Source organism: Dermochelys coriacea, chromosome 5 (genome assembly GCF_009764565.3).
Source record: "Dermochelys coriacea isolate rDerCor1 chromosome 5, rDerCor1.pri.v4, whole genome shotgun sequence".
Classification (NCBI taxonomy): domain Eukaryota; kingdom Metazoa; phylum Chordata; order Testudines; family Dermochelyidae; genus Dermochelys; species Dermochelys coriacea.
In genome coordinates this window covers 13,052,523-13,624,358 of record NC_050072.1, presented here as the reverse complement: position 1 = coordinate 13,624,358, position 571,836 = coordinate 13,052,523, and the positions used below count along the sequence as shown (strand labels likewise).

The 571,836-nt window shown below is 43.7% G+C and overlaps 3 protein-coding genes across 5 annotated transcripts; 2 read left to right on the top strand and 1 right to left on the bottom strand.

The window, feature by feature from the left end:
* The first annotated feature begins 41,724 nt into the window (after window positions 1–41,724).
* ST8SIA5 (ST8 alpha-N-acetyl-neuraminide alpha-2,8-sialyltransferase 5) lies at window positions 41,725–105,457 on the top strand. Its single transcript, XM_038402637.2, is given in 11 exon segments — window positions 41,725–42,554; window positions 66,624–66,731; window positions 83,460–83,552; window positions 89,967–90,053; window positions 91,123–91,267; window positions 98,592–98,704; window positions 102,574–102,617; window positions 102,620–102,665; window positions 103,543–103,619; window positions 103,622–103,868; window positions 103,870–105,457. Coding segments are annotated over 11 exon segments (1,230 nt in total). The 5' UTR covers window positions 41,725–42,423; the 3' UTR covers window positions 104,009–105,457.
* A 42,206-nt stretch (window positions 105,458–147,663) lies between these two features.
* Window positions 147,664–447,409, top strand: LOXHD1 (lipoxygenase homology PLAT domains 1). Of its 2 annotated transcripts, XM_043514533.1 has the most exons (44): window positions 147,664–147,812; window positions 148,527–148,676; window positions 154,379–154,552; window positions 158,655–158,850; window positions 234,442–234,556; window positions 252,446–252,526; window positions 253,540–253,724; window positions 272,665–272,763; window positions 274,726–274,874; window positions 283,741–283,864; window positions 285,612–285,862; window positions 286,982–287,117; window positions 289,710–289,870; window positions 291,412–291,498; window positions 297,555–297,690; window positions 307,282–307,436; window positions 311,141–311,301; window positions 317,803–317,879; window positions 318,703–318,899; window positions 319,508–319,700; window positions 321,504–321,664; window positions 329,705–330,011; window positions 332,220–332,374; window positions 332,720–332,853; window positions 334,102–334,250; window positions 335,744–335,848; window positions 337,894–338,022; window positions 339,019–339,183; window positions 342,462–342,643; window positions 348,030–348,146; window positions 362,515–362,677; window positions 366,544–366,698; window positions 368,292–368,501; window positions 373,846–373,969; window positions 381,635–381,843; window positions 391,390–391,575; window positions 398,572–398,699; window positions 403,454–403,571; window positions 415,405–415,582; window positions 422,249–422,434; window positions 432,837–433,007; window positions 437,369–437,507; window positions 441,419–441,580; window positions 446,583–447,409. In XM_043514533.1, the coding sequence occupies exons 1-44, from the start codon at window positions 147,738–147,740 to the stop codon at window positions 447,061–447,063; spliced, it is 7,116 nt and encodes a 2,371-aa protein (XP_043370468.1). In that variant the 5' UTR covers window positions 147,664–147,737; the 3' UTR covers window positions 447,064–447,409. The 2 variants fall into 2 exon arrangements, with proteins under 2 accessions (XP_043370468.1, XP_043370467.1); XM_043514532.1 differs by lacking the exons at window positions 147,664–147,812; window positions 148,527–148,676; window positions 154,379–154,552; ... (24 more) ...; window positions 339,019–339,183; window positions 342,462–342,643 and adding an exon at window positions 347,781–347,882 and having other exon boundaries at window positions 446,583–447,402.
* An 11,319-nt stretch (window positions 447,410–458,728) lies between these two features.
* Window positions 458,729–569,746, bottom strand: RNF165 (ring finger protein 165). Of its 2 annotated transcripts, XM_043514531.1 has the most exons (9): window positions 569,290–569,746; window positions 484,172–484,481; window positions 478,636–478,761; window positions 470,580–470,709; window positions 469,257–469,361; window positions 466,844–466,939; window positions 464,436–464,542; window positions 462,349–462,500; window positions 458,729–461,495 (listed from the first exon to the last, which is right to left on the bottom strand). In XM_043514531.1, exons 1-8 carry the CDS (start codon window positions 569,348–569,350, stop codon window positions 462,383–462,385), a joined length of 1,053 nt encoding a protein of 350 aa, XP_043370466.1. In that variant the 5' UTR covers window positions 569,351–569,746; the 3' UTR covers window positions 458,729–461,495; window positions 462,349–462,382. The 2 variants fall into 2 exon arrangements, with proteins under 2 accessions (XP_043370466.1, XP_038257106.1); XM_038401178.2 differs by having other exon boundaries at window positions 458,729–462,500; window positions 569,290–569,745.
* Between the last annotated feature and the right edge of the window lie 2,090 nt (window positions 569,747–571,836).

Here is a 571,836-nt window from a genome sequence, read left to right as displayed (position 1 = left end):
CCAGTTTGCTCCTGGTACCCAGCTATTCCTGGAGGGGAAGGGGGCATGGTTCGCAGAGGTGAAAAGTGAATGGGCCAGGCCCTTCAACTTTTGAAAAGTGGGAGGGTCATGGCCCCCTGGCCCCCCCTGTTCCAGCACCACTGCCCTATACCCCCTCCGGTATGAGCTTCCTTCCACCTTACCCCACCACTCAGCTCTGCCAGGACATACCCCTTTAGTTACATCCTACTCACTATTGTAATAATCTTTGTATAAAGTACACTTTGTAAGGTGTCATTTGAAAACTCATCATTTGCCTATCAATATAATCCTGTTAAAATATGTGTGGCAACATTGTGTGTGAAGTGATAAGACTTCTCTGTATAGTGTTATTAACACATGTTCCAAACTGAGGTTGTCAAACAGGTCTGTCTTAAACAAAGGAATGTGTGCTCTGCTTAATTTGAATGTAAGCCATAAACAGTCATCAAACAGGAAGGGAAACAAAGGAAGCTCAAACAGGTGAGAAAAAAGTAGCAGGGAACATCCTTCCCTGGAGACCTTTTGTCTCCAGGTACCCAGAGGGAAATATTCTTCAGGCCAGGGGACAGACACTCCAAGGTGCTTTTCCACTCCCCACCCCCCCATCGACTCACTGCACCTGGAGGGACAAAGGAAGCAGCCGTTGGACTGGGGAAGAGATCCTGACCTAAGAAGTTTGGATGATAAGACTGCTGAGAGCATGTGGTGAGGAAACTTTGCTTTGAATTTAACATAGTTTGTTAAGTTAGGCACCAGTAGTGGTTTATATTTATTTTTCTTGTAACCATTGACTTTTATGCCTCACTACTTGTACATACTCAAACTCTATCTGTTTGTAGTTAATAAACTTGTTGTTTATTATCTAATCCAGTGTGTTTAAACTAAAGTGTCAGGGAAGTTCTATTTGGGATGGCAAATTATGTGCATATTATTCTTTTAAAAGAAATAACGGACCTAATATAACCTGTACTGTCCAGGAGAGGGCTGGGCAGTAAAGGACTTACATTTCTGGGGAAAATCTAAGACTGGGGGTGTGCTGAGGTCATCCTGCAGTATGACCCAGGCTGGTGAGAACCCCGAGTGTAACCCGAATGTGGCTTGCATGCTATTATGCTTTTTGTGAGAGGCCCAAGTGGGAACTACTTCAGCGAGGTATTGAAAGGCATTCAAGGTTGCAGGGCAGAGGTAACACAGCTGCTCATTAGTTTGGATTGTACCCTGGTATGTCACAGCCACTGTCCTGTGGCAGTTTCCCTCGCAGAGACATCCCCAAACTGGTGGTTATTCTTCCATGAGATGTACCAAACCAGCAACAAAAGTAAACTTTTGTCTCACCACACTGGCTAACAAGAAGTCAGAAATGCAGCCTCCTTAGGTATTCCAGTCCTAGATTCAACACCCAGACACTAGACTTAATGAGGAGTGGTTATTTAAAATCAATTTCATAAAACAAAAGGGTTCTTTTGATCTCAAAGGACCAGCCACATACCCAGGTCAATCTATAACTCAGATCTTATCCCATAATCATGCTGATGCCAATCTTTTAGTATCTAATATCTAAAGGTTTAATTATAAAACAGAAAGAGAGATGAGAGTTAAAATTGATTAAAAGAATCAAATACATACAATAAATGCAAAGTTCTTGGATCACATTCATAGCAGTGATGGAATAAACTGCTGGCTTGTTAAGTCTCTGGTTGCTTCCAAATTGTTGGAAGGTCCTCAGTCCCTTGGTTAGAATGCTTCCATTAGTGTAAGTCCATAGTCCAGACGTTTGAGCAGGAAAGAGGCAAAATGGAGCTGTTCCCAGGGCCTTTTATAGCTTCTGCCAATTGTAAGGAAACCCATTGTTTTCACTGTGGAAAATTACAGGGAACAAGATGGTGTTTGGAGTAACATGGGCAAGTCACATGTCCATGCATGCTTCACTTAGTCACAGTAGAAGCCAAAAAGAAAAGGAGTACTTGTGGCACCTTAGAGACTAACAAATGTATTTAACAAACAGTAGAAGCCATCACAGTAAAGTCCATTAAGTGTAGATAGGTTTCTCCCATGGTCCACTGTGAGTTAAGCATTCTTTGATGGGCCATTCAACTTGAATAGTTCCTTCACAATGTACTGGCTAAATATCTTGTGTGTGTTACCCAGAAGCAAACACATTTGACATACAAATATAGAGCCAATATTCACTACTTCAAATACAAAAATGATACATGCATACCAATAGCATAATCATATTCAGCAAATCATAACTTTTCCATAGACATCATACATGCCATACTTTGTACAAGATTTGTTGTAATTATATAACAGTGGTAGCAACAATGATCTACATGGTCATATTTTAATTAGATAACGTCACAGGCACTTTATATTTTTTCATACAGCTTTTCATTCAAGAATATCCTTTATGAATATCAACAATTTAAGCTTCAGACCAGGCTGTGAAGAGCAGAAAGCATGTACATAGATCTCGTTACTTAATTCTGAAATGCAGCAGCCTGTGGGTTGGAACATGGTAGCTGTTTCAAAACTACAGAGCAACACTACACAAACATGTAAGACAGGAAATGAAGATTATTATTTATTTTATTTATTAACATGTTATCTATATAGCTCCATAGATGTAATTGGTGCTTTACAATCACATAGAAAGAATAGGTCCTTGTCAACAAACATCTTTCCCCCTAAAACCTTGACCATGTGAGCTGTCTGCATGTGGAACTACCATTGAGTTCCCCTGAATATCTGCCCATAAGGGCTTGTAGGATCATGCCCCAAATTAGACACATTCAACAAAAACAAATATGTTGCAGAAACCAGAGGAGCAACAGAAAGCCCCAAGAAGAGATCAGTTTTGGATGTGCAAGGGTGTTTAGAAAAGCAGAATGTAGGAATATAGCTAGCACATCAGGATTAGCACCCTGTGACCCAGGGAGTCCCTCAGTGCCAACTGGCAGTGGGCATACCATACTATCACTCACATCACACTCATTGCCCCAACTGTTGCCATAATCTGTATCTAAAAAGTGTCTTGGGAGGTATATGCAAATTGGTAGCATGCTGGTCATTATTATTATTGTGTGATGTATGTAAGTGGGTATGTGTAAAGAATTGGAGATGTGTGCTGGAAATATGTTTTTAAAAGGTGTTTTGCAAGCAGTGCCTAAGCCGAGCCTGGCCTAGACAAAGGTATGTTGTTTTTCTTGTTTCCCTGTGTCTCCGATTGAACCAGGTAATGCCTCAGAGAACAATGGAAAGTACATGTACATATAAAGTAAAAAAAAAAAAAACGCATCCGGCTGAAACAAGAGGGGGAAAATACCATTTAACAATTACAATGAGTGATGGAGCCTGCACTCCCCAGGAAAGCTTCCTGCCTCTTGAGCATACACAATAGACCAGGGCATAGGCACTGACCCTGTGGGTGCTCGGGGGCTGGGGAACCCCTGGGGAAAAATTGGTGGGTGCTCTGCACCCACTGGCAGCTCCCCACCCCAGCTCACCTCCGCCTCTGCTCCACTTCCTCCCCCAAGCTCCCAGCACTTGCCACCGCAAAACAGCTGTTTTGCAGCAGCAAGTGCTGGGAAGGAGGGGGAACATGGCGTGTTCGGGGAAGAGGTGGGGCTGGGCTGGGGAATTGGGGAAGGAGTCCAATAGGGGTAGGAAGGGGATGGAGTTGGGGCAGGGACTTTGGGGAAGGGTTGAAATATGGGCGGGGCAGAGTGGGGTGGAGTCTGGGCGGGGCTGGGGGAGGGTCGAGCACCCACCAGCACTGGGAAAAGTTGGCGCCTATGGACCAGGGATGGCCAAATAGTGGCTCATGAGCTGCATGTGGCTCTTTTACAAGTAAAGTGCAGCTCATGGAATACCCCCACACTCCCATTCCCAATCTACCAGACTGGGGTGTGGGGAGCTCAGGGTTTCTGCCCCATGGTAGGCACCTGCCAGGGCTCAGAGCTGCAAGAGGAGTGGGGCTGAAACCCCAAGCCCCAGCAGGCACACCTTGTAACAGAGCATGAGTCTGTAGAATATTTGCCAAATGAACAGGCTCCACCAAAGGGTGGCATTAATCTGGCTAACCCTCCACATATTGTTTTACATCATGTACAGGACCTTCTCCCCCTATAAAACTGACAGTTCTCTTACCCAAAGTACCTTTTGACTTGTACACCATTTACAGAACTCTCTTTAAAGGCTGCTAGTCCTCTTCCTCTTCCTGATTTTTATGGTACATCCACTGACACTTTTATATTTCTCAGGATGCTGCTGTCCTTATTCTCTCCTTCACAGGATAAACTTCCAGCCTCTGCTGTCAGACTGTCTGCTGCTAGAATACACTCCAGGTGTAACTCCTCCTGAGACAAGGTGAGGGAGTTGAAATTAACAAAGTTATGCTTGGAGAATGAAATTCATCCATATGTACCCTGGGACAGGAACTGTCCCCAAAAGGTGCAATTTCTCACCAGCTGCTTCCCCTGCCTGCAGGCAGTACTGCACCAACAATGCTAGCTGCCTTTGGCTTAATCCCATGGCATCCCCCACCATGCCAGCCTTGGGGAGGACTATGAAGGACGTGCTACAGCTCTGAGCTATGTTACTTGCTGCTCAGTTTTCCATGAAGAAATTGTGTAGGTCATAGTATTGCAGGATGGACAATATCCTGCTGCATGTCTTTTTTTGCCCTGTATCCTGAACTCTGCAGAGCTCCAGAATAGGGACATCCACATAGGCAGAGAGGGATTCATGGGTGGAGAGTCCCCTCTGTGTGAATCCCAGAGTGATGATCTGGTTTATGTTCCAGGATATTGGTGAGGCAAGGTCTAATAAAATATTACCTCACCCACCTTGTCTCTCTAATAGTTCTTCTGTTCAGATCACATTGGAACCATGGGAATTATCCGACTGGATCAGACCAGTAGTCCGTCTAGTCAGTATCCGGTCTGACGGGGCCAGGACCAGTTGCTTCCAAGGAAGGTGTGTGAAGCCCTGCAAGGCAGAATTTTTAAATAATCAGCCCACAGGGGAAGTCTTTCTAATCTCAGGCAGTTTAGTGGTTGGTTTATGCTCTGAAGCAGGAGAGGTTTTATGCTTCCTAAAACTTGTTTCTGTTTTCTCTAATGTAAATGTGGGCATATTCAGTATCCAGCCCTTTGGGAAATCCTGCTAAGATCATGGCCTCCATAATATCATGTGGCTATAAGTTTCCACGAGCACCATTAACTCCTACAGAGTACCTGCTGTGGCTGCTACTGAGAGTCTTTGGAGTGGGAACTCAGACAGTGGCAACAGGGCTCCGACTGGAGCCATACTGCCAAAGGTGAGGTGACAACCAGCATCTTTAAGGGGCAACTCTCTGTACACAACAGCTCCTGTGCCCATAAGTTCAAGGCTTGCCATTCCTTATGCGTCACCTGGATTTGAGCAGTAGGCTTGTTCTCTCCCTGTTTGCTGTCATGCCTAGAGGGAATTATGGTCTGAAAACTCCAGGAGAGTTACCATGTGGTGTTTACAGTGCATTGTTGTCACCTCCAGCTGGCTCCATTGTACCACATGGAAAAAAATGAGGGGACCCTGTCACAGGGCGCACACTACTTGCAATGCCTCCTGCTGGCCATTTTGGGGATTAGCTCTCCCAGCTTGCACTCTCCCTTTGATATGGCCTTCTCCCCTCTTGTCTTGGTCTGCCACCGTCCTCACTAGGGCGACCATATTTCTGAAAGAGGAAACAGGACACCCCCAGCTGCTCGCCTGAGGGCCCCCATGCTGTTGCCCAGTCACTGGAACCCAGTGGGGAGGGGCACATGCTGGAACACTGCTTCCTCCCCCCTGTGGGGGGTGGGGTAGCATCTCTGCTCACCCCCTCTGCACTGCACCCCACATTTTTGACAAAAGGGCATTTGTCCCGTTAGTTCTTGCCAACTGATCAAGTCAGCAAGAGCAAACAGGACAAATGCCTTCTTTTGGAAAGAGTCGGGATGGCCAGGACAGGGCTTAAAAAAAGGGACTGTCCCGGCCAAAACGGGATGTATGGTCACTCTACTGCTCACTTCTGGATCTGCAGCTTCCTCTCTGCAGCTTGGCCCTCCTGCTAGGTCACTGAAGTCCTTGTTTCAGAGTAGCAGCCGTGTTAGTCTGTATTCGCAAAAAGAAAAGGAGTACTGGTGGCACCTTAGAGACTAACAAATTTATTAGAGCATAAGCTTTCGTGAGCTACAGCTCACTTGTGTGTCTGGTGCCTTCAATGCCCTTGCCACCCACCACTGGCTGACAGGGGAACCCAGGCCTGCCTTCTACGCAGGGTTTCAGCCCAGGGACCCTATAACAAGCAGCCACAGTCCCTGTATAGTCCTACCTCTAGCTGCTGTTTCTCTGAGCTTCTTCCTACATATCCAGATTCCTCCTTCTCTGGGTTTCCAAACTTCCTCCATATGGGAGCAGCAGAAGCTTCCTAAAAGTCTGCCACCGCCGCCACCACCACCCCGCTGTCTCCCGGAGCATCCCCTCCCCCCACACTTGCTTTTCTCCACCCTATCGCTCACCCTTATGGCCAGTAAAAAGTGGGAGGATATAGCCCTCCCACTTGTAAAATTGATGAGGCCAGCCAGGGTCCCCTGCCTCCCCCATTCCAGTACCCTTGCCTCCATTCAGGGAGTTACTACAGCCTACTTCACTGCAGCCTTTCCCAGCAGCTACCCCTAACACTCCTTCCACTTCCCAGGCAGTGACTATTTATTTCAGCAGCAGCCTCCAGCTAGCGGGCTTCATACAAGCCCTGCCTATTCCGCCACATGTGAGCCTGTTCAAAATCAATGGCCACCTCCTAGTTTAAATCTCTCCTGTTTGCAGCCTAATTAGTTGATTGGGCCCACCTGGCCTAATCCAGCTCTTGCTGAGCTCATGTGGGGAGCATACCCCCATCACATACCCATTCATATGATTGGTAACTGGGAAGAGATATTAAGGTGCATAGACAAGGAGAGAAATATATAGTTCCACCTTCCAAGGATACAGCAAAGCCCAAGTCTTTTGATAGACCATTTGGGACAAATGTGGGTTTATACCAGCAGTGCTGCAGACCCAATGATGGAGAAGTTGGAGTCTGGTGGATTTGGTTCACTGTTCTTGCTGTACAATAGAGTAGCTGTCTTCGTTATGCTGAAGGTTCTAAATTTGATGGCTGTGTGTTTTAAACAAAATCAGTTACCTAGAGTTTGAGATGAGCACTTAAGATAAATACAATTTTCAGTTTAGACAGAATAATTGAAATCAGAGATGGAAAAACACATTACATCATTTTTAGTACATCATCTTAACACTGTAGGTACATTCCTTACATTACTGTATATTTGCTAGTGTTTTATTCAATCTGGTTTTAAAACTTTAAGGATAGGTTGAGGTGTGAAAAGTGATGAAGAGTTGATGAGGAAGGGCAGTTGCTCCAGATGGCACCAATCTACTGTTGTTATTGTTCTTATTTAATTACGTTACTGAGGTGTGCAAAGGCTCCAAACAGTTCCATTGTGCTACCCACTATACAAACATATGTAAACAGGGACTGGATGAGCTCTCTCTTGACATCTAGCGAAGAGCTGGGAGGAACAGACTGTGTTTGCATAAGCACATCTACTACTCCTGGGGGAATTCTGCACCAAAAAATTAAAAATTCTGCATATTTTATTTGCCAGAATAACACCATATAATCACACCAGTTTACATTATTTTTGTTCATTTATTTCAAAATACCTGTCAGCAAGTATGTCTGTAACAATACAGACAACAAAGGTTCAGGAAATGTTATCTGACAAATGGATTCCTTACTAAGCATATTAATACAGAACTCTGAGTAATAATTCATTCAAACTACAATACAACTGTATTTCCCACACCCCTCAGAAGCAGTGCAAAGGCTTGGGCGAGTCAGGGGTAATGGAGGAGCTGACGGAGAGGGAAGTACATTGTTGGGAAGGAGCCTGGGTGTGAACTTGGAGGGTTGTTGGGTGTGGGTGGGAAAAGTATGGAATGGGGTTTTTTGGGAGGGGGGGCATGGGGAGGGATTGTTAGGGAGCTTTCCTCATGCAGCCTCTGGCTGACCCTCTAGCGTCTCCTATTCAGTCAGGTACATCAGCCCCTGTCCACAAGTGTTCCTACACCCCTATGTGTTCTTGCACCCTCTGTCCACATGTGTCCCTCCACCCCCACTCAGACACCCAATCCTCCCATCCCCATGTGGCCTTGCACCCTTCCCCCTGTCCCCATGTGTCTCTGTGCCCCCACCCAGCCACTCCCCTGTCCCCATGTAGCTCTGTATCCCCTCCCCCATCACCCTGTGGCCCTGCACCTCCCTCCCTCCTGTGACCCTGGGCTTCCAGTCCCATTCAGCCCCTGCCCCAGGCTGTCCTCCTCCACTAGCCCTTATGAGCCTGTCTGACCCCCCAGCAGCCCCACGCTGTCTGTCTCCCCATAGCCCCTGTCTCCTGACCTGGCCTGCTGTGAAGAAAGCTCTGCAGGCTCTTTCTCTTCCCTTGCTGACTGGGAGCTGCTGCTGTGTTCTATTGCCACAGCACCCTCTGGTGGGCAAAAAGCGGAACAGCAGCAACATTTCGGCAGAAGCTTTTTTCTGTGCAAAAAATGAAAAATATGTGTGGCTCATTATTTATGTGCACATGCAGTAGCACAGAATTCCCCCAGGAATAATCTACTCTGCCTAGGCATTCAGCAGAGGGAGCTGCTTTGCCAAAGTGATCAATTTTGGCTGGTGTTGGGTTACAAATCACTTTATTGCAGGGGTAATGGAATGTTGTCATCCTTATTGTATGAGTAAAGGATGGCAGAACTATACTTAGCCTGTCCTGATTCAGGGATTTCCCCTAAACTGTACCTCCTCCCTACCCCTTGCTTAATGAGTGCCAAATCCCACTGAAAGAGAGACAGAGAGGGTGGGGACAGGTGTTTCTATTGGAGGGTGTGGGCTCTGCCTAAAGAGTTCCGGATGCTATTTGGCCCTTCCCTCTTCACTGTTTAAAGACAGAGCTGATTAGATTCAACTGGGAGTCCTTGTTTTGTTCAGTGATTGCTAGAGCTGAATTAATGATAACCAGGTGCTGAGCTGTGGACATGGCATGGGACAGTATTGCAGTGAAAAAAGACTACACAGTCTGCACTATCCGTGAGATTCTCCACTAACCACTGAAATCACTGAGAGCTGGGTCAAGTGGTGGAACCTCGGAATGTGCCCTCACAGCTGAGGCATTGCTCAATACCCCCCACCCACCCACCTTGCAGGGGGTAGAAGGTGAATTCATGTGAATGCACCTCTCAACTCTGGGTCTTCACTGACGCAGGACAGCAACTGTGAGTGGGGTGCAATGGAAGAAGAAGGGAGTGATGTGTTAAAGGAACATTTGTTGTTGGACTTTCACACCACAAGATGAGAAACTGAGGCAAAGGACACTGCCCAGTGCACCCTGGGGTGGGTGTTTGCAAATGGTCAGATGCTTTTGAATTATAGCTGAGGTGTTTTCCCAAATTAATGCTGGGTTTCTTTTCTCTTTTTATTAAGATTTCCTTGCTATACACAGACTCAACGTTTGCGACTGGGGAAATGTTGCTGCTGAGCGGTGCCCAGAGTGGTGGTGAATTTTCCTAAATTACTGGATGGGGGCTCGAGCTGGTTCTATCTTCTATTTTTAAGGGGAGCCCCTAGATATTGAATCCAGCCCTTGTTACTGCCGACTCCTTCTGGCAGAAGGGCTACATATACAATAGAACAGTGGTTCTCAATCAGGGGTACCTGTATCCCTGGTGGTATGTCAAGGACTTCCAGGGAGTACATCAACTCATCTAGATATTTGCCTAGGTTTACAACACGCTACATAAAAAGCACTAGTGAAGGAAGCACAAACAAAAATCTCATACAATGACTTGTTTATACTGCTCTATATACTGTACACTGAAAGGTATGTACAATATTTATATTCCAATTGATTTATTTTATAATTTTATGGTAAAAATGATAAAGTAATTTTTCAGTAATAGTGTGCCGGGACACTTGTATTTTTATGTCTGATTTAGTATGCATGTCATTTTTAAATGAGGTGAAACTTGGGGGTATGCAAGAACATCAGCCTCCTGAAAGGGGTATAGTCGTCTGAAAAGGTTGAGAACTACTGCAATAAAAGACTGTCCCTGCCCCAAATAGCTTATAATCTAAGACCCTGACTCTGCAACTACTTATCTAGCTGCATGTAGAACTTTACTCACCCAAGTAGTCCCAAAGAAGTCAATGGGACTGCTCACATGCAGGATCAAGGCCTAAATACATTTTTAAATAAAACTATTTTTGGCATGCCTTATACATTTTTAAAAAGCTGATTTGATTTTTGTTCACATTTGAAAGGGAGGGAATCCCCGCCAACAGGGACTAAAACCTCTTTTTAAAGTGGAAAAACAGTTTGATATTAGAAATGCTACTAAAAGAATCTCAAAGGGATGTTGGACATCGCTGCACATCAGTGGTGCATCATGAGCCGAGCAGAGGTTTCACTCAAGGCACAGGCTGCTGTGCTAACAAAAACAGCTGCTGTTGTCATATAAAGGAGAATGAAAGCTCCTGAAGAAATAGGGCAGATATTGCAGATCCAGCTGAAAAGGGGGGCTGAAAGGGAGTGAAGTATTAGCAGCTCATGAACAGCATGAGCCTGCTCCTATAGCTAATAAAGTCATGAAACTCCCATTGACTTCTACAGGAGCAGGCCCACGGGATTCCACTGTTTGTCCCTTGCTGACCTTCTAGGCAGGATTTCAGTGCGGGAGGGCACTCCAGCTACTGATACAACTGCCCAGGCGAGGGGAGTGTTTTTGGGCAGACCGAAATTTGACATTGGGGGAAGCCGGAACAGTGCATTGGTTGCAAATACCCGTGAGGCAGAGGCTGGATCTGGCTTGACGCGTATAGGAGGTGGTGAGGGGTGAGGAGACCTGGTGATCTGAAGAGTTTAAGAAACATGAGATTGACAGTGGAAGAGAAGCAGAAAGAGAAGGGAGCGGGGATGATAGAAAAGCTGCCACACTCACTGAAGGTAAATGAAAAATCATAGTCTGCCAGTCTGTTTGGCAAAAGTCTGATTGCTGCTGACTTACTATTCTGTCTGGAGCTCTTGCAGCTGGTAATGTGTGATGTTCTCTGGGGCACTTTCTGATCTGTTCATTCAAACCTTTACACAAAATTTAGATCCTTGGTGATCTGCTTAAGCCTCCTGGATTTTAAAAATACAAATCAATTCCAAACAGTTTAGGTTTCAGAGTAGCAGCCATGTTAGTCTGTATTCGCAAAAAGAAAAGGAGTACTTGTGGCACCTTAGAGACTAACCAATTTATTTGAGCATAAGCTTTCGTGAGCTTTCGTGATGCATCTGATGAAGTGAGCTGTAGCTCATGAAAGCTTATGCTCAAATAAATTTGTTAGTCTCTAAGGTGCCACAAGTACTCCTTTTCTTTTTGCGGAAACAGTTTAGGATTTCATTTTCAAAATGGAATGCCTGTATTCTAAAGTGAGATGTTTTGTGTCTAAAAATGAGAGAGTTCAGAGGAAGGTGCAGTACAAATGAGATGTCAGATGCAGGCAGATAAATGCATAGTCCCAGGAGGGAGATTTCCGAAGGCATGAAAGTGAATGGGAGTTAGGCATGAACTCTCTTTTGTGCCTTTGAAAATCTCCCCCTAAAGAATTTGGTAAAGGGATTTGTTAGGTATAATAACTATGCTGGGCTTGTCACCTGAAGATCTCAAAGTGCTTTAACAGCCAATGATAGTTTATGGTAATAATGGAAATGCATAGAATGTTAACAGAAGTAGGAAATAAATAGGTGTCATAATGAAAGATGACTGTTTAATGAGGAATAAACAAATGAGAAGTCAAATTTAGTGATATGACATATGACCCAGAAACTGGCTTGACTGAACTTGACTTCTTAGGGTTGTTTATTTTTTCCCCCAGCTGATATATAGATGATCTTTAACTGCTATGAATTTAATCACAGCTGAAAATTCCTCACAGATGTCCTTTGAGGAGACCTATCCCAGATCTTATTTCCTGTTTCTAAGTGATGCTCTGAATTTGGATACAATATAAATGACTCAAAAATGCTGGGCCAGCTACAGTAATGAATCTTTCAGTCACATGCATGGGAGGTTGCTAGTAGCATTGCACCATCCTGACTTTCTTTAGGGTGGGTGAAACACAAAAACAGAGGAACAAAATGAAAGACATAAAAACCAACAGATCCCTAATTATATTGGAATCAGTATATTCTAGACCAGCCCCAGTAGGTAGGAGGCTGCTTAACACTTTTGCACTTGTCACTCACCATGAAGAATACATTCCATGTAATGTAAGTTTTCCTGGAAGACTGTAGAAAACAAGCCGATACCTGTAATCCTCCTAATGGGTGGGGTTCACAGCTGTGTCGTATCAAGCCCTGCATTTCTATAACTTGCTACCTTTTTTTAAATGCATCATTTTGAGGGTGAAGGATACTGATACCTGAGCCACAATATTACTCACAATTAATAAAGCATGGTTCAATTTCTTAATGTTCACATAAAGTGTATTAAGAATTTTCTTTAATTATAGTGTATAAGAAAAGAATCTTGGAGCGATAAAGCGCCTCCTTATTCCACTTGTGGAACTCTAATGGACTCCCTGTGAAACCATTCATCTAGTGGTAGAATCTGAATGGTATAAAATATCACGACGAAAGGACCAAGCCCTGGAGTTTGGTTTCAGAGGGGAACGTCTTCATATTTCAGGACTATTCAGATCTGGAGTTTTCGTTGTGCTCAGTATAGAGACAGGGTTCAGGAACATAGTCTGGTTTTCAACCCAAACATTTTGGGTCAAGCCCATCTCTGCACTAGGATTGTTCACAAAGCTTCACACACACTTAAAAGTGAGAGGTGTTTATGAGAATCCTTACAGCATATGACTATTTTATAGCCTTACAGTATAGCAGAGCTGAAGGCCATGTCCATGTTCAAAGCATCTTGGAGTCATCAAGTGATCTTAAGTATTGTTAGATCTATGGTGCAGGTCCTACTTATCTTAGTTAGTACGGATCCAAGTGTTAGTTTTTGTCTTGTTGCCTGAAAGCATGCAGTAGCATTAAACACTGCAGAGTGAAGTAACAAGTGGATTCAGTCAAAACAGTATTTTAAGATACTGTAATGCTCACCTATTTTGATCTGAAAGCCTAGCTACACGTGCTTCTCACGTGGGTTGAAGCTGGCTATTCTGTCTTCATTTAGTCAAATTCTTCTATCAAGCATGCAACTGACTTCCACCCAGCTGTTAGTAGCTGTCAGTACACAAGAATGAAGACTCCATACATGATCCTGATCCTCCTCTCACTGTAGTTCATAGCAAAATTACTTCACTGAGAGGATTGAATTGTTACAACCTGGCTCAGTCCCACTCTGGATGGTCACCAGTTTGTTGCAAGTGGATCCAAGTGTTGGGCCCCATATGCTTCCAAATCAACTAGATCTTCTCTGAATCTAGTCACTGTTTCTAGATCTGGGTCTCTAGGGACACTCCCAGGCTCAGACCTATTGTTGGGTCCTTCCTTGAGGTATGGGATTCAATACTCCAACCACCCCAGACCCTGGACCCAGAGTCTCAGACCTCTTGAGCCCCTCAATTGCTTACATGCATTCTTCCAGAATTCCATCTTGCTGTGGGTGATCTGACTTCTAATATAATTACTTTGGGGACAACGTGGCAAGAAAGCAAGAACAGAGACTTAGCAAAATAACTTCTTAATCCTAGGAGCTTTACTCTTAAAAAGCACTAGAGAGTTACAGATCTTTGCAAAATAACAAGTCCTGAGATGCACCCCCTGCCCTTAATCTAATCTCACCCCTTCTATGAGTCTGAGGTCTCCTCAGTGGTTCAGACTAGATGGAGTCCCTCCCGCCTTCTCTCTCTCTCCCTTTCTCTCCAGCCCTCTCTTGAATATGGTGATGGATGTTCCTCTCTGCTCAGAGAAACATCCTCGCCTTAAATATAATCTCCCTCATTGGCTAGGGGGCCTGAGTGAGAAGCTGCAGATCTACCAGCCATGATGGTGCCCTGGTGTAGAAAATCCATTGTTCCATGGGGTTGGGCCATCAGCTGAGAGACAATCAGAGTAGATATCTCTAGATTGCTCTGTGATGGCTTCTCGGTCATAGTCATTCATTTAGCTATTAAGCGCCTTTCCTGGGCAGGTTGACTGCCTGGACTACATTATAATAATCTTAGGTTAGACATAATGTAAGCACACAATACAAAATAGATCTCCTAATCCAAAATGGAGATTACAACACAAAATGGTGCTTACAATTAGATCCAGTCATATCCTACTCTGTCCCATGGATCACATGGTCCTGATCCAGAGACTGGACTGAAAAACTCCAATTGACTTCTGCCCCTATGTGTGTAAGTGAAGTAGTGATGAATAAAATCCACAGCTACTGGTTGAGCTTGAGCACTAGAAAGTAACATTATTAGCACCAGAATTATTATGAATAGTGACCTTCATGCTATTGCCAGTGATTAAGTCAGCATACTCTTTCCCTGTAGAGCTGGTTTAATGGGTTGGGGCTGGTGAGTTTGGCTTTTCCCTTGTACAGATAAGACATGATGCAATGGGCCACACTGAGTTAGCTCCTCTATAAGGACAGGTTTCAGAGTAGCAGCCGTGTTAGTCTGTATTCGCAAAAAGAAAAGGAGTACTTGTGGCACCTTAGAGACTAACACATTTATTAGAGCATAAGCTTTCGTGAGCTACAGCTCACTTCATCGGATGCATCCGATGAAGTGAGCTGTAGCTCACGAAAGCTTATGCTCTAATAAATTTGTTAGTCTCTAAGGTGCCACAAGTACTCCTTTTCTTTCTCCTCTATAAGGGCAACCTTTGCCTTTCTTATCTGCACTGGCTGTCTTGTGGAGCTTCCCATTGGCACCAGTGATGAGTCTTCATGTTGAGTATAGGCAATAGAGAGCCGCAGTGCAGATAAGAGTTTTGCAGTGGGGATCCAAGAGGAGACGTTTGCCTTAAAGGTTATCTTTGATGTAGGTGTCCTTTGCAGAGCTGAACTACTCTTCTGTTTCCACTAGATGGCATTTAATTTCCTTAACAAAGCTCCTGTTTGTTTTCCAACAATTTCTTTCTCTGTTATTATGGCCATATCAATGTTAGGCTCTATTTTAAATATTTTTAACATCTCATTTTTTTGTCTATTTTTTATCCCCTGAAGCCCTCAGTTGCTTTTTTCCCCCCCTTTGGCCCTGGCTTGAGTGCATTGCCTGAATCTCAGATTGGAAAATATAGGTGAGTTTGTATCCTTTAAGGTGACCTTAAATGGCATTAATAGAAGGAAAGCAATCCACTGCCATTAACAGCACTCCCCTGGATTAATGGCTGGCACAAACAAGGCTCCTTGGTGAAGATGCCCAGAGCCTTCCTGCATCATTGTTAGGATATGTAATTGTGTTACCCAGCAAAGCTTAGCTAAGCCACAGTACCAGGTTCTTAGTGCCCTTGGATTTTTTCCCCACATTCCCAGCTGGGTTGACACATCTACACAGCCAGCAGCACCAAGCCTGAGTCGCCAGATGTGCTACAAATAGCTGTGTAAACAGCACTTCTAAGTTGCGGCTTTATCTCTGAAGCCCACTCTCGTCCCTAGACTTCCAAGCCAGAGCTCCAGTGTCTACACAGCTCTTTTTTGCATGGTAGCCCAAGCCCCACAACCCCAGGTGTGTTGACCCGGGATGAGAGGCTCAACGCTGTGGGCTGTGTAGACATACACAGAAAAGTCAAGTGCCTTGGTCAAGGTCACACAGTGAATCTGGCTCTGCTGCATTTAGAACCCAACTCTCTTGCTCTCAGTCCTTTTGATTTAATCACCTGTCACAAAGCTGGCGCTTTAAAGGAGTCAGATGCCCAGCCTACCAGTGACAGGGTTCCCTGAAGGGCATGAACCAACCCAGGTCCAAACCTGGAGCCACAGTGTTTATAGGATGAGTCACACCCCTCTATCTAGTAGCCTGCTGATACTTGCTTTCCTGGGACCCAGGAAGCCCAATTTGAGGCTTCACCCCTGCAGTCTTATTGGTGGAGTCCCAGAGCAGCTGATTGGCCTGATGGCCCTACTTAAGCCATCAGCAGGAACAGGGAGCTTTTTGAATAACTGGGCTCCACTCTGTTCTGGACTGTGTGCTTCCTGCTCCTATTCCCCTAGCTTGATTTCCTAGTATCTGATTCGAGCTTCTGACCTCCAGTTTGTCTCCTGCTTTTGATTTCTTGGTATACTGACCCAGCTGACTCCTGTATTGTGACTGCAGACTCTGGATCTGACTATTAGGTCTGGCCACTCCTGACCCGGATGTGACACCTGGGTCTAATCAAAGGCTTAGGACAGATCAGTTAAATGAAGCTCCTGAGGAGGGGAGCCTCCCAGAGAGCCTGAACTAGGCCAAAGCTTTCTAGGTAGGGAGGCCTCAGAAAGACCCTGATAAAGTAGAGGAAAGACTGCAAAATTTTCCAGACAGGGAGGCCTAGGAGAGACCCAGTGTCAGGCTCTCTAGATTAGCTCCTGGGCTTGAGTGCTAACCTCAAAGCAGACTGTCAAGGAACAGGGCACAAACCGCAAACTGGTTGTATGGTCTACTATTAGACTTCACCAACCAAATAACATATGTGAACTCCTCAAGCCCTAGAACAGCCTTAACATAGAGTCACATGGGCATTCTGGTCTATCTTGCCACCCAGACAAGCCTGCCTTTGTGATCGATGGTCCCTTACACCAAAAATCACAATATTCAGGTTACTACCAGTCCCAAAGGACCAGTCATTTACCCCAGGTCGATTGTACTTCAGACCTCAAACCAAAGACAATGCTTGTAGCCAATCCTATAATACTAACTAAAAAATTATTAATGAAGAAAAACAAATGAGTTATTTACAAGGTTAAAGCAGGTAAACATACACACACTTACACATGAGAAACGGTCTTAGGTTCCAAAAGGTAATAGAAGCTGCTATAATATGCAAGCTCTATATGTCCTTTAGGGCTAACCCAAAGCAAGCAGCTTAGGGATCCCTGCTTATGCTTAGAAATGATGCCCTCTGAATTCCAAGCAGCACAATGACAATTCCTCTTTGACAGGGATTTTTATTCCCCTCCCTTGGCATTCAAACTGTGATGGGATGAGTGTTTGTGCATTTCTGCCCTTCATGGGGCAGGGGGAGGGGGAACATGTCCACTCATGTTCCACAATGGTTTGTCTGCTATCTATAGCCCTTCTTTTGTCGGGCTGGAGATGACACCTCTTGATGTTGAACTAGTGTTCACATTTGGTAATGCTTTTCTCCTGACTCTGTGGGTTTCCAGTCTCATAGTAAACACTTTTTTATAGTTACAGAGCAAACACTTATATCTGTATCCCATGTTCTAAAGTAGTATTTAAGAGAGATTAATGCATGCAGCAGTTTACGAGCATTTCATAAAGTCTAAACACATTGTTATAAACGTATAAAAATATCTATTTTTACAATGCCAGCACTCAAGTGAGTCAGATTGGTTTCCAGCTATGCATTTGTCCGTGTTCAGTGAGGCCTAGGGGCCTTGGCGTGAGCTGGCACCTGGTGTGCCAGTGTCATGTCCTGACCAAGCAGGAGGGAGACTGCAGAGCTCTCCAGGCAGTGGAGAAGCCAGAGGCCTTACAGCAGAAGGTTAACTGGAACCCAGAGACTTTTGTTTGGGGACTTTTAACTTTATCTGGGCTCTGAGGTAAAAGCCTTTAAACTTATGTAGGAGTGTTCCTTTCAGAAGGCTTTACTGAAGGGAGATATACTGCTGTAAAGCAGAATGCTTGGCTTCTCCTTGACTGGGCCTCTTACGTGACCTCATTGTGACCTTATTGAGATCGGGAAACTGAGGCAGGCCACATTCAGCCATAAAGGGGGTGCTCAGGAAGCAACGATGCCACCTGTACACTGCTGGATGACCTATCCCTTTTTATCATTTTTAGTTGAACAGTCTGGCTGCAGGAAAATCAGCTCAAACTTTGTAAATGTACCTGTATACAAATACATATAATGGGTGACGTTGTCTAACAGATTCACCAGCAGTTGTTGGGAATGGCTGCCTTTCTCATGAGCAATGAAGCAACAAGTCACTTATTCAGGACACCCCAAACATGGACCAATAAAACCTTTATGTCCCACCACACCACTTACAAGAAATCCACCATCTTTTTGCTTCCCCCTTCTCCCCCAAAAAAGTTTTGTCTGAAAGCCACAAACATTTCTCTCAAGAAGTTGTCCAAAAAAACCCCTACCAATTTTACAAACTTTTTTTGGTAAATAATATTTTTTTCAGCGAAGACACCAAGTGTGTTTATTGCAAAGCAGCATTCCCAGAAAAAGCTGCCGGGGCCAATTTTGTTGCCACTGAAGTCAATGGTCATTGAGTTCAGCAGGAGCAGGATCAACTGTTACTTACATTTCAAGGAACGTCTGCTGTAAATCCAGCAGTTTCTAATAATTCCCACACCTACACAGAGGCAGCTGCCGGGGAAGAGCTGGTTTTTGTAATAGCTTCCCCTCCCCCATCCAGATGGGCTGAGGCAGTTGCAGGCAAAGTCCCTGGGGAAACATTACAGAACTAATTACAATGATCAGTTAATGCTTTTATCAGTGCTATAAAAAACAAAATTAAAAAACAAAAGGAAAAACAGGTGGCCTGAAATGATCTTTCTGGATATAGATCCTGGAAGATGCTGAGTGCATTGTGGACACTGCTAGGAGCTTTCAATTCTTGTAGACTTCACTGGAGGATAAAGGTGCTCACTACTTTGTTGGACTGTGGTTGTATGTGCCAGCTTCTATGCCACTGATGTCAATGGGAGTTTCACCATTGACTTCACTGGAAGCAGGGTAAGGCCTTCATGGCCATGTTTTGTGTTAAGCTTACACATGCTGGTCGGGATGCAGACACCCAATTAGATTCCTGAATTGACATAATGTAATGATCCAGATTGTGCTACCTCTATCCATCCCCCATGAAAATCAATGGACAGGCTCCCATTGATTTAAATTGGAATTGATTTGGGCTCTAAGTCAGTGGAGGCATGGAATCTGGCCCAATTATTCAATTTTATATGAGATGTGTGCGTTAAACACTTTGGTTCAGATTCGTCCCTGGCCTAACGCTACTGAAATTTGGCATCTGCTCACTCATTAAGTGTTTATTATTAGAGCATCGGTTTCTATTAAAACCTCCAAACTGTGCAGAGAGTGAAGTTTCCATTTGTTAGCAGCTGGCATTTTAATGTCTCTTCCTGAAGTATTCACAACAAGCAGAGCTGGGTACTAGGAAGTGTAGCCTTGGTGAGCAGATGTTAGCAACCCACATAGCAAAAATGGTGTTTACATTTTAAACTCCGGGAGCATGACACAACCAATGTGGCTTAGGTATGACTTTGAAAAGGAGGGGCTCTTTCAGAGTGAGTTTGTGAATCTCCCCATCCTCCCTTCGGAGCCCTGACATTGTTCTAATTCCCTCCCTTTTCATATTCCTTGCCCTATCCTGCTTGTCCATATGAGGGCTATCCTCAAGGGTGAATTAGGTGCTCAGATATCACAGTGATGGACATGGTGTAAAGCCTAGATTAGACAGAATTAGGATTAAGCTTTATCTAGAGTAATCCTAGACAGTGCCATGAAAGATCAAACCAGTGCTTCATTTGTTCCCATATCTTGTCTCTGACATTGGCCAGTATTAGATGCTTCAGACAAAGGTGCAAGAAAACTCCGTAATGAATAGTTACTGAATAATCTGCCCCAAAGCAGTCTGCAGTTGATTTATGACCTGAGTCATGAAAGTTTATATCTAATCTATGTAATTGTAAAAGTTTTTATTCTCCATTCAAAGACACAGTCAAATCAGTTTGGTGAAGTCTTGACATTGTTGCGGCGAGTTCCCAAGGCTCTGCGTTGTATAAACAGGTATTTTCTTTTACCAGTTTTAATTGTATTACCTTTTAAATTCAATTAAACCCTTTCTCACAGTACTAGAATTTAGGATAAGTGAAAGCACCTGATTGACATTTCATTATTGTCTATATCTCTATCGCTTCACGTCTCTCAAATAAGTAAAAAATGCAAGGTCCCAAAGCCAAATCCACTCTTGCATGTGCTGCTGAGTAAAAATATTGATGAATATGGGATTCCTAGTTTTGTTTGTTGTTTAAATTGTAAGAGCAGGAGGACTGGTAATAGAGAGGATTTACCAGGAATGAGGGAGCATTAACAGTCAAGGACCAGGATCAGTCGATCCGTATGACAATTCTTTAATCTATCAGTGACCACTGTCCATTATGGAGCATGAAAGGAAGACCCAAATACTTTGAGGAAAGCTTAACCCACATTCTGTGGCAATGTCCCAGGCTTCTATGGCCCTTTGGTGCAGCACCCTGGAATTTTTGTGGCAGTTTCACTGAAACTAAAATATAGATGCTTTCAGTGAATTAAATATGAAACTGAAAAACACAGTCAGCCCCAGTGCTATTTGTTTGGAATTAAATTCATTTTATGCTATCCCCCAATGTTCAGTTTTTAATATGCCAAAGTCGAAGGTTTTATCTGGAGCACTATACCCAGATGTACAGACACTCTTTTCCCAACCTATGTATTATATATATATATTGAAAATTAGCTTTAATAATTTTTTAAAATCTGAGCACTTCACAATCTTTAATGTAGTTATTTTCACAGCACAGTTGTGAGGTAGGGCAGTGCAATTATCCCCATTTTACAGATGGGAAACTGAGGCACAGAGAGAGAGAGACTAAATGAGTGGCCCAAAGTCATGTAGGAAGTCTGGCAAGCAGGGAAGTGAGCCCAGGCCTCCGGCTAGCACCTGAAGCACTGGACCATCCATTCTGTTAGCGGTTGGTAGTTGATAATTAGGGCTTTTGCCCCCTCAGGGTGGTGCTGAATGCAGGGTAAGGGTGATTGGTGCTTTTGGACCCCTGTGAAATGTGGGAGACAATTTGGGGGGTTGGAATAAGCACGTGTGTTGGACATTTCTGCTAAAACAATCAGCTCTGAAATAGTCAGTGTTGACATTTGAATTGCCATCTTTTGATTTTAGTGTTAACAACCCAGTCCACACTTCTTATGGCTGATGTTTGCCGCAGACTCAGGCCTGGCCTACACTTAAAAGGTAGGTTGACATAGCTATAGCACTCATAGGTGTGAAAAATCCAAACCCTGGAGCACCATAGCTATGCCGACCTAACCCCTGACGTAGATGCAGTTAGGTCGATGGAAGAAAACCCCTTTGGTCAGTGTAGGAAGTGTCAGCAGCGGCGCCATAGTTGTGCCTCTGTAGCACCCACAGTGTAGGCGTGGCCTCAGGCAGATATCACTGAATCGGTTCATACTCGCTGCACATTTTCAAGTTTGTCTTCACCGTGAGGGCTAGAAACATAGTATTGATTTTTTTAAAAAAATGAAAGCTTAGATTCTGCAGCTCAATTCTGTGGTGAGGGGGCGGGATTCCATGGCTGTAGAAACGTGAAATGCAAAGGCCATGGCTAAAGGCAAGCTGTGCATAATAATTAGGGAATGATGAAGTTCAGATTCTAGGCTGCAACTCTAGTGAATACAAGAGTTTTCTGGAGTCAGGAGGGTTGCCTGTGTGTTATTCACAGCAGAATTTGGCCCTCCGTGTGTTTGTTCTTATAAAGTCAGTGACCATTTAAACAAATTCACTGCCTGTTCATGTGTCACAGAACTATGGTTATAATGAAACTATGGTGAGGCAGGCTGGACAGTGATTGTTTCAGTGCTTCGTCAGCTGGAAGGGATGCTAATGAGAGAAGAGATGTGCTCTTCCTTTGCCGAAGTACTAGACAGGCTGCCACCACAACTAAAAAGAAAAGGAGGACTTGTGGCACCTTAGAGACTAACAAATTTATTTGAGCATAAGCTTTCGTGAGCTACAGCTCACTTCATCGGATGCATCTGATGAAGTGAGCTGTGGCTCACGAAAGCTTATGCTCAAATAAATTTATTAGTCTCTAAGGTGCCACAAGTCCTCCTTTTCTTTTTGCAGATACAGACTAACACGGCTACTACTCTGAAACCTATCACAACTAAAGTTTCCTTTACGGTCTCTGAGCCACATCCAGAGGCTATACATAAGGTGGTGTAAATTACATGTAAATGGGTATCTGGGAGCCTAAGTTGGTGTCATTTACATGCTGAATGGTCCTGATTCTGCTGTATCTTGCATCTTGTGTAATCAATGACACCCATGCAAAGTGCGTGTAACATGCTATTGGTGGTGTGAGTGGAGAATTCTGATTGGATAGCATTTTTTACCCACTTTCCACAGGTGTAAATGACTCCATGTGGTGCAGAGCAGCAGGACTAGAAAAAACATACAAGTTAAAATAGGGGGAAGTACTCTATCATGCACCAACTTGGGCCTTCTTGATAGCTTCTTTTCCTGCTGCATTTCTCTCTTGTAGCTTCTCAGCAAGAAAGTTATATCTGTTTAAATTGTTATCAATGTAACTTGCATCGCCTCTGCTCTAGGTCTTGCCAGCCTACAGCCATGAAAATGGAGAATTTCCCTATCAATATTGTCTTTTTTTTATTGGGCAAATATTTTCCCTGTGTTTTTGAAGGGAGATGAGCTCACCATAATGTTTTTGTTTTCCATCTGTGCTTGTGTAGACAGTTTGGTACTTTGGGAACACAGCCTGGTGTACCAGCCTCACCAATGAAGAAGTACATGGCTCTGCCAACGTTAGTTCTTAGTTTGCTGCTAGAACGAGCTGGGGGAACATATAACATTTTTGTAGGACCCATAAAAATACTAGCTATTGCTTTTTTAATATCTCACCAATGAATGCTTATTTATTAGTAGCTATTAATACTTCATGGAGCTTTATCAGGTAGTCAAATTTTGGACCTATAAACCTTGAGTTTCCCTTTCAGATTGAAACTGGCATTATAATTCATTTACTTAGTGCATGTATTACAAAGAGATGCTGATTTTGCTTATCAGGCACCAGCCAAAAGCCTGGATTTGCAATGGCCTGAATATTGAAAAATTATAGATTTCAAATCCAGATCCAACAGATTTAACAAGTTGCAGGCTAACCACCAAATACTGTCTTCAGCTGTGCCCAGACAACTCTCATTGACTTCAATCAGGATTGCAAGTGTGAACTGGAGAGTAGAATGTGGCCCTAAATTGTAGGCAGAATCTTTAGCTATGTTAGGCACTTCCTCTGAACTATGGTAGAATCCTTTATAGTAACTAAAGGTGTATCTTCATCAAACAGTGCACAGGTGTAACACATATGGCTTTAGCTATGTGGGTCCTGTGGACTTAACTTTGAGAGGCCATGTGCCTAGGACTTCAGGGCCAGATTGCCAAAGATAGAGGAAGAAAGGTGCCTAGTGGGATTTTCAAAAACACCTAACCTGGTTAAGTGCCTAACTCCCATTGGAAAAAAGGGAGTTAGGCACTTTTGAAACTCCACTACGTTCCTATCTGCACCTTTAGGCACCTATATACCTTTGTAAATCTGGCACGGTAACCAGCCTATACAAACATGACTGCCCCAATAATAACAAATACACCAGGCCTTAGCAAACTAATATTCCTATCCCAAATATCCCTGCAAATAATCTCTTTGTTCTGCCCTCCAGGTGCCCCTTCACAGAGAGTAATAGAACTGAAACCCCCATGGATCATTCTGAAAATAATTAGGTGCTATAAACTGTAGTAACTGAACTCTGACATTTGTTATTAAACTACTGGGAAATATCTACCTGTGTGGGCTGGGACCCAGATCCTGCCTTCCCTTGCTTAGTATCATGAACTAGGTTTACCGGGGGAAGGAAACCAAAGCCCTGAGATAAGTGGGGAAGTGGGATACCAGGAGGAAGCACAAGCAGGAGCATGTGAGAGGGCAGGGCTCCTGCCTCATACTGAGAAAGAGAGACGATCAGCGAGTTATCTCAAATGCCTATACACAAATGCAAGAAGCCTGGGAAACAAGCTGGGAGAACTGGAAGTCATGGCACAGTCAAAGAATTATGATGTGATTGGAATAACAGAGACTTGGTGGGATAACTCACATGACTGGAGAACTGTCATAGATGGATATAAACTGTTCAGGAAGGACAGGCAGGGCAGAAAAGGTGGGGGAGTTGCATTGTATGTAAGGGAGCAGTCTTACTGCTCAAAGCTCAAGTATGAAACTGCAGAAAAACCTGAGAGTCTCTGTATTAAGTTTAGAAGCGTGAGCAACAAGGATGATGTCGTGGTGGGAGTCTGCTATAGACCACTGGACCAGGGGGATGAGGTGGATGAGGCTTTCTTCCGGCAACTCACGGAAGTTACTAGATCGCAGGCCCTGGTTCTCATGGGAGACTTCAATCACCCTGATATCTGCTGGGAGAGCAATACAGTGGTGCACAGACAATCCAGGAAGTTTTTGGAAAGTGTAGGGGACAATTTCCTGGTGCAAGTGCTGGAGGAACCAACTGGGGGCAGAGCTCTTCTTGAGCTGCTGCTCACAAACCAGGAAGAATTAGTAGGAGAAACAAAAGTGGATGGGAATCTGGGAGGCAGTGACCATGAGATGGTTGAGTTCAGGATCCTAACACAAGGAAGAAAGGAGAGCAGAATACGGACCCTGGACTTCAGAAAAGCAGATGTTGACAACCTCAGGGAACTGATGGGCAGGATCCCCTGGGAGAATAACATGAGGGGGAAAGGAGTCCAGGAGAGTTGGCTGTATTTTAAAGAATCCTTATTGAGGTTACAGGGACAAACCATCCTTATGTGTAGAAAGAATAGTAAATATGGCAGGCGACCAGCTTGGCTTAACAGTGAAATCCTTGCTGATCTTAAACACAAAAAAGAAGCTTACAAGAAGTGGAAGATTGGACAAATGACCAGGGAAGAGTTTAAAAATATTGCTCGGGCATACAGGAATGAAATCAGGAAGGCCAAATCACACCTGGAATTGCAGCTAGCAAGAGATGTTAAGAGTAACAAGAAGGGTTTCTTCAGGTATGTTAGCAACAAGAAGAAAGTCAAGGAAAGTGTGGCCCCTTACTGAATGAGGGAGGCAACTTAGTGACAGAGGATGTGGAAAAAGCTAATGTACTCAATGCTTTTTTTGCCTCTGTCTTCACGAACAAGGTCAGCTCCCAGACTACTGCACTGGGCAGCACAGGATGGGGAGGAGGTGACCAGCCCTCTGTGGAGAAAGAAGTGGTTCGGGACTATTTAGAAAAGCTGGACGAGCACAAGTCCATGGGGCTGGATGCGCTGCATCCGAGAGTGCTAAAGGAGTTGACGGATGTGATGGCAGAGCCATTGGCCATTATCTTTGAAAACTCATGGCGATCGGGGGAAGTCCCGGATGACTGGAAAAAGGCTAATGTAGTGCCCATCTTTAAAAAAGGGAAGAAAGAGGGCTACAGGCCAGTCAGCCTCACCTCAGTCCCTGGAAAAATCATGGAGCAAGTCCTCAAGGAATCAATTCTGAAGCACTTAGAGGAGAGGAAAGTGATCAGGAACAGTCAGCATGGATTCACCAAGGGCAAGTCATGCCTGACTAATCTAATTGCTTTCTATGATGAGATAACAGGCTCTGTGGATGAGGGGAAAGCAGTGGATGTGTTGTTCCTTGACTTTAGCAAAGCTTTTGACATGGTCTCCCACAGTATTCTTGCCAGCAAGTTAAAGAAGTATGGGCTGGATGAATGGACTATAAGGTGGATAGAAAGTTGGCTAGATTGTCAGGCTCAACGGGTAGTGATCAATGGCTCCATGCCTAGTTGGCAGATGGTATCAAGTGGAGTGTCCCAAGGGTCGCTCCTGGGGCAGGTTTTGTTCAATATCTTCATAAATGATCTGGATGATGGTGTGGATTGCACTCTCAGCAAGTTTGCAGATGACACTAAACTGGGAGGAGAGGTAGATACGCTGGAGGGTAGGGATAGGATACAGAGGGACCTAGACAAATTAGAGGATTGGGCCAAAAGAAATCTGATAAGGTTCAGCAAAGACAAGTGCAGAGTCCTGCACTTAGGACGGAAGAATCCCATGCACCACTACAGACTAGGGACCGAATGGCTAGGCAGCAGTTCTGCAGAAAAAAGACCTAGAGGTTACTGTGGACGAGAAGCTGGATATGAGTCAACAGTGTGCCCTTGTTGCCAAGAAGGCCAATGACATTTTGGGATGTATAAGTAGGGGCATTGCCAGCAGATCGAGGGATGTGATCGTTCCCCTCTATTCGACATTGGTGAGGCCTCATCTGGAGTACTGTGTCCAGTTTTGGGCCCCACACTACAAGAAGGATGTGGAAAAATTGGAAAGCGTCCAGCGGAGGGCAACAAAAATGATTAGGGGACTGGAACACATGACTTATGAGGAAAGGCTGAGGGAATTGGGATTGTTTAGTCTGAGGAAGAGAAGAATGAGGGGGGATTTGATAGCTGCTTTCAACTACTTGAAAGGGGTTTCCAAAGAGGATGGATCTAGATTGTTCTCAGTGGTAGTAGATGACAGAACAAGGACTAATGGTCTCAAGTAGCAGTGGGGGAGGTTTAGGTTGGATATTAGGAAAATCTTTTTCACTAGGAGGGTGGTGAAACACTGGAATGTGTTACCTAGGGAGGTGGTGGAATCTCCTTCCTCAGAAGTTTTTAAGGTCAGGCTTGACAAAGCCCTGGCTGGGATGATTTAGTTGGGGATTAGTGCTGCTTGAGCAGGGGGTTGGACTAGATGACCTCCTGAGGTCCCTTCCAACCATGATATTCTGTGATTCTATGATTCTATGATTTTTAAACTAGAGACATTTTATTAAAGAAAAGAAGTAAACGCATAGATCCAAACAACCAGACTTCCGTGCTGCTTCAGCCCCTGCTTTGTCTTCCTTGTTTACCAAGGGCCATGGCCTGTCCTGAATTCTATGCCAGAGGTTCTCAACCTTTTTCTTTCTGAGGCACCCCTGAACATACTATAAAAACTTCAGGACCCAGCAGGGGGGCCTCAGGGCTCCTGGCTTCAGCCACGGGATGTGTGTGGGGGGCCTTCAGCGCTTTAACCCTGTGGGTCTTGAGGGGGCATTAAGGGCTCCGGACTTCAGCCACCAGGCGTGTGTGTGTGTGTGAGGTGCTGGAGCTTCAGCTGTGGGCGGGTTTGGAGCTTCAGCCCAGCAGCTCTGTTCCCGGGTCAGCCCTGCGGGGGCACCGGAACTCAGGGCCACGTGCAGGGATCCGCAGCCCCTGGTTGAGAACTGCTGTTCTATAACGCATACAGAGACATCTAATGTCCGACTAATATAGAGCAATTCAACACATCATTTCATAACACTTAGGGCCAAAATAGCAATAGATGTTGCAGGTAGGATCTGTACTGCCCTGGTACAGGGGATCAATCTGCAGAAACACAAAGGGTGGTTTGGGATTTAGGGTCAGGTGACAGTGTGGTCAGACCCTCAAACCACCCTCAAACCCTCTTTTTGTGAGGGGGGGTAGCAAATCCAGGAGGGATTCTGCTAGTGTTCTGTAACCTGGGGTGAGGTGATGAAGGATTCCATTCCCCTGCCGCCCTTTGCATTGTGCAGCTCCTGTTACCGCTTTTCAAGCTTTGATTTCCTGCAGGTTATCTGTGTGGGTTTGTCATTTGACAGCAAAAAACAAACAAACAAACAAAAAACAAAATAATTGCAGTCCACAAAATGCCCTGGGAAGTTTCATTTGTTACCAGCAAGTCCTTTCTAGCAACAGCTAGACAAAGCATCAGAAAGTGCCAAAAGAACGTATTCTTTTTTTTTTAACTTGCTTCCCTGTTGCTAAATAAGGCTTAATTGATTGGAAACCGCTCTCAGGCTGACTTTTTTGTGGTTTTTTTTTTTGTATTATGAAGTTTCAATTTAAAGTGATTTAAAGTGACTGAATTACAGTGTCCCCCATACACCTTCCCACCCACCCTGCAGTGAAAAACACCCACAGGCCTTTTAACTCCAGAGGAATTACTGCATGCAGCTCGAATAGAATGTCTAGGATTGATTGAAAGCAAAGTTTAAATACTAGTTCTGCTACTCATGATGATCATGCAGAAGCTTAAAGGCAGGAAAACTCATGACACACTAAATGACACACATTGCTTCCCTCTGCTCAAACTGCAGCTCTCCTAGGGATGCTTGTCCTTGTGAAAGACTTTTCTGCAATGCCTGCTTATGCAGCGCTGCATCCCGTAGGCCAAATGCTGTCCCAGCTTCCCTGCATCTTGGATTAATAATGGGTTTGGTTATCATTCTTACGATCATGCCGCCTTCTCCCTTTGTCATGCTTAAAGGAAAAAAAAACCCACAATCAAAAACAGTCGTCTCAATTATTTAAACAAATGGCATGTTGCAGCCTCCCCGGCTGCTTAAATAGCAAAAGGGTAAAGCCATTGCACGGTTGTTACCACACACTGCTAAATGCAGAAAGCATTTGACCTGAATTACAGTGACCTATGATAGCAATGCTGTGCTGGCTATGTACTGTTGGGTAGAAGTAAACTGCTGGGTTCTATAGGATAAAGCAAAACTCAAGAAAGCTCAGTGGTGGGATTATGCTTCCTTGGCAGCACATCCCAGAGGTTTCAGATCTGACCAGAACTGCTTTAGTGACAGAGGCACAGATCCTCAAAGGTGACTCCTGACTTCAGTAGAAGTTAGGAGACTAAATATCTTTGGGCCAGAGGCACTGTGTTTGATCCTACACAGGATCCTACACAGCCCCATTGATCGCAACATTGAGGGTTCTGCAGCTCAGGACTTGACAGGATCAGGCCCCATATTGGAACAGGAATCTAAGAACTACTAGCCTTAGCCTGAGAAAACTTGATTAGCTTATTTAATGTTTTCAGTTTTTTTAGGAAATTGGACTCGAGATATTTTATCAGCGTGACTTCATGGGTAGCTGCAATTTGCTGGAATATCATAGCATGTAGAAATGAACCTGAAATAATTCCCCAGTTCCAGACTTCCCCAAACTTTGGATGTGGTTGAAATCTCAGCATGGATCCTGGTCCTAACTGTAGTCTTGGGCAAGTCACTCAATCTCTCTGTCCCTCATCTGTCAAATGGGGCTAATAATACTTCCCATCTCCCATCTGTGATGTCTATTTTGATCGCAAAATCGTCAAGGCAGGGATTACCTCTTACTGTGTGTAACCCACACACCTTCTGGGTGTGGTGTTCTGTCCCATCTAGTGGCACTGAGACTACTTAGAGAGAGTTAAATGAGTCTGCTCTCCATGAGGTAGAGGCTCATACACTAAGCTCCAAAGATCCCCGGTTCAATCCTGCCCGCCAACGACCAGGGGGTCTGTTGACATTAGATATGCACGTATACCAGGCGTTCTCAAATTTCATTGCACTGCAATCCCCTTCTGACAACAAAAATTACTACACGACCCCAGGAGAGGGCACCGAAGCCTGAGTCTGCCTAAGCCCCACTGCGAGCGGGCAGGCTAAAACCCCAGGTCTTCAGCCCCAAGCAAGGACCTGAGCTCCGCCACCCAGGGCTGAAGTCCTTGGGCTTCAGCTTTGGCCACAGATGATGGGGCTTGAGCTTCAGCTTCAGCCTTGGGCCCCAGTAAATCTAAGCCAGCCCTGGCAACCCCATTCAAATGGGGTTGTGACCCACTTTTGGATCCTGACCCACAGTTTGAGAATTGCTGATATATACAGTGCCTAGCACAATGGGGATCTTGTCTCCATTGTGGCCTATAGATGCTATTGTAATACATATAATAAGTAATACCGGCCTGGGCATTTATGGCAGATTAGAGGATCACACAGGGCATTTTGACCCTGATCCAAAAGCCCAGTAGAATGACACTGCAGGGGGCTCCAGGTTTGCTTGAAGCAGCCGTCACTGTAACTGTGCATGCAAGTTAGGCCTGACATTGTGTGGACACAATTTATGAATTAGACCCACAATATGAACATAAGATGAAAACCAAGAGAACCTGAAGGTGTATATCTAGGGTTAGCAGTGTTATCTGGGCAGAGGCTTCCTTCTTTTGGAACAGTTTCAGTAGAAACTCTGATAAGCTTCCATCATGCAGAAAGCCACAAACCCAGGGAAAATTTTTTTTTGAAGGGGTGAGGTGTTTGACGTCAATGAAAATCAGAGGGAGTTTTTTTAAAAAAATTGAATTTGTGCCTTGTACTGAAATAATTTAGGGAGCGAGACTGATTCATTAAAATAACAATATTCAGGCTTTTAAAAATATATCGGCTTAGTCTAGAAAATTAACTCGAATGAACATCTGGTCAAAGATCAATCCTTGCTGTTTTCAATATCTGAGTACTAATGAGAGTGTCCTTCAGAAGAGATTTTATTAAATGAACAGTAGCCAAAGCTGAATTACAGTGGGACAACTGTGGAAATACATGTAACAAGGAGCTAATGAATATATTCATTTTGATTAACCTAGTCTTACAAATGCAAAATTAATTCAGAATGATGAAACACTTAGGACTATGGTGACTTTCCCGTCATTTCTGAATTCTGATCTCTTCCCCTCCCTCACGCATAACTGTACATGTCAAATTATCAAATAATTCAGTTAATTCATCAACTATTACAATACAAAGGAATCTGTTAGGAGGGGGAAGAGAAAAATACTATTCTCCCTCCCCATTTCAAGTACTGTTGTTCACTGTCACAGCAAACTATGTGCCAAGACCAGATCTTAGTCATCCTGGTCAATTAAATCTATCCTTCTGATTGAAATATATCATTGTTACAGTAACATAAATGTGTGTGCAGGGAGAAGTACATTTATAATAACAGTAAAACAAATACACAAAGGGTACTTTGCCATTAGATGAGGTGTGGTTCTAGCAATATTCCTCATTCTAAGCTCAGGAGATTCCTGCTCATTCTACTAGTAATATTGTACCTAGTGGAAAAAGAAACTTCAGGAGCTTTACCTGTGCTTGAACTTAACAGGTGAAATCCTGGCCCTATTGAAGTCAATGGGAGCTTGGCTATTGATTCCAGTACAGCCAGGATTTCACCCAGTGGCGCTGATCCTGCTGTCACTGAACTCACTAGGGAGCAGGAGCTAGGTCCTGATATTTTCAAGCTTTAGGAACATGCATGGTTCATTCAGCAGCTTATGGCTTGTTTCTTTTGAGCCAAGCCTCAGGCCCCCATGCAAAACCTGAGTGGAACCAGTGTTGGTAACACATATGTAAGTGCTGTGTAAGTAATATGGGCCAGATTTTTCTGAGCTGCTGAGCACCGACAGCCTCATTGACTACATTTGGCATTCTGGGTAGGCAGGACCACAGAAATCAGGCTCTGTGGCCTAAATTTTCATCAATGGCTAGAAATTTTGGGTGACACAATTTTTGAGAGCTCAACTTGAGATGCCATTCAGAAAATCAGGCCCCTTTAAGGGGCTGGGTTGAGTTGGAAACCCAAAACCAGAGGTATCCTAAATACTAGCCATTTTGGAAAGTTTAGGTCTGTATCAGTAGGACTTCAGTAAGCTCAAGTACTGACTCATATGAATTAATACAAAAGTAGCTTTTCTTATGTTAACCCAGCACATATATGTAACATATATAAATTATGTGAGATGTTATCACACTTATCTTTATCTCCATTTTTTTCTGTTGGTCACATGGCAATTTTATTACCCAACTCTGTAAAGCACTTAGAGCAGTGGTTCTTAACCTGGGGGTGTGTGTGAGATGCCCTTTCTGGGGATTTTTTTAGAAGGTAAATCATCAAAAACACAAATTAAGCACAGGCACGTAAGTACAACTACTTTGCTTCATCAAACCTATGTATTTATTAACATTATAATTTTTTAACGATTATTGTAATATACAAACAAAAAATATACCTAGGTTTAAAGAACTGACCTACTTCAATGATTTTTGATAAAGGGTGCAAGAACATATTTTGAGAACCAAAGGAGTGCAGGCTGCAGTAAAGGTTAAGAACCACTAACTTAGAGCTACACTTACAAGGTGCTATATAAGTGGGAAAGTATTTAATAATACGAAGGAAGTGGTATGTAAACATTTCAGCGAAGGATGGAACCGGGTGACATTTTTGACACCCTGCCCTCAACAGTCTGCCCCCCCATTTGAAAAAAAATCAACATGTTTTGTTTTGATATTTTGGAAATGAAACATCTGCTATTCACCAAGCTCTGGGCAGGAATTGTCTCTCACTGTGTGTCTGTACAGCACTCAGCACATAGGGCCCTGATCTTGCTTTGGGTCTTGGTGTACTACTGTATTACAAATAATAGTTAGTAATACTAGATTCAGTACAATACTCTTTTAAATTCACTGGTTAATATAGCAGCTATTAGAAAGCATAACCTACACTCTGCAATAAGCTGCCACTAATAATTAAAAAAGAAGTGACTATAGCCTATGAACCTTGACAGATGCTGTGCTGCAGCTCCTTGTCCGAAGAAGAAGGATCCCATTCACTGACCCATGCAGAGATTCCTTTTGCAATGTGGAAAAGACGTGTGTGGCAATCTCTGTGTGTGAATCTCACTCTTTAAATACGTTGCATATGTGCATGGACTGTAATATGAATGGAGCTGCTTTGATATTCGCTCATGTGAGTCAATATATAATCTATTAGGCATTCAACATGCAAACCATATTCTACTTCTGTGAGGTCTCATCCCACCCAGACCATTCCACTGTTAGAGGATATGGAATTGGAATGCCTTTTGGCTTCTATTCATGGCCTCAAAAGACCAATGACACTTTCAGCTTTGCTGCACTCACATTTAGTATCTGGATCTCAGACTTAACTAAATCACTCAGGGATTTATGGCGCCCATGAGGGACCAGACATTGTGTTGGGTAATAGATTATGCTCATACATCTATGTTAGTTTTTATCTGCAACAGATTTAATATTGATTTGCTCTATTTTAATATTTAACAATGTGCTTCATTTAGGCAATAATTCCACAAAGCACTTATATACAAATGCAAAGTACTCCACTTAGGAAGGAACAATCAGTTGCACACATACAAAATGGGAAATGACTGCCTAGAAAGGAGCACTGCGGAAAGGGATCTGGGGGTCATAGTGGATCACAAGTTAAATATGAGTCAACAGTGTAACACTTGCAAAAAAATCCGAACAACTTTCTGGGATGTATTAGCAGAAGTGTTGTAAGCAAGACACCAGAAGTAATTCTTCCACTCTAGTCCACGCTGATTAGGCCTCAACTGGAGTATTGTGTCCAGTTCTGGGCACCACATTTCAGGAAAGATGTCAACAAATTGGAGAAGAGCAACAATAATGATTAAAGGTCTAGACAACATGATCTATGAGGGAAGATTGAAAAAACTGGGTTTGTTTAGTCTGGAGAAGAGAAGACTGAGAAAGGACATAATAGTTTTCAAGTACATAAAAGGTTGTTACAAGGAGGAGGGAGAAAATTTGTTCTCCTAAACTTCTGAGGAAGGACAAGAAGCAATGGGCTTAAATTGCAGCAAGGGTGGTTTAAGTTGGACATTAGGAAAAACTTCCTAACTATCAAGGTAATTAAGCACTGGAATAAATTGCCTAGAGAGGTTGTGGAATCTCCACTGCGGGTTTTTAAGGACAGGTTAGACAAACACCTGTCAGGGATGGTTTAGTACAGGGGTTCTCAAACTTCATTGCACCAAGACCCCTTTCTGACAACAAAAATTACTACACGACCCCAGGAGGGGGGACCAAATCCTGAACCTGCTTGAGCCCCACTGCCCTAGGTGTCAGGCCCAAAGCCTGAGCTCCACCACCCTGGGGAGGGGGAGAAGGGGGGGGTCGGGTCAAAACTGTAACCTGATCCCTGCCACCCAGGGCTTCAGCCCCAGGCAGTGGGGCTCGGGCTTAAGCTTTGGCCCCAGGTCCAGGCAAGTCTAAGCCATCCTTGGCAACCCCATTCAAACAAGGTGGTGACTCACTTTGTGGTCCTGACCCACAGTTTGAGAACCACTGGTCCAGTGCTTAGCACCGCCTTGAGTGCAGGGGACTGGACTAGATGACTTCTCAAGGTCCCTTCCAGTCCTATGATTCTAAGTACATGTTTAATTTTAAGAATTCCGTATTCAGCAAAGCACTTAAGCATGTTAAACCTGTGCTTTGCTGAATCAGGGCCCCAGTAATTAACACAAGCATAAAGTAAGTTTAAAAACAATCTTCATTCAACTAAAATCTCTTGCAGTACATGTTGCTCAGGTATACTGGATGTAGGTTCTTTACCATACATAGCAGCCACAAACAGGCTATGAGTGTGATGTGTGTGGGGCAGGGGTGGAGTGTGAAGAGGGTTGAAAGAAATTCCACTTATGAGTGATGAGCTTATTTTGCTTAATTTTGAAGCGACGTAGTATGTTTGAAATTTTGACTCAGATTTAATATGCTATTTATAATCGTTATTTCGATTTAAACAAACTTAAAAAGCCCCCCTCACCCCCAAATAATAATTATCTAAGGCTTTAGATATCTTTGTCATCAAATAAAACTACATCCCATCATCAGTAAAAGACTTAAACAAGGATTGGTGGAAGGATGGATATGAAAATCCTCAGATCTGCACTGAAATCAGAAATCAGAATAGAATGTGTAGCCCTCTGTCCCATTTGCACTCAGATATGCTGCAGTTTACAAGATGAGGCCCTTATGATGTCTATGAAGAAAGGAAAATTCTGGTGCACCTCTGAACATAAGAAGTACAGTAGGATTTTTACCAGATTCTGTCCTTTTACAAATTTCACTGTGTGGAGCTGGCTTGCAGACTTCAGATGCACAGAATCAGCTTTCAATGAATGATTTCAATGAAGATTTCCCCCAGTTTTTGGGATTAAATATCAGTATTTTTTTGCTAATTCAATTTTGCTTCATTCTGGCTTCTGAACAAACAATGGGCTCCCTATATCATTGTCTGAAGCACATTCATGTTTGTGCTAAGGCACCCGGAGTCTCACCATGTAATCTGAAAGAATTTTTCACAATGGATTATCTCTGACAGTATTTAGCAAACATGTCACATACCACAATATGGGCCAGCTGTATGTGAGAAAAAGGCTGCCGCTTGCAGCCTAATAGTATAGGCATCAGAGTGTTATGTACCTAGAGCTACAAGAGGCGTGCCTTTGCCACAATATTTATAGTTTTAACATCAGATAATTAGGGTGCTTCACAAAATTAGATAGCCCAGCAATTTAATGGGAGGGCGGAAACATTAGAGTACTGGATTGAGAGTCAGAACTCCTGGACTCATTTCCAAGTTCTGCCACTGACTCACTGTGCAACCTCGTGCAAGTCACTTAACCTCTCTGTGTCTCAGTTTCACCTATTGTTCATAAGAACGGCCATACTGGGTCAGACCAAAGGTCCATCTAGCCCAGTATCTTGTCTTCTGACAGTGGCCAATGCCAGGTGCTTCAGAGGGAATGAAAAGAACATGTAATCATCAAGTGATCCATCCCCTATCGCCCATTCCCAGCTTCAGGTAAACAGAGGCTAGTGACACCATCCCTGCCCATCCTGGCTATTAGCCATTGATGTACCTATCCTCCATGAATTCATCTAGTTCTTTGTTGAACCCTGTTATAGTCCTGGCCTTCACAACATCCTCTGGCAAAGAGTTCCACAGGTTGACTGTGCATTCTGTGAAGAAATACTTCCTTTGGTTTGTTTTAAACCTGCTGCCTATTAGTTTCATTTGGTGACCCCTAGTTCTTGTGTTAGGAGGAGTAAATAACACTTCCTTATTTATTTTCTCCACACCAGTCATGATTTTATAGACCTCTATCATATCCCCCCTTAGTCGTCTCTTTTCCAAGCTGAAAAGTCCCAGTCTTATTAATCTCTCCTCATATGGAAGCTGTTCCATAACCCTAATCATTTTTGTTGCTCATTTTTTGTACCTTTTCCAATTCCAGTATATCTTTTTTGAGATGGGGTGAGCAGATCTGCATGCAGTATTCAAGATGTGGGCGTACCATGGATTTATATAGAGGCAATATGATATTTTCTGTCCTATTATCTATCCCTTTCCTAAAGATTCCCAACATTCTGTTTGCTTTTTCGACTGACGCTGCACACTGAATGGATGTTTTCAGAGAACTATCCACAATGACTCCAAGATCTCTCTCTCGAGTGGTTACAGCTAATTTAGACCCCATCATTTTATACATATAGTTGGGATTATGTTTTCCAGTGTGCATTACTTTGCATTTGTCAACATTGAATTTCATCTGCCATTTTGTAGCCCAGTCATCCAGTTGTGTGAGATCCCTTTGTAACTCTTTGCAGTCTGCTTTGGACTTAACGATCTTGAGTAGTTTTGTTTCATCTGCAAATTTTGCCACCTCACTGTTTACTCCTTTTTCCAGATCATTTATGAATATGTTGAACAGCGCTGATCCCAGTACAGACCCTTGGGGGACACCACTATTTACCTCCTCCATTCTAAAAACTGACCATTTATTCCTCCCCGTTTGTTTCCAATCTTTTATCCATGAGAGGACCTTCCCTCTTATCCCATGACAGCTTCTTGTAAAATGGAAATAAAATACATACCAATCTCAAAGGGGTATTTTGAGGTTTTATTAGTTTGTGTTAGTAAAGCACTAGGAGATTGTCAGGTGAAAGATGCTATAGTCATTCAAAATATTATTATTATACCTAACTCTTACACATTCCCATATTGTGCTGTCCAGGCTGTATATTGTGTTGCATGTGTTATCCATAACAGTGACATGAGAGAGGCTTCCGGCATGCTTGGTTTTTGGCTAGGAAACATTATCTAGGCTATCCCGTGCAACTGGTAGCTCATGGTATGGCATAGTACAGAGGTCACACCATCGCTCAGAAAACACTGTTGCATGCAACCTGGCATTTAATTCCAGTGATATACATGATGCAAAGTACTGCAACCCCATCTTGCATTCCTGATAGCCAATTTCTGTGCCAGATGCTTGCTCACACCTGGTGTAAAATTTTTAAAAAATATGTCTCATTTGACTCATCCCAGGAGTAGGAAGCTTTAAAAAGATGGTCACAAATGAAAAACCAGATTTTTAAAGGGACACTGAAACAAGTGAGCAAATAAGCAATTGTGCCAAAGTTAACAAAGTGCCAAAGTTAACTCCACTGGTAACCTCCCTCCAACCTGACAGTTCGCCTTTCAGTAGGACCCGTTGCAGTTTCCCCTTTAACCAATTCCTTATGAACATCAAAAGGTGGATAAGGAATTGGTTAAAGGGGAGACTGCAACGGGTCCTATTGAAAGGCGAACTGTCAGGTTGGAGGGAGGTTACCAGTGGAGTTCCTCAGGGATCGGTTTTGGGACCAATCTTATTTAATCTTTTTATTACTGACCTTGGCACAAAAAGTGGGAGTGTGCTAATAAAGTTTGCAGATGATACAAAGCTGGGAGGTATTGCCAATTCGGAGAAGGATCGGGATATTATACAGGAGGATCTGGATGACCTTGTAACCTGGAGTAATAGTAATAGGATGAAATTTAATAGTGAGAAGTGTAAGGTTATGCATTTAGGGATTAATAACAAGAATTTTAGTTATAAGTTGGGGACGCATCAATTAGAAGTAACGGAAGAGGAGAAGGACCTTGGAGTATTGGTTGATCATAGGATGACTGTGAGCTGCCAATGTGATATGGCTGTGAAAAAAGCTAATGCGGTTTTGGGATGCATCAGGAGAGATATTTCCAGTAGCGATAAGGAGGTTTTAGTACCATTATACAAGGCACTGGTGAGACCTCACCTAGAATACTGTGTGCAGTTCTGGTCTCCCATGATTAAAAAGGATGATTCAAACTGGAGCAGGTACAGAGAAGGGCTACTAGGGTGATCCAAGGAATGGAAAACTTGTCTTATGAAAGGAGACTTAAGGAGCTTGGCTTGTTTAGCCTAACTAAAAGAAGGTTGAGGGGAGATATGATTGCTCTCTATAAATATATCAGAGGGATAAATACAGGAGAGGGAGAGGAATTATTTAAGCTCAGCACCAATGTCGACACAAGAACAAATGGGTATAAACTGGCCACCAGGAAGTTTAGACTTGAAATCAGACGAAGGTTCTTAACCATCAGAGGAGTGAAGTTTTGGAATAGCCTTCCAAGGGAAGCAGTGGGGGCAAAAGATCTATCTGGCTTTAAGGTTCTACTCGATAAGTTTATGGAGGAGATGGTATGATGGGATAATGGGATTTTGGTAAGTAATTGATCTTTAAATATTCAGGGTAAATAGGCCAAATCCCCTGAGATGGGATATTAGATGGATGGGATCTGAGTTACTATAGAAAATTCTTTCCTGGGTATCTGGCTGGTGAATCTTGCCCATATGCTCAGGGTTTAGCTGATTGCCATATTTGGGGTCGGGAAGGAATTTTCCTCCAGGGCAGATTGGAGAGGCCCTGGAGGGTTTTCGCCTTCCTCTGTAGCATGGGGCATGGTTGACTTGAGGGAGGCTTCTCTGCTCCTTGAAGTCTTTGAACCATGATTTAAGGACTTCAATAGCTCAGACATGGGTGAGGTTTTTCATAGGAGTGGGTGGGTGAGATTCTGTGGCCTGCGCTGTGCAGGAGGTCGGACTAGATGATCAGAATGGTCCCTTCTGACCTTAGTATCTATGAATCTATGAATCTAAACAATTTTGCATGCACATGTGAGTGCAAAAAAAAATCACACATGGATGCTCCTGCAAATATTGTGGGCACATTTGAAAATTTGAGTATCGACATCAGATTTCTCAGTTCTTGCAGAGAGATGTTTCTTCATGGATGGTGTCCCCAGCCTCTGTTTGAAAGAAGCTGGGAATGGGAGACCAGGGATGGATCATTTGATGATTACCTATTCTGTTCATTCTCTCTGGGGCATGTGGCATTGACCACTATTGGAAGACAGGATACAGGGCTAGATGGACCTTTGGTTCTGACCCAGTATGGCGGTTCTTATGTTTTCTTTTGATATGTTATAGTGCTGGTTTGAAGGCAATGAGTATACATTTCCTTTACACACATTACCGGGGACAGTATTTGTACAAGATTATATTTGTCACAGGAAACCTCTGAGTTTCTTAGATATTTCCTCATATTCTGTTCATTGCTTCAAGGACACAAAATTCTCCTGGGAACGTAAAAAATTCAGTGTCCTCAAGGACCATGTTTTCCAGTTAGCTGATTTAGCAGATGACGGTGAAAAACACAGGTAGCCAGACTACTCCTGAGTGATGGCACACATGTTGATGTTGAGGAGAGAGAGTTGTTGCAGCTAATACTGGCATATAGGCTAGGATCAGAAATAAATAATGGATACTCTGGTTTGGGGCGGTACAATATATTAGTGTGATTTTTTTCCCCCTCCCCTAATGCTACTCCCTCTTAAATCTGGAGGATCACAAGGCATCACACTGCTGGTTGGTGCTGAGATTACTATTAGCCCTTGAAATATGTAAATGGCCAAATTCTGCTATCTGGTACGTTTAGTGCAGTCAGTAGTCTTACTCCAGATTTGCAGCAGTGTAACACAGCAGCATTTGCTCCAAAGAAAACCAGGTTTCTAGGGCAAGATTTTCAAAGGTACAAAGAGCAATTAGGTACCCAACTCCCTTTCAAAGTAAATGGGAAATGAGCACCTAGCCCCCTTTTATGCCTTTCAAAATCTCTCCTCTAAGCTCCACGGGCAGATCTGTCCATATCACATGGGTTCTCAGCCTGGGACTCGTGACTACTTCCCTTCCATTACTGCTGAATGGCAACAGGGTGCTGGCTAGATCCCAGCTAGACAGGAGGGAACTCCCAGGGGGTCCTGGTATAAAACTACTGTCATATTATACGTGTTTAAGTGCGTAAATCTTTAGAAGGACCATATCTGGTTCTGTGGGTGGAGACTTTGACAGATGGGATCGTGTTGTAGCTGTGACTTCATTATACAGCTGTTAGTGTGTCTATTCCTCTCAGTGTGATACGAATGAATACATTCTTGTCATTTATTTTTCTGAACAAAGTAAATGGCTAATTTGTTTTTAAAGGGCTAAAATGAGCTGAGGAAAATAGGTCGACCCTCTGAGTTCATAATCAAATCTGCTTAGTTTATTAATTTTATTTATTTGTATTATGATAGTGTTAGATGCCATGGTCAGGACCTAATTTGTGGTCGGTGTTGTATCAATTCAGAGAAAAGATGGTTTTAGCCCTAGAGTTTACACCCTAATAATTATTGTAGTCACTAAATTAAGTTTTGACTTCATTTTGCTACCACTGCTCTTTCAGTATAGCTGTGGGAGACTGTACTGGATCCAACAGCGCCTTGTGCATCATTAAAGGATTGTAAACGAAGGAGACTGGGCCTTGTGTTCTAAATGCAGAATCTTTGGTGGTGGTGATGTGTGAGCTGCCAAGAACAGATCTGGACTCAGTTCCCAGGCTGAATTTGCTGGCTGGTAGTTAAAAAGATGGTGTTTTTCTGTTTATAAACAGACCACATTTGGGTAGAGTCAGTGAGAGGTATTGAATATGGACCCCACTGTCCCATTTCCATGGAAACCACTGATCAGTATAGAACTACACTTCAGACAAGACCTAAATTGTAATAACTTCACTTGGGATCCCACTTGGGAGCTTTGAGTGGGACTGAGAGACAATTATATTGTATCTTTGTCTTGCCCTGAAATGGCTCTATTTTATCCTGAGGAATAGCCCAAAGGCAGATAACTTTTATGCCATCTATGCAGCCCCTGGTACTATCTTTGCCCCACCCTCCTGCACAGAGCCAGCTCAGACCCTGTCCAGGATAGGCCTGGCATGTTGATTTGAACAGCTGGGATAATGGCATGCTGGACATTGATTTAGTTCTTTGCAGGTTTATTCATGTTCAAATCTTATAAAATCATATAAAACTTCATATTAAAAATGTTGTTTTACAAAGGACTTTCCAATTATTTTCCAAAAGATAGTTTTTTCATCCGATGAAGTGAGCTGTAGCTCACGAAAGCTTATGCTCTAATAAATTTGTTAGTTTCTAAGGTGCCACAAGTACTCCTTTTCTTTTTTTTTCATGTGTTATGGAGGTAAAATAACCTCCCAGCTGAGCCACTTTATTTGTGGTTAAAGCTTCCATAGGTCACTGCTTTCAGAAATAAACATTCAGGACCTGCTCCTGCTCCCACTGAAATCCATGACAAAACTCCCATTGATTCAAATGAGAGCAGACTCGAGTCTCTACCAGCAACTAGAAAGCTTAATAACAGTTCTGATGGCTGGAGGCAAGGTCTCGCTATTTCACCCTATAACAAGAGAACTGTTCATGGTTGAGGAACAATCAGAATATTTGTCTCTTTAGATGAATAGTTCTTTAAGATTGCATTGAAAGTCACTATTCCCATCTGCGGCTGTGAGGCTATCCAGAGCCTGCAATAAGTCAGCATGCAGGAACTGAGCTCTGTCCTTGAAGAGATGCACAGTGACCTTGCTTATGCTTACTCCGGAGGAATAACCAGGAAAAACATAGAAACCCAAACAGAGAGCAGCGATGACGAAAGGCAGTGCATGCTGTACGCAAATGTTACAATATCAAAGGCATTATCTGAACCTCACCTTGTTAAATAAAATGCAGCTTTTCATGATAGCCTAACCAGATTGCTGCTGCTGTTTTTGCAGGGGGCTGGAATGTGATCCTCATGATCATTACATACTTGCTCGATAATAGTATACCCCGGTCACGTCTCCCTGCAAGTGCATTTCACTGGAATCACTGAGCAGAAGCAAAGAAGAGCTGATGATATGTGCTGCTGAAAAAGGTTGCAGGAGCCCTGTATTTCCCACTGGCGGCAGTTTTCTGTTTTCTTTGCAGCTTCTCCCATCTGGAATATCAAAGCGGGATTGAAGCAGATAATTGTTAGCAGTGGGTTTATGTGAGAGAGACTGCAGGGAACAGAATGTCTCGCGCACAGCACAAACTGCTTCGTCTGAAAGAACTATGAATAGATGATTTTTAGATGTACCCACATCTAATGCTCCTGGAAACTTCACAGCGGAAAGGAGCCCTTGCGCCCAGTTCTTTAGTTAACAACCAAAAGGGGCAAGAAGGGGGACGCAGTGCTGATCAATGGGACACCTTGTCCTTGCATTTCTCACAGCCAAGCTAGCAAATGTATCCCACCACCTTCAAGTGAAAAGAGCATGAACGCTACAATTCACTGAATTCTACCCAACAGAGCTTAAGTAAGCTTTTTTTCACAAGGATGGGATACAGCGACCCCTCGTCAAGCAGGGATTTGCTGGGGAACAGAACTTTGTTCTTCATCTTCATCTGCGCTTTTGCTGTGGTCACTTTGCTGCAGCAGATACTGTATGGGAGAAACTATCTCAAGAGGTAAGAGGATAGCAGAAAAAGTTCTGTCTGATCAGACAGATTTGTGACAGAGATCCTGGTGCAAAGGGGAATCCAATCATGCACTAATAGCATGAACATCCTGGCAAGAGTGTGGTAGAATGTGACTGGCAGCTGTAGCATTTGTCAGGGTTATTAAAGAAAAATGCCAGGTAAGACATTAATTGTACATATTTTAAATCTCAGTTGGTGTAAATCACTGGTTCTGCTGAGATCATTGGACCAATGCTGACTTATACGAGCTGAAGATCTGGCCCAATGTGCCACATTTTGCCCTGATTTATACCCTATATACCCTGCCACATGGCTCTGTGTCATCTTGGATATGTCAGGGCAAAACTGTCCAGAAAGAATGAAGTGAGATCATTGTAAAAGTTTAATGCTTTTGTAAAATAAATGCAAATGTATTTCTAGAGATTCACATGATTGTATTAATATCAGAGGTCAGAATAACAAACGGCTCACTTTATTGTTCTATGACAGTATTTGTGTTAATTTGGGAGAAGGATGGTGTGAATGAATCAGTGGTGTTGCCTAAAGATCACATCAGTCATCAGCCTGAAAATGGTGAATTTGATGTTTCCTGCTCAGTCACAACAAAACACCCGCTGGGAACGTCAAGTGTTTACCTGAGCCTTAAAGGATCTATTTAAAAAATATTGTTGATTGTTTGATTTACAAAGGGAAATATTCCTATTTAACCCTTTTAGGCACCTGGGCTTCAATAACACGTGACTGCTGTGGAAGTTTTTATGTTTTAATTTTAAGAGTAACTGGCAAAAAGATTTATGGTTTGATTCTACCCTGCCTTGCATCTTTAGTAGTCATCTGTGTATGCATTTTAAATACTATCAAATGAGAAATTTCCTCTCACCATGGTAGCGTTTCACAACCACTATGCACTGACTTTACACAGATGCAAATGATAACAGAAGGGGCAGGGCAGTGGAAAATTCAAGCCCTAAATGTGAGTGAATAACATAGAAAAATAACCACATTAAAACAAACCCAGTTCTGGGGAGAAGATCCAGTTAAAATTCTTCTACTGGGCCAAACTCTGTCCTGATTTATACTCTGTGTTTCTCCGTTGACTTCAGTGGGGTTGCAAAGGATGCAAGAAAGGGCAAAAGTTGACTCCCAAGCTCTAACTTGCTAAGAAAAGCTGGTCCTGTTATTTTAGTCTGTACTGCTCTGGTGGTTGCTATCACAAAAACTGAAGCAACGAGATGCCACAAGTTTTGTAAGTGTAGGTTAACACACACTTACGTTAAGCTTAGCTGTGACTTTTAGTGTTTTGTGTCTTTGGTTTTTAATGAGAGTATCAGTCCCCGCAGTGCCACTCAAGACACATTTTCTTCCAGTGTTTGGGAGAAAGTACTTAGGACACCATCCTGAGGTGGGGTTATGGCCCTTATCTCCCAGTGAAGACACTGGAGATTGAAAGAACTCAGTACCTGGTGGGATCAGGCCTTTAGATATTAAAGAGGGGAGGGCAGTTGCTGTATGTAAAGTCACTATAATTTGTCACTTCCCCACTGTTCTCAATCTCTCGCTGTTCTGGAATGGGTTATGGTTGTGGTCTGGCAGTTCTTTACATCATTTGGATAAATGCACCACATTTTAAAAAACATACGTTTTTGGAAGCTGCCTTCTTCTCTACTCAGCCAGCAACGCGTAAATAAAATTACAGTTCTCCAGTGGTTCACAGTTCTCCACTGGGCCACTTGCTAATGAGAATTGCACGTATCCTTAGATTAGTCTCATTATCATCCTTCTGGACCAGGCCCTACATTAAAATGTTACACAGGCTGCAAAATTGGTCAGACACCCCTGAGATCCTTTATATGTTGCACCGCCTGATAACGCTCTTGAGCTGGGGGGGTTTTAAGAGCATCTTTATAGGGAGGAAATGGGATATTTAGAGTTGCAGCACAGCCTGCCAAGCTTGCTGAACACGAGGCCAAGTTCCTCACTATGATTCAATGTGCTTTTGGCTTTACTATAGCCTGTGCTAGGACTCTCTGTGTGCAGCACTAATAGGCCTCATGTACTTTTCCCAAGGCAGCAGAGAGAAATTCCCCAGAGTACGTTGGGAAACCTGGAAAGTGACCCGAATTACTCTCAGAGTAAAGTTATGATGCTTTCAAGCAAAAAGAGAACATCGGAGCGGATTGTCTCATCCCTGGCAAGAAGCCTGTGGGAATAGGAAGGGGCCTGCAAGGCAGGAAGGGTTTGTGAGGCTGAACCCACTGAGGGTACAGCTACACTGCATGCGCCTTACAGCACTGTGCGAAGTACATACACTGAACCCCCTCTCCCCCCAGTAGGATTGCCAGATGTCCGGTTTTCACCCCAAACACCTGGTCGAAAAGGGAATCTGGCAGCTTCAGTGAGCACAGCCGACCAGGCCATTAAAAGTTCATTTGGCAGCGCAGTAGGGCTGGCAGGCTCCCTACCCAACTCTGCGTGGCTCCCGGAAGTGGCTAGCATGTCCATTAGCTCCTAGACGGAGGCACGGTCAGGGCTCCACATGCTGCCCCCGCCCTGAGCGCTGGTTCTGCAGCTCCCATTGGCTGGGAACCATGGCCAATGGGAGCTGCAGGGGCGGTACCTGTGGGCAGATGCAATGTGCAGAGCCGCCTGGCCGTGCCTCCACCTCTGAGCCGCGGGACATGCCGGTTGTGCTTCCGGGAGCTGCCTGAGGTAAGTGTGGTCTGGAGCCTGCACCCTGAGACCACTCCTGTGCCCCAACCCTCTGCCCCAGCCCTGACCTCCCTCCCGCACCCTAAACCCCTCATTTTTTCCTGCACCCTAAACCACTCCGGAGTCTGCACCCCCAGCTGGAGTCCTCACCCCCCCTGCAGCCCAACCCCCTGCCCCAACCCAGAGACCGCTCCTACACTCTGAACCCCTCATTTTTGGCCCCATCTCAGCTCCTGCACCCCCCAGCTGGAGCCTCTAACCCCCTCCAACACCCCAACCCCCTGCCCCAGCCAGGTGAAAATGAGCAAGTGAGCGTGAGGGAGAGTGAGCAACAGAGAGAGGGGGGATGGAGTGTGCAGGGGTGGGGCCTTGGGGAAGGGGAGGAGCATGGGCGGAGCCGTGGGGCAGCGGGCGGGGCAAGGTTGTTCGGTTTTGTGCGATTAGAAAATTGGCAACCCTATCCCCTATCATGGGTGTAAACAGCAGTGTAGATTGAAGTACTGCTTAGGCAAATCGAGACATGCCTGAACCTGTACCCTACACTGCTCTCTCTGTACCCAAATGGTGCCTCCCCGATCTAATGTCCTGCTGCCTCCCCGCTGCTGGAGCCTTTCCCCGCTGCAGTGAAAGACCTGGGCAGCAGGGACCTGCCAGAGCTTTTCCCTGCTAGTTACCCCCTGCCAGAGCCTTTCACTGCTGTGTGTAGCTACACACCACAGTGTGGATGCAGCCAACTTTTTGCTGTGGTGTGTAGCGACACATACCCTACATGCTGTCACCAGTGAGCCTGCAGGGTAGACATACCCTGAGTTCCTCGAAAGCAGGGGTGGCCAACCTTTGGCTCCGCAGCCACATGCGGCTCTTCAGAAGTTAATATTCGGCTCCTTGTAGAGGCACCAACTCCGGGGCTGGAGCTACAGGCACCATCTTTCCAATGTGTCAGGGGGAGGGAGGCTCACTGCTCAACCCCTGGCTCTGCCACAGGCCCTGCCCCTACTCCACCCCTTCCTGCCCCCTCCCCTGACCCTGCCGTGCCCTCGCTCCTCCCCCTGACCCAGAGCCTCCTGCACGCCACAAAACAGCTGATCAGGGAGTGCGGGGAGAGAGGGGGAGGCACTGATCAGCGGGGCTGCTGGTGGGTGGGAGGTGCTGGGAGCAGAGGGGGGAGCTGATGGGGGGCTGCTGACATCTTACTGCGGCTCTTTGGCAATGCACATTGGTAAATTCTGGCTCCTTCTCAGGCTCAGGTTGGCCACCCCAGGGCTAAAGCATCATTTCATGAGAGGAGTAAAAGGGCCAGCAGAGATGGCAGGGGTGCCAGGGATCTCAGGGCTCTTCAGGGAAGACATTCCACTGACCAGATGCATGGAGGCAAAAGGCATCCTGAATGGTGCATTCATGTTGCTGCACTGATGCCCGCATGCTGCTACTGAGTTCCCTTGTAGCTGCATGATGGCAGGTGCGGAGGGAAACAGAGGAAATTAACTCAGCTCCCAACTGTATTAATTCCTGCCTGAATCTCCATATGGATGCTGCCAAGGAGCATATCCAGTTCTGTGCTCCACCCACAGTCCCGCTCCCAAAGCCCCTTCCCTGTGGAGCAGCAGTGGATGGACTTGGTGAGGAGAGAGACCACACAAAACAGGAGGAACTCTTTGACAGGTCACCTCCGCACACTGAGATGCAAGGGATGGTCCAGGCTTATGTCAGGAACCCTCCCTTCTCTCCTCCCCCTTGCACAGATGCTGAAATTCCAGAAACCTAAACAGGTGGTGGGGGGTGGTGGGGGGGAGGAAAACAGGTGCATGGATTAAAATCAAGCAGCCAGATCTGGCCATCCTTACTTGGGCTGAGCTCCTGTTGCACACAGTGGAAGTTTTTGCCTGAACAGGAACTGCGGGCTTTGGCTCAGGCACTGTGACAGGAAGGAATAGAACTCTGGGAGACTGTCAAGAAGAAGAATGGCATGTGACGTGAGCTTTTAGGCCTGATCCATTAATATCTATGGAAAAATTCCTGTGGACTTCAGTGGGCTTTGGATCAGACCCATAGACACAGGAAACTAACACACACCATGTAATAGCCCCTACTTGCCTCCCACCCATCCCCATTTTTACAATGTTACTAAAATACGTGAAGACCAAATCCTGCTCACCATAGTCCCCGAGGAGTTCCACTAAAGGAAATAGAAAAGGAGTACTTGTGGCACCTTAGAAACTAAGTACTCCTTTTCTTTTTGCGAATGCAAACTAACACAGCTGCTACTCTGAAACTAAAGGAAATGGATCTACTTGCACCACTAAGACAAGCAAGGTTCAGCTGTGTATCTTACATGAACCTGTTAAAGTCTAACCAAATGTTGGAAGATTTCTAGAGAGGGAATCTGACAGCAGGAAAGGGTTGGCTTAGTGGCTATAACAAAGGGTGATAAAGTCAGACACAATTAGGCTTCTTTAATACTGATCTCTGGGGTAATTATTTTTATTGCAGGGTTTATGTGATATCATTAAAAATGTCCTCTCCATTGATCTGCTGAAGTAGGTTAAATCCTGAGGATTCTTATATCTATCCAGAACCACAGCGTGCTCTAATGTGTGCTGTTGTTTCAACATTGGGCATCTGTTTTTTTTTTATTTTGAGTCAGATTGTCAACTGCGATCTGGCCCCTTTGTGGGGTCCAGGTGGCACAAAGAGGTTGGATTCTGCTCATTAAGTGGACAGCAGAGCATTCTCCTGGTGTGCGGGAGCTCCCCACTCCTGTAAACATGTAGAAGTGGTTTCTGCACCAACTGCCTCCATCCCACAGCCCATGGCATAGGGGACATGTCAGGGGAAAGAGGGAACCTATCAGATACCAGGGAAATGTAGCTGACTTGTTGTCTGCTACATTTATCTTCCGCTGGCATAGAATCCATTAGATGCCAGCTCTCTACCGTCCTGACTCCCTCATGGAATGGGGCTCAAATTCAGGAGAGAATCTGGCCCTCTGAATTACATGCAGGTAACTAGAATAATGTTTAAAATTTATTAAAGAACTCAACTGAAGTTTTCCATTGAGGCTCTCACTAGAAACACATATAACAATTCTCAAACAACCATATGGCGAGCAAGAAATAGTAAATCTTCCCATTCGGAGTATACGCACTAAAGTATTTAAAGGCTTTCTGCATTCTAAGTTAGCATAAAATTTCACCTGTGTGTATATACTGGCACCTAGTATTTAAAAAAAAATCACACTCTTAAAATGAAAGATTGCATCAACATTGGCACGTCCCTAGCATCTTGCATTCAAGGACTGCAACCTAGACATCAGTTACCTACTCCTCACAACACCCACACGAGGGAGTTATCAACATCTGTGCAGGCTGGGAAAGTGAAGCACAGAAATGGATTGACTTGCCTGACGTCACTGAATTTGTCAAATCTCATGACTTTCAGTCCTGTTCTCTGTCCACTAGAGAACTTTCCCACCCAAAATGGAAATATTTTCTTGGTGAAATGAAGAGTCCTGTGGCACCTTATAGACTAATAGACGTATTGGAGCATAAGCTTTCGTGGGTGAATACCCAACAAAATGCATCTGACGAAGTGGGTATTCACCCACGAAAGCTTATGCTCCAATACGTCTGTTAGTCTATAAGGTGCCACAGGACTCTTTACTGCTGATAATATGATTCAAGGAAGTGTTTATGCAATGTATGCTCAATCTTCTGTCTTTAAACAGCCATCATTTTCATTATTTCAACCCCCAGATCTTCAGTGACGTCAGAAGCACTTATCCTAGTTCACAGTTCCATGAAAAGTATGAAGTGCTTTAATATGTAATGAATTAAGTAATGTCTATAAAGTGCTTTGCAGATGCAATGCGCTAAGGAAGGGTTAAATATTAAGTTTTTTAAAACACAGCTGTTTGAGTTATCTGAGCTTAAAGAAAGTATCTGAACAATTTCTGACAGATGAAAAACTTAGTTTTTGATGCTTAAATAATGCAGTAACTTGGAGACCTTTAATACTTGACTGAGCAAAGCACTGGAGAAAATACAGTAAGTGAGAACTAATCTTGTGCTTCAAGGGGTCTAATTTCGGTGAATAACAGCCTAACCGACTGTCATGCAACTTGGAAAACAAACACTTTTGGGCAGAGAACAAACATAGGAAACTCCAGCACATTTGCGCTGAAGGTTGAGGAATAATTTGTACTTATGAAAGTTGTGGGATAATAATACTTAACCACTCTTCTAAATTGCTTTGAGAACCTTGGGTGAAAATTGCTATATAAGTAAAAAGTATTATTGAAAAGAGTTATTCTTCTTTTACAATCATCCTGTAGTAAATGATTTTGTATGATTGGTTACTAAAAATGGCACCTTTCCTTTTGAAAGTTATACTGGTAAGCAGCTGTAATAGGGGTGTAGAATAGATAGAGACATAACAGATAACTTAAAACAGAGTTATAAGAGATAACTCAATTTTAATGAGCTGCAGCAGTACTGTACTCTCTGCCAGTGGGATGTTAGTTACTTGATTATTTAAAAATAGTTTAGTGAACGCCAATTGGTTACAAACAGTGGACAATCCTATGACTGGTGAAATCTTAGCGGATCTTAAACATAAAAAAGAAGCTTACAAGAAGTGGAAGGTTGGACATATGACCAGGGAAGAGTATAAAAATATTGCTCGGGCATGTAGGAAAGATATCAGGAGGGCCAAATCGCACCTGGAGCTGCAGCTAGCAAGAGATGTCAAGAGTAACAAGAAGGGTTTCTTCAGGTATGTTGGCAACAAGAAGAAAGCCAAGGAAAGTGTGGGCCCCTTACTGAATGAGGGAGGCAAGCTAGTGACAGAGGATGTGGAAAAAGCTAATGTACTCAATGCTTTTTTTGCCTCTGTTTTCACTAACAAGGTCAGCTCCCAGACTGCTGTGCTGGGCATCACAAAATGGGGAAGAGATGGCCAGCCCTCTGTAGAGATAGAGGTGGTTAGGGACTATTTAGAAAAGCTGGACGTGCACAAGTCCATGGGGCCGGACGAATTGCATCCGAGAGTGCTGAGGGAATTGGCGGCTGTGATTGCAGAGCCCTTGGCCATTATCTTTGAAAACTCGTGGCGAACGGGGGAAGTCCCGGATGACTGGAAAAAGGCTAATGTAGTGCCCATCTTTAAAAAAGGGAAGAAGGAGGATCCTGGGAACTACAGGCCGGTCAGCCTCACCTCAGTCCCTGGAAAAATCATGGAGCAGGTCCTCAAAGAATCAATCCTGAAGCACTTAGAGGAGAGGAAAGTGATCAGGAACAGTCAGCATGGATTCACCAAGGGAAGGTCATGCCTGACTAATCTAATCGCCTTTTATGATGAGATTACTGGTTCTGTGGATGAAGGGAAAGCAGTGGATGTATTGTTTCTTGACTTTAGCAAAGCTTTTGACACGGTCTCCCACAGCATTCTTGTCAGCAAGTTAAGGAAGTATGGGCTGGATGAATGCACTATAAGGTGGGTAGAAAGCTGGCTAGATTGTCGGGCTCAACGGGTAGTGATCAATGGCTCCATGTCTAGTTGGCAGCCGGTGTCAAGTGGAGTGCCCCAGGGGTCGGTCCTGGGGCCCGTTTTGTTCAATATCTTCATAAATGATCTGGAGGATGGTGTGGATTGCACTCTCAGCAAATTTGCGGATGATACTAAACTGGGAGGAGTGGTAGATACGCTGGAGGGGAGGGATAGGATACAGAAGGACCTAGACAAATTGGAAGATTGGGCCAAAAGAAATCTAATGAGGTTCAATAAGGATAAGTGCAGGGTCCTGCACTTAGGATGGAAGAATCCAATGCACCGCTACAGACTAGGGACCGAATGGCTCGGCAGCAGTTCTGCGGAAAAGGACCTAGGGGTGACAGTTGACGAGAAGCTGGATATGAGTCAGCAGTGTGCCCTTGTTGCCAAGAAGGCCAATGGCATTTTGGGATGTATAAGTAGGGGCATAGCGAGCAGATCGAGGGACGTGATCGTTCCCCTCTATTCGACACTGGTGAGGCCTCATCTGGAGTACTGTGTCCAGTTTTGGGCCCCACACTACAAGAAGGATGTGGATAAATTGGAAAGAGTACAGCGAAGGGCAACAAAAATGATTAGGGGTCTAGAGCACATGACTTACGAGGAGAGGCTGAGGGAGCTGGGATTGTTTAGTCTGCAGAAGAGAAGAATGAGGGGGGATTTGATAGCTGCTTTCAACTACCTGAAAGGGGGTTTCAAAGAGGATGGCTCTAGACTGTTCTCAATGGTAGCAGATGACAGAACGAGGAGTAATGGTCTCAAGTTGCAATGGGGGAGGTTTAGATTGGATATTAGGAAAAACTTTTTCACTAAGAGGGTGGTGAAACACTGGAATGCGTTGCCTAGGGAGGTGGTAGAATCTCCTTCCTTGGAGGTTTTTAAGGTCAGGCTTGACAAAGCCCTGGCTAGGATGATTTAACTGGGACTTGGTCCTGCTTTGAGCAGGGGGTTGGACTAGATGACCTTCTGGGGTCCCTTCCAACCCTGATATTCTATGATTCTATGATGACTGTGTTCTAAGCGCTCAAATACTGTAGTGAAGAGCACAGTGCAAGAAGCAAAGTTGAACAGGGTAGAATATGGCAGGTGGGCTATGGAACTGCCTCAAAACTTCCTGAGGGTATTTCCCATACCTTTTTTCATTCGTGCTTCTTCCTTCATGCACCAAATGAAGGGAGAGACATCACAAGTTCTTAAGTCATGCATTAAAACTCTGCAGAAATTTGCAAATATTCACAGCTCTTTTGTTGGCTGCAACTTAATTTTTACTGTGAAAATGTCACAAAGCAAAAATCCTAACCTTGTTAACTAGTGGCTGGGTACAATGCAAGAATCATTTCTTGTGATTCACCAGTTCCTGTTTGCTTTTAAAAAGGAGATAAAAGCAGAATGACAACGATGTTTTTCAGAGCTGTGTCTGTCTTAGGGTGCAATCCTGCTCCCACTGAAGTCAATGGCAAAATTCTCACTGGCTGTACTGGGACGAGGGCCAGTCTTCCGATCCTTCTTCTGTTCAGCGTACTGTAGTGGTTGGCTGTTGACTTACTTTATTCATAGCCTTATAATCTTAAACAGCTCATTGCCGAACTGAATAACCACACACAGTACCTACCCATGATCCTTAGAGTAATTTCAATTTTGTGTCTCATTCTTTTCACTGGTGACTCCAGCATTGTAACACTAGCACATTTTGATACCCTGAGGCAGGCTCATACCTTCAGCATATTAAGTAATATAGTGAACAAATTAAAACCAAGTTCTGTTCCTTATGATACTCCAGTAGTTCCCTGCTTTCTGCGTTAACTGCTTCTGCTATTGGTATCAAGGCCAATCCTTTGTTCACTCAAATAGCCCCTCTTCAATACTTTACTTAAAAAATATGCCAGGCCCTTCATTTTTGTTTTTTATTTTATTTTTAAATTTCTAGGAAATTTATCAGTGTTTATTTTAAAATTAAAAAAAAACAGTGAAAATTGGTGCAAAAAATTAAGTGCACCTTTTTCTGGGTAAATATCAGGATTAATATTGGGGTTCATCAGGACAGAAACAAAGCAATAAATAGAGGAAAGTAAGAGTATATACACACACTTGTGTATCTTCCACTACATTGCCTTACTTTAACAGACTGCCTCACATTTAAACTTGGCCCTGGCCTATGCTACAGAGTTAGGTTGACGCAAGGCAGCTTATGTTGACCTAGCTCTGTAATTGTCTATACTAATATTTCGCTCCTGCTGATGTAACTCGCCAGCTATACTGACTTAACACCACCTCCAGAAGCGGGATAAAGTCAATGTTGATGTAGTTAGGTTGATGCAGTGTCAGTGTAGACACTGTGTTGCTTACATTGGCTGTTGCTGGCGTTCAGAAGCCATCCCACAATGCCCCACACTGACAGTTCAATTGGTGCAAGTGCTCCTGGTGAGAACGCGTACTGCCGGCACAAGGAACAAAGCATAGGATGGAATTATTGTAGCGGTCAACTTAATTTTGTAGTGTAGACATGCTCTAGACTAATTTATTATTAACATAAATACATCTGCCTAGTGTAATGTATTTTCTCAACATAATCAGTATTTTCATGTACTTGAGTGGTCCAAAATTCAGGTGAAAATCTTTAAAAAACAAATAGTAGCTTTTGTAAAACTTAGGATTTTTTTGGTTTAAAAAACCCCCCTGAAAATGAAGGGTCTTATAAATATGGGACAAATTCTACCCATTCTCTGTTGTTTGCATGCAAACCTGGCTGAAGTCAGTTGGAGTTGCATGCATGTAACTGATGGCAGACTGGTGGTGCTGTATTGAAAACCCCAAGCAATCAAAAACCATTAGCTAGACCGTTCCAAAATCATGAAATTGGCTTAAAATGATATTTTTAAAAAGGACATACATTTTAATTTGTCTTCTATTTTTGAACCTTTAGCTGGAAGTTGTCTGCCCCCAGAGTATGTAGACCGGGTCAAAATTCAATCTTAACTGCATTTGCAAAAGTGGAGGATCCACTTACCATGTCCTGATCCTTGTGATGGGGCAGCTGACATTCGGTCCCTCTCCGTTTTGCTCCTTTATCACTATTATCTCTCTATCCCCCATCCCTGCACCTGGCAGCGTCCATCACTACTCACATTCTGCCTTCTTGTTCCGATGCAGTCTCCTGCCCATCACCCTCTCTCTGCATTCACTGCATGTTCATTTTTGAATGTGTCGGGTTGCCAATGTTCACCAGCGTTACCAACTCTTCTGGGTTTTTTTTCATGAGTCTCACTGTATTTGGTGTTTTTCTTAAAGCCCCAGTCCTTGGAGTCATGTGATTATGCAGAAATCTCAGCTTTCATTGAAAAAAGGGAGTTGCTAGTTTTCATGGTTTCAGAGAAAAATTTGAAACACGAACGCTGTGCTCAGACACCGGTTGGTAATGAAAACGAACCCACAGCTATTATTTTCAAAAATCTCTTGATCTTTAGGCCAATCTCTTAATTTTGAGGCACCCTTATTCGTGATTTTTGAATACTGGGAATTGACAATACTGTGGGTGCGTGTAGGCCCAGATCCTAATTGAAATCAATGCAAGTTAGGCACCTAAATTCCTTTGAGGATTTGGGCCATACTGCCCATTGGAATAGCAATCTCCAATGGGGGGAGGGATAGCTCAGTGGTTTGAGCATTGGCCTGCTAAACCGAGGGTTGTGAGTTCAATCCTTGAGGGGATCATTTAGGGATCTGGGGCAAAAATTGGGGATTGGTCCAGCTTTGGAGCAGGGGGTTGGACTAAGTGACCTCCTGAGGTTCCTTCCAACCCTGATATTCTATGATGACAGGAGTATTTGCCTTTCTCTCAGTCAAGTCAAGTGACTAGGAACAGGCCCTAAAGTTAATGCCCCTGTCACATGACAGGGGTCAGTAACCACAGGTTACAGTTACAGATATTCTCAGTGCACCAGCATCTTTCTTTTTTTTTTTGACCTGATTTTATTTTCCTGGTCATCTTTATATTGGGTTAACTCCAGTAAGGGATTTGCCCAGTCCTAATGTGTGTGTAAAGCTTTGTAATTTTTACTTCAGTTGTGGCTCAATCTTACCCTTGATTGCTTTTAGCATTGCCTATTTTATTTCCTATTTTCAAGTGTATTTATTGCTCAGTAGCCCATAGAACCCCTACGCATGCTGTGGACTTAATGTCCTGTTTCCCCAGCATGTCCTTACCCTCTGTTGCTTTAAACCATTCCAGTTCATTCAGCCTTTCCCTCACCCCTCTTTAATGTTCTGCCCTGATATTCATGTCCCTACACTGTCTCCTTTTAAGTTTCACTTTAGTCCTAATTATTCCTTGCGGATGAAAATGTAAAAGTCAAGCCCTGTCTATGCTGTTTGGACACTGCAGGTCTCGTGGCACTTTTCATAAGAACACAGGCGATTGTGGCCACTATTTCTCAGGATCCAACTGAAAACCTTGAGCAACCAAGTGCTTGGTTTATCCTTCTGGTGGTAGGGACAGATCATGCCCTCTGCTTTTATGGATGGGGAAGGGGAGGAAATTGCCTACTAGTATGACCCAAATTATGTAGGGGGTTAGGCTGAACCTAAATTGAACCTTCCTCATCCTTTTGAGCAAGTGGAAACCTCTATATGAGATCTCCATGCACTTGGGGCTGTGTGAATGCACTAAAACATGGGATTTCCCTGTGGGTTGCAGTACAACTGTGGCTTGGGAGGGCATCCTGCATGGGAAGTTCTAAACCTGCCTCTTATGGGATGAAACTGACACCATTCCCTTGTCTTCCTAGGGTTTTGTTGTGGGATACCAAGATTTATCCCCTAATTATTACCATAAGACTAACTCCTGATTAGACATCAGTCCAAGATCTCCCTTCCCCTGCTCTGGTGGCTCTCTGGCTGGAAGCTAAAGATTCCCATGGAACATCTTGAAATGAGTTCTGAGGTACCGCTGGTGTCCTGGCCAACGTCCTTATTGCCAGTGTCCAAGGCTGTACTATTTTTGAGTCTATTGTGTATGCAAAATCAGGGCAATTCGTGGGCACTGATTATGGATGCAACATTAATGGAAGCTGCATATGGTCATCTGACAGCAGAATTTAGCCCTACATATGAAAGGTGCTACATAAAACTAAATCCTGTTTGGGATTATAGTCACTATTATATAGTAGCTTCTCACCTTTGTGTCTTCAGTCTTGCTTGTGTGCTACTCAAAATAGACTCCAGCACTGCTCTGTGACTTTCAATTCCAGCTTTAATCTATTGGGCCAAGCTTATTTCTACTGTAACTCCATTTGGTCCATTGTGTAATGAACCAGTCTTACACCAAGTCCACAAATATGGAGCCCATCCTGCACCTACTGCGTCTGCTTACTGACTTCCTGGGGATCTAGATGATTTGATTTAGTTCTTTCGTTTAGTACGCACCACACCTGCTATCTCCCATGATCACAAACCCTTTTCAAATCCTTTTTCTCACCATCTCCTCCTGATCAGATGGCTTATCATCAACAACCCTAGCCTAATTGTTCTCCCATCTTATGGCTAAAATGTGGATTAAAAAAAATACCCAAATCCACTTATTCAGGGTTGGCCTGGAGCACAAGCAATGTGCTTGGGGCCCCTGGGCAGATCACCACCATGATTTCTTTCTGTGACAAGTGGACCAGAGTTGGAAATAATTCACAGACCAATCTTTCCTCCATCTGCAGCAGTTTGAGACCCTGCAATTCATAAGGCCCGCCCTGCACCTATCATAAAGTTACAAATCACTGTTACAATCAGTTCAATGATTCAGTCAGTATTAGTGTGGAGGAGAGGAATATCCATGTGCCTGTATCCAAACTAAAACATGGTTAGGGTTATTTTAAAGGAGAGACGAGAAAGCTTTTAAACTAGACCTGTCAGGCCCAGATTGACTCCCACCGAATGCAAATATGAGTTTTGCCCATGACTTCAACAGCAAGAGGAGCAGGTCAGTCAGTGACATCAGTGAAGCATGGAGTCATCTGACATAGTTCCTCCTGTTTTGTGGGATTTTGTTGTCCTTAGATTCTGAACACAAGGGGCCACATTCATCCCTGGTGTTACAGAAGTGAGCTGTAGCTCACGAAAGCTTATGCTCAAATAAATTTGTCAGTTTCTAAGGTGCCACAAGTCCTCCTTTTCTTTTTGCAAATACAGACTAACATGGCTGCTACTCTAAAATCTCCATGGAGTTACACCAGGAATGTTACATCTGGCCCTGGGTTGTTAGAGGCACAAGCATCCTTGCATCTCCCTCCCTTGACTGTCTTATTATTTTTCTACGCTGCTGAGCCTTGAGAGTAGATTTAATGATGGTTCCAAGAATATGACCTGATACTAAGAAGCTATTAAAGTAATCCTGTAATGTGCCTTTCACATGTCACATAATTTTATCATCTAGGCAATTTAGAGATACTGAATCTCACCCTCCAGTAGGGGGAGTTTTTGCACCCAGTGGATGGTCTGCCTAGTATGCTCGTGCTGCTAGGATGGCAACACACCGATAATGATTGTTAAGTGGATGTTCTATTTCACATCTTCTAGGAATTAAAATATTTTCAAGCCCTTCTGAGGTCTCCGCCCCCACCCACCACCTAAGCACAATGAGAAACTAAGAACATAAGAATGGCCCTGCTGGGTCAGACCAAAGGTCCATCTAGCCCAGTATCCTGTCTTCCGACAGTGGCCAGTGCTAGGTTCCCCAGAGGGAATCAACAGAAGAGGTAATCATTAAGTGATCCATCCCCTGTCACCCATTCTCAGCTTCTGGCAAACAGAGGCTAGGGACGCCATTGCTGCCCATCCTGGCTAACAGCCATTGATGGACCTATCCTCCATGAACTTATCTAGTTCGTTTTTGAACCCTGTTATGGTCTTGGCCTTCACAACATCCTCTGGCAAGGAGTTCCACAGGTTGCCTGTGTGTTGTGTGAAGAAATATTTCCTTTTATTTGTTTTAAACCTACTGCATATTAAATTCATTTGGTGACCCCAAGTTCTTGTGTTATGAGAAGTAGTAAACAGCACTTCCTTATGTACTTTCTCTACATCAGTCATGATTTTATAGACCTCTATCATATCTCCCCTTAGCGTCTCTTTTCCAAACTGAAAAGTCCCAATTTATTAATCTCTCCTCATACAGAAGCCATTCCATACCCCTAATAATTTTTGTTGCCCTTTTCTGAACCTTTTCCAATTCCAACATATTTTTTTGAGATGGAGTGACCACATCTGTACACAGTATTCAAGATTTATATAGAGGCAACATGATATTTTCTGTCCTATTATCTAACTCTTTTTAAATTATTCCCAGCATTCTGTTTGCTTTTTTGACTGCCGCTGCATATTGAGTGGATGATTTCAGAGAACTATCCACAGTGACTCCAAGAGCTCTTTCTTGAGCAGTAACACCTAATTTAGACCTCTTCATTTTATATGTATAGTTGGGATATACTTTCCAAAACTTTGCATTTATCATCATTAAATTTCATCTACCATTTTGTTGCCTAGTCACCCAGTTTTGAGAGATCCTTTTGTAGCTCTTCACAGTCTGTCTGGGTCTTAACTATCTTTAGTAATTTTGTATCATCTGCAAATTTTGCCACCTCACTGTTTACCCCCTTTTCCAGATCAGTTATGAATGTTGAATAGGACTGGTGCCAGAACAACCCCTGGGGGACACCACTATTTACCTCTCTCCATTCTGAAAACTGACCATTTATATCTACCCTTTGTTTCCTATCTTTAAGCAAATGGGATGTCACACAAAGCAAACTTGCCCCATATGGAAAGCAAACCTTGATCTCTGCTCTCTCCCAACCCTCTTACCTTGTTGTTGTCTCCATTGTCTCCTGTCCCCACTTCTATTTTGTATTTTTTACCATACTATCTCCCTCATCTAGCAAACTCCCTTTCTCTCCCTCTTCAGTCCACCTCTTCAAGCAATTCCTCCTCCCTCATTTATTTCAATAGTTTTTTTCTTTAGCCCTTATCTGCACAGTATTCGAGCAGCCTAGAGTCATTAATGGGTGTATCCTTACAGCACCCCTGTGAACTAGGCAGGTATTCTTCTTATTTTACAGATGTGGGACTGAGGTCAGAGAGATTGATCACCTCACTTGTCTAAGGTCACATGGGAAATCTGTTAATGAGCCAGGAATACACATTGCACTTTCAAAGGGCATATTATTTGTGACGGATTGGACCCCCCTTACAGGGTGTCACCTGATGTGCTGGGGTCTCACTGAGCCCACCCTTTCCACCAGCCTGGGTTTCTTCACCCTGTTCCGCTGTGCCAGGCCCTCAAGCCTTCTCCAGCACACACACACAGGTAGGGACACACCCAGCTGCAAATGGACACAGAGACACTGAGATCAGCTCTGTGTGGGAGGAATAAGCTTGGGGATTGCCCTGAACTCATGTGAACATCTCCTTTGGGGTATAAACCCAAAATAATATTGTCTTACACAGTATAGAAAGATCTGCACAGCGCATGCTCATAAAAATTCATCCTCTCCCTCAATGTGGAGAGAGATATGCACAGCTTTTTGCCCCCCTCTTCCCGATATGAATTGCACAAACTGGGTTTTGAAATAAACGAGAAATAAGTTTCTTAAGTACAAAAGGTAAATTTTAAGTTTCTTAAGTACAAAAGGTAAAGTGATTATAAGGGATAGCAAACAGAACAAAGCAGATTACTGAGCAAATAAAACAAAACGTTAAAACCAAGCTTAATACACTCAAGAAAGTAATTTATCACCCTAAATGTTGTTTTAGGCAGGTTGTAGAGTTTCTGTAGCTTAGAGTTCCAGTTATTTCTCTTTACAGAATGGACCCTTGTCTCAGCAAGGACTCAGCCCCTGCCTTGCCTTTCCTTGCAGGTGTTTTTAGCCATCTTCCTTCTTGGATGGGAAGGCAATGGAAAAGATTCCTGTTTGCCTACTCCCCAGCCTTAAATAGAATTTACATAAGGTGGGAACCCTTTGTTTCCAGTGGAAAAATACCAGCAGTGTTCAAGGTTGTACTCCATACCACAGGACATCATTAGATGACCCTGCAGTGTCAAAGCAACATCCCAGGAAGTTCTTCAGGATGGTGAGAGATTAGTATCTCCAAAGTTTTATTGTCCTTTTTAAAAGGCTCATTCAGGCTGATTGCCTACTGTGGGTCACATGAGCCATCTTGCATAAAATATTAATTATGCCATATTTGTATCATAATATTTCTATGAAGAATTTGGGGTGTAATGTCACATTATGAACATTAATTAATGAATCTTCAACCCTCCTCCCAGCAGGGTAGGTTTTATGATTCCAATTTTAGGTTTGGGGAAACTGAGGTACAGCGCGATTAAGTGACTTTCCTAAGGCTACAAAATGAATCTGTGGCACAGCTGGTGTTAGAAAGGCAGAGCTCTCTGGTTTCCACTCCCAGTATCTGACTACTAGATAATTCTGCCTCAATTAAGGACTTGAGATAGAAGATAAGCATGTAAAAGATAAGCAAGGAATGAGAGTAAGAGAATGGAGAGAGAGAAGAGTAAGGACAGTGAAGAGAGAAAGAGACAGGAAGACATTGGGAGAAGTGTGAAACACAGTGATTTCTCCTCCTGTCAGGGATAAAGTTCCCCTTACTGGGGGGATGGGATTGTCTTCTAACTTCAGTGTTACCCTTCGCCAGACCATGTGTGGGATCAACAGACTTAGTCAGGTTTCAGGTTTGCTTACAGGCATTAAATGACATTGGGTTCAGTGCATTGATGCTTTCCTTTGAGTTTATTCACCCTCTCTAGGGTAACTGCAGTACAACAGATAATGGGGATGTCAGCCTGACAAATCATGGTAAATACCCCTCATCCTGAGAAGAAACAAGTGAGCGGGAGGTTTCGTGGGACTGGTTGACATTAGAGGTGTTTGGGGTCTTCTAGTCTCTCCCTAACTAATTTGCATGGAGCCTTCATTGCTATTCCGACCTCCTTGGAAATGAATGCTGAGCTTTCAGATGGTTAATCAATTCTTCATTTATTTGTCCTTATCTGCCCTATGACACTCCAATGACAAAGAGGTAATTATTTAGACTGTGATCAGTAGTGGGCAGATCAGTGCAGGAGCTGCACGAATGATTAGGACCATCCTTCTGTTTAGGGCAAGGATGGGGCCATCAGGGACCAGGTGAAGCCCTTCAGAATCTTCTCTCTTGTTTGAGCTGAACTTTAACCAGATATCTTGCATCCATATTGTACCTTCAGAGCTACCCTGAGATGGAACCTCTGTAATCTGATGAGATGATTATATGGATTCTAAATTCCTTATTTTAGTTCATTCACTTGCTTGGTCTTGCTTATGCAATATTTCAGAAATCCATGATTATTTGACCTCCCCTGCTACTAAAACCTCAGTTCAGGCAGTAGTGGTTTCTTGTTTGGATTTTTGCAAGGGGCTTTTTGCTAGGCTGCCTGCTGCTTTTTGACACCACCCTTGACAGGCCCTCCAGAATTATGCAGCCTAATTAATTTTCTGTTTTCCCATTATTTTCACATTACTTCAGTGTTCATTCAACCACACACTAGCTTAATCCTTGTAGCTACTGATTAAGGCCAAAATGTTGCTATTGGCATTTACTGGCCAGAAAACTTCACGTCTTCTTTGTTTAAGGGAACTGACTTTTGAGTACTTTCTAGTGCAAGTCTGTAAAATTCAGTCTGTCGAGAGGGTCATACTCCATAGTGAATTGTTGCCGGTGAGTTGGCCTCTAAATTAGGATCATGCACTCCCTTCCATCCACAGTAGAACTTCCTGGGATATCAAGGAGAGATTTTTCACAAAGATCAAGGGTAAGATATGGCATTTATGTGGTAACGAAGGTCTTAATTATCATTGTTATTTGTTCGAGATTTTTATTGTCATGTTCAGCATCAAGCAGTGGGAAAATATGCTAATTTAAGGGGGAGATGATATTTTATAATCATAAAGCCATCATTTGCAGCCACAAAAAAGTGCAGACATATCTTGGGAGGCTGTTTTTGAATATTTGATTCCCTGTCCCAATTACATATTAGGCCACTATCTCTGCCTCCACTGTCCCTTCCTTCTCCATCTTCTTTTCTTGTTTCTTTTCTTCTTCTTGTTTCTTTCCTCCTTTTCCCGCCCTCACCCCATTGAATTTCTTCCTCTTGCAACTTTCAATTCCAGAGGCTTATCTTACCTTTTCCCCATTCGAGCCACTAAGACAATAAGCAACAAAGTCGTTAATGCTGACTTTTTAAGCGTTGTTGTTCGGCTTTTGAATTAATACCCCAATGAGATAGATTGGTAGGGTGGTTTGCACATCTCAGAGCCATTGTTTCAAGCTGTCTGCAGATTCAGGCAGAAAGCACTGCATCAATTTACATTTTGGTCTTGTCTATATGAACAGTTAGTGTGCAGCAAGCCAGGGTCTAAATCTACAGTGCAATAGCTTACCATGAGCTAACTAGTGGTGTAGACCTTGCTACCTCACACTAAAAGTTCCGTAGCGCACTTTGATCCACTGCTGTTTGAAATGGGAATAGATCAAAGTGCGCTACGGAACTTTTAGTGCATGGTAGCATGGTCCACACCACCAATTAGTGCATGGTAAGCTAGTACACTGTAGATTTACATCCCAGGTTGCTGCGTGTTAATTCTCCATCTAGAGACAAACCCTTAGTTCATGTTTTCAAGGTTTTCTTCACAACCACAAGGAACTTTTAAAAACTTCTTAAAAACTAAAGCTCAGATTCTGAATCATTGGCCTCACTCTGCTCTTTTTGAAGTCAATGGTAAAACTCCTACTGATTTTGATAGGAGCAGAGTTAGGCCAAGGCAAAGAGCTTTTGAAAAATCTCACCCTTAGTTTTCCTTGCAATTTGTTGTTTATGCAAGTTGCCTTTCTCATAAGAATAGTTCTATTACGAAATATAGAGTTATAACAGAACTCCAGAAAATACATTACAAAGGCATCGACCCGATCCTGCATACCTGTATTCCTCCTTGCAAGTAGTCCTAGGATTGCTGTAATGTATCTTCTTGAGTTGTAGTATAGCTCTATATGTCGTTAAATTCTTGAATGCATGTGTCACTCCCTTCTTAGTGAGTGATCCTGACACCTAACTTGACACTTTTTCTCTCCTTAAACTCAGCTCACAACCTCATGGCTTGTCCTTACCATGAAGAGAGAACAGATTCATAACCAGACCCTTAGTTGCACTCCTTAGGTATGTGTGTATCTTAATTAGATCTCTTCTCTGCCATTTCAGGCTAAACATGTGAAGACTTTCCTCATAAGACATACATACCTTCCATTCCCTTGCTAATCTCCTCTTGGTTCTTTTCCAAAATTTGAAAGCCGTGCTTTAAACTTCATGCCTCAATTGCTACATGGTGTATTCCAAATGAGGCCTGAGAAGAGGGTATTATAGCATGGAATTATCATTTCCTTTATGAACAGATCCTCCTGTCTGAGCATTTGAGCATTTCTTCTGCTTTTCTCCGAGAAGTTATGTGCTGTGTAGAGATGCACGAGAAGGCAGAATTTTGCTTCACATTTTTAAAGTGTTTTTCAGTGATCTGAAATCTGTCTGAATTTTAGCTATGCCACAGGAAGGGTCATGTATAAGGGACACACAGATACGAATTATACATCTAGATGAGCGAACTTCTACTTCAGCTTGCAAATGTTTATGTGAATCTGAACTTGCCAAGTGGAGCCTAAATCCAAATGTCGACTCAGCTCTATGAAAGCACCTGGACTATTTGTCTCATCTTCTTGTTCACTACTGCCTTCATTAAATCAAACTAACTTTTTAGAGGATATACAATCAGACACATTTGACACTGGTTTAAATTTAAATCAAAACTCTTTAAAGCTATAAAGTGCAGTCACCAATCTGCTAGACTGAGGAACCTGGAAGAGAATAACAAGTATTTATTCCAACAGGCACAAAATCTAATGTAGTCAGCAGGAGTGAAAGCTTTCTCATGCCTGCTTTACCCTAACATGCCACACAGAAATATGCACATTGCCTTTCTCAGAAAGTTCTGTTTGCAGAATGGACACCAGATGGGAGATGGTCCAAGCTCCTGAGCACATATCCGAATCTGGTAGTGGGCTCTTACACCTGTGCAGATTTCCCATTGACTTCCATGATTCTCCACTTGGGAATAAAGGGACACGTTAATGGATCTTGTTGCAGAGGGGAGCTCAAGAAAGCAACTTTTTTTTTTCATTGGATCCTCTCTCTTTTAATGTGTTACATGGAGGAATTAGAATGATCCCTTTTGATGCCAGGGTGTTTTGGTGGAGAGAGAGCAGAATGGATGGATCACATTTTATATACTGATTTTCCCCAGGCAACTGTCTAAACTGGCCATTATAGTAGTGCCATCCAAAATGAATGCAAACTCTAAATTTAACCTGGTCTTACCTCATGATAATTCAGCATACACTTTTGAACTGGCTAAATATTTCTGTTTATCTTTGGAAAGTCAATGGGACACATTCAGTTACTTATAGGCTGTTGGTCTTTATTCCAAAATGTCTGTAAACAGAGTTATTGTTACAGAGGGAATGACATGTTATTTCCTAAAGGATTTTGTATTTACATTTTGGCTGTGACTTCCATTACCTGCAGAGCCAACTAGTCTAGGAAAAGTATGGTGTCTAGCACACTGGGCATCTGATCTTGGCTGGTGCCTTTGGACTATAGTGCCGAACAAATTAATAATAATCATTGCAATGAGCAGTATGATATCTGCATGATGGATACTCAAATTTATCCTTAGTATATTATGAGTATATGACATAATTAGCAGCATGCTGGCAACAGACCCTTTAAATACTATATCAGACTACTATAGTAGTTTCCAACTGGAGTTTTCTGGAAAGCCAAAGCTACCTGATAGTCACATGATTCCCAGCAGCTCAACCTCCATTGCAGGCTAGCACACACACAGTAGATAGGTTGGAGGTGGACTATGGCCATGCAGCTGTGCCCTGCAAGAGGCTCATAATCAAGGTAGGTGGGAGGAGGCTTGTTTGCCATACTAGCCTGCACTAACACAAGTAGGGACCACTGAAACAACACCTACTAGGTCATGTAGCAAACACTTTGTTGCAGATAAAGAGAGGCAATGGTGGAGCTAACCACATGCTGCAAGAACAGGCTTGTGAACATTTGTTTGAACTCCACCTGACTGGTTTGACTATGTTTGTTTCCCTTCTTATTTGCTATTTGCACAAATGGGCTTTTGTTTACACAGATGTTTGGGGGATGGCTGTTCATCTTAACATCACCCACATTAGCTGGCGAGAAAGGGTATTTGTGGTAGACGAACTCTGGCTATTCACTGTGTGCTATTCATTCAGTGAAATACTGCTACTTTGGCGCTCTAGGTCTTTAGCAAAAATTAGTGCCAGAGATCTGACTGAGATTTACTAGTGCCTTAGAACATCTATAACAATATTGAAAGTATGCGCCCAACCACAGTTTTTCCCCATCTGGAACAAGACACAAACCATAGAACTTTCCCAGAATAATCACTAGGCACATCTTTTAGAAAAACACATACCTGGTGCAAGGCCAGAGAACAACTGGAGTTGTCCTCCTTCTCTGCTTCTGGAAGGAAGAAAACCCTTTATTTACATGTCTCAGGCCTAATCACTTCCTGTGCAGATAACAGCTGTCAATTACACTGGTAAAAGGACATAGATGGATCACTTCCTCCCTCTTATCATCAACCAAACAACTCCCCTACATCTAAATGCCTTTAATTTCCTGAGAAATCAGCTGATAACCTGTTCCCTCATTACAACACAGCTCAACTTCTACACTATCCAGCCAGCCCATGATGATAAACAACTTTATTGGGAAAACAGTATTGTTACCCCAAGTGTTCAAAAATCATGAGTGAGGCCCCTCAAATCATAGGATTGGCTTAAAAATCATGAGTTTTTTTAAAAAAAAATCATGGTTCTTTTTCTTGGGCTTCTGGCTTTTGAATGTTTGGGGAGCTCTCGGCTCATATTCTCAAGCTTTGCTCCAGAACCACGAGGGCCAGAAACCTTTTTTTAAAATGGAAGCTGAGATTCTCACATAGTATGTGGTTCCCAGAGTTGGGGCTTTAAGAAAACTGCCTAGTGTCATGATGAGTGTTTGCACAGCTTGCAGCAGCAATGGCTCATATTTGTTTATAACACTTCAGTTCTCCAGGCAGGGAATGGAAACAATACCATGTGCATTAGGCAAGCAATCAGATGTCATAAATAATGACAGGGAAGGGATTCTCAAACCTTCTTCCAGCCTGGCCCACAAATCAGAGACATCTAAATTCCATCATTTTTAAACCTGTGGGTCCAAATTGAAACTGAGCCAAGTTTCAAAACTCTTTACACATACAATCATCTGGTTTCACATACACCTGTCTCTCTCTGTATGAAATTACCTACTTGGTCATTGTACACTTATTTTGCATGCATAACCCAGGTGCTTATCTTTGACAATTTGGTCTTTTAATTCCACAGGTTTTTGTTTTGTGTTTAGCAAAATCAGACTGAGCAAAGTGAAAGCTTCAACCATAACTCTTAACAATAATAAAACAATGAGTCATAGCGCTTGATATTTTAATTATTTAATTTAACCCCCCTCTCCCTCCTTTTGGTGAACGTCTCATATCTGCTGTATCAAGAAATGGACAACAGAACACATGCTGAAAGAATTAATCAAATGAATGACATGAAATATCAACTGCCTCATTTTCTTATTAGAGGGCTGCAGTTTAGCTGGCAGAGTGGAGAGGAATTGGCAAATTGGACCGGGACCTTTAATTTCACGGATGATGGAGCAGTGAAGAGTGGCAGTGACACAGGCACCAGGTACAAACACACAAGAGAATGACTTTGGAGGGGAGAACTCCAATCGATGTAGATCTGTCTTTGTACAAACTGGGGGTATCAGCATATATAATAGGGGCCAGATTCACCAGGCCACTCCGTGACGCAAAGCATCGAGGGCATACTGGTGAACCTAGCCCTTGATATTTATATAGTTACATATATATATACATTGTAATTCCCTGTAGTAAAATTGTTAGGGTGCCTAATATAAAATAGAAAAAAAAATCATTCTGCCAAGATGTTACTATTCCCTTTATTTACTCTATTTTGAAAACTCTTTTTTCTTAAAGAAAATCAATTGAAATCCCCAAAAATTTTACCGTAGAGGTGTTGTTTTAACTTTTTTGGAAGAAATGCCGGTGCCCTAATCTACTCCCATTGTTTATGACTCGATTGCTAAAAGCAATATATATATAGTTAGTGGTTAAATGAAACACAGTTTGTATTATAAGGTGATTTAACCAATTTGGGCCCCAACTCTGCTATCAGGTTCACATGGACCAATCCTTGTATCCATGAAGAGCCCCATTGACGAGGAAAATGATTCACCTGCACAGATCCAGTTGCAGGACTGGGGCCAATACTGAGACTGTCCTCATGAGAATGTGGGTCTGTGTTATTCCCCCCAACCTCAGAGGCTGGTCCATATAAGAGATTAATGAATCTGTTACGGTTCCTAGCTAGGGGACTTATTTATTTAGCTCAAGCAATATTCTTTATGTATTTAGTGCTATTGGTCTTAAGGTCAAATCATGCTATTCGCCAAATCATGCTGTTATCCAGCATGGGGTTGCCCTCAACTCCCACTGACTTCAAAGGGAGTTGAGGGTGATGAACATCTTGCAGCATCAGGTACAGTATATAGAAGGTATCGGGGGGTAGCTGTGTTAGTCTGTATCCACAAAAACGACAAGTGTTGCTGTTGTTGGCACCTTAAAGACTAACGGATTTATTTGGGCATAAGTTTTCGTGGGTAAAAAAATACTTCTTCAGATGCAACTGAAGTATATAGAAGGGAAGCTCTTAAAAACACAGTTAAGCGAAAAATGTAATAATAAAAAAAATCCAAGCCAGATCTATTTCCTGGGTATAAATACAACACTAGAGTGTCTGGATAAATTAAACTCTCTGTGTGAAATATCATCATAGAGTATTTCAGTAACCATACTCCACTACAGCTAGGGAGCTGACAGCATCTGAAAGGCAAACGGAAGTACAAAGGCTGACCTGCCAAAATCATACAGTCGCACTCAACTAAAGCAGCTCTGCAATTCCTGTTAGGGATCCCTGAGCTGTAATGTGATACCATATCAGTGCTACCAGTCGCTCATTCTGTTTAACTAGACAAGGGAACCTTGTGAAAAGAACCAACATAACTGCATTTTTAGCCCATGGGCTAAAATATTTGGTTTACGTATTTTTAATTTGATTTGTTGTATTGATCTTTTTTATATTCTTTGTGTATATATTTACAGTCCACATATGCAAAGTCTTCAGTGTGGGCACTTGGCATATGAGAAAACAGCATGAGACACAAAGAAAGAAATCTTCGTGCTGAGAATTAATAAAGGTAGAGATTTCCCTCCCCTAAGCATCCTTGACAGATGCAGTTGGACTATCCTTTATTGTTGGGTTGGAAAGCGAGAACTCTTGACTATGTAGTGCAAAGTAGTTATAAGGAAAACAGATAAATTTGAGATTAAGAATTGGATCTGATTTTCAACCTGCTTACTCCTGCAAAAGTTAGTGTCTCAGTTCAGATTCAGCCTGTTATACAAACAGGCTATAAATGTGCAAGTCAGATCTGGATTTCAAACCTCACTGCAGTTCAATGCCAAATGCATGCATGAATGTTTGTAGAGTTGGGGGATTAGGATTTTGTGTTGTGGGTAAGTCTCTCTCTCAAAAATATATTAGGATGCATCTGCCCACATCATATGTGATTGTAAATTGAAAATACATAAATAAGAACTATATGTATGAAATAGCTGGAGGCGATACCATATGATGAATTGCAGAGTTAGTTGATAAATTGCATTTACCATGCCCCTTTGACCACCTCATCTGCCCTCTGCTCACTAGACTTTCCAGGGATTTATCCGAATACTCCAAAACTGCTGATATTTATTAAAAACTGCCAGCCACAAAAACGATTCCTTCTTTCTACCAAATTTGGAACTTGCTGCCTAAATTACATTGGTCTGAGGTGTGTTGATTTTAATTCTATATATAAATCCTTGGGAAGGTGACTAATGAGCACGAGGTAGGTGAGGTGGTCAAAGGTGCATAGTAAATGCGATTTATCGCATAGTCTGTAGTTTATCAGAGAGTGTCACTTCCTTGTAAAGTGTCAATGTAAATATTTATATCACTTTGAACAGATATTATTATAATGATATAAAACTAACACACCTCTGACAAATGCAGAGCTCTATGATGTATATAAATAATGTGTCTGTGTATGCAGCACAGAAATAAGGTTGCAGGGTATGTGGGGGTCGTCATTTCTGCACTGCTTTCAGAGCTGGGCTCCCAACCAGCAGTCGCAGAGCTTCCTGTAGCCGGGGGAGGTTCCCGGAGGTGGGTCTGACCCTGATTCGGGAGCAGCCCCTGCAGGGGAAGAGGAAGTCCTAACCCTCCCCAGCCCGGCCAGGACTAGCAGCTGGAGCCCAGCGCATGGTAGGAGCCCCCATCTCCTGCAATACCCATGTCCCACAGGGGAGATCAGATTTCACTCCATGATGTGTTTTTTCATGTCTGTGAATTTGGAAGGGCCCTAATCATACAGTATATTTGCACACTGCAGTCTGTATTTGCTATTTAATTATTTTTAAAATAAATGATTACTAACCAATAAGTGTGACATCCTAAGTGCAAATATGCATTTTAGCAATACTGACTTTAGACCCAGCCCTGGCCCAACAGACCCTTTAAAGACCTGTTGTAATGTAGGTAGATGGGTGCATCTGACATATTGCTGTCTTTTATAGCAACATGCTTAGGGCGTGATCCCTCAAATCTCCTTGGCTAGGATAATAGTAAAGGATAGTGGCTCACCTTGCTGGACTTGGCTCTTAATAAAGAAGGGGCCAAAATTCTTCATGAGAGAGAACAGGAAGAGCCCAAGGTATTGCTTGTGATGCTAAAAAGGGAAACAAAAAAAATGTTGTTCAGGCAGAGTGATTGATGTTATAAAATTTGCCATGTGCTCTGATACACCCCCATATGGGTCATATGGACAACAAGATCAGCTGCTTATTTCAATCAGAGTGATGGGAATGAACTTGATTAAAATAAGCAAACAGCAGTGTATTCAAAATGAGAGAGTTCTGAAAGGATAGAATTAAAATAGGTTTCCCTCCAGCATCCCCCATCACTGCGTGTCACAAAGGAGCTGATGTGGTCTTGATGCATCACCCTAGAAAGCAAAAAGAGACCAAAGCCTCTCCGTTTCCAAAAATTAGATTAAAGACATTATTTTGACACATTGTGCCCTAGGCATGCCTTCCGAAGAGAATACATGACAATCCATGTTATGGTTGATATTACCAGAAGTCCCTCTCAGAGCAATCAATAACCATGTAAGATGACCCTGAAAGTTTGGAGGCTGTGGTATTCTTATCAGTACTGTTACATAGTGTCCTCTGCAGGGAGGGTTTACTCTGGATGAGTAGACAAACAATGGGCTACTAGTCTGAACTTTTGATGCTTCCTCAAAGACTGCTCTTTTTAGTTCCTGATGATACTCCTACCACTGCTGCAATGTAGGTGTAAGTATAGGTTCGAAGTGACCATGCAGATGCGGGAGAATATACTGTAAGGAACGATTCTGCAATGGCAGGACTAGACCTTAGGTCAATTACCTTCTCTATTGTCTGTGATAAGCATATTGAGCAGCTGAGCTAAATAGTGCTAAATCCCAAGTGAGCAATGTATTAAATTGAGGAGGAGGTCAAAATCAGAATTCTACTGAACAGGAGATGAGATCTGTTGCCAGGAGGACACAGACTGGAAGAGATAGCAGTGGTGAAGATGGCATCCCCTGGAATGACCATCATAATCTTAATTGTGCAGATGTGTGAATTGTCTGCAGATGTCATGGGGATTTCTCACATGATTCCAGAATGGAGACATCCCTGAAATCCAACGGGAGGACCCATGAACATCTCTAAGGGCTAGTCTACACTAGAATCACTACCGTGGTGCAGCTGTACTAATGTAGATGTGCTGGCTAGTGCTCTCTGCTGGCAGGAGAGATCTCTCCCGTTGGCTCAATAACTCTGCTTCCCTGAGCAGCAGTAGCTTTGTCGGTGGGAGAGCATCTCCCGCTAACATAGCACAGTGCACACCAGCTCTTAGGTTGGTGTGACATACGTTGCTCAGGGCAGTTGCTCAGCTTTTCCACTCTCCTGAGTGACTTAAGTTATATCAAAGTAAGCGCTAGTGTGTACAAACCCTAAGATTCACTCAGGTGGGGTTGCATAAGGCTAGGGTCATCATCAGTGCGTAGCCTGTGGTGCAGATTAGTAGCTAAAAGCTAGAGGCCCCTCTTAGTGATAAGTGCACATCCACAGTTTGGGAATTCAGGTCCAGTGTGGGGAAGCATCTGAATTTTTGGATGCTTGACTGAACACCTAGAATTTGGAAAACTGGGCAAAATATCTCAGGGGAACAGCCTTCCTATAGGTATCTTGACACTTCAGACACAGTCTCTAATCTGAAAGTGGAGAAGCTTGTGGAAATGGAAGAAAACTAAGTTAGCCAAACATTTCAGAACCTCATAAAAGGTTTGGTTCTAAAAACTAGTGAAGGTTCGGAGATTCACAGATTTTTAAGGTCTGAAGGGACAATTATAATCATCTAATCTGACCTCCTGTATAACACAGGCCACAGAACCTCACCCAGTAATTTCTGCAATAAGCCTGTAATTTCTGTTTTGAGTGATAATGTATCTTTTACACAGATATTCAGTCTTGATGTAAAGACTTCAAGTGATGGAGAATTGACTGCATCCCTCAGTAAACTGTTCCAATTGCTAATTATCCTCACTGTTAAAAATGCATGACTAATTTCTAGTCTGAATTTGTCTAGTTTCAGGTTCCAGTCATTGGATCTCATTATGCCTTGTTCTACTAGATAAAAGAGCCCTAGACACCAACTCCATGGGTGCTCCAGGGGTGGAGCACCCACAAGGAAAAAATAGTGGGTGCTCAACACCCACCAGCAGCCCCGCGGATCAGCACCTCCCCCACAGCCCACCGGCGGGCCCTGCAGATCAGCTCCATCCTCCCAGCGCCTCCCGCCCACCGCAATCAGCTATTCAGCGGTGTGGAGGAGGCGCTGGGGGAGGGGGGGAGAAGGGGCGGGGATGGAGTGGGGGTAGGAAGAGGCAGGGTGGAGTCTGGGGCAAGGGGAGGAGTGGTGGTGAGGTCTGTGGCAGAGGGGGGTTAGAGCACCCCCTGGGAACCGAGGAAGTCGGCGCCTATGTAAAGAACCATCTGCCATCAAAAATCTCTTCCCCATGTACGTACTTGTAGACCAGGATGAAATCACTCTTAACCTTCTCTTGGGTAAATGAAATGTGTGAGACTTAAGAAGCTCAATTTTATAAGGTATGTCTCTTCCAATCCTTGACTCATTCTTGTAGCACTTTTCTGAACTCTTTCCAATTTTTCAATATCCTTTTTGAAGAGTGGATACCCTCCCTCCCCCGAACTGGATACAGGATTCCAGTAATGGTCTCCCCAAAGCCATATACAGAGGTAACATGATCTCCCTACTCCAGTTGATATTCCTCTGCATGGGTGCTGGGACTAAGGGTGCTGGTGGTGCTGCCCCCATCTCCCTCCTTCCCCCCGGATTGAAGTGGTATGCCCTATATACAGGGTTTACAGTTTGGTTCTGTGGCTCTCAGCACCCCACTATAAAAATTGTTCCAGTGTCCCTATTCCCCTGTGTATACACTTGAGGATAGTGCTCAGCCTCTTAGCTACAGTAGCATCTTGGGAGCTTATGTTAAGTTGGCTATCTACCATTACCCCAAATTCTTTCCAGTGTCATAGTCTGTCAGTGCTCTTCTTTCCAAACACTTTCACCCATCCCTAGCCCTTACTGTTGCCACTGCTCTTAATTTTTATTAGTGCTATTATTACTTACTCTGTCAGGTCAGGCTATGCCAGCTTATCCGAGTAGATGGTATTATCTGTGGCTCATCAAACCCACTGCCTTGTGGGTAGCCCAGGAGGGTGTAAGGCTAAGGGAGCAACCCCTGACAAAAAAGCCGCAGTGCCTTGTGGGTGAATTCAGGAGAATGGAAGACGATGAGAGTAAACTTAGACAGAATATCTGGAGTGGAGCCCCAAAGGTGGTCAGGTACTAACATTTTAGTATCTGCAGCAGATCGGGTACCAGATATATTGGTTCTTCCACTCCTATGGATTTTACTGGTGATGCTAAGAGTGGGGTCCTGATGCATGAGCAACTCAGGGCCTCCATATCATTTGCCCAGGTTTGTGCCCTGGAGAGGTACTCCAGCTTCACCTCGAACATCAACACAACACGGGAGGCAGCAGTCACTGGTTCTAAGCTCTTACTCGATTTGCATAGAGTTGAGTGCCAGGGGCTGCCTCTGACGGTGGGAGAGATCATTAAATCTCACTGGACAACTATCGCCTGCCATAAAACTGGGCAGCCCCCAGACAATAGGGTGTTGTACCACCACAGCTTGCCTACTTCAGTGGGTGCTTGGAGCTTAGTTTTATAACATGACAAGTGGATTGTAATGTACGCACCAGGAAAATCAAGTAAAAGAACGAAAACATCCTTAAAGATATGGTGCTGGAATATTCATACCGTGACAACTGGATTGTCTGAGGACCTTCAGCAGATCAAAGATGCACGTAAAACTGCCGTGATCAATGACAAGCTAAAACAACTCAATGTGGATATCTCATCCCTCCAAGAAACCCAGCTAGCATCAGGTGGATCTCTCAGAGAAAACAACCACACATTTTTCTGGCAGGGGAAAAGCGCAGAAGAAATGCAAGAGCATGGAGTGGGATTTGCCATCAAGAACTCACTTCTGGGGATGATTGAGCCACTTATGAATGGATCAGAGAGAACTTTGTCACTATGTTCACATCTGAGGGCCCAGCCAACCTTCTGAGTGTGTATGCCCCAGCACTCACCTCGTCTTCTGATATCAAGGACCAGTTCTACGACCAGTTGAACCCTGCAAGGTGGGAGTGTCCCAGCGCTTGGGCTAGAACCCAAGCCTGACCGTCTACACCATGTGGTGGGGCGTCTTCCCCACACTGACTCATAAGGGGTTAATAGAGCCCTTGGGAGGCTTCACAGGAGGCAGCCAATCAGAGGAGGCTGCGAGGAGCAGCCAGTCAGGGCTGGGCTGGCCCATATAAGAGCAGAGCAACTTCAGTCACTCACGGAGGATTGGCTGCTTGGCAGGTGGAGAGCAGCCAGCACCCTGGGTAGAGCGGTGCCTCAGGCAGAGACCCAGGGAGCTAAAGGCAGCTCCTGGCAGGCTGCAGGGATCTTCAGGCTGAGGCCTTGAGGCAAGGGCAAAGAGGGTGCTGGGGCCATCGGGAAGTGACCCAGGGAGATCTACAGATGAGTCGGAGGTGACGCAGCAAATGGCAGCCAGCCACAGGGTCCCTGAGCTGGGACCCGGAGTAGTGGGCAGTCCTGGGTCTCCCCGCCCCACACTTGCCACTGCAGAAGTGGCTGGACTGGGACTGCGATACTGTCTCCCGGGTGGGGGGAATGTGGAGTGTGGCACAGCCGGAGGGCTGTGTCATGAAGAGGGTGCTGCAGTCTTGGGAGTGATGTGGGTCCCAGGTGCAGAAGTGATGGTGCTGAGACATCACCAGTAGAGGGCGCACTGATGCACAGAGCGAATCCCCAGGACAACCAGCAGGAGGCGCCACAGTGGTGAGTTGAACCTCATCACACACACCACAATTGGACAGCCCGTGAGCCTGAGCCCCATGAGCCTGAGTCAGCTGGCACAGGCCAGCTAGAGGTGACTAATTGCAGTGTGGACATACCCTGTGTAGCTTGAAAGCTTCTCTCTCACCAACAGAAGTTGGTCTAATAAAAGATATCATCTCACCCACCTGGTCTCTCTAATGTCCTGGGACCAACATGGCTGCAACAACACTGCTTAAAACACAGGCCTGGCACATGGTTTTATGAGCCACTCCGAGACCCAGCAAACGTTCACCAGCAGTAGGCTGTGCGGGGCATTGTTTTTTACTGCCTTTCTGGGTATAGGCCTACAGCAGTGTTGCAAAATAGAAAGGCTTGGCCTGCTAGGGCAGCCTCTTATTAGAGAGAAGGCAAAAGGAGCAGGATAGGAAAGCGAAGAAATAAGGGAAGGGGAAGGACACATACCAGTTTTCCATCTGGGACTTTGCCAGAGCCAGTGAAGGTGGTGATGTCATTGGGGTCCCTTTGACTGGCTGGGAGTGGTCAGGGCATTGGTCAGGCCCAGGACAAAGAAGGCCCAGTGGCATTGTGGTGGACTCTAGGGTTGCAGGAGATGGGAGTAGCAGCCACGATGGTGAAGCTTGCACCTTCCTGCTTTTCTTTTAGTCACCAGCATTTTTGGCCAACAGCTGCTGCTTCTTAATTTTTCCCCATGAGGTTTTCTTTTAAGGAACCCAAAAGGGAGTGGTGGGTGGAATAGTCCTTCCTCTTATTATCCTGTTTACCAGTTTGGGCTAATTTTCCACACACCAATTTTGGTCTATTGATTTTTTCAGTCCCCCACTTTTCTTATTTACCAGGCATGCTGTTAACACAGTCTTTACATTAACTGACTAGGCCTTTTTTGTTTAGACTAATTTAGTCTTTCTGTCTCCCTTTCCCACCTTCTCCCATTAATTATTATTGTTATAGGGTGTTATGACATTGAATGAACTTTTACTCCCTCCTTACCCTTGATCTTACAATTAGGATAACTTTATAGGGCCAGTTATTACAACACCCCCCCCCCACAAGTCACTCCTTCACTTTAAAGACCCTTCTCTTCCCAGTATCTAGCTACCACCGATGAAGTGAGCTGTAGCTCACAAAAGCTTATGCTCAAATAAATTTGTTAGTCTCTAAGTTGCCACAAGTCCTCCTTTTCTTTTTGCGAATACAGACTAACACGGCTGCTACTCTGAAACAGCTACCACTGATAGTTTATCAGACTGCAGAAACAGCATGAAAGCAATGTGACTTTTTTGTCCTGTGCCCCTAGAGGAGTGTAAATTGATCCACATGCTGTACTGTTCCCACTCCCTTGCCAGTTCTGAGCTGCTATGGAAGCAGGAGATTCCATTTGGCAATGTTTTCAGGTGTTCTTTTTCACAGATACCATGTGAAAGGTTATTTCATTTAACATCAGAGGCCGGAGTCTTGCACTCAGTGTTACTGGTGCAATCTCATTCTAGTTAACAGGATTCATTGGTGTAGAGTGAGAGCAGAACAAGAACTCCTGGGTTCTCATTCTGGCTCTGCCACGCCAGTCATTTAATCTCTGCATTAGCTTCCTCATCTGTAAAATTGGGAAATTACCTACCTACCTTTCAGGGATATGGTGAGGATTAGTTTATATTTGGACAGCCTTTGGAAGATGTAAAATGCGAGGTTACTGTTACTGTGTGGCTAACAAATTTGAGGTCAGAATTTAAAAGGAGATAATACATTCATCAATTTATTTGGGCCAAATCCTGAAATCTCTGTTAATGGCCAAACCTTGCTAGCCTTGTTCTCGTATTCACATTGAATTATTCATTTGAGTAAGGCCAGAGATTTGGCCCTCATCAGATCCTCTATTGAAGTCAAAAGGGCTTTTCCCTTATCATAAAGGGAGGACCTGCAGGACCTGGCCCTTTACTTCTCATTTTCTTAGCCACCGGAAGGTGTTTGGTTTTGGAGAAAAGCTTGTTCTTCCTACTGTGAGCTCATAACCCTGTCCATATGGCATCAGGATCCCTTGCTGTGGAAGTATGACCTGCGGTCATCACAAACTGAGTATGATGACTTAGATACAGAAGCCAGTAGGAGAGAAAGCTCTCGTTTAAAGACCCACATCTGATAATGACACTTAACTATATTTTAAAAATCAGCACAATATATCTAATGAACCGATGCCCCAATGGTAGAGTCCCCCTAGGGCAGGACTGAGGTTGCAGACATAAGTAATGGAGCACGAGCAAGGAGATCTTGGAAGTCAGGGAGAAGAGATAACTTGACAGCAGTTGATCGAAGAGCTCAGAGTCACTAGCCAATGCACGAGCATGGTGCCAATTCCTCCTCTCAGTAGTGAACTCAAAAGCTGCACAGCTATAAACAAAAGCATGAAGGAGAAATGAAGGTTAGAGAAGAAGAAAGCCTAAGCTAGTCAGCGCTGGAAGGCCACAGTGCAAATCACATTTCTTTTCACTACTGAGAGTCATAACGAAAGAATCCTCTTCCTGCAATTGTAGGTGTGGTCTTAAGACCTGCGATTTGATGCTGGAAAGATCCGTCAAATATTAGATAACCAAAAGTGATCTAAATGTACATACAGTAGTATGTAAACAAAGTGTATAGGGTACCACTATGAGAAAATCTAACCCAGTGTGTTTGCATCTTTGGGTATGTTACTGCTCCTGTACGTGTGCTGTATATTTTGATAGAGTTCGATCCATTTTGGACTTATGTGAAGATTCATGTATTTTTGTTTCAGTTTGTATATTTTTTTGCATCAGTGTGTATTTTCAGTTAATTGGTGGTCTTGGAGCTGAGAGACATAAATTACTCAGGTTTCCAGAGGGGAGAGGGAGATAAAGTAGAGAGAGGTGATATTCTGGGCATGCATTGTAAAAACTTCTTTCAAGTAATGGAAGAATGATCATTGTTCTTGGGAAGGTAGAACATCGAGCCCCACTGGGTAAAGGGGATTGCTGTTGAGTGTCTGACAGTGAGAATGTGCACCTGGGTAATCAATAGTTTAAAACAAAATAAAATGTACCCCGCTGCCATTTCTTAGCGGTCTGTCAAGTTTAGACTAACAAAGAGAACAGATTTCCGTCATGTTACCTTTTGTGCTAATTATACTACTTAAAAGCCTAGTGCCTCATCAGTTTCAAGGCATTGCATAATTCAGAGTGGGAATTAATAGGCAGAACTTGCACTTATAATATAGTGAGTGGGTGAAGAACAGTGCCTCTCATGGGAAAGTACCACTCACCACAGTTCTGAAGGAAAAGGCCTACCTGCGTTTCAGCAAACTGCCTCTATTAAAAACAAATAAATAGAGCAAATGCTACAGGGGAGAAAGAGAGGCAAACAGGATTTTAATACGTGTTTAATAGATACCATTTCAGTGATTCTTTAAAGCGGTGACAGCTTGGCTCTGGAGACTGGATATCCCAAAGCTAGAGAGTTGGGTTGATGGTTCAAATCCAGATCAGGGCGATAGTCCATGTGATGGTTGTTCCATGGCTTGCTTGAGACAAGCTGGTTTTAGATCAGTTCCTACTGCACCAATATCTAAGTCACAGTTCGCACCCTTTTCTGGCAGTCTCACCAGAAAGACTAATGGTGGGGCTGGCATGGAGACTGAGCCACCTTCGCCCTTTTACAGATGATCCCTCCAGGTTCGGCACTGAAGCACCCTGTCAGGATAGCATGGGGAAGCTTGACCTGCCTTGCTGTGATGTACACGCAGAGTACACGCTTCAGTCTCCAGGCATCTCAGTCTGGCCCTTTTCATAGCCTGGGGGCCACGGCTAAAGGGACCTCAGACCCCCAGATCTATTTCTGTCTGGTGGCACCAGGGAGGGAGCAGGTTGGGGCATCCTGTGGGAACAGCCCTACCTGTGTGCTGGATTCCCAGCAGGTGAAGCTAGAATCAATCCTTGCAGGGGGTGCTGGCTCCTGAGTGGCGCCTCCTGGCAATGGGAAGTGGGGACCCTGAGGTGATGGAAGTGGGGAAAAGGACTGTCTTGAGGGAAATGAGGGGGAATCCTGAGGTGATGGAGGGGGAGATGAGTCTGGGGGAGGGAAGGCTCCTGAGGCCCCATGTCTGGCAGCACCAGGGGTCAGGAAGGGGGCAGGGTGGGGCAGGATGTTGCTGGGGGAGGGCCCCGCCTGCATGCCTGCCTGCTGAATAGGGCTGGCAAATTTCTAATCGCACAAAACCGAACACACTTGCCCTGTCCCTTCTCTGGGGTTTTCACTGGGATGGGGCAGGGGGTTGGCGTGTGGGAGGGGTGCAGGCTCCTGTGGTGAGGCCAGAAATGAGGAGTTCAGAGTGCGGGAGGGAGCTCCAGGCTGGGGTAGGGGTACAGGAGGGGATGAGGACTCTGGTCTGGGGTTCAGGCACTGGGGTGGGGCTGGGAATGAGGGGTTTAGAGTACATGAGGGGGCTACAGACTGGAGCTGAGGGGTTCGGAGTGCAAGAGCAGGCTGAGGGCTGAGGCAGGGGATTGGGGTGCGGGCTGTAGGAGGGAGTTTGGGTGCGGGAGGGGGCTCATGACTGGGGCAGGGGGTTGGGGTGCAGGGAGGGGTGTGGGTTCTGGGAGGGGGCTCAGGACTGGGTCAGGAGGTTGGGATGCAGGCTCTGAGAGGGAGTTAGGGTGCGGTAGGGGGTTCTGACCTGGGGCCAGGGGTTGGGGGTGCACTCCAGCCAGGAGGCACTTAACTCAGGCAGCTCCTGGAAGCAGCCGGCATGTTCAGCTGCTAGGGGCAGGGGTGGCCAGGTGCCTTCATGTCCACAGGCGCCACCCCTGTAGCTCCCATTGGCCATAGTTCCCATAGCCAATGGGAGTTGCGGAGTCAGTGCTCGGGTGGAGGCAGTGCGCGGAGCTTTCCTCATTGCCCCTGTGCCTAGGGGATGCAGGGATATGCTGAACGCTTCTGGAAGCTGTATAGAGCCAAGGCAGGCAGGGAGCCTGCCTTAGCCCCACTGCACTCCCGACTGGACTTTTAATGGCCCGGTCAGCACTGCCACAGCGTCCCTTTTCAACCAGGCGCTCTGGTCGAAAACCAGACACCTGGCAACCCTAACATCAAGTACTACTGTGGCAGGTGATTAATCTGTGAGCAGCAAGAGCAACGGGCTGGAGCAGAGAGCGGGGCCCAGCCCTGCAGGCCAGTATGAGGTGTGTGCTGGGCGGGCTCAGCCCCCCAAGAAATATGTTCACCAGCCGCCTATGTAGGAGCCAGTCCAAGGAGCCAGGCTGCGAATCCCTTGTTCCCACAGGATCCCGCTGAAAGCAATGAGGCTATTTGAGAAGCGAGGTGCTACTCAGTGAGAATAAAGGGATCACAATATGGCCCTTTAATCTTTTCAAATGTTATTTAATGGAGTTCCTTGGTTTATAAATGCAGTACTATTACTGGGGTTTCCTTTCATCCTGTAGGCACTGTTTAGTTTTAGTATAATCCCTTCCCCCACCCCATTCCCCCTGGTTTATAACACATCCTTTCTCTTCTCAGGTTTTTTGGCGTGGCTGTTTGTGTAAACAGTAAATGATCCAGGGGGATCTCTGGGACTCAGGACATTTCATACATAGCTCATAAAGTGCCATCTCCCTCTCTGACGGAAGCCAGCTTTTCCCCCCACAGGATTACCATATGGTAACGTGAGCTGTTTGATGTCAGAGCTGGGGTTCTCTAATTTAGGAAACGGACACTGAACAGCACGGGAAAGAAGGGTGTTCATCTGGATTTTAACAATTTCTTTCAGTCTCCCGGGACTTAGTGTGTATTCTGTTCATTCGGGGTGATACGCACCCCTGTGCAGAAGGCCAGCACCAGGTCCACACACCACTTGTGTCCCACATAAACCCCTATGGATTGAGTGGTGCCTACCTTGTGGTGGACGTCGGCATGGCATTGCGTTTCATCCTCTTGCTGTGGAGTGAAGTGCGCACATTCAGGGTTGCACTCTCCTCTCGCTCACAGCAGTCTAAGTAAGGAGTGACTCCAGTAAACTCAATGGAGCTGCGCTGTTGAAAATATAGTGTCAGAGGAAGTCAGAGGAGAATCAGGCCCTCAGTTTGCTGTTTTGTACTACAGCAAAATACTGTCATTGATCACTCCTCCTGCTTTACTGTGTTACCAGCGTTTCCTGAAGAGAATGGAAAGAACAGATGGCAGAGGCCAATGGGAGAGAGGGGTGGCTCATGTTCATACCCATTGCAAGGACAGGCTGTGACCCTGCTGTGTGTAGGGTGACCAGACGGCAAATGTGAAAAATCGGGACAGTGGGTGGGGGGTAATAGGAGCATATATGAGAAAAAGACCCCAAAATGGGGACTGTCCCTATAAAATCGGGACATCTGGTCACCCTAGCGGTATGTACAGGTAACCCCATGAATACAGTGTGGCTCTTTGTCTCCCGCTAGTGCTCAGACCATGTAAAGAGCATTATGAGTTTGCTACTATCTTTGAGATGGGTCCTTTAGCTCAGTGATTCTCAACCTTTTTCTTTCTGAGCCCTCCCCCAAGACATACTATAAAAACCCCATGGCCCACCTGTGCCACAATTGTTTTTTCGCATATAAAAGCCAGGACTTACATTAGGGAGCAGGAAGCAGGGCAATTGCCTGGTGCCTCATGGGTGACCCTATGAAGCTAAGTTGCTCAGGCTTTAGCTTCAGCCCCGGGTGGTGGGGCTCAGAGCCCTAGGCTTCAACCCCGCATGCAGGGGCTTTGGCTTTCAGCCCTGGGCCCCAGCAAGTCTATTGCTGGCCCTGCTTTGGGGCCCCCTGAAACCTGCTTGTGGGCCCCCAGGGGCCCCAGACCCCTGGTTGAGAACCACTGCTTAAGCAGTGGTGAGCCATGCTTTTAGATCTAGAGAGACTGGGTGCAAATCCCACAGTTGACCCAGGTGTCATTAATACTCAGTCCATGGGCCTAGCTATTTGCAGTAGAAGTGCACTGCATCATACTTTCAAAATAGCAGCAACTGGTGGGGCTTGGTGGTGTTTCCTGACTGTAGTCTCAGTCTGGTAAGAGAAGCTGTGTACACATAATAGTTCTGTGACCAAAAAGATGTGATATCAACACTGATTCCTTATCGAGTTAAGATACATTGGCATGAACCAGATTTAAATCTAAGTGTGTCCACAAAAAATTTGCACTGGTTTAACCAAATCAACTGTTAAATCAATGTAAAGTAAAACTGCTGTAACTTTGAATATAGGTGAGGCCCTAGACACGCTTACCTTCAGTTGACTTCTTTTGAAACTGTGAGTGCTCATTACTTCTCCAGATTAGATGTCCCAAGATGGGTTCCCAAAAATTAAGGCACTTCTTACTGCTTGAACTACCAAGAGAAGTAACTTTTTCCATGAATGTTTCAAAGGAACAGTTATTGAAAACTTAGTATTTTGATGCCAATTTACTTAAAAATAATGTTAAAAATATGTTAGGAACCAACCCACATTCCAGTTCTGATCCCAATATATGGCCACAAAATGGAAAACCCTTGTACTTTTCTTCCTTACAGAAAATACAAAATACATAGTAAATGAAGTCTGTAGTTATAGATACATAGTATTTAAGTCCTGAAGACAACATTATGTTCATCTAGTCTGACCTCCTGCATAGTACAGACCATAGTATTTCCCCAATAATTTCTGCATTAAGCCTATATCTTCTGTTTAGGCTAGAGTGTGTCTTCTAAAAGATAAATGATTTTGATTTACTGACTTCCAGTGATGAAATGGTACTTAAATATTTAGGTAGATAGGGAGCTTGGTTTGAAATCATTATTCTTCCTTTGGTAGTTCCAATATGTTTTCATTAATTTGGTAGACAGCATGGGCTCCCTCTGGTGTCTAATTTGAATATCTGAAATTTAATTTAATGTGCCCTTTCATCCCAGCTCAACGAATACGGTAGGTAGGTTTAACTGAGAAAGCTGTGTTTTCATGTCTGTGTTCATCAAAAACTTGATTATCAGTCTTATTTGTGATGTAGATTAGTAAATCCACTTAAATGATTAAATCCACTTTTTACCATTTAAATTCTTGTTTTCTACATTAAAGGGATCTCAGATCAAAAACATGTACTAAGGGGGAAAAAACCCCAAAGAAATGGTCAACTGCTTAAAATTGTGATATTGACAAGAAGAACCAAACTCAAAATGCTATTCCTGTCATGTAGAAATTGTAGCTTTCATCCTAAGAAAAGACACCAGGGGCAGATCTTAAAAAAGTACTTTGTGCCCATCCAGGCCTCTAAATGAAGGGGGACAGATTTTCAAAAGTGCTCAGCCCCCAGCAGCAACCCACTGCTGTCCTTGTCTTTAGTGGGAGCTGCTGGACTGACCACTTGAAAATCTGGTGACTTCATTTAGGTGCCTAACTGGGAGCTGAGCAGTTTTGAAAACCTGGCCATTTATTTAAACTGGCTAAATGGAAAGTGGTGGTGGGAGCAATCTCTTGAAAATCTGACCATTAGTATTTGAGTTTCTAAAGGGACAGGGACACTTGGCCCACGTGGCATTTTGCAATCACAGATGATACCAGTGTTTGCTTTTGTGTAATAACTTTGCTCTATCTTGGGGCCAGACCTTGCAGTCCTAAAAGGGACAGGGAACACTGGCATTTGCTTCAGGCATGATTCCCTTGATAAACAAAGCTATGTTTCAGAATCTAGCATTTGTTTGTAACCTTTGCTATTTTTGTCCTTGTTCTTGCTTAGGTACTTTGAGTTTTATGAAGGGCCTTTTGAATACAACTCCACCAAATGCCTGGAATTAAGACAGGATATCATTGAGGTGAAAGTGCTCTCTATGTAAGTATGAGCAATTGCTTTATAAAATGGTTGCCCTGTGTGACACAGGAGGACCAGGGAGCAGTGGTAGAGTGCTAGAGGGGAAATATATAAGCCCAAGGCTAATTAAGGTGTGGTTCCCTGAGACTAGGGAGGGTGGCTACAGGTTAATTGGAGCACCTGCAGTCAATTAAGGCCCTGTCAGGAACCTAATAAAACCCCCTGGTTCAGGCAGTCAGGGGGAAGGAGAGAGAGGACTGGAGCTTGGAGGTGTGCTGTGAGACTTGAAAGGTCAAGAGCAAACCCAGACCCTTCCCCCACGTCTCTCCTTTACCACCTTCCTGGGCCACTAGTGGGGCCTTCGGTGCCCCAAGAGCAGGGGCAAGGGATGGCATCTTAGCCCCCACCAAGAAAAGTGCAGGACCCACCATACTAACATCGGCCACCTTGTCACACCTGTCAGACAGGTTACAAACACATGTATAATGAGGGGGCCAAAAACATGTCTCCAAAGAGCAGGGCTTTTGAGCTTCCATGTCAAAATAATGGGGATTAAGAACTTGATCCCTAGTGGAAACAATGGGGTTCTTTCCATTCATTTCAGTGGGCTTTGGGACAGGCTCAGTGCCACTGTCTGAATTTTATTAATATAAGGAGCCTATGTTTTCATCTGTAATAGTCTATTCAGGGTCCTCTACTGAGATCATATCACATATTTTCATTTGCCAAGTAATTTAAACAATTCAATAGCATAGCACGATTCTGTCATTTGATCGACGCAGTATCAATATTCTGTCATGTAGGGTCCCACAGGTACGTCAGGAAATATATCAGTTGCCTAAAAGGATTATACATCCCTGAAAAGGGGTTTTAAAACATAATAAAAAGGTAAAATAATTACTGACGTAAGGACAAAATTCTCTTCTTCAGTCCACAGTGCATATTCCTTATCTTCACTGTAGGCCTTCTTAGTGCCTGCACATACTTCCACTGATATCCAGGGGAGTTGTGCTCATGAAACCACTGCACAACAGGTAAATGTCCATGTAGCAGCTGGACACGTGCTTCCCAGTGCAGGCAGACAAGCGCTAGTTCTGCTCAAGCTGGCAGCAGCTTGAATACAAACCTGCCTGGACCTCTTGGGTGCATGCTCGGGTGGCTAGCCCAGGCAGCTGCCTGAGCTATCTTTAGCTCCACCGCTATGTTTAGTGCACTAGCTCTTCTGCAGGGGTTGGCAACCTTCAGCATGCGGCCCATCAGGGTAATCCACTGGCAGGCCGCAAGACATTTTGTTTATATTGACCATCCACAGGCACGGCTCCCCCGCAGTTCCCAGTGGTCATGATTTGCCATTCCTGGCCGATGGGAGCTGCGGAAAGCGGTGGCTGGTCAAAGTAAACAAAATGTCGAGCGCCCTTCAGTGGATTACCCTGATGGGCCGTGTGCTGAAGGTTGCTGACCCCTGCTCTAATGCATGCCTGTCTACCCACACTAAGAATCACACTCCTGCTGCTGCAATATAGACATACCCTATGACTGAGTTCTAAGCTATGGAGCAGAGGAGTTTGTCCTAGACAAAGTAACTTAAAAGTCTTCTCTACAAAACTGTAACAAATCCTAGAGAGATTCCACATGTAAATGAAAAAGAGCCCAGATATTGGTTTAAACAATTATTTATTATTAAAAATAATGTGTCACCTTGAAAATAGTGTTGCAGTATGGTCTTCTGAATAGAGCATTGGATAGGGACTCAGGAGGCTGGGAGCCGGTCCCAGCTCAGCCACTGGCTGAGTGACTGCTGGGTGACTTTGGGCATGTCACTTCAACTTTCTGTACCTCAGTTTCTCCACCTGTAAAATGGGAATAATGACACTGACCTCCTTTGTAAAGCCCTTTGAGTTCTACTGATTAAAAGCACTATGAAAGAGCAAGGTATTATTATTGTTAAACACAGATCAAAACGTTTCCTGTCCTGGGCCCCAATTCAGCTAAGTAGCTAAGCATGTGCTTAAATTTCATTTACTTCAACGAGACCACTTGTGCACTTAAAATTAAGCATGTGCTCAAGTGCTTTGCTGAATCAGGGCCTTGAAGAGCTTTTGTTCTAAGACAAGACAAAGATAAGATAAAGCACCGGCTGGCAGTTCAGATGAGGGAGGGTTGTGGGGATTAATGATGATGACAGGAAAGTAGGAGGGACCCAACACACACTACTCTTTGGATGTTTCTGGTGTGCTTTTGGTAGCATGATAGGCAGGTCCATGCCAAACTCTGCAGTTTGCATTCTTTACATACGGAAATATGTTGGCACTCTCAGTTGTGCTGTGTGGTCCACTGCTACCCTCTGAAAGGGAGTGTCTGTAATGGACATAGTTATAAGGACAGTTTTTCCCTTACCCTCTATCTTTCATGTTTCTGACATGTATCATATTTGGCCTTTAACACATGATCCTGGACATGGGTGGCGCATGAACTGCCATTTGGGGAGGCTAGCCCCTGACCCCACCCCTTCTGCCCGAGGCCCTGTCCCCCTCCCCCGCCACAGCTCGGAGTGCCCCATCACGGCGGGAGGAGCCCCGCACCAGCCACCCTGAGTCCTAGCTCACTGGCCGGCCCCAACCTCCGGCTCTCCTGTCCCAGCCTTGGGCTGCCCCAGCCAGCCCTCCCCAGCCTCAGAGAGCTGGACAGGCGGCCCGAGCACCCACACCAGCCACCCCAAATCTGGGCCCTTGCCCTAGCCCCAGCTCCAGCCCCTGCCTGCTTCGGGGAAGAGGAGCAGCCTAGGCTGGGGCCACAGGGGAAGAGTGGGAAGCAGGAGGGGTCCTCCAGGCAGGGCATGGGCGGGCTCCTCTGGCCTGTGATACCCACCCCCTGCCTCCATCCACAGCATATTCCAGCCCCAGACAGGCATTCAGCAGAGAATCTCAAGCAAAGGATGAGCAGGACCTGAAGACTTGGTTGCTATCTGAACATTCTATGGGATTTACTGGAGTCAATCTTTGCATTTGCCTTGGGGTCAAAGAAAAACCTGCGGTTGGTCCATAATTTTTTTTTTTAAGCCATTGCAGCAGTAGGCCTTCGTGGGAGGAATTTCCCTACAGCTCAGCCACTCATTTATCAGCTATTTGTCCGAGGGACTGGGTTCTCTAGGGGTTAGAGCAGGGTAACTTGGAATTAGGATTCCAGGATTCTAATCTCAGATCTGCCACTGACTTTAGTGTGTGATCTTGAGCAAGATGTTTAACCTCTCTGCCTCCGGTTGGAAACAGGGGATTGTAGTTACTTATTATTTGGATAGTGCCAGGTAGTAGTTTATAGACAGATATAAAATACAAAGTTCCTGCCTCCGGGTACTTAGAGCCTCAGTGATAACACTGACCTATTCAAAGGCCTAATTATTGTTTGTAAAGCGCTTTGAGATTTTCAGATGAAAAGGTGCTCTAGAAGTGCAAAGTATTGATAAAAACAGACATCTAAAGCAATAGCAACAACACTTTGCTGCTACAGCTCTGCATGAATCTTGGACGTACGTCTCCCTCATTGACTCTGCACTGGTAGCAAAGCTGGCTGCTGCCTTTCCCCCTGTAACTGGCACTGGATGAAGGACATTGGCATAGCAACTTTGTCTAGTTTGCTGACTCACAATGCTTAAAAATAAATAGTGAGAATGGGAACAACTTGCCAGGGTGCGTGCTGAAGGTGGTGAGTGCTGGAATTGTGTCCTCTTATATTGATAGCAGGGCACAGAGAAAATCACCTCTCTGTATCTTATCCAGTGGCACTCAGTTGTAAGTGGATTCCAATTTAATGGAATAGAATGAGCCTTGGATGTTCAGTTATAAATTATTTGTATTTCTGTGGTATCATAAGCTGTTTAACACAGCAAAGCTCTGTTTGCCACACTGGGTTCTTCTAATGTGCTTGTGGAATATTCTTTTCCCCTTAGTTATCCCTCAGGAATAATGGAAGATTTCCAAATTAGCATGCTCCGATGGGCCACAGAAGGTACAGTATGACCTAGTTCTTTAAGAGTGACTTCCACACTCTGGAAAGTCCTAAATTACACCAGTGTTAAATATAAAGCTATTCTTAAAATACCCTTGTTATTTTATTGAAAACCAGCATAGGGAGCATTCAAACCCCTCAAACCCAAAGAGAATGCACCAAGATCCAGCGGCCTCAAAGAGACATCAAACTTCATCGAAGTCCAAAAGGGAACATCACATATCCATTCTACCTAGGTATTTGTGAGTTCCCAGTCACCATGATATCTAGATACCAGATATTGAAGTTCACACATGATTAGACTAGGTAGGTAGGAGCAACTTCTGGAGCTTTAAGGTAATCCATGATGCTGACCATTGAAGTCCTCTTCCTTTTCCCAGAAGATATAAAGACAATCTTCTAATGTCAAATCTATAGACCAATCTGGCTCAGACTCTCAGCAGAAGGCTATTTTATGTTCTGCTCCATGAAATAACTTGAGCAGTAAGAACTTTCCCACTCTTAAGTACATTTTCTCTTGGTTCCCCCCCACTGAAAGCTTTTTTTTTCCTTATTGGAGTCTGCAGAGATGCCATAATGGTGAGGCTCTGACCTCCACAGCTGTCGGCTAATATACTACACACAGGATTATGGCTTCGGTGGAGGGACAGGCAGCAGAGAAGCTGGGTTGTGAGGCAGAAAGTATGTGTTACAGCACATCCAGGTGCAATGGCATGAAGTTAAGCAAAGGAAAATTTAGGCTGGATATCAGAAACAAAAATTCTTCCAAATGTTGACTGCGGAATAGTTTCCCTAAGGGAAGTGGAGAGAGTCCCATCGCTGGAGACAATTAAAACTAGAGTGGACAAAGCACTAGCAAAAAATACAGCTGGAAAAAATCTTTAACTGGAAGAGATGCACTAGGGGCTTGATCCAACCTCCCTTGAAATCGATGGGGACTTTTCCCATTAACTTCAAGAGTAGTTGTTGGGTCTTAGGCATTGCCTGCACTGAGGATATGCTCTGGTTACAGCCATCAGTGGCCAGCCACCAGCGTAGCTACCCCAGTGCATCACTGAGTGTACATGTACATTTGAGCTGGGAGGCTGGTCTCCCAGTTTCAAGCAGGGTTATGTTGCAGGGGTGGAAATCACAGTTTATAGTAGTTTTACATGTACATTAGGAGTTTGCACAGGTGCAGCTACCCTGATGGCTGAAATTCCTAGTGTGGACAAGGCCTTAGAGGAGAACTTGAGGGCTTATACTTGGATAATGGGATTTTCAAAGGGTTCTGAAGAAACTGGGCACCAAATTCCCTTAGGCCCATTGAAATTCCCAGCCCAAATCTTTTCCAGATCTTATCTCTGTGGTTCCATAAATTAGCCATCATTAGCAAGTGGAATCCAGAAAATCACACACAAAGGATCACCTTGTTTTTTAAACGTTCTGTTTCTCCAGTTTTCTTTCAGAGTTGAAGGAAGAGAATCTGAAAGTATAAGTGTGATTAAAAGAGAAACAGGCATAAATAGGATGTGTGTATTGACATTAACTGCCACTGCTTAATCAGACTTCAGGGTCTGTCATTAATGTAGAGATATAACATTCGTAGTCTGGTGGACAGGACACTGGACTTGGACAGTTCTGTACTGTTCCTGTCTTTGTTACTGACTTCTGCATGACCTCATGCAAGTCACTTCACTTCTTTGTGCCTCTTTCCTCTCCTACCCTTTGCCTGCCTTGTCTGTTTAGATTGTAAACTGTAAATTGGGGCAGGGAATGTGTTTGTACAGCACCTAGCATAATGGAGTCCCAATCCTGTCTGGGGCCCAGTAGGCACTATTGTAGTAGGAATAATAACAGTAAGAAGAACCATAGTGTCACATTCCGGGGTACAACCCAGACCAGCGAGGGGTTGTGCCTCACCATGCTTTGGTGTGCAGTTCCCAACTTGGGCCACTCACAAGCAGCCTGCCAGCATGCAGGTCACACCCTGAGTGTCTGTGTATAACAGTAGCCCTGGTCTAGCACCTCTGACCCCATCAGTCTGTCAGCAACACACCAATTGCACTCTGGCTTCCAGCAACCTTGGTTACTACTTGCAGGGTGACCCCAACATACTCCCAGTCCTTAATTTCCCGCAAAACATGTGTTCTGCACTCTCTCCTGGGCAGTTCAGATATTAAAGGTCCGTTGCCCCTGTAAAGGGTCAATAGTCAACAGTTTGCTACTTTTAACTGGAGTTACCAAATAATTCGGTTTACATACAACACTGTATTTTTTTTAGATTAAAAATAAAACAAGTTCATTTAAAGAGAGAGTTTTTAAGTGAGTCCAAGTATAAGCCATTAATGCAGAAATGGTTACAAGAGAAATAAAGATAAAGTGCTTCCTAGTAGCTAAAACTTAACAAATTAGACTTGGTTCAAGGTAAAATCCTTACCTTGTCTTTAGGGTGAAGCAAACTGAATTGTTTGACAGGTGGAAGAGTCTACAGAAGTGCAAATGGGAGATGAATGTGACAGAAGCCAACCTATTCAAGTAAGAAGGGTTTCTATTAATGAGACTATAGCTATCAGTAACTAACAGGGGTGAGTTTCGATGTAATCGATTATAAAGGAGTGATGTCATCACATATCAATGGTTGTTAAAGAGCAAGTAAAACACCAAGAGGCTGTTATTTTTTACCATTCATTATGATTGGGGAGACCAATGCATTGAAGTAGGTTTTGGTATTGTTAATTTTAAAAAAGTCAGGTAGCAGGAAGGGCTGAGGGCGGAAGAATGCTATAGAAGCACCCAAGACTCCCCCCCCCCCCCCGGGTGACCAAATGTCCTGATTTTATAGGGACAGTCTTGATATTTGGGGCTTTTTCTTATATAGGCGCCTATTCCCCCCCCTCCCCACCCATGCTGATTTTTCACACTTGCTACCTGGTCACCCTACCTGTGGAGGAGGGGGAATCTGTGCTGAGGATCCCCCCAGCATGTTCAGGGAGAAAAGAGATGGGGGCACAATCTGGGCCCTGGAGAGATTATGGAAGATCACAGGGAGTCAATGACCAACCACAGAACAGAACACTGGAGTCCTGTGCTCCAGTCCTAAACCAAGAGTTCATTGTGATGCTGCTTGCATCCAGAGTGCTGACCAAATTCTCAGCTGGTGTAAATGATTTCAGCTACACTGTCTTCAGCAGTAACATTGCTTTACACCAGCCGTGAATCTTCAGAATCATGAAATCTATAGTAAGAATAGCACATTAACCATAACATCATTGGGACAGCAATTTCTATCTGTATCAATACTCATTGTAAAAAGAAAAGGAGTACTTGTGGCACCTTAGAAACTAACAAATTTATTTGAGCATAAGCTTTCGTGAGCTACAGCTCACTTCATCGGATGCATCCGATGAAGTGAGCTGTAGCTCACGAAAGCTTATGCTCAAATAAATTTGTTAGTCTCTAAGGTGCCACAAGTACTCCTTTTCTTTTTGCGAATACAGACTAACATGGCTGCTAATCTGAAATACTCATTGTAACTCTTAGCTTTAATCCATTGGTTTAAGCTATTGGTTCATGTAAACTTCTTCACCTATTGTTCATTTGACAGGTCAACGTTGTCAAGATGTTGCAATGCCCCTGCCTTTCTGTTCACAACACAGAAAAATACTCCCCTGGGAACTAAATTGAAATATGAAGTGGATACAAGTGGAATCTTCCATATCAATCAAGAAATCTTCAGAATGTTTCCAAAGGTGTGTTACATGTCTGCATCCATTTGCTAAAACCTCACACTGTAGCTGTTGCATTAGACAAAGTCTTACATAGTAGTCAAGATTTAACCAACATTTTGAAATTTTTGCAAACATCCTTGCTCATGTTACCAGCATCTTCATTTTTCATATGATATTCCATTTATTTTTTCCTCTATCTAGTTGCCATCTGCTCCAGCTGGCATGCAATGTGTATTCTTTTGACTGCAGAATTTACTGACCACATGTTGACTGGCTAGTGAAATGGCTTTAGAAATCAGCATATAATGAAACTCAGTGACCAGAACTCAACAAGGACATGTCTGCATATTTTAAAAACCCTATTTGTCTGGGTCTGAGTCTTATTCTTCTTTGAAAATTTGAGAACTCAGTGATTTTTACCTTTTTTTCCATTTGCAGATTGTGAACATGTTGCAGAATTCTCAAATGTATTTATTAGAATTTATACACAAATTTCTTCAGCAAATAATCCTTGACCTGAAGAACATTACAATGTACAATTCTCAGTGCACACTGAAATTTAAGAGCAGAATCTAATTTATGTGACTATGAATTTTGTAACAAACCCACTCATCTCAAATTTTAAGATGTATGTTTGTGGAAATATCTGAAACTCATCTCTTTGCAGAGGACCAACACAATATTGATTTTAAGAACTTGTATGGCTGCCATTATCATAATATCCAAGCACCACACTATCTTTAACACATTTATCTTCACGACACCTCTGTGAAGTAAAGCAGTGCCATTATCCCCATTTTACAGATGGGATCTGAGGCACAGAGAGCCGGCCCTAAGGCCCAATTCCTCAAAATATTTGGATGCCTAACTTCAATTGAAATCAATAATTTCGATGGGTGTTAGGTATGTAAATACCTTTGAGGATCTGGGCCTAAGTGATTTGCCTGAGATCTTATAGGAAGTCTGTGGTGGGTGGAGCAAAGAATTGAATCCAGGTCTCCCAAGTCCCAAATCCAAGCTACTCCCCCACAGCCACCAGACCACTTTTACTCTCCAATGCTCATTCCCTCCCCAGATTATAAAAACATAAGAATAGCCACCCTGGGTCAGAGCAGCAGCCCATCTAGTGCAGTATCCTGTCTATTCAATTATCTTGAGTAATTTTGTATTGTCTTCATACTTTGCCACTTCACTGTTTACTCCCTTTTCAGATAATTTATGAATATGTTGAACAGCCCAACAGGTCCCAATACAGATTTTTGGGGGACCCTGCTATTTACCTCTCTCCACTGTGAAAACTCACCATTTATTCCTACCTTGTGTTATCTATCCTTTAACCAGTTACTGATGCATGAGAGGACCTTCCCTCTTATCCCATGATTGCTTACTTTGCTTAAGAGTCTTTGGTGGGACCTTGTCAAAGGCTTTCTGCAAGTCCAAGTACCAACTGAACCACCCTTGTCCATGTACTTGTTGACTCCCTCAGAGAATTCTAATGGATTGGTGAGGAGTTTACAAAAGCCACATTGACTCTTCTCCAACATATTGTGTTCATCTTTGTGTCGAATAGTTCTATTCTTTACAATAGTTTCAACCAATTTGCCTGGTACTGAAGTTAGGCTTATTGGCTTATAATTGCCATTATTGCCTCTGGAGCCTTTTTTAAAAATTGATGTTACATCAGCTATCCTCTAATCATCTGGTACAGAGGCTTAAGCAATAGGTTACATACCACCGTTAGGAGTTCTGCAATTTCATATTTGAGTTCCTTCAGAACTCTTGGGTGAATATCATCTCATCCTGGTGACTTACTTGTCACCAGGTTTGTTTCAAAACCTCTTCTATTGACACCTCAATCTTGGACAGTTCCTCAGATTTGTCACCTAAAAAACATGGCTCAGGTGTTGGGCTCTCCCTCACATCCTCTGCAGTGAAGACTGATGCAAAGAATTCTTTTAGCTTCTTTCAGAGTAGCAGCCGTGTTAGTCTGTATTCGCAAAAAGAAAAGGAGTACTTATGGCACCTTAGAGACTAACAAATTTATTAGAGCATAAGCTTTCGTGAGCTACAGCTCACTTCATCGGATGCATTTGGTGGAAAATCCTTCCCAAGGGATGTCTCTGTCTAAACCATGTGCTCCTCTGCTCCAGTTGGCTTTTCTGAGAACCTTAGTTAAAAAGTCTTCTATGATCTTTTAAATTTTACATGCCTGAAATCTGGTTCTGTTTAAACGCTGTTTAAGTTCCAGGTATGCCCTCAGAACAGTGTTTACATGAGACTTATGTCATGCATAAGTGTGGTGCGGGCCCTCCACATAAGGAAGGATTGACTTTTACCCAGTATGCCTCCATTTTAGCAAATAATTTAAATGCATGCTTAAAGTTAGGCACATGAGTAATCCAATCCCTGTTGCTCCGAGCATGTAAGAACATGTTTAATTCTAAACACATGCTTAAATTCATTAAAATCAAGAGAATGAAGGCATATGCTTAAATTTAAGCATGTGTTTAAGTGCTCTGCTGAATCAGGGCCTGTGTTGGTTTGTTGCATTAGTAATCCAATCAGGGACCAGCAATAATACCACATGATTTATGTAACTAACCAGCACAGTACAAATTGTGAATTGCACATTTTACAATCTTAGGGACAATTTGTGGTCAGCTTTCAGTGAATATTGAGCTGAAAAATTTCTATTTATTTTAAGAGTAATAGTGGGGCTTGTAGGTGAGTGGAAAGTGAAAACAGTCAAATCAAATTTACTTTTGAATTTGAATAAATGTTAGCCAAAACCCTTTCCCACTATTTACTTATTTCTAGGACATTCCATTGTATAAGAGTAACAAGATAGCCCAGCAGCACATTTCTATGGGGTTGTTATTGCTTTTCTGAGATGGACAGTTGTATTGTAAAAAGAAAAGGAGTACTTGTGGCACCTTAGAGACTAACAAATTTATTAGAGCATAAGCTTTCGTGAGCTACAGCTCACTTCATCGGATGCATTTGGTGGAAAAAACAGAGGAGAGATTTATATACACACACACAGAGAACATGAAACAATGAGTTTATCATACACACTGTAAGGAGAGTGATCACTTAAGATAAGCCATCACCAGCAGCGGGGGGGGAAAGGAGGAAAACCTTTCATGGTGACAAGCAAGGTAGGCTAATTCCAGCAGTTAACAAGAATATCAGAGGAACAGTGGGGGGTGGGGTGGGAGGGAAAAATACCATGGGGAAATAGTTTTACTTTGTGTAATGACTCATCCATTCCCAGTCTCTATTCAAGCCTAAGTTAATTGTATCCAGTTTGCAAATTAATTCCAATTCAGCAGTCTCTCGTTGGAGTCTGTTTTTGAAGCTTTTTTGTTGAAGTATAGCCACTCTTAGGTCTGTGATTGAGTGACCAGAGAGATTGAAGTGTTCTCCAACTGGTTTTTGAATGTTATAATTCTTGACGTCTGATTTGTGTCCATTCATTCTTTTACGTAGAGACTGTCCAGTTTGGCCAATGTACATGGCAGAGGGGCATTGCTGGCACATGATGGCATATATCACATTGGTAGATGCGCAGGTGAACGAGCCTCTGATAGTGTGGCTGATGTGATTAGGCCCTATGATGGTATCCCCTGAATAGATATGTGGACAGAGTTGGCAACGGGCTTTGTTGCAAGGATAGGTTCCTGGGTTAGTGGTTCTGTTGTGTGGTGTGTGGTTGCTGGTGAGTATTTGCTTCAGATTGGGGGGCTGTCTGTAAGCAAGGACTGGTCTGTCTCCCAAGATCTGTGAGAGTGATGGGTCGTCCTTCAGGATAGGTTGTAGATCCTTGATGATGCGTTGGAGAGGTTTTAGTTGGGGGCTGAAGGTGATGGCTAATGGCGTTCTGTTGTTTTCTTTGTTGGGCCTGTCCTGTAGTAGGTGACTTCTGGGTACTCTTCTGGCTCTGTCAATCTGTTTCTTCACTTCACAGGTGGGTATTGTAGTTGTAGGAATGCATGATAGAGATCTTGTAGGTGTTTGTCTCTGTCTGAGGGGTTGGAGCAAATGCGGTTATATTGTAGCACTTGGCTGTAGACAATGGATCGAGTGGTATGATCTGGATGAAAGCTAGAGGCATGTAGGTAGGAATAGCGGTCAGTAGGTTTCCGATATAGGGTGGTGTTTATGTGACCATCGCTTATTAGCACCGTAGTGTCCAGGAAGTGGATCTCTTGTGTGGACTGATCCAGGCTGAGGTTGATGGTGGGATGGAAATTGTTGAAATCATGGTGGAATTCCTCAAGAGCTTCTTTTCCATGGGTCCAGATGATGAAGATGTCATCAATGTAGCGCAAGTAGAGTAGGGCATTAGGGACGAGAGCTGAGGAAGCGTTGTTCTAAGTCAGCCATAAAAATGTTGGCATACTGTGGGGCCATGCGGGTACCCATCGCAGTGCCGCTGATTTGAAGGTATACATTGTCACCAAATGTGAAATAGTTATGGGTCAGGACAAAGTCACAAAGTTCAGCCACCTGGTTAGCCGTGACATTATCGGGGATACTGTTCCTGACGGCTTGTAGCCCATCTTTGTGTGGAATGTTGGTGTAGAGGCTTCTACATCCATAGTGGCTAGGATGGTGTTTTTAGGAAGATCACCAATGGACTGTAGTTTCCTCAGGAAGTCAGTGGTATCTCGAAGATAGCTGGGAGTGCTGGTAACGAAGGGCCTGAGGAGGGAGTCTACATAGCCAGACAATCCTGCTGTCAGGGTGCCAATGCCTGAGATGATGGGGCATCCAGGATTTCCAGGTTTATGGATCTTGGGTAGCAGATAGAATACCCCAAGTCGGGGCTCCAGGGGTGTGTTTGTGCGGATTTGTTCTTGTGCTTTTTCAGGGAGTTTCTTGAGCAAATGCTGTAGTTTCTTTTGGTAACTCTCAGTGAGATCAGAGGGTAATGTCTTGTAGAAAGTGGTGTTGGAGAGCTGCCTAGTAGCCTCTTGTTCATACTCCGACCTATTCATGATGACGACAGCACCTCCTTTGTCAGCCTTTTTGATTATGATGTCAGAGTTGTTTCTGAGGCTGTGGATGGCACTGTGTTCTGCATGGCTGAGGTTATGGGGTAAGCGATGCTGCTTTTCCACAATTTCAGCTCGTGCACGTCGGCGGAAGCACTCTATGTAGAAATCCAGGCTGCTGTTTTGACCTTCAGGAGGAGTCCACCCAGAATCCTTCTTTTTGTAGTGTTGGCAGGAAGGTCTCTGTGGGTTAATATGTTGGTCAGAGGTGTGTTGGAAATATTCCTTGAGTCTGAGACGTCGAAAATAGGATTCTAGGTCACCACAGGACTGTATCATGTTCATGGGGGAGGAGGGGCAAAAGGAGAGGCCCCGAGATAGGACAGATTCTTCTGCTGGGCTAAGAGTATAGTTGGATAGATTAACAATATTGCTGGGTGGGTTACGGGAACCATTGTTGTGGCCCCTTGTGGCATATAGTAGTTTAGATAGCTTAGTGTCCTTTTTCTTTTGTAGAGAAGCAAAGTGTGTGTTGTAATGGCTTGTCTAGTTTTTTGTAAAGTCCAGCCACGAGGAAGTTTGTGTGGAAGGTTGGTTCTTTATGAGAGTATACAGTTTTGAGAGCTCATTCTTAATCTTTCCCTGTTTGCTGTAGAGGATGTTGATCAGGTGGTTCTGCAGTTTCTTTGAGAGTGTGTGGCACAAGCTGTCAGCATAGTCTGTGTGGTATGTAGTTGTATTGTATGTCCTTCAGTCTCATGCCTTAGGAGCAACATGTGAAGTTCACTATAAATAATCACCTAGAAATTCATTTCACATCACTATTCCATCTGGATGTGTATTTCATTATGAAATTACTTATAAAATATGTACGTGCCAATAGGAGCATTCTTATGCTTATATAAGCACGTCTCTACCATATTCATAGAGTGTCAGCTCTCCTGAGCTTTGCCTCACACTTCTCAGACCCTAAGGGTCTAATTCTGTCCTTGGATATGTGATCATAACTCTCATTAACTTCAGTGGCTGCTCCATACATTCATCTGAGAGCAGAATTTGTCCTTTAGGATACAGAAGAGATGCTTGATGCTTAGACACTAGCCCTGCAAAGGCTTATGCATGTGCATATTTTTATGCATTGTAAGTAGTTGTGTTGACTCCAGTGGGATGACTCATAGGCCCATATCCTCAAAGGTACTTAGGCTCTTTGCTTCCATTGATTTCAATGGGCCGGGGTGTTGAAGCTGAAGCAGATGCATAAGTCTTTGGAAAATCGGGGCCTTAAATTGTAAGCCATCTTTGTGTTATGACAGTAGAGGTCTTAGCACAATGGGGCCCAATCCCTGATTAGGGCTTCTGGGCACTACCTCAGCACAAGTACAGTAGAACCTCGGGAATGGAGGTTGTTTGTCACTCTGAACTGGTCGTAACTCTGAACAAACATTATCATTGTTCTTTCAAAAGTTTACAGCTGAACATTGACTTAATACAGCTTTGAATCTTTACTATGCAGAAGAAAAATGCTGCTTTTAAATATCTTAATTTATACGATACAAGCACAGAAACAGTTTCCTTTCCCAAATTTTTTTTTATAAAGTTTCCCTTCTTTTTTAAAAGTTTTAGATGTTTAACACAGTACTGTACTGTATTTGCTTTTTTGTTGTTGTTGTTGTTGGCCTTGCTGCTGCCTGATTGTGCGTTTCCAGTTCCAAATGAGGTGTGCAGTTGACTGGTCAGTTTGTTACTCTGGTGTTTGTAACCCTGAGGTTTTCTGTAGTAAATAATAATTACAATGCTGTTATTACAGCAAGAGATATCCAGAATCCAGGTTCGGTTCTGATAAGCATCCCAAACATTCTCCCTTTCTCTGACCTATGCAGACCTCTTGAATCTTCTAAACTATACCAGCTGTTTCATGGGATCAGATTTTCTGGCATTTAAATCAGGACAGAAAATCATAGAGCAGTGTTTTTTAGGCAATTTATAATATAATGCCTGTGATAGATTGAATCTATGGTTTTGGTCCCCATCTGGAAACTAGAAGTGAAAGAACATCTCTAACATTATGTAAACTTACACATTCAGTTCTAGATATTGCCTAAAGGTTCAGGTGTTCTTTCTTTCTCTGAACCAGTTTCCCACAGCATCTGTAACTACAGTGAGAATGGTCATGTCACTTCATATAAACATGTATCCTGGGATTATTGGACCCCAGGGAGGGACCAGTGGTCATTGCCTATTATTATTCCATCCATCTGATTTTCATTCAAGATACAGCTGCAGAAAAGGGAACTGCTGCCACATGCAGGTCTCAGGAAAGTAACTGGTTTGTTCTCATTTTGCTGTAGGATATGCCGTACTATCGCTCCCAATTTAAGAAATGTGCTGTGGTTGGGAATGGAGGGATTCTCAAGAACAGCAGATGTGGACAGGAGATTGACAGTGCAGATTTCGTATTTCGGTAATCATCCTATAGTACAATTCTTTTAGCATTGTATAGTACTAAATAAAAGATTACACATCTATTCTTTCTTACGTTGGAATATAGGAATTGCCAAAATGGAACAAATGATCCAGCTAATGAATATCCCTGTTTTTTGGCAATGGTTTAGAAGAAAAACCACCAAATAGACAATTATGAAGTACATGTCTGTGGGGGTAATTTCTTCCTAACTCCATGCAGTTAGTTGCTGGTTTATGTCCTGAAGGCGGATATCCCTATACATTTCATCCTCCTTATTGTAACTCAGGAGGTTATTTTTATTATTCATATAATGTCTTTTAGTATTGTAGCTGTGTTGGTCTCAGGATGACAAAGTGGGTGAGATGATTTGTTTTATTGGACCAGCTTCTGCTGTGGGAAGAGCCAGAGACAGGCTTTTGAGCTACACGGAGCTCTTTGAGAGCTGTCTCTGTCTCTTCCCCAGAAAAAGTTAGTTCAATAGAAGATTTTATCTCACCCACCTTGTCTCTCACTGATCAATGTCTTTGAATCCTATAAACTCTTTGTCTGTGTTACATTTGAGTCAGTGATTCCAAAGATTATTTATTGTGTTGCATAAATATTTCTTTTTACATTTTTGCCTTTATTGGACCAGATTCTGATCTTAGGTTACATTAAAGTCAGTGAATTACCCTGATTTACACTGGTGAAAATGAGATCAGATTCTGGCTGATTAACTTTTAATTTCATTGGGTGTCCAGAGATAATTAGGAAACACCCTATGAGTCTTCTTTTCCTCTGTCCATTACTATATATACCTCTGTCATGTCATCTTTTGTATTCTCACTAAAATAAACAGTTGTGATCTTTTTATATCCATTCCTCTGTGCCTCTAGTAATTTTGTTTGGCTTTTCAGGCTAGTTTCTATTTTTGCTATATCCTTCTGGAGACAGGGTAAACAAAACTGAATTTATATAGAGTCCCACCTATTTGTATTGATCAATACTATTCCTGTCACTTTGATTGAAATAAGCAGCTGATCTTGTTATGAATTTAGATTGCCAACCATGAGTAGGTGAATGGCAGCATGTACAGCAGAAGTCATAACATTAGTGTCTGCATAATGCAACTTTTAGGTTGTAATAATCTTTTTGACTCTTTTTTTTTTCTGTGATCTCATTCAGAATGTTGACATTTCTGTTACACCGTGACTTTCCATAGCCTGTATTGACCTTACCTGCCCAGAGAGATGGAAGTGATCAAGATAAAAAATGGAAGTTGTGATCTATTGATACTAATGATTAGGTTCCTGGAGTTTGATCAAATAAAAAAAAGAGCATGTCAAAAAATTACTGAATTTCAATGGAAACAATTGTAATATTTAGGATTCTCATACAAGAAAGTGGTGTGATGTCTAGAAGGAAGATAGGCTCTGATTAAGAACTGCACATGCTCAAATCCAGAAGTCTGTTCAGAACAGAATTTCACATGTGCTTAACTTTAAGCACATATTTAAGTTCTGTTGATGTCAATTTTGAAGTAAAGCATGTGCTTAAGTGCAGCCCTGAAGAGGCATGTTTTCTGAACTGATGCCAAATTGCTTCACTGTGGGACGATGATCATCTCATTTTGCCATAAAAACTGCTCAAAAATACATTGCAGGACATCCAAAGAACTCTGCTGAAGTCAGTGGTAATGATGTTGATGCCCATTTTAACACTGACAGAGAAGTTTATGTTTAGAAGGATTTTGAAACTTTTTTCCCCTCTAGAAAACAAATATAGACCACAATGGGTTTTATTTTAGATTATTATGGAATTTCCATTTATCACCAGTTGCTGTTGCCTAACTCCACCTACTGACCAAATAGGAAAACTACATGGAAACACATCAAACATATTTGGAGTAGATCCCTGGCAGGTTCTTGCACAAAATGTTATGATTTTATGGTTCTTGCACAAAAAATATGGTTGGTTTAAGCTGATTTCATTATTTTATAAGATGTTTTCTAATTCAACAAATAGAATTTGCCCTAATGTATTTCTGTATTGTACTGATACTTGCTACTCGTTGGGTAATTAAGAAAATTAAAAATTGAGTATTTGGGGAATATTTGGGGAATCTTCCTAAAAGTGAGTTCTAATAGGCTATGGAATAAGTTGCCAAGGGAATTAGTAGAACCCAACTTACTAGAGAAATTTTGAACTAGACTGGACAAAATAGCGAAGAAATATTAGGTCAACTAAGTGCCAAGCCACCAGCTGGATCTGAGCCCCTGCCAGCTTCAGGGTTTGGGGGGGAGGCCAGGGCCTCAGAGCGGAACATGGGCCGGGCCATGGCCTGGGTTAGGGGAGGCTTAGCCTGCCCTTGCCTTTGATACCCACCACCCATAATTCTGGGGCCACTAGGGTGCCATTCCAGCTGACCAGGTCCTCATGCACAATGGTTGGATCCATTCTGGGTGCAGCACCCAGCACCTGGCCAAACTCCTCATAAAACAGGCATGATTTTGACAAGTCCCCAAGGTGCAGTTCTGGTACCTGGTTTTCCGGTACTCACTCTTGAGCCACTTAACTCACTCCCTGCACTAGTCACTGGTTTGGTATATTTGCAAAGCTGCCAGCTTCTTCACTATTTGTTACTGTGTGTGGTCATTCCTGGTCCTCTTACTGAAGTCTACAGTTCTGCTGGCCTTGCACCAGAGAGTATCCAAAACCAGGCTGTGCTCCTGTGACCATGAAGCAGCACGCTTTGCAGAAAGGCTTGTTCTGTTCTATCTCCATTGAAAACACAGAAGGCTCTCTGATGGTGTGTAGGCAGCTCAGTGATCAGAAGACAATGGACGGGTTAACGCTGACTTACTGAGCTGCTGACGTACACCGAGGGCGGTTACTGCTGTTTTCTATAGAGTAGATTGAAGATTCTAGATAGAGAAGACAAAGGAAGATATCAAGGACAAAGGAAGTTGGTCTATTGGATTGTGGAATACTTTTTGGAGGACTCCCAGGACTTGAGTCAAGCGGGACAGCGTGTACTCTGCAAAGCAATAGGGCTTGAAATCTGGGTCAGGGTCCTGGTACCCTGTGTCTGAGCCCTGGGTTAGCATGATTTGTGTGTGGACAGATGTGGGGTTAGGTTTGAGCCAGAGTCTGAGCCTGAGCCTGGGCTCACATTCCAATGGTAGTGCCTCAGTTTCTCATCTGTACAATAGGGAGAACAGCACTGCCCTACCCCAGGGAGTGCTGTGAGCATAAATACAAATAAGATTTTGAGTTGCTTCAATAGTATGGTAACAGAAGGCATATAAGTGTGTAAATGCCAGTGTTACCTAATTTATATTTTAGCTTTTTAGTAAAAAACGCTTAAGTATACACAATATAGATGGAGATATTTGAGGAACCCTGGGGTTTAGAGATTAGTTTTTCTTGGAGTCTCATCCAGATATTTCTGGCCATAAATATAATGAGAATCAAAGCCAATGAACTGATTAAGAGGGAAATGTTACTAACAAGCAATGGACATTTCTGAAGGGTGCATGTGTGTGTGTTAACATTCGCATGAGCAAGGGAGGAGTAAATATTTTCTTCTTACAGCTGCTGACATTACAATTTGTGACCTGTAGTGTGCAGTTTAAGCATCAACTCATTTTAGAATCAGAGAACTGTAGGACTGGGAGGGACCTCAAGAAGTCATTTAGTCCACGCCCCATGCTAAGGCAGGAGCAAGTATACCATGGTCCGTCAGATTATGTATACCATGATCAGATTTTTAATTCACAGGCTATTTCTAAATTTTGCTGTTATACAATGTTAAAACACAGTTCCATATTTTCATCCTGAACAGCTGCAAGGCATTCTTGAACTTACTTTTTACTTCTTTCCTTTAGATGCAATTTACCTCCTGTATCTGAGAAATATATAGTGGACGTTGGTGTAAGACAGACATCGTGACAGTCAATCCCAGCATTATTACTGAAAGGTCAATTCATTTATTTTTTTAAACCCCTTTAGGACTTTCTCCTGTCTTCGCAAAACAGACAAGCAAACGTGTCACAGAAAATCTGGCTGCAGTTAGACAGACCTAAAGGATCAATCGTGTAATATGCTGAGCATTCTGGCCCCAATCCACCAAAGCACATAAGCACATGCTTAAGTCCACTGAAATCAGCAGCATGTGCTTAAAGTTAAGCAGGGCCTTATGTGTCCCAGTAAGTCAATGGCACCAGTCATATGCATATTGTTAATTGCATGCTTACATGCTTGCAGGACTGGGGCCTTAGGGCTACATCCTGCTTGCCTCACTCAAGAAGACCATTCAGTGTGTCTCCTTGCATGAGTAATGTGACTGGGATTTGGCCCCAACAAATACAAGCTTCTTTCAAACACATTACATTTTAGATGTTCACTAAAATTTCTGCTCTGAGGTGATACTAATTCTTGTACATACATATCGAATACCATTGGTAAAAACATTTCAAATTAAAGTTTTCTACCTAAATTTTGATGGAAAATATAAGGGATGACATTTTTGTGGACACTTTTTTTCTCATTTTTTGACCACTAGTCAAGAATTATTGGCTGGGAAAGGAAAAATATATTCATGATTTCTCTCTCCCCCCTCCCCCTTTTTTATTACCAAAACTTTTAATGACATATTTCCTGCCATCTACAGAGCTAAGTACATTTTTGTTTGTCATTGAAACATCATTCAAAAGAAATTTTGCAAGCAGCACTATTATTAAGATCAGGGGGGGTTTCATTGTGTCAGGGAATCTTTATTGAAAGCTTCTTGTTTGTTAGTTTAAGTCATATTGAACCTCACCGCCTGATCATCACTTGTATCCTTTGATCTTTAGATTCCATAAACTGGAGAAATGGAGGAAACCTTTCTATGATGTGCTTCAGGTTTATGAAAATGCATCGGTGCTGCTGCCTGCTTTTACAACACCCGCAACACGGATGTCTCTATCCGGGTCAAATACGTCTTGGATGATTTTGAATCTCAGCAAGCTGTCTACTATTTCCACCCTCAATATCTCATCAATGTCTCGCGCTACTGGCTCGCTCAAAGGGTGCGTGCCAAACGGATTAGCACGGATTGATTCTGGTGACTGCTGCCCTGGGAGCTCTGTGAAGAGGTCCACCTTTTTGGCTTTTGGGCTTTCCCCATGACCCCTCAGGGATTTTATAACTCACCATTACTATGACAATGTCAAACCTCACCCTGGCTTCCACGCAATGCCCTCAGAAATCTTCAACTTCCTCCACATGCACAGCAAGGGGATCCTGCGGGTTCATACCGAGACTTGCAGCTGCTGTTGATGATGATGATGATTTTTCCTCTGATGTAATGTGCAACAGGAACTCAGTTTAGTGTAGAAGAGTTTTATTATATCTTGAGATTATGCAATTACTGTTCTATATTGATTTCTCAAAGCATTGCATCTATAGAAGCTGGGATCCAGCATCCTTCCTGCTAGTTGAGGTAGGGTTATGTGATTTGGGTGAAGTGAAACTTGTCCATCATAGGATATGCACTGCCCTGAAAATCAGACCAAGAAGCACATTTCCAATAGGTTTAGAGATATACAGAGCACATTAGTGTAGCTATCATGTTCACTTTCAGGAAAGCACCAAACTGAACCCATTGGGTAAAGCGAATTTTAGTATATACTGCAGGGCATTAGAAAGGTGTTTTGACTCATAGACAACTGGGGACATTGCTGATTTTATTGAAACTGCTGTTCTCTTGCATTAGGGTTTTAAAAACAAATTCTTTAAGCATTATTGTAGTTGTAAGGGGAGAGGTATAAGCTGTGGTCTTTATTGTGTAATGACGCATAGCATCGATGAAACATGTCTGTGTAATATCTCATGGTCAGGTTAGCTCATTGGTTAGAAGCCAGGGAGGACAGAACAGGTGGTTAAACTGCAATTCCCAGCAAAATGTAACTGCATCAATCTTATCAAATCATAGCTTCCTCTTCTTTGTTTTCCCACATACCTCTTACCCGCCTTCCTCCCTTCCCCAAACACATTTTCTTCCTCAGAGCCTGAAATACTTTCCCTCTAGCTTAAAAAAGCTAATGGTGTGTGTTTGCTCCTGCAGTCACCAGCTCTGGACTTTGACTATTCTTAGCAAAGTAATATATTGGTCCCATAGAATTCTGCCAGGGCATGTGAATAGTTCTCTTGAAGCCCATGAGACTATTCTACATGAGGTTTGCAGAACTGATTTTTGGGTTCATACGGCACCAACCATAGGAGACAACAAGGCTCTTCTTGCAGATTATTTTTTCCGGATTATTTTGATGAAGCACCAGAATGATGAGGTACTTCCCCCATTGGGAAAACTTTCTAGTTACTTAATATTTACAGCAGCTGGTGGAAAGTAAATGCTGTTGGCTGGAGGGCTGGGAGGAGATAGAAATGAAGTTAAACAATGGAGTCACTTCTCATAGTTCGTGTGTGTTTAATTTAAAGTTATAAATTTAGAGACCTTAAGTGTATGAATTAGACATTGTCTTCTGTTGGGGACATGGTTGTGAGTGTTATCCCATCTTAGCGCTAACCTACACTTAAAGTTTTACCATCATAACTATGTTAGGGATGTCAGAGGGATTTTTTGCTCATATAGTTATGCTGGTAAAAGCCCTAGGGTAGCTGCAGTTTTATAAAAGGTGCCTTATACTGGTACAGTTTATTTCAGTTCCCGTATGGAAATTTGTCTATGAGTCAAATCTCCTTCCTTTGAAGTTTTTAAGGTCAGGCTTGACAAAACCCTGGCTGGGATGATTTAGTTGGGGTTGGTCCTGCTTTGAGCAGGGGGTTGGACTAGATGATCTACTGAGGTCCCTTCCAACCCTGATATTCTATGATTCTATGATTCTTTGATCAGCTATCCTGGTATAAGCACTTTCATAACATTACAGGTGTGTCCACTCTATGGGATTTTTCTGTTTAAACTATGCTGCCATAATTAAAGTGGCAAATGTTTGAAGTACAGAAAAGCCCTTAATTGAAATGTTTAGCAGCCTCCTAGATAGTATCAGTAATTTGATAAACGTGTACAATCTAACCTGGCTCAGTGTTTTCTAGGTCTAAATAATATGGAGGGTGGACCCTGGGACCTGGCCTTCTCCCCTAGATTATAAGATTTGTAAAATGAGTAGTTTAATATTTCCACAGGTATCTTATATTTGCAATATTTGTCTCCATATTGAGCTAGCCACACCTCTTCTGGCCTATATGGCAGATGCCATTTTGGCAGTAGATAGAAAGCACTTAACCACTGAAAAACAAAGGTGTGATTAAAGAGAGGTTAAAAGGCATAGTAGAGAGAGAACCCTTCTGTTTATTGTTGCCAGTTCTGCTGAGGTCTAATTCTTGATCTGTTGATGTCAATGTTGATGCCAAGTTAGTTTCATACACTGAACTTCATGGAATTTGTCTAGTTTGGGGAAAAGATTAATTTAGTTCACGGGACTTACTTTAATGGCCTGTAGTAGAGAGCTCATACCGCAGATTCCAGAGTTCTTAATGACTTCAGGATATTCTGATTCCTCATCCCTATTAGGGGTAGGCCAAGGATGTGGAAGTTGGGATTATGTAGCCATCTTTTTCAGAAACCAAATTTGCCAAATCTGACAAGCTCTCTCCCTTCACAGCCCTATTCCAACACTGTTTCCTTCCCTCCTTCCTTCCCTCCCTCTTTCTGACCCTGAGATCTTTCTTCTGCCATTTGACTTTAATCCGTCAACCTCTCTCCCCCTAGCTATTTATCATATTTCTATCAATTTAGCATCTAACCCTTCTTACCTCCTTTCATTCTGGTCTCTCTTTCTAAAGGCCAATTTGAAGTCAAACACAAACTTATTGATTCTAGTAGCAGGAGGCCTAATTCTCTATCTCCATTGACAACTGCACTTTACTTCTTATTTTCCAGGCCCACAACCTTGGTGTTATCTTAGACTCTTCTTTCTATGTATATCCAGTCTCTCACCAAATTGCCTAAATTCGCCTTGCTGAATAGCAACAATATCTGCTTTTTCTCCAACCCCACCATTAATAGCGTACTTGCTGGTTCTCTCTCACCTTTATTACTGGAACTTGCTCCCATCTAGTCTCCCTGCTTCTCACCTCTACTTTCCAGTCTTCTTTCTGTTTCCCCATTCTGTCACATCAGTCCTCTCCTTAAGACCCTCCATTGGTCCCCTGTCTCTTACTGTGTCAAAATCAGTCCCCTACACAGCCCTGTGTGATCTCACCCCATTTATATCTCACATCTCTGCTTTCATTTCTCTCCCTCCCACATCCTCTGCCCATGCACTTCCCAAACTTTTCCCATGGCATCCTACATCTTTATAATGCTCTCACCTTCATGTCCCACTCACCTGAGACACTCTTGCTGTTCTCTCTCTCTTCCTTCAACTCACCTCTTCAAACAATACACTTTCTCATCTTCCTCACCTAAATTGTTGTCCAGTGTCTTGTCTTATTTAGATTTGAAGCCCTAGGTCAGGAAACATGCCTTAATTGGCATGTAAAGAGCTGTGTACCTTTATGGAGCTACAAGAGGATCTGATATAAGGTTTTGGCTTGGGTTTGAGTCCATATCAGGGGCCTAGGGTTTTTAATTTACAATGTAGAGATCTCAGAAGCTGTTCTTGCAAGACTTTGACTCTCTTCTTTGAAATTTGGTTTCAGAGCTCCTTCCTATCCCTATGTCTATAAAAATTGCTTCCATTATAAACAAAACATAAAGAAAACATATCTAAAAAGAAGAGAAGTACAGTTGTCTTAATTAAAAAGTCAGTGTTTACCAGCAGTGACCAGGATGATGTTTGGAGATGCTACCACACCTCCCTTTCCTTAGAACAGGAAATACTGTGATATTCAAGATTCTGCAGCCTGTTGACTATGTAACACCCATCACTGTAATTGATTATAGCATTTCAGAGCTCATAGGGGAAAGCTCACAGGGGAAAATACAGAATGAAACAGAAGAGATGCCTATGCTTCAGGGTCCTGTAGTTTTGTTGTCATACTGTAGGCACTGAAGGTATATTACATTTGAGCAAGCATTAATTTGTATTTAACAGACATAAAATACTAAGCACACAATATATGAGCGGATGAATGTCTGAGTGAGTGGAATGTTTTTCCTTGATGTGTTGACTAAACTAATGTATATATAGGGCCTTGATGGTAAAAGTGTGATATACAGAGCAATTTGGACTACTGGCTATGGCATTTGAGAGGGATTAGGAGGCCTGAGTTCTATTCCCGTTGCTGTGTGACCTTAGACAAGCCATTTTAACTTCTGGGCTTCAGTTTCTCCACCTGTGAAATAGGAATAATAGTGGTCACCTACTGTTCACAAAATACCCTGAGAGACTCGGATGAAAAGTATGATATAAGAGTCAATATTTTTGTTAGAGTGGCATAACGTTTTTCATCCCTAAAATGTTCCACAAACACCAACTAGTGTATCCTCACAATTCCTGGTGAGGTAGCTAAGTATTAAGATCTGCATTTTATGCTTGTGGAAACTGGGGCAGAGGTAAATTAGGTGAATTATCACAAGGTGAGTCAGTGTCAAAGTTGAGATTAGAACTGGTGCATAGTGCCTTGCCTAAATCTCTAGACAACATTGCCTTTTGCTATGTGTTAAGCTTTATAATAATAAGAATGATCCTGAATCCCTTACTCAGCTTTGACTGGTTCTGTCTGAATATGAATTGAGTAATGATGTCAGCATTTGGCTCAATATTTCTTTGCTGCTCTTTTTGCTATAGTTACTTTGTTTGCTGAGAAAATTTCTTTGCTTTATTGGTTGACGTGAACAACAGTGACTGAAAGGAGGCTGATGTATTGTTTGTGACAGATACTTATAACAAGAGAAGACTTGGAAAAGCATCTGTAAGTGGGGAGAAAATGGTGCAAATCTACCTTTTCATTATAAGAAAGTGTGTCAATTTTTAGGACAGGAAAGAGGATAATAGAAAACACAACTACATGGTAACAGGCCTTTCCTTTTCTTTGTTTGCTTTACATAACTGATTGATGTACCTCAACCAGCGTTGCACTGTAATAGGTGCAGTTTTACTGTCTTTAGAATTTGGTTGGTTTCAGAATAGCAGCCGTGTTAATCTGTATTTGCAAAAAGAAAAGGAGTACTTGTGGCACCTTAGAGACTAACAAATTTATTTGAGCATAAGCTTTGAAGTGAGCTGTAGCTCATGAAAGCTTATGCTCAAATAAATTTGTTAGTCTCTGGGCCCTGATCTACACTAGGCATTGAGGTCGAATTTAGCAACATTAAATCAATGTAACCCTGCACCCGTCCACATGATGAAGCTCTTTTTTTTTACTTAAAGGGCTCTTAAAATCGATTTCCTTACTCCATCCCTGACAAGGGGATTAGCGCTGAAATCGGTTTTGCTGGGTCGAATTTGGGGTTCTGTGGATGCACTTAGATGGTATTGGCCTCCAGGAGCTATCCCAGAGTGCTCCATTGTGACCGCTCTGGACAGCACTCTCAACTCAGATGCACTGACCAGGTAGACAGGAAAAGGCCTGCAAACTTTTGAATTTCAATTTCCTGTTTGGCCAGTGTGGCAAGCTGCAGGTGACCATGCAGAGCTCATCAGCAGAGGTGACCATGCAGAGCTCATCAGCAGAGGTGACCATGATGGAGTCCCAGAATCACAAAAGAGCTCCAGCATGGACTGAATGGGAGGTACGCGATCTGATCGCTGTATGGGGAGAGGAATCCGTGCTATCAGAACTACGTTCCAGTTTTCGAAATGCCAAAACATTTGTGAAAATCTCCCAGGGCATGAAGGACAGAGGCCATAACAGGGACCTGAAGCAGTGCCGTGTGAAACTTGAGCTGAGGCAAGCCTACCAGAAAACCAGAGAGGCGAACGGCTGCTCCGGGTCAGAGCCCCAAACATGCCGCTTCTATGATGAGCTGCATGCCATTTTAGGGGGTTCAGCCACCACTACCCCAGCCGTGTTGTTTGACTCTTTCAATGGAGATGGAGGCAACACGGAAGCAGGTTTTGGGGACGAGGAAGACGATGATGATGAGGTTGTAGATAGCTCACAGCAAACAAGCGGAGAAACTGGTTTTCCCTACAGCCAGGAACTGTTTCTCACCCTGGACCTGGAGCCAGTACCCCCCGAATCTACTCAAGGCTGCCTCCTGGACCCACCAGGTGGAGAAGGGACCTCTGGTGAGTGTACCTTTTAAAATACTATACAAGGTTTAAAAGCCAGCATGTTTAATGATTAATTTGCGCTGGCATTCGTGGCTCTCCTGGGTATACTCCCAAAGCCTTTGCAAAAGGTTTCTGGGGAGGGCAGCCTTATTCCATCCACCATGGTAGGACACTTTACCACTCCAGGCCAGTAGCACGTACCTGGGAATCATAGTAGAACAAAGCATTGCAGTGTATGTTTGCTGGCGTTCAAACAACATCCGTTCTTTATCTCTCTGTATTATCCTCAGGAGAGTGATATCATTCATGGTCACCTGGTTGAAATAGGGTGCTTTTCTTAAGGGGACATTCAGAGGTGCCCATTGCTGCTGGGCTGTTTGCCTATGGCTGAACAGAAATGTTCCCCGCTGTTAGCCACGCAGTGGGGGGAGGCAAAATGCGACCTTGTAACGAAAGCACATGTGCTATGTATGTAATGTTAACAGCAAGGTTTACCGTGAAAGAGTGTACCCATTGTTCTATAAAATGTGTCTTTTCAAATACCACTGTCCCTTTTTTTTTTCTCCACCAGCTACATGTGTTTCAAGGATCACAGGATCTTCTCCTTCCCAGAGGCTAGCAAAGATTAGAAGGTGAAAAAAATGCACTCGCAATGAAATGTTCTCTGAGCTTATGCTGTCCTCCCACACTGACAGAGCACAAACGAATGCGTGGAGGCAGACAATGTCAGAGTGCAGGAAAGCACAAAATGACCGGGAGGAGAGGTGGTGGGCTGAAGAGAGTAAGTGGCGGGCTGAAGAGAGGGCTGAAGCTGAAAGGAGGCGGCAGCGTGATGAGAGGAGGCAGGATTCAATGCTGAGGCTGCTGGAGGATCAAACTAATATGCTCCAGCGAACGGTTGAGCTGCAGGAAAGGCAGCAGGAGCACAGACCGCCACTATAGCCCCTGTGTAACCAACCGCCCTCCTCCCCAAGTTCTATAGCCTCCACACCCAGACGCCCAAGAATGCAGTGGGGGGGCCTCCAGCCACGCAGCCACTCCACCCCAGAGGATTGCCCAAGTAACAGAAGGCTGGCATTCAATAAGTTTTAAACTTTTAAAGTGCTGTGTGGCCTTGTCCTTCCCTCCTCCACCACCCCTCCTGGGCTACCTTGGTAATTATCCCCCTATTTGTGTGATGAATTAATAAAGAATGCATGAATATGAAACAACAATGACTTTATTGCCTCTGCAAGCGGTGATTGAAGGGAGGTGGGGAGGGTGGTTAACTTACAGGGAAGTAGAGTGAACCAAGGGGTGGGGGGTTTCATCAAGGAGAAATAAACAGAACTTTCACACCGTAGTCCGGCCAGTCATGAAACTGGTTTTCAAAGCTTCTCTGATGCGCACCGCACCCTCCTGTGATCTTCTAACTGCCCTGGTGTCTGGCTGTGCGTATCCAGCAGCCAGGCGATTTGCCTCAACTTCCCACCCCACCATAAACGTCTCCCCTTTACTCTCACAGATATTGTGGAGCACACAGCAAGCAGTAATTACAGTGGGAATATTGGGTTTCGCTGAGGTCTAACCAAGTCAGTAAACTGTGCCAGCGTGCTTTTAAACATCCAAATGCACTTTCTACCACCATTCTGCACTTGCTCAACCTGTAGTTGAACAGCTCCTGACTACTCTCCAGGCTTCCTATGTTTGGCTTCATGAGCCATGGCATTAAGGGGTAGGCTGGGTCCCCAAGGATAACTATAGGCATTTCAACATCCCCAACGGTTATTTTCTGGTCTGGGAAGAAAGTCCCTTCCTGCAGCTTTTGAAACAGACCAGAATTCCTGAAGATGCGAGCATCATGTACCTTTCCCGGCTATCCCACGTTGATGTTGGTGAAATGTCCCTTGTGATCCACCAATGCTTGCAGCACTATTGAAAAGTAACCCTGGCGGTTTATGTACTCGCTGGCTTGGTGCTCCAGTGTCAAGATAGGGATATGGGTTCCATCTATGGCCCAACCACAGTTAGGGAATCCCATTGCAGCAAAGCCATCCACTATGACCTACACATTTCCCAGGGTCACTACCCTTGATATCAGCAGATCTTTGATTGCGTTGGCTACTTGCATCACAGCAGCCCCCACAGTAGATTTGCCCACTCCAAATTGATTCCCGACTGACCAGTAGCTGTCTGTCATTGCAAGCTTCCACAGGGCTATTGCCACTCGCTTCTCAACTGTGACGGCTGCTCTCATCTTAGTATTCTTGCGCCTCAGGGCAGGGGAAAGCAAGTCACAAAGTTCCATGAAAGTGCCCTTATGCATGCGAAAGTTTCGCAGCCACTGGGAATCATCCCAGACCTGCAACACTATGCAGTCCCATCAGTCTGTGCTTGTTTCCCGAGCCCAGAATCGGCATTCCACCGCATGAACCTGCCCCATTAGCACCATGATGCCTACATTGCCAGGGCCCGTGCTTTGAGAGAAGTCTGTGTCCATGTCCTCATCATTCTCGTCACTGCGCTGACGTCGCCTACTCGCCCGGTTTCGCTTTGCTAGATTCTGGTGCTGCATATACTGCTGGATAATGCACGTGGTGTTTAATGTGCTCCTAATTGCCAAAGTGATCTGAGCAGGCTTCATGCTTGCCGTGGTATGGTGTCTGCACAGAAAAAAGGCGCGGAACAATTGTCTGCTGTTGCCCTGACGGAGGGACAGGCGACTGACAACATGGCTTACAGGGTTGGCTTACAGGGAATTAAAATCAACAAAGGGGATGGCTTTGCGAGAAACTGAATGGCTGCCTCAAGGATAGAACTCAAAAGCTCAAGGACAGAACTCAAAACTGGGTTTAGCAGGCCGTTGATTTCACAGAGGGAGGGAGGGAAGGAGGAGGAGAAAATGAATACAAAACAAATCTGGTCTAAAGAAAAGGAGTACTTGTGGCACCTTAGAGACTAACAAATTTATTAGAGCATAAGCTTTCGTGAGCTACAGCTCACTTCATCGGAGCTGTAGCTCACGAAAGCTTATGCTCTAATAAATTTGTTAGTCTCTAAGGTGCCACAAGTACTCCTTTTCTTTTTGCGAATACAGACTAACACGGCTGCTACTCTGAAATCTGGTCTAGTTCTTGTTTTGAGCCACTTCATCTATCTTTATACATCATGCCTGCAGCAGACTGTGCAGTACGACCGCTAGCCATCGTCACCTCCTGGGTGCTCGGCAGAAGACGGTACAGTATGACTACTGGCCATTGTCTTCCGCTAGCTGCAGATTAAAAGACAGTGCACTGCCGGTAGGACTCAATCGCTATGAGACGAAACAAGGGAAATGACCTGGCTGAGTCACTCCCATGTTTGCCCAGGTGCCCAGTTAAAAGAGCACCCAGGACTACGTCGACGACGGCTACCAGTCATTCTGCGCTGTCTGCTGCCAAACGGCAATAAACTGCTGCTGTGTAGCAATGCAGTACCACGCCCACCAGCACCCAGGAGACATACGGTGATGGTTAGGTGAGCGGACTCCATGCTTGCCGTGGTATGGCGTCTGCACAGGTAACTCACGAAAAAAGGCGCAAAACGATTGTCTGCCCTTGCTTTTACGGAGGGAGGGAGGGAACGGGGGCCTGACGATATGTACCCAGAACCACCCACGACAATGTTTTAGTCCCATCAGGCACTGGGATTTCTACCCAGAATTCAAATGGGCAGTGGAGACTGTGGGAACTGTAGGATAGCTACTACAGTGCAAAGCTCCGGAAGTCGACGGTTGCCTCGGTACTGTGGACACAGTCTGCTGACTACAGGCACTTAGCGCATTTGTGTGGGGACACACACACTCGACTGTATAAAAACGCTTTCTACAAGACCGACTTCTATAAATTTGACCTAACATACCCTAAGGTGCCACACATACTCCTTTTCTTTTTAGAATTTGGTTATGATTCTATAATTACTCTATATTTTTAACAATTTAAAAATGTATATGCAAGATACTTACACATCTGCATCAAAGGCCCAGTCCTGCAATGTTTATCCAGATGAAATTCCCATGGAAGTAAATGGGAGTTTTGTTTGTGTAGGGACTGCAGAAACAGGCCCCAAACATGTGTAGGAAGATTTTCATTATAGTGTACATAGCTGTATAGAGTTAGATATAAACATTCATACAAAAACTATGTAGATCTAGAAAAACCCATATCATATATGAGTAGCCTATGAAATAACATATATGCTATTTCCTGGAGAGTTTATGTTTACCTGCCTGGTATGTTTTGCAGAGTGTTGCTCAAAAGTTGACTTGTGAAAAATGAATGCAGGTTTGAAAATGCTCTAAGTAGAAACTTTAGTCCAGTTCTCATCTTGAGCCCCGATTCTGCATTAGGTTCCATAAAGTCAGATACCTGTGTCGCCACAATGACTTCAGTGGGGCTCTGCACAGTTGCAGGGGTCCTAGCTTCATGGAGCAGCTTTCAGGATGGGGGGTGTGAGACCACGGAATGCTGTTCCACTCCTTCCATGATGCAAATAAATATAACGGAGGGGAACAACACTTCTCAGATGCACAGTGATCATTACCTGTAAAATGTTACTGTAGAATGAGATGCACAGTGGTCAGTGCCAAAGTTTATGGCATAGGCACCCTGTCTGATGCTGCAGATTAATCAAAAGGAGGAAAAGAAGAATTTTAGGGAGAGCCCCACCATTCTTTTTAATACCATCATTTCTTATCCCGTTCAAGTACTATTAAGCTTAAGAAAATACCTCCTTGAAATCAGGAAGCTCGTTGAATTGGATGGTATTTTGCTTCCCTTCCCCCTCATTCAAATACTGAATGGTAAATGACTGCCTAGGAAGGAGTACTATGGAAAGGGATGTGGGGATCATAGTGGATCACAAGCTAAATATGAGTCAACAGTGTAACACTGTTGCAAAAAAAGCAAACATAATTCTGGGATGTATTAGCAGGAGTGTTGTAAGCAAGACATGAGAAGTATTTTTTCCGCTCTACTCTGCACTGATTAGGCCTCAACTGGCGTATTGTGTCCAGTTCTGGGTGCCACATTTCAGGAAAGATGTGGTCAAATTGGAGAAAGTCCAGAGAAGAGCAACAAAAATGATTAAAGGTCTAGAAAACATGACCAATGAGGGAAAATTGAAAAAATTCAGTTTGTTTAGTCTGGAGAAAAGAAGACTGAGGGGGGACATGATAACAGTTTTCAAGTTCGTAAAAGGTTGTTACAAGAAGAAAAGGAGTACTTGTGGCACTTTAGAAACTAACAAATTTATTTGAGCATAAGCTTTCATGAGCTACAGCTCACTTCATCGGATGCATTTGGTGGAAATGTGGCAGGTAAACAAACTGGCCCCTGCCACCTGGGGTCCTGTCCACCGGCCCCCGCTCAGCCCGCTGCCAGCCCCAGGTCCCAGCCACCGATCCCGGGCGCTCTGCTTTCATCCTGGGGCCCTGGCCACTGGCCTGGGGCTCTAAAGTCGCCCCCCAGCTGTGGTCCATTGGCCCCAGCCTGAGGCAGTGTGGGGTGCAGACAGGGGCAAGAGAGGGCGCAACTCAGCACCCTCACCTTAAAAATTGTTCCCGTGCCACCGTACTGGGATATTTTAAAGTCCTGATTTGCTGCTTACATCACTATAACGTCACATGGAACAATACATTGCATTTGACATTGTGCATGCCATCTGTTGCGATTTTTCCCCCCACTGTAAGTTGAGGGATACATTTGACAAAATGTCAGCTCCTAAGAAAGCAAAGTTAGATGTTCGTTCATTTCACTTCACAGCAACATTTGGTGTCTAAGTCATGGCAAGGTTTTGGTGCACTTTGGAAACTGTTTTGATGCAATCAAGGCCTTTTTGTTAGAAAAAGGACAAAACTATGCCAGACTGGATGATGACAAATGGCTGTGTAAGCTCATGTTTCTAACTGACATCACCACTCATATAAACAAACTCAACCTCCATCTCTAGGGCACAGGGCAAACAGTTCTGGATCTTTATGAAAGCTTGAAGGCATTTGTTATAAAACTACCCTTTTATTCTTGGGATATTTGAATTTCGAATTTCTTCTACTTCCAACACATAAAAGAGCTATCTGCATGTTGTACTGTCAGTGTCGATGAGATTGGAATGTACATGCAAGAACTGGAATCAGAATTTTCTGACAGATTTCAAGATTTCCAGTGATTTGGCCCAATGCTTTCTTTTTTAATTAAACCTGAAAAGTTCAATGAAAGCAACTTGGATTTGTCTGTATTTCAGTGGATGGGTGTTGAAGATTTCGAAATGCAGCTCATTCAGTTAAAAAGCTCAGAATTGTGGGCATCAAAGCTTGGAGATCTGCGGAGTGCACTTAAAGCTACCGAGAGAGATCATGGGGCTTCTATTCTGACCTGCTGGACGTCCCTGCTAGTGAAATTTAACTGTATGAAGAAAATTGCATTTGCAATGCTTTCAGCATTTGGATCCACATGCCTGTGTGAACAGGTATTTTCACACATGAACTCTGTCCTCTGTCCTTCTTGGAGCCAGTTAACAACTGATCGCTCAGAAGCCAGTGTGCAGCTTAAATTATCCAAATACATGTCAGACATTGGAAAACAGCAAGGAAAAGCAAGGGCAAGGATCACACTAAACTGATAAGATCTGCATTTTAATTTAATTTTAAATGAAGCTTTTTAAACATTTTCAAAACCTTATTTACTTTACATACAACAATAGTTTAGTTATATATTATAGAGAGAGACCGTCTAAAAATGTTAAAATGTATTACTGGCATCACAACCTTAAATTAAAGTGAATAAATGAAGACTTGGCACACCACTTCTGAAAGGTTGCTGACCCCTGGTCTAGATAATACTTAGTCCTGCCATGAGTGCAGGGGACTGGACTAGATGATCTCTCGAGGTGCCTTCCAGTCCTATGATTCTATGATTCTATGAATATCCAGTGTTAATGCAGCTCCTTTTTAACAGGCCTTCTAAAAAAGGTACATCTGGGTGCTAATAAGTGTCCATCAATGCTCCTTTAAGGAAACAAGGGGATGGTTTGCTGCTCACAAATACGCCAGCCAAATGAGGACTTGATGAGGATCCTGTTCCATTTCTGAACGCTGAGATTTCAGACAGGAAAGGCTGCAGCCTTTGGCATCAAATCACTGATCTGCCAAAGCAGGGACTTGTTCAGCTCTTCAGCTTCACTTTTGGAGGTTAAAATTTAATTTCAGGCATATTGCTGAGAACGTGAAAAGTTGAGATAGGGATGGAGTTGGGGGGATAATATTAGGAGTTAATCCCTGACTACTGATATTATTGTCAGGAGACTCAGAGAGAAGCTGTATTAGATGAACCTCAAAACATGATATGAAGTGATAATAGTACCTGGAGAATGCAGGCTCACATTGGGTAGCAATGTATACTATGTAGGGAGGGAAGAGGGACTGCTCCATGTTTAATGACTGGTCCATGAAGAAGTTTATGAATCTGCTACTGCTTCCAGCTAAGGGAGTTAGTCTTTTAGCATAAGTAGTACAACCTCTTGCTTTTAGCACTACAGAGCCCATGTTCAACCCCTGGTGTTGGTCCAAGCAGGTTGAGTGGTATTAGGTCAATTACATATTACAGCACAACTGTGGTGGTTCTCCTGGGGTAGGGAAAAGTCAGGTCACAGGCTGCACAGGGAGACACAGGCTATGTCTACACGTGGCCGCATGCCTCCCAACCTGGTTCAACAGACTAGGGTTAGTGGGGCTTGCGCTAGTGCTCTAAAAATAGCTGTGTAGAAGTAAACCGCAATTTGAAGGGTGGCTCAGGCTGGAGCTATGGCTCTGAAGCTCACCTGCCTCCCTGGGCTTCAGTGCCTGAGCTCCAGCTTGAACCGCAATGTCTACATTGCTATTCTTAGTGTGGGAGGCTCCCTGCCACAGGCTGTGTAGACACATAAACCCTTACCGCCCTGTGTGCCATGGAGCAGTGCTTGGAGGGGCTCCAGGACTGTCCATAGGAGCAGTCTGGTCATGCCAAGTAGGTCTATGACATCCCCCAACCAACTGGCTATCAAAGAACATGGGGAAGAGTGCAATAGGCAGTAGCCATGACTATGCTGCAGAGGCTGTATTACTGTGGAATTACATCTTGGAGACTGTAGTAATAGTTACAGAGTTGCTGCACAATTCATTTTGGAGGCAGGGTGGCAGGAGTCATTTCCCCACAGCCTCATATAGCTTGCCCACAGTGAGGCTTGGTGGAAGAAAGGGGTAATTCACCCAAGGTGACTTGATGAAGTAAGAGAGGGCCACAAAAATCAACATTGTTCCATGAATAATTTACGCTGACTGGATGGTTCATTAAATCAATAGGAATATTGACATGAGAGTGATCATGCTGGTTAATAATACAAGAGCTATTGCTGACACAGCACTATTGCAAACATTAGATTTTTATACCATAATACGTAATGCAGTCATTTCTGCTAGAATGGTTTCTTTGCATAAGGAGGAGCGGGTCCTGAATGAATGGTGCTGGGGCAAGTGACTGGAGGCTTTCCTCCTCCTGTAACCCTTATGAAGCTCTGATATTTGCCGTCAGACCCCTAACTTTACAAAAAGGGGAGCTGCTCCTCTGAATAGTTTGTAGCTAGATCTGGATGTAGTTTTTTGACTGAAACTTTTTCCGTTAAAAAAAAATGCAGATTCAGTGATGCTGAAACCTTTCGTGAATTCATGTCAATTTCACCAAATTGTTTTGGTCAGAAAACAAGCCTAAAAAAAAAACATCTGAAAAAATCAAAATGTTTCATTCTGACATTTTCAAAACAAAACATGTTGATGTTTTGTTTCAAAATTTCCTTCAATTTCCTTTAAGAAAAAATCCAAAAACATCTAAAAATGATCCAAGCCAAAACATTTGGATTTTGATCCAAAACTAATATTTTTTCTGATTTTTTTTAATTGTTACTGAACCAAACAATCTGTTAGGTAGCTCTATTATGAACCCCGCAGAAGTCCCTTCTCTATCTAGTTTACATCTCAGGGTTCAGAGAACTCTTTGCCTTTTAAACTAGTGAGCAAAAATCCTACTGTTGCAAAATCCCACAGTCTTTACCCAGGCAAAGAGGTATATTGCAGTATTCTCCTTGGAATTCTGGAGTCCATGGGGCTGTCTGACTTACGAATAAAGCTCCAGTCCTCAGTAGATGTTCAGCATGCTGAGGGACTGATCCAAAACCCATTGAAGCTATTAGAAAGATTTTAATTTACTTCAGTATGCTTTGGATCAAACCCCGAAGGTTCAGAGGATTGGGCCCTGAGTGTAAACTGCAGGATCAGCACTTTGTTTGTCAGTGACTTGTTTTCATAGAAAATGAGATTTTTATAAATTGCAGATACTATGCAGTAGCAATATTGTGTTTTAAATTGTATATGTGTATCACCAGGAACAAAATCCTATCTGGAGGCAAAAATGTGTCTCTCCCTACTCCCCCACTCCCCACGGATATCTGCACTTTCATGGTTATCTCTGAGAAGTGTTACATTTTTAAATCATCTATGCAAAGCATTTACTGAAGCAACGTAAATTGCCATATAAAACCACAGGAGCTTCAGTTATTAATGAGACTTCCATACACAACTGTGTATGTACATTACTCACATGCCTTTAGAAAAGGGATATTCTGTGCTTTCTTTAAATAGCTGTGCGGTGTTTCTTGATAGATATTAACTATTCAGGACGAGAACCCAATCCCACTCCATTTGAGGTCATAATGAGTTTTGCCATTGGCTTCAATGGGAGAAGGACCGGGCCCAAGGCTTGTAAATCAAAGTTTCAGGCAAACTGATAACTGGCATCACTGGGAAAACCCTATCACACTGTGGTCTTTTAATGTAGGTGAAGCCATGGGGTATTAGTGTGTCATTTGCATGGTATTCAAAAATCAACAGTAACTGTTCTTAGGAAAGTGCTTTTCAGTAACCCTGGAAGAAATCCAAAGGTCCACTAACGTTAACATTTAGGGGCCAGATACTGAAAGCCTTGTGAACCTCAAACTGAGTGTTTGGGGTACAAAAGAATGCAGGAATGTGTCTTACTGGGAGACCAGAGAAAGAACAAAACTGGCTTGAAAGCATACAGGATTGGAAGCTTGTAAATAAATGATCATGCTATTGACATGTCTGAGTTTCCCTTTAGAAAGCCATAAATGTTCTAGATGTTTGACCTTTAGGTGAGTTGATGTGCATTATTCTTAATAACACTAGTCACTGTAATAGGTGTCAGCATGCAGAATGGTTACAAATTAGTAAAATTTGTGCAAGGAAAGCAGATAACATGTTGGATATATCTTGATACGTATATCCTTGAACTGCACTAAGATGGACAAGGAACTGAAGTGTCTCCACTAGTCGGTACAACTTGTATGTATCATGGTTAATGCCAACATTAATGGTTAGAAGCAAGCAGGACTGAACTCATCCCTGTCTATTACACTATCCTGATTATAAGGTGTGATACACACTTATGCACATGTGACTACAGGGCCTATTTCTTTAGTGATGAAAAAATTTGCTTGCTACTATACCTAGAACAGGAGATAGTGATTTGTTGCTTCTTTCCTGGGTCCCCCTTATTGTAAACCACAAGGTCTCTTACCAGACATCAGTGTTCAGCAAATGTAAATTGTACTGTATTCTAAAGAGGCCTTCTAAAGGAGAAAAAGAGAGGGAAAATGGTGGTTAAATGTCCTCCATTTTCATCTGATGGAAACAAATGCTCCAATTCACTGGAGCAAATGTCTGTGTCTTCATGCTGATGGAACTTGGGCTATTACTAAAATAAACATTGTTTTGTTTTTTGTCAATTTTAAGTTGGGGAAAATATCCAAACAGAGTCTCCTTAGTTTCATGCCAATTTCTTAATGATCTCATGTTCAGTGACTCACGGTTTACTGAAATCTTCCACCTTGTAATTTTTGCTTATTGTTTTTGTAGCTGTATTATGGGTGTGATAGAAAATCTATCAATTGGTGTAAGCCATAACTAAAAGAGTAATCAGGGTATTTTTTTTTGTCTGTGTCACTGTGTTTGAAAGACAATTTAACTATCAAATAAACCAATCTAACAGTTTCATTTGAAAAGCAAATTTTGCACCACTTCTTTTTGTGCATCTGTACTAATTTGTGTCTCTTACAATTCCTTGTCTCTGAACACATAGAGCCAGAACCTCAGTTAGCATAAACCAGCTTGTAAATGGAGAGTGAAGTCAATGCAGCTATGTCAATTTGCACCATCTGAGGAGTCAATACCATAATGATTGTACTTTGAATGTTAAATCCTGCAGTATTAAACAGCAGTCTTAAAACACGCTGATCTGCAATCCACTCCTATCTATGCATCTCTAATGAATTTGTCTTCATGTATCTAGGCTCCTTCCACCAAATTACGAGTAATATCATTTCTGCCCGCAAAAGGACCAGACTCTCAACTGTTTTAGATAATTTCTTAGGTGCAATTCATTCTCGGTGGTTGCTCTGTTGTAAGAGAATCTTTCTCAGGATGTTCTGCAGCTGCTGTTAATGAGGGCAACATTGCAAAGAGGAATCTTGCATCATGCTGCAAAAGTAGCAAAACTTGGTGCATTTATATAGTGAATCTATATCGGCAGAAGTCTTGGCCTCATTCTGATCCTTGAGGATGGGAATTATTAACCAAGGTCTTTCACCTGAGAGTGCCCACCCCTGTGGTCACTAAGAGTTCTAGCCTGGAAATGGTCAGTCTCAGCCTCTCTCTTTCTCTCTGTCTCTGCACTAGTAAAACTCCCATCACTGCTGTTTTTAGGCACCATCTTGTTCAAGCCAGTTTGTTTATGTTACGCCAAACAACTCTAGCAGGTTCTATTTCTGTTATCTATACTGAAAAGTCTAAAAGTCCCATCATACTCTGGAGTTAAGTGACATTGATCAACCCATGTTGAAGCCCATGAGTTCATTCCAAATGCTACTTCACGTGGGAGACCAAACAAAATTATTCCAATTTTGGGGAGAGCTGTGTAAGGCACATAAAATAGGTGAGCATTTTAGTTGGCAATTTCTGGTACAGTGATCAGCAGTGAAATGGTTAACAATGGTTGGTTTGTTTAAAACGATTCTAATCAGGCCAAAAAGAGATGACCCTAAAGCGATGAATAGGGGAAGCTTACGCATCTCTAGATGCTACTGATTCATCCTGTCTGGCTGCAGATTTACAAGCCACAGTGCATCAGTTTACATGATATTTTCAGAACCAAAAGAAGTAAAACACCAGTTTTCAAGAATTTGTGAGAATACAGAAAAACATAACAGGAAGCCCCTAATTTTTCTGGAAGTCAGATATTTTCCACGCCTGTGGGTTACTATTTCTCCAGGTTACAAGCAGCTGAAACTAGGGACTGGTAATGGAAATGCTGCCCTCTCAGTGTTAACTAACTGCTCCATTATGAAGAAGATTGAAATTGCTTTGGAGACATAACATTAAGATGAATACTGGAGGGAATCAGTGCTCATTCTTGCCGACATTAAAACTGATGGGTGCGCTTCCTTCCTACAGCTGCTTGTGATTATCGTTAGTGATTAGTCAATCAAGAAGAGGAAACATGTGGAGAGGGAAAGAACGAGTAGACAAACTTACTCTGTATGATATAATTGCAGTCTATCACGTTGCAGATCGCTCAGCTAAGCAAGCAATCAAGAAATGGTTCATTTCCTTAACATCGCAGGAGCTTCAAAGTGTCATCCTCCGTAGCAGTGCATGCAATCCTTCGTCTCCACCAACGGGCAGTGAAATTATTGTCTCAACCGACAGATTCAGATCAGAATCTTCTCCCACCAGCATGGACCAGGTGGCTCTGCCCACCACCAGCCCCACTGGAAGCAGCCTAGGAGCCTGAGTGTCCTTCAGGGGCCAGGTACCTGATCTTCCAGCCATTCCCTCCCATCTCCCCCAGTGGGGACACAGAAGGGGTGGGGAATGGAAAACTGTTTACTTTGGGAAAAAACTGTAAGTGAGAGATTTTCTAACTGTGAGAGTGAGGCTATAGCTCCTCCCTGAGCTCCTTCTACCAGCATAGAAATGCCCACCAGGAACAGAGCTCCCAAAAAGCTATGCTGCCCTTATACAGCCTCAGCCCTGCTCCTCCAGCCTTAGCTTCCATTTCCTGATTAGAGGACATTTTACAGTGGTAACTCTCCCCCACTATTCAATAAGTATACTATCTCCCTTCCCTGCAACGCAGATAAGGGCAGTAGGGGTGTCATGACAAGACAGACATCCTATTTCAGGGGAATAGATGTCTGTTGCCAGACACACACACACCTTTTCTTGGCCTCAGCCCTGACTAGTATTATTATTTTTGTTATGCCACCATGCAACCAGCACACCCACCGCTGCTCCAGGAACAGACTGCTTCATCAATCCTGAGTACCTACAGCCCACAGCAGAACCTAACCAATTGCTGTGAAGAACTATCATCCTACTTCACTGAAAAGATGAGGGAAAGCGTCACAAACAGCATGGATCCGATCTGGATATACCAACCAAGAACCCCCCTGCATCCCCAGAGTTCAGTACAGTCACTCATCAAGAAGTACTGGACACTCTAAAGGAGCCTTGGCCCAAGACCTCTGAATGCAACCTATACTCTTCCCAGTTTGTGAAAGAGAGTCATGAACAACTGATGCCACTCCTGCCTCATTCATTGGCTAAGGGAGACTGTCCCATCCTGGTGGATGGTGACCTGGCCTCAGTTATACACAGCTTTGTCAACTCCCCCACTCCCCGGACTGCAGCAATGGATATACCTGGGCATGAACCTGCAGCCCTTAAGAAACTCCAACTATTACAATACACTGCAGTGTGTCTCCTAAGCAACATGGGCTACCACGAGCACGTCAGACCTGTCCTCCTTTCTCTACACTGGCTTCCCTTACAATATCTAGTCAAGTTTGAGGTCTCTATCTTTATCTTAAAGGTGCTCCATTGCCTAAGCCCTACATATTAAAAGATCACCTAGAGCTCCAGGATGAAGACTTTGGTCAACACCTCCACTCTTCAGGCACAATGGAACTTTCTACCATCAGGATAAAGCTTGTCTGTGTGAACACAGAGCTTTCTTGGGGGTGGTCCTACACCATAGAACAAACTTCCTCAGGAAATAAGGACCATCACAAACTTCACCACCTTTCGCTCCAAGTGCAAAGCGCACTTCTTTGATCTGCTTTCTTGAACATAAAGCCATAAAAGCATGTACATTAAAAAGCAAACAAACTTCACAAACAAATCCCTGCCCAAAACAAAACATTCCTTTGCACACACACCTCTCCCCCTGGGAAGGCTGGGGGAGAGAACGAACAACACATGACAGATGTTAGTCATATAGCTTAATGCAATACTGGAAGGTGCTCAGATTCACAGTGATGGGGGGTGGGAAGAACCTATCAGAACAGATCACAACAGAACATGAAATAAGGGCATTCCCATTTGTTTATATACAGATGATCCTATGAAAACATACTTGGCATCACCAGAAGTCAAGGGGAAGGTTGCCGTGGGAAAATAAGAACAGGGAAGACAAGGGGATAATTACCTTTCCCTGTCAACTTATTTTAGATATTCCTAGAGTACCCATCACTGTAGTATCTGAGTACTAGTAATGGGGCTGAAATAAAGAATACAAGAGAGAGGGTTGTCATGGGGAGAATAGTCTTGCATTCATTTTGTTGTATTTATGTAGAATCAATATCAAATTAAAGTTAGCTTATATTTGGTTAAAAACATATGAGTTATAAAGAAAGGCCCTAACTAGCCAGCAAAAGAAAGGCCTTGAGTGTAATGGGTTGTAAGGCTAGAAGGAATGAAGTAGGAAGGGTGTCTGGTTCAAAGAATAACTAATGAAATAAGGGGAAGTTTCTAAAAAGGAGGCCTCCTGACTGATGAGGGTGACTGTAGATGGTTTAAAATAAGACAAACAGAATCTGTTTTTAAAAGAGCCAACAGATTTTTCTACCCACATATCAATGTTATCTCAAAAATTAGGGCCTATGTGAACCCATGTGCAATGGAAGAACTGTTGGTCAGCAAGAGGGAGGGAAAAGATAGGGAGGAAAGGCCTTGGGGAGAAAGGTGGTTGTAAATCTTAGCTGGATTAAGACTGGAAATAAGGGTGAACTGTCTCAGAGTGGTTTTTATCTGACATCACTAACTGGCAGTGACATCACTTCTCTTTTCAAGAGTATCAGAACATACACTCTTACAGGGTTCATTGCTATACCTGCTGGACTGCACTGGAGCCAACCAATATAGGTTTAAGCAGCCTTTGGTTTAGCCCACTGGTAAGTATCTTGATCAAATACTTATCAATGTTTTGTTACTGTTTGGATGTAGTAAATTGCTTATTATGTAGCCTTTTTAGGCATGCTTTGAACAATTGTATAAATACCATTTGGCCTTTGGATGTAATAAAGAAATTTATTATTAAATTACTGTTGTGAATAATATCCTTCATAAATAATAATAATTCCAACTATTTATTTGGTGTCACAATGACGTCATTATCATATTGTATGGCTTATAATCATGAATGAGACCCCATTGTGCTAGGCCAGGGACAAACACATAGTAAGAGACAGCCTCTGCTTACAATCTAATTAGGCAAACAAAGGATAGGAGGGGAAGCAGTCTCAGAGAGTGAAAGTTACTTGCCCAAGGTCATATAGCAAGTCAGTTGCAGAGCTGGAACTAGAACCCAAGACTCTTGGGTGCCTGCCAGATACCCCATCCACTGGATCAAACTGCTTCTTGCACAATTATGGTATCTGAGATATTTCATACTTGAAAACCTCCTAGCTGTCCATTGCTTACTCTAACATGTTTCTTTCTCTTAATGTAATGTAGTGTGTCCATCACCTATCTGTGAGTGGTTGTCATGTGCACAGGTGTGAAAGATATACCATCTTCCCAGTGAATGTGTGAGACTATGGCCATGCGTGGTTCCTCTTTCTGAAGACAGCAGCGTAAGATTGTGTCAAGCTTTGGGCTTTAAATTCAGTGAACGGCATTGGGGTATCAATATTTAATGTTTTATTATTAATTATTAATTATTATTATTATTGTATTTTATTATGATGATTTATTTGTTTGTGGCAGTGGCCAGCAATGTGCTCAGCTCTCAACAAGAAGAGAAAGTTCATGGTGCAAGGAGCACACAGTCTAAGGACAGACAAATAGATGATGTGATGCTTCCCAGCTGGTACCTGGGGTTGGGAAACATCTCACTAGCACCTGCCAGGGGGTCAGTTCCCTGACCATCCCAGCCACAGGCTACATAAATTTACACCTTAGAGCACAGCTCCACATAGCACTGAGATATGTTTATAGAGAAAGGATGTATAAGTTTATTTAACAAAGAATAGATAAAAAACATCAATAATGGAAACAAAGGTTACAGATAAAATCATAAAAAGAAAAGGAATACTTGTGGCACCTTAGAGACTAACAAATTTGTTAGTCTCTAAGGTGCCACAAGTCCTCCTTTTCTTTTTGCGAATACAGACTAACACGGCTGCTACTCTGAAACCAGATAAAATCATAACACTCATTACAAAGCCTAAACTTGGCTAACACGATGCCCTCTTGTCAAATAAGGTCCTTCTCACAGCATTTTCAACCAAGATGGCTTAGAGACCCTTCTTTTATGAGCCCAAGTCTACTGGCAACTGACAGGAGTATGTGGATCACCTTTTGGTGACCTGCCTTAGCTCACAGCCCTTGAGAACATAATTTTCAGTATACAGGATCTACGTATTTTCTATGGACACATCTCAATGATTATGAGGACTGATGCGACACAGACTTTCATTAGAGACCTGACCTGATATTCTTTAACAAACTAGTATGTAGATACCAGACCAAAGTGATCCCTGTAACTCTTAGGCACCCTTGTGCCCGCTACCAGCTGGATTGTTGTTCGCAACTTATTTCCACGTGATGGAAGCGTCCAATGTATTTTCTCCGTCAATCATTTTCTTTTCCCTGGTCACTTGTTTCCTCACCACCATTTTAAAAAGCACCTGCCCTTCTAAAATAGAAGTAGACAAAATTATGAATGAGACCTAGAATGTCAAAGTTCTTGACCAACATTAATGGATGCAGTCTCACAACAGCTGCGTGAGGCTAGTAAGCATTATGATTTTTGACCAGTGTAATAATAAGCAGCTTTGACTGCTGCTTATTACGTTAATCATGTGTTTCACTCTTACCTTGTGCTTCCTCAGTTGTTTGTTGTCTATTTTAGGGCTTCTCTACATGGGGACACTCAGAAAAATTAATCCAAATTAACTAAAGGTGGGAATTTAAAGTGGATCACTTAAACTGCACTAAAGCCCCTTGTAGAGCCTGTTAGTCAGATTTAATTCAGTTTAGCTTGATTTTGGCCTTGTCTACACAGCGCATATGGGGTTGTGACTTTTAAAATGCACTAATGTGTTGTGCACTAATTCGTCCATGTAGACCTTGCTGCTGCACCCTAAAAGTCCCCTAGTGCACTTGAATGTAATACTCTTTGAAGTGGGACTATGTTAAAGTGCATGATGTAACTTTTATATGCACCAACAGGATCTATATGGATCAATTAGTGTTTACCTGTGAATTTTCCCTCTAGGACTTTCCATATCAGACAGTCTGATCCTTTCTCAATGGACTGCATTAGGACCAGGATTAGCTATTGCATGCTTGTTAAGTAGTTTTAAAGGGAAGAAGGTCTTCCTCCAGGAAATCCCTAAATTCAATGTTAAGGCTCTGCTGCAAATGGTTTGATGTTTAAACTAGTATATAGTTAGTATTTTTTCACTTTGGAAGCTGTTCTAAACCCACACTCAAAGGTCCAGTCTGCCCCCAGTTGCAATGGAGGCAGGGAATGAAACACCTTGAAGACTGTCTGCCATGGGAAGCGCCTAGAATGAAAATCTACAGGTAAGACAAGAATTTTCCCTGTTTCTACTACACCTGATTCCAGTAAGAAATAGCTTTGCTTTTTTTAGAATAGCCAGTGATGGAAAGTATTGATGATAACACTGCTCTTGCTGTGAACTTGCATTACAAACCAGTATGGGGTTCACTGAAGTGTCCAAAAACAGGACAAAGATTTGTACTGGGCCTCAGAGCTGGTAATTAATTCATAAAACCATGAGGCATTTCTTAAAAGGAAATAATATGCTCTAATCTGAAGGACACTGGATGGTACTAAGGCAAGGCATTTAGAGCAGCTTGACTCTAGCTCACAATTTCATGAAATGGAAGGAGGCGGTCAGACAGTGAAATAAAAACATTCATGTGAAGCTGCAGGTAGATGTTTTTATGCTTTGAAGCTGGCTCACTTATCCCAGTCACAGGCTCTGTGAAAAGAAGGCATGCCTTTCCCATACTTCCATGAATCTCACTGCAAATCCAGCAGGGGACACAGAAACTGCAAGTGTTTTTTCCTCCAAGAAGCTATTACATTTCAACAAAAAGGGAATGGAAACAAGATAGATACACTTTTCAGTTTATATTCTCCTTCCATAAAATACATGTAAAGGTAAACTGCAAATGAGAAAAAAGGAATTTGGACATTGTTTTGCTTTTCTGAGAGGTATAAACAAGGCCAGAAAGGGCTTATTTTTAAGATTTTCTTCTTCTTGCTATCAATATCAGGAATATGAAGTCTCGCTCAGCAGCAAATTTTGGATCTGGATTATTGGCATAATTATTATGTATTTGTATTACAGTAGAGCACAGAGGCCTCATTAAATGAGTAGAGCCCCTTTGGCGCTCGGCTGTATACACCCTAGAACAAAAAAATGTTCCCAGCCCTGCAGAGGTCACAGTGTAACTACAAGGGCTTGTCTACCAGGGGACACGCATGACTGGGGCTGTGTTAGGCATTACGGAAATGCAAATACAAGAAATACTAGATTGTATCACAGCTGTGGCACAACTTTTGTACATGGGTACAGGACTGGCTCTAGGCACCAGCAAAGCAAGCCTGTAATGACGGGAAGGGGGCACAATTCCAGGGGCGGCATTCGGGCCACCCACCTTTTTTTTTTTTTTTTTTTTTTTTGCTGGGGCAGTTGCGCCCTTGGAGCTTGGGGCGGCAAATTTTTTGCTTGGGGCGGCAAAAAACCGAGAGCCGGCCCTGGCTGGGTGACCTGACACCATGGTCGGCGCAGTGGCATAGATCCCCACAGCGGGGACACTAGGGAGCTGGGGCTCTGGGCACGCTCCAGCAGGCTCCTGGGACGGCTGAAACGCGGTTTATTCTTGCAGTGAAGATGGGACCAAGCTGGGGGTTACCCAGGATGCCAGGGCAGGGCGCGGGCCGGGGCTCCGCCCGGCCTAGCAGAGGCCTCTGTTCCGCTGGATGCGGGAGGGAGGGGAGCCGGCTCCCCCAGGGCGGCGCTCTGGGGCGACACGGCTGGGCTGAGGAAGCCCCCAGGGCAGCAGGAAGCCGCTCGGCCACGGGGCGCGTCCGGCCAGCCCAGGGCAGCGCCGGGCTCTGGCTAGGCCCGTCCGCCGCCGCGTCCTTAGCAACTGCTCCAACCGCCGCCGCCCAGCGAGCCCGGACGGGGGCAGCCTCCCGCACCCCGCAGCCCCCCCCGGACAGGTCTGTACCCCCCTCCTCCCCCCCGGACAGGTGTGTGACCCCCCCCTCCGGAGACAGGTGTGTCTGTACCCCCTCCTCCCCCCGGACAGGTGTGTCTGTACCCCCCCTCCTGAGACAGGTGTGTCTGTACCCCCCTCCTCCCCCCCGGACAGGTGTGTGACCCCCCCTCCCGAGACAGGTGTGTCTGTACCCCCCTCCTCCCCCCTGGACAGGTGTGTGACACCCCCTCCTGAGACAGGTGTGTCTGTACCCCCTCCTCCCCCCCAGATAGGTGCGTGACCCCCCCGAGACAGGTGTGTCTGTACCCCCTCTTCCCCCCGGACAGGTGCGTGACCCCCCCTCCTGCGACAGGTGTGTCTGTACCCCTCCCCTTCCCGCCGGATAGGTGTGTGAGCCCCCCCTCCCGAGACAGGTGTGTCTGTACCCCTACCCCCCTGACAGGTGTGTGTGTGCGCACCCTCTCCCTTCCCTTCCCCTCCCCTTTTCCCTGAGACAGCTGTGTAACCCCCCTTCCCTCTAATAGATGTGTTTGCTCCCTCCCTTCCCTCCCCAAGACAGGTGTGTCTGCACCCTCTCCCCCCCACCTTCACAGGTGTGTCTGCACCCCCTTCCCTTCAGCAAGTGTGTTAGCACTCCTCCCCTCCCCAGACAAGTGTGTCTGTACCCCCTTCTCCTCCTCCCCTTCCCCCCCAGAGATGAGTGTGTCTGCACCCCTCCCCCCACAACAGGTTTGTCTGCACCCCTCCCCCAACAAGTGTTTCTGTACCCCATCCTCCTCTTCCTCTCCCACCCAGAGACAGATGTGTCCACACCCCGACAACTGTTTCTGTACCCCCTCCTCCTCCCTTCCCTCCCAAGACAGGTGTGTCTGTACCCCCACTTCTCCTCTTCCCTGCCTAAGACAGGTTCCGTCTGCACCCCATCACCACCCGCACCCCTCAACACAGGTAGGTTCCCCCCAACAGACAGGTGTATCTACACTCCTCCTTCCTCCTCCACACCAGGTGTGTCTGCACTGCTTCCCCACCCCTCCCCTTCCAAGACAGGTGTGTATTTACCCCCCTTCCCCTCAAGGTGCCAAGTGTGTGTGCATCCCTTTCCCCACCCCAGTAACGGTGCCAGGTTGCATCACCTCCACCCAGTAGTGGTGCCATTTGTATCTGTAACTGTGTCTGTAACACCCCACACGGTGCAATGTGTACTTTTGCAGCTCCCTGCCTCCAAATAACACTCCCTTCTGCCATCATGGTGCTAGGTGTGTCTAAACCCTTTCTGCCCAAAATGTGGTGCTAGATGTGTCAGCAACACACACAACACGTGCCCCTGAATGGTGTGGGGCACATCTATAACCCCTCACCTTCATGCCTGTATATTGTTTTTCTTTTACAGATACCTTCCATTGTGTATGCTGGTAATATCTTTGAGAATACTTGGTTTGAATGTTGTTTTTGCCCTTTCACTAATGCAGGAGAGTTACTGAACCTTCAGGAATTAAGACCCAGCCCTGGTCAAGATTTGCTGGTCCTGTCGCCTGTGATCAACTGGACACTGACTGAAAATGCCAACCCAAATGCCAACCCCGGAGCAGCGGGGACAGCAGAGCAGCTCACAGCAGGAGTTTGCCTGGGACTGGTAAGTATCCGAGTGTGTGTGTTTGCTTGCTGAGGAAGTATCCGAGCGTGTGTTTGCTGGGAGGGCAGGGAGAGAGCCTGAGTGAGTGTCTGATTGGCTGCTAGCCTGCAGGGGGCGGGCATTAGGGTGTCTGTGTGTTTGCGTCAGGGAAGCCTGGCTGTTTGAAAATAGCCAGAGCCTCGTGAACCAGCTGAGCAGCGGGGACAGCAGAGCAGCTCACAGCAGGAGTTTGCCTGGGAGTTCGCCTGGAGTGAGCCCAGTGAGGCTTACATCTTGCCAACGTCTCTGAGGAAGCTCCGTAGTAGGTAGGTGATATGGAAGGGGGGAATTCAGCTGTTGTGACCTGCACTGGATGTGCCATGTTTGTCTTTCTTCCACAGGACAGAAGCGACTTTGTCTGTACAAAGTGCAAGCTGGTCTCCATATTGGAAGAGAAGATTGAAGGTCTGGAGCAACAGGTAACGACCCTGCGTTGTATACGAGAGACTGAGGATTTTCTGGACCAAACTCAGGATAGCCTTCTAGGGGCACAAAGCTCTAAAGATGTAGAGCAGGTTGCACAGAGGAGCCAAGAGGCCAGTGAAGAAGCTTGGCAACATGTGACCTCCAGAAGAGGTAAGCGGAATGTCCGGGTTCCAGTAACACAGACACAGGTAACTAACCGCTTTCATGTTCTCTCCACAGGTACCAATGCGGAGAGTGGACCAGATGATATGTCTGGGGGGAGAAAGCGGAAGGAGACTCCGCTGGTTGGGAGGCATGAGATGCGATGTCCTGAGGTTGGGGGTTCCACGACCACCACTCCCAAGAGGAGAAGGCGGGTGGTGGTGGTCGGGGACTCTCTCCTCCGGGGGACTGAGTCATCTATCTGCCGCCCTGACCGGGAAAACCGAGAAGTCTGCTGCTTGCCAGGGGCTAAGATTCGTGATGTGACGGAGAGACTGCCGAGACTCATCAAGCCCTCGGATCGCTACCCCTTCCTGCTTCTCCACGTGGGCACCAATGATACTGCCAAGAATGACCTTGAGCGGATCACTGCGGACTACGTGGCTCTGGGAAGAAGGATAAAGGAGTTGGAGGCGCAAGTGGTGTTCTCGTCCATCCTCCCCGTGGAAGGAAAAGGCCTGGGTAGGGACCGTCGAATCGTGGAGGTCAACGAATGGCTACGCAGGTGGTGTCGGAGAGAAGGCTTTGGATTCTTTGACCATGGGATGGTGTTCCATGAAGGAGGAGTGCTGGGCAGAGACGGGCTCCATCTTACGAAGAGAGGGAAGAACATCTTTGCCAGCAGGCTGGCTAACCTAGTGAGGAGGGCTTTAAACTAGGTTCACCGGGGGAAGGAGACCAAAGCCCTTAGGTAAGTGGGAAAGCGGGATACCGGGAGGAAGCACAGGCAGGAAGGTCTGTGAGGGGAGGGCTCCTGCCTCATACTGGGAATGAGGGGCGATCAACAGGTTATCTCAAGTGCTTATATACAAATGCACAAAGCCTTGGAAACAAGCAGGGAGAACTGGAGGTCCTGGTGATGTCAAGGAATTATGACGTGATTGGAATAACAGAGACTTGGTGGGATAACTCACATGACTGGAGTACAGTCATGGATGGTTATAAACTGTTCAGGAAGGACAGGCAGGGCAGAAAAGGTGGGGGAGTAGCACTGTATGTAAGGGAGCAGTATGACTGCTCAGAGCTCCGGTACGAAACTGTGGAAAAACCTGAGTGTCTCTGGATTAAGTTTAGAAGTGTGTGCAACAAGAGTGATGTCATGGTGGGAGTCTGCTATAGACCACCGGACCAGGGGGATGAGGTGGATGAGGCTTTCTTCCGGCAACTCACGGAAGCTACTAGATCGCATGCCCTGATTCTCATGGGTGACTTTAATTTTCCTGATATCTGCTGGGAGAGCAATACAGCGGTGCATAGACAATCCAGGAAGTTTTTGGAAAGCGTAGGGGACAATTTCCTGGTGCAAGTGCTAGGGGAGCCAACTAGGGGGAGCGCTTTTCTTGACCTGCTGCTCACAAACCGGGTGGAATTAGTGGGGGAAGCAAAAGTGGATGGGAATCTGGGAGGCAGTGACCATGAGTTGGTTGAGTTCAGGATCCTGACGCAGGGAAGAAAGGTAAGCAGCAGGATACGGACCCTGGACTTCAGGAAAGCAGACTTTGACTCCCTCAGGGAACAGATGGCCAGGATCCCCTGGGGGACTAACATGAAAGGGAAGGGAGTCCAGGAGAGCTGGCTGTATTTCAAGGAATCCCTGTTGAGGTTACAGGGACAAACCATCCCGATGAGTCGAAAGAATAGTAAATATGGCAGGCGACCAGCTTGGCTTAATGGTGAAATCCTAGCGGATCTTAAACATAAAAAAGAAGCTTACAAGAAGTGGAAGCTTGGACATATGACCAGGGAAGAGTATAAAAATATTGCTCGGGCATGTAGGAAAGATATCAGGAGGGCCAAATCGCACCTGGAGCTGCAGCTAGCAAGAGATGTCAAGAGTAACAAGAAGGGATTCTTCAGGTATGTTGGCAACAAGAAGAAAGCCAAGGAAAGTGTGGGCCCCTTACTGAATGAGGGAGGCAAGCTAGTGACAGAGGATGTGGAAAAAGCTAATGTACTCAATGCTTTTTTTGCCTCTGTTTTCACTAACAAGGTCAGCTCCCAGACTGCTGTGCTGGGCAACACAAAATGGGGAAGAGATGGCCAGCCCTCTGTAGAGATAGAGGTGGTTAGGGACTATTTAGAAAAGCTGGACGTGCACAAGTCCATGGGGCCGGACGAATTGCATCCGAGAGTGCTGAAGGAATTGGCGGCTGTGATTGCAGAGCCCTTGGCCATTATCTTTGAAAACTCGTGGCGAACGGGGGAAGTCCCGGATGACTGGAAAAAGGCTAATGTAGTGCCCATCTTTAAAAAAGGGAAGAAGGAGGATCCTGGGAACTACAGGCCGGTCAGCCTCACCTCAGTCCCTGGAAAAATCATGGAGCAGGTCCTCAAAGAATCAATCCTGAAGCACTTAGAGGAGAGGAAAGTGATCAGGAACAGTCAGCATGGATTCACCAAGGGAAGGTCATGCCTGACTAATCTAATCGCCTTTTATGATGAGATTACTGGTTCTGTGGATGAAGGGAAAGCAGTGGATGTATTGTTTCTTGACTTTAGCAAAGCTTTTGACACGGTCTCCCACAGCATTCTTGTCAGCAAGTTAAGGAAGTATGGGCTGGATGAATGCACTATAAGGTGGGTAGAAAGCTGGCTAGATTGTCGGGCTCAACGGGTAGTGATCAATGGCTCCATGTCTAGTTGGCAGCCGGTGTCAAGTGGAGTGCCCCAGGGGTCGGTCCTGGGGCCCGTTTTGTTCAATATCTTCATAAATGATCTGGAGGATGGTGTGGATTGCACTCTCAGCAAATTTGCGGATGATACTAAACTGGGAGGAGTGGTAGATACGCTGGAGGGGAGGGATAGGATACAGAAGGACCTAGACAAATTGGAGGATTGGGCCAAAAGAAATCTAATGAGGTTCAATAAGGATAAATGCAGGGTCCTGCACTTAGGATGGAAGAATCCAATGCACCGCTACAGACTAGGGACCGAATGGCTCGGCAGCAGTTCTGCGGAAAAGGACCTAGGGGTGACAGTGGACGAGAAGCTGGATATGAGTCAGCAGTGTGCCCTTGTTGCCAAGAAGGCCAATGGCATTTTGGGTTGTATAAGTAGGGGCATAGCGAGCAGATCGAGGGACGTGATCGTTCCCCTCTATTCGACACTGGTGAGGCCTCATCTGGAGTACTGTGTCCAGTTTTGGGCCCCACACTACAGGAAGGATGTGGATAAATTGGAAAGAGTACAACGAAGGGCAACGAAAATGATTAGGGGTCTAGAGCACATGACTTATGAGGAGAGGCTGAGGGAGCTGGGATTGTTTAGTCTGCAGAAGAGAAGAATGAGGGGGGATTTGATAGCTGCTTTCAACTACCTGAAAGGGGGTTTCAAAGAGGATGGCTCTAGACTGTTCTCAATGGTAGCAGATGACAGAACGAGGAGTAATGGTCTCAAGTTGCAATGGGGGAGGTTTAGATTGGATATTAGGAAAAACTTTTTCACTAAGAGGGTGGTGAAACACTGGAATGCGTTACCTAGGGAGGTGGTAGAATCTCCTTCCTTAGAGGTTTTTAAGGTCAGGCTTGACAAAGCCCTAGCTGGGATGATTTAACTGGGACTTGGTCCTGCTTTGAGCAGGGGGTTGGACTAGATGACCTTCTGGGGTCCCTTCCAACCCTGATATTCTATGATTCTATGATTCTATGATTCTATGAAATGCAGTATTATAACTCCTCTCCTTCAGTGACAGGGATTCTGCATCCACAAACAGCACAGTGTGCCTTTGAGAACATGAGGCCCAGAGACCCCTATCCCAGTCATACTACACCACAGATACAACCCTCCACAGGTAAGGGTGTGTGACGGAATCTATCCGGTATCCTGGTTACATGCTCTCATTGCATCTCTTTGGTTTATTCTGTGGCTGGGGAAACACAATTTGCAGCTGGTAAAGTCTTAAAGTTGTGTTCTTTCATCTGTGCACATTTGAAACTTCTGAAGCGTACACATAAAACAACAAGAAAAGCGGATCCCTTATATTGTAAACATCCTTCTATAATCGAAACATCATAATATGGAGGTTAAAAATAAAGTAGAACTACTGCTAACTCTTTATAATGGACACTGAGTAGTGCATTCATTTACCATGAATGCATGCTCAAATTGTGATTGTGCAGATGCCGATGACCAGTTAGATGCATACGTGGCCATTTAAGGATGTAAAAATGCTTGATCTGTGTATGTAGTCATGATGTTTGTGTACAATTGCACACCCCTGTGTGCACATTTTGAAAATCAGGCCTTATGTGACTTTCCCAAAGGCACACAATATATTAGTGGCAGAACTGGAAAGGGTACTCAGGAGTAACGTTCTCTGTAAACTATGTGCATGTGTGGCCATGTAGCAATCTTGTGTCTATTGCACATGTCACGTAGCAGGGAGTGTGGCTGGCACTCAGGTCCCGCTCTGTGTTCTGGGTCCTCAGCCTGCTAGAACTCATGGTTCATCTTGGCACTGGGGACTGGGAAGCAGGGCAGACCTGAGTAAGGAGCAGGGTGGGGAAGCCAGGGGTTCCTGGTAGAGGTGGGTGTAGGAGTTCACAGGGGGAAAAGGGAGGTGCTCCTGTGCATTTAGTGACCTGGCAAGAAGGGAGGGCTGTGGCCCCAGCTGTGGGGAAACAGGCCTTGGTCTGTAGGGTAGCTATTGCAGGCACACAGCCTTTGCTACCTGGCTCACCCTTGTTGCTGCTTAAGGGGTTGTGCACCCCCACAACTGCATTGTAGGACCAACATATGGTCTGTGAACCCCTGTGAGTCTCCCACACCCAGCCTGGAGAGAGACAATTAATAAATAATACAGGGAGATCTGAGTCTGATCATCACAAATCCTAGCAGTTCTCTCTTTTGTTTTGCTGTTTCCTTATTATGAGATTATGCTTTAATTCTTTTGGAAAACTTGCAAATATATAAGCCAGTGTTTCTGTTAGGCTCTCATCACAAGATCTGTTTCTCTGCCACTTGCAAGTTTCTTTTGAGATGAATGGTCATTTTATTTTGCCTTAATCTTACTGTATTTATAATGCTGTCATATAAATCAGTGCCCTTGCTTGGAATACTGTGTTCAGTTCTGGCACCCTCTCTGACACCACATTCTACAGGCCATTACCCTCTGACCCCACTGAGGATTACCAAAAGAAACTACACCATCTGCTCAAGAAACTCCCTAAAGAAGCACAGGAACAAATCTACATTGACACATCCCTAGAGCCCTGACCAGGGGTATTCTACCTGCTACCCAAAATCCATAAACAGGGGAATCCTTGACACCCTATCATCTCAGGCATTGGCACCCTGACAGCAGGATTATCTGGCTATGTAGACTCTCTCCTCAGGCCCTTTGCTACCAGCACTCCCAGCTATCTTCAAGACACCACTGACTTCCTGAGGAAACTACACTCCTTTGATGATCTTCCAGAAAACACCATCCTGGCCACTATTGATGTAAAAGCCCTCTACACCAATGTTCCGCACAAAGATGGACTACAAGCCTTCAGGAATAACATCCCTGATACCATCACAGCAAACTTAGTGGCTGAACTTTGTGACTTTGTCCTCACCCACAACTATTGCACATTTGGGAATAATTTATACCTTCAAGTCAGTGGGACTGCTATGGGTACCCGCATGGCCCCTCAATATGCCAACATTTTTATGGCTAACTTAGAACAATGCTTCCTCAGCTCTTGTCCCCTTACGTCCTTACTCTACTTGCGCTACATTGATGACATCTTCATCATCTGGACCCATGGGAAGGAGGCTCTTGAGGAATTCCACCAAGATTTCAATGGTTTCCACTCTACCATCAACCTCAGCCTGGTCCACTTCCTAGACACTACAGTGCAAAGAAGCAATGGTCACATAAACACCTCCCTATATCAGAAACCTACTGACCGCTATACTTACCTACATGCCTCCAGCTTTCATCCAGATCACATCACACGATCCATTGTCTATAGCCAAGCTCTAAGATACAACCGCATTTCCTCCGATCTCTCAGATGGAGACAAACATGTATAGAATCTCTATCAAGCGTTCTTAAAACGGCAATACCCACCTGGTGAAGTGAAGAAACAGATTGACAGAGCCAGATGGTACCGAGAAGTCACCTACTACAAGACAGGCACAACAAAGAAAGTAACAGAACGCCACTAGCCGTCACTTACAGCGCCCAACTAAAACCTCTCCAGTGCATCATCAAAGATCTATAACCTATCCTGAAGGGTGACCCCTCACTTTCACAGACCTTGGGAGACAGACCAGTCCTTGCTTACAGACAGCCCCCCAACCCGAAGCAAATACTCACCAGCAACTACACACCACACAACCAAAACATCAATCCAGGGACCAAACCCTGCAACAAAGCCTGTTGCCAACTCTGTCCTCATATCTATCCAAGGGACACCATCATAGGACCTAACCACATCAGCCACATCATCCGGAGCTCGTTCATCTGCACATCTACCAATGTGATATATGCCATCATGTACCAGCAATGCCCCTCTGCTATGTACATTGGCCAAACCGGACAGTCTCTACGCAAAAGAGTAAATGGACACAACTGTGACATCAGGAGTCATAACAATCAAAAACCAGTAGGAGAACACTTCAGTCTCTCTGGTCACTCAGTAACAGACTTCAAAGTGGAAATTCTTCAACAAAAAACCTTCAAAAACAGACTCCAACATGAAGCTGTAGAACTGAAATTAATTTGCAAACTAGATACCATCAGATTAGGCCTGAATAAAGACTGGGAGTGATTGGGTCATTACAAAACCTAAACTTAATTTCCCCAATACTAATTTCTCCCTACTGTTACTCACACCTTCTTGTCAATTGTCTCTAATGGGCCATTCTCTTACCACTTCAAAAGTTATTTCTCCTCCCTTGGTATTCTGCTGTTAATTGATTTATCTCGTTAGACTGACCTAACACTTGGTAAAGCAACCCACATCCTTTCATGTATTTATATCTGCTCCTGTATCTTTTACTTCATACATCTGATGAAGTGGGTTCTAGCCCACGAAAGCTTATGCCCAAATACATTTGTTAGTCTCCAAGGTGCCACAAGGACTCCTCATTTTGTTTTGTTTTTTTGTCTCAAAAAAGTTATAACTGAAGTAGGAGTTTAGAAATAGGTGATGGAAAATATCTGGAAGAGTGGAGAGACTTCTGTATGAGGAGACATGAAAAGATTGGATCTGTTTAGCTGAGAGAGGAGATGCGTCAGAGGAGACATAATGGTGGTATGCAAAATAATGAAGAGTATACTTCCATATAGTAGGTGCTCCTATTACTAGATGGCCTCCTGAGGTCCCTTCCAACCCTGCTATTCTATGATTCTATGATTTATCCTTGTCAATAATACAAGAACAAGGGGAACTTTAAACTGAAAGATGATAAATTCAAAATTTCATTTTAATTTGGTCATCTTTATTTTTAGTGTGCTGTCGTAAAAATACTTTCCTTCTCAGTGCATATGCATAGTTATAGCACCACAGTGGTGAGTTAGATCAGTGTAAGAAGTCTTAAAAAAACAAACCTGTAAGCTTGTCTGAGGACAAAAATGTATTGCCCATTGGAGTTTGTAGCCCTCTCACTACAAAGAAAATTTAGAGGGAATCTTGCCCAGGAGTCCTGACTCTCCTTCTCCTTCCTTGATGCTCAAACCTTTTTCCTAAAGTAGTCAAGGATGAAAATAACAAGCCTATTTAACAGTAAAAAATCAGAAGTTTGTACTAAGTAGGCACTTATACTTGCCTGCATCGCTGAGGGTAGGGTCAAGCCCAAAATATAATTAAGTTTACTAGGTTTTTAAAGTTGAAATGTACCACAAGGAAGTAATTGGTGGTGAGCATGGTTAGGTGCTGCAGTGATACTGGGAGGTCTGTCTTGCTGGCATCGTGTAGAGGAAGGGTGATTGTGCTTATTCATGAGGAGTGACAAAAGGTTTAGGAAACCCGACCTAGGAGGAAAGGTTAAAAAAACTGGCATGTTTAGTCTTAGGAAAAGAAGACTGAGGGGGGACCTGATAACAGTCTTCAAATATATTAAGGGCTGTTATAAACAGGACCGTCATCCGTTGTTATTCACAGAAGGTAGGACAAGAAGTAACCAGTTTAATTGGCAGCAAGAGAGATTTCTGTTAGATATTAGGAAACATTTTCTAACTGTAACCCTTCTGCCTGTCAGAGTTGGCTGCAACAAGGGCCAGGTTCAGTACCTAGGAGTTCCTTTTCAACAATACAACACTTGAGCCCCCACCCAGTGACCCAGGACAATTACACATCACCCCCTGGGCACCTCTAAGAGGTGATACTTCCTCTCTTGCAAGAACAGAGTCTGAGTGTAGCAAGAAACTTTAATTAAAGGAGGGAAATAATGTGGTATTAATTTGGGGAAACACCGCAAACAGGGTTTATAAACATAAACCATGAGCAAAAGACCCACTGTTAAGTAAGTTGGGAAGTGTCCTTTTCCCTTCAGGGTCTTAAGTCCAGCCTTTTCCTCTCAGGGTCTTAAGTCCAGCAAAACCAAAATTCCCCTTTCATGTGCCCAACCCTTCTCTGCACCCCACTCACAGTTGCTTTCCTTGGACCGTGCAGACCCAGAGTTCAGAGGAGCATCTGCAGAGTTCACCTCCCACCTTAGGTGGATGGGGGCAGGTAAGGAGGCCCCTTACTCCCTCTGCTACTTGGGCACTCACTCACAACCCCACTCTGCTGGGCTCTGCTCTGGCACTCTCTGCCCGCCACCCTGCTGGCTGTGCCAAGATGTCTTCAGGGCTCCCCACTTACCAGCTCTCAGTGATTTCAGTTCTGAGTGATTTCAGCTGTTAGTGCAGGAGCCTCACTGCTGGTGCACACTGGGTAGTTTCTTGCATCAGACACACTGTCCCAAAGAGGTCTAATACTTAGACCTAGGTATGAGTGATTTCAGCTCTGCAGCATGTAACAAGACTCTCAATTAAATGTAAATCAGCTCTATTATTACACAGTGGAGAGCGGAAGGGTCAAATGGTGTCTATGACCTTAAGCAAAGCTCACCCCACCAGGTACAAGTACTTATCACTACACTCTCTCAACTCACTGGGCTTTGGAACCCATGTCCCTTGCCTAGCGAATGCCATTCACTTGAGGGCGATTCCCTCAATCGGGAGATGCCAAGTACAGTTCTGCTGCCCTTGATTCACACAACAAGGATAACAACTCTTTATTACTCTTGCAGCAATAACAAGGAGACTGGGGATCCCACACCAGTCAAAAGTGATCATTTGGGCAAGCAATCCCATCATGCTGAGCAGCTAGGCAGGGTGGGTGTGCCTATACAAACGAGATCAGCTCCTGAAGTCCTTTTCCACAGCTCACCACTAGATGTTGGTGGAGAGCTCATTCAGACTGTGCTTACATAACTATAAGGTTAGTTAAGTATATTTCAGAAGGCTAGTACAGATACACCCCAATCTAGTAAAAGATAAGATGGTTTGACAGAACAATGAATAGGGATGTTTTGTCCAAGATATCAGGAACAAGGGAGGTAGCAAACAGATGTCTTGAAACTCATAAGGTAGTATATAAGTTGGGTATCCCCGTTGTTTGTCTCAGTCTACAAATGTCAGGGTACCTTGCCTCAATCCTTTGTGTAGCGTAGCAGAGACTCCTGCTGCTGACTGAGATATTCCTTGCCACTGGGCACTCATGTGTTAGTTGTACCTGTAACCACAGAGCCAGGATGGTAGGACTGTGCCTTGAGGGCAGTAAACAGGGCTGAGTGCCCTTGTCACTGAACTGTGACTGTGATTGTTCTTTATGAGTAACATCGAGGTCTGCTGAATTAGCATTATCTGCTAGTCCAAGGACAGAAGCACTGAGCAGCCTGAACAATATTACCTAGGCAATGACTTTCCAACCTTCAACATTTAACAACACCTGGGACCTCTGAATCTAAAAACCTGAGCTTTTACTGCCTGCTCTAAAAGGCCTATGTCTGTTAGCATAAAGGCTGTCATGCTAGGCTAGGACTTTTCAGCTTGGAAAAGAGGCGATTAAGGGGGGATATGATAGAGGTATATAAAATCATGAGTGGTGTGGAGAAGGTGAATAAGGAAAAGTTATTTACTTGTTCCCATAATATAAGAACTAGGGGCCACCAAATGAAATTAATGGGTAGCAGGTTTAAAACAAATAAAAAGAAGTTCTTCTTCATTCAGTGCACAGTCAACCTGTGGAACTCCTTGCCTGAGGAGGTTGTGAAGGCTAGGACTATAACAGGGTTGAAAAGACAGGTTTCAGAGTAGCAGCCGTGTTAGTCTGTATTCGCAAAAAGAAAAGGAGTACTTGTGGCACCTTAGAGATTAACAAATTTATTAGAGCATAAGCTTTCGTGAGCTACAGCTCACTTCATCGGATGCATTTGGTGGAAAAAACAGAGGGGAGATTGATATACACACACAGAGAACATGAAACAATGGGTTTATCATACACACTGTAAGGAGAGTGATCACTTAAGATAAGCCATCACCAGCAGCAGGGGGGGGAAGGAGGAAAACCTTTCATGGTGATAAGCAAGGTAGGCTATTTCCAGCAGTTAACAAGAATATCTGAGGAACAGTGGGGGGTGGGGTGGGGGGCAGAAATAACATGGGGAAATAGTTTTACTTTGTGTAATGACTCATCCATTCCCAGTCTCTGTTCAAGCCTAAGTTAATTGTATCCAGTTTGCAAATTAATTCCAATTCAGCAGTTTCTCATTGGAGTCTGTTTTTGAAGCTTTTTTGTTGAAGGATAACCACTCTTAGGTCTGTAATCGAGTGACCGGAGAGATTGAAGTGTTCTCCAACTGGTTTTTGAATGTTATAATTCTTGACGTCTGATTTGTGTCCATTCATTCTTTTATGTAGAGACTGTCCAGTTTGACCAATGTACTTGGCAGAGGGGCATTGCTGGCACATGATGGCATATATCACATTGGTAGATGTGCAGGTGAACGAGCCTCTGTGGCTGATGTGATTAGGCCCTATGATGGTGTTCCCTGAATAGATATGTGGACAGAGTTGGCAACGGGCTTTGTTGCAAGGATAGGTTCCTGGGTTGGTGGTTCTGTTGTGTGGTGTGTGGTTGCTGGTGAGTATTTGCTTCAGCTTGGGGGGCTGTCTGTAAGCAAGGACTGGCCTGTCTCCCAAGATCTGTGAGAGTGATGGGTCGTCCTTCAGGATAGGTTGTAGATCCTTGATGATGCGTTGGAGAGGTTTTAGTTAGGGGCTGAAGGTGATGGCTAGTGGCATTCTGTTCTTTTCTTTGTTGGGCCTGTCCTGTAGTAGGTGACTTCTGGGTACTCTTCTGGCTCTGTCAATCTGTTTCTTCACTTCAGCAGGTGGGTATTGTAGTTGTAGGAATACATGATAGAGATCTTGTAGGTGTTTGTCTCTGTCTGAGGGGTTGGAGCAAATGTGGTTGTATCGTAGAGCTTGGCTGTAGACAATGGATCGTGTGGTATGATCTGGATGAAAGCTAGAGGCATGTAGGTAGGAATAGCGGTCAGTAGGTTTCCGATATAGGGTGGTGATTATGTGACCATCGCTTATTAGCACCGTAGTGTCCAGGAAGTGGATCTCTTGTGTGGACTGGTCCAGGCTGAGGTTGATGGTGGGATGGAAATTGTTGAAATCATGGTGGAATTCCTCAAGGGCTTCTTTTCCATGGGTCCAGATGATGAAGATGTCATCAATGTAGCGCAAGTAGAGTAGGGGCATTAGGAGACGAGAGCTGAGGAAGCGTTGTTCTAAGTCAGCCATAAAAATGTTGGCATACTGAGGGGTAACCCTCAGTGAGATCAGAGGGTAATGGCTTGTAGAAAGTGGTGTTGGAGAGCTGCCTAGCAGCCTCTTGTTCATATTCCGACCTATTCATGATGACGACAGCACCTCCTTTCTCAGCCTTTTTGATTATGATGTCAGAGTTGTTTCTGAGGCTGTGGATGACATTGTGTTCTGCACGGCTGAGGTTATGGGGCAAGCGATGCTGCTTTTCCACAATTTCAGCTTGTGCACGTCGGCGGAAGCACTCTATGTAGAAGTCCAGGCTGCTGTTTTGACCTTCAGGAGGAGTCCACCCAGAATCCTTCTTTTTGTAGTGTTGGTAGGAAGGTCTCTGTGGGTTAATATGTTGGTCAGAGGTGTGTTGGAAATATTCCTTGAGTTGGAGACATCGAAAATAGGATTCCAGGTCACCACAGAACTGTCTCATATTCGTGGGGGTGGAGGGGCAAAAGGAGAGGCCCCGAGATAGGACAGATTCTTCTGCTGGGCTAAGAGTATAGTTGGATAGATTAACAATATTGCTGGGTGGGTTACGGGCACCACTGTTGTGGCACCTTGTGGCATTTAGTAGTTTAGATAGCTTAGTGTCCTTTTTCTTTTGTAGAGAAGCAAAGTGTGTGTTGTAAATGGCTTGTCTAGTTTTTGTAAAGTCCAGCCACGAGGAAGTTTGTGTGGAAGGTTGGTTCTTTATGAGAGTATCCAGTTTTGAGAGCTCATTCTTAATCTTTCCCTGTTTGCTGTAGAGGATGTTGATCAGGTTGTTCCGCAGTTTCTTTGAGAGTGTGTGGCACAAGCTGTCAGCATAGTCTGTGTGGTATGTAGATTGTAATGGATTTTTTACCTTCAGTCCTTTCAGAACTGGATAAATTCATAGAAGTTAAGTCCATTAATGGCTATTAGCCAGGATAAGTAAGGAATGGTGTCCCTAGCCTCTGTTTGTCAGAGGGTGGAGATAGATGGCAGGAGAGAGATCACTAGATCATTATCTGTTAGGTTCACTCCTTCTGGGGCACCTGGCATTGGCCACTGTCGGTAGACAGGATACTGGGCTGGATGGACCTTTGGTCTGACCCAGTATGGCCATTCTTATGCACCAGTCACAACAGGGGAAGAGAGAGCCACGCTGTGTAAGGCTGGGTTACACACGGCCCGATTTGCGTTGGCCAAGATTGCAGCCAGTATATCAGGGACTGAACTGGGGAACCCTCAGAGCTTAACTTGTGAGTTTTGACAGTTTTAGCTGAAGAGCTGGGCTCTGTAGCTGGGGTCTCTATCAGACTCACATCTTATGTGGATTGGGCACAGAAGGGGACATGTAACCCACACTGACGTGTGCATTTACCCACAATACCCTCCAGTCCTAGCTCACCAAGGCATACCCTCTCTGCATACCCGTCTCTCCGAAGGACTCCCCTCTTTCACAAAGCCCACAATGTTTTTTAGATTATAAACTCTTTGAGGTGAGGAATAAGTATCATGGGGTAGCTGTGTTAGTTTGTATCCACAAAAACAATGAGGAGTCCGGTTAAAGACTAACAGATTTATTTGGGCATAAGCTTTCATGTGTAAATCCCACCCTCACCCCCAATGTCTGATGCATGCATCAGATGCATCTGAAGAAGTGTGGGTTTTTACCCACGAAAGCTTATACCCAAATAAATCTGTTAGTCTTTAAGGTGCCACCGGACTCCTCATTGTTTTTGAGGTGGGGAATGTCGTCTGTCACTTTTAGAAGTTGTGACACAACATTACTGGTAACTATTTGATTCTGATTAGGATTCCAGTTTCGAGATGTTTCACCTCTGCGGGACAAACCTATTTGGAATGACCCACGCAACAATCAGAAGCTTAGACTAAGTCCCTCCGGAGATATAGAGTAACCTTGAATCACAGGCCTGTTGAATCTGTGCTGAGCAGAAAAGCACCTTTTGCAGGTAAGTAAATATTTCTGTCAGTTGACACAGTAAGAACAAGTAATGATCTGGTGATTCCCTGGCTGGGATAGTTTGAATGAGATGTTAAGAATTAAATCTACTGAAAATCTTTGTAAGAGGAGCAGATTTTGACTATGGATTTGAATGTGCCTGTTATTAAATATAATAAAACCTGCTGACATCACTGTCTGTGACATGTACCTGACTAAGAGAAATGTGTACAGAAGGATTTCAGAAGACTTTGTACCAAATGGCCATATTTTTGAAGCAGTACAATAGGTCATGGGTTCTCAGACATTTTAATACTATGCACACTTTCAGTCAGTTGCAATTGCTTCGCCTTCAGCGTGACCCAGAATCCTGTGTGTCATTCTTTCATGGCATTTTAATGGAGTTGCTATGGAAAATGGTGCAATGATGATGGAGTAAGTCCTCAGAAGACTGGAGACTTGCAACAGGAGGTGGTTCATGAGCTGCACTTATTTTATTCTACCCAGGTTTTTGTACTGTGCCTATCACTTTAATACCATAGAAGCCTTATGCAAATGCTTGTGGCCCACTGTGAGTAGCGGTAGGAAGGTGGATCCCTGCCTAGAAGCTGAGAACTTCTGAAGTAGATCAAAAACGACTATTCACCTCCGACTGTAAAGCCAGTTTACTGCTTAATCCTTTTGCATTATTTAGAAATTCCTTTAGCAATGGATTCTCAAACATCCAATGAAGTGAGCTGTAGCTCATGAAAGCTTATGCTCAAATAAATTTGTTAGTCTGTAAGGTGCCACAAGTACTCCTTTTCTTTTTTGCGAATACAGACTAACATGGCTGCTACTCTGAAACCTGTCAAACATGTTGTTAGCTAGTTCTGAGCAGTTGTTGCAAAAAGCAGGCTGACTTAGACATGTACATATATACTCCAATGACTTTGCTATTACTTTTGATTTCTATGATTTTTGCTTTTTGTTTTTTTTAAATATTTATCAAACATCTTTAAAATCTTTATTATTTATATGGTTAGGGCTCAGTCCTGAAAAGTGCTAAATACACTCAGTTTCCACCGTGGAACCAGGCCCTTTGCAGCTTGTATATATTTCATCATGTGCAATTATATGCTATTTTGATCATGGGTAGTGTAAATTTTCATTGAGATTGCTATTGAGCTTTGGCTTCCGAAATTAATTAGTTCTATGAATAAGAAGCTTAATCTTTATCATGAGAAGAAGAATTACTTTCTGAGGAAAAGTGAACATACTCATTCTCACTTTAAATGTCTGGAAGAATTTTTGTATGTAGTGTTGTTGTAGCCATGTGAGTCCCAAGATATTGGAGAGTCACGGTGGGTGAGGTAATATCTTTTATTGGACAAACTTCTATTGGTAAGAGAGAGAAGCTTTCAAGCCACATGGAGTTCTTTTTCAACTGAGGAAGAGCTGTGTGTGGCTGGAAAGCTTGTCTCACCAACAGAAGTTGGTCTAGTAAAAGATATTACTTCACCCACATTTGCAAAAAGAAAAGGAGTACCCGTGGCACCTTAGAGACTAACAAATTTATTAGAGCATAAGCTTTTGTGAGCTACAGCTCACTTCACCCACATTGTCTCTGGAAGACTTTTTTTTTTTTACCTTTTTAGACCTTTTTAACTTGTTTCTGTTGTCATCAAATGCTGTGCCTACAGAATCCAATTTCTTGTACAAGAAAGAGGATATTATAGCTAGAAAGACAAAATAGGGTGTGTGAATTCCTTATCACTACAATTACTCTTCAACATTTCTTAATTTCCATTACCTAGCCATTTTCTAGATGCATTAATAATACCAACAGATGAAAAAAATAGCAGAAGAGAGATTAAGTAAACTGTGTGGGATTTGTTCTCTGTAATCCTTTACAAAAATCCCTTTTACTATCTTTATGTAATCCAGATACAAAAATGTCATCAAATGTAAAGACGCTGCTATATTATCCTAAACTTGTAACCTATATAATAACATAAAGACATGGTCTTATATACTTGCTATAAATGCCTTTATTTATTCTGTTTTTGTAGCTCAAACCTTAAGTGCTTGCTTGAGTGGTCATAGGTATAGAAATGGTTGTGTTGATGTGTTGCCACAATATAGTTCAATGAATGATCCCCACTTGTTTGACTACTATGCCAGGAAGTTTGGACTGCGAGTGACTACCAGGTGTCTTCCAGTTGTACGTACTGTTTTATTTCAGTTTATTTGTCTATTCCACATTAGTAGGAATAATAATATGTATTTATCTAACCCTTCATCCTGAAGAATTCCAAAGCTTTTAACAGCCATGCACGTATATAATATATACAAATATAACATTCACTTCATGCGTTGCTGAAATGCAGCCACTTCTAGGGTGAAATGTTTAATGCAGGCAATAACATTGCACAACTCTGGAAGATACGTAGTAAAATAATGCAGTGTCCAAGGTTTAGGAGGACTTTAAGCAAACTGGAATTTGATCAAGACACAGAATAACATGCTGTTGCAAAAATGTGCTATGAAATCTTTAATAGTCACAAAGTAGTCAGTATGTCATACATCCCATTTGGACTTCAGTACCATTCTCTCTCAGCTGATTTTGTAAAATAATAATAATAGGGCTTTGTCATCCTATTTAACATTAGAATTTGTACTTTCAAAGTAGTGTACCACATTATTTATTAGACGAGAGAGAGAGAGAGTAGGAATTATATTTATGCCAAGGATTCCAAATATTTAAAAAAACAGCGCAAACCCCACTTGCTTTACTTCTATACACAAAACAAACTCCCCTCTCCCCCGCAACCAAAACAACAACAACAACAACAAACAAAAAAACAAAACCCTATACTAAAAAACCTATAAGGTTTCTCAGCAATAATTTTTCTTCTCTGTTTATAAACTTCTTAAGTCTGATCACATGAAGAGATGTCACCAAAATGTACCCCAATACAAGAACGAGCGTGCTGGTACCAGATCCAGTTCTGTATTGCTCGGAAAAGTGCTATACAAAGTCACTGTGAAGACTGGAGATGAGAGAGGTTCGGGAACTGATGCCAGGGTAAGAACATTTTAAATGCCAAAGCCTCCAAAACTGATAGTATCTTTTCTCTTTATATTTAGCAATAATGGAAAAATAATCCTCAAAAATAAATTTGATTTACATCTGCTATAAAACTTCAGCCATTTAAAAATCAATTACTGGTGGGTTTCAAAATACAAATTGTCATTTTCTGTACGTGCTCTTTACTACTAATGTGGTAGTAAGTCATATGTGTTTCTAAAGTGGGTCTTTCAGAAGCCATTATAATAAGGGTTACTGATACCCACTAATCTGAACCAATATTCTGCCAATCTGGCTGGGGGACCCATTAATCAGTGTTTATCATTTTCAACTGTATGATTTCTTAAATAACCATAATCATAGTATAAAGGCAAGAGGATTACAGGTTCTGTTTGCTGTGAAGGAGACCAGATATTTGATGAAAGGATCCATCTGTAATTTATATAAAATAAGCCTGAGTCAGTTGGGTTCCTAAAGATTGTTTATTACCTCTTTTAAGCCCAGTATATCAGGCGTAAACTCTGCATAAGAAGACTGAACAAGATTCCCCTCAGAACTCATCAATTCATTAGCTTTGATCAGCTAACAAGCTCTCTGCTAATTGACAGATGACTTACCTTTATGTTGAGCTTAATGGCTTGCTCATTGGCAGTGCAGAGAGCTACCAAAATGTAAATGAGCCCTGTTAATTGAGTAGTCTAGCACTTCTATAAAAAGAAAAGGAGTACTTGTGGCACCTTAGAGACTAACAAATTTAGTTGAGCATAAGCTTTCGTGAGCTACAGCTAGCTCACGAAAGCTTATGCTCAAATAAATTTGTTAGTCTCTAAGATGCCACAAGTACTCCTTTTCTTTTTGCGAATACAGACTAACACGGCTGCTACTCTGAAACCTAGCACTTCTATGTTGCCTTTCTGTCAGTGATCTCAAACAGCTTTACAACATTAATGAACTTAGCCTTACAACACACCTGTGAGGTAGTTATTAATAAGGCTACGATTAAGTCACAGGGGTCACAAAAGTCACAGGTTTCAGAGTAGCAGCCGTGTTAGTCTGTATCCGCAAGAAGAACAGGAGTACTTGTGGCACCTTAGAGACTAACAAATTTATTAGAGCATAAGCTTTCGTGAGCTTCATCGGATGCATAGAATGGAACATATAGTGAGAAGATATATATATACATACAAAGAAGGTGGAAGTTGCCATACAAACTGTAAGAGGCTAATTAATTAAGATGAACTATTATCAGCAGGAGAAAAAAACTTTTGTAGTGATAATCAAGATGGCCCATTTAGACAGTTGACAAGAAGGTGTGAGGAGGATACTTAACATAGGGAAATAGATTCAATATGTGTAATGATCCTACCACTTCCAGTCTCTATTCAAACCCAAGTTAATGGTATCTAGTTTGCATATTAATTCAAGCTCAGCAGTTTCTCATTGGAGTCTGTTTTTGAAGCTTTTCTGTTGCAAAATTGGCCAAACTGGACAGTCTCTATGCAAAAGAATAAATGGACACAAATCTGACATCAGGAATTATAACATTCGAAAACCGATAGGAGAACACTTCAACCTCTCTGGCCACTCAGTAAAAGATTTAAGGTTGACAATTTGAATAGAGACTGGGAGTTTGTATGGCAACTTCCACCTTCTCTGTATGTATATATATATATCTTCTTACTATGTGTTCCATTCTATGCATCCGATGAAGTGGGTTGTAGCCCACAAAAGCTTATGCTCTAATAAATTTGTTAGTCTCTAAGGTGCCACAAGTACTCCTGTTCTTTTTACAAAAGTCAGAGAATCTGTGACTTCCGGCAACCTCCATGACTTCAGCCTGCAGTGGCGCACAAACCCCTGCAGCTCCCAGCCATGGGTGCAGGGGGGCTCTGCAACTCCAACACTCAACCTGTGGTGGGGGCCCCCAGAGCTCTTAGCCATGGTGAAGCTGCCCCACTGCAGGCGGTGTGGGGACCTGCAGATCCCCATTTTTTCACAGATATTTTTAGTAAAAGGCATGGACAGGTCACGGCTTCCATGAATTTTTCTTTATTTCCCGTGACCTGTCCGTGACTTTTACGAAAAATATCCATGACAAAATCTTAGCCTTAGTTATTAATATATCCAGTTTCTACTGGGGGGGGGGGGAGAAGGGATGGCTGGGGGCAGAGAGAGGTTTAAGGTCTTGATTTTTTTTTCCCTAGAGGCACTGAGTACCCACAAATCCACTAAAGATCATTGTGAGTTGATCAGTCCCTATCCCTTCTGAAAATCAGGCCACTTATTTAAGTGTCTAAATATTGATTTGGGAGCCTAACTTTTAGACCAAGATTTTTAAAAATGGAGAATTAGAGCTTAGAGACTTCCCTGGGGTCACACTTCGATGGATCGTGACTAGATCTTGGGCCTGTATCTTAAAGAGAAAACTGTCTCCCTCTCCTCCAACAATAATCTTAAGAGTGGGATTTATTAGGCTATGTTTTGTTTACTGTGGAAAATTACATGCAATTTAAAATCCTTTGACAGGACGAGAGTAAAAGCGTGTCTTGTGTTCCCCCTCTGGATCACACAGGCATGAGTTGAGCTCATACCAGTACTCCTTGGCTAAAAGAATGTGTCAGCTTCTCATTGACCCCACCTGAGAACCCTGCTATAGTCTTAAAAGATTACAAATTAAACCAAGGGTCTAATTTTGAAAGGTGCATGAGCATATTACTTGTATATTGAACATGAAAAATGCATATGGAAGCATGTGTAAGTTGCACATGCGTTTTTGCACTTGAAATATCAAATTGGATCTCAGTGACTAGTAAAATTCCCCAAAGTGCCCAAATCTGACTTCCAAAAGAGATGTGGGTACTTAGGCTTGGTCTACACTAGAAATTTAGTTCAGTATAGCTACATCACTCGAGGGTGTGAAAAATCCATATTCCTGAGCCATGTAGTTAAGTCAACTTAAGTCCCTGTGTAAACAGTGCTATGTCAATGGAAGTGTAGACCTTCTTTCATCAACCTAGCTACTGCCTCTCAGGGAGGTAGATTACCTATGCCGGCAGGAGGGGTTCTTCTGTCAACTTAGGTAGTGTCTATTTTGAAGTGCTACAATGGCATAGCTGTTACAGTTTCAAATGTAGACAAGCCGTTAGTACCCGAAGTCCTATTAAAAATGAATGGGATCTGGGGTCTTTTGAAAATTTTATCCGACTAGTCGATTTGCATGCGTGGTGGTAGTAATTACATCTGCAAATTAAGCACACATTTTTAATGTGTGATTGTGTGTGCACATTTTTGAAAACCAGGTCTTTAATCTGTTGCACACGTATCACTGCTCATAATATATTTTTACTAATAAATTAGTGTATATTTAACTCTTAATAACTCCTTTAATCTTAATGAACGTGTCGTAGGGATCTTTAACATTTTTCTCACTACTATCTTTCCTGTTATTTTTCCTCTCTCCCTGCCTCAGAATGATATTTTTAGACTTCGGAACAGAAGTCTTTGATATTCTTGGCACTCTTATGCATTTAAATTATATAATTGACTGGATGATTTTGATTACACAAGGGTAACATAGGCAATACAGTTTCTGAAATATTTTTTCATGAAGCAGAAAAAGACACGTGTGTGAGGACTGAAAGCAGAAATTAGTTTAATCTTAGGTTATAATCTGCAAACACTTAACCACTGGTTTAACTCTGGTCATGTGAGGATTCGCACTGGCTGTGCTGGCACTACTTCTGTTACCAGAGTTAAGTGGATACACTGCTACTGCTGTTTACACGATCATTCTAAGGTACTTAGTAGAATGTCTCTTGTTTTCTAGCTGAATAACTGTTGATTTGGAGAGTAAGAGGCAATGGCTGATTTTAACAGTTTTTAAAAAGATAAAATGATTACACAAAAAATAAAAAATTCATAGTGCTTCAAAGTTACATAACACCTTCCACTTGAGCATTTCAAAGAGCTTTAAAAACCTAAACTAGTTAAGCCACAACACCCTGTGAGTGAGGGATGTATTATTGTCTCAATTTTACACATGGGTAAACTGAGAAATAGATATGCAAGGACTTGTCCAAGGTCAGTCGATAAGTCAGTGGCAGACTGGGAAGTAGCGATGAGTTGTGACTTAGGCCAGGTCTATGCTAGACAATTAGATTGGTATGACTATGTTGCTCAGGGATGTGAAAAATCACCATCCTGAGCGACGCAGTTAAACTGACCTAACGCCTGTTGTAGACTGTGATATGTTGATAGTAGAATTTTCCTGTCAACATAGCTACTGTCTCTCCGGAAGATGGAGTATCTACGCCGATAGGAAAAGCCCTCCTTTTGGTGTAGGTCAGTGGTTCTCAAAGCTGGTCCGCCGCTTGTTCAGGGAAAGCCCCTGGTGGGCTGGACCGGTTTGTTTACACGCAGCGTCTGCAGGTTTGGCTGATCGTGGCTCCCGCTGGCCGCAGTTCGCAGCTCCAGGCTAATGGGGGCTGCGGGAAGTGGCGTGGGCCAAGGGATGTTCTGGCCGTCCTTCCCGCAGCCCCCATTGGCCTGGAGTTGTGAACTAAGGCCAATGGGAGCTGCGATCGGCTGAACCTGTGGACGCAGAAGGTAAACAAATTGGTCCGGCCCGCCGGGGATTTCCCTGAACAAGTGGCGGACTGGTTTTGAGAACCACTAATGTAGGTAGCGTCTTCACTGAAGTGCTATATTGGCATAGCTGCATGCTGCTGCAGAGTTTTAAGAGTAGACCTACCCTAAGTTTCCTGCTTTAAATTGTACTATTATTATTATTTATTAAAAAGCTACCTTTATAAATAGATTTAATAGCAATATTTTACCCACAATTTTAGCTTTCAGTTAATTAGAATGTAGGAGACAATTTTAAACTAACTGTTTACTTGACAATATTTAACATACTGGCATGAAGTTTATAACAGCAATGTTCTTGCTAGGATATGGGTACCAGTCCCTTTTGGTTGTTTTATAGTAGGAGCAGCTGTGACTATTTATAGTGTGAAGTTTCCATTCTTCCCCTTCCCTTTCACCTGCTTATCAGTTATTCATAACTTTCTCAAACAAATTCATTCTAGGCTGGAATTTTCCATGGTTGGCCTTGGATCAAATACAGGTTTTTTTCTTTTGAAAGTTCAGCAACATGTTCTTAAATGAATCAATTAAAAATATATATTCTGATGTGCCCAGAAGCCTGGACAATGGTTGCCTATTTTCATAGCTACAGAAATAAGATCTAGTTGACATGTAAGGTAAGAATAAAAGTAAACACAAAGGGACTGACTGATCTAAATAGGCCAGACTTGTGTTGTGGGGAAGTGAGTAATTTCATGATACAAGTTTAAATGTTGTGACTTAATTCCCTTTATAATATGTACAAACTGTTTATATTCTGCTCTGTTTGAAGTCAGTGGCTAAACTGCTATTGACTCTAGACCTGGTGTTAGAATGCATTTATCTGAGAGACTTAGGGCCAGATTCTAGTCTCACATACACTAACATAAATCCATAATAACCCCAATCAGATCTTAGTTACACTGCTGTGAAACCAGTATAAGTGAGATCCAAATCAGGGTCTTACAAAAGTGAATCATTTACCTGCTTACCATATCTTCCTAAACAATGAAATCTTAAATGTTTTTAATGTAGCTGAGTTATTAGTACAGAGATATTTATTATATATTTCTTAGGTATTTCTTAAGATGAAGGGATCTAAAGGAAAACTCAGCAAGACATGTTTATATAAGAAAACTGGATCTAATGTGTCTCAACAAACAGCTGTGTTTAAATTCTCCAAAGGGTCAATTAATACCTTTAAAATTCATGGTCCAGAAATTGGAGAAATCCAAAACATCACCCTGGAGGTAACCATTTTTTGTGACTTGAAATTAGTATAATTTGCTTAGAGGGGGAAATATATATAATTTTATAGATCTGAATGGGTCACTTGTTTACAATATTTTAAATTGAGGCTCATATAATTAACTGAAAAGGGAAACTCCAAGCTTCTACCCATGCTATGCAAAAGCATGATAAAGATAATAAAAACTGTCTGAGCGTGCAATAATATTAACTTTTGAGGCTATAGATTTAAGAAGAAATCTTGCATGGGAACAGCAAATCAATCTTCCCAATTAGGAGACAAGGTATAGCAGTGAGAGAAACCTTGTGATAGAGACAAGTTGCAAAATTCTGACCCAGATCTCAATTTTAAGAAGTTCTTCCCCTCCGGCAAGAGAAGGAAAACAAAACCAAAAAACTTTGGACAATAGGAGCTAGTTAGGATATTGAGAATTGAATTCAGATCGACACCATCTCCCCACAACCTTTTGAGGTGTTCAAATCTGGTGTTGTGTTTTGGATTAAGGCCTAGAAATAATTCAACTATTCTTATTTTTTCTTTGACAGTTTGAATTGGTGACATGGGGTTGAGGCTGGAGAAGGGGTTGAGGCTGGAGAAGGGTTTGACAGGGAGAATACTAAAAAAGGAAAAGAAAGGAACATAAAAATTCTCATCACAGAGTAGCTCCAGTGTCCCAGAGTCCGGAATCCTATCTCTGATAGATACCAGTAAATATCCCTCTCAAACCTCTTGGAGCTAATATCATGACAGAGCGAAGCTTTTTTCTGGTACATGAAGATTGCTGACCATTGACTTTTTGTATAGCTAGTGTTGCTGTAGATTCTTACTCCTACAAATGACCAGACCCATTTTTTCTTTTTAAAATTTAAGAAATTGATTTTGTTGCTCTTTGTTATATGGCTTTCTTTCTGTTGGAACCACAGTGAAACTGGGTAATACATATAGTAATAAGAGTTCTATGCGGTGTTGATTTTATTACATAAAAAATTCTTTAAAGAATGTTACGGTCTGTCTGCTGGCTTCTCTGCCTCTCACTCAAACAGACTCACTCACAGCTGAACCAGTCAGACCCCTTGCCCCTGCATTTTCAACCATCTCAGGGAAACGCCTCAGACCACATGAAGAAAAGGAGTACTTGTGGCACCTTAGAGACTAACAAATTTATTAGAGCATAAGCTTTCGTGAGCTACAGCTCACTTCATTGGATGCATTTGGTGGAAAAAACAGAGGAGAGATTTATTCTGCTCAGTCTTTACCACGTGGCCGTTTGCTTTGCCTGGTAGTTTCTGTTGTCTCAGGCTGTCTCACACCTTCCATTTAACCTAAAAGAAGGGTAGGTAACACACCCATCAGCTTTAATGAGGTCTTTGATAGTCTGTAGATCAAAGTTCTGCTTGATGGCAACCATTAACAACATCCAGCGTAACAGTAATTAAAAAAAAATATTCCTAGGCCTTTAAAAAAAGTAAACAGCAAAAAGAGATTTGATCATGTGAAATCATATTGACATCCACATGGGTCCGTAACAGGGTTTGGATCTTTTATATTGATAGCACAAACCACTGTCACTTGAGCTAATGGAGTTACTAGTAGCAGTAGAAGTTTGTTATTATATTCTGTGTGGACCAGCAACTAGATGCGGAAGAAACACACTTTTGTAAGTATTTTTTCCACAAGTATTTGCTAGACAAGGAAGAAATGTAGAGAATCAATAATCCTGGATTTAATATAATTTAATTCCAGGTGAGTTTTAGTGCTATAGACCAGAGGTCGGCAACCTTTCAGAAGTGGTGTGCCGAGTCTTCATTTATTCATCTAATTTAAGGTTTCGCGTGCCAGTAATACATTTTAACGATTTTAGAAGGTCTCTCTCTATAATATATATTGTTATTATATTATATATAATACTATTGTTGTATGTAAAATAAGATTTTTAAAATGTTTCAGAAGCTTCATTTAAAATTAAATTAAAATGCAGATCTTTTCAGTTTAGTGTGATCCTTGCATTGCTTTTCCTTGCTGAGTTTTCCAATATCTGGCACGTATTTGGATAATTTAAGCTGCACACAGGCTTCTGAGTGATCAGTTGTTAACCGGCTCTGAGAGGGACAGAGGACAGATTTCATGTGGATCCAAATGCTGAAAGCATTGCAAACACAATTTTCTTCAAACAGTTAAATTTCACTGGCAGGGACGTCCAGCAGATCAGAATAGAGGCCCCATGATCTCTCTCAGTAGCTTCAAGTGCACTCGCCAGATCTCCAAACTTTGATGCCCACAGTTCTGAGCTTTTTAATTGAATGAGCTGCATTTCAAAATCTTCTACACCCACCCACTGAAATACAGACAAATCCAAGTCGCTTTTGTTGAACTTTCCAGGTTTAATTAGAAAAGAAAGCATTGGGCCAAATTGCTGGAAATCTTGAAATCTGTCAGAAAATTCTGATTCTGATTCTTGCATGTACATTCTAATCTCAACGTCAAACACAGTGCACTGTTCCATGTGGCGTGATAGTGATGTAAGCTGCCAATCAGGACTTAAAAATATCCCAGTACAGTGGTGCTGGAACAATTTTTAAGGTGGGGGTATTGAGCTGTGCCCCCTCACTGCCCCAGGCTGGGGACAGTGGGCCACAGCTGGGGCCAGCTGCAGAGCCCCGGGTCGGCAGCCAGGACCCCAGGCCGGCAGCAGAGCCCCCTGGACCAGTGGCTGGGACCCGGGCAATGTGAGTGCCATTGAAAATCAGCTCGCATGCCACCTTTGGCACGCGTGCCATAGGTTGCCTACCCCTGCTATAGACCCTTCTGTCCTAGCTGTCCTTGCTTTCCTTCTGCTCCTGTCCCTCAACTCCTCCCTTGTACTTGATCCCACCTCTGCACCTATCCACCATCATGCCTGCCTCTGTTCTTGTCTGTCCCTGTCCTCCTTTCTTCTCTTCTCACTACTCTGCTTTTGAGCAAGTCACTCAACTTCCTCCTTGTCTTCCGAGGTAAGAAGACATCAGCATGCAGAGGAGGAGGGTCATTGAAAGCACAGGAAAGACCAGACTTGAGAGCAAAGAGAATGTGCCACAGCTGCATTTAGCAGCTCGGAAGAGCATGGTATTTGCTTGAAGTTGTTAGGGACAGAATTTGCAGATTCATAAGAATCTGATGGGCTGCGATGTAAACACTTCTGCTATGGTCCCCAGGCAAGGCATGACTGAGGTTATGGAATTAAAGACTACATGCAGTCAGATGCACTGAAATAGATCTGAAACCCCAGAGAGGCTGACACAGTCTGGTTAACGTGGCAATGCCTGACCCGCCTGCACAGGCAAACTGGCAGATCAAAAACTAATATGATCAAATGGGGCTATTCTAATGACACAAGTATATGTGAGTGGGATGAGGTGCTGACCATGGAGCATCTGCTCGTTTCCTGACTCTTTGAGGAAACCTGTACAAAGGAGGATCCCGCTGCAGCAATGGAAAGAGCCATCACTCATGCACAGTTCTGGAAAAACCTCTAGTTTGTGACAAGGTCATGAGGAGAAGAAGAAGAAGAAGCTGAGAGGAGCAATTGCAGGAAAAGTCTTGCTCAGCTCCTGCAGCTCTGAGTTGGAGTATGATCATTCAATGTGTGGGGATGGCGCATGTGAAGTCTGGTCAACCCATAGGAGTTCTTTGAGGATGGAGGATACCCTGTGCTGCCAGCCTTTAACAAAATTCATATGTGAATTGTCTTAAGCCCCTAAAAGTCACCTGGACAAATTTGGATGTTTTTCACAACAATGGCAAAAGACGCATTCCTGACTCTAGGCCAACCTTGTGCCAAATTTCAAGCCCTTACAGGTCACCACCAGTCTGTTAGGAAAATATCTAAATGAAAAGTCTTGTGGCATGTCCCATAGGTGTTAAGATTTGTGTGTGTCTGTGTATGCATGGGTAGTATATGGAGGTTATGGTATGTAGATGTATGCATACACACACACACTGCATGTGTTATGTGTGTGTGTGTGTGTGTGTGTGTGTGTGTGTGTGTGTGTGTGTGTATTGAGGTTTCACTAGACCTCACATCCCTGTAATCTCACTTTTTAAGGCTTTGCATGTTTCTGTTTAAGCATGATGGTCTAGAGAAGCAGCAAGCCTGGTATGTGGAGGAGATAACTGTGACTAATCCAAGCCGTGAGAAGACTTGGCACTTCCCAGGTCGACAATGGCTATCATTGTATCACACTGACTGCCAGCTCAGCCGCACCTTTATGCCCACTGGCAAAGGCAGACTCACTGTTGTGGATGGAAAACCTGACCACACAGGTAAGCACAGTGCTGCACTTTCTGCAAGCTGCATGGAGGATTGCCAGCCCCGTATACACCCCAATGTGCAATGTTCAGTTTCTTGGTGGTGGTGTTTCATGCAAGCACATAGCAGGTGGGGATACATTCCTTTTATTAACATACTACTGGCAATCTATATCTAACTATACATGTTGTAACATGAAATATAAAGACAGATCATACAGTTCCCTTTCACATTGGACTGAAATCTATTGCTCTGTGCAGTGTCAACATATATAGGAAATGTATACTCATCATGAATTTTTATTACCTTCTTTAGTATCACGTTTGTATCTGGGAATCTAAGCATAGGTCACTACACTATTATTTAATTCCAGACTGTGAATAGGAGGCAGGAAAACCTAAGTTCATGCACTTTTTCTTGTTGTGAACTGACACAATGATATTCCTGGGCTGTGCGTATTCATCTGGGTTGCTGTAGAATCTGTGTGCCAAAACAAAGGCACATGGCGCTAATCAGACTTAAATAGCATAAGTGTTGTTCCCAACTGAAAATATTGGCTTCAGGATCCCATCAGTTTGTTTCTTCTTAAAAACACACAAAAGCAGTAGGAGATTTACTAACTGGAAAAAATTATAACAATAATAAATAATACAAAGCCAGGTTGGCTTATGCTCTACATAAACCAGGGGATGGGCAGGAGGCAGAAGAGGTAAGCAATTATTACTGGTTGGAAACAGGCAGAACTGGTAAGGAATGAACTCTATTCTCAAACTTGTAAGAGACCAGCACAGTGTAAATGACAAACCTTAAGAATAAGTGAGTATGTAGATGGTGTCCTTTAAGTTTAAACCACATTTCTGCCCTATTGAGCCTTGACTTTTCAGGACATAATTTTGTGATACTTGCCTAGTTTTGTGGTAAAATAAATTCATGATCTGCAGACAACAGGAACAACTACTGCATATAAATCATACACACGAACAAATTGGCAGCTGGTACTATAAACCTGATCTGTCGGCTCAGAAGCCAAGCAATGGTACCCTGTAATTTAAGAGCGAACTCCTGAGCTTCCACAAGTAGCGGCTCCCTTATCCTTTTTGTGGGTCAGCCACTAGAGAACAATGTCTACATACTTATGTATATACACACTCACGCAGCCAGTGCATCACAGTGGGACAGTATAATGAGACCATATGTGTAGAGAGTGGCCCACAACTTCACAACTGAGTGACAGAATTAAGGCCTAAATTCAGTATTCTCTTCCCTAATGGGGCTTTGTTTGTTAAAACTGCACTATAAACTTCATAGAGTTTTCTGTTTGATTTGCACACACACTCCCAATGCCCGGGCATAGTAACTATAACAATCTCCAGGGTGATCTGTACAAACTCATAGCTACCACTGGCAGCAAGTGAAACAATCGTTAAGAAAATGAATGTATGCAGTGTAGTTGTAGCCATGTTGGTCACAGGCTATTAGAGAGACAAAGCGGGTGAGGCAATATCTTTTATTGGACCAACTTCTGTTGGTGAGGGAGACAAGCATTTTTGAAAGCTTGAGCTCTTTTTTCAGGTTTTGAGAGCTCTGTGTAAGCTTGAAAGCTTATCTCTCTCACCAAAAGAAGTTGGTCCAATACAAGGTATTACCTCACCTACCTGGTCTCAAGAAAATGAATGAGCATTCTATTATCGGCTCTGCCACAGATTCCTGTATGTTCTTGGGCAAGTCACTTAGGCCAAAGTCATGAAACTTGAATGCCTAAGGTTAGGCACTTAAATAAATGCCAGACTTTCCAAGGTATTGAGCCCCTGCATCTTCCTTTTCTTGTGGGACTCCGGTAAATCAAGGGGAGTTGTATAGGCATAACACCTCTGAAAATCAACCTGCTTATTTAGTGTCACCGATTGAATCACTAACACCACTTTCTGCAGTGCCTTGCTGTTCCTTGGTGGTCTCTCATGTTTATATACTGAGTCAGATGTTCCCACATATGCACCCAACCCAGTCCTGCTTAGCTTGGGAAGTCTGATGAGATTGCTATTGAACATGGCACAATTGCAATTTATTTTGATGCTGCTGTTAGTGCTTGAACAACATTTGTGTTAAAGGTCAGGCGCCAGCTGTGACTCACAGCATTTTGCTTTGTTTTTTATTCACAGGGAAGAGAGTAAAGGGAAAAAAGTCAGTTTAACTTTACCCTCCCTGGGTTTGTCACATCTTATTTTTCCAGCAATATTAACATTGACATGTGGTAGGGCAGATTCAAGCTGGGTCTGTCTGCAATGGAAAGGCTGCCAGGATGGGTATTGAGGCAACCTGTGCAGGTGCAAATATTGGGAAAATGCATAGTAAAGATACTCAGGTGTCAGGAATTTGGACCTAAAGCAGAGCCAGTCTCCGGGCTACCTAATGCACACAGCTGGCCTGTATTAGGCTGCCTATTTGGCTTTGCCACCTGAGTGGATGGCTCAGCAGATTGGCTCTTAAGCCCAGCAGCTTAAGTTTAGCAACTGCTCAAAGCATTTTCCCATGGCTGTGACAGCGCCTGTACCTGATTGTTCCCAGCCTTGGCCCATGCCTTGCCTTGCTCCAGGTAACTGGGTTCTGACCCTCGGTGCTGATTCCTGAGCTCTGACTTTGGCTGTGGCATCTGACTGCTGACTCTGACCCTGGGCATTAATTCCTGGCTACCTATGCCTGCTCTAACCACTAGGCATGCTCCAACCACTAGCTGTGACTACCCACATCCCAGTCGCCAAGAGCAGAAGTGCTGTCCGTACCCCTGGACTTGAAGTAGTAATAGCAACCAAATGCATGGCTTAATCATATACAGGGTTTATAGTTTTGTGTGATGGCTTTTAGCACCCACACTGTAAACATTGTTCCAGTGCCCTTGAAAATGTCCAGGGCATGTGCTGATTTGACACATGAACTCAGTAGTCTCTGGTGGCAGGAGACTTATGGAGACCTCTGCAGAACCCCAAGCTGCCCAGCATGGTTGAAATTCTAGGGGAGGGTAGTATTAAAAATGCTGCCTGCGGTCCCCAGGGATGAATTCCCCTGCGTATGGCACTCTCCTGGCTAGCATGGGAAGGTGTAATTTGCATCTCCTTCTGCCAGCAGAAGTGAATCCTGACTAGTTTCTTTTTACATTTTAATAAAGAAAAATCAGAAAGGTTCAGGGTCAGGTTTTCCTTTGTGAACAAGGCTTGTTATTGTGAACCTTAATTGGCTGTTAGGTCACCACCAGTGCATGGCCTAAAAATAGGCATCTCCTTGCTTTATTTATTAATTAGGGTAAGTATTTAAAGATTAATGTCCAGGGCTGCAAGCACTGCTCTACCAGACATTGGCTGTGCTATAGAAATGTACAGCTTCTGTTGTACTATAAGGGCAGAGGTCCACATTTTCAAAAGTGGCCTTTAATTTTGGGAAACTGCAGAGTATTCAGCACTTTTGAAACTTGGGGGAATTGTCTGTGGCCAGTCAAGTACTTTAAATATACATAATGAAATCACAAAGGTGTACATACAATATGTCTGTATTTATAAACATGCATATTGTACAGTAGATGTAAAATGATTGGGATCTGATTTTTATAAAACATTGCATCCTTCAGCGGCACCTTCTAGGGACAAACTGAACACAGTCCTATAGTGTGCTGCAGACCAGTGAGTACTAAACTGTGCCTCCCTAATGGCGTTGATAGGGGTCATCATCCTGCCCTATAGTAATATTTCCTGGCAGTTGTTGAGCATAAAATAAGAACATAAGAATGGTCATACTGGGTTAGGCCAATGGTCTGGCCTAGTATCCTTTCTTCCAACAGTCACCAGTGCCAGATACTTCAGAGGGAATGAACAGAAGAAGGCAATTATTTTATAGATTCATAGATACTAAGGTCAGAAGGACCATTCTGATCATCTAGTCCGACCTCCTGCATAGTGCAGGCCACAGAATCTCACCCACCCACTCCTACGAAAAACCTCACCTATGTCTGAGCTATTGAAGTCCTTAAATCATGGTTTAAAGACTTCAAGGAGCAGAGAAGCCTCCCTCAAGTCACCCATGCCCCATGCTACAGAGGAAGGCGAAAAACCTCCAGGGCCTCTCCAATCTGCCCTGGAGGAAAATTCCTTCCCGATCCCAAATATGGCGATCAGCTAAACCCTGAGCATATGGGCAAGATTCACCAGCCAGATGCTACAGAAAATTCTTTCCTGGGTAACTCAGATCCCATCCATCTAATATCCCATCTCAGGGGATTAGTCTTATTTACCCTGAATATTTAAGATCAATTACTTACCAAAATCCCATTATCCCATCATACCATCTCCTCCATAAACTTATCGAGTAGAATCTTAAAACCAGATAGATCTTTTGCCCCCATTGCTTCCCTTGGGAGGCTATTCCAAAACTTCACTCCTCTGATGGTTAGAAAACTTTGTCTAATTTCAAGTCTAAACTTCCTGGTGGCCAGTTTATACCCATTTGTTCTTGTGTCCACATTGGTGCTGAGCTGAAATAATTCCTCTCCCTCTCCTGTATTTATCCCTCTGATATATTTATAGAGGGCAATCATATCTCCCCTCAACCGTCTTTTAGTTAGGCTAAACAAGCCAAGCTCCTTAAGTCTCCTTTCATAAGACAAGTTTTCCATTCCTTGGATCACCCTAGTAGCCCTTCTCTGTACCTGCTCCAGTTTGAATCATCCTTTTTAATCATGGAGACCAGAACTGCACACAGTATTCTAGGTGAAGTCTCACCAGTGCCTTGTATAATGGTACTAAAACCTCCTTATCGCTACTGGAAATACCTCTCCTGATGCATCCCAAAACCGCATTAGCTTTTTTCACAGCCATATCACATTGGCAGCTCATAGTCATCCTATGATCAACCAATACTCCAAGGTCCTTCTCCTCTTCCGTTACTTCTAATTGATGCGTCCCCAACTTATAACTAAAATTCTTGTTATTAATCCCTAAATGCATAACCTTACACTTCTCACTATTAAATTTCATCCTATTACTATTACTCCAGTTTACAAGGTCATCCAGATCCTCCTGTATAATATCCCGATCCTTCTCTGAATTGGCAATACCTCCCAGCTTTGTATCATCTGCAAACTTTATTAGCACACTCCCACTTTTTGTGCCAAGGTCAGTAATAAAAAGATTAAATCAGATTGGTCCCAAAACCGATCCCTGAGGATCTCCACTGGTAACCTCCCTCCAACCTGACAGTTCGCCTTTCAGTAGGACCCGTTGCAGTCTCCCCTTTAACCAATTTCTTATCCACCTTTTGATGTTCATATTGATCCCCATCTTCTCCAATTTAACTAATAATTCCCCATGTGGCACGGTATCAAATGCCTTACTGAAATCTAGGTAAATTAGATCCACTGCATTTCCTTTATCTAAAAAATCTGTTACTTTTTCAAAAAAGGAGATTAGGTTGGTTTGGCACGATCTACCTTTTGTAAAACCATGTTGTATTTTGTCCCATTTACCATTGACTTCAATGTCCTTAACTAATTTCTCCTTCAAAATTTTTTCCAGGACCTTGCATACTACATATGTCAAACTAACTGGCCTGTAGTTACCCGGATCACCTTTTTTTTCCTTTCTTAAAAATAGAAACTATATTAGCAATTCTCTAATCATTCGGTACTACTCCTGAGTTTACAGATTCATTACAAATTCTTGCTAATTGGCTTGCAATATCAGGTGCCAATTCCTTTAATATTCTTGGATGAAGATTATCTGGCCCCCTGATTTAGTCCCATTAAGCTGTTTGAGTTTTGCTTCTACCTCAGATATGGTAATATCTACCTCCATATCCTCATTCCCATTTGTCATGCTACCATTATCCCTAAGATCCTCTTTAGCCTTAAAGACTGAGGCAAAGTATTTGTTTAGATATTGGGCCATGCCTAGATTATCCTTAACCTCCACTTCATCCTCAGTGTTTAGCGGCCCCACTTCTTATTTCTTTGTTTTCTTCTTATTTATATGGCTATAGAACCTTTTACTATTGGTTTTAATTCCCTTTGCAAGGTCCAACTCTACTCTACTTTTAGCCTGTCTCACTTTATCCCTACATGTTCTGACCTCAATTAGGTAGCTTTTCTTGCTGATCCCTCCCATCTTCCACTCCCTGTATGCTTTCTGCTTCTTCTTAATCACCTCTCTAAGATGCTTGCTCATCCAGCTTGGTCTACAACTCCTTCCTATGAATTTTTTCCCCTTTCTTGGGATACAGGCTTCTGATAGCTTCTGCAGCTTTGATTTAAAGTAATCCGAGGCCTCCTCTACCTTTAGATGCATAAATTCTTCAGTCCAATCCACTTCCCTAACTAATTTCCTTAATTTTTGAAAGTCAGCCCTTTTGAAATCAAAAACTCTAGTTGCAGATTTATTTAATCCTTCCATTTAGTTTGAACTGAATTAGCTCATGATCACTTGAGCCAAAATTGTCCCCTACAACCATTTCTTCTATGAGGTCCTTGCTACTCACCAAAATTAAATCTAAAATGGCATCCCCTCTAGTCGGTTCAGCAACTACTTGATGAAGGAATCCATCAGCTATCGCATCTAGGAAAATCTGAGCCCTATTATTATTACTAGCACTGGTCCTCCAGTCTATATCTGGGAAGTTAAAGTCTCCCATGATCACGCAGTTTCCATTAGTATTTACTTGATTAAAAACTTTAAAAAGGGCTCTATCCATATCCAAATTAGATCCCGGAGGTCTATAGCACACCCCAAGCACTATCGTAGGAGAGGCTTTACTAGTTATCTTCCCCAATGTAATTTTTGCCCAGACGGACTCCGTCTTACCCATTGCATCACTTCTTATTTCTTTACATTCTACCTCATCATTGATATACAATGCTACTCCACCACCTTTACCTTTATTTCTGTCTTTCCTAAACAGCACATACCCTTCAATACCTGTAGTCCAGTCATGACTACTATTCCACCATGTGTCTGTTATCCCTATAATATCTGGTTTCACTTCCTGCACCAGTAGCTCTAGTTCCTCCATTTTGTTACCTAGGCTCCTCGCATTGGTGTACAAACATCTTAATTTTTGCTGTTTGGCCTCACTCACATTTTGTACCCTATTAGGCACAGTCATTCTACAGCCAGTATAACCTATTAGACTAGTATCCACACCGCCCTTGCTCCTTATATACATTCTCCTACCCACGGCTGTATCCTTTCTTACTTCGTCTTCTTCCCTCTCAATGCTAAAATCTGGCGTGGAGATTACCTGGACATCTCCCAACCATCTCCCCCTAATTCCTAGTTTAAAGCTCTCTTTATCAGTTGTGCCAGCCTTGATCCTAGAAGTCTATTTCCTTCCCTACTCAGATGAAGTCCATCCCAAGAGAACTGTCCTCTGTCTGTGAATGCCTCCCAGTGGCCATACATCCCAAAGCCCTCCTTATAGCACTACTGCCTAAGCCATCTGTTGACAGTCATAATCTTGTCACACCTTTGTTGCCCTTCTCTAGGAACAGGCAGAATCCCACTAAAGATCACCTGAGCCTCGATTTCCTTAAGCATCTTCCCCAGCCTAGCATAGTCTCCCTTAATACTTTCCAGCGAGAATCTAGCCCTATCATTTATTCCCACATGAAGGATAACTAGGGGATTCTTTCCCGCTCCCTTTAGGATCCTTTTCAACCTCAGATCTACATCCTGCATCTTAGCACCTGGAAGACAGCACACCCTTCTATTCTCTGGATCAGCTCTAGTTACAGGCCTGTCTGTTCTTCTCAATAAAGAGTCCCCGATCACATAGACCTGCCTTTTCCTGGTGACGGTGCTATTCTCCAGTCTCTCCTCTGTTCCCTCTGGCTGCAAGTTCTTTCCATTCCTATTTTCCCTTATAATCCTCTTCAACCCATCCTGTATCCTCCTGGGGCTCATATTTGGTGTAGTCTCCCTTGACTCTTCCCCTTTTCCTATAGGACTAGCCTCTCTTCTCTTCTTCCTTACCCTTCCACCTTCAACAAGTACCTGCCGAGCCCCTTCTTCATTTTCCAACTCTGCAAACCTGTTCCTAAGCTCTATTTCTCCTTCACTAGCCCGTCTTTTCCTCTGCCTGGTCCTTTTAGTCACATGCTTCCACTGACCACTTTCCTCACCCAGTCTCCCCTCAAAATTCCCCAGCCCTGTTTCCATCTGTGAGTCTGAGTTTTTCCCTTCAGATACCTCATATCTTTGCTCCATCATCTGCTCAAACCCCTTCCTAAACTCAACGAGACTTTCCACCTGCATCTCCAAACCTCGGATCTTTTCCTCCATCAGCTCTATCAGACGGCACTTCATTCAGAAAAAACTCTTATCAGGTCCCCCCTCCAGGATCATGTACATACCGCAGCTTCCACATCCAGTCATCCTCATTGTGTCTTCCACTACAGGAGTCACTGCCACTGCTGCCTCCGTATCTGTCATCGCCTTCCCACCTAAATCCTGTTAATCTGGGAAACACAAGTCACACCAAACCACCCCCCCACCCAGCAAAAGCAAACCCCAAACAAGCACCACAATACAAACTTCCCCTGTTTACAGCTCTGTTTGCTAGCTCCTGTGCCACTGCAGCTGTCTGTGCCACTGCCTGACTGGCTGGCTACCTTTATAGGACCTCTAGTCAGAAGCCCCACCCCCTAATCAGGGCTCAGCTGCTCTCCCAGCACAAAGCCCCTACAAGCCTCTACACACACACACACACACAAACAAATACTAAAAATACAAAACCAAGTACAAATACCTTCTCCTCCAACAGAACTCCCACTCAAACTCCCCTGTTTACAGCTCTGTTTGCTAGCTCCTGTGCCGCTGCAGCCGTCATGATCAATAACGTCCAGTTGTCCAGTCGTCCAGTCCCAGCTTCTGGCAGTCAGAGGTTTAGGGACACCCAGAGCATGGGATTGAATCCCTAACCATCTTGGCTAATAGCCACTGATGGACCTATCCTCCATGAACTTATCTAATTCTTTTTTGAACCCAGTTATAATTTTGGCCTTCACAACATCCCCTGGCAACCAGTTCCACAGGTTGACTGTGCTTTGTGTGAAGAAGTACTTCCTTACATTTATTTTAAGCCTGCTGCCTATTAATTTCATTGGGTGACCCCTGATTATTGTGAAGGGGTAAATAACACTTCCCTGTTCACATTTTCCACACTGCTCATGATTTTATTGATGTCTATCATGTCCCCACTTAGTTGTCTCTTTTCTAAAATGAGAGCCCATTATCGTAAAGTGTGTCTGGAATAGTTGTCTTTTTTTGGAGGAGCGATAACACCTCTTCAAAATATTTCTTTGATTTTAATGGTATAGCAGCTCCATGGTAATTAAGCTTATGTCACATCTTCTGTTTCAAGGGCAACTTTCTAAGACCTCTGTAATCAACATGTTTAGTCAGATTCCTTTGAAATTTGGAGTGCCACAGGAGGGTGCATGGTAGGGTTAATAACCCAAATTTTGCGTCATTTGAACTAGGGCTTGCAGAGATATAAACCCAGAAGAGAATAGCCATTTTTCAAAATATTTCTAGGTGGGTTTTTTTGTTCAGAGATAGAGGTCAAATTATTGATGTGATGCATGTCAAAATGATCTCAATCTGTCGAGTTTTACTGAAGGTAGTATGTGGCATTCACTAAATCTATAGAGGACCCAAATTGAGAGTGGTATTTAAGAAAATGTATACTTTTACAGTGCTCATGCACCAATACAGAAGAACAGCTGCTAGAGGGTTCCGTTCCTACTATTTAATATGCTTTAAAGCGCAACCCTTTAAAGTGCTCTAAAATCTGACCTGTTAATTTGGATTGCTTTGAAATTTGTGCCTCATGGGGGTTTGGGGTAGCATTATTGATCAAAATTTGGGGTCATTTAACTGAGGGGTTAGAGTTTCATCCCCCATCCCTCCAAAACAAGTTTTTTCTCCTGCCTTGTACTGTTAAACTGAGAGGTACTAGTGACTGGATGGCTCAGAGACCTTGTTGAGACTGATAGCTATAAACTCATCCTTCAGTTGACATAACTAAGGCTAAGGTAATCACAAAGGGGATTTTGGACTATGACTGGAGGTTGCTACAATCTGTAAGTCGTGGGTGACAATTTTATTTTCTGGGGAATGTAATACAAGTCTTTCTTTGGGAAAAATTAGACCTGTGAATGCTTCCTGGGAGGGAAGAGGTGTTGGGGGTGGAGGAATGAAAGAGATGCCAGGGCTCAAGCAAGTAGGCGCAGGGCCTCAAACAATGATTTTGGTTTCATAACTGATGTGGTAATCGGAGAGGTGCTGAGGCTATTAATTGCCATGCAAAGAGGTGCCAGGGCTCAGCCCTGGCAAGCCTCGGCAAAAATTAAGCACTGATCTTGGCACTATAAGATTCAGGAGGTTCCAGATCCTGGCGTACACTCACACACTTAGTCAACTCCCCAGAAAGAATACCACACATGTAAACTTAAAAACCACTTCTCAGCCTTTTACAACTCCCTTACTCATACTCACAGGATACCATCTTAATCTACACTTCACTTAACCATCATTAAAGCAATGGAATCCTTTCATATTCCACCTCACTGCTGATAATATTCTTTGTAATAAAAGCCTTGTCCCCTGCTACTGACAACCTACATAATTTTTCATAGAAATGATGGATCCTGAAGGTACACATGCACCTCTTCCCTTTGCTCTCACATACTAGAGGGTGGAAAACATAGATCTTCTCATATCACAATCACAGCTTGATCATACACCTCAAAGAAATCCACAGATCTCACAAATGCACCTCTGCCAAGCAGAACTAACTACTGCTTCTACCATCAGTACAGCTACACCTGACACCAACCACACTCACTTTACCTGGCGTGCATTCAGATAATAAATGCTTAGACTGCTTTCATATCCCAGCTCACTATTGAGAATACTCTTTGTATTAAAACCCCTCTGCCCTGCTACTTATATGACTTACACAATTCTGCCCTAAAATGATATATGGTATCATGGTATACTGGATCCTGATGGTACACCTGCAGCTCTTCCCTTGCTTACACACATTGGAAGGTGCAAAACACACATCTCCTTATATCGTAATCACAGTTTTGTCACACAACTCCAAGTAATCCACATGTGTCCTAAGATCACAAATGCACCTTTACCAAGCAGGCTCAGCTACTGCCTCCTCCACTTAATGCAGGTGATAACATAACACACATAACACACTTCCTGCTTCTAGAGTGTATGCAGATAATTGCCATTGGCTCCTGCCTGCTCCTGGAGAAAACAGAAAAGAGCACAATCCTTTTTTTCCCTTCCCCATTTTGTCCTTTAATAGTGTTTGATGGAGTCCTAGAGATGAGAGTGAATGGGTTATAAAAGAGCTTGTACATTTCAGTAACTGTGGAGTTGGCAGAGTAAAGGTATATGTGTTCATGAGTCGTATTGGGGCATGCTGAAAGAGGGCAGAGTTAAGGTTGCATGAGCAACCTTCACTATGCGTTTCCTAGTTTTCAGAAGTTTGTGTTGTCCAAAGTTCTGCAAGTGGAAGACATGCCACCAAGCAACCGTAACTATGCATAAATGTAGTTTTTTGCCACTGAATATTTCTTGCAAATCAGAAGTAGGTCTTCCCATGCTAGCTGCAGATGCAAATAACAATCTCCTCTCCCGTACCACTAACAGAGATAAGGTATAGTGTAATATCATCCTCTGTGCAGATTTTAGAAACTTTCCTATAGAAACAGCAATAACTAAATAGCACATAACATGAATAGCTCTGGTAGCAAATACTGAACTTCACAGAGGCATAGATCTTTCTCCTCAGTGTCTTAAATGAAGAAATTTCTTGAAGAAACGTTAACCCCAACCCTGCTGTGACACTCTGTACCTTGGGAGAACACCCTGCACCCCCATATTCATCCTTATAATATGATTGTGCGGTATCCAATACAAAGTTTGTCATATAGGGTGTCTTCGGAAGGCTCATGATGCACTGAGCATTGTTGTTATCATAGAATCATAGAATATCAGGGTTGGAAGGGACCTCAGGAGGTCATCTAGTCCAACCCCCTGCTCAAAGAAGGATCAATCCAATAGCATAATCAACGTTATAGTAATGTTATAGTTTGTAATTCCATGTATATAGTTATGAGGCTGAAAATGTGTACTTATGGCTTAAAACAAGCCCAGGCAAAACTCTCCAGGAGCAGAGGGGCAGATCACACCTCATCAGGGCATGTATGGGGCAAACCCAGCCCAGCTTCACAGGAACAAAGGACACTGGCCTAGGCAGCAACAAAGGATCTATTGGACTCTCGAGTATGTCACCCTCCTACCCTTGTTCAGTTTGGGACTCGGATGAGGTAATGCTCACCTGACTCTGAAGTGGGGGCAAAGCCAAGAGGGAAGAAAGAACATGATAAAAGGGAGAGACATTTGCCATGCTCTCTCTCTTCCACCTCCATCTACAGACACCACCACCAAGCGACTGAAGAGCTGATCAAAGGAGAGAGCTGGGCTGAAGTGCAGCCAGCCAGGCTGTGGGGAGAAGCATCTAAGTTTGTAAGGGCACTGAAAGTGTTAAGATCAGCTCAGAATGCGTTTTGCTTTTATTTCATTTGACCAAATCTGACTTCTTGTGCTTTGACTTATAATCACTTAAAATCTATTTTTGTTGTTAATAAATGTGTTTGTTTATTCTACCTGAAGCAGTGCATTTCGTTTGAAGCATGTCAGAGACTCCCCGTGGGATAACAAGCCTGGTACATATCAATTTCTTTGTTAAATTGATGAACTCATATAAGCTTGCAGCGTCCAGTGGGCATAACTGGACACTGCAAGATGGAGGTTCCTAGAATTGTGTCTGGGACTGGAGATGTTGGCTAGTGTCATTCGGTTGTACAATCCAAGCAGTGGCTGGCCAAAAGAGCTCAGTCACATAGCTTGGAGCAGCTTACATGCTAGAGGCTGTGTGGGAACAACCCGGTAGTGGGGGTTCTCATGGTAGAGCAGGGTAAGACTGGCTCCCAGAGCCGAGGATTGGAATGACCTAGCAGATCACCGGTCCAGATAACACCAGGGGAAAGTCACAGTGGCATGGATTTTCTCCATCTATAAAATGAGGATAATAAAACTGATCTCACAGGAATGTTGTGCAGCTTAATTCATTAATGGACCTAGATACTGTGACTGGTGCTCTATAGATTCCTAAAAGATTTGTAAATTACATTTAAGATTCTGGGATGAAGCACTATTATTGCTGCTTTAAACACCCTTGGCATAAGATTGACAAAATCAGAGTCTTATACAGATGCTATCACATGGTTTTAAACCCAAACTGTAGTTCTTCAAAGATTTATTTATTTATTCATTTATTTTTAAAGAAAACCTAATGGTCCCAGTTCATTTCTAATGTAACTCCACTGGTTTATAGTGGTGTTATGCCAGTGATGAAGCTGGCTCAATAGAAATAATACTTTTCATGCATTTTTTAATGTCAATGAAAACACTTTTTAAACATAAGCAGCACCCTACCTTTGTTTTGCTGCCCAAGTAGGAGGTGCTTGGGAAGGGGTGGCAAGCCTAGGAGATGGTCTTTTTCTATGTGGTCCACAGAATGACAGAACCATGGGTGAACCACTGTGTTGCAACAGTAGAACTTGGAAGCGAAACTGCCTACATCCTAGAGTAGAAATGATAGTTCAGTGCCCAGACCGAGGGAAATGTGCAAGAGCATACAGGCTGAATAGCAAAATAGCTTCTTACAGCTCTCTCCATTTTAAAAATCTAGATGTTCTTAGCAATATAGCTAAGGATTTTTCAAACAAATCTTTGATTTTTATTTTGATAGAATCTCTTTGCCTCTCTGTAGTGACATTAAAACCCTGAATTTCCCCTAGTTAAAAAAACTCCAGCCATTCAGCAAAAAAAAAACCCTCTGTATATTAATGATATTAAGGTTCCGCTTTAGTGAACTTTTACAAAGCAGCTAATGTAAAGCATAGATGAAGAAGAAGGTGGGGGGAAAGGGCAGAATCTCTGTACAAAATGACATTAGTGATTCCTCTTAGTTTTCACTTTTATCATCTTCCCTCCATCTAGCAGAGGTCGATAGGTCTTTGCCGGCTTCATATTTTTTTAAAGCACTCATTAAGTCTGAAAGGGCTCTCAGTTGGCTGACGCTTGCACATAAATACCAGAAGTGATAGCAGGTACAATTGGATCTTGACTTCTCTCTTTGCTGGATCATTCAAGCTCCTTTGCTGACAAAGCCACACCTGAGACAACATTAAGAGAGCTTCCTTTCTTAAGTGGTTTGGTTAAACAATCTGCCCAGCACCAAGACCTGAATTAAGGGAGTGGACAAGACCTGCCTCAGATAAATTGCAATGTGGTGGAGAAAGAGACTTCAGTCTTCTAGTGCACGTACTGGTAGGATAACATTTTGTCTTTTGTGTTGAATGTTTCTTAAACCATAGCCACCTGCAAACAGTTTGGAGTATTCCTGGAGTATTCCTGTAGATTGTAATGTGGTTTTGTTTCAGAATCTAATGTTCCACAAAAAATTTCCCAGCTGAAGATATCCTTTTGTCTCTGTCAAAAGAAAGTATTTACTATGAACAAAGCTCTTACCTAGAGGTTGGAAGCATGCAAAAAAAAATGCCTTAAATTGCTTCCATTCCCCTTTAGTCTAATATCAACATTTGCAATCAGATAAACACAACCAAAAGTAAACCCAAATCTGTGGGATGATCTTGTTTGTCTTTTGAATCCCAACAAATTACTCCCTGGGGAAAGAAATAACAGATGAGATAAAAATGCTGTTACTCTTTAACCTAGATAGGGCATAGCTTTTGGAATAGGCATAAATTAGTATAAAATATTTCACTGTAGCAGAGCCCAGTTGGCATTCCCCTGTTACTGCTGATCTTTAAAGGAAGCGTATTAATAAGGTTAATGCAGGTTAATAATAATAATAGGTTTATATAATAATAATTCAGGATTAAAAAGACGGACTATGTCTTGGTAGTATCTTATATTTTTTAATTATCATAAATTCATATGGCTGTTCGGCTACTAGGCTGCTAAGTATAGACTAGGCTACTGGAGTATAAAATAAGCAGGTTTAAAGTTTGCTTTCTCAGATGAAATGGTGAAGAACATTGCTGGGAATGAGCTGTTTTGAAAATCTGACCCTGGTTGTGATTACTGATCCTCGCTGAAAGTTCTGGCTGGAGTCAATAAATAAAGGTTGAAGGTGCCTTGTTGTTTTTGTTTCTTTTTATTTGTAAGTGAAAAGGTGCATTAAGCATTTAAAAACGGTGACTACTGAACCAGTGCAGTTATTTTATTTTAATTGCTCCATTCTGTAGAGTCTCATGATACGATGTATTATCTACTTCTTTCCCAACTAAGTATTGATTTTTGGACAATATTTATTATAATTTTTATCTATACTCATTGCAGGAGCCTTGCTCCCTTCCCTATCCCATGGTGTTCTCTAAAAAAGCACCCTATTCCTAATATTATTTGCAGTCAAACAAGAGCTTGACCAAACAAATATGTTGTAGAGATTGTCCACAATGGAGATTTTAGTGTTGATGTGACTGGTTTGAAACTGTGGTGAGTTTGCACAGGTGCAAATTCCATTTTACACCAGTGCAGTGAGTGTGCGCATGGTACCAATTCAGCCACATCAGTGTAGCTACACCAGTGCAAAAATCTCTCATGTAGACCTGTGCTCTTGATGTGTTCTGAATCCCATCAAGCTTGTCAGAGCAGGCTCAAGAGGTGTGTTCTCCCCTCTGAAGATGACTTGCTGCCAGATATGGTGGGTCTAAGTTCTGGAATCAAACCATGACGGAGACTCAACCAAGCACAATGCTTGCCATAAGAGAGAAGTGGTAACTCGGTCTGAGTTCATTTAGTGATTTATAGATAGTAACCAAAGCCTTGATCCACCCTTGGAAATGACTATAGTTCCAGCAAAGTGCTTAAGTGTGTGCTTAACTTTAAGCACACAAGTAGTCCCATTAACTTTAATGGCACTTTGTGTGCTTAATTTTAAGCACATACTTAAGTGCTTTGTTCGACTAGGTCCTTAGTAACCAGATCAGAGCATAGAGCTGCCATAACCCATTAGGAACACATAACACTTCGCTCAAGAGATGGAGTGCTCTGCTCCTGGGTTATCTTTCGAGGGTAGCCCTGATTGGAGTACATCACAGCAATCCTAGCACTGAGGTACAGTGGTGTGGATCTCTGTGGATAGCTCAGAATCAAGGAGGAACAGTTCCAGCCTCCTAGACATCAACAGATGGAACAAAATACAGTTATATCACACATCACCTAGACATCCAGGACCCGGGTGGATCCAAAGTTACTCAGAGATTATTAGCCATATTGGCTAGAGACAGCTATATCTAAGGTAGATAGTCCCAAATGCAGTCCCAAAGTCTCTCAGGGAAGGGCAGGTAGTGTATGTCAGCTCTCCCTCCAGTGACTTCATTAGGATGGCCTAGGAGCTATGATCAGCCCATGTCTGCCAGAAGGAAACCATCAACAAAAGGAGAAGCAGGGAGATCCCAGCAAAACATTTCTGGAAAAGCTTCCTGTTTTGAAATATTTACACAAAGGTAAATAGTTAACGTTTTAGACATATTATAAAATCCCTTAAGTGGCTCTATATTAAACAGTTGTTTTCACTTTCATCAGGGGGCTTTGCAAAGTATTAAGTATCACAAAACCATGTGAGGTAGGTAAGTATTATTATCCCAATTTCATGTATAGAAACAAAGACTCTGATCCAGCAAAACACTTTAGCATATGCTTAACTTTAAGTGTGTTGGCTATGATGAGAATACTCACATGCTTAAAGTTAAGCGTGTGGTTAAGTGCTTTGCTGGATCAAGTTTAAGACCCTAGAGGTTAAGGTTTTTTTGTTTTGCTTTGTTTTTTAAATCAAACTTGAGAGCCTAAAGGTAGGCACCTAGGTATAATTGTCCTGATTGCTGGAGATGCTGAATGCCTGCAATGCCCATTGAATTCAATGGAGACTGCAGATTTTCAGCTCCTGTGAAACTAAGGTGACTTACTTCGCTCAAGTGACTTGACTAATGTCACAGAAGTAGTCGGTCGCAGAGCTGGAAATAGAATCGGGGAATGTTGACTCCTTGTTCTCTACTCCACAGCTTGATCCTTCAAGGGGCTGAGCACTCTGGCCTGATCCAGCAAAGCGCTTAAACATGTGTGAGGTTCTGTTGAAGTCAACGAGTGAAATTCTGGCTTCATGGAATTAAATGGGAGTTATGCCCTTGATTTCAGTGAAGCCAGAATGTCACCCTGTGGGTCTAATTATATTCTGAGATTGGATCACATGGTGAAGTGCTTAGCTAGATCCAGTCAGAGTGCTAAGCACCTTCTAGAATTGAGCCCTTACTCACTAGAGTACACTATGATATAGATGGCTTTAGTCTGCCTCCTAAGTGCAATCATTGTATGTGACAGAGAAGAGAATCCAGCAGAGCCTATGACTTTGTAAGTATCTTCCTGTCTGCCTGCTGGAAAGATGATATTAGCGCTTTCATTTTATCTTACCCTCGTAAAGACTCTAAATTTTCCATAGCAGATTACTTGAGCTGTTTGATATTGCTCCTCTGCCATGTTATTTCATGTTATTCCTTTCTATTGTGGGTTCAGCTCCAAGCTTTTGCAAAGAAAGAGCTAGTAGGATTGAGTTACTTCTTATCTTTTTTTTCCCTTTAAAGTATTTGTGTGAGTGCTTAGATGCTCTTGTGCCTGTGACATTAGAAGACCCACTTGCCATTGTCACAGTGTCCTTTCTCCTGGCTAATGGCAAATACAAGTAACTATATCACTCTGCTCTTATTTCTGGAGTTCAGCTACTTAGTAACATAATGTTTATTGATAATCTTCTGAAATCCTCAGTTAGATGATATTGTGGATTAAGTTTTAAACAGCATTTCCAGGCACCCAACTGTTTGGTGCTAACAGTGTGAAAAATCACCAGTTGTTTGCTTCTTGACAGCTGTTCGCTGAGCCCTGTAATATGGAACAGTTTGGGGATTGCACTCAAAATATTTCTGAAGGCAAAGTAAACTAGTACTGAACAAAAGTTCAATGGGAAATTCAGTAGTCTACATTCTAGGGCAGGTTTTTAGTGAGGTGCCTTGGGATCTAGATCCAGAACTTGTGGGCTGAAAATGTACTTTTTATTGCATAGAAACTGGCTCATTTGCATTCAGCTACCTGACTAGTGTAACAAATCTGTAATTATGCACAGACCAGTGTTGCCAGCTAAACAGCAAGTAGGCTGCATGAAGAATAGGACTTGGGGACCCTCTGGTTCACAATAAAGGTCTCTGCTATTGGAGATAGAGATGTCAGTAAATGGAGGTTTTATATTTTCTGGATGCCATCCATTAGACTACAGGGCATCACAACAACTAGAGAGTTCTGATTCTATCGAGCAGAAGGCAGCGGTACACATATACCTGTGTGTTGTATTCACTTCCTTCTTTATGACCTGTTGGACCCTTGAAATAATTAATGGCAATGGATGTCCTTCTCTCTAGCTAATGTGGTTCAGGAAGTGATGTGCTTGGTCTGTGATTTGCAGGAGGAAAAGGAGATGGGAATTGGATCTTACTGCCATTCAGCAATCCGAGCTGGCCAAATGAGAGCAGAGAAGTGTTAATGGTGGTTCTTTTGGTCAGGGGAGAAATCAGATGCAGCAGCAATTAGCAGCAGGGTAGGATGGATGGGGGAATTAATATGGTTTAGTAAAGGCTAGAATGGACCAGGCAACTAACTTGTTCATGGCTTGTGAGGAGACTCAAGTTTTTGCTCGCTGTATGGGGCTTGGAGCATTTTAGTGGCAGCACATTTATTGCCATGTTCATTGACATGCTGCTGAGGCATATCAGCACAGTATTAAACTGGGGAGTAATTTCATGTGACAGAGTTCCCTGTGTTCTGGGAAGCAATTTGCATGCTTACACCGACTTACATCCATATTCAGATAAGGTATACCAGGTGGCAGCCACTGCAGGAAATAACTAGATCAAATATGAGCACCTTAAAGTAAATCCATTGCACAGACAGATAAGAGGTATCAATATTTCTTGGGTTTGAATCCATGTAATCCTGAGAGCTTCTTCATTTTATGTAGGCCTATTGGAAATTTTCCTATTTATTTTCCCTGATCCAGACAAGTACAGCTGCAATTATTTTGCTTTTATCCTTTCCAAGATAACTTTTTTTGCCCTCCTGTTTGTTTGGCAGCTTTTAACAATGTCTCGAATTACCTCTCCATGTGGCAGAAGTTTTCTAAAAAAACCCAGTTCTGTTAATATGATTGTAACTTGCCTTGATTTTCCTCTGACCTAGAGGTTAAGATAATATGAGTGAAGAAGCCTGCAAGTTCCCTGAATTTCACTCCCAGTCCATCTTGGTTTGCTCATCTGTGCTGCAAAGCCTAAATGTCCTCTGAACAAAGGATCTCAGGAGAATATTACTACAAAGAGAGAGAGAATGCTGGATCAGAAAATCTGCATGAGTGAAGGCCGCCAGGAGTGAGAAATAAAACTGCCTTCTGGATGGCAGGCTCTTCAGCAAAGAAAACTGCCAGTGGAAAGGTTGGCCAGCTCACCAGAGGCAGAATATCTAGCTTTTGCACAGAGAAAGTACGCATTTCCCAGACAGTTAGACCAGTCCTGGCCAACGAGTGCTCCAGAAGCAGCATTATTAGTCACCGAAGAGAGGGCACAACTTGCATTTCTATAGAGCAACCTTCCTGTGATTCTTCAGTGACATTGATGGGGTTGTTACAGGACTGCTGTATCTGCATATATGTAAATAGTTCATAGATAAGGTGCCAGCAGATGGCATTCAAGAATAGGTAGAATAGTTCCTGAATTTTAGAGGACCAGTAAAACTTCTTGTGCACTGCAAATGGTTTCCTCTGGCTGCTTTCTACATCAGCTCTAACGGGTAACATTCAGCTATCATCTGGAAGAAGGGTCACTGCTGGGATTGGTTGAGACCAAAAAAAAGGGTAAACAATGGGGAGATATTAGTAGGCCCATCCAAAAGTATATATTTTGTCTTGAAAAATACAACTTTGTTGGGCAAATCGTCTGCTTTATTGTTGATCAATGGCTAATCTAATGTGCTAACAACTGAAGCTGTAGGAAAGCATGTTCCATTTTCAAAGTACTGTGCAAACAGACAATTACTTAACAGAGGAGATAGCATGGCCCATTGGAATAGGAGTTGGGACTCCTGACGGCTACTCCTGGCTCTGCCATAGGCTTGGTGTATGCCCATGGGCAAGTCCCTTAACCTCTCTGTGCCCTTGTCTGTGAAATGTGGATAATAATGCTTTACCATTACAAAGTGTTTGAGATCAATGGATGGAAAACACTACATAGGAATGTAACCCCTATCCTGTTACCTGGCACTAGTCAATGTGTAGAAGGCAGCCGGGTTGTTAGGATAGGCTGATGTTGAGCTACTTTGTGGAATTATCGTTTAATCACAATTGTATCTGATATAATCAATTAGTGCTGTGGGTGTATGGTGTCTCCAGGATGTACAAAGTGGGGTCATCCTGACTATGAGAACAATCTCAATACACACTGTGTCTAAGGAAACAATGAACCAGTCAGGACGTGAAAGTAAGAACTCTTAATGCCTGGGTACTACAGGGAAGGAGCATGTTGTAGAAAAGATAATACTTCAAACGAAAAATCAAACTGTTCACCCATTAGCACCTTCCGCATCCCTGGTCAGCCATTCTGTCAGATCCCTGAATCCTTAGAAAGAGACAATAGTTCTTGCATGGATAATTCTGAGACTTCTACTGTCCTTAATGCCCAGTGCAGACAGGTGTGTGTCTGGAAGGGGCAGTCAGGAGTTGGGGAATGGTCTCCAGTTAAGCAGGAGTTCATAGCTGTGTAACAAGGTGGTAGAATATAGGTGTCTGCATGGGGTTAAAGGGCTATTCTGCTGTGTTATCTCCGGGTCAGGTGTCCAGCACTGCATAGTGAAGCAGAGGTGTGTTTATGTAATGATTGAGGTAAGGTGAGGTGTATCCAGTTAGCTTCAGTCTAGGGGCCTGATTCTCATGTAAGCTATCCAGGTGGGTCTCAAGAGTAAGCCCATTGAAGTAAGTGGCGTTATGCTGGTGTAAGGATCTCAGAATCAGGCCTTAGGAATATAAGAGGGGTTGGAGTGTCACTGAGGCAGAAGGCAATTGATACAATGACTGGGGGTGGGGGATGGGGGAAAAACTGGGAATAACCAAGGCTGACTCTTATATGGTAGTGATGTGTAATGCCAAACCTCAGGAAGAGGGTATGCTTGAACCTTCTCTTGAGTATATATGCTTTGTGAGGAGCAGGGTGGTGATGCTACCTGCTTAGAAAGTACTGGGTAATATAATTTACAAGTTCAGATGGCTGAATGCAGTGTCCTCCACAATTAGGTTGAAAAAAGACAGCAATTTTCAATGTTGGTGCAATTTGGTTGTATGGGAGCTAGCAGATAGAATCATAGGACTCAGAGTCAGGGGACCTGGGTTTTATTCCCATCTCTGCCACTGACCTGCTAAATGACCATTGGTGAGCCACTCACACATCTTTGAGCCACTGGTTCTCTTGCTCCTTCCACCTTGCTGGTCTTGTTTATTTACATTGTACATTTTTCTTGCTGTGTGTTTGCACAGGACTTGGCACAATGGGGCCCCAGTTTCAGCTGGGCACTCTAGGGGCTACAGTAATAAATTCAAATAATAAATAAGAATAATAAACTTTTTCATTTTCTAGGTATAAATATGCAGAGGTCTGTATGATGCTGATTACATGGCATCCTTGAAGATAAAATGTTGCTGTCAGCAGAGGCAAGTCTTTGGATGCTCCATAGTGATAAAACCAGATTAATTGATTCAGCCATTTTTGCTAAGAAATGTCAGAGAACCTCCAGGCCGCAATGTGCCTTGTCAGAAGTGCTCAGCACTGTTTCCTATAACTGTTCCTGACCCCGTACTCAAGGGCTTGGCACATGGGGGAAGGGGGGACTGCAATCGGAGGCAGGAGGATGGTGATGCTCAATAGTGTTTTGCAATGTGATGGCATCCAGAAAAGGAAATTGATTAATACTGCAAAACTAACTTTGCAGCCTTTGAAGAGTGGAATGTTTTCTCTCTTCTGTTAGGATTGACTGATAGATGAGAAAAGGAGTGGCGGTTACCCCAGGTTTTCACTGCCTTGTGGAGCAGGGAAGACGTTGCCTTATTTCAGTGCTGTGCTGGAAAGAGCAACCAGTGTAGTGAGCAAAATACACACAAATTTCAAGGGTAAACACACAGCTTCCCCCTGTTGTGTTAAACTCTCCAGTTTCACATTGTTTTTAAAGAGGAAAACCAGCCAGCTAAACAGGCATGTGCACTGTGAAAATCCCCAGATTGCCATCCTAGACAAGTCATCGCCTATAGTCCTGAGCCACTGACTGTTACGGACCTATTCTGACCTCACATATCGTGGTGTAACTCCATTGACTTCAGTGGCGCTACTCCTAATTTACACCAATGTGAGAGGAACGTCAGGGGCTGTGGGTATGTCTGCACTTTGAGCTGGGGGTGTTATTTCCAGCTTGAGGAGATGTATTCTCGCTAGCTCTCAATGAACTAGTGTGTTAAAAATAGAGTCTGGCTACAGCAGCATGAGCTAGCTGCCCCAAGTACCCACCGATCTGAGATTCTAGCCACATGCTCAGGGTAGCTAGCTTGTCCTGTGCACACGCTGTTCTGGCTCAATGAGAGCTAGCATGAGTAAGTCACCTCCAGTTGGGAATCATCCCAGCTCTAAGTGTAGACATATCCTGTATATTTAATGAGCATGCTAACAGTGATGGGCCTGACTCTGCAAACGATCCTGGGTGCTGTGTTACTGTTGTAAGTGGTCCCATTGGCTTCAGTCATAGCAGTAAGCACTACACCTGGTAGTAAATATTGGAAGGAATGGTCTCTTAAGTACCACATGCTTTGTGTTACATGTATCCAGTTTTTGTAGTTTTGTAGTTTGTGTTACTAAATTATCTAAATCCAAAGTCTCAATTAAAAAAAAGTTATTTTAACAAGCAAAACTTTGGAAATGGCTGTTAAGTTTGCAGTATAATTGTTATAGTCAGACTAAGCAATACTGAGAGATTTGGGGGTAATTTTGAATTTGTCAGGCAATTAACAGCTCAATCCACTGAAGTAAATAATGGTTTAACATGCAAAATCAGACCATATGTTGTTGTGGAATTTTAAAAGGCTGAATCACTATTCTGTGTTCATTTAAACCTTGATGCTGTTTTGGATACAGATAACTTTTCTTCCTTGGAAATTTGTATTTAGTAGGTCTTAGTGCTAATAACCAAAAAAGTTAAACTTGGTTTCAGTTAGAGGAGTTGATTTCTGATTTAACAAAAGGGTGTGATGTGCTCAACAATAATTTAATTTTCTTCTGAATTTAAAAGGCTACATTTTCCTAATTTTCTGCTTTTTTGTCTTGTGGTACATTCTCATGTGAGTTTGGAGAATTTTAGAGACCCACTGTCAGGTTAACAATATTAAAACAAACAAAATACTCCTACCCCACGACCAATATTAATACCTACTTTACAGATAAAACTACAGATTATTAAAATTGACAATTTTTAAAATGTAATTTTCGCTGATCCTGCTATTCAATTTTTTTTTTCATTTCTTTCAGATTGGAAAATGTACAGGGTTTGGAAAATGTTAGTTTCACTTTTGGTTCTAGTCAATTTCACTCTGTTTTCTCAATGCAGCAATGTGTGGGCTGCAAACACAGCAGAAAAACCTTTGTTCAATGAAACAATGTGTTTCCAATTGGATTTTTTAAATGGAAATTTATAAATTGATTTTATCCTTTGTAAAAACCTATTTTTACAAAATCTAAATCTAATCTTTTGGACAGATAGGGCCTATTTAAGATCCATCATTGAAGTTTCACTGTCCAGGTAAGACTTCCAAAGCAGCCCATACAGGTCTCCTGCCCGTAAGGCCTCTCTCTAAGATGAGACCCTTCTTGTTAAAGTGTGCCACACACTGTAGTAATTTTGGGACACAGACAAGTGTTCCCCTCTCCACAAGCAAGATGTCCTAAGGCTGCTTTCCCTTGGCTTCTAGAAATGAGAATGAATTTACCCACAATGCAATCTTAATCTCAGGAAGTAAATATATAATCCTTGTGCAGGGGAAACAAATACAGAAGGCAGAAGTAGAACACTTTTTCTCTTGACTCTACACTGATTTGCTAAGTAATCTAGAGCAGGCACTTACATTGCTCTATGCCTCAGTTTCCCCATCTTTTCCTAAACTTTTCCTTCTTGGCAAGGCATTGTAAAGGTTATTTAATGATTATAAACTGCTCTGAGATATTTGGAAGAAAAATATAGAGGTGCAAAATAGCTTTATGAAGGCTTTATGTTTGTCATGGCTATGGCTTTTGTGACAGAAAGCTGACCCATAGGGTATTTCATTTTTTTAAAGTCATAAGGTCTGATTTTTAATTGGTTTAAATTGGTATAGCCCCATTTAAGAAAATGGAACTATTCTGATTTGCACCAGCTGATGATTTGACATATAGTCTCTGTCAGTAACCTGCTACTGAGCCAGAGTCCTGAATATTTACCTCTCTCTATGTCCTGTGTAGCAGAGTGTGGGTTTTTTCTATTGTAACTCTTAATTTAAATAATCATTTAATGGGCCTAAATGATTTTGTTTGTAAAATTATTTGACTTTCCCCATATCTTCTGAAGGCAAACCACCGTTAAAATGTTCTGTGGTATAATTTTCTCTTTAATAAAAACACCTAAAATTATAAAACTGCGTTTTTTCATGCACATCCTTGTACAGTGTTTAGCCCAGTGGAACCTTAAACTTTGAAATATCACACTGGCTCAAGGCACTGCTTGTTAACCATATGAGCATTCCCATATTTCTTGGGTAGTGGTTTTCAGCAATAAAGATAATGGAATCACCTAGATAACTTACTCCTTATCTGATATATCTAGTTTCCTTCGTTGTGCTTTGACATTCATGCTTGACTTCTCCACCTCTCTTATAATAAATGAAATAGGTTTCACCTTGTTGACAACACCAGCTTTTGGCCCGTTATCTCCTCTACATCGAGTGCTCCAGTAATTAAATTACTGCAGGTTCCTGGCCAGCTAACCTAATGAATACCATTAATGCATATGTTTTAAGGAGGAGAGTCTTTATTGTTAACTCACAGAAGAAGCGCTTTCATGAACTGCAGTGCAAGAATGGTGTTTGGATGCTTTTGAAAGGATTAGTTACGCTTTGTTCAGTGATACTAGATGATTTCATTTCTGGAGCTCTCTGAAGGCTTTTGTATGCTTTCCATTTTCCTCTGAAGAAGGTACAATTGGAGAGATAGGCAGATTAACTGTGTTCCCAATCCCTTGAAGGAAAAACTGAAAGATTACCTTCATCATTATTATTTGATGTGCCTATAGGACGTGCCACCTGATTATCCTCCTCCCCCTTCTCAGCACCCTTTACCCTTTCTGCTATTAACAAATTGCTCACTAGTGAGGACAGTGAAAGGTTGGCATATCTGGCCTCTTGACCTTCTGTTATCCCATATCCTTGTGAAATGACAATGAAAGCACATTTTTGTGTTCCCTACATTAACATTGGTCTGTGTCATATCCACCATCTGCTCTGCTTTTTACCCTCAACCTCCTCTGTGTTAGTGTCATTTCAAGATGAAATCACATACAGAAAACACATGCACATCAGATGACTGAATCTGACCCTTCGTTTCTCCTTTTTTTTTCTTTTTTTACTGTATCCCCACTCCACTAGGAGGCACTAGCAGACTGTTCATAAGGGGGCTGAGCGCATTGGCTGGGGATATTGGCCTGGCTTGTGTGCTGCTGACATATATGCGTATGGCCATTTCTGAGTGTACCTAAAAATACACCGTGCACCCTTTTATGTATTGCTCTGACATTGTAACATTTCCCACCAAATGCTGTTAAAACATCTGGACCTGTGTAATTTTAAGAACAGATAAACCAAAAAAGAAGTGCATGTGCACAGGAAAGGAGGACTTCCAGCTGAGGCAAACATTAATATTACGGGGAGTCTAAGCCACACAGTTCAGACTTCAGATGCCCCAAAGCTCAGGATGTTTTGATGCAAGGTTTGGGTGCCGCAGGTGCTAATTACCAAAAATATAGTTATTATATTTGAGGATCTCCAAGCACTGTACAGAACAGGACAGGTGTAATTACTTCCCTATTACAGATGTGGGAAACTGAAACACAGAGCGATGAACTTGCCTTAGTCATTCAGTGAGTCAGTGGCAGAGCTGGCCTCAATCCTGTCAATCTAGTGCCCTATCTGCTGCACATAGAGGCTGAGAGAGGGCAGTGCGCTTTCATCTCCCATCTCTTCTTCCTACCGGAACTTGCAGTGGAGCCACAATGGTAAATTTTGTGAATTCACATTTATTCCTATGGCCACAGATTAGGATTTCATAAATTCAGCAGAGTAACTTAACTGTAGGAGCAAGTAGCAAAAGATTCATCTCAAGCTGTAATGCAACGAACAGGCATCTCTGAGTGAGGCATTTGCAGAAGCAGCACCATTTTGCCCTGGTTGGTCTCAGGGGCTAGTGGTGCTTTTGAACACTTCCACACCAATGGCCTTGGGGGAGGGGGGGACCTGCAGAGAGACTCCAGCTGGTAGGAGTGGAAGCAGCCAAAGCAGGGACCTTCAGACACTGAGAACTTTCTACAGTTCTGAGTGGACTTATTCATAGATTCATAGACACTAAGGTCAGAAGGGACCATTCTGATCATCTAGTCCGACCTCCTGCACAACGCAGGCCACAGACTTACTCTGCCCTGGGCTGTTTGCTCCCACCCTCTCTTCTCTTCAGCTTCGTTCTATGCTTGCCCCTCTTTTCCTCTTTTTCCCCCTGTCCCATCCCTGTCACCCTCTTCCCTTCAATGCCTCCTTTCCCTTCATTTTCCCTTTCCACTTATCTTAACCCCTGCTAATAAAACCCACCCCAAAACAAAACATGTGGAACTCCTAGGATGTTGGCTGCTGTCACATTGTTCCCTCTGCTAGTGTGTTATGCCCCTTTCCCCACCTTGTGTCTATCTTGTCTATTTGGATTGCAAGCTCTTCAAAGCAGGGACTGCTGCTTCTCCGGATTTGTAGAGTCCCTAGCCCAATGGGTTGGTCCTTTGGAACTACTGCAATAAACCTGATTATTAATAGCAATAGTGTTGTTTCCATAACTGAAGAGGCTATAGTTGCCCCCAGAGATATTAGGTCATTGTGAAGGGGAGAGGAGATGATCCATGCAAGCGTGAATGGAAGGGGGAAGTGATCCACATTGTTGTGAATGCAAACTGTCCTCGAAATGTGGCCCTTGCTATGACCTTTACTCAGCAAGATCCTTAAACATGTGTGTAACTGTCAGCACGAGTAGATCCATTGAAGTCAATGGGACTACTCATGCACTTAGAGATATGTGTAAACGTAAGTACTTTATTGAATCAGGGCCTCATATGGAAAAAAATTGAGAACACTGCCATAGTGTGTGTTAGATGTGTTCAAAGAGAACTTTGATTTTCCTGATGTGATTGTCATTTAGTTATCCCTGCTGCTGTCTGTTACTAGTTATTTTGTGGTTTGTGTTGTGTACGTTCCTAGAGAAATCCATATTTTTGTGCATATCAAAGGATATTTTATTGAAGTGACTCCTAATTTTTCGTAAACACAAAACTGCCTTATGGTGGACGAGAAATGCCAGCTCTTGTCAGGATGTGGCTTGATAGATTGCCCTCTGTTTGTGGAATTAAAAAAGAAAAAGTAGAGTGTATGACAATGGAAGAAATCCTACATTGTAACAAACGCAATACACTTAATGTACAAAAACTAGAACTGGATTAGTAGAAAACATTTGGATGAAATACTGTAGCAACTCCTTAAAAGCAAGATATTTTGGGTGATCATACACAAATGTAAAGTCAATTAAAATGTTAGGGCTGAATCATTCTCACCTTACTCACATTGGTAGTCTCCTTTGAAATCACTGGGATGACATGTGTAAGGTAAGTGGGAAATAGCCCTTAAAACTGAAATTACACACCTTTCTATTGATTGTATTTGAAACTTTACTTATGGCTGGATTGTCAGATGGTATAAATGGATGCCCATTTATACTGGCAATGCCCTTTTCTACTAGCTGAAGGTCAATCTCCCTATGCACATGCTTGCAACTCTGTCCATTTGAAATTCCTTGTCTCTGCAGTAGTAGTCCCTCTCTCTTCACAGACAACTGTAGAAGAGAGTGTCAAAATACAGTCAACTCCTAACACTGAGGCCTGGCCTATACTTAAAATGTAGGTCTACATAGCTACGTTGCTGAGGAGTGTGAAAAATCCACACTGTTGAGCGCTGTAACTCTGCCGACCTAACCCCCCAGTGAAGATGCAGCTAGGTCAGTGGAAGAATGCTTCTGTTGACCTAGCTACCATTGCTCAGGAAGGCAGTGTTCCTGTAATGAGAGAAAACCCCTTTTTGTCACTGTAGGTTGTGTCTATGCTATGGGGTATATGTGATGTAGCTATGTCACTGTAGTCCCTGTAGGGTGGATATGGCCTTTCGCTTCCTCACCTACTCTGAAAAGTAAAGATCTCCTAAAAGGGAAGATTTTGATTGCATTATCTCCTGAGTCACATTGTATTGTTTATTTGGAACCTTATGTCTGCATTGGTTTTTGTTACTTTGGAAATCAGCTATATATGCAAAAGAATGCATTACTCCTGTAGAAATAAAAATAACTTCGCTCCTTGTACCCCACTGAGCGTGCGTGGCATGCATGTACTGATGACTTTCTAAGGACACATGATAAGCCATAATCACTGTTCAATCTATTTTTAATTGTTGCTAATTGCTTGTCTTAGCCTCGTTTAAATCTTGTGAATTAAACAGATAAAACTTAAATGGAAGAGAGCGTGCGTTTCGCCAGCATGACAAGTTTGTTCTTATAAGGGAATTTTGTTTAATACTCTCAGCTTGATGATACTCTTCTTGCCTAGGATTGTGTCTTTTAAAATAGTTTCTGTGGATGGTTATTAGTTAGCAGTTGTGTGCACAAAAACCAGTGTACCTCTCAAGCTGTAGCTGTAGATGCTGGAGTCATGCTCCCTCTCAGCCTAGGAATTTGGTAGTTACGCAGAGACCCATGTGAGGAGCCAATGACAATAGAGGGGAGAGTATAGTCTAGGAGTCAGATTGCGGTTCCAGAGTCCTGTGATCTGTTCCCAGTTTTGCCACTGTCTCACTATCACCAAGGGCAAACTGACTCAACCTCTCAGTGCCTCAACAAAACAGGTGTAATACTTACTTATCTCAGAAGGCATTTTTTAGGCTTCAGTAATGGGTGCAAAGCACATTGAGGTCCTGTGGTAAGAGGCTATGTAAGTGCCACAGTTGGTGGTGATGAAGATGTCCTAGATAGTGTTAAACCATTGCTCTCTGCTGGGTGGACTCAGGCCTGCACAAGTGTGTAGACATTTGTGCCAATAGAGAATGGCCTTCAGCTGACTTGATAAATAAAGACCTGTGGCTAATATTTTCAAAAACAGGTACCTAAAGTTAGGCTCCTAAGTCTATGTTTAGAAATCTGAATAAGTGGTGTGATTTCAAATGCGCATAGACACAGACTCTGTGGGTGCTCAGCACCCACTGGCAGCCCCACAGCTCAGCGCCTCCCCCTCACCCCCAGTGTCTCCCATCTGCCAGCGACCCCACCAATGAGCTCCTCCCTCTCCCTCCCAGTGGCTTCTGCCCGCTGCAATCAGCTGTTCAGCAGCATGCAGGAGGTGCTATGGGGGTGGAGGCTTGGGGAAGGGATGGAGTGGGGGTGGGTCGGGGGCAGAGGCGTGGTGGAGCACCCCGTGGGAACTAAGTTGCTGCCTATGGTGCTGAATACCCAGTAGCCAATGAAAGCTGCTGATCAGTCAGCACTTCTGAAAATCAGGCCACTAAGCATATGTCTGCAGTGCAGTGAGGGTGGGTTGTGATTGCAGCAGGAGCAGACATACTCAAGCTAGCTTTAATCTAGCTCACTCAGATACCAATAGCAGTGAAGCCCACTCAGGACTGGGGCACATTACTCAAGTGGGTAGCTCATGCTGAAGTCCTTGCTGATGCAGCTTCACTGCTATTGGAACCTGAGCTAGCTGGATTAAAGCTGTCTTGGATAAATCTACATATGCTGTAACTGCACCTCTGATTGCAATGTGGACATGACATATCCTTATTTACATCCCTAAACATGGTCTTAGGAACCTAACTTTGGGTACCTGTTTTTGAAAATCTTGGTCTAAATCTGTAAGTTTAGTGTTGGTTCCTTCTAAGGTTTCTGACTTTGAACAGTGCATTCAAACTATGTTGTCTGTGTTCATGCAGTCTGTGTTGCTAAATAGCTAGCACAGGGGACTGGGATTCATGACCACTGGTTTCTGTTCCTATCTCTACCATTGTCTCCTTCTCTGATCTTGGGCGAATCACTTAATCTCCCTGTACTTCAGTTTCCCCACTTGTAGAATGGGTCTAATACAGTTACCTCGCAGAGACATACGTGCTGGGACTAAGGGTGCTGCTACACTGCCTGGTTTGAAGTAGTAATAACCCAAATACAATAAAAGCTGTTTTATCCAGCATGTTGGGGGAATAGGGGGTGCCAGTAAGTGAAAAATGCTGGTTAACAAAGAGGGAGGGAGTTCGGGTTCAGGGCAGGGGGTTGGAGCAAGGGAGTGGGTGCGGGCTCTGGGAGGAGTTTGGGTGCAGGAGGGGGGTTGGAGCATGGGAGGGGTTTCGGGGTGCAGGATCCAGGGGGGACTCACCTCAGGCAGCAGGCTGCTCCCGCCATGAACGCTAGCTCCACAGGTCTCATTGGCTGGGAACCTCAGCCAATGGGAACTGCGGTGGCACGGCCTGCAGGCAGAGGCAGCCTGCCGAACCTCCGCCTAGGAGCAGCCGGGATAGGTCACCGCTTGCGGGGAGCTGCCCGAAGTGAGCGCCCCTTGGATCCGGCCCCCCAAAACCCCTCCCATGTTGAGCTTTCTGGTTGGTACAGGGCCAGATAACACAGCTTTTACTGTGCATGGTTTCCACCTTCAGCACTCCCACTGTAAACATTGTTCCAACACCACTGCACAGTGGCGTTGTAAAGCTTAATTAAGGTTTGTAAAACATTTATACCTATGTGAAGCAAAAGGCTTCTGTGAATGCAGTGGGATCTGGGGAAAACTGTCTATCCTACCACTAATAGGAAAGAGGCCGCACTGTTCCATTAAACAGATCTAAAAGTCTCACTCAGTTAAATCACATTTTACCAGCAGGGGATGTTGTATCCATAGATGTGAAAACAGAGAGCTAAGGAGAAAGATCATTCAAAGATTAAACCTTTTTAAAATGCATCTTTTCCTGAGGTACCTTGGCTACATGCGGTATTTGACAAACTAGGCCCAAACCTTGAACATCCAGAACTGCTCATGGGGTAGAGATGGAGGATATATATCTATATCTATATAGATATAAAATATTTTTTTCTTCTTCCCACAAAAGTATTTTTTTCTCCCAAAAACATGAGCAGCTGGTGTGAGACTGAGAGGAAATAAAAGCTCCCAGTAGATTTCATAAGCTGTTCTTAAATGTACAGCACATGAAGCCAATGTGGTACAATCAATGTTTTGATGAACACCTCACACAAAAATGACCCCCACAGCCTGTTAATCCCATGTCCCAGCAGCGCATGCAGAGGGGAGAGGGGTAAAGGGCTAGAGAGTCTGTTGGGTGTCCTTCCTCCACTGAAACAAAATACATTTATCAGATCTCTAACCTGGGCATACAGACATGCTGGCCCGCAAGAAATATTTACCAGAAATTTTCCAGTTGATGGGGAAAATCCTACCCTAGTCTCAGCTGTGTGGAAAAGACCCATAACACTTGTGACCCACTATAGTCTTGCTGCATGTTTCAGGGGGAAGTTGCAGAGTAATGCTCAATATTTGTGAGTGGAGAGGGGGCGGGAGGTTATGTGGGTAGGCATGGAAGTAACCATTGGGTGTGAAAATTGTGTAAGATCCACTGGCCAATGCCCTGTGTTAAGAGAGAGCCTAGAAGGCTGCAAGTTATACTAGTCTCCAGGAAGGTGATGCGGTGGTAGCATTATCTATGGGATCGATGGGAGCAACCCGCTCAACATGTGTAACTTACAGAATTCACTTGGGGCTGTGTAGAAATGTAGCCCCAAGTAAGAAACGAAGAACAACAATCTGTATCCATCAGCTAAAAGATCTCAAAACCTGTGAAACTATATTAATATAAATACATAGGTCCATAGAGTTTAAGGCCAGAAGGAGCCATTAGCTCACCTACTCTGACCTCCTATGTATCACAGGCAATAAAATTTCTTCCAGTTACCCCTGTACTGAGCCCATTTTTAAGGCCAGCTCCTCACTGGGGACCAAGAGGAATACAGCACAGCTGCGAGTGGGAACAAAGGTGATTTTAAGCTATCTTTCTGCATTCCCCCAATCCTAGGGCTGGATAGTGCCTAATCCAGTGCTCAGTGTAACTTGGAGCATTCTAAGGACTGTTGTAGCAGCTACGAATCTCTGGGGGTTAGGGGTGCCCTGCTCACACCCTCCTTTTCCTTGGAATTCTCCCTAAGCTGGGAACTGGAGATGGTGTAATAGAGACTAGAGAGACAGTTAAGCCAACTTTTCCAGCTGTTTTGTGATGCCAGAGTACCCCCAAGAATTAGGTCCTTAATCTAGACCCATGCCCAAGTAAATCACTTAGGAGCATGTACGCACATCATTCTCTACAAACACTAAGACATGGTCTTCACTGCCTATCCTTTACCACATATGACCCCACGACTACTGCCAAGATGACCTTGTACTTGGATGAGATCAGCTCTTGGATGACGAACAGCTGGCTGAAACTGAACCTAAGCAAGAGAGAGGTGATATTGGTGGGCAGAGGAAAGCATATTTGAAGAGTTCGCAGTCATGGGGCAGTTGGCTTTGGTTGCAGATACCAGTTGTGGGTGTGTGACTTCAGTCTGTGGTCTAAGAGTACTATTGGATTCCTCCAACATTGAGCTTTCACACATCAGCATCCACGAGTAACTTTTTTTGTCATCTCCAGCTGACTACAGTACTCTCTCCTCCTGGAGAATGATGACCTGGCCTCAGCTATTCATGCCTTCGTCACCTCTTGGCTTGACTATAGCAATGTGATATATCTGGTCATAAAGCCTTCAGTATTTAGGAAACTCCAACTGGTACAAAATGCTGCAGTGTGTCTCCTCAGCAACACAAGCTGCTCTGAGCACATCACACCTGTTGTCCATTCGGTACACTGGCTTCCCATAGACTATCGAATCAAATTCAAAGTCTCAATTTTTATTTTCAAGATGCTCCATGGCCTGGACCTAGACTATCTAAGGCAGTGGTTCTCAACCTTTCCAGACTACTGTACCCCTTTCAGGAGTCTGATTTGTCTTGCGTACCCCAACTTTCATCTCGCTTAAAAACTACCTGGCTTACAAAATCAGACGTAAAAGTACAAAAGTGTCACAGCGCATTATTACTGAAAAATTGCTTAATTTCTCATTTTTACCATATAATTATAAAATAAATCAATCTGAATACATTGTACTTACGTTTCAGTGTGATACCGGAGCCTGTTTTTCACTTGTCAGCCTTTTCTGGAGCCCCAGGCAATTGCCAGGCTTGCTACCCCCTAACGCCAGACTTACACTTGTAACCCCCTAAACCTATCTCATGACCCCCCACAGGGTTGCAACCCCCAAGTTGAGAAACACTGATCTAGATAATTTGAGAACCTCCTGGAAGACCTCTGAGGTAACCCCAGAGGTATATGTACCCCTGGTTGAGAACCACTGTGGACTGCCTAAAGCTCCAGGATGAAGACTATGATCAACCACTTCATTTCTCTGGCACAATGGAACTCTGAAACAAGAGTAAAGTTCACCTGCATGGAAGACAAAGCTTTCTTGGACATTGATCTGAGACTGCGGAATGAACTCTCACAGGAACTAAGGACCATCACAAACCAAAACACCATCCATTTCAAGTATTAGGTGCCCTTCTTTGACCTTGCCTTCTCATAGCAATGTGTATATTAAACAACCAACCAACAAAAAAAACCATCCAAAACAAGACACTACTGTACATGCTTCTTCTCTGGGGAGAGGATGAGAGAACAAACAGGTGAGCGATGTTAGTTGTGTCACTTAATGCATGTGATGGGATGGCCTGCTGTTAAGGGCAGTAATGTCTAGTGGTCAGCCCTCTCCACCAGCTGGCATAGCCCTTTAAGGATTTTGAAAGGCCCAATAAAGATATACAAGGACCTGAGGAGGGATAGGGATAGAGAGAAAGCCATCCCATTAATAAGTAGTAGTTGGGAGAAAGATAGATATTGTTTCTTTAAAGGCCTGGGATCAGAAACCTGGTAGAGTGGGTGAGGCAAGGCTCCTCTCTTTCCCAACCAATCAAGGGATGAAGTGGGAGAAAGGAGCCAACATAAAGTCTGCCTCCTCCCTCACAGCAGGCAGACACTGACAGGAGGAGGCTGGCCTGTTTAATCTGCCAGAGTGGAAGTCTAATGGGAGAGAGTGTTCATCTGAAGGGAGCTGGCAAAGCCTTGCAGCTGACCATTCCAAGGCATCAGGGCTGAGAAGTGGGCTGAGGGGACCTCCTGCTTGAAGAAGGGGAAACAGGCTATCCTAAGGCAAGAGGCCTGAGAGACGAATCCCAGCTCAGGAAGAGGGCTGAGGGGAAACTCCTGTCTGAAGCACGGAGATGTGCCTGCTCTAAAGATGGCAGGCAGAGGGACTGAAGGAGAAAGCACCTTCATCACTGGCTAAGGAGAAGCTGTGAGGAACCACAGATCCAGGTGGGGATAGTGAAATCCAGAGACCTGGTAAAGATGTTGACAAGCAGGGTGAGGGTAGGAGCAGACCAGGGAAGTGGTGAAAGGATTGAAGAAACAGTCTTTATCTGCCTAAACCAAGGTCCCTGGGCTGGAACACAGATGAGAGGACAGGCCTGGGTTAACGTACCTGTCCCCCAGACCAAGAGGAGGAGCATGGATGTTTAAAAGAGGCCACGAATGGCAAGTTCCAGATAGGTGTCGGGAGAGGGACTTTAAGGCTGGTAGATTGCGACTTTTCCATTTTTGGACTTTTCTGTTTGCCCCGGAAGGGGAATGGACTGGGTAGTGCCCTGGCCAGAGGGCTGGGCCATGGAAAACAACAGATCCTTGTGGAATCAGAATTATTAAAGGGGGTACTAAACTGAAAAGACCCCTTGAACACCACACCTGAACATATGGAGATGCTGTGGAAGTGAGGCTTGTGTTCAATGTATTGCTGGAAGGAGTTCAGATACAGGTGGTGAGTATAGTTTAAAAGCTTCTGTTTGCCAGAAGCTGGGATGGATCACTTGATGATTACATGTTCTGTTCATTCCCTCTGGGGTCCCTGGCATTGGCCTCGTCTGAAGACAGAATATTGTGCTAGATGGACCTTTAGTCTGACCCAGAATGACTGTTCTTATGTTCTATATAGAATACAATAGGCTATGAAAAAGGTGCGGTCTTACCTTGTGTTAGCTAACGTGATAACCCACATGAAGCAAAATCCTAGTGAAAACAAGGAAGTTTGTAGTTGCCATTTTCACAAGTGTTTGCAGGGTGAGGAACTCTTCCATAGTCTTTACCTCCACCTGCTCACTCTTGAGTAAAGTTGTGGGATTAGGATGTTATCTTGTGTTAGTGAACAAGAGATAAGGATACATTCCTCCCTGCCCCCACTCCAGTGAAGACTCACCTAAAGGGGCCACATTCTGATAGGGTGACCAGATGTCCCAATATTATAGGGACAGTCCCGATATTTGGGGCTTTGTCTTATATAGGTGCCAATTATCCCCCATCCCCTGTCCCAATTTTTCACCCTTGCTATCTGGTCACCCTACATTCTGATCTGGGTTATGCCTCTGCAAATTTGGTGTAACTCAGTGAAGTTAGTCTGGGTTTACCATATTCTGGCAGAATTTGGTTCTAGATCCCTTTTTAGGGAATCTCTTGCTGAAATCCACCATAAGAACATAAACCGGTATAAATACTGGTGACAGTTTTAACTAATGGTTCTCACCAATAGCTTGGTAGCTTTCCCAGTAGCTCTTTATGCTACATTAAAGCCCATTATACTTCTTCCATATAATATTCAAAGAAAAACCAAAGGATGCTGGAATGGTCTCAGCACATTACTTTTAATTTTATAAAAGTAAAATAGTACCAAGTTGAGACAGAAAATGCTAAATGTTTTTCCAAGTTAGTGTTAGTTGAATCTTCTTCTTCAACATTTAGCCGAACAGGCAGCTATCGCAACTGTTCACCATTTGATCTGTTCCTGTGTGGCCCCAAGGGCTTCACAGACCGAGAGTCCAATGATGGTATAGACTTGATGCAGCCATGTAATAGGGGGTCTTCCTCTGGGCCGCCTCCAGCCCTGGGTGGTAGAATTTTATCACGGATATTACAGGCTACCTGGAGAATGGCGTTCACTGAAACATCTTGCAGCATTTTCACGACATGTCTGAAAAGCATAAGACGCTGTCTGCGGGCAGTTTAATTTACTGAATATAAAACATCTTTCTTGTTATGCCTGTGAGCCTGTTGTGCCAAAAGGCAGTGTCACAAGGTGCCTCTGTCACTACCCAGTATACCACACTGCCTGGGCAATTCATGTGGCCTGTCACAAACACACACAGCAGGTCGTTACCTTGTCACCACGTGTGTATTTATTCTTTCCTTACAAAGTAACACAACGTCCTGGAGTCTTACAGCAAGGAGAAGCTTCCACACAGCGTTTACTCCTCAGCCTCAGGTCCACCCTCTGAGATTTCCTTCTGCACCTTCCCCATTGCTTCCTGTTCCTTCCACTTATCTTCCCAATTACATCCTTAGCCCAGTGGTCACCACCCAGATGTTCATCATCCCCACAGAAATTGATTAATTTGGTGCATCTCAGGGGATTTGACAAACACAGGGTGGAAATGGAACTATGTCGGCTCGTTTACACACTTATCCTGACAGCAATAGCTCTGGAAAGTGCAGTGGTGGGACAGATTTCAGAGTAGCAGCCATGTTAGTCTGTATTCGCAAAAAGAAAAGGAGTACTTGTGGCACCTTAGAGACTAACAAATTTATTAGAGCATAAGCTTTCATGAGCTACAGCTCACTTCATCGGATGCATTTGGTGGAAATAACAGAGGGGAGATTTATATACACACACAGAGAACATGAAACGGGTTTATCATACACACTGTAAGGAGAGGTTTCAGAGTAGCAGCCGTGTTAGTCTGTATTCGCAAAAAGAAAAGCAGTACTTGTGGCACCTTAGAAACTAACAAATTTATTAGAGCATAAGCTTTCGTGAGCTACAGCTCACTTCATCGGATGCATGCTCACGAAAGCTTATGCTCTAATAAATTTGTTAGTCTCTAAGGTGCCACAAGTACTGCTTTTCTTTTTACTGTAAGGAGAGTGATCACTTAAGATAAGCCATCACCAGCAACAGGGGGGGAAAGGAGGAAAACCTTTCATGGTGACAAGCAAGGTAGGCTATTTCCAGCAGTTAACAAGAATATCTGAGGAACAGTGGGGGGTGGGGTGGGGGGGGGAGAATTAACATGGGGAAATAGTTTTACTTTGTGTAATGACTCATCCATTCCCAATCTCTATTCAAGCCTAAATTAATTGTATCCAGTTTGCAAATTAATTCCAATTCAGCAGTCTGCTGGAAATAGCCTACCTTGCTTGTCACCATGAAAGGTTTTCCTCCTTTCCCCCCCTGCTGCTGGTGATGGCTTATCTTAAGTGATCACTCTCCTACAGTGTGTATGATAAACCCATTGTTTCATGTTCTCTGTGTGTGTATATAAATCTCCACTCTGTTTTTTCCACCAAATGCATCCGATGAAGTGAGCTGTAGCTCACGAAAGCTTATGCTCTAATAAATTTGTTAGTCTCTAAGGTGCCACAAGTACTCCTTTTCTTTTTGGTGGGACAGAGTTACTCTTATGTCTTGAATTGCTTTTGGAGATGTGCACTGGGCCATATCAAATCATTGTTAAAACTGGATTACGGTCATCTGGATTTTTAGCAACCAGATTAGAGCAGGAAACCACATGAAGTAAATAAAAGGGAAGATGGGGAAAGTTTATTTTAGAAAATGCAAAGTTACTTGCTATACATATGTAGTAGACAACACTGGGCAAGGCATTTTAAGCCAGAAGGAATCACTATAATCATTTAGTTTGACTAGTAGTCCCTAATGATCATAGTGATCCCTTAAACTTTAAGATCTATGCTTCATTACAGGGTTGTCAGTATCTTCCTTGCACAAACCCTGAGATCTAGAAGTTTAGGCCAAAACTGCTGAATGTGTGAATGCTCAAATCTTAAGTCATGAAATCACAAAAGAAATGAGCTTTTATTATTCGGATGTCCTGTAGGTTTGAGGGGTTTCTTTTTTGTTTTGAGTCACACAAACACAATGTCCATTTTAAACTGAGATGTTTATACCTGCAATACATACAGTGGGCTGGTGTCAGTTTATATCAGGGAATAAATATGAGTAGAAACTTCATTATCATTTAGATAACACACATACTGCATATGCAAAACAATTGCTTATCAGTGAACATTTATTTGATCCCCAGTCCCCCCCTAGTCCCTTTAGTCCCCAGTTCAGAATTGCATTCCAGCATCCAGGCATTCAACTCGAGTTGATTAGCACAGCTCCTTTGAACACCAATGCAGCTATACTGATTTACGATTATGAGGATCTACTCCCTTCTTGTTAAAGGTGATCTACAAATGGGAGGAAAGGGGGAATGGGCTTGTGACTTTTTTTCTTCTTAACAAGGAATAAAGGAGGCCTGATATTTCTAGTGAGATGGTGACATCCCAAGAGCTCAGCAAGTGAAAGCTGACCTATTGTGGGGGAAAGACTATTAATCAGATTGTTTAAACCTTTGAAACCCATTATACTCAGTTTTGTCTGTTCTCTATATATTAAAGGACATTATTCAATGATAGCTCCCAGCTAGGCTATGATATTTAATAGTAATGCGTTCTTTCAGCAATAGACCCATCAAAGAGTCCAGTGCATTTTTCAGTAACTCTAAGTTGATGGAAATGGTGTACTTTATGGTAAATGGCATACCCACATAATTGGGCCAATTGCCTGGGAACAGATTTATCCCACTTGCCCCAGCCTCCTTGTCTCTTCTCCTTCCCTTCTCAATACAGATTCCCCCTCTCTCTTCTTCCTCTTCTGCTGTCCCCTGGCAGTATTTCTCCCCCTTCCCCCCCACCCCCCCCGATTTGTGAAAAGTCCATTTAAATGGTTCACCTGATGTCTGCTAATCTACTGCAGTTGGTGTGAGCTGGTGTATTCTAAACCAGACTTCTCCCCATATGACTTTGTTCAATTCATGCCAGTTTCCTGTTCTAGTTTGGCTAATAAAAAGTTCAATTTACCATAGGTGAGGTTTTTTTAAAGATTTAACATTGCACAGTGCTTATTTTTTAAAGTAATGTATGCAATAAAAACAACTCTGTCCCAGCACCATGACAGAGCTCAGAGCTGCTGTCAGGAGGAGTGTATAATTCAACTGGCATATGCTTCTGTTTCCACTTGGGTTTGCCTTGGTCACTGTGATGCACCAATTATAGGAGTTGCATATTTAAAAGCCCCCAAATATTTGTGACACGCTGTAACAATTACAAGGCAGGTAGTGAGGATCACCTTACAGATAAGAGACATCTCAGTCATTCTGGAGGTGGCTGGGGCTCTGGACCAGATCAGATTTCATGAAAAAGAAAAAACACATCTCCCCCATACTCCACTGGGAGCTGTTTTTGGCAGCATAAACCATTGTTTGTTGTGTAAATAATCTGCATGGTAGACCAAAGTAACCCTCAGTGCAACTCTGTGGAAATAAATGGAGTTACACCAAAGCTGAATCTGGCTGTATATCTGTTTGCATTTCATTGTTTTATTTGTTAACACTGAAAATAAAAATGATTTACCAAGCACTAGTTAATATTGTATCATGAATGTCTGTGGTGTGTATCTGCAACTAACTCACATGTATCTCACAATTTGATAAATCACCTATGCTGCAGGAATTCAGTGCGTTCTATCTTAACTGCAGCAGATGGTAGTGGGTGACTCCTTATTATGATCCTATCATGCTACCATCCTACCTGTCATAAATTTAGCTCATGCTCCTTTCATTAATATGATTAGTGCCCATATAACTAGCAAGCTTTGTTACATACAGCTACAGCTGTACCATAGAAATTGAATATAGCTTTCCATATAACATGTGTTTTTCAATTAAATTGCAAACTTTCTATGACAAATCCAATAAAAGCATATTTATAAAAGACGAGATCAGATTTTTTCTTTCCTTTTACATCTGCAGCCAGACCTTAAATCATCCACTCTTGACTGTGACTCACATTCATACAGACTGATATTACTGTATTTGTTGTTTTCTTATATACTGTATTAGGGAATGGATTTTAAAATAGACTTGCTGTCTGGAATGACGGCATGATTTGCACTGTTGTAAGCAGGCATGGGATGATCAAACTTTTATGTCAGCAAACGTCAATTTCACCTTATTCACAGAAACTGACAAATTATAATTGGTAATCATAAAAATTTACAGATAAGCAACATAAGAAAAGTGCTGCTTGAGAACTTAGAGTAAAAAATACAGGGATGTAGACTTTGAATTAGCCTTGTTACAAATGGACTTGTGAATGAATAGTAAAAAGATCTATGATTTGTTGATTTAACAATATTTACTTTGTATATTTTGTCATGTGGTATTTATCGGTTTATAAAGTTTTTTAAATTTTTGAATATCAGTGTGTCTACTGTCATTAAATAATTGTCTGTTCCCCCATAATTTCCTGCAACTAAATAATTAAATGGATAGAAATCTAAAAGTGCTTGAAAATAAACATTGATATCCATTGAAATTATAAAAAGAAATCCAATTCTGCCAAGCCTAGTTATAAGGTACAGACTATGGAAAATTAAATTTTCTTAGCATACAACAAAAAGGCACTCCTCGGTATTGGCTTAACATAAAACAAACAAGACTGGTCACAGTCTTTGTTGCACCATCCTCTCTATCTTGAAGTTATGCCATTATTCGTTCTTTTTTCCCTTGAACCCTCTGTAGCAGCATTTGTCCATGATAGCAACCAGAGTGGAACGTGCCCATGTATGGTTGCTAAACCAGTCCGTTTGTTCCTTTGAACTTGGCCAAGTTAGGTCATTACAAGGGCACCGTAGAGCAAACAAAGCATTTTCATTTGTCTATTCTATTTGCTGAGTATTAATGTTAATTTGATTGGAAACATGGCATGGTAATCTAGGGAACAGAGTAATGGGATCCTGGAGTGGTTTACAGTGCTGCGTAGGACTCCATGTGGAGGGCATCTGTACTGCTTTTCCCGGTCACTATTGTCATGATATCTGGACTGGTCAAAAAAAAATCCATGTAAAATTGAGATCTCTCTTATCTGTAAATTGATCCTGACACCATGAATAATGGAGAGGAAATGCAGACCAGTAGGGTAAGGTAACTGGATGGGTCTCCTTTTTCACCTATCTGTCTGTCTTGTGGTCACATGCCCTTAGTATCAGTAAGTAATTTTTCATGAGGTTCCTGAAACTGCTTCAGGCAGTGAAGGGATAAAAGCATACTTTTTTTTCCCTTCTAAGCTTGCATGCATGCTAAGGACAAGGAAGAGTTTGACCATGTGACTCTGCCTGACCTATTTTCCAAAGAACCATTTCCTTGATTGGCTAGTTCTGATACCATAGACCCAGATTGTTATGTGATTCTCATCTAGAGCCAAAGGGCTCTTAAAAAAAGTTCTCAAGATGGACCAATGAATTAGTAATGTCACCGAAAAAGAAGAAAATCCCAAGGCAAGAAGAGACAGAAGAGGATGAAGAGGAAGGTGCATGGGTCAAAGAGGTGGAGAAGAGGCAGGAGGGGTTAGAGGAAGAGGGCAGACCAATTGCTAATGAGAGCAGTGGTTCAGGAAAGAAAAGCAAGCTTACAACATACCAAAGTTTAGCTGGCAAGGAGAAAAGGGACGCAGATGCTGAGGAGTTAGAGGATCCCAGTCATAGATATAGGAGGAAAAAGAAACAAGGAGTTAGGGAAATAAATCAAAAGGGAACAAATTGGAAGGTAAAGGATCAAGGGAAGAGTGGCAGAGATCCAGGAGAGGTGATAGTCGCATGTGATATTAAATGCAGTGAGGAGGAGAACAATAATGACATGAAAGAGAAGAATAAAAAGAATAAAGCAACAGAGGAGGAGGAGGAAGATGAGGAAGATGAAATCCATGACAAAAAGAAGAAAAAATCCTCCTCCACTGAGGCCTCTAAAGAGAAGAAATCAAAGTCCAGGGAGGCATTGGATAATGGCACGGTGAAGAAGAAGAAGAAGGAGGACAAGGGACATGAAAATGCCAGCGAAGATGAGGATGCAAAAAAACAGAAGAAAAAGGCTAAAAAGGTCAAGGAAGAGGAGAAATTGGACAAGAAGAAGGGGAAAGGTGACAAGTCCAAGAAAGGAAAGAAAGAGTTGAGCTTCGCAGAGCTATATGAACAGGAGCTGCGGGACTATCACACGGATTCCACCAATGAAACAGAAGATGAGTATAACAAGAAAAAAGGTGAACCTGGTCCTCTCTAATAAGAAAAGGAGTACTTGTGGCACATTAGAGACTAACAAATTTATTTGAGCATAAGCTTTTGTGAGCTACAGCTCACTTCATTGGATGCTCATGAAAGCTTATGCTCAAATAAATTTGTTAGTCTCTAAGGTGCCACCAGTACTCATTTTCTTTTTGCAAATACAGACTAACACGGCTGCTACTCTGAGTCCTTTCTACTCTTTCTCTTTGAGCTGGCTCTTGATGCTGCTTATTTTGCAGCTTGGGTGGGTTTCTCTTGGCATCATTCCTAACAGAGTGCTTGTCGTTCCTGCATGGGGAAGTCTTAATTTTAAAAATGTAATATGGATTATTCACATGGAAGAGTCAATAAGCTAATGGTACGATGGTGTGTGTGTGTGTGTGTGTGTGTGTTGGGGCTTCAGTTTGTGGCCATTTGCTATATAATTCAAGGCTCCATAAAAGATTTATTCTCCTAAATATAAAAATGTATTATTTGTATTATGATAGCACCTAGAGGCTTCAGGCTTCATATTGTGCTAGACGTGTATTGTGTATATACTTATAACAAAAAGATAATCCCTGCCCCCAAAGAATTTCCAGCTGAAGTATGTGGTGAGAGACAACAGGTGATTTCACCAAACGTGAGGGGGAGCACCAGGTGACCGTGAGATGATTATGATTAGTGTAATAAGCAGCACTCACAGCTGTCCAGCCATTGTAACCAAACAAGTCTAGAGAAAGCATTGCTGAACTTTTTAAAACCTAATATTCATATGATAAAATATCCCTTGGTTTTATGTAGCACTTGTCAAACATGACAAAAGAGTGCACTGGATACTGACATTGCAGGTAATATACAATGGGTCAGTTCTTAAGTTCTCATCCATAGCTCCAATCTGCTTTGGATACTAGAACCTGTTTTATTTGAAGTGGGAATTTTTGGCCTAGATGCTCAGGGTAATCTCAAGATCTTTTGGAAAGGAGCAATGGAATCTTTAACTTCCTCCTACATGGCTTACAGAAAAGATTTCAGTTTAGCATTTCATCTGAAGGGTGGCATCTCTACTAATCCCCGTAATCCTGTGCTGAAGTGCTAATGTTGGATTTAAACCCAATTCAATGAGTGGGATGTGAAACCACAAGCTCATGGCCGACAGGGAAGAGGTGCTGCAAAGTGAGCAGTAATGACCCATAATGCATCTCCAGCACCTTTAAATGTTTCAGCAGGCAACCCTCAGTAAATTAGAGGGTGCTCACATCTAAAGCAAGGTTATATATAGATCTAAGAAATGAGAAAGGAACAGCTAATGGACAACTGGGGGATGACACTTATCTATACCAGCACCTGTGCAACTGATTGTCCTGGAGATCGTACGCAACTCACTGAACCTCTCTGCATTTCACTTTCTCCATTTGTTAAATAGGGATGCTCATATTCACTCCTTACACTTGGAGCTCCTCAGAACTGCATAAATTCAAAGTATCAATTATTATTTGAACCACATAGTGAGATAGGAATGGTGACTCATGGAACAGTGTTTTATGACACTATTTGAAACAGAAAAGTGACTAATTCTGATTCCGAGAAAAGTAAGTTTTTATATCAAGCGTTAGGAAATACACACAATTTATTTTGCATATGTGTCTTCTTTCAAACCACAGTTTCTTTAATGTAACAGAGTAACAATAATTGTTACACTTTTCATATTTAGACATTCAAAGATTTTTTTTTTATGGCTCAAAATATCCTGGAGATCGTCTAGTCTGATTTCCTGCATAACGCAAGTAAAAAAAAAAAATCCACCCAGTCATTCCTGCATCAAGCCCACTAATTTGTAGCTGAAACAGACTGAAGGTCCAGTCCTGAGACTCTTCCTCTCACAAGTGCTCTCAGTGAGTTCAGTGGGGCTATTCCATGTGAGCAAGAATTTCAAGACTGAGCCTTAATTAGTTCACTCAGTTAGTTGGATTTAGTGAAAATTTAAATCCATAACATAGTAAAACTGTGATGGTGGTTCTGTACCATCACTGTAGGGTTGCCCTGGAAAATGGATAGAAACAATAGAAAATACTACATAAGTGAACATTTTAGCCCCGTTTTGGTGAAGGCTTCCTTGAGGCACCTTTTAATAGTTCAGATTTAGCTTTATGATACCATCAGACCCTGGGTTTTACTAGGGTGTTTAAGGGGTCACGGAGGCCTCCCTGGCTGATCAAGGGTCTTCTGGGAAGTTTCCACTGTCCAAAGAGGCAGCTTCCCAGGTCTTTATCAACATGTGTGTGTGAGAGAGACGGGGAAAACATAGAATCAGCACACATCTCCATTCTTTATTACTCCACAAGAGAAGGGTGGTTCCAGAGAAATTTGGCTTCATGTTTGCTTTTAAAGTGAATAATTTGTGCTCTTTAGCATCAACAGCATAAACAATAGGGAACTAGCTGGCAGATACTAACTGCAGCTACATCCTCTAAACTATCTGAAACAATTATGAAATCCTATAATCCCTTTGATGCTTGATTTATGAAAAAAGAAAAGGAGTACTTGTGGCACCTTAAAGACTAACAAATTTCATGAAGTTGATAGATTTCCACTCCATACGGCTAAATTCAGTGCCTTGAAGAATTTCATCCTTTTTCAGTGTCTTGTGTGCTCTTGCTGCTACATTGCCTTTTTGTTCTAAGTGGGCAAGTTCCTTTTTCACATGACTTAATCTTCATTGCTGCTTTTTGATGGCAATAACATTGACTGAAAGGTGTGGTGTCCCCTTTGTGGGATTTCTAAGATTTGTTCAAATGCTCCTGCAGGGCTGGATTAACTCTCCTGTGGGCCCAGGGCTATTGGGTTTTGTGGTGACACTATATAAAAGTCTTTTTCCTAATATAAAACAAAACAATCACAATTATCGCACTGAGGCTATTAACACTATACTAAACTTGCCTTTTAATTAACATAAAGCCATTTTGTGGTCACATTTCAGTCTTAAAACATGTAGAATATAGTTAAGTTAATTCAAAATACCCTACTTCTTACCTTAGAACAGCTGTTATATGAGTTTCTTTCTGGGAGGGAATTTGGGTGCAGGAGAGGGTGAGGAGTATGGGCTCTGGGAGGGAGTTTGGTACAGAAGGGGATTCTGACCTGGGGCAGGGGGTTGCGGTGCAGGAGGAGGTGCTGGGTCTGGGAGGGAGTTTGGTTGCAGGAGGCAGATTCTGACCTGCGGCAGGGGTTTTGGGTTATGAGGTGTAGGCTGCAGCCGGGAGGCACTTCCCACAGGTGGCTCCCAGCTGGCTGCGCAACATAGCCCCATGCCGCTCCCTGAAGCGGCCGGCTGCTGGCATGTCTCTGCGTGCCTCTGGCGGGAAGGGGACAGTGTGTCTCTTGTGTTGCCCACGCCCGCAAGTGCTGCCCCAGGCCAGGCCAATGGGAGCTGTGGGGATGGGGTGGGGCAGCATGCAGAGCTGTCCCCCGCCACCAAGGGCTGCAGAGATGTGCCAGCAGCTGGCCACTTCCAGGTGTGGCATGGGCATGCAGGCAGCCTGCCTGAGACTTGCTGCGCCAGGACCCCCCTTAGCCTGGGGTCGTGGGCTGCAGTCCCTAAAGCCCCACATTAATCTGGCCCTGCCCTCATGTCCCTCCAGACTGCCGGGATGCTGGCTACCTTTGATGCTAGTGAACAAACAACAGCGCTGGATCTTAATTCATAGCGTGCAGGTTGCCTTATTGTAAAAAGGAAGGGAGGTAGTGTAAATGATTTATAAGCTGTGGATTGGTGTGTCTGTTGCATCTGGTGACTTCTTGATCTTTAGTAGTAAGGGATGCCATCCCTTTGTTACATTTGACAGATGATTGAAGAACAAGGGGCATCCAATCCCAAGGGACAGGGAAACAAAAGGCATAAAGTGGCAGGGTGATGCTGTACATGAGGAAATTATAGCTGAGATAACTGCCATTTTAACTGAATTGCAGCTATTGTCTCTTCCTGCAACCCCAATGTTAACTAAGTTTTTTACTTACCTATTAGCTACATTTTGCAAAATTCTTTGTACAGTATATCTCTGATTGCCATTAATCCTGCAAACGTGGTGGGATTGCATAGTTTAGGGTTAATAGGTGCCCATTGGAAGGCTTTAAAGTAAATTGGGATAAATATGTGGCAATACCATCACACATAATTTAAATCCATCAGCAGTGTGAAATTTTGAGAGCCCCTCTAAATATACTGGAGTGAGCGGTGGTAGAAGGAATGGTGCTTTAAAATTAGTGGGCTGAATTCCGCTCTGTTACACACACACACACAGAGGCATCTTCTCTGACAGCTGTAGAGTCCAGTCCGGGGAGCCAGGCCTGTGCGTCCAGATCCTGTAGCTATTGCAAGCTGGACTGCCATGAGAGTGAGCTGGTTCTATGGAAACCGAGCAGAGTCCTAGGAAGAGCCCTGCAACCCCTGCAGAGCAGGAGGTGGTAACAAAGCCTTCTCTGAAGGTCAGTTGGGTACATAAAACCCAACTCTCTAAGGCAATTCCCTTCTTCCACCACACCCTTCCCTAAGTATCCGTACAGACTTACCTGCTATTGTCTGTTCTGAGGAGGAGGGGCAGTGGCTTGACCATGCACCCTTAATGCTCACTCCTGGGTTCAGCTGGCTCCTTCAAAGGGCTCTATGGGTGCTGCTGCATGGCTGATCCCACCATATTCCAGCTTCAGGGAGGCCACCCGCGAAGGGCTACTGTCACCAAAACTATACATAGCTCTGGGTTGGCACGAGTTACAGGATTACCTGCTTCCTCCCCTGTCCCTGCCCCTAGTGTGCACACAGGACAGCAAACTAAACATACCCTCTGCAGCCAGCTGCTAGACTGAAAGAGACTGCAGCCCCAGTGCCTCTCAGGACAGCAGGGAATCATGGGGAATCTGAAAGAGCGTATGCTTGCCAGAGAAACCTCCAGTGGTTCCCTCACCTCTGCAGCAGGGAGTATAGGGTGCCATCTGTTTCCCTGGGCAGAGCAACAGAGTGGCTGGGAGAGGCCAAGGGCTTCACCCTGTGTCTGTGAACGTTCATGGGCTTGGCTTGATGGTTTGTGGGTAGGGCTGGAACTTGATCCCACCTTCATTTCTGGCAGTTCAGGGTCAAACATTTCTAAGGTTTTCCACCAAATGCATCCGATGAAGTGAGCTGTAGCTCACGAAAGCTTATGCTCTAATAAATTTGTTAGTCTCTAAGGTGCCACAAGTACTCCTTTTCTTTTTGCGAATACAGACTAACACAGCTGCTACTCTGAAACCTGTAAAATGTTTTAGAGAAGCAATTTAGAAATGTTTCCTGGAGATCTTTAGTTGGAAGCTGCTGTAGAAATTCACATAATTATTAGGTCCTGGATTTGTCATGGTGAGTTCTTGGTATAATGGTCATCATAAAGAAGACTTGGCTAAATAAAGTGATCTGAAATGAACTCCTTTAAACAGTGGTCCCTTTATGGTCCGCCAGTCTGCAGATCTGGCCAGTTATTGTGTACACTTTGCTCTAGGAGAATGCAAATTCTTCAACAGGACAGCCAAGAGTGAAATTCATTGAGAAATCTTATCCAGCCATTTGGAGCAGGGGCTCTCAAAAACTTTTCCTTGGTATGGACCACAGCTTAACAGAGAGATTTACTTATAAGCACCTTCCCTCACATTTGTGTGATCCCAGGTATCTTCCCTTTAGCAACTACAGAAATTCCATACATGGAAAAAACCATTAGCAAAGTGATCAGCGTATATTTAGCCTTCTTTTTAAGGTAATTTAGCAGCTGGAATAAAAGAGGAGAGCATGTAGCTCTCCAAGTACCATATAAATGTCACATACCTGTGTGATACACATGTGATGAGCTGCTTTGATGATGCACCATTAGCCTCCTCACCTGCTTTCTGCTCACTAATCTAAACAAAATGCAGTTAGAGAGTCACCTTAGTAAAAAGTTTGGATCCTCTTGATGGTCCTGAGATACAAATGTGACATTATTTCACATGAGAAGACTGTTTTTAGATATCATTTTAGGCTTTCACTAAGTAGACACACTTATCTAGGAACTGTGTTAAGGTGCAACAGTTTTCAGAGTAGCAGCCGTGTTAGTCTGTATTCGCAAAAAGAAAAGGAGGACTTGTGGCACCTTAGAGACTAACAAATTTATTAGAGCATAAGCTTTCGTGAGCTACAGTTCACTTCATCGGATGCATTACGTACCAGTCCAGCACAGCATGTTAAGCACAAGTAGTTCAGCATGTGCTTAAGTGATATGATGAATCAGGACTCTATATTGTAGGGAAGAAAAATTCCCTACACCCTAGAAATTAATGGGTGAAATGTTATGGTCTGTGTTATGTTGGAGGTCAGACTAGATGATCACAGTTGTCCCTTCTGACCTTAACATTAATGAATTTATAACAGCATTACCATTAGTGTAGTATTGATTTGTAGTATAGGAAATGATAATCTTAATAAGGACAAGTACAATTAACTAAAACTTGTAGAACAAACATTACTGAGGTTAGCCAGTTTGAGAGTTTAGAACCTGATCCTGCAAAGATTTACTCAGGAGCTTAATTTTACACACTCTGAATATTCCTGCTGATTTCAGTGGGACTACTCACAGTGAGTACAGTGTGTAATTGTTTGCAGGATCTTGGCCTTTTTTTAATCCACAAAAATATCCAAATCTAATATTCAGAAAAAATATTTTAAAAGGGTGCTCCTGACACATTCATAGCCCTATTTAAACTGGCTTAGCCCAGATGGCAGACACAAAATACACATAAAATTACAGCTGTAGTAGCAAGGCTGCCATGTGAATTCTATAGCTGTCCTGTTAGGGAATTCTGGCTGACATCTGGGTAAAACTAAATGAAGAAGAAAGGCCAGATTTTTAAAAAGTCACCTCCCTTCTCAAACCTGAAATATTTGGTCGTAAATAATTGCAGGTACAGTTTTTTATCCTCCATTGTGGGTGCATTAGGACATTGCCAGAAAACAATTGGGAGTGCAAAAGGAGAAGCCCAGCAAGATTGAATTGAAAATCAGGTGTTAAAGATTCAGTTTAGTGTATGTTCAAATTTTTCCAGAAGGGAGTGTCTCTTTGGCTGTAATCAGTGTCATTCAATGGAATTTATGTTGGATATCCCCTGGAGAGAAGGAGACATTTAAAGGGGTTAGGACTAGAGTTAGGTTACACAATCATAACCATTTTTTTATTCATCGAAATTTGGTCTGGTTTTTTTTTTAAGTTCATGAAACATCAATGTAACTTCTGCATTTTCAGAAAATTTAAAAGATTTCCAATGAACTTTCACTGGGCTTAATTTCTACTATCTCATTTTTCACAATGTAATGAGTAGCCACTTTTGCTCAAACATACATTATAAGCTGTTTGGGGCCGCGACTGTCTCTCTTTTTTTTTTTTTTACACAACAAGGTGTTGGTCCAGGGCTGGAGCTCCTAGGCACTATGATAATACAAACATACGTAAAATCCAACAGTTCCACCAAAACAACATAGACCTGATATGTTAAGAACTACTCTGGAAGACAAGTGGTCTTGAGTTCCATTCCCATCTCTGCTACTTACTAATACTTTGCAAATCTTCTGTGTAGCTTTTTGTAAGGTTGTCCATCACTGTAGTCTCTGAGCACCTACTTTGGGAATATTATTCAGTTAAGAAGTAAGTAATAGGAATTGCTCCCATTTAGCAGATGGAAAATATGGACTGTGTGTGAGTTACTGTAGCCTAGTAGAATAAGCAGAGAGCTAGACAAACTGCATTCTTATTCTAGTTCTGATATGGATTCTTGTGCAGCCTTGGGTAGGGCTATTCATTTCTCCTAGCCCCAGGAAAAGCAGAGATTCATAGTGGAGTTGGTGTGATTCAAATGTGTAACGGCATAAACAGCATTGCTCTAATTTATGATTTGGCTTCATCTGTCAAGCATTATGGGTGTGATTGGGACACAGGTTCCAGATACATTCACAACATGTCTTCTGTCCAATTAGGTTTTGTCTTTGTGGCATTATTGCCGCTGTTAGAAATGTTTGTTTATTGTTTTCAGCCTGCAGGTGAAGTCTTTCTCCAGGAATTGTTGGTCTGAGGCCCTTATGCCTTCAGTTTCTGTTCCCTTCAGAATGAGAGAGGCTGGACTCTGGCAGGTGGTGTGTTCCATTCCTGCTGGAGGGTGCAATTCCATTCAGCCCTGGCAGTGCTGACAGGAAATGTCAAGCAGATTAGTCCTTGCTAACATGGTTCCAGGGTCTCCAACTGCTGTGCCTGCTGGCGTGTCCAAAGAGATCTTGCAACATGAGATTGATTGACACCACTATCATAATCACCTGTAAGGCGATATTTATTTAAAAACAGATTGCATACAAATAATTATAGAAAAAAGGAGGATACTTTGCTAATTAATTCACTTACATAGTGTGACTTCATGGGCAAATATTACAGACCGGTGACTCTCAGCATTTCTGTCATCTTTTGTGTGATAATCAGATTCCATCAAGTCTTTCACATGTTCCACTCTTTCAAATTCAGGTCCAAATGTATTTTGCAGTATTAATTTAGCACAGTCACTTCACTTTGTAGATGTTTATATCGTGATAATACTTACCCAGCCACCTACCTTTCTCTTGCTGCTGTGAGGATTAATTAGATGATGTTGATAAAGACTGAGGAAAGGTTAGGGGGTCACACTTTACATTGTTTCCATTTATAAATAGATTATAAAAGGGTTAATTAGTGATTAGTAGCTGTTTTTAATAAATGGTTAATCGATTGTTAAAGATTGTTACAGAGTCAGATTGCTTATCATCCTGTCTTATAATCATCTAAAATATCTTCTAGTTATATATTTATAATATATAAAAAACTCATGTCTATCAATCCTTTATTAACTTGTTATAAACCATTTATACATGAAATATGAATCTAAAATGTGACTAGATAGGGAATCAATTCATTTTTGAAAAAAATACTGAGATTCTTAGATACAAGGTGCAAGAAAGTATTGTGAGTGTCATATTTTGAATCTTTATTATAGGTGGCAGGGATAGCAAAGCCTATTATTAGGTTTCCTGACAGGTTGCATTATAAGATCCTCATTAAGATGCTTATAACTTTGCTAAACTTTAACTGTTTGGACAGAAATTTTCTTGCCATTCAGATTCAGATAGAATATTTTTGAAAACTGTCAGAAAAAACAATTCAGCTGTTTCTCAGCAAAGGGATAGAGGAATATATATTGTTTTGTCCTTGTTAAAAATCTTTACAACTTTTTCATTGAGAAGCTCTAGCACCCCCATGGTTTGGAACAGAGACAGGAAATTTGGCTGGGAGTTTGGGGGACCATAGGCACTGACTCCATGGGTGCTCCGGGGTTGGAGCACCCACGGGGAAAAAGTGGTGGGTGCTGAGCACTCACCGGCAGCCCCCTATCAGCTTTCCCCTAACCCCCAGTGCCTCCTGCCTGTCGGCAGGACCCGCAAATCAGTGCCTCCCCCTCCCTTCTGGCACCTCCCACCCGATCAGCTGTTTCCTCTTCTGAAAATGCTGTAGCTCTTCCTCACTAAAGGGGTGAGTATCCCTACTCTGTGGCATGATTCCCTGTTCTAGGAGAATGGAGATCCTAGACTGACTACCCTGACTTTCAGAAGCAGCAGAACTTCTGGTAGGAAGGGAATTTAGAGGGTGTGCAGAGGAGAGTCAGCCCCAAAAAATTGACTGACTGCCCCAAAGGCTTGAAACTGAACACTCAAACAGCCAAATGTTGGGTGCCTCACAAATGCTTGGACGAAGCTGCTTGCAGATGGATTGTTGTGGGGCATGTTGTACTGGCACAGTCTTTGACTGCTCACTGTTGTTGATAAAAGTCAACATCACACTTTATACAGACCGTGTTGCAGAGCTGATTGCACCTTTTCCACTGGACAGTCATTTCTAAAGCTGCTGTCTGGACACACGATACGCAGACAGCCCCACGCTCTGTCAGGCACTTTGTTGTGCTTGGCAGATATTGAAAGAAGTGGACCAGTTTTCTTCTTCAGCAGGCCAAGCCAAATGCCTTTTCCCCAAGGCATGGCTTTTCCTGCAATGGATTTTCAACTCAAATAACAAATATGTCAATTTCTAAGCTAATTCAACTTCTTGTTTCAACAAAGCACCAAGATGTTTGTGTTCTGGTTGTGCTAAGGCGACGGCGCTTTTTCCTCAAAGTGAGAGCACCAGATAAGTCAATATTTGCCTCTTGCAGTGCATCAGAAAGAAACTTTCACTTTGCAATGGCTGATCAAGCATAACAAACTAAAAAACTGTAACTGTCCTTGCCTGCAGGAACATACAGGAATCTGCTCTGCTTTGGGGTTGTTTTTCAGTAGTATACAATATTTCAGGGCTCGGGATAATAGTATCTGTACTGGCACTAAATGGGATGCAGAAGACAACAATCCTGCCTAGTCTGTGTCGGTGATGTCTCACAGAATCCATTGAGACATTATTAATTTTGAATTTCTTTATATGGTGCTTGAACAGAACAAATGGATAACAAAGTGCATTTGGTCCAGAGACTCATGAAGAAAAACCTCCCTCTAGGTTTGAATAATTAATTTGGAGCCCACAACAGGATTCAAATGCTGCTTTTGCTAGTTCCTTTAAAGAACGTGCAATCTTTTATTAATACATAGCCAAAATCTGTTCTCCGTAACACCAAAGTGAATCCACTGAAGTCAAGGATTGACATCAGAGTAAATGAGCCCAAGATTTGCCTCATTTTGCATATGGCACTGATATTTCTGCTCAAGATTAAGGCACCAGTGACCTGATGAAAACCCCAATGATTTCTGAAGGCCTAAACTATCTGTCTTCATGAACAAGGTCAGCTCCCAGACTACTGCACTGGGCAGCACAGCATGGGGAGGAGGAGACCAGCCCTCTGTGGAGAAAGAAGTGGTTCGGGACTGTTTAGAAAAGCTGGACGAGCACAAGTCCATGGGGCCGGATGCGCTGCATCTAGAGTCTAAAGGAGTTGGCGGATGTGATTGCAGAGCCATTGGCCATTATCTTTGAATACTCATGGCGATCGGGGGAAGTCCTGGATGACTGGAAAAAAGCTAATGTAGTGCCCATCTTTAAAAAAGGGAAGAAGGAGGACCCGGGGAACTACAGGCCAGTCACCATCACCTCAGTCCCTGGTCAAATCATGGAGCAGGTCCTCAAGGAATCAATTCTGAAGCACTTAGAGGAGAGGAAAGTGATCAGGAACAGTCAGCATGGATTCACCAAGGGCAAGTCATGCCTGACTAATCTAATTGCCTTCTATGACGAGATAACTGGCTCTGTGGATGAGGGGAAAGCAGTGGACGGGTTGTTCCTTGACTTTAGCAAAGCTTTTGACATGGTCTCCCACAGTATTTTTGCCAGCAAGTTAAAGAAGTATGGGCTGGATAAATGGACTATAAGGTGGATAGAAAGTTGGCTAGATTTTCGGGCTCAACAGGTAGTGATCAATGGCTCCATGTCTAGTTGGCAGATGGTATCAAGTGGAGTGCCCCAAGGGTTGGTCCTGGGGCCGGTTTTGTTCAATATCTTCATAAATGATCTGGAGGATGGTGTGGATTGCACCCTCAGAAGTTTGCAGATGACACTAAACTGGGAGGAGAGGTAGATACACTGGAGGGTAGGGACAGGATACAGAGGGACCTAGACAAATTAGAGGATTGGGCCAAAAGAAATCTGATGAGGTTCAACAAGGACAAGTGTAGAGTCCTGCACTTAGGATGGAAGAATCCCATGCACCGCTACAGACTAGGGACCGAATGGCTAGGCAGCAGTTCTGCAGAAAAGGACCTAGGGGTTACGAGAAGCTGGATATGAGTTAACAATGTGCCCTTGTTGCCAAGAAGGCCAATGGCATTTTGGGATGTATAAGTAGGGGCATTGCCAGCAGCAAGGGATGTGATCATTCCCCTCTATTCAACATTGGTGAGGCCTCATCTGGAGTACTGTGTCCAGTTTTGGGCCCCATACTACAAGAAGGATGTGGAAAAATTGGAAAGCGTCCAGCGGAGGGCAACAAAAATGATTAGGGGACTGGAACATATGACTTATGAGGAGAGGCTGAGGGAATTGGGATTGTTTCGTCTGCGGAAGAGAAGAATGAGGGGGGATTTGATAGCTGCTTTCAACTACTAGAAAGGGGTTCCAAAGAGGATGGATCTAGACTATTCTCAGTGGTAGTAGATGACAGAACAAGGAGTAATGGTCTCAAGTTGTAGTGGGGGAGGTTTAGGTTGTATATTAGGAAAAACTTTTTCCCCAGGAGGGTGGTGAAACACTGGAATGCGTTACCCAGGGAGGTGGTGGAATCTCCGTCCTTAGAAGTTTTTAAGGTCAGGCTTGACAAAGCCCTGGCTGGGATGATTTAGTTGGGGATTGGTCCTGCTTTGAGCAGGGGGTTGGACTAGATGACTCCTGAGGTCCCTTCCAACCCTGATATTCTATGATTCTATGTGGATGATAGAATCCTATGGTGAAATGCTATGTTTTGTGAATCTTCAACTAATATATGCAATTCTCTTTAGTGTACAGTACTGGCCCCCTTAATATGTTGCAAATGCTTTTAGGTACATTTCTGAGACTCTGATGAAGCACTGAAAGTTAAGCTCATGGTTAAATGTTTTGCTAGAATGGGGTGAGAATTATCAGCACCTTCCAGGAGTCAGCCCTAAGTGAATATTTACAATATTCAAGGAATTCTCTATTGGAAATATAGGAAAGTATAAGAGACTTAAGCTACTGACATAAACCTATTCATCTTTGATAAAACTGGCAAGTTTTTGAGGCTCTCCACAGTATCCGTAATCTATAGTTACTATCTAATGTTTTCCTAGAACTTTTGACCTAACTAGCCATGAATGTACAGAATTGCTTGTGCCCTCCTCTATCCTTTTATTCATTAGTAGGGCATGTTTGAATATTATTAATATTTCTGTACTGCCAAGGTGCGCTAAGTGTTTCACATAGAAATGAGAAGATAAAGCATGTGCCCAGAGGAGTTTACAGTCTAAATACGCAATATTCTAAAGAAGGGGAAGGGGGCAAGGAAGCAAGCAATTAAACAGTGATATTTACAACATAATTCTCTCCTCACACCTTTTGCCTCTTAGTGCCTGTCCTCAACAGCTTACAATATAAATTACTATCTGTTTGTAAAAACAACAAGGAGTCCTTGTGGCACCTTACAGACTAACAAATTTGTTTGGGCATAAGCTTTTATGGGCTAAAATCCACTTCATCAGATGCATGGAGTGAAAAACACAGTAGGCAGGTATATATATTACAGCACATGAAAAGACGGGATTTACCTTACCAAGTGGGGGGTCAATGCTAACAAGGCCAGTTCAGACAGGGTGGATGTAGCCTGTTCCCAACAGTTGACAAGAAGGGGTGAATATCAACAGAGGGAAAATTACTTTTGGTAGTGCTAACGAGGGTGGATGTGGCCCAGCACCTAGTACAATGGGGCCCTGATCTCAGCTGGAGCCTGACTAATGTGTGAGTAATACCAATAAATAATAATAATATGTTATTTCCAGAGAGACAGGGTAGGTGAAGTAATATCTTTTATTGGACTAACTTCTGTGGGTGAGAGAGACAAGCTTTTGAGCTCCACAGAGCTCTTCTTTAGGTCTGGAAAGGGTAATCACAGCATCACAGCTAAATACAAGGTGGAACAGATTGTTAAGCATGAGGAGTTAACACGTGTTGCAAGAAACCTCTGCAGTCATAGGACACAGCATGCTGCTGATCTGCCTTCATGGCCGTTGAATCACAAATTGATTTCCTCCGCCCAATCCACCAGAACAGTCTTCACATGATAGGGAAATTGCCTTTCTCTATCTCACCAAGGGTAAAAGACCTATTGGCTACCCTCAGCTAGTTTAGCCCACTCGTCGAAGCGGTTTACCAGGATGTGACACTGTCGCATGCAAACAATTACTTGGAGCCACCGGTGAGAGCTGGATGTAGGTGGGGACCAAAGCGGATGAACTACTCCTTACGGAGCATGACGTGTTCATATGACAGAGGTTCTACTCCTCCCTAATACCCCTCATACATCCCATGACAAGGCACTGAAGATGTCCTGATCACCCACTGCAGCTAAAGAAGTCCCCAGACATAACGATTCTCCATGCCGCTGGAATCCGGCTTCCATGGCTGAGAGAGTGGGACTGCCTCTATGCAGCAGCGTTCTCGCTCAAACGTTTCCCGAACAATTTGTTTTTCTTGCAAATCTCATCCCATCAACATCATCTTAGGCGGCCTTGGGACTAGTGGTCGTTCAGCTCCATCCTGGGGGCAGTGGAGAAGTTTGGCCCCATCCTAGGTGGCTGAGCAGACCTTTTTAGGATAGCACTGCTCACCTTTTTAAAGGGAGGGGGCTCGAAAAGGTGCTCATAAACATTGCCTGTCCCATAACATCTGGCCAGACTACAGTGGCCGGCAGATCATCCTGCAGTGGTCAAAAAACAACAAAGAAGAAAAGTCTCATTCTAGGACTGTGGAACGTCTGCACCCTTATGGACGGAGACAATGCACAAATGCCTGAGAGAAGAACAGCTCTTATCTCCAGAGAACTTGCCTGCTACAATAATGATATTGCAGCACTGAGTGAGACTAAACTGTCTGGAGAAGGCTCCATCTGTGAGCTAGGAGTTGACTACACTTTCTTCTGGAAAGGAAAAGCAGAGGATGATGACAGGATCCAGGGAGCTGGATTTGCAATAAGAACGTCTTTCCGGAAACAACTTCCTGACCTCTCTATTAGCCTGAACGAACTGCTCATGAAACTTAGATTCTCCCTGAGCCCTTCATGGCATGTCACTGTCATCCGTGTCTACACTGACCAGCACAGAGGAAAGAATGGAGCAGTTCTACTCTGACCTGGACTCCATCCTGAGATCATCCCCTACATATGACAAGATCATCTTGCTGGGAGACTTCAACACTAGAGTTGGTAGAGACAGCAGTGACTGGAGAGGTATGGTAGGACAACATGGAGTGGGAAAGATGAACAGCAACGGACTCCTCCTTTTTGGTAAATGTGCAGAATATAGTCTGCTCATCACTAGCACCATCTTTAGGCAAAATGATAAATATAAAACAAGGTGGATGCACCTCTGGTCCAAACAATGACACCCGATCGACTGTGTACCATCTGCCAATGAGACATCCACGATGTCAGAATTACCAGAGCTAGAGCATGGCACAAAATGCTGGACAGACCCCAATTTAGCAAGAACAATACTCAGCCTGCATATAGTCCCTTCATAGCGCAAGTGCCCCAAGCTAAACAGAACAGCTTTCAACATAGCAAAGCTCTAGCTCATCAACTATCAGGTGCAGTTTCAGCAGTCACTTCATGACAAGCTTTTTTCATGCCATTCACTGGCAACCCAAGTGAAAAATTGAACCAGCTCAAAGATGTGATTATGGACATATTTAAATCAGTGCTGGGGATAAAGAAAAGGGTACACCAGGATTGGTTCAATGAGAATGAGGACATTTCCAAACTCCTAAGTGACAAGCAGAGAGCATTTGCTGAATTGCAGAACACTCTCACTTCCATCTCAAAGAAAGATAGGAATAAGTACCGACAGAGCAAGGCCCATTGTGAACTGAGGAGAATGCAGGATGAGTGGTGGGAGAGAAAAGCTGTAGAAATTCAGCATTACACAGATAGGAATAACACAGAGATGTTCTTTGACTCTCTTAAAGCAGTCTACCGATCATTTAAATCTGGTACAGCTCCCCTGAAGTCAGCAGATGGCACAACCCTCATCAAAGACCAGGAAGGAAACATACAGAGATGGGCTGAACACTTGAACAGTCTACACAATAGACCATTCATGGTTGATCGATGTGTCATTGATCAACTACTTGGGAAACCCATCTCGACCTCCCTCCATGAGTTGAAGAGGTCATGAAAGCCATCAAACAATTGAATTCTGGCAAAGCGTCCAGAAAGGATAGAATTCCAGCAGAACTGTACAAAGCTGCAGGTCCAAAGGCTATTGAGGTGTTTCATGACATCTTGAGTAGCATTTGGAAGGAAGAAGAAATGCCACGAGACTTCAGAGATGCTATTATTGTACCACTATTCAAAAACAAAGGCAGCAAACCTGACTGTGGAAACTGCATAGGCATTTCTCTCCCTCTGTACAGCAAGGAAAATATTAGCTCGCATTCTGCTGAACAGACTCATTGCAAATATATCTGAAGAGAATCTGCCAGAAGCGCAGTGTGGTTTCAGACCAGGTCACAGTACTAGGGACATGATTTTTGTCATAAGGCAGGTCCAGGAAAAATATTTTAGAGCAGAAATGGACCTGTTTGAGTTTTCATCAACTTGACCAAATACTTTGATATGATCAACTGAGAATGTCTAAGGGCTATTCTACATAAACTGGGCTGCCAAAGAAAGAATGTTCATACAAATCATCTGTCTGTTCCATGTTCATATGATAGTGCAAATGTTCTTGAATGGTGATTCTTCTGATGCATTTGAAATCTCAAATGGAGTGAAGCAAAGCTATGTACTTGCTCCAGAGCTGTTCAACTTGTTCTTTGCCGGTGTCCTCAGCCACGCCACAAGGGACTTGGATCAGGGATATACATCCGTTATGAACTCAATGGATCTCTCTTTGATCTTTGAAGACTTAACGATAGGACCAAGATTCTGGAGAGACTTCTAGTTGAGACACTTTTTGTAGATGACTGCACCCTGTTGGTCCATAGACATAACGAGGTCAGATATGGCATGATTGTTTTGTGAAAATTGTTCTCCCATAGGTGATAGGGTGTTTTTGTCTTTTTATCATTTTTCTGTGTGCATTCATTTGAGAGCATATTGGTTGTCTGGTTTCACCCACCTAGTTGTTGTTGGGGGATTTGATGCACTGAATGAGGTGCACCACGTTGTGACAGGCATGTGTAGGACCCATGAATCTTGAAATGTGTTTTTTTTTTGGCGGGGTGATCATTGTAGCAGTGGAGATATATCTAGCTGTGACACTCTACAACCATTCCCAGGCCTGAAGAAGGGCACTGTGGAGCTTGAAAACTTATTACTTCCGCATAGTTTGGGTTCCAAAGGCTTTTGTTTTCTTTCTCTTGCTCTCTTAGCTAGACTACCCTATGCTGGCAAACCAGCTAACCTGTATATGACCCTTGACAGCTTAACAAGAGGATTGCCATTGTAATCAAGAGAATTCACTTGTGTGTGGTTTCAGAGAAGCAGCCATGTTAGTCTGTATTTGCAAAAAGAAAAGGAGTACTTGTGGCACCTTAGAGACTAACAAATTTATTTGAGCATAAGCTTTCGTGAGCTACAGCTCACTTCATCGGATGATATCCACTTGTGTGTGGATATCAAAGAAATGTTAGGAATACTTGTGGCACCTTAGAGACTAACAAATTTATTAGAGCGTAAGCTTTCGTGAGCTACAGCTCACTTCATCGGATGCATTTTTCCACCAAATGCATCCGATGAAGTGAGCTGTAGCTCACGAAAGCTTATGCTCTAATAAATTTGTTAGTCTCTAAGGTGCCACAAGTACTCCTTTTCTTTTTGCGAATACAGACTAACACGGCTGCTACTCTGAAAGAAATGTTAATTAGGCTAGCAACCTCTAACCCATTTAATTGTGTTGATAAGAATCAAAGAGTAAATGCTAAGTGTATTTGTCTGTTTACCTATGTCCTGTTAGAGAAATCAAATTAGCTTGTAGATGCTAAATCCTTTTTGTGTCTTGTAATGCTATATTATGATTCTTGATTGTCTTTGGGTCAAAAGGGATATTCGCGTTTAAAAGAAGCTCAGGAAGTAATAATATTATTATTCTCATCTAGCTTTGAAACTTGTGATTCCACATTGTAAACCACCTGTAAACTATCTTGGTAGTTTAAATGGCGGTTGCTAAGGGCATCCCCTTTGAATGGCCCATCAAATAAAAATCACAGACCTTGAGAATATGCTTTTAATAATGAAGATGCCTGTCAGCTTGCTAGCATGCTTCAGCTATAAAAAAGGAGCCTCGAGCCTGATTCTGGCCTCTGTAGAAACAAGGAAAGTTTAAGCCATAGGACTGAGATCTTTCAAGCAGTTGGTTGGAATACCCTGCAAAAATGCATGGAAAGACTCTAATAAACTCTACTTCTAAGCTGCACTTTGGTTTCTGACCTGTTGGAATGAGTCTAGAGAGACTTTTGTGCAAACCGGCAAACGCACCCTCAATGCTCCAATTCTGATTGGAGGGGTTGGCAATCACTTGTAATGTATATGATTTCTTAACCATTTAATAATTTGCTTATTTTTCTTTTTTATTATTAATAAAAGATTTAGTTAATTTACTAAGGCTGATAGCATGATATTTGGGTAAGATCTGAAATACATATTGACCTGCAGTAAGTGTCTGATCCTTTGGGATTGGTAGAACCTCATGTATGGTGAATTGGGTTTTCAGTAACCTCTCACCATAAAATCATAGATTATCAGGGTTGGAAGGGACCTCAGGAGGTCATCTAGTCCAACCCCTGCTGAAAGCAGGACCAATCCCCAACTAAATCATCCCAGCCAGGGCTTTGTCAAGCCTGACCTTAAAAATCTCAAAGGAAGGAGATTCCACCACCTCCCTAGGTAACGCATTCCAGTGCTTCACCACCCTCCTAGAGAAAAAGTTTTTCCTAATATCCAACCTAAACCTCCCCCACTGCAACTTGAGACCATTACTCCTTGTTCTGTCATCTGCTACCACTGAGAACAGTCTAGATCCAGCCTCTTTGGAACCCCCTTTAAAGTAGTTGAAAGCAGCTATCAAATCCCCCTTCATTCTTCTCTTCTATAGACTAAACAATCCCAGTTCCCTCAGCCTCTCCTCATAAGTCATGTGTTCCAGTCCCCTAATCATTTTTGTTGCCCTCCACTGGATGCTTTCCAATTTTTCCACATCCTTCTTGTAGTGTGGGGCCCAAAACTGGACACAGTACTCCACATGAGGCCTCACCAATGTCGAATAAAGGGGAATGATCACATCCCTCGATCTGTTTGCAATGCAAGTGTCATCTGCAAATTTGCTGAGGGTGCAGTCCACGCCATCCTCCAGATCATTTATGAAGATATTGAACAAAACTGGCCCCAGGACTGACCCTTGGGGTACTCCACTTAATACTGGATGCCAACTAGATATGGAGCTACCCGTTGAGCCCGAAGATCTAGCCAGCTTTCTATCCACCATTCATCCAGCCCGTACTTCTTTAACTTGCTGGCAAGAATACTGTGGGAGACCATATCAAAAGCTTTGCTAAAGTCAAGGAATAACACATCCAGTGCTTTCCCCTCATCCACAGAGCCAGTTATCTCATCATAGAAGGCAATTAGATTAGTCAGGCATGACTTGCCCTTGGTGAATCCATGCTGATTGTTCCTGATCACTTTCCTCTTCTCCAAGTGCTTCAGAATTGATTCCTTGAGAACCTGCTCCATGATTTTTCCAGGGATTGAGGTGAGGCTGACTGGCCTGTAGTTTCCTGGATCCTCCTCCTTCCCTTTCTTAAAGATAGGCACTACATTAGCCTTTTTCCAGTTGTCCGGGACTTCCCCCGATCGCCATGAGTTTTCAAAGATAATGGCCGATGGCTCTGCAATCACATCTGCCAACTCCTTTAGCACTCTCGGATGCAGCACATCCGGCCCCATGGACTTGTGCTCATCCAGCTTTTCTAAATAGTCCCGAACCACTTCTTTCTCCACAGCGGGCTGGTCACCTCCTCCCCATGCTGCGCTGCCCAGTGCAGTAGTCTGGGAGCTGACCTTGTTTGTGAAGACAGAGGCAAAAAAAACATTGAGTACATTAGCTTTTTCCCCATCCTCTGTCAATAAGTTTCCTCCTTCATTCAGTAAGGGGCCACACTTTCCTTGACTTTCTTCTTGTTGCTAACATACCTGAAGAAACCCTTCTTGTTACTCTTAACATCTCTTGCTAGCTGCAACTCCAGGTGTGATTTGGCCTTCCTGATTTCACTCCTGCATGCCTGAGCAATATTTTTATACTCTTCCCTGGTTATTTGTCCAATCTTCCACTTCTTGTAAGCTTCTTTTTTGTATTTAAGATCAGCAAGGATTTCACTGTTAAACCAAGCTGGTTGCCTGCCATATTCAGTCTTCTTTCTACACATTGGGACGGTTTGTTCCTGTAACCTCAATAAGGATTCTTTAAAATACAGCCAGCTCTCCTGGACTCCTTTCCCCCTCATGTTGTTCGTCATATAAGACCAGTTTGTCTGGATGGCAACCAGGGGCTGGAATGCCAGAAGGGGGCTTGTTTTAGCTTCTTGTTAACCAGTGTGGTGCTACAGAAGCTCTTTTGGGGTGTGTCTGCCCTGTTTCTTGCAGTATACCTTGAGGGAGGCATTCTCAGCAGTGATCCATTCTAGGCACCGGTCACAATTCCCTAGAAGAAAGGACTGTGGTTTGCATACAAAAACACTTCGTTCACTCCAAGCTGGAGTGTAAATCTTACCCCTGCCATGCACTAGTTGTCCAAGTGGATCCTGTTGCCGCACACTAGAGCCCTGCAGTGGGACTGGAATCCAGGGATCCTGCAGGACTTGCTGTCATAACATTGGGAGTTGATAAAATGTATTTAGTTGCAGCGGGATTGGGTGGACAAAAAAACCCTGACTGTGGTTATTTGCGGGAAAACGCTAAATCTCTTGTCAGTTTGTCATAAATAGAATTTCAGCGATGTAAAGCAAGCTTTTTTTAAAAAAAAATAAAGGTTTTAGTACTTACATTTATGTGAAGGTTTAGAAAGAGATTTGATGTTTATTGTAACAGGATTTAAAAGTATTAAACCCAGGGTTGTGAGTTCAATCCTTGAGGGGGCCATTTAGGGATCTGGGACAAAAAAATTGCAGATTGATCCTGCTTCAAGCAGGGGGTTGGACTAGATGACCTTCTGAGGTCCCTTCCAACCCTGATAGACTACGATTCTATGGTTTAATCAAGATTTGTTTTATTCTTTCAGTGGTGAAAACTATGTCTGAATTCCATTTGTATTTATATATACACACACACACACAAACCGACCATTTTGTTTTTGTTTTTTTTCCCTTAGTAGCATGGGGGAATCTGTTTCTTTTGCAGGATTTGCGGGATCTAAGGTTTTTGCAGGTGGGAGTGGATAAAAATGCAAGAAACAATGCAAGAATGGGTGGGAGTGGGAGTGGGAGTGGGAGTGGGTATTGCGGGCCGCGAGCGGGATTAAAAAATAATCCAGGCAGGGCTCTACCGCACACTAAAAGGTCCCCGTTGTGCCTTAATTTACTCCCATTTCAAAGCAGGATAGATCAAAATGTACTCCGGAACTTTTGGTGCGTGGCAGCAGTGACTACCCAGATACTTAGTGTGAAGCAGGCTAGTATGGAGTAGATTTACATCCCAGTGTGCCAGGAACTAAGGGCTTGTCCACACTGCCCTGCAGTCTGGACTACCAGGGTGTGAATTGGAGCGTGCAACAAAGTGCTGCACTGTAACTGTCCTGTCTGGATGCTGTGGGCACGTAAACTGGGAACCTTTTATTTCATTAATGTAATCCTGATTGAAGAGGACAATATTAATGTGACCTAGGAACCTTTTAATTCATGTCTGCAGAGTCCACACTGAGTAGTCACAGCACAGCACTTTGGTGCACCCTGCTGTTCACATCCCTATAGTCCCAACTACAGGGATGTGTAGACATACCCGTAAGCTATGTTTATACAGCAAAGAAAAACCCACGGCTGACCCATGCCAGTCGACTTGGGCTCACGGGGCTCAGATTGTGGGGCTGTTTCACTGCTGTGTAGACTTCTGGATTCGGTCTGCAGCCCTTGTTCTGGGACCCTTGCACCCTGCAGAGTACTAGATCCCAGTCTCCAGCCTAAGCCTGGAAGTCTACACAGCAATGAAACAGCCCCACAATCTGAGCCTCAGAGCAAGCCCTGCAAACTGAGTTGGCTGGCACGAACCAGCTGTGGGTTTTTCTTTGCAGCGTAGAAATACCCTAAACATTTGTGCAAATAAGCCCCTAGAGTTAGGGCTAGCGTTTGCAGGCCTCTCAAAAGAAGTGTGTTATGTGGAGGGATTTGAAGGAGGAGATGGTGAGTATGTTCATGACAGACCAGATCAGGTAGAAGCATCAATGAGAAGGGGCATGCATGCAATTATATTTGTTCATTTTCCCTTCTGGTGAAGTATAGAATTGGCATCACCGCCAGCTACCTCCTGAGCACTTGTATGCTATGGCTTTTGTAGATCAGATTAGTTCTTTTGTATAGTTTCTTTTCCTGGCTGGCTGTCCATGCTCATCAAGATAGGTTAACTGCTTATTTCAGCCACTCATCTCTAGGCAAAACTAGCTCTGGCCGATAGTGACCAAAACCATCTGATAGCTGTTCATTAACCTGTGGGAAATAAATTGGTTGTCTTAGTTCAATTTGGGTCCTAAAACCACCCTCACACTTGATGCTAACTGGTACCAGTGTTGGCATAGTCAACTGACACTGGAGACATAAATTGACTATCCAGTCACCCTGGAGATGTTCTCTCTGTTCTGGTGCTGTGGAAGCTCTACTTGCTGTTGGCTAGAGGACTTCAGTCTCCAGCAGTCTCAAGCTGGCATCTTTCAGAAACATTACGATTATTTCACCAACAGCTTTGGAAATAAGTGTTTCATCTTGTCTGACACCTGAAAATGGCTGGGTTAATAACCCCCTCTTCGTCTAGGATTAGTAACTGGATGCAAGTTGTATAAGTCACCACAGTGTATCTGTATAAATTGATTTTGCACTTTCTACATTCCGCTCCTAAAATGAATCAGTTTTGGATGCTAATCTCTGGCAAAGTAGTCTGTGTATATTGTTTCCCTTAATTGTGTACTATTCTTCAAATCAGAGACTGTGCATGCTCATAAGAAGCTGTCGCGTATCTACAGTATATCACAAAACAGTGGGATTTGTTCCCCTTTGCCTATGTTCTACTCATTAATATTTTGTATGCCTTGAAGACTGGCCACCCAGTTCTGTCAATAAGAGATGAAGTATCTGTGATAAGACTTTCATCAGCATTTCTTAAGACATATCACTAGTCAGATTAATCATGGTCTCAGCTGGGGATTCAATATCCACCAGATGAGACAGAGTTTGAACTAGGCTTCACTTGCTATTATTGAAGTACTCAGTAATTGATGGGATAATTGGAACAGGATACTCTGTACTAATGACTGCTGTGCAAGCCTCTTGGGGAAATAGACATTGCTTTTATCTGACTCTCACTGAAAGAGACATGAGATCCGAGCACAAGACTGGGAGCCAGGCATTCCTGAGATTAATAATGGCTCTCATGCTGACTCCCTGAATTGACGTAACTGGACATGTTACTTGGGGCACTGTTTTGGCCCTCAGTTTGGCCGTTTTCGTGAACCTACAGTCCAGGTCAACTCCTCCGGTATCAAGTAGGGAGTTGGGGGGGATAGAGGGAACCCGGGCCCACCCTCTACTCCAGGTTCCACCCAGGGCCCTGTGGATTGCAGCTGTCTACAGAGGCTCCTATAACAGCTGCGTGACAGCTACAACTCCCTGGGCTACTTCCCCATGGCCTTCCCCCAACACCTTCTTTATTCTTTATTCACAGGACCTTCCTCCTGCTGTCTGATAATGCTTGTACTCCTCAGTCCTCCAACAGTCCACATTCTCACTCTCGGCTCCTAGTGCCTCTTGCTCCCAGCTCCTCGCACACACACCACAAACTGAACTGAGCTCCCTTTTTAAACCCAGGTGCCCTCATTAGCCTGCCTATCTTAATTGATTCTGGCAGCTTCTTGATTGGCTGCAGGTGTTCTAATCAGCATGTCTGCCTTAATTGTTTCCAGAAAGTTCCTGAGTGTTCTGGAATAGTCCCAGTTATTTTGCCCAGGGAAAAGGGACCGGCTTAATCTGGAACTAATGTATCTACCTTTGACCACTCTTTTGTAGCTATCTGGCCTGACCCTGTCACAGTATTAAATTCAAGTGTTTAACCAGAGTCTTTTTTCTAGGACCTAATCTACCTCTTCAGAGATGTAGCACTGATGTAGCAACATTGAGATTTCTAAACCAAATTCAACCTTTGGATGTAAGTGTAGCTCCTGCAGAATTCTGATTTCAAGATTTTCAGCTAATTCAACTATATTGCCTCAGGTAGTAAAGTACAGGCTGTTTAGCTTTGGATTCAAGAGGGCTGGGTACATTCTCTCAAAGCCAGAATAGCCAATTTATTCAAGAGCAGATTTGTGCCACATGTAGCCACATACAGCTGTGGAGAGTGAGTGCAAAATGGGTGTAAAAGGCTAGCCTGTGAGAATTGTCTCTTTCCACACACTTCCTCATTTGACACGGGTATCTACATGATACAAGGCAGTGGCGAATCAGCCCTATTGATTTTTGCAATGGTTCAAATATATACAAAAATAATAAAGACAAGGTCTGAACCAGACCTGGACACAAAGATCTCTGAACTTTGAGGCACTTCAGCTCCAGATCCAAGTTTTACAGTGTGGTCCCACTGCTATAAGGAAATGGAACTTTCTGCTTCTTGAGCACAATGGATTCTGCTCTGACTCTGTGTTAAAGGGCGTCAGATAGCATTAGACTCTAGTTTCAAGAGAAGCAATGTGTCTCTGTTTTCATGACGATGTCTTCATGATATGGAAGTCTTGTAATGTTATTTACTTAGGCAGATGGTTGTACTGGCTGCAGTGCAAGGCTGGGAATTGCAATAGCCTCTCACTTCCGGTAGTACATTGTGGAATTGCCTAAGCAGCTTATTAAATGGCCTTCTGATATTGCAAATTCTGCTTGGCTCCCATTTCCCTCTGTCTCCATTTTGTCCCTCTGTGGAATCTTAATTTTAATTGGTATTTATCAAATTATTGGTACCACCAAATGCATCCGATGAAGTGAGCTGTAGCTCACGAAAGCTTATGCTCAAATAAATTTGTTAGTCTCTAAGGTGCCACAAGTACTCCTTTTCTTTTTGAGGAAGGACAGAGACTGATGCTATGTCTACAGTACAGATCTTACAGCGGCACAGCTGCAGCTGTACCACTGTAAGGTCTTCCGTGTAGCTGCTCTATGCCAACGAAACCTCTCCAAGTGGTGGTAGCTATGTCAGCAGGATAGTGTCTCCCCCTAACATAGCGCTGTCCATAGCAGCACTTCTGTCAGTATAACTTATGTCAGTCAGGGGTTGTTTGTTTCATACACCCCTGAATGACAAAAGTTTTACCCATAGGCGCCAACTCTGTGGGTGCTCCAGGGCTCCCACCTGCTCGTGGCCCTGCTGATCAGCTCTTCCCCCTCCCTCCCAACGTTTCCCACCTGTCATGGATTAGCTGTTCCGTGGCGTGCAGGAGGTGCTGGGGGAGGGAGGCCCGAGAGCAGGGTGAGCTCGGGGGAAGGGGTAGAATAGGGCAGGAAGTAGTGGGGGCAAGGAAAGGCAGGGTGGGGACTTGGGGGAAGGGGTGGAGTGGGGGTGGGGCCTGGGACAGAGCTGGCAGGAAGCCCCCCTGGCACATTAGAAAGTCAGTCCCTGTGGTTTTACTGATAAAAGTGTTAGCGTGGACATGACCTGACTTTCCCTCTGCACCAGCCGGCATGCTGTCTAGGCAGACAGAGGGGAGCATGCCATAGGTATGCACATCTTGCACACCTGGGAGCACCAGCAGAATAATCTCCCCTGGAGCTCCCACTGGGCTGATGTAGCTCAGTGCTACCCCAAAATTGGATTTATGGCTAAAAGCCACAATGGAGCCCCAGCTTAGTTTCGTATTGGATCCCATGGCCTTTATGTTTGGCTGCAGCTGAGAACAAGGTGGTGCAGCTTGGGGAAGGTGGCGCTGACACTTGTTCAGAGGTGGCTTTAAACTATCCATATATATTCCCCCCCCCCTGCAGCCCCGCATCCAGTCCTGAGATCCCAACACCACCAGAAGCCAGCGTGAGCCTATTCTACCTGGCCAAGCTGGCTGTAGGGCCACTTGACTCCAGTGGAGTGGTATCAAGTGGCGCTAGCATAGAGTAGCAGAGGCAATATCATTAATTTTCCTTCTTTTAACAGGTTTTCTGCAATCTGGCCGTTGGAGCGGTTGCTATGTGGTGTGCCCCACATGTTATCCTGTACAGGCTGAAATATCATTGTCTGCCCCAACAAATACAAACCTTTGCCCCTCCAAACAACTCTCTGGATTAGAAGGTCATGCTTCTATAATAAAACAAAAACAAAATCAATATGTCCCTATATCTAAATAAAAGATCAGGAAGTAAATGGCCTTCTATATAATATGTGAATTCTGATTAAAGCTGCTAAAAGGTAACCATGATTTATGTGATTTTTAATTATGAGGCAGAGGGTATGTCTACACTAGAAACTTAAGTTGAAACTTAACTTATTCCTGCCATGAAATTGACAAGACAACTATCAGCTGATGTAAGTAAGGCAGTGTCTATACTGACACTGCATTGCTCTAACTACAGCGACATAAGCCCTATCCCTCTTGTGGAGGTGGAGTTCTGATGTTGGTGTAGTAGGTCACTTACATCAGACCTAAGCTGCTTTACCTTGACCTAACTGTGTAGTGTATACCAGACCTCACTTGGGAGAGTTCTTGTTTTATTGTTGGCCTCACTGCCTGTGCCCCAGCAGTGGAGTGCTGCTATTGGCTCTATCCAACCAGTCTGGAAGGGGTGTTGTGAAACTTAATTAATTCATCTTTCTAATTAGCTAATGTTTATAAAGCATTTGGAAGACCTTAAATGCTACTGAATGTGAGTGCTAAATATTATAAAGTGCTTTGAGATCATTGGAGAAAAGGGCCTATGCATTAATATAAGTTATTTTCTGAGGGAATTTTGGTATTTCTAAAAAAAAAAACTAATACAAAATTGAAAACCATAAAATAGCCAGAATAGAACAGAAAAAAAGGTAAGCTTGGGGAAAAGTTGTTGTAAAGTTGGAACAGAAAAAACATTTTCAGTCGTTTCCTGGGGCAACCTTCTGCGTAGCTGGAGAGGCCTCTTGTAAGCAGAGAACCACAGCAACTCGCTTTTTGTTCACAGTAAACATGCAATACTACTGAATGTGTGTGCCCGCTAAAGTTTAACTGGACTTTGATCGTAACTGTACACTCACCAGAGGTGCCTTCCATGGCATCATGGTTGGCCACCGTGATGTCCTGCAACCGACAGGGCTTCAGGGTTAAAAATATTTCCTGGCTCTCAGGGAGAATGGATCCACCGCTCGCCTGTCTCCCATTCTCCTCTTCCTCATCCACCATATCACCCCCCTTGTTGTCCCTAGACTCGCACACCTGTGAGGTGTCCATGTTGCTTGTGGGGGTGCCGGTAGGGTCACCCCCGAGAATCACATGCAGCTCGTTGTATATACGGCATGTGTGGGGTTCAGCACCAGAATGACTGTTCGCCTCCCTTACCTTCTGGTATGCTTGGCAAAGTTCTTTTATTTTCACATGGCACTGCTGTGCGTCCCTCGTGTAGCCCTTCTCCCCCATTCCACAAGCGATCTTTGCGTAGATGTCAGCATTTCTTCTGCTGCATTGGAGTTCTGCCTGCAAAGACTCTTCTCCCCACATAGCGAGGAGATCCACCACCTCCTTTGCAGACCAGGCTGGAGAGCGTTTGGGGCGTGTAGTCTCCATGATCAGCTGTGCTCAAGCTGGCATGCTCCCAATGCTGATCAAACAGGAAATAGAAAATAAAAAATTCCCAGGGCTTTAGCAGGGGAGGGCCTGTTTCCTGTGTACCTGGCTGCAGTGCAGTGGAGTTGAGAACGATCTCCAGAGTGGTCACAGATGAGCGTTGTGGGACACAACCTGGAGGCCAATTAAGTCGAATTACACAACGCTGCATCTGCACTACCTCACAGTCAACGCATGAAAATCAAATTAAGCGCTACACTTCTCAGAGAGGTGGATTACAGAAGTCAACATTACAGGTGACTTAGGTTGTCATAAAGGACCTGGTTGTGTAGACACATACATTAACAGGTATTAAGGTGGCTTCCTTTGACCTAACTTTTTATTGTAGACCAGGCTTCTGTTATACATGGCAGACTAGGTGATTTAATGGTCCTTTCTGGCCTTAAGATCTATGAATATTAGATATCTTTGATAACAACTATATTTCTAGCACAAAGTGGTGGAGTTAAGGCTGAACTTCCGACCTTTAAACTCGGCAGTCCCATCTTAACATTGTGAGGATGTAAATTTTGTTTGGATCTGTAATAATTATTACATATTCTATTATTGCACATTTCTGTGGCTGCAGACATACACACATAGAAAAGAAACAAAGCATTCATCAGTACTGTTCACACTGGGCAGAAATAACAGTCATCTGCTATCCCCCATCTCAACACACCAGCAGGGAAGAAACTCATTCAGAGTTTTAGCCAAAAGGTCTAGGAAATATTTGGCTGGAAAGAAAAATGAGCTAGTTTACACCAAGTCCTGATGGCCGGCAAACACTGCTATATAGACAACACTGAAATGGTCTAGATCAGATGTTCCCAAACTGCGGTCTATAAGGACTTTACTGGAGACTGACTGATCGCGTAGTGCTGGCTTCTCCTCCTTATTTCCAGCTGTTCCATTGATTTAAAAGCCAGCTAGAAATAACCACATACTTTCCTAGTACCATCTTTCAATGAAAGCAATTGCTGTAGCTTCCACAGTGATCTGGCACATCCACAAACAGGACAGGTAGTGGGTCACATGACAATCTGTCTATTAAAACCTGGTTAGTGCTCTACTAAGGTTTGAGAATTCCTTGGGTGAGGTTCCTTATGCTTGTGCTCAAAGGAAAACAAGGTTTTGTATTAACTGTATAGCATGAATAGGAAACCCACAGCATGCAAACCAATTTTTTGCCTCCAAGGAGCAATGTTTCACTTTCAGCTTCCCCCAACTTGTAGGTCCTTGTTGGTCACTGATACAAGCTGTGAATGATTGGTATGTTGCTAATGGTCAGAACCTTTAATCACATTTCCAACCAATGGAAATAAACTTATAAATTCCCTTCTCCCTCCCCTGGTAATTCACCTCTTTACTTATGTTTGTTAAATAAAGTAAATGGATTTGAGAAATAAATGTTCTTTATTGAGTAGAAGCAGTGGGCTTGGGTGGGGGATTGGCTTTACAGGGACAGTGATATAAGGCAGGTGAAGATTTGGGGAAGCACAATGCAAACAAGCAGCTCACATTACTGTGACTCATTACTGAAATGGCTTTTCAAAGCCTTATGGATACACAGTGCCCCTTGCTGTGCTCTTCTTATTGCCCTGGTGTCTGGCTGCTCAAAAATCGCTGCCATGTGATCTGCCTCAAATGCCCACCCCTGCAGAGAATTTTCCCCTTTTTTCACAGATATTATGGAGCACACAGCAGGCAGCTATAACCATGGGGATGTTTTCTTCACTAAGCTCCAACCTTGTTAGTAAACTTCTCCAGCGCCCTTTCAAACGACCAAGCGCACATTCAACTATCATTCTACACTTGCTGAGCCTATAGTTGAACCATTCCTTACTGCTGTCCAGATGGCCGGTGTATGGCTTCATGAGCCATGGAAGCAAGGGGTAGGCTGGGTCCCCCAGGATAACAGTAGGCATCTCAATGTCGTTAGTGTTCATTTTGTGGTCTGGAAAGAAAGTCCTGGATTGCAGCTTTTTGAAGAGACCCAAGTTCCTAAAGATGCATGCGTCATGAACCTTTCCTGACCATCCTATGCTGATGTCAGTGAAACACCATTGTGATCAGCAGCGTTTGCAACACCATTGAAAAGTATCCCTTTTGGTTTATGTATTCTTTGGCAAGGTGGTCTGGTGCCAAGATGGGATATGCATGCCATCTATCGCCCCACCACAATTAGGGAACCCCATTGTGACAAAACCATCCGCTATGTCCCCCACATTTCCCAGACTCACTCTCCATCGTAGCAGAAGTCAATTAATGGCCCAGCACACTTGGAGCACAGCAGCTCTCATGGTTGATTTACCTACTACAAATTGATTCCCCACTGACCAGTAACTGTCTGGTGTTGCAAGCTTCCAAATAGCGATTGCCACTTGCTTCTCCACTGTCAGAGCAGCCCTCATTTTTGTGTTGCTGAACTGCAGGGCAGAGGGAAAGCTCTGCACAAAGTTCCTGGAAGGTGGCCTTCCACATTCGAAAGTTCTGCAGCCACTGCTTGTCATCCCATACCTGCAAAACAATGTGGTCCCACCCGTCAGTGCTTGTTTCATGGGACCAGAAACAGTGCTCAAGAGAGTGCAGCTGCTCTGTGACTGCGACCAGCAACTGTGAATTGTTTTTTTTCAATGGCTTGCAGCAGGGCCGCTTGCAGGACATTGCTATGTTCCGTGCGGCGGACCCTACTTCGGCTCTGGAAATACTGCAGGAGAAGGCACAAGGTGTTTGAGATGCTCACAGCAAGAATGCACAACTGAGCAGGCTCCATGCTTCTGGGGTTATGGCATATGCACGGCAGCTTTAAGGCACAAAAACCACTGGGTTGTTTGCCGTTAAGCACAGTGCATAATGTGATGCCAATATTCCCATTCTCCCCTGCGACAATGTTTTGGTCGCATGAGGCATTGCACAAACTTCCCAAAACATACTGCGGCAAGTTACACTTTGGGATAGCTACCCACGATGCACTGCTTTGTGCATTGATGCAGGCACTGCTAGTGAGGAACACTCCATCCAGACAATGAGCATGGTGTGGCCATGCACAATCGACTTAATTAATTCGGAGGTGCCAGTTGAATTAAATAAGTCGACTTAATTTTGTAGTGTAGACAAGCCTAGAGGCCATAGAATTTCATCCAGTTATCTCCGCATTGAGCCCAATAACTTTTGCTTGTCTAAAGCATCTCTTTCAGAAAGGCATCCAGTCTTGATTTGAAATCTGCAAGAGATGAAGAATCCTGTTCCAATGGTTAATCGTCCTCACTGTTAAAAATTTGTTTTATTTCTAATTTGAACTTGTTTGGCTTTAAATTCCAGCTGTTAGTTCTTGTTATGCTTTTCTCTGCTCAGTTAAATAGTCCTTTAATACACCCTCCATTTTCTCCCCTTGATGGCACTTAAACACAATAATCAAGGTCTCTTCATCTTCTTTTTGGTAAACTAAACAGATTGAGTTCCTTCAGTCTCTCGCTATAAGGCATTTTTTTCCTGCCTTCAGATAATTTTTGTGGCTCTTCTCTGCACCTTCTCCAATTTTTTAACATTGTTTTTAAAATATGGATACAAGAACTGGATACAGCATTCCAGTATCAGCCTCAGCAATGCTGTAAAGAGGTACAATGACCTCTCTAGTCCTGCTCACTACTCCCCTGTTTACACATCCAACCATCCCACTAGCCCTTTTGGCCACAGCACTGCTCTGGGAACTCCTGAATTGTATGGCCCCTATAACTGCTAAGCACTTTTCAGAGTTACCGATTTCCAGGATACAGGATTCCTTTTTTTCCTGTAGGTATGACCTACATTTTTTGTTACTAGATGCATGACCTTGCATTTGCTTGTATTTAGCTCATTTTCTTTGAATGTGTCCAGCTTTCCAAGTGACCCAGATCATTCTGTATGGCCACCCTGTCTTCACCACTCTTTAACATTTACACTTCAGTGAGATCTACAAAACAAGTCAAATTTGAACTTTTTAGCTTTAGTTGTTTCTCAGTTAGCCTTATGCAAATATCTCATTGGAACAAATAAGGAAGAGTACATTGCTTTGACATATGCATAAATCAAAAATAACTCAAACAATTTTACTCAAATAATAAATATAACTTTTACCTCTGGGCTTAGACCAAGTGTGGAACACTTCAGCCATGAAGGAGTTTGTCTGAGGATGTTATGAGCAGTTGGAAAAGTGGCAGTAGAAGGAATTTTATAACTCCAAGCTAGTGGGTGCTTTTTTTTTTAACTTGACATGATATATAATATAGCAAAAGTTTCCACACATGGCTACCTAAAATTAGGCTCCTAAATCCAAGGATCTAAGGGTTGAATTTTTAAAAGCACCTAAGTGAGGTATAAGTCCCTTTACTTAGGTATTTTTGAAAATCCGAGGAGTCTAATTTTAGGTACCTACTTTTTTAAAAAAAATCTTGTTAGTCAAATAACATACATAAAAATATGAATGGATATGCACACAGAGCCTTATTTTGTTTGAATTAACTCTGTCCTGCTCAATTCCAATCTGAGTAAATTCCATCTGTCTACATAAATATCTGCAAAAATGTTAGTTGGATAAGTTCTAACGTGTAGTGTTAAGCAGTGATTGTTGTTCCATCCCAGAGATGGATGCATTTCAGTAGTGGGTGAAGTGATCTGTGAGTCATTTGTATTTCAATTTGTTTGTAAAGTACATTGGGTCCTTTTAAACATAAGACCAGGGATTCCTTCTGTTGTCTTGATTTTTCTTTTCTTCTTCAACAGTTTATGAGGTGGTGATTGTGACAGGAGATGTACGAGGAGCAGGAACTGATGCCAATGTCTTTGTTACTCTCTTTGGAGAGTTTGGAATCACACCGAAGACTCATCTTACCAGCAAGTGAGTATTAGAGAGAATTGTATAACCCTAAGGGCCACTCTGTATTCAATAATTTGTATTGCTTTTGTTGAAACATAACAGTGTTTTGCTGATAGATGCAAATGGAACATAGCCTAAATATGTGCAGATTTTGTAAGGAAAATGGAGATTCATACTATTGGATATTTCTCACTCCAATGCCCTACAAATTCTCATGTGTAAAGTTGTGCTGCAGACCATACTTTGTAAGGTCCAACCCTGCAATTTGCTGAACATTCTCATTTCGCAAGAAGATAGATTGGAGTGGAGAGCACTCATTGCCTTGCAGGTCTGGGCCCTGTATGCCTTGAGTGCCTACATCTCTTTCACGCATAGTTCTGTACATCCGCCATCGTAACACCTGTAGGGTTCTTGGTACATCTTGACTTTTTCATAATGAAAGGTCAATATTTTCTCATCTGGGTGCCTAAAGTTAGGCTCCTGACTCCATGTATAGTCAACTGTGTATGTAACCTGTTTTTCATAACTGCTGACCACCCATAACTTCCAGAGAAATCATCAGAAGCTGCATGTGTTCAGCACCCAGAGTAGAAAACGTTGACCTGTGCTGTTAAAAGTTTGTATGGGACACAGAATGTAAAGGGTTAACACCTTGTCTTAAAGATAAAGGCCAGCTGTCTGGAACCAGTGCAAATAAGGGTTAGTGGATTAGGAAAGTATGGGCCAGACCTTCCTCTAGTGTAAATCCATTGATTTTGATGGAGCTATACCAGTGGACACCTGCTGAATGTGTAGCTCTGCACATAAAGAAAACATTTCAGAACACTGCAAATTTTTAAAAAATCAACCTGTTTCTGCTTTATGGGGCCTGGCACTACGCTGTGGAAGGTTTGAACACATTCTTGGAAAGAGCTAAGAACAGTCAGGGAAACCACTACAGGGGTCTTCATGGACATTATTAACTTGCAGTTAAAAAAACATTATGCAGTTTTCCTTATGGCACAGCAGACTTGAGACTAGAGTTTTATTTGAAATATGCCTGGCTTTCTCTGGTCCTGTTAATAATGTCCATTTCCCCCCAACTGGCTCTCTTTCTCAGAGGAAAGAGCAATCCAATGTAATGGGCACTTCACTGATACCCCATAGGCTCCTGAAAAAAGCTCTTTGACTAATTTGGGTTTTGTTACATAAGCATCTGAGGGCAGGATTTGAAATTTGTGTCACTAATATAGACATGTGCAGTTCTGTGCATGTGGTTGCATGTGGAAAATTGCTCCCACCCCGGAGAATCTATTTTTTGAAAAACTATTCTATAAATTATTCTTATGAGTAACAGTATTTATTATTTGTATTACTCAGTCTCTCAAACTAAGAATGAGAGTCTCTTGTGTGAGGCTTTGTACAAGTGTGATGGCAGCCATCTTGGCCAGCATGAGGGTTTGAATATTCAAGGTAAAAGCATGAACTGCTACAGCTTGAGCTAAGGACCCAAAGCCCTCTAACTGGTCTTGTAACAGACTCATATCATTCGTGGATTGGCCCAGACAGGAATCTGTAACATACACTCACCAGTGGGTTACATAAGTGCAGTAGATGACAGTCCTTGGCCCAGAGAACTTGCACTCTGAATAGATAAAACAAGTAGGGGAAATGGAGGCACTGGATATTGAAGTGACTTACCCACAGTCACACAGTATGTCAGTGGCTGAGCTGGGAATGAACCCCAGATTTCCTGCCTTCCGGTCTAGTGCCTTATTCACCAGATCATATTTTTTAAAAGATAAATATAATTTTGATTTTAAAACCCAAGAGAAACGGTGGTCTGTTTGTCCCTTTTGAAAATTATTGACTCTGAGGAGAGAAAATCTTTTTGATTTTATGAGCATTTCACTTGATTCAGAGTTCACAGTGCTCCAGCAGAGATTCCACTGAGTCCAATTGCTTGACAGGGCTATGCTTTACCTGGATCTGCTCAGACTAACATGTGCTGATAACAAAATTGTCTGCAATATTAAAATATTATTGCTCAATAGTTTCTAACTTCCCCTTTGGCAGAACAATGTTCTAATAGAAAAAATATTAATTTCCCTTACCTATAGAATCTAGAGGGAAGTATTGGTCTTATCTTTCATTATGCTTGCTTGTTTAATTTTGTTGCAAATGTGTTTCAGAAAATACTAACCCTTTGTTAATGTCATATGGTAACTTCACATTTTCTCCATTTCTACAGCACCGACAAGAGGTACCTGAAGCTACTTTAAATTTTATCCTCAAAAGAGCTTTTCTTCCCAGTGAAGCAACTCAAACATGAGAATCTATAAAGAAAAATGATATGGGAATGGTAATGAAAATACATGAAATTTTAGACCTGTTTGCCATATTTGATATTCTGAAATCACTACTCACAGAGGTGGTTTTTTTTGGTTTTTTTTTTACTATTCCAGCCATCATTTGCAACAGCAGTGAGAACTTGCTGTGTATATATGTATCTAAAAAAAATCCTAATACAATATATCTCTTATCTATAGATCTCAAAGCACTTTACAAAGTAGGTATCATTTTCCCCATTTTACAAGTGGGGAAACCAAGGCACAGAGCTACAAGGTGACTCACCCAAGCTCACAGAGCAGGTGAGTGGCAGAAGTGGGAACAGAACCCAATTCTCCTGATTCCCCATCTGCTGCCCTACCCATTGAACGCTGCTGCTGTCCCATTAGAGCACTCCTATCTGCCTTATGGTAATTGGTAAGACCATTAAAGGCACCTGTTTTTCAGTGAATTTTCTCCTGGTCAGCTTTTATGTGAGAAAGCCCTTTAGGGTATGTCTGCAGAGCAGTTAAAGACCCATAGTGGCTGGCCCATGTCAGCTCACTCGGGCTTGCACTGTGGGGCTGTAAAAAGCTGTGTAGATGTTCGGATCTGGGCTGGATCCCAAGATCTGGGACCCCAAGAGGGGAGGGTACCAGAGCCCAAGCTCCCACTCGAGCCTGACTGTTTACACTGCAGTTTTACAGTCTTGAGCTCAACCTCTGGGAGCCTGAGTCAGCTGACATAGGCTAGGGGGGTCCTTAATTGCTGAGTAGACATACCCTTAGTTGCACTGAAATGTTGTTTTGCTGGTGGCCTTGGAAAGAATCCAAAACACACTTTAAAAAAAAACACTGCATGCCCTTTTAAGAGGAAGTGAAGATATCCCAATAAAAATGCTGTCTATTTTAAAATCAGTGGTGACCTTAAATGAGTTACAAGTTGTGTAGGTCAACTTTGCTGACACTCTAGTTAATGATTTTCCTTCCAGAAGCATTAGTTGTATTTCTCTGAATGAAAGAAAGAAGAGATGGTGATGGTTTTACACTACCATTGGCATAAGTATGACTATTCAAAAACATTGTGAGGGTGGCTAGCATTATCAACTTCATCCTTGTTATGGAGGAAAGCAGAGGGCTAAGATGGCAGGAAATGAGAATGAGAGTCATAGCAAACAAGTCTTTTGCATTCTGAGGTTCTTAAAATTTGGTCCCCTGGGAGATTACCATTTGTACCCTGACTACAGTTTTCCACTCATGGTTTCCTAACTGTCAGCTAAAATTTCAGCACCTATAAGCAAATGCTTACAGATTTGTGGTGGTTTATCAGGTAAAAACAAGAGGAAATGATTCCAGATACATGTTGCGGTCCTATTGTTTAATTGATTAATCTTTTCTCCCAGATTTGAAGTGAGCAATGGAATAGTGAGACTGCCACTAAATGTTTTACTCCACTTTGTGAATATGGCAAAAGGATGGAATCTCATGCATCTTCAAACTAGGAGTTTATATAGAGTTCACTGATGAAATGTCTGCAAATGCATGACATTTTATACGTTTATTTTATGACATAGATGATATGATAAAAAGATAAAATACCATGCATTTCCTAATGAAGGTACTACCATTTCAGTTTCTGTTAGCAAAGGGGTGGGTTTTTTTGTGATTGTGTGCTGGTAGTGAAATACATGACATTTTAGACCTTTTTGTCATGCACACATGCCTTCAAAGTAAATTTATGACAAGACATGACAAGGTGGTGAAATATCGTGTGTTTGTAACATTTTGTCCAACAATAAGGTAATTGTAAAAACCTACATGAATTGTCATACTGACTTGTCATAAAAAGCATGAATTTTGGAAACGGAAGCTTCCAGAATCTTTCCAGTATAATGAAAGAGAAGTTTTTGGATCCCATTAAATAGGATTAAGTCATATCTAGGGTCTTCAATATACTGAGCCAAATTCTTTTTTCTCCTACAGCTCTTTTGCACGTCTTTTCCAGCGCAAAAAAGTTGTAAAGCTGGTGGATCTGGTATAAGGAAAATTCACAGTGGCAAAGAGCGAATGTAATGGCTTTGTGCTGCTCGCATCAGAGCCCCAGCATAGTAGGTCATGGCTAGGGTAATGGCCATAACACTGATGAGCTCTGGCTGCTATGGGCAGCTGGGAAAAGGCTGGAGTAACCTTGAAGCTGAGTAGTTTGGACAGCCCCCAGCCATGCCCAGAACCAAAGAGCAGAAGGCCACTTTGCTTCCTAAGTGAGGTCCTGCACCCAGCGCAGCTTAGTCAGACCCAAGCACAAGACCACTGTAAAAAGTTTGTCTTTTCATGGGTTTCACAGTGGGTTTGCACGCTGGATCTGACTAGGCCCAGATTCAGAGTCAGCAGTCCCCTGCCTTGCCTCACAGAATTATGGCATTTCTCCTGCCTTCATCGCCTCCTGCAGGTGTTCCCTGTTCCCAGGGGCATCCTCTGCACCAGGGGTAGAATTCTGAAGATCCTCCACTAATTTTTCCCGTCCTTAGCCACCTTTCCCCAAGATTCGCTGCACTGTGGCCTCTACAGCTCTTGGGCTGAGGGCGATGGAATGGGATAGACTAAATAAATCACATCACTAGGGTAGCAATGCTGCTACCACTAAATGTATTACACCCCTAGCTGTTATTTTTGTTCACTGAATTACAATCTCACAGTTACCCGGTCCTCTTTATGACAAGTGGCATATATATTCATGTATTTTTTCTATAATAAATTAATTTTTAAAATGGTTTAGCAATTACTGCAACTTGAAGCAAAGGTGAAAAAACTGTTCCTAGCTTGGAGCAGATTGGTAAATGATAGCTGAGTTGTTGTAATATTAATGAGATTGAAGGTACTGTGGATTGATTTTGTTTTTTTAAACATGCTGCAGTTTCTGAATTGGCAAACTCTTCTACCTGGTTTTGAATTATCTTCACACAAGGTTTTTCTGATTCATAATTCAATCAAATAAAGATGATTTCAGGAATATCTACACATTGGGCCAGATCCTCAGTTGATGTAAATCTCTGTAGCTCTACTGAAGACAATGGAGTTATACTGAATTAAATTAGCAGAAGATGTGGGGCAAAACCTTACTCCCATTGAAGTCAATGGTAATGTGGCCATTAACTTCAATTGGGCCAGGATTTTACACTTGTTTTTTATTTAATAACTATAAAATAAATCAATAAATATAAGGAAAGGAAGACAGTTAACTTCAGTAAATACATTAACCTAGAAAGTGTTGTTATCCATGTTTTTTCTTAAAATAAGAAAAATCAACCTATTTTGCATGGCTCACGAAAAGCACAGCTAGAACAATTCTCCAATCTCCAGGAGGCTTAGAAACACTTGTGCAAGAAAAGGGACTTGACTGACACATTCTTCTTTTAATGGCTCAAATTGTGCTGTCATTCATACTAGTGCAATTCCATTGCATTCAGCAGAATTGATGAGGTGCTGCAGATTAATACTGCGGTAAATGACAATACAGTCTGGAGTATATATTTCATTTTTTTAAAAAAAGAACATTCTTGCTCTTTCATCCACAAACTTTTGTTAATCTATAGTCATTGTTGTATGCCAAAAAATACATGAAAAAAATGTTACGGTTGTGAAGTCTCGTACTCAAAAATTAGGAAATGCCAGATTTCAAGTTGCTTGTGCATCCTTAATTTGACCCCTCTTCTTCATATGCATTATGATGATGTCTTTAATTCAGTAAGCAACACCTGGGAGCTGCAATTGCAGAGAAAGTCTTGCTCAGGCCCTGAAGCCCTGGGCTGGCACATTCTCAGTACAGATAGAATCTTTGGAGAATTCAGATGCTAAATTCTAAGAAGTTTCTATTGAGCATGTGCAAACAGATTTTTCAAAGGTTTATAAACGTGGCCACATTTGTGTGTGTTTTCATGGGAATAACATAACACATATCACTGATGTAAAGGAGAACACTCTACCAAATTTCAATTCTCTACTCCAAAGTATGGAAGTGATAGAGCTTCTTAATAAAACATTTGCAAAAATATTTTCAACATGGCATTTTTCCCTAATCTCATTCTCAGAAATTACTGAAGCATGCTGAAACATTCAGAAAACAATTCAGCCTGAAGCTAATAGTTGCCTTAGGAAATTTTGGCTCAAATGATTAAAGTTTGGCAAAGTTATAAGCAACTGAAAATAGGGTCTTATAATGGGAAGTGTTGAGCAACCGTAAGTATAGGTCCTATAATTTCTACAGCAAATAACCGATATACAAAATACATAACAAGAATATCACCATTAACCCCTCATTGGTTTTAAAAGTATGGCAATCATGACCTAAAGTGACACATAAATGTCTTATATATTTGTACAGTTCATTCATTCGTTTCACAACATCAGTATAAAAATTCACATTACACATTACAATAACAACCTTAACTCTGACCGACAAGACATATGTTGAAAGAACTCATAAAGTTGTGTTGTGAGTCAAAATTAAGGTTACTGGAACGTGTAATATGAACTTTCAGTCACTGGGTTTTCACACATCATTACTGTTAAATGTAGGTATGGGTTGCAAGGATGATAGAATGTTTATTTGTTACCTTACATCATCATTTCCATGTTTCTAAGGTTTAGGTGTAAATCAATCACATTTTTTGTGTGGCAGTTAGCACCAGCAGTCAATTACAGCACTTGACTTGCTGGCACTCTTGCTTTGGCCTTTAGCCTCTGCCAGTTACTTTCAGCACCTGTGCCAACTGCTGCAGCCACGTATAGAACATATTTGGACGCAGAGACTTAAGGGCTGAATTCTTGCATTGGCTTTTCTAGCATGGGCAGCTAAGGCATTGAACTGGCTTCTTAAATGGATTCTTGGCAAGTCCTCTGGCTGTAAAACAATTTCTGAGCTATCATAGATTTAGCCTAATGCTGGGCTGTCATGTCCTACTGGACACCATCTCCTCTGCATTCTCCCACACTTTGACTGCACAGAATTACATCCTTGTAAGTGTGACCATTATATCATTGTTCAGAAGCCAGGCAGCAGTGTTTACATGCTTTGTTTAAACAACTTGCTTGGCTCCTACCATCTGATGACACATTATTCCTAGCAAATGGGAAATAATGGCCTTGTCATATGGATGCTTGTCAGGAGTGAGGGAAGTTCCCTAAAAGAGGGGTGGCCACTGGCGCCTGAACTGTGGCCCCGCCTCCACGCCACCCCTTTTCCCCTAGCCCCCATCCTCGCGCCACCCCTTTCGCCGAGGACCAGTCCCCACACCACCGCTTCCCCATAAGACCTCACCCCCACTCACTCCTCTCTGCCCCTTCTCCCCGTTTCTCACCCTTACGGCTGGTAAAAAGTGGGAGGTCATAGCTCTCCCACTTTTAAAAGTGATGGGGCCACGGCTTGTACTTGGTGTGCTTTCTCAGCTGGCACCTTTCCCACCTGGGGTGTCTTCTGATGTTTGTCTACCATATGCAGTTCTTTCTGCAGATTACTGATTTAGCATTGTTTTGTCAGCAGAATGACAACAGGTTATGGTGGATCACAAACTAAATATGAGTCAACAATGTAATATTGTTGCAAAAGAAGTGAACATCATTCTGGTATGTATTAGCAGGAGTGTTGTAAACTCGAAAGCTTGTCTCTCTTACCAACAAAAGATATTACCTCACTCACCTTATCTCTTAACAGATTTGATGACAGATTTGAAAGCCAAAACATCTGGATTATTCATTCCTTATGGAAGGACAGTAGTGACCGTGCTTTAGGGTGCATCCACACTAGGAGAAAAGGTGCTCTCTAACTACATCTTAGCTAACACATGGTAAAATCCTGTTGTGGGCAATGCAGTTTGTAGTTTTCACATGGAAGTCAAGGAAAACAATAGGATAGAGCCTATGGCTTATCCCCACCAGCTAGCTCATGTAAGAGCTGTACTGTATTGTGCTTTGTCCACAATAGGATTTTACTAAGTTAGCTAATAAATATATGTTATAAAAACACTTTTTTTCATAGAAAAGGGCTGCGAGTTGATCTGTATCACCTACAGCACCTTCTAGAGTCATTCTACTAGAGGTTTTTCTAAAACATCAATAGCAGCTATAACAAACAAATCACAATCAAAGTTAACAAGAGTAACAAGAGTTACTAAAAAGAAAAGGAGTACTTGTGGCACCTTAGAGACTAACAAATTTATTAGAGCATAAGCTTTCGTGAGCTACAGCTCACTTCATCGGATGCATTTGGTGGAAAAAACAGAGGAGAGATTTATATACACACACACAGAGAACATGAAACAATGCAAGATACTAGGAAGATCTCTTTGCTAATCCAATGGAGCAACTCTTTAATTTATCCCAAATTTATATCTTTAATAAGCATACTGTGGACTTCTATACAATTTTTCTTCCATGATCTTAGAGTGCTTTTACAGATTATTCTATGTGGGTGTGCAAGATGGGGGTGGTGGAAGGGAGGGTTCATGATGTATGCAAAATACATTGTCAGGTAAAATGTGCATCAGAAATATAGTTTAATTTATCATTAATCCACTGATTTTTGCCTTTCTTTCAAAGCTAACATAATTCAGTCTACTGCATTAACAGTAAAGACTTTTGGTCCTATCCCTATATTTACCCACTTTAGCAATAGGTAAGAATTTTTGTATGTTCCTAGAGGCTAAGCTTTGAAAAGGATTGTTATTAGCTGATTAAATAGGGAAAACAATTTCACACAAATGTTCAAAATTTCAATTTCTTATGTGAATTTTGATTAGGCAATGATCTCAGGTATTTCATCTTTGCTTCCCACACACATTAAAACACTTGAGATATATACTAGTTCTGAAGGTGAATTTTGAATTGTACATTTGGCTGTAAAATTTGCAATTTTCACTATGTTGATTAGTAGCAGATCACAGCATTTTGTTTCTGTGCCCTAACTGGGTGGTTTATATAATTAATCCACATAGAGAACTATAAATATTACAATTGACTGTACACTTCAAAATCACCCTGTGCCTATTAGCTTCCTAAATCATTCAGTCAGGGAACAGACCACTATGTGACTTGTGTAATGAAAAAGCATGGTACAAATTATGACTTCTACATTCAGTTGTGAGAACTGCAAGTATGACAGTCTGCAGGCAGAGAATTATTCAGATGAAAAAAGTTATGGATTGATTCATAGATTCGAAAGCCAGAAGGGACCACTGTGGTTATCTAGTCCAGGGTTTCTCAACCCATGGGTCAAGACCCAACATTGGGTTACAGTCACCAGAATGTTTCAAAGGGTCACGTGGCAGCTTCTGTGGCTCATGTCCCATGGTGCTGGCTGGGCTGCCTGCTCCAGGCACTGCAACCTCTGGGGTCCCAGCACCATTTAGGTTTGGCCCAGCTGTCAAGATGACAGGAGTCTGGATAGGCCAAATTGGAGTGAGTGGCACAGAAACCCCATGAGCCAAATCACAACTCCACTCACATGAATTTGGTCCAGTCAGGTGAGCTGGCCCATACCTGAGCAGTGCTGCAACTCCAGAGGTTGCAATGCCTGGACTGGAGAGCCAAGCCAAGCCAAGCCAGTCCCACACCTCACTGGAGCTGTAACAGCTGCCGCTGTGAGGTGAGTGCCAGGCAGCGCCCAACCTCTCCCTGGGGCAGACATGCCAAACCTGGGGGGAAAAAACCCGCAGAAATTGGGCTTGTTTTTGGCTTCATTGGCTTGTGAGTTGCTTGTTGACTAGTTTTTGGCTTGTAGTTTGTTGCTTGTTTGGCTTGTGGCTTGTAGCTTGTTGTAGCTTGTAGCAAGCAGGAGCAAGGCCGGGAGAGAGTCAGGGGTGCACAGCAGGTCCAACACAATCCCAGACTGCACAGGAGGATCTAGTCACATAGAGTTTTGGGGTTCTTAGGGATTGGCTTGTTTTAGCCTTGTTTTGAAATGGAATTATCTTGATTTTTGGCTTATTGTGAAAGTCAAGATGCTTATTTACCACGTGAAAGTTGGCAACTGTGCCCTGGGGTAGGACCCGCCTGAGATCACCTCAGGACCTCCACCCCCAGACTATTTACTGGGTTGCAACAGACCATAAACATTTACAAATGGGTCCTGAGCCCAAAAAGGTTGAGAACCACTGCTCTAGTCTAATCTTCTGTGTGAGAGAGGCCACTGAACTTCTGAATGAATTCCTGTTTGATTGCTTTGGATAACAAATGTATCTGAGAATTTCATATTCTACTCAGTGAAATTTGTTGCATATACTATCAATTATGAAAAAAGAAAAGGAGTACTTGTGACACCTTAGAGACTAACAAATGTATTTGAGCATAAGCTTTCGTGAGCTACAGCTCACTTCATCGGATGCATTCAGTGGAAAATACAGTGGGGAGATTTATATACATAGAAAACATAAAACAATGGGTGTTACCATATACACTGTAACCAGAGTGATCACTTAAGGTGAGCTATTACCAGCAGGAGAGTGCGGGGGGCAGGGGGGAGCCATTTGTAGTGGTTACAGTGTGTATGGTAACACCCATTGTTTCATGTTCTCTATGTATATAAATCTCCCCACTGTATTTTCCACTGAATGCATCCGATGAAGTGAGCTGTAGCTCACGAAAACTTATGCTCAAATAAATTTGTTAGTCTCTAAGGTGCCACTCCTTTTCTTTTTGCGAATACAGACTAACACGGCTGCTACTCTGAAACCTGTAATTATGCAAGGCACTGAATTTAGCCGTATGGAGTGGAAATCTATCAATTTCATGAAAAAACTCATACAGATACAGACAGACATTGTCTTCCTTTCCAAATGCAAACAGATGGACATCATACCAAAAGGACTGAAGGTAAAAAATCCATTACAATCTACATACCACACAGACTATGCTGACAGCTTGTGCCACACTCTCTCAAAGAAACTGCGGAACAACCTGATCAACATCCTGTACAGCAAACAGGGAAAGATTAAGAATGAACTCTCTAAACTGGATACTCTCATAAAAAACCAACCTTCCACACAAACTTCTATGTGGCTGGACTTTACAAAAACTAGACAAGCCATTTACAACACAGACTTTGCTTCTTTACAAAAGAAAAAGGACGCTAAACTAACTAAACTACTGCATACCACAAGGGGCCACAACAGTGTTTCCCTTAACCCACTGAGCAATATTGTTAATCTATCCAACTATACTCTTAGCCCAGCAGAAGAATCTGTCCTATCTCGGGGCCTCTCCTTCTGTCCCTCCACCCCCACGAACATGATACAGTTCTGTAGTGACCTAGAATCCTATTTTCGACGCCTCCGACTCAGGGAATATTTCTAACACACCTTTGAACAACATACTAACCCACAGAGAGCTTCCTACCAACACTACAAAAAGAAGGATTCTGGGTGGACTCCTCCTGAAGGTCGAAACAGCAGCCTGGACTTCTACATAGAGTGCTTCCGCAGACGTGCATGGGCTGAAATTGTGGAAAAACAGCATCACTTGCCCCATAACCTCAGCCGTGCAGAACACAATGTCATCCACAGCCTCAGAAACAACTCTGACATCATAATCAAAAAGGCTGAGAAAGGAGGTGCTGTCGTCATCATGAATAGGTCAGAATATGAACAAGAGGCTGCTAGGCAGCTCTCCAACACCACTTTCTACAAGACATTACCCTCTGATCCCACTGAGGGTTACCAAAAGAAACAACAGCATTTGCTCAAGAAACTCCCTGAAAAAGCACAAGAACAAATCCGCACAGACACACCCCTGGAACCCCGAGCAGGGGTATTCTATCTGCTACCCAAGATCCATAAACCTGGACATCCTGGACGCCCCATCATCTCAGGCATTGGCACCCTGACAGCAGGATTGTCTGGCTACGTAGATTCCCTCCTCGGGCCCTACGCTACCAGCACTCCCAGCTATCTTTGAGACACCACTGACTTCCTGAGGAAACTACAATCGATCAGTGATCTTCCTGAAAACACCATCCTGGCCACTATGGATGTAGAAGCCTCTACACCAACATTCCACACAAAGATGGACTACAAGCCATCAGGAACAGTATCCCCAAAAATGCCATGGTAAACCTAATGGCTGAACTTTGTGACTTTGTCCTCACCCATAACTATTTCACATTTGGGGACAATGTATACCTTCAAATCAGTGGCACTGCTATGGGTACCCGCATGGCCCCACAGTATGCCAACATTTTGATGGTTAACTTAGAACAACGCTTCCTCAGCTCTCGTCCCCTAATGCCCCACTCTACTTGTGCTACATTGATGACATCTTCATCATCTGGACCCATGGAAAAGAAGCCCTTGAGGAATTCCACCATGATTTCAACAATTTCCATCCCACCATCAACCTCAGCCTGGACCAGTCCACAGAAGAGCTCCACTTCCTGGACACTACGGTGCTAATAAGCGATGGTCACAAACACCACCCTATACTGGAAACCTACTAAACACTATTCCTACCTACATGCCTCCGTCTTTCATCCAGACCACACCACACAATCCATTGTCTACAGCCAAGCTCTTCGATACAACCACATTTGCTCCAACCCCTCAGGCAGAGACAAACACTTACAAGGTCTCTATCAAGCATTCTTACAACTACAATACCCACCTGTTGAAATGAAGAAACAGATTGATAGAGCCAGAAGAGTACCCAGAAGTCACTTACTACAGGACAGGCCCAACAAAGAAAAGAACAGAACACCACTAGCCATCACCTTCAGCCCCCAACTAAAATCTCTCCAACGCATCATCAAGGATCTACAACCTATCCTGAAGGACGACCCATCACTCTCACAGATCTTGGGAGAGAGGCCAGTCCTTGCTTACAGACAGCCCCCCCAACCTGAAGCAAATACTCACCAGCAACCACACACCACACAACAGAACCACTAACCCAGGAACCTATCCTTGCAACAAAGCCTGTTGCCAACTGTGTCCACATATGTATTCAGGGGACACCATCATAGGGCTTAATCACATCAGCCACAATATCAGAGGCTCATTCATCTGTACATCTACCAATGTGATCTATGCCATCATGTGCCAGCAATGCCCCTCTGCCATGTACATTGGTCAAACTGGACAGTCTCTATGTAAAAGAATAGATGGACACAAATCAGACGTCAAGAATTATAATATCCAAAAACCAGTAGGAGAACACTTCAATCTCTCTGGTCACTCGATTAGAGACCTAAAAGTGGCAATACTTCAACAAAAAAACTTCAAAAACAGACTCCAATGAGAAACTGTTGAATTGGAATTAATTTGCAAACTGGATACAACTAACTTAGGCTTGAATAGAGACTGGGAGTGGATGGGTCCACTTTACTTTACACAAAGTAAAACTATTTCCCCATGTTTATCCCCACCTGCCACTGTTCCTCAGACGTTCTTGTCAACTGCTGGAAATGGCCCACCTTGATTATCACTACAAAAGGTCCCGCCCCCCACCGTGCTCTCCTGCTCACCTTAAGTGATCACTCTGGTTACAGTGTGTATGGTAACACCCAATGTTTCATGTTCTCTATGTATATAAATCTCCCCACTGTATTTTCCACTGAATGCATCTGATGAAGTGAGCTGTAGCTCACGAAAGCTTATGCTCAAATAAATTTGTTAGTCTCTAAGGTGCCACAAGTACTCCTTTTCTTTTTGCGAATACAGACTAACATGGCTGCTACTCTGAAACCTATCAATTATGAATTATTCACTCAGCTATCGTTTTTATACTCTGTTACCCACTGTATTACACCTTAGCGCTGTTAAATTCAATCCACAACTTCCAGATCATTACTAGAAATGTGAAATAAAACCCAGCCTGAAACCTAGCCCTGAGGTCCCCTACTCTGGTATCCAAGCCAATGTGAATTCATGTTTCAAGAGAAATTGTGTAAGGTGCCATGTCAAATACTTTGCTAATGTCTAATCGTGTCTAAAACCCCACATCTGAACACCTCCAGGCTTTGAGTCTCAGAATGCTGGAGCTGCATTTTCAAGTCAAGTTTTCCTCAGCTTTATTTATCAGTAGAGAGCTTGGTAATAACAGTCCCCCATGACTGCATTATCTTATAGTATCAAACTCCTTAATGATAATAGGTCCAGGAATTTTCTGCTCTCACTTCCAGTCTTGATGGGTCTGTAGCAGAGGCCCCCAATAATTTCTCATTTACTTTTTATTTTTTGTGACTTTATGCAAACTAGTTCACTAGTTGGATTTTTCCCCACACTATATTTAAGCAACACTACTAAGTACAACATTATTTATTTTTCCTAAGCATTCAATTTCAGTTCTTTGATGCTATACAATCAGTTCAAAGGCTCAGAGACTTTAAATACTCATTGAATTCCACCCACAGTTTAACAATTACATTTTCCAGCAGTTTGTCTCCCTTGCCACAGACATAGTTCCAAATTCCTTCACAAGAACCTTCAAGACAAGTGATGCATACAGTCTGAAATCATTTGAGGCAATGATCGCAGACATATGCTCTTTGCGGTTTAAACACTGAGTTTTCGTTCTGCAGTTTCAAGATGCAGATCGTGCCTGTGTCACAAACGTAATGAAGTCACATGTAACCTTAATACCAGTATTCAGACATTTAGTGTTGTCACGTGAATGCTGTAAATCAGCAGCAATTCAAATTAGTCTGCTAAAAGCTTTTGGACAATTAACTGCAGTTGATATTTTTACATAATTGCTGTAGTACTTTGGGAATCTGCAGTACTGTCCTGATCTCCAGGGCATGAGCAGGAAGATGCTGCTGTCATTACAATGTTCACTCACCCCTGGCAAACTAATTGCCTTGCACTTGCTGACTGTTTTCAGTTTGACAGCCAAGCTGCGGTTGAGGGGAGCTCTACTGCATTTAATTGTCTCTTGCCATAGTGTTCTGGCAAGGTTAACTCTTTTAGCCTCTTTATGTAGCAACAATGGTCTCACAATATGCTCAGTATCAGTACTGTGGGTTAAAACTACACATGTATTTGCAGAATACAAAACAGACAACCTTTAAACACTGGCATGCACACATCCTAAAGTGGTGAGGAAAAAGATCTGAGCAAAACTGGATGTTATTGCTCAGATTATTCGTATTCATTGATTTTCTGAGAACAAGTTGCTTGTCACTGCAGCATTGCTATGGTGATGTGCTGTAGTTGTTTGTTTTCAAATAGGGTGACTGCTTTTTGTTGTATATGTTCATTAGTATTACGGTGAAACCTAGAATGTCAAATCTCAACTGGGGCCGCAGTGTGTAAGGTGCTGTACAAACTGAGCAAGAGACAGTGCCTGCCCTGAAGCCAGACAAAGTGTGCCTGGAGAATACAGAGACACAGAGGATGAATTGACTAGTTCAAGCCACATCGAGGTCACTGGGAGAGTAGGGAATGGAACCTGGATACCCTGACTCTCAGTGTTCTAGCCACTGGACCATGCTGCCCTTAACCTTCTGTCACAATTTCAGGGAACCTGAATTTCCCTTCCGTGGCCACTGTGGGCACTCATTTTGGGCTTCCATCTCCCAGCCATCATCGCTGTTGGGTGAGAACTGCATCTCACGCCCTCCTGACTGGGGTTCTTGGGACCACTTGGCTCCTACCAACACTGTGATAGTCCCAGAAAGCCAGACTGCTTAAACAGGCCAGGGCCTGCACTTTACTTTCTCTGCAAGGGCTATCAACAGTGTATTGCCTGAAGTTATAAGTTACCACACAGCTCCTTCTCGGCAGGCACATTTAATCTTATGGATGGATTAGCTACTGGGCCAACAGGCCTGTGCGCAGGGGCCCCAGTCTACTGGGGGTCTCTGGAAAAAATCCACCACCAGGCAGTGGAAGCCTGGAGCCCCAGCTGTGGGGCAGGGGAAGCCCCCCACAGTGGTCCCCAACCCAGTACATGGCAGCCGTCGCAGGACGGGGAAGCCTGCCCCGTGGCTACAAACCCCATCCCGGATGGTAGCTGCGGGACGGGGAAGCCCCTCAACCCAGTGGCTCCTGACCCTATCCCCAGCAGAAGCCCCCAGGTGGGGGAAGCTCCAGCGTCCCCACGCATCTCTGGCAGAAGCTGCGGGGTGGCAGGGGAAGTCCCCGCGCCTGACCCTCCTCTCTAGCACAAATGCTGGGCAGGCAGGCAGGGTGGGAGAATCCCCAGCGCCCCAACCCTGGTCTCCCACAGAAGCATGGGGGTGGCAGTGGAAATCTGAGCACATGGGCCCCTGCTGTGGCTCTGGGACTGGAGGACCTGTTGCTCCCCGCTGCATTCTGGGGCCAGGGCCCAGGGACAGAGCTTCTCCGGTCTTGGGGTTGCGGGTGGGGGGTGGCCTGGGGGGAGCAGAAATGAGCACAACGGGTTGCAGGGCTGCAATGGGGTGGGGAAGGCAGAATACAATAAAGTCTATCGAGGATATTGCAGGAAATTGCCTTATCTATCACACATATCTCTATCAAATGCTTAGCACTTTACAAATAAAGAAGAAGAAATAGTCCTTGTCCTACACACATTGCAATCTAGTTCTGACACAAATAATACAGGGAGGTGGTACACGAATTGAACAGTGGTCATTTTTTTTATGGTCTTGGTATGTCAGAAGAAGCGGGGGAAAGAAATCTTTGACCTAGCTGCTCCTGTTTTTTATCTGTGCCTGAGCTCCAGAATAAAACTGCCAGCCACAATGCAGCGCTTTGGGCCATGGACCCATTTAAAACACAACCCTTGTTCTGTTGCTGAAGAACACACTCCTCTTGTGATGATGTAGGGATGTGCTGAGAAAGCAGAAGAAAACCTTTGGAAGAGGGAGCAGGCTCTGCAGGTATGGAGCAGAGAAACGAGCCCCGCTTCTATAAGCCAACAGACAGGAAGGTCCAAAGTGCCTGTTTCACCGATGCTGTCTGGTCATCCAGGCCAAAGCAACTTCTATGACAAAGTCTACCATTCTGAATTTACATTTCACACTGGTCCGAATGACAGCACAAGATGCAAAGCGACAGAGAACCACGCCCTAAGCCTTTGCCCATAGAGTCTGTATTTTAGTACCTATCCAGGTAGTTTTAGATTCATTCGAGAAAGGAGAAGAGATATTGTAAAAAAAAATTTTAAATAATAGCCTGGAATTTTGAAGATGAATGAAGCAATATAAAAATGTTCTCACTGAATATTGTTTTCTGTTACCTCTGAAAGCAATCTGCAGAGTAGCAAACCATGCACTACTGCAGCTGTTTTCTATACTGGTGACTATTTAATAGGTAAAAGATTTTTTTTTAGCAGATATAGAATATGACCCAAGGTTTGCATCCATTTAGACCAACATTGCATTTCTTCCCAAGTTGGTATGTTGGAATCAGAAAGGGTGCCTACTGACCTGCCAAGATATTAGCATGGAAGAGTTATTAAAAAAAATCCCGGTACATTCAGACCTTTTCAGAGGAATTAGGATATTGAAAAGTAGGTTTGTGCAATAACAGAAATGAGGATCCTTCATTCTTAAACTCTGATCCTTGATGGGTTTGCGATGATGTATTTGCTGACATAGTATTTTCTTAATGTGGTTTTTGGTATATGTATATTACAGGAGTAGAACTGCCTTTGAGAGAAGTAAAACAGACGTGTTCAGAATAAAAACCAACAATGTTGGACAAATAAAGAAGATAAGGTATCGTGTAATATTATCACTACTATACTCTGTACAGCAAGATGCCGGGGTTGAGCTCTCAGCCTTGGCTGGGATCACAGTGGAGTTCTCAGCCCTGGCGGGAGCTCTGAGTCTCAAGCCCCACCCCTGTTCTGCCCAAAGCCCCGCCCATGGTGCCACCCCATTCCATCTCTTCCCCTGTGCCTCTGCCCCTGTTCTGCCCATGGCCCTGTCCCTGTTCCACCCCTTCCCCCACGGCCCCACTCTGCCTTTTCCCTCCAAAGCCCTGCCCACCGCTTGCTCCTCCCCTCCCACCCCGCCGCAACCCTGAGACTGGAAAAACTCTGTGCTCCAGAGCTGTGGCGGAGAGCAAGGGCTCCTCCAGCCTTGGGGCATGGCGGGGGAAGATTTTTCAGGGACCCCCAAATCTGCTACTGCCCTCCCACCGGTGCAAGGTTTGGGGAGGCTTAGCCTCCATTACGCCCTGCCCATGAATATTGTATAATATTATAATATATAATATATATATATATAATATAATAATAAGTTGATTCAATTACTTATCACTTGAGGTTCAGCCCCCTGCTTTATAGACCAGTAAACCCCATAGAGCACGAGCCGATGTCGCCAGGACTTCTTGGCAGACTTCACAGCGCTCTGCCATACGGGAGCAGTCTCCCCATGTACTAGTTGCAACACCACTTGGCCCGGCCACCTCTCCATCAGATTTGAGTGGCGTTGTGACCATGCAGCCAGAGCAGTGCTCTGGACCACTCTGGCAGCAGCTATACTGATTTAGTATGGGACTATGGCTTAAAAGTGGCCAGGCCATGGTTTCTTCCTGGCTCTGTGGCCTGTGGAATTTTGAACAAGTGCAAAAACCTACAGGGGGCATTTGCCACCCCCAGCCTCCCCAATTGGTGCCACTGCTCTTACCTTGCCTAATATAAAATGTGCCACTGAATCAAGGTGCTAGTTGCTGTCACACCAACCAATCCAAACTCTTGGGTATATTTTGTTCCTTTGTGCTGTAGAATTGAGCATGACAACACAGGAATGAATGCAAGCTGGTTCCTGGACCGGGTGGTAGTAACTGACATGAACAGGCCTCACCTCCGTTTTTACTTTTCTTGCAACAACTGGCTGAGCAAGGATGAGGGTGATGGCCTTTATGTCAGAGATCTGATTGGCAGCCTAAATCCCATGGATGTGCCCAAAGGTAAGTGTTTCTAGAGAAGCTGGATGATGTGGTTCATTGTCAGTAGAAGAGCAAGTGTAGTCCAGTCTGATTACGCATCATTGGAAGAAAGATGGTCACAATTCTGACCATGAATATGAAGGGTTTCCAAATTCTGGTAGCATTCTACAAGCAGCCTTTCTATAGCAGTGTGGTCTTCTTCTCTGTAACTCTGCACCAGTTCTCAGATGCCTTGGGAAGAATGTGGATTATATCATTATTGAAAATGGTGCCTATTTCAGAGTGTTTTAAGTAATGATGTTGAAAAGAGGCCAGGACAGCTTGCAAACCTGACAGATACTCCCAAGCTGACATCAGTGTATATGCCGGGTGGTGACATACAGTGTACATAATATGAGTAGGGATCTGACCTGGGACCAAGATATGAAAGTTGAACCTGCGGACTAACCTGCAGGTTGTGTGTGTGTCAGTAGCTTACCTCCAACTGCTAATGGGCAACCTCAGGTTGAACTTCCCCTGCCCACCCTGTGAGTATGCCAGTACAGTCTAGATTGGGCATGGAGATTGAACTAGCATCTCCCCCTTAGACTGGCTTTGAGGGAAGGGCTGTGGGTGGGGGAAGCTTGTGCTTCTGTTACATACCAAACATCTTCAGTGGATAAGTAATGGACTTCTTGCTCCGGTGTTGTCAATCAGGCCTTTGTGCCTTAGTTTCCACGTATGTAAAATTGGGATAATACTTACTCCACCTTCATAAAGTGCTTTGAGATCCTTCAGTGATAGGTACTTGGCAGGGGGTATGTGAACCCCACACCATCCAGGAAGAGTTAATGACCTGCTGTGGGCTCAGTCAGCCTCACTCACTTCACTTGCTGGAGCTGTCAGGCTTGGAGTGGGTCATTGTAAGGAGAGAGCCAACTCAGTTGGGGATGGAGAGGGTGGAAGATAAGGATGACAGCTCCCAAGCCATGTGAGAAGCCTGTGTGGGAAGCTGATTAGCAGACTTCAGACAGCCAGGGCCTCCCTGCTGGAGGGTAGGAATGACACCAGCTGTTAGTCTGAGGTTTATCAGGTGGTGGGTGTTAAGGCAAGCTGCTGCAGCTGGGGTCTGCCTGAAAGGAAGTGAGCTGAAAACTGAGCCCAGCAGGGATGAAGGTTCTTTTGGTTTGGGGTTATGTTGAACCTTGCCTTGGGATACTTCTGCACTGCAGCTGGGCACCTCCCACCCCGAGTTGACAAACTCGAGCTAGCACATTAAGAACAGCAATGTGGATGTTGGGGCTCTGGCACAGACTTAGGGTGGCCACCCGAGCTCAAACCCAGGGGGTCAGGTGGGCTTAAGAGCCTGAGCTGCTGCCTGAGCCACAATGACTACACTGCTATTTTTAGCACACTAGCTCGAGCCCCACTAGCATAAGTCTGGCCACCTGGGCTGAGTGGCTCGGTCCCAGCTGCATTGTTGAACTCCCGCAGTAACTGGGCAGGAGGGCTAAGCCACATCCATAAGTGATGTGTGCTGAAGAGTCCATTGGAGAAATGGAGGCAGGGCTTCTGCAGTGCCATGCCATACCTTGAGGGGCATGCAGGGATGGCACCTCCCCCATAGTGCTGTTTAAGTGCAAATTATTATTGTTCTTATGGTGGCTAGGGTTCCATCAGAAGTGACCTGAGGGAGATAATCTATTCTTCCTGTTACTAATGCCATAACACTGATTGTTCTTGCACTGTGTTCTTAAAGAATTTTGTCCTTCTAATGAGTTGTGTCTTTCTAAGGGAGGTTTTTATGCATGAAATAAATATGAAATATTCTTTAATACTCATAAGTGAGTAAAAATGCATGTGGGAGCCATTTATAAGAGCAGGACCCTGCAGGATCTGAATGAGACAATGTCTAGAGCCACTCAGCCAAAAATCCACCCAGTGACTACATACCTCCCATTGTGACTGTGTGCTCTGATATGTTTTGCTGCTTCTATATTCCATTTAGTCTGTGAACTAGAAGAGTTCATGATACTTTAGAGGGATTGCAGGGAGGTAGCATATGATTTGAAGCAGTGCTCAATCAAAGAGAGATTCCGCAAGGGCAAGCAAACTGCCCAAGGTGTTTCTCAGTGGATCCTTTAAATGACACAACCGTTTCCTTGAATCCAATATTGTTCCTTTTTGGGGGTGGCCGATTCAAATTTAAGTGTGTGATTTCCTGCACCCTCTTCAAAGGCCCATCTCTCTGCTTATGTGGGCTTACATAGTCAAGAGGGATGGAAAAGGCTCACAGACCAGACCCTCAGCTGGTGTAAATCAACATTGTGCCACTGATTTCAGTGGAGCTATCTTGATTTTCACCACATGATGATCTATTCCCATGTATTTATCAGTCAAGTGAAGTGGTTTCATATTCTGTACTGGCCATCTACACTGTGTTTGGTGCTGTACATGAGAATGGATGTAAATAACATGGTTCCTGTCTCAAGGAATTTGCATAGGTACAAGGAGAGAGGTCATAGAAATTTCTACAGAAACGTTTGCCATCATGTCATCTATTTAGCTTATTTTATCTGCTAGAAAATCATCCTTTGAAATTCTGCAACCTGTAAATGACACAATTGTCCAGATAAACCTGGGGAGTTGGATCTAGTCCAGAGATAAGAGTGAAATGAGGAAAGGATTGGACGCCTTCCAGGCATTAGGTATGAATTTGTAACAGAAGAGGACTAACTCAGCCGTGTTAGGTTGCAATTCTGCTTGAACCATAATTAATGAAAGATAAGTGTTCACAGGCTGCTGAGGTGAACTGTCAACCTGTCAAACATTCATGTAAATTTATCTGAATTCATTTAGCTCCAACTGAATCATGAAGGTCTGAAATGAGATTGTGGTATGATTTTCCTTGTACACACAAGCTGTTTGCCCTAAGAGTCTTTTTTTTTTAATCAGAAAAGGATGAAACAGAGACATTTAATCCTGTCTCACTGGTATTTTCCAGGCTACTAGGTAAATGAATAATTAAGTGCACAGGTGATTGTGTGTGTGTCTGTCTGTGTGTGTGTGTGTATAGCTAAAGATTAGTTATTCCCGACAAAAGCCATGTTCTGACTGGCAGAGTACAAGACAGGAATTCTTGTCTCTGATGAATTTTCTGATTCCTTCTGTTCTCATTTCTTGTATCATTTTTTCCCCTCTTGGGAGCCTTCAGTCCTTCTTTGTGAACATTCTAGGCACAGATGCTGGCGACTGGGTTTTCTTACTCTTCTCTCCACCTACAACTGCAGTAGTGACCTGATAAATTCTCCTGTGGTATGCAGACTCTCATCCTCCCTTTTTCTCCACCCCCTTTCACACACCATATTCAACTGGTTCTGTCCTATGGTCTTTGTCTAGAGGTTTCCCTCATCTTTCACGATTGATGGTTTATTTTTCAGTCATGAAATACATAGGTGATTGCTTAAAAGTTCAGGTTTTCTGTCATTTGTCAGAGATCTGGACTATAGGAAACAATACATTGTGAGGGGGAGACTTTTGTGATTTTTGAAGAATTTCAGTATTTTTCTGTAGAGTGTTCACCTTTCCACAGCCTCTCTACTCTGTATATTGTGGGGTTGTTACAGCTTTACTATAAACACACTGGTTTTAACTTGCAGAGGTATTCATTTAGGATTGAATTCACCCCATGCATAGCCCTATGTACCACTTAAGTCACATCTAACCCCTCAGAACAGGGATTTAAGTAGTGTTATAGGCCTTCTGTATGGGCAGGATATCACCCTCTCTCTTACAAAATCAAAATTCCAGCCAGAGTGCAACGGAATCTACAGAGCTGCCATTTCCTTGATCCACCTTCTTTTGTTTGTATTGATTTAAATATTGTTAGATTTTTAAAATCTTTCTTTCAGAGTAAGTCCTTACCCGTGTTCCTAACCGATTATTAAAATGCAAAGGATTGTTACAAATCAAATGTTTATGCTCTGTGTTTATTTGCTGAGTTCCACTCAGTTTGAACAATGAAGAGACTAGTCAGCTTCTAGTTAGTTTTTGACTTCTGGTTCTCATGCTGTCAGAGTTCCCTCCCAACTCTGAACTCTAGGGTACAGATGTGGGAACCCGCATGAAAGACCCCCTAAACTTATTTCTACCAGCTTAGGGTAAAACTTCCCCAAGGCACAAACTCTTTGCCCTTGGAGGGTACACTGCCACTACCAAGTGATTTAACAAAGAATCAGGGAAAGGACCACTTGGAGTTCCTATTCCCTCAAAATATCTCCCCAAGCCATTACACCCCTTTTCCTGGGGAGGCTTGAGAATAATATCCTAACCAATTGGTTACAAACTGATCACAGACCCAAACCCCTGGGTCTTAGGACCATAGAGAAATCACTCAGGCTCTTAAAAGAAACAGAACTTTATTAGAAAGAGAAAAGGTAAAAGAAGCACCTCTGTAAAATTAGAAGGGAAGCTAATCTCACAAGGCAATCAGATTTAAAACACAGAGAATTTCCCTCTGGACAAAAACTTTAAAGTTACAAAAAAGAAAACCAGGAATACACCTTCCTCTCAGTACAGAGAAAATCACAAGCCAAAACAAAAGTAAACTAACTCATTTCCTTGCTAGTACTTACTAATTCTAATGGAGTTGGATTGCTTGCTTTCTTGATCTCTTTCCGGCAAGCACACAGAACAGACAGACCAAACCTTCCCTTTCCCCACCCCCCAGCCAGATTTGAAAGTATCTTGTCCCCTTATTGGTTCTTTTGGTCAGGTGCCAGCTAGGTACCTGAGCTTCTTAACCCTTTACAGGTAAAACGATTTTGTGCCTGTGGCCAGGAGGGATTTTATAGTACTGTATACAGGAAGGTTGTTACCCTTCCCTTTATATTTATGACAAATGCACTAGCAAATTCTGCCAGGTTCTAGTTATAAATCCTTCAAGCACCAGTACAAGAACCTGGATAGACAGATTGACATGACTGTTCTGATGGAAATGAGGGTTTCAAAAACATTAAGTGGTTTCTATTAACAGTAGGCTTTTAAAAACTTAAAACAAAACATAAAAACTCCAACGACCTCCCCCTAAACTTTGAGCTGGAACCACCTGACAGAGTCACTTGAAAATGGAGCAGTTAGAGAATCAGATCAGACCAGGTAAAACAGTTATTGCAATTCTGCCCCTCATTTACATAGCCCCTTTTGTTCCTTGTGCTCCATGCTATCCTCTCACCTCGCTCTTCCCTTCATCTATTTATCTCATTCTTGGATTAATGCCTTTTGCCTTGTCACCCCTTATGCTTCCATCTGTTTCCCAAGTGTGACGGGTTCCCTCCGGGGTGCCACCTGGAACTGGGGTACCACTAAGCCCCCTGACCCACCAGCCTAGGCTCCCTCTCACACAAAGGCCTCCAGCCTGCACTTTCACCAGCATACATACAGGTAGAGACATACCCAGCTGCACTTACATACAGACACTCTGACCAGCCACTGCATAGGAAGGCTACAGCTAGGGTAACTCCCAGCTCCTCAGGCATGCACCCCCTCTGGAGTGTAAACCCAAAATTATACCATCTTGTGCTGCACAGGGAACTGTACAGTGTAAGCTCATAAAATTTGCCCCCTCCCTCAATGTGGAGAGGAATATGCAACAGCCTTTTGCTCCTGAGCTAAGATTCCTATACATTTCACTCCAACTCACTGGTTTAGATAAAGCAAAAACAAGTTTATTAACTACAAAAGATAGATTTTACATGATTATAAGTGATCAAAGCAGATTACCTAGAAAATAATCAAAAAATGCAAACTAACCTTAATATACTAAATAGATTGGATATGAATCGTAGACTCTCACCCAGAGATAATACAAGCAGACTGCAGATTCTTAAGGGGCAAGCTGCACTTGCTTTACAGATTGGAATCCCCAGGTGTTTCATTCACAGGCTAGAAATCCCTTTAGCCTGGGTCCAGGATACATGTGCCAGCAGACTAAGTGACCTTGGGTGAAATCCTGGCTTCACGGGAGCCAATGGGAGTTTTGCCTTTCACTTCAATTTGGCCAATTTACTCCTTGTCTTTTTATGGCCTGACCAAAAACCTACTGAGGTCAAGGGAGTCTTTCCATTGATTTCAGTAGGTTTTGATCGGAGCCTTTGTGTGTGTGTTTATAGCACTGCACGGCCGAGCTGTGTTTTCTCTATAGCAGTAGGTTGAATTGTGGTGGGGATTGGATTGAGAGGGAGCTGATGAGTTTGGTTGGGCCAACAACTATTCCCTCGAACCAGGTGGAGGCTAGTTATAGTTTAAAAACTGATCTGTAGAAGCACCTTAAGCTTTGGAGGCGCCCATTTTTTTAAAAAAAAATCTAACAAAATAAAAATGAACAGTAAAGATGATTAAAAATGCAACCAAAATCCATATTTTTACTCCATGAACATTTAATTGAAAAATATGGGAAAAGTTTCAAAAAGGTATTGATAAGTTTAAATAATTAAAAATAAAGATTCTCTAAGGTGACAGTTGTCACTGTGATAGCTCAGTGACTATAGTTATTGGTCTGATGAAAAGGGTTAATCTGAAGTTCCCTGCTGAATGACCTGAGTTCCTGAGGCCTGGTCTACACTACAGAGTTAGGTCGACGCAAGGCAGCTTACATCGACCTAACTATGGAAGTGTCTACACTTAAATTTCGCTCTCGCCAACGTAACTGTCCCACTACGCCAACTGAACTCCACCTCCATGAGTAGAGTAGAGTCAAGGTAAATGTAGTTAGGTCAACACCGTGTCAATGTAGACACTGCGTTGCTTATATCAACTGTTACTGGCTTTTAGGAGCCTTCCTACAATGCCACCACACTGACAGTACAATCAATACAAGCATTCCTGCCAAGGTCGCACTGTACCAACACAAGGAGCAAAGTGTAGACAGACACAAGCAATGTAATTACTGTGGTGGCTGTATGCCGATATAAATTAGGTCGACTTAATTTTTTAGTGTAGATATAGCCTCAAGGAGAATATGTCCCAATTAATGTACCTGTCAGAAAAAACTTCTTTATCCTCTCCCAGCCCCCTGATCTGTAAACACAGTGCCATATGTCCATGGTCCTTTGACAATTATGGTGCTACAGATTCTTATTTACCCAAACACTGCTGTTGGTAGCCCAGATTAATTTACAGTATAGATATTAATTGCAAGGAAGGGATCTTGTTCAATCTTATGTTGTTTCTCTTCCCTTCATGAATTCGTAGGGTTGTGTGACTGCAACTGAACCTTTGCACAAAGGGTCTTATCTAAATTGAAGTCAATGGGAAACTTTCCATTGGTGTCAATGGCTTTGGACCAAATCCCCATTAGGAAATGAAATTGCTGCCAACTTTCAGGGGATTGAGAATAATAACATTAGGACATAATACATGGCTCCTGGTGTATTGCTAAAGCACCAGTGTTTGGAACTCTTTTGGATTGAGGATAAGCATTGCCAAACAAAACATGGGAGCACCTTCTCTGCACAGCCTGCATTCGAGGTGGCAGGAGCCTCTCACCTTGCTTTGGAACTATTCCCCTGGTTGATGTTCTCTTCCCAGTTTAGGTGAAGATCAAAGCAGCACTGGCAGGCTGCTGTGTCCAGTCCTCCTCAGCTGGATGGAGGAGCCATCTGGTTCCTCATGTGTCCACATCAAAAAAAAAACCAACAAAAAACCAACATTGAAACAAGTTGGCTCCTTGTTGGGAGTCTGAACAGAGAGCCAGTGACTGAATTGTCACAGATATTGAACTGCCTTGCCATACCTCAGAGAGGTCTATCTAGGTCAGCACTGAGAAATATTGGTAGGGAGTGTGAAGAAGTTTGTACTGTCATTGTACCTATTCTCAAAAAGAAAAGGAGTACTTGTGGCACCTTAGAGACTAAGCAATTTATTTGAGCATAAACTTTCATGAGCTACAGCTCACTTCATTGGATGCATCATTAAAGTTTATGCTCAAATAAATTGCTTAGTCTCTAAGGTGCCACACATACTCCTTTTCTTTTTGTGGATACAGACTAACATAGCTGCTACTCTGAAACCTGTACCTATTCTGTGGTTTAATGATCTTCGTGCTCCAGGGCTGTCAATCCAAAACCTTTTGCCTTTTCACTGTGGTTTTGTCTAGATTAAGAAAAGTGGCTGGGATTTGCTAACATGCTGGCTAAACATGGCCTGATCATGACCTTTCCCCTTGTGAAGCCACAGGTTAATCATTTTAACCTCAATTTAGCTGGCTGAGGTCTGCCCTAGGCTTTCCACCATGTAACCTCTAGCCTACCTGTACACTAGGGATAAGGTTGTGGTTAGGCCAGGGTTATTTAGTGCATGTTAGCAGACCATGACCTAACCCAGACTTCTTTTCCTAATCTAGATAAATCCTGTAAGAATATTCTTTTACAAAGAGAAAAAAAGGAAGCTAATTTTCAAAAGGGCCTTTTACTTTTCTAAACCTTAAAACCAATAAAGAAGAATAACCACCCAGAAATAAACTTATACTTTGCATTGTTTAAGTGAATACTGAATTACAGATTATAGCATTTTCATGACATCCTGCCAATGTGGCTATTCCAAATGGGTTCAGAACTAAAGACTGGTCTCCAACTGGCTCCTAGGCTCCAAAGTTGCTAAAGATCAAACACAATGGGCTATAAATGTTTCCGATAACAGTTTATGCAAACCCTAACAAGGCTGCATATTTAGAATAGGACAAAATTATTACTGTACCCTGTGTGTGAGCTCAAACCATCTAACTGTTGCATTTGCTTAATTAGTGATAACTCTTTCTTTGGGAAAAGTTTAATGTTATCCAGCTTATTAATAATAAATTTGATTACAATGGAGCTGTATTATGTCTCAGAAATCTAAAAGGGCTATTGAACAAACATGTCATTCTACTTGCTAGGAAGCAGATGTATTGCATTGTTCATCATAAACTTGAGGGAGGAAGCAGCCAGCTTAATTTAGTGTATATATTATCCTCAACATTAAAAGCACCAGGAATTGCTCACTGATTTATATTATTATTTTTATTATTTAGCAAAAATTTAACATTATAAATAAAGATTAGCCATATCTGTGACTACATCTAAGTAATACAGCTGCCTAAATTGCTTCCCTAAAAGAACATATCTGGCAACAAGAAATTGAATCGTTATGGATGGGAACTAACAATGAATCTTCAGAGTGAGTTTCTGTATGTGAGTAAATTATTGAAGTTCAGCTGATCAAACTGAATATTGACATGGGTCTGTTACTTCTTCACATGCTTTCATAGCCACTTGTTTGTACGTTCTTGTGTAGAGCGAAGGTAGTGAGATCAACCAGGGAGATTGGGACTGAGTCCTTCAATAATCAGAGGAAAGGAAGACCATGATCAGTAAGGACCACAGAATACATTTTCTTCAAATTTTATTATGGTTGGACTTTATCTCCCAAACTACCCAGAACTTGTTTGTCTGGGTTGTCTATCAGTATATGCAAGATTAACATGTGTTAGGTAATCTGTGAGTGTTTGAGTCGAGTCTAGACACAATCTGCGCTATTCAGAGACTAAGAATGAGGTTTGCTTGTTTGTTTGTTTTTTGCTAGGAGGAAGACTTCACAACTCCCTTTTGTTATGTTTTAATATTAGCCAACGTGAGGAATTATGAGTTCTTGATGCAGTTAGGGCTTGAAAAGGCCCTCCTTTCAGCAAAGCACTTAAGCATGTGTTTAAATTTATCCTGATGCAATGGGATTTAAGCACATGCTCAAATGCTTTGCTGAATCAGGACTTAAATATTTTAAATTGTGGCCAGTATTTCTTAATAATAGGCACAGCGCTACAAGCAATGGTATAGCAAAACTCTTTGGACTTGGACTTGAGATACAATTTGGTGTGATCCTGCTAGATTTTTGGTTTGATTTTGCAAACTCTCTTTATGCAGAATTTCCATTGAGTTTAATAGGAGTTTTGTACATTCTAGGGATGCTGGATTGGGACTTTAAGTGAGGCTGAAGCAATGAAAAATTATGAGAATCTTTGAAAGCTGTGAAAGTTAAGTAAAACTGAAGGAACTCAACCCAATACATCAGTGCTTCATCTGTAGATTGCTTCTGATGAATGGTTTCACAGGAATGTTCCTATTGTATTCAATATATTCTCAGCATTTTGATGAAGATGAAGTGGGTGAGGTAATATCTTTTATTGAATCATCTTCTGTGGACCAACGTAAGTTGATTCAACAAAAGATGTTACCTCACCCATCTTGTCTCTCTCATATACTGGGGCCAACATGGGACCAACAACAGCACTGCAAAAAACATTTTGATGCACGTTTTAATTTCATACTGAAACCACACCTGTTGGGGCTTGATCTTGCGGTCTCTGTGCTCCACAATGCTGAAATGAACAGCTGAATTAAACACAAGAGGGTATTGGGCAAAAGGAGAATAATCATAGTACTCAATGGAGGAAACAATCATTTTCCTTTTTCCTTTTACTGTTAGGTTTTGTTGCATAATAGCAATCATCTCGATTGCTCTGGAGCATACTCAGAGCAAAAAAACTTTTGAGACTAATTAGCTTTGTTTCAGGGTTGCTTCAGACGTAGCAGCTGTTTCTAAATGTCTGTACTGCAAAGTAATAGAAATACTCTCTGGAGTTTCTTCCCTAGTAGTACTGCATTTTGATAGGGTGATAGTTGTGATCAAATTCAGTTAATAGGAAAGCATCACTGAACTCTTCATAAACATCCCCTGTCCTCCAAATGCTCTTGTATCTCCAACGAATACACAAGCAGTCTGAATTCCCAGTTCAAATATTCAGGTGAAGAAGCTATTCACAGACTATGAAAGCTGCTGTTCATTACAAAGGATAGTCATCCATTACTCTTGACAGGAATTAATTATTCTGAGGCACAGAAAGGACCTGCTGATCTAACGACTTCCACATTTTTCTTGTGGGGATGGGAGAAAAGATCTTTTATTGGACGTTGTGCAATGTTTTTATGCAGCAAAAAGCCAAGCCTTTCCAAAGGTGCTGGAACAATGTGCATAGTGGGGGTGCTGAGAGCCACTGACTGTAAACCCTGTATAATGATGGACTCTCCTTCCAGCCTGGGTATGCAGCAGCACCCCTAGTTTCACCACCTGTGAGCATCTCTCTCTGGGAGACTGACCTGACTCCTCTTGAAATCAAGGGGAATTTTTCCATTGACTTTAATGGTAGTTCTGGGTTCTTGTTGTCTGTCTCACTCTGCCTGTTGTATGGCCCCTATTATTTGTAGTCAGCAGGGAACAACTACCACCCTCCTTTCACAGTGAGCTACTGAGGCACAGAGGGTGGGATTCAAAAAGGTGCTTAGTCACCCAAGCCCCCAGACTTAGGCACCAACGTCCTGATTTTAGGTGCCATTGTGATCCATAACCCCCCTGCTCGGCTGCCACTAAACCCTGTGGGCACCTAAACTTGCTTGGCACCTACATTTTTGTGGTAAAAGTCCCCTAGGTGCCTATGTTTCTGCCTCCAAGTATGTGTACTGCAGCCTTCCCCTGGCTGTCTGGACACCTATCTCCTGCGTAAGTCTCAGAGAGAATCATGAACCAGGGAAAGGTTGGTGTGACAGGTTCTGCCGGGGTGCCATTTGGAACTGGTACCACTGGGGTACCACTGAGCCCTCTGACCCACCAGCCTGGGTTCCCTCTCACACTGTGCTGCTGTGACAAGCTGCAAAGCCCTCCAGCCTGCACTCTCACCAGCATTCACATAGGTGGGGTTACACCCGGCTGCAGTTACGTGCAGGTTCTCTAACCACCATCCTCCCAGCCTAGGACCCCAGAGCAGTACTGTCCTCCCCTGGTCAAATCTGGCCAATATATGGGTTTAATACCCGGCCCACCTCTGCCTCAATGTGAAGAGGAGAATAGGGGATGCAAACATCAGAGTTGAGTGCCCTAACCACTGCGCTAAGGGTGAAAAGGGAGGTGGTCCTCCTTGTCCTCGCCTTCCTCATCTCCCCATCTCCCCCGGCTGTTTTGTGGAGATCTAGGCAGTCACCGAGCACGCCTGCTGCCATAGGCGCTGACTTTTATTTTTTCCCGGGGGCACTCTACCCCTGCTCAGCATGAGGCCCCGCCACTACTTCACCTCTCTTTCCGATGCCTTGCTCTTGCTCTGCCTCTTCCCCCCCACTCTGCCCCCTTCCCCGTGGTGCCACCCTTGCTCCACCTTTTCCTGCTCCCATTCCACCCCCTCCCTGAGGCCCCCATACGCACACTGCTGGCTGCTCTCTGCCCTCTCCTAAACCCCTCTCCCAGCTGCCGAACAGCTGAATGGGGGCGGGCTGCCAAACAGCTGATAGGCAGGGCCCCACAGAACAGCTGTGGCTGGTGGGTGCTGAGCAGCCACTATTTTTTTCCATGGGTGCTCCAGCCCAAGAGCACTCATGGAGTTGGCATCTGTGCCTGTTGGATCAGAACCCACACACACATTAGGTGGACAAATGCCTATCTTCCCCCAGCTCGTTACTTGCTAGCAGAAAGAGGCACCCCCCTGAAGCCCGGACTTAGGCACCTATCTCTGAGAGCGGGTTGGAGCTTAGCACATACCTTTCTCATTGGCATCTCCCATTAGCTAGCTTAGGCAGTTTCCTTCTTAGCATGTGCTGGCTTTTGTGGATGGCATTCTAAGGCACCGCTCTGTCTCCATTCATTGTATAGGGCGCCTAGGTACCTAACTCAGGCTCTGTGAATCGTGGTGTGTTCCTGTGATTTTTCTCGGCACTTAAAAGCTGTTGCAATGCTCAGTGCCGAATTGCCTACGTCCCTTTGTGACCAGAGAGAGAAAGTGAATTTTTGAAGGTCACATAAAGAATCTATGGCAAAGCTAGGAATTGAACATCCATCACCTGAGTCACAGGCCAGTGCCTTGCCCACAGTACCATGCTTCCTTCTTCTGCTAGGGTGAATTATTGTGCTTTTCAGATTAGTTATGAGTCAACTTCTAGGGCTGCAATAAAGCTGGAGTGTCAGAAATCACAGGCAATAGGGCTGGCTCGTTTCTGCATGCTCCTTCTGCATGCTCTTTATGGATCCCAAACACACGGTGGAGTAACAGTCACAGTGTTCGTCAATGTGGGGATGCATTTTAACAGACTATTCCCATGGCTGTGTTTGTAAAATGGAATTAAAATTATTAGAATTCATCTAGCTAGGTAATCACAACGCTGCCCAGAGTTAGGTCTCTGGCTTTTACCCAGCGTGCTATATATCAGATGGCTGTGCCATTGCTTGATTGATTGTTTGACACCCTGCTGGTAACCTGCCACATTGCAGGTCATGCACAAGGAAGCTAGTCAGAAATATATAATAGAGAGCTTCACCGAGCACAGTGGGAGATGATAGCTTTAAGTAATGAAGCATAATCCTCCCTGCTTATTGCAATAGATGAATTCGGTAGCTCGTGTTTGACGATGCCATCTAGTGGCTGAAATAAGATTAGCTAAAACTATTAGCCCTTCCCTCCCCCCCCCGCACTTTCTGTTTTTTTTTTAAAAGTACTGATGAGATTCCTTCTTACGGAATTTCAGGAGACAGACTTCATACATCCAATGACAGGTTTCAGAGTAGCAGCCGTGTTAGTCTGTATTCGCAAAAAGAAAAGGAGGACTTGTGGCACCTTAGAGACTAACAAATTTATTAGAGCATAAGCTTTCGTGAGCTACAGCTCACTGTAGCTCACGAAAGCTTATGCTCAAATAAATTTGTTAGTCTCTAAGGTGCCACAAGTCCTCCTTTTCTTTTTACATCCAATGAGTGACTGACAGCTAAATGAACTGCACAGTTAGTGGAATAGCGTGGCATGGCAGAAAGGACATCTGGTCAATATCAATTTGCAAGTGGAAGGAGAGACTGAGTTTAAGCTGAAAGGAAAATAAGGAAGTGGTTTTCAAATTTCTGAATGGACTGGGATGTATCCATAAGTTGTCCACAGCTACGGAAGTAAGAGTAATTTAGAACAAGTAGTGATGCTATGGAGTGACTAAATAGAATCTGTGAAATGCATTATTTATTTGTATTACAGGGGGGCTGAAAAGCCCCAGCCAAGATCAAGGCTCCATTGCATTTAGTGCTGGACATATTCCATAGTAAGGGACAGTTCCTGCTCCAAAGAGTACAATTTAACTAGACAAGAGGGGGAAAGGGGGGATTTACACATGGAGAACTGATACCCAAAGAGAGAGAGACAGATTACTTGCCCAGGGTTTATGGGATGTCTGTGGAACAGCTGGAAATTGAGCTGAATCCGGGCTGGTGCCAACAATCACATGACTCTCCCACTTCACAACAAAACAAACCCTGAGCCTTTTAATGCTAGAAAACTCAATCTAACGCCAGGTGGAATTACCAGTCAGTTCACTTGGCTGTTGACAGCTGCACCTGAATTTGTTAGGAGCATACAAGGCAATAAAGCACTTGACTACCACACCTCCCATTTCTTCAGTACACCCAGGGCCATGTCAGTTAGTGCCACCCCCTTACTTTCCAGAGATAGCATCCATGTAACATCTCTATGAATCCTTCCTGGGGACTGCTTTATGAGTGCCACTTTTCTAGATGAGTTGTGTCAGTGGAAGCTGGAATGCCTATAAGTGCACAGCATACATGATTGCATAGAAAAAGAAAAGGACGGTTGACATTATACACGCATAGGATATACCCTTGCAGGTTACACAGGTTGTGCAGTAGTTACTGTGAAGATGTAGGGACATCAAGAAATAGTTGAAAGCTCTAATTTTGGAAACACTGAAATATGATGTTCCTGAAACCCAATGTGAAATTGACATTTGTCAGCTATTCACTGAATAGCAGCCATGAAACTGACCAGAATGTCAATTTCCTTAGCAGGTCTGCAGCAGGGAGCCAGCCTGACTTGTGATGGGCCCCCAGGGCTGCTAGGCTCTCTTCTCCTGCTGGGGCTCTAGAGTCTGGCAGATGTCCTGCCATGGAGTGGGGATCTTAGCAGCCTGAAAAGACCTGGCTTTAGCCAAGGCTGCTGCCACAGAGCAGGGACCCTATCAGCTCCCAGAGACCTGACTTCAGCCAGGAATCTGGGGTTGGCAGGCTCCCTGCCACAGTATGGGAAAATTCCCATATTTAAAACTGTACAATTATAGGAATCAAATATGCTGGTCCATGTGACGATAACCTCCAAGATCAACAAAGAAATATATGCTTGGGGTTTTTTTTTTGTTTACAAATTACATGTATTCATGTACTGTAATTACAGCACTGGTTTGACAGATATGTGGGCACAGGAGGAAACTAAGTTTACCAAATGACTAAATGGTTGATCCATGAAGTCATTGCCTCAAATTTGCATCCTAGGGATGTCAATGAAATCTTCAAGGTATCTTATCTGGCAAGCACTTGTACAATCATATCTCTCACTGACTGGTCATGCTCTGAGAAAGTCAGGGTATTAGCTGCTGTTCACAAAAATGGGGCCGCTCTGGCTGTGGCTTGAAGAAGTCCTCTCTGCTGTCTTGTTTGGACACTTATTCCCTGATTCTAATCCTGTAAATTGCTCTGTGCGGGATGCAACAGGGACCAGTGAGAGGTTGTGTCACCCCTTGACCTGAAACCTAAGTGGCCTAAAATCCTCAGCTTCTATAGCTCCCTGTCTCGATGCTCCCAGCCAGCAGACAACTGTACACTGAGTGTCTGTGTGATAAATAGCCCTGGTTTAGCAACTCTGACTCCAGAAGTCTGCTTGTTACAACACATCCACACTCTGCTCTTCACCAGCCTTGATTACTACTAGTCAAGTGACCTCAACATACCCCCCATTCTGAATGTCCCCAAAACCATCTGCCCTGAAATGTCCAGCCCTCTATGGAACATTTGATAATAAGGTCTGTTGCTCCTTTAAAGAGACAAAAACAGTTTCTTGCATTAACTAGAGTTAAACAATCACTTTGATTCAAACACAGCACTGGGTTAGTTTAGATTGAAAGTAAATGAAGTTTATTAACAAAAAGAGAGGATTGGAAGTGAGTTCAAGTGTAAGGGAGAAAAACAGAAATGGTTACCAGCAAATAAATGTGAGAAAGTGAAATCCCTTGGGGCTCTTTGCCCCTCTCTTTTTTATAATCCAGTGAACCTTTGAAATGTGCCCTTCTCAAAGTCCAGTGCCCCTGCTGTGAGGAGAGGTGCCATGGAGTCTGATGGAGAAGGTTCCATGCTGGTTTCTTCCCCACTGGTGCTTTCTATCATGCATGTTGATCTGACCCTGCAGCCTCCAATATGCCAGTGAATGGCCGCTTGACTGTAGTTACTAATTGTCTGTGATTGCACCTGGATGGAGGCATCAGCCTTTTTGTCTGGAAAAAACCTGTTTAACTGCACCCTACACTTACTGGTTCAAACACATGTTAGTCCCATATTTCTTTCACATTTGTACAGTCCTTTGGGCATTTACCGTACATGCAACATAAAAGAATATTAATGATCACTGTGTTACTGGTTTTTCCAATGATACCTTACACAACACCTGTTAGATACAGATTATGATGTATACTGAATCGGGGTACACTGAACTGGTCAGGCCAGCTGAAACGCACTACCTGATACCAGAGCCCCTTGCTCTCTGACACTGGGATGCTCTTAGGGTCACAGCATGTTTCCTCCTTCACCAGATGGGGGACTCAAGGCCTAATAGTGTTTTTAGTAGCATGTGGGCACAGAAGTCCACCAGCAAGATCAAAGCTTTAAACTGTACCAACTCTATCTTTGGCCATTAGAAATGAGAACTCTCTGGTGTTTGCATCTCCTGTTGTTGCATTAGCTGTAATGGCAAAAGTCTTCAAGAGTCCTCCCTACTGGGAGTCAGGTTCTGCCCCTTTACTTCTTGTTGTTGATTATTAAGGGTATTTTAACTCATATTATTTTATTGTGTGCTGATGCATTTGTGAGAGGGGCTCTTCAACTGTCAACTTGATTTTTAGTCTATTTAAAAAATTAGCTGTGAGAGGTACTATATTTGCCCCACAGCCCCCTGGCCAAATTTGTAATTCTGCAGTTGCATTTCCTACATGTTCAATAAAAACTCATCAACGCATCTTAAAATAGGAATATTAAAGACTTGTAGCAAACTATCCAGGAACAGTCTCTAGACCAGGAAATATTTGGCAAATATTATAATATAATAATATATTATAATAATATAATAACTAATATAAAATAATAAAAATGTACAAGTAATTTATAGGCTGTGCGTGGAGAGAACCATCACTGAATACATTATTTGCTGCATGTTGTTCACTCAGGTCTAAATATACATGGAGCTTGCCACCTGATATAAAGAAAAGTGAGTACTGCTCCAATACAGTCAGTCGACTAAACTAGGGTGGGATTTTTAAAATTGCCAAACATTGTCCTAAATTTCCTCCCATTGAAGTCAATGGGCATTTTTCCACTGATATCAATGGGAGCGGAGTTAGGTTAACCTGGATCACAGCTGAAAAATCCCATCCCTAGTTTTGAAGAGCCTGGGCAATGGAAATATAATCTGTGCTTCTTACTGATGTAATTGTTTTTCGGGCTCCTTCCTGCCACATATGATATAGCATTGCAGTTTAGCATTGCAATGTCAAAGGTACAGTGCTTGACACCTTCACTCGCTTATGGCTTTTTTTATATTCTACAAAGCAGCAGAATTTTTAAACTGGATGGGATAGCGGGATGGGACCTTTCCAAGTCTTTGCACTACTTTAGTTGACTGATCTTTCTTCAAAATATTTGTTATTGCCTGCTCTTGTGAGTGTCTGCTAAGTTGCAAAGTTAGCTGCAGTGTAGTGTTCAGAATTGACGTAGATCTAAACCTGAGCAGTTGTTTGGGTTACACCCAATCATTGATGTTTCAGAAAAACAAGGCTAACACATGTTTAATGGCCGTGTGTCAGCACCACAATTTGAACCACTTGTGTCATTTGTTCAAACTTCCAATAAAAAGGCCAAGAACAGAATGATCAGCACCTGAGAAGTGGACACCAAAGTCACTGAGATCTGACCAGGGAAAAGGTCTTCCTAGAATGGTTTGCACGCCTTCCACAGAGGGAGAGAAGATGATCCAATGCACAGGGTACTAGCCTAGCCTAGCTTGTGGGATGCCTGGGTTCAATTCGCTCCTGTGCCACACACATCCTGTCTGAGCTTGGATAATTCATTTAGTCTCTCTGTGCTTCAGTTCCCTATCTGTAAAATGGGAATAACAGCACTTCTCTTCTTCAGAGGGGTGTTAACAGGATAAATACATTAAAGATTGTGAGGTGTTTGGCTAGTCCAGTGATTGTGGGTGGGGGTTATAAGTACTGTAGATAGAAGAAGCAGGGAGTATCAGATGTCTCTGTGGCACAGTTTCCAAACCCACAGAGAGCTCACTGCAGAATTGGGATGGAAGGGCTAATGCAAGAGGGGGGATTGCACAATACCCTCCAGCAGCGACTCCACAGATGTTGCCACTCTTATTAGGAGAGGGATCAGTGTAGTATTAATTCTGGTAAAGTTTTGGGGGAGTATTTCAATTGCCTTGGCTAAGCTTTGGTTTTCCTTCTTTATTGAAATTTTCTTGTATGTTTTTGCATCCCTATGGTGGTAGTCTTACAACCGCCAGGAAAGGCTGTGAATCGGGGCCTGCATACACATGTTGGGTGAAATCCTGACCCCCATAATGGCAAAATTCCCACTGACTTCAGTGGGACCAGTATTTCACTCTTTGAGTCTGTTGCAATAGTTACCATAGCGTTCTGTGTACTAACCATTATGAACAGTGGCTCCTAGCATCCCATCTTGTCCAAGTGCTTCCAAGGCATATTGCACCACAGTGGCTGGTCTGGTGTGGATCAGTATGCTTTATGTTGATCCATGCCTTATACTGTTAATATGCTGGGCATTTCTCCTTCTGTCTTTGCAGTTAACAAGTATGTGGTCAGAGTGTATACCGGAGACATTAGTGGCAGTGGAACAGATGCTGATGTCTTCATTAACATCTTTGGCGAGAATGGAGACACAGGTATTCAAATGCAAATCATTTCCTAAAATACTTTTTCCTGCTCTGCCCTAGGCGAGCCTGATATCTGAACAACAAACAGCACAATCTGGAAAATGCAAAATGATTTGGCTCCGTGTAAGGACAACAAATGGCCTGTCTAGTTTAGGATTTTTCAGACCCATAATTTTCAGCAGGTGCAACAGCAGAACAGCTGGAATGTGAACAAGGGTCAGGCTTTTCTACCTCTGTGTCATCTAACACAAAAATTCCTGGTATAGACACTCGGGCATAGACCAATTCAACAGGGAAACAATCCACTAAAATATCTGATGTTCATGTGATACCCATATATGAAGGGAAAGCAAAATATTGGCAATCCCTTTTGGGAAGCTGAGAGAAGAATTTTGTCCACACATATTATTTCAAACTTTAATTGTGGACTATGATTGAATCGCTGTCCATTTAAAGTGCGATCATGTCACCATTTGTATCACTATTTAATTCAAATCAGCTGATAAGCTGCATTTATTTTATGAAACAGAGGCTGTAGCAAAACATGATAATATGCACTTGATTTTAGTAAACATTATGTTTCATCTATAAGATCAGAATAATAACTAGAGATGGGCCCAAACCAAACCCACCCTTACAGAAAAGTCTTCAAGGCTTCAGTAAAAAAAATTAAGTCCTTTCTATAATTTAACTATCCTATAGAATTTAATAGAGAATGATATAACTTCTCTTTCATTCTGTGAAATGGTTCATAAACATCTATTGAAAGGATTTCATTCCATATTAAATTCTATGGGCTTTTAGAGTAATTAATGTAGTACACTATTGGTTTTATCCCTGTTCAATTCTTTAACACTTTTCCATAAAAACAAACTCCTTTGAGTTCACAGGTGCTCAAAATCCAAACCTGGATCCTAATTTTGCAAATAACTCCTCTCTTTATAGTGGTCTGGAACAAAATCCAGGATCCAAATGCCCCTGAGCTTTGAGACATGGTAAATCTGAAATTCTGCAGCTTGTATCTACCCCTAAAAGTATTTTAAATGGTTGGATAGATTTTTAAAAACAGAACTGTTTGAAATGTTGCAATAGAGAAAATAAAAGAGATGCCCATTCATCTATTTTTGGAAACTTCTGAGTGATGTAAGTAACTGCTGTAGGGTGACCTTGCTTGGAGAAGCCTCCTACAGCAAGTCATTACATGACAGGTGTGCCTGCCTCAGTTTCCCTTTCACACAGGCTTGCTTAAGTAGTACCCCTCCTTAGGGCCAGTCAATTACCAAAACATAGAGTAAATAATGCCAAGTAAGAGTCCCAACTATCGTTTACTTCTCACACTCACTGTTTATAGTCCTTAAAACTCAGTTCTTCCCTGTGGGAATCCCTCCAGCCTCTCTGCTGGAAGTCCTTCCATACCATAGTGCAGTATCTTCTGTCACACCTGGACTATTCATCATACACCTCCTGTCCTTTTACCAGGACAGCCACCACTTCTCAGCCCAGGTGGGGTGTAGCCCCACTCTTCCCAGTGGGAACTCTCCCTGCCGCTCTGCTGGGAGCCCTTCAGCCCTCTGGCTCCAGCTCAGGCTTGTCCACTGGTAAGTCACTGCTCCCCTGCCGTCAGCCCTCTCTGGTCCTTGGCTCCAGCTCTCGGACGTGAAAGCCAGAAGTCAACTCCCTCTGCTGTTCTCCTGCCTCCAGCCCTGGCTTGGGGAGATCAGCCAGCAAACCCCACTTGCTACTCTCCTGCTTTTTTTGTATTCTGAAGGAATGGTGCTTTGTCACTGGATTATAAAGTTCCCTGTCTTCTACTGTCTGCACTGTATAGAAGCAGTGCTTTGGGACTGGTTGATTTAGTCATAACAGTAGCATTGCTAGACAGAGATTTTTTTAATGCATAAATATGTACTGATTCCTTCACCAACTTTTTTCCACCTCATTCACCTTTCCCTTTGCTGTTGTTTGGTTTAGGGGAGAGGAGACTGGACAACGACAAGGACAACTTTGAAAAGGGAGCAGCGGACAAGTTCACCCTTGATGCTCCAAATTTGGGAAAGTTACGGAAAATTACCATAGGCCATAATAACAAAGGTGGCTCTGCTGGCTGGTTCCTTGACAAGGTTGGTTTTTCCCTAGGAGACAGTTAGTTATGGCTGCACTGAGATCAAAAAGTCTAACTTTTCATCTGCTCACTGGTTTGATACCAACAGACCCAAATACTCACTGGTAATTTGGTCATTCAAGTTTCTTGTTACTCAGAAAGATGCGAGTCAAGCACTCAACATTCAAAGCTAATAACCACACCAAAATCTTCTGAGATAATTGATTTTTAAAACTGAAAATCTGGTGTTGACGATGGTATGTGAACGGCGAGTGCAGGTGTTATAGCAGAAACTTCTCTTACCTGCCCTGCCAGTGGATTCAGTCATGTCCTGCAACACTCTAGTTTTGAGCCTGCTCTAAATAGTTGGTCCAGTAAAATATATCACCTCACCCATCTTGTCCCTCTAATATCCTGGGACCGAGACAGCTATAACACTGCATATATTCTAAATAGAGGTGCTCAAGCAAGTGACCAAAAATCAGAGGCACTGACTTTCTGAGTTCCTGGGGGGTGCTTGACCACCGCTCTGCCCCTGGCCTTGCCCCCACTCCACCCCTTCCTCTAAGCCCCCACCTCTGCCCCACCTCTTCCTCCCCTCGCCTCTTCCCTCCCCCCCAGCTGATCACCAGTGGGTGGGAAGCGCTGTGGGGGAGGGGCAGCAGCTGATAAGTGGGGCCCGCCGGTGGGTGGGAGGTGCTGGGGGGGAGCGGGGAGGACCTGACTGGCAGGGTTGACAGTGGGTGCTCAGCACCCACTATTTTTTCCCATGGGTGCTTCAGCCCCAGAGCACCCATGGAGTCGGCGTCTATGCCAAAAACGGGGACCAGGTTGTAACTCACCATTGACTTGACCTAAGTCAGTGTTCGGGCCCTGGACTGCACAGGTGTCAGTACTCTGCACCTTCTAACATCATCCCTTCCCATCCTCTGCTCTCCTCACTCATTCAGTGAAAGAGAGACAAAGAAAGGCCTGTTAATGTGACTCACCTTTGTGGCAAACACTTATTTTTTTACAGGCCAGTGCAAGGTCCATGCACCACTGAGCTCCCATATAATCCCTCACAATAATTTAGTGGTACAAGGGCACTCTATAGAGATTATACAGTTTAGTGTGTCTTGTTTGAATGAAAACGGTTGTTGCCACCAGACTCCTCCTTGTTTTTATGATTCTACGATCATTTGCATGGTAAATGAAGGGGGGTTTAAATGGGCTACTAACTTTTCTCTGTGTCTGTTAATGTGCTCACTGCTTTTACTCTGAACGACTGCAGCTCACCACCTTCTTTATGCAACCAAAGGGCCTCTCATTAACACTTCTCCTTGTAAGTCCCTGTTTGATTTCTTTCCTCTTCAGCCGCAAACTCTCACTGAAGTTAATGGCAAATTTTTCATTTGGAGCATTTGTGATTAGAGGCACAGCAAATGAGTCAAATTGCTGGACCTCTTACAATACAGAAAACTTACCCATGCAGTAAGTATACCACATCTGGGCAGATTAACCAAAATCGCCCTTGCTATTTCAGAGCGCTTTTATCACAAGTGGGTCCAACTACTACGGAGCACAATATAGGTACCATTCTAAAAGGTGAGCTGCAGTCAGTGGGAATTGTAGATTCCCATGTTAGAAAAACATGTGGAATGATCCATGTTTTGCCTGCAGATCCACCCTGATTTATTTTCAGTAATTCCAGGCATAGCTATAATCCTTGTGTAGGAGATCTTCAAGGAACACCCCTTGTAGGTGCTGTAGGACATAGTGTTGGTGATTCAACAGATGACACATTTTCTGCTGAGTTATTACTGAACCAGCTCCCCAAAATGATGTTAGCTCTGTACTAGATGGTGTCATTGTTCAGATGAGATGCAAAACCACGGTTATAATCTGGTGATTATTATATGTAAAGAAAGGTCCTGATTAGCACCGAAATTATGTGGTAATGAATATCATAGTAATTAGTCCTAAACCAAACTTTATAACCACACCTTCACCTTTGAAACTTTTTGTATGTTTAGTTCAATTATGCACTGACTAAATAGTTCATCTACCCAAACATGATCCAGTGATAACAGCACAGGTTACTTAAATGCTTGTTTAACAACTTGAAAAATAATTACCTTGATATCTGGGTGATATGAATCATTCCCACATCTTACAATAATATGCACCATTTTGGAAACATGGACAGACATAAAACACAAAGAAATATAGAGGAAACATTTTTTAATAAAATAGTTGTGTCTTCTTTCAAAGCTTAACCAGCACAATCTTAACTGTTGTTGTTTGCATTATGATCATGCCCAGAGTCCCCCAGTTGTGCATACCCAGAGAGAGACCCTCCCCTGAAGCGCTAACAATCTAAGTAGACTAGAAAGCCAAAGAGTGGGGAAGAGGTAGTATTATTCCCAAATTTGCAGATTAAGCAAATTTGCCCCTCCCCTGAAGTGTCTGGAAGAACTGGGACTAGAGCATAGATCTCCTATGTGTCAATTCAGTGCCTTGACCTTAAGACCAATTTTGCTGTCTGTCTGACTTTGTCTTTATCTTGGGATCTTGTTGTATGGTTACTCCAGTTAGCTGTCTCTCCCCACTGCAAGGATTGCAAAAAGACTGCTTTTCAAAGCTGGCTTGCCCTAGTTATTAATATCATTTTATTTGCTACGTGCCAGCAATGTTTTTGTGTCCTGTCAACTTGACAGAGTTAAGAGTCTCAAATCGCAAGGCTCATTCTAATTCAAGATGCAGAAGCTAGGCAGCCCTTTCATCCATTTGTTGCTGGCTCTAGGGATGGTCCAGCAGAGTGCCAAGTTTCTCCATCTTGTTGGTGCTCGGGCTTTGTAGGATTGAGCCCTTGGAGAAGAAAGTTAAAGGATAGAAGGTGAAATGAGACAACAGTGATCCCAGTTCAATCAAGTCATTTCTTAGAATGGAACTGCAGAGTGTTTTAGAACAGAAGATAAACACTTATATAACTTACTCAGAGTTCAAACTCCTGGTATTCTCCTATTAGACAATAAAAGGTTAAAGAGTATTTAGATAACTTGAATATATTGACATCAGCAGGGCCTGATGAATGCACCCTAGAGTGCTGAAGGAATCAGTGCCTGAACCATTGGCAAAAAGGCAATTACTGTACTATATTGGGTTGTATTACTAGTAATATCACATGTAAAACAAGTCAGATAATTATTCTGCCATACTTAGCAGTGTTTAGGTCTAGAGCATGTGAAAGTTCAGAGGAGATCAAGAAAGATGATAAAAGATCTGGAAAATAAGAGCTGTGAGTAAAAAGTTAAGTGAATTCAGCAAGTTCTCTTTGGAGAAAATCAGACTGAAGTGAGACAGGGTTAACTGCCTGCAGATGTGTGAACAGATTTTGTAAAGGGGTCAGGGATCAATTATTTTTCCTACTCAGCAAGGACAGAATGGGAAGCTCCTCATTGTAGGGAAGAGGTAAAATGTAGGTTCAATACCAGAAAATGTACAGCGAACATGCAGCCACTGGACCAAGCTCTAAAAGGAGGTTTGGGAATTATTTTCACTGGAAACACTCAAAGATAGGCTAGACCACATTCCTGTTTGAGAGAGATGATTTAGGAGTAATGAATTCTGAATTCAGTTTTGCACATTTACAGGGCGTTGGACTAATCGACCCAAGAGAGTTTCTTTTGGACCCTGCTGAAAATTGTTTAAATAGGTCCAGATCCAAAGCCAATGGAATTCAGTAACTTCCTTGTTACTATAGCTGAAAAGGTCTGTTTACTCAGGAACATCAGAACAAAGAACTGAGGCATACACTTGCAGTTCTAGCATAAAGATGACTCCAACTGGAGTCCTTCCTACTTTATTGAGTGGAGATCTGAATCCATCTTGTTTACCTCAAGCTCAGCTAAGATTGGAGAGTGTGTTTGTTAAATCTGTGTCAGATGGTGCTTGCTTGAAGGAGTGCGTAAAAGGTTGGATGCTCTTGAGGCTAAGCCATAGGACTAGGAGTTGAGGCTCTTTGGTTCTATTCCTCACTCTGCCACTGATTCTTTGAGAATTTGGGTCATTCAATCACATCTCACTCTCCTCATCTTTAAAATAGAGATAATACTTCCCATACACACAGGTGTATTGAAAAGCTTAGATGAGGGTTTGTAAAAGTGCTGCAAGTTTCTCAGATGGAAGGCAGTACATAGGTTATATGTATGTGGTGTGTGTGTGTGTGTGTGTATATATATATATATATATATATATATATATATATATATATATATATATATATATATATATATATATATATGTAAAAACTATGTTAAAAGAGCAATAAGGTTGCAAAGTCAAGTACTCAAAAGTTAGGAAAAGTCAGAATTAAAGTTGCCTGTGCAACCTTAATTCTGCCCTCATGTGTTTATGCATTATGATACAGTCTTTAATTACATGGTCATATGCTATTTTTTTCACCAGACCCGTCTTTTTCATTGCACAGGATGGACAGTGCTCAGTTAATGACCAGCTGTTCAATATTTTGTTTTATCCTCATTGTCACTAGTCAATCCCTGCTCTTTATACAGAATTATCAATTTCAGCCGGGGCTATTCTATTAAGTTCATCACTATAATATCTGAGTGCTTCACAAATGTTAATACATTTATCTTCACAACACCCCAGTGAGGCAAGGGAGTGCTATTATCCCCATTTTACCACTGGGCAATCAAGATGGGAGATTAAGGTCAAAAGTGTCCACTACTTTTGGGTACCCAATATTAGATGCCTAGGACCTGATTTTTCAGAGTCCTTAGCATCATATAGCACTTATATCTTCAAAGCACAGCTTCCATGGATTTCAAAGGCAGCTTTGAGTGCTCAGCACTGCTGCAAACCAGATTCTAATTGGGTACCCAGAAAATGAGGAACACACAATTAGTGGCGATTGGTTAAAATGATTTCCCCAGCATAACACAGGAACTCTGTGGCAGAGAAAAAGTTCAGTTCTCCAGGGAAGCATTCAACTGCCTTAACCATGAGACCATCCTTTCTCATCCTGCAATCCTCTGCCCTCATTTGCTACATACCTTCCAACTTCTACAGCAATTGGGGCGGAGGTCCTACAGACAACAGCCTCCTTTACTAAGCAGCCCCAATTCATCCACAGGAACTGTGGCAACTGATATTATGCAAAGTCTTATAACTTGGCCAAATGTGGATGTTTTTTCCTGGGCACAGCAAAGGCGCATTCCTGACACAAAGGTCATACACCCTGCCAAATTGCAACCCCTCCACCAAAGAATGGCATCACTAGAATTCCCCATCAAAATGGTGGTAAGAATATTTTTAAACGGCAAAATAATGTATTTTCCCTATTCTCTGAAACAGCTGAACCATTTTTTTGCTGAAACTTCAAAGGAAAAGAAAAAGAATGAGCCTTTGTCAGACACGCAGCATAGAAAATTTCGGCCCAAACAGTTAAAATTTTGACAAAGTTATAAACAACTGAAAACATGGTTTTATAATGGCAAGCTTAACTATAGGCATCAAGATGGGAGATTAAGGTCAAAAGTGTCCACTACTTTTGGGTACCCAATACTCTCCTGCCTATAAAAGAAGTAAAGAAATAGTATATAAATTCACCACAACCTCAGCTGGTGTTGACTTCCTGATTTACACCCATTGAAGATCTGACCCAGTATTTTTGAATCCTCAGTACCATGACTAGAAATGCAAGTGTTATCTCACTCTTTAGTATCGTTACTGGATTCTAAACCAAAGTTTGCCATTAAAACTGCCCAATGGGAACAGAGAAAATGTTCATCATAGGGCATAATCACATCAGCCACAATATCAGAGGCTCATTCACCTGCACATCTACCAATGTGATCTATGCCATCATATGCCAGAAATGCCCCTCTGCCATGTACATTGGTCAAACTGGACAGTCTCTACGTAAAAGAACAAATGGACACAAATCAGATGTCAAGAATTATAACATTCAAAAACCAGTTGGAGAACACTTCAGTCTCTCTGGTCATTCGATTACAGACCTAAAAGTGGCAATACTTCAACAAAAAAATTCAAAAACAGACTCCAACGAGAGACTGCTGAATTGGAATCAATTTGCAAACTGGATACAATTAACTTAGGCTTGAATAGACACTGGGAGTGGATGGGTCATTACACAAAGTAAAACTATTTCCCCACATTTATCCCCCTCCCCCCCGTTCCTCAGACGTTCTTGTCAACTGCTGGAAATGGTCCACCTTGATTATCACTACAAAAGGGTTCCTCCCCCCACCCACACTCTCCTGCTGGTAATAGCTCACCTTAAATGATCACTCTGGTTACAGTGTGTATGGTAACACCCATTGTTTCATGTTCTCTATGTATATAAATCTCCCCACTGTATTTTCCACTGAATGCATCCGATGAAGTGAGCTGTAGTTCACGAAAGCTTATGCTCAAATAAATTTGTTAGTCTCTAAGGTGCCACAAGTGCTTTTTCTTTTTACTTACTAAGTTGTGGATGTTGTTGTCTAGTTGTTTATGCTCAGAGTGAGCTTGTCAGCTCTAAATATAAAATGAAATGTGAATAGAGAGCTTAAAGAGAAGCATAAGAAAAGTACTAATTTAAAAGAGATGGCTCCTAACTATTGATAGTCCTATCATGACTGCTACTGGGCACTGCTATTATAGACACCCCCAGTCCAAAGTATCTTAATGGAGCTGTCTTTTTTAGGATCCGTGCCCTGCTGCTGCTTGATTTCCCAGCATGCATTACCACCCAAACTCCGGAGACAAGCTCCATTCCAGGATTGACTATATGCCATTAGAACCGGAGGCAGCTGGCACTACCAGCTACAACCAAAGTCTTAGAGCAGGGGTGGGCACACTTTTTGACCTGAGGGCCACATCTCGGTATGGAAATTGTATGGCAGGCTGGCTGGGGCAGGGGATTGGGGCACATGGGGGGAATGAGGGCTCCAGATGGGCATGCAGACTCTGGGGTGGGACTGAGGCTGAGGGGTTTGGGGTGCAGAAGGGTTCTCCAGGCTGGGTTGGAGAGGTTCAGAGGGCAGGAGGGCGCTCTCGGCTGTGGCAGGGGATTGGGGTGAGGCTTTAGGCTGGGATCAAAGGATTTGGAGGGCAATCAGGGCTGAGGTGGGGGAGGTTGGGGTGCAGGGTGGCTCAGGGGTGCAGGATCTGGGCGACACTTACCTGAAGTGGCTCCTGGAAACAGCGGGCCGTCCCCTCTCTGACTCCCAAGCAGAGGTGAGACAATGTCACTCTGCATGCTGCCCCGTATGCAGGCATCACCCCCTTAGCTCCTATTGGCCATGGTTCCCAGCCAATGGGAGCTACAGAGCTGGTGCTTCGGGCGGGAGCAGTGTGTGGAGCCCCTGGCTGCTCCTGCTTCTGGGAGCTGCTGCACACACAGAGTGGATCCCACTCCCCAGCTGGAGCACTGGAGCAGGGGAACTCAAGGGCTGGATTAAAAGGGTGTGGCCCGTGGGCTGTATTTTGCCCACCCCTGTTTTAGATGAATGATAAGGTTGGGAATCACTGGTGTCTGGATTTTGGAATAAATAGTTCTCAGACTCTCTCCCTATGGCCTTGAAGGCTGAGGGAAATACAACAAGAACAGTCTAGCCTGGAGAGCAAATCTTATTTACCGAAGACATTCACCAGCAACATGAGTGGAGATTCAGATTTTTCATGTCTAGCAGAAAATCTATTATACTCTAATGATATAAAACATTGCAGTATTAATGGTATAATGGTATAAAACATTTATAGTAATGGTAGTAGTAATGGTATAAAACATTTCCTAGTCAACTATGGAAATCTACAAATGTTTTGGAACAAAGGATATAGAAATTGTCATATCTGATCAGACTAAGGGTTTGTCTAGTCTAGTATACTGCCTCTGGTAGTACCAGATGCTTCAGAAGAAGGTCAAGAAACTGCAAAATTGGTAAGAACAGCCTTTCTGGCCGCATAGGGGAATTTCTTTCCTTGGCTTATCAATGTAGAACATATTTAGTGGGCCAGGAAGCCAAGTCCCGCCTAGCTCATGAAGCATAGGTCCATCAGTGACTATTAGCCAGGATGGGCAGAGATGCAAAAGCGTGCTCTGAAGTGTTCCTAGCTTCTGTTTGCAAGAGGCTGGGAATGAGTGACAGGAGATGGATCACTTGATGATTATGTGTTCTGTTCATTCCCTTTGAAGCACCTGGCATTGGGCAATGTCAGAAGACAGGATACTGGGCTAGATGGACCTTTGGTCTGACACAGTATGGCCGTTCTTATGATCTAACTAGCCGCTGTTTCTGCTCTAGGTTCACCCCCCATTTCAGAGGGAGGGTGCAGAACTGTGAAAGCAGGAAGCTGGTAGTTCAGTAACGGAGTCACCGGGTGAAATTCTCTGGCCTGTGTTATGCAGGAGGTCAGATTAGATCGAATGGTCCCTTCTGGCCTCAAAATCTATGAAAAAAAAACTTTGAAAAAGGCATCCTCATGGGGCTACCAGTTTAGCTGCCATCCAGATTAAGGATAGAGAGAAGGCAGCCAGCTGAATCCAGAGAGGAGTAAAGCAGGCCAGCCAGATGGTCCTGCTGTCAAAGGTAGCTGGGAGCTGCAGTAGGGGACAGAGTCTGACAAAGTTCACTAGGCAAAATAGCCGCATTAAAAGGTGATGTATGTGCTGACTGGCTGCAACTCTCTGTCAGCCAAAATTGTGGAGAGGACGGTTTCATCTTGTTCTCCAATAAATGTATTTGTAAGTCAGGTAAGACAGAATGGGCAACTCAAATGCTGCACCTCCCCTACACTCTTTGATCTTCTCTCCATGTAACACCGCCCTTCGCTTTAGCTTCATGTTGGTCACAAACTGTCTCCTCTTCTCCTAGGTGATCATCGAAGACATTGGCAATAAATCTGTGTACGAATTCCCAGTTGGTCGCTGGTTTGCGTTAGATGAAGATGATGGGAAAATCCAGCGGGACATTCTCGTGGGAGGAAGTGAGGCCACAGGTAAAGGCAGTGGGCCTGATTCTGGGGTTGGGGGCAAGGAGAACTGGGGAGGGAGCAAATGTTTAAATAGCACTAAAATGAGATCCAATAAGTGGAGCATGAGAAGTGAATGCCAACCTCCAACATGGTCATAAGGGGCAGGTCACCACTTAGCTGGGTTAGGGTTGGAGAGGCAGATATAAAGAGGCAGAGTCCACTTCTTCATGGTCCTTGGACCACAGGGACCTGTGCTGTGTGGAGATCTCTAACCATGCCCCATTTAGAAGTTAACATGCCATGTTTGTGATTCATCATGGAGACCTGATGTGGACCAGACATCTGTGTCATGCCAGTCCTCTAGGGCCCAGCTCACCAAGCATAGCAGATGCATGACATGTCCATTGGCGTAGGTCAGGAAGCACCTGCATCAGCAGGCTCCAGGCTGATGGCTCATGGAATAAGGATCCAGTGTATGCGTTAACATGTCGACTGTCAGCCTTCAGAATGTGGGTTACCAATGCCAAATGGCTTAATTATTTATCTGAGTAACTGATGAAAACTTCCAATATGCTGCTCATCAATCAAGTTTATGCTTGATACTATTGCTGGGGAAGCAGAATCTCCTTTTACAATGCACTATGTTCAATTCCAAACTCTAATATTGACTTTATGATTGACTAACTTAATTAGAACACAGACAGAGAAATGCTTTCTCATTGTTTGAGGAAATCTGAGCTTCTATGGTTTGATAAAGATGCTCCACTTGCATAGACCATGCCAACATACAAATGTTAATGTAACTTTTAAAAAGACATGACTGTTTATAAAACATCAAGTTCTGAAGTCCCTACTTAAGCAAAAATCACCATTGAAGTTTGAGTTAGTTAACCTGAGCAAAGGCTGCAAGGCTGGACCCAAAATATTTATATGTGCACCTTGGAACTTTCTTATGGTAGTAGGAATGTTTCCTTACTTATTAATGGAGGTTAGGTATGAACATATATGTGGGAGCCAGGAGTGGCTAACTTCTAATAATCCCAGCTGTGCCATCGACTCTGTCCGTGACATTGACGTCTCTAAAGTGAGATTTTCAGATTTTTTCAATGGACATGGAAATTGCCATGCTGGATCAGACCAGTGATTCATCTAGTTCTGTATCCTGGAGCTTATTTTTAGTGGCACTGAAGATCTACAGGTCCACTTCACTTTACTTAGAACTTCTGGTGCTCAGCTCCTCTGAAAACAGGTCTCTCTTACTTAGGTGACTAAATATGGGTCTAGGCACTTAACGTTAGGCACCCACATTTGAAAAAGTTGGTGTTGACAACTATGCCTCCGTCTCCTAGCTCTTAAAGTGGAGTAATCTCTGTAACTACCTACCTTGTGAAATGTAATGCAGAACACTCTGAAGATATTACGTATGTATTCAGTATTTTTCATTTAATTTAATAATTATAGCAAGAATGTCAGAACCACTGAACTTCAGCTAAGGGTTCTTTCTTTCTGGGACCTTGTAGTAGAGAGGCTATCACCCTATGTGTACTCCTGCTGGAATATATGAAGTTATATAAGCTTTAGCTGTGAGTTTCTCTGAACACTCCATGGCATGAAAAAACAATCATATTTACAGTGCACTGCATGATGGTTGAAAACAAAACACCCTGCAGAAAATCAATGCAGCAATGAACCACATTCTATGTCATGTCAAAAATTGTTACTTTCACTTTTTTTTTCTTTCTAACTGACACATTCCTTTGTGAACCCTCAGGTATTGTTTACAATGTTGCTGTAATGACAGGGGATGTCAGAGGGGCTGGCACTAACTCCAAGGTCCACATAATCCTGCATGGCTCTAAAGGTTTAAAGAACAGTGGGAAGATTTTCTTGGAAGGAGGTGAATTTGAACGCGCCAGGACAGATCTGTTTAACATTGAGATAGCAGCTCTTCTCAGCCCCCTGAGCAGAGTCACAATTGGACATGATAACTGCGGTGTCAGTTCTGGCTGGTTTTGTGAGAAGGTGAGAACAGGTCAATGTCTTTAGGCAACTCTCAAATTATTTCTCATTTGCAGTCTGCCCTGGACAACCAAATCAGTTTTAAAATTCTACTTTTATTTAGATTACAATATCTCCAGTGTATTTAAGTCAATATTATGCATAATGCATGCTATGAGACTGATTGCCACTAATATATGTTAGATGCATAAATCAATCCCTCATTAATTGGATCAATTGCTCATTTGCTGTCACAAAGAGGGAGAGTATTTTCTGCTCAGCACAGAAGCACTGTTAGATGCTTGCATAATGCATATTGAAGAAATGCAATTTTGTATTGTATTCAGAGCTTCAAAGTTAAGATCCAGATTCAAACTTGCCCGATGTTTAGGGGTTGTTGTGATCTTGGGTTTTGGGTGGGTCCAGAACAGGGAAAGGGGTCAACCACATCAGTTTATTAGGGGGTCCAAATTTGGGCTTTTCAGATCTATGGGTTTGTGTCTATGCCCATCTCTAACTGTGTTCTGCCATGAGATCGTCAGCTCTTAATCTAGTTTGCCAATAAAGGGGCAACTTTCCCTAGATGATGGAAGGCCATGTGGTTTCTCTGGGAAGTGATGTAGTTTAGCAGTGGAGACACCTGAATCATTTGCATAACTTGGGTCTCCTGCCAATCACTGAAAAGTGTGGCTGCCCAACCCTCAGTCCACTTGGGCTGTTGAATTGAAAATGAAAGATGCATGTAACAGGCCCCTGTCATTGACTTCAGTGGCTCCTGGTACATCCTGCAACCCCCACTTCTCAAGCCCATGTCTTTGGAGGATGAGCAATTGACCCTTTTCTCTCTCCAGACTCTACAGTGGTATTTGGCCTCTGCTTGGTAGCCACATGTCAACACACCCCAAGAAGGATTTTCTGGGGGAGTAGAAGGGCAGAAACCATTTGTTGCATGCATAATTGGACAAGAAACAGCCTCTTGTTTTTTTCTGATGACTTCCCAAAGAGCCTAACTTTTCACAGAGGACTGACAACTCCTTGCTCAATTGTTACCTTAGCCATGGCAGGTTTCAGACATCTCTAATTTGGCCTGCTAGTGAAAGGAAATGGATAACTGGAGTTTCCTTCCTGGACTTCTTTTCCTAGGTGGTAGTTTATTGCCCATTCACTGGCATTGAACAAACCTTTCTTTGTGGGAAATGGCTGGATGAAGATGAAGGAGATGGACTGATAGAACGGGAGCTCTATGAAATGGTCTCTTTGCGCCAGAAGAGACTAAAAAGTATGTATAGTGGCAGATAGGGCACAAGCAGATTCCTTCTACCCTCAAACTTGGATGCTACCTATCCTGACACAATACACGTAGACTGTTCTGCAAGGCAGAGGCCTAGGTAATGCAGTGATCAAAGCTCTTAGGTCTTGCTTTAATTCCAGTTTGAGACATCGAGATGGACATGGGTTTGGGGGTTTCAAGAAATTAAACTTTTAAAATATTGTAAAGGAATGCACCAGTTTCCTTATGTAGGAGAATTATGGGCTTTTCAGGTTGGGTCACTGAGCATGAAAAGAGTCCCTATAGCACCTTTACACTGTAAGCATGTTAGATCTAGAGTTGTTCTCCCTATAATATTAAAACCTGCTCTGCTAGTGAAGCTGAATAGCTCCCTCCCCAACTCTCACCCTAGGGCATCCTAAAAATAATGGAAAAGAGGAAAAATAAAAGAAGCAACCATTATTGTTGACTTTACACAGCTTGCAAATCTTATTTTTCACTTAGGGTGAGTAGGACAGGAGTAAAAAGTCCAATAATATTTTGTCATCTTGACCAACTGCAGAATGTGCCTCTCCAGGTAGCAAAGTTAAGCGTTTGATCCCTCTGCATTAGAGGGAGACATGCTCAGAAGCATTTGGCTCGGTGTGCCATTCCATCGAGCAGAGGGCAATATGGTAGCAACATGGTTTAAGACCTGTTTGGTGTCTTTGCAGCAAGAAGGGAGTCCCTACTATTTCTCCCGCATTAGAATGTACATGTAAGCAAAACGTTTTAATTAGCAAAATAGATGCTATTTAATCAGGATGACTCCGTGGATTCCAGTTTGTCCTGTTTAAGCAGCAGTTTCATTTAAACTAAGTTTATCTAAATGTTATTTAATGTCATCGTCGCATTAGGTCTCTGACGCAGTCCATTCAACTAAAGCATTTATGACCTTTAACTGCTGTATTATCAACTCTGATTGTTATTGACAGGGTAATTCCCTGGTTGCTATTGTATGCGAGGTAGGTGAGAACATTAGCCTTGAGAAATCTGTGCCCTTTAAATGCCACATTAAAGAATGGCAGAAGCTGGAGATGGGGAAAACCTCTTTTGTCATCCAGCCCATCAGCTTGCCAGTGCAGAATTGTTCCCTACTGTACATTTATTGGAGTGTTGTTCAAACTCATTTTAAATGTCCACAGAGACAAGTCAGCCTGCACTACTTTAGGAAGAGTATTCCACAGACTAATAGATCTCACCATTGCGAAGCTTTTCTTGCTATACAACCAAAAATTTTCCTTCCTTAATTTCATTTTAGAACCCTTTGCACCAAATGATTCCAGTCTCTCTTTGGTGCTTTCCAAACCCTGCTTATGAGAACCTCCTTGCTATCCAAACACCCTGTGTCACTTGATGTGTAGGGAGGTTTGGACAGGAGATGAGTAGGATAACAGCCTGAAGGCTTCAGATTTATAGAGCCACTAAGATCTGCAAAGATGTGGCAAATGCTTGGGGAACTCCTAATCTCCTCTGACAGCTCCATCCAGACTCTATGCTTGGTTCCTTCTTCTTTGACCCCTTTAATCCCTTGGCAACCAAATAATCACTGGGTTTTGCAGTCTGTTACTGTCCAATTTTTAAGTTCCTGGCTAATTTGATTTTACGAATTACACCTGTGCAATGTACAACTACAGTAAGGCATGGATCTATGCCACTCCAAGTGTTGTATACCACTGTTACCAAAGGTAACTCAACCAATCAACACCCTTACTTTGCAGCTAATTTGTGTGCAACAATTTCATTGGTTGAGGGAGACTGCACACATGATGGATTAATTGGCCCAACTGCCACACCCATGTACCCAACTGCCACACACACAAATCAACACAAATCACCTATCACAACCCACCTCATCTAGATACATATCGACATAATCATTTAGACAACACAACCAGTATACACATATAGCCCCTTACGGCAGCACACACTGCTTATTCGCCGCCTGCACAAATCCACATAACCCTCCCAGCATACCACAACCCTCATACAATGACACAACCTTCACACACTATAATCTCAAACTCACATAGTTCCTCACCACAGCGCACACACCTCATTTGCTACCCACACAAATCAACACAACTCTCCCAGCACAACACAACCCACACACAAAACAACCCAACCACCCACACAACAGCACAACCACACATCACTCTGAAGCCTAGATTGTCTGTTAAATCAGTGTGATGTGATAGAAACAGACACAAGCATGGCTAGGAGCTCTTTTGGTCTGTTACTGTCCAGTTTTTAAGTTCTCAGACATTTTTGGCTTTTTTATACGTGCCTTTACAAATTACACCAACACAACAGCACAGGCTTTCAGCTGCTACTTATAGTTTAAAGGGAGTCACATGGTTAAATCTCCATGCAATGCATGGAATGTTATTCCTGTATGACTATAGGTACTCGATTATGTATATACCTAAGAGGCCTGAATTTTCCTCATATAAATACCCAGCCTCCTCTTGTCCTAGTGAAGTTATAGGAATGTTTTTACCAGCATGTTTTGATATTTTTTTTGCTGTTTTGTTTATAAAATGGTTTGAATCTTCTTTGTAGAAAATCCCTGGTCACTTTGGATCTGGACAAGTGACATTAAAAATGCAGGGACAGATGCCAGCATCTTCCTCCAGATTTACGGAGACAAGGGGAAGTCAGATGAAATGAAACTGGACAACAATTCAGACAACTTCGAATCTGGACAAACTGACAAGTTCACGGTCAGAACTTTGCATTTTTGGTGGAAGGACTTGACTGCGGTTCTCTTAGGGCAAATTTTACCCCTTTGCAAAGGGCCAGCAGCCCAAGGCCTATACACCAATTAAATCCCACTTTAAGCTTTGGACAAATCCTCAGCTGATGTAAATAGGTATAATTCCATTGACTTCCGTGGAGACATGAAGATTTTCACCAGCTGAGGATCTGGCCCAAGTTCTAAAATAGGGCTTACGGCTGTTCCAGCACTGGTGACTTGAAGTAATGATTGCGTATTGCATAGTACATTCCCTCCAGAGCTCCGGGATATATCTTCAGGTGACGTAAATTGGCACAGCTCCATTGACTCCAGTTCATTTGCTGAACCCATTTCTGCCAGTGGAGGAGATGGTCCATTATGCCTGCAGAGGGGAGGAACAAGCACAGTACCTCCAGTGGTGCTGGGGTGCAGGGAGCTCATTGACCAGCAGCTCTTGTTAGAACCTTGGGAAGAGCAATCTATCCACATTCCATGCAGCGCTAGCCTCTTTGCACTTGCACAAGTGTTACTGTCATGGCTATTAGTATGCTTAGGAATAGTTTGTGTACAGTGCCAAAAAGTGCTCTGGGCTCTATAAAGAACAAGTAGCAGACAAGGTTCCTGTCCCAAATAGTTTATAATCTTAACCTGGCCACGTCTCCAGTCTCCTTGGACATGCTCCTCAAAGAGTGACCAGGGCTGATGTCAATATTGCCTGCAGAGTTGGGGTTGGGTAGAAGCTTCCTGTGCATACTAGTACCCCTAATTCCTTGATATGCTTGCATTTGACTGGCTATGACATGTCCTTAAAACTTAGTTATGGGTTGTCCAGAAGAAGGTTAAAAAGCAAAGGGTTCTGATTACCTACCCTGTTGTAACAATAATTCCTCTATCTAGCTGAAGCTGTAGCCTTCTCACAGAAAGAAGTGCATATGTTTTGAAGGCTTTGTTTGGGGAACAGCTGTGGAGGATTCAGACAAGAATAATGCCGTGAGATGAAGGTGCTCCAAATATTATAGCTGACAGCCCTTATTCAGCTGACTTATCCAGGGGACAGCGGATTCTCCTCAGTGTCCAACAGTGAACAGCTCAGGCCAATGATTGTCCCCACATTGGTTTCTATGCAGTCCTCCTCATCTGGGAAATGTTGGCTCTGATGTTGGGGCTCTAGGTGTGCAAAGCCAGGAGAACCCGGTGTATTGGTGTGTGTCAGTATCCTATCTAAGGCAGAACTCCAAACTATGGCAGAAAATTCTACTCCATGTCATGACTTCAGCAACTTTCATGAGTAAGGGTTGCTGGATTCTGACCTTACGTTATTTATCATGAAAGTAAATTCGTCAAACTGTCATTGCAGTGTAGAGAATGATGATACCTTCCTAACAGCATTCATTCTCAGCTCCTGTTCTTCCTCCTTTCGACCCTCATTGGAAGCTGTGGATTACAGGAGGTTTTTAAGAGCTATGTATGTGCCTTGCTGAGTTATGTAATGTGCCGTTTTGGGTATGTTTGTGTTTGTTTATGTAGATTGAGCTCCCTGATCTGGGCACATTTTATAAGCTCCGGATATGGCATGAGAAGAGGAGTCCTTTTGCTGGCTGGCATCTAGACAAGGTGAGATGATGGAAAGGCAGATTGCACCTGAAAAAGCCAAGTCTGCTTTCATGGGGCAAGTGATCCTCTCTTGTCGCCAAGACAAGAGACATATTACAGACAATAATCAGTGCTAATGAGCAAGCAGTTGCATTCAGTATGTAATGGTCTGATATTAGGAGTCTGAATTGGTATCTCCATTTACAAGAGTGTGTGGAGCTGCTGTGCAATGGATCAGGATCTGGGGAGTCTACATGGAAGGTGCACGCGCTCTGCATATAGCAGAGTACAGCTCCATTGGGACTCCCTGCATGCCTTTGTCTAACCCTGCTGTGCGGGATACCAAGTGAAAAAGAGGGAGCATGGCTGGTGGATAGGCTGCTACAAAGGCATACTGAATATTGTCCCTGTCTGAGTAGGGGTGCGGGTGCTGCAGGAGATACTACAACCTTTACAGTGCAGTAGTAGCTAGAGAGTGACTCCTGTTGGTGTTTCATGGGCTTTGGAAGAGGATTCCTTCTCCTCTCAGCTCCATGGCAGTTCCCCTCCCCCACCCCACCCCACCCCAGTATTCAGCCCAGCCACTTTGGCTGTCGGGTTGCAAGAAAACTTACCCTCAGAAATGGGAACTGTTTCCAAATTCTTTGTTTAATCTGAGCCGATTCCTGAGGAAGTTTTGGTGCTGTGCTCAGGTCCTGACGGCGGGAGGAGAGAGAGGAGTGCCCCTCATTGCCCAGCAGTGAACAGATCAGCCCATTGATTGTCCCCACACTGGATCCTATGCAGTCCTCCTCAGCCTGGGGAACATTGGCCCTGATGCTGAGATCCTGGAGAAAGGTGTGCAAAGCAAGGAGAATGCTGTGTATGGGTGTGTGTCAGAATCCTAAGGCCTCCCAACTGGTAGGCAATGGATCCTAACTCCAACCAAGTCAGAGGTCCTGGATTTCACATAGAAGAATTATATCACTAGCCAGTCTTCATTGCAGGGGACTAAGATTTCAGTGGGGATTTGAGTCTCCAGCTACTTCATGAAGATGACACGTTGGGTAGCAGGTGTGGAAAGGAATGTGTATAGATCAGCCCACTCTTGTAGCATTTACTGTGATAAGTAAGCCAAGGAATAGTAATGGGGGCAGGAGGCCCTAATATTCCTGTCAAGTGCAGTCACTGCAGGAGATGAGAGGCATGGAAAATGGCAGCACCCAACAGCCTAGACTTCAGTGCCTGAAGGGTACATTCCTTCTCCCCGTCTTACACAGACAACTATATTCCCCCCTTGCCTGCTGTATAGATGTGCTTTCCTGGGACTCTCAGACATATTATCTTATGCAGCAGGACCCGCAAGCAAGTGCCTTCCTAGCCTGTTTTGGCTGATTGTTAAGAGAAAAAGATTCCTAACAGTGAGGTCTGGGAGGGTATGACACTGTCTCCCAACGGATAATGCTGGAAGACCCATGCTTCAAATCAGTCATTTACATCTTCAGTGAGGGAAGCAGTGGGGGCTGTGTTTTAGAGGGCATCCTGTCCTGTCTGGGGGGATAAACGATAACCTACTAAAAAATCTTTACTATTTCTTATTTCTCTCACTCAGCCAGCACTAGTTCTCTTTGTTACTTATCCAGCAGGAAAATGTTCTTGCGAAGAAGGGTCTAGTTTGTTTCTCCATTACTTTGACACTGATTATGATGCTGTCAGCCTTTGCCTAGGTCTGGAGGCATGGAGTTCATCCCTAAGCTTTATTCTATTAGCCAAAAAATGCAGCATGCTGTCACTAGGCCACCAGACCAGCTCTGGATCGCTTGGAAGATTGTGCCTAAGAAAACATTCATTTCACACTACAGCCATAAATAAGAGTGATTCGCCATTTACCATTTTAATAAGGTCATATTGTTTATTCTTTAGTATCTCTAATGCAATTTCACACTGAGGAAGCTGTACATGCTTAGGCAGGTTCTAGTTGAGCTAGTAAACTGAAATGTTACAGATCATGCTAGTTCTGAAGATACATCCAGAGTTATTCGTGCTTCATGAGCATTTGCTTGCTGTCGCTTTTTCTCCTGAAGGAGGGGATGATGCTGTACTGAGGAGGAATCCCCATTTTGTCACTCTGAGGGACTCCATTCACTCTCTTCACTGCCTGCTGCGAGCAATAAGTGGGGCTGGTGTGGGAATATATCATCTTTATATCAGATAGAATGGTCTTGTCTTGCTCCCGCCAGGATGCTCCCTCATTTAAGTGAGGGAGCTCTTGAGTAACCCCAGTGGGCAGCTAGGAATGTTTAGAATGGGTTCTGGAAGGTTATGTATTCAGTCCTCCATCACAAGGGCAAGGAATACACCATGGGGAATGATGGGATTCCAGAGGACCCTCAGCTAGTTGCTTTAAGATAATTATTGGACTCTGGGAAATGACATGTTCCCACAATAGATTTATCTTGGTGTGCCATTCTTTGGAGCATATGCTGCAAATGCAGCCTCTTTGTGGAGCACCTGAAAGAATCTGGAGGTCACCAGAATTCACTATAGCTGGTGGGACCATTTTGCACTTGACCATTTCTACATTTAGTGCAACTGAGATGTCTATCCTGGCTTCTGCCCCAGAGTCTGTGTATTACAGTGCCTGGGATCTGGACCATGTTGCTTCAACATAGCACTCAACTCAGCATGTATGAAGTCGGCAGTACCACCAAAACTATCTACTGTTGGGTTTCATACTGGCACCCATCACCATAGTTTCTGAGTGCCTCCAAAGTCAAATGAATTGGCATGGCAAGGTCCCTACTGGAGTTCATGGAGTTTTCAGCTCCTCCTCTTCCCTAACAGGAAGATCGGTGTCGAGTAACTTTTTTCAGGGAGGGTGGAAGGCTGAGGGTTTTTTGCATGGGGATTGTTGTTGTAACTATCATTCTGGTCAGTCTTTATCAAACAGAGAAGTCTTGCAGCATGAATTTACAGGTAGTCAGATTCTGGGTGTCCAGTCTTCTCTGCTAGTTTGTTCCATAGCTATTTCCCTTGACCATGAACACCTTACTTCCAGCTCTCTCACACTTCTTCCTGGCTTTGTGATCTGCATTGTCTCAGAAGACTGCAACTGCAGCTGTCTTGGCAGTTTGTAGATGATGATGTAGTCTCTAATATAACTGGGACCTAAACTACTAATAATGATCAAGGTGCTGAACGGGAAGTGGACTCAGACTGTGAGCCAGGGGAGGGACTGAAGCACAGTGACCTAGTCTACGGAGAAGCCAGGCCTCTACATTTTATACAAGGTGGAGTCTTTGTGTTTTTGTCTTCAAGTTCAGGTTCAGGTGAATTGCTGTAACCTGGCCTGGAGGTGACAAATGCATAGATTGCCATGGCGATATCCTTGTCTGGGAGGAAGGGGAGGCATTTCTTAGCAAGCTGGACATGGGGAAAAAAAGTGTTTTTTGTCACTGATGCTAGGTGATCCTCTAGGGTATTGTGATGTGTCAAACAAGACCCCAAGGTCCCAGATCACTTTCTGATGAATGGGGATGAAGGGGTGAGCGCCGGCAATGGGAGATGAGGACAATCTCCCAGTGTCTTCTTCAATGTGTTTAACCCTGCTGACCAGCATCACTTTGGTCTCGCCAGGTTGAGTTTGAGCCTGCTACTTTTTATCCTGGAGATGATCTTTTCCAGGCTCGTGGCATCATAGTAGCAACAGGACTAGAAGGCAGATGGTGCCTCCTTCCCCTGTGCCATGTGGCCTTGGCGACAGACTGCAGAGAGCAGCCAACCAGAGATTCCAGCTGGGAGGGGCAGAAGCAGCCCAAGCAGGGACCTCTGGACCTTAGAGATTCAGAGCAGTTTCTACAGTTTTAACTGGACTTTCTCTTCCCTGTGCTGATTGGCTGGTTGTTCCAACCCTCCCCCTCTCTCCCTCACAGTCCCTTGACCTCAGCTCCAGTCCACATCTGTCCCCCTTACCCTCTCCTCCTTGGCCCCCTTCCTTTCCTTTTCTTTCTGTTTAGCTGATCCCCTCCTAACTAACTCCCTTTACCCCCCCAAATTAGTGGAACTAATATGTTAATTATTATTATTTATTTGTATTGCCATAGTACCTAGGAGCCCCAGGCACGGACCAGGACCCCATTGTGCCAGGTGTTGTACAAACGCAGAACACAAAAACAGAGCTGACACTCTAAGTCTAAATAGAAGACATGAGACAACAAATAGATACAGACAGACAAATGGGGGAGTACAAGGAAACAATGAGGCAATATTGGTCAGCGTTGTAGGTAGTAGTATCAGCACACCAGCCACCTCTAACTGTTGTCAAGTTTTGTGTAGGCCTTACAGCAAAGGAGAGTTTTAAGGAGATTTTGAAGGAGGATAATGAGTTAGCAGTGGGGAGCTCCTCCTAAGTGGGAGGGGAAGTGCTGGAGAAAGCACAAAGGTACTTGTTTGACAGTGTAACAAATGGGCGATGGAGGCTGGCATCATGGGCTAATTGGAGGCGGAAGTCAAATTTTCGATACTGGATGAGAGATAATAGGTAGGGTGGGGTCAGGTCATAAAAGGCACTGAACATGAAAACAACTCACTTATGTTTGGTAGAGCAGAGGGAGCCGGTGGAGGGATGCCGAGAGAGGGGTGACACAGTCAAAGTGATGGGCTAGGAAAATTATCTTTGCAGCAGCATTCTGAATGGATATGAACATAGCAAGATTGCATTTGTCCAAGCCAGAGAAAGGGTTGTTGCAGTAATCATGACACAAGGTGATGAGAGCCTGGACAAGAACTTTAGCTGTTGTGGAAGGACAGGAAAGGCTGTATTTTAGCAATGTTATGCTGAAAGAATCAGCAAGATTTAGACGTAGCCTGGATATAAGGGTTTAACGAGAGGTCCTAGTTGAAGATGACCCCCAGGTTACAGGCATGAGTGACAGGCAGAATGGTGGAGTTGTCTGTGGTGATTGAGAAAGGAGATAGCAGGGAGGGGTTCGGAGGAAGATGAAGAGTTCTGAGATGATGGGAGCAATGTTTTAGCTATGTTTTCCCGCCATCACATTGTTCACTCTGCTTCTGTTTTATACTCTTACCCTCACTCTGTGTCGTCTTCTCTATTGATATTGTAAGATCTTCAGGGCAGAGACCATCTACTACTCTGTGTTTGTACAGCACCTAGCACAATGGGGCTTCATTCTTGGTTGGCCCTGAGGCCCTATGTAATAAACACAGGTAAGTCATGTGGGTTGCACATCGGTCAATGAAACCATGTAGAAAATGTTGAGGACAGCAGTTCATGACATTTCTTATTCCATGAGGCTGCTGGGTGGGAGGTCTTCACACTGGAAGATGGGCTGGACTAACAAAGAAGGAGAAAAGCGGGAAAATGGGATTTTTTTTCCTTCTAAATTTGGAGTATCAGTAGTACTTTTAGTAGTTATCCTTGTTATTTCTTTCTAAAGATAAGCCCAAGCTGTGAAGTTCAGATGGCCCTTCAGCACTGGACATTATTTTCATCACTAAGCCACCACCCTCTCTCCATTCATATCTCTCCTACAGACTCACGTCTTCATGATACACAACCCAACAATAATAGTTACATTTAAACAAAAATCCCAGTCATTCCACCCAGTGTGTCCTGCCTGTTCTGCGTCTTTCTGCTTTGAACTTGCAATCTGTATGATTGCATGAATTATCTGTATGTTATATCTATGTTGTCTGTATGGTGCTGCTGGGCGTAGTGTGAGCACATAAGAAATTCTGAATAATAATGAGCTTGATCAAAACTTTTTTCCAAGTTTTTTGGGGGAGGGCAGATGTGATTGAATCAACGGTTTTGCCTTGAGGAGGGTGGAGAAGAAAAGGAATGAAAAGAACTCAGATTTGACAAACGTTAGTCTCTTTGTTCAATGTCCTAATTCTGGTAGGTGCTCATATACCACAATGATGAGCATGGTACGCAAACCTGAATAGGTTCTCTAATTATTAATACTTATTCCTTCGTCGCTCTGAACTTACCCTTCCTCCCCTGGCAGAGCTTATTGGGAACTTGTCATTTTTGGTTTTAAGCCTGTGAACTCATGTGGTGTTTCGGTTTAATTAAGATAACTCTGCTGAAAACGCTGACAAAAGAGAAATATACGTTCAACTGTGGCCGTTGGCTGGATATAAATGAAGACGACAATGAGATCATCAGGGAGCTCCCTGCAGAGGGACCTCTAGTGACTGAAGTCATGCCAGGTAAGAATCAAGGACTCCTTATAGAGGCTTGTTTAAGGACTGAATAGAAATAAATCCTCTTTGTTTCAGTGATGCACAGATAGACCTGTGCAATTCAATTAGCCTCTTTTTTTGGCACTGATTTTCCAATGGGATTTTATTTTTGCACCATTAACTGCACAAAGTGTTTGAAATTGTAAACTCTGTTTTGAACCGACTTAACAATAGAGATGGGAAAGATCAGGCCAGAATACAGTTGTTCCTTAAAGTATATTTTCTTTCTTCTCATGCAATTTCCATTCCGCTTTAAATGGAAAGTACAAGATTTGAATGTTTGTGTGTATAAAAATATTTAAATGCTTAACTGAAATGAGGTCTAAAAAGTTTTGTAAAGGTATATATACCAAAAGGGTGTATGCTATATTTTTATACATACACACACACAAGGAAATGGGCACCTTTCGTACATGCAAGTACTCAAATATATGTTTATCACCTGTTGCTTTAATTAAGGAGCTTAACAGGACTCCATTTATTCAAGAAGAATTCCATCCTATTGCTTTTAGAACTGAATCACTGAGTACAACCTCTCAACTGTATTTCATAAGCATTAAACTTATTTAACAGAGACTTTCCGTGGGGGAAGGGAGGAGGATACCTCACATCTAGTTGTTGTTGGGTTTCCTGTACCTTCTTCAACCTCTGTAGCATCTGGTGCTGGTCATTGTTGGAGTCAGGACACTGGACTAGATGGACCATGAATCTGATCTCATATGGAAATTCTGATCTCATATGGAACTCAATGATCTGTAAGCAGCTGAGTGCTCCTCTAATGATGAATAATTGTAATTGCAAATGTTATTAAAATGTCACACTGGTTTTGAAATTTATTTTTAATCAGCTATGAAGAGGAGGCCTGAATTTAAAAAGTTTATTTGTTAGGGAGCACCTGGTGATGCTGTTTTAGTTCTACTGTTCACCTGAGTTTCAGGCTTGAGCATTTAATGTGCCTAAACTTGCATTTGGGTGTCTAAGGGCTAGATTATGAAAGACTGTGCTCAGAGTAGTTATCAGTGGTTTACTGTCAAACTGGGAGGATGGATCTAGTGGGGTCCTGATAGAACTTAGTCTTGGGTCCGGTACTATTTAATATTTTCATTAATGACTTGGATAACAGAGTGATGTGTATGCTTATAAAATTTGTGAGTGACACCAAGTTGGAAGGGGTTGCAAGCACTTTGGAGGGTTCAAAATGATCTTGATAAATTAGAGAACTGGTCTGAAATCAATTATATGAAACCCTATTTAATAAAAAATACTACACTGAGGAAGGAAAAATCCAGTGCACAAATATAAAATGGCAAATAATTGACTAAGTAGTGGTACAGAGGAAGAGGATCTGGGGGGTTATAGAGGATCACAAATCCAATATGCATCAAAAGCATGAAGCTGCTGTGGAAAAGGCAAATGTCATTGTGGAATTTATTAACAGGAATATCAGATACAAGACATGGGAGGTGATTGTTCCACTTTACTCAGTACTGGTGAGGCCTCAGCTGGAGTACTGTGCCCAGTTGTGGGCACCATACTTTAAGAAAGATGTGAACAAGCCAGAGAGAGTCAAAAGGAGAGCAACAAAAATTGAAAGAGAATTAGAAAACATGGAAGGCTGAAAGAAATCAGGCATGTTTAGAGAGGAGAAGGCTAAAGGGAGATTTGATAACAGTTTTCAAATATGTAGAAGATTGTTATAAATAGGATCGTGATCAATTGTGCTCCATGTCCACTGATGGTAGGACAAGAAGTAATCAGCTCAGTTTGCAGCAAGGGAAAGTTAGGTTGGATATTAGAAAAAAAATTAAACTCTAAGAATAGTTAAACACTGGAACAAGTCTTCTAGGTTGGGTGCGTTCAAGGCTGATTCCCCACTCTGGCACTTCACTGCAAGGATTTTAAAAGTTAATACTGGCCACTCCAGGCTACAAGATTACAGCTTTTCTCTGACCTTGGATGGGTAGATGCTGCCACCACCCAAATGCAAAAACCCCTTTGAGAACCCAGGAAGGAGCACTTGGGAATTCCTTCCTGTGGGGTACCTCAAGCCCTTTCACCCCCACCCGGGGAAGAGCTGAGAAAGAAAACAAAGGAAATCAGCTGTTGCCACCAGCTAATTAAACAGCATGTGCACAAACCTATTAGGACACAAAAAATTCAATCCTGTTCTTAAAAAAGGTAAATTTTATTAAGAACAAAAAAGAAAGAAAATACATCTGGAAACTTAGGCTATTGCTAGATTTAAAAAAAAACAAATACAAAAATTAAGAATCAAGAATAGCTTCCTTGAGGACCAACTTAAAGGTTACAAGCAAAACAAAAGCACCTGGGGTTAGCACAGAGGAATCACAAGCTATAAAGAGATAAACCTAATCGCTTCTTCCTAGACATTTCCTGATCTACTTACGTATCTGGGATTTTAAATGAGTAGTTTCTAGGTATGATCTGATGATTTTTCATACCTGGCCCAAGCTCTTACAGCATTACTGCTTCCTGTCCCTTCTCTCTGGGAGAACCAAACAGACAGACAAAGGGGAAGGTTTTTTTTCCAATTTTAAAAAGTTTTAGCCATCCCATTGGCTCTTTTGGTCAGGTGCCCACTCCCTTCCTTTTAACTATGAACTTTTTAACCCTTTACAGGTAAAGCAAGTAGAGAACAGCTACTAAGAGGAATTTTATAGCTAACTGGCTGGCTGGGGGTCCATAAAAGGAAGCTACCCTTTACCCCACTTCATTTGTCACAGGTGCAGAATCCCTGTGATTGAAACAGGGTTAGATAAACACTTCTCAGAAATACTTAAACACACTTAATCCTGCCTCACCCCTGGGGGATGGACTGCATGACATCTTGAGGTCCCTTCCAGCCCTACATTTCTATGTTTCTGTGATAAAATGCGTTGAGGTCCTCAGCTGCAAGACACTACAGGGTGAAAAATTTTATTGCTGCTTCTTTAGGGCTTGAGAAGAATGTTGGCGTTATATGTATTATCGGTTAGGACTGTTATACATATATCTGTGGGCTTGGTGGTTATTGTATTTGCTGGTTAATGGGTAACAAAGAGTTAAATCAGCCTTAGTTAGCTTTGTAGGAACCAAAACTCAATGGCTGGAGACAGCCCCAGTAATCTGTACTCAAACAGACAATGGAGGTGATAATGCCTTTGAGGTGTACCTCCACTAATGTAAAATCAGCATCTGGGTGGTTTCATGGGGTGGGGGCAGAGAGACATTCCAGTTTAAGGGGCTTTTAATCTGAAACTCTCAAACAAAGAGCTAGAAAGTGGTTAAAAAGCTGTTCCTCTGAGGAGACAGGGAGACACATGGTCTACAGGTTTCAGAGTAGCAGCCGTGTTACAGAAAATCAGGCTGCAACTTGGTTCCCAGGAAAACGGGGTGGGGGTACCGAGGCTAAATTAGGCTGGTCCAATTGCATGAGGCAAATGTTAAATTTAGGTTAGACAACATATGTTAGGCTGCTGTTGTTTTAATCCTTTTCCTGTGTTCCTATGGATGAATAAATTATAACAGCACTTGCTCTGCTATAGTTAAGATTAAAACCTTCTTTCTGTTTAAAGCTCGACTGTTCTAAGTGCTCTAAAATCTATATGGTTAATCAGATTACCTTGAATTTTGGTGTGCCTTATGGGGGCATAAGGTATGGTCAGTGAGCTATATTTGCAGCCATTTGACTAAGGGGTTCCTGAGATACAGCCCCCAGAAAAAACAGCTTGTCTTAAAGTTGACACATTCTAACAACATTTTTTTTTTTGGTCACGGAGAGAGGTAATCTCTGATAATCATGCCAGGATCTCAGAACACGCGAGGGTGACCACAACAGAGTGCATGGTATCAACAGTCCCTTTGTCGGAAATATAATCAAAATGTTATTTCAAAAAGAGTTTACTTCTCCATTTAGGCATGCTAAATCTCATGGGTTTATTCATATGCCTACCAGATTACACCGAGCTTGTGCAGAGGGATAGGCTAACTATCTAGAAAGACACCTTTCCATCACAATACCTGGATGACTCTGATGGTATGTTACAGTCATTGAATCTGAGCTGTGCCTTATGTACTCTGAGTTCAATCCATCCAAGGGCAGAAATCTGAAATAAAAGAAGCAGCATATTGCTCCAATCTGCCCCTATCAAAGGGGGGTGTTTGTTTTGGGGACATGTTATCTGAATACAGCAAATAATCAAATGGTGCTGAAACTATTTTTGGAAAAGAACAGAAACTAAGCAAGCAAATGCTGGTTGAGAGGGGAGGGTGACGAGTGGTAGAAGAGTAAGTGGGGAATGGGGGAGCTGGGGAGGGGATAGGGACTGGGGCAGTGGGAGGAGACGATGGGACACTGGGAAGGCGGACATGAGGGTGAGTGATAAAGTGAATGGGACAAAATAGGGACAGGTGTGCTTGTCAGCCCCACGTTCCTCTCCCATGTGTGTGCCATGATCTGGGCTCCCCCTCAGCCTATCTACACAGGTATAACCCCATTCCTTGCTCCCATCATGTGAACCATGTTCTGGAGGGGGGCTTGTCTATCTGGGGAGTTTGAGTCTCCTCTCCTTATTTCCCCATGTGAGCTGGGATATGGGAGTCCCTATCCCTGGATGAGTCTGAGCCCCTCATCCAACCCTCCTATCTATCTAAGTCGGGATTCGTGTTTCCCAGCCAATGGGAGCTGCGAAGCTGGCACTTGGAGTGGAGGAAGCATGCGGAGCCCCCTGGCTGCCTCTATGCATAGGAGCTGGAGGGTGGACATGCTGCACGGCGCCATGGCAGGCAGGGAGCCTACCTTAGCCCCACTGCACTGCCAACCAGACTTATAACGGCCCCGTCAGTGGTGATCAGAGTCACCAGGGTCCCTTTTCAACAGGGCATTCCAGTTGAAAATGGGACACCTGGCAACCCTAGATACAGCCCCAGTAAAAATAGAAACCCCCCTCCCCAGCATTTCATTAAGTTCACAGCTTCTAGCAACTTTGAACTTTGAAACCAACCCTGGACAGAAATTTGAGAATGATCTGTAAACTTCTGGGGAAATCTGCCTCTGTCAAGATTCTTGTTTGTTTGCGGGGGTGGGGGGGCGTTGTTTGTTTTTGAGAAATGTAGTCTGAGGGCAGCAGGATATTCAGTAGGTGTTGAAACTATGTTTGAGAAGAAAATAAATTACACATGCAACTGCTCACTGGGAAAGGAGGATGATTAGAGGTGCAACAGTAGCAATGAGGAAGAGGGGTTTGGATCTACAGTGAAGGATATAGCGTATTATGGGGAGGGGCATACATGGGAGTGGGTGGCAGGGGAGGGATGAGGATTTGGGGGATGCTGGTAAATGGGAGGGAAAAGGATTAGGGTGAGTGAGAGGGGAGACAACAGGAGGGGAAGAAGAAGAAGTAGGGTGTTTTTTGGGGTGTGGTAGGGATCTATCAGCCCTGAATTCTCCCATTCTGTGTGTGTGCTGGGATCTGGGAGAGTGCTACCCCTCTGCAGGGCCCCTCTCCCTGCCGGTTGTGTATCCTGAGACATGGGATACCCTGCTCCTTTTGGGGTGCGTGAGCGCCGCTCCCTGCCCCTCCTTGTGAGCTGGGATCTGAGGTTTGGAGGGGCTGAAGGTGACACAAATGTATAGTTAAGGTACATATCACCCCTGGGGGAATGGTCAGACTGTGAGTGGGAGGGTCCCGGTATGGAGTAGGGGTGCACTGGGTGAGCCAGGGACAGCTGGGGAAACTGGGGCAGGAGTCTGATCTGGGCATGGGTACTGGGTAATTGGAGTGAGGGGCTGTCATAAATATAAATGGAAGGGTAAACACCTTTAAATCTCTCTAGGCCAGAGGAAAAAACCCTTTCACCTTTAAAGGGTTAAGAAGCTAAGACAACCTTGCTGGCACCTGACCAAAATGACCAATGAGGAGACAAGATACTTTCAAAGCTGGGGGGGGGGAACAAAGATTCCCTCGGTCTGTGTGTTGCCTTTGCTGGGACCAGAGCAGGAATGCAGGTCAGAACTCCTGTAAAGGGCTAATAAGCAATCTAGTTAGATATGCGTTAGATTCTGTTTTGTTTAAATGGCTGATAAAATAAGTTGTGCTGAATGGAATGTATATTCCTGATTTTGTGTCTTTTTGTAACTTAAGGTTTTGCCTAGAGGGATTCTCTATGTTTTGAGAATCTGATTACCCTGTAAGGTATTTACTATTCTGATTTTACAGAGGTGATTCTTTTACTTTTTCTTCAATTAAAATTCTTCTTTTAAGAATCTGATTGCTCTTTCATTGTTCTTAAGATCCAAGGGTTTGGATCTGTGTTCACCTATGCAAATTAGTGAGGATTTTTATCAAGCCTTCCCCAGGAAAGGGGGTGTAGGGCTTGGGGGGGGGATTTTGGGGGGAAAGACGTTTCCAACTGGGCTCCTTCCCTGTTATATTTGTTAGACACTTGGTGATGGCAGCAATAAAGTCCAGGGACAAAAGGTAAAATAGTTTGTACCTTGGGGAAGTTTTAACCTAAGCTGGTAAAAATAAGTTTAGGGGGTTTTTCATGCAGGTTCCTACATCTGTACCCTAGAGTTCAGAGTGGGGAAGGAACCTTGACAGGGGCCCAGCTCAGTGTGCAGCTCAGGCTACATAATCAAGGTAACATGCAGCCCTGCAGTAAGCTGTTGCCTGTCACAGCACTACAGGGCAGGAGACTGCAAGGATCAACTTCTTATGTGTTAATGGCTTCTACAGGCCAACTAATGACTTGAAGGGATGGGATGAGGGGAGGAGGAAGATCTGGAAATGTTGGTGGGGGAGCTACATGTTGTGGGAAATGGCAGGACAGGTGGTGGGGAGGGAGCAAGAGAGACACCGCTTTTCTCTACACGGCTGCTACTCTGAAACCTGTAATAAAATTATCACAATTTTGGGACTTAGACTGTGGATGAGATTTCTCTCACCTGCCCTGTTAATAACTACATACTGCAAACATTTCAAAGCACAATCATTATCCCCATTCAAGTATAACTAAATGTACAGGAGTGGAAGGAGTACTTAAGGACCACATAGTAATGTGGCTTAGTGGAAAGACCATTGGTTTGGGACTATTCCTAGCTTTGCCACTGGCCTGCTGGGTGACCTTGGGCAAGTCACTTCACCTGTCTGTGCCTCAGTTTTCCATCAGTAAAATGGGGATAATGATGTAAAGTGCTTTGAGATCTACTGATGAAAAGCACTATATAAAATCTAGGTTTCATGATTATTACCTAGCCAAAATAATATAACAACTGCAAACCTAGGTGAGAACTACAACTGTCTAAAAGACCACTAAATCCTACAATGAACATTTCTCTTTTTATTTAAAAAACTGGGGAATGAAATGACATAAAATGCAGTGAGTAGCTTGTTCAAAATACAGTGTTATTAAATGGCAAAACACTTTGTTAACATAGAGTTAAGCTTGTTAGGCGATAGCTCATGCTGTTTCAGAAGGTCGAGTTCAGCAAAAGTCAAACTCTGAAAACCAGGAAATAAATAGTTAAGGTAAATGCCCATGTAACCTTAACTCTGCCCTCTTTGAGCGACGTGCCAGTACTCCCATAACACACACACACACACACATACACACACGCTCCCACTCTGCCTTTTCATTCTAATGGACAGGTGCTACCAGCACTTGTGTTGTGCTCAAACACTGAGCCTGCTTGCCTGACACATGACCACACTTAGAAAATGTAACAATCACTTCAAAACCTTTTACAACCCCTTCACACTGTTACACAAGACACCACCATAACCTATACTTTCTTATACCAACCATGAAATCCATGGACTGCTCTCATATCCCACCTTGCTAAGGACAATACCCATGGCAAGAACACCCCAGTGCCCTGCTACTGACACAAGCTACACAATTCAGTACTGAAATGCCAAAGACTGGAACCTCAAGGTACACATGCACCTCTTTCCTTTGATAACACACGGGGGAATTCAGCCCCAGGTCTCCTCATATCAAGCACAGCTCTTCCAAACTGCTCTAACTTATTTCTCCACCATTTAATACAGCTACACCTAACACAGTGAATGCAGCTGGAGTAGATGCAGATAATTCCCAGTAGCTATTGCCAGCTCCATGGGGCAGAGTTAAGGTTACATGGGTGTTTACATTAACTCTGTATTTTCTGGTTTTCAGAAGTGAGAGTTTTGCTGAACTTGACATTCCAGAGGGGCATAAGCTCTCTCCCAGCAACCTTAACTGCATTAACTTTGCTATTTAATAATATTTTGTTTGGAACAAGCTACTCTTTGCCTCAGCATTTTCACACCGGTCACAGCCCCCGGAGAGGAGGCTGTTGCAGGGGCCAAAGCCATTTGGACTTGCTGAGGTAATGCGGTTGGTAAATGGGATGGTAGAACCTGGTGATCCAATCTAAAAGGGAGATGAATCATGGCATTCCACACTGAGAGAAATGCAGGCGTCGACCTGGCACTTGAAGGAGGTACCGATAGAGAAGAGAGGCCAAAGGGATAGCTCACCACTGAACTGCAACCAGGCTAAATCATAGTTTTGGCCTGAGCCCCAAGCAAGCCCAGAAGCAGTGCAGGAAGCAGACTGTGACTCTGAGGTTCATCATTCCATCTTTGCCTGGTTGTGGTGGGGCATGTAACCTGCACCCGGCCTGCACCTCTCCCAGCATGCCAGTGTAGCTACACTAGTGTGCACACTGGTGGCCAGGCTCAAGGCTCTGCCCACTCCCCACCCCATCCTGCCCATGTGTATGGCAGCGGGCATCACAGCTCTGCAGAGGCTATATCTATCTCTATGCTTCTACCCATGATCAGGTATCCAAGGCAGGGAAGTAAGTGGGTGCCTTAAGTCCCTTAGTCTCCTGTACAGCTGCACAGGATGGGCTGCTTTGCCCCTTTATTACATTTCAGTGGGGATGAGGATGTCTACCTGCCTCACAGGGATTGTTGTAAGAATTGATTACTTTTCAAACTCTTGCAAGGTGCTGAGCTTCATGTAGCTCAGTAGCAATTGTGCTGCATACAGGTGAGTGAGTTTGTTTGCACCTCTCTTTGTTTAGTTCTGAAAATCTGTTGTTACCGGTATCTGGCTCTAACTAGCTCACATGTATCTTCTCGAGTGCTTACAGATTACTCCTATAGCTGGTTGGCTAGCTTGCAAAGAATGGGGAAAAATAGGAAGGAAGCCTAAGGCTGGACTCTCTCTTTCTAAAACATATCAGTCTGTTTATTGGTAGGTTTAATGTCTCTTCACCCTAAAGCTCTTTCTCAAGTTTGCAACCAACTTTCCCTTCTGAATTCTTTGGTAACGTGCAAGAAAGGGGAACCAGAGTTGGTGTTTATACTCTGGGTTTTTTTCCTTTTTTCTGTAGCAATGTACTGACTTGCGGCATTAGTAAAGTAAAAGCCAATACATTAGCAAAATTACCTAGTGAAAGTTTGAGCTGTGAATCAGAATGTTTGGAATTAATTTTGGAAAATTAAATAAATTTCAATTACAATAAATTGCATTCTGAAGTTGCTTTATTAATTTGTGTCTTCACAGTGATAAAGTACCGGGTAACCGTTTGCACTGGGACAGTAAGCGGAAGTGGGACAGACGCCAACGTCTTTGTCAATCTCACTGGGGACCAGGGAGATACAGGGGAACGTATCCTCTATAACAGCATAAACACCATGAATAAATTTGAGAAAGGCAGTGTAAGTTGGCACCGTGGCCCTTTAAGCCTGTCTGAGCATGCTGCTTAAAAAGTGAGACAGTTGGCAACTAACTGAGCTCCTTTGGGAATCGGATTGGGGGAATGTGGTTCCTAGGACTGTTTTAAAACATTGCCGATACTACCTTGATATCACAGGAGCTACATGTTGCACTGAGGCATAGGAGCAGCTGCAACCTCAGGAGATTCAACTGCAAGCTTGGCACTGATACTTCTTGGGACATTGGGGGGTTAGTGGAAATCATGTGCATGACAGAAGTGTCCTGATAGGTTTTGAGTGGAGAGAGGGTTAGGTGAGGAGGATGGTGAGAGGGAGGAATGCCCTTTGCTTGACAATGTCTGGATGTACATTGTCTGGCCACACCAGAAGAAAGACAGGAGGCAATGGATGTGATGTCATTAGGCTGTAATTTTATTCTCTTTAAATGTCTGGGAGTATCTGGTAACCAATTGTACAGTGCAGGTCATCATCCTTTCCTTAATCATTTCCACATGATCCCCAACTAAGTCCCAGCTATCCTGCTGCTGGGACCCCGCCGCCCTCCTCTCATAAGAGGGGTTAAGGACACTATAAAAGGAGGGTGGGTCCAGCTCCCCGCTTTATGAGACACAGGAACTCCAAGCCCTTCTTACTCAGCTTCCTTAAGGGACACTTTCCATCATCTTCTTTTCCAATCCATTTTATCCGATCACCATGGTCCTTTCCGTACTAAGTACCTGCACTGGACATCCACCACAACTTTTACAGACTAAGTGGTATTAGTTGCACTCCTCCTCCCCCACCCTTGCTCCTTCTCACATGGTCTCAGACCTGCTGTGGGGAAGGTGAGAAAACCCAACCTGCTTTGGCCAATCTGTCAGTAAGGAGAAAGTTCCTTCCCAGTGCCCCAAGGAAAAGGGCAATGAGCGTAATGCCCACAGCAGGTCAAGAGAGGGCCCGGTCCTTTTGCTGTGTGAGTCCAATGCAGTTAAAAGAGGGCCTCCCCAAGGTTGCATGGGATATAAATACTCCTGGCCTCCATTCTTCTGGTCAGCAGGAAGGGCAGAGCAGTTACCTTCTTCTGACCTGGCCCCAACTGCTTCCTACTCTTCCTGTCCATCCCTGTAAGCTTTTCCCTACCTCCTCACCCATTATAAGCCAGGGATGGAGACTGTGCACTGCTTCTGTGCAAAGCATGGAATAATAGAAAGGCTAACTAGTAGCTAAGGCCACTGTATCATTAACAAGCAAATAATGCACTGATCTGACACATGGGGTCAACCTACTTAATATGCATTCAATTGTGCCTTATACTTCGGATTTCTGGTTTTCAGTTTAAGCTGTTAAAAGCTAGGCATGTATCTCTAAGGGTAGAATTTGAGAATCTGATCAGAGAATCACTCAAATTTGCCATTTGTGTGTGAGGTTTTTTTAAAGTCATTTTTAATTAAAAATTTTAAGTGGCAAGAAAATGTGAATAGGAAAGGTGAGATCTTTAAAACTGGCCATTTAAATTGTTCCTGCAAAATATACATTCACAGATGGGACCTGATTTTACAATTCTAGAAAAAAGAAAAGGAGGACTTGTGGCACCTTAGAGACTAACAAATTTATTAGAGCATAAGCTTTCGTGAGCTACAGCTCACTTCATCGGATGAGCTTCCAAACTCCCACTGAAATTCTTAGAAGTCACAGGGAGTTTTGGGGGCTTCCAGGATGCAGAACTGAGCCCTTATTTGTGTCTACAAAACCTGTAGTTGTGCACACAGTTGGCATTTGCATGGTAGGATGCATAACTGTGCTTGAAAACTGTGTATTCAATTGAAATTTACTCATGCAAATGTGCATTTTGCAAGTGTAATATATGCACATACATATTTTTTCAGGCACTATTTATAGGCCCAGTTTTAAAAAGTAGGCCCAAAATGTAAGAGGAACTTTAAAAATATGGGATGATTTATTCCAGTCTACAATGTAACAATTTTTAAACTGGAGGAAAAGTTACCTCTTACCAAATGATAGCAAAACAAGTCTCATTTTTCTGTTAGTTTGGAAGCCTGTTTCTGTGATGTTCCAAAATCATAATCATTGTAGTTCATTTCCGCCAGAAACATATTTTAGACACAAATAATAGCTAGCTTCTGACTTATAAGAATGAGTTGTATGGCAATTTGCATGAAATAAACAGTGGATAATAGCAAAAATAAATTTTAGAAATCCTGCTCATGCTGTAATAGCAGCCAGACTATATAAATTAACCTGGGATGCATTAAAGAATAATTGTTCTTTAGTCAGGGTGAACTGAAAGCTGGTGAGTGAAACAGAAAGATATACAGGGCTTAACTCTGACCAAACAGAACATGTCCATTCAAAAAAATGCACTAGTTTAAATAAATTTAATCAACTAATCAATCAACTAAAAATTAAAAATAAATAAAAAACAAATAGAAATAAGTAAAAATAAAAAGTGCAAACCTCTAATCTAGATGCACTTAAACCAGTATAACCCTATCTTATATTAGTTTCGCTTAAGCAGGTAGTTTACCGATGCAAGCTAAACTGATGTAAGCAAAGGTTAAACCAATTTAGTTTGTATAAATTAGCGGGTTGCACTGGTGTAATTTCATTGACTTAATTTATACCAGAGTATGGTAAATGCTCATTTATTTACACCAGTGTATGGTAAGTGAGCTCAGAATCAGGTCCAGTGTAGCCAATTTCATTAAGTTAGGTCAAACCTGCTAGGTTTTGATCAGTGAATAGGTATTTGTGAGTCTAATCCTATGACCCTTTCTTATGTACATAATTTTTGCTCACACAAGCACACCCATTATTTTTAGCACCTAAAATTTCAGTAGTATGTTTTTGCTGCCTTTTTTTTGAAAGGACAGTTTTGCTGAAATATTTTAAAACATATTTTGAAAGTAGTGGCTGATATTTTTGTAATACTCTTTCCTGGTTGGGAAAATTTGTCACCCTCCTAACCCTCTATCTGGACATTAACGAAGACAGGCCGCCACCAGCAGCAAATTTGTGCTTTCTGTGGAGAGAAGAGACAAATGCACAACAACACTATGTTCCCTCCAATTTTCTCCTGCCTAACCAGGCATTAAAGCAAGGAGCCCTTGTGATTGCATCAGGAGCATGATAAACTACAGTGATCCTCTCTGTGTATATGTCTGTCTAAGGTACTTATATGGCCCCATTACTGGAGTATCTGAACACCTCATAATCTTTACATGTATTTATCCTCATAGTGCCCCCCGGGGTGAGGAAGTGCCATCTCCATTTATAGTTGGAGAACTCAGGCACACAGAGACTTACCCTAGCTCCCCAGGAAGTCTGAGGCAGAGCAGAGAACTGAACTTGGATTTCCCAGGTCCCAGGCCAACACCCTTAGAACTGGACCATCCTTCCTCCCTACTAGGGGGAGGTATGAGACTATGGGTAGGAGTAAGCACCCAAAAGCTCTGGCCACCGTTGCTTTATCAATCCCTTTATCAATCAATCAATATGAGTCTAGCACAGATGTTCAGGTTCATTCTTTGGTAAATTAACTTGAACTTAATCCATTCATCTGCTTCTGAGGGATCTTCTCCATCCTGCAGCTCTGGGATTGGTTTGATCACAGTAATAAATGCTTGTGTTTCGTTTTGTTTCTTAGGAGCAATATTCCCTAATCTTGTTTCTTTTTCTCTCTGTCAAAGGCTGATGAGTTCTACATTGAATCAGTGACTCTGAAGCAGGTGAGGAGGGTGAGGATAGGGCATGACGGCAAAGGAGGAAGCAGTGGCTGGTACCTTGACAAAGTGACAGTGAGGGAAGAAGGGCAGCCAGAAAGTCAGGCTGTGGAATTCCCATGCCACAGGTACTGGAAATGATGCTCTCAAATGATGCCTGTATTTACTGATTTATCACACTTTCAAGAGCCTAATTACTGTTCAGGGTTGGACTCTTCTGAGCTCATCTAAATCCTTCCAGATAATTTTTTTGCTTGGCCTGAAAACAAAATGTGTGGATTGGGAGATTAAGTATAATATGGCCCTCTCCTACTAAATAGGCAGAAATCTGAAGAATAAACTTTGCAGTGATTAACCCAATGGGGCTGAGGATTTCCCAGAGACAAAATGCAACCTTCCGGTGATGAATCCACTGTCAATGCAAGCTCCTGCTGCAGGAACATTCGCATTGCTACTGCAGCCTCCTAGTTTTGTTGCAGATGGGGGGCCTTCTTCTGCCCCCACGTGCATGTCCTGTGATCCTGAGAGCTGCAGCATGCTAGTCTCTTGTTGGGAGTATGCAAAATCGATAAGATTCTGTCATGAAAACTCACCACTGAAATGGAAGTGCAGATTGTCCAAGGGCAGGTGGGAATCGAAGAAAAAAGGGCCCGTGACTCTGCCACCCGGGCAAGTTACAAATGTATTCTTCTCTTTCCTCAAGACAATAAGTGGCCGGAAAGAAGGTGCTGGAACTGAAGCTTCCCTTGGAGAAGCTATAGCTAGCACTCATTTTCACATCACACACACAAGTGCTAGCCAGTATCTGCCTCAATGTGGAAAGTGCAAATAATCAATAGCCAGGTAAAAAACACTGCAGACACAGCTTTAACATAGTGTCCTGGGTCCTTCAAATCCCACCTTTCTTTGCAGAGGATTTCATGCTCTGCAGGGTGAATTCCGCAGAATAACAATGAATTCCTGTTTTTAAAAAAATAAGGCACACTCTTCCCACAGGACTAGTAGAATTTTATATACTAATATGATTATTCTCAAATTGCCAACAAATGTAAAGCCACTGAGTCTGATTCTGAGCTCGTGTTGGTATAACCAGCAATTACTCCCCTGAAGTCAGTGTAAAACAATGTGAGCTCAGAATGAGGCCCACTGAATTACTAAAGCTACATCACATAACAGAGAGCAAAGCCAACTTGCCAGTGATGTAGAATTTGACACGAGATGTGACATGTTCATTGCGAAAATTGGGCAAGTTTCCAAACTATAGCCCCCCATAACCATAAAATAAACCCACTACTTTTTAATACCCATTTAATAAGTTAACTCACAATATAGTAACCAGACAGGCATTGACTTGGACATGAAATGTCCACATTAAGAACTGTTATGCTGAGTATCTTCAGAGATCCTCACAAGTCTAGCCATGTGATACATCTAGCTCACATTAATGGCTACTTCTGAATAACCTCATGATTTAAGCCACCTAATTAATGGCCTTCATCCCACTTGGGGTGAAGATCCTGTTCTAGTAAGGTTACACTAAAGCATTTGGCACACCATCCAGTTGTGGAAGAAAAGATTTCATTGACCGTTAAAAACAACAACCATAAACAAGAGGCTGCAGATTAAGACCTGACTGTAGAATATCCAGCTTGCACGTTCAGCCTTCGCACCATGAATCATTGGATTCTGCTCTTCTTGTGTTTTCCATGATCTGTTGTCCAAGTGAGACCATTGTCACTCACGTGGGTTGTTTTGCTGTCCTTGTGCCACCATTATCCGTTCCTCTCAGATGGAAATGGTCACATGACCAACAGAGTGGGAGTGAGTGGAGTACTGTTCCTACCATCGCCTCTGGTGCCTGCGTCTTTTGCAGGATCATGAGAAACTGGAGCAGAATGACAGTCTACATGTCATGGAGGCTTGAGGTATCTGAAGGCAAAGGTGCTCACCCACATCCTCCATAGGAATGAATAAACTTGTCCATGACCCGCAGCGTTTGGATGCTTCCATTCCTGCTGGCCAGGGATACCTCCAATTCCCTTGCTGCTCTGGATATCATTCAGAGGGGCCTGCTCCTCCAGGATACAGATACTTCTAGAAACCTGGTTAGGAGGAGCAGCCCTTCCTTAATGAGCCAAGGCAAGCAAGTGGTAGTGAGATGTAGAGACTACAGTTCAGAAAGGCCAGGGGAAGCATCTGTCTCAGTCAATCTGTTGCCAGCTGGTGGATATGTTGTTGTACACATCACCCTTCTCTTCTGTGGCCTGATTATGTTCAATTGTTACCTATAACACAAAGTCCAGGGGAAATCATATTTTTTTTCTGCTGTGTCGTGTTATTTAGGACTGGTCCAGAGACATGCTCTGAGCTCAGCTGCTTCTGCTGTGATCCAGCAGAACCAGAGCACAAATACCTTCTTCCAACAGGAAGAGATCATACTGGTGCAGAAAATGCTAAACCTTCTCCCACCGATCTGGATGCACTAAAATATAGGAAATACTTCCATTGTGGGGTGCTTGTTACACAGCTCTCATGATGTCTGATGCCGCAAGGACTCCAACATGGATATCCTTTCCATGTAACACACTGAAGTCTGTTTTGTTCTTCTCATTTATGTGTGTAAACATGTGGCTAAGATTTTTCTTAATTTAAAAGATTTTAACAATAAGCATTTATGTAGCACTGGAGAAACATCAACTAATTAAATCACAACAGTCCTACAAGGAGTATTAGCAAAGTGAGGTACAGAGAAACTAAATCTATTAACAGTGAGTTTGTGGCAGAGCCAGGACTAGAATCCCAGAGTAATGTCTCCCAGTCCTGTGCTTTAAACTACCAAAGTAGTTGCTGTAAAGAAAATGTAATGGCTCAGAGTTATTCTCAGAGTCAGGGCGTTAAAAATGATCCTTTGAAGTACATTTCAAAGAGCTCTGTGTAAGCTCAAAAGCTTGTCTCTCACACCAACAGAAGTTGGTCCAATAAAAGATATTACCTCACCCATCCTGTCTCGCTAATATCTGAGTGTTCTTTACAGAGTGCTAGCTCATCATTCGGATGCCTTGAAATCTTTTATGACTTTCTGACATTAGAATAATTCAGATTTTTTCAAAGTGAATCACTGAACCATTCAATGCAATGACTGAAGCCATCTGTATATTATAAGTACTTTACAGTTTGGATGCTATAAACATAAATAGTGCTAACAATAAAAAGGATAGGTGAAAGGGGTGAATAAAATAAGAACCATTTTTCCCACCCAAACCTAGAACCACACCTATTTTGAGGATCAAAGCTTAGGTTTTTTATTTTTCATTTTCACTCTGGGGCTCTGTGCAAGGCCAGGAGCGGAGGAGCTGACATTCAGTAAAAGAGGCTGCTTTCATAATATCCCAGGCAGAATTGAAATGGAAATCAAAGACAGTCCAATCTCCAGATCCTCAGCTGGTGTAAATCATTATACCAGCACTGAAATGATTTTATATCGGCTGGGAATATGGCTTGATATTTCTAGCTCAGCTTTGCAGACCCAAGAAATCTGAATATTTGTGATAAGCTTTGGATAAGTGTCCAAACCTGACCCAGATATCTGAACTTCTTGTGGTTCACATCATTGTGCGTTTTGTAAATATTTGTACAATATGGAATTACAGAACATCATTTTAGCCTGATAGTGTGTGCAGCTCAGAGTGGTACCAGACTGAGGTATGTATATGTTAGAAATATGTAGACAGATATGTATAAACTACCTAGGGATTATTGATGATTTTACATTGCAAACCAAGTGCTTGTACAAGCACTTTGTACAACAAGTACTTTGGCCGTTAGGTCGAATGAATGCTATTTTAAATGGCCTGATGTGTTTAGAATGTGTTGATCCATTAATGTCATGTGTATATATATAACCTAGTTGACATTATTCTAAACCTCGTTCATTATACATAGAGTTCTTTTGTCCCTCCGAATTTTTGCAAACCTTGCTGCTGAGCATGGGAGGTACCTTGAGCTTGATGTACAAAGAACAAATATGTAGATACAAGTGCTTTATGGTGTTCCATTGTGACACCAGTGGAACAACATTTGAATGGCACTTTGTGGGAAAAAAGGAGAAACAAGAATGTATTGCAAATCAAAAGCACTCATCTATCATTATTCACATGTCTTCATCTTGCGCTGCTTGAGGAGACGGTGTCCTTGCCACAGCCTGCTAGTCTTTTGGTTAACACAAGATTGGGCAATGGTAGCTGCCTTAAGTCATTTCTGCTGGTGGTCTATTCCCATCTTTCTTTTCACAGCCTGTAGCAAGCTTTCCACACCTGATTTAAACTCTTCCTTGCCTCTTCATCAGTAGCCCCTGGCAAAGAGCAAAGCTCTTCTCCAGAGAAGTCTTTCTTCTTGAATTCCCTTGCGGCACTCCCTTCTTCACCAGGGAAGCAGTTAATATTTGCCCTTCTGCACCCAAAGCTCTGTTTCTTGTGGAAGACATTTTGATTCTTTCACCTTGGCTCAGGAGGTGACCTTGGATTCACTCCATATTGGGTGATTGTACCACCAACAGCGAAGGATACAAAAACAACCACATATACACCAGCAACAGAAGAAGCAGCTTCCAAGATGACTGATGCTAGATTAGCACAAAAAACAGCTGGCATAAAGTCAGCCATCTCAGGGGCTTCTCTCTTCCCGAAGGGCATTCTGAATTGAGAGGATCATGGAGTGGGCAGAAATTAAGTTCTGTTTTCTGGGGGCACCCCATTTAAGTTCCATGTATGCAGAGGCATCTTGACTTTTGTGATGACTTAATTCCCTAGTTGTTGGATACCTGTCCAAGAATGGGACCACTGAATCAACATCAAGGATTACACAACACACAGGTACTAAGGATCAGTTGCAACAGGTAAAAAACCCCCAAACCAGCGACTAATACAAAGACTTCCTTCTGTAAGACACATGTTCTGGTACACTCTTCATGTGTCCTCCATACACTCCACACTTGGCTCCAATTCTTTACATCAATCTCTCATTCTTCAACACAGATAGCTGTGCTTCTATAACCCTACAGTCCGTCTCACTCACCAACCAGGGCGAACATCACACCTGATAACCTACCACAGTGTTAAACTAATATTTCTTCATGCTGATATAACTACCACTAAACCTCTCCAACACACATAGCCACATGTTTTACAGAGTGAAAGGCAAGAATACGGGGTAGATTACATATCCGACAACCAACAAAAGATTAGTGGGGAGATTGGGGTGGGGGAAATGGCATTACATGTGTCTCTCTTCTGCATGCTGCTGTGCACTTAGTATTGCTGCAAAATCCTGGTGGCTATTTCATGTTCCCCTTATGAATTCTGGGCTATAGAACATTCCTGGTACTGTTGCCAACTCTGAGTTCTGCTTCGTGTTTGGTGTTCCTGCATACTGCTGTTTCTTCCACATAGCACCTGTGCTAATATTATTTCTGTGTGCAGGGATGGGTGGAGAAAGGAGATTCTAACTCTTTTTTTTTTCAGATGGAGGGAATTAGAACCTGACAAATTAAAAAAAAACTAGCAAAACTGGTGGGAAAGAGAGTTGGTAGCTCAGGGGATTGATCATTGGCTCTGGATCCCTTCACCTCTAGGTCACCATTCAAATCCAGATGGTAATGACTTTGAAGGTGTTACAGCTTGATGACTGTTTGGCCTATGAGAAATGAAAAGATGGTCTCATTCTAATTGTTAGTTGATATTTGTCCACATTCTAAAACCACTGCCTCATCAGTTCTCATTGGCTTCCTTGTAATAGCAGTCTCGGCAGCAAAGCTGAAGATTGAATATGATGGAAACTGAACTGCCCTCTCCCTTTGTGTAATGGGTAAGGATGGAGTACATTGACAGAGGACAGTGTGGGGAAACTTGCGTTGCTTCTGCACTGCACTTGTTCATTCCACAGTTCTGTTTGTGCCAGATCTCGCTCCTTAATTAGCCTAATGATTTACTGTTACGTGAATGTTGTGATGCAAACATATTCCTCCCTCCCTCCTGTGTTAGCACTCCAGGGTGAAGCATGCTACTTCCACAGCACATCCAGCTCTGAAGTCGAGAGGCAAGGTCCAAAAATATAATTCAGCTCTTGTCTGGTGAAGGAGAAGTGTTTCCTGGTTACACATAGAAAGTGTAGGATGAAAAGATAGAGGAATCAGCAGTCATAAGAAAAGATGTCAATAGCCATATCTGATATTATTGTCAGAATAAAAGACAATAAGATTTTCTGGATAATGGGCAAGATTTTCAAAAGGCCCAGCCTGTTTGCAGGAGTGATTTGTATCTGCTCAATTTATACCTTCTATGTAAATGCAAATTCGAGACACAATAATTGCACCTCTACCTGTGTTGCAAATGGAAGATGAAAATATTTTGAAAATATTAGCTGTTGGAGAATTTAGACTAATGTGTGACAACTGCAGGGTTAGATCACACTCATGATAACTAGGTCTCGTCTTCTTCACAGATGGATAGCCACCTAAAAATGTCACTTTATCTACACAGTGTTACTTTTTGTTACATACTGTATCTGTCTGGACTTTAAAACTCTGAATGTGGTAAATATTAGGAGATAACTTACTTTTATTTGCAAACCAGATGGCTTGACAAAAATGAGGATGATGGTCAGATTGTTCGAGAGTTAGTACCGTCTGGGGATTCACCGATCCTGAAAAGTGAGTTTGGTCTGGGATGAAGAAGGCTTTGGGTTGGGCTATTTATTTATGTTTAAATCAACAGGAAAACAACAATATTTATACCAATAACATCTAAGAAATGTGTGCTGGGCCATATGGGGGGAAATCTCTGATCTTTAAATCCTAGCTTATGAATGGGATTAATTAACATACAAGAAGATGACCGCCACATTTTTGTGTAATGGAAAGAATTTTTAAAACATTTTAAGAATGGCTTGTTTTGTGTGACTAGAGATTGGATCCTTAAACATTTGTCTCCTGTGCAGGGTGAATTCCATTGAATAGCACTGAATTTCAGCCAATCCAAAAAAAATAAAAAAAAGACAAGGCAAAGATGACAACCCTCCCTTATCGGGATTTTGAGGCATCAAGAGTGTAATTTCCTAAAACATTGCTAAATGAGAACAAGAACGTAGCTCTTAGTAATTATTTTGCATGCAAAAAAAATTGGCTAAAATCAAACTGTAGGCACAAAAGTAGATAAAGCTACTTCAGTTTCTAAAAAGTTTACTTTTTTTTGTGTTTTGGTGATAATCTAACCCTGTGGGTCTGTCATCAGACATTCTCAGTCCATTTATATATCTGTTATGTTTTTCACCACTTGTACAGCTGGTGAACACATCTCATAGGTTTATGAGCTCCTTCCAGTCTGCTCCTCTGGGCAAGACCTTGATGCAAATGTTTCTAAGCCTCTCTCATTCATGCTTGTGTTCTATTCTAGTTTGCAGAAAGCTTCAGTGATTCAGGATGAACTTTGGCAGTGCATCATGTGTCTGTGTTGTGTACATTAATATCTCTTTAGATGTCAGCTATCACATCAGTGTGAAGACAGGAGATGTTCCTGGAGCCAGCTCAGATTCTAAAGTTTTTATCAAACTATATGGTGAAAAGGCAAACACCAGCAAGGAGCCTCTGTTAGTTTCTGATAATGACCTAGGCAATTACTTTGAACGAGGGCGAGTGGATGAGTTTATTTTAGAGACACTGGATATTGGAAAGGTAAGACTTAATTACAAGTGGGTCAGTATTATATGCAAGTGATTTGTGTAACAATCAGCACAGTGAAGGAGTACTTGTGGCAGCTTAGAGACTAACAAATATATTTGAGCATAAGCTTTCGTGAGCTACAGCTCACTTCATCGGATGCATTTGGTGCTCAAATATGCTCAAATAAATTTGTTAGTCTCTAAGGTGCCACAAGTACTCCTTTTCTTTTTGCGAATACAGACTAACATGGCTGCTACTCTGAAACCAATCAGCACAGTACTAAGGGAACTGCTGCACTGAAAGAGAATCTGACCTTTGGACAAAATATTACAAACCACATTTTCAAATAGGTTGCTACAATTGCAACTAGGGATTTTTCATAGATACGATGGTGTTTGCACGTGTAAGGCAATGTTTCCATGTGCAGCGTGGCTCTCTGGCTGCCTAACTGTCCAAATTGCATGTTTAAGGGAACATTGTATGTTCACAAGCTGATACATATAGAAAAGGTTTGCATGTACACAGTGAAACAACAGAACATACGTGGGAAGTAGATTTTTATTTTATTAAGTAAATGCCTTCCTTGTTCCCCTCGCCTCTTTTTGCTTTTTCTTTTCAAGATCAACCGACTTCTGATTGGACATGATAATGTAGGACTCCGATCTGGTTGGTTCCTGGCTAGTGTCCAGATCACAGTTCCTGTCCATGGAAGGCAGTACATGTTCCCATGCAACCGATGGCTTGACAAAGACAAGGCTGATGGGAAGGTGGAGGTGGAGCTCTACCCAAGTGAGATTGTGTCCATTGAGAAATGTGAGAGAGCAAAGCATTTGTTGTTGTTGTTATTATTATTATTATTAATTATCTGTATTACCATAGTGCCTAAAAGGCCCAGGGATGAATTAGGACCCCCATTGTGCTAGGTGCTGTACAAACCCAGAAAAGACAGTCTCTGCCCCAATGAGCTTACAATCTATGTATAAGACAAGAGATAACAAATGGATACAGACATATGGACAAGGAAACAATGATGCAATATTGGTCAGCATGATAGGCAGTGGTAGCAGCACACTGTGAAAGTAAATGATAAAGCCCTGTTGCTGTGGTCATTTACAATCAGATGAGAAAAAATGAAAAAAAAAACCCACAAGAAAAAAACAGTGTAGGGTGTATTCTTGCATTGACAGGGTTATTGCTGAGATGATGATGTAATAGGTCGCCTCCATCTCTGACTTCTGAGTTTCTAGGAAGAACCTAGGCTATGACCAGGCTCAGTGCAGTCAAACACTGGGTTTCCCTTGCTGCAACATCAAGGCATCTCATTGCTGACCTGCAGCTACCATGCTCTTCCAGAGCAGCATCCTCACATAGCTCTTCCAGTTCGTTACAGTCTTGACTTGCAACAGAATCTGAATTTCCAGTCCCTAGTCTCTCTTGAGGAGAGAAGTTTTATGATAGATACGGATGAAGATCCATTCTGGTTTTGACTGACATCAGTATATTAATTTTCATTTAGAACCAAGATTAGAAGTTGACCTCGTGTCCCAAGGAGGAAAAAGGTGGTGCATTTCCCCACTGTTCCACGTAGCTCCTTTCCTGCTCCTGTATTATGGAGAGGTTCTAACCTCTCCATAGTTAATATGGCAATGAGGTTCAATTTTTAAGGCCCTATTAGTACCCCTCTAACTTTGAGTTGGGAAATTCACTTGACCTGACAAGCTAGTGGTCTGATGGAGAATATTTTTATCATCTGCTACTGGACCAGGCAAGACTATTTTTCTTGCATGAAAGGAAATTTAGGATCTGGTAAATAACTCCTTTTGCATTCTCAACCAAGTATTCCCCTTCAGGGAAATGTATATAGGTCCATTTTCCAGGTGGGGTAAGAGCAACAGAGTTTCTGAATGACTTGCCAAGAGTCTATATGGGAAGTCTGTGGGTGGTAGACATTTGGGGTATGTCTATGTTGCAGCTGGGAACAAGCCTTCCAACCTGGTAGACAGAATTGCACTAGCTCCTTTAGAACTAGTGGGCTAAAAATACCAGTGTGGATGTTGAGGAGTGCAAGCCTGAGTCCAAGGTCACCTGGACCCCGTAGGTCTGAGCTCGGGCAGCTGATCCAGGCTGCAGCATTCACACTGCTACTTTTAGCCTGCGAACTAGTGTGAATTTTTCTACCTGGGAGGCACGCCCCCAGCTGCAGCATAGACATGCCCATATTGTATCCACTAAATCATTCAGACTGATCTCTGTACTGAGTTTGGCTACTAGTAAAATTAGAACATTAGACAAATAATAATGTTTAACTAGAGTTTGGAGAGCTGCAGATTTTTAAAGCCATATTATTAGACACATTTTGCAGGTGGTTTTACCAAAGCAGAATGTATCAGAGACATTTCTGGGAGGTACCCTAGCTTATTGAGATAGGCACTGGCTGTGGAGCCATGCATTGTTTTATACATGGTAAAAAATATCCTATGTGTATTATAGACAATAATTAATTTTCATCTCAAAGCAATTCTATGCACTTCACCATTAGCAAACCCACCCCAGAATTATACTAAGGAGCTTTGTGTATTAATTCCTCCATTACATTTATTTTTTCTTTTGAAATAGTGGTAAATTATGAGGTGTCTATAGTTACGGGGGACATGCGGGCAGCAGGCACCAATGCAAATGTCTTCATGCAGCTTTATGGCGAGACTGGCAAAAGTGAGTTGATCACCTTGAAAAGCAGGTCAAACAACTTTGAGAGGGGAGCAACCGATATTTTTAAGGTATGATGAAGGCAGCCTTTACTGTTTATCTGAAGGGAAAGAAATGAGAACCAAAATAATGTACTTTTAACAAAATGGCAAAGCATGTTCACTTTTCAACCTTTCTGCTTGACTGGCTTTTGCACTTCATGAAAAATAGACTAGTCTACCTTTCAGGTTTCCATGCACTAGTATTTAGGATGCAGGCACTGTAGAAGAAAAGAAATACTCATTTTAGCTTTGCAAAACATTTGTAAACCTATATTTTTGGCCTTGATCTAGTGGCATTCTCCCTTAAGTTTTAATTAAGCTTTTGTATTTAATCAAAAAAGCATGCATGACATATTGTCATGCTTACTTTGGAATGTGCCATTAATCACACCTGGTACTTGCGATAGAGATGCACATGATTGGCTCAACCCTGCCAATCCTTGCTACTGGAAATACTACTCTTCTTTCCGTAGGAAAGTGTACTCAGATTGTGCTAATAGTGTTAGGGGGGTACAGAGCCACCTCATCCCAGGAAGCATGCTGTTTTTAAGGGATGCATCGTATGCTCTTCTGTTCTTTATCTGTTGAAGGTGCTAACAGTACCCTCCTACCATAGTATCTGAGCACCTTATGGTGTCTCTACTGTATTCTTCCCTGACACCTCCCACCAGGGTTTGGAAGGGCAGGGCTATTATCCCTACTTGCAGAGGGAGAACTGAGGCACAGAGAGACTAAGTGACTTGCTAAGACTTCCACACGGTAAGTCTAGTGGAAAGGGGAATTGAACCTGGGCCATCTAAGTACTAGGCAAGTGCCCTAACCTCTGGGTCTCAGTCAACCTGGGCCTAGCAACCAAGGAGTTAGTGCAGGAATTGCTGGCCAATGCTGATTGGCTGCCTCACAGCACCTGGGAGAATAAAAGAGCTGAGGGGAGGGGCAGCTGCCAGTAAAGCAAGGTGGTTAGACAAAGAAGGTCCTGCCAGCAAGCTGATAAGAAGCCTCCCCCAGGTGACAACAACCCAAAGAAGGGCAGATCAGAGGCCTACAGAACCAAGAGAGGAAGGAAGGAGCTCAACAGGGGAATTGTTGAGGACTGATTCTGCCTGCCTGGGTTCAGGGCCCTGAGCTGGAACCCAGTGGATTCCCCTACCTACCAATTAACAGAGATTTAAGAACCAAAAGGGGTTCCAAGACTCTTGAGGACAAGGACCAGATAACCTTTGCCAGACATGAGGGGAAGGGGGCAGGTATGCGCCACTGGGACAAAATTAATGTCCTTGCCTCTAGAAGAGATCGATAGAGATTTAGACAAGAAGGGTGGACTGACCACCTTGCTGGTCTGAGCAGATTCTGTGCAGTGCCCTGTCTGGCCAAAAGGGGTGCTGACACAGTGGGGCACTGTCCACAGGCGGTGAGAGCAACTCAGTCACAGCTCCTGTGCTATTCTGAGCACAAGTCAGCAATTCAGTGTAGTCCTGAAACAGGCCAAGCAATGGAGGGCTAACGCTTTTTAAAGGAAGTAAATAAGAACACTTAGGAAGTCCTGGGTCTAACTTGAATGAGATGGATAATTAATGATTTCTTTACACTTCTCATAAGCGGGAGGCAGCATGGCCTACTGCATAGTGCAAGGAGATCAGTCAGGAACAGGCCGATGTGTGTGCTGTTTCTTTAAGTCTACTGAAGGAAACTGGGCAGAAGGAAGGGATTGTTGTGGCAGGGTCTAGGCACAAGTCCTATCATGAAGCAGAATGAGAGATAAAATGTTTCCTTTGTTCTAATAACGTTCCCTGTAAAGAAACTGACTTGTTAAGTGATTCTTTACCATTGTCACATTATGCCTAGTATATGTAGGGATAAAGTGAGAAAGGCTAAAAGTCAAGTAGAGTTGGACCTTGCAAAGGGAATTAAAACCAATAGTAAAAGGTTCTATAGCCATATAAATAAGAAGAAAACAAAGAAAGAAGAAGTGGGACCGCTAAACACTGAGGATGGAGTGGAGGTCAAGCATAATCTAGGCATGACCCAATATCTAAACAAATACTTTGCCTCAGTCTTTAATAAGGCTAAAGAGGATCTTAGGGATAATGGTAGCATGACAAATGGGAATGAGGATATGGAGGTAGATATTACCATATCTGAGATAGAAGCGAAACTCGAACAGCTTAATGGGACTAAATCGGGGGGCCCAGATAACCTTCAGCCAAGAATATTAAAGGAATTGGCACCTGAAATTGCAAGCCCATTAGCAAGAATTTTTAATGAATCTGTAAACTCAGGGATTGTACGTATGACTGGAGAATTGCTAACAGTTTCTATTTTTAAGAAAGGGGAAAAAAGTGATCCGGGTAACTACAGGCCTATTAGTTTGACATCTGTGGTATGCAAGGTCTTGGAAAAAATTCTGAAGGAGAAAGTAGTTAAGGACATTGAGGTCAACGGTAAATGGAACAAAATACAACATGGTTTTACAAAACGTAGATCTTGCAAAACCAACCTGATCTCCTTTTTTGAGAAAGTAACAGATTTTTTAGACAAAGGAAACGCAGTGGATCTAATTTACCTAGATTTCAGTAAGGTGTTTGATACCATGCCACATGGGGAATTATTCATTAAATTGGAAAAGATGGGGATCAATATGAAAATTGAAAGGTGGATAAGGAACTGGTTAAAAGGGAGACTATAGCGGATCATACTGAAAGGCGAACTGTCAGGCTGGAGGGAGGTTACCAGTGGAATTCCTCAGGGATCGGTTTTGGGACCAATCTTATTTAATCTTTGTATTACTGACCTTGGCACAAAAAGTGGGAGTGTGCAAATAAAGTTTGCAGATGATACAAAGCTGTGAGGTATTGCCAATTTAGAGAAGGACCAGGAAATCATACAGGAGGATCTGGATGACCTTATAAACTGGCGTAATAGCAATAGGATGAAATTTAATAGTGAGAAGTGTAAGGTCCTGCATTTAGGGATTAATAACAAGAATTTTAGTTATAAGCTGGGGACACATCAATTAGAAGTAACGGAGGAGGAGAAGGACCTTGGAGTATTGGTTGACCACAGGATGACTATGAGCTGCTAATGCGGTCTTGGAATGCATCAAGTGAGGTATTTCCAGTAGAGATAAGGAGATGTTAGTACCGTTATACATGGCACTGGTGAGACCTCACCTGGAATACTGTGTGCAGTTGTGGTCTCCCATGTTTAAGAAGGATGAATTCAAACTGGAACAGGTACAGAGAAGGGCTACTAGGATGATCCAAGGAATGGAAAACCTGTCTTATGAAAGGAGACTCAAGGAGCTTGGCTTGTTTAGCCTAACCAAAAGAAGGTTGAGGGGAGATATGATTGCTCTCTATAAATATATTAGAGGGATAAATATCGGAGAGGGAGAAGAGTTATTTAAGCTCAGTACCAATGTGGACACAAGAACAAGTGGATATAAACTGGCCATCGGGAAGTTTAGAAGTTTAGAAATTAGATGAAGGTTCCTAACCATCAGAGGAGTGAAGTTCTGGAATAGCCTCCCAAGGGAAGCAGTGGGGGCAAAAGACCTATCTGGCTTCAAGATTAAACTCGATAAGTTTATGGAGGAGATGGTATGATGGGATAACATGATTTTGGCAATTAATTGATCTTTAACTATTCATGGTAAATAGGCCCAATGGCCTGTGCAGGGGTGTTAGATGGGGTGGGATCAGAATTACTACAGAGAATTCTTTCTTGGGTATCTGGCTGGTGAATCTTGCCCATATGCTCAGGGTTTAGCTGATCACCATATTTGGGGTCAGGAAGGAATTTTTCTCCAGGGCAGATTGGCAGAGGCCCTCGGGGTTTTTCACCTTCCTCTGTAGCATAGGGCATGGGTCACTTGCTGGAGGATTCTCTGCTCCTTGAAGTCTTTAAACCATGATTTGAGGACTTCAATAGCTCAGACATAGGTGAGAGGTGTATCGCAGGAGTGGGTGGGTGAGATTCTGTGACCTGCATTATGCAGGAGGTCAGACTAGATGATCATAATGGTCCCTTCTGACCTTAATATCTATGAATCTATGAATCTCAGAGCACTTTATAAAGGTTGGTGTCATTATCCCCATTTTATAGATGGGGAGATGTAGGCACAGGGACAGGGCTGTCCCTAGCAATTCTGGGGCCCTATGCAGCCCCCCTGTGGGGGGGGGCAGCAGGCCAGTGGGCTGGAGGCCTCCGTGGGGAGTGGGGGGGGCAGGGCCCAGGCCTCCGCAGGGGGCAGGTCTGGCTTGGGGGGGAAAGGGATAACCACCTCCCACACTCACCAGCGGCGCGGCTGAGGCTGGGTAGCTGCACTCCCATGCTGGTGAGTGCAGACCCAGCCTGGCTGCAGAGCTCAGGGGAGTGGGGGCGGGGCTGGGGCGGAGCAGGGGCGGGGGCCCTAGGCAAGAGCCGGAGCAGGGGCTGGAGCAGCACGCAGCTGCACAGGGCACCAGGAAATTTGGTGCCCCAAATTTCCTGGTGTCCTATGCAGCTGCATACTTTGCGTATAGGTAAGGACGGCCTTGCTCAGAGAGGATAAAGTGATTTCATTAGGTCCCCCAGAGGCTGAGCCAGAAATAGAACCCAGGTCTCCTGGGTCTGAGTCCAGTGTTCTATCCACTAGGTCACACTGCCCCCATGAGACAGAGATATGCTTTCCTTTCTGGGGTCTGCCACTGCCTTGCTTTGTGTGTTTACACAGCTCCTTTAACCTCTCTCTGCCTCCGTTTCTTCATCTGCAAAACAGGGACAACTCCTTTGAGATCCTTGAATGACCAGCACTTTATAAACACTTATCATTTGTTATAGAGACAACAATGAGGTAATGTCTTTTATAAGACCAACTTCTGCTGGTGAGAGAGCCAAGCTTTTGAGCTATACAGAGCTCTTCTTCAGGTTAACATATTTCTAGCATTAACTACTTAAGCTAAACATTCTGTTCCACCTTGTATTTAGCTGTGACATTCTGAGTTCATTCCCCAGACCTGAAGAAGAACTCCATTTAAGCTCAAAAGCTTGTCTCTCAGCAACAGAAGTTGGTCCTATAAAATATATTACCTCACCCACCTTGTCTATCTAATATCCTGGGACCAACACAGCTACAACAACACTGCATATATATTTTGTTATAACATTTCAAATACCAGCTGTACATTCATCTGTTTCTAAAGTAAATGAGCTTCTCCTGACATTAAATCTTACAGATTTTTATCAATCTTCTACCTAAATCACTCTATTTACATAGCAATGATTGTTTTCTATAAATGCTTACCCAATTTGGAAACCTTAAGTTTAATGTGTGTGACAGGGTTGGGCCAGATGGCTATAGGAGAGTAATAGAAGGCAGATATATTAGCCCCAGGCTAAGTAGGTCCCTTTTCCCTAGGTAAGGTAAAAGGGAAGGTTCCAGAACAATCAGGAACCTTCTGGAGACAATTAAGACAGGCTGATTAGAACACCTGCAGCCAATCAAGAAGCTGCTAGAATCAATTAAGGCAGGCTAATCAGGGCACCTGGGTTTTAAAAAGGAGCTCACTTCAGTTTGTGGTGTGCATGTGAGGAGCTGGGAGCAAGAGGCACTAGGAGCTGAGAGTGAGAATGCGGACTGTTGGAGGACTGAGGTGTACAAGCATTATCAGACACCAGGAGGAAGGTCCTATGGTGAGGATAAAGAAGGGGTTGGGAGGAGGCCATGGGGAAGTAGCCCAGGGAGTTGTAGCTGTCACGCAGCTGTTATAGGAGCCTCCATAGACAGTTGCATTCCACAGGGCCCTGGGCTGGAATCCGGAGTAGAGGGCGGGCCCAGGTTCCCCCCAAACCTCCCAACTCCTGGTCAGACACAGGAGGAGTCGACCTGGACTGTGGGTTCAGAAAAACAGCCAAGCTGAGGGCTGCTTTGAAGCTCCAAGGCGAGCAAATCTGCCAATAAGCACAAGACCCACCAAGGTCGAGCAGGAACTTGTCACGTTACCCAATTTCTGCAGTTTTCCAAGTACACAAGGTAGAAGTTTGAAGCATTAGCAGATTAAGGATCTCTATCTTTCCCAATATTAATATTTACAGGAAGATATGGGAAAGAATAAGACTGTATGAACTACATGTTAATGAGACAATGCTATCAGCTACAGACAGGGAATGCTGGAAGCACATGAGCTGGGAAAAGAGAGACACTTTTCTCTGTGCTGAGATAGGTGGATCAATTTCAGTTTCCTGATAAACATCTCTTTTGCAATTAATTATTGTTTTAATTTGATAAAAATGCTTCTAGGCTGAAGCCCTCTATGCTAAAATGCCAAATTAAAGCCTAAAAAAGAAAATAGTCACAGGGTTCTTAGCATATAAACTATATATCAACACAAAAACCCACCAAAACTAAAAGTGTCATTGGCTATGGGGCCATCATGCTGAGAAACACTTTCTAACGCAGTGGTTCTCAAACTTTCTGGGCTCACGACCTATTTATAAACCTTGATGGCCTGTCGTAACCCAGAGATCCCCAAGACACCCCAGATCCGATGTCCTCCCACCTCCTGGCAGGGGTTCATCCAGGGGTGGCAGAGCTTGGAGCTAACATTTGAGATATGATCAAGCAGATGTGAACTCCGCAAGCCACTGGGCGGAGGATTGGCAAACTGAGACACCCCCCCCCAAAAAATACAGCTCCCCCATTGGTGAATTGGGGGGAATTTGGGGGCCTGGAGGTGAAATGGGGAAATTGGGGTCCTGGCAGTGTAGTAAGGAAGGAAATGGGAGTTCAGCAGGGGGCCCCCTCACCCCGTGTATCCCAGAGTGACCTGCTGCATCCAACGCAAACAGACACCAACCACTCTCTCCCACTGGGTTCAGCTTCCCACACTGGGTGTTATGACCTCTGCAGTTGCAACTCTGTTCAGATTTGGCCCACTCTTCCTGACAGGGGGCCAGCTAGGCCAAATTTATGGGAGGGGAATTACGACTTGGCACAGGAGATCACAATGTCATTCGCTCAAATTTTTCCTGATCGGCCCCCGTCTTCATGACAAAGGGGTGGATGTGCCAAACCTGAGCAGTGCTGTGACTCCTTGCACCAGGTCGCAACATCTGGAGGGGGAGCTGAGCCCAGCCAGCCCTGCAAGGCTTTGACACAATCTGGCGACCCAATTTTGGGTCACAACACACAGGTTGAGAAACCTCATTCTAGTGGAGCAAGCTACTAAATAATTTGGGCAAATATTCTAAAAGAATGAGGTGCCCATTCTTTATATCTGCTTTACTGGCTCGAAAGTTCTACTCCTACTCCTCCCTGTATAGCCTCCATCACTGTAGTATCTGAGGATGGTATAATCTTAATGGAGTTTACCATCGCAGCACCCCTGTGAGGTAAGGAAGTGTTATGGGGAACTGAGGAACAGATAGATTAAATTACTTGCCCAAGGTCACACAGGAAATTTGTGGCAGAGGTAGGAATTGAAATCACATCTCTTGAGTGCTAGTTAAGTGCCCTTGCCACTAGAACAGTCTTCCACTTTGACTGACTGGCTGGCTGTACAGACTGCATTGCTAATATTTATTTAAGGAGCACCATATGTATATACAGCATTTTACTGATCACCTAACATCCCCCCCCCCGCCCCAAAAACCCCCAATAGTGCAAGATCCACATCTCAAGAAGCTTGCAGACTGATAGAGATGAATACAATAGTCAGCCCAGTAATTTAACAAAAGCACAGCTACAACGCTGGTGAGAGGAGGAGAGGCAGGACTGGTACCCAGTAGATCTTAGTTTGGGGGTGTCTGCCGCAGATGTTCTGTATGACCTTGTGCAAGTCACTTGGTCAGTTTAGATGATATTTGGTGGAAGAGCACTAGAACAAGAAGTGAAAAAGAACAATCAATCCAGTTGAAACTGGTGAGTGGGGCAGGAAATGACTTGAGCTTCACATCTCACAGTCAAGGTAATAGTGAGGTAATAGCTTTGGGTGTAATGGTCCATGTTGAGTTTTAAGCACTGCCGTTGGTTATTTGTGAAGAGAAGACATTTCATGTTCTCTCAGGCCTTAAACTTTTCTTTGATGGCAGGTAGAGGCTGCAGATGTTGGCAAGATCTACAAGCTCCGAATTGGCCATGATGGGAAGGGCATTGGGGATGGCTGGTTCTTGGAAAGTGTCACTCTTAAATGGATGGTAATGAAGATGAAGGAGATGGATAAGAAGAAAAAGAAGAAGAAGAAGAAGAAGAAATCCAGTGAGGAAGAGGAGGAGGACTCCCAGCCTGAAGAAGTGATGGAAGTCTGTAAGTTCGTGGCTCACTGCTGGTTGGCTACAGATGAAGGAGCTAAGGAACTGGTTGTGGAGCTGATACCCGAGGATGGATCTGGACTTGAGGGTAAACTTCAGCAGTAAATACATGTCCCTAAGCATCTCATAATCAATAACAAAATATTACATTAAGAGAGCAGCACACAGTTAAGCACTCAAAAATCTGGAAATGCCATAAAGTCATATATACCCCCTTATCTATACCCCTGGTGCACTCAGAATAGCTCAAAGACTGTACTTCTGCCAGGCTGCTATACCACCCCAACCCCAGTGAAATGAAAAAACAGCAAATTTAACAATGAGAAAAATGTGTACTTTCCACACAGCATTTACTTCTAGGGGAATTCTGTGGAAAAAAAAATCTGCACACAATATTTCAAAATTCTTGCATATTTTATTTGTCAAAATAATACAATATAATCACACCAGTTTCAATTATTTTGGTTATTTATTTCAAAATACCTCTCAGCAAGTATGTCTGTAATAATTCAGGCAACAACAAAAAAAGATTCAGGAAATGTCTGTTTGACAAATAAATTCCTTAGAACGCATATAACATGGCTGCTACTCTGAAACAGAACGTTGAGTAATTCATTTAAACTACAATACAGAAACATATTTCCTGCACCCCTCAGAAGTAGTGCAAAGGCTTGGGGGAGTCAGGGGTAATGAAAGAGCTGAGGGAGAGGGAAGGAGCCTGGGAGTGAACCTGGAGGGTTGGTGGATATGGGTGGGAGAAGTATGGAACAGGATTTTTTTGTGGGGGGAGGGATTGTTAGGGAGCTGGGGTTCCTCCCCCATGCAGACCCTGGCTGACCCCTAGCCTCTCCCATTCAGTCAGGCACATCTGCCCCTGGTCCCCATATGGCCTTGCAGCCCTCCTCCTCATTCCCATGTGATCCTGCAGCCCCTATCCCCCAAACTCATGTGGTCCTGCAGCCCCCCTCCCATTCAGTTCATGGCTCAATGCTGTCACCACTAGCTCCTGTCTGTCCCTCCCACTAGCCCTTCTGAACTCCAGTCTGTTCCTTCCTGTAGCCCCATGTGCCCCACTCTGTCCATCCTGTGCCTCCTCACCTGGCCCCACTGTAAGGAATGCAGCCTCTTCCTGAACCTCTCCGCCCTCTGGTGGCCCTCTCTTCTGGTGCCACAGCAGCCCCTGGCCAGAAAAAGGAATAACTGCAATGCCTCTCCAGCAGAATCTATATTCTGCAGAGAAAAAAAATCGGAATGAATTCTGTACGTGCACAGTGGCACAGAATTCCCCCAGGTATAAGCATGTTATTAACCTGTGGAGCTTACTGCCACAAGATATCATTGAGGCTAAGAGTTTAGAATGGTTAAAAAATAACCCAGATTCAGCATTTATATGGCTAACCAGAATGTATGACATTATAATAGATAGGGTAAAAAATAAGATCTAAATCCTTATGTTCACATAAGCAAACATGGGGGGTTGGAAGAAACATCCTAAATGGCTGGGTTATTCCACAGTGGTCCACTAGGGGTTTCTTGACACTTCCTCTGAAGCATCTAGTGTTGGCCACTGTTGGAGACTGAATATTAGACTATATGAGTGTAAGTGTAACCCTCACACGTCCTGGGTGTGGTGTTCTGTCCCATCTAGTGGCACTGAGACCACTTAGAGAAAGAGATTAATGAGTCTTTTCTACAGCCTTAGTTAACAGCCATATGGCTTTTAGTTCATGCAGTATATGCTCATGCATTTAGCTCCAAGAGTCCCATGTTCAATCCTGCTTGTGGACAACCAGGGTCTGTCAGCATTACGTAAGCTGATGAGCAAATAACCTGGGTAGGGAAGGTTAAAATAAAGCCCAAGTAAGAGTTCAGTTCAAGGCCCTTTCCTCAGAGCTGGCTTTATTATCACAAAAGGATTGGAAACAAGAGCAAACAACTCAGAACTGTTGGTCCCAGCCAAGCTGGGAGGGCAGAGGACACACCATTCTTCCTTGCTTTCCTGGCTTACTGACAGCTCCAGTGGAGGGACTTCCTCCAGGGTCTTACCTCAACTCTTACCTCTTCTAGAATGATCCAGAAGCATTCCTTTATATAGTTTCTGGCAGGCAATCACATGACAGTCACCTGATCCCTCTCCCCAGCGTGTGTCCTGTCTGAACCACAACTCAGAGCAAACCTCATCTTAATGGGGCTGATGATGCCTGTGCTTATAGACCAGCATGTTGTTATAATGGACCACTGTCTGATCCAGCATGACAGTTCCTATGTCATCTCTTCTGTGCAACTTCACTTACAGAGAACACCTATGAGGTCCATGTCATCACTGGGAATGTGTGGGGTGCTGGGACTGATGCTAATGTCTTCTTGAGCATCTATGGTGAAGGAAGAGGAGACACTGGTGAGCGTCAGCTGAAAAGGTCCAACCAGCTGAACAAATTTGAGAAGGGCCAGGTAAGGCATTAATTAGTCACTCAAGCAAACAAAAGGCAGGTATGATCCTCTGTCCTTGATCGCAAGCTGCTGGTCCTTCATTTCTACATCTTCTCAGTAAACCTCAGGCTTTTCTTTGAATTAAAAGTTTGGACATCTTGTTTTCTCTCTCAGACAAATAGAGGTGGGAAATACCTCAAATAGCGGAGAGACAGATTAAAGCTGGTGATAATATGATTTTAATATCCGAGAAAGCATGAGAGAGTTGGCACTTTTTTTTAATGGAAAAAATACCCTGTCCAGGGCACTGACTCCCCATAGGCTTGGGTGTGAAACACTCGTCTGCCTCTGTTTTTGCTTTTGCAGGAAGATATATTCACCATCAAAGCCATTGATCTGGGAGTACTGAAGAAACTGCGGATTCGTCATGACAACTCCAGCAGCAACCCAGCCTGGTTCCTGGACAGAGTGGAGATTGTTGATCTCAAGGACTACACCAGGTGAGCAGATTGCTGCACTCCATTCATGATATTGGATGCATGGGATTCATACTTCTGGTCAGATAAATATAAAGCCTTAGAAATACAAAGAACATAGTGATTTTGTTACATGTGTCATGAATTCAGACTGGATGATCCTCTTAGAATGCTAAAATAATGGTGCTGTTGGATGTGGGGATGGCTCTCTCAGACGTGTGTGCAGAGGACCCCTGGCTCTGTGCAAGAAGGAGGAAGATGGTATAAAGATGTGTGTGCAGGATGCACATCGTTCCCACTAACATCACCCATCCAGAACTGTGCTGAAAAGGCACTACAGCTCCTGTCTCTGTTTCCTTTTCTAAGACCCCCCTTCACGAGAGCTCCTGGGGTAAGTTATCAGTGCAAGTAGTCCTGGGAGACCAGCTCTAATGGTGTCAAACTGACTGGGAGCCTAGAACAAGTAATGAGGCAGCAGTGTTCAATACTGATAGCTTTGGGCTCTGGGAAATCCCCTGAGATCTTCTGGTATCAAAGCGGAACTCGGGCCAGTGAAGTATGGAAACAGAATCTACCATTTCTTCCAGGAGGAACACACTCCACTTGAAGGAAATTCCTGTTGCAGAGCCCTTGACCTATGGGTTCCCTCCTATAGCTTGTACTCTGGAAGCTTGTGACCCAGCCCTGGGTTTGCTTTTTACATATATGGGGGTAAATAAACCAATGTTCTAAATCCAAAGGTCCTGACCCAGGCAACTTGAGAGTGAGCCAACTGAGTAAAACTTGAGCCCCCAATCCATCAGAATGCTTAAGCATGTGCTCAACTTCAAGCATGTGAATAGTTCCACTGACTTTAGTGGGGCTACTCCCATGTTAAAAGTTAAGCATGTTCATAAGTGCTTTGCTGGTTTGGAACCTGAGTGAGGACATCAAGACTCGTTCTGTAAATATGGAGTATATTTTGCTGTGAGACTATCATTAACCCTTAGGTTATTTATCTGCTTCTGGGCCTCAAAATAAAATGAGCCAGGTGGGACTGACAGCTTGACACTTAGTACCTATCAGCAGGCATCAGTTGCCAGGCCTGGATAAGTCCACACAAAGGGAACAAAAGACAAGGAAGGAGACACATTTATGCTTATCAGCTTTGAGTGCTGTTACTCTTTGTTAACTAGCCTCTCATCTTTGCTAATTACCGCTGTTCATATTTGTGAAGTGCTCTGAAGATGAAAAGTCCCGTGTGAGTGCTGTGTGCCACTATTATTCTTGCAGGTATTATTTCCCATGCCAGCGGTGGTTGGCAGGTGAGGAAGATGATGGTCAGATTGCCAGGGAGCTGGTCCCAGTGGATGAAGCATTTATAAAGAAAGATTTGGACAATGATAACCAGTCCCTTGCATCTCTGGGCCTGGAACAGAAAGGTTTGCAGCAGTCTTGTGTTTCTCTCAATCAGTAAAAAGGAAGCCAAGTTATGAACAGCTCTAAGAACGTTCTCAATTAGCATATTTGTTAGGCCATGAAAAAGTCCCCTCCTAGATCATGAGATTATTACATGTGAATGAAATGTGAAATACTCTGTGCCCTGTAAGCCACGAAGCACCACCCTTCCCCCATTCTCATGAACTGTAATCACCTTGCAAGATTGGACCCAGCATGTGGAAAGGTTTCAGAGTGGTAGACATCCATAGAGTCCACATCTGTTTCAGTCTCTCCCTTTCTCTTGCAAAGGAGCAAGTGATGCAATACATCTGAATTGGAATGCACAGCCACCATTAAAACCATAGCCACTTAGCTGTACTAGTTAGCAATAGGTACAAGTTTGGATATGAAAATGACCGGGTGTCAGTGATTAAAACCAGAGACTGTTGCTATCAAGGGAAGGAACCTGAAGATGTATCTTTTTTTCATTTAGTACCGTGCTGTCTTATGATCAGAGGTGGTGGTAGCCCACTGGGGGCTGTAAGCAGGAATATTCCCACCCCCATACACAAACACACAACATATACTAAAAAGGCAAATAGGGGGCCCCCTTGAGCTGCTCGGGGACCTATGCAATTGCTTGGTCAGCTTATGCCTCATGCCTGCTCTGCTTATGTTTATCTTCCTGAAACTACCTTGTATCCAGTGTGCTTGATTGCCCATGCCGACAACTGAATAATGACGCCACCATGGGGCCTGATCCTGCAAGGTGCTGACCGTCCTGGACTTCCACTGACTCCAATGAGAGTTGAGAGCCTTAAGCTAAGCGCCTGCGTCCATATTTATACGGCTGAATAAGTGGGCTAGTTTTCAAAAAAGTTGAGCACCCAGCAGTTCCCATTGACTTCAATGGAAGTTTCTCGCTGTTCAATGCTTTTGAAAATCAGGACATTCCTTCGGGTGCTTAAATATGGATCAGTGAGTCTAACTTTAAGCACCCATGTTTGACAATCTTGGCTTAATATTTTGTTGTGTTGTGGAGACAGCTTCTAGGAATGTCCACAGTTCTTAAGAGTTTGCCATACTTTTCAGATGATGGTGTTGTGGGAAACTATACAAATTTGATATAGTGAAGGGCTGTCTGTATATATAAAATCCGGTGCTTTAAATGAAATGTTATTGTAGATTGCAGCAAGAAACAAATCTGAGAAGCATGTGAGACTCCCAGGAAAGAAATGGGAAGTCTGAACAGCTCTCTCTTCTGTAAAGATGGAGAAAGCATTACTGTATGAAGTGCGGTCACGGACCCTGCAGCCCACAGTCCTGTTTCACCCTAGCAAATACGAGAAGAAACTATAGGAATTACTGTCAGAGCTTTAGGAATACACTCTGACTGTCCAAAATAAATAAATAACACGTGCAGTGAAACAAGAAGAAATAGAATTAGTAGCTGCTCAGTGTTCACACTCTCAAATTAAGAAATGCTTTTTGACAGCTAAATCAACTACTTATACTGTGAAAGTGAAAACCGGGGACAAGAAGAATTCTGGGACAGATGCCAATGTCTTCATCATTCTTTATGGAAATAAAGATGACACGGGTAAGAACCAAATATAACCCGTGTATGTGTGACAGAGATGGGGTCCGTGCTGTTGGTATAATTGACTGAAATGGCTGAGAAGAGTTTGGGGGTTTTTTTTGCTTTCCTCAATACAGTATCTGTTCTCAGTTAAGATGATTTCATATTCTTGCTGTAAGTCTTTTTCTTATCAAAATGCATAGGAAAGCCAATGTTATTTAGCATTTTAGTTACTAGGGGATAGAGACTCAGCTCCTGCAAATCACTGTCGTTCCATGAGCTTCAATGGAGCTAGGCCAATTTACTTACCAGCTGTGTAAGCCAAACTGTTGACAGCATAGATTAAAACAAAGAGTAGGAAAACAGATCACTGGGTCTGGGTCAACTCATTTGTATCCCAGCAAGGGATACAGCCTACTCTAGAAACTCAGCTTGTCTTCAACTGCTGAGATGTTGCAGAAATATTTGATCTGTTGATGAGCAAACCCTGTTGGGACCAACACGATGCATATGTAGTGAATCTTAGTACTTGTGAAAGTGACAGACAATGAAGAGAAGTGTAGGGCAAATTCCCTTGCACAACTTTCAGAGTAGCAGCCTTGTTAGTCTGTATCCACAAAAAGAACAGGAGTACTTGTGGCACCTTAGAGACCAACAAATTTATTAGAGCATAAGCTTTCATGGGTTACAGCCCACTTCATCGGATGCATAGAATGAAACATATAGTAAGAAGATATATATACACACATACAGAGAAGGTGGAAGTTGCCATACAAACTGTAAGAGGCTAATTAATTAAGATGAGCTATTATCGGCAGGAGAAAAAAACTTTTGTAGTGATAATCGAGATGGCCTATTTAGACAGTTGACAAGAAGGTGTGAGGAAACTTAACATGGGGAAATAGATTCAATATGTGTAATGACCCAGCCTCTCCCAGTCTCTATTGGAATCCAAGTTAATGGTATCTTCTACGCAAAAGAATAAATGGACACAAATCTGACATCAGGAATCATAACATTCAAAAACCGGTAGGAGAACACTTCAACCTCTCTGGCCACTCAGTAAAAGACTTAAGGGTGGCAATTTTGCAAAAGAAAAGCTTAAAAACAGACTCCAAGAAGAAACTGCTGAGCTTGAATTAATATGCAAACTAGATACCATTAACTTGGGTTTCAAAAGAGACTGGGAGTGGCTGGATCATTACACATATTACACATCCAATGAAGTGGGCTGTAGCCCACGAAAGCTTATGCGCTAATAAATTTGTTAGTCTCTAAAGTGCCACAAGTACTCCTGTTCTTCTTGCACAACTTGGACCACATCTCTAGCTGGCCCTTCAACAGCATAGTTGCTGTGGCACTGAAGGGAGACCACTCAACTGCAGAGAGTTGTGATGTGTATTTTGGTGGTGGGAGGTTATATACAGTTGAAAATCTATGGTTCTGTGTGACAAAGGACAGATTGGAAACCAAATCTCCAGGGGTGAAAAGCCATTTATTACACTGTAGGCACATCCCCCATTCCTGTTTACAATCCCAAAGAATTGATTTTTATAGGCTAAACCAGTGACACTCAGACTGCAGGTAACGAGCTGCAAGTGGCTCTTTAATGTGTCTCCTGCGGCTCTTTGAAGGACATGATATTAAAACACTGTGTGATTTAATTATTAACCAATCTAAGTTATTAACCAATCAGCATAAGTGCTGGAAGTAGGTGTGCTGGGGATCCCTTGGCTTGAAGTGGTTTCCATCATACACAGAGTTTACAGTTGGGTTCAAAGACTCTCAGCCCTCCCCCAGTATACAAATTGTTCCAGCACCTCTGCCAATCAGGATGCTTTCACTATGTTATTAACCAATTATAGTTGATACAGTAATAATGCTTGGTCTGTCATTTTACTGTGAGAATAATTATATACACACACACACACCTAATTTATCTATCTATTAAATGAAACAATGAATTCACATTTTTTGGGTAATGCTGATTGCTAATTTGGCTTCTGAACCACTGAGGTCTGAATATCATTGCACTAAACAATGTCTGTATGTGCTACAACAAACAGGGATAATCAATCTAAAGGCCTCCAAAACTAACAAGAACAAATTTGAGCGTGGGAAGGTTGATGAGTTTACAGTGGAGTCTGTTGACATTGGAGACCTGAAAAAAATAAAGGTTGGCCATGACAATAAAGGTAAGATGACCTGGCACAACATAGCTTTCCTTGTTCCACATGTGGGGGTTATATTTGGAAATATTCATTTCATGACTTATTTATTAACATGCTGAACATTATTATCATCATGTACTTGGCGCTTTGCAGACAAATATACAGGCCCTTTCCCCAGGGAGCCTGAAATTTAATTTAGACATGGTACAGCAGTGGTGGCAAATGAGGTGTAAGTGGCGTGAGCAGTGTTGAAACACAACTGTTTTTTCATCCTTTTGTAAGCTGATATTATAGCAGGAGGAGTATGCACCAGGGTGGAAAGGCTACCCAAGAGAAATGAACATTGCAAGGGAATTGCTGTACAAAACCATTATTCCATGAAAGGGGTGATGCCAATCCTCTGTCTGGCTTTATAACCACCTTGTGGTATATATTCAGGGCATTCCGACCTGATTGCTATGCTTTAAAATGATCTGGATTTCAAAATGGGATCTGTAGATAATAAAACCCTGGTGCTAAATTCACACAAAGGGTCCAGATTTTTACAAGTGACTAGTGGTTCCAGGTGCCTCAATTTTTGAATGCCTAACTTCAGACATTTTAAAGGGGCCTGATTTTCAGAAAGTGCTGCAAACACTCCCTCTGATAATGAGGCCCCTTTAGTCTCCCACTGGACATTCAGACTCTGAGGCACCCCAAACACGTAGCCACTTTTGAAAAAATTGGCCTCAAGTTCTGACAAAAGAAGCAAGAGTGAGCGAGAGTCTAATGGTGATAGCACAGCACTGCCAGGCCAGTGAGCTCCTCCTGTGTGCTGACCCTGGTTTTAACTCCCTTTGGGACTTCAGGCAAGTCACTTAGCAGTAACTTGTCTACCGCAAGTGACTTTTCTGTAGAACTGAATGCTAACACTTACCTCTTTCACAGGGATCTTGCGGGATGAATTAATTAGTTCATTGTTTGTAAAGCGCTTTGCTGGTGAAAAGTGATATTCACTCTGAGTATAATCTCCTGCTACAGGTGGCTCTACTGGCTGGTTTCTGGAATGGGTGGAAATTGATGCCCCATCACTTGGGCAATGTCTGAAGTTCCCTTGTGGCCGCTGGCTGGATAAATCAGAGGATGATGGAGCCACTGAGAGAGATCTCTTCCCTGCCCAACTGCAGACAAAAGAATATGTTCCATGTATGTAGAGTTTTGCCTTGTGGCAGACATTGAATTGTTCCTCTCTAAGCCCCCTGCTTTCCTCTTTCCCTATGTCTGGGGGTGGGAATCCACTGTGCTTCTCATTCCTCACATTCACAATGTTGGGGCTCTCTCTGACTCTTCTCCACATATGCTGGCTGTCGCCAAATCTTGTCACTTCTGCATCCATGGCTTTTTAAAAATTTACTCCTTCCCTTTATTAGGAAAGATGGTCCAGTAGTTAAGGTGCTAGCCTGGGACTTGGAAATGGAGTTCCATTCCTTGCCCTGCCACACACTTCCTGTGTAGCCTTGGCCAAGTCACTTAGCCTGTCTGTATGCCTCAGTTCTCCCTCTGTAAAACATGGACAATAGGACTTGCATTCTTCACAGGATTGTTATCAGGATAACTAACCTTAAAGACTGTGAGGCACTCAGATACTATAGGTTTATAGATTCTTTCTTCTCTCCCCTGCCCAAACCCTGGTTCATGCCATTGTTCCTTCTCACCTGGACTATCCTCCTCTCTGGCCACCCTGATCTTTACCATCCCCTCTTCAAACTATCCAACAGTCAGAAGCTAACATAATCTTTCTCTGGTGATGCTCTGACAGTGTCTCCTCACTCACGTCTCTACCGCCGCTGCTGCTCTGACCATGGCATCCCCTGTCTCTCAAGCACATTTGCATTTTCTTTCCACATAAAACATTAGAGGTGGAAGAAGGGATGCTCCTTGTACCCTTCCCCACCACCACCACCGCTTGTGCGTTCAGTCTGCTGTCAGACACAACTGGCCCCAGGTTTAGAATAATAAATATATAGACACATGGGATGAATGTCAACCCATCGCAGGGCCTCTGCAAACAGATCACACTTCAGCCTAGGGACCATCAATGTCACATTTCAACCCTATGGGACTTAAACCAGTGCATAATGCTTGCGCTGGTCCTCTTCAGAGGAGTGACTGTCACCCATAGTACAGTGGTTTTGCTTCTCACCGTGTTTTTCCTGAGATGTATCACATATAGTGTTAAATTCTTGATACATAACTTGAGTGGGTGATTTATTAGGGGTATTACATGATGGAAGAGTTTCTGGAATGCCAGCTCTTCGTGTACAAAGCTTATTTGTGTCAGCAGCGTCTGGGACCAGCAATCAAGGCTATGTAGAAGGAGACTTGCAAGATGCTAGAACCAAGCATAAATACACAAGCACGTAAATACACATGTTGTACTATTCACAATATTCTAATTTCCCAACCATTAACCTGGTGATTTCAAATTGCCACTAAAATGGTCTGACATGGTTCATGATCGCTCACGCCAAATTATTTCCCTGAGCATGGAGGATGAAAACATGTCATTATTGTGCCCGTTAAAACAGTGCCTGTGGGGTACAACCTGAAAATGAAAGGGGATTCTGACAACTGAGAGCTGTGATCTTGTGTTGCTGATTCAGTTCTAAACTGATGTTAATATTCGAATAAAAAAACCAAGCATAGCAACCTTGAGAAGATCAGATCATTTTTAATTCATAACGCATAGCAGGCCATTTTGGTCTCCAGGATTAGTTTTTTATTTTTACCTATGACAGGAAACTATTTCAGTTTATCAGCAGCACGGGCGAATAGGTTTCATTGGTTCTGGCAAAAAGAATATTAAGTACCTTCAGGCTGATTGTCTCTAAAATCAAACTTCTTCATCTCTGTTCTCCTGAGAGCTGTGTTTAGAAAGCCTGGATAGTTAATGAAGGATTATGTTCTGATATGCATAATCACAGTTACTCTAGCAATAATAGAAGTGGTGCCAGAAAAATGCCATCTGTTCTGATCTAGGATAGTGAGTCCTGGAACTCCCAGCATGGTGGTATAAGGCATAACAAAGAATATTGAAATGGGTGCAGTGTGGGAGAGCACAGGATTATAAACAGCTCAGAAAGATGCACAGAAAAAGGAAGAGAATGGTTGAAGTGGGGTTTGATAGACATGAACAGGTAAACCAAAGAGAATAGAAGGGCAACCAGAATGACAGAGTAGGGATAGAAAAAATGGAAGCCCATGGTACGTATATGGGCCAAATGCTGCACAACAGAGACCGGTAGCATCCTGAGTGTGAGTCAGCAAAGATATTATCTCTATTTAGGGTTCAAGAACTGCAAAGAGGCCTTTGATAATTTGAAATAAAATAAATAATATTAATGCTGAGCTCCTGTCAGGCACTTTTCATCCATATACCTCAAAATGCTGAACAAAATAGAGTAAATATCATTCTCCACATTGGGAAACTGAGACACAGAGAAGGGAAGTGACTTGCTCAAGGTTATGGAACAGGTTAGTGGCAGAGCCAGGAATCTGTCCTGGTCTTGTTGCCCCCCAGGCCAGTCCTCGATATCCTGGGCTAGTCTATTTCTTACATCAGTAAGAGTCTGAAAAAGAATAAGAATAAGAAACAACTGTGGGAAGTATGGAATTAAAGGCAACAGTAAATTCTAGAGAGACCAAAGTAGGAATAAGGAAGGTTTAAAGGGCCCAATTCATTGTTGCTCTGCACGTTGTATAGTCACAATTCTAATTTGGTAGCATTTTATGCCCACTTTGCACTACTGTAGGTGACTGGACAAGGTGCAGGGCATTGGAGAATCTGGCCTCAAGAGAACACTAGATAAAAGATGCTGAAATGGAGATTAGTTCTTTAAAGTGAGAGGCAGGTTCACATTCCTCCCCGCCACCGCCCCCGGTTGATGGTTCCTCCACAAACTAATACTTAAAATAGTCCAGAAGTTTTAATGAGGTTTATATAGAATTTTTCATACAGCTCCAGCTAGTTCAGTTTTGCCAATTTGCTTAGTTACTCAAAAATCTTCTGAGTCTTTTCAAGACTCAGCGTACTGTGGGAGATTCATGTGTCAATGGCTTTGCAGTATAAATATTCAGAGCTCTCTTGACTCCCAAGATTAAATCCAGTGGGTCAGATTCCAACCTCAGTAAATCAGTATGAATTCAGAGTAGCTCTGTTGGCTTCATAGATTTAAATGGAGTTCTCCAGATTTACACTGGTGTAACTGAGATCAGCATCCAGCCTGATGGTTTGCAACGTAATATAACAGTTGTACATAACTTCCATGTGTATAATTCCTAATGATGCTTTGTAAATGTTGACATTTCTAATCTAGGTTTGAGTTTGTTAAAATCTAAAATGAATAATAGACTTTCCCAGTTGGAAGCCTGGCTTTTTGCTCACAGCCCGTGGTTTGTTTTTTGTTTTTCTCTGCTTAACTTAGTTGTCCCTTATGAGATCACAGTTTATACCAGTGACATCTTTGGAGCTGGCACTGATGCGGATGTTTTCATTGTTCTCTATGGAAGTAATGGGCTCTGCAGCCAACAGAAATCCCTGTGCCAGAACAAGAGAGAGCAGAGGATGTGCTTTGAGAGGAACTCAGTGGATCAGTTCATTATGGAGGTAAAATAAAAAATATTTGCTCTTTTTCAGGAGCAATGATTGGGTGCGGGGTTTAGGGACACAAAATGAAGAGAGGTTTCAGAGTAGCAGCCGTGTTAGTCTGTATTCGCAAAAAGAAAAGGAGTACTTGTGGCACCTTAGAGACTAACAAATTTATTTGAGCATATTTGAGCACCAAATGCATCCGATGAAGTGAGCTGTAGCTCACGAAAGCTTATGCTCTAATAAATTTGTTAGTCTCTAAGGTGCCACAAGTACTCCTTTTCTTAAAGTGAAGAGAAAAGCAGTTGGGATGTGGAAAAACATTGCAAAAGGACTCTTCATGTCAGCTGGGTAAAATTTTTTGGATGACTAATTCTGGACAAAAGATGCATTTTTGGCCGACCTGAAACTATTTGTGAATTTGACATGTATTGTTTTGGCCATTCACAGACTGGCCAGAGAAGGAAGAGGTGGGGGTGCTGCTGGACCCTTATAATCTTTATCCCAGTGGTGGGGGCACTCATGTGGAGACCCAGGCTTGAATCTCTGCTCTGGGTTCAAATCCCTCTTCTGGAATAGACCTCAAGCAGACTTTCTCCATTTACCAGACAGTCTACAAAATTCAGATGTGGCTCAGCCCAAACAGAATTTTTTTTCCAGTTTTTTGGCACTTCCACTGAACCAAAAAAATCAATTACTTGCCCAGCTCTACTCTTTACCTCTCTCCTCACAGGAGACTTGTGCAGGTACTGCAGTGGAGGAGGAAGGGTGGTCTAGTGGTTAGGGCATTAGCCTAGGACTTGGGAGTCCTGGATTCAGATCCCAGTGCTGCTACAGACTTCCTGTATGATCCCAGGCAAATCACCAAGCCTTCTTGTGTAACCTACACACCTCCTGGTGTGTGGTGTTCTGTCCCATCTAGTGGCACCGAGACCACTAGAAAGAGAGAGAGAGAGTTAAATGAGTCTGCTCTACAGGCTTTTAGCTTATGCACTAAGCTCCAGAGGTCATAGGTTCAATCCCGCCCGCCAACGGACCAGTCTGTCAGTGTTACACTTGCACCTCAGAAACCCATCTATAAAATGGGGATAATAGCCCTATCTCACAGCATGTTACAAGGATAAATACACTTAAAGCGCTGTAAGGTGCACAGATACAGTAGTAGGAGCAACATAAGATAGATAAGTAGCAATCACTGCCATTGCTTGCTAATGGCCTCATCTAGAACCTTTAATCAATTACAATTTCTCTTCCTCTCTGTTTGGTACACTTACACATATTCTCGCTTCTCTCTGTCCCTCCAATATTTTTAAAAGAAAATACCTTCTAAGAACCAAAGGTAATATCTGAAATTGCATGCACAAATGGGGGATCTATATGCACCATTTTGTGGGTGTATTTTCAGAAGGCACTTTTGAAAAGTTGGTCCATAATGTCTAATGCTTGTGTAGGAATATATAGAGGACCTGTTACCTTGCTGTAGGAGCTATGGATTTCTGAATACATTGGACCAAGTTTTCAAAGAGCCTGATGTATTCCTGATGTATCTGCAAACACATACATTAGTGCATGCAAAAGATGCATTTGTGCACATACATTGACCAGTTGTGTAGCTAACTGTTCATGTGCACATGCAATACGGGTTCAACAATTCTTGCTCACAGCAAACTCTCACTGAAGCCAATGCATACACAAGATTATGAATCGGCAAATACTTCAAGTTATGGAGGTGTTTAAAAATCTTGCCCTATATGTTGTTTCTGTTTGATATTTTCATCCACTGCGTGCGACAGAGACTAAGACAGTTTCCAGAGGGACTTAAAACCTTTCTGTGTTTCTTTTTGTTTTGTTGTGGTGGTGTTTTTTTAATAATCAAGATCAAACCTTAGAACATTTTTAAACAAATTAAAATATTTTCAGCTCAAATTGTTGTCCTAGGAAACAAATCACAATAAACCTTCCTCTTTACATCTTTCAAAGACCAGAACTTACCTCCATGGAGTTTCCGTGGAGTTGTCTTTGATGGAGTTTGCCATTAATCAATCCATGTGTATAAATCTTGAACTGCACATTATTTTAACGTTGTAACCCTTAGGATTTATTTTCCCTTTAGAAGAAGCTGAGCATCAGTGCATTTTAGATGAAGAACATGGAAATGCAGTTTGTTCTGTGGATTTAGAAGGACATATTAACTGGTCCCTAAAATTTATTTTTTTCTTTACCAAACCACAACAAAAAAGCAGAAAAATATATTCTTCTTTCACCTATTCATGAGGATCCATAATTTGAAGCTCAGTAGACCTTGAAAGTAATGCTGGGATTTCAGAAAATACAGAGCTGAGAATTGCTTTTTTGTTTTAGTGGTTTTACTGCCGGTGCTGTTTGGCATTCTGCAGAAGGGGCAATAAAAGCCTTAAAAAAAAAAACATTACCAGCTACAGTTCTGAGTGGTGATTTCTGGAGATGCCTAAAGCATTGCAATAAACGCATCTTTTTTTAATAGCCATCTTTACAGTCACATGCCACTTCACTGCTATGTATAGATTGAATGCCTCATTGAAGGATGGTTATTCAGGCTGAGCAGAGGAAGAATAACATAGTTTCACCTATATTAATGTTTTTGGATGAATTCAGATAATTTTAATTTTTATGCTAGTAAGAGATTGATAATGCTTTCTATAGTCAAATCAGGTAGAGTGAATGCAGAGCTCATGCAAGCTTCCCTAACCAGTTCTGTTGCCGCACCAAACCCTGAATTGCAGCAACCAGTCTACTCTAATTCTCAGTCTCTTCTGAAATTAGACAAACTGTGATTCTGTACATGACAGTCTTGTCATGTTGCGGGCAAGTGGTAGGGGAACTAAATTGATACCTGCAAACTTTTAACGTTTGCAAGATCAAAAAATAGTTGGTATACAAAGCTCTGTAGGGAAGGCCCCTCCCATGTGAAAAGGAGGCATTCAGTCAGTGCTGATCTACACTCAAGCTGACACTGAAATAACAAAAGGTACAAATCAAAATCAGTTTCATGATTTTGGTGCAAATATGTTTACAGCTTTATTTTCAGAATATAAGTGGCTAAAGGGGCACCCAGAAAATTAATGGTTATTTAAAATATTGATCTGTGTGATTTGCTCAAAGTGTCAGACGGAGTCTGTGGCTGAGCAAGAAAGAGAGAGCAGATTTCCGGGCTCTCAATCTTGTGCTTTGATTTCAAGACCCTCCTTCCCCTGTTATAATCATGAATCAATAATCTAACACAGAGCTGGGGAAAAAAAATAAAATCAAACCACAGCAAACTTACAGCTTCTGAGGATTGGTTCAATTCCAATTCCAGCTGAAGAGCTTGAGGAAATGCTCCACGCACAGACTTGCACCTATTTAACAGAATCTGTTCCCAAAAAGAAAAGGAGAACTTGTGGCACGTTAGAGACTAACAAATTTATTTGAGCATAAGCTTTCGTGAGCTACAGCTCATTTCATCGGATGCATTCGGTGGAAAATACAGTGGGGAGATTTATATTCGCACACAGAGAACATGAAACAATGGGTTTTATCATACACACTGTAAGGAGAGTGATCACTCAAGATCACTTAAGATCACTTATGTTATTTTCTTTGTTGGGCCTGCCCTGTAGTACGTGACTTCTGGGTACTCTTCTGGCTCTGTCAATCTGTTTCTTCACTTCAGCAGGTGGGTATTGTAGTTGTAAGAATGCATGATAGAAATCCTGTAGGTGTTTGTCTCTGTCTGAGGGGTTGGAGCAAATGCGGTTATATCGTAGAACTTGGCTGTAGACAATGGATCGTGTGGTGTGATCTGGATGAAAGCTAGAGGCATGTAGGTAGGAATAGTGGTCAGTAGGTTTCCTATATAGGGTGGTGTTTATGTGACCATCACTTATTAGCACCATAGTGTACAGGAAGTGGATCTCTTGTGCGGACTGGTCCAGGCTGAGGATGATGGTGGGATGGAAATTGTTGAAATCATGGTGGAATTCCTCAAGTGCTTCTTTTCCATGGGTCCAGATGATGAAGATGTCATCAATATAGCACAAGTAGAGTAGGGGCATTAGGGGATGAGAGCTGAGGAAGCGTTGTTCTAAGTCAGCCATAAAAATGATGGCGTACTGTGAGGCCATGCGGGTACCCATCGCAGTGCCGCTGATTTGAAGGTATACATTGTCCCCAAATGTGAAATAGTTATGGGTGAGGACAAAGTCACAAAGTTCAGCCACCAGGTTAGCCGTGACATTATCGGGGATACTGTTCCTGACGGCTTGTAGTCCATCTTTGTGTGGAATGTGGGTGTAGAGGGCTTCTACATCCATAGTGGCTAGGATGGTGTTTTTAGGAAGATTACCGATGGATTGTAGTTTCCTCAGGAAGTCAGTGTTGTCTCGAAGACACCATCATAGGGCCTAATCACATCAGCCACACTATCATAGGCTCGTTCACCTGCGCATCTACCAATGTGATATATGCCATCATGTGCCAGCAATGCCCCTCTACCATGTACATTAGTCAAACTGGACAATCTCTACGTAAAAGAATAAATGGACACAAATCAGACGTCAAGAATTTTAACATTCAAAAACCAGTCAGAGAACACTTCAATCTCTCCGGTCACTTGATTACAGACCTGAGAGTGGCTATCCTTCAACAAAAAAACTTCAAAAACAAACTCCAATGAGAGACTGCTGAATTGGAATTAATTTGCAAACTGGATACAATTAACTTAGGCTTGAATAGAGACTGGGAGTGGATGAGTCATTTCACAAAGTAAAACTATTTCCCCATGTTATTTCTCCCCCCCACCCCACCCCCCACTGTTCCTCAGACGTTCTTGTTAACTGCTGGAAATGGCCCACCTTGCTTATCACCATGAAAGGTTTTCCTCCTCCCCCTGCTGCTGGTGATGGTTTATCTTAAGTGATCACTCTCCTTACAGTGTGTATGATAAAACACATTGTTTCATGTTCTCTGTGTGTGTATATAAATCTCCCCACTGTATTTTCCACCAAATGCATCCGATGAAATGAGCTGTAGCTCACGAAAACTTATGCTCAAATAAATTTGTTAGTCTCTAAGGTGCCACAAGTACTCCTTTTCTTTTTGCGAATATAGACTAACACGGCTGCTACTCTGAAACCTGTTCCCAAAATGTAGTTATTTCAGTGCAAGTCAGTGTGGACGCACTTATTTCAGAAAAAACACAATGTTGAGCCCTTCATTCCACCTGCATATGGATGCTACAGTGAGCCTAATATTTGCCCTTTTGGAAACTTAATATAGACTGAAAATAAGAAAATGGATAACGAATCAGTGGATCTTGGCTTTAGCTGTAAAGGAACCGAGGCTGCCACCTATTACTCACTTAATAATCTTTTCTTTGTTTCTGTAGCTGGAGGATGTTGGAGACACTATTGAGAAGATTCGTGTTGGGCACAGAGGCGGAGGGCTTAATTCTGGATGGCATTTAGATCGGGTGGAGATACGGAGACTTTTGCCAAATGGGAAGGTAGGCATTGAATCTTTGGACTTTATGGAAGGCTTCCAGTGGCAGCTGCTTCTGCTTCCCAAAGTGGAGCAGCAATATATCAAGAATGATTAAGAGTGAAAAATGACTCACCAGAGAGCAATGCTAGCTAATGAAGTAGCAGGAGCTTGGGTCCCTGGGGCAAACATTTATTATGGTGGTTTATTCTTCAAATGTTGATTCTAAAACTCTGCAGCTTGATCAAAAAAAATGCTTAACCTCCTCCCCTCCCCCATTCTTAATGCACTTGTTGAGTAGAATAAAGGTATCAGGGCTCACGTTAGAGCAAAATATTTCAAGACTATGGACGGTTAACAACAGATTGATGGGCAACCAGTATTTCCGACTGATGGCCCAGTTATCTGACTTTAAAAACTGAGGACATGTCTGCTTTCAGTAGCTACGATAAAGATCTCATGGTGGTTTTTGTAAGGGTAGACTTTTCCCCAGTTATCTTGGGAAAAATTTCCCCTTCCTCCGCTGTTGTGTAGTGCATGCTGGCTAGCATCTTCCCATCCCAGAGTTGGCTGCATTTCAGTGTTGTGAAATGGCTGCTGTATGTGTAGATTGTAAAGAGTTTGGGGAACTTTGGAATGACTGTGCACTATGTAAATGCATATGCCACTCTGTTGGTCTGTAGTTGCAAAGGACAGGGGAGAATTTTTTGTGAGGCAGGAGTAGTGAAAGGAAACCATAATCAGACATATGCTGCCCCCTTATATGGGGCATGCCAGGAGTGTCAGAAGAAATCTTCCTGGTGCTGAGCACGACAGAGATTGTGGGATGCTCCGGGATGTGGTTCTGCCATTCGCTGTACTGGGGAGTCTGTTGTAAATTTGGGTAGCCCATGACGCTGTCTAATTTATGCCAAGAAGATGCACCAGCCCTCACTAGCCTGGTATCATTCCCTCACTACCTCTGGGCTACCGCTTCTCTGCTGCACCTCCTGTAAGGCACAGGACAGAAACTCTCCCAGGATGTGTAATGCTCCATTTCTGTCTGGAGAGCCTTTCAGGTTTGACCCAGCTACCATTTTATTCTTGAGCCAGACAGGAAGCTCTTTACATTAAGACCTAGGTCCGCAAAAGGATTTAGGCACCTAACTGCACTTTAAGCACTCAAGTTTGAACTTCAGATGCCCCACTCAATTGCTGCCCAAGGGCCTGAGGTGCCTACTTTTCACAGATAAAGTCCTTTAGGTACTAAATCTCTGCCAGTGGGCATGAGCACAGCTGCCTCAGTCCTACCACTCTTCACTGGGCCAGGGAAACAGAGTGAGAATGACCCCATAGCCTAGTGTTAGGGCACTCCCCCAGGATGTGGGAGACCTAGCTTCAACTCCCTGTCCAATGACTAGTTCATTATTTATACAAAGTTTCAGTTTCAACAGGAGAGATGGAGGGAGCCTCCCTTCCCCTCCCCCTCCTCTGAGTACCCCATAGCCCAGTAGTTAGGGCAGAGGTGGTCAAAGTACAGCCCACGGGCCACATCTGGCCCGCAGGACCATCCTGCCCGGCCCCCGAGCTCCTGGATGGGGAGGCTAGGCCCCTCCCCCACTTTCCCCCCTCCCCTGCACCCACGCCGCAGCGCAGGCTGCGCTCTGGGTGGCGGGGCTGCGCGCTCATGCAGGGTAGCGCGGCAGCATGTCTGGCTCCGGTGGGGCGGCGTAGCTCCCAAATATGCTTCTCTGAGCAGCATGGTAATGGAGCCGGTGGGTTGGATAAGGGGCAGGGGGTCCTGAGGGGCAGTCAGGGGACAGGGAGCAGTTGGATGGGGTGGAGGTTCTGGGGGGGCAGTCAGGAGATGGGGAGCGGGGGGGGGGGTTAGGGAGGGGGGTCCCGGGAAGGGATGGTCAGGGGACAAGGGGCGGGGTTTGGATGGGTCGGGGGTTTTGAGGGGGGCAGGCAGGGGGTGGAAAGTGGGAGGGGGTGGATAGGGGGCAGGGGCCAGGCTGTTTGGGGAGGCACAGCCTTCCCGACCCTTCTGTACATACAGTTTTTCACCCCGATGTGGCCCTCAGGCCAAAAAGTTTGCCCACCCCGGGTTAGGGCATCCTGCGGAGTGGTGAGGGTTAAATTCCTGCTCCACATTTTCACAAAGGGGCTTAAACACCTCACTCCAAGAGAGGGTTCCTGGCTGTGAATCCCCAGCAGAGGTAGGTGCCTAACTCCTTTTGAGGGGTGGGGTTTAGGTCACACCCCTCTCATCAGCATTTCCCTATTGACTAGTTTAGGTAACTCCCTGTTGAATGTGCTGTGTTTTGTGGATCTTCCGTTTTTAAGGGCCTACGGGCAGGTCTACACTACATATTTACATTGTGCAGCTGTGCTGTTGTAGTACATCTGGTGAAGATGCTCTAAGGCAATGGGAGAGAGCTCTCCTATTGGTTTAATAACTCCACCTCCGCGAGAGGCGGTAGCTATGTCACGAGGGAAGGTCTCTCGTCAACATAGCACTGTCTCAAGGGGGCTTGAGATCGGTATAACTACGTCACTCTGCGGTGTATGCAAGTAAGTATGTAGTCTAGACCAGAGCTAACTCTGCCCATACATTGTGTAGGGAGCTTGGCCACCTAACTCGTTAGGCAGTGGGGCACATAAAGTTAGGCTCGGCATTGCAACACGTAAGTCCTCTTTGTGTATCCAGCACTAACTGAACAGCCTTATAGGATGGGGATGGAGGTGTGTGATGTCTACAGAAGAAACATATGTGTGAATGGGAAAAATATCCCTGTGTTGACTGTAAAAGGACTGGTTCTCAGACTGGATTTACATAGGACCCTACTACTAAGTGGATAATGGAGACGACTGAAGCACTATAAATGCAGTTTGGTAATCAAACATGGGTGAACTTGTAGCAATTGACTGAATTCAGTCTTCATGGATTGGTAGTACTTATATTTCAGATTGCAAAGCCAAGCAAATATAGTAATGTATTAATACTATTGCTACTGCTCTATTGCTGTTGATACTACAATAACATTAATATGGAAGCTGTAGTCATAATTAGGTACAATGATGACACATGCTTATTATTTCTTATAATTTACCTTCTTCGTCCCTTGAAATCCTAGCTCATCTGTTTGTGGGACCCAAGGGATAGGCCAGTCATAAATATAAAGGGCAGGGTAACAACCTCTCTGTATACAGTGCTATAAAATCCCTCCTGGCCAGAGGCAAAGTCCTTTTACCTGTAAAGGGTTAAGAAGCTAAGGTAACCCCGCTGGCACCTGACCCAAAATGACCAATGAGGGGATAAGATACTGTCAAATCTGGACAGGGGGGCTTTTGTCTGTCTGTGTGATACGTTTGCCAGGAACAGATCAAGGATGCACGCCCTCCAACTCCTGTAAAGTTAGTAAGTAATCTAGCTAGAAAATGCGTTAGGTTTTCTTTGTTTTGGCTTGTGAAATTCGCTGTGCTGGAGGAATTGTGTATTCCTGCTTTTGTGTCTTTTTGTGACTTAAGGTTTTGCCTAGAGGGATTCTCTTTGTTTTGAATCTGACTGCCTGTAAGATTATCTTCCATTCTGATCTTACAGAATTGTTCTCTTATCTTTTTTTGTTCTTCTAATAAAGTTCTGTTTTTCAGAATCTGATTGGGTTTTTTGGGTCTTAAAAATCCAAGGCTGGTTTATGCTCATCTTGTTTATTCTCAAGCCTCCCCAGGAAAGGGGGTGTAAGGACTTGGGGGAGTATTTTGGGGGAATAGGAACTCCAAGTAGTCCTTTCCCTGATTGTTTGTTTGTTAAATCACTTGGTGGTGGCAGCGTTTTACCTAATCCAAGGGCAAAGACTTTGTGCTGTGGGGAAGTTTTAACCTAAGCTGTTAGAAATAAGCTTAGGGGGGTTTTCATGTGGTCCCCACATCTGTACCCTAGAGTTCAGAGTGGGGAAGGAACCCTGGCAGGCCAGAACCTCATCCACAGATCTGAACTTCCCTTGACATCCCCCTGAATTTTGGAAGAATTTGGATTCAGATCTGACCTTTACAGACTTAGCCCATCTCAAGTTTCCATGCAGCTGTCCTTCTTCATAAAGAACAAGGGGAGAGAGTTATAGAAAATGACACTTACATATATGTATGTTTGCTGTAATGTTTTTTACAGTTTTTCATGCAAACCCTTTGCATCTCTGTCCATCCAGTTCAAACAGCCCTGTCTCCCAGATAACTCAGTGCACAGGGATGCTGGATCCAAAGAAAACTGAAACGATATTAATTAATAGGGTAATGCTTTGAGGAGGTGGCAAGCACCACCATTTCACCTGGAACCAGTGGTTCTTGGGTACAGCTGAGAACCTGCTTGACACAGGGCATGGCTCCTCTCCTGCCTTCTTCCCCACAGAAACAGGACGGACTCCTGATGTAATATCCACTAGGCCCTTCTCCCATCTCCTCCTCTCCTTCTCCAAGATTTTGGCATTTTTCTTCTCTGCTCCCGTGAGGTTTCAAAATTATGCTAGCTCACAGTCCATAGATAGGCAGTCTCTTTTTATATGTCCCTATCTCCCACATTGGTAACAGGTAATTTACCACCTTCCCAGAGGGGATTCTTCTTTTCTTCTCTTTTCTTCTCTGTAGACTTCACCCCTAATACTTCTCCAACCCTCTTTCCAGCTCAGGCTTGTTAGACAGGCACACCCACTTGCAGGGAAAATCTGCTTCCTCAAACTCTTCCGTGAGTTTCACCACTGCCACCAGGGCTGTAGTTCCTAACCCAAAGAGGAGTGTTCTCCTGGAGGCCATGTAGAAATTGTTCAAGGATTATGGAGTCCATGATTTTGCCCACAGTCTGAGTGCTTGGCTTTAACCAGTGGGTGGTCCAATCAGTTAAACTTTGAGCACATGCCCTGGGCTATACACATCTGGCCCATCTAGCAGCCCAAAACTTCTGCTGGTATTTCTCTGTAGACAATCCCACATGGTCAAGTATGGCTGCCTTAACAGCATCATAGTCCTCAGCCGGTTTGCTTCCCAAGGCCACATAGGCCACTTGAGCTTCTCCTGCCAAATAGGGTACTAACTAGAGAGCCTATGTTCCTCTGTCCCAGCCAGCTCCCATTGCTACCATCTCGGATATCACTAGAGAATCATTGGAGTCATTGGCAGGCCCCTTTTACGCAGGCTGACCCCCTGGCTCCAGTTACCATTCCCCATGTCAGGATTCACCAGTCTCGGAAGCAACTGCTGCTGCATTTGTGCTTAATCCCTGATGAATTCCTGCAAGCGCCTCTGTTTCTCTGCTTGCCAGACCCGCAGGGATTCTTTGTCCAGTTTTTGTGACTGATGGAAAGATTGTATGTTCTGCTGCAGCTCCTTCTGCTGTCCACCAGCCGCTGCAGAGTCTGCTCCATCATCCGGATGCCAAATACTCGCAGACACCTCCCCCCTTAAGTCTCTCAATTGCCACTGTTGTCGGTAGCTACCAGTGTGGTGCTCCGCTCTTGTTCGATGACAATAACAACCAGCTGCGTGCGTGTTCCTTCGGTGTGGTGCCCCAGCTCTGTGCAGATCGCTGACACAGCAAACCCCGAGAGAGCGCCCAAAAACCACAGACTCTAGTAAGGTACGAAGGAACCCGAGCACAAGCGAAGCACGGTAATAGTTCCCTATAGACTCTACAGGACATACTACGAATTTGTGCTCCCTGGCAATGGACACAGCTCAGTCAGTGGCGGGACACTCCACTGCCCCCTAGGCTGGACAAGGATGTGCGCTCCGGGACCTACTTTTATACCGTTGCAGGACAGATTACTCATCATAGTTCAAACAAATCTATCTATCACGTTGTCCTTTTGACCCTGTCTTTAAGATGCACCTGCCTGTTCCTTGTTATATATATGGAGTGTCTTGCCACCGTCTTTGCACAAGTTCCTCTCATTAGCACTTATGTGTGTGTGTGTGTGTGTGTGTGTGTGTGTGCACGTGCCTCTAACAACCTTTTCTTGCCAACTTCTGTGAGTGGGACCTGCCTCTGGCTCACAGCCCAGCTTTGCTTATCACTGCCTGGAAGTACTTTGGTTCAGGCTTTACTTTGGTTCAGGCTTCAGGCCTCAGACTGGGCCTCTGATACAAGAATTTATGTTTCAGGGCCTCCTCTTACTACAGCCACAATTCGGGGAGTCAAGATCTCGGGCCCCCATGTTTCACAAGGCATGGCTTCTCTCCTGCCTTCTTCCCTGCAGAAACGGCATGGACTCCAGTGGTTGTGCCTTCACCTTATTCTTTTATTTTAAGTTCCCTCCACCACTTCTACAACAATCCATGTGCAACAGTTTATTTACAGTACCAACAGCTCTTTCAGCCCTCTCCCCAAGAACTGAGGGGAACAGAGGTGTCCCTCCCTTGAGGACTCCATGTTAGTGAGCTCAACTTGCCCTGGTATCCTTCCTCTCCTCCCCCTTGGCACTTCCCTCCTACCTCTTTAATGGCCTTGGGCTGATGGTGTAATTGGCTCCGTAGATCATCAGTCAACCAGCCTGATTGACTAATTACTCCTGCCAGCTTTCTCCAGCGGAACTTATTAATATCTGAGTGATCAGAGTGCAGGCTCACCTGTTTGCACCTCGCACTCTGTCATACTGTCCTTTGAACTTTAACCTTTGTCAATAGTTCAATAGGAAATGGAGGCCCAGCAGAGAGAGGAGGTTAGAGCTGCCTAGTGCCTCTCTATAGCGACCTTAAAGAAGTTTTTGGAACAGTGCTGTGGGCAGACTGCGGAGGAATCTGCATCCGTTTCTCAGCCGTAAGAAAAGTTGCCTTCATATGAGAGAGTTCACAAAGTAAAAGACATAATAATCTCTTGTTTGGTAACAATTTTGTTTTAAGTGAATCAAAGGGTGAGGATGAAAAGAATTAGGGCATATAGTTTGAAAGATACAGTTGCTGAGCATGGGCAAAGAATTGCTTACAATTAGTCTTATAACCGTAGAAGGATAATTGCAGGTGGCTAGCACTGTTGAGAGATGCAAAACACCCAGCAGTGTAACGCAGTCAGTCAATAATGCACAAACACCATACGTTAGCTGGCTGATATTCTTGTGTATGCAAGTCAGCAGCACTGGGAATATGCAGCCAAACTGCAAACTAGCAGTCATCTCTATCATGTTTCATACAAGGAAGCTTTTTCACAACCAGACTTTACAGTGCCAGTTTCCCAAAGTGGGGACACAAGGGTTGTGCCATTAGGCTATGGTAGCAAGTCTGGGAGCATGCAGGGAAAGGATCAACCTTTCTGGACTTGAAATATGAGCTACATTCAGGGGCATGCAGGTTCTGTCCTCTGCCTCTTTGTCTGTTCTTTTGTGCAGTGCCCATCTATAACCTCACCCGTTCTTACAGCTTCAGCTACCATATCTATGGTGTTGGGTTCAGAAAGCCGCCTCTCTACCTGCAGCTTCTACCCTCTGCCTCACATTTGGGACTTTCCAACATTTAATCCTGGAAAATCTGCTCCAATTCAAAGTAAACAAGCATGTTTCTCATGTCTCAGCCTCCCACTTTCTGTTCTCTCCCTTGTCCATCACCTTCAAACACCTTCTCCCCTCTGGTAGCCAGGCTCTCGTACACAGTTTCATTTGATTCCTCCCTCCTCTTTGGATTATTCTGTTGGCTTCCTTGAACTTTCTTCATCAAATTCAGGGCCACACCCTCCTCTTCAAGCCTCTGCACAACTCCATCACTGCCTACATTTTCTTATTTCCTCCTGCTGCCTGTCCTTCTCCCACTGTACCATTCTAAACACAAGCTCATTTCCTTCTCTCACTCTCATACTTGCCTCTTCTTCCATGCCACCCACTGTGTATCCGTTTGCAACTGGCATTTTTACAACAGCATAAAAGTGCTTTTGCCATAGAACTTATTTCACTCGGGGAACTGGTACAATCAATAATATTGAAAACATATTGGTGGTAGAACCTGCATCTTCACTCGGAGAGTTTGCTGGTATAGGTCTTTCCTGGTGTAGACTAGGCCTCAGATATTGATTCAGTATTTATTGAAACAGAGGAGCGCCACTTGCTGAACAATCAATATAATTTCCTGAAGCCCACAGGTGTTCCTCAGAGATCTCCCATCCAAGGATCAACCCAGCCCACTCCTGTTTAACGTATGATAACCGATTGGGCAACAACACAAGGGGTGGTGTTGCCAGTTTCAGAGGGGTAAAAGAAATGGGTGTTTGACTCTATGGGGAGTTTCAAGAGCACCACGCCCAAGGAAAATATGCTTTCTGCCTGCTTGCCCCTATCAGGCCCACATGTTTGACTCAGCACTTTGGACAGCTCCACCTGCTCAGTGTCTGGATGCCCTCTCTTCAGGCAGGGAGATGGATTCTAAACCAAGCAGCCAGGCAATGGTTAAATCAGCATTTAAAAGACATTAAGTGAGAAGATTGAGCAGAAAAGCCTCACAACCTAAGATAAAGCAGAGAGATCCACAATTTTGCTGAGCTTTGACTCTGGCATGTGGAAAAGAAGAAAGCAGAGCACTGCATGATGCCGCTGTAATTAACCGCAGGATATTATGACCTGCCACAGGATAGCAATATGCTGCCAAAGCTTCTAAAAGCTGTGCTACCTGATTAGGCTGTTAAGATGTATCTGTATGTTGCAAAGGAAAAAATGAGGTCAGTCACTTTTAGAGTAAATTGAAAGCACTTGGGTAGGAAACTAAGCTCATTGCATATCAGTAGAACGCTGCCTATGCATGTCAATTATATCTGATAATTATATTTAATTTGCTACGACTCAGACGGGGAAAGCACTGAGTTTAGCAGACTGTCATACCGCCTGTAGCTCAGAGCCAAAAATCAAACTCTAATGGAACAAATCCTAGTTGTAAGCGCCATGAGATTTTACAGTCGTTACCATAAAATAATACACTTTGTGTCACTGTAATAATAATACCATCACTAACAAGTCAGCTCCAATGGAAACTATGGCAATGACATGGAGACTAGTGATTACAATACAGTTAACGCTTGCCCTGACTACTTTATTTCCATCATGCAGGCTTTTAAGCTAGAGTCCCCCAAATATCATGTAACCTAATATATAATGTTCACAGCAATGACTCAGGCACATAAAACCAACCAGGATAACACTATCAGCATTTAGGATCAGTTAAAATTTCAAGCAACCCGTATGTTCCTTCAGTCATGCCTTTAATGATGAATCACATTAGGAATCTCTAACTGTAATAGAGAATACCAACGCATAGGCAGAGTTACAAAATGTCATCTCTTCCTTCTCATGAAACTAGATTATAACGTCAACTGGTAGTTCTAATTGTAATGAATGGTTTGGAACATAGAAAGAAAATACTGGTTACGTTTCCTGGACTGCAGTTGTTATGTGTAGAGCCATGCAAATCCATGGATATCTATTTTTGCGGATCATGGATCGGATGTGGATACAAATTTTGTATCTGATAAGGAGTCTAAATATAGGATTTTGAAGGCAGGGAAGCAGCTGTCTGCAGCTCATAGTCTATGAGGCTGCTTCTTCGCCTTCAAGATCCTATATTTCCTCTACCCCCCCCCCCCCCGGTATACAGAGAAAGGGGAGGTGATAGATCAAGACAAGCAGCAAAATCACCCCCATGCTCCTATCGCAGCGGTTTAAGCAGCCAAGCAATTTAGGAAACCTATCCTGACTTCATTGCCATATCAGGTCTCTTGGAGAGGGAGGCAGCTGCTTCTGCATAGTAAGTTAGTAGCTGCAGACAGCTGCCTCTTGATCTATCAAGAGGATCTCGAGTATGGAGATGATACTGCCTTATTTGGAGAAACTACTGATCAACTGCTGCTAACACTGGAAGACCTGCGACAGACTGCAGAATCTATAGGACTTAAAATAGGTGGTGATAAAATCAAAGCTATGCATGCCTCCTGTAAAATGGAAATGAATGACCTGTCGACACTGCATGACGATGACAATAGCATTGACTGGGAGAATAGTTTTATCTATCTGGGTAGTCAGTTGAAAGAAGAGGTTTGGTATCCAAAGTCATACGTCAGATTGGTCTTGCATCAATGGCATTTCATCACCTTCAGCGGCCTCTCTTTTGGCAGTGGGATGTCTGTGTGACAACTAAACTATGAGTGTTCAATGGAATAATAACGGGAACTCTGTTATACAGAGCAGAAACATGACTGTAAAAACAGCTGAGGAGAGGAGACTAAACAGTTTTCGGTGTCAACAAGTTATGGCCTATTCTTAACATCCATTGCTTTGATTTTTATCACAAACAAGAAAATGCTTAGATGATCCCGGTAAGTTGCAGTCTCCCACCAGTTGAGAACAAAATGATTGCAATGATCAGATCATATCCAGTGTGCAGACGAACCTACGCTTTTACAGAAGGATTGTAGAGATGAGGAAATAGAGCACTAAGCTGACCATGAATGAGGTTGGAAAAGGAAGAAGACTTACAAGGAATCATTCAAGATGGAAGTCTGTTCTACATGCCACCTCCTCCTGCATCCCAGGTAAAATGGAAAGAACTTCATTTGCAATAATCTAAAGTCCTATTTGATTTGTATATTGTCAATCATACAGGCCATGCTCCAAAATGCTTTAGAGTGACCTTTTGCAAGTACAGGGTTAAATAACAGCTGTGAGAGGAACAGCAAGATGAATGAAGAGGTATATGCAAGGGAGAAATCATGTTTCTGGAAAAGATTTGAAATGAGAGGAAGGTTGTTCTAAATGACAGGTGCTGCAGAGGAGAAGGCTCCTGCAAAATCAATGGGAGTGTCGGGAAGTATAAAGAGGATGACAGCATTACAGCAGAGTGAACAGGGAGGGTAGTGGAGAAAGGATGATGGGGGAAGGAGGGCTGGCTCTCCACCAAATGACTCCCCAGGCGTGGCGAGTCTTTGGCATCCCCCCTCCATTTGTTAAACTTTTCAATACCTTATTTTTTATTGTATTTGTAGCCCATTTCACGACTTTGATGCACAATTTGCATGCATGATTTATCCCTGTCATATTGGACGATAAATTTGCACACTAGGATCTGTAAGTCTGTATTTATTCATGCCATATATAAGCAAATAAAAAATTGTTTTCTCTAAGCTTATAGAAACTTTTTTTAATGTTACAAATAACTGAAATGTACTAATATCAAGAAATGGAACTCTGCTCCAACAATGGGTGGACAGGTATTAAATAGTGTTACAGTAGATGACAGCCTTAGAATGTTAACCCTAGTCCTTTAGTTCAAAAAGTCACTTTTCTCACCTTTGCCTTTGTGAACTGTAGCACATCGTCGGAGAGATCCCAAGACTGCCCAATGGCATTTTCAAGCAATCAAATAGCAAGCAATGTCAGTGTATCATTGGCCATCATCGATCAAAGATATGTTTTAATGAGCCGGAGCTTTGAAAAGCTGTGCTCACCACTCACGACTGTGACAGGCAGCGTGAGCAGAATCCTCAAAGCTATCCACACATTAGCAAAAGAGTCCTTGAGCGCTGCCTCATGAATAAATTGGAAAATTTGAAGTGGAGAGTGCTTCCCATATGGCAAAATGTGACAGAGGTCCTCCAATTCAACATAGAGGTCTTTATCATTAAGGTCCAAATATTCCCCATGTACCAGCGTCCAGTGAAGGTCTGTATAATTGTTCAAGAGTGTTTTCCTGTCTGCTGGCAGCTTACTAAGATCATAGGAATCCCCCCTTCCCCAATCTTTTCGTAGTGCTTCATTTGTCCAAACCTTTCTTTGATGGACACTCGAGCAGAGTCAACGAGTGAGCAAAAATACTCCCTTTTGAATTTTTCTTCTAAGCTTCCCGTCACCTCATCTCTGCTCTCATAACCAAGCTGTCTCTTCTTCCAATGAATACAAGTTTCCTTGAAGACAGGCTCAACTCCTAAGTTTTCTGCCATTTCTTTGGCAGCAGTGATGACATCTTCAAATCCATTGTCTCTGTAGGCCACAATGAAATCACGGCAGCTTCTCATTAAAGTAGTAGCGGTCACGATGTCCATCGATGGAGTTTGTGATGCCTGGCTTACAACGTTTGGTTGGAACAGGATATTGTGCCAAACCACAACTGAGACCAGAAATTTGAAGTCAATGATCTGGTTTGCCAGGCTTTGCACCTCCTGTTGGATTCCAGCTTTGACTTTACTTGACTGTGGCAGTTGCATAAGGGTGTCATAAACCTCAGTTACTTGATACCTCACTGGCTTTACACTGTCAATGAGCACTCTCTGAGAAAGTGTCACTTAGCGGCTTCCTGATCAGATTTGTAACATTGTCCGTGAGGATCTTCCACCTGATAGTTGATGCTGAAAACAGGATGTATATCCTTTGCAGTACTGCAAAGAGAGATACTGAATCTGAAGCAGATGACACTGCTCCTGACAACCAGGTTGAGAGACTGGCAGCCACAAGGCATAAAGAATACTCTTGGATTCAGCACAAGGATCCTTGCCTGGACCCACTGTTTCTTCCCTTCATGTTTACACCATTGTAGTAGCCTTGGCCATGGCAGTCCTGAAGCTTTATTTTATTCTCATTCAAAACATTCATAAAGAGTTCTGTTAGGCCTTTTCCAGTAGCATCGTACACAGACCGGAAACAGATAAAATATTCCTTTACTTGGATACAGCTATCCTCATCATCAATAAATCTTACTGTAAATGACATCTTTTCATTATGACTAATGTTGGGAGAGCAATCCATTATTACAGTGTAGTACTTCGCTTTGCGAGCTGCATCAATATGTTATCAAGCCCCTTCTTTGCCATAAGGTCAATCAATTTGTATTGAATTGTTTTGCAGCAGTAATGATCCATAACTTCTTTATGAACTACTTGACATAGGTGCTCACACATGACATCATCGTATTTCCCAAGGAGCTCTACCAAATCGAGGAAATTACTGTTATGTTTGGTGAACAACTTATCTGAGTCCCAGAAAGGCAAATTAGTCTATGCAAGGAAGAGGGTAACTGAGATCAGAGGCTCAAGACTCTGCTATCAGACGGAAGCAAGTCCATGGAGGGTTTCAGAAACAAGGAGCACTATGCTACACAGGATCTTTAAATGAGCGGGAATGCCTGTGGAGTCATTTGAATATAGATTCGAGGTGGCCCTACAGAGAGAAAGGGTAATCCAGTGGTTAGGGCACTAGCTTGCAACTCTGGCGATTTTGGTTCAAGTCCCAGCTCTGCCACAATCTTCCTGTGTGATCTTAAGCAAGTGGATCAGAATAGCACTGCCCTACCTCAGAGAGGTGTTGTGAGGATAGATACATTAACGATTGCGGAGGGACGTATAAGTACCATCGATATAATTGTGTATAAATGTTACATGACAGACAATGGCACATAGCTGTTTGAAAGACAACAGCATGGAGATGCAATAGTCAAGGTGAAAAGACCTGAAGCCCTGGATGAGGATCTCATTCGAGATGGAGTCAAGGCAGTTACACATTCAAAAGCTTTTTCTTCCTTTATGCTGTGTAGTTTGTGGGTGGTCCGGAAGTTAACTTTGTTCTGTTCACACTTATGGGATCTGCAGTTTACATGAAGATTTATGTCCACTTCATACAGAATTACCCTGGTTAAATAACATTTTGAAGGCCTTAAAGAAGCCTGTTACTTCTCCTTAGCAAATGATCTGACATTGATTTTATTTGCTGTTCCACTGTTTTCATTTCTTCCTTGATAGGACAGAAATCATGCTTGTTTCTCCTAAAGTAAAGTCGCAACAAAGGAAAAACAAATTTCCCTTTTTTTTTCTTAAAGTACTCATGGGAAATGGCTTAAGAGTGCTTGAGTTTTAGTATTTAATTGGGAAAAATCATGAAGTTTGCACTTCAGCAAAATCCTTGAGTATGTACTCAAGCAAAACTACTGACTTCAAGGAGAGTATTGTCTGAATAAGGACTGATAAAGGGTTGAGGATCCTGCAAATCCATATTCACAAACGTCTTCAGTGGGAGGATACTATTGGTAATAAGGGTTTTCAGGATCAGGCTCTGAACCCACTGAAATTAGAGAGGGAGAATTCCTATTAGATTATATAGTTAATCCCCTGTTAACTAGTGGAGTAGTGTACTCTGCATTATCTAGTGCTTTGGTTAGTCTCATTTGAGCGCAATTTAGCTTTTGATACTGAATAATGGAAAGGGTTTTATTACCTAAAAGTATACTTTGTTCTGCTTCATTGCATACTCGCGTTGTCTGGTTGTTGCATTTAACACAATTTTTAATCTGTGCATACACACATACTGGAATTCACTGTGCTTGCAAATCAATGGCTGTGTCCAATGGCTGAGAAGCAACTGACTAGCTCTCCCTCTAAAAAAGAATATGTCTTTGTCATATTACACCAGGGTTCGGAAACAATCACATTTCCATGTCAAAGGTGGCTTGCAAAATCTGAAGATGATGGTGAGATTGTAAGAGAACTTGTACCATCTGACATCTTTACTGAAAAACTCCTGAAAGATGGGACACTAAAGCAGATAGAACAGGAAGTTGAAGAACCACTGGAAAGTAAGTAAAATTCCACCACACCTTGACTTATTATTTTAACCCTTTGGAACAAGCCATTTGGATATGTAGTTCAAGTAGATGCATGCTACTAAAGGTTGCTTCTTTGCAATTATGGCCATTGAGTGAAAAATCAAACATTTAAGCTGCCATATTTTATGTGAAAAAGCTAGTATGTCCCATCTGGATTACTGTAACTTCCCCTTCTCTGGCCTCCTGGATGTCCAACATGCTTCCCATCCAGTCCTCACAAACACAGCTGCTACAATCATCTTCCCTGGCTGCTGTTCTGATTGTCTCTCACACACATCCTTTGAATTTCTCTATTGGCTCCACTTTACACACAAGTTTCCAACATCTTGTCTTCCAGGCCCTGCAAACATCTCTAGTTATTTGTCCTCATCTCCTGTCGTAGTCCTCCACCCCTTCTGTCCACCGACCAGCCTTGATGCCCCATTTGTAGCTTTTTTCCATGATTGTCTTTGCACTTTCTTCCACACTGCCCCTTAGGTACATAACACCCTCCCAGACCTGGTCTGCAGGGCAGCTACCCATTCCTTATTCGGATCCCTCTGTAAGTAGGTTGAGTTCCTATCCTGCTCTGAACAGAAAAGACAAATGGTATGCAACAACTGGATTTACACTCTTCCTGGTATTTGGCTTTCTAACATAAATAGTAACCACACAATATAAATTTTACCCTCAAACTTGGCTGTTGCTAAGGATTTCTCTGCAAGACTTCCCTGACCCTACCCTTAGTTACCTTTGCCCTAGAGAGAGATTCTTACCTCTCTCATATTCTGATTGGAGCTAATTGAATCCAACTGCCAGTATTGCTTGCCATCTTCTTTCAGGGTTCAAGTACCAGGTAAGAGGACGATTCAAACATGGAAATCATCCAGTCCAGTATTTCTTATTCTCTTTCACAGCCTGATTTGTATTTACACTATGCCTAGGGCCCTACGAAATTCACAGCCATCAAAAATACATCACTGACATTTTGTATGCTTTTACCCTATACTATGCAGATTTCACAGGGGGAGACCAGTGTTTCTCAAATTGCAGATCCTGACCCAAAAGGGAGTTGGGGGGGGCAGTGTTGCAAGGTTATGCTAGGGGGGTCGTGGTATTGCCACCCTTACTTCTGCGCTGCCTTCAAAGCTGGGCAGCCAGAGAGCAGCGGCTGTTGGCTGGGCTCCCAGCTCTGAAGGCAGCCCCCTGCCAGCAGCAGCGCAGAAGTAAGGGTGGCAATCCCGTACCAGGCCATCCTTACTTCTGTGTTGCAGCTGGCGGCAACTCTGCCTTCAGAGCTGGGCTCCCAGCCAGCAGCCGCCGCCCTCCAGTTGCCCAGCTCTGAAGGCAGCGCCGCCGCCAGCAGCAGCACAGAAGTAAGGTAGCTGTACCGCAAAACCCCCTAAAAAAATATGCGACCCCCCCCATGCACAGAACTCTTTTTTTGGGTCAGGACCCCTACCGTTACAACACCATGACATTTCAGATTTAAATTGCTGAAATCATGACATTTACAATTTTTAAAATCCTATGACTGAAATTGGCCAAAATGGACCGCGAATTTGGTAGGGCCCTAACTATGCCATTCTGTCAGTGTACATAATTTATGCACACCTTAAGGCCTTTTGTAGTTATAAGATGAGCTAGCAGGTCAAAGTGAGGACTAGACAGGAGCCTGGGGTTTACCTGAACCTGCTAACTCCTATTACAACTACAAACTTCCTTGTATTCATTAGGATTTTACCTCGTGTTAGTTACCAGATGTTAACTAACAGCAGGTAAGAACATGTTTTTTCTAATGAAGACAAAGCCTTAGAATATTAAGTTCTTTGAGGCAGGGACTGTCTTCTGAATTGTTTTTACAGCTGATTTTGGGCACTAGCCCAATATAAATAATAAAAAATAACAGCTTCCTTCACTATAGTCGTGCATTCTGTCCTGAAGAGCTACTGAAATGATATGCAAAGAATCAAATTTAATAAACTGATTATGCAGAACATACGTTAGGACCACTGCACCCATTATTAAAGTGCAAAAAGAACAGGAGTACTTGCGGCATCTTAGAGACTAACAAATTTATTAGAGCATAAGCTTTTGTGGCATAAGCTACAGCCCACTTCATCGGAGGCATAGAATGGAACATATAGTAAGTAGATAGATAGATAGATATACATTCAGAGAAGGTGGAAGTTGCCATATAAACTGTAAGAGGCTAATTAATTAAGATGAGCTATAATCAGCAGGAGAAAAAAACTTCTGTAGTGATAATCAAGATGGCCCATTTAGACAGTTGACAAGAAGGTGTGAGGAGGATACTTAACATAGGGAAATAGATTCAATATGTGTAATGACCCAGCCACTCCCAGTCTCTATTCAAACACAAGTTAATGGTATCTAGTTTGCATATTAATTCAAGCTCAGCAGTTTCTCCTTGGAGTCTGTTCTTGAAGCTTTTCTGTTAGTCTCTAAAGTGCCAGAAGTCCTCCTGTTCTTTTTGCAGATACAGACTAACATGGCTGCTACTCTGAAATCTATTAAAGTGCAGTTATTTCTTGGCTGGAACACCACAGTTTAACTGAGTATAGCAATGCTACACAACGGTTTAGGACATAATGTCAGAAAAATACTTTATTCAGTTGAAACTGCAGGTGAAATTTAAGTAGGTACATTGTAATTAACTACCCAAATTGGAATTTGGCCAGCACGCCAGAGTTAACACCTCTACTCTGATGAAAAATGCCAAAGTATCTTTGATAACCACAAGCCATCAGAATATCTTTTGTTATGGCACCTACTGCAGCATAATGCTCTCTGTGGTTAGTGAAAAAATAAAGCAGAAAAAGTGAAATTGCAGCAAACAAATATTTTCAGGGCTAAATGAACCTGATCCATCTCCCACTGTAATCATAGGGAGTCTTTCCACAGATTACAATGGAAGGTGGAACGGCCCCTGTATTATTCTGAGAGCTAAGTGTGAAAGGACTCTAAAAAAAGCAAAAAACCCTACACCTTATCTGTGAAGCTATTAATGTACACAGAAGTATCCCACCATCAAACATGGTAAGTCTCCATACCCCAAGTTTCTGTGCCTCCAGTAAAAAGTACAGCTTTTTCTCCTTCTCATTTTTGAATCGTGTGGGAGTAGCATGGAAAGTTGCCAGTGAGACTCTCTTTGGGGTTTGCATGGCACTAATGTGAGTAAAAATCTGTTAGCTGCTATTTGCATTTCCAGGGAGCATTCTTTCAGTCACTGTTTGTTCCCCTCATGTAAATGGGGCGAAGCAGATACACGGAAATAGCTGCATTTAACACATTAGAAAAGCACATTACTAAAGATTGTTATGAGATTTCATTGGATCACTGTTGAGTGAGCTCAACAAAGAAGATACTTAAACAGTACAACTCTAACATGTCTCGAATTAAATATTGTCCGAGCAACAAGATTCTGGAGTCTGCTCTCTTCTTTCAGTGCCGGGAATTTATAAGGGTAAGTCCCATTAACTCTGGTAGTAATTTCCCACTGAAATCCCTAGAACTTGTTTGTGGAGGATAGAATATTAAGAATCCACAACTCCAGACCACTTAGCCCTCTCATATGCAGTGGAGAGCAGATCCTGAATCCTAATCATGAAAGATGCTGCACTCAACTCCCATTGACATTAGATGAAGTCAGTAATAATAAGGATACTTAGCATCTTTAATTGCACATTTTGTGGTCAAGGCACTGTAGAGACATAAACTAGATGGGAGTTCATGGGAGCTCAGCACCTCTTACACTGCCCTCAGCATATAGGATTAGGCCCTGAGAATCCATCTGCTCCCAAATCATATATTTAAATATCTGTTTCTTTATATAGTTCATACATACAAGATAACTGTGTTCACTGGCGATATCTATGGCGCTGGGACAGATGCAAATGTTTTCCTGACTATATATGGAGACCTCGGGGACACCGGGGAGAGAAAACTCAGCAAGTCTGAAATTAACTCCAACAAGTTTGAAAGAGCACAGGTACAGATGAAACTGATTGATGACATTTTCCATATTGCAGGCCTTAAGCAAAGTGATGAACAAATGTTGTAACTGCTCTTCCCTAATGGGAAGTACCAGTCTGTAAGAATGGTCAGAACTGATGGATCATGTTTATTACCTCTTAAAACATTACATTTTCAGTTTAATGTTGGTATTTATGTACTACAATGATAGGCTCTATAGCAATCCCTAAGATGGACAAGATCTTTCTTTGCTTGGAGTCAGTGAGATAGGGCCAGTCTGGCCCATACCAAGCTTCCTATATTTCAGCTGCAAAATTGGAAGTATCCAGTGCTTAATTTTTGCCAGGGCTAAGCCTGGGCACTTCTTGGCTTGGCTTCATAGCCTCGGCACCTGTGGGCTTGCTGCATCAGTTATGAAAGTAAAACAATTGCTTGAGCCCGGCACCTCTTTCATTACAAATTAAGCATTGGAAGCATCAGTAATTGAGGGCATGGTTACCATCCCTTGAGCTAATTTGTATCTCCTAAAAGGAGGGGCAGCTTTGGTGAATCTGACTATAATGTGTATTATAATTAATATTGGGGCATCATCTTACGACACATTTTTGTAAGCTCTTAACATGTGATTCTACTATGAGAAGTGATGTAAAAATGGCAGTAGGTTGTTCCATGTTTGTCACTCCATGATTTCCACATCAGTGCTCAATTTAAAAGTTACCAACAGCCAGCCCTGCAGACTCCATATTATATCTGAGGGTATGTCTACACTGCAAAGAAAACCCACCCACCAAGTCACAGAGCCTGGATCAATCGACTTGGGCTTGTAGGCTCAGGCCGTGGGACTAAAAATAGCAGTACAGATGTTCATGTTCAGGCTGGAGTCTGGGCTCTGTGACTTTCCCTGCTCACTGGGTTTTAAAGTCCAGCTCCAGCCCAAGTGGGAATGTCTGCACTGCTATTTTTAGCCCTGGATGCAGCCTGAGCCTCGTGAGCCCAAGATAACTGACCTGTGCTCTGAAACTCGATGCCGTGTTTTTTCTTTGTAGTGTAGGCATACCCTGAGAGTCAAGTGAGTTTCTTTCCTGCTAATTTGACTAGCAATTGCGTATGCATAATAACCAAGTGCAGAATTTGCTCCATTGTCTCCAGTGTGTTGCACCAGGTATAAATGATGGCAGAATTTGGAGCTGCAATTGAAATGTAGTTAACAGTTCAGCTGTTGTGTTAACCGGAGGAGAATCCAGCTCACCTTCTCTTAGCTCTATTGTCCTTGGCAAGCTAACAGCAGTAAACAGTAAAATTTGACTTTTGACACTAAAAACAGCAGATACCAGCTCCAAGTGCTCAACACATCTATTCCCTTTGAGTAAGAGGGTGAGTTTTTATATAGTCATGTTCACAGCACAACTGCACTTTAAACCTCTCCCTCTCAGGACAGTTTTAATGGACACAGAATCTTTTACAGACAACTCTGCTGCAGCTTTTAATCAATTACTGTCCGGTAAGCTTTTAATCAATTACTGTCCTGGGTTTACACATGCATTGTACTCCGTTGTATACATTAGCTATTGTCCATTGAGAGAAACTATTGCTATTAAACATCCTGTAGGAGGATAAGTTCACAATACAGGCCGTGGACCTGGGCATTATATACAAGATCAAGATTCGTCATGACAACACCATGCTGAATGCTGACTGGTACCTGGAAAAAGTAGAGATTCTGGATGAAACCACAGAAGAATTGTACCTCTTTCTGTGTGAGCGCTGGCTTTCTACAAAGAAGGAGGACAAAAGGATAGAGCGGACACTTTATGAACAGGTATAGTAACAACAGCGAGCACAATGATCCTGACCCGGGCATCTGAGCACTGCTACATTGCTGCTAATAAAAATGAGATGCATGGCCCTTCATCTGGTTGCAATCCAGCACAGCTCATGAGTGGCCTAAACATGTTACCCCCTGAAGGTTGTGTTTTGGCCTATGTAAAATGAATTGATGGTTCTCTCTCTGGTCCTCCATCACTGACTTCTTTTGTTTGCAATCTCAGTGGAGAGGCCAAGGACTGAATGCTTAGTGGAGACTTACCCTCTTCAGATCAGGATCCAAGTGCACTGGCAGGGCTGTGTAGAGAATTCTGCACTGTTTCTGCCTGTGCTGTCCCTACCCAGCAGATAAGTAATAGATTTCTCTCTCTGGAGTTCTCAATCCAAAATTCCAGGTTGTATGGCCCTGCCTCTCCACCCATCAATCCTAATCATCGAATAGGGCAGCACCTTTCATCAGCACTAAAATATGCAGTAATATGTCCTCTTACCAGCAGCTGGAAAGGCTCCGTATGTATAGTTTAATCAGTCTAATACAGCTAATTAGAATTCAAAGTACATGTATTAATTAAAATTAGCAAACTAGATTAAGTTAATAGGCTTGTCTTGCCTTTACACAGGAAGGCACAGCACTGCAGCTGATTAACGTCTGTTGTATTTAAGGGATTTGCTTTACAAAACATAGTTACATTTTAATTGAAAGTTACTACTAAAATTATCCAAACTCATCCCGGGTATAGTGCCAGAGAGGCAAGCAGGGATGATCCTGGTGCCTTGCATCTAATATAATTACAGTTCCCAGCAAAGAGTCCTCTGAGTTCTTGTGGTCACGCCCACCAAATTGCTCATATTAGTTCCTTCTCAAAATCAATTAGATAAAAAAATGAAATGGTTGTGGGGAACGATTCTCATGTTAACTGGGCTATGACACAAAACCCATCTTCAATAACTGTTCTAAAAATATAATAGCTTTGACATTTAGGATTATTCAGCTTTGTAGCTTTTGTTTGACCTTTGACTTTTGTGTAGTATGGATCAACTAGTCCAACAGCTACAGTGTATGTCTTGTTAAGCAAATCTGTGGCTAATCTACCTGTCTACCTTGCCTGTGGTCATTGCTCTCACATGCTGTGTAGCCAAGTCACAACACATCTTTGTTATGTATATTAAGCACATTCCAGTGGGCTTCGTTGTAGCTGTCAGGGTTCCCTCCCCACTCTGAACTCTAGGGTACAGACATGGGGACCCACAATCATAGAATCATAGAATCATAGAATATCAGGGTTGGAAGGGACCCCAGAAGGTCATCTAGTCCAACCCCCTGCTCAAAGCAGGACCAAGTCCCAGTTAAATCATCCTAGCCAGGGCTTTGTCAAGCCTGACCTTAAAAACCTCTAAGGAAGGAGATTCTACCACCTCCCTAGGTAACGCATTCCAGTGTTTCACCACCCTCTTAGTGAAAAAGTTTTTCCTAATATCCAATCTAAACCTCCCCCATTGCAACTTGAGACCATTACTCCTCGTTCTGTCATCTGCTACCATTGAGAACAGTCTAGAGCCATCCTCTTTGAAACCCCCTTTCAGGTAGTTGAAAGCAGCTATCAAATCCCCCCTCATTCTTCTCTTCTGCAGACTAAACAATCCCAGCTCCCTCAGCCTCTCCTCATAAGTCATGTGCTCTAGACCCCTAATCATTTTTGTTGCCCTTCGCTGTACTCTTTCCAATTTATCCACATCCTTCTTGTAGTGTGGGGCCCAAAACTGGACACAGTACTCCAGATGAGGCCTCACCAGTGTCGAATAGAGGGGAACGATCACGTCCCTCGATCTGCTCGCTATGCCCCTACTTATACATCCCAAAATGCCATTGGCCTTCTTGGCAACAAGGGCACACTGCTGACTCATATCCAGCTTCTCGTCCACTGTCACCCCTAGGTCCTTTTCCGCAGAACTGCTGCCGAGCCATTCGGTCCCTAGTCTGTAGCGGTGCATTGGATTCTTCCATCCTAAGTGCAGGACCCTGCACTTATCCTTATTGAACCTCATTAGATTTCTTTTGGCCCAATCCTCCAATTTGTCTAGGTCCTTCTGTATCCTATCCCTCCCCTCCAGCGTATCTACCACTCCTCCCAGTTTAGTATCATCCGCAAATTTGCTGAGAGTGCAATCCACACCATCCTCCAGATCATTTATGAAGATATTGAACAAAACGGGCCCCAGGACCGACCCCTGGGGCACTCCACTTGACACCGGCTGCCAACTAGACATGGAGCCATTGATCACTACCCGTTGAGCCCGACAATCTAGCCAGCTTTCTACCCACCTTATAGTGCATTCATCCAGCCCATACTTCCTTAACTTGCTGACAAGAATGCTGTGGGAGACCGTGTCAAAAGCTTTGCTAAAGTCAAGAAACAATACATCCACTGCTTTCCCTTCATCCACAGAACCAGTAATCTCATCATAAAAGGCGATTAGATTAGTCAGGCATGACCTTCCCTTGGTGAATCCATGCTGACTGTTCCTGATCACTTTCCTCTCCTCTAAGTGCTTCAGGATTGATTCTTTGAGGACCTGCTCCATGATTTTTCCAGGGACTGAGGTGAGGCTGACCGGCCTGTAGTTCCCAGGATCCTCCTTCTTCCCTTTTTTAAAGATGGGCACTACATTAGCCTTTTTCCAGTCATCCGGGACTTCCCCCGTTCGCCACGAGTTTTCAAAGATAATGGCCAAGGGCTCTGCAATCACAGCCGCCAATTCCCTCAGCACTCTCGGATGCAATTCGTCCGGCCCCATGGACTTGTGCACGTCCAGCTTTTCTAAATAGTCCCTAACCACCTCTATCTCTACAGAGGGCTGGCCATCTCTTCCCCATTTTGTGATGCCCAGCACAGCAGTCTGGGAGCTGACCTTGTTAGTGAAAACAGAGGCAAAAAAAGCATTGAGTACATTAGCTTTTTCCACATCCTCTGTCACTAGCTTGCCTCCCTCATTCAGTAAGGGGCCCACACTTTCCTTGGCTTTCTTCTTGTTGCCAACATACCTGAAGAAACCCTTCTTGTTACTCTTGACATCTCTTGCTAGCTGCAGCTCCAGGTGCGATTTGGCCCTCCTGATATCTTTCCTACATGCCCGAGCAATATTTTTATACTCTTCCCTGGTCATATGTCCAACCTTCCACTTCTTGTAAGCTTCTTTTTTATGTTTAAGATCCGCTAGGATTTCACCATTAAGCCAAGCTGGTCGCCTGCCATATTTACTATTCTTTCGACTCATCGGGATGGTTTGTCCCTGTAACCTCAACAGGGATTCCTTGAAATACAGCCAGCTCTCCTGGACTCCCTTCCCTTTCATGTTAGTCCCCCAGGGGATCCTGGCCATCTGTTCCCTGAGGGAGTCAAAGTCTGCTTTCCTGAAGTCCAGGGTCCGTATCCTGCTGCTTACCTTTCTTCCCTGCGTCAGGATCCTGAACTCAACCAACTCATGGTCACTGCCTCCCAGATTCCCATCCACTTTTGCTTCCCCCACTAATTCTACCCGGTTTGTGAGCAGCAGGTCAAGAAAAGCGCTCCCCCTAGTTGGCTCCCCTAGCACTTGCACCAGGAAATTGTCCCCTACGCTTTCCAAAAACTTCCTGGATTGTCTATGCACCGCTGTATTGCTCTCCCAGCAGATATCAGGAAAATTAAAGTCACCCATGAGAATCAGGGCATGCGATCTAGTAGCTTCCGTGAGTTGCCGGAAGAAAGCCTCATCCACCTCATCCCCCTGGTCCGGTGGTCTATAGCAGACTCCCACCATGACATCACTCTTGTTGCACACACTTCTAAACTTAATCCAGAGACACTCAGGTTTTTCCACAGTTTCGTACCGGAGCTCTGAGCAGTCATACTGCTCCCTTACATACAGTGCTACTCCCCCACCTTTTCTGCCCTGCCTGTCCTTCCTGAACAGTTTATAACCATCCATGACTGTACTCCAGTCATGTGAGTTATCCCACCAAGTCTCTGTTATTCCAATCACGTCATAATTCCTTGACATCACCAGGACCTCCAGTTCTCCCTGCTTGTTTCCAAGGCTTTGTGCATTTGTATATAAGCACTTGAGATAACCTGTTGATCGCCCCTCATTCCCAGTATGAGGCAGGAGCCCTCCCCTCACAGACATTCCTGCCTGTGCTTCCTCCCGGTATCCCGCTTTCCCACTTACCTCAGGGCTTTGGTCTCCTTCCCCCGGTGAACCTAGTTTAAAGCCCTCCTCACTAGGTTAGCCAGCCTGCTGGCAAAGATGTTCTTCCCTCTCTTCGTAAGATGGAGCCCGTCTCTGCCCAGCACTCCTCCTTCATGGAACACCATCCCATGGTCAAAGAATCCAAAGCCTCAAGAAAGACCCCCTACTCTTATTTCTACCAGCTTAGGTTAAAACTTCCCCAAGGCACAAATTCTTTGCCCTTGAAGGGTACACTGCCACCACCAAGTGATTTAACAAAGAATCAGGGAAAGGACCACTTGGAATTCCTATTTCCCCAAAATATCCCCCCAAGCCCTTACACCCCCTTTCCTGGGGAGGCTTGAGAATAATATCCTAACCAATTGGTTACAAAGTGATCACAGACCCAAACCCCTGGGTCTTAGGACAATAGAGAAATCAGTCAGGTTCTTAAAGAAGGATTTTATTTTAAAAAAAGGTAAAAATCACCTCTGTAAAATCAGGATGGAAAATAACTTTTACAGGGTAACAAAAGATTCAAAAACACAGCAGAACTTCCTCTAGGCTTAGTTTCAACGTTACAAAAAACAGGAATAAACCTCCCTTCAGGAAAGGAAAAATTCACAAGCAGAACGAAAGACACACCTTGCCTGGCTTTTACTTACAATTTTTATAATATGAGAGACTTTTAGGATGGTTTATAGGAGAAGGAGTTTTCTGATCTGATGCTTCTCTGCTTCCCGAGAGAACACACAAAACAAAGCCTCCCCCCCACCCCCCGCCAAGATTTGAAAGTATCTTCTTTCCCCATTGGTCTTTTTGGTCAGGTGCGAAACAGGTTATTTGAGCTTCTTAACCCCTTACAGGTAAGGAGGAATTCTAGGCTACCCTTAGCTGTATGGTTATGACACTAGCACTCATGGAAATGGTGGAGGTAAGGTCATTACAGTAAAGTAAGTGGATGAGCTGTAATAAATGATGAGGAGTCATGCTTATGAGAGCTGTACTCAGCAAAAACTACATGGAGAGATAGAGGGATTTCGTGTTATGTTGTTTGAGGCATATAGGAACAGCTGGCAATGTAGTGAGCACTGTACCTGGTTACCTTCACATGTGTGTGTTCTAATTAGAGCTATGAAGGTGAATGGAACCGCCTGGGTGGCTCATCTCTCTGCCTGAAGAGCCAAGATAGCAATGCAAATGTGAAGAATAAGAAGAAACTCAGCTTGAACGGGTCTGCCCAGGAAGGCTCATGTAAGAGAACTGTGTGTGTGTCTGGATGCACATGTGTGTTCTTGATTTGAGTTCTTTGGGCCATGTGTTTATACTGGTGAAGACCAAAGTGGGGCAGAAAGGTAAATTCTTCTGGACATCCTGCAGCTGTACCCCCTGGGGCAGTAATCCTATGGGATCTCATAAACTCAGAAGAATCAGGCTGGATCGGTGCTTGGATCTGTTTGTGTATTGCTATTTCTATAATGGTCTTCATCATAGCAACTGAATAATCCTACACGGTAAAAGGCACTTCCTATACTTCCAGACTTCTTCTTTCCCTCCCGCCTAAATCTAGGTTATGTAGCGCTAGAGCCCGGGGATTGAGTCCTTCATCTCCCATGAAAACAAATTCTACACGCAACGTGTTTTTTGTGACATGAGCACATAACTAGGTAGATTCTCCAAGAACATCTCTTCTCAACCATCCAGAGGTGAAACCTGCACGGGGCACTTCTAACGCAAACCCAGAGCTCCTTCAGAAGCAGTATGACTGGTTCGCAGGGGGTGCTCTTTTCGTCAAGTCTGTGTTGACTCAACACTTTCTCATGGTGTTGCTGAAGGTGCTGTCTTTTGCATGAGACTCTTGGTGGGTATTAAAAATTCCATGACTCTCTTGTAAGAGTTGGGGTGTTAACACTGATATCCTGGACAAATTCCAGCTCATGCAACTGCATTCTGACTCCTTAAAATCCCCTCTGCATTTTAATTTGGAAAAGGGTTCTCATTTCCCCTTTCCTAATCTGCAGTGTAATATTACTGTCAGCTGCTAAATAGGTGCTGTGTTTCATGTGTGCATTCGGTTGTGGGCAAAGTGATCCCTGCGTATATTGTTTCTTTTATTTGTTAAGCACTAATTGTGTGATTGGCTTTGTGCAAAACTCAGAAGAAGATTTCATTCCAGGCACATGGAGCCTCCTTCCAGCCAATGTCACCTTGATATCTAAATATAATGCCCTGATCTTGGATGGGTGACCAGGGCACGGGAAACCTTGCATATTCCACTTAGCACCTACTGGTGCAGGGACCAGTGGCCTCAATACCCCTGAGTGCTAGGATAATACAAGGATGAAGGAAAACCCAGGCAGGCACTGGCCCTCCTGGGGTATAATAGCAGGCATGTCTAGATGCATATGGTTTTGAGAAGGGCAACACCTCCACTAGACTGCAGCCAATCGTCTAAACTCACAGGATTTGAGACAGGCAGCTAGCCCCTTAGATGAACAGGGCTTTTTGGGAAGACAGCCACCTCCCAGACACACAGAATCATGCACCAGTTCCCTTCTCCACCCTCACCTTCCAGACACCCAGGATTTGAGAGGGAAAGGCAGCTCTCTGGGAGGGACAGGGTTGGTGGAAGAAGTTGTACAAGGCATATATAGTTTGTGCACTGCATCCATTCAAGTATGCAAAGCTCTTTGAGATCCTTTGCCATGAAAGGGGCTATATGTATGTAAGATGTGTTATCACCAAGTAACAACCTATTCTGTATGGATTAGAGGATCAATTTCCAGTGAAGACTTTTACTTGCTGCTTGTATCAGATGCTCTTTCCAGCTCTCTCTCTCTCTCTCTCTCTTCTGAGGCCTCATGTCCTATGTGTCACATTAGATCTAAATTAAACTCTGTGGGCCCCGAAATTCTGTGGCACTGTTTACCACCCGATACTCTTATCCCATTCAAGACCCCTCTCTGCACGGCACAGACAGTACAGTATGAATGGCAGTGTTTAGTTAATTTGATTTTAAATTCATTTATTTTAATCTACCCCCAGATTTTCAGTGTGCTGCAGATTTTGCTCCTGCAATGCATAGCTGCATTGCAGAAGCTGGCAGGCTGGTGATTTCGTAGAATCATAGAATATTAGGGTTGGAAGAGACCTCAGGGGTCATCTAGTCCAATCCCCTGCTCAAAGCAGGACCAACACCAACTAAATCATCCCAGCCAAGGCTTTGTCAAGCCAGGCCTTAAAAATCTCTAAGAAAGGAGATTCCACCACCTCCCTAGGTAACCCATTCCAGTGCTTCACCACCCTCCTAGTGAAATAGTGTTTCCTAATATCCATCCTAGACTTCCCTCACTGTAACTTGAGACTATTGCTTCTTGTTCTGTCATCTGCCACCACTGAGAGCAGCCAAGCTTCATCCTCTTTGGAACCTCCTTCAGGTAGTTGAAGGCTGCTATCAAATCTCCCCTCACTCTTCTCTTCTGCAGACTAAATAAACCCAGTTCCCTCAGCCTCTCCTCATAAATCATATTCCCCAGCCCCTTAATCATTTCCGTTGCCTTCCGCTGGACTCTCTCCAATTTGTCCACATCCTTTCTGTAGTGGAGGGCCCAAAACTGGACGCAATTCTCCGGGTGTGGCCTCACCAGTGCCAAATAGAGGGGAATAATCACTTCCCTCGATCTGCTGGCAATGCTCCTACAAATGCAGCCCAATATGCCTTTCGCCTCCTTGGCAACAAGGGCACACCGCTGACTCATATCCAGCTTCTTGTCCACTGTAATCCCCAGATACTTTTCTGCAGAACCGCTGCTTAGCCAGTTGGTCCCCAGCCTGTAGTGGTGCAGGGGATTCTTTCATCCTAAGTGCAGGACTCTGCATTTGTCCTTGTTGAACCATATTTCTTTTGGCCCAATCCTCCAATTTGTCTAGGGCACTATACCTACCCTCCAGCGTATCTACGTCTCTACCTCCAGCGTATCTACCTCTCTACCTTTAAAGGCTCTCTTCCCAATGACAAAGGCTAGAGACTTAATTTTTTAAGAAAGTGAAAGCATTGATTATGGAGCATAATTGTAAACCAGCTGCTTTTAAAATGGGATATTTGGGGGGGGGCATTTATGCACCTTCATAATCTCAGTATGCATGGGCCCTGACAGTATTTTGCTCTGTGTTTATAAAGCACCTGGTCACTGTGGCATCTGTACAAACATGCAGCATCTAACAGCTAAAAAAGCCACGGCTAGTGTTATTGGTTCTCTTGCTTTTTCCATTTTCAGGCTTAGGTTTTGAATCTGATTTTTTGTTGCCCAACCCACCCTGTAACCTACTTGTCTTGGTGCCACTCAAATCTTCCTCTTGTTCTTCACTCATTTCAGTATGAGTGGATCCAGTGTTGTGCTTGTGAAGGAAGTGTACTCACCACCTGTAGCACTCCCTTGTATCTGGGTGCACTGCGGCAAGGATCCTCGTCTCCAGTGCCTCCTGCTGGCTATCTGCCTCTTGCCAGGTCTTCAGTGCCTCAGCTCTCTAGCCAAGTCACAGGAAGTTCTGTCATATCACTGTCATACCACTGTCAGCTGGGAGCTAGTTGGTAGGCCTTAAAGGGCCAGCCTGCCTGTGACAGTGCTGCAATGAGAAATAAGTGAGGTCGTTCTGTAATTTGCACCTTCCCTCTGATACTGCTTCCTCAGCGGAGGAATGAATAACTGCCTTGCATCCATCATCTGGGCATTCCATGTAACTTCACATGTAAAATCTCAATGTCTTCCATTCGGCACCATCGCTAATGGAACTGTAATGGTTTCCACGTTCTTTTGCAGGTATAGCAACTTTTAGGCCTCCAGTACTTTCAATACCTGGAGAAGTACCACAGTCCCAATAAACGAGAGAGGTTGTCCCATGCCCCAGAGGAACAAACAAAGACGTTATTTTGTAGTGGTCAGGGCACAGGATTGCGACCCAGAACGTCTCTGCTTAACTCATTGGATACCCTTGGGCAGGTCACTGAGGCCAGATTCTTAAAGGTTTTTAAGCATATGCTGTGCTCAGTGTTACAACACCTAACTGATTTAGGAGCTTAAATCTCATTTTCAAAAAAGATATAGGCACTTAAGAGACAAAATCCCATGAACAGTCAATGGGATTTAGGCTCCTGGGTGCCTAAATCACTTGTAAAAAAGGAAACGTAGGCTCTTATATCAGTTTGGCATTGCAACGCTGAGCACAGCAGTGCTTAAGTACCTTTAAAAATCTGGGCCTTAACAACTCTCAGCTTATCCGTATGTAAAATGGGGGGTGATAATACTTTCCTAGCTCACGTGTACTGTCAGATTTAATGCTTGTAAAGTGCTTTGAGTTCTTTGAATGGAGCATGCTATTTAAGTTGTATATAATATTAGCAGTAATTGTATGAAGAAAGCCATTTTAACCTACCACAGGATGACAGAATGAAATGATCTTCCAGTGGAAGAACTCTCGAAAAGGAATTCGGAATACTCTTTAATTAAGGTGGGAGGCTACAGTTTGACATCTCTTGTGGTGTGTGTCAAATTTATATAACCCACATTGTGATCTTTTCGATGAAGAGGCGCCATCATTGCATTGCTTAAACAATTGTACTACAGTGAATTCATTGCACGCTCATTACACTGATGTGCATGATTAGGCATAATTGGTACTGTATAGTGTAGAATAATTCTTGCCTAATGTTTAATTCACTTCTGTGCTGTTACAGTCAATTTCAGAAGCCTGAAATTGGGGTTGTATGAAACTCATTAGTTTCAGCTCACAGAGGAAAGAGCAGATTTAATTTGCATGAAGTCATCCCCCTGTGTAAGTTTCAAGTTCAAACCTAAAGCAAAAACTTGATCAACACCACTGTGATAGAATCATAGAAATGTAGGGCTGGAAGGGACCTCCAAAAGTCATCCAGTCCCACCCCCTGTATTGTAGCAGGACCAAGAAACTTAGACCATCCTTGAGAGGGGTTTGTCCAACCCGTTTTTAAAAACCTCCAATGATGGGGATTCCACAGCTTTCCTTGGAAGCCTGTTCCAGGGCTTAACTACCCTTTATGGTTAGAAAGCTTTTCCTAATATCTAACCTAAATCTCTCTTGCTACAGATTAAGCCCGTTACTTCTTGTCCTACCTTCAGTGGATGGGGAGAACAATTGATCATGGTCCTCTTTATAGAAGCCCTTCGCATATTTGAAGACTGTTCTCAGGTCCCCTCTCAGTCTTCTTTTTTCAAGACAAAACATGCCTAATTTTTTCAAAACTTTCCTTATAGGTCAGGATTTCTAAAACTTTTATCATTTTTGTTGCTCTCCATGGGACTATCTCCAATTTGTCCACAATTTCCTGAGGCGTGGCACCCAGAACTGGACACAATACTCCAGCTGAGGCCTCACCAGTGCCGAATAGAGTGGGACTATTACCTCCTGTGTCTTACATACAGCACTCCTGTTAATACACCTCGGAATGATAGTAGCCTTTTTTCTGCATTGTTGATTCATATTCAATATGTGATTCACTCTAACCCCCAGATCCTTTTCAGCAGTACAACCACCTAGTCAGTTTTTCCCTATTTCATAGTTGTGTATTTGATTTTTCCTTCCTAAATGAAGTACATTGCACTAGTCTTTATTGGATGTAATCTTGTTGAATTCAGACGAATTCTCCAATTTGTCAAGGTCATGTTGAATTCTAATCCTGTCCTCCAAAGTGCTTTAATCCCTCCCATCTTGATATCACCTGCAAATTTTATAAACTTACTCTCTACTCGATTATCCAAATCATTAATGAAAATATGGAAACTTTAAATCAGTCCAGGATCACTTGAACCTTGGCCAAGTGTTACTCAAAAGATTTGTGAGCCTTGCCCCCTGGGCTTCAGTGGGTCACAACTGAGGATGCCAACTTCAGGACAAACTGCTGAGAAACAGGGGAAACACAACCTAAACAACTGGTGGTGGTTATTCCATAAAATATACCAAATCAGCAACAAAAATAAACTTCTGTTTCACTGCACTGGCTACCAAGAAGTCATAAAAGCAGTTTCCTTGGGCATTTCAGTTCTTATGTCATCACCAAAACCACTGGATTTAAAGATGAGTGGTTCTTTACAACCAGTCTCATCAAATAAAAGGTTCTTCTGATCCCAAAGGACCAGCCACACACCCAAATCAATATATAACTTAGATATTACCCAAAAATCATGCTGATGCCAATCCTTTAGTATCTAAAATCTAAAGGTTTAATCATAAAAAGAAAGAAAGAAAGGCGAGAGTTAAAACTAGTTAAAGGAATCAAATACATACAACAATTGCAAAGTTCTTGGTTCAAGCTTGTAGCAGTGATGGAATAAATTGCTGGCTTGTTAAGTCTCTGGTTGCTTTCAAATCACTGGAAGGACCTCAGACCCTTGGTTAGAATGCTTCCTTTATTATAAGTCCATAGTCCGGAGGTTTGAGCAAGACAGAGACAAAATGGAGCTATTTCCAGGGCCTTTTGTAGCTTTTGCCATGTGGAGGGAATCCCATTGTTCTCACTGTGGAAAATTACAGCAACAAGATGGAGTCTGGAGTCACATGGGCAAGTTATATGTCCATGCATTTTGCTTATCACAGCAGGAAATTCAATTAAGTGTAGATGGGCATCTCCCATGGTCCATTGTCAGCTAACTGTTCTTTTGATGGGCCACTCAATTTGAATAGTTCCTACAAGATGTGCTGGCTAGCTACCTTGTGAGCATTACCCCAGGGGCAAACATTTGAAATCCAGATATTGAGCCAATACTTATAACTTCAAAGACAAAAACAATACATGCATACAGATAGCATAATCATAACCAGAAAATCATAACCTATTCATAGACATCTTACATGCCACATTTTGTACAAGATTTGTTGCAAAAATATAACAGTGGTTGCAACAATGATCTATATGGTCATATTTTAGTCAGCTCCCCCCCCAAAAAAAAAACAATCTGTTGATTAACCTCGGCCAAGTTTGGAGTTTGTGCTGAGGTACATTTCACGAGTTTTGAACATGTTTTGTTGTGAACATGTACAGCTTGGTGTGACATGTTCTGAGAAGTCATAGGTGTATTCATCATCTTTCTCTTCATCGTCCAATACCCAAATGGGCTCTTGGAAACCACTTGAAAAGCAGCCTGTCACTGGAGAAACAGCTCTTCCTTACTAACAGTTGAGCTGAAATGTTTCAAAACAACCGTAAAACTACCTAGGGAAGCTCCGAAGCTATGGTCTGAAGGGTTTTTCCCCAAATATATATTATATAATGTATAAATATTATTCAGTGTCTAATCTTTAATATGAGAACGTTCATAGTTTTCCTTGATTATATAAAGGGACATTGGAGCTCTGAAAGTGCCCCATGTATCAAAGTGATCCTTGAATAAAGAACAACGAGGAACTACTGTGGTACTGGGGATGTTCAGTCAACGATTCTGTTTGGCTTGGTGCTAACAGAGTTTTATGTGCCTTTGTTATCCTATGAGTGTGTTAACTCTTTGGTCTGCTGGCCTATTTATGATGTAGGGCCTGAGACTCGTTGACACTAAGGTCCCTTAATGTAAATCAAAACCAGGCCCTTAGTCTACACAGGAAAATTTTGCACTGAAATGCACCCTATGTAATTTTATGAAAATGAATGGGGTTGCATGGGAGGTAAGTGAAGGCTGAATTTGGCCCTGTGTGTGTGTATATGGGAAAATTTCCCAGCACACATTCATAGCCCAATCCTGCAAGGTGATGTGCATCTCACAGATTGAGATTACTCAACACCTCTCAGGAGGCACTCCGCACCTTTTAGGATTAGACTACTGGCACTTGAGATGTTGGTACCCTTGCATCTCTGTACACATTTTCTGATTAATGGAACTTTGTCCTTTGCAGTGATTCCATATCACCTCATCATCACTACCGGCACAGAATATGATTCAAGCACTGAGAGCCGAGTTTACATCATCATTATGGGTCCTCAGAAAGTGCAGACAGGCAGACTGTGGCTGGATCTCCCAAAAAAAAAGAAAGAGTTTGCTGATGGCTCCATGGAGAAGTTCTCTGTTATGGGATTAGATGTTGGGGAGATCAAAAAATTGGAGGTACTGTGTGAACAAAGAGTGGTCATTGGAGGCTTGCATGAAGCATGTTTCACCTATCTTCAATATAGTTTAGAAAAGGGCAAAAGAGGACATGTTTGGATCCAGAATAGAAACTGGGGTTCTCTCAAGTTGTTCTCTCACAAGATTTCAACTACACCCAAAGCAGACTCAACAAATAAGTCCCTTCTGGTTTGGGATCGGACTTAGAACCAAGTCTTTAGAGGGCAGGTTCAAAATCTGCAAAATTTAAATGGCTTTGCAATTGATGTCCCAGTTTTGTCCCATCTCTAATAAAATGACAGTTGCTCTTCCATAAGATGGTTGTTTGAACATCTTCAATGTAAATTGTTTTTTTATCTGGTACAGTTATAATTTATCCACAGGTGCAGTAAAAATAGGCCCAGGGATTTCCCTACACTTCCCCCCATGGGGTGTTTACCCCCCCCCCCCCGAATTTTCCCAACACCCTCCCCAGTTTTGTGAACTAGTTACATGCAGTGTTGCCAATTTAGTGATTTGTTTGGAAATGTGAATTGAAATTGAAACATTAATACACACTTCAAAAGGATATGCAGTGTATGATAAAATACATGTATCTGAAAAAGTATATTAGATTTGAAAAGTATGAACATAGACTAGCTTCCTTGTACAGCTGTTTATGACCATGTCAGTGCATTCATTTCAGTGATGTTGGCCAACCTAATAATTTCAAATTATGATTTGTAAGCAAAGTCTAAATGAGCTCTCCCTGACAGCCAGGGATAAACTGGGGTTTGGGGGGGAAGGCTTCAGGACCAGATTGTATTTACATTCACACTTAATCTACCTAGGTATCCAGCAAACAGAGCTGTGTTGCCCAAGTGAGAGATTTTGGCTGGGGTTCGGTTACAAATCACTTGAATGTGAGGGGTAAAGAAATGTTGTTATTCTTATTGTATGAGTAAAGGGCAGTAGAACTGTACTTAGCCTGTGCTGATTTAGGGCATCAAGAGAGAGGGTGGGGACAGGTGTTTTGCTTGATGGTCTGCCTGAGTCACAAGTACTATTAGACCTGCCCCCTCCACTGTTTAAAGAAAGAGCTGATTAGGCTCCATAGATAGTTTTTGTTTTGTTAAGTGATCACTACTGCTGAAATCACTGATAATCAGGTCTAAATGCTTAGCCCTGCTGTGGGACAGTGTTTCTGTAGAAGAGATGGCCCAGTCTGCACTAGCAGTGAGGTTCCCCCACTGAGAACTCAGCTAAAATCACTGAGACCTGGGTGGAATCTCAAGAGACCAACTTACAGAGGTCACAGTGGCAGGTGGCAGCAGAAGATGATGGTGCAGGGCCATTGGCAACAGAGCGATGGAGTGAACAGTGGCACAATGAACAACCGTGGCCAGAACAGTGAGCAGCTGGAGGAACGAGAAAGGTGCTTTCTTGCCCCCCACCTGGGAGGTGAACTCATGTGAAAGCAGCTCTGAACTCTGAGTCTCCACTGACCGAGGACAACACCGGTGAGTGTTAATGAGGCTGTTACACAACATAGTTCATGTGAACAAACATAGCCATGGCCTCATACTTTCTATTTAAGCAAGAGATACCACACACTACAGACTGGAGGCCAATGTTAAGTGCATTGTCACTTGTTCATCCTGAAGTTGAATACTGGTTCCAAACAAGACCAGCAAATGCTCACTATCTTTCTGCAAGAAACTCAGATGACTGGCTAGAGGCATGTGGTGCAACAGTGAAAGACTCCACAGTTGAAAAAGTGAAGAACTCTCCCACGACATTCAAAAAATTTGCATATATGTCTTATGAATGCACCAATGCAAATGATCATCAAGTACTAAGTCATTGTGTACGTTATCTTGATGTCAGTGTAGGCCAGTAGATGCATTTCTAGATGTTCAAGTTATGGAAGACAGATTGGCTGATCTCTGACAACCCACATCTTAGAATAGTTAAATGCTTGTCAATGGGACCCCGAACAGATGGCTGCTTATGCATTTGATGGAGCTGCAAACTTCTCTGGAAGACATGGTAGAGCACAAGCTTTGCTCAGAGAGAAGTGTAACCCTAGTCTCTCCTATACACACTGCAGAGGCCATCTACTCCAACTAGCGCTAGTACGAGCTGCAGACTCTTCAAAAGACATTTAAAAAGCTATAAATTTAATGTCTTCATTATATTTTATTTTCTGCAAGAGTCCAAAAAGACTGAATATCTTGGAAAATATAGAAGATACACTGGGACTGAAGTTCAAATTAGTCCAACCTGGGAAAACCCTCTGGGTTTCTCATGAGCGATTATTGGCTGTTGTCTTAAAATTACTCCAGCCATTATTACTGGCTTTGGAAAGTATCTACCAAGATGGGATGGATCTAAGTAGTGAGGCTGGTGGATTACTTTTGCTACTACGTTCAGAGAAGATTTTTGCCATTCTCTCCCTTGTAAGTCTACTGTTGAAACCACTTGGGTCATTAAACAATGCCTTCCAGGCATCTGCTACAACAGTAGTAGAACTTTGTCCAGCAATAGAAGGCACGTTTGGATCAATCAGAGAGCTATCCATTGAAAAAGTACTGGAAGTAGAAGGTACATTTGGATCAATCAGAGAGCTGTCCATTGAAAAAGACTTCAGTCCAGAAGTTGACTTATGAAGGCATTTATATTGAATCATTAAGTGAAGAGGACAAGAAGTGTTTGTTAAGACAACTGAAAAAGTACACAGACTTGATTCTTAAAAATCTACAACAGCGACTTCTAGATTCTACTCAACCTCTACATAACTTTTACAAATCCCTGTCTTATAAAACTCCCACAGTTGAGTGGAGTGAGGCACTACCAGCAATGAGGCTGCCATGTGCTCAGGACAGAATAGAGAATTTGAACACAGAGTGGACTATCATATCTATCATATGATGAATGAATGAAGATTTGACTTCAACTTCTTTTTTTATCATCACTAGTGGCTCGACCCGATCTTTATGCTATGTTTCCTGGGCTGAAAGAAGTAGGAATTCATCTTTTGCTCCTCCCAGTCACAACAGCTAGAGTTGAGTGTTCTTTTTCATCATTGAATAGAATTTTTTGTTTTGAAAGAAGTTGCCTTCTGCCTGATCATCTGAATGAACTAATGAGCATATCAGTTGAAGGAATGGAAGTACCGGACATATGAGAAGCCACCAAAGATGAATGCATTGCATTCAAGAAGTTCATTAACAGAGATGTGCAAAATTATAACAAGAAACCAAGAAGAATGTAGATGAAGTGCTTCATAGAAGGCTTGAGTAGCCAACTTTAATTTGTGTGATGATTTTAAAATCTAATCAAATGGTCATGAAACATTTTTCAGTTTTTACTATGGTGCCATACAGCTCACCTTCACCCTCACAGTCTCACCCCTCAGCGGCCCTGACCCGCCGCCCCCTGTGTAAATTTGAACACACACACCCCCTAATTTCAATTCCTGGGGAAAACACTGCTCCTATTCTCTATTCACCTTTTCCCTTGTTGATTTTTGCAGTGCTTCCAGCTGGGTTTCATAAGCTGCCTCCAATGAGAAAAGCATCTTGTATAATTTTCTAGCTAAACATGGAAATTGTTTTCACAGCTTGGAGGGCCTCACAAAAGAGAATTAATCATGGCTCATAAGCAATGTGCACAGATCAGAGCTCCTAGAAAAGGAACCTTTCTTTTTTTATTGTTGTTATTGCTCAGGGAGACAGAATTTACATAAACTCCCCATCACTGAGTTTAAATGTAGTATGAATCTTCAAAATATGAATAATTCTTGCTCCACATGGCAGCTACCACCTCCTGAAAGTCAACCCAAGTCCCACAAGTACTGCAGTCTTTCTGCAAGCCAAAGCCCACCAGGACTGAAGATATCAATAGGCAGTCCATTTCAGGTCATGCCCAGCTGTTGCTGTTAATTTTCCAGATGTGCTGAAAAGCCTTTTTTAATTTTTTTGTCCAGTGAGAGAGAGAGGAATGAAATATACAAAGAGAGAGGACTCCTAAACAAATTGAAAATCTCTTGAACTTGCATGCCCTGTTGCAGCAGGTAATGGTAAAGTGTAATGCTTCCACTAACTTCCATTCAAGCAATGCATTCTGACACCTTGAGCTGTGCTTTCTCATAGCTTTTAGTTTATTATCAAGCCACTTTCTTAATGCACTCTAAGTGCCTAGTTATTAACGTTAGGCCAATTTGTATCCAAGCATTTTTGGTGCAGATTTTCAAAGTTAGGCAAGTATATAACGCCTCTTCCCCCTCCCTCTCCAGTGTATGTTTATATGTAAATGTACCTCTGACCTGGGCAGGTAAGTTGTAGGTGAGCAAGTATTGGCATCCACCAAACTGTTAAAAAGGAAAGGAGAGAAAATCAGCAGTCTTGGGAAAGAGGGATAAAGAAATGGGCAGGAATGGTGGGAGGAAGAGAGGGAATGGGGAATCAGAGAAGGAAGTGTGAAGTAGGTAGGGACACTGTGAGAAGGGGGACAGGCAGGACGATGGGAGAAAATAATAGAGAGGAAAAGGGGGGAAGGAACTGATGTGAAGGTGAAATTGAGGAAGAGAGAGAGAGAGAGAGAAGAATAAAAACACACAGCTTTTAAGCTAGCCTCTGGCCACTTGGGCTCCCAAAGCCTCAATAGGCCCTATCATTATCCTATCTACCCTCCTATTCATTTGCCCATTTTTCCTTTTTAATGTGCCCTGCCTCTGTTTTAATAGTCACCCACTCAGGGTTTTGTGCCTCTTTCCATGCAGTCCCATGTGCCTGGAAAGTCTCTCTTGATTAAAATGCATCTCAGCTATGACATCCACATAACAATCTGCACTGGCTGCCATGGCACATGTGCTTATTTTCTTGTACAATATTGTACCCTTTAGGTACTGGTGAAGAAAATTGCTTGCTAGTTATCTACTTGGTGGAGGTGAAGAACACCTGGATATTTGGAGTTGGCATTTGCTTATTATTAGCAGAATGTGAGAGGTTATAGACATAAATTCTTGAGCAGAAATAACAAAGTATATTGCAGAAGATGCTGGAATAGTCTCTGTACTCTGTTCAACTGGCTTTACTAGCATAGTAATATCTGCACTGTCATGCAGTTTGTAATCATGTATTTTTATTCTGCTTTTTGTAAAGACAGAGACAACAAAGATTTGAGTGATATGAGAGGGCCCCTTTGCTGCCTGCTTTGCCCTCATCTCTAAAACTTTTTCATGATAAATTTTAATTTACACATTGAACTAAAAATAATGTGGACACCTGGTAGTCACAGGAAACAACAGGCAGGCACTTGGTGAAAACTGAATAGTGCTTTCTTAAACTCATGTTCATTTTTTTTCTCCTAATAAAGAAAAATAGCCCAGCATCTTTGATTTTGACTGCCACAGAGAATCACAATATTATTTAAAACTCCACATTTCCTCTTGTGGATGGGGTGTCTTTCATGGGCTGATATACCAGGAATCTAGTCCTGTCCTCATTCAAATCCCCCCGCAAGATTCACTTCTGACTTGATACTTACCAGAAAGAGCCGAGCTCATTTCCTTGTTACAAGTTCTGCCCCACTGTGCTGTGTGCTGGATCCGATCTGGAAAGACACTGAGCATCCTCTGCTCTCAGGAGTCCGGGAGATTCTCAGCACCTTCAAGCGTCAGACCCTAACCATGTAATCTCTTTGCGGTGACCTTTGTCTGTTCTTTCCCCTTCTGTTATTTTATTTTACCCTATTGTTGTGTCACATCTGAAATTTGATTGTAGGCTCCTAAGGGCAGGCTCCCTGCCTTATTATCAGAAGAGCCTAGCAAACTTTAGACTCTGAGAAATAATAACAGTGACTAGGATTTTCAAAGCAGCTGTGAGGTTAGGCACTCAAGTCTCTCTGAAATTCTGCTTCGTTAGGATCCTTTCAGCAATCCAGCCAGAAATATCATCAGTCTTCCCAGGTGGTCATTATGGCTCTATGTTCAGAGACTACCCTCTGGTGTGATTATGACTTAAGACCATGCAATGTATTGATGTGGCTTATTGCACGATTCATTTTGAAAAGGAACGAATATGACAGCTATTTACCATTCCTGCAGGCTCAAAAGTAACCTGCTAAGAAAACTCAAAATTAAATAATCCCAGAGTTATGTTCTGAATGCCCCAATGACCATGCTGTAGGGGTAATTCAGCACTGAACTAAGTTTTAGTTCCAGTCCTCAGAACAATGTTTAAAACTTTTAGGGTTGCCAACTTTCTACTCGCACAAAACCGAACACCCTTGCCTCACCCACTGCCCTGCCCCTTCTCCGAGACCCCCACTCACTCTATCCCCCTCCTTGTGTTGCTCGCTCTCCCCACCCTCACTCACTCACTCATTTTCACCGCAGTAGCTCAGGGGGCTGGAGTGCAGGAGGGGGTGAGGGCTCCGGTGGGGGATGCAGGCTCCGGGGGCGGGGACAGAAATGAGGAGTTCAGAATGCATGAGGGGGCTCCAAACTGAGGCAGTTGGTTGGAATGAGAGAGGGGTGAGGGCTCCAATTGGGGGGTGCGGGCTCTGGGGTGGGGACTGGGATGAGGGGTTTGGGGTGCAGGTGCGGGTTCTGGCTAGGGGGTGGAGCTGAGGGGTTTGGAATATGGGAGGGGGCTCCAGACTGAGGCAGGGATTTGGGGTTTGGGATCTGGGCTGGGGGGTGTGGATTCTGGGATGGGATCAGAAATGAGGGGTTCAGGGTGCAGGAGGGGCTTGGGGTGTGCGTGGGGGTGAGAGCTCCAGCTGGGGATGTGGGCTCTGATGTGGGGCTGGGGATGAGGGATTTGGGGTGCAGGAGGGGGCTCCAGGCTTGGACTGAGGGGTTCGGAGGGTGGGAGGGGGCTCAGGGCTGGGGCAGGGGGTCGGGGCACTGGAGAGGGGTCAGGGGTGCAGGCTCTGGGCGGCGCTTATCTCAAGCAACTCCCAGAAGCAGCAGCATGTTCCTCCTCCAGCTCCTATGCGGAGGCACAGCTAGGCTACTCTTCATGCTGCCCCATCCACAGGCGCCACCCCTGCAGCTACCTTTGGCCACAGTTCCCTGCCAGTGGGACCTGCGGTGGTGGCGCTTGGGGTGGGGGCAGCGTGCGGAGCCCTCTGGTTGCCCCTATGCATAGGAGCCAGAGGGAGGACATGCCGGCTGCCTCCCAGGAACCATGCGGTTCGGAGGCTAGCCAGGAGTCTGCTAGCCCCACTGTGCGGCGCTGCAAACCGGACATTCAATGGCCCGGTGAGCTTCCAGGATCCCTTTTCAACCGGGTATTCTAGTCAAAAATTGGACACCTGGTCAGCCTAGAGAACCGATGAAAGTCTGTTGGTCTTCTGGATTCTCAAAGGTAGCCCAGAATGCAAATGTTGATGTCAAGAGGTGTCCCAGAATGATACCTAGTGGAACATTTGTAATGAATTGAGACAAGAAGCAGACTTTCACAGGAGTCCCAACAGAATTTCCCCTAAAACTACTCTGTGTCTGCTTTCTAGGACTTCCCCATCCTCCTCATTCTGGGCATCTTCCTACAGATTTAAAGAAACAGTACACATGTTCTCATAAGGGCCGCTGAGTTGGCAAGGAGGGTGCGGAAAATCAAGTGCTGTATTCCCATTCTCCACACCCCCCTTGGAATCTGAGAATTATTGCATCCACTGTACACTTGAACGCCCCGAGTGGTTAGCATCAATTGTCTGCAGCTGCACAGACATTATCATTGTAATAGTATTCCTAATAGGAGTGATGGTTGAGACTGTTTGATAAAATGATCATTTGTTTTTGGGTGGAGTAAGATACAGACCCTTCATCCTCAATAGAGCTGTTATTCTTAAAAAGTTATTAGATATTTAGAGGGGTTCAGAAAATAATTTGTAATAGTTGAGAGCTAAGAGTTCTGTATTTCTTAATGATGCATAAGTTTTGCTTTGAAAATAATGAACTGTAGGCAGCTCTTATTTCCAGCCTGTTATGAACAGATTGTTCATTAGAATGATTGACGGAGAGAAGTTTTTTTTTTTGTGATTGGGATACAGAATTATGCTGTTAGGGATGTGCTAAAATTAATCTCCCCAGTTATTTAACAGTGACACACACATTCTTGGAGAGGAGTTTGAAGATTAGCAGTTGACTGCACCTGTACCATCTCCGGTTGTGATGTTGTCAGATCTCATAGGCGAAGGCTGGGAGACCCTTCAAGGAGCTGCAGAATGATGATAACTAAATATGAGGCATTCTTTGCACTGAGTCAGTACTGAACCAATGCTCAACATAGTGCTGGGGTTATTGTGTTGCTTCGGGTACCAGCTTTCAGCTGTCTATCTAAGATATGCAGATGACACCATCACCATAGTATCTGAGGGTTTGTCTACATTGCGGCATGGCCACTGCTGGCCCAGGTCAGCTGACTCAGGCCATGGGGCTCTAAAGTTTCAGTGTAGAAGTTTGGGCTCAGGCTGGATTCTCTGAGGGAGCTGACCCAGGCTCAGAGTGCCATGGATGTTTTAATTGCAGTGTAGACGTACCTTCAGTGCCTCACAATCTTTAATGTATTTATCCTCACAACGTCCCTGGGAGCTATGGAAGGACCATTATCCCCATTTTACAGACGGGGAACTAAGGCACAGAGAGACTAGGTGACTTGTCCAAGGCCATACAGAAAGTCTATGGCAGAGCAGCAAATTGAACCCAGATCCCCCAATTCCTAAGCTAGTGCCCCTTGGACCAGCCTTCCAGAGGTCCTGGAACCAAATGGTCATTTAAATATCCATTTAATATTTATAGTATAGTAGCAGTTAGAGACTCTGATCAACATTGGGGTCCCACTGAGAAGCAAACACAGTTCCTGCCCGGAAGAGCTTACAATTCAAGAAAATGAGCCACATACCAAAGTTAGGGAAGAGGGAAGCAATCCAATATATGTATTTTTATATACAGACATACATATGGGGGGGGGTTGGTGTGTGTATGGGAGGGGGTGTATGGCCTTACAGGGTGTGATGAGGCCATTCTTACATGGGGAATGGCAGGGAAGAAAATGCAAACTAAGCGGAGCCAACAAGTGGGTGGTCATAACTGTTATTGTTGGTGGAGTGGAAGGGGGTGATGCCATAATGGGTGTGGTACTCTTTGCAACAATAGGGGTGTTTCTTGACCATGTTTCAATGTGGGCAGTTGCTTTCTGCCTATTTAATATCGCCCCCCACACACACACACACGTATATACAATTGGGTATTGTATTGTCTTTCACTTCTGTCTAGGTTTTAAAACCAGGGCCATCAGTATGATATCTGAGCATCTTAACTAGTATTAACTGCAATGGATATTGACATCCTTCCTTTCATGTAGAAATGTCATGCATTGTTTTATATCTGCTCCGTTCCATCCTGGAGGTGGCTGCATTTCAGCAGTACATGAAATAAACTGGCTTTGGCTGTCGTTACCAATTAGAACATCTGGTCTGATCATTTCCTATTAGGATCCCTGGATATGTCTATACTTCCTTTAACGGTCAATGTTTTTATCTCTCTGAATGTCATAGCTGGGTCATGACGGTGCCACACCAGAGAGCTCCTGGCTAGTAGAAGAGCTAACACTGATTGTGCCCACTAAAGGGGTCATGTATACCTTTGTCTGTAAATGCTGGCTGGCCAGGGACCGAGGGGATGGTCTCACTTCACGTGTCTTCAACATCCTGGATGCAGATTGTGTTAACATTGGCCACAAGGTATGTTCTAAGATGTTTTTACTCTTTAGCAATTAAATTAAAACCTACATCTATATAAGTGTGTATGTGCCATATATGGTAACAGATTATAACATAACTACTGTGAATACATTTGTAAACTATTGTACTTTCTACATGAGGTTTGGGTTTCTTATTTTTAAAAGGTATCTTTGTTATTTATTTATAATTTTTGCTTAGTATCATTACCTGTTATAAAGCACTGTATATATTTACAATTCTAAAAAAAATAATTTCTAATCTGTTATTTTGTATGCACAGGAAATAATTTCAAAGTTAAAGTAAGATGTGACTTTTTGTTTGAATGAAGTTTGAGGTTTGTTTCTGTACAAAGTTTGTGTTTCAGAAAAAAATTATTTTTGATTTTGCTCAATTAAAAGAAAGCATCTGGAAACCATGAGACTTTTATAGCTTTGCTTATCTCTCAATCAAATACCAAATGATTTAAATCAAATGCAGCCAAGAAAAATTAAAAAGAAAAGACAAAAACCACTCTCTCTCTCTCTCTCTCTCTCTCTCTCTCTCTCTCTCTCTCTCTCTCTCTCTCTCTGTGTGTGTATATATATGTACACAACTCTATTTTATATATATATAAAAACCATTTGAGATGAGATGTTGTGTGCTATATTTTAACCCAATACAAATTTAAAAAGCCTGAATTATGCAGTCCTTGGAAATAAGATTCATAATGGAAAAACTAGTAGATAATAATGTTGATGACTGAGACAATAATACAGTGTTGGTCTGAAATCTCTGTTGGTAAATCTATATTCACAGCTAAATCACCCTGCTAGTAAAACAGTAATTTCATACATTGCTCCTGACTTCCAACTAAATGAGATTTACTCATAAAATCTTTTTTGTACCCCAGACAAACAGAAGTATAATAACATTTTTTACTGACAGACACAGCCACTGCACACAGCCTTCAACAGTAGAACCTAGTGCACTCATAAAGAAGACTTTGGGCAGAAACCTGGGGCTAAGATCTACTTTATCTGAAACGTTCCACCAGTTCTTTAACTTTCACCTTGACAGCTTTCAAAGAGTCACACCAGAGACCTCCTCTAATGTGTCATCCATAAATCAATATTGATGCTAATTAAGGTTTAAGCTTAGTTTTCCATTAAAAGCCCAGTGTTGCCCACCACTTCCTTAAGTTTGCCAAAAGTAATTCCATCTACCTGAAATCTCATATGTGAAGTTATGCCAGAATTTTGCTGGAAGATTTAGGGGAAATTAGGGACAGTGTCTGAGAGCTGAGAGTTCAAATACTGAAGGGTAGGTTTCACTTTTCGAACAGTTCATAACATATTCTGTCCCATCTTTCCTTATAAATGTCTTGGATCAGAAACTCCAAATTTGTTGATATTGGTGAGGACTGGCACCCTTGACTATTTTTGGAAAGTTAATGGTATGATTTTTCTTCACCTCCTGCACAGCTGCCGCATAATTTAAATGTATCAGTTTTAATTTATTTTCCCTCCTATTCCTTTGACACTCTTGAATAATGTGGCATCTATGACTGATGCCTATGAAACCTACTTAACATATCACACCAATAAGGAGTACAGTGTATTGGGACAGTTTCAGATACCCCTCCGCTGATAAACCCAAGGGCCAAGGGGTTACAGTGGATGAGAAGCTGGATATGAGTCAACAGTGTGCCCTTGTTGCAACAAAAGCTAACAGCATTTTGGGCTGTATAAGTAGGAGCATTGCCAGCAGATCAAGGGACATGATCATTCCCCTCTATTTGGCATTGGTGAGGCCTCATCTGTATACTGTGTCCAGTTTTGGGGCCCCCCACTACAGAAAGGATGTGGACAAATTGGAGAGAGTCCGGCAGAGGGCAACGAAAATGATCAGGGGGATGGGGCACATGACTGATGAGGAGAGGCTGAGGGAACTGGGATTATTTAGTCTGCAGAAGAGAAGAAGGAGGTGGGATTTGATAGCTGCTTTCAACTACCTGAAATGGAGTTCCAAAGAGGATGGATCTAAACTGTTCTAAGTGGTACCAGATGACAGAACGAGGAGTAATGGTCTCAAGTTGCAGTGGGGGAGGTCTAGGTTGGATATTAGGAAAAACTTTTTCACTAGGAGCGTGGTGAAGCACTGGAATGCGTTACCTAAGGAGGTGGTGGAATCTCCTTCCTTAAAGGTTTTTAAGGTCAGGCTTGACAAAGTCTTGGCTGGGATGATTTAGTTGGGCATTGGTCCTGCTTTGAGCAGGAGGTTGGACTAGATGACCTCCTGAGGTCTCTTCCAACCCTGATATTCTATGAGTCTGAGTATGTCTACAGTATGAAATTATTTCAAATTTATTCTATTTGAATTTTCGGAAACGATTTTATACATTCGGTCTTCTGTGTCCCCAGTAAGCACATGAATTTGGCGGAGTGCATCCACAGTACCAAGGCTAGCATCAAATGTTGGAGCGGTGCACTGTGGGTAGTTATCCCACAGTTCCCGCAGTCTCCGCCGCCCATTGGAATTCTGGGTTAAGCTCCCAGTGCATGATGGGGCAAAAACATTCTCGCAGGTGTTTTTGGGTGTGTGTGTTGTCAGTTGCTCCTTCGTGAAAACTATGGCAGACAATCATTTCGTGCCTTTTTGGCATGCAGATGCCATACTGCTTTCAGCAGACAGAACACCGCTGCTCTCCTGCTACTATGAATCCACCTCACATTTCCTCTTGTAATCTCTAGTATCTACTCTTTCTCTTCCTCATCGACCGCTTCCACTGCCAACTCTGCTCGGCCATCGTGACCGAGCAGCACAGCTTCCACCGCCAACTCTGTTCTCCCGCTCTTGCCGCGATACCGAGCTTCTCCGTGTTGTCTGTCCTGGATTCCCCCCTCTGTGAAAGCTACAGAAGACATCCATTTCCTGCCTTTTTTTGGCTATCGTGAACCGAACAACACCTCTTCCGCTGCCACTCTGCTCTCCTACATTTCACGCCCTTTTCCCAGGAATACCTATGCAGCCCTGGAGCCCACTCAGATCTCCACTGCAGTTTTGACCATTGTAAATACCTCGCACATTATCCAGCAGTATGTGCAGTACCTGCAAAACCAGGCGAGGAAGCGATGACAGTTCGATTACTATACTGATGAGGACATGGACACAGACGTTCCTAGAAGCATGGCATGTGGCGATGGGGAGATCATGGTGGTGTTGGGCCAGGTTCATGCCGTGGAAGGCCGATTCTGGGCCCAGGAAACAAGCACAGACTAGTGGGACCGCATAGTGTTGCAGGTATGGAATGATTCCCAGTGGCTGTGAAACTTTCGTATGCATGGGGCCACTTTCATGGAACTTTGTAACTTGCTGTCCCCTTCCTTGAAGCGCAAAGACATCAAAATGAGAGCAGCCCTTACAGTTGAGAAGCGAGTGGCCATAGCCCTGTGGAAGCTTGCAACGCCCAACAGCTACTGGTCAGTCGGGAATCAGTTTGGAGTGGGCAAATCTACTGTGGGGGCTACTGTGCTGTAAGTAGCCAATTCAATCATTGACCAGCTGCTATCAAGGGTAGTGACTTTGGGAAATGTGCAGACCATTGTGAATGCTTTAGTGCGCTGGGTTTCCCTAACTGGTGGAGTGAGAGATGGAATGCATATCCCTATCTTGGCCCTGGAACACCGGGGTGGCCAGTATATAAACCACAAGGGGTACTTTTCCATGGTGCTGCATGCACTAGTGGATCACAAGGGACGTTTCACTGACATCAACGTGGGATGGCTGGGAAAGGTGCATGACGCTCACATCTTCAGGAACTCTGGTCTGTTTGAACAGCTGCAGGAAGGGACTTACTTCCCAGATCAGAATATTACTGTTGGGGATGTTGAAATGCCTATAGTTATCCTCGGGGACTTAGCCTACCTCTTAATGCCATAGCTCATGAAGCCATACACAGGCACCCTGGACAGTAGTGAGGAGCAGTTCAACTATAGGCTGAACAAGTGCAGAATGGTGGTAGATGTGCTTTTGGATGTTTGAAAGCACACTGGCGCAGTTTACTGACTTGGTTAGATCTCAGCACAACCAATATTCCAATTGTAATTGCTGCTTGTTGTGTGCTCCACCATATCTGTGAGAGTAAGGGGGAGATGTCAATGGCAGGGTGGGAGGTTGAGGCAACTTGCCTGGCGGCCAGTTTCGCACAGCCAGACAACAGGGTGATTAGAAGAGCGCAGCAGAGTGTGCTGCACATCAGAGAAGCTTTGAAAACCAGTTTCATGACTGGCCAGGCTACAGTGTGACAGTTGTGTTTGTTTCTCTTGTTTCCCACCCCCTATATATATGAAAGGAAATAAAGTCACAATTGTTTAAAAACTGTTCTTTATTATTTGTTGCACCAAACATTGAGAGAAATCAGAAGCTAGATGGTGGGGGAAGGGGGGCTATTGGGTTAGGGGCATGGAGGATGAGGGAAGGACAAGTCCAGAAACCAAATCAAAATTTCGGATATGCCAGCTTTCTGCTGCTTTGCAATCCTCTGGGGTTGACTGTGTGGGTCCCCGGAGCCTCCCCCCCACCCCACGTGTTCTTGGGTGTCTGGGTGAGGAGGCTATGGAACTTGGAGGAGGGCGGTTATACAGGGGCTGCAGCGGCAGTCTGTGGTCTTGCTGTCTTTCCCGCATTATATCCATCATACAATGGAGCATATCAGTTTGCTCCCCCATGAGCTTGACAATAGCATCCTGCCTGCTGTCATCGTGCAGGTCCCTCCTCTCCTCGTATTCATGTAACACTTTACATGACTCTGCAATTGTTTGCCTCCATGCATTCAGCTGGGCCCTATCAGTGCAGGAGGACTGCATGAGCTTGGCGAACATGTCGTCCCGAGTTCATTTTTTCCGCCTTCTAATCTGGACCAGTCTCTGGGACACAGTAGATAGTGGCTGCGTTGAAACATTTGCACCTGCGGGAGGAGAAAAAGGGAGGGTAGTATTTTAAAAGATAAATTTTAGAGAACAAAGGGGATACTCTTTCTCAGTGAAACAGGCAATTCATAGTACACAACACGTTCTTTCTGTACAAGGTCGCATTTTGCCTCTTATACTGAAGTGCCTGCCACTTTGGTGTGAGTAAGCCATCACATGCGGCCGGGCAACAGAATGCAGCTTGCAGGCAGCCATGGTAAGCCCTAGGAGCACACGGGATTCTGCTTCTTCCGCATTCATTTCAATGCTTTCAAACTGCCAGGCTCTCTGGGATGATCGCTTCACACAACACGCTCCCCCGCCCCCCTTCCCACCGCATGGCTCTGATGAGGCTCTGAGCAGGGATGAGCGAGCCCTTTAAACTAAATGCGAACAGCCCAGTGCAGCTGGGTTTTCCCCCACTTCCCACCGTGTGGCTCCGATCAAGCTCTCACTCACCAGAAGTGCCTTCTCTGGGGTCATGGTCTGGGAGCCTGCCTTGAGGGGGGGAGGCTATTGTCTCCACTGTTAAGAATAATTCCTGGCTAGGGAGGAAAACGGATTCCCCACTTGCTGCCTGTGCACTGTCCTCCTCCTCCTCCTCTTCCTCTTCGTCCTCCAAAAACTCATCCTCCTCGCTCCGAGTTACTCCACCTTGCAGGTGTCCACGGACAGTGGTCGGGTAGTGGTGGCGTCACCGCCCATAACTGCATGCAGCTCATGGTAGAAGCGGCATGTATGGGGCTGTGGACCCAGAGCACAGATTCGCCTCCCTGGCTTTTTGGTATGCTTGCCTGAGCTCCTTGATTTTTGTACAACACTGCTCTGTGTCCCTGGAGTAGCCTCTTTCCGTCATGGCCCTGGAGGCTTTAGCGTACGTATTTGCGGTTTTTTATTTTTGGAACGTAGTTCTGCCATAACAGATTCGTCTCCCCAGCATGCGAGGAGATCCAGTACCTCCCATTCGGACCATGCTGGAGCTCGTCTGCAAATCCGGGACTGCTTGGTCTCTGTGATGGTGGACTCTGCATGGTTGCCTGTGACGGTGGACTGTGCTGATGGTCACCTATGCTGATGGTGACCAAACAGGAAATTCAAAAGTTCCCAGGGCTTTTACTGCCTACCTGGCTAGTGCATTGGAGTTGAGAGTGTTGTCCAGAGCGGTCCCAAGGGAGCATTCTGGGATAGCTCCCGGAGGCCAATAACGTCGAATTGCAACCACAGTACCTGTAACCCGGAATTACGATCTCGATTTTAGCGCTACTCCACTTGCCAAGGTGGAGTACAGAAATCGGATTCAAGAGCCCCTTAAATCAAAAAAAAATTGGTGATGTGGACGGAATCAGTTTTATTTCGAAGTAACTCAGCTAATTCCGAAATAACCGCGTACTGTAGACCAGATTCTAATTCTTGCTGTGCAGTGTGGTGAAATATGTATCAGGCTTTAAACCTGTCACTGAAGCAGGACTGAATATTGTCCACTCTGGGCATCAGATCAGTAACATTTGGGAAGGCAGGTCAGGGGGGTTACTGTATTTGAGGAGAAGAAACAAACATTTTCCTAGCAAGTTGATTTTTTAAAGTGGCAGCAGTTTGAAGCTGCTTGGGGAGGGGCTGGAATATCAAAACAGTCTAGAGGGAGATGGATTTTTGGGCAGAGTGCAGATGAAAAAGACAAAGCTGTATGATCATTGCCATTTATCGCTGCCTCTGCAGTTCATCAGATGCCTATCACTTCCAAAGCATGTATGTGTGTAGTAATAACAGAGTCTCTCTCACACTCAGACACATCGTGTGGGTTGTCAAAACCCCCTGAAAAGGGTTAGGTGATGAAAAAGGAAAATATTTCATAATACGTTTTGGCCAGTAACTTTGCAATAGAAAATATCAGTATAAAGGGAATCGGTATTAAAGGTACAGTGCAATGATAACTACACTTACAGAAGCAGACAAACTGCAGAGCCTAACTCACTTTTTGCTTAGGCTTTTGTTTGGATCAAGAATAGCTGTTTGCAGTGAGACGCTTCATGATTGTTTCAATCCTTGCCAGATTCTATATGAAGTTACAGTTGTGACTGGAGACATCCAAAATGCTGGAACGGATACCAATGTTTACATGACTCTCTTTGGATCCAGTGGGAACACTGAGGAGATGCGGCTGGAAAAAAATGGAGAGAGGTACAGTATCTTGTCCTCTTTGTTCCTTAAAAACAGGCAACAACAAAGCTCAGCTTTCAAATTTAAACACAGTCTGGGCCCTGCTCCTGCTCCCACTGAAGTAAATGGCAAAAGTGCCATTGACCATTTTCAAGTTGTGGTATTGGACTTAACAGCACAGTGGGAAGTGTGCAACAAGTGATATATCATCCTTGGGCATTTGCACAAGTCTTGGAGTTTATCCTCTTTCTATGCAGTCTTAAAACTAGACATTATATGGAAAATTGTGAATACAGATGCTCCCCGGGTTACACAAGACCCGACTTACGCAAATTCGCACTTATGGAAAAAGTTCCATAAACCAGAAATAGGATTTTTGAGTTGCGGAAATTTTTGCATAACATACAGGTATACATTTCCAACTTCCGCAAAATTCAAGTTACGCAAGGCTTTCCGGAACGGAATGATTGCGTAAGTTGGGGGACATCTAAAGTCTTGTGTCAGCTACAGCCAGGGTCCTATATATTCCATGGTATCATAGGGGCAGTATCTGATGTGGAATCCACCTTTGCGGGAGAATCTAAGATTTGGGGATTTTATAAATTTATCTTTCATAGTTGTGAAGAAAATGTAAAAAACACGGACTGAATGTAAACCGACACTGTAATGCTGCTGTGGACTGACCCATCCATACCAAGAGGTCGTGTACTCTCTAGCCTCAAGATAACCTTTGTAATTACTTCACTAATGATCACTTTCACAGACACAGCTAAAATACGTATCCTATCGTCCTAATCTGACTCCATCACCTTCCCAGATGCCAAAAGCTCGAACTGACCCTTACTCATCTGCCAAAACCACCAGCATCCTTGCTGATATCTTCTGCCATCCAGTTGTACCTTATCAAAATGTGAGGACAGCATGGAATGAATATCAGAGGGACGACAGCAATGATTGTAATATTCCATTTCAATTTTAATTAAATAAACCCCTCCATTTTTAATATTTATACGAAACTGCCACAGCATTTCCAGGCTGCCACACCAGAAAGCTGCAGGATCCAAGGATCTAGCCACAGAATTTAGATCCAGTTTGCTGTAGGGGACACTAGACCTTTGACAACAGCCTGATAGCGCGTTAACTGACTGAGTTCTGATTCTGTATAGCGCTCTGACTAGTATTACTGAAAATAAGAGCTCAGTGGCCAGGATGATGAAGAGATGTTATATTTTCAGGTAGCAGTAAGGAATAGTTACATGGGCAAGTATATTCAAAGGACCTTGATGCCTTCCTGTGTTTCATTATGTAACGAGAAGGGTGCTGTTGTTTTGTTTTGGAAAGGTAGAACGCATTTACCTCTGCCTAAAATCTCTGCATCATCTTCAAAGGACCCAACCCAGCAGAATGTATACGCTCCCTTCTGAACCATGCAGGCTACAGAATGCCATCGCTTTTGGATCCAGACAGAGACATGCAGAAGTTTGTTTCCAGGCATGCTCAGGTGCTTTTAACCTAAGAGCACCAGAGAGATGAGCTTCCCCCGCCCGCTGCCCTTTGCAGCTCCCTACACTTCGCGGGTCTGTCTTCCAGTATTTTAAGCTCAATGTGCAATCCCAGCATGTCAGGAAGGGGGATAGACTGTTGTTTTTCTTGTTTAAGAAACAAAACCAGTCCCGTGTCGGCTGAAAATGCCTATGAGGGATGGGGAGAGACTCCCAGGCACTGGAGAGGAGTCCTTCAAGATAGCTCTAGATATCCCAAACTCCCCCCGTTGACTGAATAAGCAGGGAAATAACTTACATTACTGTAACTACTGAGGGTGGCCCACAGAGCTTCTATGACTAATTTTAAAGAGACCTTACCACAACATATTACATTGTGTGCCGTGACAGGGCCCCACAAAACATAGTGAAAAACAATGGAAGCAGCTAGCTGTACATGGCCAGCGAGCGACTCCTAAGGAATAACAGCTAATGTATGCAATATATAAACCAGCTTTGCACACACTGTAGCTCTCCCACAAGATGTCACAGACCAGGGCTTGGGCAGTCAAGCCTAGTGCTAGGAGCAGCCGCTGTCCAGCCTAGCGCTAGAGTCAAGATCCAGGAGCCAGAGCCGAGGGTCAGAAACAAGGAGTCAGAAACCAAGCAGGGCTGGAGTGGACTGGAGCAGGATAGGAGCAAGGCTGGCGCAAGGCTGAGAACAAGGCAGGTACAGGAGCAATTGACTCTGTGGGCATACACAGTGAGCATCCCCTAGCTGAGTGCTACTAGTGGTCTTCAGAGCAGTCCTGGCAATGGCACTCAGCCAGTCAGACCATCCAGCTAATTAGGGGTTAACTAGCTGCTCCAGGCCCAACTGCAGGCCCTCATTCCTGACCCAAGATTAATTGTAACCTGCCCATTACTTGCGTTGGCATAGCTGTCCTTAACACCTTCAGCAGAAGGGAACTTTACACAATGTGCACATGGCCTGTTTACTTGTAATTCTTGTTGCCTCTCAGCCCAGCAATTCACAACACAAACTTCCATTGATTCAAGTCCCGTACGGAAACATCTGTAGACATCACACAACTGGACAGAGAGAGGGGGAGGAGAAGGCACTGAATACAAAATTATTAAAAGAGACACTTCATCTTTATTGGGGCCATCCAATACCAGCTCACTGACAGGAGCTCACCACCTTACAAAGAAACAACTCTCTAACCTGTCACAGATTTAAGGCGATTTTAGTTATGTTACTGTTTATTGCCCAGACCTCAAGGCAATAGAAACATTTTTTTTAGTGGAGGCATGGATAGGAAAGCTTAATAAAATCCTGCAGACAAATGGTTCAGTGTCCTGAAGAAGACATTTTGCCAAATACTTTATCTCCTCCAGTATTTCCCCCCCGAGTTTTTATTCAGATTTACAATTCTTATGTTCATGCTCATATAAATTAGGGATAGAAAAGACCAATTAGGTCCTCCAGTCCATCTCCTTAGGGCGATTGTTTCCCTATAGTATAATGAGTTCTTGTGAGTAATGGGTTGGATATGAAACCTAAAAATTCTGAACAGGATATTGAATGATGACAGGAGGTTGAAAGAACAGATTGATGGGAGACTGCTCAGACTAGAGTTATTTGCCTGGAAAGGACAAAAGTGTGATGGGGCATAAAGCTTTACAAACAACGGTGTCTGTAATGAAAAGTGATGGTTTCCTCCTTTTCATTTTGTCTTATAAAGTTAGAAACTGGAGAATCAATCCACTTATATCATGAAAGGAAATATTATTTTGCACGAAGTATAGTGAACCTTGGAATTCGCTACCACAGAAAGGAACTGAGGCAAAGAACATAGCACAAGTTTTCAATGCAATATATAATGAGGGTGAGGGTGAGGGAAATTTAATCATTAATACCTAGAAATGGACCTGAGTCAAAACCCCACACCTGATGCCTCTGTAAATCTGGGGAATTTAAAGTCTGGATGAAAATTTTGCAGCTCATGCCAAAACTATTGGTAGCATCTGCAGCTATGCAGGCTGAGATAATGGCTCAAGGATAATCAGATTTATTCTATAGGGTGTAATCTGACCAGAGGCTGGAAAGAAATGTTTCCCTCATATCACAGAGTTTCACAACTGGTAGCAGGTACAGCCCACTGCCAGGAATGGGGTACCATTACTATTTATTATCTAGACTGTAGTAGTGCTGTGTCCAAACACATGAGAAGACACATGCCCTGTTCCCTAAAAAACCTCACGTTCACAACTTTTAAATGATAGGCAAAGCGGAAGACCATACCACACATAAGCAGAGGAGCCAGAGTGATGGCTGGTCGTTCCACTAGTGTTTTGGGGAATAGTTTATGCAAATATTCCTATTTCCAACTGCCCTGCTAGCTAGTGATTAGTAGTTGGCTATTTTCTTGTAGGTCACAGCAATTCTGCCAGCCAGTGTGGGATATTACAGGGTGGGCCTGGGGGATGCATTGGCTGTAGACAGCCTGCAATAATAACACATGCTTCTCACTATAGGTGAACAGTGGCCCCTCTGGAATCAAAGGCTAAACTCCTGTTGACTTCAATGGGGCCAGGATTTCTCACTGTAAGCATAGATACTAAGCAGCTGGTGAACTAGACACACAACGTACTACGTCATTCAAGATGCACATTCCAGCCCATCAGGTGGCCCTTTTTCCCCTGGTTGCTCCTCAGCAGCAAAGGCCAATGTTACCTCTACTCTCTTCTCCGCATAGTGCAACAGCATGACAGAATACAACCCATGGCTTGCGGCCGAGTTTCCAAACACTAGCCTGTCCCAGCTGTAACAGGAGATGGCTTCAATCTGCAAACCTCAATTCCAGATTCAATCTCTCAAAAAGTTTGGAGATATGTAGATGGGGTTTGTAGTTTTGCCCCATCTCTACTAGTAACACAATTTGCATGTGCACAGTATAAACGTAGTTATAGTATTACAATCGGGGTAATGAGCTGTGCTGTAGATTAGCTTGGGCAACCTACAGTGGGGTTTGTATTGGCTTAATTCTCAGGGAAAAAGAATCCCTGTCCAAACTGGGCAGGGGAAGCTTGCCAGAACCATGCTAGCATGCAATAACCAGATTGGGAAACTCAAGTCCAGAACAGTGCACACAGAACGGGTGGTTTACAACCATTTTTACTGAGGTTGCTGGCATGGTTTGAGCTGTAGTATGCACAGAGCATGGTGAATGCATCAGCACAAGAAACCAAGCCAGATAATACAAAACCTGCATGACCTTTTAATTTCTCCAGATTCGAAAGAGGTCAGGAGGACACTTTTATCATGGAAATTGCAGATATTGCACCACTCAGGAAGATGAGGATCCAGACTGATGGAAAGGGGACACGCCCAGACTGGTTCCTGGAAAAGGTAACATGGTTACTTCATGCAGTACACAAATCTGAACTCTGTTGTATCGAGGCCCCAAGCCCTAGTGGCGGGAGAACAGAAAGGGACAAAGCTGTGAGTAGGAATAGTTGCCTTTCTCATTCACATCATAACTAACATTCTTGTAGTGTTTCTTTCCTTTCAGTTTCCGAATTCTTATCCCGGCAGAATCTGAGACCAAGGAGATTGGGGGATGCGAGAAGGGAAAAAATGCAATGTATAACTTTACCCAAATGGACTTTCTGCTGTTAAACATCTGTCTTCCTTACTAGGAAAGAACGCTGGCTCAGTGCCAGTGCACCTGCAATATGTTATGGACTGTATGAGGTAGTGAGAACATCTAGAAAAACTGAGCTGCTCTGTGTGTATTGAAGAAATTATCATTCACTAGCAAGTGTGGGTAAATAGTACCAGCTGAGCTGGCTGGTGCATTATAAAAAGACAGTTCTGGGCAACTGTAAATCCTGTAAAACTGGAATGCATCTCCCAGCCCCCACACAATTTTTTTTTCTTTTTTCGTATGGCAACTATTGATTATTTTCTCTCTTTTGTGTTTCCAATGGAACCAATAATCTGGCTGCACTGGGAAGAGGGATCAAGAAGCATATGGGGCAGCACTGGGGTTTCCGGGTATGGGATGTAGCAAAGGCCATCACCATATGTATCATAGACAGCAGATACTTAGGGGGGCACATGCTGCTTCTTCCTAAAGTAGTGTCAGGAGCATTCGAAGGCATGCCCCATTCAGCATGGACTTCAGCATTCTGCTTGCCTCTGCCCTGTGTAGGCTGCAGATGCTAGAGGTGTGCTACTCAGCTGCCATGAATCTACACCCTTATCTTAGCATGCCAGAGACAAGTAAAGCCAAAACTCAGATACTTAGAATCCAGATGATTTTCCCCAGGAGATGAATTTGTGACAAGTCACATTTAGGGGTTGCTGTATATCTCTTCAGCAGCAGAACTGTTTCTAGGTTTGGCTGGTTTTTGTATTGTTTTCTAGTTCAGCTCTTGAAAGGTCTGTGAGGTCTGGTCTACACTACACAGGTCGATGTAAGGCAGGTTACAGCGACCTACTTATGTCAATGTAAACACTACAGCCTCATCACGCTGATGTAAGTGCCCTACTACACCAACATAATAACTCCACCTCCACGAGAGGCGTAGGGCTTATGCCGGTGTAGTTAGGACGACACAATGTGGACACTGCGCTACTTAGGTAGGCTCTTGGCTGTTCTGTCAATTTCAGGGCTCCATGCTGGAGTTGTGAAACTGACAAGAAAGCTGGGCAGCTAGAGCCCAGCAGCCCCCAGCTCCCTGCCAGGCTGTGCCAACCCGGCTCCCCACTCCTGCACCTGCCCTAAGCTCCCCACTCAGGGAGCCAAGAAGCCTGGGCAGTTGCCCCTGCTCCCAGCGGGGAGATAAGAAGCCCAGATGGCTGGCCCCTGCTTCCCAGTGGGGAATGGGGAGGTGAGAAGCCTGGGCAGCTGGCCCCTGCTTCTGGTGGGAAACAGGGAGATGAGAAGCGCAGGCAGCTGCCTCCCCACTCCTCTCATGGAACAGGGGCCCTGGCTCTCAGTCCTCCCACACTGCCCCTCTTCAGTCAGTGGAAGCACTCCTGGTGAGGACACCCCCCACCAACAGAAGGAGGGTAGTGTGGACATCAGCCACCACAGTAAATCAGCCTAACATAGGTTGACTTAAGTCTGTAGTGTGGACATGCCCTCTGAGACTCCAGGTGATCTGCTTCTTCCTCTGTCCTAATTTCCTTGTGGTATATTTGTAGCCCCATGGTCATTATTTCAAGACACAGGAAAGTTGCTCTACATTTGAATCCAAATGTAACAGTTTTTATTATAAAATCATTTCTGTTACTCTGAGTGAGCCTCATTTGTCAATTGGCAGATTCAGTAAGGGCAGAGTTCTTACCCTCTCTCTACACTTTCCCCAAAGCATGTCAAGCTAATATATTCTGAAATTTTCCTTTCAATCTTTAAGGGGAAGAGAGTGTTTGGGTGAAATTTTCAATGAGACTTAGCTTTCTAGGGTTATGTTTCTAAGAACCGTAGGTTTCTAAGGACCAGATTTCCAAAGGTATTTAGGCACCTCAAGATGCAGATAGCTGCCTAATGAGATATTCAAAAGTGCCTAAGCAGGTGAGGTGCCTAACTCCCAATTAAATTAATACTCCTTCGTTACTAATGGATTGGAAAGTACTTCATTTTTGTCATGTGATACAAGTACATCAGCCTGCTTCTTTCCAAATACAGAACAGAAATATTTATTAAACATTTCTACCTTTTCAACATCATTATTAACAAGTTTTCCATCTCCATTTAGTAATGGTCCTATATTTTTGTTAGGGTTTCTTTTGCTCCTAATATACTTTTAAAAAACAGCTCCTTTTTATTTTCCTTTGCCCTACTAGCCATGGATTTTTTCCATGATGACTTTAGCTTCCCTTATCAATTTTTTGTGCATATTAACTTATAATTTATATTCATTGCTATCTATTCTCCCCCCCCCCGACATTTTTTCTATTTGTTATGTATTGAGAATTTTTTTCTAATTGCTGTCTTCACCACTTAACGAGGATAAACTTTTATTCAAAGTTGTCCTCTTTCTTGACTGTAGAATTTGGCGTTTTAGCTGTCTAATACCTTCCTCTTAAACAACTCCCAATTTTTATTCACATTTTTCTGTCTAAAATTTCCTCCCAATCAATTTTATTCATTTTCCTCAGTTTGGGGAAATTAACCCTTTTGAAGAACTGCTGCTTGGGACTGTCTTCTTTTTGCCCACATTAGATGCAATTAGGTCATGATCACTGGTCCCTAGGCAACCACCCACTGGGGTGATTAATTCATCTTTATTCACATTAGCGAAGTCCGAAATAGAGTCATCTTATGTTGGGTGCATTTTGTGTTAGAAAATTACCAACTATAATTTTTAGAAACACTAAGACTTAAATACTAAGTTTTACTATTGCTGCATGAGACCTACAGCATATTTTCAAATTGAGGATGTGAAGACATAACTTTTATTTCTGCACACCTTACAGAGAGGTGCTTAAGAAGTAATGCATACTGTTCTCTAGTTTGATTTGGTGGTGTGTAACAGAGCCCCACCAGTACCTTCCCCTGGGTTTGTTAGCTACAGCATTGATTTATATGCATTCAAGACCCAGTGGTTCTGAGATATCAATAACTATAAAAAAGTGAATGATATCTGTAATGTAGATTGCTATCTCTTTCATCCACTCTATCCTTCCTAAACAGGTTGTAACAATGTAATGATTTTAACATTCTAATAATGTGTCCCACAAGGTTTCAGTAATACCAATACCAATGGTTTCAGAGTAGCAGCCGTGTTAGTCTGTATTCGCAAAAAGAAAAGGAGTACTTGTGGCACCTTAGAGACTAACAAATTTATTAGAGCATAAGCTTTCGTGAGCTACAGCTCACTTCATCCGATGAAGTGAGCTGTAGCTCACGAAAGCTTATGCTCTAATAAATTTGTTAGTCTCTAAGGTGCCACAAGTACTCCTTTTCTTTTTACCAATACCAATGATATCAAATTTCTTCTCAATGAGAATTTCTAATTTTAATTGTTTATTGCCCAGACTCTAGCATCAGTATGTAAGCAGTTGATATTTTCCTTCTCTTTAAATTCTTTGTCACATTGGTTCAATTTGTTCATTACAGGCCGAGTTTGTACAACATTTACCTCCTTACCATTCTCCTCTTGGATTGTTAATTTAACACCCTCCGGGCTGCTCCAACTAAGAAGTCCCTTGCTGAATTATCTGTCCACTTTTATGGAGTCACCAGTGATGATTGCTTGTCTTCTTAGGACAGTTGAAGAATCTCTCTTGGTAGCTGATTGCTTCATACCATATCACAAGAACGCCTATCAATATGTCTCCTGTGGCATTCTGTTCCATTCTTCTAGAGATAAGTTCCTTGATAGTTGGCTCACTGAGCTGGCTCACTAGCTGGATTGAATGCCACCTGTTTTTCTTTCCTCCCTCTTGGTCTCAAATTGCCTATCTTCTTCTTTGGTTTATACTCTCTCCAATGGCAAACCTTCCCCATGTGTAATCTGTGGCAATAATTTCTGAATCTGGTTGACCAAAAAGACTTTGTTTTCTCAAACACTACACAGTGTTGATACTTGTGCTTCCAGACTATGTATCTTGTCCTCCAGTATGGCCACCAACTTGCATTTCATGAACCAGAAATCTTTACTTTATTCCAGCAGAAAGGGAAACATAGCACATCCAAAGCAAAACACAGCAGTTGTTCTCTCGTCATTCATATCCACTACCTGGCATAGAACCATACTTAAAACAGAAGGAATCACACTTCATATTGCAGTTCCTCCAAAACTCCCCTGGTTACTCCTGTTGGCCTCCTTAAATGTTCACTTGGCAACTGACTTATATACTAAGACTTGCTGCTTAACTTTACCCCATCAGAGACTTCAAATACCAGATCTGATCGAAGAATCCCAGCCACATGGTCCTCATGGAGATGCAACAGATAGACCTCACCTGACCTGACCTGTTCACCTGGTAACCCCCAGCCACACAGCCCTACAGGGTATGTCTTACACAGGGATTTAAAAAAACCTGCTGCTGGCCCAGGTCAGCTGACTTGAGCTCATGAAGCTTGGGCCCCGAGACTGAAAAATCACTGGGTAGACATTCGGACTGGGACTGGAGCCTGAGCTGTGGGACCCTGCAAGGGTGAAGGGTTCCAGAATTCAGGCTCCCTCTCAAGCCTGAATGTCTACACAGTGATTTTTAGTTCAACAGCCCAAGCCCTGTGAACCTGAGTCAGCTGACTTTGGCCAGCCACCGTCATGCCATGGGTATTTTATCCCTGTGTAGATATACCCACAGAGACAGACAAACAACTAATGCACTACATTCTTTTTTAATGCTTTTGAAAATGGGGTTTAGGGTCCTAAGCCACTTGGGCACTTTTGAAAATTTTGCCCTCGTCTCCTTTTTAGTGCACAAGTACAGGAGAGAGGAAAGAAGCTGAGAAAGCTGGACTTCTCTATTAGCTGTAGGGCAAGTTTTCGAACATTCTTTATTGATTCTTTTTTCCGGAGGTAAAAGTACAACATGACATTCTCAACAAGTGAACCAGGACAGGAGTGATCCATAAAAAGGGAGAAGGGAGCCATTGTGTACCCTGATTTGTATTCCGAATTTGAAAATGTATGTAGCTTGGTGTGACATGAAAACTGATCTGAACCATTTCTCTCAGCAATGCATATTAAAACCACATCATGAAATACATGTGGGGATATTGCTAAAATCTCAGACAGATGGTTCACAGTCAGTGCTAACTAGCGTGGTGAAATGAGAAGCTAGATTAAGCTATCAACCCCATAATTAACCATTTGTTGCTCTATTTAGCCATAGGACATTCTCAGTTTTCTTGTTCTGTTGAAATAACAATAAACGTTCTTTTTAATTCTCTTTGGTCTTTTTGTAAACAGTTCGCTGATCATAATTTATGCTGCTTTTAGTTTACTAGAAACAGAAGTGCATAAATACCAATTAAAATGCATGAATTGTCATCAAAGATGTACAGAGCCAAACTCCTCAATTTACAGCAGAAAAGGTATTTTTCTTCAAAATTCTTTTTCTCTATTTGAGATATGTTTCAACCCCATTCAGAATCTCAGTGGGGTAAATAACCTGATACTTAAGATCCAAACTGCATTAAAAATGCAAATGGATTTAAAAATATGACTTAAAATATTTAAAAATGGATTGAAAATTATGGCTTCAAATATTCATGGGATCAAGATCTTGATGCATAGTGTGTTGAGCAGTAGTCATCATTGTTCATAGTTATTTATAAATCCCCAGACATTAACATGGCATTTTACAAACTTAGTCCCCAGTTCTGCAAACAGATCCCTATGTGCACACATAGCAGTTTGCAGCACTGGGGCCATGCAGTAAGGGGTTGAAAGCTCTGAAGAGCTTAGGAAAAAATTCAAAACTTGCCACTGATTTGGGGTGATACAATTTTGGGATGTCTACCTTGAGTTGCTGAAGGCTTGATTTTTAGAATGTTGGGCACCTATATCACCGACAGGAATTGTGGGTGCTCAGCACTTCAGGAGATCAGGTCCTGGGTGGCTGAAGTCAGGAGACCCAACATTCAAAGCATTTAAAAGTAGAGGCTACTTTTTACAACTCTCCTGCTGTTGTCGGGGTTCTGAGCCACATGGCAGCTCCACCTAGTGCCTCAATGGTTATACCTATCCCCTACTGATGAGTCCCCTTCAAGGATCCTGCTAGCGAAGGTAAAGCATTTCAGTGGCTTTGGGAGGTAAGGTGGAGGGTTGGGAAGTAATGGGAGGAGATAAGGATTTGCTAAGTGGGAGAAAGCGAAACTGTTAGGCCTTTAAAATCTGGGCATTTGATTCACTGGGGGTTGTATAATCCATGCCCAGTCTGCTATGAAGCTGCCTTAATAAAGCACTCCTTGCATTGCATCCAATACCTGACAAACCGTCTGAGTTGGCATTGTTTGGTTAGAGTTTTCCTTTATATTATAAAAATTCCATGAGAGTTTGAGACAGTTCATTCAAAGCAGAGCCCACAAGTATTCTCCCTTTGCAATGAAGAGGGGGTTATTCTCTTCCCTTTTTCAGTGTCCTGATGAGAACAATCACAGAATCAGAATCTCATTATGGATTCTTCTACACATGTGTGCTGGGCACTTTAAGTATAAGCACAAAGGCAATTACCCCCAGCATTGGTTTGTGTACATTAGGGAGTCTGCAGGCCCCCAGGGGAAGCTGTTCAGATTGGACTCTTCTGGCAGATGTGGGTAGAGGTAAATTGAAATTAGTGATGTACCAAACCTCTCCATTACAGTACTCAGTGTGACAGGCTGGATCACAGAAAACCCCTTGGGAACTGCCAAGTGATGTGCTGAGACTACTTCTAACCTATTTTCCCTGCCATCTCGGGACTCCAGAACCTTGCCAGTCTGAGCCAGACACGCTAGCCTGTACAAATGCAGACCCAGGTCTCAACCACGTCCCGCAACAGCTGCAGGCTTAACTGAAAACAGCGTAAGAAGTGTTCCTGTCTCCAACACTCGGATGCCCAGCTCCCAATGGGGTCCAAACCCCAAATAAATCCGTTTTACCATGTATAAAGCTTATACCAGGTAAACTCATAAATTGTTCGCCCTCGATAACACTGATAGAGAGATATGCACAGCTGTTCCCCCCCGCCCCAATATTAATACATACTCTGGGTTAATTAATAGGTAAAAAGTGATTTTATTAAATACAAAAAGTAGAATTTAAGTGGTTCTAAGTAATAACAGACAGAACAAAGTGAATTACCAAACAAAATAAAATAAAACATGCAAGTCTATGCCTAATACAGTAAGAAAGTGATTACAGATGAAATCTCACCTTCAGAGATGTTCCAGTAAGTTTCTTTTACAGACTAGCCTCCTTCTAGTCTGGGTCCAGCAATCACTCCCACCCCTGTGGTTAATATCCTTTCTTCCAGTCTCTTTCAGGTAATCTTTGGGTGTGAAGAGGCTATCTCTTGAGCCAGCTGAAGACAAAATGGAGGAGTCTCCCAGGGGCTTAAATAGACTTTCTCTTGTGGGTGGAGACCCCCTCCTCTCTCCTATGCAAAATACAGCTCCAAGATGGAGTTTTGGAGTCACATGGGCAAGTCACATGTCCATGCATGACTCAGTTTTTACAGGTAGCAGCCATTGTTTACATGCTACCTTGAACGTCCTCAGGTAGACTTCTCATGTGGATTGGAGTCTTCCAAGATCCATAGTCCATTAAGTGTTCCTTGGTTGGGCACTTAACTTGCAAATTCCTTTCTAAAGAAGCTGACCAAATGCCTTACTAAGCCTACTTAAATTCAAACAAATACACCCAGCCAATATTCATAACTTCGAATACAAAAATGATACAAATAGGATGAATATATTCAGTAGATCATAACCTTTGCAGAGATATGTTACATGGCATATGTAGCATAAAACATATTCCAATTATGTCGTATATACATTCATAAGCATATTTCCATAAAGCATTGGGGGGTGCAACATCACACTCAGAGCAAAATAAAATTGCAAAATTGCTTGGGTGCAGATTAAGGCTCCTGCCAGTGATGGTATTCACTTAACTACACAGCACACTTCTGGGGCTGTATTTATAAACACTGTTCCTGAAACACCTTTAAAAAAAAAAAAGTGAAGGATTGTTACAGGATGTTCCTGCCCTATAACAACCCCTGCTGGCCGATAATGGCAATGCAGGCACTCCCTGCTCTGTTTTCTCCCCTGAGGTGGGTCCTCTCAGCCTTCTCCACACAGACTGAAGTTAGCAGCATTTCTTTTGCTCCTCTTGGACTCCATCTTCTGAGCTCCCTTTAAGTCTCTCTGCTCTGGGATAGAGCATTCCTCAAGGAACCCATTTTGAAGCACTTGGGGAGAGGAAGGTGATCAGGAACAGTCAACATGGATTCACCAAGGGAAAGTCATGCCTGAGCAATCTGATTGCCTTCTATGATGAGACAACTGGCTCTGTGGATGAGGGGAAAGCAGTGGATGTGATATATCTTGACTTTAGCAAAGCTTTTGATACAGTTTCCCACAGTGTCCTTGCCAGAAAGTTAAAGAAGTATGGATTGAATGAATGAACTATAAGGTAGATAGAAAGCTGTCTAGATCGTCAGACTCACAGGGTAGTGATCAACGGCTTGATGTCTAGTTGGCAGCTGGTATCGAGCAGAGTGTCCCAGCGGTCAGTCATAGGGCCGGTTTTGGTCAACATCTTCATGAATGATCTGGATTATGGCATGGATTGCACCCTCAGCAAGTTCGCGGATGACATTAAAATGGGGGGAGAGGTAGATAAGCTGGAAGGTAGGGATAGTGTCCAGAGTGACCTAGACAAATTAGAGGACTGGGCCAAAAGAAATCTGATGAGGTTCAACAAGGACAAATGCAGAGTCCTGCACTTAGGACGTAAGAATCCCTTGCACCACTACAGGCTGGGGACTGAATGGCTCGGCAGCAGTTCTGCAGAAAAAGACCTAGGGGTTACAGTGGACAAGAAGCTGGATATGAGTCAGCAGTGTGCCCTTGTTGCCAAGAAGGCTAATGGCATATTGGGCTGCATTAGTAGGAGCATTACCAGCAGATTGAGGGAAGTGATTATTCCCCTCTATTCGGCACTGGTGAGGCCACATCTGGAGTATTGCATCCAGTTTGGGCCTCCCACTACAGAAAGGATGTGGACAAATTGGAGAGAGTCCAGTGGAGGGCAATGGAAATGATTAGGGGGCTGGGGCACATGACTTACGAGGAAGGCTGAGGGAACTGGGCTTATTTAGTCTGCAGAAGAGAAGAGTGAGGGGGGATTTGACAGCAGCCTTCATCTACCTGAAGGGGGGTTCCAAAGATGATGGAGCTCGGCTGTTCTCAGTGGTGGCAGATGATAGAACAAGGAGCAATGGTCTCAAGTTGCAGTGGGGGAGGTCTAGGTTGGATATTAGGAAAAACTATTTCACTGGGAGGGTGGTGAAGCACTGGAATGGGTTACCTAAGGAGCTGGTGGAATCTCCATCCTTAGAGGTTTTTAAGGTCAGGCTTGACAAAGCTCTGGCTGGGATGATTTAGTTGGTGTTGGTCCTGTTTTGAGCAGGGGTTGGACTAGATGACCTCCTGAGGTCTCTCCCAAGCCTAATCTTCTATGATTGACTCTCAAGCTGCTTCCCCTCTCACAAGCTCAGCCCCTCTGGGTTCCCTTTCCATCTTCCCTCCTCTGGGTAGAGCCCAGAATCCCAAGCTACTTCCTTGGAAACTTTTCAGAGCCTTTCACAAGAGTCCAGCTTGCCCCCTTGCCCCCCGACTTGTGGCTCCTCCCACAAACTGACTTTTCTTCGACCTTGTTTGAGTTCCAGGAGTTTCAGGCTGTCTCCTGACTGCAGTTAGGCAGCTAACTAGGGCATGGGGGTGGGGGAAGGGCTGACTGGCTAGCCCCAGGCCTCCTGATCCTTAAAGGAGAAGGCCACCCTCTTATAGAGATACTGAAGTTCCCATCAAAATCCTAATAGGGTCAACTATCATTTGTTAATATATTTAGATATAAAAACATTTTAAATATTCCCATCAGAGGCTCGGGGGCTTCGCTGAAAAATAGTTGAAACACAATCCACTGCCCCACTGGCATTGTCAAGCCAGCAGCCAATGCTCTCAACAAAAAGAACAGAGGACAAACAAAAAGAGCCCCACCTCCAGGTTAGAATCTGAACCCTAACCCTGATCCAAATGCAACGAGAATAACATTGGGCTCAAACCATGGGCACTGAGGCCCAGCTCCTTAAAGGTACTTAGACTCCTAACTGCCATTGAAATGAATGAAAGCTTCAAGAGGAGAAATTGAGGGACCCCCCCACACACATCAGACTAGCCCACAGCAGGGTGGGTAGAGCATGCTCCTGTGGGGTGGGAGACTCCTGTTCAAATCCATTCTCCCCCTCAGGCAGAGGGCAGTATTGAACTGTGGTCTCCCTCACCGCAGGTGAGTCCTCTAACCATTGTGCAAAAAATTGTTAGGTGGGTGACACTACCACCTCCTTCCCTGCGCATCTTGTATGGAAGGAGGCAGGTGCCTAAATCATGCTCACAAGGAATGACCATACTCTAGGAGAGGGATTGCTAGCAGCAATCAGTGACTCCTTCCAGCATGGATTTAGGCGCCTATGTCCATGAGAGGGCTGCCGCTTCAGAAAGACCCCTCTCGTCAGCATCTTCCATTCATTAGCTTAGGCAGCTCTCTGCCTACCATGCTGGCTTCTGTGGATTGCAATCTAAAGTGCTTACCTCTCCCCAATCATTGTACAGGGAAGCCTAGACACTGAACTCAGGATTTGGATATTGCAGTGTTGTGCTGTCATTTATCTAGGTGTCCAAAAGTTAGGCATTGCAATGCTTTGCATCACAATGCTTGAGTCCCTTTGTGGATCCAGGCATGGCGGCTCCCGCACCAGATATTTTCCTGAAAGCTTTGGTCAGGATATGATGCTGCTCACAATGGAGCCAGAATGTATGTGTGGGGCACAGGATCACTAGTGCTGGAAACAGGGTTTGCTTGCTTTTTACTTTGAAGATAAATTCTTGCAGTTTTGGTTGCAATATTACATTGAAGATAAATTATTACAATTTCTTTTTCAACTGACTTTTTTTTTACACTGTCATTTGGCAACACTGCCATATGCTGATCAGGCAGTACCATGCCAGGCTCCTCTGACTCACCACTCCAGGCCCATCCCCAGATAGCCTCTTGCGGGGGCTTGTGCAGCCACGCAGCACTTCCTAATGGGCTGCTTCACTTCTGTGTACTTCCTGCTTCTGCCAATTAGTCATATAACCTGTTATTTGCATGGCCCCCCTCCAAAGTAAGCAGTAGATTTTTGTGTGATGTCCTCTGGAATACCTCTCCAATTCTTCCATTGCCTTTCCATCATACGAAGGTCCAGCATTGTGGAGAGGATTAGCCACAAGGGGTTGCTCAAGAATAGCACACAGTACTTCTCCCATCCCAATGGAGCCATCTTGATACCAGTAAAAGTTGCTCAGAAGGAGCTGGTGACCTGAATACGTGTGTGCTGGACTCTGCACTGGTCTGCGGCCAGAGTTATACCAAACAATCTATCCACTCTCAACTGCACAGTGCTACTTCTAAGCCTTATCTCTGCCCTTATTTTAACCGTGGCTGAAATTCCTTCATTTCCCCAGATCATCATGAAGAACCTGTCGAATCAAGAAGTGACCACATTTGCATACAGCGAATGGCTGTCCAAGCTCAGAAATGCTAAGGGAGCTCTTGTGTGCGAGATGCCTGCAGTGATAAATCAAGAGCAGATGATGGAGAATACCACATACACTGTTCAGGTTAAAACCAGTGATATTGGAGGTAGGGTCACTTTGGCTATTTCTGATTTTCTAGCACCAGGCTCAAATTTTACTTACAGATACAATCTCATATTTCAGTGGAAATTATGCAATTTCTGAGGGCAGAATTTAGTCCTACAGCCCTGGAACCTTGAAATCCCTGGAGGATAAGAGTGTCTTTATTACAGAAACTCGACATTATTCAGTGGAGAACAGGAATCCTGCTAGAGAGCAAATATAATTTTTAAGCCTCTAGGTCTGTATTTGACTGCAGCTGCTTCCCCTTAAAGAGTTAATAGGCAACAATTGCTAGACACATTGCTATTGTCACTGGTCCTTTCTTGATCAGGTCCTGCTGTTGTGTACAGCAGAAGGTTGTTCTTGTGGTTAAGGCTCAGGGGATCTGGGTTCAATTCCTTGACTTGCTACTCAAAGGCACCCAGAGGCTGTGGAGATGGATGCAGAAAATAACTCTATAATGAGAAATAAATGGGCCTGATTCTGATCCTGATTCCTGTGTGACTTGGGTAATTCCCTTAACTGCTTGGTGCCTTGGTGTATTTCTCTGTTAAACAGGGCTGATGGTATTCACTCTCCTTTGTAACATGCTTTGAGACCCTTGCAGGGATGGTCTAGGTATACCTGGTTCTCCTTCAGAGCAGGGGACTAGACTAGATGACCTCTTGAGGTCCCTTCCAGCCCTACAATTCTCTGATTCTATGAAAGTGCAAAGTATTTAAAGAGCATGAAAAGCCAGCCCAGAGGTAAGACCCAGACTGTGAAACTTTGGAAAAGTTCAGTTAATGACAGAAGAAAGCTGCAGAGCTTCAAATATCTCAATAAAATGCGCTTGCAATGCCATTTGCTGGGATCACTGCCTATTTCCATGGGACCCTCTCTCCAAGTCCTCTCTGAATCTTACACTCATTTTACACAATCACTGAATGCCAAATCAGTCCAAGATACACTTTATCAAGTACACACACTTTCCGACTGACTTAGCTCTGGATCTTACAACATTGCTCAGTCTTTTATTTCCCCCTTTCCAGCACTGAATTTACATCATGTGAGGGATTTGTGTTTAGAATCTAAAGATCACCCCGACAAGGTGTCTTAGTGATATCGCACCGTTTTGCTGCGTCGCTGCCCACTGCATGCCTTAAAAACATTTAGAGAGACAAGGTGTGTGAGGTATATCTTTTATGAAGAGGATCTCTGGGTAGCTTGAAAATGCGTCTCTATCACCAACAGAAGTTGGTTCAGTAAAAGATATTACCTCACCCACCTTGTCTTGCTGATATCCTGGGGCCAGTGGGGCTGCAAAACAGTAAAAACATGTTGTGGAGTACTAAAAACAAGAGAAAGAGTGAGGATGTGTTGGTGTCCTAAATATAAAGGGAAGGGTAACACCTTTAAATCCCTCCTGGCCAGAGGAAAAACCCTTTCACCTGTAAAGGGTTAAGAAGCTAAGATAACCTCGCTGGCACCTGACCAAAATGACCAATGAGGAGACAAGATATTTTCAAAGCTGGAGGGGGGGGGGGACAGAGGCTCTGTCTGTGTGATGCTTTTGCCAGGACCAGAGCAGGAATGCAGGTCAGAACTCCTGTAAAGGGCTAATAAGCAATCTAGTTAGATATGCGTTAGATTCTGTTTTGTTTAAATGGCTGATAAAATAAGTTGTGCTGAATGGAATGTATATTCCTGTTTTTGTGTCTTTTTGTAACTTAAAATTTTGCCTAGAGGGATTCTCTGTGTTTTGAATCTGATTACCCTGTAAAGTATTTACCTCCTGTTTTTACAGAGGTGATTCTTTTACTTTTTCTTTAATTAAAATTCTTCTTTTAAGAATCTGGTTGCTTTTTCATTGTGCTTAAGATACAAGGGTTTGGGTCTGTGTTCACCTATGCAAATTGGTGAGGATTTTTGTCAACCCTTCCCCAGGAAAGGAGGTGTAGTACTTGGGGGTATATTTTGAGGGGGAGACGTTTCCAAGTGGGCACTTCCTCTGTTATTTTTGTTAGACGCTTGGTGGTGGCAGCATAAAGGTTCAAGGACAAAAGGTAAAAGTTTGTACCTTGGGGAAAGTTTAACCTAAGCTGGTAAGAATAAGCTTAGGGGGGTCTTTCATGCAGGTCTCCACATGTGTACCCTAGAGTTCAGAGTGGGGAAGAAACCTTGACAGTTGGTGTGCCTGACCTTCCATCCAGTATAAACAGTATGATCACAGAGTGAACTTTTTCTGCAATTCAGCCCTGGCTCATAAAAGCAAGGGGCATAGAAATGACAGCAGAATGGGAGGTGACAGCAGCCACAGACTCATCTCCTCTTCATGTTGAATGAAGGGTGATGGGTATGAACGATGAAACATTTTATTTCATTATGAGCCATGGCAGTTGATGGGAGAGAACAGATGAAAATGAGAATGAGTTTGGTTTGGATCAAATTATACACTAAGCTGGAATGATGCTGTGCTTTAGCCAACATATCTGGGAGCGGTTCAAATTGTGAACCACACCTTATGCATTTTGTGGTTACCACTTATCTTCAGGAAAAGCCCTTCTCTCCAGGTAATAAATTGCTTGTTCGATATATCAAGCATGATGCATCTGCCACTGTCACACTGATGCAAACCAGCAGTAACTTCACTGAACTCAATGGAGTTTCACTGGTGTAAAGAAAATCAGAATCAGGCCCATTTATTTCTCATTATAGAGTTATTTTCTGCATCCATCTCCACAGCCTCTGGGTGTCTTGGAGTAATTTAAACAATAATACAAACTCTGCTACCTATATTAGGCAGTAGCACTTTTGCCAGCCACCTTTCTACTCACCCTTTCCAACACTTTAAAATACCTCATTGTTACTCAGGCTCAAGAAAATGCTTGAGTCATAGATGAGCCTTCTACTGTGCTCTGAAGGTCAGCAAACTTGGACTGTGGCAGAGAAATGGAGATGATTCTACCACCCCTCCTGCATGTGTGGGTCCTCTACTGAAAATGACCTGATCTCTAGTCTTCCAAAGACCAGATCTAGGGGCTGCCAGAAGTGCTTTAGATGTCAGCTGTCAGCATGAAGGTAGATAGGAAGAGAGAAGGTCTCTAAAGCAACCAGGTCCCAGGTTATATTCCTTAAAAACAACCCCTTGAATTGCTCCCTAAAGCAGATAGGAAACCGGTACAGTGTATGAATGCAGAAATAATAGGTGTACAAGGGCCTGTTCTAAGATCCTTAGAATCATGATACAATAATACAGTCTCTGGGTTCTAGCTCAGCCTAAGATAGGTGACCCTTTAAGAAGATGTGAGTGATTTTATGATGTCAGGGCCCTATCTTGAGGCATCCTTTTTTTTTAAATCCTGGCATGTCAAATTTGGGTTAAATGTACCCTAAGTCCTCCTTTGGGCCACTAGATAAGTGGTTTGGTTTTTGAAAGAGCTGGTCTCCCAGCATCTCATAAGGAAACTTGAGACAATTTCAGCTGGACTTTCAGAGGTGCAGAGTAGTCATAACTTCAGATGAAGTTAGTGAGGGGTATATTTGGGTCCCCAGATAGGAAGGTTCTCAAAATTTAATATTTGAATATTTGTCTTTAAGAGACTTTCCCAAGGTAATGGTGAGTCCGTCTGGTTCAGTGGCACAGTACTATGCAGTGAGTGTAGGCAATTTTTACTTGAGAACATTAGAAAAGGAGTTTAGGGAGGGGAATCAGCAGAGAAGCAAGGAAAGAAACATGGTAAGAGCTATTCCTTTTTAGTGACTCAGGTTTAAACTATTTAATTCAAGATATGGCAAACACATAGCTGGAAATAGAACCCAGATATCTTGATGCTCAAAACCATCTTCTCTCCTTAGTGATCTTGATTTAAGTCATGTTTCTATATTTTATTTACAGCCATCAAATATGTGGCATTGCAAAAATAAAGATCCTGAACTAATAATAATATTGCTCTCTCTATCTTCAAAACTCATTACTTAATGCAGCTGGCCTAAGAGGCAGGTAAATGTTAATATCCCTACTATTATACGATCCATTATTGCTGTTGTAAGCTCAGCTACAGTTTACAATTTACCTAATATGAGGTGATTGGTGCAGTCCATGTCTAAGTGTCTGATCCAAAGCCAAGTTCAGGTCAAGGGAAAACTCCCAGTGACTTTAGTGAACTTTGGATCAGGCCCAAGTCTGGTAAACTAGTACAGCTCCTCAAAGAGTAAAGGCTTTTTCTGGCTTCTGCCACCAGGAGCATGACAGCTACCTCATCACACTGACTTGACCTCTTTGTTTTGTTTGTCAATTGCATGTCAAATTTGCTGCAGTTCCTAAGTGTGTCTGACTGTTTCAAGGAACCAAAAAAAGTCAGTTAGGTGAAATATCCATTGATTCAGCAATTTCTGTTCTTTTCTTTCCCATCTTGTACTAATTGCTTGTGAGGTTACTGTCACGGCATGAGGCCTTCATAAGCTGCTTCCTGCCAAGAAGGTTTTGCTAAAAGCCAGTTGGTTCTGTGTTTTTTTGAGACCTTGCATTAATTGGGAGCTTGCCTCTTATAAGAAAGTAGACAATTCTGCTTTCTTCATCACCTCAGCAAGCTTTAGGGCCATGAAAGGTACTGCCGACTGAACTGCATGAATCCCTGGTGCTTTCCTTCCTTCCTTAAAATTTTCTCAGGGAACTGCTGAAAATTAGTTCCAATTTAACATAAGCAAAATGTCATGTGGATGTGAGACATTTATTTGACTGTCCTTTGCATGCAAGTGAGTTACTTTTGCATTGGTTCTGTTTTTCTTTGTGTAAAGATGTATGTGGTTAATACAAATTTGGAAGAATGTGTTATAAAGTATTGTCCTGCAGTGAAACTTATTTTGTCACAAGCTTTCCAGGTTCCTCACATTTTCCCCTTGGCACTTGAGCAGAGCTGTACAAAATTATTGTACAGATGATGGGTTTGCAATATGCTTGTACAAGAATTGGCTTGAGGCCTCTAAAGTCTGAAAAATTGGGGCTTATAGCTAAGGGTGGCAAAGGCTGACTTTCTTTGTGAGCCAGGTTTGGGTTTGATAATCTCTTTTTCAGTTGCCAGAATTAGAAGGCCCCTCAGATCTGATGCAGCAATAGAAGTCCAGCCTCAGAAAAGCAAATTTGCTTCTATGAACCAGTGCTTTATTATTGAACTATAGAAGATGCCAGGCAAAATGCTAAAGTGCTCATAATTTCACCCATGCCCATGTGAAATTCCATACTGGGTACCAGATTGGTATAGAGGCCATCTTAGAAATGCTTCCTTTCTAGATTGTTCTGTGGTGGGATGAGGTGGAGGAGAGACACATAAAATAGGCGAGATTTTCAAAAGCACTCAGTGTTGGCCTAATTCTGTTCCCACTGAAGGAAGTGAGAGAAGAATTAGGCCAATGCTGAATGCTTCTGAAAATCTCACCCACTGTATTTGTTAGATAAGCACACATGTGCATAGACACTGTGTGATGCAGAAGAGACTAGAGGCAGATAGGAGGAAGGTAAGGATGGTGGTGCAGCTGGGAGAGAAACTGAGGGCACTTGAATGAGGCACACGGAGGGCATTGTGCTGAAGAATGGGGAAAGCAGATGAGCTAGAATTCTGCTTGACAAAGGGAAGAAGGCAGCAGCAAGATGGGCAGTATCTGGAGGGCCAGCCCGTAGAGCACGACTAGCCTCTCTCCCATGTGGGAACACTTTGAGGATCAGTTTGGGGCCACTACTTGCCAGGAGAGGGAAATGGCAAAGTGGGAAGGGGCCCTGGCAGGCCAAGAGAGGCCTGTGGCAGTGAGGAGGAAGGTGTCCATGCCAGCCCACAAGCCCAACACAGAGCATTCCAACAGATACTAGCTCCTTGACCACTAGTTTTTCCATGACTTTTGGCATCCTGCTCTTTAAGCAAAGATGATATAAATCTCTTACTGTCAGCTTCCCTGCCCTGCCTTTAAGAGCGTCTGTGCTGGGCCCCAGTGCAGTGCTCCTGCTGCCTGCCTTCTATGCAGCTGTGTGTCCTCTGGCCCGTGATGGGCTTAGAATGGCTCCCAAGAGCTATCACACCATGCTATTTGGGAGATCCCAGGCTACCCCGTGAATTAGAACTGCACTACTGAATGGCAGGCAGTGGCAGGCAGCCATGTTCTTACTGTATTACTCTGGTACAGTCACCAGGAATGTTAGGATGAAGCACTGGACTGGGACTCGAAAGACCTAGGTTCTGTTTCCAGTTCTGCCACTGGGCTGGCAGGTACCTTGGGCAAGTCACTTCACTTTCCCATGCCTCAGTTTCCCCATCCATAAAATAGGGATAATGACAGTGCTCTCCTTTGTAGAGTGCTTTGAGATCTGTGGATGAAATGTGCTATATAAGAGGTATGTATATTATCATAATTATTATGACAACTTGCGTATAAGGACTTGCCACTCACACTAAAGTTGTGGGAACAAGTTAAAAGTATCCGCTTGTTACCTGCCTGCTGTGAAGCCTCTCTTTGCTGGTCCAGCAGAATCCTACAAGAATCAACTGTAATCATCACCTCTTCCCTAAGAGTTTTGCACATTAGAACAAGAATCCCAGTCACTTTTAGCCTGCCGTCTCTGTACCCATTTTGGTTGGCTTGGTAATCATTCAGAGACATCGTAGCAGTTACTGTGTTGTGTTTTGCCATCTCCTTCCAGGGGCTGGTACTGACGCCAACGTGTCCTTGATTATGTTTGGGGAGAACGGAGACAGCGGGACTCTTGCTCTGAAGGAGTCTAACAAGTCTAACAAGTTTGAAAGGAACCAGATGGATGTTTTCAATTTTCCCGACACACTGAGCCTGGGAGACCTGTGTAAGGTGCGCGTCTGGCACGACAACAAAGGTAACCAGACTGACGTGAGTGGCTTGGTGAAGGGTGGGATGGGTAATGGTCTAGAGCTAGGAGAGACAGCCAGGTCTAGTGGATTTGGCATGGACTCAGGAGTTCTAATTCCAGCTCAGCCACTGACCCAATGCGTGAACTGCAGCAAGTCACTTCACCTCTTTGGACCACTGTTTCCCCTGCCATTCTTTGTCTGTTTAGTCAGGCTCTCTTCAGGGAAAGGACTCTCTCTTACTATAAGTTTGTACAGCGCCTAGCAAAATGGGGCCCCTCTCTCAGTGGCGGCTTATGAGTACTACTGTCATACCAATAATAACCTCTATAGCCATCTTTATATTCTGCAAAGTGCCAGACATCCGGCCTCTGCCATCCTCGCAACATGACTCGGTTAATGGAAAACTTTATTAACATGACAGTACCACATTCCAGCAATTTAACTTCATCAGTCTGACACTGACAAGCAACAGAGTAATGTAGCTTGGTGTAATGCACTGAGCTTTAGAAGATAAAAACCATAAGGATCTGTGTCTATCTTTATTAAAATCACTATATTATATGTAGAGTTTGCAGGGCTCTGCCTTTTACTGTTTGAAACCTTAAATGAATTAGGGAGCACAGCATTCAGTGCAGCTATATTCATTAGGAGAACTATGCAGATGCCAAGTAGCATGTTAGCAAACTGTCCAAGAAGGTATTACCCTAGTTCATTGTGGCTTCATCTTGTATCTTGGCTAACAACTGAGTTTCTCATCTCAAAAAGAAGATTTTGCATTCACACTTGGTTTTCATTATAGCAGTACATGTAAATGAATCAAATGCTGACTCCTCTTATTCTTTCTCTCCTTACGGACAATATATAGGAATGGGGAAGGTTGTGACCCACATGGAATTAATGTAAAATCATCCTTTTGGATCAGAATCTCAAACTGAAGGGTTGTTTGCCGTTAGTCTCCAAATATAAACTTGTTCTGAAACGGCTGAGTAAAAACATAAGAAATATGAATTTTCACTTAACTTGGCCTCCATTTCTGCTTGCACACATCAATGCAAGCATAACTTTGGATCCACAATTATTTGCACCAACAACATAGGTCACTTAGGTGTGTGGTTTCTGTGTCTTCAAATTAGGGTTTAGACAAGTAAGGGTCTAGACCAATTCTCATTGAAGTCAGAGGAAACACTCCTATTGACTTCATTGGACCAGAATGGATCAATACTCAAGATTTCAGACACAATAAATTGTAGACATACAATTTTCACCTGCAAATGTAGAGGCTCAAAATCTGAGCAGTATAACATGCCAGGTTTTCGTGGGCCTAATTCCGTGCTCACCCAAACTCTACTAAAGGCCAGCTCTCTATCTCTGATTGACTGAGCACTTAAACACTACAAAGGCGCTATAGAAACACATAATAGCATTTTGGCTGTGCAGCAAGTGCAGGCTCCACATGATTTTTTTGTGTGCCATGTTTGAAAGCAGAGGCTGATCAACATGGACTTGCAAATCTGTTTTCAAAGAAGTTAGTAATTAAAAATATTACAAAGAGAATTTTTTCCTTAACAGAACTTTTATCTCCCCGATGATAAATCATGCTATCAAAATTATAACATATCCATCAGACGCAAAGCAGATCTGAGAAAATTGCCAATGTTTATGTATATAAATACATACACTGCAATCTCAAATTCTTCTTATTCCCCCAATGTATGTTTAAAACTGTATGTAATAGGATTTTTGCCAGATTTAGGAGCTATAATTTTGGGCCCTATGTAAACTATCTGCCCAGGTTTTGTTCAATATAAATTTACTTGTTTTTTTTTCCCACTTGTAAGAAAGAGAATTGTGCTTTAAATCAGAACACATGTCATCTTCATTGATCATTTTGAATTTTAATCCTATTCTCCAAAGCACTTGCAACCCCTCCAGCTTGGTATCGTCTGCAAATTTTATATGTGTACTCTTTATGCCATTATCTAAATAATTGATGAAGATGTTGACCAGAACCAGACCCAGAACTGAACCCTGTAGGATCCCACTGGATATGCCCTTCCAGCTTGACTTTGAACCACTGATAACTACTCTCTGGGACAGTTTTCCAGCCAGTTATGCACCCACCTTATAGTAGTTCCATCTAGGTTGTATTTCCTCAGTTTATTTATGAGAAGGTCATGAGAGACAGTATCAAAAGCCTTACTAAAGTCAGGATAGACCACATGTACCGCTTTCCCCATCCACAAGACTTGTTACCCTGCCAAAGAAAGCCAGTAGATTGGTTTGACATGATTTGTTCTTGACAAATCCATGCTGACTTTTACTTATCACCTTCTTATAACATTTCCCAAAAACATGACCAATATTGAAATATGTAAGGCCGCTACTTGGGTATCTCTACATACTATGCAATAACTCACAACTCTGATACTGTGTTCGGCTCGGCTGTACTTACTTCCATACTGGACTCAACTTTGATGTGCCGGAGTCCTGAGCAGGGAGGGTGGCCTCAACTGGAAGAGGCGTGGCCTCAACCGGAAGAGGTGGGGCCTTTAAATACCCCAGTCCTTTAAATCAAGATTTAAAGGCCCCGGGGCTCCGGCTGCAGCTTTTAAATCACCCCTGGAGCTACCAGCTACTTTTAAAGCGCCGCCCGAGCCCCACTGCCAGAGCCCTGGTATAGCGGCGGCAGGGCTCGGGCAGTGCTTTAAAGGGCCTGGGGCTCCCCACAGCAGCCAGAGCCCCAGGCCCTTTAAATTACCACCGGAGCCCTGCTGCCACTACCCCAGGGCTCTGGCAGCCGGGCTCGGGCAGCGATTTAAAGGGCCCAAGGCTCCGGCTGCTGTGGGGAGCCCCGGGCCCTTTAAATCACCCCTGGAGATACCAGCTGCAGAGGAGGCTGGGAGCCCCAGGGCTCAAGGGCAATTTAAAGGGCCCAGGGCTCCCCCGCAATGGCCTGAGCCCCTGGCCCTTTAAATCACCGCTGGAGCCCTACCGCCGCTACCCCAGGGCTCCGGCAGCTGGGCTTGAGTGGCGATTTAAAGTGGGGCATGGGTGGCACTTCAAAGGGCCCGGGGCTCCGGCCGCTGCAGGGAGTCCCGGGCCCTTTAAATCGCCAGCCTGGATAAGCTGGTCCAGTCTGGCACGGTGTACCGTCTCTTGCCGGTACGCCATACCAGACCGGACCGGCTTACTTTCACCTCTGAGTGGAGCACCCATAAGGACACATCTCGAAGAACCACAATTACTGAACAGATTGAGCAAGCATTTCTTCCAAATTCCTTCCTGGTTTGGGAATTAGTCTTGACCATCTCCAACACCTTGATCCAAAGAGATTCAAAGAGCTTAATTACTGAGAAACCACATTTCTCTTTATTGTCATAGAAGTAACAGAGAGAAGAGAGTCACCATGTAATTCAGTCCATTCCTCTGCCAGAACAGGATTGTGCCCTACATAATATTTAGTAGCGTGTTATCTGATCTTATTTTAAATATCCCAAGTGCTTCCACCACTTCTTTTTGGTGACTCTTCCACAAGACAATGAATCCCATCCACCTTTGTTGAGATAGACACAACTGGAGAATACCTTCTTTCTGACTATACCTGATGGTCCTTAAAAGAACTTATAAGCTATGGTCCTACTACTGTAGGTCTTCCATTGCCTAGAACTTGCGCTCACTATATATCACAATTCTGAAGGCTCCATCACTGTAGTATGTAGGCACCAACCCAATTCCAGTCCTTTCAGACCATAATAAAAGAATACATTATGAAAAGAAAATGAAGGACTCTCTGTGCACTTACTAAAGATTTAAGTTTCAAACGCCAAAAGTCTTTTCTGAAGCTCTTTAGTGAACTCTTGATGGTTATCCACGTGTTCTGTGAATCCAGTGCCCAGTTTTGTTCCCTGCCTTTTTAAAATCAGCCTGCTTGAATGTATCTTGAGACTCATCACATGGAAGTGGGTGAACGCACTGAGCTCCTATTTCAATAAGAGTTGTCGCAGTTCATCCGCTTTATTCACAGCTGGGGGAAAAGGCCCCTTCCTTGTATCTGTCTATCACAAACATGTGCTGTGGGCTTTAGAGAACAAATAGAAGACAATCATCCTTCCCCAAAGAGCTCACAGTTTTAGACAGGATACAAAAAATTATTTAAGCAAATAATATTGGGGAAGGTAGGACAAGGGTCACATAATAATATTACATGGTTACTCATGTCTATCAAACTTAGTTCATTATGGTAGTATCAGAATTCTCTCCCTCTCTCCTCAATCCCAGCCGGGAGCACCCTCCTGCACCCCAAACCTCTCAGCCCCATCCCCACCCCAGAGCCCGCACTCCCAGCTGAAACCTGCACCCCTTCCTGCACCCCCACCCCAGCTCTGATCCCCCTCCTGCCCTCCGTACCTCTCGGTCCCAGCCCAGAGCACCCTCCTACACCCCAAACTCTTTATCCCCAGCCCCACCCCAGAGCCCGCACCCCCTGCCAGAGCCCTCACCCCCTCCCATGCTCCAACCCCAATTTTGTGAGCATTCATGGCCTGCCATACAATTTCTATTCCCCGATGTGGCCCTCAGGCCAAAAAGTTTGTCCACCCCGAGCTAGAGATTGATGAATCTGCTACAGCCTTGGCTAAGAGACACGTCTTCTCATGCAGTCGAGGCTTATGTGTTAAGCTCCAGAGATCCCAGGTTTGATCCCGGCTGATGACAACCAGGGTCTGTTGGCGTTACAAGTGCGAGCTTGTCTGGCATATCAACTGGAAAGACTCTGAAGCACGCCATTAAAAATCCTGTTAGCCTTTTATTAATGATGCAGAAAAGAAGGGAAAACAGTTAAAGCATTTGAAATGTAAAGTATTGAATGAGGCGTAACAGCATCCCTTGTTCCCTTTCCCTGTAGGCAGTCTTTAGAAGGAAACTATCCTGTCTGGCAGTCTCTTAGAGGCTACCAACGAGGGTCATAACTGTCCTTTGGGGAAATAAGTCAGTTGAGACGGGCAGGAGTTGTTGTTGCTGTTAAAGTCTGATTCTGTTTCCTAGAAGCCAGCAAGACAAACACACAAAGAAGGGAAGAGAAAAGAACAAAGATAGGCAATGCTGTTTCTGTCTCTGGTGTTGACTCTCGCTTGTAACCTCACTGCTGGAGAAACACAAGCACAGCATAGAATTCTGTCAGCCACTCCGAGACCTGGCAAACTTGTACCAGCAGCCGGCTGTTTAGGGCACCGCATTTAACTGCCTATTTCTGGTCACCGGCTTACTGCAGCTGGGCTTCAAGCTATACAGACCTGGCCAGCTAAGCCAGACTCTTATTACAAAGAAGGAAAAAGGTGAGGGATAGGAAAGAGAATAAATAAAGTGAAGAAAGAAAAGAACACACCGGGGGGTGAAAACTCCCCATAGTTTCTTATTTGAGGACCCCAAAAAGGGAATGATGGGTGGAATAGACTATACCCTCATTATTTTGTCCATCAGTTAAGCCTAAATTCTGATGTACCAATTTTGGTTTATTGCTTTCCATTTCCAAACTTTTCTTGTTTACCAGGTATGATCTTAACACAGTCCTTGAGTTATATCAGTAAGCCTTTTTGTTTGGACTCATTGAGTCTCTGTCTTGCTTTATCACCTTTTCCCGTCAACATTGGTTATTATAATTTATTGTGACATTTTATGATCTTTCCACTCCAGTTTTACAATTGAGGTCACAAATAGGGTAAGTTTGTAGGCCCATTTACCACAACAGAACACAAATGAAGTGAAATATACAAGACTGTTCTATTCCTAGCTCTGTCACTAGCCTGTTGGATGATATTAGGCATATCTTTCACCTCCCTGTGCCTCAGTTTCCCCATCTGTAAACTGGGGATCGTAGAATCATAGAAATGCAGGGCTAGATGGGACCTTGAAGTCACCAGGTCCAGCCCCCTCATTGTGGCAGGACCAAGTAAACCTAGACCATCCTTGAGAGGTGTTTGTCAAACCTGTTTATAAAAACCTCCAGTGATGGGGATTCCATAACCTCCCGTGGAAGCCTGTTCCAGAGATTACTACCATGATAGTTAGAAAAATTTCCCTAATATCTAACAAAAATCACCCCTGCTGCAGATTAAGCCCATTATTTCTTATCCTACCTTCCATGGACATGGAGAACAATTGATGAACAACCCTGAACAGATTGGAAGACTGTTATCAGGTCCTATCCTCCCTCCTTCTTTTCTCAAAACTAAACATGCCCAGTTTTTTTAGCCTTTCCTCTAAACCTTTTATCATTTGTGTTGCTCTCCTCTGAGTTTGTTGCTCCTCCTCTCTACAGTTTGTCCACATCCTTTCTAATGTGTGACATCCAGAATTGGACACAGTACTCCAGTTGAGGTCTCATCAGTGCCAAATGAAGCAGGACAGTTACCTCCCAGGACACTTTAATTAATATACCACAGACTGATATTAGCCTTTTTCACAGCTGCATCCACATTGTTGACTCATATTCAATTTGTGATCCACTCTAACCCCCAGATCCTTTTCAGCAGCACAACCACCTACCCAGTTATTCCCCATTTTGTAGTTGTGCATTTGATTTTTTCCTTCCTAAGTTAAGTACTTTGTACTTGTCTTTATTGAATTTCATCTTGATTTCAGACCAATTCTCCAATTTGTCAAGGTCATTTTGAATTCTAATCCTGTGCTCCAAAGAGCTTGCAATCCCTCCCAGCTTGGTGTCATTTGCAAGTTTTATAAGCATACCCTCTACTCCATTTATCCAAGTTATTAATGAAAATATTGAATAATATCAGACCCAGGGCAGACCCCTGCAGAACCCTGCTAGATACACCTCCCAGTTTGACAGCAAACCATTGATAACTCTTATTTGAATACAGTCTTTCAACCAGTTGTGCATCCACTTTGTAGTAATTCCATCTAGACATTTCCCTATTTTGCTTATGCGAATGCCATTTGGGACTGTCAAAACCCTTACTAAAATCAAGATATAGCACATCTACTACTTCCCACCTATCTACTAGCCAGTAGCCCTGTCAAAGAAGGAAATTAGGTTGGTTTGGCATGATCTTTGTTCTTGATACGGACTTCCTTTGGAAAGCACTTTGAGATCCACTGCTGAAAAATGCTAAATAAAAGCATATAAAGGAAATATCTCGCTGATATACTGTCTGGAGTGGTTCACGCCTCAGGGCAGACTGTCAAAAGCGGGGTAGACCCCCCAGACTGGTGGTATGTTCTATTATTAGATTTCACCAGCCCCATAACAAATGTGAACTCCTAAGTATTGGAACAGTCTTACCAGGTGGTCACAGACAGACCCCCTTGGGCATTCCAATCTATCTTGCCATCTAGGCAAGCTGGACTTAGTGATGAATGGTCACTTACACCAAAGGTCACAAAATATTCATGTTATTGCCAGTTCCAACTGACCAGTCACTTACCCCAGGTCAATTTGTACCTCAGCTCTCACACCAAAGACAACAACACTTGTAGCCAATCCTATAGTAAAAACTAACTAACTAAGAATTTATTAACTGGGAAAAAGAAATGAGAGAGTTATTTACATATTTAAACAGGCAACGTATATACACAATTGAGTTACAGTTTATGGTCCCAAAAGGTGATAGAGTTGTAGTAATCTGTCTGCACTGAATGTCTTTTAGGGCTAGCCCAGGTTGAGCCAGGGGCTCTCTGCTTCTGTTTCCTAGCTCCAGCTCTGTGAGAATCCAAACAGCAAAGAGATATAGAATTTTCATGTGAGCGGTCTTTGTTCCCTTCTTCCAGAATTCCAGCTGATGGAACGAGCTTCCTTCATGTAGTATCGTATTATCCTGTGAGAGGGCCATTTGCTCAGTCTTTGTATTGTGATGCTTCACAGTGGCCCACTTAGGTTTGATAGGCTTTTCTTGATGAGTGTGGGGACCCTCCTCCTGCTTGGGTTCACAAGTTCGCAGCAAGCATTTTTTACAGTTATAAAGCAAAAAATTTGTATATCACCTTATAGCACGGGATACAGACATTACAAGTAAGATTAAAACATGCAGCAATTTATAAGCCTTTATGGAGACTAAACACTAAAGACATTTTTACAAGTCTCTTGAACAATACTAACATACAGGTGTGCTGGTCTGGTTTCCAGCTATGAGTTTGTGAGTGTTCAGCTGACTCCTTTAGCCTTGGCAAGAGATGGCACCTCATCTACCAGCCTGTCTCTCCCCACCCTGATGACTCATACATTTGTTTTGCATTTCCAATCAATATGGTTTATTTGTATTGTCCCATTTTACAGATGATGCCTGATATGGTCAAATAGAGTGCTTGGTGGGCAGATAAGCAGGAATAGTGTAGCAGGGCCACGTGGATGGGAATGCATTATCAGATCTAGTGCTGGCAGTGGACAGTATCTAATGTTTTAGAGGAAGACTAAAAGAAAGCCATAGTGCACCCAGCAAATTGTGCAATGCTGCAGTGAGGGAATGGGGAACACAATTGCTTCTTGACCCCCTAAAACAGTCATTTTACTACCTGAAGTGGATTTTTTGAAATCTGTCTCAAGTACTAGTAATTGCAGATGTTATCATTCAGGGATGGCCAAACCACGGCTTGGGAGCCACATGTGGCTCTTTTACAGTTAAAGTACAGTTTGCAGAGCCCCCCTCCCCCCCCCCCCACACACACACACACCTCTGCCTACCAGACTCGGGGTTTCTGCCCTGCAGCGGAGGGACCAGGGGAGGAGGGACTGACATGAGAGTGGGGGGGCACAATTTAAAGGTTCAGCTCCCTCCCCAAGAGCTTGAGTCACCCACTCCTGAGACACCTTCCCTCTTACATTCAGCAGCCCCTCTCTGCAACTCCTAGGTGTTAGCCCCAAGCTCCGTGGGGAGAGGCAACAGCAAAAGCAGTGGCTCTCCCTGCAGCTCCCACCTATTTGCTGCTGCCTCTCCCCAGGGGCAGACCAAGTGGGGCCAGCAAACCCTGACAAAAATCTGGGATCCTCACCTCCCACCCACGCGTCATCTCTGGTTCTGCCCAGCAGTAAGGGAGGTCTCAATAATTGGGAAGGGGAGCTTATAACTGGATTTTTCTCATACAACTGTAAAGGATCTGTGTCTGCAGACAATAGATATGACTAATTAGTCTATGGGGCTGGGGCCATCTTTTCACACTTGCCAACTCCAGCAACACCACGAACAGAAAACAGATGGAAGAACTGAACTGCTCCTTGTGGCTAAGGATGCTTGGAGGAGATAATACGTCTCCCTACATGATACTAAATTGTACAACTGCCAGAGTCAAGCCAGAAAAGGGATTCTGTTTTCCCCAAAGCTCTTCTCCTCCTCCTCCTCCAATTACATTTGTAATGTTTTGCTTGCTATTGAAAATGTCACTTCCAGCAGTGGGACCATGCAGGAAGCCTACGTGTCATAGCCGTGGGTTTTATTAGGACAGGTTTGCTGCTGGGGATCTCAGTGACAGCAGAACAGGCTCGGAATTAAGTACCTTTTGTTAAAAACATTGATCTGGATAATCAACACTTGTTACGGTGATCAGGAAAAAAAGCATGTTTGATAAAGGCACAGCAGTGAACCGGGACTATTCTTAAGACTAAGGTTGTACAAAAAAAAGCAGTGACTGGTCAGTCACTTAGTACTTAATATCTTATAAAACTGCAGCAGAGACAACAAACACATTGGTCTAAGTTCATCCCCAACAAAGTCAATAAAGTCCCTCTAGGCTTTCATACAGTGCAGCTTGGCCTGATCCCAGCCTGATCCCTTCTGTGCTCCTGTTGGCATCAGTTTTAGGTCTTCAAGGAACAGGTCTGTTACAAGCGTAAAGCAAACCATGCACATTTAGAGATGAAGTCAGCCCTGGCATCTACAGCCCCAGAGATCCCCAGACAGTGGGATCAGGGTGGGAAGAGGGAATTAGGTTGCAGGGTTGCTCTAGAGCAGAGGTTCTCAAACTTCTTTTGCTGGGCCCCCCCTTTGAAAATATTCCAGGCTGTGATGACCCCATCCTCCCATTCTCAGTACCGGACATAGCTTTCGTGGCATCAGAGCAGATCCCTACAGAACTCACCATAACATGCCACCCTTAGTTCTGTGCTGCTGCTGTTTTAATATAGGCCCAGATTTTGATCCCTTATTCCTTTTTAGAAACCAATGAATCCAGTCAAGAGGGAAGGTGCCACCCAGCCAGAGTAAGAGGATCAGAATGTGGTTCTTATAGGATAAGCTCCACAGGGGAGCGACCTTGCCTTCTCTGCCTATGTACAACACTGGGCCCACTTATGGCCCTTTCTAAACAAAGGATATACCTTTTCAGTGCCCACAGGTTCCTTCTGGTGATGGGTATGTCACCTACCCAAGCATTATATATTTGTTCTTTTTCACCAAAAAGGAGTTGCACCTGGCTGGCACTTGGAATTCATCGAAGTGAAAGACGCCACCCTGGATAAGACTTTCCGTTTCCAGTGTGATCGCTGGCTGGCAAAAGGCGAAGATGATGGTCAGCTCATAAGAGAACTGGCTTGTGCCAATAATGACATCCTGGAACTGAAGGAGCACACATGTAAGTTGGAGACTTTCTCTGAGAGTCATCGGATGTCTGGAGCTATTGAAACCACTCAGCTGAAAGAAAAGGAGTACTGGTGGCACCTTAGAGACTAACAAATTTATTAGAGCATAAGCTTTCGTGAGCTACAGCTCACTGAGTGTCACCGGACCGTCACTTGGTACTTCTCAGGATTAGTTTACCTCAGTGCCTGTAGAAACACAGCCCCATGGTTTTATGGGAGAAGATTTATGAGGGGGAAGCACACTGAGTCTCACTGTAGGCTGAAAGTGAAGATGGCACCATATGCATCTGTTGATGCTGGCAATATGCAGAGCTGCTACAAGGTTATGTCCTCATTAGAAATAATGGGCTTGAATCTTTGAGGTGGAAAATAAATTCAGTTTCCAAAGGCTTACAGGTAACATTGCCCCAGCTGCCTTGGGGCTGCAAGCTTGACTGTAGGGTTTAAAACCCCATAGCCTTGATTCTGCTCTGAGTTATTCCTGATTGGACACCAAGGTAACTCCACTGATGTCAGTGAATTTACAAACTGGTTTACAAAGTGGTGAGGGAGAAAGCATTATTTTTAATAGCTCCAAGAAAAGTGCCAGGCATGTCACAGGTCCCTGCCCTGAAGAGCTTGGACAATTTATATCATGTCACCCAAGGTATATCTGCATTTGGAGCTTGGGCTGCGATTCCCAGCTCGATGAGACATACCCGTGCTAGCTTTGATCGAGCTAACATGCTAATAACAGAGTGCAGCTGTGGTGATGGGAGCGGCTAGCTGCCTCAAGTACAGACAGATCTGAGATGTAGGCACATCCTTGTGACAGCTAGCCTCTCCCACCACGTGTGCTGCTGTAGCTACACTCTATTTTAATGCATTAGCTTGATGAGGAGACAAACCCATGCTAGCTCTGCAGATGGGCATTACACCCCCAGCTCCAAGTGTAGACACACCCTAACAAATCCTTCATCTTAATTCAACTCTCTCCATTCAATTGGACACCCTTGCATAATATGCCATCTGTCGATCTAAGGTACTTATAAGTTCAAGGCTCTTAAGCAAAGTAAGCAGTCATGAGATAAGAGGGGAAGTCCTCTCATGGATTGGTAACTGGTTAAGAGACAGGGAAAAAAGGATAGGAATAAATGGTCAGTTTCCAGAATGGAAAGGTCAATAGTGATGTCCTCCAAAGATCTATACTGGAATCTCTGCTGGTCAACATATTCAGAGATGAAATGGAAAGGGGGGTAAACAGTGAGGAGGTGCAGATGATACAAAGTTACTCAAGATAGTTAAGTCCAAAGCTGACTGCAAAGATTTACCGAAGGATGTCACAAAATAGGTGACTGGGCAACAAAATGGCAGATGAAATTCAATGGTGATAAATGCAAAGTAATCCACAGTAGAGTACATGATCCCAGCTATACATAGAAAACAATGAGGTCTAAATTAGCTGTGAACACTCCAGAGAGAGATCTTGGAGTCACTGTGGATAGTTCTCTGAAAACATCTGCTCAATGTACAGCAGCAGTGAAAAAAAAAGGGAACAGAATGTTAGGAACCATGAGGAAAGGGATAGATAATAAGACAGAAAATATCATAATGCCACTATATAACTCCATGGTACACCCACACCTTGAATACTGTGTGCATTTCTGGTTGCCCCAGCTCAAAAAAAAGATATGGAAATTGGAAAAAACTGCAGAGAAGAGCAACAAAAGTGATTAGGGGGTATGGAACAGCTTCCATATGAGGAGTAATTAAAAAGACAGTGTTCATCTTAGAAAAGAGATGATGAAGGGGGAATGTGAAAAAGGTCTCTAAAATCATTAATGGTGTAGAGAAAGTGAATAAGGAAGTGTTATTTACCCCTTCACATAACACAAGAACAAGGGGTCACCCAATGAAATTCATAGGCAGCAGGTTTAACACAAATATAAGGAAGATCTTCACACAATGCAGTCAACCTGTGAAACTCATTGCCAGGGGATGTTGTGAAGCCCTAAAATGTAACGGGTCAAAAATTAATTAGATAAGTTCTTGGCGGATAGGTTCATCAATGGCCTTAACCAAGATGGTCAAGGATGCAATCCTATAATCTGGGTGTCCTAAACCTCTGACTGCCAGAAACTGGGGCTGGACAACAGAGGAGCGATCACTTGATAATTGCCCCGTTCTGCTCATTCCCTGTGAAGCACCTGGCATTGGCCAGTGTCGGAAGGCAGGATACTGGACTAGAAGATGGAACATTGGTCTGACCTAGTATGGCCATTCTTATGTTTTTAAACCAGAATGGAATACAATACAAGTTACAATATAAAAATACACTCTCCTCAAAAATACACCCATCTCAATCCATCCCCTCCTCAGCAGACTAAACAAAGTACAAGGGGGTGGAGGGAAGATGAGCTTTGAAGCATGCTCAGGAAGTTAACAAATCCAAGCTCTGGCAGACCAGTGAGGGAGCAAGTTCCAAAATTATGGAACCCTCCTAGAGAATGCCTTGTCAGCAGCTCCTTCTTGTTTGTATTGAAGGCGCCTCTGTTGATCTCATCCATGGCTGCTTATGACAGATTCAGAGGTGATCTCTCATGGTACCAAGTCCAAAATTAGTTAGGGCTTTATAGTTTAAAACCAACCTGAATTCTACCTGGAAGCTTATGAAAGCCAGTGCAGATTACAGAACACTGATCTAAAGTGCTCCCGATGTGTAACTCCCCTTAATAAGCAGGCTACGGCATTATGCACTAGCTGCTGCTTCCTGGTCCCAAGGTATAACCCCATGTGGAGCACCTTACAGCAGTTTAATTATGAGGTGGTCAAGGAATAGATAATTGAGAGAGGATTCCCACGGGAGAGAGAAGGTTGTAAGTCGTTTTGCCAGGCATAGATGGAAGAGAGCACTCTTGGCTACAGCCACTGCCTGGGCATGTAGGAGCTTCCCACGGCCTAATACCCCGCCCCCGTATACACACATGAAGTGCACACCTGTTTCACAAATGGTGGTTGCACTCCCCCAGTGAGGGGTGTCCATATAAATTCTGCCAGTTCCTCAGCTGCTTCCACGACCAACCAACATAGGGTCTCAGTCTTGATGGAATTGCCTCCAGTTAGCTCTCATCCAAGCCACTCTGTCATCTAGGCACAAGATTATTCGTCCCACTGCTCCGGCCAGGTGATGGAGACACAGATGTCATCAGCATACTGAATGTACAGCAGCCTCTGTCTCCTCACTAACCTTCCTAGTGGCCTCATAGCCATGTTATGCCAGAGAGGGAATAATATCAACCACTGCAGCACACCTGCCATCGGGGCAGAGGGACAGCTGCTTACAACTGCCCTTTGAGTTCTCTGAAAGAGGAGAGCCACTCAAGAGGAATGGAAAACTTGTCTTATGAAAGGAGACTTAAGGAGCTTGGCTTGTTTAGCCTAACTAAAAGAAGCTTGAGGGGAGATATGATTGCTCTCTATAAATATATCAGAGGTATAAATACAGGAGAGGGAGAGGAATTATTTCAGCTCAGCACCAATGTGGACACAAGAACAAATGGATATAAACGGGAAGTTTAGACTTGAAATTAGACGAAGGTTTCTAACCATCAGAGGAGTGAAGTTTTGGAATAGCCTCCCAAGGGAAGCAGTAGAGGCAAAAGATCCATCTGGCTTTGAGATTCTACTTGATAAGTTTATGGAGGAGATGGTATGATGGGATAATGTGATTTTGGTAATTAATTGATCTTTAAATATTCAGGGTAAATAGGACTAATCCCCTGAGATGGGATATTAGATGGATGGGATCTGAGTTACCCAGGAAAGAGTTTTCTGTAGTATCTGGCTGGTGAATCTTGCCCTTATGCTCAGGGTTTAGCTGATTGCCATATTTGGGGTCAGGAAGGAATTTTCCTCCAGGGCAGATTGGAAGAGGCCCTGGAGGTTTTTTGCCTTCCTCTGTAGCATGGGGCACGGGTCACTTGAGGGAGGATTTTCTGCTCCTTGAAGTCTTTAAACCATGATTTGAGGACTTCAATAGCTCAGACATAGGTGAGGTTTTTCGTAGGAGTGGATGGGTGAGATTCTGTGGCCTGCGTTGTGCAGGAGGTCGGACTAGATGATCAGAATGGTTCCTTCTGACCTTAGTATCTATGAATCTATGAATAGCCCCAGGCACTGTTGCTCATTGATCAGCCTAAGCCTTTTCTGTTTATTCCTTCCCTGGGGTGAAATGTTGGCCCCACAGCAGACAATGGCAAAGTTTCCATTATCTGAAGGCCATAGTGACAGTCCAATAGACAAGTCTGTCTGGCCATTGTCATTGATTGCATCTGCTCTGGCTATTTAATTTTGTGCTTTAATTTTGCCTTGGAAGCTTATGAAATTGTCACAGTGACGAGTGACACAGAGGATGCAGAAACCAAGGAAAACATCTGGATCATCTTAGAAGGAAAGAAGGGACGCTCAAAAGAATTCCTTCTGGAAAACGCCTCCAAAAAAAGGAAATTTACAAGGTAGGTGAGATAGGCCTTGATGGGTGAACAGGAAGGGAATGTCACCAGCTGTGTCTCTCTTACAAAGGCCCCTCCTCCTTCCCTCTGGACGATTCATGGAGCAGCATTAGGAGTGTCAGACCATTTCTTACTTTCCTTTCCGAAAGATACAAAGAGCGGGCAGTAAAGTGGAAGAAAGAAGTAACATTTGCCTCAGGAGTCCAAGTTTAAGAATGAGCAGAAATGTCCATCTGGGGATTGGACTCATACATGTATGTATGCGCATGTCCTTCAAATCTTAAACAAGGGTCCTGATACTTCAGGGGTTTGCCGGATGAGCCTAAAGGGAACCCCAACAGGCTCAGCTGGGAGGAGCTGTGGAAGAACTCATCTGAGAGAGAGGTGTTTTTAACATCTCTGACAGTAGGTTGCTGTGGTGGAAGAGAGTAAAAATAATTCCAGGCTAAATGTTATCAGTGCTGTTTAGATCTGATCTGACATTCCAAATCTTTGGTTTAGGAACAGAGGTGAAAGTAAGCCGGTACGCTCCGGCAGCTGCTACCACAGCGGAGCCCCAGGCCCTTTAAAGCTCTGCCAGAGCCCAGAGCCCCAGGGTAGCGGTGGCAGCCGTGAGCCCCCAGGGCTCCTGAGTGATTAAAGGGCCCAGGGCTCCAGCCGACGCTACCACCCTGGCCCTTTAAATGCCCGCCGGAGCCCCACCACCGCTACCCCAGGGCTTTAGCAGCAGGGCTCCAGCGGTGATTTAAAGGGCCGGGGTGGTAGCGTCGGCTGGAGCTCTGGGGCTCTTTAAATCCCCGCCAGAGCCCCCTACCCCAGGGCTCGGGCAGCAGGGCTCAGGCCGGGATTTAAAGGGCCCTGGAGCTCCAGCTCCTGCTACCCTCCCGGGTCCCTTTAAATCCCCGCCTGAGCCCTGCTGCCGAAGCCCTGGGGCAGGGGTGGGGGGGCTCTGGAGGAGATTTAAAGGGCCGGGGCGGTAGTGGTGGCTGGAGCCCCAATCCCTTTAAATCCCTGCCTGAGCCCTGCTGCCCGAGCCCTGGGGTAGCGGTGGGGGGGGGGGGCTCTGGCAGGGATTTAAAGAGCCCCAGAGCTCCAGCCACCCCTACTGCCCCGGCCCTTTAAATCCCCACCGGAGCCCTGCTGCCAAAGCCCTGGGGTAGCAGCGGTGGGGCTCCAGTGGGCATTTAAAGGGCCGGGGTGGTAGCAGCAGCTGGAGCCCTGGGGTTCTTTAAATCCCCGATGGAGCCCAGCCACCACTACCCCAGGGCTCGGGCAGCAGGGCTCAGGTGGGGATGTAAAGGGCTAGGGGCTCCGGCAGCTGCTACCACAGCGGAGCCCCAGGCCTTTGAAGCTCAGCCAGAGCCCCAGGGCAGCGGTGGCAGCCGGGAGCCCCCAGGGCTCCTCAGTGATTTAAAGGGCCTGGGGCGCCGCTGCGGTAGCTTGGGGGTGATTTAAAGGGCCCCGGGCTCCCAGCCGCCACTACCACAGCTGGAGCCCTGGCCCTTTAAATCAAGATTTAAAGGGCCCAGGGATTTAAGGCCCTGCCTCTTCTGGTTGAGGCCACGCCCCTTCTGGTTGAGGCCACGCCCCCTGTCAGGACTCTGGCAACAGGTAAGTCCTCTAACTTACTTTCACCCCTGTTTAGGAATGAGAGATCTCTGGTTTATGTCTTGGGTCAAGAAAAGAAGAGAGAGAAATGATGAAAGAAAACTTTATACTGCAGATATGAATGGTATTATGTGTAGTGTATAGACGGGCTGGGGGCACCTTCATGTAGAGGAAATGAATGAGAGTCCCTCTTCCACATTTGAAATCTGCACCTGAACACACTCAGAACTGGTCAAACCCCTCTAGTTATTAGTGTGCATGAGATAGGTTGTGTTGTTTTTGTTTACGGATACTGTACACAGTATGCTGCCCACAGATCACAAAGAATATTAGAGTAGCCAGTTTGTTGTGGAGGGCGGGAGTGTTTCTCTGTCAGGAACTCGAGAGGTCCTTCCAAGGCAGGCAAACTTTTAAGTAAATTGGACTCTAATATTAATGGCATTAATGTGTATATAGCTATTTTAAACATCAGTGACCCAACAGCAAACAGCCATGATACGAGGAAACCTCTATCTGTTAAACAGTGTCGTGCTCCTGGTATGAAGCGGTTTGGCACAGTTTGGGGAAGGATAGGATAGGACTGCAATAAAAAGAAACAACTCTCTTATTTCATAGAATAGGCAGATTGTCTATGGTGGTCAGGAAGGAACCTCCTCTATTCACACAGTGGGCCGGGGTATAATGGGGCTAGGATTCCTTCCTCTGAAGTATTAAACATTGTTTACTGTTGGAGGCAGACAACTGGATGAACTACTAGTTAAGGCTACGTTTTAGTCAGGGGTATATAGTTCAAGTCATGGACAGATCACGGTCAGTAAACAAAAAATCATGGCCCGTGACCTGTCCATGACTTGTACCATACACCCCTGACTAAATCTTGGGTGCTGGGGTGGCGCATGGCGTGTGACCTGGGACACCTGCAGCTGCTGGGGAGCGGGAGCGGTGGCACACAGCCCAGCGGTGGCACACAGCCCAGGACCCCTACTGCTGCTGCTGGGGATGGGGTGGCCCGAGACTGCCCCAGGGCAGCTGGCGTAGCTGACCCAGGGGCTGCCTGAGCTGCTCGACCACCCCCTGGCCAGCCGCACCCGCCGCTGTAGAAGTCATGGAGGTCCTGGAAAGTCACGGAATCCGTGACTTCCGTAACCTCCACGACAGACTCCAATCCAGGGGTTCTCAACCTGTTTATCATAGTGGGCTGCATATACGGCCCACAATGTATTACACAGACCACAGGTTGAGAACCACAGCGCCCTCTCTCCCCCTCCCCCCCGCAAAACCGCGCACACAGTCGCCCATGTCCAGCACCCCCCTACCCAGAGACGCCTCCACAGAGTGGGAACAGGCAGGGAGCCCTGGGCACAGGGCTGGACAGCTGGGACCCAGATCTGCCACGTTGGGCCAGGCAGCCAGACCAGGAATCCTGCAGCGTGGGGCTGGAACCCACCACGCTGGGCCAGGCAGCCGGCAGCCAGACCCAAGTCACCCGGCCAGGAGCGGAGCCCCACCTAAAACCTGGGAGTGCAGCAGCACCCCTGGAAACCCCTAGTTTCCAGTGCCCAACCCCCTCATTGCCCAGAGCTCCCCCCCCAAACCTGCCCAGAGACCCACTCTCCTGCCCCCTCTTCCCCCTGCAGCACTCACCAGCCCCCTGCTGGTAGGAACACTCTTGCAGGCTGCCTTACGCCCTCTCCCCCTCAGCCAGCTCCGCCCTCTGCCACACTAGAGCAGCAAATTTTGAATTTTTGTTAGCACACAGCTGGGCCGCAGCTGTGTGCTAATTGGGCCTGGGGTTGAGAACCGCTGGTCTAATCCAATAAGTCAGCTACTAAAGATACACAAGATACACAACAGAAGACTTGGCCAAATGTTTGACAGAGATACATTGTTCTTAAAAGTCCATTTTAAGAACAGCTTAAAAAGCAGGAGGGGTAGTTTGACTAGTGGTTTTAAAAGCAGCTGTGATTAGTAGGTGTACAACAGATACAATATCTGTCAAGAAAAAAATGAATGCTTTAGGGGAAAATAAGTCATCTTTAGCTTTCCCTATAACAAGGCAAATTGATTTTGGATGTGAAGTAGCTCAAACATACCCTCCAAAGTCCTAGTGGTAGTAATTTAAAGTGTCACCCTAACCAGGAAAAATACTGAATTTAAATACGGAAATTATACTTTGTGTTAAATAATTATGGGTTAAATCAAATTTATATCTTTCATAGCCACGCGCAAATTACTTAATGTCAACATGACACAAGTCATTGCCAGTCTCCAGGACATTAATTGAAACTCTTCTATGTTTCCTGCAGAGGAGCAATAGACAAATTTCTGTTTTCTTCAAAGAATGTTGGTGATATTGCAGCCATTTGTGTTGGTCACTGTCCCAAAGATGGAAGGAAGTCAACCACAAAAGCTGATGTGTACTGGTATGTCCGAGAGATAATCATAACAGAGATGGAACTTTGCAACAAGTAAGTTGCTTTCATCAAAACAGACATGCAGTAAAGAACTCCACAGGCTAAAGGCAGAATGGCCTGGGAGATTTAAATAGTATTGTAACCATATTTCTGAGATTCTTCATAGTTAACCTTTCCTAGCCATACATGTTGAGCCTTAAAAATTCTTAGCATGTTTTAAAAACTAAGGGCAAGATATTTAAAACATTTAGGCGTTGCCGCAGACAAGTCTAATTTGCATGCATGGTTTCCATGTTTCTGGTGCAAAGTATTTGCATGTACAGATGGATGCACATCAAAAAAAATCCAACATGTATTTTGAAAAAAAAAAAAAAAAAAACAAAAAACCTGCACTCCTAAACTCATTGGAAAATCTAGACCTAGTCATTTAGATTCTGTGGGCCACTTTTCATAGATTGGCCTCTAAACTGCTTTTGTGAAAATGACATTCAGGCATGTTAGTATTCAACATGGGAGAAACCTCAGATTTGACTCCATTTGCATTGTGGGATGGTTCCAGTAGGAATCCTTGGATCCAAAAACACCTCAGGCATCATCTACAAAAGTATAACGGGAGACATACCTCTTCAGTACCTCCTACTGCTGTATGCAGTATGGATAGACTTGCTTGGCAGGTCTTCTGTGGCTTGGCTCTCAAGCCAAGTCACTAAATCCAGATGAACACCTTCTGGGGTATATAACATCTGATAGATAAACAGTCTGTCTGCCCTTAGTAGGTGCCTTCCGCCCTTTCTTTGGGCTCCTAACTCAGTCCTGCCTGCTTTGTGGGGTTTACACCACTTTACTTCTAGCCAGCAGCAGAACCCAGGCCCGCCCAATACTCCAGGTTCCAACCCAGTGACCCTACAAACTGCCACAACATATTGCTCAATTTCAATTCACTGCCACTTGTTTCCTTGGCCTTTTCCTACCTGTCTCCTTTTAGCTTCACCCTTATCTCAGGATTAAGGTCTTATGTCCTCTGTCCCTGCAAACCCAGCTAAGCAAATGCAGCCAGTAACAGACTTTGGCTATCCTGTAAGCTCCTGAGGCCAGAGAGGAGCACCCCACCTTGCCCCTCTAGTTCCAGCCAGGGACTTACCTGCTTGGGCCCAGCAGTGCCTTTTATCTGAGTCTGCTGGGCTCTGATTGGCTGCTTCCATGCAGCCTCGCTAGGCATATCCAGGATCCACCCTCTCTGCTCCTTTCCTAGGGCAGGGTTATGGGGCCTCCAGGAGGAGGCCACAAAGGCCTAGTATGCCCCATCACAAAAAACAAAAGATATTTTTATTCTCTGGTTTGGAGATGGCGGAAATTTTCAAGAGACTTCAAATCATCTTGGTGATCTCATGTGATCGGCTAACCTCTGAGCACTTCAACTCCCTGGCCCCGTCAGCCTGAGCCCTTATATTCATGCAGCATTAATGAGCTGCTATCATGGAGAATAGGCAGGAAAAGGAAAAGAATGGTCATCCAAAGAGCAAATATCTAATAGCTGTCAATCTTGGGCCAAAATAGCTAAGCAAGCACATCCAAACTATTAATGGATTCCTTTCTCTGCGATATTTCCACTACCTTAAAGTATTTAACTTTAAGGGTTTCATTCCTGCTGAGACAGTTTAGTGTTTAAAAAGAAATCCTTGACGTGAGATTTTGATGTTAAGTGTCTCTTCCAGCAAATTAATCAACAGTTAAATCAAATCAGCCTGTAGAAGGGCCATGTTAATATTTGCAGAATGAAAACTCAGTCAGTCATATTCTCATCTCGCAATCAGGGGAAACCTGCGGCTCTTAATGCCCGACCCTGCAATCACAGCCACATGCTTGAGGCTATTATGCATCTGAAGAGCCTCACTGAAACCAGTATGGCCCCACAGGGGGGCAAAGGTCTTTTTAAGGCACAATTCTAGTCTTTTATTTAAAATGACATAGTACAGCAACAAGATTCTGCAGTAAGTTGCAGCCTGTCACAGCCTATTCTGCCCAGAACCCTGCCTTCTTGCATGTTCTCCATAACCACAGCCCTACCTAGCCACAGCTGCTCCACATTGCTGGATCAAGCCTTCGGTATTGCCTATCCCACAGGTTCAAAAGTGATGAGTGGAGGGCCCCCATTTCCCCTCCACTCCCCCCTCCAAAAAAAACCCAGACAAATTTAAAAGATTGACTCAACAGTCATGATTTTATTTTAAATAATACATTTCGGTTCTTTTCCTTTGCCTTTTGGTTTTAGAGCCATTAGCATACAATTGGGTCATGTTTTCAAGCTTTTCTCTGCAACTTTGAGGGTTAGAAATTTACAAGAAAGAAAGGAAGAAAGAAAGAAAGCTGAGATTCTCACCTAATGAGACAATTCCCCAAGTCGAGGTTTTAAGGAAAACTCAGAATATCACAAAATTCACAATAAAAATCCCAAGAGCTGGCAACTCTGCAGTTGTGAGAGAGTTAAAAAAGCTCTCACTGGGAAGTACATTCCCGCCCCTGAATAAGGGCTTCAGGATTTATTCTCATCGGACCCTCCCAGGTAAAAAACTCCTTTCCAAACATGAGCAGATATTTCTGTGGTTTCAGATGCATTAGAAATGTTGTAAGACCTTAAGAAATATGGTAACACTATGGTGCTGAAGCAGCCCTTTCTTCAGGTCTTAATTTTACCCGTGCATAATGCAATCCAGCTGAATTCCTTGAGGGAGTGCTTGCTGCCGTTTGGACAGGAGAGGGAGGAAACTCAGGTGGAAATGACTTGCATCATTGCAAATAAAATACCTCATTAAAATCCCAGTGTCGAAACCTCTGGCTGATTACCAGACACACAGTAATTTATGAGTATGTTATGTGCTTCCTGTACATCGCCAGGGGCATCACAGTGGAGTGAAGGGTTTTCAGCATCTGGTATATATTTCAGTGCTTGCTGCTTCCTTTGTCTGCTCAAGATGAGCTGAGAGTTATAAACGAGGAGAGAGGGGACACACATACTTCCTGCCCAGACTTTAATATTCCCTCTTTTCCTGTTCTCCCTCACCTCTGGCCCCTTCCTTGTCGTCCCATTGATGGTGGTAATTGTTGAACTTCACCTTGATTTGTGAGAGCACAGATGATGCACCTAACTTTGAAAACTTGTCCCTACGTTTGTTTGTTTGTTTGTTTTTGTTTTAAATCAAAAAGCAGCAGCCTGCCTGCCCTGCTGGGCTCTCCGATAGTAGCCATTGATGATATTATTTTTATAGCTCTGTAAGTGTACATGACACTTGACAGGCAAATAAGATGACAAGGGCACCACATTCAATGCTGGCATAAGTTGAGTGACTTCAGTTAACTAGGGACATGTTGGATTCGCCATCACTCAAAGTCTTTACATCGAGACTGGATGTCCTTTTAAAAGCAATGCTCCAGCTCAAATAAAAGTTACGGGCTTGATGCAGGATTTACTGTGTGAGGTTCTGTAGCCTCTGTAATGCAGGAAGATAGACATGATGACCATAATGGTCCCTTCTGGCCTGAAAATCTATGAAAGTGGGACTTGAAAGTGACTTCAACAGACATTGCACCTGCTGGCACTGGAGCAGAATTTGGCTCAAGGACCCTGCCTGAAAGAGATTTTTAAGATGTTCTAGGCATAGGGAGCAGCACGGTCTATTGTTTTTGATCTTCAGCCCTAATGCCCAACTAAATATGCTAGCATAACACACCTGTCATTACACAACTCCCTCACTAATCTTCCCCTGGGCTCTGTAGCAGTACCTGGCCTAGCAGAGGGTAGCACTAAACCTGCAACATGGCGGCCTCAAAACAGGTTTTCAACCTGGCAATCCGAGGAGGGGCTGTTCAGCTAGAAAGCCCCTTCCCCTTGCTACGTTGCATGTACGAGATGGCAAATCTCAAGGTGCAGCTTAGGAAGATTGAAGTCATTTAAACCAGCTGCTTGAAAGCCTGGGATTTGAACACTCATGTTCTACCAGGGTTGCCGCTCACACCTACAGCTACAGCAGCCTTCAGAATAAGTCCATGATATCCAACAAACGTGGGTGGTAGGCGAAGCTTCCTCTTGGGGAGGGTAGCCCCCTGCCCACCTCTTCCAGCTGAGGACCCGCCTCTTCTGGCCAAAGCCCCACCCCCACTCACTGCTGTAAGCCACCTCCCATTGGCCCTGGCTGGAGCACCGAGCCCAGAGCCCCTCCCCTGTTTTGTCCCTTCCGTCCGTGACCCCGCCCATGGCTCCAACCTTTCCCACCCTCCCCTTCCCTCCTCCCCCATCCCTGAGACCGGAAAAGCTCTGTGCCCCCCACCTCAGCCACAGAGTCGCAGAGGGGAGAGAGCTCCTCCAGCCCTGGGACCGTGGAGGGAGGAGACTTTTCAAGGGGGGTCCCAAATCCACTACTGCCCCTCCGCCATGGTGGTGGGAGGGTTGGGGGGAAGGCTTAGCCTCCATTATGCATCACCTATGCCAAAAAATCCAGTAAAAGCACAAGTAAAATGAGCTTCCTCCACTGTGATTAGACGGTGGGGCCAGGGCTGTCTGAGGGCAAGACGGCAGTGGAAATTGTTACGGTTTGGGGAAAATCAGCTGCCACGGGACTTTTGAACTTCAGAAAAAGTTTAAGGGTTCATACACATGCTGCATAACTCAAGCCAGCTGTTTCAGCTCGGTGTATTCAAAGGCGAGTGTATTACCCTGGGTAATGCTGAAATGTAGAAGAACTGGAAGGTTGAAGGGCTGTGCTGACTTTCTCTGACTGGAATTTATGTTTCCAGGGAGGCTACATATTTCAAACTTGCAAAATAATTGGCTATGTCCTTTAGAGAGTTTCCTGTAGCACACCGAGCAGTGCTGTTTTTTAAAATCCCAGAATCTTCAGTTCAAGTCCCAAGCAAGGATATGTCCCTCTCATTCTAAATACAAGGTTGAAACATTAGTAGTAGGTGAATTGCTAAATCACCTGTCCCCATTATACCTGGGCATTCATAATGCAAAGGAAAAGGCCATATTATTAACACACTGTTAACTTTTCTTTGGCAGATATTTTTTCAAGTGCAATGCAAAAATTCCACTGAGGAACAAGAGGAGTGACTACAAAGTCTTTGAGTGTGCTAAGGTCATAGAGAGTTTTGCCAGCAAAGCCCGGAGCTTGGTGCCAGTCAAATATGAGGTCATTGTGGTTACAGGGTCTGAAAAAGGAGCTGGGACTGATGCCAATGTCTTTATCACCGTCTTTGGAATAAATGGAGATTCGGGCAAGCGTGCTCTCAAGCAGAAGTTCCGGAACCTCTTTGAACGGGGCAAAACAAATAGGTTTTGCCTGGAAACCCTGGAGTTGGGGGAGTTGAAAAAAGTCTGGATTGAACATGACAACAGTGGCATAGCAACCGGCTGGTTAGTGGAGAGGGTGGAGATCACCAATTCAGCTACTGGAGTGACCACGATTTTCCCTTGTGGGAAGTGGCTGGACCGGAATAGAGGAGATGGTTTGACCTGGAGGGAATTATTTCCAAGATATTAACAGAGATGCATCTGCAGCCTTTAAAAGGAGCTGCAATGAATATATTTATATTCTTTTTTTTCTTACTCACTTCTAACACCGTTTTGTTTCATGTTTTACTTTTTAAAATATTGTATTTTATATTGAAATGATTTTAGTAGGAATATATACTCCCTGGATTAACATTTTATAAAAAGAATCCTACTTTTTAAATGTGTTTATAAAAATGTGAATGGCAACATTTTTCTGGTCCACTGATTATCCATATCGAATCCGCTTCATTTACAGCTCAAAGGGTGTGGTTTGATGTGCCCAACTACCAAGGCTGGAAACGCCAACAGAGAACGGATGATCAGGCCGGCTCCTCTTTTAAAGTACAAGAGGCTGCAATAACAATTAAGCTGACATAATCAAGGGGGTTGGTTGTAGCAGTCCCAGTTTTGACCTACTTCTACTAAACGTCTCTATATTCGAGTGTGTATTTGTTTTTGTGTACACGTGCGATGAAGAGTTGAAAGCAACAACCCAGATAAGATTTTCTGAACAGGAATTTCAGCAGGAAAATGAATCACCTAGGGCCAGGTCTCTGCTAGAGTGAATTGGCCTAGCTCCTTTGATTTCAATGGACCGACACCAGTTTACAGCGACTGAGGATCGGCCCCAGTGCACAGGTGTTAAGCAGCTCCAAGATCATAGCCATGAACTGAACAACATAATGATTTGTGCTATTCAGCTGAAAACATTAACAAAACACTTAACAATAATCAATTCTGCTTTAGGGAAGCAGCAAAGAGCACGTGTTCAAAGCTATCTCAGCATCGTTCTGCGCTGTGTGGCATGCATAGCAATCACTTGTAAAGGCAGCTGCCATTGATTTTATGGGGTTTTTTTAAGTATTGCAATTTCGACTTTTCAAAAAAGGATAGTTTCAGGGACAGAGTCAAAACTGACACACCAGCACATGAGCTTCCCAATCCCTAATACCCTTTAATTCACCTATTTGGCCGGATTATATTAGATTTCCTAGCAAATAATTCTGTACTTAAAACAAAAAGAACATTTCTAAAAAAAACCCTTGGGACCCCATCGACCAATCTAGGAGAGTGCATACTATTGATAGCTCAGTGGTTTGAGCAATGGCTTGCTAAACCCAGGGTTGTGAGTTCAATCCTTGAGGGGGCCATTTAGGGATCTGGGGCAAAAATTGGGGATTGGTCCTGCTTTGAGCAAGGGGGTTGGACTAGATGATCTCCTGAGGTCCCTTCCAACCCTGATATTCTATGATTCTATGATTCATTGAACTCAATGGCAAAACTCCCCTTGACTTCATTGAGGCCAGGATTCCACACCAAGGGTTTGTCCTGGTCTCCTGGTTCTACCATTGTTTGGGGCATGTGGGGGAAGAACAGTTTGCCCAGCTGAGGAAGGGGGGGAATCAGACTCCAAAAACCTGCAGATCTTGAGCAGGCGCCATATAGTCTGCTCTGCTCCATGCACTGCTTCCTGGCCACCCTCCTTCCCAATAGGAGGAGTTGTGTTCCCATAGGCATCTCTACCAGCAGATGCCTCTTCGTTCCCCACTCAGGACAGGGGTTCCCAATCTTAGCAGGGGCTAACTGCACACATTAATCCTGATTTGGCTATCAGTGAGTTACACAAGCTACCAACCCCTTGTGGAGTCAGAAACCTGCAGAGCATCAAAGGGGGATTTTCTGTGGGGAAGGGGAGAGGATCTTACAGATGCAGCAATCCCTAGCATCCCAGCCAGGACCACAAGGGCTTCAGCACTTCCCCACCAATCTGCTAGCTAGGCAAAGCTACCCCTATGAAACATCTTCCTGCCCTTTCCAGCCGAAGATTGGCTGTAGTCTCAGTTGTTTCTTTACCAAGGAGTCTGCTCTTAGATCCACCCTGCAGCCTTGTAGACCCATACTCTGCTCTACCTACCTGCAGGGCACTAGGGGTTTAAAGGGCGATTAGCTGTAAATCCAGGGGTTAACAGCCAGGGGTTAACGAGTGAATCTCAGTTTGGGACAGGGAGCCATGTGGATTTGCTTTGCATCGAATTGCTGATTACTGGTGCTGTTAATCACAGCCAAGGTCCAGCAACTCTTCAGATTCAATGAGCTAGGGCATTTTCCCAGCTCCCCCCTCCCCCATTTCTCTTTTGTTTACCTCACCAGAGGCAGGATACATGATCCTGAGCGGCCTCATTACATGGCTTGTATCTCTGTAGATAGTTTAGGTACAATCTGAGAACCTCACCACACCCCTGGGAGGTCTGGAAATACTGTTATCCCCATTTTACAAACAGGGAACTGAGGCACGGAGAAGCTAAGGCCCAGTGCCACAAATATATTTAGGCTCTTAAGTGACTTTCCCACACAGGGAATCCCTGATTGAGCAGGGACCTGACACCATGTCTCCTACAGCCGAGGCCAGTTCCTTAAGCACTGGCCCATCCTTCCTCTTGTATGCAGTAGCTGTAGTAAAGTAGGTGCCACATGGGCCAGCTTATCTGAGCCTACTAAATGGTATGTTTTGGTATCGGTGAGGCATTTTTCTTCTAATATGAGGGAATCCATCCTAAGGAGTGGCACCGTACCTTTGCAAGCTACTCCCCCTGGGAGTGAGCAAGTAGCCATGTCACCAAAGGATACACACATTACAAGCCCGAACTGGCCTCCTCATAGAGCGAAAGAAGATCAAGTGGTTCAGGCACTAGACTAGGACTCAGAAAATCTGGGTCCATTCTCTGCGCCACCACAGATGGCCTGTGTTGACCTTGAGAAAGTCACTTAATTCCCAGTTCCTCAGCTTCCCACCTGTAGCATGTTCCATATACTTCCCTCCCTCAAAGGGTGTTTTGTGAGGACAAGCTATACATATCTGGGAGGAGCTCCCATGGTATAGGCATGTGGCCATATAGAAGTATCTAGATGGCCTAAATGGGTGCCCATGCTGTGAAAAGTATGACATTTTTTTATGATGACCACATTGCTTCCAAAGATAAATATGGCCTTTGGTCTTTTAGCACAACTTTGGCATGGTTTTAATGAACACCAGAAATGATCCATCCAGTCCAGTGGAGAGGGACCAGCAGCCTCTGCTTCAGAGGATGGGGCAAAAAAACACCTTTCCCCCCTACCCCCCAAAAAATCCTCCATAATGGACAATAGTGAATTAAGCTGCCTATAACTGTGGCCATTAACCAAAATGGTGACATTTAGTCCTGGATCAAATTAGCCAATTCTCATGCTCTCCATTGTTACTTTGCGATAGATCTACTTATGCTGCAAGTGAAAGTGACTTTTGTTTTTTGCATCTTTACTGTAATGACTATAAACTCCAAGAGCAAAGGACAAGGTATAAACCCTCAGACACCAGAGTATGAACCAACCTCTAATTAATTAGGGGGAGAAAGATTATTTTTTATTTTTTAAATAAAAATCAGTTTTTAAAAACCTGGTGGGTGGTTTATCCTATAACTGCCACTGCAAGGTTTATGGCATCTTCTTTTAAAGAATCTCCTACTGGCCACTCTCAGAGACTGGAGTCTAGCTGGATCCATGGAAATCCCAATGCATAAGAGTTGCTGGTTGGGAATGAGGTACATCAATCTATGTAGGGAAATTGGCACATCACCCTTCCTTCTATTCCCCCCCCTCCCATTATGCTGGCTCTAGTCAATGCCATATTCCCCCTGCGCTTGTACACACTCCAAATTCGGAAAGAAAAATGGCTTCTTAATTCACTGAGCTCAATCACATCAGCTATGTCAACAAGGCTTACGTTGCCAAGTTACTGCATAGTTCCAAAATGAGAGCCACAATCCCTTACTGTTGATACAGAACACACCTGCTGCTGTGGACAGAAGTAATCATATGCAGGTTTTTATCTATACTGAAGGCAGTCTAATAGCTGCTGGAAACGCCAGGCAAAATTTTGCTAATAAAGAGCCAATGGGGAGTATGTTAATACCAAGGGTCACTGATCTTGCTGTGACCACGGAGGACAATCTTGGAAGGCGGGGGGGGGGGCCTTAAAACTTACCCCTTGTTTTCTATAAAACTAAACACTATCCCGTCTCAGGCGAGCTGTTTAGTTGTTACAATAGCTAATGCTATGAAAGTAATAAGGTTCAATGGAATTTTTCCAGTGTAGGGATTTGCATTATGTGGCTAAAATGAATGTGTTCTTTGCAAAGCTGAGAACTTGGGGGAACAGATCCTCAGCTGGCCTAAATTGTCAAAGAGCCATTGACTTCAAAGGCGCTGGAACAATTTACACCGGCAGAGGATCTGCCTGCGGGGCCTGTAAATTGGTCAGCTGGGTAACTCCTCTTCACGGCTTTTTCGCCATTTTGCTTTCTGATTATTTGATCCTTAATGAGGGACAGGCACATTTTATTGTATGTCTTTTTCTTGTTTGGACTCTGAGACGTTGAAAATTGCAACCACCACTCTAAAGGCAGACAACAATGTGACAAATGTTCCTGCATCAAGCTATATTTTGTAATAACAAGATTCACCCATTCTTCCTCCTCGGCAGCCTGGTACTTGGTGCAACTAAGGAGCCTTTGGTGGAAAGGTGCTGTTTGGTGAAAGGTGAGTTTCTGAACCTTCTGTGGGCATGAAAATGAAATTAGCCTGAAACCTGTTGTAACTGACAGGTTCATTACACTCCTTTGCAACCTAGTTTATCCGCTGTAATACTTAGACTAGGTGATCAGAATTATCCTTTCTAGACTTAAAAACCTATGGAAGTGGGTGCAAAATGCCGCCATTTTCATTTAGTAGCATTCATACCCATGCCGGATTGGCATAAGTGAAAAAAGAGGTGGACCAGCAGGCCCCTATCTTCCCAATAAAGTTGTCCATACAGGGCTCTTTAATCTGCAGGAAGATGTTAAAAAGACATAAAAGAACGAAATGCATTTTGATACCAACCCAAAAGGTTTGGTGGCTCAAAATTACAATGTAGGGGGGCCAGATGATGCTAGATACTATTCAGCATGAGTAAGTGTTATTCGACAAATAGCCCCACTGACATCGCGGAAGCTACTGGTGGAGTCAAGATGCTACTACAGGTGAATAAGGGTATTGGAATTTGGCCCTATCTGCACTAACCTAATGGGCAGAAGTATTTTTTCCCCACACCACTTGCTTGTTACTATTTGCTGTCATTGGGCAGCAGGATGTTATCAGCCCGACACCTAAAAGCAGCATTGATTATGTTTTGTTACGGAGGTTTTAAAGATAAAATGACTGTGATCTAAACTGAATTCTCCCAGTGCTATTACCCTTTTGAAGGACGTCAATAAGATCTCCACAGAGCAACTGAGAGGTTGAGATCCGGTACCAGGAGACCATTTTGCCTTGGCCTTCATGTTGCTTGAAAATGATACCACACCCACACCCACTCTCTGTCTCTGTCTCTTTCTCAAAAATGACAGCAAAAGAAAGTACATCCAGCTTCTTCTTATCAAAATGAACTCAGAGTAATTATGAAGTCAATAAAGCTACTCTGCTTGAAACTGGTCACAGCTTTATACCCGAGGTCATGCTCAGGTTTCCTTATAAGCCTTATATTTAGCCCTCAAACAGCTTCCCCTTTTCAGCACTATGATTCCCTACTTTGGTGTAGATTTGTACCTAAACCCATTCAGTAGTTAGGATTCATCAAGCCTTTATCCCTAGAATAAATATGAATATCGGATAATGCATTTTAATATCTCCAGTCAAGAACTTTGTATTATTCTCTCCTCAGCAAAAATAAACAGATTAATGGGATGTATGCTATAAAACTTATCAGGTAAACTATGTCATAAAGAATACTCTAGGGGGGCAGCCAAACATGCGTAGTGTCAGTGGCGTTCTTAGGCATTCCCTTGAAATGGTCCAAATACTCTTGATGCTGGGAGAAAGGAGTGAACCCTCTTTCAGTGGGATATTGGGGGTGACCTGACTCCGAGAGGTTATGTGGAGGGACACTACCTTTATCTGACTGCAGCAGCAGATACTTGAGTTCTCCAGGCCTCTTCGTCTTTGCAGTGGGTTGGAGGTTCTGCCAATCCCCCCTCCTGGAGCACCTCCGAAGATGTCTGGCTGGCTGCAGCAAGTCAGTGGCATTGCAGCGTTAAGCTCTCATGCTGCTTCTTCACCAGGTCTGGTGTTGCTGGCCCCTTCACGGGACTGGAGTAAGGCACAGGCACTGTAGTCAGAGGGGGACTTGTGCAGCTTTTAGCCATGAGGGCAGAAGGAGGCACAGGACAATGTTGAATATTGCCTGCCTACCTGCCCTGTGTTCAGGGAGGTGGAGCCTGACTTTGGCTTGACGGTGCTAAACCTTTTAGAGGGTGAAAGGCAAGTTGGTTAATTCATTTCTCACCATTGTCAGCATCGTATTTCCAGGATCCATTCAGGACCAGAAATGCAAAGTACCAAAAGGCAGGTTTGCTCTTTAGGTATTCCCAGCATGCAGAGGAGAGACCCGAATTACACACCCTGGGGAATGGCCAGGACCATCGCCTTGTCTTGCACAAAAGAGCCAGTATGCCTTTAAAAGCGGCCTAAGGAAACAAGGTTGAATGTGTGTCCCCTTTGATTCTACAATGTATCAAGAAGTCCTGAAATCTTTTTTTGGGGGGGGATGGGGGGGAGGGGCAAGGAAGTTAAAAAAAAAAAAAAGCTTTTCTTCTGTTAGTTTTAGAAATAGCAGGAAAGTCTCATCTTCTCTGGCTCAGCTGGGGGACTCATGACAGTAACCTATGTGCAACATGCCTCTCTCAGCGCTTCACTACACAGATGAATCCCCTCTCGCCTTCCAGTCATTCACAGACTCCTGCAGGCGACACAAAGCAGCCAAAAGCAGCAAAAGAAGGTACACACCTAACAGTAGTTTTGTTCTAGCTCACTTATGCCCAGGCCACCCATGGATGTTTTACTGGTATAACAGGGTGGGTTAGGGGAATGCTTTCTTCCAGTTACCGTTACAAGCCCTAGTGTCAACCCAGTCACACTGGTATAAAGGCAGCTTGTACCAGTCTATTATTCTTCTCCCTGTACTGGAATAACTAGACAGGATAAAGCACCTTTAGATTGAGAGAAAGACAGCCGCACTGGGAGGGTTATGCCATTTTAACTATACTGGTATAAGACAGGCCCGTCGGGCTGGAGCCAAAGCTGGCTGGAGTCAATGGACAGTCTCTCACCGACTTCAATGGACTTTGGAGCAGGCACACAAAAAGCCCAGACGGGCCGGTGGGTTTTACAGCTGACCAGAACTCTCCCTGCTCAGTTAAGAGTTCTTACAGCTCCTCGCTCTGGCGGCATCACTGACCCGATACTATGCTCTCGGCACACATACTGGTCTATTTTTAGACAAATGGGAAGTAAAATTTTCTACCTACGGAAATTACCGTCTCAACAGATGGCGTCGGAAATGAGTCCACCTGGCGGGGCTGAGTCCCAGTTAAGTCATTGGGCCATAGAGCAGGCCTTTCCTCCACACAACTGGTACACCATGGGGGAGCGGTGGCAGCTCCCTGTTTATGGGGAGGCGGAGGGATAGTGGGCACACTGGGGGAAGATTACAAGACTAGATGGGAGGGAGGGAGCAGCTGGCTCCAGGCTGGGACTGAGGGTCCCAGAGGTTCCTACCTGGTCCCGGGCCTGTTCCAGCCCCTCTGGGTCCCACTCCTGATCCCAGACTCCAGCCCTTCTCCATCCCGCTCTTGCCTCCAGCACCCTCCCACCCCAGCCATGTGCAACTTCCACGGTGGGAGTGCTAGTCCCCTGCAGCATGGGCAGGGACACTAGGCTTCCCTTGAACTATCCTATCAGCATTTTCCCACTCTTTCCTGAGAGCGTGATCTCTTGGGACAAAATGGTCCTCAGGCCATGTCTACACAATCTCTGGCCTGTCTGCATCAACAAGGGTGCTAACATGTGCTGGGGCCCCAGCCGTTTGTGGCTGAGTTTTAATCCTCACACATTTTAGCATCAGTTTTAAAATTTAATCAAAATTAAAATATTGCTACTAAGTTTGCCCAGGAACCTCTAGTCTCAGGACATATCAGGCAATTTTACAAAGGAGCCCTTACTCTCATGAGTATTTTCCTTGACTCATGGAAGTAAAGGCAGCAAGATGGCACCCCTGCCATGTGATGAATGGCACAAGCCTAATATGTGGCGTGGGGGGAATAATTTGCCCCAATTTAAAGTTTAACACAGACTTTCAGATTACTAAACTGCAGATTTTATGTTGATAATTTTACAGTCTATAGGCCCAGATCCTCAAAGGTATTTAGGCACCTAATGCCTATTGAAATCAATAAGAGACCTAAATACCTTTGAGGATTCTGGACCATAGTGTCTTCCATCCTAAAAGAGCTGAAAATGCTTTACAGACATCAACAGTTACGCACAGCTGGGGCCCAAGTCAATGGGCTTTGGATCAGGTCCTGTATGCAGAGCTCACATCAGTGGAAATACATTAAGAGGGCCTGAAACATTATAGGAAAGGAAAGCAGAGATACAAAAGTAAAAGAAAGAAACCTACCAGAAACAAATAACTTCCACATAGACCGGGGGGGCGGGGGGTGTAGTTAGCAATGCAATTCATTTTATTAGTTATAAATAAAGTACAAAAAATCCACCAAAAGTGAATCTAAGCATTTACACAATTTCTAATGTCTCTTCATTTCTTCAATGCACTATTGCTTTAATATTAATAATAAATATTTTGTCTAGCTTTCTTCTATAAAATAGTCTATGTAGCAAAATGTTGCACAGCACAACAGAACAGCAGTAGGATTACAAAAAAGGTGGAAAATCCTTTCACTTGCCCGTGCCATTAAAGGAGTTTTTATTTGTTTGTTTGTTTGTCCACGCATTGCTCTAGTTATCCCCATTACATTCCGATGGTGCCCACGGGAAAAACAAAACCAGCTCCTCATTATGGGTATGTGCACATTAAAGAACGGTGTGAGGCGGAGGTGGACATGTTTTAGTCACAATGACAAAGCAAGCTAAGCAGCACCTTTAAGGGACCAAAAAAAAAAAAAGGCGATTAAGACTGTCGTGTTTTTTGGTCTCCCGTCCAAAATAAAATCACCTTGAAACAAATTATAGGAAAAACTGGCTCACTGCCAGGATAATTTCTCAATTATTTTCTCACTGATATTCTTACGCAGTTGAACCGCTAATCATTGACATGGCAGCTATGACTCAAGGTTAACATTTCACAGCAAGGGCTTCCATCCTCCTGAGCTGCCTATTTGCTTGTTATGGACTAAGCCCATTTAAAAGTGCCCCTCCTTGCCCTGCTGTGGCTGCTGAGCTATTCACTGGTCTTGCTGCTGCTATGGTGCCCCCTACTGGAATATGCTCTGCACTGTCAGGAGAGTGGCACAGTTGTCCCTGCCTGTAACCTTCACCTGGAAAAGGAAGGGTGCAGGGGACAGAAGGGGGGTATACTGTTTGAATTGACACCTCTGAATGGCAGATAGGATTGGGATGAAGGTTTGTTTTTCTGCAGTTTTATTAGTGGACCAGTATCTCAGAGGTGGAAACATCACTTCTAGCAGAGCCCTCAGGGTTGTGATAGCTTGTGGTCATAGGTCTGTCACACAGTGTGTGCTGGTTTAGCCTAAGCAGACAAAGGCTGAAACACTGGTTTTAATACACCACAGTGTGTTTAGAAATGCATGGACTTATGCTACGATAGCATTATTCAATGTAGAGGCTCTAATAGAAACCTGATCAGCTGCAACCTAGGCCTAATGTGGGAAACGAAGGATGGATTTTTTTTTGACAAAAGTTTTTTTTTTAAATGTGCATTTAATTTATGCAGCCAAACACAGCTGCACACAATGGAATGGGTAACTATGCAAACAATTTGCTGTCTTCCATTCTTAATCCTATCTGCTATCAACCTGTTTTCTGTACACAACTGGTCAATTTGTCCCAAACCCTACTCCTATAGACGCCAGTGACAGAACGCCCACTGACTTCAATGGGAGCATGATTTCAGGGTCTTTGTGAATGTAAATGAGAAAAAAGCATTGTGAAGATGGCAGCTAAAATTACGGTATCATATTAAGTTACAACTTTTTGATGGGGAGAGTAAAAAATAGAGGGTAGGGATTTCAATACTGATTTATTTTTAAATGATTAAACAAACAATTTATAGGCATCTTCAATTCCAAGCCCTAGAGGCAGTTTCTAACCAGTGGTGCTGCTGTCACTGAACCAGCTGAGATACTTGGAAAAGTCAGACAATAAAATTACGCGGGGGGGGGGGAGCAGGGGAGTACTCTCAGACCTAATTCTTTTGCTAGATTCATGGATGTTCATTCTACACAGTGGTCCTGCCACACAGGAGAAGGGGCCACACAGGGCCACTTTCTGTGGTGCCCCAGTCTATTCGGTGTGCACCTGCCTCTAAGGGGGTTCAAAGTAACAGCAACTTCCCTGAATTGGCTGGCAGCCACAGCAGAGCAATTGAGTGATCTTTCCAAAAAGTGCACTTTTTAATCAGCACTCAAATTTCATCTAAAACTTGGTCTCAGCTCCTCCATAATGGAAATGCTGAGAGGTCACTGCCGCTGCACAATCTAGGGCCCTGTCATGCTCCACTCCCCATGATGCACTCCCTGTCTTCAAAGGGACTTCCACACATGGGCTCAGCCGCAAGGTCGGGCTCCACACTTAAAAACACAGTTTGATCATCTCAGAGGGCAACCCCCGTCTTTTGCCTCATCCCCTTTGAAATGCTTTGCTTGCCAGATATGTAGCATGCTGAACAAACCACCACCTCACACACGCACAGGCACACCAGACAACAGATACAGCAGGAAGGAGAAAGCCCACAAAAGGTTAGTTTAAAGGGAACCATGCAAGGCCAGCCTGAGCTCTGAGACAGTGGTCACCAGGCAAAAAAATAGATCCATGTGCCTGTTTCCCCGTTCACCCATTTGTTGGTCTTGTCTATTTAGATTGTAAAAAATTTGGGATAGGGTCTATCATTCACTATGTATGTGTACAGTGCCTAGCACAATGAGGCCCCAGTTTCGAGGGGCAGGAGGGAGGTAATCCAGGAAGTACTATAATACAAATAATATAATATCCCCAACAGCCCCGGCACCGTGGCATCCAAGACGTGGCAGTTACAGCTCAGCCCTGCTGCCTGTCTCATGCAAGCAAATTTCATTGACTTCAATAGGGCTATTTATGGGAATAAGGGCTGCAGAAATGTGGTCAGCTTTCCTCTTCTAAGTACAGGAGGAAATTCTGATCTCTCAGTCACCACTATGCAGTTGTTATTGGCAATCACCGGCTTTTTAATAGCGACCACTGCATACTGAGGAGGAATATGGCCTATAAAGACTCTCTTTCTAAAGGGGATAACCAGCACTGACCTGATTTGCTTTCAAATCCTAGGTCTATATTATGTTACGATGGTCCAGATGCTGCCAGCCCTCTGAGCAAGAAACTCACATTGAAGACACTCCACGGGGCTTGCAGGAGCCACCCCGATTATTTGGCTCTGAGGAGTGTTATTTTCCTTCAGTGCATACGGGCATGAGTGAAAGGGTCACCACCGTTTGATTATGAGTGCAAATAATATTTATATATATATATATATATATATATATATATATATATATATATATAATGTGCTAAACACAGTCACTATATTGCAGTTTTCCACTATGTCACAGCATACAGAATCAAAGGGTTGCATTTTTATGGAATGTATCCAGCACCACAGTAATACAGTTTGTAATCACACACCCTGATTTTTTTTTGACATGATAAGCTTTACCCCACCCCACGCCCCATGTTTAATTTTGTTTAAGTACCGATGCATGCAAAGCATTCCATTCCCAGAAACAATGCAAAAATGAGGTAATAGGAGTAATAAAAAAAATTAGTATTAATTTCTAAATAAATAAATTATAATTAAAAATGCAAAAACAACTATAAAAATAATTAAATAAGAACCCACAATATCTACAAGTTAGTCATAAATTATGATTGTTAAATATAAGGCATTTAAACTCACAAAACCCTGTAAACTATGTTTTGTTTCTAGAGATTTGCTTTGTTTTGTTTTGAAAAAAATCACTCTATTAGCTCATTCTACTCATACAAGCTATTTAAAGACAAGGGAACCTGACACACCAAATGCAAATTTCAGACGTTACAAGCTCTCGCGTGCCACTGTATCACTCACTCACACAGACCATGGAAGTTTGGTGCTTTCTTCACCATTTTAAAAACTGTGCTTGTTCATTAGGCAAATAATAATACTTTCGCATAGACGTAAAAGACAGGGGTTGGAAGAGTTCACTTCCTCCCCACTGAATAGTTCATTCCAAGTCTTGAAAGGTTCTGAGCACCACCTGCAAGGTGCTGAGTAGCTGTAATTCCCATTCACTTCATTAGAGGATCCTCAGCCCCTCCTTGGACAAGCTCAGCACTGGCAGGACCAGGCTATAATGCATGATGGATTACAGTGCATCTAAAGAGCAACATCTTGTTTTGCTCGTTCATATTATTTTTTAATGATGTATGAATCTGCTGCTGCTGGAGTGAGGCCCAGGCTATTTATTGCCCAAGGCACTCAGCCCTTCTAGTCTAAGGGCTCAGACTGTCACGTTCAACAAGATAAAGTAGAAATGACCACACATGTCTAATGTCATCTTGAGGCAAAATTTAACAGTGCTAGAATTTTTCAGAGTGGAGTTTTGCAAGAGCGGTTACCTGCCCATTATCTCCCCCCGCCCACCCCCGACACTGTTCTCATCACACACACACACAGGACGAGAACAGTGGTTCCGAATAAATATTTATAGATTGCATCTTCTTCACCTGCCATTGTAAATTATTATCTTTCCCTCCTCCCCACGCCACTACCTGTGTCTAGCAAGACAGATCAGCTGAAGAGATGGCAAGCCTGGGCGAAATGACTGCAGTGAATTGGAGAGCATTTCCTGTGCGAATGCTGATGCAGTCGCTCGTCCCGGCCCTATCATTAACTTTATTCTCCAGACTGGAAAAAAATATAACATGGGCGTCTGGGAGGTCAGCGTTTTCCAATTACAGCTCGCAGGAATTCTATGATCTCTCCAAGGGTAATTTATGTTCCTCTCCACTTACAAAACATTACTTAGCTCCTATGAAACAGGCACTCGTGGGAATGAGAAATCATCCTCCATATAAGCATCCTAAATATATGTTTCTGATTAAAAATCCTCTAGTCGCTTTTTTGCTCCCCTAGTACATGAAAAATGTATTAAAAGCCTGGAGAATCTGAGCTGTTGATTCCAATCCTCCAGAGAGCTGTCAGATAAAGAAGACTGAGTAAAGAGTCAATATGCACTTAATTCAATGTCTCTCATGGTAAATAATTTGAAATGTTTATTTCAAGGGAATGTGGCTCAGAAAGCGCCATTATTTTTGGCACTTCATTGATTACTTCTAATCTTTATTTTGCTCATACTTATAACCGAGCCGGCCAAATTAGCATCTGTTTCATTTCAGAGCTCACACCATACATATCTATTATATGGGTGTGGTTTTGTGCATGTACATGCATACACATCTATAGTTTAAAATTCAGGCCAAGTAGTCAATTATCCCATACATCTAAATTCCTGTCCTGTACTGAAATTTTCATATTGTCAGCAATTTCTTATGTACAATATAAGACTGAACTATCCTGTTATTCTCCCCCACATCTTGTCATCAGAACAACTCGCTGAGATTTTCCACAGCCAGGTATGAAGAAAAAAGTGGATTTTTAAAAAACCTGCAGAATTCCACCTGAGCTGTAATCTCCTCTCTTATTCTTGCTTTCTAAGCTACGAGATGCTGCTATTTCGTGTAAATCGCAAAAGGAAAGAGCAGAAGAAAGAAATTTAGTGCAGGATGCAACTTGAATCAATCCCTTTTCTCCTTTGCCTCCAGGAGCCTGAAAAGGAGGTTAGATGGCAGCACAGCTCCGGAGCGTTTAATTAGATCACTTGAAATTTCTTAGTCTGCAAGCCAAAGAAGACCATGAGATTAGGAATTTAATTGTAAGAAGGGCATGTTGGTTGTGTTCAATTTTCCCCTTTCTGGATACCTGCCTTAGCAGAAAATATGGTTTGTGCTTGTGTTTTTGAGAGACGGAAGAATGCATTTCTCATCACATTGCAAGCATATTTCCAGGCCAATTAGTCCTCCAAAACACACTTGCAGGGTCTAACGACTATGACCATCTTAATAGGTTCTCTTTCTCCAGCAGAGAGACAATGGATCTTTCACCACAGGTGGGGTGTCAGGTTAGCATCGGATACATCTTCTGCTGCGGAATTCTGGGCCTGGTCTGGAGAAATGTGAAACACCTGCAGCTCCCACTGACATCAACGGGCCATACAGACTGCAGGAGGCATTGCAATTGCACTGGAAGATGAGACAGTGGTAGGAAAAATTACAATGATAAAACACCAAATGGCCCTCCTTGAATGCTGCACCCCAAAGTACATCGTTAAGCTATGGAAGCAGGAGAAGCAGAGTCAGTCCCAGGATCCTGCCCTATAGAAAGTGTCCAGCACCAGCAGATAAGCAAGAACAAACCTTCTCTCTATCGTTTTGTTCACTTCAATCCGATTTTTTTTTTAGGCTTCTCTAAATTAGCAACACACTGTAAACATAATCAAAGAAATAAACGCAGACGAGGCAAAGAGCATGATCCTTCTAACTGTAAACAGGAATTTGCTTTTCACCTCTTTTTCTTTTTTCCCCTAAAGGTGGGAAGATTTAACTTTTTTTTTCTTTTTTCCTTTGCCACATTTCAGTCAGACACCAAAATAAGGAATCTATGAAAAAAATATTTGGTGGAAATTAGGTTAAGAGCGACATGTCCACCACAAGATGACTAGGGCACCAAACACAACATTTCTTAAGCTAACATGCTCCAGTTGCTGTCCACAGAAATAGCTAAAGACCCCCTAACATGTGTCTACTTATTCGAGAGGTATATATACAATCCTTGTGAAATCTAGGATTGACAGGCCAGACTAACCACACACTAGTTCCTTCATGTTCAATACTAAATCTTCTGTAGCACGGGGCCTTCTAGCTCTGGGAATACCAGCTCCCATGCGTTGGACCAATATGGCTGTTAGGATCCTCTCCTACCACTAGATATTGTACCACCAATTCCTCCTTTTCGCTAATGTGCTTGCAGACTTTTCCTCTAAATCAAATGGCTCAGAAGGCAAAATTTTGCTGCAAGGGCTTATGGCCAAATGACCTGGTAAGGAAAATGGTGCACCGCATTGGTTCTTTCAGCTGTCAGAGCCAAGTTGTGTTTCAATGTCCACTCTGCAGATCGGGCACTTCTTGCTGGTTGCTAGCCACTGATCCACGCACACTTGGTGAAATAGATGCATACAGGGTAAACGCCTGCAAAAGAGAATCACATGCCTGTTACAGTGGGTGCAGAGATGTGCGTGAGGCAGGTGGAAAAGGGACAAACACAACCACATATAAGATACAGAGAGGGAGAGAATCAAGCATTCTGCACTTAGTATGTTTATAGATTCATGGATTTCAAGACCTGGTGGGGCTGTTATTACTATTTAGTCTGACCTCCTGCATAACACCCTAAAACAAAGAACCGCACCCAGTAATTGCTGCATCAAGCCCACATCTTCTGTTTAAACTATGGCAACTCTTTTAGAAAGATATCCCGGCTTGATTTAAAGAGGGATGGGAAAACCCGCCACACCCTTAGGCAAATTGTTCCAATGGTTAACAACCCTCACTGGTAACATTTCTGGCCTCTCTGTTGTAATTCAGTATTGTTTAAGCTTGGCCATGCTGAGTGACCTGGATGGCGCTTGCACACACAGCCCTAGCAAAAACAGTCACCAGCTGCACCCAGCACCTTAATTCCAAGATTTTCAAAGTGTTCCACAAACACCCGTTAGTTTTATAGATACGGAAATTGGAGTAAAAAAATGAAGGTCCAGTGCCTTTAACCCTTGTGCATATGCCCTGGTGTATGGAGGATGGCAGGAACTGCTCCCCGCATGGGACCACTGAAGGTGCACAGTGCCCCAGAAGAAGTACGTGGTGGGCTCAGGGAGAAGGTAGAGAGCCATGGATCTGCAGGCAGCCTGGACTGGGCTCATCTGCAGAAGCAGGCTACCCCTTTCTTGAGTCAAGCTACCTCATTATGGAGGAGTCACAATCCCTTTGTCCTGCATTCAGTGCGGCTCTGTCCCACCCCCCAGCACAGGGCTGTATCTACATGCTGCCCGTGATTGGACCAAAATGTTTCAGAAGAATAGATGGGCACAGCCCTTACTCAGCTGGTGCAAGCCAGGAGTATCTCTGCTGATGTTAAATTTCTGCTACCACGTACGCAGCATTGTTGGGAGAACAGATGCCAGCCCTGAATCTTCAGTCTGGTCACTTTACGTCTGTGGTGTTGGCTCCTACCCCACTTAATTGCTGCAATAAAATTTTGCTAGGACAAAACTGATACGCACAGCCAGTAATCTTACTGCAGGTTGGTTACTTTAGGGTACAACGGAAGGTCACAGCTGTTCCATGCCATCTGTAACATCATTGTGTTGCCATTCTGGCTCACGGCAGCGGGAACTTTATGCCAAGAAACCCAAAATTTCCTAAGTGGCCGTGATCTGGCTTCCAATTTTGGGTGCTCATTTAAGGCTCCTAAAACTCTGGTTGCCGTCCCGCTCTACCCTCCAAAACACACATGCACTGAGCAGCTGGATTAAAGCGGAACCAGAAGCAAAATCCCAGATCCAAGCGTCCGTGAGCTTTAAATCTAGGTCCTCCTATAGCTACTCCCGTCATAAGGGGTTGAGTCCAAAATCCTGATGCAAACACCCCAGAACTACAGAGACTTGCATACAGATCGGAACTGTGTGACTTGCCACTGACTTACCTTCTCACCTGGCTCCTGCCGTCACACAAATATTGATTGGCACTAAAATCTGCAGTGCTGTGGGCCTAAAAACACAGAGGCTTAGAAGTAGGTGACCAAAAGCAGAAGTCACTGTTGACAACTTTGCCCCAGTGCTGCAGCATAGCTCCCTTTAGCCACAATTTATAAAATGGACTTTGAGAGAATCCTACAGACATTTAGCTTCCTACAGACACCTGCACTCTGAGTATCAAAAGGAGCTCACCAGATGTGCAGTGATGTGCTCAGGCAGAGCATTGACAGCTTGGTCTTAAAAACATACTCACACAGCGGTGAACGATTTCCAATAAAATAAAATCCAACCAAGCAGGAAATGAATGGAAGTAAGTTGTAGGCTGGGGGGGAATCTGAGAGCCAAAAAATCTATGTGGGAAAGATCATACCTCACGTCTTCTCCATCTTCAAGCATAGACAGACAGATTGTGCATTTCTCATCGGTGTCCGACTCCTCCCCATCCCCCTTCTCAGCTTTGCCTTCCTGCGGTCTTCTCTGTGACAAGGTTAAAGACGTAATGTAATTACACAAGGAGAGACTATGACTCACTACTGTTCTCTAAAGCTCTGCAGCTGGAGGAATCTGAACCGTAAGTGCTTCATTGTCAAATGAAAGGACCCACCAGGTTAGGGAAGCCTGCCCAGTCAAAAACCCACAGTGGGATGCATGCCAGTTCCTCATGCTCCAACTGTCAAATTGTACCAGGAGAGGAAAGGCAGACAGAATAATGTCAGCTTCCCAAAGGAGCCAGGCAGCCACTTCCTCATGACTTCCATGATTAAAGTCACAGTCAGTAATGTCACAATTAATGTCATGATTCATTCTTAGGTACTGGAACCTCCACAGTCTCTTGAGCATTTCCAGTGAACAATAACAACCCCAGTTCAACCCTCAGCTATACCAGCACAATTCCCACAGATGCTGTACCTGTACATCCCAGGAGATATCTGCACACATATACCTGCCACAGCTATAGTTGTTTCCTGTAGACTTTAGAAGTGTGAGCCTTCTACACAATTCAGCATTCACTGCAGTAACTTCCATACCACTGAAAATACCCTGGTACCTGGCCCACCGCCAGCAATTCCGGGCCCCAGGGCAGAACAGTCAGTGGGCCCCCATGCGCCCGCAAGCCACGGACGCAGTCAGCCTGACATTTAGGCTGGTGCCCAGCAAGCTGCCAGCTGCACTGCTGGCTGCGCTCTTCCAGCACAACCAGGGCTTCCACATGCCCGCCTGGTAGGGTTGCCAACTGTCTAATTGTGCAAACCCAAAGACGCTTGCCCCACCCTCTGCTCTGCCCCTTCCCTGAGGCTACGCCCCATCCTGCACCTTCTCCAAGGCCCACCCCCTGTTCACTCCATCCCCCCTCCCGCTGTTGCTCGCTCTCCCCCAGCCTCACTCTCTTTTACCAGGGTGGGCAGGGGGTTCCGGTGTGGGAGGGGGTGAGGGGTTGGGCTCTGAGAGGGAGTTTGGGTGCAGGGTTTAGGCTGGGGCAGGGGGTTGGCATGCAGGAAGCAGTCAGGGGGTCGGCGCTTATCTTGGGCAGCTCCCAAAAGCAACTGGCACACCCCTCTGGCAACAGCTTCTAGGCGGGAGGGCCCAGGGGTCTCCGCACGCCAGAGCCTATAGGCACTGCCCCCCGCAGCTCCCATTGGCCACAGTTTCTGGCCAATGGGAGCTCCGGAGTCAGTGGTCGGGGTGGAGGCAGCATGCGGAGACACTCCCCGCTCCCCCCGGGGGCCATAGGGCCATTCCGGCCACTTCTGGGAGTGGCTCGGTGCGAGGGCAGTCAGAAAGCCTGCCTTAGTTCTGCTGCGCTGCCAGGAGCCCCTGAGCCCTTTTAAATTGCTCAGGCTGCTTGGCAATTGTCCCCTTTGCCCCACCCACCCCCATTGACTGGCTTGCTGATGCCACAATCACTCTGGAGTGGCAACTGTTATTTGTCTTGTGCTAAAGTCAACAGGCCCCAGCTCCATCGTGCTAGGTGCTGTACAAATACAAACAGTGTCTTTAATGGAACTCATTAAATGAAAGCAGAATTCGGCCCATGAGCTTTTCCCATTGTTTTTCACAGTTTCCAGTTCCACTCACATCCCCTTTCCTGAGAGAGAATAATCTAAACCCAGCCCAGCAGTAAAACAGAGTCAAAGTCTGAGGCCCTACTTTCCTCCTCCTCTCTTGTAGATCTAAAATAAAGTGACCTCCTGGAGTTTTGAAATCTGGAGATATCACTTTTACTGAAGGGAGAGTGCAGATTCTCTCGTTGTGTGAGTCTTCCTCGTGTGGGACTTGGACTCAGAAGGGACATACATGTACACCCGCAGCCTTTCTTCTGTGTGTGAAATCTATAGGTGCTACCACTTGTGTGCATAAATTACAACAGTTTACATGTGCACACACACACACACACACACGTGAGCACTGAAACTGAGACTGCTGAGTGGGAGAAAGTTGAGGTGCAACCAGCTGAGCTACCCTGGCACTTTAGCCTACGATCCCACAACACATTATAACCAAACATGAGATGGGCCATAGGGATTCTGGATTTCAAATTCCTCCCATCTGGATTTGAGGCTTTGGTTTGGGCCTCAATCTAACCTGAATTTGGTGTGCGCGCATGCGTGCACGCACACACACACACACACCAAGTTTCTTCCCATTTCCTATCCATGAGCAATCCTGGGACAAGAATGATTACGTGTTTCTTTACCAGCAACACTCGTTCTCTTAGGAAGCGAAAGTCAGACCTGCTGGGAGAGTTGCCTGTAGACTCAACTTTGGCAGCTTCCTCACCTTTTTGTACTTGTGTGGGAAAGTGAACCTCTCGATGGTGTTCTGCACAGCTCCCCGGTTCACGCTGCCTAATCTGTCTTCCAGCTGCAGCAGCTCCTTAAGCAGAAAATATCCACAAGGCATATGACAATCTCCCAAGATTATCCCTGCAGATTCATTCTGCTTTGTGATGAACATAGAATGTAAGAAGAAAAGGAGTACTTGTGGCACCTTAGAGACTAACAAATTTATTTGAGCATAAGCTTTCGTGAGCTACAGCTCAATTCATCGGATGCACGAAAGCTTATGCTCAAATAAATTTGTTAGTCTCTAAGGTGCCACAAGTACTCCTTTTCTTTTTACGAATACAGACTAACACGGCTGCTACTCTGAAACCTGTCATAGAATGTAAGGTTCTTTTCTTACCATTTATTCAGAAAAAATATAATCTCATGTTAATAATACTATGTTTCACTTTCATGAAGTCTTTTATCATAAGAACATAAGAATGGCTCTCCTGGATCAGACCAAAGGTCCTTTAGTCCAGTATCTTCTGACAGTGGCCAATGCCAGGTGCCCCAGAGGAAATGAACAGAACACGTAATCATCAAGTGATCCATCTCCTGTCACCGATTCCCAGCTTCTGCCAAAAAAAAGCTAGGGACAGCATCCCTTCCCATCCTGGCTAATAGCCATTGATGGATCTATCCTCCACAAATTTATCTAGTTCTTTTTTGAATCCTGTTATAGTCTTGGCCTTCACAACATCCGCTGGCTAGGAGTTCCACAGGTTGACTGTGTTGTGTGAAGAAATACTACCTTTTGTTTGTTTTAAACCTGCTGCCCATTAATTTCATTTGGTGACCCTTAGTTTTTGTGTTATTAGAAGGAGTAAATAACAATTCATTATTTACTTTCTCCACACCAGTCATGATTTTATAGACCTCTATCATATTCCCCCTTAGTCATCTCTTTTCCAGGCTGAAAAGTCCCAATCTTATTAATCTGTCCTCATAGAGAAGCTGTTCCATACCCCTAATCATTTTTGTTGCCCTTTTTTGAACCTTTTCCAATTCCAATATATTTTTTTGAGATGGGGCGATCACATCTGCACACAGTATTCAAGATGTGGGCGTACCATGGATTTAGATAGAGGTAATATGATATTTTCTGTCTTATTATCTATCCCTTTCCTAATGATTCCCAACATTCTGTTAGCTTTTTTTGACTGCCGCTGCACATTGAGTGGCTGTTTTCAGAGAACTATCCACAATGACTCCAAGATCTCTCTCTTGAGTGGTTACAGCTAATTTAGACCCCATCATTTTATATGTATAGTTGGGATTATGTTTTCCAATGTGCATTACTTTGCATTTATCAACATTGAATTTCATCTGCCATTTTATTGCCCAGTCACCCAGTTTTGTGAGATCCCTTTGTAGCTCTTTGCAATCTGCTTTGGATTTAACTATTTTGAGTAGTTTTGTATCATCTGCAAATTTCGCCACCTCACTGTTTACCCCTTTTTTCCAGATCATTTATGAATATATTGAATAGGACTGTCCCAGTACAGACTCCTGGGAGACACCACTATTTACCGCTCTGCATTCTGAAAACTGACCATTTATTCCTACTCTTTGTTTCCTATCTTGTAACTAGGTACCAATCCATGAGAGGACCTTCTCCCATGACAATTAACAGACATGGACCCAAGCCACAGAATCCACACCTGGGTTTCTGACACTTAGAAGTCCAGGATGTTTGAATCAACAGTTTTCTGCCAGGCCATTGTCTACAAATTAGTGATTTATTAAGCATTAGTTAATTCTCAATTCACACCTGTGAAGTTGGTGGAGTCTCATTTCCAGATAGGAAAAATGAACCAGAGAAATTAAGTGACGTGTTTATGGCCACCCACTGAGCCAGAGCCAAAAGGAGAACCCTGGAGTCCTGATACACAGGACTCCTTACTGTAACTGCTAGACTTCATTGCCACCCAAATTGATATTAAAATTACATGTTTTAAAATAATCTGGACAAAAATATTTTGCCAGATGAGTGCTACTGTTTCACAGTACTAGTATGTTTCACAGAGAGGATACAAACTGGGACAAAGCTCCAAAACTGCCTGACTGGATGCGCACCTGTAAAATCTGTGCTCCCACCTGTTCAGTGCACCACACACACTGGATTTGTGTGTGAACCACTAAGAGCCTGATCCACAGCCCCCCCACCCCCAAATGGGAATCTTTCCACTGACTTCAATGAGCTTTGACTCAGACCCTAACTACATCTATTTAGCATTCCTGGACCTAGCACATTTATTCCAATTTGGAACAGCTGCTCTATAGCGAACCGGTTTAAACATTTATGGCAGGACAGCCAGGGGAAGGAAAAAGGGGTTAAACCATAATGTAAGCCAGAAGGTACCTACTTCATAACTTTCCCTTACGGCAGATGTGTGCCTGTTTGGATTTAGTCCCTGAAGAGCAAGTAACTGAAGCTGAGGATAAGGATAGTTCCTGATTTCATGGACAACCTGTGTGGGAGGAGAAAGACAATCACCTGGGTTTAGCACATAAAATCCTGACTTCAAATCAAATCTTTCTAAAGTGCAAAACTTCAAAGCAGACTGGCAACTAGTTTGAGGCCCAAAATGAAGATTTCTTTTAAAAACAAAGAAATTATAGATTTTTTATTAATTAAATCTACTCTCAGTAAAAATACAGTTGTGAGAGTTTTTTTGTGTACGGTATGGCCAATCTTAGACATTCAAAAGTCGTGAGATCAGCTTAAAAATAATCAGCAATATACTTCGGGTTCTGTTTATTTTTCCTCTGGTTTTTAGCCATTTAAATAGCATTTGAGTCACATTTTCAAGCTTCTCTTTGAAACCAGGAGAACTAGAAACTTACTTTAAAGAAAAAAATGAAAGCTTGGATTCTCATAGTCACGTGATTCCAGGAGCCAGGGGCTTTAAGAAAAAAAACAGACAAACCCCCCACCAAATATCACAAGACACAATAAAATTGTTATGGTTGGCAACATTTGGATCAACATCCAAAACACAACATCCTGCTAGCAGGAGAGTATCACTAAGGCTATGTCTACACTATCACTTTTGTCGGTAAAACTTATCAGTCAGGGGGTGTGAGAAACAGCAGGAATGATTCTCAGAGACTTAGAGACTTTAAGGTCATGAAGGACCATCATGACCATCAAGTCTGACCTCCTAAAGTCCCTTTACACTACTCTGGCACTCCAAAGGGATTAAATTAAATTTTAATCCACTTCAAGGTTGCTTTACATTGCCAGAATGATGTAAACAGTGCTTAGTCTAAATGAGCATCAGGACCAATTACTCAAATTCTGCTCTCAGCTAAATCAGCATGAATCTGGAGTAACTCCACGTCAATGGAGTTAATCTAGATTTACAGTGGTTTACCTGGGAGTGGAATTTAACCTAATATCTACAGTGGTACAGTGTTCCATATCTTTTCCATTCTATCTAGATTTTGTGGGCCAGCTAGTGTAAAATCAGTGTAGCTCCACTGAAGGTAACAGAAGTAATCCTATTTATTTTTCCTGCCCAATGAGTACAATGATGCAACTTTATCCTCTCAGGCAGACTCCCTCCCACAGACAGAGGTAAGTGGGACTCTTAGAAGACAGGTGAGGGAAAGATAACAGCCTTTATTTTGACTGCTTTCTGGCAGACAATGCATAAAACATTTCCCAGCAGAAGTGTTTCACTTACCATCTGCGTTGAGGATGTATTTCTGGGGAAATGGTGCATTCTAGATGTAGCTAAATAATGTTGATAGTGCTGAGGAACTGGCCTGACCTGGAACTGGGCATGCGTCAGTCCAGCATCAACACTAAGATCCCTGTAAGAATGAGACCAAAAAATACATATATACAGAAAATATAAATCCAATCTTCCTTTTAAAACCCTCGCTTTATTTCTGAGCCCATATACACTGCCCGTTACAATTCATAGCATGCTCTCACATACTATGCACGCAGTTCATTGGGTCCCCTTCTCAGCTACAACGGTGCAAATCCAGAGTGATGCCACTGACATCGGTAGTTACTCCAGATTTACAGCACTACAATAGAGCAGAACTAGGTCAGATTCTCCACTCTCTTGCTTTTTGTGCAAGTCACTTGCACCTTGTCAAGGCGAGTGCAAAGTGGTGGTAAGAGTCCTGATTTTCATATGTGCAAGGCAGTAGAGAAATAGGCCCACTAGCTTCATGGTTGGATTATTAAAAATTTAGTGGCCTTATTAGTCCTCCAGGAGATGACAGGTAAGGCAATGTGAATCAACTGGTTCAGAACAGCCAGATTTTGCTTTCGCTCACGCCAGTATAAATCTGGAGTAATTCTACTCGCTATAGAATTTGCCTGTTCCACTTAATTTTTTTATTAATACTAATCATACTTTGCTTATATACTTTACAAACATAGGAGATGCCTCACCCGCCACTAAAATGCAATCACTTCCAATGTGAAACAAAGCATCTGTTTAACACAGGACAGCAACAGTAGCACAGGGAGAGAAGAATTGAAACTACAAGGAGAATTTTAGGTAGGCAGAATAATACCAATCACCCAAATTGGAATTAAGCCAGACCACAGCAAGGCCTTGGTCAAATATGACTGTGGGAGCTTTAACACCACCAAATAGTCTAAGAGCTGGAATTCACATAGTATTCAAAAGCTGGCCCAGCCCATAGAACAGAATCCCCTAACAGATCATAAGGGTAATGGTCCAATGCTGACTCAGAGTCCCACCTACAATGCTTTCTGCAGCACTTGGTGTATTCATTGGAGATTTACCATCCCAGGGATGAGCTCATCTACAGTTGCGTGGCTTAGGAGAGCACCGTGGTTCACAGCACAAAGTGAGATGGTACATACTTTACCCTAATCAGTCACCCCAAGCCTCTGAACTGCAAAATTATTATTAAAAGAAAACAAAGAGAAGGAAGCAATATATAGGAGGGGGAAAGGAATACATCTGACGGGAATGGGGCAGAAAGTGGGCTGGAGTCATAAGGAAAGAAGTTCATCGATTTTTAAGCCAGAAAGGACCATTAGATCATCTAGTCTGTTTACAGATTACATCATCATCTAGTCAGAGCTCCTGTGTGACGTAGGCCAAAGAATTTAACCCAGCTCCTGTGTTGAGACTAACCATTTGTGTTCGGCTAAAGCATTTCTCCCAGAAAGGCATCTAATCTTGATCTGGAGACATCTAGAGATGGAGAATCTACTACTGTTGTAACCTCAGAAAAAAGATAGTTTGTCTCATTGCATTTCTCATGCTTTCACCAAACAGAAATTTATGATCTCCCTAAGCCCTCCAGCAGGGACCGCCCCCCCTTCCTGTGCACACAGACACAAACCTGTGAGCTAAAACTAGGTTGACCAGATGTCCAGATTTTATAGGGACAGTCCCAATTTTGGAGTCTTTTTCTGATATAGGCTTCTATTACCCTCCACCCCCATCCCGATTTTTCACATTTGCTGTCTGGTCACGCTAGCTAAAATGTTGCTGGCAAACTGCACCCTCTTGATTCCTGGAGTCCAAGGGCAGAGAGCTAGTACAGTATCTCCATCAGTAATTCAATTAACAGATCCCTTGGCTCTCCAGCAAGAGAAATCTTGTAGCAAACAGTGCTTTGAATGTTGGTCACTTTATCAGAGTTACAAAGCAGGCCCTCTAATAACCATTGTATTAGCACTTGCCAAAGCGAAGCTAATGAGAATGGAGGAATTGCCTTTTCATTCCATCCTCAAACTTCCTTTTCCATAAGCGGAGGAAGAGAGCAGCCGGCATTGAAGCTCGTTGTGAGCTATCAAAACATTTCTTCAATTGACTGTGGAAGCTGCTTTCCCTCAGCAGTGGATGACAGACATGAAAACACAGTCACTGTAGAAGTCTTTGGCAGCACTGCTGCTTGAAACATCCTGAGGGTGAGGAGAGAACTCCAACACCCACTCCTGCCATTTCTCTGGCCTATTCCTGCCCTTTGCTTGGCTGTACCATGCCTCCCGTCACACGGGATCTCAAATGGAGCAAGCCTCAGGCCAGGAGAAGGTCCACCGAAGGATGCAAGGTATTGCAAGAGGGAGACTGCCATATGAGGAGAGATTTAAATGCTGTCCCACTAATACTTAGTGTGCAAAAGATAAGATTAAGAATTCAGAGTGAGAGAGAGGGAGAAGCAGTGTGGTCCAGTTGTCTATTTGTGGCTCTGCTGCTAGTTTTTATGATAGACATACATAATAGCCGCATAGGTATGCACGATGCTACACAAAGAGGGTAACGACTCTTTCTTTTTAAGGACCTTATTATAATCTAAGGTCCCATTCTTACAATGGCATCTGCCCCGGCAGATCCCTGCGTCAATACCTAGCCATTGGAACTTCAGGTTGTAGGAGGCTGTTTGCATGGATGTCTTTGCAGGATCAGGGTGTAAAAAGACACCATTAAGCCTCTCCTGTCTGATTCTTGGGTTTTCCTACCTCCCTGTGGCTGTGGGCCCAACTGGCTAGGTCATCTAGAATTGTCAAGGAGAAAGTTTTTAAAAGAAATGAAAGCGGACAAAGATAAATATTTTCAAATCTGGATGGCCAAAGTTAGTCACCCAAATTCAGACTTTGGCATCTACCTAAAAGTGGCCAGATTTTCAAAGGTGCTGAGCACCCACAGCTCCATTAAGGGATGAGAAAAAGTCAGGGTATTTACACCTCTGCAAACCAAGTCACTATTATACAGGTGTATAAATATGCATTTTAGGTGACTACTATCAGCCACCGATTTCTAATTCTTTTCCTTGAATAGACAGCTTTGAAACACACACCACTGTGAATTGATTACTAGTGCTGAGAAGGCCAAGCCGCTGGGCTCTGCTCCTGCAGCAAGAAGTTGAGAAACTCAGCAGAGGCTCTGTCTACACTACGAGCTTGGGGTGTGATTTCCCTGTTCGTGTACACGCACTTGCACTAGTGCTCATCAAGTCAAGTGTAAATATAAATCATCAAGTGTAAATATAAATAGCAAGGTAGCCTCAGTGGTAGCAGCAGAGTGGTAGCAGAGTACCTCAGTGGTAGCAGCTGAGCCATGCAGAATACATACCCACTGGTTTCACGTAGGTTTGTACTCGGCACAGCTCAGACATGCCTCCGTTACCAGTGCTACCATGGCTACCCTGCTATTTATACTCATGCTAACTCAAGGAGCGCTAGTGCAAGTATTCATACACCAGCAGGGAAATCACACCCCTCGCTCCTAGCACAGACGGAGCCTGAGTTCAGCATGTGTGACGCATGGCCAGACAGGGTTAAACGTCCTGCAGGATGAATGACTCACATTCAACCCTTAAAGACATATGGGGAGATTACGTTTGTGGTTTTTGTTTATTTACATATATATGGGTAGTGGTCAACAATGTAATCACCAGTCCCTGTCTATGCTGTATTCTGTTAATTCAGAGATCAAAAGAACATCCTAGCATTTAAATGAACTGTAAACACGAGATATCTCTGTATTCATCTCTCTTTGAAGTGTATAGCAAATCACCTGTGAATGGTGGAAAAACAGGCAATTGCTTTATGAATAATTAACAACAATGCTTAGGAAATGAGGGCCTGTTGTTCCTCAAGGGACTCTAATCTGTCAAAAAGAAGGAGGAGTACTTAGAGACTAACAAATTTATTTGATCATAAGCTTTTGGGGGCTAAAACCCATGTCATTGCATGCAGCGGAAAATACAGTAGGAAGATTTCCTTCCTTAGAGGTTTTTAAGGTCAGGCTTGACAAAGCCCTGGCTGGGATGATTTAACTGGGACTTGGTCCTGCTTTGAGCAGGGGGTTGGACTAGATGACCTTCTGGGGTCCCTTCCAACCCTGATATTCTATGATTCTATGATTCTAAGATATGTGCATACACAGAGAACATGAAAAAATGCGTGCTGCCATACCCACTATAACAAGAGTGATCAGTTAAGGTGAAAAGAAAAGGAGTACTTGTGGCATCTTAGAGACTAACAAATTTATTTGAGCATAAGCTTTCGTGAGCGACAGCTCACTTCATCGGATGCATTCAGTGGAAAATACAGTGGGAAGATTTATATACACAGAGAACATGAAACAATGGGTCTTATCATACACATTGTAAGGAGAGTGATCACTTAAGATGAGCTATTACCAGCAAGGGGGGGGGAGTAAACCTTTTGTGGTGATAATCAAGGTGGGCCATTTCCAGCAGTTGACAAGAACGTCTAAGGAACAGTGGGGGGGGGGAGGCGGGGAATAACATGGGGAAACATGGTGAGCTATTATCAGCAGGAGAAAAAGAACCTTTTGTAGTGATGAAGGTGTCATCAGCGGGCACTGCTATGAGTACCCGCATGGCCCCACATTATGCCAACATTTTTATGGCTGACTTAGAACAACGCTTTTCCGCTGCATGCATCCGATGACGCGAGTTTTAGCTAACGAAAGCTTATGATCAAATAAATTTGTTAGTCTTTAAGGTGCCACATGTCCTCCTCGATCTTTTTGCTGATACAGACTAACACAGCTGCCGTTTTGTAATCTGTCAAAGAAGGCCTGAATTGTATAAAATCCCAATCTTTTTTATCTCTGATCTGCTTGATGCTTCAATGCAGGGGAAACTTAAGTCACACGATTGAGATCCCAATTGTTTAAGGTTATATGACATGCCAATGGAAAAGTCAGATGGGTATCCTATTCATATGACAAGGCATCCTCAAGTACACATCATGTATCTACACAATTACACAATTTACACACGCAACTGCAGCACTATAATTGAATCACCAAATTAACCACACAATTGTGCACCTAACTTAAAAAAAAATCATGCCCATTTCATGATGTTGCTTCACAGGCAGGAGGATCCCAACTAACACACCATATTGAATGTTTTCTGAGCATTTTGAAATGAATGAATATGACAAGCTAGCTGGGGAAAGCAAAAACAACCACCACCAACATTCTAGCCCAAGCCAACGTTGGCACAGCATTCTGATGCACAGACATCATCGATTCCCATCTTGTTGCAATGCCCATAGGACTCATCTCACTTGGAAATAATAATTGAAGGATTAGAGCCAGGATAACAGGTTAGATCGCACTCACTAAATGCATATTCAGAAGACAATCTGTGGGACCAAAGGGAGTGTTTTATGTTTTAATAAGGTATGGCTGTTGGAAATATCTGATCACTTTCAGCAATTCCACCCATCCCCTTTTCATGTAAAAATACACTCCCTTACCTTCAAGTGAATGCAGTCTCCACTGATGTATTAATACGTTACAGGAATGTTTTTACATCTATCACTGGATAGACTAGTACAAGCACCCTGAGGGGAGATGAGTCACCTAAAAGTATATATACATATATACTATATGATTTCCTGACAGCCACTCCTTCAGTTTTATAAGATTATTGAACAACCAAGGCAAAAATAGGATGTTAAGTGGTGCTTTATAATAAGCATAATTAACACTACACACACACACACACACACACACACACAGCACTATTCCATCTAGAGAGAACCTAAAGCACTTGTCAGCACATAGAAACTGGGCCAAATTCTGCTCTCGTTGGTGTCAATAATGGGAATGCTTGAGAAAAAGAGACAGAAGAATCAGGCCATATTGATACTGAACTTCAAAGGTTATAAAGTCACAAATTAGGAAATGCCAGAATTCAGGTTGTCTATGCAACCTTAATTCATCCCCCTTGTTCATATGCATTATGATCCAGTCTTTAATTACATGATCATATGCTATTTTTTCCACAGTAGCCCCACCACATTCAGGGCGCAGAATGGACTGTGCTCACTTATTGAGCAGCTATTCAATAATTTGTTTTTCCCTCATTGGTCAGTGTGGACTTGTGCATTTTTCACTGCACACTATTCAAACCACATCCTGACTACTGTTCCCTCTAAGCTGTGTGTGCGCGCACAAAGATCCTAAATCCCGCATACACGGCGAAACACCGTGCACACAACAATTTGCACAGAAGAAATTTTTTGCGCACACGGCCTGTCAAAAATTAGAGGGAACACTGATCCTGACAATAGAATGATTAATTTCCTGGTGGGCTCTTCTGTCGTTCTCGTCACTTTAGTAGCCGAGCACTTCACAAGTATTTATTTAATTATTTATTCTCAGAACACCCTTGGGAGATGAGGGTGCTATTATCCACATTTTACAGATGGGGAACTGAGGTACAGCGAGATTAAAGTCAATAGTATCCACTAGTTTTGGGTGCCCAATTTGAGACATCTAGAACCTGACATTTCAGAGTACTTAGCATTATACAGCTCTCTATATGTTCCAAGCACAGCTCCCCTTGACTTCAGTTTCAGCTGTGAATATTAGCACTTCCACAAATCAAACCCCAGGCTCTCAAATCAGGAACCCATAAAATGAGGAACACACAATTCCTGTGAAAAGTTTGGTTTAAATGAATTGCCTCCCACTGCACAATAACACAGTGACAGAGGCAAGGATAGAATCCAGCTCTCCTGGGCAGCATTCAGCTGCCTTAACCAAGAGATCCTCCTTTCTCTTCCTGCAATCCCTGCCTCATCCACTACATACCTTCCAAGGCCATAATAGACTGAATGCACCTGATCTTGTCTGATCTCGGAAGCTAAACTAACCCTGGGCTAACTTGGATGAAAGACCACCTGGCAGATGATATAGGCAGCTTTTCTTCAATTTCCGGTCACTACACACCTTCCAACTGCTGTAACCAAAGTAAAAGGGGTTCTACAGATAACAGCTTCCTTCCCTACACAGCCCTGATTCATCCCCAGAACATCTTCCTCCTGTGCACTGAATGAGGCAGGAGCCCTGCTGAATAAATAGTATGTGATCATGTAACTAAAGACTGTCTCGTAATGCCTATGCACAAGGGGATCAAATTAAGACATGCAACCTTAATTCTGGCATTTCCCAAATTTTGGATGCCTGACTTTGCAACTTTCATAATGTGCCGCTGACATAGTTTTGTGTGTAATTTCCTTGGTTCTTAAAAAAAGGAAACTGAAACAAAAACAACAGAAATTCCATTATGTGCTATCATATTGACACCCATACTCATTGAACTGCAGCCACTTCTGCAATGGAACGTGGCAGCTGTTTAACAGCACATGGCAACTTTAAACCGCCATTCAGGAGCAGAAGTGAAGAATTTCTGGGCTAGATTCTCTAGCTCAATGTGCCTTAGCTCTGCTGGCCTCTATCCTTCCCTCTCCACAGGCCCTGCAGCGCAGACCACGAAGAGAGGAATCCCAGGGGCCAGAACACAATGCAGCAGGGAACTAGAGACAGCTAGGACTGTCGAGAGCAGCCTCCAGTCTGCTCTAGTTTGACTGGAGGCTAAGGCAGAGAATCAGGGTGCTGTAACTGACTTCAAGACAGTCTGCTGCACCCACAACATATGCTGTATGCAGCAGAAAATCTGATCCACTAGTTATAACTAAAACTGCAGGAGGAATATAGATAGGGAAATGTAATTGCCCAAGCTGGGATCTGGTTGGGCTTCTGGGGTTAATGCCCCTACTTGCTATACAAGTACAAAGTTTTATCATGTTGTGAAAAGTGCCATGGGAACATTATCATTAATTTATTATAGCGAGTCAAAGTATAAACATTTTCCCATAGTTCCCAGGGGCCATGATCTTTAATGACCACCGTTGCTTATGGCTTTGGTTTTATGCCTCATCCAAAATATCAGGGGAAATGAAAGACTTACCAGTCTGTGCCTTCAGCTAAATACCTGGGCTGGGGCCCCATGGGTTGAGGAGTTTGCAGTTGGTGGCCAAAGTCAAAGCCTGGGTGTAACCGATGAGGTTGAACAGACATGCGCTCCTGAGTCCGCCTGCAGGGGTGAAGAGAAGGGCAAGTGTGTTTAGAGGTGAGAAGGACATGGCTGAATGATGTCAGGGGGTAAGAGATGGGCAGATTACTAGGTAGAACATTGTGCACCTAGAGCTCCCTCACCAAACACATCTTCCTTCCTTCCTTTAAAATACAGGGAGGAAAAGATATTGCTCTTCTGTGGAATTTTATTTTTTTATCGCACCCTAAGCACATAATAGCAAATAAGGCAAGAAAACAGCAGCAATAAAAATGGTCACACTTTTAAGGGGTTACAGACTAGACAGACAAGACACACAAGGGATGAGAGGGAGGGGCAGCACAGGCAGAGAGGTGATGGGACTTCCCCAAAATCACATGGAAGGTCAGTGGCAGAGCCAGGAGTAGGATCCAGGTCACCTCAGTCCCTTTCCAGCACTTTATCCAAACTTACTCCGTTTACAAGCAAAAACAAAAGTATGTTATTTTTGAGCATCAGCACCACAAACAGCCTCAAATCTGTAAATCAACAGATATACTTAGTGGCTCAGGGATAGTCAATCTGCAAGCCTAATTTGGCACTTAGTTATACTCTCTGTATCCATCCTTGTCTCCACATTCAAAGAATATCAGGGTCGGAAGGGACCTCAGGAGGTCATCTAGTCCAACGCCCTGCTCAAAGCAGGACCAATCCCCAACTAAATCATCCCAGCCAGGGCTTTGTCAAGCCTCACCTTAAAAACCTCAAAGGAAGGAGATTCCACCACCTCCTAGGTAACGCATTCCAGTGCTTCACTACCCTCCTCGTGAAAAAGATTTTCCTAATATCCAACCTAAACCTCCCCCACTGAAACTTGAGACCATTGCTCCTTGTTCTGTCATGTGCTACCACTGAGAACAGAGTAGATCAGGGGTCTCAAACTCAAATGACCACGAGGGCCGCATGAGGACTAGTACATTGGCCTGAGGGCCACACCACTGACCCTGCTCCCGCTGCCCTGTCCCCGCCCCCACTCCACCCCTTCCATGAGGCACATCCCTGCCCCACCTCTTCCCAGCCCCCATTCCAACCTCTTCCCTGAAATTCCCACCCCAACTCGCCCCCTCCCTGCCCCCAGGAGGTGCAGGGTGCAGTAGGGGGCTCAGGGGAGGGGATTGGGGAGCAGGAGGGGCGTGGGGTGTGGCAGGGAGTCGGGGTGCAGGAGGGATGCGGGGTGCGGCAGGGGGCTCAGGGCAGGGGGTCCGGGTGCAGGAAGGGTGTGGCAGAGCGTTTGGGGGGGTCCAGCCTGGCACGCACCGGGGGCAGGGCAGGCTCCCCGTCTGCCTGACCTGCCCCCGCACTGCTTCGGGAAGCAGCCGGGACCTGGGGAAGGGGGGGACACAGGGGTCTGTGTGTTTCCCTGACTGTGCCTCCAGGTACCGCCCCCCATAGCTCCCATTGGCTGGGATCGGGGAGCTGCAGAAAATAACCCTGCGGACCACGTGTTTGAGACCTCGGACTAGATCCATCCTCTTTGGAACCCCCTTTCAGGTAGTTGAAAGCAGCTATCAAATTCCCCCTCATTCTTCTCTTCTGCAGACTAAACAATCCCAGTTCCCTCAGCCTCTCCTCATAAGTCATGTGGTCCCTAATCATTTTTGTTGCCCTCCGCTGGACGCTTTCCAATTTTTCCACATCCTTCTTGTAGTGGGGAGTCCCAAAACTGGACACAGTACTCCAGATGAGGCCTCACCAATATTGAATAGAGGGGAACGATCACGTCTCTCGATCTGCTAGCAATGCCCCTACTTATACAGCCCAAAATGCCATTGGCCTTCTTGGCAACAAGGGCACACTGTTGACTCATATCCAGCTTCTCGTCCAACTTACTAACTTATTCAACGTACTAGCCTGTTGTTATGAATGGCGTTCCACAGGAGTCTCCACAGCTGGTAACTAGGAGAAAAATTTGGCCCTGCCCCTGGAATTTAGTCAACAGGTAGCAGCTGAGACCCAGGCTTGCACATGGGTGTGGCAATTGGGCCAAGCAATCCACCATCTGTGCAGTCTCCCTCATACAGCCAATGAAATTGTGGCATGCAAATTAGCTGTAAATAGGGTTGCCAACTTTGGTTGGGTGTATTCCTGGAGGTTTCATAAAGGTTCGTTTTAATTCCTGGAGACTCCAGAAAAATCCTGGGGGGTGGCAACCCTAAGTAAAGGTAAAAAAAAAAGGAGTACTTGTGGCACCTTAGAGACTAAAAAATTCATTTGAGCATAAGCTTTCGTGAGCTACAGCTCATTTCATCGGCGGCAGTGATTGGCTGAGTTATTTCTGATATCACAGTGCTCTAGGACTCCAGGCAAAGCATATAGATACATGCCTTACTGTAGCTGTACATCCCAGAGGCGGAGTTTGTAAAGTCAAAATGGCTGAACACTTAAAAACTGGACGGTAAGAGACTGTGAATTCCAGTGACAATTCAACCGGTGACAATCTAAACGAAAAAGAGCTCTCAGCCATGCTTGTAGCTGTATCCATCACTTCACACTGACTCTGACGTTCTAGGCTTCAGAATAACAATCCTGGAATTTTATTATATTGCTTCTCTTGATGATATGCAATAGACCGCCTGTTTGCTCTCCTTTAGTTGTTTTGTCTTTGCAGGGCTAAGAGAAGAAGGAGGTAGTACAAGCTGTGTGTCTAAGGGCTGGTCTACTCACAGCTCTTGACTACTTGAACTGCATCCACACTATGGGTTGCTCGGCTTTAACAATATCAATTTCTAAACTGATATAGTTAAAGAGAGACAAAAACTATGTGTAAACAAGACCTGAAGTACACAGATGAGGCTCTGAACATACAAAGGGTGAAACCTGTGTACTCAGTCTTTATGTTGTCAAACTCCTATTGACGTTGATGAGGTGAGTGAGGTACAACTGCACTGCATACATTGATACTGACAGTTTGCCTGAGCAAAGACTGAGTAAATCTAAGTAAAGAACTCTGGATATAGCCCAAATGGAGTTAATCTGCTGAGTAAACAGGTTTCATTTTTCAGAGTTACAATAGAACCCTCACGCTACAAGACATAAACCAGATTCTCCCTATTAAGGTTTGAAAGAAACCTTCCCTGTAGACAGGCTATTCCACAGCTGCCAGCAACAGAGATTCTTGCAGCTTCCTCTGGTACTAGCTGTTTCCCTGAACAAGATATGCTGGACTACATGAGCATTTCTTGACCTTTTCCATACTGGGACCCCCTGAGAACTCCCTCCCATATAGTTAGCATCACCCATGTAACATTGTGAGAAAGGCATAAGGGTTGTGACCTCATTACCTGATGTGTGAATTCCCCAGGGCCTATGACCACAAAGTCAACAACCCATTGATATACCACTGATCTGATCATCTGAGGACATTTTTATGTAGAACTGCACTGTATGGTTTCAGAAGAGTGCAGTGTACAACTAAGTAATAAACATATCATCATTACCCTAGCCACAAATATATTTGCTACTAATCATTAAACCCACTTAAAGAACTAACCCATGCAAAACAAGCACAAGAAGAGTATAAGAAAACACCTTTAACAAGGAAAACATATGGAAAGGAGGAACCTTCACTTTGCAGCAATCCTTCCAAACACAGCATTATTGCAAAGCTTCATGCTTTAATTTTTGATCCATTAGTATAACCCACAAATGGTTTCCATATGTTTTCAAATAGGTCTCCCCATCCTATATTTTATATAAACCACTCTCTCAAGAAATGCAGTCTGAGTAAGGCTAGACATCAGTTTCCATCTCTGTTGAGTTAAAATTATTCTCTTTGCAGTCATCAGTCTAGTCTGAAGCCAAGTTGCCTTCCTTGACAAAATGTTCTTCAGATCAGATGCATCATTTACTCTGTATTCAGCTGGATTATAGCCATCAAGCCTACATCCAGAATGATGATCCTCTGCTTTCCCACAATATGTACATATAAGCGAACAGACCCAGAATATGTGATCAAGTTTCCTATTTGGTTGTGAAACATCCAGCAAACATTTATAGATCTCATACAAACTACCCATTTTCTCTCTTTCCCAGTATAGATTATGTAGAGTTTTAAAACTGTCATCCTGATTCTCCTGTCATTTACACTAGTACCTCAAATGACTTCAGGTGAGTTACCCTAGTGTGAGAGAAGACTCTGTCTTAGTACTTTTAAATTCATGTCCCCAACTAGTCTTATAATTAAGAAGCCAAATGTTTTCCCCATTACCTTTGTGTAACTTTTGCCTATTCTGATCTTCGATGTGCTTTTAGGCCCCACCACTAACTGTGCATATCTATGTATATATTTTATATGCTTAACGAGTTTCCTTCATGCATCTGAGTTTTCAGAGCACGGTGGGCACATCAGTCACATGTTTTCTGTAAGGAATCACTCAATGATTTTTCATACATAGTCACAACTGTGAATGCCACTCTTACTGGAATTTTTTTTAACTTGGAAAAAAAAAAAAACAAAAAAAACCTAAAAAGAAAAGGAGTACTTGTGGCACCTTAGAGACTAACAAATTTATTAGAGCATAAGCTTTCGTGAGCTACAGCTCATTTCATCGGATGCATTTGGTGGTTTTTTTTCCACCAAATGCATCCGATGAAGTGAGCTGTAGCTCACGAAAGCTTATGCTCTAATAAATTTGTTAGTCTCTAAGGTGCCACAAGTACTCCTTTTCTTTTTGCGAATACAGACTAACACGGCTGCTACTCTGAAACCTGTAAAAAAAACCTAGTGACTGATTTTCAGAAGAGCTGAGCAGTTACATATCCCATTCTATCTAGGTGCTTGTACTGTGGATCCCCATGCGATTGTATAGCTGCAACAGAAGTTGAAAATCTGCTCCGCAGACTCTCTCTTCCTCTTGATACCTGACCCTGAAAGACCACAGCTTTGGTGCCGGCTGAATCTGTGGCACAGGCAGGTAGAAACCAAATGTCATAGGAAGTGAGTGAAAGATGGGGCCCCAGGACATCATTTGTTCAGAACCACTTTTCAGACCCTAGAATGGAGGGATGCCCACAAGGGCATCCCTCCATTCTAACCTCAGAAGGTCACATGGACTTCTGCATTTGAAAAATCAGGCCAGGGGTATTTATCCCCTCCAGCAGGTCGGACGTGTGTAGAATGTTCTTTGACATCCAACAAGTCAAGTTTGACATCAACTTTGTTTTACTGCGCTCCTGGAACAGGACATGGAGCCAAACTCAGCCGTGATTTAAATGTGTATGAGACCTATTGACGACACTGGGTATCAGCCCCAGCTACCTGAGGGCTGAGCTTGTATTGTTATGTCACGTATGTAGGAAGAAACATCACCCTCGAGAGCCATGGTCTGGCTGGGGTGGGTTAGTTCATGGCTTGCAGCTGGCTGCCCTATTTCTTGGTGGAAAGGTCACTCACCTGGGATGAGGCATGACCCTGCGGTGCTGGGCCTCGAGGAGCTGCTGCTGGAGGAGGTATTGCTGGTGTAGCGCCTGAGGTAGGAAGGAGGGTCCTGTCACATCCTGGAACGGCAGGGCTGGCAGAGGTGGTAGGGGCTGGTGTAGTGGGCCATTATGCTGGTGAGCTGTCGCCATATGAGGGTTCAGCCCTGGCTGTGGCTGGACAGGGTGAGGGAGAGGGAAGTCAGCTGAGATCTGAGGTTGGGGGCCCAGATGGAAGTGCCGGCAGGAGGTAGCATGGGGGTGCTGAGACCTTTGAAAAGGAGCACCTGCAAAAGAAAAGCAAGTCTATCACAGAGGTATGCAAATACCGCCACAAAGGCTATGCAACAGGACTTCCTCTAGAATACCCCATCAGGAACAATGCCTGGAGGGAAATAGATTACACAGCCTCATAGATGTCTTCCATCTCTTCAAATTAATGATCAAAGCCATCTGTATGCCTCTGACCACATTTCCAAACATGCCTCCACAAAAGCCAGCAGTTGCATTATGTGTGCACAAGCTGGATAGCTGCATTAAACCAAGCATGAAATCTTTAAAGCATATAAACCTTCCTGCTTTCACACACAAGAGAGCCACAAACTCCTAGGATTGAGGAAGAAATGTTACATGTCCCCCAGTGCCATCATTGTCCAGGGTGGAAGCTTTACACTTTTTTCTGAAGCCTCTTGCATTGGCTGCTATCTGAGACAAGATCCTGGACTACACGAGCCAGTGGGCTGATTCAGCACATAAATACCTATTTCCTTAGAACTTTTGCATTCATAACAGCTGCCATCTTGGCCGGCATACTAGGGATTGAACATGCATGCTGCACACCCACTGAAAAAACATCCTCATGTAGGAAATTAAAGACAGCAATATCATCATACAAACTACTTATTTTTAGTATGTCTCATACTATGAGATGAGTGTTTGTAATAAACCTCAGAGGTTTATTAGAATAAGTCTTCCCGTACAAATGAAAGCCAAAAATGTAGACTCTCTTATCCTCTAAGCCTAAGGCCATCTCTTTTATTCAGCCCAAGTGAAACCTTATACCAAAGACATCCAGCTTGTTTGTTTCATCTTGGGAGGCCTAGTTTTCATATAGCCTTTTGGTAACATCTGAAAGATCCTTCCTAAACTAATAATAAACCAGGTGCTACCTATTAGAGGCCCATGTCCCTCTCACTCAGACCCCAGCTAGTGCTAGTAATGGGCCAAGGGACATGAATTCAATTCCCTTCTCTACCACAGACTTCCCGTTTTACCTTGAGCAAGTCACTCAGAGCCTGTCTACATGGGATGTTAGTGCACAGCAAGCCAGAGTGTTAATCTACAGTACACTGGCTGTCGCCAAACGGTAGTAGGTCAGAATTCCCTGCAGAACTGTTAGCATACTGTGCCACATAGGACATTACTGCATGGCAAACCAGTGCACTGTAGATTCACACCCTGGTTTGCCCCACACTAAAGTCCCATGTAGGACAAGCCCTAAGTTTCTCTTTGTCTCAGTCCCCGCCTGTAAAATGGGGATATTAGCATTTCCCTTACCACTGGTTTTGTGAGCATAAGTGCATTAAATATTGTGAGATGCTCAGACACTACTGTACTGGGGGCCATATAAGTATCAGAGACAAAAAATAATCATTGGCACTTCTATGATGCTCTCAATCAGAACATCTCAAACATTATACTCATCTCACCTAACAACACACCTGTGTAGGTAGGTGGTGTTATCTTTGTTGCCAACTCTTACGAATCTCATGATATTTAGTGTTTTTCTTCTGTGGCAAAGTGGTATAAAAAAAGTAGGTAAACTGAACTCCATATTTCCCAGATGAGACGTGGGTAAAAACTCTGTTTGCCCAAATTTTCCCCTCAACTACACTACTGTTTTTTGTCAAGCCTTGACTCCTGGAGTCAGGTTATTTCACGAAAATCTCATCTTAAAACCCTCAGAATGTGACTCAGGTACACCCAAAAGGCTCAGCACCCAAAAAACAAAGAAAAAGAACCCCAGATTTATCATTTTTTTTAAAAAAAGTCTCATGGTTTTTAGGGCTTGACTCATATTTTAATACTTGGGGTTGACAGTATCAGATTCACTTTATAGACAGGTAAAATGAGGCATATGGAAGTTAAGTGACTTGCCCAGAGCTACACAGAAACCTACTGGAAGAGCTACAATTAGGACCCAGGCAATGAATTGGCATCCCTTTGGCAAAAGAGTCCATAACGAATTAAGGGTGCGCAACATCTCACTACAATTCTTTACAACTCTCCACTCTAACTTTTCTCCCATATGAAGACAGATTTCACTATGCACTACACTGAGACTGGCCCTTACATGGATGTATAGGGATCGCACACTGAGCCCCAGCCCTCCTCCCTCCCCCACCCCCCCATCTGCATACACCAGGCAATACAGACCCTGTGATCAGCAGAGCACATGGATTTCTCCGTCTGTGACCCCCTTGGAGTGCAGAGAGGCCTGAAGTGGGGCCATGGTTGATGGTTTAATATACTGCTCTCTCTGATGGAGTGTATCAGTGATCATAGTGCGCTGAGTGTTCCAGGAGAAATTCTGCTCCCTGAGGCCCAGCATTCCTTCAAGAACTCCCTCGAGGATGGTGCATTTCCAACCACTCTCAACATGGGGCCATGCATATAACGCACCATTGACCACTGGATCAAGATCACTTCTTGCTGCAAGTCATTAGCGTCATACACTCCACCACCATCCATCTCCCTCCACCCCATTTGTGCGTGAAATACGATTGCTTCTCAAGAGGCATTTAAATAAACAGACACCCACCTATCTCTTGAAAATACAACAACAATTCCTGCTGGACAAAACTCTCCTTTCAGAACTCCTCTGAGAGATAGTCAGTTAATCTACTTCCTACAGCATGCAGACAGCATGCCACACAGCACGCACACTGGAGACAAGTGTTGGTTGCTTTTGAATGCTTTGTTCATTACATACTTACTGTATAGTGGACTGCACAAGACATAACCTGCAACTAGAACAATGCTCACAGTGAAGCCAAAAAACACAGGAAATGTACCCAAGTTGAAGTTTTCTTACAAACTCAAATCTCTGACCAGGTTTGGAAGCCGCTTGAGAGAAGCAGGGTCCAGTCTGGGGTGAACTTGGGACAATGTTATGGTCTTGAACTGGAAGCATATTATTTATTGTACTGGGCGCCAACTATTAGCATGGTGCTTTGAATACACAGTAAAGTTCAGCCTAATCTGCAAAGCTAGAAGTAGCTCCAAACTCCCTTAGAGAGCAGGGTGTTCTTATGCCAGACAGTGTTTTGGGGTCATCTTAGGTCAGACAAAGGCAAAGCAGTTTGGCCATCTATTCTTTAGGGTGCCTCTACAAGTCAGAAGCGGTGGAAGAATTATGCAGTGAACATATTTGAAATTTGTGGTTTTGCATGAATTTGTCCTGAAACCAAGCAACAAGCTGGTGTTTCTAATGGAGAGGAAGGCCCATAAACACAGGCCGATTGAAACTAAAGGGACACCTACACTCGGAGCTGGGATTGTGATTCCCAGCTCGTGTAGACGTACTAGTGATAGCTCTCTTCGAGCTAGTCCACCAGAAGTAGGAATGTAACTGGGGAAGCATGGACAGCAGGGGAGCAGCAAAGCTAGCTCCCCTGATAACAAACCCGCCTGAACACCGAGGGTGTATACTCGGCACGACAAGCACCTGCTGCCGCTCGCTGTTGCCTGTGCTCCCAAGGCTACACTCGTACTCTTAGTGTGCTAGCTCCAAGCATAGACATACCCTAAAACAGCTGATTGAACACACAAACCACCAACTTTTGAACAATTCCGTGTATAACCCAATCATACACGGGTTCTGATGAGCTCACTCACTGGCAATGGTTGAATGAAGACATTCACACATTGGAAGTCTAATGAAACTGGATGATTTGTCCACAGCTTGGTGGCTCCATTACAAATGTTTCACGCTGCTCTGGGGCAGAATATTACACTCTGCATTTTTATCTCTGATGAAGACAGTCTCCATTAGACCCAGGTCCATATTGGCTAGCTGCCTGCAGGAACATTCATTAAGATAAAAGCCATAAACTTGCTTTGACAGAATTTGTAACTTTTTTTTATTCCTTTCCTACAAGCAGTGTGTGTGGTTGTGAGGATGTCTGAGGAAAGACAGAAGCTTTGTGAAATACATCTGCAGGCCTGTGGCTTCAAAGGAAGTCTTAGCACAGCCATCTTGAAATCTCTGTCACCTCTCTTTCTGTTGTGGTCATCCAGACAGAAGCAGAAACAATACCAGTTCAACGCAACTGACCAACCACACATCACAAAGAGCAAATAGTTATTGAAAATCACATAGGATGAAATCTGTTAACTAGGGTAAATCCATAGTACCTCCGCTGACATCAATTGGAACAGAATTATCCTGGATTTACCCTGATGTAATTGAAATCAGAATCTGCAGTACCATTCCTTTGCTGAATTTAATGGAAGATTTCTCAGAGTAAAGCCCTATAGTATTTACTCCAGTAATATTTATTTTTTTCTTTTTTGCTCATCCCATATTTCAGTCCCAGGTCAGATTTGCACTGGAACACAAAGTCACTGCCCATGAGAGAACTTGATCCATTTATTTCAACAGTCCTGTGTTTAGACAGTAATATTTGGCACAGCAGAGAGAAACCCGTAACTAAAGATCTGTCCAGAGACACCATACTGGCTCAGTGTTTGTGCTTCCTGTAATAATCGCAAGGATGTCATTTTCACTTTCCAGAGCAGCTCCTGAGCCTGTAGGACATTTGTATGATTATTACGCTGGAAATGTGCACATCACATTCAAAAGCCACTAATTGCATCCTTCCTGTACCATGCTCTGCATAACCTGTCTGCAGTGGGAATTTGTATATAAAATCTCCCCATTGTATTTTCTATGGCATGTGTCCGATGAAGTGAGCTGTAGCTCACGAAAACTTGTGCTCAAATAAATTTGTTAGTCTCTAAGGTGCCAAAAGTCCTCCTTTTCTTTTTTCAAAAAGGAAATGTAGTTCTAGGATTAAAGAAGGGAGATGGAGATTCAGATGCTCCCTGTGTCAAGTCACAGAGGGCCTCAAGTTTCTATCTCCATGTGAATGGGAGATCTGAGCCCCTGACTGGACCAACAACAATTGACTTTATATTTCCATTAATGCACTTTGATCTCCTGACAAGTAAGCAGAGAGCTTATCAGTGAGAAACTGACAAGCTCATAGCCTAAAGGACTGGTCTCTGCATTAATAGCTGCTTTCTTAGGGCCTGCTCCAAAGCCCGTTGAAGTCCACTGAAAGACTCCAACTGACTTCAATCGCCTTTGGATCAGGTCCTTATTCTCCACTCTCCAGACAAACTGGGAAAGAGAGTGCGTGCTAGCATGGGGATGCGTAAACTTAGACCACCAAGTGATGAAGTGCTGCTGCTGTTGCTGCTGAGGGCTTTTGACACGAAGCAAATCTGGAAAAACAGCATGTTCCCCTCCTTTCTCTACCAGCGAGGTGGATTGAAAAGCCCACCGGGGCAACTCCTCTATGTGTCCAGTTTATTTATGTGCCTCCCTAAATTGGAACTTCTAGTGCTTCCCTGAGGTTCCGGATTATTAACAATTTATGTGTGCTCTCTCGCTCTCAATATCCATTTTCCCCTTTTGCCGCTTCCCTGTACTTTTCCATCAGACGATGATACTTAAATAGTAACTTGAAGGGATATTGGATCAGCAGCCCAGAGAGGGACCTTACTGAAAACAATACCCAGCTGCTGTGTCAGCGGAGGAGATAACATATCACAACTCAGCCAGAGACAGCAGTTCCCACTTAGCTGATAAAGGCTGAGCACCGAAGGGATCAGCAATCTCAGGGGCTAGGCCTGCACAAAATTATCCCTACGGTATGTCGCTTGGCAGCATAATGGTTTGACTCTCTATCTTCTCCCCTTCATTTCCTGGCTTTCCCTTTGTGATTGATCACATTCAGTCTCCCTGTCATTCTGCACTGACTCAGTGCTTGTCACAAAGTCCTCAATGTGTCCTAACTAACCCTTTCCAACGTCAGATGGCAGACTGCATCCTGTGCTGAATTACGCCTGTGTGACTGCATGGAAGCCAACGTGGCAATTTCGCCCTGTGCTGATGTAGAATGGACAAAACACAAAGGTTTGGGATGGCTCAGGAAAATAGCCCTATGTCTACCTGCTTAGCCCACGAAAGCTTATGCTCAAATAAATTGGTTCATCTCTAAGGTGCCACAAGTCCTCCTGTTCTTTTTGCTTATCCAAATGATTAACAGAGAGGAAGGGGTTATAGCAGTAGTCTAAGGCTTGTCTAAGCAAACACTCAGTTTGCGGCAGCTGGGGTGTCAATCTACCCTGCACTAGCATGCCCAGCATTAAGTGTCTGTCTGGTTTCTGCTGCCACACACTAAAAGTCTCCTAGGGTGTTTTGATCTACCCCGTTTCAAAGCAGGGCAGATCAAAGGGCACTAGGAACTTTTAGTGCATGGCAGCACAGTCCACACAGACACTTAATGCGGGGCATGCCAGTGAAGGGTAGATTGACACCCCAGCTTGCTGTCAACTGAGGCCTGGTCTGCACTTAAAAGTTAGGTGAATATAGTTATGGCAGTCAGGGGTGTGAAATTCACACCTCTGAGCCCCATAGCTATGTCAACCTAACCCCCAGCATATGTAAGCAGGGGAATAGTCCCGCTACTGTGGGGAACTTTCCTGGCTTCTGCACGACCCCGGTGAAGTGGGCTAGCGAAAGGATCAGAGTCCTTGCTCCCACTTCCTTTACCCAGTGGCCTCCCTGCCCTTGAGGGCTCCCCTTCCACTCTCCTGTCTGGCAGGGTCCTCGGAACCCCCAACAAGGCTGGGCCCAGGATTCCTGGGGGGCTCAACCCCCAACCCTGCTGTGGTCACCTAGAACAGGGGCTAGGGTGTCCCCAGTCCGGGGTACTCTCTCTGCACTGGGCACTTCTCTGACCCACTGACCATTACATACAAGTTAAAGCAAATGCAAGTTATTTAATCAACAATTAATTTTAAAAAGAATAAGGAATAATGGGAAAGGTTAAAGGAAACACATCAGCCCGCTCTGTGGCAGGGAACATCACAAACAGTGTCTCTGGAACGTCAGGGCAGTTCACAGTCTGTTCCTTGTAAGTCCCAGGCCTTCTTCTCAGGCCCTGGCTGTGCTGCAGGGATGATGGGTGGGACACTTGTTCTGGTGGTGGCCACATGCTCTAAGTGGTAGGACCCTTCTTCCCAGTGTCACCCCTGCCCTGTCGGGGTTACGATCCAGAGCCTCTTGGCTGAGGTGTCTCCCTGTGCTGGGTCTGCTGCCCAAGGTCCCCCTCGTTCTCTCCAGCTGCTCACTGCACCCAGCTCCAGACTGCTCCAGCCCCAGCTGCACCACTCGGTCTCTGCACTGCTGCTGCTGCTGCTCTGCCTCCAGCTCCCTGGCTGCTTCTTTGGCCCCTCTGCCTCTGGTTGCTGCAGCTCTGCTCCCAGGACAGGACAGGTCTGCTCTGCAGGCTGCTTCTGTGACTCTGCTCCCAGCACTGACCTACTTCTTGGGCTGCTTTTCTGGCCCCTCTGGCTCTGGTTGCTGCAGCTCTGCTCCCAGGACAGGGTCTGCTCTCTCTCGGCTGCTTTTTTGGTCCCTCTGGATCTGGCACAGCTCTGCTCCCCAGCTTAGCTCGGGTCCCCACTTTCTCCTTAGCTCGGCCCCACTCTGTCTGATCCAGGCAATTCTAGCTCACACGGAAGACGGGACCTCCCTGACCTCCTGACTTCCTGATTAGCCTACTCGCCCTGTCATTCAGGCTGACCTAGAGCCTTGGCCTCTCCCCGTTGTTCCTGGGGACTATCAGTCTCAGGGTCCTGGTTTCCCATAGACTCTTCCCCTTTTAGTACTGGGAGCTAGCCAACCAAAACACCCCCACTGAATGTTAGTAAGGGGCAACAGTCCCCTTACACATAGATGCACATGGTCAACAGAAGACTGCTGCCTTGAACTAGCTACTGCTGCAGAGGGAGATGGATTTCCTACAACAACAGAAAACCCCCTTTGTCCAGGTTCCTTCCCTACTCTGAACTCTAGGGTACAGATGTGGGGTCCTGCATGAAAAAACCCCTAAGCTTATTTTTACCAGCTTAGGTTAAAACTTCCCCAAGGTACAAACTATTTTACCTTTTGCCCCTGGACTTTATTGCTACCACCACCAAGAGTCTAACAAATATATAACAGGGAAAGAGCCCACTTGGAAACGTCTTTTCCCCCAAAATCCTCCCAAACCCTACACCCTTTCCTGGGGAAGGCTTGATAAAAATCCTCACCAATTTGCATAGGTGAACACAGAACCAAACCCTTGGATCTTAAGAACAATGAAAAAGCAATCAGATTCTTAAAAGAAGAATTTTAATTAAAGAAAAGGTAAAAGAATTACCTCTGTAAAATCAGGATGGTAAATACCTTACAGGGTAATCAGATTCAAAACACAGAGACTCCCTCTAGGCAAAACCTTAAGTTACAAAAAGACACAAAAACAGGAATATACGTTCCATTCAGCACAACTTATTTTATTAGCCATTTAAACAAAACAGAATCTAACGCATATCTAACTAGATTGCTTATTAGCCCTTTACAGGAGTTCTGACCTGCATTCCTGCTCTGGTCCCGGCTAAGGCAACACACAGACCGAGGGAACCTTTGTTCCCCCCCCTCCAGCTTTGAAAGTATCTTGTCTCCTCATTGGTCATTTTGGTCAGGTGCCAGCAAGGTTGTCTTAGCTTCTTAACCCTTTACAGATAAAAGGGTTTTTTCCTCTGGCCAGGAGGGATTTAAAGGTGGTTAGCCTACCCTTTATATTTATGACACCCTTCCACTGCTGTAGGAAGTGGCTACATTACGCAGCAGCACAGCTATGGCACCACAGCCGCTGCACTCGGAGAGTAGCCATGGCCTAATCATTAGTTTAGCCATGCCCTCAGACGTAGGAGGCCTGGGTTCAAGCCCCTGTTCCTCTCTGAGCTTCGGCAAATCACTTAGAGCCAGATCCTCAAAGGTATTTGGTGCTTAGGGCCACCATTGACATTTTCAAAACCGCTGCTCAAAACCGCCTCCTAACACTATAAATGCCTAAGTCCCCTAGGCACCCACGTTCCTGGGTGGGACCTGGTACTGTAGGTGTGCTCCAAGAACACCTGAAACCTGTCGGACCCTGCAGCAGCAGGGCTGGATGGAGGCCACCTATAGGTGGGGGGACAGCACAGCAGCGGAAGAACAGGGAAATGTAGGGTGAGCATGGGCAAAGGACACAGAGACAGAGGCAGTTTCACCTGTTAAGGAACAGTCTGCCTAAGTGGCTGACCTGGCTTAGGTCCCTAACTCCAGAACAGAGTTTGCTGCTGAGATCCCGAGCAGACGGAAATGCCGTCTCTGGCCCATCAGTCAGATGTACCATGTTAGCCGCTTAAGATGCACCTAAGCCTCTCTCCTCGGCATTGCACTCATGACTAGCTTACGCAGCTCCTTGCTCAGGTGGCTGGTTCTCACGATCCCCTCCTTAAATGCTTAATTCTCCCCATGCATTGTACATGGAGCCGGGGTATCTAGCTCAGGGTGGGGATGTCATGAGGCAGCAGGCGACATAGGGTTAGGCATTGCGCTGCTGAGCTGAGCAGGTCTAAGGACCTGTGGGGAGCTGGGCCTTAGTCTCTCTGTACGTCTTTAAAATGGAGATGGCAGCACTTCATGTTGTGTAGGGTTACCATATTTGAACATTCAAAACGAGGACACTCCACAGGGAGTGTCGGCCCCGCCCACAGTCCACCCCTGCTCCGCCCCCACTCTGCCCCAGGTCCCGACCCCTCCCCGCTTGGCCCCACCACCGCACCCCTCCTCACCTCCTGGCCCGCCACTGGCTTGCTACGTCCCTCCTCAGTCCCCCACCGCTCGCCTCCTCCCACCTGCCACTCCCCTCCTCACTCCCCTGCCAGAAACCCCCATGCCCTCCCCGGGAACCCCCACCTGCCACTGGCTCGCCACTTGCCTCCTCACCCCTGCCCGCCGCTGGCTTCCTTGCCGCTCTCCTCTTCAACCCCCGCTGCCCGCCGCTGGCCTTTTCACCTTGCTGCTGGCTCACCGCCCGCCTCCTCACCCTCCCTCCCGCCCGCTGCTGGCTCCCTCACCGCTCACCTCTTCACTGTCCCCGCCTGCCACTTGCCTCCTCGCCCGCCAGCCAGCCACTGGCTCCCTCACCGCTCGCCTAGTCACCCCTGCACCCACTGCTGGCTCACCGCTCTCCTCTTCGCCCCACCCCGCTCGCCTACTCACCCCTCCTGCCGCAGGACCCTCTGGCTCCTAGGATCACGGGCAGCTGAGCGGTCTCCGCGGGCTGCGCCCGCCACAAGCGCAAGCTGCATGCTCCCATTGGCCGGGAAAAGCACCAATAGGAACTGCCGGAGCTGCGGAGCGGGGCTTGCAGGCGCCGGCAGCGCGCAGAGAGCCCTAACTGCCCCCCCGACCCAACCCTAAGAGCCAGAGGGACTGCCGGGGGGGCGAGGTGGGGAGTCCCGGGGGTGTTTACCTGGGGCGGCTCCTGGGAAGCCTCCAGCAGGTCCCTCTGGCTCCTCCTAGGGTGGAGTAGGGTCGGGGGGGGGGGGGCGGAGGGCTCTCTGCCCACTGCCAGTGCCTGCAAGCCCCACCCCCGCCTCTCTGATTGGGCAGGAGGGGGCTGGTGCAGCACACGGAGACCCCCTCCGCCTCTGTGCCTAGGGGCCGCCCACACTGCAGGCTCCTGCCGGGGGGCGGGCGCCAGGAGCTGCCCTAGGAAACGCCGCCAGCCCGGGACGTTTTCAGATATTTAAAAAGTCCTCCCGGACGGTGATTTAAGAACTAAAAAGCCGGACGTGTCCAGGAAAATACGGACGTATGGTAACCCTAATGTCATGAGGATACATACACTGAAGACTGTGAGGTTTCAGAGTAGCAGCCGTGTTAATCTGTATTCGCAAAAAGAAAAGAAGTACTTGTGGCACCTTAGAGACTAACAAATTTATTTGAGCATAAGCTTTCGTGAGCTACAGCTACAGATGCATCCGATGGAGTGAGCTGTAGCTCACGAAAGCTTATGCTCAAATAAATTTGTTAGTCTCTAAGGTGCCACAAGTACTCCTTTTCTTTTTTGCTAAAGCTGCAGAGAGCTCTCTTAGTGCTCTAAGAAAACTACCTCCACAAGGGGCGCAGCTCCCAGCGCTGGTGCGTTGTCTACACTGGCACTTTACAGCGCTGTAACTTGCTGCACTCAGGGGGGTGTTTTTTCACACTCCTGAGTGACAAGTTGCAGCGCTGTAAATTGTAGACAAGCCCTCACTGAAGTCAACAGGATTACTCAGGTGTGTAGGCTCAAATTACTCAGGGTTTGCAGGCTCAAATCCATGTACTCACCCATATTCAATGGGGAATCTGTATAATGAAACACCCTCTTTTCACACAGGAAAAAAATTGCTCAAGTCCCACAAATTTTCTTCAGAAAGATAAGATGCAACACAAAGGCCCGAATTAATTGTAACGGTTGAGAATTCCCACTGTGGAAAATTCATCAAGTTTGTGGGGGACGAGGAGGGGAGGAAAGAACTTTCCTTCCTGATTCTCATCAAAAGTTGAAATTTTGTCAAAATGTAGAAATTTTGACCATCTCTGCAAGTTACTCAAAAAACAGTGGGGGGAAGAATTTTCCCAGAAAAATCCTCAGAGTCCAGAGTAATACAATCAAAGCATTGTAGGATGAAGGTTTGCATGTGTCACCATAGATGTAGATATGTTTTGGTCCTTGTTACATTCTGTAGCGTGGGCCCATGTGTTGACATCTAGGGCAGATTATTTTGGCTCATTCATTTCCCTACCTATGGGCTGTTATAATACCTAACTTGTATACAGTGAATTTCATCAGTAGATCTGAAAGCACCTTACAAAGGAGCACCATAACCCCCATTTTACAGATGGGGAAACTGAGGCACACAAAGGTGAACTGTCTTGCCCAAGGTCATGCAATAGGCCAGTGACAGAGCTGGGAATAGAAGCCAGGTCTCCTGAGTCCCAGAACAGTACCCAATTCACTCTGCCTCTCTGTAAGCATTGGTGATTACCACAAGAGTTGCCATTAAAAAAAAAAATCTTAAAAACTGCTTTTTCAATGAAGATTAACTATCCATTAAAACACATTGAAACTCATCATTTTTCAGGGGATAGTTTGAGCTACATTCTCAATGTTTCGCATATCATCATTTCCGAGATCAGCTGTTTCCACATAAGATCACTAATTATGCTGCAATAACCAGGAGGTAGAAGGAGCCTCTCACTCCAACAGGACTGCTGAGCTGGGGTTGCCAACTTGGGTAATATTTAAAACTGGATACTCCAACAGGAGTACCAGAACCTCCCCTGCTTGGCCCCTTACCCGATGCCCTGCGCTGCCTTTTCCCCGGAGCCGCACCCTATGTCCACTTCTTTTCCCCTCTCCCCTCCATCGCTTGCTGCTTTTCCCTTCCCTCCCTCCCCTCGGGTCAGGAGGGACTCTCCTACAGAGCCTGGACAGAGAGCTGCAGCCCCCCCTCCCCCCACACACACAAGTAGGAAGCAGCCCCAGCTCAGTAGCGGCTGGCCGGGTGATGAACCAGCACCTCCCCATCTCCCACACTCACAGTAACTGGACATTGGGTGCCCGGTCAGTTGATCTGACCAGACACCATCAAATCCCCTTTTTGACTGGACTTTCCGGTCCAAAACCAGGCACCTGGCAACCCTAGACAGCTCGTAGAATAGCAACTCGCCAGCGTAAAGGGCTCCTAGTCTGATCCTATATTGGCAGAACCAACATTCACACGTAAAGAACAGCATGCACAATTTTATTATCATGCACCAATATTCCATCCAAGGTGTTCATAAAATCCTGGGATCTAGAATGTGCATATAAAAAAACCCCTCATCAGTGCTTGTGATGCAAAAATCTGTAACTAATATTTTCAACACAGACATACACATTTCAAGCATTATAGAAAGAAAAGAAGTCCAAAAATCAGGTTTGCCATTATGAGTAATTCTACTGAATGCAATGAGGCTACTCTGAGGAGGGCTACTCATGTGAGTAAGAGTTTCAGGATCAGGCCCCTTAGCTTTTATTGGAAATAGGCATCCCAAATATGCATCCCCAGGGGCACTGCAACTGTGTCATATTTGAAAGGAAAACAAAAATCTGTTTTACATTGTTAAAGCTGCCCATGGTGCATGTGAATTTTTCCCCTTGGGTAAGGAACCCTGGCCAGTGTAAAAGAGCCATTAACAGCTTGTGGGTGAGAGGGAGAGCACTGAGCAGGTGTGTGCATGAATGTAGTGAGGGAGGGTGGAGGGAGTTGAAGTCCTATTTATACATCTCTGTCAGATCACAGAAGAGAGGTAAATGGCAGCTTCTGGTGAGTCCTGACTCACAGGACACAGTCACAGACAGATTTTGGAACTTCAAAAGATCTTCATTTGCCTCTCACAATCTGCTCAGATGGGAGAGGCAGACACCACCGCATATCTTGATGTTGGCCACTTGCTATTGTTTAAACTCCAGCTCAAAATCTCCCCCCACTCCGAAAATAAAGAAATAAATCAAAAGGCGCCCAGATAAGACTCACACACACAGCTACAGCCATTAGGGCTGTATTCTGAAGGCTGTTTCTTAAAGCACCAGCCTCTGCAAGGCTGATTTCAGAGATGCCATGCAGCTAGGAAGTCTTTAAATAGAACTATTGCCCAGTAACACTAATAAATCAGCAGCCATGAGAGATTGTGATGTCATTCCAGTTTGGGTTTGTTATCCTAGAAATGCTCACATTTTATATTAAGGTCCTATTTAGAAATAGTTATAAATGAATACTGATTACATCACACATTGATATTAATAATGATTACTAGATGTTAGCAGCACATTACCGATATGAGTAGGGTGTTATATATGGGGATTCGTATATCAGCAGGTGTATTACAAGCAATTTGTTGAACTCTAACAATTAATTAATTAATTATTATTAATAATACTATTAATTAATACTATTTTATAACATCCATGAATCATGTATTAATCTTTTACAAACTATTTGTAAATGTATCCTTATAAAAACAGCCCAAATTTATTCAGTGATCTGAAATGGGAGATTATATTGCATAAAAATACCCATAATAGACATAACCACAGACGCTGTGTCTTTAATATGCTCATTTACTTCAGTTTACAAGACAGGAAACTCAATACAGAGGAGAGATTCTGCTACAGTCACTAGACATGGAGGTGTGGGGTGCAGGGAGATACATAGGGTGGGAAATCACTCTGTCTTGATTTCAGTGCCTTTTACAACAGCATTATCATTTTGTTTAGGAAATTCTGAGAACTGTGCCAAAAACAAAAAGCCAACCAGTATCCTTGAAAACAGGATTTTAAACAGTCTGATGCACCACATATATTGTGAGTAACCAAACTTATTGCAGAGCCATAACCAGGGGTTTGAGTGCTCAGCACCCAGAGGTTTTGCCTCAGTTTGTTTGGTAAAGGGCCACAGTGTAGGTTTCTGCTTCTGTTAAACCACAAAAAGAAACCACAACACTTTGCATGTACATGGCAACTGACCTCTAAGGAGAAAGGCACAACAAGAACCAGTGGCTGGATACTAAAGCCAGACACAGTCAATTAGAAATAAAGGCCCAATTTTTTAACCATGAGGGCAAATAACCATTGGAAAAAAGCTACCAAGGGAGTGGTGATATCTCTTGATATCTTCAAAGCAAGACCGCAGGCCTATCTGGAAGATATGCTTTAGTCAAACACAAGTAAATGGGCTCAATGCACAGGTACCTGGGTGAAATTCTTTCGCCTATGTGATGCAGGAGCTCAGACTAGCTGATCTAATCCTTCTGGCCTGACAATTATTATCTCATTGTGCTATGCAAACAGTTATTAAACTTCAGGTTACCCTGGGTAGTAGGTATGATGCCAATGTATCAGATAGGCAAACTCTGCTCCACAGAGCTAAACTGAATCACTGAAAGTCACAGGCAAGTCAGTCCCAGTCTCATGCTTTAACAGTGAAGTCATTAAGTCCTACATGAGCTATGGGAAGTGTGGATGAGGGGTAGGGTCCGCTGGCCCTCTTATGGTTACTGAAGAGTGATTCCACTCTGAAAAGTGACTGTAAATGCATTGTGGGGGGGAAGAAAGGGGAGAATTCCCTGTTTATTACCCTCAGTACCTTCTGTATCATATGCGCTGAATTTATGAGGGACATGGATTAACGGTAAAGCCTGGAAAAGAACAGTTAGAGATCCAGTTGATTCCCTGACTGAGAACTACACAGGCACACGTTTGTGTCCAGGCAGGTCTCAATACAAAATCATTTGGTGTCCTAAAATGTGCAAAAATTAGTGCAAAATTCACAACAAATAACTACAAGACTCTAGAATCTCATTTCCTATGCAGAGGATCTGTTCCCAGTACTATAAAACACTAACACATGCTACATCATTACACACTATAGGGGCTACACACTCATTGCTATACAACATAATTAATCAAGTTTAAATACAAAGTTGTAAGTGAATGTGGAGGTCTCATAACACACTGGCACTCTACAATCAATATGGTTCCTAATGCCAACTCAATCAATCATTTCATTGACACACATAACAATATTCGACCTGGCCAGCACAGTACTCCATAGAATGCACAGAATTCTAACATAATGTCCTGGGGGGATTCATTCCTTTCAAAATCTTTATTACTTATTTTAGACAATGTATAAAACTGACAGTCGAGTCTCAAAGCATGTTTCCATTGAAGATCAAGACAGGTGAAGTTAATTTTGAGCAGTGTCATCTGGGAACAATGAGAGAAAATGATGAAGGATTATATGGCACTGGGGACCTTGTTACAAGAGTGTTCAAAGGAGACGTCTGTATGTATGGTTGAAAAAATTATGACGAGACCATTTGCCATCAAAAAATATAGTTTTGTCAAAATTCCCATGGAACATGTTGATTTCTCTACTTTTGCCATGCAAATTTCAGTAACATTTTGATTTGACAATGATAAAATGTTAAGATTAATTTTGTTTATTTGTATAGTAAAATATTTGTGTTAATATTATAGTAATACTATATTTTATATAATATTAAAGCTGACACAAAATCAATCAAAACATTTCAGTGATCCTCAATTGAAATCTTTTGGAATTTTTGTTCTGTGGGAGATTCTGGAATGTTATTTTTTCATTCTAATTCAGAACAATTTTTTCCCCAAAAATGTCAGAATTTCCCACAAAATGTAATTCGCAGTTTCAAACCAGATCTAGGTATGTTGAAAGACAGTGAATAGTAGTTTGTCAGTAGATGGTGCTCAAGAACATGCAGCATTATTCATAGGTGTTGTAGGGCCAATAAAAGTTGGGTTTCACAGAGAGGGCTATTTGCAGTGTACTTTATGTCAACTTTTAATAGAATGGAGCAAATCCTTTAACTGTTCCTTTAACTAAAAGAAAAGGAGTACTTGTGGCACCTTAGAGACTAACAAATTTACTTGAGCATAAGCTTTCATGAGCTACAGCTCACTTCATCGGATGCATTCGGTGGAAAATACAGTGGGGAGATTTATATACACACACACAGAGAACATGAAACAATGGGTTTTATCATACACACTGTAAGAAGAGGTTTCAGAGTAGCAGCCGTGTTAGAGCTTATGCTCTAATAAATTTGTTAGTTTCTAAGGTACTGTAAGGAGAGTGATCACTTAAGATGAGCCATCACCAGCGGGGGTGGGGGGGGAGTAGGAAAACCTTTCCTGGTGACAAGCAAGGTGGGCCATTCCAGCAGTTAACAAGAAGGTCTGAGGAACAGTGGGGGGTGGGGAGGGGGAGAGAAATAACATGGGGAAATAGTTTTACTTTGTGTAATGACTCATCCACTCCCAGTCTCTATTCAAGCCTAAATTAATTGTATCCAGTTTGCAAATTAATTCCAATTCACCAGTCTCTCCCTGGAGTCTGTTTTTGAAGTTTTTTTGTTGAAGGATAGCCATTCTCAGGTCTGTAATCGAGATTGAAGTGTTCTCTGACTGGTTTTTGAATGTTATAATTCTTGACGTCTGATTTGTGTCCATTTATTCTTTTACACAGAGACTGTCCAGTTTGACCAATGTACACGGCAGAGGGGCATTGCTGGCACATGATGGCATATATCACATTGGTAGATGCGCAGGTGAACGAGTGTGGCTGATGTGATTAGGCCCTATGATGGTGTCCCCTGAATAGATATGTGGACACAGTTGGCAACGGGCTTTGTTGCAAGGATAGGTTCCTGGTTAGTGGTTTTGTTGTGTGGTGTGTGGTTGCTGGTGAGTATTTGCTTCAGGTTGGGGGGCTGTCTGTAAGCAAGGACTGGCCTGTCTCCCAAGATCTGTGAGAGTGATGGGTCGTCCTTCAGGATAGGTTGTAGATCCTTGATGATGCGTTGGAGAGGTTTTAGTTGGGGGCTGAAGGTGATGGCTAGTGGCGTTCTGTTATTTTCTTTGTTGGGCCTGTCCTGTAGTAGGTGACTTCTGGGTACTCTTCTGGCTCTGTCAATCTGTGTTTTCACTTCAGCAGGTGGGTATTGTAGTTGTAAGAATGCATGATAGAGATCTTGTAGGTGTTTGTCTCTGTCTGAGGGGTTGGAACAAATGGGGTTATATCGTAGAGCTTGGCTGTAGACTAGACTAGAATAGAGACTGGGAGTGGATGAGTCATTACACAAAGTAAAACTATTTCCCCATGTTATTTCTCCCCCACCCCACCCCACCCCCACTGTTCCTCAGATGTTCTTGTTAACTGCTGGAAATGGCCTACCTTGCTTGTCACCATGAAAGGTTTTCTTCCTTCCCCCCCCAGTGATGGCTCATCTTAAGTGATCACTCTCCTTACAATGTGTATGATAAAACCCATTGTTTCATGTTCTCTGTGTGTATGTATATAAATCTCCCCACTGTATTTTCCACCGAATGCATCCGATGAAGTGAGCTGTAGCTCACGAAAGCTTATGCTCAAATAAATTTGTTAGTCTCTAAGGTGCCGCAAGTACTCCTTTTCTTTTTGCGAATACAGACTAACACGGCTGCTACTCTGAAACCTATTCCTTTAACTGTTCATTTCCAGATTTCCTAGCATTATCAGCGAGCACCTCTGCTGATGTCCAGTCAGGCTACAGATTTTTATTTGGACACCTGTTCACTATTGGACTGAGAACCTCAATTCATTTTACCATCAGAAGGTAACAGCTTTCAGCCACTCCTGATCTGAAGCAGCCACCAGGAGATTCAGAAATTCCAGATCATGTTACTAAATCCCTGAATAGCAGATGTTTTAAATGAATGGCCTGACTTTCTTCCCCTCCTCCTCTTTATCAGTGGCATGCACTCACACTGCATTCTTCAGTCTTCTAAATCAATGCTTGCAGCGAAGTGTTCTCTGAACAACCCCAGTTTCAGCACTCAAACTTGCATGCATAATTTTTTGGGCAAGCCCCTTTTTTGCACATCCCTAAACTCGGATTTACGCACAGATGGACATGATTTGCTCAATCAAGTGTCAACCGTGTACATCAACCCACATTCTGTATGCCCCAAAATGAATACCCCGCAAAACACACATGCACAAATGTTGATGCTCCAATTTGCTATTTTTGAATATTTGACCATCGACCATTCAGTCATTCTGTCTGTCTGGGCCACCCTCTTCCATACACTCATTTTAGCTGTTTCTTGTTTACAACATGACATCATTCTGTATATAACAAACCAATGAATAAAAACATTGAACAAAACTTTTGCTGAACTTAAGGCAAAGCCCCAGGACTCATAAATGCTTTCCCAAAGTTCATACATAGCTCTCCAATTTACATATAAAGTGCTATAAAAACTGCCTGGGGATTGTTTGGAACCAGCGTGCTTTGACTCATCCATATATGATACTGCACATGCCCTGTCCCCCAACCTGAACTTCATATCTGCTCAGTTTATCAACCACAATACTCTTCCATTTGGCCATTCCATTTATCTTTCTATTCTAGCCAAGCCAACGGTGTCTTTTTTCCCCTTTTTCTGTTAATTATTATTAGCTGGGCTAAACCTCCAAAGGAACTAAATGACAAGAATGTTCTTTTTGTTCTGTTTTAAATAACGTGCTTAGAAAAGACAGTGGATGTCACAGGAATGTATCCTGGGGTATACAGAACACAAAGGTATTAGAATAGCAGCCGTGTTAGTCTGTATTCATAAAAAGAAAAGGAGTACTTGTGGCACCTTAGAGACTAACAAATTTATTTGAGCATAAGCTTTCGGGAGCTACAGCTCACTTCATCGGATGCATCCGATGAAGTGAGCTGTAGCTCACGAAAGCTTATGCTCAAATAAATTTGCTAGTCTCTAAGGTGCCACAAGTACTCCTTTTCTTTTTACAAAGGTATTAGTGCTTTTTCAAGAGTGGGGGTATCGTTTACTGTGTCTTGACTATTTTACACTTGTCTTTCCCCAAGCAGGCAATAGAAAAATAAACTAAGGGAAGGGATTTCAGCCTACACTTTAAAAAGTTTTGGCCATGAACGATATCTTTTTAACGAATCTGCCTTTGCAGAATGCTACAATAAAGTGAAGAAGCACACACACACACAAAGGGGAAGCATTAGATCTTAGTTCTTTCCCTGCCAGACCCTTGGGAATGTAAACGGTGCTTACTCGTGCCTGTGAGTGTCTCAGAATTTGACAGGCAGCAGTAAACTGCTACCAGTTGTTTTAGAGGGTGAATTCAATAAATGGTTTTCTGACGTTTGGTGTGCTTTGCAGTGCCCAAAAGGCCAGTTGGCATTGCTGAAGCCCTGGCGTCTAACAACACCCTTAATTGGCCTCTAATGACACCCCTAAAACCATGAATACATTAATTGCTACTATTATTAGTGGGAATAGTACTTGGATGGAAAGTGCTGTAGACCTGCCAACTCAAACCTCTATACAAGCTGGAGATGGGCACAAAACCAAAGCCTTGAAATGAAAAACACCAAACTTGGGGGGTTCAGAATCTGACCTTTGATCCAGCTCTGAATTTTGTTGCTAGTCTATGATGTGCCAAAACAAATCTCTGAATCCAACCACCACCAAGCTACGAGAATTTGAAATCCACAGCTGGATCCAAATGCTATTACGTGCTCCCATCTCTAGTAAAAGTAATAATTAGAAGATCTTTGTACACAAAATGACCTTCTTTCTCCTACTTAAAATCCCTCCTTGGAGAATTCTTCCACAGAGCCCTTTTCTGAAGAAGGACTTCTGTTAGGATCCTATGCTGTCTCACGCTTGTCCCTGCTCAGGATGTTCTTTCACTGTGTTTTCTGGATCGTGCTCTAATTGAAACAGTAACAGAGTCCATCGATAGATTTGTACAGAAACAGCTGCACAGCCAGTGCACTCAATAAACAATAATAACTAGAGAGACAGTTTGGTTTGTGAGCCTGGAACTAATTCTGACTCTGACCCACTGTGTGACAATGGCAAAGTCACTTTGCCTCTCTGTGCCTCAGTTTTCCCATCCATAAAATTGGGATAATTCAGGGATGCACTGACTGCTCAATATCATGCTCATTCTTGAGTAGAGATGGGGCAGCAATGTAAAGTTTTGATACAAATCTAAATGCTGACAAAGTGCGGAAGGCAAAGCCAGGGTTTTGGTTTGACCTGCTATGGCTTTAAGGGCCAACCATAAAATTCCTTTCTGGATATAACACGAATAATAACATGAATTTCTTCAAAGTTTGGAGAGTTCTAGTTTAGGTTCAGCCCCATCTTTTGCTCATTTGTATTCACATAGCCCCTCCAGCTGCGTGTGACAGATCTTACCCTGCTTAGAGGAAATTCTGTCATGGCTGCCAGACCTGAGGAAATGACACCAAATGTCTGCCCTGCCACTCACAGGGGAGCAAGTAGGGATTTGAATGGAAAGCACAAGGCGCCACTTCTGAATATTGCTCTAAAGCCCAGCTCTCTGCTCGGGAGAGTGGGAAGGGAGGTCGCAATGACTCACTCCAAGGGCCCGATCCCGCTCACCTCACTCACACAAGCAATCCTGCGGGAGTCAGAGCAACTGACTTGGGAAAGGTGAGCAAGTGCAGCACGTTTGGGCTGGGGGCAAGTTTTAGACCCCATCCTCCCACTGTTTCTGAGGCAGCCCTTGAGTTCTGGTGTACAAGAAAGAGAGGGCTCTGGGCCGAAGGTGCAGCCTGGGGTTATTATTCCCTCCTTGCAGAGGTGTGAGGATAAAGAGCTGGCGAACAACACAAGGCAGCATGATAAAAAGGAAGACGTACAGACTGGAACACATGCCACAAATGACTCACTCAGTAGACATCCATGTGGGTTATTAGCTTGTCTCTACAGCCTGTGTGACCTACCTGGAGCCCCTGCCAACTGAAACATCAAGCCCAGCTGGCAAACAGAAGGATAAAGACCTGCAATTGATAAGGGCCCAAGCTACCCCTGGTCTGTCAATCCTGTGGCCCTTCCCTCACCTCAGGGTGGGGTACACCTTTTGTTCTGGTGAGCTCCACGCACCATCCCAGGATTTCAATAGGCCAGATTCTTTCCAGACAAATTGGTGGAACTCATTTCCACAGCCCCGGTCCTTACAGAAATTGGTTTACCCAGGATCCCTTGCTGGGGACTTGTCAGATAAAGTATGTTCATATGCCCTTTACGCTTACTGTCTATTCCGATGCCAGCAGGAGTATCTGAGGCTATAACCTAGCCTGCCTCGGAGACAGCCTGCCCTCTCTGATTGCCACCTTGCCTGTGTGTGATTTGGACAGACAGTTATCCAGACCCAGAACAACTCTTACCAGCTTGCATACGTTTGTGAGAGGCAGCGTGGCACTGCTTTCCCCTGGGGTTTTGGGACCATATGGCTTTGGGAAGGATTTTACATGCACTGTAGCCTTCACTTTAAAGGGTCAGGAGACTCAGGAGGATACTATAAAATTTTGCTGTTTGTAGGGCAGGCTGCAGTTTGGATTTGTCAACTCTGAGAGCATCCATTTAGTTTCTTTTTATTTCAGGGCTCAAAAGCCCTGATGACAGCAAGGGAGAGAGAGGGTCTCGTGGGATCCTGGTGGCTGAGAATGCCTGAGTTCTAACCCCAATGCTGACATCAACTCCAAAGAGCCTTCCTTAGTGTGCTTTACAATCAAGTAATTTTTATCCCCATTTTACAGATGGGTAAACATCGGTTAAGCAACTTGTCCAAAGTCACCGCAGAGCTAGGACTAGAACATAGGAGTTCAGGGTCCTAAGCTAAACATCAGGTCACCTTTATTTTCTGGTCACCTACTTTCACTACCAAAGCAAGTCTTTCCTGCAGGATTCCTGCAGCACCTTCTCTCAAGCATCTCCATGCACATCTCCCATGCTCACCTCATGGGGAGCAAAATGCAAGCATAGCGAGGCAGTGTAGCTTAGTGGATAATGCACCTAGGGGACCCCAAAGGCCTTAAGTTCTAGTCCAGCACTATCACTAAGCTGTTGTATCACCTTCAGTTGCTTTACCACTGTTTCCCTTCCCACCATTTCTTTCTCTTGTCTACTTATACTGTAAACCCCTCTTGGCAAAGAGGCCCCCTCACTCTGTGTTTGTACAGCACTTAATACAATGGGGCCCTGAGCAATGCTCGGTGCTACTGTTATTCAAATAATCAACAATCACAGGTGATGTGTACATATTGATGGCTTTACTTTAAACTTGTATCAAAACTGCTAATTTTCAAAGCCTTCTGACTATCCCCATTCACCTCCACTAGGACTGTGGCAGCATTTGAAATGTCTCCTTAAAGCGACACTGTGCCAATTACTTTTGCATTGGATGTTGTTATTCTATAACAGGTTTCAGAGTAGCAGCCGTGTTAATCTGTATCCGCAAAAAGAAAAGGAGTACTTGTGGCAACTTAGAGACTAACAAATTTATTTGAGCATAAGCTTTCGTGAGCTATAGCTTATGCTTATGCTCAAATAAATTTGTTAGTCTCTAAGGTGCCACAAGTACTCCTTTTCTTTATTCTATAACAGTGGTTTTCAACCTGTGGTCCGCAGATCCCCTAGGGGTCTGTTGACTATGTCTAAGATTTCCAAAGGAGTCCATAGACTATGTCTAAGATTTCCAAAGGGTCTCACACCTGCATTTGAAATTTATTAGGGCTCCTCGAATGAAAAATGGTTAAAAAACATTATCCTATATAGATTTTGTTCATTTCTATTTTAATAACACAAGAACATAAGAATAGCCATACTGGGTCAGACCAAAGGTCCATCTAGCCCAGTATCCTGTCTTCCAACAGTGGCCAATGGCAGGTGCCCCAGAGGGAATAAACAGAAGAAGTAATCATCAAGTGATCCATCCCCTGCATGCATTGATTTCCCCAAGTCCCCCCCACCCCCGATTTAAATGGGGCTGCAATTACCAGCTAGTTTTGTTATTATTATTTACTTATTGCTTAAACTCACTTGTATACTAGCATCATCAGGTGGGTTGGTACAGCTCAAGGAATAATGGAGGTTACCACTGCATAAACAGAAATGCTTGGGCATTTTTGGCAAAATGTTGGATGGTGTTTGTATTATCAGCAATGGAATTTTAGATTTAAAGAGAAATATTTATAATCCACCCATTATTCTTCACTAGATTATAAGAGCTGTAAAATAAAGCAAAGTGTGAGCCTAAACTTTTTCAGACTGCTACATATCATTGCTCCCCTTTTCATCTTGTGCTACATGAACTTTCTCCCGAAACCAGTGGCACAGTCACTCAGAAGAAGACAGGTCCTAGAGATTGGACCAACTGAATTTCTAAATCTTAAGAGGTCAGGCAGACAATTGCCAAAACAATATCTGTAATTAATTGTTGCTCTTAACACTGAGAGTTACTTAACAGGCTGTGTTTTGTAGTTGTTAGAGCTAAGAAATGGGAGTCAAGATTCACGGGTACTATTCCTTGCTCTGGTATTTGCTCATTGTATGGTCTTTGGTGAATCACTTTAATCTCTCAGGGTGGGTTTTCAACAGTGTTCTGGATTGGCCTAACTCTGCTCCCATTGACTAGACAATCCAATGGTCCCTTCTGGCCTCAAAAACTCTGACTCTTCCCAATTTACATATACGTTCTCACTGGTGAATCTCCTATCATGTGACCCTTTCCCTTGAATTGACTGTTCCTGAAGTTCCTCTCCTTTTGGAAGGTGGTCGGGTCAGTTTTTAGAAGCTGATTGTTTGAATATATGACAGCAGGAATTCAAAGCCCAGCAACCTTGATAGCTCTTGGCCTTTCGTAGAAGATAGGCTAATCTTTGGTTGATATTTAACAGAGCTTTGTAGCTGCCATACATGACCTCCTGCCATGTATTGTTATGACCTCTCTGTTTCAGTTGTGAATTTATTTGATATTTCTGAGGTTTTGATTCCTGCACAGAGGATGTAACCAGGAGTCCTACCAGGAGGGTGTGGGGGGGTGAGGTATAGCTCTCCCTAGACTGTACACTGTGTCCTTAAATAGCACCGAAGGATTGCAAAGTGCTTTACAAATGGTGAGCAAGTACTGCGCTGTTACCTTAATTTTGGGGAAACTGAGGTACAGGGCAGTGAAGTGAGTTGCCTTCAGCTGCACAACAATTTAGTGGCAGAATTGGGGACAGAGCCTTTCTGCCCCAGACTCATCTCACCCTATTCAATCTCCTGCTCTTTCACAACAAGCATTAGGTTGTTGGCAAGGAGCTGGCTACCATACCATGTGTGAAGACAGCACTTTCCATACATTTGGGAACTAGTGTCACCGGCTTGTGTAAGAGGGAGAGCATCTGTCACATAGTTCCCAGTAAGCTGCCCGGCCGCGCAGCAGCCTATTTAGTGCCACACAGGCAACCTGCCCAGAGACCTGCTGTGGCTGCGGGTCAGGGGCCCCGCCAGGTGGGGGGGCCCCACCCATAGGCCGGAACAAGCTGTTGCCAGGGCACACCTACACAGGCCTGGACCCAGCCACGGCCGGGACCGTGGCCTGAACACGGACGGCTTAGCTGAGGCCAGGGCAGCCCGGCCCGGCCCAGCCTCAGCCGTGGCCTGGACCTGCCAGGGTGCCCCTCCCCTGGCCTGAACCCAGCCCCGGCCCAGATCTGCCAGGTCTGTGGCACCACCCCCACCCCAATCCTCTGCTGCAGCCCTGAGACTCTCATCCCCAGCCCTATCCCAGAGCCTACACCCCCAGCCATAGCCCTCACACCCCTGCACTCCAACCCTTTGCCCCTCATTCCTGGCCCCACCCCAGAGCCCAAACCCCCAGCCGGAGCCCTCAAACCCTGCACTCCTACCCTCTGTCCCACCCCAGAGTTATAGCAGTCAGAGGTGTGGTTTTTCCATGCCTCTGACAGATATCGCTAAGCTGATATAACTTCTTAGTGTAGACAAGGCTCAGAAAGAAATTCTGTTGGGAAGATCAGTGGGGAGCTGCCTAAGCTAGCTAGGAGTGAAATGTACAGGCAAAGGGTGGAGCTTTAGAGTCAGATCAACAAAGGTACTGAAGTGCCTAACTCCCATAGATCTAGGCCTTCAGTGTCTGACTGACAGAGCGCAGGAAGGCACCTCTCTCCATTCAGGTATGAAACCTCTCCTGGAGTCAGGTACTTATCCCAGATCTCCCAGAGGAGCGCCCTAAACCATCAGGCTGTTGGGTAGTCTTGGGTAGGACTCTGTCAATCATGCTTGCTGAAGCTGTTCCACTTTGTATAAATAATTAAATGTTCAGTGGACCATAGGGAGAAGCAAGACATTGACTATAACCTTATGGTTAAGGCACTCCCTTGAGGGGTCCTGGGTTCAAGTCCCTGCTTCAAATCAGGTGAGGAGAGGGGAGGAGAATTCAAACCTTGGTCTACCATATCCCAGGAGCATCCCAGGGCCCAAATCAATGGGCAAATGGATGGATGCATGCACACCAGAATATTTCTTACACCCCACTGTCATTTCATAGAATCATAGAATATCAGGTTTGGAAGGGACCTCAGGAGGTCATCTAGTCCAACCCCCTGCTCAAAGCAGGACCAATCCCCAACTAAATCATCCCAGCCAGGGCTTTGTCAAGCCTGACCTTAAAAACTTCTAAGGAAGGAGATTCCACCACCTCCCTAGGTAACGCATTCCAGTGTTTCACCATCCTCCTAGTGAAAAAGTTTTTCCTAATATCCAACCTAAACCTCCCCCACTGCAACTTCAGACTATTACTCCTTGTTCTGTCATCTGCTACCACTGAGAACAGTCTACATCCATCTTCTTTGGAACCCCCTTTCAGATAGTTGAAAGCAGCTATCAAATCCCCCCTCATTCTTCTCTTCTGCAGACTAAACAATCACAGTTCCCTCAGCCTCTCCTCATAAGTCATGTGTTTCAGTCCCCTAATCATTTTTGTTGCCCTCCGCTGGACGCTTTCCAATTTTTCCACATCCTTCTTGTAGTGTGGGGCCCAAAACTGGACACAGTACTCCAGATGAGGCCTCACCAATGTCAAATAGAGGGGAACGATCACGTCCCTTGATCTGCTGGCAATGCCCCTACTTATGCACCCCAAAATGCCATTGGCCTTCTTGGCAACAACGGCACACTGTTGACTCATATCCAGCTTCTCGTCCAATGTAACCCCTAGGTCCTTTTCTGCAGAACTGCTGCCTAGCCATTCGGTCCCTAGTCTGTAGCGGTGCATGGGATTCTTCCGTCCTAAGTGCAGGACTCTGCACTTGTCCTTGTTGAACCTCATCAGATTTCTTTTGGCCCAATCCTCTAATTTGTCTAGGTCCTTCTGTCTCTTATCCCTACCCTCCAGCGTATCTACCTCTCCTCCCAGTTTAGTGCCATCTGCAAACTTGCTGAGGGTGCAATCCACACCCTCCTCCAGATCATTTATGAAGATATTGAACAAAACCGGCCCCAGGACCGACCCTTGGGGTACTCCACTTGATACCGGCTGCCAACTAGACATGGAGCCATTGAGCACTACCCGTTGAGCCCGACAATCTAGCCAACTTTCTATCCACCTTATAGTCCATTCATCCAGCCCATACTTCTTTAACTTGCTGGCAAGAATACTGTGGGAGAGCGTGTCAAAAGCTTTGCTAAAGTCAAGGAACAACATGTCCACTGCTTTCCCCTCATCCACAGAGCCAGTTATCTCATCATAGAAGGCAATTAGATTAGTCAGGCATGACTTGCCCTTGGTGAATCCATGCTGATTGTTCCTGATCACTTTCCTCTCCTCTAAGTGCTTCAGAATTGATTCCTTGAGGACCTGCTCCATGATTTTTCCAGGGACTGAGGTGAGGCTAACTGGCCTGTCGTTCCCAGGATCCTCCTTCTTCCCTTTTTTAAAGATGGGCACTACATTAGCCTTTTTCCAGTCATCTGGGACTTCCCCCGATCGCCATGAGTTTTCAAAGATAATGGCCAATGGCTCTACAATCACATCTGCCAACTCCTTTAACACTCTCGGATGCAGCGCATCCAGCCCCATGGTCTTGTGCTCGTCCAGCTTTTCTAAATAGTCCCGACCCACTTCTTTCTCCACAGGGGACTGGTCACCTCCTCCCCATGCTGTGCTGCCCAGTGCAGTAGTCTGGGAGCTGACCTTGTTTGTGAAGACAGAGGCAAAAAAACCATTGAGTACATTAGCTTTTTCCACGTCCTCTGTCACTAGGTTGCCTCCCTCATTCAGTAAGGGGCCCACACTTTCCTTGACTTTCTTCTTGTTGCTAACGTACCTGAAGAACCCCTTCTTGTTACTCTTAACATCTCTTGCTAGCTGCAACTCCAGGTGTGATTTGGCCTTCCTGATTTCACTCCTGCATGCCAGAGCAATATTTTTATACTCTTCCCTGGTCATTTGTCCAATCTTCCACTTCTTGTAAGCTTCTTTTTTGTGTTTAAGATCAGCAAGGATTTCACTGTTAAGCCAAGCTGGTCGCCTGCCATATTTACTATTCTTTCTACACATCGGGATGGTTTGTCTTTGTAACCTCAATAAGGATTCTTTAAAATACATCCAGCTCTTCTGGACTCCTTTCCCCCTCATGTTATTCTCCCAGGGTATCCTGCCCATCAGTTCCCTGAGAGAGTCAAAGTCTGCTTTTCTGAAGTCCAGAGTCCGTATTCTGCTGCTCTCCTTTCATAGAATCATAGAATATCAGGGTTGGAAGGGACCTCAGGAGGTCATCTAGTCCAACCCCCTGCTCAAAGCAGGACTAATCCCCAACTAAATCTCCTTTCTTCCCTTTAAAGAAAAGGAGTACTTGTGGCACCTTAGAGACTAACAAATTTATTAGAGCATAAGCTTTCGTGAGCTACAGCTCACTTCATCGGATGCATTTGTGGAAAAAACAGAGGGGAGATTGATATACACACACAGAGAACATGAAACAATGGGTTTATCATACACACTGTAAGGAGAGTGATTACTTAAGATAAGCCATCACCAGCAGCAGGGGGGGGAAAGGAGGAAAACCTTTCATGGTGACAAGCAAGGCAGGCTATTTCCAGCAGTTAACAAGAATATCTGAAAAGGATATTTGTTAGTCTCTAAGGTGCCACAAGTACTCCTTTTCTTTTTGCAAATACAGACTAACACGGCTGCTACTCTGAAAAGAATATCTGAGGAACAGTGGGGGGTGGGGTGGGGTGGGGAGGAGAAATAACATGGGGAAATAGTTTTACTTTGTGTAATGACTCATCCATTCCCAGTCTCATGTTCTCTGTGTGTGTATATCAATCTCCCCTCTGTTTTTTCCACTGTATGCATCCGATGAAGTGAGCTGTAGCTCACAAAAGCTTATGCTCTAATAAATTTGTTAGTCTCTAAGGTGCCACAAGTACTCCTTTTCTTTATTCTTCCCTTTGTATAGGTTAGATGTGCTCTAAGCATGTCTACCACAGCAGGCCCCACAGGGAATGCAGTGTTTTGAGAATCCTGCCAGGGGGTTAGGTGCACAGTTGCCAACTTTCATGCAGTAAATAACCACCCCGATTTTCACAATAAGCCAAAAATCAAGCTAATCCCATTCCAAAAGAACACCAAAACAAGCCAATCCCTAAGAACCCCAACACTCTATGTGACTAGATCCCCCCGGCGTGTAGTCTGGGATTGTGGTGGGCCCCCTGTGCGCCCCTGACTCTCTCCACCCCCTTGCCCCTGCTTTCCCTCCCTTGCCCCTGCTTGCCGGGAGCCAATAAAAAAAAAGCAGCAACAAGCTACAGCAAGCAACAAGCTACAAGCCAAAAACTAGCCAACAAGCAACTCACAAGCCAATTAAGCCAAAAACAAGCCCAATTTCTGTGTTTTTTTCACGGGTTTGGCATGTCTGGTTAGGTGTCCACTAAGGCTTTGAGTAGCTTGTTAGCTATTGGCCAGCATCAGGATTTAAGTGTTTTTAGGATTTAAGGATTTTACCCTATCACTGAAATCGGCCTCTGTACCCTCTGACTGGAAAGTAGCTAATGTAACACTGATTTTAAAAATTCTCCAGAGGAGATCCTGGCAATTACAGACTGGTAAGTTGAACCTGAGTACTGGGCAAACTGGTAAAAACTATAGAAAAGAACAGATTTATCAGAGACATAAATCAATATGATTTGTTGGGGAAGAGTCAATATGGCTTTTGTAAAGGAAACCATGTCTCAAAAATCTATCAGGATTCTTTGAAGGTGTCTGCTAGCCAAGACTGGCCTTACCATGAGGGGAACTGAAGTGGTCCCCTCAGGTGCCAGACTGTGGGGGGCACCACTAGGACCCAGTGTGTAGAAAATTGTGTCTGCTGCTGGTGCATCTGTATTCTCTCTGCTCTAGATGCACAGAGATGGGGGGGTGCTGTGCTGGAGGAAGGAGGACACGAGACAAAACAGGCAGGCAGGAGAAAAGTGAGAGGGAATAACAGAAAGCAGCAGGAGCTGCAGGGAGAGAGAGGAGGAGGAGCCTCTTATGTACCTCTCCAGCACCCCCAGGAGCCTGCACTGATTAACCCCAGCTTCTCACGGAGCTTCCTGTTTCCTGCTGCTTCCCTGAACCCACCTGAGGAGAACAGGCAGTCAACTGAAGTAGTAGGAGCCAGTTAAGCCCTTAAGACGCTGGTATCTTCCCTCACTCAGGCCCTGCTACCAGCCTGCTTATTTGTCCCCTTCAACTGAGTGTTGAGAGCCACTATAGCTGGCACAGAACAGCCATCATGACTGAAAGAAGAAAACGCTCCTCTGGGGCAGCATTCAGAAAACGAAAGAAAGCAAAGGAAGCTTTTCTATCTAAGCAGGAAGGAGCTCTCCTGAGATACATAGACACAAATGTTCATGGTGAGTCTTCCGGTCCCAATGAGGAGGTGAGTGGTGAGGAGATGCCTGATCTTCCAGTTAGTCAGATTGCAGTTGCCTAGCATCTACTGCGGCATCCATATCTCCATCTCAAATGGATGTAACTATGCACATTCCTGAAGAAAACTGTAGATCAGAGAAGAGTGTGGTAGAGGCACAAGAAACAGCTGCTGCTGAGTTTAGTTCCTTAAGTCTAGATGATTCAGGACTGTGGACCTACTTGAGCAGTAGCCTGAGGGACTTCGTTGGCCACATGGGCCACAGTAAGTGAAAAACTTCATGTTCCCCAAAGACAATGAAAATAGAAGTTTCCATCCAAACATTACTGGCGTGAAATCCCCAATGGTGACAAATTGGAGAGGCCATGGCTTATGTACTCAAAAACCCAGAATGATGCATACTGTTTTTGTTGCAAACTCTTCCAGTCTAATGTTCCAGTCACACTGGGTTCTACAGGAACAAAGGACTGGAAAAATCTGGCTCGAAATCTGGCATGCCATGAGAAGGCAGCAAATCACCAGAGAGCATTCCATAGGTGGAAAGAGCTTGAGATGAGACTAAGGTTAAAGGCCACCATAGATGATCAGCATCAAGAGAAGATTGCATCAGAGTCTCTTTCCTGGCAAAATGTTCTGAAAAGGCTCATTGCCATTGTGAGAATGCTTGCTACGCAAAACCTAGCACTGCGTGGCACTTCAGATCAGCTGTATGTGTCGAACAATGGAAACTTCCTTAAAATTGTGGAGCTGATGGCTGAGTTTGATGCTGTACTCCAGGAGCATTTAAGAAGAGTCACCACCCAAGAAATGTACACACACCACTACCTTGGAAAAACAATTGAAAATGAGATCATACAGTTACTGGCAACAAAAGTCAAACAGAAGATTGTGGCAGATCTGAAGTCAGCAAGATATTACTCTGTTATTCTGGACTGCACATCTGACACCAGCCTTACGGAGCAAATGACTTTAATGGTGTGTTTTGTAACAACAGAACCTAGTAAAAATGTCCTTGCAATGGTGACTGTCAGAGAGCATTTTCTAGAATTTATTGACATTGATGATACTACAGGAGCTGGTATGACCAATGTGCTTCTTAAAAAGCTGGAAGATATGGGAATTGCGATAGCTGACATGAGAGGTCAGGGCTACGATAATGGTGCCAACATGAGAGGAAAGAACAGAGGAGTGCAGACACAGATTCAAGAGTTAGACCCGTGAGCTTTTTTTGTCCCATGCAGTTCTCATTCATTGAACTTGGTGGTCAGTGATGCAGCATCAGCTTCCAGTGAGGCTGCTGAATTTTTTAATGTAGTTCAAAGCATCTATATATTTTTCTCTGCATCAACTAATCAATGGCAAATTTTGAAGCAACATCTGGAAATATCCTCTCTGACACTGAAACCACTGAGTGCCACACAATGGGAAAGTTGAGTGGAGGCGATAAAGCCTATCGAACACCAAATTGGGAAGATAGATGATGCCACAGTTGCCGTTATGGGGAATAATGCTATGACAGGAACTGTTCATGGGAGAACAGTGGCAGAGGGAAATGGAATCACCGGAAACATACATAACTTCAAATTTCTGTGTGGCTTAGTGTTATGGCATGACATACTGTTTGAAATAAATGTTGTAAGCAAGAGACTCCAAGGTCTTGACATATCTGACCTTGACCTTGACATATCTAGAGCAATGGAACAACTGGACAAAGCAAAGTCATACCCACAGTCTTACTGGTCAGATGAGGGATTTCAAAACGTTCTGAAGAGTGCATAGAAGTTGGCAGAGGAACTTCACACTGAAGCTATTTTCCCACCCATTCAAGAATACAAGGGTCACCAAAGAAGAAGATGACATTTTGATTATGAGGCATGGGATAATCCCATAAGAGACCCCAAACAACAATTCAAAGTTGAATTCTTTAACCAGGTGCCAGATTGTGCAATACAGTCATTTGAAAAATGTTTCATGCAGCTCAAGGAACACAGCAGTATATTTGGGATGTTGTATGATATTCCAAAACTCCTCACTATACCTGAAGAAGACCTACACCAGCAATGCAGGGCACTAGAGATAGTGTGGACACATGATGACATACGTGATATTGATGCGTGATATTGATATTTAGGTAATGAACTGAAAGCCCTTTCTAGATACATTTCAGCAGGATCAACTTCAAAGTCTGTTCTAGAATATATGTGCACAAATAAGATGACCACCCTCTTTCCAAATGCTTTTGTAGCTCTGCACATACTTCTAACACTTCCTGTAACAGTTGCCAGTGGAGAACGCAGCTTCTCCAAGCTGAAGTTAATAAAAACACATCTACGCTCCACAATGACATAGGAGAGGCTGGGTCGGCCTTACAATCATCTCAATAGAGCATGAGCTGACCCAGACTGTGGACCTTCAGGAAGCAGTTCAAATCTTTGCAACCAAGAAGGCACAGAAAGCACCACTTTGATTATTCAAGCAGATAAAAATGCCAGTGTTTACTATGCAGACAAGAAAAATTACATTTGCTGTTCAGGCATTTGAAAGTTAAGTGTTACTTAAAATTTTTGAACAAGGAATTTTAAGTTGTTAGTTCTCCTTTATTTGGGTAGGTAGCAGAGCAGTACCATGAGAGGAGTAGAACAGGAAGAAGGCAGAATTGAGACCTTTCAAAGTTTTGGCCCAAGTGAGGGGACATGGGGGCATCATTTGAGATCCCCACCTCAGGTGCCAAAATGTTGTGGGCTGGCCCTGCAGCTAGCATGTGGGTAACGGTGATCCAATCAATATAGTGTACTTCGGTTTTCAAAAAATCTTTGACAAGGTCCCTCACCAAAGGCTCTTAAAGAAACTCATTAGCCATGTGATAAGAGGGAAGGTTCTTTCAATGGTCAGAGATGGATCCATAAAGATAGGAATAAATAGTCAGATGTCACAATGGAGAGAGGTGAACAGCAGGATCCCCCAAGGATCTGTATTGAGACCTGTGCTATTCAACAAATTCATTAATGGTCTGGCAAAGGGGGAGAACAGTGAGGTGACAAAGTCTGCAGATGATAGAAATCACTCAAGATCGTTAAGTCCAAAAGCTGACTGTGAAAAGATACAAAGGGATCTCACAAAACTGGTTGACTGGGCAACAAACAAAATGGAAGATGAAATTCAAGGTTACATGCCAAGTAACACACATTGGAGAAAATAATCCCAACTATACATACTAAATTAGCTATTACCACTCAAGAAAGAGATTTTGGAGCCATCATGGATAGTTCTCTGAACACTTCCTCTCAATGTGCAGCAGCAGTCAAAATAGCTAACAGATTGTTAGGAACTATTTGAAAAAGGATAGAAAATAAGACAGAAAACAACATAATGCCACTATATCAATCCATGATGTGCTCATGCCTTGAGTGCTGTGTCCAGCTCTGGTTGCCCCATCTCAAAAAGGATATAGAGGAACTGGAAAAGGTTCAGAGAAGGGCAACAGAGATGATCTAGGATATGGAGCAGCTTCCACACAGGGAGAGTCTAAGAAGATTAGGGTTGTTCATCTTAGAAAAGAGACGAGTAATGGGTAATATGACAGAGGTCTATTAAATCCTGAATGGCATGGAAAAAGTGAATAGAAAAGTGTTATTTACCCTTTCCCACAAACATAAACCAGAGGTCACCCAATGAAATTAATAGGCAGCACGTTTAACACTAACAAGAAGAAGCCCTTTTCATATAACATGCAACAAACCTGTGGAACTCATTGCCAGGGGATATTGTGATGGCCAAAAGTATACTGGATTTAAAAAAACAGGTTACGTTCATGGAGGATAGGTCCCTCAATGGCTATTTAGCCAAGATGGGCAGGGACGCAACCCCATGACTGTAAATCAGAAGCCAGGAGGTAAAATCAGAGGTGGATAACTCTATAATGGCCCTGCTCAATACATTTCCCTGGAAGCTTTGATATGAGCCACTCTTGGAGACAGGATACTGGGCTAGATGGATCACAGGTTCTTATGTCCACCAGTGGAAACTTCGGTGCCTACAGGGTTAGGTGGCGGCGGAACAATTTTGTTGAGAATGTCAGTGGGGCCTAGATGTTGGACATAGGCAAAGAGGCCCAATTGCCCAAAGAGGCCCAATTAAAGAGGCCCAATTGCCTCTTGTGGCACCTAAGTTCCTTTGTGACTCTATCCTTCAGTGCCCATCTGTAAAATGGGGAGAGAATAGCACTTCCCTACCACACAGTGTGTTGTAAGGATAAATAGGTTACAGATTGTGAGGCGCTCAGATACAGTGGTAATGGGAGCCATATAAGTACCCAAAATAGAGAGAGATGGGCCATTGCTATATAGAATTTACAGGCCTGAATTTGCAGGTAACCCAAAGACTGACCAACTAGATCTATCACACTTACCATTCTGGTATGCAAGTGCCTACAGTCCCTCATGAAGGTTACACATGGATTTAAGGAGAAAGATACATCGCCTTTAGCTCTGAATGTAACCTCTAGGTCCCAAGGACTTGTCAGTTACTTTAATTTAGTTAATTTAGTTTAATTTCAGTGTCTTTGCAGCTCAGTTTCCGCATGACTCTTTCCGCTGCCAGTGTTCAGAGACCATAGCAACTTCAAATTAAATATCAATCACAGCATTAAGGTCAAGTAGCTTGATTCCATTAACAGGCAGCTAGATTCAACTTCCATATAATGAACAGTCTATAACCTCCTAATGATCCTAAGAGAAAAACTGGGCAGTTCAGTTAGCTCCAGCATTCAATCATTGGCACCCGCTGACATAGGGGATGGCAGAATTGATTCAAAAAGTCCATTCATCTGCCAAGAAATCTCATCTGAAATTATTCTGACCTGTGACAAATCTGTGTGAGTATCAATTTAAAGACAAAGCAAGAGAGATGGATTTCAGCTGGGCTTTTCAGTCTTGGCTTCCAAGTCTTACTCCATGCAATACTATTATATATCTGTATCTCACTTTCTAACTGAGGTTAGAGATTTTTTTTTCCTACTATGGGTTGACTGCCACACAGAAAAAAGAAATGATGTTATGTTGGAGAGGCTGCATGGTCTAGTGGCTAGAGCACTGGACTGAGAGTCAGGAGACCTGTGTTCCACTCCTGGGTTATGATTATTTATATTACTGCAGCCATATCATTTGTATTACTGTAGCTGCACCATTACCTAGTCATGGACCAGGACCTCATTGTGCTAGGTGCAGTACAAACAGATCAAAAAGACTGACCAACTGTGTGACACATCACCTTTGTTTCCTTCTCCACATCCTTTCTTTCCCTTGTCTATTTAGATTGTCTGTCTTTAGGAGCAAGGCCTGTCTCTTACTACGGGTTTGTACAACACCTACCACAATGGTGTCTCGATCTGGATGGTGGCTACTACAACAGAAATAAACAATGAAATAATATGAATAATAAGCAGCAAGAGTGTGATATTATTATTGTTGTTATTATTATTGTTATTATTATTAACACATCGCTAGATCTGAGTCAATTTCAAAATTAAAATTTTTGCAACAAAAAAGGGGGAAAGCTTTATACCATCTCTGGTGTTATGCAAATAAGTACAGTTCCACACCTCCATCAATAGGTGGCGCTAGCTGTTGCTACAGTCTGTACAATAGGAAGTCAAATCCCATTCCTTCATGCTGGTTAACTAAAGTTCAGCCACGTCTGGTTCTTTTTAAATATATATTTTTGCAGTAAATAAATAAATTCCCGTTTTTCAGCCAGCTCTACTTATTGCAACACTCTGTCATGCCAGCTGCAAACATCCATTTTTATTCTCCCCCCCCCACACATCTCCACCCTTCCTCCCATGCTGCCCTTCATACTCAAAACAGATCTGACCGCTCCCTTAATTATGCTGAGTGTTCAGTGGCAGGTTCAGAACGACATGCCTGGCGTCTGAGCACCTACAGTCTCAGGTGGGAAAAGACCAAGCCTTGGAAGAGTACAGCCTCACTCACCTGCATCTTCTGTTGGATTTGACTTTTGATGTTTTCTCTGCAGATGTGCATGTTTCACTTCTAGAGCCAGAATCATCCTCACTGGCACAGGAAAGTCCAGACGACACCTTCCAATACCAGCAAAGGCTGCTGCACCTCATGGTGTAGGGTGGAATTCTCCCCGGTAAGAGGGCACAACTGCCCACCCATAAGGGCTTATGCCAATGGAAGGTGTTTCCAGAAAAGCCTCCTGCTGGCTGACACTGATCACCACTGGGTCCAGGAGGGAGGGGAGATTGTAGATTGAGCATCTGCACAACCTCACCCCGGGTGGACTTTCCTCTGCCAGATGCTTGCAGACACTGGCGTGAATCTGACTCTCTCATCCTAGGAGTAATTGACACGTGCAGATTAAAAGTGATTGAACCCAAATGGGGTTAACCCTGCCCGCCTTATTTACAACCCCAGTTGTCCCCAAGTCCTGAGGCACCTTGCACCTCTGGAGCCAGTGAGCTATGGGCTTTGGAGAAGCTGCAGCTACATGATCCCAGCCACAGTGTTCAGTGACGGGAATTCTGGCATAGCCCTTTTAAAGCTGGAGTGTTTGCCACTCTAGAGACATGGCTGACGTTTAGTTAACCAGCATGAGGGGAATGGGATTTGACTCCCTATTGTACAGAATGTAGAAACTGCTAGCACCACCTATTGATGGAGGAATGAAATTGTATTTATTTGCATAACACCAGAGATGAGCATAACGATGGAAACAGTGGCTATTCTATGCTTTAATTTGATTATTTCAAACTGAAAAGTGCATCAGTGCAGCATAGGACATAGCTTTATATTGGCTCAGCCCCGCACAGGCTGTGATTTTATACTGGAGCATGAAGAAATTATCCTGAAAATTAACTACTATAACAAGAAAAGCTTGAGAGAAGGATGACTTACACTGTTGTAAAACAGGAGTCCCTCAGCTGACAGAGAGATCAAACTCAGGTTCCACGTGTTCTACCATAGACCATCATCACAAGCTGTGATTTTGACTCCACCATTTCTGTGACATCTGTTAAAAACCATACTTTTAGAAAAAACAAACCAAACCTAAAGCACCCATCGGAGCAATGAAGAACCCTGTATTTCAGATGGTAAGATCATCATTTACCCCTCTTGGCACAATTATTGCGTTTGTAAGGGGACTGTTGCCTCATTACTAAAATTCAGTGGGGGTGTTTTGGTTGGCTAGCTCCCAGTACTAAAAGGGGAAAGGTCGATGGGAAATCAGGACCCTCAGACTGATAGTCCCCAGGAACAACGGGGAGAGGCCAATGCTCCAGGTCAGCCTGAATGACAGGGCGGGCAGGCTAATCAGGGAGTCAGGAGGCCAGGTAGGTCCCGTCCTCAGTGTGATCTGGAATTGCCTGGATCAGACAGAATGGGGCTGAGCTAAGGAGAAAGCAGGGGCGCAAGCTCAGCTGGGGAGCAGAGCTGTGCCAGATCCAGAGAGAGCAGACCCTGTCCTGGGAGTGGAGCTGCAGCCCCAAAGCCAGAGGCACAGCCCAGAGAGAGCAGACTTGCCCTGGGAGCAGAGCTGCAGCAACCAGAGCCAGAGGGGCCAGAAAAGCAGCCCACGAAACAGGTCAGTGTTGGGAGCAGAGTCACAGAAGCAGCCTGCAGAGCAGACCTGTCCTGGGAACAGAGCTGCAGCAACCAGAGGCAGAGGGGCTAAAGAAGCAGCCCAGGGAGCTGGAGGCAGAGCAGCAGCAGCAGTGCAGAGACCGAGTGGTGCAGCTGGGGCTGGAGCAGTCCGGAGCTGGGTGCAGTGAGCAGCTGGGGAGAGTGAGGGGGACCCTGGGCAGCAGACCTAGAACAGGAAGACGCCTCAGTCAAGAGGCTCTGCAGGCCAGGCTTGGATCGTAGCCCCGACAGGGCGGGGGCGACACTGGGAAGAAGGGTCCTACCACTTAGAGCATGTGGCCACCACCAGAGCAAGTGTCCAACCCACATCATCCCTGCAGCACAGCCATTGCCTGAAAAGAAGGCCTGGGACTTATAAGGAACAGACTGTGAACTGCCCTGACGTTCCAGAGACACCGTTTGTGATATTCCCTGCCACAGAGTGGGCTGATGTGTTTCCTTTAACCTTTCCCATTATTCCTTATTCCTTTTAAAATTAATTGTTGATTAAATAATTTGCATTTGCTTTAACTTGTATGTAATGGTCAGTGGGTCAGAGAAGTGCCCAGTGCAGAGAGAGTAGCCCTCTGCAAAGTATGTTCTTTTAAAAGCACTCAGCTACGTCACTCAAGCAAAAGAACAGCAAACAACACAACTCCAATCTGAAAATAGCTTTTGTTTTTAAATTTAAAAAAACACCACTAATTCAATATAAAAGTGCAGTTATGTTCATTAAAATGACTGTTAAAATAACGTCACAGCATTCCATCTTTATTCCCTTTGAATTACTTCCGATCCGATTTGCCCACTTAAATAAACATTATGAGCCAAATTCTCTGCTCCTGGAGATGACACAACGACATGGGCTCTGTATCTGCAAACAAAACCTCGGATCAGAAAGATGAAGATCTACGAATTGCATAGCAGATCAATTTCTTAAGGTCAGAACAACAGGATGAGGTGCTAGGATAACTGGGTCCTATTGTTGACCATTAATTTGATATGTGATTTTAGGCAATCTCCTGAATTATTATGCCTCAGATTATCCATTGGTAAAATTAGTGTAATATCTAGGGCTGGTCAAAAATGTTCTGCCTAAATTGTTTTTTTAATAAAAAATTGAGTTTTCAACTAAGCAAAAAGAAAAGTGTCTGCTTTCTGCAGAACACTGCAACTTTCCATTGAAAAACCTAAATCCCCTTTTTTGGCTGAAATTTTCAAAAAAGTAGAAATTTTCTGCAAAAAAATGAAAAACTCATTTTCTGACAGGATCTAGTAATAATTTCATAGAATCATAGAATATCAGGGTTGGAAGGGAGGTCATCTAGTCCAACCCCCTGCTCAAAGCAGGACCAATCCCCAACTAAATCATCCCAGCCAGGGCTTTGTCAAGCCTGACCTTAAAAACCTCAAAGGAAGGAGATTCCACCACCTCCCTAGGTAACGCATTCCAGTGCTTCATCACCCTCCTAGTGAAAAAGTTTTTCCTAACATCCGACCTAGGCCTCCCCCACTGCAACTTGACACCATTAGTCCTCGTTCTGTCATCTGGTACCACTTAGATCAGTCTAGATCCATCCTCTTTGGAACCCCCTTTCAGGTAGTTGAAAGCAGCTATCAAATCCACCTCATTCTTCTCTTCTGCAGACTAAACAATCCCAGTTCCCTCAGCCTCTCCTCATAAGTCATGTGTTCCAGTCCCTAATCATTTTTGTTGCCCTCCGCTGGGCAATTTTTCCACATCCTTCTTGTAGTGTGGGGCCCAAAACTGGACACAGTACTCCAGATGAGGCCTCACTAATGTTGAATAGAGGGGAATGATCATGTCCCTCGATCTGTTGGCAGTGCCCCTACTTATACACCCCAAAATGCCGTTAGCTTTCTTGGCAACAAGAGCACATTGTTGATTCATATCCAGCTTCTCGTCCACTGTAAGCCGTAGGTCCTTTTCTGCTGCATGGGATTCTTCTGTCCTAAGTGTGTTTCTCTACAGTGGTGTTCGGAAAGTACTTGGAGATCCTTGGATGAAAGGTGCTATATAGACAGAAACTGTCGTTATGAATAGAGATTCTGCAATCAGAATGTAGGTGACAATTTTGCCGGACATGCGTATGGCAGAGTAGACCCCAGCAGGACTTTCCACACCAGCCTTAACTCCACAGTTATAACAAGATGAGGGATGACCCAAATACCATAAGAATCAGATCCGGTGAATAAGAAGGTGCTGTTTTCACACAGCAGCTTTTCTGATTGTAACTGCACTGCAAAGTTGACAAAGCACTTCAGTCCTGGACTAAAAATGTCATTCCAAATTCTTAAATTAATCATCTTCTGCAGAATGCACTTCTGGAATAGCCAAAGTAACTGACCCTTCGAGCCACATACAATAATCTTCAGAAGTTCAAGAGCTGCCAGATACGTGCAACCTGCACTGCCCCCTCTCTTCGGGGCAGAAGCCCCTAGTCCTACCACCCCGCTGCAGGGCAGAAGACCTGAGCTCCCCCAACCCACCGCCGCTCAGTCTGGTAGGCAGAGAATGGGGGCATGCGTGGGGGGCTCCACGAGCTGCACTTCAATTGTAAAAGAGCTGCATGCGGCTCATGAGCCGCAGTTTGGCCATACCTGCTATAAAGCAACACAAAACCCCTTTGCAATGAGTGAGATGGGATAATGAAAGAACCTTTTTCCCAGGTGGCCAGAGTGACTCTTGCTGTCAATGGCAGAACTTGCATTGACTTCCACAGGAGCAGGAGCAAGCCCAGGCTGGGCTGAGTGCCGTTTAAGGAAACAGAGCAGCCGGGAGTATCTGAGGATAAAGAGACCCAGAGCTCCAGCCTTTCCCAGATCTTACCACACAGCACTTTCACATTGTTTCTCAGTAGGTACAACCGCTTGAAGAAGAAGAACTATAATCAGCACCTTCATTGTCCACAGCCATTAATAAATCCATCCTCCTCATCCCTGTGAGGCTGGTATTATTAGCTCTATTTTACAGGTGGAGAAACTGAGGCAGAGAGGTGACGTGACTTGCCCAAAGCTACACAGGGTGTCAGCGCCAGGAATAGAACTCAGAAGCTTGGATCTCCACATTCTCTGTGCAGATCTCGACACCAGGTCTCTCGGAGTAGCAGCTCTTATGGGCTTAGATTGCTTTATGCTACCTGCTCAAGTAGCTCCTTTGGCAGCTTAGTCGCCTATTGATCATCCACCTTTGTAATAAAAAATCCCTTCTTGCAATCCAGCCTAAAGCTCCCCTTCATTAGCTTTAATTCCTGAGCTCATGTGACTCTTTTACCTTGTTCTATGAATGAGCCTTGTCCTAGATCCTCGTGTGAACCCATCAAGAAGTTGTAAAGCATGATTAAGTCACCTCTCAACTACCTTTTTTTTCTCCCTTTCTTGCAAGGCTGAACATATTCATCCCTTGAAACCTGTCTTTGCAAGGCAGGCCCCTTCACCCCTTGGAACAATCGCTGGAAAACTCTTTTTGAAAGAATCACAGCAGACAGCTATAAAAAAAAAAAGACAGCTGTAGCTTAAGAGTGAGAGTTTCAAAAGCGCCCAGCAATGGCTGGATTCTGCTCCCAGTGAAGTCAACCGAAGTTTCATCAGTGACTCCAGTGGGAACGGAATCAGGCCAACCCTGAGAACTTTTGCAAATGCCACCCTATATGAATTGGTCCAGCACTGAAAGGTCCTTTACGTAGAACAATAAAACCTGTCACCTGCTCACTCCTTGCCCTGCACTACTCAGGCTTTTCTTGGAGGAGTGGGGAGGCTTTTAAAGTGTCATTTGCTCTGCTAGGACTGACCTGCAACCCCCCTTTTAGCTTCCCTCTTGGTGCCTAGTCAGCACTGCACAGATCATCACTTCAGACTGACAATCCCTTCCGTCGCTCCTGTCGTGAGCCTGTACAGAGTGCTGCCACAGCCCCTCAGTCAGTCCCATCCCACAATAAGCCCCAGACTGTCCATCATTCCAGCCAAATCATCAATCCACACACAATATTTTTTTTTAAATGTTGTTACTGAATTTGGGAACAATGAGACAGAAACCAAACTCACAGGGCCTAATTCTTTCCCAGTGTAATCCCACCGAGGTCAATAGACTTTCATTAGGGATGAATCTGGCCCATTTTCTTTTGTGATTTGAAAGAAGGTTACCAGAGGTAGAAGGTTAGTGCATTATCCAACTCTGCTACCTACACAAACACATACACGCACTTTTATTTATGCCTAGGATGTACAATAGGAAGAGCATTGAAAAAAATATTTAGCGTTGGCCAAACTGATGCAATAGATGCCATTGCAGAAGACTGGAATGAGGCTGAATTTCCTATGAGAACTTAGATGACTTTACCTCAGTTTGTTGCATTTCTGGGCTAAAGAACTTGACGTAGTCCCGTTAACGTCTCAGGGGTTCATCCTAAGCCTGGGTCCCATTGAACTTGGTGTAAGAAAGAAGGAAGAAAGCACAATGCTTAAATCACAACTGGTCACTTGAACCTCCTTGAGTAATTTTTTGGCCTCTAAAACACAAGATATGTATGACTGTGGGGGAAGCAGAGTTCAAGTCAACAAAAATCACCCTCTTGCTTCTGGGAATAAAAACTCATGAAGCTCTAATTGTGAAAAATATTCTGCTTGTGGCTTAGTCCATGCTAAGGGATCCCAGGTGTCTAGGTAGCAATCTCCATTGGCTAATCTCAACCCTATACTACAGTGTGCTGTACACCGTAAACCCATCAGATACATTACCCAGCTGCACAAACATTTGCTGGCCCTCCCAGACTAACACTCTCTCCTGATGGGGCTAAAATAAGGAAACACTTTAGGAACAGCTTGTCCAAGGGAGGTGGGAGTGTGTCCAGTGGCTGAAAAAACTCGGGGTTCAGTTCCTGGCTCTGCTACAGGGTGGCTTTGGGCAAGTCATACAACATTTCTGGACGCCAGCTTTGAAGAGGGGCTGATTATACTGACCTACCTCACAGAGGATATGTGAAGCTAATTAATTAATGTCTGCCAAGCATGTTACATCCTTGGATGGAAAATACTGCAGCCATGCAGCAAACTGGCTACTATGTATGTGCCCCTTTGCCCTCTAATGGAGGGGATCAGAACTTCCTATTATAGGTCCTATACTGCTAACTTATAGAGGTTCTCCTTTTGCTCAAGCAGCAGCAGCTTGTGTGTGTGTGTGTCTACAAACATACCCTTGCATCATGAGGAATATGCACCTGACTCAAAAGCCAAGACAAAAATAAATCAGTACAAATTAAGTGTGTAATTGCAAGCTGCACTGTCCTTCAGTACAATACCTACCTGCTGAAGTGAAGAAACAGATTGACAGAGCCAGAAGAGTACCCAGAAGTCACCTACTACAGGACAGGCCCAACAAGGAAAACAACAGAACGCCACTAGCCATCACCTTCAGCCCCCAACTAAAACCTCTCCAACACATCATCAAGGATCTACAACCTATCCTGAAGGACGACCCATCACTCTCACAGATCTTGGGAGACAGACCAGTCCTTGCTTACAGACAGCCCCCCAACCTGAAGCAAATACAAATAAATTTGTTATTCTCTAAGGTGCCACAAGTACTCCTTTTCTTAATCCAGGAACCTATCCTTGCAACAAAGCCTGTTGCCAACTCTGTCCACATATCTATTCAGGGGATACCATCATAGGGCCTAATCACATCAGCCACACTATCAGAGGCTCGTTCACCTGCGCATCTACCAAGGTGATATATGCCATCATGTGCCAGCAATGCCCCTCTGCCATGTACATTGGCCAAACTGGACAGTCTCTACGTAAAAGAATGAATGGACACAAATCAGACGTCAAGAATTATAACATTCAAAAACCAGTCGGAGAACACTTCAGTCTCTCTGGTCACTCGATCACAGACCTAAGAGTGGCTATACTTCAACAAAAAAGCTTCAAAAACAGACTCCAACGAGAGACTGCTGAATTGGAATTAATTTGCAAACTGGATACAATTAACTTAGGCTTGAATAGAGACTGGGAATGGATGAGTCATTACACAAAGTAAAACTATTTCCCCATGGTATTTCTCCCTCCCACCCCACCCCTCACTGTTCCTCTGATATTCTTGTTAACTGCTGGAATTAGCCTACCTTGCTTGTCACCATGAAAGGTTTTCCTCCTTCCCCCCCCCCCGCCCCCCCCCCCCGCTGCTGGTGATGGCTTATCTTAAGTGATCACTCTCCTTACAGTGTGTATGATAAACCCATTGTTTCATGTTCTCTGTGTGTGTATATAAATCTCTCCTCTGTTTTTTCCACCAAATGCATCCGATGAAGTGAGCTGTAGCTCACGAAAGCTTATGCTCTAATAAATTTGTTAGTCTCTAAGGTGCCACAAGTACTCCTTTTCTTTTTGTCCTTCAGAGGGAAACTCTCCTTATGGAAAAAGCAGGAATATGAAATGACACTCACAATGCAAATAAGAGATCCAAGCCATGGCTCAAAGAGGATAATTTTGTCCATGGTGAAATAATATCTGATACTTACATCGCACGTGTCACTTAGCTGCTAAGCAGATTTCAGGAGTACTTTATACTGCCTTTTTTTGACCACTAAGTGCAGTAATAAAATACTTTAAAAGTTTCAACTCTGTTTTAGATCCACTTCCAGGAGACAGCTGTAGGGCAAAAGTCTGTTCTCCCTGTTCAAAGCAAGGGGAACGCCATTGAGCTCCATGGCACTACCACAGTATCAAACCAGTGGAATCAGGACATCAGAAGAGTTACTCTAGATTTACACCTACATAAGCAGGAGCAGAATTTGGCTCATATATTCAGTTTCTAAAACTTCCCTTGCAAAGATAGACGTTAAATAAGTGATATAACGCCTCACTCTGTTACCACTGGCATTGACATGGTATGACATTGAAATGTCATTGGATCTACAACCTATCCTGAAAGACGATCCCTCACTCTCACAGATCTTGGGAGACAGGCCAGTCCTCGCTTACAGACAGCCCCCCAACCTGAAGCAAATACTCACCAGCAACTACATACCACACAACAAAAACACCAACCCAGAAACCAAACCCTGCTACAAACCCCAGTGCCAACTCTGTCCACATATCTATTCAAGGGACACCATCATAGGACCTAACCCCATCAGCCACACCATCAAGGGCTCGTTCACCTACACATCTACCGATGTGATATATGCCATCATGTGCCAGCAATGCCCCTCTGCCATGTACATTGGCCAAACCGGACAGTCTCTACACAAAAGAATAAATGGACACAAATCTGACGTCCGGAATCATAACATTCAAAAACCAGTAGGAGAACACTTCAATCTTTTTGGTCACTCAATAACAGACCTCAAAGTGGCAATTCTTCAACAAAAAAACTTCAAAAACAGACTCCAACATGAAGCTGCAGAAATGGAATTAATTGGCAAACTAGGTACCATCAGATTAGGCCTGAATAGAGACTGGGAGTGGTTGGGTTATTACAAAACCTAAACTTAATTTCCCCAATACTAATTTCTCCCTACTGTTACTCACACCTTCTTGTTAACTGTCTGTAATGGGCCACTATCTTACCACTTCAAAAGTTATTTTTCCACCCTTGGTATGCTGCTGTTAATTGATTTATCTTGTTATACTGACTTCACACTTGGTAAAGCAACCCTCCATCCTTTCATGTATTTATACCTGCTCCTGTATTTTCACTCCATGCATCTGATGAAGTGGGCTCTAGCCCATGAAAGCTTATGCCCAAATACATTTGTTAATGTCTAAGGTGCCATAAGGACTCCTTGTTGTTTTTATTGGAATGTGACTTCATTTGGAATACGAAATGCGAACAAGAAAACGAACAACTAACAATACTCTGACTGAATCAGAGACTGTGGCCCCAATTCAGCAAGGTGCTGCTGTATGACTAAGAGTTGGATCTGAACCAGAAACCTTCAAAACTGGGGATGTTTGAAATCTAGACCCAAACTCATGTTCTGATGTGGCCTAAGGCAATAAGGCATTTTATCTACAATGGGCCAAAGTGGTACCCCAAAGCGGAATACCCCCAATCCCTGGAGTTTGCATGTTAAAATACAGATTCAAACCTAGATCCACATTTTGCATGTAAGGCCTCACTCTACAATGACAAAAAATGTTTCACAAGAAAATTCCATCTTGGGGCCCTGGTGACAAATTATTCAACCTTCTGCTCAGGTAGTTATGGAATTATGTGGCCTTCCATCACAAACTGTAGTCATTCAGCAAGTCTCAATAGTAATAGAATTGACTATTATTAATAGAATTAATATTAACACTTAAGCTGAAGGCTAAGTACTTAATGGTCTGAGTTTCAGGCTGTAAATACCTAGACTCCTTGGAAACACAGATTCAAATCCTGAAAAGGTTGATGCAGTCTGAATTCCATGCATTCTACTATGAATAGATCTGTTAACTGAACCCATGGTAATTCAAGATCCTTTGGCACTTTTCTTATGCATGGAGGCTTGCTCAAATGTGCTTGGTCAAAGTTTCCCTTCCCCACATTACTCTGTGTATCAGTTAGCTGCCACCCTTCAGCCCCCCATCAGTATAATACTGTAAAGTGCTCAGGGTTCATTTGGTTTGGCAGGTACTGAGTAAAGTCAGATATTAATATTGTTATAATATTACTTCATCGTGGATACATTTAATCAATCCATGGCAATGATTTCTTCTTTGCATTGTGGGTCTTCTGTGTGAGTTCCAGGCCTTGATATATTACAGATGTCAATGGCAGTTTCACATATGGAAGGAGTGCAACATATGCAATAGAAATCAGAAGAGGAGAATTTATCCCTCCTTCCCCAGCCCCTGACTTTTAACTTGTCTTGGGTCCTACTAGAAATATTCCTGCCAAGGATACACACTTATATATATATTAAGGACAAGAGAGTCATCTCTTCAACAAGAGGTAGTGTTGTCAAATCCTGCAGTTTTAATCTCAAGTCTCACAATATTTGGTATTTCTCTTAAACCTCCAGCTGCTAGAGTGGTGTGATTACATGGGAATATCAGCTTTCATTAGAAAACAGAAAGTAAGTTTCTAGCCCTCATGGTTGCAGAGAAAAAAGTGAAAAAGTGAACCCTAAAGGCCTCAAAAATCAGATGACAAACAACGAACAACTCCAAATCTATCCTTTCTAAAATCAGATGATTTTTAAACCAACCTCATGATTTTGGGAGCCAGAGTCATGAGATTTGAACTTGAGGTTGGCAGCACTGCTGAGGTCATGCAATACTGTGTGTAAACTCAGAAGACACTGTCACAATCAGACTTAGGGCATGTCTACACCATAATCAGAGGTCTGAGCGCAACATATGTTGACAGATCTGAGCCAGCTTTGGTCTAGCTAGCTTGGATAACAATAGCAGTGAAACCGCAGCAGCGTGGGCTAGCCACTAGAGTACATACCAAGAGCTCCAAGCAGGGTTGTACAGCCCCCACTGCCACAGTTTCACGACTGCTGCTCTCTGAGCTAGCTAGATCAAAGCAAGTTTGGCTATGTCTACATGCGATACAGTCATACCTCTAATTGCAGTGTAGATGTACCCTAAGGGAGGTGAGTTGCATGCATGAAAGGATATTTTTACTCTTAAATTGTTGCAAAGGCATCACTCAGTATAAAGCAGTTACTGAGGTGTTCTGGAAATGGTGCTGCATTTTATCATATAAGACTTAGAGAAGAGAACAGGCCAAGAATCAAAATAGGGATGAAGGTGAATTACAGTTCAACTCACACAGAAAGGCCCATCAATCATTGGTGTGAACAGCAATGGAAATGATGTATCATTGCACGGCTGCTCTGATTGGTGCATACTACATGTAGCGCTTTATCTTTCATTTTCAAGTGCTTCTCCAGGCTACAGCTGACCTTGTGATGGAGCAGTACTTTTTGCGAGTTTGACATTGTTAAGTACAATTAGACGCACAAAAAATGACATGACCGATGACACTTAACACATATGGCTGTAACCGCTAAGAGCTGGCTCGGCACAATCACGCGCATCGAATTCTTCTATTGTTTTGAGAATGTCTTTTTTACCACATTACTTTTTTCTTATCACTCAATGTAAATTTTGTACTGGCCGAATAGTTACTAGCTTCTGCTGTTTCTGTAAATCCTTTGTATGCTCTCCTGCGATACTATAACTCCATACAGTGACATTCCCCTTAGAGAGGCCTTAACTTTCTACAGCAAGGTTACACTAGGACAACTATTTCCCCTCTTTCTGGCCACCGCCATCATAGAGCTATATTAAATCACAGCATGACAGCCAACAACTTGCTCAACACACAAGGGATTGAACCAGGGAGATCCAAAGCTAAAAGCATGAGCTGCTACAGCTTGCGCTAAAGAGGCTTCTAACAAGCTCATATCTTCTGTGGATCAGGCACAAAGGGGCACCTGTAACAACACATACCAGTGACTACAACGTCACTTTGCCCTGGCAATACAAATATCATAGATTCCGCTTGTTAGCAACCCTTCACCTACCAGAAAAAAATTGCCATTATCCAGCAGTTGCCAATAAGAATGGCCATACTGGGCCAGACCAATGGCCCAACTAATGCATTCTTCTGTCTTCCAACAGTGGGCAATGCCAGGTGCTTCAGAGGAAATGAACAGAACAGGTAATCATCAATCAAATGTTGTCCATTTTCAGGTTCTGGCAAACAGAGGCTAGGAACACTTCAGAGCATGGTATTGCATCCCTTCCCATCCTGGCTAATAGCCATTGATGGACCTATCCTCCACTAACTTACCTAGTTCTATTTGTCTTTGACTTCTCAACATCCCCTGGCAAAGAGTTCCACAGGTTGACTGTGCATTGTGTGAAGAAATACTTCCTTTGTTTGTTTTAAATCTGCCCTATTAATTTCATTTTGTGACCCCCTAGTTCTTGTGTTATGAGAAGAAGTAAATAACACTTCCTTATTTACTTTCTCCACACCAGTCATGATTTTTAGACCTCTATCATATACCCCCTTGGTTGTCTCTTTTCCAAGCTAAAAAGTCCCAATCTTATTAATCTCTTCTCATACGGAAGCTGTTCCATACCCCTAATCATTTTTGTTGCCCTTTTTTGAACCTTTTCCAATTCCAATATATCTTTTTGGAGATGGGGCGACCACATCTGCACGCAGTATTCAAGATGTGGGCATACCATGGATTTAGATAGAGGCAATATGATATTTTCTGTCTTATTATCTATCCCTTTCCTAATGATTCCCAACATTCTGTTTGCTTTTTTGACTGCCGCTGCACATTGAGTGGCTGTTTTCAGAGAACTATCCACAGTGACTCCAAGATCTCTCTCTAGAGTGGTAACAGCTAATTTAGACCCCATCATTTTATATGTATACTTGGGATCATGTTTTCCAATGTGCAATACTTTGCATTTATCAACATTGAATTTCATCTGCCATTTTGTTGCCCAGTCACCCAGTTTTGTGAGATCCCTTTGTAATTCTGCGTAGTCTGCCTGGGATTTAACTATCTTGAGTAGTTTTGTATCATCTGCAAATTTTACCACCTCACCGTTTACTCCATTTTTCAGATCATTTATGAATCTATTGAACAGCACTGGTCCCAGTACAGACCCCTGGGGGACACCACTATTTACCTCTTTCCAGTCTGAAAACTGACCATTTATTCCTACCCTTTGTTTCCTATCTTTTAACTAGTTACTGATCAATGAGAGGACCTTCCCACTTATCCCATGACAGCTTACTTTGCTTAAGAGCCTTTGGTGAGGGACCTTGTTAAAGGCTTTCTGAAGATCTAAATACACTATATCCACTGAGTCAGCCTTGTCCAAATGATTGTTGACACCCTCAAAGAATTCTAGTAGATTGGTGAGGCATGATTTCCCTTTACAAAAACTATGTTGATTCTTCCCCAATTTGTTTCAACCAATTTGCCTGGTACTAAAGTTAAGCTTATGAGCCTGTAATTGCCAGGATCACCTCTGGAGCCTTTTTTAAAACTTGGTGCCACATTACCTGTCCTCCAGTTATGTTTTACAGAAGCTGATTTAAATGATAGGTTACAAACCACAGTTAGTAGTTCTGCAATTTCACATTTGGGTTCCTTCAGAACTCTTGGGTGAATACCATCTGGTCCTGTTGACTTATTACTGTTTAGTTTATCAATGACACCTCAATCTGGGACAGTTCCTCAGATTTGTCACCTAAAAAGAATGGTTCACGTTTGGGTATCTCCCTCACATCTTCCATCATGAAAACTAATGCAAAGAATTCATGTAGTTTTTGCAAAATGGTCTTATCTTCCTTGAGTGTCCTTTAGCATCTCAAAAAAAAGAAAAGGAGTACTTGTGGCACCTTAGAGACTAACAAATTTATTTGAGCATAAGCTTTCGTGAGCTACAGCTCACTTCATCGGATGCATTCCTCGATAATCCAATGGCCCCACTGGTTGTTTAGCAGGCTTCCTGCTTCTGAGATACTTAAAAAAAATGTTGCTGTTACTTTTTGAGTCTTTGGCTAGCTGTTCTTCAGATTCTTTTTTGGCCTTCCTAATTATACTTTTATACTTCACTTGCCGGAGTTTATGCAGAAGGCAGGTTTGTGAGGCTGCCGCCAGGGAAGGAAGCTCTGGGATGTGCCTTCACAGGCTGCAGCCCTGCAAACCTGCATGCAGACAGGGCAGCAATGGGGAGAGGGGTTGCAACTCAGATGCCTGGGCTTTCTACAGGGAGTGAGAGCACTGGGGTCTTATAGGTATGCATGGTACCTCTCCCTGCATTGTCCAGGAGTCGGCGCTCAGCACGTCTCAGTGCTTCCTTCTTTGGGTGCAGCCCACCAAAAGGGCACAGCCTGGAGAAGACAGGGAGAGGTAGCATCCAGCTCCATCCCCGAATTCCCTGCTACTGCCCTGACCACAGTCTCTCCTCCCAGCCTGCAACCCCTTACCTCCTGTGTGGACCCTGCATGCAGGCAAGTTTGTGAGCTTGCAGCCCCAGAAGGAAATACTGGGATGGGCTGAGTACCAGCCACTGGCAGGTTCCTGGGGCTGCAGCCAAGGAAGGTAAGTCCCACCACTTCATCCCCAGTTTGCAGCCCTGCAAACCTGCCTGGGGTGGGCTCTCAGCACATCTCAGCACTTTCTTCCCTGGCTGCAGCTTCGCAAACCTGCCTGCAAGTAGGGGCTTTCTCCCATATATGTTGTTAATAAGTAGCATGCCAATATCCAAATGCCATTAACATTTAAATCAGCGTGATGGGATTGGTTTCTGGCAAAATGTTGCTATTAACTAGAAGTTGTCAATATCCAAGTTGCTATTTAGTGGGTAGATTCCCACTTAGGAACATAGGACCAGCTATACTGGATCACAACTGGGTCCATCTAGTCTAGTATCTTGTCTACTGTCAGAGACTTCACAAGAAGTTGCAAGAAACCAAGACAATAATGGTCCTGACTTCTTCTGCAGCAGAATAAGCTGTTGGTTGCAAAAGGTTCTCCTTCGACCAGCTCCAAGAATTCTCTCTCTTAAGCAGTTAAGTCTTCAGCCCTCCCAGAAATCCTAAAGTCAGCCCTTCATTTTTGTGTCTGGGATTTTCAGGCAGACAAGGAGGGGTAAGCATTTCAGATAGCAACTTAGGAGGTCATCAATCAAGGAGTCTCATGGCAAAGATAAAGAAATGTTTCAAGTGTAATTTCCAGGGTTTATACCATCTCATATTATTGTGTTTCAAAAATACACTCAGCTCTAAAACACAGTGGAGCATCTCCTTTGGAATTAAGGGCAAATTTTGAAGTAATCAGCATTCACAATGGTGGCCCGATTGTCAAAACAACTCCTCACTCAGCAGCAAACACTGTGGCCCTTTTGAAACTCTGCCCATAGTGGCTCAGCACATCCTGTGCTCAGCTCTCCTGAAAATCTGGCCTCTGATTTTGGTGCCTAAATAAGGGCTGAGCTCTTTTGAAAATCTGAACACTAGTGTTCACGAGCTTGAATGCCTTAAATTAAAATCAGTGGGTGAAATCCTAGCCCTATTGAAGCCAACAGAAGTTTTGCCATTGAATCCAATGAGACCAGGATTTCATCTTATATCTGTGGATCAATACAAGCCTAAAGTAGCAGTCTTTGCCATCTTAAGGTATGTATCTTAAGGTGCTGAGCCTTGTGAATTGTATGTCATGGAAAAGGTAGAACAAAGAGGGCGACAATAAAGATTAGCTGACCCAGTGGTTAGAGCAGTAGTGTGGGACTCTGGGGGTTTTCTGCTCTGCCACAGATGTCATGTGTGACCTTGGGCATATCACTAAGCCGCTCATTGTCTCAGTTTCACAGCTGTAAAATGGGGATAATCCCTATTTCACAGGAGTGTTGTGAGAATAAATACATTACTTGATTGTGAGGTGCTCAGATGCTACTGTGATGGTGGCTGTATGTGTACCTTAGATAGACAGAACAAGTATCTTTGGCCTGTTGGCAATCTCTCTTGGCACTGAGCCATGCTGCCGAGTGACCCATAGGATATCCCTCTTATCCTCTGGTGTAGAAGTGCTTTCTTGTTGCAAAGCTTAAAGGCAAGTGACGCACAGCAAGCGGCGCTTAAGACATATGTTTCTGTTAATCAATCAAAGACAACAGGAACACCTGTGATTTATTAAGGAAAAGAAATCCAAGACATATTCAGTTTCTCATAGGAGGAAGAAATCTTTGTGGAGTAATTCTAACTGTCACCCAGGTTGCATCACAGCGGTGTTGGATTTGTTTCTTAATACTGAGACACCACCCTGGGCTGAGTGTGAGAACGAGAGCTCTTGTCTCAGAATCATGGGATTACTGTCTGGAACCTAGATGCTTGCTCTCTGAATAGATAAACCCTCTGAGCATGTGAGCTTTCGTAAGGGAAGTAACAATAGCATTGCCAGGCTGAGATGGTATATGTGCATTAGGCAATTGAGAAAACAGTGCTAAGAATTTAAAGATCATAGCATTACAAGCACCGAGCATTAAAAAATCATGAATCGGACCCCTCCAAAATCTTGAGCATGACTTAAAACTCAGGAGATTTTATAGAAACGATACATTTGTTTTTCTTTTTTGTCTCCTGGAATTTGGACCTTTGGGATACACTCGGGTTACTCACTTGTGCATTTCTCTGCACTATGAGGAATAGTGAGCTGAGATTTAAGCAGAAAGCGCCACATATAGTGAGACTTACAATAAAGTCACAAGAGTTGGCAATATTTGGAGTAGGCGCCTATTCATGTGAGATGCTGTGCATTAGAGTTTGGGTGTTTAGCGCTACGGCTGGTCTGAAATAAAAATTTTTCATGGAAATTTGCAACAAAAACAACAACAAAAAAACCTTTTGGTTTCATCAAAATTTTCCACAGACATTTTGTTATATGCCAAAAACAGAAATATTTTGACTGAAAATGGGATTTATAGTTTGCGCCTCATGTCCAGCTGGACTACGTCTCCCACACTGCATAAAGGTGTCCCCTCTTGGCGATGAGAAGCTCTGAGTCATGGAGTTCCTGGTGATGGATGCCTTATGGGAAATGACAGGTTTCAGAGTAGCAGCCATGTTAGTCTGTATTCGCAAAAAGAAAAGGAGTACTTGTGGCACCTTAATAATGCTCAGATAAATTTGTTAGTCTCTAAGGTGCCACAAGTACTCCTTTTCTTTATGGGAAATGTAGTCCACCTGGAAAATCCCAGCACATAGAAGAGAATGGGACACAAGTAGCAAATTACAACTCCCCTTTTTTGGTCGAAATATGTCAGTTTTCAGCTGACAGATTTTGACAACAACGACATCAATACTAATTTTCTGTGGAAAGAAGACAAAAATAATTTTTTTGCAAAAATAATTCATTTAGGCAAAACCCCAATTTTCTGTCGAAAAACAGTTTTGACAGAAAATTTTCAATCATCTTGCAGAACTGAGCCTTAGATTATCAACTGAAATCCAGGCAGATGTATGTGCAGTATTGGTTCAGTAGATAGGGCACTTGATTTAAGCGTGGGGAGACCTGGTTCTATCACATACCTGCTGATGCTCCCTTTTCTTAGTGCTTTGAGCGTGCTAGATGAAAAGTGCTAAGTATTATTATTAATTACAGATGGTCTAGCACATCAGTGTGCTCCCAGCAACAGGCATTATTATTACATAAATCATATACCTGCTTCCCAGGTGCTGGGAGGATGCGAATGCTGGTCCTTCAGCCCCACAAGCACAGGCCCCTAATCACTTACACTAATATAGAACGCCTGTTAGCACTACCATTAGTAGACCTTTTAGCCTCTGTGTGCGTCAGCCAATGGTGAGCAATACCGCTCTCGCTCACTCACACACAAAGCCAGCGCATGCTCTTTGGGACAGGGACTGTCTTTTTTTTATGTGTTTGTACAATCCCTGATGCTTGTACAGTTTGTCCATGACTGGGTCTCTGAGGCACTACCACAATACATAGAATAATAATTAATAACAAAGGGCCCAGGCTGCCCAGTTTGACTCTGAACTTCTCCAAAGTGCCAGAGGGTCTGGTTTCAGCATCCCCAACCTGACACAGCTCTAATGTTAGTTAGCTGCCTACAGGGATGAATTTGGCTGATTATCTTTAAACTGTCTGATGATGGTAACTATTAGCAACAAATGTAAAACTCCAACTCCCCCGTGGCTGTAGTTAATGGGTGCAGTCCATGCTGAAACTAAGGAGGAAAGCTTAGTAGAGAACAGAGCATGTATGAAAAGGGAGGGGTTGTACTGAAATCTTTTTCTTGGCCTGGAGCTTTGTTTGATCTGATCGGAGTTGGTGCAGGCAGTGAACAGACTTTCCCTCTCCCCAATTTCCTATACCTGTGAGTCCCTTTTGTTTGGTTTCAGAGTAGCAGCCATTTTAGTCTGTATCCGCAAAAAGAAAAGGAGGACTTGTGGCCCCTTAGAGACTAACAAATTTATTAGAGCATAAGCGTATGCATCTGATGAAGTGAGCTGTAGCTCACGAAAGCTTATGCTCTAATAAATTTATTAGTCTCTAAGGCCCCACAAGTATTCCTTTTCCTTTCATGTGGGAGTCTGTGGCACTGAACACAGTATTGCTAACCCCATCATGAGCCAGGTCCTCAAAAATCACAAGATTGGCTTAAAAATATTGAGAATGATAAACAATATGTTTTGGGTACTTTTTCTTTGCCTTCTGTGATTTCCATTTCCAAATTACATAGTCCTGTATGTTTAGGTCTCCAGACATTTTATTATTCATACCAAATGAGGCCATTTAGAAAACACTACCTGCTCTCTTACATGGCAAGGGCAGAACTCTGAGTACTTTCATAGATGAGTCTGATGTTAATTACACACGGGTAGTTAAAGCTGCAAGAGCTGGCAGCATTGTATCGAAAGTCTTACACTATTTGGTGTTTTTCCTAAAATCTCAGCTCCCAGATTCATGTGTCTAAGAGAGAATCTCAGCTTAAAAAAAAAAAAGTTTCTGACCCTCAGGGTCACAGAGAAATGCTTGGAAATTGAACTCTAAAGACTCAAAACCCAGAAAGCAAATAGCAAGAACAAACATTTGTATCTCATGATTTTGGGGGCATGACGTAATTTTTTAACCTTTGGGGTTGGCAATATTATATTTACAGTCTTTGGCAAAGTCTTAGATTCAGTATAGTCTTGGGAGAACCGAAAGGACTTGCTGTTTGTAAAATAAATGTGACTGCTGTACCAAATGATATTATACTACGGTCACATTGAAGGTAACATAACAGACCACTGTTGCATTTGGAATTCTGGAATAATTTAAAGAACACCAGCTGCACATCACAAATAAGCTGCATTTTTTTTCCAGATAAACTTATGTAAGATGGCTGCTGATATCCTTTTTTAAGGCAGACCATTAAGGGGAACTGTTTGTTCTAAGGAAAGCCACACCTGAAATCAACATATAACAGAGATCCTACTTTATTCTGTGATCCTGTAATTATTCAGGATTAGGCTGAGAGTTCTCCAAGGAACATCTTAGAGGTGCAGAAAATAGTGATTCAGTAGGTAGCATTCTTCTTTCTGAATTTGTACTGAACTGGCATGATATTATAGAGCCCCGTGTTATTATAGTGCCATCTTTCAGATCCCATGGTCCTGATCACTTCAGGTCATTAAATATTTAATGGCACTTTTGTAAGAATTTGGGTTATAAATCCTTTTCTTCTCTCTTCCTAAATATATTCCTGGCTGTTTCATTCGGCTACAGTGTTAGTCACTTCCTGTCTCAACTGCTGTGTAATGTTCCTGTTCACTGTTAATCAGGTGGCATGTTTCACCTCACAGGTGTGGGTGAACAGTGAATGTTTCACCTTGTTGGAGGCGTAGGGGGCCATTCATTAATATATTAAATGCATAAGTCAAATACAGACCAGGATGGTGTAGGGATGAGTAATGGCCTATAGAGCTTCTGCATCTCAGCTGAAATTCTTAGCTTGGTAGTGACTGAAAAGTAGTTATGATGCTGTGACTGTTCAGTGGCTTACATGAAATGAATCCGTGATCTTGAGCCGTTGCCTAGCAGAGGGGTCATCACAAACCAGGACACCAGCTGACACTGACTGGTAGTCTTGCTGACAATCTCAGCACAGAGGCAAAGACTGGAATGGGTATGGAAGCCAAAGCCTCTCCTGCCTGTCCCAAGGCAGTCCCTTCACAATGAGGTCCCAGCACTTTGGAGAAGACTGCACTCTCACTATCTGTGATAAAGCTTCTTGGGATTAAATAGATCCCTTCATTCCCCAGGGCTGTCAGTCATTCTTTGTACCTTATGATGAGTTGACTTGTGGGCGCTCCCCTCATGGGCGAGGCAGATCTTTTGTTCCTCTGGTGGGTTGCACCAACCAACCCAGAATTCATCTAAGATGGCATCTTCCACCAGCCCGAAATTCACACACAAGTAATAAAGGTGCTAGACTGTACATGTTAGACTGCATTACAGATGAGGTCTGTTATTATACCCAGACACTTCCCCGGGTTATGCTTGATACACAGGGCTTGTGTACACTTGAAACATGACAGGGCACAGCTGCGCCATTGTAACGCTTCAAGGTAGACACTCTACACCAACAGGAGGGGTTCTCCTGTCAGCATAGGTAATCCACCTCCTCAATAGACGGCAGCTAGGTTGATGGAAGAATTCTTCTATTGGCCTCGCGCTGTCCACAAAGGGACTTAGGTCCATTTCACTATGTCACTCAGAGTGTGGATTTTTCACACCCCTGAGCAATATAGCTGGTCAATCGAATTTTCTGGTGTAGACCAGTCCGCAGTGTACTACTTCAAACTAAGGCCATGTCTACACCATGGGTGGTATAGCAGCATAATTACAGCACCGTTGCTGCACTGTTGTAATCCCATAGTAGAGATGCAGACTAAGACAATGGAAGGGGGTTCTCCATCTCTGGAGGAACTCCTCCTCCCCGAGCGATGGTAGCTAGGTTGATGGAGGTATTTTTCCATCCACCTAGTTGCATCTACACAAGGGGTAGGTAGTCTGGCATCACTATGGCACTCAGGGGTGTGGATTTTTAACACCCCTGAGCAAAGTAGCTATGTCGATCTAAATTTTAAGTGGAGACCAAGCATACTACAGCAGTTTCCATGTAAGCCAGGGAAGGCTGAATGAAACAGCTGGCCTAATGTTTATGGGAGCAAATAGCTAAATTTTATTTTAAGGTCTTAACAAGTCTGATCATTAAGAGTGAGACCAATGGTCCTTTTACCCCTGTATCCTGTCTTCCTACAGTAGGCAGTGCCAGATGCTTCAGAGGGAATGACCAGAACTGGCCAATTTATTGAGTTATCCATCTCCTGTCAGCCAGTCCCAGCTTCTGGCAGTTAGAAGTTTAGGGACACCCAGAGCATGAAGTTGCATCCCTAACCACCTTAACTAATAGCCATTGGTGGACCTACCCTTTTCCATATTAAAGACCAAAATCCTGCTGTTATTTAGCCCAAATCCCAGATTTCAGTGGAAACTTTGCCTGCATAAGGACTGTAAGTATTATAGGTATCTCTAATTACTGTCCTGTGGTGTGTAATGTAGAAAGAGACATAGATGCTACTGCCCAGTATGATGGGAGAAAGAGACATGAAATGAGAGGGCTGGGTTCAGGGTGTCAGTTACTGTGGAGTCGCCTGATCTTGGTCAGTTGTGTTATGCTTTAGAATAGGCTGATAGAAATAACTTGCTTGAGGGGTCAAGTAACACCTGTTTTTCCTTTGTACTCTTGTCTATTCATGAAACACATGCCCCCCTGCCCTACTTCCTCTTTTGGCAGAGCATTTGTGGCACTTACACCATGCTCACATTTTTTGATAGCTGGGATAATGAACCTAACATCTACATAATCTTTTGCATCTGAGGAACTCAAAGCACATTCCTGAGAGTGACTTACCCACATCCATCCAGTAGGCCCTTGACAGCGCTGCGAATAGAAACCAGGACTCCCACAGCCCCATTTGATGCCCTAACCCGCAAACCACACTGCCTCTAATATAGGATGTAGTCGTTCACTTTAAGCACCATACTTGCTTAACACAAGAGGGTATTTGAACACCAAGACATGACCAGCAGTGTTTTACAATGAGTTTCCTGTCTAGTTACTTTTTGCATGAAACCTTCTTATATATTAAATTCCAAGCAAGGGCTTGGGTCATTACAGACTGCCTCCCTAAACTCTCCCTGTGATTTCACTTAGCGATGATGTTCAGCATATCCTCATCCAAACCATTCTGCAGTAGGTGCCATTAAACAATGGGCATGTACAACACACTTCGCTATAGATTAGAAAACCAGAAGGGACCACTGTAATCATCTAATGTGACCTCCTTTACCTATGATATTTGGCAAGCTCAGTAGTGACCAGAGTCTGAATGGGACACAGAGGCTGAACGATCTTCTCTTTCCTAAAGGTTTTCATACCAGGTCATGACCAGGGAATTGTTAGTTTGCACCACTACTTCCCACTGTGGATCAAAGGAAGAGTTTTTAATCTCTAAGGCTGTCGGTGCTTCATCTGAATTCACGTCATATTCAAAGAATAATGATTTTTAAAGGATTTCAGGAGCAAACCAAATCTTCTTGCTGCTATAGGGGAGCAGGTAGAAAGGCTAGGTGCTATCCAATTCCCTCAGAACTGAAGAGTTAATACCACACCTCACACAACATTGCTCCGTAAATAATAGCAGCTGGAAGACACCGAGTCTTTGCCTTCTGCAATGCTGTGGATCCATTAGAGAATCCTTTCTTTCATAGCCTATAAATTACACACAGTTCCCTGATATCACTGCACAGCAAACAAACTCCCTCCTTATCTTGGATCCTGGAGATCTGTGGGCTATCATAAATAACTTCTGTACAAGATAAGCCTTCTTCCAGTATAGCCTCTGCTTCGCCCTGATGTGCTGCATAGTTAATACACATACGGCACTTTCTCCCGCCATCAACTGAGCTAAAGCAGCCAGTTTCTGAGAGAGGTCAGCTGTAGCCTGCTCAGTTAAGAGTCTACCCCATTCCTTTTGAAGAAGCAAAAACCCCATTGACTTCTATGGCACACCTTCAGTTTCTAAACCCATGACCCTGAATGGTGTGGAATGCCCAGCAACTCCCATTGAACTTAGTGGGAGAGGACGATGCTTAGCTGATTCTGCTACCTTTGCTCACACTGTGTAGAACCTTCCCCTGTGAGTCATCCTGTTGGTTTCAATGAGTCTACTCATGGAATTAGGTACTACTCAGACACAGCAAGGGAGGCAGAATCTAGCCCAGGGAAGGGCAAACTACGGCCCACGGGCCATATCCAGCCCATCAGGGCTTTCGATCTGACCTGCGGGATTGCCAGTCCTGTAGCACAGCACGGCTAAGGCAGGCTCCCTGCCTGCCCTGGCCCTGCGCCGCTCCCGGAAGTGGCCGGCACCGCATCCCTGCAGCCCCTGAGGGAGTGGAGCGGCAGAGGGCTCCGTGCACTGCCCTTGCCTGCAGGCACTGCCCCCCACAGCTCCCGTTGCCCTGAGCCCCCTGACACACCCTAACCCCCTGCCCTGAGCCTCCTCCTGCACCCCAATCTCTTGCCCTGAGCCACTTCCTGCACATTGCACCTCCTCCCACACCCCACAATCCCTCCTGCACCCCAACCCCCTGCCTCAGCCCTACATTCATGGCCCTGCATACAATTTCCCCACCCAGATGTGGCCCTCGGGCCAAAAAGTTTGCCCATCCCGATCTAGCCCTTTAGGTTTCACCATGAAAAACTAAGCATGCAGGAAATGAGATGTTTATAGAGTCATGATTCATAATACTGCAGTTTTCAGGGAATATAACACCATTCATGATTAAGAAATGCTCTTATTTTCTGCCAAATATATAAAATAATCACTCATCTCCTGAGCAGCCAAAGTAAATTATACATCGTATTAGCTCCATACACTGTAATTCTGGTATAGAATTAAACCATTTCCCAAGTCCCTAAATTTCCTTTCTGACTTCAAATTACAAATGTCTTGCCTAGGATCATCACTGCGATGACTAATGAACACTTATTATAAGTGAGTTTATAAATGTTATTAAGAGATTTCTATTAAAGGCCAGGCTAAAAAAAATGTGGATTTAACAAGAACAACAAGAGAGGAGGAATCTGCATAGATTTCACAGCTCTTTTCCTGTCAGGCAAAGGAGAGCCACAATGTTTGCAGCTCAGTGAATGCGGAAATCGTTGGCTGCTCACTGACTTTGACGGACATACCTTCTGAAGTGCTGGAGCCCTGATTATCTTCAGGTTCATTCGGAGAGTTAGAAGGCTCTCACTTGGACTCCAGGGAGCACATTACCCCACTAGTTCACCACATGGCAGGGGAGGGCTGAGTGCAGGCGGATATTCTTTAAGATCCTAATGCTGCATCTCCAGGCTCTTGTAAAGCATTTTTAGATTACAGCTGATTTGAGACAGATTTTTTTTTTAAACGACTGAGGTTGGATTCTGATCTCACTTACGACAGCATAAAGCCAGAGCTGACGTTTATTCTGGATTGGTGCTCGTGTAATTAAGATTAACGAAGAGTCTGGTGTCAAGATTAGAATCTGATGCCTTGTTTTTTGATGATGCATTTTGATAGCTTTGTTTGGGAGCCATGGCTGATTTTCACGATAACTTCTCACTGGCGCTTTGGCTTCAAAGACAGCTCCTATTTAAAACTATCGCCCCCTGCAAGTGGTGCAGGACAGGTGCGCAGTGAAGGTGCAGTCACTGATGAGATATGCCTATGAGAGATCAGCCCCACACAAAACCCCAACATGAACTTTGGGGAAGTTCAGATCTGGAGGTAAATGTCATATCCAGCCCTATCTCCTTAGTGGGTTACACCAAAACCCTAGATGTGAACTCCCCCCTAGCTTGGATCTAGATTTTGCTATTGGGATCCGTCACTAACACTTACACAAATAATAAGCAGCCAGAATAACATTGGATGATACAAGTAGTTTTTCCTCATCTCAAAAGCTACACAGCGAAGGGGAAGCACTTGCCTTCTTACTTTTCTATACACAAATGCCACTATCCATCACAAGCACGGTGATGAGATGGACAGAAAGAAGGATAGCAGGATGGGAGGACAGATTTCAAAGCATTTTAAAGGCATTAATGAATTCCCTTCACGGTAACCCTGGCAAGTACACACAGAGGTTGCCTTTAATAATTCACCTCAGAGACCTCAGTATTTGCAGTATCCTAGGAACTCCCTATCATCAATATGCAGAAGCTGAGGAAAAACTTAGATACAATTTTTTAAGCAATTGTCACTTTTCCAGTGGGGTGGCTGCGCTAAGTATTATTTCCATCTTGCAGCTGGGAAAACTGAAGTGAAGGAAAGTGACTCACCCAAGGGGGCACCATGAGCAGAGTCAGGAACAGAAATGCAGGTCTCTTTCGTCCCAGGTCCATTCAAAACCCCGTCTTCCCCTTCCAGGAAGGCGGATTGGCTTTTTACTTTTTTCACTGCCATTTCACATTGCTGGAGAGAAGGCAGCAGGAAAAGTGGATGTGCGGTCTCACAGTACATGCCTAAAGCTTATGCAAGTTAAATTTAGGTCTAACTAAAACCATGTGCCTTGGGCTGCAATGCCAGTTGTGAGTGCTCTTTCTCTTCTCTCCTCTCCCCACCCCCGTAGCTGTTTCTTTAGCTGATGATAAATCTTCAGCTTTCCCAAAAGAGATGGGCATTTTAAAACAAGCCTCTAATTCCCTTCCCCTCCCCCAGTTTTGAGTAAGCAATTAAATAAATGTAAAAAGTGGGTGCAAATAAGCAGGCAAGTCATGGCGTCCTCTATGGCAGTGCTTCTCAAGCTATCTGATGTTCACAGAATATCAGGGTTGGAAGGGACCTCAGGAGGTCATCTAGTCCAACCCCCTGCTCAAAGCAGGACCAATCCCCAATTTTTACCCCAGATCCCTAAATGGCTCCCTCAAGGACTGAACTCACAACCCTGGGTTTAGCAGGCCAGTGCTCAAACCACTGAGATGGGGGGACTGGCAATTTTTTTCCCCAATGTGCGCGCAGACCGGCAGCCGATGGCTCGTGGACCGGCACTGGTCTGCGGAACACCACTTTGAGTAGCACTGCTCTAGGGCTTTGTTGTGTCTGGGAGGCTCAGACCTACAACAGACCCTCAGCTGAACTCCAGGTGGCAGGCAGGCACAACACTGCCTGGAGTTCCCAAGCAGTGCAGCAGCAGCACCCTTCTAGGGTCTGTCTTCACTGAAAAGGTAACGTGGGGTCTTATTTGAGTGTTGCCCCTAACACCTCTCCAGTCCACACACAAAAACCCCTCCCCTGAGTTAAGCGGTGCTTTCATCCCAGACTAGCTGGCCTGGCTGGGGATGTGAGTGACAGCCCAGGTACCACGTTTACTTGGGCTGGTAGCCCGCCCATTGGGACGCAGGCTGACTCACTCCATTGCTGATAGTCCTCCGGTGTCTTCCCACAATTCCCCTCAGGTGACAGAGGGACAGACAAATTCTCCCACAATTCATAAAGCAGCTCAATTTACTGCAGCACAAAGAACCATGGGATGTGCCCCCAGAGTCCTCGCAACACACACAGAGGGTGCACAGCACCAATGAAGACACCAGCTTGGGTAGAGCTGTGCAGTATGGCTGCTCACACCTGGGCTAAGCTAACCTGGGTTCTCAGACAAGGTGCTGATTACGTGGGCTAACTCTGCAGTGAAGACACTCTTATTAGAGGTTGCAGCATGCCCTCTGCTCTCAGCGTGGCCAGTTCTATTGGCCAGTCCCAAAGCCATGACCCCACCTCCTTCCTGGATCTCCCCAGCCCTTTTGCTACAGCTAGCTTTACAGGTGCCAGCAAAAAAGCAAGACCTTGTGCTCAGCGGAGCTCAAGAACGGTCTTTTTTGCCAAATCCTTGCCCTTTTCCCTTCCCTTGTGCCTTTGCAAGGGGCTCAGTCACGATCTGGCCCCTTGAATACCTTCCTGTACCCACAAAACAGGCCTAAATGCCATCAGCGGTGCCTGCACAATTTGAAACCAAATTGTGCCTGAAAACAATGGTGGGTGCAAGTATGGAGTATGAATTGAGGCCCCTTGAAAATCCAGGTGCTAAGAATATCCACTGCTCAGCTTTTTTCTTTCAGGATGTATTTACTTGCCCTATAATTCAGTCCAAAGTAAAAACAACCCCCTCTCCCCCAAATCTAAAACACTTAATAATGTTGTGACACCTCGGTGGTATCCCCTGGGCCCTCAGAGGGAAAAGAGCAACTGCTCACTGCTTTATCAAAGTTAATGGCCCACAAAGGAAATCACGATCCACTAACAGAGAGGTCCCTGGCAGCAGCAACAAAATTCGAAGGTGCACCTGGCTAGAAAATCGTGACCCAAGGTTGGTGGCATTTTGCCTCTCGAAAATCAGGAAATCCCCAGTTGGAAAGGTCAAGGCTATTTGCGTAGAGGAGATCAATGAAACCCTGGATTTCCTTAGGAAGCTGATAGAAGGAGCTTGTGTGTTAGATACATAAGGAAGCCGTTTGTCAAAATCCATCCCAACAACAACAGATGCCTCAGCTCATCAAATCAACAGTGCATTTGAGTGAATAGTCAAATGGCCTTTCCAGACGAGAGTCTAATGAACTTGATTCCTGTAGGGCTGCCAGTTCTTATCAACAAAGATGCTCTCATTTTGCCTCCCACTCTCCCTCTCACAGGGCCTTCAGAATGGCTAAATAGCTTTATATTCATCCTGAGTAGAGGGGCCCCCATTACACAATGCATATGCACAAAATGAGTGCGTCATTTTGCAAATCCAGGCCATTCTGTTTAGGATTGTGTAGCTCTGCTTCGCAGGGTAGGCCCCCATTACAGTTGTTTTGACTGCCAAAAATGGCTCCTTAATCAGCACTGCATGAGGACGAAGAAATGCCAGGCACAAATTCTGCTCCTAGTGACATGGGTGTAAATCCAGAGTAACTCTCTTGATCTTGACTTCAGTGGAGTGGCTCTGGATGGGTGCTGTAAGGAGGGACAGAATACAGCCCTTTGTCAAAGTCAACAGGAGTGGCAGAGATGTAATTTTGGATAGAACTGCCTCAATGAGACTAGAGACAGACCTGGCACAATTTGAATCCAGATCAGATTTTTGCAGTTCAGGCCCATCTCTAATTAAATCCAAACTACCTATCTATGGAAATTACCATAGCACTACACAATCCTTTGTGTATTTATCCTCACAACACCCCTCTGAGGTAAAGTACTATTCTCCCCAGTTTACACATGAGGAACAGAGAGACTATGTGACTGGCCCGGGCTCAAACACAAAGTCTGTGGCAGAACAAGGAATTGAACTCCAGTCTCTGGCTAGTATCTTAACTGCTGAATCATCTTCTCTATGGTCTCAAAGGTCGGTGGTGCATAGATTTAAGATTTGCCTATGTCTTGGAGCACAGGCAGTCGTTCAGCTCTTTTTGTATGGCAACAACAAGGTCAGCAGAATGAAAATCAACTCTTCTGGCTTGTCTACACGGTGGGATAATGTGCTTTTCAGGGTTATGATTTCTAAAGTGTGCTAATAATGTGTTACACATTCATTGACCCGTGTTGACCCTGCCAGTCTGTTGAAACCCTGTTCCAAACAGCACTACGTTAAAGCACACCAGTGGGTCTATACCAGTGGTTCCCAAACTGTGGTTCGTGAACCCCTGGGGGTTCGCAAAATGTTACGGGGGTTCTCAGGAAAAAATTCCCTAATGGCGGACAGAGCTGTCCCTAGGGACCCCAGGCAGCACGGGGCTTGCAACCCAGAGCCCCTGGACTTCCAAGAGCTAAGCAGATCAAAGCAAGCATATCTATCACACTGAGGATATTTAAACTTCAAGACTCCTTATAACAAATGGAAAGGGAGGTGGATTTTTTTGCTGTTTTTAAAATTATTATGAAGAACAAGTTTAAGCTTTGTTGCAGTGTGTGTCATTTGCCTGAACTGCTCAAGACCTGAATGCTTGTGTAGGAGGAACTCTTTGAGTTGGCTTCTTAAATACCTTCATACTGTTTCACACCTGATACTCCTTGATGAAACCTAGGAGCCTTGTCTTATAACAGGCTTATTCAAAGTGATACAAGCTACGAAAGTGAGATCTTGGAAGAGTGTTGCCATTTTTATAATGTAATAAAAATACTGCAATGATAAATAATAATTAATAATAAATAGTATATAATAAGCATGTGATAAAAACAAATTTTACATTTCCAAGATCACTGCTTTTATAATTCATACTCAGGTAAAGGAGAAATCCCTGGAAATATTCATTTTTAGGAAGGGGTTCGCGAGCCTTGACATTTTAGTGAAAGGGATTCACAGGTTGTTAAAAGTTTGGGAACCACGGGTCTATACGGACCAATTAACATGTAACACATTTGGGTGCTTTTGAAATCACTCCCCCAAAGAGTGCATTGTCCCACCAGTCTGACTTTGTACAGGGCCTGAACAACTTACAACCAGTTAGGCTGCAGTGGATGAAGTGAGGATGTGGTTGCACCAGGGCATCTACTCACCATTCTGGACTAACTAAAATTCCACATAACATGTAGCTTATGTTCCCTGGTGCCCATGCCTGGATGTAACGGAGAAGAAAGGAGGACAGTGTGTTGCCATTACATTGGTTAATGCAACTGTGACATTGACAAACCAACTCTTGCCAAGGCTGTAGGCGTCAGCTGAGCACGGATAAATTGATAGCTGGAAACCAGACCAGCTCACCTGCAGTGTTCCCTCTAATTTTTCCCACCCACGTGTGGAATGAATTTTGTTATGTGCTCCACCAATATGGAGGTGATGTGTGACACATGACCTTCATATTGGTGCACATAACAAAATCCATTCTGCACATGGGCTGGGGCTGAGGAATTCTTGTGGGAGGGGGCTCAGGGCTGGGGCAGAAGGCTGAGGGGCAGGGGTGTGAAAGCTTTGGCTGGGGGTGTGGGCTCTGGGGTGGGGCTGGGGATAAGGGGTCAGAGCTGGGGCAGAGGTTTGGGGTGCAGGGGGTGAGGGCTCCGGCTGGGGGTATGAGCTCTGGAGTGGGGCCAGGAATGAGGGGTTTGGGGTGCAGGAGGGTGCTCCAGGGCTACGGTGGGGAGAGAGGACTCCCCCCCCCGTGCTCTCTCCCAGCAGCAGCTCCTGGGCTGGGGAGGAGAGGCGCCTATCCCCGCCGTGGGAGCTCTGGGGCTGGGGCTGCAGGATAGGCACCCCTCCCCCGGCCTCAGGTCTGGGCTGGGGGAGGGCCACCTGGGCTGTGCCTGGGTCCGGCCGCTCTCCGTCACCCCAGCTGCGGCTGGGTCTGGCCCACTCCAGGGCTAGGCTGGGCCGTGCCAGCCTTGCCTGGGGCCGGTCCAGGCCACACCGTCCTGGCTACGCCTGGGGCCGCGCCTGGGGCCTATCTGGCCACTGCTGGGTCTGTGCCACTCTGGCTGCACCAGGTCCGGCGTGCAGGGTGAGTTGGAGCCGGGAGAGGGGCGCCCCTCCCGCGGCAGGTTGGGGGCCGGGCTAGGTGAGGGGCACCCCTCCGTCGGCTGCAGCAGGTCCCTGGGCAGGTTCCCTTAGTGCCTGCGTGGCACAAAATAGGCTGCTGCGCGGCCTCACAGCTTACAGGGAACTTAGCTCACCTGTATGTTAGTATTGTTCAAGTTAGGTGTTAGACCTGTAAGAATGTGTTTAGTGTTTCAACTCCACGGAATGCTTGTAAGTTGCTGCCTACATTAATTTCACTTGTAATGTCTGTATCCCGGGCTGTAAGGTAATATGTACGTTTTCCTTTATAACTGTAAAAATGCCAGCTCTGAACCTGTGAACCCAGTCAAGAGGAAGGCTCCACCCACCGACCATCAAGAAGGACTATCAAAACTAAATGGGCCATTGTGGAACATCACCGATACAAAGACTTGGTTAATAGCCCTCTCACACCCATGAAGATGCTACCTGCAGGAAAGTTTTCAGAGTAGCAGGCGTGTTAGTCTGTATTTGCAAAAAGAAAAGGAGGACTTGTGGCACGTTAGAGACTAACCAATTTATTTGAGCATAAGCTTTCATGAGCTTTCGTGATGCATCCGATGAAGTGAGCTGTAGCTCATGAAAGCTTATGCTCAAATAAATTGGTTAGTCTCTAAGGTGCCACAAGTACTCCTTTTCTTTGTGCAGGAAAGTGCATCCCATCAGCTTGAATGCTGGAAGAAGGGGATAAAACAGAAACACAAGAAAATTTCTGGTTTCAGAGTAGCAGCCGTGTTAGTCTGTATTCGCAAAAAGAAAAGGAGTACCCGTGGCACCTTAGAGAATAAATTTGTTAGTCTCTAAGGTGCCACGGGTACTCCTTTTCTTTTTAAGAAAATTTCTCTCTCTTTTGCTATTTGGACCCTCACAGGGCTGGAGCTAGGAAACAGAAGCAGAGATTCCCAAGGTCAGCCCTAACAGTCAGTGCTTACAACTCTCTCACCTTCAGAAACATAGACTGTAACTCATTTATGTATATATGTTGCCTCCTTTAACCTGTAAATAACTCTCTCATTTCTTTTTCCTAGTTAATAAATCCTTTGTTATCCTATAGGATTGACTAGAAGCATTGTCTTTGGTGTGAGATCTAAGGCACAAATTGACTTGAAATAAGTAACTGGTTTCTTGGGACCAGAAGCAACCTGAACCTTTTGTGATCTTTGGTGTATGGCAACCAACTACCACTAAATCCAGCTTGCCTGGGTGTCAACATACCCTGGAGTGCCCAGGGGGACTGTCTTTGACTCCATGGTCAGACTGTTATAGTGCTTCAGGAGTTCACATCTATTAATGGTTTGGTGAAATCTAGTGGTAGAACATACCGCCAGGCTGGGGTGTCTGCCCTGCTTTATGACAGTCTGCCCTGAGGTTGGCACTCACGGGGGTGAACCACTCCAGACAGCGTGACGACAACAACAACAACATTTGGCTCCTGCAAGCGTTGCATGAGAATGAGCCAATCCTCAGAACAACTCGGCTGATGGGAAAGGAAGGATCATTCTCCCCATTTTACACGAGGAGAAATGGGCAGAGCGGTTAAGGCCCAACACTTTCAAAAGTGCACTTGTTAAAGTGCCCACACACTTTTGTGCGTGTCCCGTTTCCACATGCTCAGCCTCCCTAATGAGCATGCACAAGAAGTCTGAAATGTGTATGCACAGATATTGAAGTGTGTGCATAAACCCTGATTCGCACACACCCAAGGCACTGTCCAGGCAAATTTTAGTGTTGGTATTTTGAATATTGAGCTCAAGTGATTTGCCCAAGGCCACATAGCAAGTCAGTGGCAGAAGTAATACGGGAAGTCAGGAGTTCTTGGCTGTCCATCCCATGCTCAGACCACTAAGTGCTGCTTCATACAGTCTGACTGGTAGAGTACCCTTTAGATCCCTCTACCCAGTACTGATTGTTAATGCACTTCTGGCAGGGGTCATTCCATGGCTTAATTACAGGATGGATCTCTGCAGTCAGCAACCACCTTTCTCCCCCATTTGGGTGCCTTCTCAAGGATAGATCGTTGTACACTAGCTTTGTTATTCTTTCCTAAAACAATTTCCATACATATTAAGGAGAGAAGGGACCATTATGATAATTCAATTTGACTTCCTGAATAACACAGGCCATAGAATTTCTCCCAGGAATTCCTGTATCAAGCCCGTCATTTGTGGTTGAACTGGAGAATACCTTTTAGAAAGCCATACGCTACTGAAGTGAGCTGTAGCTCATGAAAGCTTATGCTCAAATAAATTTGTTAGTCTCTAAGGTGCCACAAGTACTCCTTTTCTTTTTGCGAATACAGACTAACACGGCTGCTACTCTGAAACCTGATTTAAAGACTGCAAGTGATGAAGAAGCCACTCCATAGCTTGGGAAGCTGTCCCAATGCTTAATTACCCCCACTGTTAACATTTTGCACCTCATATCCAGCTGGAATTTTTCTAGCCTCAGCTCTCATCCACTGGCTCTTGTTCGGTCTTTCTCTACTAGATTGAAGAGAGTGATGGTATCAGAAACCATCGTCCTGAGTAGGTACTTACAGACCATGATCAAATCACCTCTTAACCTTCTTTTCAATAAACTAAATAGATTGAGTTCCTTCAGTCTCCCATTGTAAGGGGTCTTTTCCTGACACTGAAAATTTCTTGTAACCTTCTCTAAACCCACTGGTTTTTCAACATCCTTTTTAAAATTAGGCATTGGAACTGGACACAGTGTTCCAATAACTGTCTCACCAATGCCACATACATGGGGAATACCACATCCCTAATCCTGCTTGACATTCCCATTTATATATCTAAGGATTGCATTAGTGCTTTTAACCACATTCCACTGGGAGTTCGTATTTACTTGACTCCTGAATCCTTTTCAGAGTCATTGCCTTTCCCCCATCCTGAAGTGCGACTTTGCATTTAGTTGTATTAAAACACGTGATGTTTGATTATCTCTAGCTTGTCTGGTGTCACACTTTGGGGGGGGGGTGGTTGAGCAGTGTGACACTGAAGGGGTGAGGGTTGGTGCTGGAGATGGGGTTGGGCAGTGTCACACAGTTTGATCCAGACCCCTGTGGGCCAGTGACATAGCCTCATCATTATTCACCTGCTGGCCAATCTTTGTCTCACCTGCGATGCAAGTTCGGCAATCATTTTATATTTTCTCCCAGATCATTGACAAAAACATTGACCTCCCCTGCCGTGGCACTTGTGCCCCATGACTTTGCATTTCCTATCAGCTGCATTTTCATGCCCTTTGGGCTGCTTCACAGCTGGCCCATTGGCAGTGCCTTTTCAGAACTAAGAGAATGCATGCCCAAGACACACCCTTGTCGTTTCCAGTCATTATGCAGATGGAGTTTATAACCTCATAAAGAACTGCGACAGGTTACTGTGGGAGGTGTTTATGCTGCAAAGACAAATCTGCAGCACTGAGTCTCAGAGTTCAGATCACTTGACTCAGGCTCACGGGGCTCGAGCTGCGGGGCTCAAAAAAGCAGTGTAAACATTCCCACTCAGGCTCGAGCCTGACCTCCAAGACCATCCCCCTTTGCCCAGTTTCAGAGCTCAGGCTCTAGCCTGAGCGGGAACAGCTACACTGCTATTTTTTTGCCACGCAGCCTGAGCCCAACAGCTACACTGCTATTTTTTTGTCATGCAAACCCAAGTCTATTGACCTGTGTTCTGAGATTCAGCATGGTGGGTTTTTCTGGGAGGGTAGCTATATTAGACTGCCTTCCCACCACATCCAATGCTGTCCATTCCATGACCCATCCTCAGGTCTATATAAATTTGTATTATAGCTACCCGCTGTAACATACAGGATAGACTTAAAAGTAGCATTAAATACATGCAGACACTCACACCCTAGGATTTCTGGGAAGGATCAGGCCTTAAAAAGAAAGGGATTGATTCTCCACTATCTTTCACCTTGTGTACTTATTTACACCTGTGCCAAGTGGGCATGAAACACTACCAAATGAGAGTTCTCCACTCACATTCCCCAGGGGTAGCATATCACACTCATTTGCCATAGGCATAAATGGCTGCAGAAGAGTGCAGTGAAGAATCGGGCCCATATTGCACAAGTAGGTTAGTGGGACTGCAATGAGTGAACTATGGAATAGTGAATGAAATGCAAAACCATTCACAACTACGTAAATACGCAGTTTCAAACTGCGATGTCTGGTTTTCTGTGCACTGCTCCTTGAATTCCGTCTGGTCTCAGCCTGGCTACAGCCTGTAACAAGAGAGGCACACACTGTGCTCTCTCCTGAAGTCTTTACATTTGTTCTTTCTTGCTGCTGTTTCCTTTTAATCCAAAATAAAAGTTTTCTTAGGCAGGTGGGATATAGTTCTTGGTATATTGGAAACATAACATGAAACAATTAGCACTACAGAACTAATCACTCCAGCAGGTGAAGGCTAACGACTACACACCATTCACGTGAGAACATGTTACGTCCCTAGGCGTAAGGAAGGGAAAACATGACAGGAGGTGGGAACACTTACCGGCTGAGATAGAGAGCTCCACAGCCGGCAACAAAATGGCCATGTTAGGGCTGCAGCTGTCTGTGTCTGCAAAGTTTAAAGGGCCAGCACCCAGAAAGGCATGCTGGGGGAAAGGTCATGTGACCACTGAAGAGCATCACCCGCGTCAGACAGAAGGGCCTAAGGGTATTGCCAGTTGCAGTTGGGCAGTGGCCCCATATCAGAGTATCCCATAGTGCAGTGGTTAGGGTATTCAGCTAAGAGGTAGGAAACCTATGTTCAAAGCTCTTCTCCTCAAGCAGTATGGGCAGTTGAACCAGTATTGCCCTCCCCCTGGGTGAGTGCCCTAACCACTGGGCTAAAGGTTATTAGGGAGGGGTTTTTTTCTCCCCACCCATCCGACTGTTACAGGCGTTCCAATGCTGTTCTTGCAAGTGAAAGCATAGATGTCTGACTCCAGGGGAGAGTCCAGATCCCTCTAAGCTGTGAGAGGGGAGGGCTTAGGATACACCCCCTCCTGGGCACCTGCTAAGCCAACTCCCTGCCTACTGTGTTGGCTTTATGGATCCCATTTTCAGGATCTGTCTGTCTCTCCCCATGTATTGTATAGGGAGCTTGTATAGGGTGCCTATCTCAGAGTTTGTGGATTCCACTGGATGGCTGGGTGCCTAAAAGTTAGGCATGGCAAGGCTGAGCATTGCAATGTCTAAATTCCTTTGTGGATCTGGGGCTAGGTGATTCTGGGGAACGATGATTTGTTTCTGCCTGTCCCCAGCATAGCTCCAATTCTGGAAGCTCCTGCTCTAGGCACAGCCTGGTTGGTTTCACTGCAGAATTGGAATCCATGTCAGGATAAAGAGCTCTGTAGCTAACACTGACAAGGCTCAGAAGTGATTGTGTTTGTCTATGTTGGAGGGGAAGGACCTGAGTGCTCTGCCTCCCTCTTAGAAGATCAAGAAGCAGACTACCGTGAGTGGAAATTAAATCGGTGTCTCCCATGTGAGAGGGCATGTGAGAGAGCACAGAGAAAGCAGTTAAGCACGCACAAAGCTAGAGGCTGCTTTGAACCACACTGCTCTGGGGGAGCAGGGGGAAGATCCATGTCTCATGCAAGCTCTGCAAAACGCAGAACAGTTGTTTGTCCCAGGAAGAGAACCAGTGAGAGCAGACGCAACCCATGCCAATAATGGGGGGTGGAGTGAGGGCAGCAGCTGCGGGGGTGAGAGGCGACCCATGCCTGCCCCTCCCCACGTGTCCCCTCTGAGTGACAGGAGGAGAAAACTCACAGCTAGACCCCTGTGCCTTACCCACACATCTACCAGCAGGGTTAGAGAAACTCATACTCTGATTCCCACTGTTGGCAGCTTTGAACCTAGCCTCAGTATGGCCAACCCCACACATTCATGAGTCAGCCCTCCCCCCAAAAAAAGTCTGAGATTGGCTTAAAGATCATGAGATTTTTTCACAGTAAAGTGATAAACTGTGGGTTCTTTTCATTTGCCTTCCAGTTTTTGAGGCTTTAGGGAGCACTTGGGTCACGTTTTCAAGTTTGTCTCCACAACCCTGAGGGCTAGAAATGTAGTTTTACTGAACGGAAAACTGAGATTCTCACCCAATCACCTGACCCCAGGAGTGGGGCATTATGGAAAACACCAAAATACTGTGAGGCTCCCACTAAAACCAGAAGAGTTGGCAATTACTTGCGTTGCTGTTACTTGTGGTCCTACAAGCTGGCAAGGGAGGCCACTGTCACTGAGAGCATTAACAAAGTCACAGGACCTGGCCAATGGTCTGATTAAATATACCTGATTCATGCAAAAGCCATGACTGGGGACATTTAGTACTGTCAGACAGAAGGTGCACAGGGCCCTTCTGCAAAAGAGCAAGTCTTGAAAGAATTTTACATCAGCGACATCCAACCTTAGCCCGGCTTAGGGCTTCCTTTGCAACTTACTAAGAGACTGCAGGTGGCACTGAACTTGCAGAAATGGAGCAGGGTAGCAGCTCTGCACTCATGCCGAGCATAGTTTTAGAGGTCTGTGAGGACTGCAGGTCCCAGTATGCTCCATCTTGGTATGAGCAACCTCCACTGGGATCGATTTGGAGAATGGCATACTGGGACTTGAAGTCTCCATGGGCTGTACCTGGGAGGGGTGACCATAGGTCACATTGTGAACTCCAGGATCCCATACAGTCTGCCAACTACAGTTTAGCATCCCCGGCTCACTGGAGTACTTTGGAGAGGACAAGAAGCGATAGGCGCATGTGCAGGAACCCTCTAAGAAAATAGAGGAAATGTTTTGCTTTCCAGAGAAGATAAGGAAATTATTTTAAAATTAAATTAGAAAAGCTTCAGAGTACAGAGAACATTTGACTGTTGGACTGACTAATGAAGCGCAGATCAACACTGATAAAGCAATCAGGAATGGTTGGCTCAGGGATCTGGTAAAGCCATTCAGAGCTTTTTACTTCTAGGTTGCTGGTTTAAAGCCAGCTTAGACAGTCGTCACAGAGTCATTCCTATTGATGGCTGTTTGGTGCCTACAGAAGGTGAGTGGGTGGGTCTTATTCGGTTGGATAAGTGTCCACAATGCACAAAACCCACCACCACCTTTGTGTGCATTCTGTTGGCAGTCTCAGAACAAAAGCACAGGACTGAATGGGTCTGGAAACAGAACTCTCCTCTTGCCCAGCCAGTGTAAAGTGTAAAGTTCATTGGTAGGAAAGGGAAGGGGGAATCTCATGCTGTACTTGTTGTGTGGACAAACTGAGGGCTTCATTAGGCATGCTCGTCAAGCCATCTCAGCGCTAAATTCACCTTTGACACCAAACAAAAAATAATGGCTAAGAAATAAACAGAGTCGTGATTATTTAAGCAGCAAACTTTAGGGTGCTGATGAATGAATCTGTGGACATTAATATTTCTGGAGTGATCAGACTGTGAGACTCTGCAGCAAATCCCCAGACATACATCATGGCTTGCTGTTCACATATTTCTAGTGGTATTCTCCTACTTAGACTTCTCAAATGAGAGGGGGATTTCTTTTCCACTGCTGCCTAAGCATAGTGTCTGGCCAGTTTAAAATTCCCCTGGGAAAAAAGGAACCTTCTACTTTCAATTAATTTAATAGCCATGCATATTCAGTACCAAAGCCCCACATAACAGGATGGACTATAAATGCATACTGCTCTGGAATGGATGTTTATATGCAATATCCCCTAATAGCTTGTTCAAGTAGAGGAAGCCAGAATGACATGGCAACATGTCTGAAAAAGTATGGGAGGGCAGAATTCCGCATTCTCCCCATCCATAGCAAGATTTCTCTAGAGAATGCTTGAACACAGCAGTTGGGAAGGCAATACTTTAAGATCTGAACAGCATGAACTGCAAAGTGAATTTCATAATCCTTTCGGGAACGCTTTGAACTGATCTGTTTGGAATAAAAGAAAATGTAACTCTGTAGGGAGCCGGATGGCGCATGGAATTGGTAATGAGATACAGAGTCTTTCTTGTCCAGGTCACCTGTTAGAGACTTAGAATCTAGCCCAGGTCATTATTAATCAAAAGTTGTTACTATCATCTGATGGCTGTTTGGTGGCCTATGGGTAATGAGTTAGTTGGTTTCATTCCAGTTCCTTGCCTCCACTCATACAATCTACCCTGACAAATGGCAGCCAGAGCACAAAGATCAGAGATGTGATGGGGACTCAGATATGTCTACACTGCAAAACAAAACAACCCCGGCTAGGACAGGTAGTCTCAGAGCCTGGGTCAACTGACTCAGGCTTGTCCTACAGATGTTCCTGCTCAGGCTGGAGCCTGGGTTGTGAGACCCACTCGCCTCGCTAAGTTTCAGAGCCTGAGACCAAATGTCTACACTGCTATTTTGAGCCCCATAGCACAGGCCCCACAAACCCGAGTGACTTGATCCAGCCTCTGAGTCTCTCTGCCATGGGTCTTTTTTTGCACTGTAGACGTGCTCTAAATTACTCCTTCGACCCTTAGAGGTCATCCCTCTGCATTAGCAGGTTAGCCCATTGTTCTACTGCACCCTGTGCTGTACATGTCCTGCAGAATTCTTCAGGCTGTTTGTTTGGCACCTTTTATTAACACTATAGTTTCTCTATCTATATAGGTACACACTCTGTATTATTAAGGAAGCAAACTGGAAGCCATCAGGCCGCTTAGAAGGAATGATTTTAGGGCAGTTTCAACTGCTCAGAGGGTTATTAGAACACCAATCACTGTCCTTTAACGTGTACATGGGATAGATCCTTGAATTATGGCCCTTATTAAACTGTGCACAGTGACTCGGTAAAATGTGTTCTTAGCTGTTTTGGAAAACCTTGCTTAATAAAACTGGCTCTTAGCCTTCAAGCAAAATCTTCCCAGGAAATGGCAATTGGTTCAGAAGACACATTCCCAAAAGGGGCATGAGAATGGTAAACTGTTGGAGCCCCCAACAGCCTAGATGGGTCCTGCTAGTTCAAGAAAGTGATCCGTCTTTCATGACGGGCGATCAGACAAAATGAAAGAACTCCAATCGCTTAAGGAAGGACCTCAAGACTGGGCAGTCAGTCTAAACCCAGCGTAGCGCCATTCATATTATGAGTCACTGGAGGTAACTGAGACCAGAAGCTGGTGCGTGTAGCCTTCATGATCACACTGCTTCCTCCACATACAGCCCAGCCCAGAGAAGACTGGGAATAGCAGGAATAATGCTTGGAGAGTGTTGCAAAGGTCAAGCATCCCAGTAATTGCACTCTGATTCCTGGAGTCACAGTAAACTGGCTATGTGAGCAAAGGTAAGTCTAAATTAAGCAGCATCTTTATGAGACATCACCTATTGCCGCTTCATTACGTTTATTATATCAAGCCCAATCTTGTCATCCTTATTGGAGCAAAATGACCACTGACAGTGGCCTGTGTCTGCAACAGCAATCAAGGGGTGCCAAGCACAGCACGGGCAATTGGGGGGATTGAAAGATGGCTTTAAGCTACCTTTGCACTCTCCCAGTTCTGGGCTAGCCTTGCAGCTGCCCTGTGCTCTCTGTAAATTAGAGCCACTTAATAAGCACAGCCACAGCCTCTTTCCTCCTAGGCACCAGCTGAACACCACTGGAGCCTTACCCTACGTTAGGGATCTTCCTTAGGCCAGTTAAGCCCCTACTCTTTAGGGATCCGTTACATCCACAGCACCGCACAAAGCAGCCACGGCGAAGAGAGAAATTGGGTCTATTGACTATAATGGGGGTTTAACCAGACTATGGAGAACTGAGTAGAGAGCACAGGAATTAGCCAATAAGGCCTGATTCTGCTCTTACTCACAGGAGTAACTCCACTGGAGTCAACACGATCAGACTTGGTATCCAAAGGTCAGTTTAGTTTCTTAGCCATTTTTTTGGCAAAGCATCTGCAGACACCTGGGGCATCCCCAGAGTCGGCACTTCCCCTGTGGAGACCCATTTAGTGCAATTTCAGAAACAATTCATCTTTGGGAGGAAGACTGGCAAGCCTCAGTTGCATATATGGCATAGCAGGTGTATCTCTTAGCAATCACACAAAGCAGGCTCTAGCTTATTTCCTCTTGCCTGAAGGACTATCTTCCCCACAAGATGCTGGATCAGATTCTCATCCCAATTTTGAAGGTGCCACCCCCCATTGATTCAGCCCTCAGATATATACACACACAACTACCCCAAGGACATGCATAGCTGAGGACAGACTAGATCCTTCAAGTCGGGGGGTTGCTTTAACCAGGGTGACTGAAACCAGAGCTGAGGCCTTCCTGGAGTTGGGATGTGTTTAGTTAGCAGGAATGGTAAGGATTTATGGCCTGGTTTTCGAAAGTGCTGAGCAGCCCTTGCTCCCACTGACTGTGGTCGGAGGATCTAGAGCTGTAACACTAGTTTGCTGGGACAGGTCCCATCAGGCATCAGAAGAAAACACTGTAAACGTATTTTTTGATAGAGGCCACGACGAAGACATGGTAAAACTGCTGCCTTGTTCATACGAATAATACAGCGTGAATTTGGTGGATGGGCCTGGTTAAGGAGCCTTGCCCAGAATATACACGTAAGTGGAGTGAGGCTTGTCAGACATCCGTATGGCTCTATGCTCTACATTTAGGCCTAGATCTTTCTCTACCACAGAACAAACCTCGGGTCAAAATGAAGTGGGAAACTCAGCATCCTGTGTCCTCAGGGGGTGTGGTCCTCCCATCCCCTGGATGTTCTGAGATCTACAGAGGGCCAGGGCATGTGCACTGAGGTCTAGTTCCTCTCTGCTGATCCCTGGGCCCCCGAACACCCTCGGGAGCTATGTTCCGTTGAGTCCCTGGCTATGACTAAGCCAAAACTCCTTAGGGAGGAGGTGCTGACAACATGGAATGAGAGTCTGTGCAAGATAAGGTAGCAGGATCAACATTATTTTGGACTGAGGAAAAAGCTGATTGTGGAGGAGAGTGGCACTGTGCAGATGCTCTTACTCCTGGCTCCCCACATCTCCTGAAATCACAGAGCCCCGAATACACAGAGTTGGCCCGGAAAGGCTGGTGCAGAAGTGGGTGACAATTGTGGGGGGGCTGACTCACTGTAACAGCATTTAGCTGGGGGGGGGTGGCTTTCCACTCTTTCCATCAAAATGAAGGAGGGATGAGTTGGCCTTTAATATTTTGCATGTTCTTCATGGCATTACAGGGAATGTTTCCATGTGAGATACATGGGGAGTTTGAGAGAGGGGGCCATTTACTCCCACTGACTCCTTTTGTCTTACATTTTACCCTATGTGCAACAGAGGACTGACATCCCAAAAATTGCTGAAATGGACAAAAATCTCCTGATGATGCTATTCATTCACTAGGGCAATTGAGGATTCAGACAGAGCAAGATTCAGGCCTTGATTTGCTGTGGAGAGAGCTGAATACTGTAGTCAACTAGTATGCAGCTAGCCAGAGTAACACCACTCTGACGGGCCACACAAGCACTGAGAGACTCTTACGCACATAGGCAGATTGTGCCGCTAAGTGATATGTTTGGTGCAATGCACTGGGCTTTTTTAACATTACAAGAACCAATACTTATTAAGGAATTGTGTTTACTGCTATAATCTTGGCCTGCTTGCTGTGGGGTTTTAAGTTTCATAGCCACTAAGCCTATCATCTTCAGATTTAGTGACTTAAAAATTAGGCAGCTAAATCTACTGTTAGAAACCTAAATCAACGAGGCCTGGTTTTCAGAGGTGGTGAGGATCCACAGTTCTCTTGGAAATCCACACACAGGGCACTCAGCAGCCTCCAGGAGTTACTCTGCACAGCAGCACCTGGCAGGATTGAACCCTAATCGCTTGACTCACGGTTGATTAGGCCGTGGGTTGAATTTTTAACCGCATGCCTCTCACAAGTCCACTTATACTTTGGTTTCTTTTGCTTTTTTATTTAGAAGTGGGTTCACTAGTTTTTAAACATTACACATACATGGGCCCAATTCTGCTCTTAGCAGCGTAAATCCAGAATTCCTTCATTAAACTTTGCTGGAGCTGTTCCAGATTTACGCCATAGCAAATGAGAGTAGAATTTGGCCCAGTATGTTTATTTCTGAAATAAAATTAAAAAACCCAGTACAGATTATAATAAGACAAGAATCTCAGCTTGGTTCAGGAGATGGGATCCAATGGGCCTGGTTCTTATTGAAACTTCTCTGGCAGCATAAAGGGGCTTAAAGTGAGTGTAAACTATTTAAAACCCTTCTAAAGCTGCCAGAGCAGTGTAAAGGCACCTTAGCATACCTAAGAATCTGGCCCAGTTGCGTCCATGGTCAGGATAATCATTCCCTCTCTTATAGAAGGATGTTATGTAAAACACCCCATTAATGCATGGGAGTGTCTGAGAGAAATATACACTTTCAAGAAACCATTGTGAGTCCTTCCACACCCACAGCAGCAATAGCACTTTACTTGCCTCCAATGTTCCCAATCTGTGCTACTGAAATGAAAAAGATGGCTCTTTTGTGTCCAGATGTCTTTTCCGAATTACAGCGTCAAAGGTATTAATTATTAAACTGTGGATGCATTCGATGAATTATGAACTATGGAAGCCTTGTGGCTGCTTGCTAGTAAAGTGTTGGGGGGAAAGCAGAAATATTGTCTCTCATAAGAATGCGTGTTCTAACAAGATAGGTCAAAACATGATGCAGATGATAAATTGCTTAGCATGAATTCCCATTAATCCAGAAGCTTTCTGTATTATTAGATTACTAAACTAGCCTCAAAATGTGTCACACAATTTTGATCTATATTAGCCTAATTTGCAAAATAAGAACTGGTGGCATGGTATGATGAAACCACTATCTGTAACAAAGGGACAGCTGCTTGCATATTTCAGTTTAGCAAGGGTTGGAAACGTAGGATTTGGAGCGAGGGGGTTGGTTGGTTAGTTGGACTTTTTACTTTCTGAAACCATTAACAAAATTGTACTGTACTGTGTGGGGGAAAAAAATCATGTAATAGAATGATCAGCCCCAACAGGCATGCATGTCTCCCTTCATGCAAGCGTAAAAAAAGCACAGGCTCCCTGCTTACATATGTGTACGTGTACATGTGTCACAGCAAACAGCTAAGCTTTCAAATGTGGAATAGGCTCGAGCAGAGAACAAAGGGCCAAAGCATACAGTACATCCAGAAGGGGGAGCAGAGAAATATATTGTGTGCGGTCATACAGGAGGGACATGATGGCCAAATAATTACTAAGATACATGGAAAACGAATATGGAGGAGGAAGAAACTCAGGATATAACTAGGAGAAAGTGAAAAAGCACTGCCTTGCAAAATGATGAGTCTCTTCAAATGACGACCATTTAGGTAGTGTGGGTTCCTTTAATAACTTGATTTCATTTGTTTCTAACATGCCTTTTTCTACAGGACAAACGTAAGATTACTTGTCGTGCATTGAAATTTTGATAGGTGGAACTGTCAACTGCTGACTTTTTGCTCTACTTTACAGGAAAATAACCCGACCCTGCATTTCTCCATCTTCTTTTGAAATGCAATTAGTGCAAAAAAATGTTTTTGGAAGCCCTGACTTTGCTTAGTCTCTCTTAGAGGCACCTAAATACCACCATGTAATCAATTTTAAATGTATTATGTAATAATGCCCTCCTACAAGTCTGGGAAACAGTCCTCTTAATGGGCTCTGGTGAGATACCAAAGATGGGTGATCTGCATTATTATTTCATAGCATCTGCAGTAAACTCCCCTACTGGCTAAGGTGCAGAGCGAATTCAAATTTTCTGTGTGCTTACATATATTTTAAAGTGCATGTTTACTTACTTGAGTTTCTATGTCAATATTTAACTTGTTAATCAAATCAGATATTCAAAAGAGTGGACCTCAAGTTTTCACACTATAGTGCAAGCAGGAAGTGTAGTTATAACCTTAGCATCTTGGACACGTTTACTACTCTAGCTCCGCAGCTGTCTATCTAAGGTATTTATAGTGTGCCAGTCATCATAGTATCTAGGCGCTAACAACTCCTCTCCTACCAAATGGTGGGCAGGATAGTTATATTCAAAAGGGCAGGGTTACAAAAAGGAGGGGGGAAATATTTTTTCAGATTCATTTACTTCTTGCTAATAAAGCCAGCCATATAAAAATGTCTTTTTCCCTCACCTATCTTGGGGCATTGCACCTCTCATTACTCATGACCAACTTGTAACCTTGTAATCAGAATGCAGTAATAGCAGGCTCCTTAATCTCTTCTGATAATTAATGAGTGTGGGTGTGTTTATACACTTATTTTTTGCCATTCTAAAGTAAAACAGAACTATACATAGGCACAGTGATAATATAGGATGTGTATCTGTACAGTAGATATACACAGACGAATGCCGAATATAGATATGGGATCGAAATATTAAAGACCCCCATATCTGTGGTACTGAAAAATTCATTCACTCAAATCTTACAATGGGGAAAGCAAGGAAAAAATCTAAACAGCAGGATACGACAATAAATGGGAAAACAGCAATAGAAAAAGCACACTAGGTTAATATAGGAAAACTAGTTTCTTTATTGAGAGATTGTATATTAGTATTAGTGGAATTGTGTGTAACAATGTCATCATGCACACAATACAAAAAGGCAAGGCCCACCATGCTATGGAAGGGCAACAGAACAAAAGCAGCGTACAATGAGCAGATGTACAGGCTACAGCACATTACATTTCAGCAGGGTATGTCTCTACAGAGAGATTTACATCAGAAACTAGGTAATGTAAAAAAATACAGACCATGCTTTAGTTTTAGTACAAGAAAAAAGGTGAAGATACACAACCAAAGGATATTTGATACAGAAAATTACCCACAAAATAAGAACAGGAAATAATTTAGCACAGCAGAAAATGTTATCCCTGTTCAATGGAAAACCATTTTGCCAGTAGTCTCTCTTTTTAAAAAAAAATAATTTAATTAGAATTGCCATTTAATATGCTTCTTTGGAGCAGTATTAATTGATCAAATGTTTGGGTCCAATTTATATACACTAAATAAAGTGTTTGGATCATTTCTGTAACAGGCAGTTGTATATACTGGATGTTTCAGCTTTCAAAGAAACAGATGGAGGCCAGCTGTTGAAAGTGGTGTAATTTTGGCCAAGAGTGTGTGTGATATATAATGTACAAAGATGCAGTACCCCTTTGTATTACAAAGTCTTTGAATAATCCTTGTTAATACGCAGGGGGGAGGACTATTCAGATGTTCATATGCTTAGTGTCCCCATTTATTCATGGATCTTATTCTCCAACTATTTTTCAAAGCCTTTTTTTAAATGTGAGGCTAATTTAATTGCAGATTTTATTATTATTATTTTTGCCTATGATTGACTGTAATTTGTTTAGTCATAAAGGCGTTCTAGATGACAAACCAATGGTTGTCTAAATAACTAGAAACAAGCCCACAGGATCCTGCATCCACCAACTAAAGCAAAATGAATCCACTTAACAGGAATTTACAGTGCAATGTACTTAGCTAAACAAGATGAAGATACAAAAATGGCTGTTATTATCTACAGCTATTCTGAAATGGCCTGTTTTCTATGCTACTACAATGAAATTAAAAAGAGCAGATTTAAGCTTACAGTCTGTCTAATAGTTTTACAAGAAAATTGTGGTTTAGAACTTCAGGTTTAAGCATTAGTATCCTCTGTCACAAGGTCTTTTATGGTTCATTTTTATGGGTCAAATATCAATAGCCCCTTTACAGTTTCTCTGTGGGTATGTTCAGTTTTAAGTAAAATGAAAGAACCCAAAATGAAATGTAAATTTAGGGGAGAGAAGCAGACAACCCCTCCCCTCCCACTAAAACTAATTTGAAATTGAAAACATTAAATTGCATCCAGCAATGGTATTAAAAATCAGTGTAATTAGTGATGATAATGATTTAATCAGGATAATTATACTTTGGGGCTTAACATCAGTCTGAATTATTTTTAATACATGCCTAGTATATAATAAAAAAATCCTAGACATTCTCAAATAATAAGGATAATTGCACAGATGAGAGGGAGAGGGGAAAAATTAGTGTTAGGGAGAAATCTCATCAATCTAAGCCTTTTTGAAATTGACAGACAGCCCATAGAGAGGGGATACTGCAGCTTAAATATCAATGCCTTCCTCGGATGGATACAGGAAATGGTTAAGAGAGGGGTGTCACAATACAGCTAAATGCAGAGGCAGAGGGCTACAGCACACAGCAGCAAGTTGACCATTCACTGTGCTACACAATGAAGAAAAAAAAATAAAGATTTGATAAATGCAAAATGTCATCATCCCATCATCACAATAGAGACTGCAGTTAACAATGCCACTATGTTCAATCTGGGTCATATGTACACATACAGTAAGAGGAAATAAAATTTAAAGCAGTTGGGCAACAGCAAGAAAGGAAAAACCAGATTCTGATCTCAGTCACACCAGGGGGTAAATCAGTTTATCTGAAGCCATCCGTGCAGTGTGCAGTGGATTTACTCTGGATTTATAGCAGTATAAACTGAGATCAGAATCTGGACTGAGTCTAATTGTGCTAGATTTTAACCCATCTTTTATTGGGTCCCTGGTGACCAAGATCTCAATGGTGATTACAGCAGTGCATCATCTTTATGAGGAAATTTATTTTATATATAAATAAAACTATAGGGACTTGACCAACAATAGGCCAAAGGGGGTGGGAGGTCAGGCTGGGGGAACATTTCCAGGGAAAGAAATGTAAGGGGAAAGAGAGAGAGAGAGAAGCTGATTTATAAATAATAATGACTCTAAATGCATCCTGATTTTGATAGAAAGAAAATGGAAGGAATGAGGGAGAAAGGGGGTGGAGGGAGGACCAAGTCCATTGTCTGTAGCAGAATGTGGGGTGGATGAGAAGGAGGGGAGGTGGAAAAATTATGCAAGGGCCATACACATCCCATATTAAATCTCTGTGAAAAATCATCATCAGGCTGCTTTTTCTGAAAAACCTCTCTGAGCAATAAGAGCACCATGGAGCTGCGGACTGATGTACTGCTCTCCAGAACCAACCTTACAATTCGAATCCCCAAAGAGAAGAGGACAAATTACAGGAGATGGGAGGCGGGGAGGGAGGGGGGATTGTCCAAGCAGAAAAAGAAATAAAAGGGCCCCCTAAAAACGGTAGGCTAATTCCAAAGCTATTTTAGTCCATTACAGAAGAAACAGCAAGGGACAAAAAGGAAAGGTTAAGAGAGGGTGAACATGCTCTCAGGTCCCAAGAGAGTGGGGGAGGGTGGAGATAAGGTATGGAGAGACCTCGGCTTGGAAATAAATAATAATAAAAGCACAGAGCAATGGGTAAACAGGGCACACACACGCCAAGGACACAAAATAAAAGCCCTACCTACTGAATGCACCAAATCAAAAAGAATATATCTATCTATCTATCCTTTTTTTTTTTTTAGCCCCCCTACCCCATCTGGGCATAGAGCGAGGCAGGTCTGGGCTTGGCTTCCCACCCGAGATCTCGATGTGTCAGGTGGAAAGCAGGGGGCAGATGATCCGATTTAAAGGAAGGAGGCTCTCCGAGCCCAGAGGAGAAGAATCTGAAATCATCCCACCGCTCGGTTGCTGGATTTTCTTTCTTTCCTTCCCCCCCCCCCCTGCATCTGATCCGCAAGACAGAGAGACAACGGGGAGGTGGGGGGGGGGGGACACCCTCCAGAGAAACCAAAGGATCGTGCATTAAAACAACACACACACACACACCCCCCCGCCACCGAGAATAAGCCCCGAAGGATAAAGCGATACCTCTGTTTCGTACAGAGCCAAACACTGGAAGCACAAGATAGCCGACGTGCACTAGAACCATCCTGCCTGCCTGCGGCTGCGGCTGCGGTCCCTTTGTGGGGCTGCTCCTGGGTGGAGGTGGGAGCGGGGCTGCTGCTGGCTGGGAGACAGATGGCCCATGGAAATGGTCCCTTCCAATCCCCTATATACATTCAAATGTGGAGCTGGGACTGCAGCTGCCTGGCACACAAAGGGAAGGGCAGCCAATGGGAGGGAGGCCTGGGAGGAGGGGGAGGTTGGTTCTTTCTTGCTGGGGTTTTTTTGATATATATATATATATTGTTGTTGTTATCTCCAGCTTGGGTCTCTGTGGCAGGGAGGAGACCCAATCAGGGGCTGGGGCTGAGCTGGAGCCTGCCCTGGGTCCTGCTGGCTAAGCTGCCTCCAAACAAGGAGATGGAAGCAAATTGGGGCCAGGGTCTGGAAGGCTGGGGGGGGGGAGGGATTTCACACCCACGGACATGCAGATACACTCTCACACACACCCTGGCCAGCGGGATTCGCTGCGAAACACACGCACCCTCCACCCCCACCGCAGAGATATGTGCATGCACACACCCACAGAGACACATGTAGTGATTTAGACAGAGACACAGAGATACACAGACATCACATATGCTCCACACCCTAGCCACAGAGAATCGATTGTATGCACACCCACAGAGACAGAGATAAACATGCAGTACACACATACAGGGCCAGATTTTTAAAGGTATTTAGATGCCCAAAGATGCAGCTTGGCACCTTACTACCTTTAAATATCCAGCTCACCCATCCTACATACAAAGACACACACACAGGCACTTGTATGCCAACCGTCCACAAAGACACATACACACCCAGACATACATAGGCACACATACACAAATATACAGTCTATACGTACATCAAGAGACACAAAAATATACAGAGACATCAACATGCCCAACATATGAACACAGACACAGATCATACCAGTATAAAGAAGTCCTATAGAAGTTGAGAGAATGATAACCCTGCTATAGAACTCTACAAAATGGTTAAGAAAACTACACAAATTTCTTTATTAAATCCTGTAGCTTTTCAGAGTAATTTCTGTAGAATCCAATTAAGTATCTCTATTGGTTTAATTCCTGTTACATTCTATATGTCTTCTCCATTAAGGCACGGACAGATACATATAAGGACACACAATAGGCATATACAAAGCATATACACAATCTACACAAATATGTACAGAAGTGTATGCACACACACACAGGCATGGACACACACAGAGAGAGGGCACAAATATGTACGCTATGCATGCACCCAGACAGAGGCACACAACATATACACTGTATACATCCTACACTCACAGATAGAGTAGAGATACACAGACAGTGACCCATAAACATGCACATTGCACATACAAAGTCATATATGTGTACCCAACTCATATAGATATACATACACATATAAATGCACACTCCCAACCGCTCAAAGACAAAGGGGAATACCCTATACAGACACACACACACACAGAGTCAGACATATACTGACACCCTGCACATATGCTTATGGAAAGTCCTACAGAGTGAGCAGAGATTAATAGTCTCTCTGTAGAATTTCTAAGCCAGTCTATAGAATCCTATAACAGGGATAAAAGTCACTGTTCAATTCTATAGGATAGTTTAAAAATTCTATAGCAAGGATATCATCATTCTCTATTAAATTCTATATAGATTTAGAATATTTTTATAAAATCCTGGTTCATTTCTACAGTACCCTATTGTATAAATCCCTATTAAATTCTCTAGGACATGCATACAGAGACATAATCAAACATACAGAGAGACAAATTTTACACACACTCAGAGGTGGACACATACTGCACAAGTACAGCAGCACCTGGATCCCTCCCATATACATGTAACATCCTACACACAAAGATGTACAGACACAGACAACAGCCGGACCTGAAAAGGTGTCCATTTTAACCCTAAAGTCCTGCACAGAGTGCTAAAAACAACAGCAAGACAACCCTTAAATATACAACTAACAGGAAAATAATATGCTACTGAACAAGACAAAAAACGTAAGAGCAATGGTGTGACATTGATTGCCATAAACTAACAAGAAAATGAAGGAAATCTGTTTTAAAATACTGTCTGAGATCTGCTTGAGGCCAGTCTGTGCTACATATACCACAACATGCTGCAGAAGAGTAAATCATTGCTCATGTGACAATGAAATAATCACAGTAGTCCCTTTCTTCTAACACTGAACCAGGAACTTTATGAAAATAAGGACACAACTGTATTGCCCCTAAAGATATTCTGTTTCTCTTTGCTTCACTGTAGAACTTCAGGGCTAGAGAATTTCACAGAAAGTCTCTCTGTGGTCTGGTTTCCTGCTACTAATTTAAAGAAACAGTGCACATAACTTGGCTGGGGCTATAGTAGAAAAGAGTTAGTTTTTTCCTTCATAAAATCTGATGTTAGTGGAACTAATTGAAGAGACCTGGAAAGAACATAGTCCAAGTGAAAA

What these genes read in the sequence shown, in the direction of transcription:
- LOXHD1 (XM_043514533.1), top strand. Translation starts at nt 147,738, where the DNA reads ATGAATGATCCCCACTTGTTTGACTACTATGCCAGGAAGTTTGGACTG. An exon ending in GGACAAATAAAGAAGATAAG is followed by an intron (nt 252,527 to 253,539) that starts GTATCGTGTAAT and finishes TTTGTGCTGTAG; the next exon opens with AATTGAGCATGACAACACAG. An exon ending in GGGAGGAAGTGAGGCCACAG is followed by an intron (nt 283,865 to 285,611) that starts GTAAAGGCAGTG and finishes GTGAACCCTCAG; the next exon opens with GTATTGTTTACAATGTTGCT.
- RNF165 (XM_043514531.1), bottom strand. Translation starts at nt 569,350, where the DNA reads ATGGTTCTAGTGCACGTCGGCTATCTTGTGCTTCCAGTGTTTGGCTCT. An exon ending in TGGCTCTGTACGAAACAGAG is followed by an intron (nt 484,482 to 569,289) that starts GTATCGCTTTAT and finishes TTTCTTTTGCAG; the next exon opens with GTGCTCCTTTTCAAAGGTCT. An exon ending in GAAGATGGAGAAGACGTGAG is followed by an intron (nt 462,501 to 464,435) that starts GTATGATCTTTC and finishes TCTCTTTTGCAG; the next exon opens with GCGTTTACCCTGTATGCATC.